At 39.2% G+C, this 488,126-nt stretch overlaps 21 protein-coding genes, 1 long non-coding RNA gene and 3 other non-coding genes across 42 annotated transcripts; 13 read left to right on the top strand and 12 right to left on the bottom strand.

The window, feature by feature from the left end:
• Nucleotides 1-19,518: 19,518 nt before the first annotated feature.
• Nucleotides 19,519-22,863, bottom strand: LOC121518110. Its single transcript, XR_005992623.1, has 3 exons — nucleotides 22,734-22,863; nucleotides 22,036-22,071; nucleotides 19,519-19,709 (listed from the first exon to the last, which is right to left on the bottom strand). It is a non-coding gene; the product is annotated as an uncharacterized LOC121518110 (long non-coding RNA).
• On the top strand, nucleotides 22,042-26,192 carry LOC121518096 (transcription factor Spi-B-like). Its single transcript, XM_041800312.1, has 6 exons — nucleotides 22,042-22,111; nucleotides 22,260-22,290; nucleotides 22,834-23,035; nucleotides 23,954-24,072; nucleotides 24,190-24,334; nucleotides 24,490-26,192. Exons 2-6 carry the CDS (start codon nucleotides 22,270-22,272, stop codon nucleotides 24,798-24,800), a joined length of 798 nt encoding a protein of 265 aa, XP_041656246.1. The 5' UTR covers nucleotides 22,042-22,111; nucleotides 22,260-22,269; the 3' UTR covers nucleotides 24,801-26,192.
• A 1,538-nt stretch (nucleotides 26,193-27,730) lies between these two features.
• On the top strand, nucleotides 27,731-29,300 carry LOC121518089 (adenosine receptor A3-like). Its single transcript, XM_041800299.1, has 3 exons — nucleotides 27,731-28,447; nucleotides 28,520-28,983; nucleotides 29,079-29,300. Exons 1-3 carry the CDS (start codon nucleotides 28,110-28,112, stop codon nucleotides 29,288-29,290), a joined length of 1,014 nt encoding a protein of 337 aa, XP_041656233.1. The 5' UTR covers nucleotides 27,731-28,109; the 3' UTR covers nucleotides 29,291-29,300.
• A 14,193-nt stretch (nucleotides 29,301-43,493) lies between these two features.
• tead3a (TEA domain family member 3 a) lies at nucleotides 43,494-64,104 on the top strand. Of its 2 annotated transcripts, XM_041800297.1 has the most exons (13): nucleotides 43,494-43,686; nucleotides 51,066-51,304; nucleotides 56,075-56,139; nucleotides 56,320-56,382; nucleotides 60,294-60,305; nucleotides 60,710-60,820; nucleotides 61,490-61,533; nucleotides 61,617-61,678; nucleotides 61,767-61,900; nucleotides 61,985-62,155; nucleotides 62,382-62,522; nucleotides 62,636-62,788; nucleotides 62,915-64,104. In XM_041800297.1, the coding sequence occupies exons 2-13, from the start codon at nucleotides 51,298-51,300 to the stop codon at nucleotides 63,026-63,028; spliced, it is 1,077 nt and encodes a 358-aa protein (XP_041656231.1). In that variant the 5' UTR covers nucleotides 43,494-43,686; nucleotides 51,066-51,297; the 3' UTR covers nucleotides 63,029-64,104. The 2 variants fall into 2 exon arrangements, with proteins under 2 accessions (XP_041656231.1, XP_041656232.1); XM_041800298.1 differs by lacking the exon at nucleotides 60,294-60,305.
• Nucleotides 64,105-73,317: 9,213 nt separating this feature from the next.
• On the top strand, nucleotides 73,318-99,299 carry LOC121518075 (plakophilin-1). Its single transcript, XM_041800273.1, has 15 exons — nucleotides 73,318-73,657; nucleotides 77,262-77,380; nucleotides 86,995-87,180; nucleotides 87,300-87,478; nucleotides 87,921-88,053; nucleotides 88,323-88,530; nucleotides 89,027-89,195; nucleotides 90,358-90,475; nucleotides 93,821-93,979; nucleotides 94,069-94,245; nucleotides 94,581-94,734; nucleotides 94,837-95,023; nucleotides 95,435-95,519; nucleotides 96,131-96,234; nucleotides 96,369-99,299. Exons 1-14 carry the CDS (start codon nucleotides 73,474-73,476, stop codon nucleotides 96,203-96,205), a joined length of 2,133 nt encoding a protein of 710 aa, XP_041656207.1. The 5' UTR covers nucleotides 73,318-73,473; the 3' UTR covers nucleotides 96,206-96,234; nucleotides 96,369-99,299.
• A 1,203-nt stretch (nucleotides 99,300-100,502) lies between these two features.
• Nucleotides 100,503-114,722, bottom strand: tnnt2a (troponin T type 2a (cardiac)). 3 transcript variants are annotated; one of them, XM_041800308.1, is made up of 15 exons: nucleotides 114,603-114,722; nucleotides 114,437-114,498; nucleotides 114,231-114,241; nucleotides 113,732-113,749; nucleotides 109,783-109,845; nucleotides 106,412-106,447; nucleotides 106,123-106,147; nucleotides 103,780-103,843; nucleotides 103,582-103,698; nucleotides 103,402-103,479; nucleotides 103,212-103,322; nucleotides 103,010-103,119; nucleotides 102,789-102,879; nucleotides 102,669-102,709; nucleotides 100,503-100,671 (listed from the first exon to the last, which is right to left on the bottom strand). In XM_041800308.1, exons 2-15 carry the CDS (start codon nucleotides 114,472-114,474, stop codon nucleotides 100,638-100,640), a joined length of 837 nt encoding a protein of 278 aa, XP_041656242.1. In that variant the 5' UTR covers nucleotides 114,475-114,498; nucleotides 114,603-114,722; the 3' UTR covers nucleotides 100,503-100,637. The 3 variants fall into 3 exon arrangements, with proteins under 3 accessions (XP_041656242.1, XP_041656243.1, XP_041656244.1); XM_041800309.1 differs by having other exon boundaries at nucleotides 113,732-113,746; XM_041800310.1 differs by lacking the exon at nucleotides 106,412-106,447.
• A 344-nt stretch (nucleotides 114,723-115,066) lies between these two features.
• lad1 (ladinin) lies at nucleotides 115,067-124,558 on the bottom strand. The gene is made up of 14 exons (XM_041800285.1): nucleotides 124,437-124,558; nucleotides 123,642-123,827; nucleotides 122,886-123,183; nucleotides 121,020-121,093; nucleotides 119,314-119,485; nucleotides 118,934-119,026; nucleotides 118,625-118,668; nucleotides 118,504-118,546; nucleotides 118,232-118,275; nucleotides 118,066-118,132; nucleotides 117,850-117,984; nucleotides 117,664-117,753; nucleotides 116,831-116,943; nucleotides 115,067-115,590 (listed from the first exon to the last, which is right to left on the bottom strand). Exons 1-13 carry the CDS (start codon nucleotides 124,472-124,474, stop codon nucleotides 116,845-116,847), a joined length of 1,383 nt encoding a protein of 460 aa, XP_041656219.1. The 5' UTR covers nucleotides 124,475-124,558; the 3' UTR covers nucleotides 115,067-115,590; nucleotides 116,831-116,844.
• Nucleotides 124,559-127,429: 2,871 nt separating this feature from the next.
• Nucleotides 127,430-135,657, bottom strand: tnni1a (troponin I type 1a (skeletal, slow)). Of its 2 annotated transcripts, XM_041800322.1 has the most exons (8): nucleotides 135,536-135,657; nucleotides 132,135-132,166; nucleotides 131,990-131,996; nucleotides 131,805-131,846; nucleotides 129,668-129,799; nucleotides 129,221-129,310; nucleotides 128,563-128,739; nucleotides 127,430-127,944 (listed from the first exon to the last, which is right to left on the bottom strand). In XM_041800322.1, the coding sequence occupies exons 2-8, from the start codon at nucleotides 132,146-132,148 to the stop codon at nucleotides 127,840-127,842; spliced, it is 567 nt and encodes a 188-aa protein (XP_041656256.1). In that variant the 5' UTR covers nucleotides 132,149-132,166; nucleotides 135,536-135,657; the 3' UTR covers nucleotides 127,430-127,839. The 2 variants fall into 2 exon arrangements, with proteins under 2 accessions (XP_041656256.1, XP_041656257.1); XM_041800323.1 differs by lacking the exon at nucleotides 135,536-135,657 and having other exon boundaries at nucleotides 132,135-132,454.
• Nucleotides 135,658-139,268: 3,611 nt separating this feature from the next.
• phlda3 (pleckstrin homology-like domain, family A, member 3) lies at nucleotides 139,269-144,225 on the bottom strand. The gene is made up of 2 exons (XM_041800324.1): nucleotides 143,568-144,225; nucleotides 139,269-142,210 (listed from the first exon to the last, which is right to left on the bottom strand). The coding sequence occupies exon 1, from the start codon at nucleotides 144,001-144,003 to the stop codon at nucleotides 143,572-143,574; it is 432 nt and encodes a 143-aa protein (XP_041656258.1). The 5' UTR covers nucleotides 144,004-144,225; the 3' UTR covers nucleotides 139,269-142,210; nucleotides 143,568-143,571.
• Nucleotides 144,226-145,971: 1,746 nt separating this feature from the next.
• csrp1a (cysteine and glycine-rich protein 1a) lies at nucleotides 145,972-152,868 on the bottom strand. The gene is made up of 6 exons (XM_041800319.1): nucleotides 152,564-152,868; nucleotides 150,016-150,125; nucleotides 148,937-149,105; nucleotides 148,731-148,860; nucleotides 148,557-148,653; nucleotides 145,972-146,397 (listed from the first exon to the last, which is right to left on the bottom strand). The coding sequence occupies exons 2-6, from the start codon at nucleotides 150,122-150,124 to the stop codon at nucleotides 146,321-146,323; spliced, it is 582 nt and encodes a 193-aa protein (XP_041656253.1). The 5' UTR covers nucleotide 150,125; nucleotides 152,564-152,868; the 3' UTR covers nucleotides 145,972-146,320.
• Nucleotides 146,330-267,839, top strand: LOC121518066 (neuron navigator 1-like). Of its 8 annotated transcripts, none has more exons than XM_041800256.1 (34): nucleotides 146,330-146,417; nucleotides 148,162-148,243; nucleotides 163,495-163,549; nucleotides 166,346-166,522; nucleotides 171,943-172,838; nucleotides 175,307-175,398; nucleotides 188,243-189,079; nucleotides 202,488-202,590; nucleotides 203,912-204,238; nucleotides 239,833-239,971; nucleotides 244,656-244,959; nucleotides 249,244-250,054; nucleotides 250,175-250,678; nucleotides 251,467-251,508; nucleotides 253,575-253,723; nucleotides 253,801-253,974; nucleotides 254,086-254,165; nucleotides 254,593-254,670; nucleotides 257,571-257,654; nucleotides 259,649-259,757; nucleotides 259,843-259,964; nucleotides 260,862-261,046; nucleotides 261,151-261,313; nucleotides 261,424-261,622; nucleotides 261,719-261,807; nucleotides 261,906-262,004; nucleotides 262,093-262,264; nucleotides 262,983-263,248; nucleotides 263,332-263,483; nucleotides 263,577-263,648; nucleotides 263,757-263,962; nucleotides 264,040-264,158; nucleotides 264,248-264,436; nucleotides 265,372-267,839. In XM_041800256.1, the coding sequence occupies exons 5-34, from the start codon at nucleotides 171,949-171,951 to the stop codon at nucleotides 265,465-265,467; spliced, it is 6,852 nt and encodes a 2,283-aa protein (XP_041656190.1). In that variant the 5' UTR covers nucleotides 146,330-146,417; nucleotides 148,162-148,243; nucleotides 163,495-163,549; nucleotides 166,346-166,522; nucleotides 171,943-171,948; the 3' UTR covers nucleotides 265,468-267,839. The 8 variants fall into 8 exon arrangements, with proteins under 8 accessions (XP_041656190.1, XP_041656191.1, XP_041656192.1 ...); XM_041800257.1 differs by lacking the exon at nucleotides 163,495-163,549 and adding an exon at nucleotides 151,857-151,954; XM_041800258.1 differs by lacking the exons at nucleotides 146,330-146,417; nucleotides 148,162-148,243 and adding an exon at nucleotides 158,599-158,613.
• Nucleotides 267,840-268,182: 343 nt separating this feature from the next.
• Nucleotides 268,183-291,850, top strand: mybpha (myosin binding protein Ha). 6 transcript variants are annotated; one of them, XR_005992620.1, is made up of 15 exons: nucleotides 268,183-268,405; nucleotides 269,286-269,336; nucleotides 269,742-269,855; nucleotides 270,107-270,172; nucleotides 271,596-271,730; nucleotides 272,128-272,295; nucleotides 276,369-276,457; nucleotides 276,533-276,728; nucleotides 277,050-277,189; nucleotides 278,647-278,806; nucleotides 279,971-280,107; nucleotides 287,371-287,557; nucleotides 288,035-288,088; nucleotides 291,430-291,473; nucleotides 291,559-291,850. XR_005992620.1 is itself a non-coding variant. In XM_041800276.1 (14 exons), exons 1-13 carry the CDS (start codon nucleotides 268,195-268,197, stop codon nucleotides 288,064-288,066), a joined length of 1,686 nt encoding a protein of 561 aa, XP_041656210.1. In that variant the 5' UTR covers nucleotides 268,183-268,194; the 3' UTR covers nucleotides 288,067-288,088; nucleotides 291,559-291,850. The 6 variants fall into 6 exon arrangements, 5 of the variants coding, with proteins under 5 accessions (XP_041656210.1, XP_041656211.1, XP_041656212.1 ...); XM_041800276.1 differs by lacking the exon at nucleotides 291,430-291,473; XM_041800277.1 differs by lacking the exons at nucleotides 269,742-269,855; nucleotides 291,430-291,473.
• A 4,929-nt stretch (nucleotides 291,851-296,779) lies between these two features.
• On the top strand, nucleotides 296,780-316,266 carry LOC121518068 (hemicentin-1). 2 transcript variants are annotated; one of them, XM_041800264.1, is made up of 19 exons: nucleotides 296,780-296,905; nucleotides 296,996-297,028; nucleotides 299,919-299,984; nucleotides 302,547-302,840; nucleotides 302,927-303,196; nucleotides 303,272-303,562; nucleotides 306,203-306,466; nucleotides 308,014-308,304; nucleotides 308,492-308,764; nucleotides 308,953-309,219; nucleotides 309,392-309,679; nucleotides 311,218-311,490; nucleotides 311,566-311,680; nucleotides 313,493-313,650; nucleotides 313,732-313,833; nucleotides 314,653-314,718; nucleotides 314,919-314,978; nucleotides 315,089-315,157; nucleotides 315,283-316,266. In XM_041800264.1, exons 1-19 carry the CDS (start codon nucleotides 296,827-296,829, stop codon nucleotides 315,345-315,347), a joined length of 3,324 nt encoding a protein of 1,107 aa, XP_041656198.1. In that variant the 5' UTR covers nucleotides 296,780-296,826; the 3' UTR covers nucleotides 315,348-316,266. The 2 variants fall into 2 exon arrangements, with proteins under 2 accessions (XP_041656198.1, XP_041656197.1); XM_041800263.1 differs by having other exon boundaries at nucleotides 315,086-315,157.
• Nucleotides 315,406-324,302, bottom strand: apobec2b (apolipoprotein B mRNA editing enzyme, catalytic polypeptide-like 2b). Its single transcript, XM_041800311.1, has 4 exons — nucleotides 323,898-324,302; nucleotides 322,899-323,079; nucleotides 318,692-319,043; nucleotides 315,406-318,553 (listed from the first exon to the last, which is right to left on the bottom strand). The coding sequence occupies exons 1-3, from the start codon at nucleotides 324,170-324,172 to the stop codon at nucleotides 318,702-318,704; spliced, it is 798 nt and encodes a 265-aa protein (XP_041656245.1). The 5' UTR covers nucleotides 324,173-324,302; the 3' UTR covers nucleotides 315,406-318,553; nucleotides 318,692-318,701.
• Nucleotides 324,303-325,625: 1,323 nt separating this feature from the next.
• On the bottom strand, nucleotides 325,626-331,571 carry si:dkey-109j17.5 (zinc finger BED domain-containing protein 4). Its single transcript, XM_041800274.1, has 6 exons — nucleotides 331,062-331,571; nucleotides 330,536-330,986; nucleotides 329,991-330,239; nucleotides 329,598-329,857; nucleotides 328,912-329,512; nucleotides 325,626-327,471 (listed from the first exon to the last, which is right to left on the bottom strand). Exons 2-6 carry the CDS (start codon nucleotides 330,683-330,685, stop codon nucleotides 326,623-326,625), a joined length of 2,109 nt encoding a protein of 702 aa, XP_041656208.1. The 5' UTR covers nucleotides 330,686-330,986; nucleotides 331,062-331,571; the 3' UTR covers nucleotides 325,626-326,622.
• A 1,923-nt stretch (nucleotides 331,572-333,494) lies between these two features.
• ccdc115 (coiled-coil domain containing 115) lies at nucleotides 333,495-336,878 on the bottom strand. Its single transcript, XM_041800314.1, has 5 exons — nucleotides 336,620-336,878; nucleotides 336,316-336,419; nucleotides 336,126-336,238; nucleotides 335,835-336,026; nucleotides 333,495-334,407 (listed from the first exon to the last, which is right to left on the bottom strand). The coding sequence occupies exons 1-5, from the start codon at nucleotides 336,737-336,739 to the stop codon at nucleotides 334,268-334,270; spliced, it is 669 nt and encodes a 222-aa protein (XP_041656248.1). The 5' UTR covers nucleotides 336,740-336,878; the 3' UTR covers nucleotides 333,495-334,267.
• A 277-nt stretch (nucleotides 336,879-337,155) lies between these two features.
• Nucleotides 337,156-337,227, bottom strand: trnae-uuc. The gene has a single exon. It is a non-coding gene; the product is annotated as a tRNA-Glu (tRNA).
• A 2,358-nt stretch (nucleotides 337,228-339,585) lies between these two features.
• On the top strand, nucleotides 339,586-339,657 carry trnah-gug. Its single transcript has one exon. It is a non-coding gene; the product is annotated as a tRNA-His (tRNA).
• Nucleotides 339,658-340,171: 514 nt separating this feature from the next.
• On the top strand, nucleotides 340,172-341,904 carry LOC121518097 (EBP cholestenol delta-isomerase). The gene is made up of 5 exons (XM_041800313.1): nucleotides 340,172-340,298; nucleotides 340,566-340,878; nucleotides 340,973-341,009; nucleotides 341,102-341,232; nucleotides 341,328-341,904. The coding sequence occupies exons 2-5, from the start codon at nucleotides 340,569-340,571 to the stop codon at nucleotides 341,546-341,548; spliced, it is 699 nt and encodes a 232-aa protein (XP_041656247.1). The 5' UTR covers nucleotides 340,172-340,298; nucleotides 340,566-340,568; the 3' UTR covers nucleotides 341,549-341,904.
• Nucleotides 341,905-342,876: 972 nt separating this feature from the next.
• trnaf-gaa lies at nucleotides 342,877-342,949 on the top strand. The gene has a single exon. It is a non-coding gene; the product is annotated as a tRNA-Phe (tRNA).
• Nucleotides 342,950-344,907: 1,958 nt separating this feature from the next.
• fkbpl (FKBP prolyl isomerase like) lies at nucleotides 344,908-349,523 on the bottom strand. Its single transcript, XM_041800296.1, has 4 exons — nucleotides 349,413-349,523; nucleotides 348,504-348,689; nucleotides 346,859-347,139; nucleotides 344,908-345,777 (listed from the first exon to the last, which is right to left on the bottom strand). The coding sequence occupies exons 2-4, from the start codon at nucleotides 348,685-348,687 to the stop codon at nucleotides 345,127-345,129; spliced, it is 1,116 nt and encodes a 371-aa protein (XP_041656230.1). The 5' UTR covers nucleotides 348,688-348,689; nucleotides 349,413-349,523; the 3' UTR covers nucleotides 344,908-345,126.
• Nucleotides 349,524-375,603: 26,080 nt separating this feature from the next.
• LOC121518086 (protein Wnt-2b-A) lies at nucleotides 375,604-403,435 on the top strand. The gene is made up of 6 exons (XM_041800295.1): nucleotides 375,604-375,646; nucleotides 382,721-383,349; nucleotides 388,937-389,157; nucleotides 394,027-394,304; nucleotides 397,118-397,382; nucleotides 402,251-403,435. The coding sequence occupies exons 2-6, from the start codon at nucleotides 383,171-383,173 to the stop codon at nucleotides 402,478-402,480; spliced, it is 1,173 nt and encodes a 390-aa protein (XP_041656229.1). The 5' UTR covers nucleotides 375,604-375,646; nucleotides 382,721-383,170; the 3' UTR covers nucleotides 402,481-403,435.
• Nucleotides 403,436-421,266: 17,831 nt separating this feature from the next.
• Nucleotides 421,267-432,547, top strand: LOC121517176 (putative helicase mov-10-B.1). Its single transcript, XM_041798738.1, has 22 exons — nucleotides 421,267-421,440; nucleotides 421,983-422,196; nucleotides 423,245-423,338; nucleotides 423,600-423,747; nucleotides 425,032-425,254; nucleotides 425,515-425,601; nucleotides 425,979-426,132; nucleotides 426,219-426,373; nucleotides 426,848-427,012; nucleotides 427,185-427,291; nucleotides 427,384-427,583; nucleotides 427,802-427,905; nucleotides 428,212-428,309; nucleotides 428,392-428,490; nucleotides 429,384-429,489; nucleotides 429,606-429,723; nucleotides 430,571-430,762; nucleotides 431,072-431,140; nucleotides 431,228-431,353; nucleotides 432,063-432,151; nucleotides 432,252-432,365; nucleotides 432,452-432,547. Exons 2-22 carry the CDS (start codon nucleotides 422,003-422,005, stop codon nucleotides 432,459-432,461), a joined length of 2,652 nt encoding a protein of 883 aa, XP_041654672.1. The 5' UTR covers nucleotides 421,267-421,440; nucleotides 421,983-422,002; the 3' UTR covers nucleotides 432,462-432,547.
• Nucleotides 432,548-443,357: 10,810 nt separating this feature from the next.
• On the top strand, nucleotides 443,358-456,647 carry LOC121518071 (putative helicase mov-10-B.2). Its single transcript, XM_041800267.1, has 23 exons — nucleotides 443,358-443,579; nucleotides 443,665-443,767; nucleotides 446,888-447,066; nucleotides 447,396-447,492; nucleotides 447,626-447,767; nucleotides 447,881-448,133; nucleotides 449,680-449,790; nucleotides 450,473-450,653; nucleotides 451,169-451,311; nucleotides 451,395-451,571; nucleotides 452,229-452,341; nucleotides 452,479-452,675; nucleotides 452,895-452,992; nucleotides 453,132-453,229; nucleotides 453,309-453,407; nucleotides 453,499-453,601; nucleotides 453,694-453,811; nucleotides 454,448-454,636; nucleotides 454,733-454,804; nucleotides 454,880-455,005; nucleotides 455,080-455,168; nucleotides 455,293-455,405; nucleotides 455,505-456,647. The coding sequence occupies exons 1-23, from the start codon at nucleotides 443,440-443,442 to the stop codon at nucleotides 455,564-455,566; spliced, it is 3,003 nt and encodes a 1,000-aa protein (XP_041656201.1). The 5' UTR covers nucleotides 443,358-443,439; the 3' UTR covers nucleotides 455,567-456,647.
• Nucleotides 456,648-458,694: 2,047 nt separating this feature from the next.
• LOC121518101 (rho-related GTP-binding protein RhoA-D) lies at nucleotides 458,695-487,108 on the bottom strand. The gene is made up of 5 exons (XM_041800318.1): nucleotides 486,983-487,108; nucleotides 465,995-466,150; nucleotides 462,759-462,879; nucleotides 459,447-459,577; nucleotides 458,695-459,230 (listed from the first exon to the last, which is right to left on the bottom strand). Exons 2-5 carry the CDS (start codon nucleotides 466,148-466,150, stop codon nucleotides 459,057-459,059), a joined length of 582 nt encoding a protein of 193 aa, XP_041656252.1. The 5' UTR covers nucleotides 486,983-487,108; the 3' UTR covers nucleotides 458,695-459,056.
• Nucleotides 487,109-488,126: the final 1,018 nt, after the last annotated feature.

The raw sequence follows: 488,126 nt of genomic DNA, 5'->3' as shown, positions 1-488,126 counted from the left end.
AGAATTCAGAGTAACTTCTGATTTACTCTTTATAAACCATTGTTCCTATAAAGAGTTACACTAGAGAAAATGGCAGGAAATGGTGAAAAATTGTCAAAAGTTGTAAAAAAGGGGTTTAAAGAGGCAAAAAAGGGGATAAAAGCTGCAAAAAAGGGTTGAAAGTGGCAAAAAAAAATAGAAGTGGCACAAGGTGGTTAAAAGAGCCAAAAAATGGGATAAAAGCTGCAAAAAAAGGTTCGAGAGTAAAACAATTGGATAGAATCTGAAATAAAATGTTTGAAAGTGGCAAAAAGGGGTTAGAAGAGAAAAAGTTTGGGATAAAAGCTAAAAAAAATGGGTTTAAAGTGGCAGAGATGTGTTAAAAATAAGGCAAAAAAAGGTAGAAACAATGTGAAAAGCAGCTGAAAAGTGGTAATAGGTTCAAAATAATTTTTAAAAAACTGTTTAAAAGAGGTAAAAATGGGTTAGAAGTGGCACAAATAAGTTATTCATCAGTACTGAATAACTGCTTGACACACCTTACAGCTCTAAAATGAAGTAACTGTTAGCCAGTGCTACTGATCCAGCACACATGAATTGACATCATCAATTAATCACAACTTGGGATGGCCCATTTACTGGGTTTTTTGGGGGTCCAGTCCATTCTGTGGCCAGGCCTGCTTACACCTATCTTGTGGCTGCATGTACAGACATTATAATCAGAAATATATGATCATGTAGACCTCAACGACCAGTTCATACAGTAGCTTTGATATGAATAGGCCGGTCCCATCCATCTCAGTAGCACACCATGTTATTTTTCATGTTACTGTCATTTACCACACTAAAGGGGCAGAGGGCAACAAAACAGTATAAAGAGACTAAGTGACATCCCCTTCTGATGGCTCCATTTTCCATTTAAGTAGGACCCACAGACAGATGTTACGTGCACGTTTGCTGCTAATGAGCTGACAAGTTCAGATGTGGGCGGTTGATAGAGAAGACAGCTATTGTTTTCATCCACCTTCCTTCATGACAACAGCTGTGGAGTGGAGGTGTGGGCCTCCATCAGGAGAATAGAAAACGATCCAGTCAAGCTGTGCTTAGCAGACAAATATGCATGGCTTCAGTTTGTGTGGCGTGTGTGGGCTTTCCTCTGTGCAACAGGGACTGGATTTAAAATAGCCCATCAAAGACTCTCGGGCCCTGTATTTTGTGATTTTGGTAGTGAGATGAAAAATCTCATAGAGATGTTTTATTTCATCTCTCAACTTTAATAATCTGACACGCTCTCTCTAGCTCTCGGTGCTTATCTCACTGTGAAAACAGATTTATGTTCAGTCCTCACACTCCAGTTTATGTGTTATTCTGATAAGAGAGATGGCGTTTGTGTGCGTGCTGTGTATCTGTGTGGTTTATGAGTGTTTACTGAGCCCACAGATTGTGGGACTGCCTACTGGAGGACACAAACAATCTTCCGTGGGAATGCAAAGTCCCGCTAGTTCCCAATCCCATCCATTCCTTATCTCCAGCATTCCCATATGAGTGATGTATATTATCCTGGTGTACTGGGACCACTTTACCGCTTCACTGCTTCAAACCAAACCCAAACGATAAATAGTCAAGGGACATTGAAGGTTCTTAGAGTTTTGCAACTGGGATTAATCTTTAAATATAAGAAATGTGTAGGAATTCGTGCATATATTGTCTAGATGGGAGGATAGTTTGCTCTAAAACTTCTACTTGTCAGCACTGATAGTGCTCTTCAAGATGTGTACGCTGCCCATGCCATTGGCACCAATGCAACCCCATACCATCAGAGATGCAGGCTTTTGAACTGTGCTGATAACAAGCTATAGATCCCTTTCGTAGTCCACAGGACAAGGCACCCATGCTCTCCAAAGACGATTTAAAGTTTTGATTTGATCTGACCACAGAACAGTTTTCCACTTTTCCTCTGTCTATTTTAAATGAGCCCGGAGAAGATGGAAGCATTTCTAAATCATGTTCACACATGGCATCTTCTTTGCATCATACAGTTTTAACTTGCATTTGTGGATGTAATGGTGAACTGTGTTGACAGATAATGATTTCTGGTAGTGTTCCTGAGCCCATGCAGTGATTGCTGATACAGAATCATGTCTTGTTTATTGCAGTGCTGCCTGAAAGCCTGTAGATCACAAGCATCATCTAATATTGACCTTCAGACTTGTCCATTGCTCACAGAGATTTATCCAGACTTTGACTCTTTTGAGGATGTTATGTGCTGTAGATGGTGGGATATTCAAAATCTTTGCAATTTTACATTGCAAAGCATTTTTTTTATTTTAAGACACAGATTTTCACAGATTGGTAAACCTCTGCCCAAATTATGACATTTGAGGATTTCATTGAAAATTCGTACACATCTTCTTTTTTAATGGAACCATTTTGAACCAGTACACCCAGGAAGTCTTCTGAGAGGTATCAAGGACAACCAGAGCAAGGGTGTGTCATGCAAATCCACACAGACAGACAGACACACACGCTGCCAATGTCTGTAGTAAGATTGCTTGTAGATACAGAAAATGACAGAAATGAATTGTATTTGCTCACATGCATTAAGGAGATCAAGCTTCTTGGAAGCTACAAAATGATACAAGGTCAATGCAGCTTCCTGATTTATAAGGCTGCAGACATTAGAGCTCAGAAATCCAAATGTAGGTTTGTGCAAAAAACACCACAATAATCCCTTACTGCTTTGCTGCATTATTGTGTGACAAGAATGGCAGTCGCTGTGACTTTCCTCTCAGTTCAATTTTTTTTTTTTTTTTAAATATATTTTTATTAAGTTTTCATGGAAATAAATTCATCATAACCAGAGAGACAATAGTCAAAGTTAGACTAAAACGGAACATTTAGGGTACTGGTGAAACTTACCAAAACACCCCTAGAACATCAATGGAAACCTCCCAAAAAAGAAAAAGAAAAAAACAAAACAACAAAAGACATGTAAAAACAATAAGCAAAGTACTAATAAGATAAAAATCATTAAAATAATGATAATAATATTTAAGGAATAGGAAACTGAGGAGTTAATTAAAATGTTAGAGAAAAGAAAAGAAAAGAAAAAAAAAGTTGGAAAGCAAACAAGAACACATACATACATACACACGCACACACACTCACTGGGGGGGGGGGGGCCTCCAGTTGCATAGGTGAAGTGTCGTCAGCCAGAGTATTTTAATAGTGTATCAAATCTGCTGGATATAAATCAGTCCAACTGCAGACCATCAAGATTCCTGACAAAGATCATAAATTCATCCCAAGTGTTGTGGAAGTTCTGGAGGGCGCCATTTACACTATATCGGATCTTTTCCAATTGAAGATTAGACATAATAATGCGGATGAGATGAGTGTGGGTGGGTGGAGCAGCATTCTTCCAGTTCAGTAATATCAACCGCCGTGCCAATAGGGAAGAGAACGCAAGAGCCTTATTCTGTTTAGAAGTTGTGGATACGTTTGCTGGGGGTACGCCAAAGATAGCAGTTAAGGGGCAGAGGGGAATATTTTTCTTAAATATTTTAGAGAACAGATTGAAAAAGGAGGACCAAAACTGATCTAGTTCTGAGCATCCCCAAAACATGTGATAAAGGGTTGCAGGCATTGTTTTGCATCTAAAGCAGTGAGGGTCTGTGTTAGGGTACAGTTTAGCCAGGGCAGAGTTGCAGTAATGAAGACGATGCAGAACTTTAAACTGGATCAGAGAATGACGCGCACATATAGATGACGAGTGTACATTTTTAAGGGCTTTATCCCAGATGTTCTCTCCAATGCCAAAACCAAGCTCCCCTTCCCAGCGTTGTTTAATGGTATCTAGAGATGGGGAATTAATGGAAATACTATATTCATATATTTTAGCAATCCTCCTCCTTTGAGATTTCAGACACATTTTTGTGATATGATCAAGGTGAGTCTCAGGCGGGCAGGATGGGAAATTGGGAAACCTCTTTCTGATAAAGTCCCTCACCTGTAGGTAGTGAAAGAAGTGGCCACGAGGGAGGTCAAACTTCTCTGAAAGTTGAGAGAAGCTAGCAAAGATGTTATTTATGTACAAGTGCTGGAGACTTTTTACACCCCTGGTAGCCCAGGTATTAAATGACGAAGAGTGAACAGAAGGAAGGAATAAAGGGTTGTTAAGAATGGGAGAGAAGAGAGAGGTGCCCTGTATACCATGAAATAGCTTGAACTGTTTTAAAATCTTCAAAGAATGCCACACAACCACATTATGTTTAGGAATAGAGATTGGAAGAGGGAGCGATGCCCCGAGGAGGGCTGATAGAGAGTAGGGTTGACACAGTGAAGCCTCAATGCTGACCCACGCAGGCCAGCTTGTACTATCGGGGGAAAGAAGCCAGAGAGACACGCTACTCAAATTAGCAGCCCAATAATAGAATTGAAAATTTGGGGAGGAAAGACCCCCAAGGCATTTAGGTCTTTCAAGAAATTCTTTGCGTATCCTAGCTGATTTCCCTCCCCAAATAAAGCCGTTAATTAGTTGCTGCACTGTTTTAAAAAACGAACGAGAAATAAAAATAGGTCGACATTGAAAAAGATAAAGAAATTTGGGGAGAGTATTCATTTTCACTGAGTTCAGTTTACCCATTAAAGAAAGTGGGAGAGCAGTCCACCGTGCAAAGTCTGATTTACACTGTTCAAGTAGAGGGATAAAATTAGCATGGAAGAGTTTTGAGAATGATCGAGTGATAGTTACGCCAAGATACTTAAATGAGTCCCTCGCAATCTTGAAAGGTAGACTGATTGGGGGCAGAGAGGAGAGAGCTATGGGGAAATACTCACTTTTCTCTAAATTAAGCTTATAGCCAGAGATGACTCCAAAAGTTGCAAGTAAGGAAAAGACAAAAGGAAGAGTGGAGACAGGGTTTGAAATAAAAAGAAGGAGGTCGTCTGCATAAAGAGAAATTTTCTGTATTTGATCTCCTCTGATAATTCCCTCTATATTATTATTCTGTCTAAAAGCTATAGCAAGAGGCTCTATGGCAATAGCAAACAAAAGGGGGCTCAAGGGGCACCCCTGTCTAGTGCCTCTGTATAGACGGAAATGGTCAGACATTAAATGGTTAGTTAGGATGGAGGCCATGGGTGATGCATATAGCAGCTTGACCCACAAAATGAAATTGGGGCTGAAGCCAAACTTATTTAGGGTAAAGAAGAGGTAATCCCACTCAACGCGGTCGAAAGCCTTTTCCGCGTCAAGCGAAATGACAGCTTCATGACCAGAGTACTGAGAGGGAGTGTACAAAATGTTAAGCAGCCGTCGTACATTAGAGAATAAGTGTCTATTACGGATAAAACCAGTTTGATCGTTGGAGATGACAGAGGGGAGGACTAGTTCTAAACGCAGACTGAGGACTTTGGCAAGAATTTTGAAGTCTTGATTGAGTAAGCTTATTGGCCTATAAGAGGAGCAGCATAGAGGGTCTTTGTCCTTTTTTAATAAGAGAGATATGGTGGCTTGATATAAGGTGGGGGGAAGCGCTTTTACCTGAAAAGATTCTGTGTACATTGCATGTAAGAGAGGTACAAGTTTATCTGAGAACTTTTTATAGAATTCGGCTGGGAAGCCGTCTGGTCCTGCCGTCTTCCCACTCTGCAAACAAAGGATTGAAGTTTTTATATCTTCAGGTGTTATAGACTCTTCAAGCGATGTAACGTCATCAGAATTCAGTTGAGGAATATTTAAATTATTGAAAACATCTGTGAATAGATCTGGGTTGAGTTGGGAATCAGAGGTGTATAGTTTCGAATAAAAACTTTTAAACTCATTGTTAATAAGTCTGAGATCTGAAGTTATAAGGCCAGAGGAGGTCTTAATAGCAGAGATGACACGCGAGGCTGCTTTTTGACGCAGCTGATGAGCTAAAAGTTTGGTAGGCTTATCACCATCTTCAAAAAATTTTTGCCGAGATTTAAGAAGTGATTCCTCTGCATGCCGGGTTGTTAGAAGGTCGAATTCAGTCTTTAAAGTTGTTCTCTCTTAAAGAAGCTCTGCTGTAGGGTTTGATGCATACTGTTGGTCTAGGCGAAGAATAGAGGAGGTGAGATCAGAGATTTTGCTTTTGCGACTTTTGTTTGCATATGACGTGTAGGAGATTATCTGCCCGCACAGGTAGGCTTTAAAAGCTTCCCAACGGATAGAAGATGAACTATCTGAGGCAAGATTGGTCTCAAGAAACATATTGATTTTACTTGTTACATAAGAAACAAAGTTGGGGTCTGAGAGGAGAAGAGGATTGAAGCGCCAGAATCTGGTTGAAGTGTTATTTTGCAAGGCAAGTGTAAGTTTAAGAGGTGCATGGTCCGAGATGACAATACTTTCATAATCGCAGGCTTTCATTGAACTGAGTAAAACGGCATCAATAAAGAAGTGGTCGATTCAAGAGAAGGAATAGGATCTTGAAGATGGGTATTTGAAACGCCAGGGGTCTACATAGTTATAGGTATGTAGGAATGATTTAATTATTTCAGATGATTTGGGGGAGGAATGAGGATTTTTAGAGGAGCGGTCGAGTTTAGGGTCCAATACAAGATTAAAATCTCCACCAAGAATCAAATGATGAGTATCCAGATCTGGTATAAAGTTAAAAAGGTGAGTGAAAAAATTAACATCATCCCAGTTGGGGGCATATATGTTGATAAGCGCAAGAGCAGTATTATAAAGTGTGCCGAAGACCATTACATAGCGGCCATTAGGGTCTAAAATTGACTTGGAAACAGCGAAGGGAACATCTTTGTGGATAAGGATAGCAGTACCTCTGCTTTTAAAGTGAAAGTTCGAGTGAAATAGTTGCCCCATCCACCCTCTCCTAATCCTAAAGTGGTCCAATGTACAAAGATGTGTCTCCTGTAAGAAAACAATGCCACCTTTTAGGTGCTGAAGATGGTCAAGCACTCGCTTTCTCTTCACAGGGCTGTTTAGACCATTTACATTCCAGCTCATAAAATTAGTGTACAAAGTATTTAATGGAGTGTTTGCTGACATGGTTACCTTACATCAAAGCAGAGCAGGATCACAACTGGAGCCAGGACAAGCAGAAGGGAGGGGTAAACAGGATCACACACACGCATGCACACACATATACACAAAGGAAGAAGAAACTGGAAAGAATAAAAAACATTGAAAAATGAGCGAAAAAACAAGGTAAAAACAAATAGAAAGAAAAAAGAAAGAAAGACAGAGAGAAGGAAAGAAAGAAAAGAGAAAAAAAACCTGAAGACCATTCACCTCCCCATCGGAGGTGAGGGCAACCCACTCTGTGACATTTTTTAGCTGTATGCTTCTGCATTGAGGATGCGTATTCAGCAGCATCCTGCCAAATAAAACTTACAAAAGAAACAACAAGATAAATAAATAAATAAAATAAAATAAAGTTAAGCAAACTTATGCAACGGTATTGACACTAATAATGAAATAATATCTCCTTAAAAAAAAAAAAAAAAGCCCCTCATATCTGCATGTAATCCAAACCATTCTAAAACTTTAAAGTTGAGCTGGGAACAAAATACTGTGTATAAAACAGAAACGGATAAAGGAAAAAAGAAAAAAAAAAAAAAAAAAGGGAGTGAGGCAAACCCTTGATTAGGTAACTGGGGTCACATATCTGGTAAATCCTACTGAACTTGAGTTATAAGTAACGAGTAGATAAATGGAACAGAAAATGCGTAGCATAGTTATGCCTTTAAGTAACTGTTTACAATATAGAAAAAAGTAAGAATTATAATAGTGCATTTATCCTTTCAAGTTGGATCTTAAGAGCCTCCCTCCCTCTTAGTAGCAGGTATACACATGAAATCATACAAAAAAAGTCAAAACTTTCCCATGGACAGATCTGCAATGGAAGGGATAGCCTATCCTATCACAAAATAAAAAAGAGGAATAAAAGTCTCTCCTGTGAGGTCTATATCCATCTAAAGAAATGATTAGAGGAATAAAGAAAGAGTGGAGAGGTAGAGAGGGCGATAACATCGCACCAGAGTTAAACCAATATGTAAAAATTCAAAGTGAGCTTTACACAAGTGAACCATTAATGAACGGTGACATTAAATGAACGTGTTCTTAGATGAACAGTTTAAGAGTCCAAACATAAAAGACACCTGAATGAGAAGCAGCTCACGCGTAACATTCAAAACAGATTTTTGTGAGGGTAGCACATATGGAGCAAACATGTGGACAAGTATAACCCGTAAACAGTCGGGGAGCACGGAGCGTCCATGGATGTTAATACAAGTAGCTAAACAGTCCCACACCACCATAGGCAGTCACTCACCACCATAGACAGTCCCTTATCCACGGCATTGGTAGGGTCGCCCAAGATCGTCGGTGTCGGTAGGTGCTTGTTAATGAAGTCGAGAGTTTCGGATGGGCTGGTAAAACTCACTCGACCATCCTTCCACATGAACACCAGACGAGCGGGGTGGTAGAGGCAGAAAGAGATGTTAGCCTGGTGGAGCATGCGTTTCACCACGTTAAAGGAGGAACGAAGCCGGGCCACCTCTGGGCTGACGTCCGGGAAGAAGTGGATCCGCTTGCCTTTAAACAGAATCGGGCCGTCATGGCGGCTGGCGAGGCGTAGAACCAGCTCACGGACCCTGTAGCTGTGCATTCGTACCAGAAGTGGCCTTGGCCTGTCCCCCGCTGAAGGTCTGGGCGCGGCGGTGCGGTGGACACGGTCAATGATGATGGGCATCTCAAAAGCAGTTGGACCGAAAACTTCACAAAGGAGGTTGCTGACGAAGTTGGTGGGGTCGGGCATCTCTGCGGACTCGGGCAGTCCGATAATACGGATATTCTCCCTCCGTGTGTAATTGCTCAAGTAATCCAGTTGTTTCTTCATGGTCTCATTTTCTTTGGTTAGCCGCGCCACCGTCCCGTCCAGTTCTGTGAGCCTGTCACAGGTGTCAGAGAGGGATTCCTCTATGTCCCCAATCTTTATCTTGTGCTCATCAACCGCTTGTTGTAGAGCTGTGATGGCTGCCACACATTCTCTCTGAAAACTTGCAAGAGACTCGAGGTTTTCACTTCGTAGCTTCTCGATAGCAGCCTGAAAGTCGGCAGCGGCTGAAGCTGCTGCTGAGGACGAGGAGAGGTGCTCGTCGGATTGGCTAGCTGCTAGCTTAGCTGAGCTATTAGCCGTCAAAAAAGACGACAGATCTTTTGTCTTCTGGCCGGCTTTTGGCATGATAACAGACTGTAAAGTCTTTTAAGGTCGAGGAACATAAAATACTGTTACAAGAGTTTGCAGAAGCATAAAATAATACCACATAAAGCAGGAGCTGCCTGGACACCGTCTAACCCGCACGCATGCTTAACCGGAAGTCCCCTCTCAGTTCAATTTTTGACTCAGAATTGACATTCGTGTGAAGTTTCAAGGGAATTCTGCAAAGCATTCTTGAGCTATTGACCTGAAAACATAATGTCTGTGGGCCTAATTATCACCAGGGTGGATGCATAAATACATGAAGCTTAAGTAATAAAATAAGAATTCAGAAACATAAAATAAATTACACAAAAAACACTAACATGTTTCAATTCACATTAAGTCTAAATAAGAGAGAGAGATAGGAAGGATGGAAAATAAAAGTGTGTGTTAGCAATAGAGAGGTGTTTGAGGTGGTGATGTTGGGGGTCAACCTCAAGTTTTGCATACTAGCCTGCATCTCTTACACTGCCAACACTCCGACCTGTCCACCTGTCTCCTCACCTGCCAGGCTGACTCACCTGGTCTGCACCAGGGTCCTGCCCATGGGTGTGAACATCAAACAGAGCTTTAGGGGACGATCACTCATCAGAAATCCTTAAAATATCATGGAGTTTCTACTCTCAGCTCCATACAAAGGCATGTCTTACAGTGTGATAAATCAAAGTGCAGTTTCTTCCTCTATTTCATTAACATAACATCAAAGTGCTCTTGCATAAACCTGCCAGTGTTCATTTAGGAGATAATGCCTTTGTCACTTATCACTTGACACACAAACGTGCACACACAGACGCACACACCTTGTTGTCTAGGCGTTGGGGGGAATTCCCAGTAACCTGCATGTGTACAGGTGATTTGCGTATGTTCACTAATCTACGGGGTTTGACTATAACTGTAAACCCACTACACCTGGACAATCACACCTCCACGCACATACACAGTCCTTTACTCATCAGCAACCGATGCTTGCCTTGATAAGCCAGAAAGCTCACACATTAATGGTCAATGCTGTTTACATCTGCAGCCGTTAAACATCACGCGTGACTCAGGTGTAATACAGGCACATGATCAATTCTCTGTCACACACATGCACACCATAACTCCTGCACAGCAATCAAAATAATATGCAAATGTAATTAAAATGGCTGGTAATGTGCCAAGCTTTATTGATTTCTTTATAACCTCTATTCTGTAAATGGACTACTGTCATGTTATTGATTTAATGAACAGAAGCTGTTGAGTTACTTTCTTTGAGATCTTCCCACCTGTTACCCTGATCAGTTTAATTTTAGATCCAAACGAGTATTTTTAGCCCAGACTTCCCTACTCATTCTTCAACCAAGACTGATAACAATTTAAGGTCTTTCCAAAACCCAGATCAGAAAAAAAATTGTCTCCTTGTAAAGTCCCAGTGATCATATTTCACCTGCTGCTCTCTGTGCTTCAGACTGCAAGGGTCCAATGTCTCTTTGTCCTTATCACCTTGTCTGAGTCCTCCAGGTGCAAGCAGTGTTATAGGAATCCTAACCGTCACCCATTTCACTGAACGCTGAGGGATTTTCCAAAACACGTTTATCAAGTCTTTTTATCCAGCGTTAAAGAAGTGTTATTGTGTTTGGACAATGAAAATGTCTACTTCTGCTGTTGATATACATCATCATCTGCCTCCACCAACTTGGGCAAAAGTTAGGCCTGCCTTTAACTTGTTTGAGTTTTTACAACTTCAGTCTGTTGCTTTGGACATACATATACAATTGTCAGCTTTAAACTTAGGTCACTATTGTGGAATTGCATTTGTCTTTAGAGTTAATCTGATTTAGTCTTCATTGTAACCAGAGCTCCAAAAGAAATATTAACACAGTCCATGTTGTGATTTCAGGCCTCCAAGTCCTCCAACACATAATGACCTTAATTAAATGTAACATTCAATCTTAAATTTGCAGGTGTAAGACTTGGAAATATAACAGTTCTTCTGTACTAACCTATTAAATTATTTGAGCATAAGACAGCACCCTGCAGACTGCAGATTAGAGGTGCATCACAGTTTCCAAGTTTAATAATCAAGCATGTGACCTACATTCAGGGTGCAATGAGAAAGTATTGCACGTAAGTGATTTTTTTTATTTATTTATTTATTTTAATTTTGCATGAATTTTCCCCTGCCTTGTCTGCCAATGAAATCAATGTGTGTAGCTTTAATTGTATCCTGACTCTGTCATGCACACATTAAAGCAGATAGTCAGATTATTCAAAATGCTGTTTAAGAATGTTTTCATTATTAAATCATAAAATAGGACCAATTTTTCTCCATGTCTTGAAGTTTTTCTGTATTTTCAGGATTTTGGTGGGGGAGTTAAACCAATTCAGTTGTCCTTTTTAAAGATTTTTTGGGGGAATTTTATGCCTTTATTGACAGAGGAAGACAGAATATGAAACAGAAATGAGAGAGCTGTGGAGACCATGTGGGAAAGGGCCACAGGACAGATTTGAACCCAGGCCGACCGCACACCTTAGGCGCACCTTAAACCACTAGGCCACCTGCACCCCAATAGGTATCCTTTGAATTAAAACCAGAACTAGCTTGACTCAGAGGCCAGGGAACCTCCAAAGGTGTTAAAACGTAGTTAGAGGAAATAACAAGGAATTCAGTTCTGTGCATTATGTTTCTGAACACAACTGCATGGTTGGAAAAAACAGCGCAGTTACACCTCCCCCCTCATAGACAATGTGCATTTTAACAGGCAGAACGTTTCACTGCAAAGATGTAGTGTGAATTTTAAGAGTTATGTCAAAGAAGAGAAATATTACTATATTTTTCACAATTATGACTCTTATCATCCGGAGTTCATTTTAACTTTGGCTGCAATCACAGTACTGCACTATTGGTTTGAGCTCTGGTCTTTGACTCACCCACTCCAGAACATTCACCTTGTTGTCTTTAAACCATTTCTGTGTTTTTGCTTTATGCTTCCAGTCATCGTATAGCTGGAAAATAAATTTTCTCCCAGGCCATAGTTCTCCTGCAGACTGAATAAGATTGTCCTCCAGGATTTTCCTATGTTTTGCTAGATTCATTTTACCCTCTACCTTTACAAGCCTTCCAGGGCTGGCTGCTGAGAAGCATTCCCACAGCATGATGTTGCCACCACAGAAGGGATGGTGTGTCTGTGGTGACTTGCAGTGTTTGGTGTATGCCAAACATATAGTTTCTTGTCTAATGGCCAAAAACTATCATTCTGGTCTCATCAGACCAAAGAACTTTCTTCAACTTGACCATGGAGTCTCCCACATGCCTTTAGGCAAACTCTAGTCAGGACTGAACCTTTTGTCCCCTGAGCCTATTTTTCTATTTTTAGGTTTCTGCTCAAAATTGCATACCCATAATAAAATGGGTATATCTCTGCAACCACAAGGCTATTTGAATAATTTTGGTGTCATAGTAAAGTTGTGAGATTTTTTGAGATGTGTTAATATGAGTATATGTTATACTGGTGAAGAGTAAATGAAGATGGCACACAGCAAAAATTAAAAAAATTTAGGTTTACCTTAAAAAAGAAGCATTTTCAGGATGAATATCCCTTTAAAAATGATGTAGCTGCTGCTCCAAACCTTTATCAGACCATAGTACAACATATGAGTATGGAGTTTGATATGTCGTAATTCATTTAGTTGTCATTTGTGTTGTGTTTGGGGCATGTAGTAAAAAAGGTTTATATAGTTTTGTAGCCCAGATTCTGCTGTTTAATTTGATGTGCAACATCACTATATTCTTTCGTGATTAGTGCATTGTTTCACACTGTGCTTGCCAATGCCTCTCAAAGTCCCCCAATTGGGGGACCCCTGGGTTCACAAGGTTAATATGAGTTTTCTTCAACAGTGGCTTTCTCTTTGCCTTTCCCATAAAGCTTTGCCTGGTGAAGAGTCACAGGCAACAGTTGTTGTTTGCACAGTCCTGCCCATCTCAGCTGCTGAAGCTTGTAGCTCCTTCAGAGTAGTCATAGGTAACCCTCAGGTTGTGAAAGCAGCCTGATTCAGGCAGATTCACACATGTGCTGTGTGCCTTCCATTTTTGATCATGGATTTAACTGAACTCTGGGAGAAGTTCAGTGCCTTGGACATTTCTTGTATTCATTCCCTCACTTATACTTTTCAACAACCTTTCTCTGAGTTGCTTGGAGTGTTCTTTTGCCCTCAAGGTGAAATGGTAGTCAGAAAAACTGATTAACAAGAGACTGGACATTCCAGACACACGTGCCTTTATCCTACAATAAAGTGAGACACATTCACTGCATTCAGATGTTCCACATTTCACCAACTTTGAGACTAGAAGCACTAAATAGCTAGACTCCTGTTGATTTAGGTCAGTAACTTTACAGAGGGTGAATATTTATGCAATCACTTGTTTAACATATTTTTATTTACATTACCTTTTCAAAATATGTTTTCACTTTGACATTAAAGAGTTTTTTGCTACATTTTTGTGTAAAAAAAAGCCAAATTATACTGACAATGACTGATTTATAAAAATACCTTTTATAGGCACTGTATAAAGCTAACATGAGCTTAGCATGACTACAGTCTGTTATGAATAATATTTTCAGGGCTGTACGCTCAGCTATCAGAGTGTTGCTTTTTGTTGGCTTCTTTCTTGGTCACTCTTAAGTTTTCTCGTAGCTTCACCCATCAGCATCCACTTCAGTCTCTTAGCCTAAGCCGTTGTAACAAACAGCAATGAAACGGACTACCAGGCTTCTTGTTAGCAGAGGGCTGGTGTGTGAACAAGTGCTATAAAGTCATACTTAGGAAAATATGCACAAGCTGCTGAGGTTACTGTGCTTTCAGGTGATGCTCTTAGGTAATAAGCTGGATGCCATTCTCCCTGTTGAAGGTTACTGTTCAGTTAGATCGACTTTGAAACTCTTTTTTTAGGCAGAAAAGTTGCATAGCGTTGCTTTAAAACATGCATTGACATTGATATTATTTAGCTCTATAATGGTCAAGAGGAAGCCAACAGTTTGAAATGAAAAGGTTTTCTTATTCTCGTAAGGATGCCTAACATTTCATAAATCTCTCAGTGACGTTATTCAATGACAAAGTAACAAAGTAGGTGTAGGTATTAATACACTTACAACATGTTATGTATCAGGCATTGTTATGCCATTATCATACAACAAGAATCTTTTGTTTGCATCACAGCGTCCTGACTGATAAAGGTCATAAAACAGAGTTATGATATGGGGTGTAGTAAAGTACAGCTGTGTCTGCCTTCATGGGTACTGTATCTATACCCTTGGTTGTGTAAGCAGTCATGTTATTGATGAGTGCTCATCTGTTTTACATAAACAGTTAGCATCCTCAGGGTTAAAATTGTGTGTGACATCATGAGCATCACGTACGGGAAACTCTAATGAAATTTCATGGAAGCTAAACTTCACCCTGCTGAACAGGTTCTTCAACTTCAACAAACTTTTGAACCACAACATGAACAAACAACTTGAGTGAAGCAGTCAATTCATGATTGGATGTATCGTTTAACAACACAGTATTTAAAATATGAAAAAGGGTTTGCAAAACTGCAGTGTGTGCATATAAGAATCCAAGTGTCTGTGTTTTTGTTAGTTGTATTTATTTGGTGATATGAGAGAGACTTAATTGATTCAGACCATTAGGCTTTCACACTTAGGGAAATCACTGGCTCTGTTTGCTCAGCTGCTGCACTAAGTTAATTTTTCTGAGTTTAAAGTATGTAGGAGTGGACAAATGCACAGGTACATTTTGATATCTGTACGCTAGCAGTCTACAATCCAGAGAAAGAGAAATAAAGAACCAGTTAGCTTTGTTTTGTGAAAGTCATGAAGCAGTAAGTGCTGATTAGGTCTGACACATTAACCTCTATTGACCCTAAACTGTTTCTTTGTGTACCTTAGGTTTACAGAGTGCAGTGTTGTTATATTTCAATGTGATAAATTTGACAATAAACTTCTCAATGTGATAAAGTTACTGATGCCATTCCTGTAAGCACCATTTGACTTTTCATCATGATAGCCACAGGAATAAAGCACAGGTTGTAAATCTGCCTCTCCCATTATGCACACATCATAAATCATCAGTTCAGGGAGGTCACAGACAGCTGGCATTGCATTTGGGTTTATTTTGACGCCATTTACACAGCCATTAGTTTGATGTGACAGGCATACCTCTAATAATATTCATTATGGTTGTGTTTTTTTTTTTTTTTTTTTTTTAATCAAGGTTGATTTATGACAGTCAAGTTTGCTAGGTTCCCATGACATTTCTGTCCCATCATGAGCAAAAAAAGTTTGCTGCAGGACTGGTTTAGGAAACTCTCTTGGAAACCCCCAAAAGAACAAACCAGTGTTAAGGAAATAAGGTACTTCAAACCATCAGTGTTCACAGGTTAACCAACAATAACATGCAGCATGTTCGAGAAACAAATGATAATGTTTTGAATTTTTGCCAGATTTAAAGGGATATTTCAGTATTCTTGAAGTTGAGTCGTATGAGGTATGTAGCATTAGTAGTGACATTGCTTCTTCAAGAAAGACTCACCAGTTGTACCAGGCAGGAAGCTAGGCTATACAGTGTAACAGATGGTTATAATTTCTCTGCAGATTTGAACAAGTTTTTAGTAAAAATGGGCCACAAAACAAAACAGTGTTTGCTTAAACGTATGCATTATTGAAAACTTTTGAAAAACTTTATTTTTTAGCCAGACAGTGTCAGCGTTTTTGTCACTAAGATGCAATGCAGGTTTCGGCTACTGATGTGACAAGAATAGTGACAAAAACACAGAAGCTTTTGGGGCATAAAATAAAATGCTTTAAAAATGTTTTGATAGTGCATATGATAAAGCAAAAACTCAGGGAGAAACTGTACCCATCTGTTATGCTGTATAGTCTAGCTTCCTGCCTGGTACAACCAGTGAGTCCTTCTTAAAGGGGCAATGCTCACTGAAATCACTGGAGGCTAATGCCACTTCTACAGTTACGTACCTCATACGACTCAACTTAAAAAAAAACTGAGGTATCCCTTTAAGAAATTTCTTTCAATTCAAAACTCTTTATATTAACTTGGCCAACATTTATGATAATATAATCTATATCAGCTTTCTTTTACTGATCTCTAAGAATGTGTAGAAATTTCAGAGTCATCTAATCTCTCATTTGTCATGTTGCACAGTTTATTTGAAGTGAAATGAAGTCCTGCTTCATTTCAGTCAGTGTCTCTCAGACCTGCAAATGTTTGGGGAAACCACTCTGCTCACACACGAGGACACAAGAAGCACATTTCATTGCCAGGACTGTGCTGGAATCTACGTCTAAAATATAAACACACAAAAAGGAACTAGCTCACACACTGAAGCAAACTATCAATGATGTCATGTGTTCTTGATGTGGGCTGGGAGGCAATATTTGTGGCTGTCTGCCTCTTAAAAATGGTTTAGGACAAGCGTTGTTTTAGGAAGAATAATAGGGAAGCAAGTTTAAGAAAGAGTCACAGTTTTGCTCATAGAGTAAGCCTGGGAAGATTTAAAAGGGGAGGGAGATTTGCTGTATCTCACTTTAATTCATTGACTGAAGCAATATTAAAAAAAAAAAAAAAAAAAAGTTGAGTCGGGTTGGTTTATGGCCATGGCATGCCAAGTAGAGTTTATGATGAAGCAACTGCTACAGCAAGATCTATTTACACAGAAAAAGCTGTATATCAGTCTTTCATAAGATAGTTTATAACATAGAGCACACTGATAAAGTCTTTTAATACTCCTTCTGTGAAGCAACCATGACTGCATGCTGGTACAGAACCTGACAACAACAAAAATCAGCTAACTATAACACAGTTGTTATTAGGAAATATACAAGAATTTGACTTAGAGGGAAATGTAGCTTCACAATAATACTGCACATTAACACACTGAAAAAATATTTGGTCACAGCTGCATCAGAATGTGTTGTAATCAATTGTTTGATGTTTATTTACTGCTAATACTAGAAAAGAGAGGTATACCTGCACACTTGCCCTGATAGCACAAAAAGTTTATTAAATCACAACATTTCCACCAGAAGTCCTCAAGTAGTTTTAGTGGCTCTGAGCAACTTGGTGAGCATATTTCATATTTTCTGCTGCTGGCTTTAACCCTCTAATGTTATACATTGTAATATATTAATGAGCGTATTTAGGGGGTTCACTCATTTCTTTTTAATATAATAACTTGCTCCATTTGTACATCAAAATGCATGTACGTGAGTGGCCAAAAGACGCAAGAGGGGAGGAGCTTCCTTCTCCTACGTCCAGCAGTCAGTCACCAACTGGCATACACATGCGGCAAGTAGGGAAGGAAAAATTAGCTTGCCTAATGGGATATGCTAACTTGATGTATAGCTTGGGATCGCGACAAACAGACACCCCAAGTGTTTCCTCCATTTTGAACCTCGCACCCGCCCAGGCTGGTTCTTTGAATATCCTCCGGTGATGTATGTTAAATACACGCCTGGAGGATCTCCATGATGATTGGCCACTGTGGCGTGAATGATTTGCTTGAAGATCAGTTTTTTCAAGTCTTGACAATATGCGAATGAAGTGAACAGCGGGTTAAACATAGTGCAAATTCGCCCTCATTTGCGTGAATTACTCGCTCGATTCATTCAACACATTTGCAGCAAACTTGCCTCTATTCATGTCTTTCCATTGACTTTACATGTGATTAACTCACGTGAACGATTTTACTCATGTCTGGTGTGAACACAACACAAGCTCTAAGCTAGTTTTAAACCATTTTGTTTCACCTGGACATACTGTTTTAAAAAGCTTGCAAAAAATCAATCCTGTGGTGCACAGTCAAGCTCTAAATATCCTCTTTTTCAGGACATCCTCGGCTTTCAGAACATTTGTGCTGTAGTAATGTCACCTTGATTTTTAAAAAGTTTTGGGACTATAAAGACAAAAGAAAATGCTAAGTGAAAATTAAAACTCAAAGGTTTTTGTGTGTGACAACATTAATGACAGACTTTTTTTGACAAATTTCCTCTCCCATCTCTTTGGGACCAAAAACTTTTTTAAAAAGTCCTTCTGTGATAAAGTCTTCAAATTACTCACATATTTACAAAAAAGTCCTTGCGCTTATTGTGTTAGCTTTATTTGTGCCATTATTCAAAGCAATCCCTGTCTGCAGTGGCACAGAAGGCCACGTCATAGGCTCTCTGTATTTCTTTCTCTCCATTATGAGCTGTTCAGGCCAGTCCCTGCATGGTCTGCTTAGTCAGATGTGCAGTTTGGCAAAGCATTACGCGACAACAGAACTGCCTGCCATTGGTTGTCACATCCCAAGTGACAAAACAATTTGGTGGCTTATGCTAAGGTGGTGGCAGACACAGTCTAAAATGGATTAAAAATACATTTTAAAAAGATGTTCAACATCAGAGTGGTGTGGATTTTCCAGGCCCGCTAGAAAAGCTTCTGTAAGGGCTACGAAAGCATTGATAGCATCATAACAACAGCACAATGGTGGCTTCCAGGGAGGACAAAGTAAGTAGCTATGATTCATGCTTCAAAAGTTGTTTAAATTTTGTTAACATGTGTCTCTTCATGCACGTGGGAACATCTGTCTCAGAGGGTTAAATTGCCCAATCCCTACCTCATGTTAACCGTTGTTAACCCTTGTACACAAATCATATTTAGAACCCAAAGCAATTTTGGTCCATCTCTCTTTGTCAGTTCAGTTGTGGCATTTCTTATAGAACATGTTGTATAAACACTTGTGTTGCAACAAGGCAGTCCACAGTTTGTATCATCCATCCAATTTTATGCTTAGCATTTACAATCATTACCATGGCCCACTGATCAGCTGGCTTCCTTATTGGCTACTGCTCAGTTCCACAAAACAAGTCTGCTCATGCCTGTGCGGCCGTCCTCGGTACAGGGTACAGAAAGTCTGACATGATTTTTGGGCTTTCTATTATTTTTTTAACCCGACACGGCAGGTGTCAGGTTAACAACACATCACACATCCATCTGGTAAACCTCTCATAGACAGCGTTTGGGAAAAGGCAGAACCTATTAAAAAAAACTCAGAGGGTGATTGGATGAACGTTCTGTCTGTCACATCTTAACGGGCCAATCAGAGCAACAAAACACATGCGCCCCTCCCGAGGAGTAAACTCCATAGAGATCTGCATAACACAAACTCGGCTGTAGACATGTCAGTACACAACTTTTTTCATTTTTGAAAAGAAAACAACTCACTGCTGTTCTTTGTTCTTCCCTTAACGAGGAAATGTGGTCAAGTTCTGATAAAACTGGCGCTTCAGCATCCACGCTAATGTCTTCCGCCATAATTGCACGGGCCTCTTGTTGCTACTTGCTGACATCGTGGCTCTGCAGCGCCCGAAAGTACTGCCTCTTGTTGCTGATTGGTCCTGTCACTTTCTAACCGGGCCCAAACGGTTCAGACGGGAGCTGTAGATTGAAGAGTGAAAGATCACTGTTAACACACCAAAGGATAATCTGTCATGATTATCTTTAGAACCATCAGGGGAATCTGGCCCTGGCTGACTGAGGTCAGAATCTGACCCCAAATTGATCTGGTTGTCTTGTATTGTGTACCTCACTTTAGACTTTTTGTGATTTAGACTTTTAGTCTAAACAAACTCATCCTACTATTTTTAATGGTCAAGCATTTCCCTCTCTGTGACTTTATCATGCAGAAAATTATGCTGTTTCAGCAGAATGTTGTCAGTTGACACCTGACATCAACCTGGCCACAGAAATTTAAGGACAAAACTCTGCAGACACTATTTGGATTGTTGGCTTGATTGCTTTTTCATGTATCAGCAAAGAACCTCTCATAGGAGCTTTACTGAGCATCAGTATTCGTTTTTAAGATTTTCCATTATCAAACATTCCTAATCCAACATCCATTCTGCTATTTAATTACACTACTGTAATCCATGTGTTGATCTCTGCACATGGGGATTCCATGATACAGTATAATCCCTCCAGCAAGTCCTGGGTCTGCCCTCAGGTCTCTTTTCAGTAAAACATACCCAGAAAGGCCTCCACAGGGAGGTGAGCAGGAGGCATCCTGATCTGATGCCTAATCCACCTCAGGCTCCTTTCAGTGTGAAGGAGTAGCAGCTCCATTCAAAGCTCCCTCTAGATGTCTGAGCTCCTCATCCTATCTCTAAGGTTGAGCCAAGCCACCTTCATGAGAAATCTCATTTTCACCACTTTTAACAGCAGTCTATTTATTTCCTTCACTATTTGAAGCTCATGACCATGGGAGGAAGAAAGCTTTGCCTTCTGGCCTTCAAGAATAAAGGTCAGTGTATTTTTTGGCATTTCCATTTCCTTTTTTGAAACAAGCCTCAGAGATCCAGAGAACCTCTTGTTATTCTAGGGGGTTATTTCTGATTTTATGTTTGACAGAAAATGGAAAAAATTACAAATCTGAGACATTTTCCTGTTTTTATGTCAGTCACAAAAGAATTTAAAAAATTTTTAAAAAACTGGAGAAACACATATCAAAACATGGATAGAATTTTTGATTTATTCACTTCTGTTATTTTGTTTTTTTTGTTTCAGTGAATTACTTGAGGGAAAATCATGTTACCCAATAGGAAAGGTGCATTTCAAAATAAAAGCCTCCATATCAACATTAAAGCCTATATTAACATCCACTATGTTTTACAGTATAACAGGTCTGTTTGCTCTAGACATTATATTCAAATAATGTCAGTGGTAAAAGTGCTGGTGATGTAAAGGACATTATAAATATCTGGAGGAAAAATGATTAATTGGAATAAATATGACAACATTATTTTTAATACATTGTACAGAGCACTGTAAAACAGTGGATGGCGATGTAATTCATTTTAATTTTGACGCTTTTATTTTGAAATGTTCAGCTTTCCGATTGGGTCACATGATTTCCCTTTCCTTTCATTAAAACAAGAAAACTAAATAAAGGAATTGAATAAACAAGGATTTCATGATTTTTTCCTCCCTGTTTTTCCATTTTTGTGACTGGAACAAAAAATGACCATTTTTCATGTTTTCCACTTTCTGTCCAAAAAAAAAAGAGCAAGAGTTTCTCTGGATTTCTGAGGCTCATTTCAAACACATATGGAACTGCCAGGAAATACAGTGACCAGGTCAAACACAGCCCATTTCTAACGTCTTATGTTTTTTCTGATGGTTTAGTCTTACTTCTTCCAAGTTTTAAATCTTTTTCCTAGTTTCACTGAAGGTTACTCACTCAGCACTGAGCTCTGTTTTTACTTAATTATGTCTTGTCCTGTTGATTGTGTGTGCAAAAAAAAGAAAACTACCTACAGGTACAAATAAAATATCTATGTTACCTTATTTTACTTAAGAACATGGGGGCAGATATGCCTATTTCTCCCTAAATATCTCCACTGTCCCTCTCCGCTCTTTCTTTTCCATCTCCTATAATCATCACTACCTTGTTCTGTCTCTCTCCAAGTGTGTCAGATTTGATCCCACATTCAATGTGAAGCCAAAAATACAAATCCAAGTCATTATCTTCCCCTGCTGCAGCAGAGAAATGATAAGAAACCACTGGCACATTTTGATTCCATAAAATAAAACCTACATCTCTGCACTCAAGCTGTTAGACAAAACAATCTGCTAAGGAAATTTTAACCCCTCCCTCTCTTACACCTATTTGTCTAATGGTTAAAGGGGTGTGGCCAGGAGTGTGCAGGCACTATAACAGAGGTAACATGCAGTTTGAGCATCATCATACAGGTGAGCTTTCACATACCTCCTCCTCCTGCTGCCTGAGGATATTTCACTGGACCTGAAAGAGAAACAGGAGAACACAGCACTGAATCAACAAGGTACACACAGCTTCACTGTTGTTAAGATTCTACTTTTGTGTGTTTGTTTTATTCATCACGTTCCATTTTGTCTGCGATAGGTTAGAGAAGTACGACGTCTTTCACTTCCCTGTTTGTGATGTCTAACATGAGTGTTTTCCCTTTACAGTTGTTGAAATATGTTGACAGAAATGGAAACGGTAAGTCTGATGTTATTTTCATATTAATATCTGTATTTGAAAAAGCTTTTCTAAATAGTTATGTTTGTCACTCTCAAATGGTGTGTGATGCTAAGGCTAAAAGGTCATGTATGAATATAGCAGCCATCACTGTGGTCTGATACGTTAGCTGTGCTGCTGAATGCACAAACACTTGCATAAATTTGCCAGTCAAACTAAAATACACACAGCCCCAGTGTTGTAAGCTAGCTCATTTTCAAGACAAACACAATAACACAATGTGTCTGATACAGCTGAATATGCATGCCATTTATGTACCAGTGGTGGTCACTGGTAGAAAATTTAATTAAAGTATAAGACAGTTCAGGCTTCTTAGTTAGATTGTCCACAAATGCATCACAACAGAACAACCAAGAATTATCATGACTAAAACAGCAGCCCCTCAGCTGGCACAAGAAACATACCAGAACATCATCAAAGCGTTGTCCTTTTCTGCATCACACATCTAACTCTGCCACATGAGTATTTCTTCTGAAATCTGCTGTCCACCTCTCTGTTTCTCAGATGGCTTATGTGACTGAGAGGCTGAGTGGGGATCGTGCGGTCTGGAGTGGAGGAGCACCATCTTCCTGCTCTGAGGTGGACCTGGAGGTCATTGAGGAGTACCTGCAGGAGCACTCACAGGAAGTCCAGCCTGTGAGAACTCCTACATCATCTCAGAGCACCATGGGGCACACACAGTCCCACTATGGAACCAGAATCATAGGTATAAGATGACAGGCATTAACCCCCTAAGACCATGCATGTACATATGAGGACATTACATTTAATCATTTCTGCTATCAGAATTTGGGAGATAATTTTCCAGGATATCTAATAAGGGCAAGTAATTTGCTGGATATGTAGGGACAATTTGCTTTGACATTTTTCGGGAACTTCTTTGGAAATTTTCATGAAAGTTGATGATATATATCTGTATATTTTGGAATGTTTCATTGGGAGTCTTTGGGAATGTTGCTTTGCATTTTTTTAAGGTCATTTGGGAAATTACAGGGAATTTGTTCAGAAATTTTCAGGCCTATTAATGAAAATTTTGAAAAAAAGATTTTTTATTATTATTTTTTTTAATAGATAAATTAATAAATCTATAAATAAAATTAATTTAAAACATTTAGAATTTACATTGATTTTGGGGGGAATTTTTATTGGAATTTCTTAAATCTAAGTTTTTTTAACAGAAATTTCAATTAATATCTTTGAAATTTTAGGAAAGTTATATGAATTTTAGAAAAGGAAAATGTCCAAGAAATTTTGAAAATTTGGTGCAAATTTCAAATTAATAAGGATTGAGTCCACCATCTCTCTCTCAATGACTGATACCACTTCTTAAAAACTAAAGACCCCCAACAACTGGCCAATACACAGCCAATACGCTGTAAACCCTATCAAAAGCAGAATTTTCGGCAGAAATTAGATTTTCGGGATTTTTTTGGCTTAAACTAATTCCTATTCAAAGACATGGCAGAAGTTTTGAACTAATCATGTCCTACTAATCCCAAATTATTGGAAGAAAATAAAAATGCATTCAAAACAAAATCTCAGGTCTCAGGAGGTTTAAGGAGAGATGAATGGACTTAACGCGCTGTGCTTTTTATTTGACTGTATCCTGTGCCTGACTACACAGAGAATAGCTGGTCAGGTCAGCATCCATATAAGTGGGACTGGGCCTCTCACACTCAATATGAAGACTATGGGGATGGAGTTGTGCCTCCAGCCTCGTCTAGTCCACATGAAAGCCAGTGGGTGAGTTAAGCAACTTCAGTCTTCAGTGCATTAATTAATTCAGCATTTTACGATGAGTGATGTTTTTCTCATTGATTAAAAAGATTACATTGTGGAATTATTGGCTTTTTTATTTAGGATCAAGTTGTGTATGAGGTCCCTGCATACATTGACTCAGACTCCCAGTCCAGTAGCTCCCAGTGCCAGGACTACTTAGATTCATCATCACCATTGTCTGACAGAGGAGGGAGGAAAGACTCCCTGCCTCTTGTCCCACTATCAGGTACACACTTTCAACTTCAAAAAAATTTCCAACATAACAAACCTCTTCTATTTAGTAAGAAATTATCATCATCCCACAAGGGGCAAAAGCATGCAAGTTCCCACTTACGCACATTGTGACCTCATCCAACTTTACATCCCCTTCCTCCTTTGCAGCAAAGAGGAAGGAGCGGTTGTTCCAGTTCCTGTTCGAGATGCTCCAGACGCCATCGATGCGGAGTTGCATCTGGTGGGTCCAGTCCTCCTCTGGCACCTTCCAGTTCTCCTCCCAAAACAAGGAGCGCTTGGCCCAGCTGTGGGGACGTAGAAAGGGAAACCGCAAGCCCATGACTTATCAGAAGATGGCGCGAGCGCTGAGGAACTACTCCCGCACCGGAGAGATTCAGAAAGTGAAGAGGAAACTCACCTACCGGTTTGATGAGAAGACACTGAGGGGCCTACAAGGAGACTCTAATACTCTAGTATAGGACTCAGGAGGGGAAAGATATATAATAAGCAAAAGGGATATCAAGGGAGCACCATGGGACTCTGCGTTTTGCTTGTTGTATTTCTGTGACATGTAGAAATGAATGAATACTAAGTATTTGTAACACTAGCATTAAATGTTTTACATCTTCTAGGTTTTGTTTCACATGAAACCATCTTAAAGAAGGTTTCAGATGTGAAGAAGAAGACTGCATTGGGATGCTGGCATGAAAAAGAATGTAAATCTTACAGGTTATCAAATCAAATCTACTTTATAAGTAGAACTTTTTAAGAAAAAGATGTGGTTTGTGGGGGGGGTTTCAATACTTTTTCAATATTTTTTACAGGTAAAAGATCATTTTTTAGATGTCTTAACAGATGTAGGTTTTGTAAAAGTGATGAGTTTTGTTCCCATCTTTTTCTGATGAAAAAATAAACCTAACACACGATCTATTTTGCATGTCTATCTCTCTCTATGACTCTCTGTATACATTTATTTTGACAGATATGTGTAGTTCATATCACTAAAGCAAACACAGATGTGCTTGTAAACCGTAAGCACTCACCCAGAACCGCCATCATTAACAGACCTGTTGATCAATAACAAAGTCTCCTGACACAGGATGGTAGCCCATATCCAGCACTGGAGAAGATAACTGTAACCTTCTGCTATAAAGCTGCTGTAAGATTTCCATAGTCAAATGATTGGGCCACTCACATATGCCAAAAACAAATGACATGAGAAAAAATTACATAATATCTAACACAGAGACATTATTATTCATGACTGTGCATGAAAGGCTTTACTCTGCAGTTTTATAAGAAGAGTATTTACAGGTCAATAACTGTTTTTTTTTTTTTTTTTTACTTTCTTTAAGGCACAAATGAAAAAAAAACAGAAGTGTCTTAGTTTTGTTTAAAACAAGCAAATATTGCATTGATCGTATTCTGCAGGACCCTCCTACCAAACCCCCTAAAGGTTAGGGTTAGGGTAACACACCACAAAATAAGAAAAAAACCAACAAGGATTATATGATCCCAAAACACCTGGCAGAGAGGCCTGCAGCTGGTTGTCCTTCGAGATCTTTGCCATTTACTCTGGGGGGGCATGGACCAACCAATGATGTGTACCAGTGTTTCCAACCATTTTTCCTTGGAGCCCCCTCTACATGTACCTAAGAAAAGCGGAGCCCCCCCATACCCAAGAGAGAGACAAAGTGACACACTGCTACCAAAAATCAACATAGATTTTAACTGATAAAACCCCAAAAAGGCCTATGTATGTTTTTCTCATCAAAAGACCTTTGTATAAACTGCTTAATAACTACTTTACTACTACTTTACTGGTTTTAGTCAATTTTGCAAATCTAACTTTGGCAGCCTCAGAGCAGATAAAGCCCCCCCCCCAAGATCTTTGGCACCCCCCTGAGGGTCTCGGACCCCAGGTTGGGAACCAATGATTTACACCACAGAAAAAAGGCTGTGAGACTTTTCCATACAGTGGTTACCAAAGAGCACATCAACAGACCAAAAAGGGGAGCCCTGCAAAGTAAGACATGTTGACTTTGTTACATGCATACCAAATTTCTACATTTTGAGAAATTTTCAAAAAATACATTCATACATAGGCTGTCATTTTTGTGTAATGCACTCAGGGTTGTGATGCAATATGGTTGAACTGATCTTCCAACATTATATACACTAAAAAATGCTAGGTTATTTTTATGACCCAAATGCTGGGTCATTTTTACTCAATTTTGGGGTAAAAAACATTATTTCTTCTGTATATTTTCTGGGAATAAGATCAATACACCCACAGGACATGGCTTCTCAGAATGTGTTGCACAACAATGGCAGATATGAATCAATTTTTTGAAATTCCTCAGAATGTAGAAGACTATTGTTTCTCAGAAAAGCATGCATTGAAAAAGACTAATGTTAATCAAAAGAGGACAATGTGCCTTAATATGCAGGGTTCTCTCTGAGGCAGGTAGATATATTGGTGAATTACAGACATTTATAGTTAATGAAAGAGCAAAATGCAGGTTATTACCATAGATATGCAGAAAGTTTGGTTTTTCTTAGCTCAGAGGATAAGGAAAATGTTTGGAAAATTTCATTTGCCATTTGCAGAGGACGACATTTAAGGATATGTGTGGCTGGGGCGAGGTTGTAATTTAAGTTATTCATCTACCTGCCGCTGTGGCTAATGGATTAAAAAATCTACCAGCCACAATTGTTTTTTACCAGACAAACAGCATTATTTAATTAGGTATACTGTAAAAATCAAGGCTTAAAGTACTCAAGTTATAGGCTTGTTAATAAGAGTGAGCCATTGCACAAATAATTCAAACTGTCGCTCATTTTAAAATTAATTTGTCCTATACTCGACCATGCAAATGCATGCTGTGCTTCCTACAGGGGCACTGGAAATTCATAGGCAATTTCCTCTGTTACAAGTTTGAGACTTGCTAGAATTTAATATTCCATTCACAATTTCTGCAGCCTCAAACCAAAATTCAGGCTTTGTTTAACTTTTGAGAAGGAAAAGGCAGCTCCCAGCTTGTAAGAAATGCCCCCCCCCCAACCCCCCTTAAAAACTTTGAGTACAACCATAAGTGGAAAAATTAGATTAATAAAAATGAAAAATAATAATAATAAAATAATGATAACAAGGCACTTGTAACATGAATAATAGTACAACTTTTAGTTACTTTCATATAATTTCCTCCATATTGTCTATCAGCTTTTTAGATCATTTGCAGATTAAGATCTGACATATAAAGTTTATAAAATGTGATTTAGTAGTACAGACTAAAATCAATAAAAGCAGTTGAAGTGGCTCATATTTCCTTGTACAGTAAAAGCTTTAAAATTCTGCTTCAAATGCGTCAGTGGCAGAGATTTTAGAAGGGGGGAAGTTTGAGATTCTAATCATATTTTGTTTCACTTCTGATTTAGCATTCTTTATTTTAGTACTGACACATCTGCTGTGTGAAAAATGTAACAATCAGAGGGCCTCTCCTCTAAGAGCACTGGGCCGCATTAATCAGAGTGAGGAGTGGATTTTCACTCCCTGATTGAATGCAGATGGCCTCTCAGTGGAGTGCACGCCTGTAGTTGTGTGCACAAAGAAGCGCATGCATGTTTGCATATAAAAAGCATCTGTTTGATTCTCCTATTCTGGAAGTAGGAACGCTATCTGAGCAGCTAACACAAGATTGTGTTGGGCTGCCATGGAGTTCACCTCACCTGAAAGGAAACCTACGTGATCAAACCTAAAGCGTCTTCACTGGTCTCCTTCGTCAGTGATGGCTGAATGGAGCTGGGTGATCTACACAGTGCTTGAGGTGCTGATTGCAGTGACCTGCTGCCTTGGCAATGTGTTGGTGGTGTGTGCAGTGTGCATTGGTATCCGGGATTCCCTTCGTGAGCCGATGTTTTGCTTCCTGGTGTCCCTAGCCGTGGCCGACCTGCTCGTGGGTGTGGCAGCTGTGCCCCTGGCTGTGCTATTGGACGGCTGGGTGAGCCTGAGCCCTGACCTCTGTCTGCTGCTCAGCTGTGTTGTGCTTGTGCTCACTCAGGCCTCAGTGCTGTCGCTGCTTGCTATCGCCGTGGACAGATACCTCCGTCTTTACAAGCCGCTCAGGTGAGGCACACACTGACATCACTGATTTACAGAAAGAAAAGCTATCTAACATGATTCCCTCTTTATTTCTAGATACAAAGCCTTGGCTTCACAGAGGCAAACATGGCTTGCAGTTTGTGCATGCTGGACTCTTTCCTGCCTCCTTGGGTTCACCCCTCTGTTTGGCTGGAACAACTACTCCACTAATGCACCTGGCTCAACCAACACATCCATCTCTTCCCTCTCTACTCCTCCCTGCACCTTCCTCTCAGTTATCTCTCTCCCTTTTATGGTGTACTTTAACTTCCTGGGATGTGTCATGGCACCCCTGCTGGTCATGACCCTCCTCTACACTCAGATCTTCTGGAGCCTGCAGGGTCGTCTAAAGGAGAGCAGTCCCCAGGCACAGGCCTCTCTGCTCAGGGAGAAGAAGCTGGCCTGCTCCCTGGCTCTGGTTCTTATTTTGTTTGCCATCTGCTGGATCCCCCTGCACCTGATGAACTGTCTGCTGCTGTTTCACGGCCCTGAAGCTGTCACAAAGGGGACACTCTATGCAGGTGTGCTAACTCTTACACAGCCTCTACATATTTGTTCTCTTATTGTGCATTAATAGATAATACACTGAAAACTCACTCACAAATCTTTTTTCCAGGAATTCTCCTGTCCCATGCCAACTCAGCAGTCAACCCTGTGGTTTATGCTTATCGGATCCCAAAGATCCAACAGGCCTACAGCCAAATATGGAGGCGCCTCCTCATATATATAAACGGTTTCAGTGGTGATAAGCAAGTTTGTCAACAAAGGACAAGCAGCCAAGCCAATCAGACAGAGGCGTGTGGATCAGGAGGGAAGAGCACGCCCTAAAAAAAGAACAAAAGGGTTGGTTGGAGTCTAGTGATGATAAACCAATGTGACTGTAAAGAAACAACACAAGACAGTCCGAATATCACTGTGTCCTTATGCTTTATTTAGAAAACCAAGTGAGAAAAATACAGGCACTGTGTGAGTTGTTTTACATATGACAAGTTGAAGTGTTAATAAAACTTTACATACTTTGAGATCACAATTCTTTGCACGCTTTAAATGATAGCAATATCATGAGACTCCACTAGAGGGTGCTCCATGCTAGCAAACTCATTAGCTGCTGCCATACAAGGCACTTAAAACACTGCAGTAGGGGACAAAACAATAATTTAAACATTTAATTCATTGATTCTTGAACTTATTTGAGATACAAATTACTTTTTTGAGATGTACATATTTTAAATATATACTAATAAACTTTTCCAGCTCTTTGTACTTGCCTCTTTTCTTCTGAAGTCAAAGAAAAGTGATGAGAGAGTGTCCAACATTCATGAGTGTTCAGTGAGCTCCTCAGGGAAGGCAATAGACTGTATAGTTATCACCTGAGCAGGTCATAACCCCACCCACCAAACTATACAACCTACTACCTCACCCTGAGAGAGCCCAAATCAAACACATCCATTTAGGGAGACCTCATTCACCTGCTCTAAAATTAAAACAAGTCTTGTCAGAGCGTATTATGTTGATTGCTGCGAGCGCATGTTTTGATTGGACAGCATGTTGCCCGTCTGGAGACGACAGTTGGCGAGTGGCTGAATCAGCTGTCTCCTTGGGAAAGACAGTAGATTGTATAGTTATCTCATAAAGAGGTTACACAACCCCACAACTATTCAATCTACTACCTCAGCCCCAAGGACAGCATCCACGTTGCTTCGGCTTCAAAGACTCACAAAGGTAACTGACCTGTAATGCACAAAAAAGAGTTAATTAGCTGTTTCAGATGAGACCTGATAGGCATTAAAGTTTTAATGTTTAGTTTCATGCCTCGTATTTGACTGTTTTATGTTGCAATTAGGGAGGGTGTCATTGTATGTTTCAGCTAAGTCTGGACAAATTCTCTGATTTTCATTCCTGGAAACAATTCAAAATTACGACTTATGTCTAAAAAGCCACTAGTCTTTAAGATTATGAGAAATGATTGTTTTTTAACAGTACAGGACTGTCTGAGATTGTGCATATTGGTTCATCCTCACTGATCAACCAAGCTTTATTGTTTTTGTTTTTACTCAGCTGGATGTCTTTATTAAACCAGTCACACAAAAGATATCAAAGACAAATAATTTAACGGTAAGCAGACATTAGGAAAGTGAGAGTGCTAATGTGTGAAAGCCCAACAAACAACTCACTGGCTTCCTGAGACTCTGGCATGTGATCGAAAAGGGGGGGGGGGGTGCTGCTCGTCTCTGTGCCAGGAATTCGTTTCCGTTTTTGCCAAAAACTGAGCTCATTCCAGTGGGCTATCCCTGTGTAGGCTGGCTGCTGCTTCTCAGACGGAGGTACACACACAGATGCCTGCGAATATGGCTTCCACCAGCTGCCTCTGATTGAATACAAGGCTGGTATTCTGCGCCCCAAAACACAACAAGCCGATACAAAATGGCGTCGTGCACATCGGCCATTTTAGGTCTGCTTAAGAGTACTATAAGGTCTACCTTTCCGGGTTTTTATCTCCGACCTTACTTTCTCAGGATTAAGAGGGAGAGTGCATGATGGAGAATCAATCTTGTGCCAAGAGCTGATGCAGAGCCAACGGACCCAGATCCCAGACTCAGTGTCACGAGTAGAAAGCAACTTTCACAATACTTGGCACACAGCTGGAATGTTTAAGGAGACAAAGTGACATCACTTAACGTATGAGATTCTCTCGCACTTTTCAAACTGCAGCTTAAGTTTTTTTGAAAGATATGGCGCTTTAACTTTTATCTGTATTGTTTTATCTTATAAAAGTCTCCTACCAATCATGTGAAAATGACTGGCCAGACGGTCAACATGGCAGGAGCAGAAGGGTTAATGAGTGCTAGACTAAACGGCAGGTCCTGGCCTCAGATAGACTGGGTTAGGAGGTAAACAGCTCGCATAAATTAGCATAGAGCCACAACCCCTGAGACTCAGCCCAGGCCGGCCTATAGTTAGCATGCAGCAGACCCTGCTAGTCTGATTACTGAACACCAGACAGACAGACATGGGTGGAGGGAGTCGGGGTGTGTTGGCATCACGCCCGACCCTGCCACCGTGCCAGTGACAGATCTACAAGCTCTGTTTGGTCGCCAAGAAACATTTACTGACTGGAGGGCAAGGGGAGCAGACTTAAAGTGATATGACATAGTGTACTGAGGGAATCGGGTCAAATTAATAAAGATTTAGCAGGAAATCTGTGCAGAATGGGGAGTTCTGCATTTCCTGAATTGTTGCAGAAATTAGTGTCCAACCTCCAGCACACCTCTGGACTGTTTGAAGACACTGATGACAGATGTGGACGTCATGTGAGCTCTATCAGGTGCCATTTCTGTGATTGGGGACTTTTTCTCCACCCCTGCAACAGCTTGATGATATAATTTTCTGTTCAAAATATTCTAAATAAAATAAAAAGATCTAGAGAAACTGCAAAAGCATGCCTTCTGAATGTGCATCCGTCTCTGCAAGACTGTGGGTCTGTATAGTGATAAATCTGTACTAACTATTCTAAAATAAGCCAAGGGACACGGACGTTGTCCTCTCTTGCCTCCTGATAACACTGTTCTGCCATGCACAGTCAGGATATGTTTTTCTGGAAACAATTTCCTGTAAATGTATGTTAAACTTTCTTAGGGTGAAGGTTACACATGTTAGACATGTTGCACAACTCTGTGCCAGCTGTACTGTAGCACTGTGATTTTATCTTTTTCAGCAAGTTTAAAAAGTATCCACAGAAACACTAAATTCTTCTCAGGCCTATCATGTAAAAAATAAATCCAGTTTTTTAAAAAATGCTACAACAAAACAATGAAAAGGCCTTTGAGAAAAGTAAGAAAAGGAATCCAGACAGAAAAAGAAAAGATTTTACTGCTTATGTTCATTTTGGGGGCATATATTAAAGAAAAAGAAACGGAAAATAATCACTTTTTTCCAAACTTTCTCAATTTAACCTGCAAAACACATGAAAAACAGCCAATTCGTACTATCTTTAACAAATAAAAATCTATAGTATAGAGGTATCATGAAAACAATGCACCCTTGGCTTTCTCTTCATTACTTAAGGATGCATCCTAATTAATTCTGAACCAACACAAATGCAGTAAACGCACAAATTAATCAGCAAATCCCCAAACACTCACAGCGCACTCAATTGCCAACAAAACTCTGAAGAATTGGAGCACATTTTCACAGGAAGCAGAGGCAGGGAAATACCTATTGGATTTCCTGGTCCCTTGGTCCGCGAGACGGGATGAATGCTTGGCAGACACAACGGACGGGGCACCAGACGATTGGTACAGGTCTTGTGCGTGTCTCTCTCTCTCTCTCTCTCTCTCTGAGCTTTGTGCCAAGAATGGGCAGTGTCTGTGTGCCAGGCAGAATTTCAATGAGGGGAGGAAGGAGGTGCTGATGGTGGGTAAAGAGGAGGTAGTGGGGGAGCTGGAGTTGGCAGAGGAACTATGCCACACAATAAATGGCAGGATGAAGAATTCCCACAGTTAAAAAGATGCAAGCGGATGTCTTGTCTTACTCGTGTCCTGTCTTAATCTAGAGAGAAATTTGCTCTCGTGCATCTGGCAGATATGAGGAAGAGGGCTGAGTGCTAGAGCAATTTTATCGTACCTGCTGCTTTTTCATCTTCCCTGCTCCCTCAGGAATGTCTGATTCCGACATTAAAGGACGAAGGATGGGCACGCTGAGCCTCTTCCGTGCCCACTTGGCAAGGTGCCCGCTCTGGTGTTCTGTATATCCTCATTAACTGAGCGCAAACACACAAGGCTCATGCTCACACTTCTGCATGTATACAGAAGCACACTTCCATATGCATGTAGTTAGACACAACCAACGCAGACACAACACAGAGCAGTTGTCTGACCCCCTCTGTACAAGGAAGGAGCTCCTTCATTTCATCCTAATATGTGTAATTAAATAAAATGCTTAACATGAACTCCTCTTTTGTGCATGCTAGAGGCTACGCATACAGAAATGTTTGACTTGTAGGCATTATAGATAGGTAAACCTGTCAGGCAGCAAGTTTGATGAGAAGATAGCATGACCCAGATAAGGGATGAGAATAAAGGAGCAATTGTGTTGACGATCACCATTGCCAACAATTTTTTCAACCCTAGAGAAGTAAGGAAAAGTTATGAACAGGTGGACAAAATTTTAATCAAACGATACTGATAGCTGCTGTGATAGCACACCAACAAAAATAGATATTTCCTGTTTTCAATTGCTACAAACTTGCAGGAAAATCCCTACACACTTTCTCTTTGGTGTTCAAAAACATAAGAAATATTCTAGTAATGAAATGCTGGCAATGATTTGTGCATTTTTAGACAATATGCAGTAGTTTGTCAGCAATTTTCTGAAGGATTCATTCCTGTCCTATACACCAATCCTATGAATTCAATGGATTTTTTTAAGCTTTTGTAACTTTGTGGTATTCTGGATCAATAAAAAAACAGATCCTATCAGCTTAAAACATGTGGACTTTAACTTTTAACAATCCTGGACAAAACACTCATTATGTAGTAAAAACTGTCACGTTTCAGGGTTCCTACACACCTATAAGAATCAAATATATGACTTCTTCAGACCTAAGCTGAGAAAAATTAATAACACTTTTAGTGCGGCAAGCGGTCAAAAATGACGGAAGATTGCTCACTGGACAGAGCTGAATTCTCTGGTTTAATAACCTAATGCACTGTTAATATATTTTTGGGTCATAAAAAGCCAAATGTGATTATTTCTGGAACATTTAATGCCTATTTTCTTTCAATGTTTGATGCAGTGATACTAATCATAACATGCACTACAAGCTTATACGCAAATAAATTGCTTAATGTCGCTAGAAATGAAGATTGGATAAAAACATGTCTTAGTTAAAGGGTCTTATATAATTCAAAGCCTCTAACAGGTAAAAAAAAAAAAAAAGACATTTTAAGGCTTTAAATTTAGAAAGTCTTATTTAAGGCCTTTTAAGACTTTCAAGGATCTGCAGGAGCCCTGATTTTAGATTAATACAAATATCATCTTGTAGGATTTTATGTTTAAAGAATCCTTTTTAAAATATAAATATGCGTGGTGTTATAAGATAATAAAGGAAAAAAAATCTTAATTTGGGCCAGATGTGACTTTAAAACCTTTGAATGAAGGGAAAAACATCAAAGGTTTGCGTCCTCTTCTTCCTCTCCATCCCCTCTCCTCTTTTCCACTTGTCTTTGCTTTTGCTAATGTGCTGATGAGCTGTGTGGTTACCATGGTTTCAAATGTTTCTGATATCTCAGATGCCTGGCCTGGCATGTTGCTACACGCCCACATGTTAGAGCGTTCACTTATGCCACACAGAGCAGGCCGTACACAAACAAGCACATGCACATACACATTGCTGATACACAAACAGAGCGTGCGTGCTAGAGTGCAAAGTGCTGTCTGTCAAGACCGAGCAGCTGCTGCTTCCTGCATGAGAGGAGAAACTTCCTGTTGCCTCGATGCTAACTGCGGCCGGTCAGCCGAGATATCAGCCAATCAGCTCTGCTGAGGCTGTATGCAGGAAGTTAGCATGACTGCCTCTAGGAGAAAAACTCAGAAACATTATGAGGCAACACGATAAGTTCATCTGAGGATAAGAGAGGGGCGGGGAAAAAGAGCTCTCCCACTCCTACCTCTCTTTCTGTCTCTGTAACCCTTGTTCTCTCGTTTTCTCCGGCTTCTTCTTTCTCAACATTTCTGTCACATTGCTGTCGCATGTTGATATGTGTGTAGCACTGTTATTTGGATAATTTTTTATGCATTTTCAGCCCCTAATTGCGATGATAGAGCCGGAGGCTGAAGCAGAGAAATAGAAAAAGTGTACCCACAAACTGTGAGGGGCATGTTGAAAGGGTCTGCCCATGTACACTGCTTTTTTAAACACGTGGCACGAAGGCGCCATCTTAACACCGACCCCTATTTAGATCAAGATAAAAAATGCTTTCAAAAAGCCGCCTGGATAGATTTCTAATTGTACAATCAATTTATGATAGCTCTTCTATCGATGAGTATCAAAATTTCCCCTTTAAATGCGAGTAAAATGATAAAATAGACTGTGAATCGATCGACGAATCCTGTTTTATTGAGTGCGGAAAATGAGATGTTCATATTTTTGCATTTTCATACTGGGTTTATGTTTGCAGATGAGAACAATCAATCAGACGAATGCTTCTTTATGTGTAACTATTGTTCTTTCGATAGCTAGGTCACATAAGATAAAAATTCAAGCGTTCGTTCTGATAAACTCAGAAGAAAACTATTGTTAAAGATCAGGGAACAAAAACGGTTAGTGCTCAACTCTCTGTCCTTCTCTTACCAGTGCCTGACCTGACCTCAGTTTCATTTCTGCCTCAGTTTTCTCTGAAATGCAAAGTATCATAAACACTAACCTATGGCGCAGTGTGGCGAAACAAATGCCGCTATTGCCACCTCAAGATAAACTATCACATATCTCGATCGTGGAAGTATACAACTTAAATACATGATCATGTGAAACAACGGCCTCATATCTAAATTTCCCAGAGGCATAAAGGGAAGGAGAAACAAAGTACAGATTGCCCTTTAATTCGATATAATAACGTCCCTGTGTGATAAGAGAATTGTTGTGTCTGTCACGTCCGATGTGAGCAGCTCTTCAACACCAGCAAGGAGCAAAACTTGTACTGATCTCAACACAACAAGATCTCTCTGGCTCTGTCGACCCTCGGAGGTCAAAAAGAAGCTGTGAGGGCCTTACCTTCTCCCTGCCAGCCTACAAAAAGACACCTGTTCAGAACAAAACGCAGCAGGCAGGCGGTTCACCACCCTGTCAGATCCTGCTGTCCTAGAGCTGAGAGACGGGAGAGGAAGAGGGTGACAGAGACAGAAAAAAAAGAGATACTGGAAGCAGGATAGACAAGGTGGTCAGCGGGGAGTCGAGGAGTCCCTCAAAGCTCATGAAAAGTTTTTCCTGCTATGTCTATTGAGCCAAAATGGCGGCGAGCGGAGTGCAGCGTGGCAACCGATGATGATAGATACATTTACAGGACGAAGACCATGATGGAGGACAGAGGAAGAGGGCGAGAAGAACCCGAGGAGAAAGATTACAGGGCAGCAAAAAGACTTGGAAAAGGTGTCGCAGGATAAAAAAGAAAAATACCTGGAGCCTGAACGTGAGCGGCGGGCTGGGCCGGAGAACTGGAGGAGAAGAGGGCCGTGATGGCGGGAAGAAGGGAAAAGAGAGGAGTAGAGCACACCCTCTGTGTGCTACACCCCCTTCCCACAATCCCCTCCTACTGGCGTGAGTGCGTCTGTCCGCACACAGGGTGACAGAGGGACGTCTGCTCGCACACAGCCCTACAGAACGCACACAAGCCTCGATATCAAACACACTGAGCAAAACATAGAGAGAAGAGCTCCACAACAGGCTCAGAACAGACTCACATTACTTGCAGTTGCATGTGACTAAAAAGCTGACACAAACGCACAGAATCAAAGACAGAGGACACTTCAAAACACAAGCATACTCATAATCAATTCGCCAGCCTTTGGATCGCCCTCTGCTCTGCCCTGTGCTGTGTTTGCCTCGGTCTGCCTGCCCACTTTGGCACCGCTGCCAAGAGGGAAGGGGAGAAAAAGGAGGGGAGGGAGGTAAGGGGGGAGTAGAGACACAGAAAAGAGGAAGGGAGGGACATGCTGTAGCGAGAGAGGCAGAACAGAGAGAGGAGGAGTCAGAGAAAAAGAGTTAAGACACAGAAAGACAAGAAAAAGAAAAGAGAAGTGTAAACTGTCACAGTGACACAGAGCAGCAACATTCACACTTATTCTCTAGCATCCAAAACGGGACTCTCACCTCGTAGTTCTACTATCCTGCAACAGAGACACTGCGAGAGACAAGCGAATCCAAATACTTCTGCCATATTGTTCCATCTCACCATATTTTTAACACCAATGGGTCAAAAAAGCCCAAACTAGCTCAGGATTAGAGCTCTACACTGGCAGACCTGTTAAGTTCCCTCACCCTGGAAATGTCTTTTTGATATCTTAATTCTGCTTCAGTTTCTCTGTGTCTCCCTTTATCCCTCCGTCAATTTGTCCTCTCACTCCATCAGGGGATAATATCTGCCCTGCTCAGTGGGAGGGGTTTAGGAGACTTCAGCTAAATGAATCAATGAGCGAGGAGGGTGGACATTTCAGAGAATGTCACTTTTTTTCGCCCCCTCCAGCCGCTGGCATCTTTCCCAGGTCTCCCTCTGCTTTCTCACACCAGCAAGACAGTTGGACACCGATGCAGATCTTGGATCAGCGAGCCGTCGCCTCTAGATGACCTCAATCATTGGAAGAGAAAACATAAATCCATCTGTTCATAAATGGCCGACGTTCTCCATAGCCCACTTGGGGTCCAATCGCTGGCGTTTGAGCGGGTATCCCAAGTCGAGCCAGCCAATCGGAGCTTGCTCATGAGCTGACGTAATTTTGAAATTCAAAAAAACAGGACTTTTTCTACAGTTGCAGCATGAAAAATACTTTTCTCTCATTTTAAAACTCACATCAGCCACTGGAAGACAAATAACAAAGCTTGTTCTTTCTTTGATGAGTAAAACTGTTAATTCCTCGTTGTAGCTGCTGTAATACCTGAGTAATTGAGTCCTCAAACTGACCAAACGAATTCACACGCACAATCACGCACACATACACATTTCTAGAGGGCTCTCCCGGTCCTCGAACACTCACCGCGGAGACAAAACAGACCCCAAAATCCAGCTTCCCTGCTTAAACTCCACGAGTCTGTTCTCAAAGTTAGGACAATGGACACACATACATTGGTACTGTACACAGCACACATACACACATGTGGTGCGAACAATCCTTCCATCGAGGCTCAGATTCAGCCAGCAGGTTGGACAGCCCCTAAACCTGACGTCACGTCTCCTTTGTTGTTTATGCATTTATTTCTCTCCTCAGCTGAACTCTCTGAACCCAAAGTCTCTCCCCACCTCCTCCTCCCCTCCCGTCCTGTCCTCCAGCCCTACACTTACCCCCTGCCACCAAAGGCGGGCAAATACAGTATGGCTTTAACAAGGAATAAGAAAAGACAGAGACACAAATAGACACAAAGAGGAGAGAGACAGGGAGAAAGAGCTTTAGACGTCTCCCTCACTTTTCCTTTTGCTCCTTTTCTTCTTCGATCGCTCCCTGTGTCTCTTCCTGCTTGGCTTGTAAAAGTTTCAGCTGCACGGCGGGCCGGCCTCTTTTGGCAGCCGTCCAACTCCTGACTCTCCTGTCCCCTTGCAAGAGAGAGAAGGAGGGGAGGACAAATATAGTCACACAGCTCCACTGTACTGTACAGTTGTAGGGGCAGATGTACTCTGAATGCACGGTGACGATATTTATTTCCTGCAAACAGGAAGACAGAAGTTTTTGACGCTCCTCAAGTGAAGTGTTTCAAAGTGTCACATCATGTCAAACACTAATCATGCTGGAGATGTTGTGGGAAGTTTAAAAAAGGTCTCTGCCATAATCATGATGTTATGTTTGCCTTTCCCTGAGTGTGACAGCTGAATCTGATAGCAGAGTTTTCAAACTCACACCCAGTTTACACAAGGACACTTGCTTTGTTATTCCTCCTGGTATCAATAACATGAGGTGCTTTGTTGCCAGTATGTACATACAGTCACGACATGCCCAAGAGAGCATAAATATTTACATTTAAAAACATATAGCCATGAGGTCTGTATTTTCATCACATATCTACACACATATAGATTGAGGGTATTTTAAGGTATACAACTCAACTTGCTGAACCAGTTTCAATACTAAGAGAAGGAGCTCTATCTTTTATGATTTTTCTTTCTTAGTTTAATTTATGTTATCCAATTAAAGCGTGAACATCCAAGTGAAAATATCAGGTTTAATTTTGATAGTTCCCTTAAGATATGAAAACTAGGCCAATAAATAACAATGTTTCCCACAGAATGATGCAGCATGTAGGTGGTATGGATGGCCATCCTGCCCTGCCTCTTTCTGCATGTTTTTTGTTTCCTCTCTTTTTAAACAAAAGTTCATTGTTTAAAGATGCTCAAATAAAACCACTCACCTTCTGCAATGTTTTACCCCATATTCTATAATCATAGCAGGTCAGCCTTGTGTTGAAGTCTTTATATTCCTGAGGTAGCATATCCCAACCAATATCCTGCAACACAGAAGGACAGGATTATAAATATTGACGGCACACAGAGTTTATTTTTTTTAACGAGACATTACACCTCAACCAGCGTATTTACAGGAGGAATGTACAGGTGGATAGCTCTCTTGTGTGAACAGATGTTGACTGTTTATGAATTTAAAAGAAAGACAAAAAATGTCAGATATAAGATGGTCGAATGTACTTGGGTGGCTGCCACCTGGGTGGCCCACAAACTGTAAGGAGGGTCAGTGTGTGGGAAACACTGCTTTATCCATTTTAACCTCTCTTCCAAAATATGTGACTCACTTTATTTCTCTAATATAAATTTTTAAGGTTATCAGAGGTGCCCTTATGCACATATGAGCAAAAACAAGAAGTAGCCTATTCATAAGTTGTAACAGAAAGGCTTTACTATCAGTAGAATTAATTTTAGAGTTAGATTTTATAGCCAGTCGTCACTGATGAAAAAAAAGCTGATTCAATATATTTAATAGCAAAAAATCCTATTTATTATTATTTCCATTGCATTCTTGGCCAAACCAGTAGCGATTACAAAAGATGTTCAAATTTGAGGAAAACTGAAGCATTATGAGGTTAAATAAAACAATTACACACTTTTTGTAAGAAATTGTAATAAGAATTTAATAAGCTCTGCTTAAGTTTAGGCTACCTTTTTCATATAGGCTAATAGACAAAGACAAACAGCAATGCTGCTGTACATAATGAAGTTCTAAATGAAGATATGCACCCTACCTCGGTCAGGACAATAGCGGATTTTTTTTAAAATAAATGATTTAATTTATGAGAAACAGCAGGTGCTTTTATTTATTTAAGAGCTTTGTCAAACTTGTCAAGATCTCCTGCCAACATCTTTGTTGTGGCTACTTGCTTAAAGATATTAGCTTAATTAAGCTAACCTTAAGGAGTCCTTTGCAGTAAAAAGTGTGATTCTGTAGTTTTTTTAAAATCAGATATTTAATAGAAAACGAGCTTATGTTAAAATATATATATACCAAACTAAGAGACTAGAAAGTAAAGAAATAAACAAACATTTGTAACTTCTGAGGTTCACGGGCTACTACTTACCTGGTCAAGAGTTTATGCAGTTGAAGGTGAACAGGGCAGCAAACATGTAAAATGTATATCCGCTTATGGAGTTGTTCAGCTTATGCATATTAATGGTCAAAAACATACACACTTGTGAATTTTAAAACTTTAAGGTTAACCTTTGGATTAGTGTTGGTTTACTCGGAAAATAATTTCTCCTTTTTCCTCTTAAACAATTGACAGCATGGCAAAGAGATGGCACGTGGCATCTTGATTAAGAAGGTTCAGTTTTTGCATTTTAAGCTTGGAATTTCAAATTTTAAAGAAACGAAGAAACGTATTGCCTGCCCTCAAACAGACTTTGGCTGTAAGTCATAGCAGATCTGTGACCACTCTGGCAGGCCCAGATTTCACTATCATCTTAATTAAGGTCTCACTTTGAAATGATACACTCCATCTAGTGGCAGACTGTTGTAAATGCATTCTGTGAAATGAGAGAGGCGTACTGTTAAGCTCCTTCACACCTTTTTTATTTATCAGCCATTTCATTTAATTTCTATCATTTTAAACAAAAATTGTATTTCTAACAATGTTGTGTATGGTTATTTTTCAAGCACGTTGTTGCTTTTTAATAAACAAGAAGCTGCAATGTGTAAATTAAAGAATAATAGTTTTTTAAATTAAGGATAGAAACAGAAACTTGCTTATTTTGTTTGAAGATGGTGACTTTTTTTAAAGGCAGCTGGTCAGAATGATTCAGAGAAGTCCTATTCTTTATTAAACAATCTACCTTATCTATCCTAACGCTACAAACTGAAATAAAGAAGGAGAGAACTTGATTTGTGCTGAACAGAAAAGCCCAATCAGTGTTTGGCAATTTTAATTTTACTTTAGTATATTTTGGGGGAAATATTGTCCTTTGTTACTTTTAAAAAACATCAATTACTAAGTAAAAACACAACTAAAAGTCAAAAAAGGAGGTTCTAGCTTTTTATCATCAATATATATAAAACTGACCATTTTATTTTTAGATTCGACTACACATGACTGTTATGCCCACATAGAAAGAGGGGATTCCACACTCCAAGCTGTTGCATTTCCCCTTATTATAAAGGTGTCACTTTACCTGAACAACCCGGTTGGAGATCCATACTCATATTTTGTTACTGCCAATAAGAAAAGATCTTATGTTAGTGATATTTGTTTACTGGAGTACTTGCCTTGTACTTTCTCCACCTCTGATGTTTTGCAGTGGTTCCTCTACCCATTTTTGTAAACATATATGCATAAAATTAGTTAAATATAAATATAAAATATGGTCAATCGGAGAGATTTATGCTGTAATCAGAGAAATATTTTTTAAAAATCTTGAAGACTTTCATCAAATCAATGGCTAATATTATACTGCCCTCTAGTGGCCATGTGAATGCAAAACACAACCCCAATAAATTCTTTTTTTCCACTACCAGCTCTGTAACTTTTGAACTTTGTAGTCTTAAAATGCCATTTTTTTACTGTACCAAAAACATTAAGAGTGTTAAAAGACAAAGAAGTCGCAGAGGGGACAAGCAAGTCTTCAAAGTACGAGGTTGATAAATCTGGCATGTTCTGCTGTAAATTACTCTGATTATTGTTGATCCAACCAGCTGTTGAAAATAAGTGCAACTAGCAGTCCTGCAGGGTTGCAGATCAGATGCCAGTCTCTAATCTGTACTTTTAAACAGAAGCTTATTGTCAGCAGTTGAGGGGCCTATTGAGAATAAGAGGGTTTAAGTCTCTTTGTCAGTCTTGTGATATTTCCCTCACAGGCCAATTCATCTCCTTTTACAATAGAATCTCTGTTGGTAATGTCTCAGCTGCATAAGCAGAGCCTTTTCCTCTTATTACTCTCACCTTGTCAGTGTGGAAGGATAAGACTGTAGGTGATGTAAATCATTAACCAGAGCTGAAACAAACCAGTTTTAGTCCCTGATCAGTTTTGACGATACCCCCCACCCCCTCACCCAAGTGTCCCAGGCCAGTACATCACTGTGATTTTTAAATGACATCACAGTGGAGGAAGAAAACGATATAAAGGAGCATGTTACACCTCGTTGGACAGATTTGCACATAGAATTAGTGAACAAATGTTATGAAAATAGTGATCATAAAATACTCTGTAATTTACCGTGAAGTGCCTAGTCTTTGGTCTGTGTTATTTTTAACCAGCAGAAAACAGAAACACACCATTTTTATTGTCGATTCATTTTTGGTATGTCGATTTGTGCACACGAGAGGTTCAGATAGCCTACTGTCCCCATACTATGTCCCTGGTAGAGATATATCTGTGTTTACCTGTACATGAGTATCTCCATTTACCACATTCATGGAGTACAGTTTTCCTGTGCAAATGCAGGATAAAATTGAGATGCAGAAAAATGTCACTGAGTCTTATGTCGCCTCCTTTTATGGGTGCATGTTGCACATTTTATAATAAGCTTGCATTTGATCCTAGACTACTGCTTTGTTATTGGAGTAAAGATGTGAATCTGACACTGTGCAAGACATAAAGAAATACAAATGCACATGCATTGCCTCAAACTGAAGATCATCTTGATCTTGCACATTGTAAGTTGATGTTTGAATATTTTTGCTATGTTAAAAGATAGAAAAGATGATGATTTGTGAAAGAATGTATTCATATGAATCCACTTCTCCCTGTTTTCTATCTGCTTAGGAGTCTGATACCGGGGGAGGAGTTTGCCTTGGGACCCACAAAACTTTTGCGTGTGCGCGTGTCTCGACGCCACGCCTCTGTGCGTTTTCCTCCGTTGATTTCATACCAAACTCATACTTGGCATTCCGCCTTTTTTCTGTCAGACACTATTGTTTTAGCCGAGGAAATACTCACTATTTGGAAAGTAAATCTGTCGCAGAAGCCAGAGTATCAGGAGAGAAGAGTGTGCTTGTAGGAGTGAAGCAGGAGAGCCTTTGTAAGGTGAGTGCGCTCTCAGTTACTTCTTTGTTGTGTGCTGCAACTTTTCTGCTGCTGCAGCTGCTTCGCTTCGTGTGCTTGAAGTTTTGGGATATTTGACATATTTCGCATTTTCCCGCTGCCGCTTTGCTGATACGGAGCCTCGTGTATTTCACATGGGGTTCCTTTTATACGTACTCTGCCCCCGGGTTGTGATTACAATGACTTTTTGGTCGTCTCCGCCTTGGTGTGGAGTTTGTTGGTGTATTATTAGCCTGCAAGCTAACCACCTAGCATGCCAGTTAAAGAGTGTTATCTTGGCTCGCCTTTTCACTCAAGTAAATAAAGAAACTGAAAACTCTCCTTCGACTAAAAAAGTCGTTTGTAACTTGATTCAAACACCACACGGCTCTGTTAGACGTTGTTTTTCTTTGGACAAAGAGTTTGCTAACTCACAGTTGGCTAAAGTGCTTCCAACAGTTGAGCGTGATTTGAGTTTTCCCTCTAACGTTTCGTGCTAGCAGATGGGATTCATTCCTTCTTACTGTGAAAGTGTCACCAACGTGTGAGACTGGTCTTACTGGTTGAGCAGAAGACAGATAACACCTTTGTTGGTCTCTACCACAACTTTCATGGCTGATTTATCAAATTGGTGTTACATGTTACAATGCAAGGTTCGTATTAAGCCTTAATTAACGCCTGTCTAAAATCTACATATCTCTAGTAGTAGTACTAATAGAGTGATCTTAGGTAGGATTGGGAAGTACGGTGACGAAATCTTACCGGTAAATTGTAATGTCACTGCTGCTTCCATTGAAGCAGAAGGCAGTCTGTAATGTGCATGTGTTTGCTGAGCTCATAGCTTTATTTAGCTCAGTGCTCCACTGGCTCCTCACTGCACTAAACACCTGACCTTAAGGCCACTGGGAGCTAAATTGAAACTCCTGCCTGCTGTGCATAATGGTCTAACTTTGCATCACCCCTATGGGAAATCACAAAGCTGTGGCTATGATGTCTTGGTAACATGATTTTTAAAATCCTGACTGTAGTCAGGAGTAATCTCCAACATAGACTTGATAAACAGTTTGGCAAACCCTGTTTTAACAAGGGGAACTTTATGCCGGCGTAAATGAAGTTTAGTGGAACCCCCTAAAGTGTGAATAATTAAAACTTTTATACGCATAATATCTCTGCTGCAAAAAAAAAAAAAAAACATTTAAAACTGGCATTTTGACACAAATTTTAGGTTAAAAAAAATTGCACCCTCTGTGATTTGTAAATTGCAGCCGGTCATATTGCGATTTAATCTTATTTGCAATTAATTGCCCAGCCCTAATCACCACAAGCATCTACCAGTAGATTTTAAGAGCACTTCATGCTTTTGTCTGCTGACCAGCTTTGTATGGAGATACTGATTTCTTTTCCCAGCTGGGTTTTTCTCCTGCCCACACTACCAGAACTATTAGTAGTAACTGGTTTATGGTGGTGTTATTGTGCTTGATGGGCCAGCCAACTGGCCTGACCTGAACCCCACAGAGAATCCATGGGGTATAGAGCTCAAAAGTGTGGTTCCTGGAGTAAAAGTCACATAATCTTACCCACAGTGGATTCGATTATTAGTCGTATTGTCATAACCATTGAAGACTGACCTACCGTGGGCTACCTGAGTGTGTAATAGTAGGTTATACTTCTGTAGAAGTTGTAAGTGTGTGTGATATCAACTTTTTAAAAAGAAAAAACATGGTTTATTTACAACCACAGGAGAAAAAACAACAATACTACAGTATAAAGTTAGAAAGATGGTCCGTGTACAGTTGAAAGTATGAAAATGTGTCATCATGATTGTAGTAAAGCAGTCACTACAGATGGTGGGATGTGTAGTTGCTTTATTGTTGAAAAATACATGCAGACAGTCTTGTACCTTTGCCTTTTTCTTTGTTTCCGAGTGCTGTCTTCACACTAAATCAGAAGCTTAATAGTCCTGAGTAGATCAAACACAAAATATACACAACTTAATCCTTATATGACTCCTTTAATTTAGCCCCAAATTTGGAGCCATTGTTATTCAGGGGCAGTACTCATGTTTGGATCAACAAAGGGAACACTATGTAGCATTTTTGAAACATTCATTTATTGCATTATACCCCATAAAACAGTGTGTTTCAACTGGACAAGCCTTGAGACCTACCACAGGGACCCAAACTGTGACCCAGATTTCTGATAGTCAGTCATTTGGATTTATAATTTTAAAAAAAGCTAGCTGTTTGAAATGCAGACAGATCTGTGATGGAACAGAAGGACCGAAGGAAATAAGATGCATAATATAAAGAATTTAAAAATCCCCAAATTCCTGAAAGTTTCTAGGAAAAAATCCCAGATAAATTCCATAAAACTTTATTCTCTAACCCTTCCTTTGGAATTTTCTGAAATATTAATGGAGAAGATGGCTTAAAGATTCTGGGAAAAGTCCTGAAAGTCCATGATTCCTTGGGAAATTTTCTTCACATTTAGAGGAAAAGTCCAGGAAAAAAGTTCCAAAATCTTTTGGGGAAACACAGAAGAAAACATCTCAAAAAATTCTAGTAAAGCTCCTTAATCTTTTTTTTTTATTATTGTAAGTTTCCTTTAAAATCATAAAGAAAATGTCAAACAAACTCGGGACCAACTGAAAACAGCTCCACAACCCACTTTGGTCCTGACCCACCAGTTGAGCCTGGCTGCTACTGTTTTCAAACATTTTGAATTATGAAGTGTTGTCGCCTATTATTTAACTATTAAAGGCCAAAGGGTGTTTCCAGGACCTAAAACATGAAGGGTTTGATGAAGTTTTGAGTCAGGACAATGGCTTCTGACTATAGTAACCTAAGGTCTTGACATATCCTACATTTGAATATAGAAAATGTTATTTAAGACTTTGCTGTTGCCTAACCAACTCACCAGGGCCTGTCTGATCTCTGTTGCAACAGCACAGTCCCGTCAGCAGAGATTGAAAGTGGGAAGGCCCAGAGCAAAGTGCGTCCAATAAGCCCACCACAGCAGGGGAAGCTGTGCGACCACACTGATCCTCTGTGGGTTCTTTGTGGTTGGGGCCATGTTAGCCTCACTCTGGAAAACATTACACACAGGCAGCTTTCATGTTGCGCATGTGTGTCTGTGTTTGACCAGACTTGGAGCATCCTCAACAATAACAAAAGAATTTGTAATTTCCTCATTCAGGCAAAACGGCAGGCTTCTGGGAAGTTCATATGGCTCGAGTTTAACCGTTTACCCAGATTCCTCTTGGCTGATTTGCATAAGGGAATAACTAACGGGTCCCACCATTACAGACCATGGTCCTAAATCATCCTCCATCTCTTGGTGTAACCTGAATAGCTTGATCAGCTGATAGTGTCTCCAGTGACCTTGATCAGTTATAAATTTACAAGCTCTTAATGTTTTGACATCTTTCATGTCAGGTCTTTAACCTTGAATACCTTTGCTATTAATACACTGTGTACCAGAGGAAACCGTAAACTACTTCAGATGAATCTGATCCCGCTCTCGGTGAAGTGTGAAGACATTTTGAGTTAGAGAAATCTGTCACCATTCATGGCAGGCACATGGTTGGTCTTGAACCTCTCCTTCCCTTCACTGAGTCCTGTGGCAAATATTCAGCATATTGGCTCTGAAATGACACTCTGACTTTATGATGATAGAATTCAGAGCCTTTGATGGTAATTTGAAGACGGTTGGAGTGTTAAATGTAACAAGTTTAAAACCCATAATTTAACCCTGGATTACTTTCCTCTAAGTGTCAATATCCTACTTTTGTTAAGCCCTAAGACAGGGAATTCCCACTCATGTAGTGGAAGAAATTTCAGGACCTGGATAACTTTTTAACCTACTTTTAGACTATTCACCCAGAGGTTTGTAAATGATGCTCTAATGGATGAATTGAAGCTGCACTGTGTCTCCAAATCATCCAGAAGACTGCTGCTTTAAGTTCTTCAACATCACTGATTGCGGTGTTTTTTTTTTTTTGTACAAATTCATCAGCAGTCAAAACAAATACTCCCTCTTTATCCACACTGTGGTGCATATTTTGGTTTAATGCTCTTTTAATGTGGAGGAAAACTTGGGTTGAGGACAGGCTTGCTTTGTTTCTCATTCTGTTTCCTTGCTCTTCTTGATGAATTTTACTTTCATGATTAATGATCTGTATACCTCTTCAACTGAATCTAATCAGTCAAAGGATTTTTTTCCGTGTAAGTTCCTGTGCATGCTTGTTGTTTGCTGTCCTGGGGTGTCCATACGCTTCTCAGTTAGGGTCACATGCAGAAAAATAAAAGGAAGTTTGGGCTGCATTTCCACCAGGTAGTCCGGTTTAACTGAGTATGGTTTGGTATGCCTAGGTACGCTAAACACCAAAAAAGTTTGCGATGCCACAGACACCCGTACGCTCACTCGGTAGCCTGCTGTAAAAGCATGCATGTGAAGTCACATGCAGCACAAGACTGCTGCTCCAGCCGCTGAGTTATAGAAAGGATGAGTGACAGAAATCAGTAGGGAATAAGCATTAAACAGCTTTATTTCAGCTGAAAGCACTTAAAAAAAAACAAAAACTACATATTAACTCATTGAGTGCCAGCCTTTTTATAAAATGGAAAATGGCTTGAGCCAGCATTTTTGGACATTTTGAGTCATCTTTCAAGACCCACAGAATATTTTGTGCTATGATTTTGAAAACACTGAATTGCTCAAATGAAAGAAGAAACTCTCTTTTTCATCAAACAAAAAACGTTTGTTTGCAGCTTGTTCCATTCTTGATTTATTTGAAGTTGAATAGAGGCTAGTTTCACCAAAAAGACCACTTTTTTTCTAGAAAGCTGAGAAAAATGCATTTTTGTGAAAGAGAGTCTGTCAAGCAAAACGGTGATTTGAATGTTATACCTTCAATGATATAAAAGACAAATGAAAATTGTATTACAAATGTTATTTTATCGTAAAATAAATAAAACAAATGCAAAATACAGCACAATACAACTGGACAGCCGCCACGGGACCCCCGATACGCCCACGTCCTCTCCTGCTTGCGTGTCCCCTGGCACTGCCTGTAAATTATAGAGGTTTATATACATTATTTATATAATATATAATCTATAATACAGAATTTTTTTTTTTGTACTTACCTCTTTTTCTGCCAACAGACAGTGTTGCAGAACTGCATGGGGCTTGCTCTTCTCTCAAGTCTGCTTCTGAAATCACATGAGTGAACGCATGAGTAATGGTTTCATTCGATAAATTTGGCTGAATAATCAGTGGGTTCCTAACGTTAACTTACCTCCATCGCACTGGGACGGAGAACAAGATCCGCTCCGCTCACTCGGCAGCCATTCCTCAGAGTCTGGGTCGCTAAAGTCCGTCTCTGAAGTGTTGTCGCTGTATGCATCAAGCTGGCAACCAGATGCCTTTTCTCTCCGACACACGGGGGAGACCTCACAGCATTCTTTAGTTTCTTGGCCGGCTGAGGCAGATGAACGAATGTGCTGGTCCCTGGATTCACTGTTGGTTTCAATGAGTAACCGATATCTCATGCAAAAGTTTGAAGTTTCTTCCAGCATCCGATGGCAAAACTGGCCACTTGACTCCCTCAGTTTTTTGGGGGGCATTTTGTGCCGATACTGAATATTTTAGAACTTTTAGCTTAGATTACCTCCAGCCCGGCATCTCCACTTCCTGCCCTGACCTCAGTGGCTTTGCTTTACCGCCTCTTCCTTGTTCTGACTTAGTTTACCAGAAGCCCTAAAATTACTCACAGGGAGTGTGAGAGTGCCCCCTTGTGCCAGCCGCCGAAAAAACACTTTGACGTATATATACATCATTGGCACTCAATGAGTTAATTATGTTCATCATTGTCAGTACAGATCTTTAGATGATGGTACGTTAATATGCGAATATACCTAGTCGATAACAGTTTATACAACATGATATAAAAGTTTAGAGCTATACTATGAGACTTTGTCACATTAAAAATAATCTAAAGGTCTAATTTGTGTTAAAATCAAACTAGATTAAGTCAGACATCCTGGATGCACTGATCTTGTTTTAAAATACGCTGCAGCCCGAAGTTTAACAAGTACATTCAACAGCCACCGAGTGATGTTTTCACAAGTTATCTAAAGTAAGAAGTAGATCTAAAGCTTTGTATTCACAAATTTCAGTATAAACTTAGTTTCACATCCATCATGGTAAAACTTGGCTGATGTGTGCCTTCAGGCTCTGCTTTATGTACTTAAACTCAGAACCAGATAAACATCAGGAAACTTGTTTTGCTGGCAGATATCAACATTCACAGACTAGGAAATAATGTAGATCTCTATGGAGTTCAAATATCCCTGATTTAAGCAGATAGTCTGTTTTTCTAATTTTTGCCCACACCTCACAGAGATTTGTTTGTTTTGCAGCCCAGAACCAAGCAGCCATGTTGCGCACTGACGTGACATCGGTTCAAACCCCCATTGTTGTGTGTGTAGCTCCACCTTTTGGGACAGATAGCTAAGATTGGTACCCCTACGGAAGGGTACCAAAAAAGTGGGATGGTATGGGTCGTTTTTTTGGGACCCTTACCAACTTTTGCTATATGGAAATGCACAAAAATCCATACCATGCTGTACCAAACTGAACAGGACCGCTTGGTTGAAACAACCTATTAGATTTCAGAGGGACCCTTCTCAGTCCTGAATTTAGACAGGATAAGAACAACACTGTTGAGCTGAGAGGGGAGTCACCTATGGCTAATCTCCTCATTCAGACACAAAACAAGAGCAAACTGCAGGAAGCTGCAGCACTTTTTAGGAGAGTTGGTGCTTACAGATGATTAGAGGGAGATGCTTTATAAAGCAGATTTTGAGATTAAGCAACTTACGGAAAAGATGACGGCACAAATCATTGGATTTGTGTCACGTTTTGCTGCTTTCCATTTGTCTTTATTCATGAAGTTGTTATGAATTATTTTGGTTTTTTTTGGTTGTCATTGTATGCAACATTTATGATGTCTTAATTTAGTCATGAAAAACCCACCCCAACAAATTCTTCAAATCAAAATCTGTGTTTACAGGATTAACACAGGCATCACCTAACAGCAGTGGTACAAAATAATCAAGCACAAACTTCCTGTTCAAATGCAGTGGACTATGGGCCATAGTTTGGACACCCCTGTTTAGGCCTCTTGGGTTTAGCCCAATATTCTGTCATGATCATCTTCTATAGTTTTTCTGTCTTTTCATCATTGATTTGGATTTTGGGATTTTTTTTTTTGGATATTAGGAATTGAGGGCAATTTAACCACAGGCTTTCAGGGATTCTGTGATCTGTAAGAAGGTAAGGTGTTGTAATAATTAAGTTATCATGTTCTGTGTATTTAGGTGTGTTGTGGCAGGAGCCGTCATCATTGCGTCGGAGTGGAGTTGCCGTGGCAGCCCAGATGGGGCGCAGGAGGAGAGCGGCAATGAAGGACTGGGCGATGGAGCAGACCGCGGATTGGATGGTGACCCAGAGGGGGTGTGGAGTCCAGACATTGAGCAGAGCTTTCAAGAAGCTCTGGCCATCTATCCTCCCTGTGGCAGGAGGAAGATCATCCTTTCAGATGAGGGGAAGATGTATGGTGAGTAAAAGCACAAATTCCTCACTAATAAGGATGCAGGATCAAGCATTAAAAAAAATAATCACAGTCTTGGGCTCTTGTTGTTATGTTATGGCCATTCACTTGCTCATATTTCCATTTGCACAGCAAGCTATAGTCACGTGTACACTTACTTGCTTTACAACAATCCCTGTTGGTACATCAGTGACATTCACACTGATGAAAGCAAAGCACATTTAAGTCATCAATCAGGCCATAGACTGGCTGATAATTCCACCAGATAATTCAGTCACCCCTCATTCTCTACCTTTCAACCTAACTACCAGGTCATCTGCTCCCCAGCATTTAAATCTTTCACTTCAGGTGTTCTTAATTATGAAAAATAAAGAAGCAAATGTGGACAAGAGGCTTTTGAGTTGTAGTTCAACACTTTATTGTAGATTATGCGCATTCAAAGTCCTAGACAGCAAGCGGTTTTTATTAAAAAAAGCATTTCAGTGAATTCAGATGTGACTTCTTAGGAGAAAAATTGTGATTCATATTTTTAGCAAGAATGTTGCAGCCTTAGTCAATACATGATGATTGATATGCAACCACCACTTCCTCTTACAGTTTATTTCCTCCTTATCAATTTCATGCACCAAACTTGAGAGTTTCTTCTGTGTATTTAACAGATTCAAAATGAGCTAAGCTAGCAGTTTTCATAGAATTGTAAAATGTCTCATTTTTGACATCTATTATGTTGTTTATGGTCCATTGTGAATAAAAAATGATTTGTGAGATTCACAAATCATTGCATTATGTTTGTAATTAACATTTTACACAGCGCCCCAACCTTTTTGGAATTTAGGTTGTATCTAGATGGGAAATTTCAAACAGGGATCAAATTAGCAATATGAAATGAGCCTTTGTGTATTAAGGAAAAGTTGTCTGCAAGAGATACAGTGACCATAACAGTAAAAGTCCTTCATTCTCTCTGCAGAAACTCCTTCAGGCCTTTCTTTTATCGATATAACATAAGCTTCACCCCTCCAAGGATCTTCTGAAACATGGTGGAGGTGTAATCAGCCTTGTTAAGACTTCTATGCTTGTGTCTAGCTGATCTGCTTGCATATATTTTGGGAGAAGTCTAGCTTTGAGGTCAAAGAGCAGCCACCACTGACAGGGTCAAAGAATTAGCAGTGTCATATTTGAGGTCAGGTTGAGGTAAGCGTTAGGGCAGCTTCATAGATTTCAGTTTCATTGTTATTGCAAAATGAGCTTGCAACACACATCACTGACATATTGCAAGTATAGATATTTTGTAAAATATGAAGAACAGCTGAAAGACATGTAAACTGTGAGTTAGGGCTGATAAGTACATCCTGACTAAGTTGGCATTCCTGCTGCAGCAGCTCGTGTCATTAATATGCAAGTGTATGCTGTTGGGGAAATAGGAAATATGATCCCATGCACCATAAGAGGAAAGTTTGTTTCATCATTGTGGCATTTTCTCCTTTTGTGGAAGTATAGACTTGCTGTGTTGTCCACTAAAACTTATTTTTCATCCAAGAGGACTGTGTCAATGAAATTATCATTCCAGTAATTGATTCAGGGCCTGTTTTTAAAGATTTTTTTAGGCATTTATTATTAGGGATGCACGATATTATCGGTAGTATATCGGTATATCGATAAATCGGCATTTTACTTCTGGTGCTATTCTGGGCCAGTGGTTATTGACGCTTTAGTCTCTTGGTTGTCTTTGATCTAGTCATATGTTACTACCCTGATGTCACCCTGGATTATGGTGTCTGGCTTGCATTCCCAAATAAGGATGATCATCAAACAGATCACTTGCTCTTAACTCACACGATGACGCAGATTAAACAGTGCCTACTTGTTAAATTAATGATGTTTACAAGTTACATTAGTAAGTGGTACCAATGTGTTGAGACTGCTCTAGAGAGGTGTTGTTGTTGATGTTGTTTTAGACATTGGCTGTTTTTCATAACTTTTTTCATTTAACATTTGTGGCAGAATTTGATTCCATCTTTGCCTTTTTCCTACCACACAATTTTGTAGGTAGTAGTAAATGCAGTTCACATTTCAGGATGCGCATCAAAACATCTTCAATAAAGAAAATTACCAGTGAACTATATGGCAGTCTTAAAAAGGGGGGTCTGTTTATAGAATCTACTTATTTTAACCTCTTCTTAATCCACTATATTTTTGAGAGGGGCTGCTCTGTTTCCTTTACAAAGTGCAAATCTCACAGAAAATGGGACATGGGTTGACTCCCATTTAAAAAGTGTTTGGCTGTATTTGGAGTAGCGTTACACTGCAGGAAAGCACATGTGTCCTGTTTTGGGAATTGGAGCAGACTGCTGGGTCTGACTCAGCCCCCCTCTGCTGATTTTGGGGAATTCTGTGTTCTGGTAAATCCAAAGAGCTGATGTGACTCAGCTTGATGTGACCTAAGTCCCTCCAACATCACACCACTTCCCAGAAACAAAAACGATGATGGTGTTAGCACATAAATGATTGATTGATAGTAGCTATGCATTCAAACTGTAAGGCTTCATATTTTTCATCTTTAGCTTATTCTACTTCTGACATCTGCAGCAGAGTTATAGATAGGGAGGTAGCTTCTTGAAAAGATTACACACAAACAGGTCACCCAGTGGGGGTGGGAGCTGGAGCGAGGCAGAGAGAGAAAGTGCTGAGCAGGCAGTCTGTAGTAACCACACTTGGAAGCAGACCACATAGAAGATCTACCATCAAACAAGGTCCAATCTGACTCTAAATCAGCACACACGTCCCTTGATAGATTTCACATGGAAAAAGAAATCCCTTTGGATGTAACTGTGCATAGAGGCACAGTAGGCCTCATAGTAGACCCGGCCCCTAACTTCTCCACACTAAGAGTTGTATTAAAGGTCACTTATTATGCAAAATACACTTTTATAGGCTTTTCTTGTTTGCTGAATTTCCTGAGAGGGGTGGAGTCAGACAGCTCATTAACATTTAAAGCCACAGACACACAGCGGGTTGTTCTCAGCAGGGCTGAAACAGAGGGTTTTTTAGACATGCAAAAATCCAATACTAGAGGATTTTTTAGCAACAAATTTCAAACTTCAGGCGTGTTTGGAGATTACTGAGACTAGAGCCCGACCGATTGATCAGCAGGCCGATTAATCGGGCCAATTATAGCGTATCACAGATTAATCAACAACGGCCAATATGTTGCCGATATATTAACCCTTAGAGCCCACGCGGCACGGATCCATTGTGCCTTTCTAATCATGTCTTCCAAGCATTCGTAGCTCTTACAGAACATTTTCTAGTGAGCCCAGAACTTGGCTGACTTTCCAGAGTCTCTGAGGACAGTGTTGTCCTATACAACAATACGTGACACAGTTTATGAAAACGTTGATAACTTTTGAACTGTAAGTCATAGAAATTTACTCTTCTTCTCCTCTGAAAGCTGACCATTTTGCTGTTCGTTTGCTACCATCGATATCTAAAGAGCTCTAAAGAACACCGTTGTAGCAAGCCTGGAAGTTTGGAGACTTTTTGGGGTCTTTGGAGATTAAATCCACAGCGTTACATCCAATAATAAGCATCTTTTTATCCATTTTTAATCCATTTTCGATCATGTACTTTGACTTTTTTCAGTGGGCAGCCATATTTGTTTGACATGCAAAGCATTGTGGTAGTTGTAGTCGACCAGTTGCGTCTCTGCTGCTTAGAGGAGTAGAGACACAGGAGTAGAGAATAAACAATGATAAATGCAACTGTTAATTCATATGGCCACCATTATCTAATAATAAAAGACTATTATATAGCGTTTTTACGTCATCTAGGTTGCATCTTTGTGAAATAAACAAAGATGATATAAATATAAGAATTTGTGTTCATGTACAGTAATTTATATACTCTGTGTATATCAATGTTCTTATTTCATATATTGGCCAATATATCGGTTATCAGCCAATATATCAAATATCAGCCGATGTATCGGATATCAGCTTTTTTTAGCCCCCAATATCTGTATTGGCATCGGCCCGAAAATCCCATATCGGTCAGGCTCTTACCGAGACCAATATAAACCTCTCTGAAAGGGGTCAAATCATGCTGGATTTTTTTCAAGGGCATTCTGGGAATTGAGTAACCGTGCATTACATATGTCTGTTAGTATACTTTAACATGGTACAGAGCACTTCTTGCTGTGAGGCAGTGGCGCTTACCCCTGTGCTGCCGTGCAGCCAAGAAGGAATACGAACATGTGTTATTCAAGATTTACGCAGTTTTGCTATCAATCAGGGACCTTTGCTGCTTCTTTGATTGTCAAGTTAGAGTAGAAGTAGAGTTTGTCTTTTCAGTGATAACCTCCTTCTTCAACTTGATATTTAGTCTTCATCTTGTAAAGGGGAAGTAGAAAGTGTGTACCATTCTTTAGATTCAAAGCTTTACTCTTAGGCATCATTTCAGCACTTAATGCATACACATTTACTTAACTTGGTGACTAAATTTAAATATTGATTGTTAATAAAATCATGGGTATGATCTGGATTTTCTAAAATGTTATGGGACAGAGTGGATGGAACTATGATTTATTCTCCTTATAAAACTACCACAGTAATCATTCTGATTAAAAAATCTCTGTCTTAAGAGATTCGTCTCAAAAAAGAAGTAGTTGGCAAACTGCTTTATAGGCCAGTGTTTGTCCAAGAAGTGTTGGCAACCCATATAGCCACCAAGCCAATACAACTTCATGGTGCTGATTTTAATCAATTATTTTCTGTATTTCAGGTCGAAATGAGCTGATAGCTCGATACATCAAACTACGAACAGGGAAGACACGCACACGTAAACAGGTATGCATAGATGTGGTTTTTAAACTTAAGTGTAAACGTTGGCTTATTTACATTCTGGTGTTTTTAAAGTTATTTTATTTGCCACTCATTAGAGTGATCATTAGCAGACCATAGCCATACAGATTTGTACAATCCCTCTGTGACTATGTGTTTTTTCATGGGGTAACTTTGGCCCATTAGGTGTCTAGTCACATTCAGGTTCTGGCACGTAAGAGGGTACGAGAATACCAGACAAGCATCAAGGTGGGTCCCCGCTCAGACAACTCTCCCTTCTCCCTGTAGTCACATCCCCTCCTCTTTTCCTTCCTTCCCTTTTCCCTTTTCCTCCCATCCTCTTTTTCTTCACCCTGTCCTTCATCAGGTCTCTAGTCACCTGCAAGTTTTGGCCAAGAGAAAATCACGTGAGATTCAGTCTAAGCTCAAGGTACACACGCTTACATGCTCGCGCTTACTGTGCTAGCTGCTTTGCTCTGCATGTTGACCAAAGGTATAGTTCAGTGTAAACACCTTATGTGCTAATTTCCTCAGTGGCCATGACCTTGTTATGTCACACTTGGGGTGGGAAACTGTAATATCAGAGTAGTTTTACTGTAGTATTTCAGTTTTTCTATAAAAACATCGAGATTCTGAGAGCAGTTTATGTTTTATCATTTGTCAAATGAAATTGAAAATTCAGTGAGAGATCAGACTGTATTTCATGGAGGTCTTTTCAGTCGAGAAACTTTGTTTGTTGTTGATCAAAAACAGCTGTCAAAATCTAGACAGTTATATGATAGACACCATGAAATATAATAGGCACATTGTGATCACAACTTTGAGTTTCCTACCCTAAATATTTTGTCACAGGAGCATGGCCATTGTAGGAATATGGCCTATTAATGCCAATTTATGTTGTGTCTTTGAAAGAGGTTTTTGATACAATGCATGGCAGTGTTTTTATTAATTAATGTGAATTTTATGGTTCCACAAAATATAACAACATTGATCTCACAACACCTAAGATATAGAGCAGGCCTTAAAACATATAGCTAATTGAATTCAAACGGACCCAACATATTCCTGCAGTTGTGAAAACTTCATCTAAAAGGAAAAAAAAAACCCTTATTTGAGTTTAACCTTTTTTTGTCACATATTTAATCTGCAAAGCCCAGGAGAAAATGCAGATTGTGTTTTGGGCCAGGGTATAAGAGGAACAAAGAACCACTTAATTGTTGGACCATCGACTATTATAACTGTTCAGGGAGGGGGAGAAACAGATGAAAGAACAGACTAGAAAAAATGTAATGTTACAACTATTACAACAATAAAGGTACAGTTCTGTGAAAAAGTATTTGCCCTCCTTCTGATTCCCGACTTTTTTGCATATTTATCACACTTTTTATATTTCACAAAGACGACCCAAGTAAACAGAAAATGCCGTGTTTGAATGGTTATTAAATTATTTAAGGGGAGAAAACATCCAAACCTATCTGACACTTTGTGAAAAAGTAATTTCCCCCCTTGTTTAATCATGAGTTTACTGTGATAAACCACAGTTTTTGGAAAGCTGAGTCCAGTTTCACTAGCCACACCCAGGCCTGACTACAGCCAAATTTGTTGAATCAAGAAATCACATAAATAGAAGCTGTCAGACAAAGTGAAGTAGGCTAAAAGATCTCAAAAAGAAACACATCATGCCACAATCCACAGAAATTCAAGAACAAATGTAAAACAAAGTGATTAAAATCTATCAGTCTGGAAAAGCTTACAAAGCCATTTCCAAGGCTTTGGGACTCCAGCGAACCACAGGCAGAGCCATTATCCACAAATGGAGAAAACTGGGGTCAGTGGTGAACCTTCCCAGGAGTGGTTTTCCAACCAAATGACTCCAAGAGAGCAACAACGACTCATCCAGGAGGTCAGAAAAAAATTCAGAACGACATCCAAAGGACTGCAGGCCTCACTGGCCCCAGTTAAGATCAGAGTTCAAGACTCAACCATAAGAAAGACACTGGGCAGAAATGACATCCATGGGAGAGTTCCAAGGCCAAAACCACTGCTGACAAAAAAAAGCACACAAAGGCTCATCTCACATTTGCCAACAAACATCTTGATGATCCCCAAGACTTATGGAGAAATATTCTGTGGACTGACCAGACACAAGGGGAACTTTTTGAAAGGTGTGTGGCTGTTACATCTGGAGTAAAAATAACACAGCATTTAATAAAAAGAACATCATGCCAACAGTCAGACATGGTGGTGGCAGTGGGATGGTCTGGGGCTGCTTTGCTGCTTCAGGACCTGGACCACTTGCTGGGATTGATGGAACAATGAATTCTGCTGTCTACCAGAAATTCCTGAAGGAGAACGTCCGGCCATCAGTTCATGCCCTCAAACTCAAGCGTTCTTGGGTTATGCAGCAGGACAACGACACAAAATATACCAGCAAGTCCACCTCTGAATGGCTCAAGAAAAAAAAATTAAGGTTTTGGACTGGCCAAGACAAAGTCTGGACTTGAATCCAATTGAGATATTGTGGTGTCCCCTTAAACTTGCAGTTCATGCTGGAAAACCCTCCAATACGGCTGAGTTAAATCAATTCTGTGAGGAAAAGTGAGCCAAAATTCCTCCACAGTGATGAGAAAGACATCACCAGTTATCACAAACGCTTCATTTCAGTTATTGCTGCCAAGGGTGGCACAACCAGTTCTTAGGTTCAGGGGGCAAATCATGTTTTTTAGTTGTACTGGAAGCCAATAGTAATGGCGGCTGCCTGTACACCAATTAACTCTGATGTAGCTTTAGTATAGTGTCAGTTTTATCAGAACCGGGCCACATTTCTTCATTACAACGAGATTTTAACTTCTCTCTACTGGTCTTGGCATGACTCTACAGGCCGGACGTAAATGACTACTACAGGGGCTGCACGTGCCTACTACCTCTTTTTGTCTTGTACCTCTGATTGGCCAGTAGAAATGTTTCATATTTCATCAAGTCACCTTCTGAGAATTTTATGAAAAGTCCTACCCTCCCCAAACCCTTTGTATGGGAGCTTTCCCAGATGACTGTGACATATATTCCATACAATGGATAAATGTAACAGTCTGTCATGTCAGATTAAGTGTTAGCACCAAAATAAGTGGTTGAAAAAAGTACTGGTGTCAACAAAGGATGCATGATACTGGATTTTTGACATCAGATGTTCAAAAATTCATTTCAGTTGTTAGAAATATTAAAAAAGTTATTTAGACCTTAATATTAGTCCTTAAAGCATGTTTTTAAAGTTTGAGGAAAGAGGATGAACAAAGAAAAAGACTTAAGTAGATATGTTGGATGTAAATATTGGCTGAAAATGTCACCTCCCTGGTATCTAAAATTGACTTAATTAAAACAAAGGTAGCAGCCCAAACTTTCACAATCAGCAAATCTCTAGTAAGTATATGATATATATGATGCAGTGTTAGGTTTATTTTTTGTTTTGTTTTTTGTTTTTTTTAAGAAAACAGTTGTTTTTTTCTGACTTTGCTGGTCACTCAGGTCTTAAAGTCTCAAACTCAGGTCTAGAGTACAGTAAAATTATTGGTTTCATATGTTTTCTTTGAAAAGTGTAATTGGGAGTCATCTGCATAGCAATGAAAATTCAAGTGTTTTCTCATTTTAATGAGGAGAGTTGTATCTTCCTGGTCTTGTTGATCTCTGTGACTAACTCTGGCATGCCTGAGCCTTTATTGTTCACATTGAAGAGGATCAAGAGGCTTATGGTTTTTAATGGATTGATGCATATAGTCATCTTAACTGACCAGAGCATGTGCATGGCTATAGTGGCTGACATGAAAGCATGCAAACAAACATATAGAACAGGATTATTTGATGTGTATCCGATTGCACATATGAATGTCAGTTTTCTCTTTTAAATCATTTCTGTCTTGCTCTAAGATATTTTCCCCCGTCCTTAATATCTTTCCTATTGAAGCTGTCTTCAAAAATGCTGGTACTGTTTGAATCAATGTAGCTGTCATTGTAAGAACATTTTAGTCTAGTGTGTTTGTCAGTTTGTGCTCAGGGTGTAGCCTCTTCAAAGAGTGAGCCAGGTGTTTTCCCTCACATTAAATCAATGACATGCTTTAATTTTGAATGTACTGAAGGTAATTAATAATGTGTCTTCTCTGCCATAGGCCATGAACTTGGTAAGTTTTTGGTTAAACAACTACAGTTTCTGCTTCAGGCTTTGAGCTTTGTGGTTGGCATCACATTACTGCTAGTCCACGATTCAATTCCACTGCCAGACTTGGTAAAAAAAAAAAAAGTCCTATGCTTTTGTTTTTAGTGGCTTTAGTTAAATACTGGTGATGGCTCCTTCTAGCTCTCCTAGCCTGCTAGCTTGGTGTACCTCCTGCCTTGGCATTTCCATATACCTGCTTTGCCCTCTGTCCTGTCTTCCCTCATAGTTCTGCATCATGCTGATGTATTGTATAATCTGTTGGCTGGCTTGCTGTAAAGGTTGGCTGATGCTGAAAAATTAACCTAAATTAAGATATTTTGTGTAAAGTGGAGCATGATCAATGTGTTTTTCTAAATCTTTCTCATTCAGGACCAGGTATCCAAAGACAAGGCTCTGCAGACAGTAGCCAACCTCTCATCAGCTCAGATTGTGTCTGCTAGTGTGATGAAACCCCAACCTCCGTTCCCTCCACCAGTCAGAGTGAGACACAGACACACTAACAAGTAGACAGTAGTGCTGCACAGTATACCAAAGTTTTGGTACATTTTCATTTACTTTTTGATTGGACGATTCAAATTTTACCTGGCCTGACAAGAGGAAAAATATATTTGATGATACAGATTTTCTTTCCTTTAAAAATCTCTTCTTGACCTCAAAAATATATATTTTATCCAATTTCTGTGTTAGGTTTAATTTCTACAGAGCAATGGTTGGTCATTATAAACACTGTTCCTTATGAAAATAGGTATTAAAGATATCTCTGAGTCTCAGGAGGACACTGTATTTGAACAAATGAATATAGAACAACAAATACTTGATTATAGACAATAAAAGAGTTGTTTTTTAATAACTGTAACATTATTCAAATTTATTTGTCACACTTTGAGGTTGTTTATAACTGTCAGTTCCCAAATGTGACCATCCTCTGCAGACATCCTGCTTTTGATCCATTTGATATTAAGTATCGAATCAGTTCAGTTTCAAGTACAAGTACATTGTTTCAGTATCGAGTGTTGTGGCACTAAACTTGATATTCGTATCAAAGTCAAAATTTTGGTTTTGTGACACTAGCACACATCTAATTGTCTTTTCTTCCCTCTGTGTAAAAGTCTGAGTAAAACACTGCTCCCCTTCTTTCCCTGTGTATAGTTTTGGCCAGGGCCTTTGCCAGGACAGCCTGGACATTCTCAGGAGTAAGTATCACAAATTTATTTAAAACTAAAGCATCTTTTGCCTAAGCTGGTTACGTTACTGTATTTATTTTATTTTTTTGCAGCATCAAGCCCTTTGCACAGCCGCCTTTCACTACGATACCAGCCCCTGTCCCTGCACCTATCAGTACGTTAAAACATATATGTAGATTTTTGAGTATCTATTATTGATTATCATCATGGTAATTATGTTCTGACTGTTGATTGTTAATCAGGTTATGAGCCCCTGCCTCCTCCACGCCCTGCAGCTATAGCAGCGCCTGTATGGCAAGACAGAACCATCGCCTCTGCAAAACTTCGGCTACTGGAGTTCTCTGCTTTTATGGAGAGCCAGAGAGACCGGGAGACGGTATGGAAATCAAGGCATCCATACAATTTATCAATATGATATGTTGTTTTAGCTCGTCGCATCACTTTTTCTTCTCTGCTGCAGTTCAAACACCTTTTCGTACACATTGGCCCATCAAACCCGGGCTACAACGACCCTGTGCTGGAGTCCATAGATGTGAGGCAGATTTACGACAAGTTCTCTGAGAAAAAAGGAGGCCTGAAGGAGCTGTATGAAAAAGGGCCACATAACGCTTTCTTCCTCGTCAAGTTCTGGGTCAGCACTCAGAACCACATTGTTTCTAATGTGTTTTAAGACATATTAAGACTTACTGACCCTACTGGATTAACATCTGTGTATTTTATATTTATGTTGTACAGAGAAACAGTAGATTTCTCTATTTTGAGAAAACTGAAAAATAGATTGACATCTAGGCTGCCAGTGCATTCTGGGTAGTGCCTGACACTTAATCACAGAGCATAATATTTTATCCTTGTCTCAGGCGGACCTGAGCAGTGACATTGAGGAGGGCTCTGGCGTATTCTATGGCGTGAGCAGCCAGTACAGTGGAACAGAAAACATCACCATCAGTGTCTCAACAAAGGTGTGCTCCTTCGGAAAACAGGTGGTAGAGAAGGTTGAGGTGAGAGCATTGTTTTATTGCATTAAAAAATCATACGTGTTTTTTTTTTTTTTTTTTTTTTTTTTAATAAATGGTTTAGCCCTGATTTTAACATGTGGTTTACTCCTCTTCAGACTGAATATGCACATTTGGAAGGAGGAAAGTACATGTTCCGCATCCATCGCTCCCCCATGTGTGAATATATGATCAACTTCATTCACAAACTCAAACACCTGCCGGAGAATTATATGATGAACAGTGTACTGGAGAATTTCACCATCCTACAGGTATGTGTGTGCTAGTTCATGCGGCTGTTATTCACCATAGTTCTCTTTCCTGACTGTCTTTTTGCTTGATTTACTTAGTTTTTATGTTGTTTTAACAAAGTTAACCCTTTTCCCTCTTCTTTCCAGGTTGTGTCCAACAGAGAAACTCAGGAGACTCTGCTGTGCATTGCCTTCGTCTTTGAGGTGTCCACTAGTGAACATGGAGCTCAGTACCACGTGTATCGACTAGTTAATGACTAGCAGCACTTTTACGTGCATGCAGAGACTTTCTCCCGAAACTTTTTTACACGTACAGCATTAAAAATAATTTCAAACTCAAACACAGAAACCTTGCTCTTCTCCTCTAAACTCACTTTTAACAGACCAACAGTCACACTGTAGTCACACCTTGCTGAACGTGTATGTCTCCATCCCCTTTTGTTATCATCCCATGATTTAGACATGCAAGTTTAACCCATCTACATAGGTTCACACTGTTTCAGTGTACAAACAGGCAGCACATTTGCCTTAGTGCTGCTGTGGAGCTGCAGCTTCAAGATCTGTCTTTTTACATAAACATTGCCCTTAAAATGACTGAGTTATCAGACAGTTTAGCTTGTTTCAATGTGGACCGTATTTTATACTTTATTAAAAGAGATGTGAAACAGAGGCGGGTTTAAGTCAAGAAAAAGTACTTTTTCCTTGTTATTGCTGCAATTTAAGACACTTTAACAGCATTAAAATGCATATTAGGGTTGTTAACATGTCAGGACAGAGAACCATGTTCAGTTTTCAAATGTGTGTCCAGAGAACTGCCACATTAGAGTTAAAGTTTTGGGTATAACACAAATAAAAGTATGCTATTTACAGGAGCTTAAGATAAATCTCACTCCAAACAGCAAACGCTCCATCCTCTGTACTTTGGAGCCTTACATTTAGAACAAAGACTTCTACAGAAGGATCTCGTTTTAGTTTTAATGTTTTAATATGTCACTTTGCTCTAGACCCTTGGCTCTCAACTGGTCCAGCCTCAGGACCCAGCAGTCTGTCTTACGACAGATTGCAACCCAAAATTCTAATAAATTTTCAACAATGCATGTTTAGTTCATTGAATATGTTGCAGTTTGGAGCGTGATTGGACCAAAATACCTGATATAAAAAGAAAAGGGACAAAACTGACAAATTTTATTCCCTCTTTCCCTTCATTATGTGTCAACTTTTGCCAATTTTCCCGAGAACTTGTGAAATTACTTTATTATCATGGGAAAAGTACCCATTTATTGCAAGAAGAGGAGATAAATTAGTTGAAATATTGATCAAAAATTCAAATTTCACAGTAAAACAGGTTAAAATAAAAGGTATCAATGCATGTCCAATAAGGACTTTCAGGACTTTTGCCAGACACCTAGTTGTGACCCACTGAAAACTGCACTGCGACCCCCTTTTGGGTCCCAACCCACCAGTTGAGAACCACTGCTCTTAAATAGTTAGTCAGGACCCAAAAGTGGGTCACAAAGCCATTTTTGGTGGGACGCAGGGAGAAAATATGTGGCAAAAGTGTTTGACATGCTTTTGTTTTGAAGGACATTCCTCAATCTCTTTGCTTTGTCACATCTTTTGTTCCATCTCAAGTCCAATTTGCCTCATATTTCAACAGAAGCTCTTGGCTATGATTGGAAAATATAAGACATTTTTGTCACAATTTATCAATAAGGAGGTGGTTGTGGGTTTCTGACTCTAGACCAGCTGAGAACCTCTACTCCAGATGTTCAGAGCATGATCTGGTTTATGAAAGGAACTGGGTCTATTTTTTAATAAAATATTGAATTCACTGACAAAGTAGAAACCAGCAAAACAGTTAATAAACAGTCTGCCTTCTCTCGTCATATACTGTTCAGTTGAAATGCACTGTTTACAAAAAAGGAAAATTAGCACGTTTTTACAAGCATATACATTTGTGTCAGGTGTGACTGATGTGAGACGAGTTTGAATATAGTTTGGCAAACAAATCAGATTATCAGTGTTAATGTAACTCTGCCACAATGATATTTCTTCTACTGTTGTAGCATCTCTGTTTTGTATGAACTGAATGAGCCTTTAACAGTGTACCCTCTATCACTGCTTACTGTGGTACCACGATGCCCAGCTGCTCTGATCTAAACTTTTTGATCATCTGACAGAAAATAGGAGCGTGCTGCTTTGTTGAATGCAATGCATTACTTGTAAGGACAAAAAAAGCTGTATTTATGTTGTCAAAGTGTTAAAAAAAGAGTCATCATTTAGGAGCATTTGCGTTTTAGAGGATTGCAGTAGTACCAAGTGAGGAGGGAAATGTCCTACGATCAAATCTCGAGGTGTTTATTAATTCAGCTCACCTATTTTAGAAACTTTTCACAACCGCATTCAGTTTACACTCGGGCATCAGCAGCATCTGAATGAAAGGATAATCTTACTGTTTATCGACACACTACTGTTATTACTCTGACTGTGTGGGCGTGCTGCAGTATTTCTACCTCCACATGAGTTGGGATAAGAATGTGCTTTGACTCCAAAGCCTGAACCTGAGGAGCACTGATGTATAGGATGTGTACACTACACTTGTTATGGTACTTTTTCTAAGCCTAAACAAGGTAGACAGACTCATTTTTGTAAAGATTGACTCTGTTCTTTTATTTCCCACCACAGCTAGAAGTGTTACTCTTAACATCACACGTGATGGGTGTTTCAGTTTATCATTTTTGAATGAAAAATAATGTATGGTACAAATTACACTACAGTCTCCCTCTGTGCACTGAGGGAGATTTTTCACCTGATAACACTAGCAAATTATCCAGCTTACACATTTTTTTTCTTTGGTTTTATGTAAAGTTTGTGCTTCTGGTACACGTCTACCAGCATTTTTATGTTTTTTATAGTAAATTTGATGTGACACTATTGCACCCTCTCCTGGCAGGATGAAATTAAACCCTGAAGAGGGTGACAATAGTCTGTCCTGATGAACGAGAAAGCAGAATAACAATATACACTTTGTGGTCTGACAAAATGTTTATCCATTTTTTTTTTGTCTTTGTATTTTGGATGGCTGTGCCTCATCACTCCTTTGGTCAAGTATGCTCAGTGAATTAAATCTGTGCCTCTATGCTGTACCAATAAAATCACATCGTGTTTGCAGAATCATGGAGTAATTAGACACAAGAATACTTCTTTATCTTTCTTTTTTCTTTAAAAAACAATAATTAGTTTCAAGAATACTGTACTATTTATTAACTATTTTTAAGAAACTCAGTATGTAGTCCCAGGTAAAAATTAAAATCCTCAGAATTGAATAACTCACTGTCAAGAAAAAGTTGATATTGAAAAAACAGTTGGGTGTGGATGCCCTAAGTGGACAAGCATTGTATTTACTTTGTTTTTTACATAAGTAATTTCTCAGTTTTCTGGGGATCTTGACTATATCTCTGGACTTGCAAAAGCACAAAAACAAGCATAGAAAATGCTCACTCATGTTTGCAATAATAGCATGTTATGTCATGTTTTGGCCAGCTTCTTGTTTGTTTTCTAGAAAGCTACATAGTTTTCCTGTAATTGGTGAAACAGGACTTGTTATCTTGAGAAAAGATAAATTAATGCTGTGGTAGGAAAAACTTCAACAGCAGTACAAACAACTGGGGCTAGTAGTCTCACAAATAGTCAACTGGGGATCACCTGAGTACAGTGAATATGTCATAAGTGACTGTAGTATACAGACACCTGTGACTGAAAAGTAATTAGCATTCCTGGCTAACATTACATCATGAAACAAAAGAACACTCCTAGACACTTACGACAACCCTGAAGGAGTTAAAAGTTTCAGCAGCTGAGATGGGAGAGACTATGCATACAATAGTTGCCTGGGTTCTTCACCAGTCAAAGCTTTATGGGAGAGTGGCAAAGGGAAAGCCACTGTTGAAGAAAACTCTGGTTAAACTCTGATTTGGCGGACCCAACCCTACACATCACCACAAACACACCATTCCCACTGTGAAGTACAGTGGTGGCAGCTTCATGTTGTGGGGATGCTTCTCAGCAGCCGGCTTGAAGGGGGTAATATTTATGCAGTCAGTTATTTCACATTTCATCTTTTTATTTGACATTTTTCGTAGAAACCTGTTTTCACTTTGACACTAAAGAGAGGTTTTGTATTTTTTTTGCCAAAAATATCCAAATTATGTTACATGATTGATTTATAAAATTGATAAAAGTGTGGTGAACCCTGATTTATACCTCTCAGTATCTCAGGATAAAAATGTTGTCTTCACATGATATTGAGTTAATTTCAGTTGTTTTTGTGAGGCCTTCAGATATCACCAACAACTGAAATTTACTCATCACAGGAAAACAGTGAAAAAAAATATACGGAAGCATGTCCTCTTTGGTCTTTGTATAAAACAGCAGTTTTGTCACTAAGGCAGGGATGTTCAAACTATGGGGTTAGATTTGGCCTGGGGACCATTTTTTTCTTTGCGCTGGTCAAATTCTAGAAATAAAGGAATATGGCCCACAGTAGGCTATGAAGCTTGTACTGTACCATACATTTTGGTTTCAACACTAGATGGTGCTGCTGTGTTAATTCTGTAAACAAACATTTTGACAAGAAAAATTTGGCATTTTTTTATGACTTAGTTGAGATGGTAGGGTAAATGGTAATCATATTTACAATCAAAACAATGACACCTTGATTGATAATGCCATAATGAACCGAAAACAACAGGATTGCATTACTGTTGCATGGAGGACTATTTTCATCTTGACCAGATGCAGATCCAGTTGTATGGGCTGACCAGGGTCCCCCTCAAACTTGATCAACTGGCTCAAAATCCTTGACAATGATTAGCTACTCTTTTTGTCAGCAAATGTTGTGGCTGTTATTTTTCTTCATGCCTATTCCAAAACTAAGCACATTTTAATCTACTGGTACATCAGGTTGGTTTTACTAAGTTCATAACACTAAAGATGAGTAAGTGACCCAGAGAGCCTTATAATTTCTGAAGGCATCCCTCTGTGAAAACAGTTTGGACACCCATGCACTAAGGCCTTGAAACAAGTCATAGCCTTAATAGGGTGTTCTAAAAGGGACATTTTGAGGTGTTCCATAGAAAAAAACAGAAGATGCAAATGAGAAATAAATAACAGAGGAGTGCCATTTTGCTGCTCACTCAGCACTGGGACTCAAGAGGTGCAATTTCTCAACGTAACATCCATTTTTTCACTTCACTCTGATTATTTCAGATTAATTACTCTGCATCGTTCACTGTTTCATCGCTGGTCACTTTTACTTGCAGTTTTCATTATGGCCTGCTAGATGGTGCTGTCACTTCAGCTTTGCAATTGTAGAAGTGGATAAAAAGTGTCCTATCCATAGAGCTGTCATTTTGAGCTTTACCCTTCTCTTCTATGCATAATGCAGTCGGCCAATCAGTGTGCTCCTTTAGTGACATTACTACAGATCCTGCTGTGAAGTCATAAAATCATATTCTACCGAATGACCCAGATTAAAACTATTGGGATCTGCTTGGAGCTTAGAAAAAGTAGCTGATATCAAAAGTTAAATAAAAATTCTGCCATACACTGAGGCATTTGTAAACATGAACTACACTCTGTAGACCCTATACAATACTGTGCTGCTTCTGAGGGTCAAAGGTTTACATTTATCTACAACAAAGCATGTATTTGCCAATCCAGATCACATTGCGTGTTTGTCCTCCCATCACTCAAATATTCTGTCACGTTTTTTTCTTCTATAGCTTCTGAAACAGTCACTATAATGTACAGTGTGGGAGTGTAAGCTTGTGAAGTCTCTGTGACATGTCAAACTTTTCTCAATCTTTCAGAACCATGAGAATTACTGTATGTGTGAGATGTTTTGGCAAACGTCCAAGACACACAGCACAGTGTCAGCGATAAGAGCACTTTTATTGAGGTGTTACTTCAAATACGTCCCGACAACCACCAAGCTCTTAAATGTTGGAAAATATCCTCTTTGTTTTTGTATGAAACTTGGCGGACATTAGTCAGAGTTTTATCTGTCTGCAAATGCTCAGCTCAACAATGTCCTGTAGCCAAAACTGCAAGTGGCGAACAGTGACACACACAAACACACAAAAGGCCCTCAGGCTGGGTGTGGTGCTTACCCTGTACGCTTGCCAACATCACAGCAGTACAAAAATACAGCAAACATATCTGACAGGTTGCTTATGAGTGCATCTCATTTTAAGACCGTAAGTTATTGGGTCAAAGAAACACTGGCCTCTTTTTAAATCCTGTAGTGATCAGTAAAATATGATAAATGTGGCTGAAAGGATGTCATTTGTTTTTTTTATACTTGGCATCCAACAGCACTAACCTTGTTCTTTGTTTATTATCTCACCATCTTGAATTATTTTTCTATGTCAGTCATCTGGGCAAATGTTTACTTCTGGTCCTCCTCAGATATTTTCTTTGTGATGTAGTTTTACGCTTGAGTTTCTCTGCATATATATTCTCCAAAGCTGTGAAAAACACACACACTTCACAGGTACATTAAACATGATTCATTTATTACCTTGGCAGTGTTGAGGCAAATGGGTGTGGTGGGAATATGTCACCTGCAGAAACCTAGCCAAAACAATCCGGTTATGCAGAAAGCACAAGCTTGTATGGGCTCCTCCGTTTCTCTCTTTCCTTTCTTTACCTCACTTATCACTCTATTTATCTCTGAGATTTTTTCCTTTTTTGCACTCCCTCTTCTTCACCTGAACTTTCTCACCTCTTCCCCTAAAAATAAAATCCTCTAATAAAAAACATGCCAGTCCAGGACCCCAATTTAGGGCATGTTACAAAACAGCCACTCATTAGTAGTCTAGATGTTTCTAGCGAAGATTAGCATCAGTGCTTCCAGAGGAGAAAAAACCTTCAACCCTGTTTGTAATATATACACACACAATACGTGAAAATTGCAAATGATAACCTATCTAACTGAGATTGAGTAACAACTTTAACTTGCCAGAAAACACATTATTTAAAACAACTTGCAATATACAAGAATCAAAGTAAAACAGCAAGGTAAGGCAGCATTGTTTGTACTGCACTTGCAAAGCATGGAGGAAGTTAAAAGGGTTGGTCTAACCAAAACAAAGCTTACCAAAAACCACTCAACTTCTCTGTTTTTCTTTTCTTTCTTCCTTCATAAAAAGGAGGGAGAAGGGGGAGGTAAAGCATCAGCCCAATCAGGGAAACTCACCCTTTCTCTGCTACCCCTGCTTTTCAGGGATTATGCAGGTAAAGCTTACTCATTGCAGATGAAATTGTGTAACGTCATTGCCAGGAATAGTCATCTTTATGTGGTGGAAACTATTAGTAGTGCTAGAGTAGGGCAGGTGGTATCAGCATTGTCACTACCTGGAGCTCCTTCACACTTGAAACCCCTGGGGAAAGTGCTGGCTTTTTTCTGCCCATGAGTCTGCAGGGTTGGCTTGAGGGGGGAAATATTAAGAGCATCACTAGATTTTGGGTTTTCTTCACTGAGCACTTGTCCTTTCAGGTGAGCACATGTATCTTGTGTTTACTTCAAAGGTAGAGAAGTATTCAGATAAAAGAAATTAACATTGTACATTAAAAAAATGAGTTGGATTAGATACTTTAAAGGTCACATATTATGCAAAATGCACTTTTTCAAGCTTTTCCTGGCCTGTCCACAATCCTCCCAAGAATCATAAAAATCCATCCACCTCTCAGATAAATGTGTGCTAAAACAAGCTGTTCTCAGATTTTCCCCTCATGATGTCATGTGGGGAGTTAGCACGGCCCCCAGGTTCAGTTGGACCTCCCTGCTTGGGAGTAACTTCCGCCCCTGTCTCCTGATCCTCCTTTAAGCTGGCAGCTGAGAGGACGACCAGGAGAGCCACATCCATTTAGCAACATCCAGGGCTTAATTTGTGCCGGATCCCACCAGAACAGGATCCGGCACCTCTCAGATCGGGACTTATTTGATTGGATGCAGCACCTCCAGGGGTGGCGGGTGCATAACACATTTCTTACGGAGAGTATGTGTAAACATAAAATTGCGTGTTAGTTTTCTAGTGTGCAGAGGAGTACCAACTGTGTGTGACTGTATGTTTCATCCTATGGGTAGGTAGGCTAAACAGCAAAGAGCATCATAGCCACGTAGTCTATCACATACTGACTTTCCACAAAGCATCATAACACCTGACCAATCACAGACAATAAAGCACTATTTTCAAAGTATGGGCATGTATGCTGTGAGCTGTGTAAGCAGTGCACATCATTTAGTTGAAGACATGAAGATTTACAAATTAAGGACTGGCCACATCCATTTCCTGAGACGGGTGGAGTCAGACAGCTCATTAACATTTAAAGCTACAGGCATTGAAACAGCTCGTTCTGAGCAGCGCTGAAACAGAGGAGTTTTTAGACATTCAAAAATCCAATACTGGAATGTTTTTTTAGCAAAAAACTTCACAGACATGTTTTTGGGACCTCTGAGATAAAAATAAAGTTGTCTTAAAGGGGTAAAATATGTGATCTTTAAGGTAAAAGACTTGATCAGCAGATGTCAGATACTGTTATTTTCTGACTATAGTGTAATTGACAGCTACATCTGTGAAGATCTTGGAGTGCAAGACCAATTTCCCTAAGGGGACAATAAAGTGTATCGTGTCGTATCGTATCTCAATGCTTAACAGATGCAAAAACGAAATAAATAAAAGTAGAGATAATCTGAAATGCAGGAAAGTAGGAAACAAATAATACTTTTGCAACCTGCTGTTTATTTGGCAAACAGTGATATATCACCTTTTCTCTGTGCATGGCTTGAGATGTCATGTTTCCACAATGACTTAATGATGCCTGAATGCAGTTCGTTGTTGTATTCTCTATGTTTTCCAAGTATCACACTCTAAAGTCTTCAAGGATTCTTAAAGTTGTATGAAATCATTTGTATTGTAATGTAAATTTACCATGAAATAGGAATAAAACGGGCCTATTAAAAGCAAAACACTCTGTGTGTCGGAAAAGCTGGATTAATGTGATCAACAAAGTACAAAGTATACACATCATTCACAAAAATAAAAATAGTAATACTGTAATGAAAATCAGGCCTGCCCATAGAAATAACAGGACCCTTAAGCAGCCCAGTGAATGAGCATGACTAGGATGAGTAGCTTAAATGGTGTTAGGCTCCTGGCTTACTTTAGCATCCTTCTGAAACTGAAAAGTATGTTGACAAGATACTGTTGGGATCAAATTAGTGATGCACCAGTTGTGAAAATAAGGACTATACTAATGAATAAAACAATTCAGTAGACCCTGATACCATTACTGACGTTTTTCAATCACTTTATTTTGGCGTCACAACAATCCCACTGCCTCATGTTTGACCATGACCCAAATCAGAGTGTGTCTGACAGGTGACCTCTTCTGCCCAGTAAAAAAATCTCTGCCTTGATTCAGCAGTTATGTGTAATTGATATCAGCATTAAATTGACTGGACACAACAGAAAAGCATCTGCTACTGACATCTGTTCATACCACCTTATTTGCAGGTGGCAGATGTCTGACAACAGGGCCAATATCTGTGACTTCTAATGTTAAACTGATGGATCTTTGTAGCCCTGGTTTAAATATTCCCTCGAAAGTTGATTCACTTCCTCTCCTTTCTTTTCTGGCACCCTGACTTTCGTGCAGGTCATGACATGGTTGAGTCTGACAAAGGGTGAAGTAAAGTAGTGAACTTGTATTTTTGTTGCTTTGATAAGAATGGGTTGAGATAAAAATGGCTACCAAAGCTTAGCTTTACAATGGACTATGTTTTTGTTGACCTCTATGGGTCTCAGTGCAGCTGGGCCACTTTATCCCCTCTTATGGGCAGCCTTTATGAAAAATTATGATTTTGAGGTAACCATCCTGCATTACAAGTATGATGTGGCTTTGTGAAAGTTAAACTGGTAGCACTGTCACTGTTAAAGATAAAATTTTACATAGGCTGTTTTTTTTTTCTTTTTTTATGTAAGAGTTACATAAAATAATTTATACCATTAGCCAAATGAGAACCTTTTTAATAAAGGTTTGTTTTCTCTTTTAAATATAATTCAGTAGGCATTTAGATTTTTAATTAACACGTGAAAGATTTACAGATTTAGAGGAGAGCTGACCAGTAGCATCACTTTTAATTCTTTTCCTCTTAGCCTGTTTAGTCCTCTACAATAACCTACACACTATTTCATGCTACTTTAAATAGTTTATCAGATGATTACATCTTTTGTCCTAACAGTGTTTAGTGACAATGCTACATGTTACTATGGCACAGCACTTCCCGGTTTTTGACTTGGGATATTTGTCTTTCTAACCATCTATGATTTCCTTCCTGGTAGCCCAGTTATGGGTATTACAAACTCTGCTGATAATGTAGGCTCTGCTTCTCTGCCTCGGCCCCTCCCTTCCTTCAGCACCTACATGTGAACTCTCTCCGGTCCCACCTCGTCGGGGCGCGGTCCCGAGGGTGGAGCTCACCGCCTTCTGCTCTGGGAACACTCAGACTGTCCGCATACTTGGCACGTTCGCTGAATTCGTTGCGCTGAGTCGAGCAACACTCCTCCCACTCCAGAGCTTCTTTTCAGAGAGGAAACTGGTTTTAATCGAGTCGTTCACGGACAGGGCACCGAGAAGGGAAGATGATGGCTTACGAGCCGCTGCGGTCGGCGATGACCATCGGTAGCGCGGATGACACGTCGCTCGCGCTGCCCTCCGATAACAGGCTGCGCTCGGGACAACAGCGCGTGATGGACCAGGTGCACACTATCAAGAGGAGCAAGTCGAAACAAGGGAAGAACAGCACACTGTCTCCTTCACCAACAAGTATGGAAAATTAACACACAACCTCTCAGTGTTTATAAAACTGTGTAAACTATGTTGTAGCCTTTTATATCCACGAAGAGCAAACTTATGTGGTCATTCAGGCATCCTGACATGTTAGCCCACAAGTAACCTAGACAGGCGACCTGGGGAAATGCGTCACATTTTGTCCTAAGTTAGTTTATAGTGGTAGCCTAAATTTACAGTGTTTCTAAGACAGTCTCGTGAGACATTTCCAATATGATACATATGTTAAAGAGTTGTTCAAACCTTTTTGTGTTTTTGAGGGGAGTTTCTTTGTGAAGAGTGAGGGAAAAAGTTGAGTGACAGCAGTCATGTTAACCGGTGAAAGCACACTAATAGTTTTGCCGCAGGTGAAGGAGTCATAACAACGGTGTGAAACGGGATCCCAGGCTGCTACAGAACAAGACAGAGGCTGTTTTGTTTGTGTGAATACTGTGGACTCCCAGAGACATTACAGTCAGGAAAACATTTCTCTCCCATCCAAAGCCTTTTGTGTTCCCAGAGAGTTAGGAATGCAACCGATGGGCTCTCATAAGCCAACATAATTTTGAAACTTGCATTTTAGTCTTTCCAAACAACTCCAGTATTTGGCAGTGCTTCAGCAAGCATTAAGGAGATCCTTCAATATTGGGTAACAGAATGTTTTTATCTTGTGTAACGTTTTTCTGTCTTCCTGTTAAGCTGAGATGTCTTGCAGGTTTTTCTAAGGAGAAAGTAAAGTGAATCACAGGAACTTGTTGATAATATGTAAAGTAAGCTTCCCTATCAGTGATGGTATACTGTTTAACTGACACTTTCAACTCTTCAAGTGATTGTGAACTTTGTGGCGCCATGATAAGAGCTGCTCTGACCTTTTTAACATTGGCCTACATCATGATGTTTGTTGTTCTGCAGGAATAGTAAAAATAAAGCCAGTATTGTTGGGTGTCAGCCAAACAAGCAAACATTTACTCAGGGGGTTGGGGGGTAAGCTAAAGCATACTCAACTATAATTAAAAACTTTGTCATAATGCGAGATACACTTTTTACAATGAGGTATGGACTGTTTTATCTGTGTAAGGAAGTCACAAGTCAAAAGGACAGCTAATCTTCAGAAAGTTAAAGGAAGACTTGAAGGCGTACCAGTACTTTGCTCATGGTTAAGGTCCACAGTCGCATAAGAGTTGATGAGAACTAAATAATAACAATGCAACCAGAGAGTTAGGGCTGTGCTTGGCCCCAATACTACCTGACTGCTCAATTTTAAAAAGCTTGAAAATCATTTGAAAAGAAATGTACTTCAGAGTTGTTAAACTCTACAAGAACTAGGGCCAATGGCGCTATGTTTTCAGGGTTAGTCTTATAAACATGAGATCACAAAAATGCATTGAGAGATCTGCTTCAAACAAAGGATGGCTTGAGTAGGTTTCGGAGGTTGAGGTCATTGGGCGTCATGTTCATCCCTTGCTTATAAGGTTTCTCTGAATCCCATAAATACACACTAGTATTAGGGTTTAGGTGGATTTTTGTCAGTGAAATTCAAAGATAAATTCTGTTCAGGGCAATTAAACTAAATCACAAAATTGTATAAAGGTTGTTAAATTAGATTCAATCATGCAAACTAAAATCATGACAAAACAATCAGGAATAGTTCATACAAAGGTATTTTGGTAAGGACAATTGTGTTGTGGCTTCAAATGATAAAACCAAATCAAATTGATTTTGATATTTTTACAGCAATATGTCACTTTTTTCACGTGGGTCCTGGGGGTCCTTAGCTCTTCTTAGATATGAGCCATATAGGGGGCTCAGTGGAAAAATGTTGGGAACCACTGAATTAGGGTTTAAACATGAAAAGTTCTATAATGAAGGCTTCCTAACAATGTATGCATTAAAATCTACACTGATTTCTACCACAAAAGCTGATTCTTAAAACATACCACAAAGAGATCTTTGAATCCTCCTGAATAACTGGCCCTCTGCTGTAATAAGAAAATAAGCTACGTCATTGTTAAGTTATTTATTGTTCACCTGTGCTGCATCAATGGTTAAGAAATTTCAGAGAAAGATATATTGAAATAAAAAGAGCAAGTCTGCTTTGTTTACCAAGATTTATCCAAGAGAAGAGAATAATATTCTTTTTTGTTCTCTGTCAAACTGATCTGTTAAAATGTTTTGATTCTTGCAGAATTCATCGTTTCTTTCAAGAGCTCCTGTATTAAATATATAAAGCCAGAAACATGTTGTAAGGAAAAAGACTGAAATATCTGTTTTCAAAATTGCTCTGCAGTTTTTAAACATACGATTGAAAGGAAAGTTGGAAGTTGGCAATAACTGTGCCAAACCAGTGTTAATATTCATGTATCAGGTCAAACCAAGTTAGACATCAAGGCGTCACGTCAGTGTCATTTTGATTTTGTCTCTGTTTTGACAACCATAATCCTGTAATGGTAAAGTCTGTGAACTTGGAATGCCTTTGAATCATCAGACAAGATTAGGAGAAGCTGCTGAGCATGCTGGCTCTGGTAGGGGCTGGATTCACCTAAATAACTGTGACTGACATGATGTCATGTCTGTCTGTCTGACTGACGCAAAGATTTACGTATTGTTTTAAATTCAAGCAACTTATTTATTTATTTATTTTATTTCATGTTTATTTGTATAGGGACAACAGCGTTTGTAGCTTGAGTTAATTTGCAATACCTGTCCCTTAGCAACTAATAGTGATTAATGAAATACTTAACATGACACCGATTTACCATAAGATCAAAAAACAAGTCCTGCCTTCCTTAAGTATGAGTGATAACTGTCTGCAAAGGGAAAAAGAAAACAGATGATACATCTTACTGTAAAACTTTTTTTCCCTTTAGGTGCACACCTGGTTTCCCTTTCAGGGCACGTAGTTAATCAGTTTCCGACTCTTTAATATAGGCCTAGGTGTTGATTATTTCTAATCATAATAATACTGAATGAAATATGTTTGTCAGATTTTGCAATAATGGGTTTATGTTCAACTGCATTAGTTTATTAATTCATAAACTCTTAGATATACAGTAAAATGTTAATTTATTTATTCATTTTGAAAATAATTACGGTATCTCTTTCTTTGTCTATTTGGAATATATATATTTTATTCATTTCATGCACAGAATCCTATGGACATGCACTAATGGAGAGATGTCAAAGGGAGGGCTGGGCAGGACTTGGGAACTGAAATGAACACCTCACCAATTTCCAAACAAATACAAGTCCTTACAGTCTGAGCACATGCTGTCCCATCATTATGCCGTGTATATCATTTTGGTGAAAATATTAAATACCACCCTGGTTTATCAATAGTAAGTTAGACACAGGAATTGTCAAATTATCAGAGGAAATCTCTGGCCCTAAAAATGCTGGGTTATAGTCACTGGACATCCTGTTTACTTCTAACCACAAAAGAATTCATGAACAGGTGTAGTTCAGATATGTTTCCTTGTCATTCTGATACCAGTAAAATGTTGAGGGTGAAAAAGTCATCACTGGATTAAATCTGTCTGACAGCCCATCTTACGCTATCCCTTTTGTCTGTTATGTAATTTCTCACACATCTCCTCTTTCACAGCCCCGAGCCCTCACTCTGTGTCAACATACGAGTTTGGAACATTCAAGTTTACTCCATCCAAAGTAAATGGCAACGTCAGCCGCTCCCTCTCCACCATGTCAGCGGGCTACAACAGATCAGTAAGTGTTTCTCTGATCGCTCCTTCTCTCATGGCACAGACAACCACAGCTCAAAATGTTCTCCTTGTTACAGATCCCATCACTGCTCTTCCTCTGTAATGCTTTAGGCTTTGATCTTTTAATTTTCAACTGACATTTCTAGTTTGACATTGTTCCTCTTTAGTAAGATGGAATTGTTGCATGGAAATGCTGCCATTTTTTTTAGGCAAGCTTACTTTTGCAAGGTAACCCATACCAAGCTTCTTAAAAAAGCATAAACTGCTTCATCACATGAGCAACAAGAATATTATTAATTACTGCACTGGATTAAGGAACAATTTAATGAAAACTAAATTACTGCAGTTGTAAACAGCTTACTATTAAGGCTTTACATGAAAAAAAATGAACTTTGCTTCATCTTTAGGTTACAAATCCTGCACTGCAGCACTTTTTCTAACTCACCACAAAATACTTTTATCTTGTTTGTTTAATTTGTGTGATTGAAATGTAGGCTAATGCTGAAATGATTGACAAGTAGTTTTTTTGGCCAAGTGCAGTGACTCGCATTGCAGTAAGCATTGAGTAGAAACTTTAGAAAATGTGAAATTCATCTGAAGAGGGGCAGTTCACTACCCTCAGACAAACCAGGTCTGCTGTTCCTCCCTTTTTCTGCTAAGCTCAGCTGACCATTTGTGTGATCAACCTTCTTATTGATGGACAATAAAACTTGTATACCATCTATAGTGTAACTTGTGGCACCGAATAAACTAGCTAACCTCCTTTAATTGTGGAAGTAACCTGAAAGCAGTGGTTCTAAACTGGTGGGACTGTACCCAGAAATGGGTTGCAAAGCTTTTTTCAGAGGGTCAGTAACATGCATGGTAAAAATACGACGCAAAAAGTCTCTGATGTACAGAAGCCCTAAGCAGACATATATCCATGCATTTTTTATTCCTTTGGTTTGCCACAGTAACAAGTATATTTTTGTTGTTGTCCTAATGTTCTCTTATTTATCTTAGTATCTTGAGATAACAAATCTGTTTTTCCCTTGATATTGAGTTAATTTCTGAAGATCTCTAGGAAAACATCAAAATGAACCAGGGATGCAGTAAAAGTTTAGGCCAATACTGATGTTTAGGAAAAATAACAATTTAGTTGATACTCGAGCTGGGCAATTCATCAGAAATTAGGTTTAATTGCAATATGGCCTTCTGCAATATTTCTTTATTCTGAAATGTGTCAAAATACCAGTTTAATACAGAGATGTTCTCCTCTACCATTATACAAATATTCAAGTGTCTTTTTTTCAGAATAGTTTATGAAAATCCAAATTTTCTTGTTTTCATGTATGTTTTTCTTTATCAAAACAAGAATGACATAAAAATTATCCTCCCTTTCAATATAGCAATTGATATTAAAAGCTGCAATATGAGCCAAAATAATCACTGTTTGATAGAATTTCAAAATTGTTCATCCATAGTTTAAATTATCCAGTATTGTGCTGATTATAACAAAGAATGTTTTTTCCTTGTGTGTTAGATAATAAATAAGAGGAGAAACCTAAAGATAATCACATATTAAATTGTAATATCAGAAAAAAATGCAATTAGATTATTTTTTTTTTTGATAAATGGTTCAGCTCTAGTCAACACAGGCATTCAATATCTGATACTGATAGTTTTTAGGTACCTCTGTTGGTGTAAGACTCCCACTCTGCCAACATTTTCTCTGGTTTTTGATCATGTAAGCAGATCAGGGTTTGTCTAACAGACTCTTCTTTGTATCAACTGTAAGATGCACTGGATCATGCAGGCATCAAATTGATTGGAAAAAACAGATAAACATCTGCTCATACCACATTATTTGCAGATGGCTGATGTTTGACTGATATCAGCTATTAGCCTACTGATATTACTGATTTCCTTGCTCATTTTCAATCACGATTTGTTCCATCGAAGGCTCAAACTGCATTGAAACTGGTTGAAATTTTTGGGAAATTTGGGGCGTGATTTCTTATTAAGGATCAAGGATCGTGTTTTGTTTGAAATCTTGGATGGCCTTGGCATAGGTAAGAAATTCAGCTTAAGGTTAAATACCATTTACAATATCTATATGCCTGGGTCAGAACAAATGGAGTGTCAAGTCAAATAAGCATACCACAAAGAGCTAGGCAGGGGCAATCCCCATTTCCCCTAATTTATTTGTTTATTAGGTGAGAACTTAAAAACATTTTAGTTTTAGTTTTTTATTTTTAACCCTGCTTTCTACTGCTGAGAGGCAGAAGAACTACAGATACATTGTGTTATGCCCACAGCAGAGAAAAACCATCGATTTTTAATGTATAAAAATTAGATTACATTAAAGTCATGTTCTGGCAAAAAACTAAACGTACTTTCTGTTAAATTTATGTCACCAAAGATCTATATTTAGCTAGTCTTAATCTTGTCTTTCTCAAGAAAAAAGGTAGCCAAGTTGTGTTTTTAGTCATAGTTTTGATCAACAAAATTATCACTGGTTCAAAGTGTTAGCAGAAGGATGAAACGGTGGTTCCCAAGAATCACTGCCTTAGAGGACATTAAAACTAGAGCTGGATTGGAAAGGTCATTAGCCTTGTAATCTTTCCTTAATAAGCCAAACATGCAAAAATGTTCATGTGGTTTCTTAGTAATACCCTCCCTAAAATGCCTGATAACTCCCACACATTTCAGTAATCCCTTCCAGCATTTTGTCATTTGTTTCATCAGGGAGGTTTGGATTTTGGTGATGTACATGTACTCAGAGAGCCTATCAAAGGGTCTGGTTCAGTGGTAACACCTAAGGAGAAACCTCTCTGAACCAGATGACTGGTGAAGCTGTTTTATGAAACATCACACCACACTCATACTGGTTGAGCTGGTGTAGCCATATGGTTTTGTGGGCTAAGCAGTTCTGTTGCCACATTAACTGATCAGCTGTTACAGCGAGTTTCATGTTTCTACTTGTCTCATCACCTTTAAAATGACCCAGCTTTAAACATGTTAAAGCCCTGACTCATGGCCATGTGTTCTTGCACATGTATTATCACCAGTTTTCAGGACGTTCTATTAGATGTCACAGTTGGATGTGAGTTCCTTATTTGAAAATTGGATGCATTCAGTTTCAGGAAGTCATGTCATTTCCTGCGTTGCCTCCAAGAGTCAGGTTGAGTCCAACCCATTTGTAAGGCAGGACTAATCCAAATATCTCAGAGGAGTAATGTTGACTTCATCACTGTGGTTTTGAGAGTATGGGTGTGTGCATTTGTGTTATTATGAATTTGCTATGGGTTGGCCTGACTTAACCTACTAACAGTGAACTGAGGCATGTCAAAGGGGTGTGATAATTGACAAGTGTTCCTGCTGATGGTGGCCAATAATCATCACGTCATGAAATGCGTACATCCCGTCACTAAGTCATTCTTTGTTTTACTTGTGACAGTATTTGTACATCCCCGTCACTCATTCTGCATTTTTGTTTGTGACACCCTGGATGAACCAACGGTCACCTCATCTAAACTCCAAAGACAACTGAAGACTTAATCTACCCGGCGATAGATATCTTGCAGAGTGGGTCACCACAAATTCTGTTATTGTTCTCCTGTTTCTTCATTATCTCTATATGTAAATGTATTTAACCAGGAAAAGATTAAGAATCTTATTTATAAGAGTGTCCTGGGCAAACCAGGCAGCAGCATATTTAACAGAATTACTGGCATGAAATATAACAACCCTACAAACACAAATCAACCAACTCCTGTGCTACAGAGCAGAAAGTCATTAGTCAGAACATCTACAACCTGATGAATCTTCCTCAACACCTTTTAATCTACTTTTAAAGCAATTTAAAAAGACCAGCTCCCCAAGACATAAACTTTCCTTCAGAAGATTCCAGGCTGCAGGAGGATCATATCCAAAACTCCTTTTACCCATCTCAAAACAGACTTTGGGCAAAGATATCAAAAACAAGTTTTGTGACTGAGTTGCAGAGCAAAGACTATAGCTTCCAAAACTTCCACATAAAAAAAATCACATAAGTATGATGGAAGTAGGTAAAGTCTTTCCTTATAAATGAGGATATGCCAATGATTTTGTCTACAAGCGGCCAATGAAGACCAACCGACTTGATCATACAGAAAGCAATGATGAATTAAGAACATAAGATTTGTTAGAAACCTCAGTGCCCGAGGTATACAGTATGCAAAGATTGAAGGCCTTGGGAAGATACATGCTTCAATAAAACATCACTTTAATCTAATCAGAGACATACAAGTGGCAGCAACAAGTCTTTTCTTTGCAGCAAAAGAAAACCAAAACTTTTTCTGAAGTAGAAGCACAGACGCAACCTTATTTTCTTTACAAGTTGCTCAATATGAAACTTAAAAAGTCAGCCTTAAAAGTCATATTATCATCAGTGAAAAACCCAAGGTTTTTATAAAACACAGATTCAATTACATCACCCTAAAAGATGTTGTAATGGTATGCAAGTTAAGTTGCTTTTATTTTAGTTTCAAAACATCATAAGTTAATTCACACAGCATGTCCTGTACAGCATCAAAGCTTCCTGTAAACAGCAGAGGGCCTCATGCCAAGTAGTAGTGGAGCAATAAATGACAGTGTCATATACATGAAAATTTGCATTTGGGACATTATGACTGGTACAATTCATGTATTTAAATTTGCATTACCTCTAATAAAGTGAAGCATGTGTCGTTGCACCGGTGTAGTGAATGAAAAAATAGCTTTTGATGTTTCTTTGTTTTAGGAAAACAAAAATCAGGAGGGTCTGCTTATTAACATTTAAAGACACAGACACAGAAACAGCTTGTTCTGCGCGGGGCTAGAACAGAGGGTTTTTAGAAATGCAAAAATACAATAATTGAGTGTTTTTTTTCAGCAACAAACTTCACAGGTGTGTTTTGGGGACCTTTGAGACCAATATAAACGTGTCTTAAAGGGGTAAAATATGTCCCCTTTAACTTGAACCTTGGCTGACTCTGCATCCATTGCATCTGTTAACCCTGTTACCCAAGGAGGGTCCCATGTTTCGGTCAGGCTGTGCTCAAAAAAGAAAAACACGTAGCTCTTTATGAGCAAACATACACTGTCAGTCCTTATCTGAGGTGTTGTTGACAGATCTCTCCTCCATCATACTTTGCAGCTAAATAGCACTGCTGACACATGGCTGGTAGCTGAGCAACCAGTTCAGTTTGAAACAGAAAATAGGAACATGGCGTTCTGGAGCTGTGTTTGTTTACATGCAATTTTCTCCCCATAAAAATCTCTTTCTTAGTAGTTCAGTTAATCAAAACATCAACATCTCTGTTCCAGTTGGAGGTTTTTAAAACTGAAGTGTTTGTTATATCAAGGAGTCATGAAAGGGGACGTTTTCCTGTCATTGTCTGAGCGGTGCACACCTCCCTTGTTCTACAGTCGGACTTCTTAAAAACTGATGGTTGTATTCCTCCCCTAAAACAGTAATACTTGCTGTCATTTTTTAAACAGGCCAATAGGAGACCAGTGTTTGATTGTGAGAATGACTAATGGTTGAAGAATTCATAAGACAAGTTCTGTCATTTAGCTCAGGTTGTGACAAGTTTTGCATCTCGGTTCCCCTGTGGTGAAGCTGGAGTTGTGGGTTTTGTGCACACCTAAACACAGGCATAAGCAATCAAAGCCAAATTAGTTTATTACACATAATGTGTTACATATAAAAACAACCTCATTACGAGAGATTAGGGTTAAAGACATCATTATTTTGAAGGGGTTTAATCCTGTCTTTGATTTGCACACACAAAGATCTTCTGTGTGAAACTGCTCAGCTGCACCAGCAGACATTCAAGGCAACTGCTGGAGCCGGTGTCTAATGACAGATATACAGTTACTTTGTTTTGTGGGATTGTTTAGTACTCTTTGTTGCCTTTAACAAAAAACTAGAGAAACCGAAGAGGTTTGCTGGCTGTGAGTCAGGTCAAATTCCTCTGCCATGTTTTTTTCAGGCATTTTCATTCAAAGCTGATCTTGTGAAAAGTAGGTTACCTACTTTCCTTTTCTCCCTGAATTATAGTGCTACTACAGGAAAGCCTGAAGGTGATGCAGTTATTTTGAATAAGTCCCTTACAACCATGATGGTTACAAGTATTATCTTGTGTCTCTATGGAGAAAAAATACATATATATATAGGAGGTACAAAGCAGTGTTTCAGTTGATCTAGAAATTACATCATCATTTCCACCCTGCAGTTCATTTCAGATCTGTACTGCACAGTATGCATTTATTTGCATTTCAATGATCAAAAGTTGAAAAGGGTCTGAAAATAACTGGCCTATATTGTCCGACTTTTAGGACCCTACATTGTCCGACTTTTAGGACCCTTCTAGAGGTGGCAATCTTACCCAGCAGACCCCAAAGCAGTGGTTCCCAAAGGGGCCTCCCCCAGGGGTGAACGAGGTCATGATAGGGGGCGCCTTGCCGTGGCGCAGCAAGGCTAAGCAACACGGGATGATGACTTCAGCACTGCAGAATAGGAACAGTTCATTGATGTCACCTCAGATTCAACAATGTCATTGAGAGCCCAAAAATGTTTTCATCTATCGAGGGGGAGCCCGAGAAAAAAAGTTTAGGAACCATTGCCCTAAAGGGTGGAGATATATACACAACACTGCTGATTGTTCATCTGTCGGAAGAATCATCACTTCTCATTTGACAGCCACAGAAACATAAACACAGAATCTGACATGTTTAAACTTTCCCTGCATTTCGAGAGAGCAGTTTCAGGACTGCCTTTATCACAGTACCATGGACTCAGAGGTGCAGAGCTTCCTGGGGATTATTGGTAGAGAGGAGGCACATAGGGAACTAAATGGTGCAGTTAGTAGTGATGCATGGATTGTAAAAATTAGGGCTGATGCAGATGCAGATATTTAAAATATTAATTTAGCCAGTGGCTGACACCAATGCAGACATTTTTTATTGCTTTTGGTAGAACAATCCAGCATTGCCAATATTTTTTTTTGATCATTGACCATGAAAACAGATCAGAGTCTGTAAAACAGGTCATGTCTTCTTCTCATTATAAATCTCTCCTCTACAATGACCCAGCCATTAGATATACTTAATGCCAGCATTAAACTGATTGGACTCAACATATAAACATCTGCTACTGAAATGTGTTCATACCACATTTTTTGCAGATGGCCGATGTTTCTCAATATAATTAAATAGAATATCTTTATTGTCTGTAAACTCAGCAGAGAACAACATTACGAATGCAACATAATAGGTAATAAAAACATTTAAAAAAAAACTAAAAAGAGGTTAAAAACAAGATATTGCACAATAAACACTAAATATTGCACACTTTTTGTATAAAGTCAAGTGCAAGACACTGCAGCATGTGTAAAAATGAAGTGGCATGATTAAGGGCTCTTATTGTCTTTTGGAGTTTAGAGTGTAAATGGCCATGGGAAAGAAACTGTCCCTAAATTTTGTAGAGGGTGTTTTTGCAGACCTACAGTGTCTGCCAGAAGGCAACAGTTCAAAAATGTGGTGGCCAGGGTGTTTGGAGTCTCTGATTATGTTCTTAGCTCTGCTGTGGTAGCGGGAGGTGGCAGACTCCTTCAGAGAGGAGCTGAGAGGGCGGCCAATGATCTTTTCTGCTGTTTTAACCACTCTTTGCAGAGCTTTTGTGTCTGCAGTAGAGCAGCCTGCATGCCACACAGAGATACAGTAAAGGCTGGCTCAGATTACATGAATTCAGCCAGACTGCATTGTGTAGCTCTTCGTCAAACGTTGAGCCCAATTATGAGTTTCGAAGATGACGGTCTTGTAGTGTGACGCGTCCAAGACCCCCATGACCACAATTCAGCAAGACCAGCATGTCAGAATTTTCCTTGCATTGTCTTCTAGTGTGACACCCTGACCTGACGTCATTGACGTGAATCTTGACACCTACCAATAGGGGAGAATTTGTTCTTATTTTTTTTATCATCAATTGCCAGAGTGACATTAAACAAGCCTACACTTTTACACCAGGGATTTATGAGTACATACAGTGATTCCTTGACATTTTATCATATTCATACTTAAGCTGTCCTCGTCTTGATACATCAGGAAGAGTCCATAATTACCTCCGCCAAGGAGGTTACATGATCGTGTGGGTTTGTTAGTTAGTTTGTTAGTTTGTTTGTTAGCAGCATAACTCATAAAGTTATGGACGGATTATGATGAAATTTTCAGGAAATGTCAGAAATGGCATAAGGAAGAATTGATTAGATTTTGGGTTTGATCCGGATCACCGTCTGGATCCAGGAATTTTTTAAAGGATTCTTTACTATTGGGAGATAGGGCTAATGGCGGAGGTCTGTGCTGTTACCACTTTACACCAGGAGATGAGAGGACATGAGTAACTTCAATCCCAGCAGCATTTTGGCTGTGTTTCTATTCAAAATTTGGAGTTTATAGAGTTTGAAAGACGCACGCCCGGTCGAGCACACGAGTCGGAGCAGAGAGAAAGACAGCGAATTGTAGCGAGAATACTCACAATGCTGGGAGGAATAGAGGAATATTCACCCTCTGCCATGACTTCCAGTCATCCAGTGAGACCATGGGTGAGACTGTCAGTGCATCTGTTGGCACCAGCAGGCAATGCTTCCACCATGCGAGTCCACCTGTAGCGAAGCCAGTGCTTTTCCTCACCATGTTTCCATCCTACCGGGGAGGGAATAATCAGCAAATGCCATGGTGGGGGGCACATGGGGACAGATTCGGGAATTTTTTAAAGGATTCTTCAGTATTGGGAGATAGGGCTAATGGTGGAGATCTGCGCTCTCCAAGTGCTTTTCTAGTTGTTTCTTGTTTTGTTTTGTTTTTTTGTTAGAGTAAAATACTCACTCACTTTGACCCCCCACACGACCAGTGAACTCACACACAGTCGTGAAGACATTGGTGACATCAGCATACAATGAGTGGGCGGGATCACACTTGTAGTGTTTTCAGGCTGTCAGCAAAGATGGGGCTAGAGTCTCGTCTCACAGTCTGACATGGTGCTGTCGTTAATGACTAAAAAGATTGTGTGGTTTGAGCCAGCCTTAAGTCAATACAAATTTTTTGCCTGATATCGGCTAATAGCGATGTTAAACCAATGATTTGAGCAGCCCTAGCAGTTAAGAATGAGAAAGTGTTCCAGCTTGTGTCACCGAGGATGGATGCAGAGGCGTTTGTGTCGGACCACATATAAAAATCTCAGAAGTTAATTTTGCAAAATCAAGGCCCACAATAACAGGATTGTAGAAAGCAGTATTTAAGTGTTTTCAACACATGCAGCAAAGTTTCTGCACATGAACGGTGTCCACTGGAATTTTCCTCAAAGCCTTTATTTCTATAGCAGCCCTCAAAATGCCATATTATACTATATTCAGCAGAAACCATTGGTGTTGTAGACTTCAGTCAGCAACTCCCTCGTCATACGGGGTATGACCGTGTCCTGCATGAACTAATGCAGAGCTTCATTTCTTTTATTTGCCATGTTCATATTTGTTAATCTAATCTGAATGTTATGCTGTTGGGATTCTGCATGTCATGTGTGTAAACCCTCTGAGTGATACATTCTCTCTCTTTTAGTTTTATACTCAGAAGAGTCGCACTCTGTCCAGTAAATCCATGGGGCAAAGAAATGTCAGCAACTCCGGCATATGGGAACACCAGATCAATGCTGCCAACTGGCCAAAGGGTCCCAATGGACTGAAACCCAGTCGCAGTGACCCTGCCTTGGCTCCTTCATTTTCCATCGTTCCTCCCACTGTTATGGTGATTTTTTTTTTAAATTTTTGTGCCATTTATAAGCCTTCTTATGAATTCACTGTTGGAAATCAATTCTACTTCACTCTTCATTTTGTAAAAGCATTGTGAAATACTTTTCTTTTTAGAGAGCCAAAGGCCAACAAACCCTGATGACTCGTGTTAATAGACACAGCACTCTCTCAATGCCAAATGGCACTCTATTGACCAACAGCCAGACACGCATCGTGCAACCACCCACTTCCCAATATCAAACCGAAGGCAGGATGGGAACAATCAAAGCAATCAAGCAAGAGCAGGTGTCCGGGTGAGTTCATCTCTCAGGAAACAAAGGCATATGACAAACCTATTTAAGGAATTCACTCCTTATTGGCATTTACAGTATATATAGTCATTTCTTTTTCCATATTTTACATGCAGATCAAATTGCAAACTTGACATGAAGGTAAATTTCTCCATGAAATGTATTCCCTTATAATCAAACTTTGTTGGATGATTTGGCTGCACTCATTTCTATGAGATAACTTCTTGCTACCAGCAGAGATTATTCTATAACTTAATCTTCCTGATGTTTAGGTATTTTCCTGGAATAGTGGATGGGTATACCTAGACAAAACAGTGTTTAAATGCCCCAACAACAATTTCCTTCATATAATTTAATTTGAACTTTTTCTTGAGCTTGTGATAATCGACTTTTTTGGTGTCTGTTGTTTCCTCCATGTCTGTGCCTCTTACTGCTGTGTAAACAGCACAGTGAACATGTCAGACCTGACCCTGAAGGAGGCCGTAGAGTTCCTCAGTCACTCTGATGAAAATTACCAACAGTGTGGAGCGACCTTCATCCAGCACACCACCTACAAGGAGGAGCGCGCCAAACAGGAGGTCAGAACTCTTTCCCAATTACACGCTGTTATTTAGTGTGCTGTTAGTCTGGGGTAAACATGCACTGAAGTGTTGTAAATGTTTACTTTTTGTATGGTTGATAGAATTAGTGGGGTGCTCGATGAAGACCTTTGTGTAACCTGCCTCGAGGGAGAGGGAGGAGAAAGCTTTCATCATACTTGGCTGCTCTCTCAGTGAAGTCAGTTAGTTACCACGCCTTTGCACTCTCAGATTTTGAACACGTATCGTTCTGCATTTCTCTGTCACAGGTTTACCAGCTTGAAGGTATCCCTCCCCTGGTGGCCTTGCTCCGGAGCCCGCACCCTGGAGTGAGCCAGGCTGCTGCAGGGGCTCTGAGGAACCTGGTTTTCAGAGACCACAACAATAAGCTGGAGGTTCAACACTGCAGTGGCATTGCTAAGGCCTTGCAGCTGCTAAAGGAGACAGAATCTACTGAGACCCAGAAACAAATCACTGGTACCACACTTCTATTGGGATGAGTGTTGGGTAGAAAGATGACAAAGAGGACTTTAAATAAAAAAGCCTATACTTAATCCCTAATTTTATTGGAAATATATAACACACTGAGAAAAACTAAACCATAAAACAAAGTAACACATTAAGTCAGCAGTACAGAAGTCCAAAAGTTGCTTAATTAGCACTTTTCCATTTTTCACATTGGAACTAGTGTACATGTCCTTATTAGATGATGTCATAAATACCAACCCCAAAATACTCCCTTCCTACAAAAACTGACCTGTTCATCAATTGATTAAACTACTAAAGTCCTCCTACTTTTTCCACCCATTAAAGCCTGCATAAGTCGCATAAATTCATATTACAAAAAGGTTATGATTTGGTTATGAGTTTTTTTATCTCTTGCAGTTTTTTAAAGCCCCTTACATGGATTCAGAAACTTTTACTATAATTAGAAAAGCACAAAATGTTTTAATGCTTTTATTGTAACATGTAGGTCTGCTGTGGAACTTGTCCTCTGCTGATGAGCTGAAGGGAGAACTGATAGCGACAGCTTTGCCCGCTCTCACTGAGAATGTGGTGGTGCCATTCACCTGCTGGTCAGACAACAGCACAAACAACAACATACACCCTGATGTTTTTCACAGCGCCACAGGATGCCTGCGGTGAGACCTTTTAAATTGATTCTGATGAAAGGCCCAAAACGTCACATATGTGGTGATAATCTTCATTAAATAAACTCGGAGCAGCTCCTGATGTGAGGACTTATTTTTCTGTTTTGCCTGGGATTTTTCTTGGTTTAGCACCCAGTACTTAACCCTTTGGGATGTGCACGCCTTTGAACTTTTAATAATGAACAGAGCTTCTGTGCTTTTAATGCATTTACAATCATTTCTGAAAAGCTGAGATTAGACAATAACCTGCACACTTTGTTTTTAGAGTCACAAAATGGCTTTTAGCTCAGACGGTGATAACCTCATCTAAAGATGCACAACTGCAGCTAATTAATACTGTCTTATCAGGCCTCTGGGCACCTGCACTTTATCAAAAGTGCATGATCAGACAAGTTCATCTTGTTGGATAGATATTTGTATCTCTCATATGTATATTGAATTAAAACAACATTCACTAATATATCTGCTTTTTAGTAGTTTGAGTTTATAAACTCACCGGGAGGCCACCATGTTTTGGTTGGCGCTGGCATTGTGACTCACTTAGCCACAGCACTCCTCGCCGTTCTGATGCAGTAACTGTTGTTTCAGACTGGCAGTCAGTGTTGTGGCTGCATCTCAGAGACAATGCACGTCTCAGGAGTGGAGAATTTTAAGATTTTAGGTCTCATTTATTTTTTTCACACACGAGCGGTTATCGGTCACACTAGACAGGAAAATGATAAATACAGAGCTGCATTTACCCTGTTGTATAGCTTGTATGAAAGCTGTTATGGCAGCAACAGCTGCAAGCAGTAAAACATACTGCCAGTCTGAAACAGCGGTTACTGCATAGCAACGGCGAGGAGTGCTGTGGCTAAGTGACATCACACTACCAGCACAGACCAAAACATGGCGGCCTCCTAGTGAACTATTAGCTCAAATTTACTCAAAATGCAAATTTAGGATATCTAGGAATTTTTTTTTTTTAGTTCAATATACTGTAGATATGAGCGATACAAATATCTATCCAACTAGATGAGCTTAAACTCCTGCAGGGTTCCTTTAAAGCCTAGTAAAATGTTAAGAGGCAGTGTATGTGTTCTTTATCTGGTACTGTGTTGTCAACTTGAATGTTCCTTGTGTTGATTTAAATGTTTGATTGAAATTTGTGTAGGAACCTGAGCTGTGGTCAGCAGAGGGGGAGACAGGCAATGAGAGATTGTCCCGGCCTCATCGACTCCCTCATGAGTTATGTCCAGTCCTGTGTGGCAGAGGAAAACCCTGATGACAAGGTAAAAGAAAACTTAAAATCTGAAGACTCTTAAACTCAGACTCCAAAGTTTTTCAATAGACTAAAGATTGTCTTTGGAACTTTGCCTTATTCTTTTTTTTCTTTTTTTAGTTGTTCATTGTACTGACACATTATCTTAAACCACCTTCATTCCCCACTTACAACCACCTTTATGTGTAAAATGAAACTTTCAACTGAACAGTTTTGAAAGCTGTTTAGTCACATGGCATTGCTGAAATGGTTTAATACAAAACTTTGATAAAAGACTTAATTGATCCTGGACTGTAAATAGAAAAAACGGGCCATTGCCAAAACTGGGAAAAATATAGGACAAAAGGTATGACCCAAGTGCAGATGCAAAAAAAACTAAAAGATGTATTCAAACAAAGGATCAAAAAGGAAAACAAAGCATCAAATTTTACAAAAGTCCAAGCATGAGTAAAAATCAACTGAAGAACCACAAGGGTAAATACACAGAAAAAAAACTTGTTTGAAAAAACCTCTAGAGACACAGGAGAACTTTGCTGGGAGCAGCTGAGGCATAAAACAAACTGAAGCTGACGGGCAGGAGCACACAGGCGAAATACACTTTTGGACACAGGTGAGACAAGGATAGTCAAGCACAGGTGAAACTAATTGCTCTATCACAGTAGAGGGAAAACACCAAGAAGTAAAACTGATCATGAGACACAGGGCACAAGGACCGGTGCTTTTTCTCAAAGCCAAGGAAGAATCCTCAAATGGGCGTTTTTAAAGAATACTATGTCATTGACTGTCATCAGAGGACTGTTCCAATAACAAGAATCCTCATATTTTTTAGGGTACTGTCTTTCGAATAGATCATGTTCAAGGGTGCACATATGCTTGCAGAAATGACCCACAATCCAATGCTCACTGTTTTCCTCCTCTTCCAAACAATGCATTGTGCAATATCAGACGGAAGCCAGGTCCTCGAGCACTCATTACACTTTTAAAAGTCTAGTTTCCACCATAAATATGTTAACATTATTTTATGGTATTACAGTAAAGCTGGACAGGTTAAAGTAGTGCCGTAGAATATGAACCAATATTTTGTTCTCATTCATAAATTTCTCATAATGCAGGAGAAATGCACTTTAAAAAGACACTTACTGGTTCACCCTGAAAGCAGTCCCAGAATACACCTGCATACTGGGATTGCCTTCAGCACAAAGGAGTCCACGGAGGTGAGCAGCACTGAGCAGTGCTGGTCTTAACTCAATGGAAAGGCTGAGTGTGGGGGGTCTCTATTTACAGAGGTGAGTTTGGGCAATCAAACTTGCAACCTATGGCCACCACCATGACAAGACATGTCTTTTAGGACGAACATGGGCAAATATTTGAGGTACTGCAAGATCTCAGTTTACTGATTGGATTTTTTAAAGCCACTTTTAAATAAATATAGATGTTTCAATGCAAAAATTCTACATTCTATATCGTTAAAGTAAATCGATTGGCTTCAATAGCATTTTTTAATGTCTACCATTATATGGTATTTGAAACAGTGCTGTTTTGTTTAATCATCTTCTGAATAAGAAAACAGCTGTTGTTTGGATTAATGGACCCTCATTTTTGATATTTTCAACCATATCAGATTTATTTTCTGTTTTACATTTATTTAGTGTATTTTGAATAATGTAGCTTGAACCTTAACAGTACAAATCATAGTACAGAACAAAAAAACAGAGCAGAATCAAATTTGTAGACCTCATAGACTTTTTGATCAAGTTTTTTGCAAGGAAGACATTTAGGACCTGTTTGAAATGGCTCTTCGACTCACTTTTGGTCCTGAACCACTGTTCCAGAGTACTTGTAATCCCTGTTGCACATGTCCTTTGTTTCACTCCAGCTCACTTCACCCATGTCTTTAAGTTAGTGCTGTCAAGTGATTAAAAAATTAATCAAGTTAATCACATCATTATACTGTGATTAATCATGATTAATCACAGCATTTCTTTCATTTTAGTAATTTTTAGATTTTTAAACATTCTTATTATTCTTTATTTTCATTATTTTAACTTTATGTTATCGTTTTGGGGACAAATCTGGGTCTGCTGGACTGCGCTGATGTAGCTTGGTGTTATGGCTTGATCCCATGTTGTTGTTGGCGTCTGTGCTAACATTAGAAAAGATGCGTTTTGCCCGGAGGTGGTACTTCAAACTCGTTGTGCTTCGGTGTAAAGACTGTGGCAGTCATCACCACAGTATGTACATAGAACTTTTGTTTCATCCAGACTTCCATTCGGCAGCTTTTTAAATCAAAATTTTCCGTGAAGCAGACCTGGGTCTGTCTCCTCACTCATCACTGCTGGTTGCATTTGACCCACCTTTAACCTTTTCACCTCAGGGGCGTAAACATCCAGGCAGGACGACCACAGGAGGAAGTTATGGTCAAACTTGGTCATATGATTAAATTGTGTTATAATTTTTTTTTAATGTGTTAAGCTTTCCAGATTAATCATGAGCGTTAATGCATTTTTATTAACAGGCCTACTTTAAGTACATCAATGAACACGCATAGTAAACATACACACTGCCTCATTTAAATGAACATATGGTAGGCTGACTCAAACATCCACAATCATTGCCTGCCTTACATTCATAATGTGTGTGGATTCAGCTGACACACCCACTCGTTTGTGCAAGTTCTGGGTGTGGGTGCGTGCTTAAGAACGTCAGTGACAGTGTGGTGTTTACACAGGCTCCGTTTAATGCAGCAGCACAGTACAGTTTATATCTGGTTATATGTTGTCATTGTATGTGAGAGAGGAATTCATTTGAAGCTGTTTCTTTTTTTCAAATAAAAGTAAAACCTCTGGGCTTTAAACCATATTGAAGCTTTAGTTGTTTCAATGAAATTGTATAAAGTATGTAGCCTAGCCTCTATCTAAATATTAATCACTTTTTGATCAGCTGAATTTAACAAGGACTCGGACAACATCTTAATGTAATGTTTTAAGATCTAAAGAATCTAAAACTGTAACAGGAGGTACTGGGAATAAATATGTACTATTGTTTCATTCATGGTGCATTCCTACATTTTTGCTCATCAGTTTAAATCTCTGCCTGGCACCTTTGCAGAGATTTTTTATTTGCAAAGTCAATTTTTGTGTGATGTTTGCTTTTTGTTTTCATTTGGTTTGGGTTAAATAGAAACAGATGTTCCCTTGAGATCCAGATGTCTAACAGTTCGATAAACTAGTGCCTTTATCCTATACTGTTTCAGGCAAATGAGAAGTTCTTTTTTCCCAGCAGAAACTCTTTAGATCTTCAATCGAAGAAAGTGATGCCAACATTTTTAAATCTTATCTTCTCTTCTCCCTTGTAGTCTGTGGAAAACTGTGCATGCATCCTCCACAACTTGACCTACCAGCTGGAGTCTGAGTCTCCTCAGTGCTTCAGCAAGTTCCAGCTTGCGACCTCTGAAGATAGGAAAAGCCCCACAATCGGATGTTTCAGCCCTAGGAGCAGCAAGGCTCAAAAGGAGGTGAGCTTCCTCCTCCTCAACTCCACTTATTGTTCGCCGAACCATAATGAGCCTGCAGTAATTCTCTCATTCTTGTTATTTCCCCTCAGTTTTCTTTCGACATGTCTCGGGGAATGCTTGATGGCAGTGCCCCATCAGGTGTGAAGTGGTTGTGCCACCCAAAGGCCATGCAGACCTACCTGTCTCTACTGGGGTCATCACAGAAAGATGCCACTCTGGAGGCTTGCTGTGGTGCCCTGCAAAATCTCACTGCCAGCAAAGGACTGGTTAGTACAAAAAAGATAACTACTTGTCCAACCGTGAGTGCATGGATATTCAGGATTATCATAGATTTCTTTATGAAAGAATAAAAAGAGCAGAGTCACAGACTTCTTAGGAATAATGACTCAGAAGCAGAATTCACAGGAAGAACTGGCTTGTTTTGTGAGAAAGGGTGGAGTTGTTTCTCCAGTGGTAATTAGAGAAGACAGAATAAACTAGAACAAAAGAAAGTGAGAGGCCAACACAAAGCCAGGTGGATTGAAATGAAATGCTAATGTGGACAGTTAAGCAGGAGATAACATGCCTTCCTCTTTCTCTGTTGGATTTGCTTCTCTTGTAGGGCTCCAGTGCCATGAGTCAGATTCTGGTTCACAAGCTGGGTGCTCTGATGCACCTCGCCCCTCTGCTAAAGTCTCCAAACTGCAGCCTGCAGAAGACAGCCATGTCTCTGCTGGGGAACATGTCCCGCACCAGTAGTTTGCAGACTACAATGGGTATGGAAAAGCTTGAAACGAGATGTTGTAGTGTTGCAGACACATAAATGTCTCGTCGGTGCACATAAAAGTGATGTATTGTTTCCTGTGTCTCCTCTGTAGCAAAGCAGCTTCTACCTGAGCTCACCAGCCTCCTCTCCTCTCGTCCCCGAGAAATGGGTAACTCTGATGACACTGTAGCAACAGCTTGTAACACAGTACGGAGTTTGATGATGGCTGACCCTGAGGTCAGCAAGAAGGTCATAAACAGCGAGCTGGTGACATCACTGGCAGATCTCAGTGAGAATGGGTAAGCGTTTATCCAACATTTAAACATTTTTGGCTGCTTCTATGTTTGAAATACGACTCTAGCTATCTAAATCTAATCTTAATGAAAATGCTTTTAGCTTTGTAGACAGCTTTGAGTTTCATGAGCTGCTATTTTCAAATGGCAGGAAAATTATTACCTCCTTTCTCAAATAAAATGCTGTTTGAACTCTCATGTTCAACTTCTATGTACCAGAGCAATCCCAATGTTATATGTTGGCCAAATGGTCTGTAGATTACTCAGAGATCGGCGATTTGATTTAAATTGCATTCATTTGGTCCATTTCAACTCTATCTCTGCTTGATTGTGTGTGATATTACTTTCATTGTTCCACCTGTCCTTTAAGGGCTCACCTATTTTGCTGTCTTATCTACATTTGCCCTTCTGTTTCAGGTCTTTAGATAAAAGCAGCAAAGCAGCTTCCCTGCTGCTCTACAGCATGTGGAACGACAAGAGCTTGCAAGGAGCTGTTAAAAAGGTAAACTCAAGAGACCGACTTCTTACTATTTACCTCTTGAAGGCAGACACAACACAGTGCTGTTGTATCAGTGTATCACACATGCTGACAGTTCCTTACACAAGCAGTGGGAGGGCCCAGCTGAAATTAGTTTATTATTACTCCTCTGGCTCACTCAGTCACTTTCCCTTCTTTTTTGCCACACCCAAGAGTTCACTCAATACAGAAACAGTCAGAGGAATCCAGGCGGACTGGTTTTCACAGCTCACTGTCTATTATGGGAGGACTGATACATGCATGGTAGAGAAGAGAGGACAAAGAGGCCGATAGACTGTGAAGTAGATAGACAATGTTAATGAAATATTTTTCTTTAAATGTATGTACAGGTTTGAAACATGCTTGTGGTATTCACAGTAGAGGACCTTACTCATGTCATATATTAAACAACGTGACAGTGACACAGCAAGAGAGAGACAACTCCAGTTTTCAAACTGACACTTTTTGCCTGAAGCCTCTCTTAATTGCTGACGCAGTACATTTCCTTTCACAATTGGCGTGAGGGTGTGTTGTATAACGTTTGTTTTTTTGTGTGACACCCTTAACTTTTTTTCTCTGTAATGCTCGATTCACAGCTGGGTTTGGGCAAATCCCTTTTTGTTAATGACAACACCACAGCAGTGCACAGGTTTGCACAAGTCATCGAGTGAGTGTTGGACAGCACCACAGCTCCTGAGAGGTAAGAGCTGCTTTTTTTCAGTTGTGAAGGCTTATTTAGAACCAAAATTGAGTCCACTTGTCTCACTTGACTAAATCTTTTTTTCTCTCTGTCTCTGTGCCTCTTTCCCCTGTGTGCTTGTCTATGTGCTTCAGATGGAAACCAGCATGTTTAGACACTGCTGTGGACACACCCTCGCAACAAGGAGAGTAAAATTACATTCTTCACATAACCTTGTTGAAAGAGCTTATCAATTAGGAGATGATCATTTGTAATACATACTAGAGAGAAAGCTTCTTATTTCAGAAATAACCCTGCTGTGTTTAATGTATTTAATTTGGAGAGAAATTATGTTTGTGTAAATAAAGGGGGGTGAGTGTTTTAGGTGAAAGAGTGTGTGAGCTTAGACCAGATCTTACTGCACGACAGTCCAAAACATGTGGAGAGACGACGTCTGAAGTGAAAGTTACTTAAGGTGTGCAATGATTGTTTGCTTCATGAGTGGCACTGTTGGAAAATGTCAGTCTTGGATTGAAATGTCTTTTATAGCCTTGAGGAATTGATCAGCCAGATATGAAATTAATAACCAGATAATCTAAGAAAAACACAGTGTATTTTACAAACTGTTGCTTTTTGACCATGCTGCATAAATATAGTTTGCAATAACAACAACAAAAATATTTCCTTTTTAAAGTGTCTTTCCTTGCTTTGTTGACGCTTACATTATTTTAAATGTGCACATAGTATATGTAGGATTTTTAAAACAAACAAAAAAAAGACCAAATTTGGCTTTATGAGGTTTCACATGATATAATTGCTGCATTTGTAAAGTTATAGATTTTTGTGATAATGTGTTCTTTGTTTATTTCTTGTTAAAGAGCCAAGTTTGGTTAATAACAGCTTTAAAAAGTTCCTTAACTGTAAAAGGAATGGTTCGATAGTTTGATGAGAACACTTCTGGGTTTCTTGCCAAAGCTGGATGTGCAGCAAATTAAAGCTATAACTATCTACTGAGTACCCTAGCTTAGATAAAAATAAAGGCTTTGAATATGAGAGAACAGCTAGCCTTGCTCTGTCAGAAGGGTACAAAACCTGCAAACATTCTTTAAAAGGAACCCAGCATGATCAGACATTCACTTTATTGGATAGATTTTTGTATCTGCCACATGTATTTTGAGCAAGAAGACTATCTAGATATCTGCATTTTGCATAAATTTGAACTGATAAACTCACCAGGAGGTTGCCAAGGTTGTGTGATGTCACTTTGCCACAGCGGTCCCCGGTGTACTTTGGCTTAACTAGCCGTTTCAGACTACTGGCAGCCTGAGGACTGCATCTCACGCACTGATGCACTGGTCTCATGCTCGTAGAATTTTGAAATTTTAGGTCTTGTCTATTTTTTTGCACACCACTAACAGCAGCAGTCAAAATATACAGGAAAATAATAATTAAAGAGCCATATTTACCTTTTTGTGGCAAATATGTACATCCACATTTGCATAATATGTCTGAAATCTGTTCCTTTACAAACCTAAGCTTCTGTTTGTGAAGCTTTCTGTCTCCACACCAGTGCGATATGTAACAGGTAAAGATAAACACAGTTCGAAAACACTTCCAGTTTATGCTTTTTAAAGTAAAAGCCCCTCTTTAGTGTTTCTTTAAAGAAATTCCTTTCCTTTGTTCATAATACTTTTATTTTGGAAAGCTCCCAGCACGGTTCAACTGTATACCGAATCGAGTCACTTTAAGGGAGGCTTATGAGGTAAAACTTAGAATGACGGGTCTCTGACAGCAGGGAGACAAAGCTAACACGCAGTAAACTTGTGCCTGGTATGAAAATGCATGAAGGAGCAGACGCATGCAGCAAATGCAAGCAGCAAAACAGGCTGCCAGTCTGAAACAGCCGGTTACTGCGTAGTCCGAGTCCGAGGAGCACTGTGGCCAAATAATGCCCTGCTACCAGTGCAGACCAAAACATGTCGGGCCTCCTGGTGACTTTATAAGCTCAAATTACCCAAGATGTAGATATCTAGTAAGTTTTGTTATCAGTATACATTTGAGAGATACAAATATCTATCCAATAAGGTGAATTTGTGGGATAGGATCATGTCAGGTTCCTTTAAAAAAGCATACTTATTAATAAAGTATATATGGTCAGATGTATGCATAAAACACTGAAGTGTTACATCAACATCCTGTTCTGAGCTTTGCCAAAAACAGCTGGTAGTAGTCTCATATTTAACATGACAGCCATGAGAGTTGTTCATCCTTTTTATGACAAGAAATGAAAGAAGTGTATTTCTGGAAACATCAAGCTATTGCCTGAAAAGTGCCGTATGCTAAGAACTCTGGTTATTTCTGTGGATTTGTTATAACACTGCATTTGGAAACTTAAACTTTTGTTTTATATGTTTGTATTTCATGTTCGTTTTCTTGCATAAACTGAGGAATTGGAGACAGAGAAGTATTTGACTAAAGTTCAGAACATATAACAACTTTATATACAGAATTTTTTTTAGCTTTATTATAAGGTCTTTCCCTGAAAGTTACTGACATTCAGACTCAGTTTTGTTTGTTGATGAATGAAAAAATGTAGTGTAAAACAAGAGAGCCCATTGAAGTGGCTGTGGCCTCCTGTGGAGCTGCACATTCAGAATAGTTTAAGTTTTTTCATTTCATAACAAACACGATTCTTCATTCAAAACTTTGATATTTACATTTTTTTCTGCTCTACTTGTAGGGTTTTAAGGTCTCTTTACAGGGTTTCTGCTTTATCACAACACTTTACCACATACAAGTTTGACATCTTAGAAGATCTCAGACAGTTTCTAAGGACCAGAGGTCTAAAATCACTTAAGTTGTCTTGTGAAGAGAGGAGCTGTCTGGCATCAGAGGGGATTTCTCACAGCTCCCACAGTACACCACAGAGGACTGTTATCCTGCTTGAGACTTGTAGTCATTCTGAGGTTCATTTGCCTCCAGAAGATTGATGACAGTATTTCCTAGAATGTATTTTTGGAAAAATGTGTGTGGCGTATAATTAGGAGCTTTTCCTGTCACAGAATAAATAACAGATTTGAAGACAACATTGTAGGTGGTGTTTTTTTTCTTCAGCAGCCAACTTTTTAAAGAAAAATTGCTATGAGTTCACTGTGTTTTGATGTTTTCAAAATAATCGTCATAATCGTCGTCGTTTAAATCTGCAGTCATTGGTGTTCATCTTCTTGTTGATATCTTGAAGTCATTAAGTTCACATTCCTGCAGATTTACGGTGGTGTGCATGCCGTTCTCTGACTACCAGACAACCATAAACTATCTTCTTCTCATGTGGAGGTCTCACCGATGCATGTTATGCGAGTTTTCTCTCTGATCTAAAATCTGAAAAGATGAGTCTGAATCCTCTTCTGTGTTGTTAAAATAATGTTCCTTTTCTAGTGTCTGACTTTTACTAAAAAAAAGTCTTGCATGACTATGTTACATTTATCTTGCATTATGCTGAAGCTGACACTTTTCTCTCAATGACAATAGAAGGGGCTTTTTTCCTTTTGGGAGTTCTGCTTTTGAATACTATGTGTCCCATCTCATTACTTTAGCTGCAGACCTCCCTGACTTATAATGAAAGGCAAATGAAAACACAAAGCACAAAGAGTCACCCATGCCGCACTTTGTTTTCAGAGGGAGACTTATATCTGGCATGGAAACCATAAATAGTCTGTGCATGGTTAGATTAAGGTAATTTAAGGATATTGCAGATCTGCATTTCCCTTGCTAAAATAATCATGCAGCAACTCCACCCTTTGACCACACCAAAAGGTTTATGGCTATGAGTGTTTTCTTTTCATAAAGTTTTGTAAAACCTGGCAACCATTTAAAAGTTGACATATCATTGAATGGAATCTTAATTTCATAACAAGTTCAACCTTTTCTAGTGTAATTACTGGCACTCAGACCCACAACAATGACTAAATCAGTATTTACTCTTGCATCTACCTGTCTGATCAGAATTAAGAGTTTACTCACACTTTTCTTTAGAAGAGAATTTTTAATCTGGATAGCAGGCAAATGATTAATCATCTTTCAGTTTTGTGTCGGGTGGAGGTCTGGGCGTTGGCCAAGGAGTATCACACTGGTTCCAGTCATGTTTGAACCTGCCTATGAAAAGGAAGGTGTCTCTTCCTGTCTTTGCTTCAGGCTTTTAACATTTATGTCTTGAATGTACTTCAGAGTCATTTTATTCTCTATCTGAAGTGGTCTGACAAAGAACAGAAGTCAGAAACTGAACAAAGATTGTTTTATTTACACCCTTAAAGCAAAATTTAAAGGATCGAAATTGAGGAGGACAATAAGATTTGATGCGTTGGGATTGGGGTGTGGCAGGAAATCCAGGGCTTGGCGGATACACTTCTCCCTCAGTATGTCGGCGTCTATTTCCTCAGACCTCTCTTGGTCCTCTTGGATCTGTTCAAAACAAGGAAGGGTCACATGAGGCAAAGAGCTGCTGACAACTTCATCTGCAGAAGCACTGAGAATGTACAACCAGCTGACATAATGAGTTTGCAGATTCCTGTCATTTGTCCCACAAAAAACAAGACAATCGTCACAGAGACGGTCTGTGACTGGTATGACAGATAACCTGACAGCCTGACACACCCTGACACAAAGCCGGATCCTTGAGTAAGCCTGCAGGGGGGCTTGAGTAAGAGCAAAACATTCAACTCAAAGAGGCTTTACATTGTAATTCTAGTTATTAAATTCTTTATTTACATCCCTTTGTGTTCTGTTCGTACTTCAGCATCATCTCCAGGAGTTCTAACATTTTTTGGGAGAATTAAAGGTAATTATTGAAGTTTTGGGCTTGGCTTGCAAGTTTTCTTGGAGTTTAAGTGGATTATTAGACCCATACATGACCAAAACTGAGCACTTGTGCAACCGAGGAACAGGTCACAGAACAAAAGACAACACTTAGAGTGGCTTTTTCAGGAGCTGGACTTTAAAAGGGGAATTTGCCACATAATATATCCCAGAGAGGAAATGCTGTACTTTGCTGGTACTATGTATTCCCAGTTTTAGATCTTTTTTTTTTCTGTCAATTTTATTCATAAAGTCTGGCAGTTACAGTCATGAAATTACCACATTGCAAACCTTTACAGATCAAGCAACATTTCATAAATAAAACAGGAAAAGGTCAGAGGTCAAGCCCAGGATTAAACTATGTGTAGACCCGTTTTAGAAGTAGACACACGAGTGGTACTCATTTTAGCTTCACTAGCTCAAGCTAACAACACCCAATGTAGCTAAGTAAGCTTTAGCAACGAGATCCTAAGTCAACATAGCTAAAGCAAACATAGCAACGTTACCTAAGTAGCTAACAAAGCTGCGTTGTGAGCTTAACTTTAGCTATGTTAGCTACATTGGCTATGAAGCTATGTTATTTATAGTTAAGTCAGGTTTGCAATGAGAGTTTTCAGCAAACATAACTGAAGCTAAGTTAGCCACGGAGATAACTTAGATGTGTAGCTGACGTAGCTGCTTTGTAAGCTTAGCTTTAGCTTAAGTTAGCTATGTAGCTCACTGAGCTACACTGGCTAGGTTGGAATGTTTTCAGGGAGAACAAGCTTTTTCCTTTCAGCAGACTGTTTAATTGCTTTATTAAACGTTTTTAACCAGGCTTTGCAGGTCAGGTCTTTGACGTTTGGTGTCCTAACATTACCTCAACCCTTGAAAATTTAAGTGTTTATCGCTGTTCTGAGAGTGAGAGTGGCCGTCAGAAATTAACGGTCTGCAGCTAGACTGTCTTGGAAGATATGATCCAGTGATTCTTTTCTTTGCCTGTTTAAACTAAACTATCTTAACTTAACTTTTAGGTTACAAATGGAAATTTAGTCAAAGGTTTCTTTCGACCAATCGTTTGGTCAAATTGCTATGAAAATGTGGCCTGTTAGTGATTTCAAAAAGAGCAGCAGTGGAGTAAGGTTAGGTTGCACCATTTTGCAGATGACTCGCAAATTCACCTTTCTATGAAGTAGACATAATACCTCTTTTAAACACAGGCCTTTCATATCTATAACGTTTACTAAGAGTGAAACACAAGTCTTAATGTTTGGGTCCGGGGGGGTCTGTTTTAATTTTGATATTAATCATGAACATTAAGTTAAACACACTACTAAATTCCAGATATGATGATCGACAATTTCCAATAGTATAATTAAGAAAAGAGTGGGAGTCCAAATCTCACTTTCCAAGTGAGTTTTTTCTGTCTAAGGTCCATCATTTAATGAGAGAATCAAGAGGGCATTTCCTGTGTCCTGACCTCCCTTTGCTGGCCTCTGTCCCTTTATTTATGTCTCTTTATCCTCATTCTTTTGGCTGAAAACATTTTGAACACAGGAAAACACTGATGAAGACAATTTATGTGAATAAAAACTGTGCATGAAGAGAAGAAACTTGATTCTCACGTTTTCTGATGATCGCTGACACGGTTCCTCAGCACATTAATCTGGAACAAAGTAAACATGAAAATGTGATTCTACACAATCTTTTACATCCTGTTGTATTCTGTATGCTCCACCACACACCTCATATTTCTGTCTGCCAAACTGGTACTGCAGTTCAAACTTCTCTGCCTCCAGCTGGTACATCCACTCCCAAAGCTCTTTAGCTTTCTCCCTGTGAAACACATAACCAGGGAAACTGGGACGGTATGCTTGATGTTTTGATGTTGGGTGATTATTTTCATGGCCTCATACACTCCATGTTTCTATTGTGAGGTTAAATGACCCATCACTTCTATACTTACTTGAGTTTGTCCTGGCCCAAGTTTTCGATGTCCAAAGATTTGCGTCGATCACTCAGGATCTTCTTCTTCTTCTCTCTCTCTGTCTGCCTCTTACCACTCCGTTTTTCCGTCTGTGAAAAGTGAAATTAAACACTGCTGCAGTCACATCCTTTATACTGCAACACCTTTTAAATCTGTCACTAAAAACGCTTCACTTTCTCACCAACTTCTGCATGTAGCCTCCAAAGTGGAGACTTGTGAGGGTTTTCTTCTTCTTAGCATCATCTTCTGCTCTCTTTTTGGCCTCTTCCTCCTCCTTACGTGCTCTCTCGTCCTAAGAACACACATACCCATTGAGAAACATGACCAAAGGAAGCTTATTAAATGCAAAAGAAACTCTAATATGAGGCTACCTCAAGACGCTTCTGTCGCTCCTTCTCTCTCTCATTGCGGATTCTTTGCTGCTCTGCTCGCTCAGACCGACGCTTCTCCTGCACAACAAAACAACCCATTTTGTCACAAATAAACTTAGAATGTTAAAATTATGATTTCAAAACATTTACATATGATCATATATAAGATAAAGCTCTTACAATCCTCTCTTTGAGATTGACAATGTCTTCCTCTTCCTTCTTTCTGCTCTCAAAGTGAGCCTCAATCAAAGTCTGAAGCTCCATCAGGTCCTTCTCCATTCTTTTACGATGTATATCCTACAGAACCAGAGGCAGTGCTGACATGATAATGTTTTCTACAGTATAAATCAGTTTGTATGGTAATGATTCACCACTTACATCAAAGTCCACCTTCTCTCCATCTGGGATCTTGGGAGGGATGAGGTTAGGCATGATGAATGGCCTGGAGAGTAAAGGAAAAAATGGTGTAAGTCAAAGTGCAAACTAGGAGAAACAAAATAAACAACTAGAGTCACTGCAATTTGGTGTCAAATAAGGATTAAAATGCAATTAGTAGATGACTCTTGCCAAGCAAATGTCCTTTCAGAGTATTCATGTCTGTGCCTGTCACTGATGCTTAGAAACAGCTTATGTCATTTTACATATTGTGTCGCATTTAGAGCTTAGGAGGAGATTACATCAGAAAAAATTATGATGAATCTGTAGACCCCTCTAGACATACAAATACGTGTTTCCTCAATACTCATCCTGTACATGAGCCAACAGAATTCTCCAACAAAAGAAATCCTGCAACTGTCTTAAATGTAAAACATCACACTCACTGGTAATCTTCTTTTCCAGAAATATGAAAAGACAGACTCACTCTTCAATGAGCTGTACATTGATATGTCTGACACTGGCTTTAAAGCAGCACTATTATGCTGAAAATGGCTTAAGGTAGTCATTTGTCTTTTTAATGGTTGTTGGCCTTTAAAGGGTCAGCTCATTTTAGTCTTTTAGTATTCTAAAAACCAGCAATTTACCAAGTATCAAGTCTTGGTCTTTTAAATTTCAATTCATAGCATGTTGCCTTTCTCACTGCATGTATTTCAGTGAGGAATCCCGTCGTTGTAGATTTAACCGTTTATTACAAAATGGATATTCAGTTTTAGGGCTGTCAAGATTAATTGCATTGATCATGAAAAATTAAGTACATTAGTACATTATTTTTTTAATCATAATTAATTTGCATGATTGTCCCTTTCAAACAACTGATGCAAAATAAGTCCACAGCCACAGCAGAGCTCAGTAGAGCTTTCATCAAACATTTGCCTTTTTACTGTTCCCTTATTTCACTTTTAATCCATAACATGCTCCTTGCCGTGGTTAAGTTTGTGTTAAAAATATTCAATCTACTTTTAAAAGCAGGCCTATATCCAAACATTAAGCCAGCTACCATAAATGACAACTCAGTTTTAAATGCAAAATAGGGGAGTTTTAAAATGTGCTTAAAAAGATATGATTAATTGCAATTAACTGCAGAAATTCTGAGATTAATCACATATATGATATATATGATCAAAACTCACACAATAATTCTTTTCCATTTTTGGTAGATAATCCCCTCTATGATAGGAAACTATGATAAAGCTTTCTGTATATCTACTTAAAGAATATTTAATGTGCTGAGTGAGTAACACTATGGATAGGTGACAGCCTGAGCCTTGTATTCCAGCCTGTATTGGTTCACATTTTACTAAACACATTTAATTAAACTAGATCCGTGTGAGTATGTAACAGTAAGTTATATAGATTTCAAGTTTACATTTACTCACCATTCTATAGCCTAATATCTTAGGATAACTTTGATGATGGTTAAAAGATAATTGTAGAGGGTCGTTTCTAGTTATACTGCTACATAACATGTTTATCATTGTCTCGGAAACTCTAGATGCTACATCCAAGACCGCTGAATAAGGTAGTGTGAACTACTAGTGGAAACTTTCTGTATTTCATTCATCTTTTGTGCTGTTTACTTGTCATTGACCCTGATTATCCTGCATCATCAGCTGCACATTCAACAGCGTAGCCCTGCTGAACCCATCCAAACTGCATAGACACGCACTGCAAGGATGAATCCACATAATGAAGGAGAAAAGCTGTTAAAAGTGGCCTTTCTGGTGAGTGATCCCAGAATACTTTGCAGCATGAACCAGGAAGGTCACTTTAACCAGCTTTTCTCTCCTTTTTTTGAAATTCATCCACAAAACAAAAACAATAGTTTATGGTGCATTATCTTCTGCTATTGTTTTGATTAAGAGCCCTATCTGATGGCAGACTGTTTGCTTTAAAGGATCCAAATGCACTTAAATAAGGGTTAAAAGCTACCCTGGTGCTGCTCCAAAAAGAAAATTAGTCCATTTAAACTATCAGACTGCTTCAGTGTGGCTGCTGTAACCTGGTTCAGATTGAACAAACAAGATAAAGTTAATCAGTGAGGGTACTGGTGGAGGAATTTTGTTTCTCTTGGATGAGGCCTGGTTAGCTGTTTTTACACTTTTATGCTAAGCTAAGTAGCAGTTTCTTTATGATCAACTAACCTGCAAATAATCTGGTGAAATGTCTATTATTTTAATTCCTATATTATGGTATATAATCAAACAGTCAATCTGTATTTTATTTCCCTAACTGTACTATGGAAGAGAAAGCTGCATGTGCGCTGCCAACTCCTGTTATACTCACTTGAATTTTGGTTTGGCCTCCTCTTCTGTTGACAGACAATGAAAAACAAGAGAACACGCCAATGAGCTCATCCAGACCTCACATACACTCTCACCAAAATCCCCCGGAAATCAGTTTTTATAATCTTACTGAGTATTGCCAGCAGAAAGTCACAGCAATAGAGTCTGTGTATGCTCATAACAGCAGGAAGTTTTATGTGAGGCTAATTCTGGTGTGATTAAAGTTAAGGTAGAGTACATCCAAGAAAAACACGAGTGCTAGAAGTGCCAGTTTAGATAACCGGCTTTACCTTCTCCCTCCTCTGCTTCCCCTTCCCCTTCTCCATCTGAAAACAAAATGAGAGACTTTAGAGGTTTGTGTGATTGTGACGATGTGCATTAGTGAAGTAATATATAGCCATGCTTTAGGAGTGCTGACGGACTAATTGATACATTAGAGTGCATAACAGGTACCCAGGGACCAAAATAGAACATTTAGACTTGTTATCAGTGTTGATGTGTGCTGAAAGTGAGGTGTTGCAAGTGTTACATTTCAGAAATAGCACTGTGGAGAGGTGGAGGCAGCTGACTACAGGGACCAGACTTGATAATAAGCAGTTTCTCACCAAAGAAGGTATGGCATTTGTGACCTCTGAGTGACACTCAAGCAAGAAAATCTTAAACAAAGGCAGTTGAAGCTTTAATTTTAGTGTCTGAGCTATACTACAGGGGTGGGAGGAATCCTACAGGTGTTTTCTAAAAAGACTAGACTGTGATGTCACATGTAGCTAAGGAAAGCTATAATCAGAAACACTGGTCCTTTGAGCTTTAGGCTAATGTTGGCAATTCTAATGCACACACAGTCGCAATGTTATCAACTAGACAGGGCATGCTTGCAATTAGGATTTCCTTAGTTTTGCAAGTGGTGGTGATGGGATTGCAAAATCAGATCAATACAGACTCAGAGTCCACAATTGTGTGCTATTTCTGCCACTAGATATTTGGCTGGATAAACAGTATGAATGGATTATAGGTAGCAACAAACTACAACAAAACTCAAAGTAGTTTAAACGTTGGACTTTTAGTATTTTGCTCTTAAATTTTGACATCATAGAGCAGGCAGACTTTATGGGACTTTTTCACAATAAACTATTGAACCAAATAGCAGTAAATATATCACATTAAATATTGAGTTTAAAGAAACTATTGGGATCTTTTAGCTTTAACCCCATTTAGAAATTGCATCAAATGCAGTTTTTTTAAAGATTTGGGTTATTAGAACTTGCTTGTTCATAGACGACACACCACTACTCTCACATATCTCCTCATTTTGATCTGTTATTCCAATCAAATCAGTACCCCACATGTTAGTTTATCTAAACAGTTTATCACTGTCCTTTAGAACTTTTATGAAAACATGAGGTACAAAAGCTCATAGAGGCACAGCTAGCCTCTTTGCTTGTGGCTAATTTGCTCACATTTATTCTTATTTGCAGCGGCTTCACTGCACACAGCATGTAGGGACGACTGTGGCTCAGTAAAGTTGGTTGTCTCGCAATTACAAAGTTCAATTTCCAGCTCCTGCAGCCTGCAGTCACATGTCAGTGTATCACTTGGCAAGACACTTAACCTGCTTAACCACTGCTGCGTCAGTGGTGTGCAAATGTGTATGGATGCAAACGGGATTAGCTACTGCTGAAGGCCAATTCTCCACAGCAAACTCATCTATGGTGTAAAGGGGTATGAAGGGGTAGAATTGACCTGTGGTGTCAAAGCACTTGGATTAGTCAGATGACTAGAAAAGCACTATACAAGCTCAAGTCCATTTACCATTTAGAGATACCAAGTGGGCTGCTGTTTGCATACTAGACAGGCAAGTGAGTTCTGACATCAGGTCACCACTGAAGACCTTTTGTTAATGCAGAATATAGACACACCTAATAAAATGCAGTAACTTGGTATACAGATGCCAAAAAAGGATTGCTACTTTGCAATAAAGTTTGCAATAAAAACAAGTTTTTACAACCCCCTTATGGCGGCCTGACACCTAAAAACTTTTCCTTTGATTACAAAGTCGTAGACAAAATTCCAAAGTCGGAGTAAAATCATGGGAGTCTTGCTAAAGTCACACCCCACTCCTGCTGACTCAGTCGTTAGGTGTAAGGTGGTCATAACACTCGATTTTGCCATTTTAAGGCAGTCTTTCCTCAGCCTTGGCATTACAATAATATCAAACACATCTGATATTGTGGTAAGTCTTAAGTCTGGTCGTATGCAAATTGTGTTCCTTAGTGACCGTCGCCCACGACCAATGGAAGCCAGTGTTGTGCGTAAGCACATTAACTAACTTCATTCTCCAAAATATGACTGTGAGCATAGATCAATCTAGAACCACTGAATGTCCGCTCATAACTAAAGAGTGTTCAACCATGCTTCAACCACCTTCAGGTACAGTGGGGTTCCCTGATCTCTGGGACCTTTATTTTGGGGGTCGTGGGCTGAGAAGCATTAGAGGCCCTGGTCTAAACAACCTCTACAAGGTTTTGGTATCCCCTGTGGACAAACTATGTAGTGTAATTCTCATTTCAATCTAACTAGTACCCCAAAAAGTCTGTTTGCTAAATGTTATAATTGTTCCCTTTAAAAGCATTTAGGATAAAATGAGTAAGAAAAACTAAAGAAAGCTCCACTAGACTCTTTGAAGCTCCACTAGACTCTTTGCTCAGGGCTGATTGGCCCCCATTCATTTTTCCTGTCAGTAGCTTCTCACATAGTATGCAGGGATAGCTACATCAGGAATATGATATATGGGCTGTTATTTTCATAAGAGACAGGCAGGAGAGGATTCCAGTCACAGGTTGTCACTGAGTGAAGATGTATTGTTACTGCATAGTTTTATGCATGTAGTAAGTGCAGTCAACATGATATTCGAATGCCAACATAGATCTTCATGCAAGGTGTAAATTACCTCATCTTGAGCCCTGCTTCTCTAGATTTGGTAGAAAAACAACAAAAGACAACTAAATTGCCTGATCTTGGTTTGAAAAAAGAGGGTTTTTAATATTCTTTTGAATGGTAGACCAACTGACCACATCAGACTGCATAAAGCTATCTGTTGATCTCTAATATAAAACCCGGATGTTAAACTTGGTAAGCAGAACAGATTCTGCATTAAGCTGGCAGGTGGATCTCACCTGTCCATGTGTGTGACACATCAGGTGGCAGATTACAGGAGTGTTATTAGGCGTTGACTGATTAGATAGAAAAGATGACACATAAAACGGTGACTGATCTGGCTCACATCGCTCTTGTTCTGATGATTGGAAACATGATAGAGAAACACCTTAATATTGCCAACTGTGCCTTTAAGCAAATAACTGATTCTGACTAATAACAGCTTGGCGGCTGGGAGGGAAGGGAAGAGGATTATTCTCAGCGTCTGTGTCTGCTGTGACTAAGACTGAGAAAGAAAAGAATCAACCTTATCACCCAGCCCCAGACTCTCACATACCAAAGTGACATGCTACTGAGAGCACATCGCTTTCCCATCAGAGTCTGACAAAGAATTAATCATCATAGTTGTACACTTGCTTGGTAACAGCTAACAAAGCAACAAAACCGTCTGGATGTCATTGCTGTAAAACAGTCCGCTGACAGTGTTTTACACTTTTGAAGCCTTCACCTTGTTCTTCATTTGCCTCCTCCTCCTCCTCCTCTGCAGCTGGTTTTTCCTCCTGTGCGTCCCCTGGCAGAGAAAGACACATGTTATCGTGACATATCAGTGAGAAATCTTGACATTCACTGGGTATGATATTGACTCATGGTCCTTTTCAAAAATCACTCTTTCATGTCAGCAGCCTGTAATTCTTCAGAAGTTCATGCTGAGGAGAACAAGTCTGTCTAAAAGTGTTTTTTTCTCTGATATCCTACTAGTCCTGCTAAGTTTCTTTGTACTTCTTGGACATGCCCCCACTCTGTGTGATCCTGGGCTGACCCTCTGTTCCAGAGGAAAGACGACAGCGTGTTCATGGAAAGCCTTTCAGAGAGATAACAAGCGATCTGTTCAGAATGAGCTACCCAACTCTGGTATTTGACTGTAGAGCTCATCCAGAGGGGTGTTTGTGTGCAGACAGATGTGATAGCAGCACACAGTCCAAACTTTAACTTCAGATCCACCAAAGCACTTGATAAAGCATGAACATGAATCTAAATCATTAACCCAAAGATAATGAGCAGTTCAGTCATTATTTGGAAACTTTGAGATATCAGAAAATTCACAAAAAATGATTGCTTTCAAAAATTTTTCTACGACTAGCATTAAGTTCAGACTATTTTGTTGGATTTAGAAAATGGCTATTTGGACTTAAAGGCAGTCATTCTCTATAAAAGAATGACTCAATTTCAATCAAACAATTCCTGTTATAATAATAGAAACATTTAGGGAGGCTCGAACCTCATTTCTCCTCTTAGATTTATTTTAAACAATTTAAAAAGTGAAACTCTAAACTCCTGCAAATGCCGGGGTGGCTGAGTGAAAGCTCGATACTGATTCAGGGCAGAGCTGGCAATAGTAGAGTAGAGAGAGAGCAGAAACCTTGCTGCTTAAACAGACCGTCAGCTGGAGGATTTTATTTATTTAATTTATTTATTTAAAGTTATTTAACCAGGAAAGCCTCATTGAGAGATTAAAAATCTCCTTTACAAGAGTGTCCTGGCCAAGACAGCAGCAAGTCAAGGATGTTTGTCAGGTGACTGATTAATGGCGAATGTCAAGTGCTGAATCAGCACAGCTTGCAGTTGTCACTCTTAATGCTAATATGAATAGGCCTCATGAATGAACACACAAAAAAACATACTGCATAAATCAAAATTAGATATACAAAGTTGAGCATATTAAGATGTATTGTTTATGGTGTTTTATTATTTTAGACATTTATTACCTTTATTCCAAACCAATGTCAGTGTGTCATTTAAGTCAAGACTTTGCATAGTGAAATTGAATGCCCACAATATAAAAGTCATTTTGTACATTATCTAATTATATCAAAGTTCAAAATTGATTAAAAAAAAAGCAGAAATTGTAATTTTATATTTTATTTTGTCTCTTTTAACTTTGCATATTTAAGTGCTTATAAGTGCAAAATTAATCAATTTACAGTCATATCTGGTTTATTTTGATTGAGTAAATATTACAATTTCGTGTTTACATTTTAGAAATTTGATAAGCTTAACATTTTTTTATTCTGAATATATGGACAGTCATCATTTTCAGTTTTTACTGATATGTAGTTTTGTCATTAATGTATTTTTCACTGAGAATGTTGTTTAATTGGGAGGGGTTCTTTTGTTTTTGAATGTTTCTAAATGTAAAAATTCAATAAACAAACTTCTGATGAAAAAAAAATTACAGTCATATCAGCACTCAAGAACAAATCACAGAAAACTCTGGAGTATGTTGGAATCTTCTTAAAAATTGCATAAAAGGCTTTAAAAAGAAAATTTCTCTCTAAGAAAAGTTCGTGAATGAGGCCAAAAACTCACTTCTGATTTTGCTTGCTTGAACTGATTTTATTAGTTTTAAATATTTTATGCATTTTTCTCTTATTTGCCATTATTTTTGCTAATGCTGGTTTTATAGAGATCAGTAAACATGGTTGTTTTTGCTGTTCCTGTTCTCGTGGACATCAGAGGCTTGCTGCTATGGATCCACTCATCTACTGCTTCATCTATCATCATCATCCTCAGCTCTGTTATCATCATTAAAATTGTTAAACTGATCCTAAGAACTACTCTACTTTAATCAATAAGCAATTACCAATAATTACAATAATTACCAGTGGTGGTCCTCTCCATTTCATTATCATCTTAGCTGCTAATGCTAATATTTCAGTGTTCATTTTTTTCTGTTATTATTGCTAATTCTTCACATACTGGTACCATCATTACTGATGTTAAATCCTACAGCAGTGGTTCTGAAATGGAGTGGCCAGGCACACTGGTGTGCCTTCAGGAAATTCTCGGTGTGCCTTGGGAATTACTTCAACCAGCTGTGATAACTTTGACTACACAATAACTTACATTACTTTAACAAGTGTTTGCACTAGTATGTTTTCCTATCACTGATTAAAACAGCCATTGTTGCCATAATATAGTTTTAAAACTTGCATTATCATAAAGAATGACAACTTCTTAGAAAGCTAATATTTCTTGGTGCTATTCATGGTATTTTCTAACTCTACATATCTGGATTATTTGGAGTAAACATGCCTAATAATCGCAAAAAGTTTTGGATTTGCTACAGCAGATTGCTTTAATCAGCAACTGTGAATAAGGCAGATATAGCTAAATGATGCAAAAACATACATTTGGAGTGTATTTGCGTGCTTTAGTTGTTCCCAAATGTCGAAGGCCAGGAATGTCTAGGTGAGTGTTGTGAATTTGAACAACTATACATAACTAGTATAACTATACATAAATGAAGATACAAATGAAGACATGTTACAGAGGAAAGTTTGCATGATTATTGAGATGGTGTGCCTGGCGATTTTGGCTCGATCTTAGGTATGCTTTGGGAAAAAAACTCTGAAAATCACTGTCATAGAGTATGGAAGATAAATCAATGGTCGTCACAGCCATAAATTTATCTTATTTGTCATTCTTCCTTTTCCTCTTTTTACATTCGTCTCTTCTCCCTTTGCTGTTTTACCCCGACCCCCCTACCCCTTTTCAACTCCAACACAGCTGGCTGTCATCATGAGTCTGGTTCTGTTCAAGGTTTCTGCCTGTTAAAGGGAAGGTTTTTCTTGCCACTGCAATGCTGCTTAATGCTCTTGGTGCTGTGCTCATGGTGATTAGTATTGGGTCTTTATCATAGTATATAAAGAAGTCTAGATGGTCAAGAAGTTTCTTGAGATAACTTTGGTGCTAGAAAAATAAAGATTTACTGGTTGATTGATATTGCTTGCAAATGTTACATGGATATTTTTAAGTGTGGCATTACAAATGATCTGCCTCAACATTTAATCTGATACTTTAAGTTCTATTTTAGATTTTATTTTCATGTCCAGTTGTGTTAATTTGGTGTTTCTCTGATTTAAGGTCATGTTGTCACAAGAAAAAACAAAAAAAACTCCCAAGAGCTGGCACCCTCTTCCCACAAAAACAGCCGGATTTACCGTCACTGGAGAATTTCAAAAGAAAGACATTTCCAGCCCAAAGCACAAGCAGTACCTTCCTCTGCCCTCTCCTCCTCCTCCTCCTCCTCCTGCTGTTCCTCCACCTCCTGCACCTCCTCCTCCTCTACCCCCTGCTCCCCTGCTGAGCAGAAGCACAGAGTGGGTTAGCAAAGCCAGCCAGTCAGCCAGCCAGTCATAAAGAAAGAAAGAAAGAAAGAAAGAAAGAAAGAAAGAAAGAAAGAAAAAAAGAAAAAAAGAAAGAAAGAAAGAAAGAAAAAAAATCCATGAGTCATGTTTGTCAGTCATGGATTTTAAAGCAGGCCCACCTAAACTATTGTTATAAATGTGGTTCATCATTCCACCAGTTTCTTAGGAAATCTACATTATTGTGCCACTTTGAAATTGAACCAAATGTTATGTAAAGAGAGCTTAAACTGTCCATTTGAATCCACATACCTTCAGCAGCCTCCTCTTCTGAGTCACACATCCAGGAAAACACACAAAAGGAGGAAATAAATGAAAAAACATCATGTCAAGTTTAAAGTCAATAATAGCGTGAGAAGAGGAAGAGGAAACTATGTTCAAACATCTAAATAGGTAAACTTAACATCCTGTGGAATTCACCAAAACTCTACTTATTCTAATATTTCACTCAACAAAAAAGTCTAAGATCTTTAAACAATAAAAATGTAGTATTATACATTATTTATTTAATTTAAAGCAATGGTAGCTGTATGGTGAATCATTTATCAGTTTGACATTTTCATTCAAAGGCACAAAAACACGCTTTTACATTCCTCTGAAACAAATGCCATACTGTAGTATCCTATGGTGTATATAGCACTAATTCCTGGATTAGTCAAAGAAAACTTGTTGAAAAACATGGATTGATTGATTGGTGGAAATCTTTCAGCACAGTGCAGACTATGATAAGTCATAATAGGAGAGGTCTTACCTTCCACCACCCTGTGGGACACAAGCATGTGTGCATGTTATTCTTCTGACAGAAAAAGACAACCATCTGTCAAATTAAAGGACGAAGGATTCACAGAAATGTCTTTCTATAGACAGTTATGTAAACGTTGTTAAACACAAGGTATGGGTAAGTGTATTTAGACACAAATTTGTGAGGTACGTTTATAAAAACAATTCTAAACTTACTCCTCGTACTCCTCCACCACTTCTTCGTTGTCAGACATGGCAGGAAGAGAGCACCAGCGAATCTGAATATTAAACAGACTTCATGTAAAAATCACATCTCAGTTTTAAAGGTGTATTTTGTAGCCTAAGTTTTGTCACACTGCAAATCGATGGAGGTGAAGCTTACCTGAGGGTCTGATGTAGCAATCAAGGCAAAGACCTGATGGGGAACCTCAGTGTGCAGCAGAGGAGAGGTCTCTGCTTTCACTGACACAGATGTGAGACCTCAGAGGGTGAAGGGTTGGACTGCTTTGTGGAGAAGAAGTTTGAGGACCCCTTGTTGTGTTATTAATAACCTTGCAGATAGCATGTACTCACAGTTATCACCATTCCCTAAAAAGGCCCTGTGTGCAAGATGGTGAGGTGCAGTGCCACACAAAGTCACAGCTGCACACAGACAATGACACACATACACTCTCTCCACCATGTGTTGAAGCCTGCAGCTGAAAAAACCCAGACATTCAAATCTTATCAAAGTCCTTCCTGCACCAAGATAAGTGATTTTAAAGTGCATTACAGACTATACACTGTTTGTTTTTCAGCAAGCAACCAAAAAATACAAATTAATGACACAAATTTGTGGTAATAAAACTGTTTATTCTTTAGACACACAGCATCTATGACAAAAATAAAACACATACTTTGGCAGCAAATTAAAAAAAAAAAACATTCAATCACAATTCCATGATTCCCACTAGTATAATTTGATAAAAAATATATCAAAAGCCTTCACCTGTTTAAAGTGCTTTAAAATTACACAAAGTAATGGCGGAGAGCTGAGAGGAAAATATGTCTGTCTTTTGCTATTCTATTTATAAGTCTTATATCATGTTAAACTCCTTTCCAGACAGTTTCAGTGTTTAAATACATTCAAACGCATTCATTCTTAGAGAAGCAATGCATAGGTGTGTGATTAAAGCTTCAGAAATTTAAAAGTAGCATCCTGCTTTCCAGTACTCTTACAAAAACTCACTACCATCTAAATTTTGCATCTTTCTCCATTGTGCCTTGGCCGTAAAAAAAAAAAAAAAAAAGTGTAAAAGAAAATATACATCAGTCATGTTATCAACTAAATCTTCCAGTTTTCTTTGTCTCCTCTTGTCATTTTTAAGATTCTGGAGAGAGAAGAAAAAGGCAGGAAATTACAAAAAAGTAAAATAAGTTTTTTAAAAAGGGCATGTTGGGGCCGTTTGATGAGATGAGATGTTTCTGTATCACTCGGTAATTACAGTGCATTCAGGAAGTATTCAGACCGCCTCACTTTTTTGCTATTTTATTATGTTGCAGACTTTTATTCTAATTAATCTACACTCAGTACCCATCATGACAAAGTGAAAAAATAAAAAATATTACATATTAATGTAATATGTAATATTAAAATATTACATGACGTAAGTATTCATCCTTTCGCAAAAGAGACTTGAAATTGAAGTCAGGTGCCTCCCATTTCTCTTGATCTTTACTGAGATGTTTCTACACCTTGATTGGAGTCCAATAAATTAAATTGATTGGACATGATTTGGAAAGGCACACACCTCTCTGTAGAAGACCTTACAGCCGACAATGCACATCAGTAAAAACAAAACCATGAAGTAAAAGGATCCTGTCTCTGAGCTCAGAGTCAGGATCGTTGCAAGGCCCATAATGGGGAAGGCTACAGAAAAGGTCAAGCTGCACTAAAGGTTCCCAAGAGCTCAGTGGCCTCCATAATTCTCACATGAAAGACGTTTAGCACAGCCAGGACTTTTTAACGACTCGTAGCCCAGCCAAATTCAGCAATTTGGAGGAGAAGGGCTTTAGTAAGAGTGGTGATCCTATGGTCACTCTGACTTGGCTCCAGAGATCTTGTGTGGAGATGGGACATCACTGCAGCCCTCAATGGATTTGGGCTTTATGGTGGCTAGATGGAAGTCTCTCCTCAGTGCAAAGCACATGAAAGTCTGCTAGGAGTTTGCAAAACACTCCATGTGTGCCTTTCCAAATCTTGTCTAGTCAATTTACTTTACCACGGGTGGTCTCCAATCAAGGTGTAGAAACATTTCAGTAAAGACTGAGAGAAATGGGAGAAATCTGACCTAATTTCCATTTTTTTTGCAGAGTGTCTGAATACTTGTGTTAATGTGATGTTTTCAGTTCATTTTTCAATAATTTGCAAAGATTTTTAATATTTTGTTTCCACTCTGCCATTATAGGGTACGGAGTGTAGATTAATGTGAATAGAAATTATTTTTTTCAACTGTAGCATCAGGCTACAACATAAGAAAAATGGGAAAAGTGGAGAGGGTCTGAAAACACTGTGAATGCACTGTTCATAAGTTCTGATGTTACTGCATGCACTATAGAGATAAATCTCACCTGTAAGGTGTTCGTCACTTGTGGACTTTTCCAGGGAGGGTTTTGGGGGCACTATCCTCTCCTCTACTCTCAAACAGGTTTCTCTTGCTGGTGATGTCCACGTGCCTCAAGTCCTACGAAGGGAAAGGTTGTCAGAAACTCTCATTAGGGCTTTGGCAGTAGCTCTAAATACAGACAGGAAAACCAGACGTGCTATATGCACTTATCATAAACACTGATAAGAGTCAGATACATTTTTCTGTAAAAAATAATAACAACTGTATCTTTTTTCAGAGAGGAACACTGTCTTTTTTGACACCTAAATCTTACTATCAAATCTAAAATGTATCACATCCATAATAATTGGAGTACATAAATCCTTGCCTGAACATTTAAAGAGATGTTCTGTTGTACTTTGATTATCATAACTAAATGATTTAAAGTGTGAAAACTCTGGAAGCCAAAGACAGCTGAACTTTTTGCAACCACCTTTCCTTAGTCCCAGTGGGAAAGGGTGGTCAATAACTAGCATAGGTCCAAGATAGTCTGTAAATTTGTAAATGCTATAGCACTAGAAATTGTGATATTTTGCCTTTCTACAGAGGCAGAGACAACTTTGATATTAAGTATAAACATTTTGAAACCAGAAATGAACTTAAGAAAACAAACATTTTTAACATTTCTACCAACTAAGTAACCCTACCATTCCAAGAATACACCAAAGTATCACAATAACTCCCGTTCAGGACACTGAGGCTCATGCAGTTAATTTTAAAGAGTTGTACTGCCCTCTATCAGCCACATGCTACACTTGTATCATTTCCTACGAGATGTAGTTTTAGAATCAGCCTTACAGTTGGACTGTGTGAAGACCCTGTTTGGTTGGACTTGTTGATCCAGCGGTTGATCCGATCAGACATCACTGATGTGAAGCTCCTAAACTCCTGTTGAGGAATGAGAAGGATAATATCATATGCTCATTATACCTGTAAACGTCTTAAAGGAAATTATGAATCTGAAAGTGAACAAAAGAGTGGTACCTGTCTGGAAACTCCTGGGCTGGTGGGGCATGTCACCGGCTGGTCCTTCTCAAAGATATTTCTCTTCCTAGACACCTCTTCCAGTAGGAACAGGGTCCTTTGGGTCACATCTTGAGATCTACTCACTTCAGATTTCTTCATGCAAATAGTGTGCAAAGTCAGGAAAAAATAACAAACACTCAGAAAGGTGACAATGTTTCACTGCATATTTCTAACCTGTGCCGCTTGGGCAAGTCTTTCCATCTTCTCTTGGATGGACCGGGATGACATCCTCTGCCGAGAGCTGGAAAAACAGAAAACAGAACATGGATAATGCAGGTTTAAAAATAATAAAAAACTTTTAGTACAGGTATAAAAAGTTTTTTGTTCAAAACAAACTAACTTTCTCTGGAAAGATGATTCTCTGTTTTCATCGTCATTTTGGTCCTGATCCAAAAAAGTAAAAATACATTTGACACATTGTTAATCAACCATAGAGAACTTTAACAAAATGATTCAAATTTGAAACTTTTATACTTTTTTTCTACTTTGATCAGCATTAATACATTAAGCAAATAACCTATTTTTCTCTGATTTAAAGTTTCATTCAATCATACTTGATATCAGTATTTTCGCATTTGTTTTCCATCATGCGAAAGAAAATAGTTATCTTACCGTGCTGGATTCAAACTTCTTGGAGGCCAACCTCACACTCGCACTACAACAGGACGAAGCAGTCAACACTTTAACAGAAATAAACACAAACAAAGACACTCCAACAAAGATGCCTTCTTACCTCCTCTGCAGAGGTGAACTCTCTTCTTCTTTCTTCCTCATCATCTGTGAAAAACCAAACAACATGTGAACATGCACTAGTCATACACTCGTCCCAATATGAGCATCTAATGACCCTTTTTGTCTCTTGTGATGCGCTGTGGGCGTTAACAAAGCATCCAGCCAGCAATAAAAGATGGTAAATATGCTTAAGCAGGCCTAAAGCTTGAGTGACACAAGCAAATTACCTGAGCTGATAGTCTAACAGCAGATGTGAGATAAAAGTAAGTTTTAACAGTCAAATAAGCAGAATTAGTGTTGTCATGTTTACCCTGAAAGATATAGTCCTGGAGCTCTGTCTGACAAATGCAGGTTTGGAGGTCTGTTCAAAGTTGCCACTGGAGGGAGAGCCATTCACATTGGTCTGTCACAATGTGAAATAATATCAATTTACTGCACAGAACAGTCAGAAGATATTTACTTAGCATGTCTTCTAGTCTTTAGGAATTTTAGTTTTGTAGGCTCAAAGCACAGATGTCAAGCTGAATATAGTTTTTATACCATTTTACTCTTCATCACTAGATGGTGCTGTTGCTTTATCAGATTCAGTCAGCAGTGTTGCCAGGCTTTAGCAAGCACCCTGTAGCCAAACTCATGTGACAAGCAAGCATATTCTTGTTTTGGCACCTGCTCGTGTGTCAAATAAAATACCTGCTGCAAGTGTCCATTCTGTACAGGACTCTGAGCTCCCTGAGGAGAGGGACTCTGGCAAGGTGATGGCCAGCGTTCCTGAGATGCTGATGAGGAAGTTGGAGAGCGAGGGCTCATGGGAGATGTGCAGCCACTGGCTGAGGGACTTTTGTCAAGCGAGATGGAGATAGAACTGGAACAGGAGAGGCAGAAGTGAAAGGTCAGTTGAAGATGAGTATGACAAAGCCACAAGTGATCCAAGACCAACACACTGTACAGCATTTAATATACAGAGCATTCAGAAAGCACTCAGACTGTCAGACTTCAACAGAAGAAAAACGAAAAAAAGTGAAGAGCTTCTGAATACTTTCTGAATGCACAGAAAATGTGTGCATATGCCCATAGTATTGTTATGTTTTACTACACCCATCCGTTGTCCTAAGGCAGGTAATTACAGAAAGAGCAAAAAACAGATTAAAATAGCATGATTCACAAGACAGTACACAGATAACACACCGTTTTAACAAACAAGATGGATGCAATTTGTACACAAATAACTCACAAAAAGAAAGCTATCTAAAAGCAAGAGGCATAAAAGCCCTAAGCAGCAAGCAGTGGAAGAGGAGACATACATTATGAATGATTACATGATTGGTTTGTTTTCAGCCAATGTTTAAGTTTCCTTTTAAATGTTAAATAGTTGTTACTGTCTCTGATAATCTAAACATGTCTCTTTCATGTAAAAACCCACTGGAAAAGATATCTACATGGTGCTGTTCCACAATTACAGACTCAATACATCATCAAACTGGCAAAAAAAAAATCTTTCAAACACCCAAATCAAAGCACAGTTAAGAGGAACCTGGCTTTATTTTTCAACATCTTGTCATCTAAAATTGTGTGACAATATATTACTGAGCTATCACATCAGCTGATCTTTATAAGAAAGGGGCTTAACATTCTAACTCATTTAATAAATGTATTTATATTATGATATCAAGTTTGCAGAGCTGGGTTAACTCCCTATTAGGGATGGGAATCAAGAGGATAACTTATGATACAATACAGTGCATGATAAATTGCCCACAATAAGGATATTATCATGACCCTAAAAAAACAGATAAATTTCAAGGCAATCACGTGTTGATACATTATGATATCAAATGAAATTTGAACAAGTGCAGGATTGATTTATTCCTGCACTTCAATTAGTGTTGGATTAATTCATCTCTTATTTTCATCACTGTCCAGCACTAGTTTGCTGAAGTCATCCTCTTCCTCTTTTATTTTGCTGTCAACTTGTTCTCCATCCTATTTACGAGGTCAAGACGTAGCAACAAGAGAGTCACTTTAGCAGAGAAAATAATTCAGATAGCTGCATTTCTTGATTGATAGACTATCTGCATCAGTGAGTCAGTATTATGGTATTTTGCTGTGTGGATATTCTATCATACAAAAAGGCTTGTTGAGGACAGTGTGCAACTATGCAGCTGTCTTTATGTGGTCAAAAATTATTAACTATCAAAATCTTTATTTTTTTTCTGTGGGAAAAACTTGCTTAAGGTTGCTATTTTACCTCTCTACTGTATCTCTTCTCTTGCACTGTAATGTCCCTGTGTTGAATCAATACCCTTTAGCTCCTCTTCAAAAATGTTTGATCTGCATCTGACCCACCCCAAAGACAAACCTACAAAAAGAACAATAAATAAAATTTGGTGTTCATTAACCTGACAAACTTGCGTGCCGGGTTGGACGGTGGTTTGGGATCAGGGCCTTTGCCTGAAGAGTCGCCATTTTCTTGCTAACAAAGACACAAACAAGAGATAGAATAAACACAAGCACACAAAATACAAGCTTTCACACAGAGTTTAGGACACACCTAGTATTACATAACATCAACAGTCATGGCCTTATTTGCAGATCCACTGATGAAAAAAGCTGGCTGTGAGAGTTATAAAAGATAAAGTTCAAATTATGACCTTAAGTACACCTTATCAAACTTTTATAGATGATTTGCATTGTGCTTTAATTCACAGGAAGAATCCAGTAATCAAGCAGCATTCCCTTCATTTTCCTGAAAACCTGCCAGAAATGAATATCTTATCATGCTTAAAAGGGAATCATTTCCAATTTAAATTTAATTTATTCATAACTCACACATATGGCACAACACACGTCTATGAAAACATCTCACACTCTCTCTGGTCACCTAAACTTTTCCAGATATGTCCACTAAGTCTCCCCATCTTTAAAGGAAATATAACACCGACATCTGTGCCTACAAGGAGAAGAAGAAGATTGTTGTTGTTGTAGAATCCTGAAAATGATTAACATGTCTCACCCTCTGTGTGGGGTAACATTTAACTGTGATTAAGCACTCTGCAGGCTGGCGCTAACAGCTGCAACTGTGTGTGAACTAAATGAAGTGAATGTTTAAGTTGGACTTATCAAAGGATTTACCTGTTAGTAAAAGCAGCATGTACTTTGCCATTTTAAACCATGCTACTGGTTTAGCTCAAGGATAGAAATGCCAACCTGGTGCTCCCTGAATTTACAACTTTGAATCAGAGAAAAATCGACGATTTCATGACATTTTCCAAAGAAATTCATGGTCCTCAGAAGATAGATCCTCTGTGTTTCTCTACACTCTTACTAAAGCAAAACTAGCAAAGGCACTTTTTACTACTGCTGTAAAATAATTCAACATCTCCAGCAAGATTAGCACAGGCATTCATGGTTACTAGATGATAAATCCAGATCAACATGGATGCTCTGTGACCGTTCATCTAGCCCTAACGTTTAAATAAAATACTTTTTATTCAGCAAATCACTAATAAGTAGGGCTGTCAAAAGATTAAAATTCTTGATTGTGATTAGTTTTAGAACTTCTGTTGTTAATCACGATTAATCACATATTCTAAAATCCCACTTTTCTGCATTTAAAACTGTCCTTGTGTCATTTTGGATTTTCTACGGTCCTAAACTAGGGGTATTTGACTTCCTGTTTGGACACAGACCTGCTTAAATGGGTTTATCAAAGATTCTGACATGAACTTAACCATGGAAAAAGGAGCTTGTTATGGATTGAAAAGGAAAAAGGGTAAATGTTTTATTACAGAAGGTACAGACAACTTCTGAGTTGACCACTCAGCTGTCTGTGAGGGTTTCTTTTTAAGTGAAATGAGACAGTTAAGACAGTGGTGTACTCATTTCACATCACTGTGGCTGCTGGGAGACGCCGCAGTGGCTTAACTAAAGTGTTAAAAGGGACTATAGAGCATTAGATCAAGCACGATTTAAGAAAAATCAGTGTACTAATTGTGGGTCGTAGTTAATTGTGATTAATCTTGACAGCCCTGAAAATAAGCCAAGATATTCAGCAGATCAGAGCATGCTAACATGCTTAACTGTAAACACAAACAAATAAGCATGCTAAAGTTAGTGTTTGGCTAAAAGTGAACTGCTAGCATGGCTGTAGCCTCTTAAAAATGTCAACAAATGATAATACGTATGTCCTTAAATAAAATGATTACAGTTTTGACAAAAATCTATCCTCCACTTGACTGGAAGAAAAATATTAACTCCTTCCTTACTTGTCTGTTGGTAACGTTGACACTAGTAATGCTGCTGGGGCTGCTTTTGTTGTTTGTGGGACTGTAAGAAGTGGTTTTCTGAAGTGGTTGTGGTTTTATGGCTGTCACAGGGGGGAACACCCCTCCCTCTTCTTCATTTAAGTCCCCCAGTAGCTCCACTCTGGCCCCTCCACCGCTGGCTTCTGCTTCATCCTCCCCAGCCTCCTTCTGTCGTCTCAGCGTCTCCACGTGCCTCATTCTACGCTTTTCGTCACGGGAGCGCAGCATCTCAACGAAATCCAGCTGCATCTGCTCCACACTATCAAGAAGAGCGCATAAGAAGTTTTAAGAATCTAATATGTATGATGGATGGTTTCAAGGAGGGAGCAAAAATGACCTGTCACTTATTGGTCTGATCAGGTTTCTGTAAAGAAAGGCTCTACAGTCTCTCTCTTTGAAACTTGCTTGCTCCAGGTAAAAAGCTGGAGGTGTTATGACAGCGTTTATGCACGGTATCAGGTGTTTAAAAAGTATACAGATGACACACTCCCAATGGGCAAAAGAGTAAGAATCTTCACTTTCTTCTCCTGAAATCTATCCCCTTAAAGTCGTACACTCTAAGAAGATCGATTTGCACATAGTAGCATTCTTATGCTTTTATTATGAAATAAAAGAGAAGAGCAGAGAACACCTACAGCTACGAGATCATGTTCACATGAAAAAAGCACTGACATGCAAAAATCAATAAAATCTGCTTTAGGAAATCATGGGAATAACCTGCTAAGGCCCTGGGACATCTCACTCTTGGGGTCTGTCCCAGAGGTGCTGTCACTGGTTGGTGTGTCTCTGGGTGTTTGGCTGACTTCATCATCAGGGTCATTGGTGCAGCTTGAGCTCTTCACCCTCCTCCTCCTCTCCCTCTCCACCTCTTCCTCATCCTCCATAGTCCACTGGCGAGCTAAGCTGGGTACAGTCATAACATGCACATGACTTAAAAATGAAACCAAGGTGGACACTAGGCCTCACTTGAATGGAGACATTTATAACAGTATCTACATGAAACTTATAATTCTCTCATCAAATCCTTTGAGATGAATTCATTTGCCTCTTTTGGATGGTGAAAAGGATTATTATAGGCTAACGGTTACACAAAACCTGCTTTACTCGTTCACCAACTGCTTTAAAGTATAGAGGCACAGTTGTTTGCTTATCTGAGGAACTTTAGATTGTGCTTTGACATTAACCTGAAAGCCTGAAGCCAACTGCAGTTCATGCAAATAATGTAAATGTCACAGCGAACATAATGGTGCCTATAATAACGGCATTGACACAAAATAATACAGAAGACGAACAGTAATTTTGCAACTTTAGGCTCAATATGCTGCTGACTATAAATGTCCTAAAGTTCATAAATCAATGTAAATATATGCTTATATACTGTGTTGCTGAACGGCTGAAGCCTATTTGTAGCTTTTTATACTAGCCCAACAAAGCTGAGCTTCATCACATCTCGCGTCTAAAAGCATTAGTTGTGTTTTCAGACACACTCCGTAAAAAAGTAAATTATCTTACCTGGACAGAGCCGACCAGTTCTTCCGACTGATGGACATGTTTGACAAAATATTAAATGCAACGTTTCCAGGTGCTCTTCTCTCAAAGACAGAAAAGGACTCGACTGAGACTCTGAGGGCGGCAGTCAAATTACAGTCAGAGCGGCACAAAGCAGTCCACCTTTACCCTGGTGCAACTCACCGAGGCGTCACGTGACCGCTAAGGTAAGCTACCCACCTGAGATACGGATAGAGAAAAAGGGAGGAGGGGGGCTCTCCATGTACGGTCGTAGTTATGAAGTTAAGATAAAGGTGTGACGTCAGGCTGAAATATGCTGCTCACCAAGCAAACCTAGCAAAGTTTTAAAAAGAGTTGTGGTTATTAAACTTTCGCCCACTTTAATACATGTACATGTCATTTTTTTTCATAATGACACTGAACGGTCTGGAAATGGTAAATAGCGAAGAAATTAGAACAACCATGAAAATAAGCGTTAGGAATACATGCTAACCGAATTAAATTACCTAATAATATAAGCAAAACTAGGCATTTTCCTTCACATTTTATATGTTTTATATGTTTATTTCCTTTGCCTTTTTACAGTGTAAGTGAAACTGTTTGCTGTGTCAGGCCACACCTGTCTCTGGAGAGTATCGGACTCTGACCAGACTCACCTGGCTTTATACTACACCTGTGCCTACTTTGTTCTGTACAGACCATGGAGCCACAAAATGGTGAGCCTCTTTCAGTATTAATGCTACTTTAATTACATATTTTTTGTATGTTTGAGCTGTTATTGACTAGGTTTACCCATGCCTAAATAAGGTCTTGTTGTAGGTTGAACCATTTAGATGCTATCTTACGCGCCTAGTTTGCATGTCTCTCCCTGGACAAATAAGCAAAGTATGCATCATCTCCCAGCAGAGGACATTTTTGTGTCTCAGCTACTGCAGTACTCATCTATGCACCCCTGCCCTGAGGGACTCTGTTGCCCATTTGGTGACATGTGACTTGCAAGCTCTTTGCATCCACCTTGATAAGACAATAATGATTAAAGTGCCATAACAGTGGCACTTTCAGTGCTAGCTTTATGGACATGCAAAGCAGGCAACAGCTAGTCTGTTTTATGACTTTGTACAGGATGCTGGTGAGGGCAGCTGTCAGACATGTGGGTGCTGTAAGTTTGCTCTCCTGCAGAGCTCCTGCAAACCTATATATAAGAGGTACAGTCCTTTAAATTCATGTTTGTCAATAGCTTTGGCTCATGCTGGCACTTGCTAATTGGCATGTAAAAACGTGCAGCTGAGTCAAATGATATCATTTATCAAACGTTTGTACATAATCCAGAGTATTGCATGAATAAGGCTGTTCAAACTATGGCCCAGGGGCCAAATGTGGCCTGCAGTCCATTTTTTATCAGCCTACTGCAAATTCTAAAAATGAAATGAAATATAGCCAGCAGTAGACCATGATGCTTGGGCTTGGCTGTACCCTGCCTTTTTAATTTCAACATATGCTGCTGTGTCAATTATGTAAACAAACATCTTGACACGAATAATTTGTCATTTTTTCATAACCAGGCTGAGATAGGGAAACTGATAATCATACTGACAAGTTGAATACTGATACCTTGATTCATAATGAGCTGATGAATGAAAATGATTACAGCAGCCAATAACAGCACCCCTTTGTTTCACTATCTGCTCTGTCTTAAAGTTCAATTTACAAAGTATGGCCATGCTAATCATCTTCAAGAACCAACTTTTCTATTAAGTTTCGCAGCTTGTTTTGAGTCAAATGTATCAGCATCTCATCTCCGTGCTGCACGGAGCATCAATTTCATCTTGACTAGGGGCAGATCTAGGGCCCCCTGGAACCTGATCAGCTGGCCCAAATGCCTGACAATGGTCAGCTATTTCTTTTGTCAGCCATTGGTGTGGCTGTATTTTTGTTCAAGCATATTCGATTACTAAGCATAGCTTAAACTATTGTTACATCAGATTGGTTTTACTAATTTGAACACTCTAAAGTTGAGGTGTATCACCTGAATATCACCCTCATTGAAAAAAGTTTGAACACCTCTGGCGTGGATGAATATTTTGGCCTGACAATGGTGCTACATGAAAGGTTGGGTGATTACGATTAGTCAGTCAGTGGGACATTAATGTCGGTACAAATTTCCACTGTAATCCAGTCAACAGTTGTGATATATCTGTCTATATAAAATTAGGTGTCCAAAAGACAGATAAACCTTGCCACTAAAAAGCAGAGGCTGTGATGCCAAACTATTGATTTTTTTTTACTGCAAAAAGTCATATTTGACTCCAAATTTGAAAGGTAAAATCATGTTTTATTTAGATCCATGTTCTTGCCATAGAAGTTGCATGTTCTTAGATTTAAAAAACTATATCTTTGCTTTATGTCTAACATGTGAGACTCTACTTTAACTACTCTAATGATTAATAATACAGCCCTCTCTTATCATCCAAGCTGCTAATGCTAATATTATATTGTTCTGTTTTCTATCAATCATGGTTGTTATTGCTAACTCTTCACATAGCCTATAGCTATCATCATTATTGACATTATAGCAATATCCTAAAAATAAAAGAGACATTTATGGTCATGACAGCCATGAATTTGTCTGCTATTTGTTGCTTTGTTGTTTCTCTTCTCCCTCTATCAGACGGCAGATGGCTGTCAAGATGAGTCCGGTTCTGCTTGAGGTTCCTGCCCATTAAAGGGAAGGTCTTCCTTGCCACTGTAAGGCAAATACTGCTAGTCCTGAGCTGATGGAGATTAGCATTGGTCTTTATAATAACACATCAAAGAGTATGGTCTAGACCTGCCCACTTTGTGAAGTGTCTTGAGATAACTGGTTATGAATAAGGGCTGTAAAATTAAAGATTTATTAATAAGAATGACACGGCTTTTTCTATATCACAAATACAGTAGAAGACAAAAAATTAAGTAGACTTGAAAAACATTTATTTTATGTCAGATGAACCAAGAAACTGAGCGCAAACTTGTACAGAGGAAAAAAAAACAACAAAAAGATCAGTAGTGTGATTTTTATTGTTAAAGTTTAAAGAAAACCCAGCCAGTTCACAAAACCACAGGCCATGTTTACCGTTACTTATCAAGAAAAATCATTAAAGCTGCAGTTTGATTTGACCAAGTTATTATTATAAGAAAGAACACTATCCACATCTGTTGTTTGGAGACAGCAGCTCCACTATATGTCTTTTCTTGAAGTCTAAACCAGGTCAGGAAACTGATCAGTTCCATGGGAAAACAGAGAAAGCCATTGCAGGAGCATACACAAGACTGGCAGTATCAGACTGAAATTTAGAAGCTGCAGTTCACTGTGGGACTACAAAAGCAATTTAGTTAAAAGAGTGATGCCATATGACACCTTCTGCATTCACTGGGCAGGACCCTTGGCAGCATCGAACATCTTCTTTCTCCCCTCCATTCCAGACATGGCCTCCACATTCTTCCTCCAATCACTGTCCTCTACTGGCCTCTTCTGTGGAAACACAGTAGATGGTGTTAAAGCTCGGTATGAATGAGAGAAAACAGTTTTTGTTAGTGTTTTAAAGAGGCTGTGAAGTAGAGCAGGTTACAGAAAAAACTTCCTATTATCATTATTGTTTGAGCCTTTAAGACCTGTGTTGTCACCTGGGAATCCCCAATGAGAACACCATGTAACTGCACTAGTATAACTGGTTTCAAGCTCCTAATACTCTCACAGACCCAAGGATCCATGCAAGCACACACAGAGATACACACCAGCACCTGCTAATCTGCACATATTCACACACAAACAATCACTGTGACCAGTGAGCAGAACCAGCTACAAAAGCTTCTCTTCTGTGGACAATGGGATCATTGTCTTGTGAATCATACCTCCTCCACCTCACAAACACTGTAGCCACCCTGTGCAGGCCCACTACTGCACAGATTCACAAACACACCCTTCAGACACAGTCATTAGTTGTGTCCCATGACACTTTAAGCGCTGACATCATGGTGCCTGAAATTTTATCTGAGCAAGCTTGGCCTTTTACAAGTACAAAATCTAACTTTAAATGGTTTGATTGTGATTTTTTGTGCGTTAATGTGCCTCCTCCTCTCCTGCACTCACCTTCTCAGTGTCCTCTTTCTTGACAGATTTGAGGTTGGCCCGGAGGTCCATGGAGACTTTATGCTTGGAGCCCAGCAGAGAGCGGAGGATGGCATCAGCAGAAACACGAACACGCCTCAGATTAGGCCTCTTGAATTTCCCCCTGAGGTCCAGCACCTTGATGTTCAGGTCTTTTATCTGGAACATGAAGTTTAGTCAGGACTGAACGGAATGAACAGCACATGTTCCTGCTCTTCCTATGTTGATAAGAAAAGCATAAGGCAGGGAGAGAAGCAGCGAAAACCAGAGCAGAACAGGCATCGACAGCAACAGAATGACACTGATTAAGTCAGAAGCATAATGAAGGAAAGGCTGGGGTGGAGGAGGTTTGCAGATCAGCTTGCAGAGAGAGTGTCAGAGCATAGCCAGGCTAGAGCAGTTTAAATAAGGCAGCATGAGGGTGATTTGCTAATAGCATGCTCAGAGCAAATCAGCTGGCCATCAGATGGTGATGGCTTGCATAAGATCAGCTGATCTCAATTATGGCAGCACTCGACCCCATGGAATATCTGAACTAACGCTATACATTCTATTTATGCAACATTGTATTTGATAAAGATACTAGGAATTACAACTTTGCCCATACAGCACAGAAAAATACAAGGAAAGTGCTGTGTACCTCACGTGTGTTGAGCATGACTTTAGCTTCAATGTCATATCGCTCCTCATCCACCACATCTATCTTGGCATGAAGCTCTCTGCAGAGGTCCTGTAAAAACAGACACAAAACACACATACTCTTACACACACACACACGTAGAATGTACTTTTTATTAGTTACAGAAGACAAAATGCAGGTTACAGTTTCTCAAATGCAATAATTTTGCCAGGGAAAGTTTACATCTATGTATCTGGAAATTCTTCAATTCCCCCCGAAACCAGTAGACTCAATGTACAAAAAGAGCATATAGTTCTCTGAATTCCATCAATTTGCAAGAGAGATAGCAATACATATTCAGTTTAATTGCTTTTTATTCAAAGAGTGGGGGGTTGGGTTAGGTTAGCAGGTGGGAGGGGTAAAGAATGAAAAGACTATCAGAGAATTTGATGTTTGAGGATGAGTCACCTGCAGCTGTGCAAGGCTGAGGCCACCAGTGTTTAAAGGAGGAGCTCTCTCCGACAGATACTTATTTTTCTCCTCCTCTTTGACCAGGATCTCCTGTTCCAATTCCTCCTTGGCTTTTGCCACCATCAAGCTCTGCACAGAACAGGATGTCATTTCAGTGTCATCATGTTACACAAGATACCCAAGATCCCATTAAAGCAAACAAGCAAAGCAAGTTTATGTTTTCTAACATACAAATGGAAGCTTTCAGGTCACAGTGAAAATGCTTCGCAACCCCTATTATAGGAGCTCTGCTGCCATCCTGTGGTCAAAAATATGTATTACTTTATCAAAAACTTGTTTTGAGAAGATTCTGACATTTGCCAAAGTTTTCTCATCTGTGATTTGTTCTTAGATAAGAAACAAACCTAAGAACACTCTAGAGCGGTGGTTCGTAACTGTGGGTCGTAACTTCCATGTCTGCTGGAAAAAATGTGGCAAAAATCTGTGATAACTGGTAAATTTTTGTCTTTTCCTTACGATTTCAACTTTGTTATGTCCTTTCCCCCAGATAACAAAGCTGGCTCTCCCAAGACAATAACAAAAACTTCTTGAAAAACTACCAAATTTCTGTGCTGTCTCGTGAAAATGGAGTCAAATGAAATGTTCCTTCATGTTCTTGTGTAATGATGTGCTTTTAAACATGGTTGTTCTGTCCTGTCTCTTTGTTCAGTTACATTTTGTTCCATTTAGGGTACAAATTGCAACATTTGTCATTAAATGAATTTCAGTGGTTAAACACTTAGAAATCTGGGTCCCCCTAACTTGTAAGGGGGTAGTGGTAGGTTCTGATGCCTGCCCAGATGAGAACCACTGCTCCAGAGCACTCTTACAAACATTTGAGTGCTGAAGTGACAGGATGAAATGTTACGTTTTGCACTTAATAGCACTCAGATATGAAAGATAAAGAATTGAACAATGAAAAAAATCAAAATTTCAATTACATAATACAGCATTTTTTTAAATCAATATAACACTGTTGTATAATTAAATAATATGCACACATACATGGCCTGAATATAGTCAAGTATTACACATGCAGTGTTTGATCCTAAAAGCATATTTTTAATTTTTGAGTACATATCACATGATTTGAAGTTGTTTTCTATAATTATTAGACATTTATTTCAAACAAAAACTTCGTCACACACAGGCATTTAAAGTGTTTGAAAATGATGATGTTTCACCAATGTAAAGCATCCTGTTTTAGAATAATTATCTTTTAATCAAATCCTATTCACTTTGAAAAACAAAACATAAAGACAGATTGAATATTTTTCTTATTACAGCATGCTGCAGCATGATTCCCCATCTGAACGAGTGGTTTCATCCAGTTAATGTGTTTGTAGCACATATATTTCATATCTACCACTGGTGCTAAAAATATAATTAAATCTCCCTCTATTGGTGTTATCTCTAATTTGCAATTGCTTTTTTGTGTTTGTTTGTTTTATCCAACTTGGATGTTTCTGACATAGTGTTATCTTCTCACCTCTGTCCTTGCGCACAGCCTTTATATGCCCTTATATGGGCATATAAAGGTTGTTTCTCTCTGCTAATCAGGAGCTTATGATCACCTAGCAATTATCTACTTAGGAACACAGGTGAAAACAATTCAGCAGTTTAAGAACATGTCATGAATCCCATGTAGGTTTCTCTTAGAAATTTTCTTAAGAACAAATATCATTAGCCTCAAAGCATAATTGCTTCAATAATTTTCTGTCCAAATTGTAATATTTGCTAACTCTACTAACACTGCTGATTCACTGTGCCTTATTGCCTATACCCTCAGCCAATCAGAGTGCTTGTTACTGCCCATATTCATTAGTCATCTATTAATTATTATGAATTAAGTCACTATCATTTGTTATGTAGTCCTTGTTGTGGCTTTTCTTTTTCTAGAAACTTTTTCACACATCTGGTAGAACTTAGTGTTACAGTATAATTAAAAAAAAACACCTATGCATTTGCCAAAATGTGTTTTTTCTTTATTTCTGAAAACCTTAAAATATGACTTAGGCAATTATGCTATGAGGCTAATAATATAAGAAAAATCTCAGGAAGATATTGGTGAATGAGGCCTGATAATATCTCTTACCTTGAGCATAAGCTTCCTTGAAGCTGAGATCTTTGGTTTCCTCTAAATGGAAAACATAAATCAGCACATTAAACATAACTACTATGTAAGTAATTCCCTTGCAGTTTAAAATGATATTTATTTTTACGATTTTGTTATAAGAGGAAATTCTATTCACATTCATGAATGATTAAAAACACTCTTACCTCTTGCCTGTGAAATAAAAAATGAACAAGATTAAGGAAAAGGAAATTAAAAAGGAAAGATAACTTATAACAAAGCTCAGAAATATTGATTCAGCCTTTGTGTATGTTTAGAAGTGATTATATGGTCTATTTTAATAACACTCACATATGCTCGGGCATCCTGCTGATGAGATCTCACTGGAAGAGAGACAGAAGAGAAACACAAACACACTGAACAGTTGTTGATGTTTGTTTGTCAGCTCCTGCAGGGACAGAGCTGCTTCATTAGCACACTTTCTAAATTTGGGTTTCATTTCAGTGTATTAAGTCTGTCAGCAGGCAAATAATGCATCGTTTTACACACAGAGCTACATCCTACTGCTTGTCGACACTTTCCTGACATTCAACCATCATACTTAACAGAATGAGGCCTCTGCTCATAAAACAAATTGCATTATTAGTGCTTGCCATGTTCTCAGAGGGGTAGTTTTTCACTGGACCTGCACTGTAGGTATGAGAAGACTTAGGTCAGTATTCTGATTTAAATAAGAACTTGTTAGGTGGAAAAAAAGATAAAATCATAACATGACATCTGGATTAAAGAGCTATAAGGAAATAGCAAACAATTACCAAAATAAAGTATTTGATTTGCATTTGAAGTATGAGCTTTAAGTTTATCCTCCTGAGATCAGAGCTTTTATTGATGTGCATTTTTGATATCTCCTACTTATTTGGGATAAGAAGGACCTGATTAGTATAATAACTAAACATTGTACCTCAACAACAAGTAGTTTTAAAAAAAAATTGATGTCCTCATATGAGGACAGTAGGTCTACTTTACTGTTTAACACAATATGGGCAGTTCTACCAAATTGGTGCAAGGATTGGGTAAGAAAGTAGGCTTATTTATTCCCTAATTATTTTCTATCTTGTCTTGGTAGATAAATCTACCATGGAAATACATCCCAGACAAATAGAAATCTCATTTTACCTACACGCTAGTCGCATTTATACTAACTTTTACTAAAAATGTTCGCTCTTTCCAAAATCTGCCCAATCTATATTAACTTTTTTTATACCATTAAAAAGCCCCAATGTCCTCATACGAGTACTTCCTGTTTAGTGGTTTTGTAGCTTATTTCTGTTGATAAAACATGTCAAATTTGCATGGCATGTCAAACTACGAATAATAGCAGACACATATAAACAAGTTTTGATCCTAAAATTTGAAGAGTTTTTATACCTTGAACAATTTTGTATCCAGAGCGGAGTACTTTGGTTGGAATGGCAGCCATTGGCACTGATAATTTTAATATTCTAATATTGTAATGGCAGACAGAGTGTCCATGAATGAGGCTAACAGGTCAAATTTGAGCTAAATTAGGAGTAATGGTGCAGGGAACCCAAAATGTAACATCCTCATATGATGATGCTGGGACATAAGAGGTTTAAGTTATGTGACAGTTTTTGCTGATTATAAAATAGACTAAAATGAATACAGATGCTTTTCTGTAAGCCACAAAAGTCAGTCATTTGTACTGATAAATTTTAAATTGTCTTTCTTAAAGGTCAAATATAATGCAAAATACACTTTTTCAGACCTTTCTAACAAAATGATGTGCACCTGGCTTGTCCACAGTCCCCCCAAGAATCAGATAAATCCATTACCCCCCTCCCTCTTTCTCCATCTTTCAGAAAATGTGTGCTGAAACAAGCTGTTCTCAGATTTTCCCCTCATGATGTCATGTGGGGAGTTAGCACCACCCCCAGGTTTGGTTGGCCCTCCTCACCCAAACTGGGAGAGCCACATCCATTAAGCCACATCCATTTCCTGAGAGGGGTGTGGTCAGGGGAAGAGTCAGAAAGCTTATCACCATTTAAGGCCACAGACACAGAAACAGCTCGTTCTGGCCAAAACAGAGGGGTTTTTTAGACATGCAGAAATCCTATACTGGAGTGTTTTTTCAGCAGCAACCTTCACAGACATGTTTTGGGGACCTCTGACACCAACATAAACAGGCGTTAAAGGAGTAAAATATGTCACCTTTGATGCCTGTTACTGCTTCTATAGGTAGGTGTCGGACAAAGCAGTTTACAGCATGTCAAAGAAAGAGTCTTTTTTTAAGATTTTCCACCACAAATATCCACAGTAGGCTGATACACAGTGCAATTTCAAGAGGAGATATATACACCCTTAGACATTAGACAAAGGGATTCACTGTTCTAGCTTTGAAAGTAAACCCAATGGATTAACAGAGGCAAAAACTTAAATCAGAGGGGGAATGCAGGGTTGTTGGAGTGTGCATATCTGTTTAGTGTGCATTTGAGTTTTCCTGCTGTGCTGTGCTCTCTCATGCTTCTGCAAAGCCGTAACACTGAGAAGTGGTAGGTATTAATTACGACACTGCTGCAGAATTTCAGTTACTGCCATTGAGGAAAGATCATACAGTATTTTATGGTACAACTCTTCAGTAACTACTCAGTATTTTGAATATATTTGAAATAAAATACTTTTATTTTAAGTGAGGTTTACAGGCAAGTAATTTTACTAATACTTACGTACATTTTGATCAAAGTAACTGCACATTTTCTCGACTACAATAGTCTTTTACTTTTTGATCTCACCTAAAGCTGTCTTGTCTATTCCTCCCTATGTTTTCACTTATATTACCACTAACGCCTCCTCTCCCTCAGCCTCTACCCCCTCTGCCCTTTAACAAATCACCAAACAATTTACAGCACTCGTATATCTATGTCTCACCTCATCTCACCCTTTCTCGTTTTTATGTCTGTCTCCTGCTTTAATAGTCGTTTCCCCGTTAACGATGACGCCCCCTAAGATCTCCCAGTATGTTGGGGTTACGAGCTGCTCCAGCAGATTAGGAAAATTCCTGCCTGATAGCCATCCCTCATCCATCTCTCCCGCCTCTCATCCCCATCTTTCTCCTCAGGATTATCTCGGGGAGAGGAATTTAGAGTGGCCTGTCTCCCCAAATAGACCAGGGGACATCTGATAGACAGCTGTGGAGGGTGATTGTGCTCTGGGGTGCCCGGGTGGGATCAGGGATGAACTGCCAGTAACTCATGGATGCTTATGAGCCTGTGTGGTGCAGCCAAGTTGGCAATTAATATAAAAGGCCCGAGGTGTTTTGGAAAGTTTGCGTCAGCATCAGGTTTTAAAAGAGCTTCTTCTGCTATGCATTTAAGGCAAGTAGTTGGCATTATTTCATTTATGGTTTAGGGAAAACCTCAACCATGGCAAAAACAGGCAGAATAGTCAAAATTACATAAGGCTTTATAGCTGTCAAATCTTTATAAAATCTATCTTCAGACTGAAACATGAACCAGCAGTTCTCCCGCAACTTTCCCAAGAGCTTCAATTATAAGCCAATAAATCCTGGGGCCATGAGGCCAGTTTTTAACAGATTGGTTGAACAAATACTATGAAAATAATAGATTTTAATCTCCCTTTCTTTAGTTTGTGTGTCCTGTTTCATAAAAAGGAAGAAAGAGGCCAAACTTCACACTTAAAAAACCATACACAGCACACCAACGAAGCACTCTTACCAGTGTCAGGAGCAGGAGAGACAGAGAGATGGGGCAACAGCAGAGGCAGGACGGACAGATCAGAGATGACACCAACGATATGGTGTCCCTCTATTTAACCACCGCGCCCCCCTCATTGTCTGGCTCCCTCTTTCTCTTTTGTTAGTGGAAGCTATTATTAGTAAACCCCATCTCTCTTACTGCCTAATCTTGCTCTTTCCATTTGTCTCTCAGAAGATTCATAATAACCAGCAGTCAGAGCCGGGGGCTTTGGCCTCACATGACAGGAAGATGAATGCAGCTCTGGTCTGGTGATGAAGCACAGGATAGAGGATTTATATTGATAACAGTCAAAGATAGTCCAAGGAGGGAACTAGAACTGAATCAATTTGGGAGAAAAAAAGCTCATAGTGGTCAAGAGCTGGAAGAAATGCCTCTTTGCTGTTAGACAGTGTTTTAGCCTCAAGAGATAACATCACTTACTAGGTGCAGATGCGTCTACATTCACAAAACTTTTTGGGAGAGAACTGATCTGCTTGTTTTTAACCCTATTATTTTTTTTGATAGATGTACTGTACCTTCTAATCTAAAAAATAGATAAGCACCCGTCCTTTCTATTTCATGGTGCCCAAATTATGAATTCTGGCAAACCATTTTTTTTTTTTGCCTCTCTCCTTCCTTTTTGGTCAAAAGTCCTAAAAAGTGGAGTCACGTCAAATTCACTGCCTAAGAAAAGCTAACACAAAAAACATACTCATGCTGCTTTTAATCAGCCTCTCCTATTTAATTTGGTCCTAATAAACAAATGTCAGCACCAAGATGCTCAACTAAGATGGCTAGCATCGCAGACATTTATCAATTCACTACAAGGAACATTTAAATTGTTTATGGAGCTCAAAGACTCTCTTACTCATTCATCTCTCCCTTCCTCCACTCTTTCTCTTTTCCTGCTTAATTCTGTCATCCTTTCTCCTGCAGTCAGCCTGTTGTTTCCATGTGGATGCTGCAACCCTCCTCCACCCCAGCCACCTCCATTCAGTTTATCAGCATCTTGTCCAGATCCTCATAGGTCTACTGCTCATCCTGCATACCTTAGTCTCCTCCTTCAAGCCACCTCATTGGTTTCCCGGTCCACCTTATCAGAAGTCTACTTCTCATCTGACCCTTCATCTCTAATCAACACCACCACCAGTGTCTAGCCTCCACAGGGGGGTATCCTATTCCTGCCGTTTGCCTCACTACCCCTTCAAGACCATAGCACTGTTAAGTTGTCTTGTGATCATTTGTTTAATTCTATTGCAAAGAGGACATTATTTCCTCCATATTTGTGTTTTTATTTATGGGACTTTGGCCTCTTCATGTCAGAGCCATATAAAAAAAGATAAACATTTCACCTTGCTAAAAAGAATCTATAGGTGTGTTACATGTGCAAAATCACACAGCTCAAATGTCAGAGTTTTTAAAAGTAACTTACAGAAGAAATCATAAAGTTAGCACGCCACAATTTACACGGTAGCGTTATGTTTTCAGATTTTCCAATATAGTTTGCAGATTATAAACTGTGTGACTATGGTTGAGGGGAATACTTACTGAAAGTATAATGCATACAAATGCAAAAGAAACTTCTGTAGATTTTCAGAACAGAGACTACTGTTGTATGTTTTATGGAGTTCCACAAGGCTCCATGCTTGGACCAAGTCTTTTTACATTGTATATGCATCCTCTGGGTAACATGAAGAACTGCTCCGCAGATTTCCATTGCTACACAAATGAGACACAACTGTATCAGTGAAGCCTGATTTTATAAGGTATTGTGCAGAAGGCATGTTTTGGGACAAAAAAGTAAGGCATGTAATGGCAAGTATGCCTGCCTGAGGGCTGCATTGTGCAGGAAAGAGGAATGACACATCCCTATGCTCTGGATACCGTCGCATGTTAATAGGGGCATGAGAAAATCTGTTGACAAAATAACAAAGCCTGTACCCTTAGTACAGAGTAAGGGTAGATGTGGTGAGAACTGTCCAGATGGGTAGTGGGGTTGCCATGAGCCCTTGGTTGTGTTGTGGATATACCAAGGTCCTGAAAACCACTGATGGTCTATCACCAGGGGTTAAAAGGACTGGACAAAGAAAATTTAGTTAGGTTTGACCTTGGCCAATGACTCTGGCTGCCTTTCCTTCCCTTTCAAGTCCCGGGGCTGTGGCATATTGGGCCTTGTGATTTATCCTTGGTGATGTACATGCCTGAAGTTCTCTGCTACTTCACTCAGACAAGACTGGAGTTATCGTGCTTGGCCTCAAACACCTCAGAGAGACTTTTTTGAATGATAATACTGCCCTTCGTGACACCAAGACTCGCATCCAGCACCAATGTGAGAAATCTAAGAGTTCTATTTGATCAGGTTATATCCTTCAATACCCATATTAAACAAATTCTGAGGACAGTTTTTTTCTACCTTCACAACATCCTTCAAATCAGACAGATCCCATCTTGTATTGAGGAAAAAAAAAACTAAGTTGTATTATTGTAGTTCTCTTTTATCATGCTGTCCTAGTAAGTCTCTAAAAACCCTTCAACTGGTCCAAAATACTGTACAAGCACAAGGAAAAGAGATCATATTACTTAATTATAGATTCTCTGCTCTGGCTTCCTATAAAATATAGAATAGAACTACCATTAAAAGTAGGCTTAAAACTAACCTTCTTGATAGGCTCAGGCCTGCACTCAGGCATCCCCTAGTTATGCTGCTATAGGCTTCGACTGCCAGGGGTTATGGCACACTGAGCTATTATCTCTCTTCATCTCTGTACGTATTGTTATCATATATCACTAACTGGGAGTCTTCATGTACCAGCTAAGTCCTGGGGCCTCCTCAGCCTTCATGTCCCATAGGTTCCTCTGGATCAAGGATTTGGACAGCCTACTGTTGTGGACTCGCCTAACTCCAACTACTACAACATCTTAGCCTTACATCTATTATTACCTTTTTAAATGTAAACATGAATCTAAGAACTGCTTAACCCAAGGTGCTTTAATTACTTTGATTTTTTCTTTCTTCTTGAAAGTCTTTCTATCCTGCTGAAAAAGTTTGGGAACCACTGTACAGATGCCAAACAGAGAACTTCCACTCAGTCAAAGACAGAGAGCCCTCTAGTGGTTTAACCGTCATACAACAGACAGCAGCTTCATTTGGTGAAGCTTCAGAAAAATGTGACTCATAATCTGACCTGTAATCTTGGGCTCTGTTCAAAGAAATGCAAACATAAATGCTTTGTTTTTCCAAAGGCACTGATATACTAATCAAGTAACTATCCAACTGTCATAACACTGATCTCACCATAAGGCAAACATTACCCTGAGGCCTAGGAATAGGTTTCTAAAATTGCAGATAACTGTACATATGTGTTTATGTGCTGAGAAAACTAGATACACTGGATAGAGGTTGTGATGTTTAAACAGGGCATTCCTCTAAGCAGTGCAAGGACACACACTCTAAAAGGACTGGTTTTAAGGCGGCATTACACAGAACCACCAGCGGGTGCATAAACTTGCACATCCCCTTCAAATACACTATTCTGTATATTTACACCTGAACCACACACTGAACCACACAGGCTGTTTTTGACCAGCAACCATCCATCACTGGGTGTCTCTGCTCTTTGCAGTGTTCCTGGTCCTGTGCTGACTCATACGGTGTGGCTAGCTTTGGGGTTTTCCACAGTAATGAGAGAAGTCACTACACAATCGAGCCTTTATTCTTGACCTGCACTGAGGCCCACATACACACACATAAACACACACTTACAAAAGATGCTTGAATGAACAACATACGCTCGCTAACGCTGAGGAGAATCTCCTGATGCTGAGGCCCTGTCTGAATTTCTTGCTGGTTCGTGTGTAAACCTCCGTAGGTGAATTTGTGTGGGTGGATGTTTGTGTGCACATGCCTCAGGCTCGCTGTGCTTCTCATTAGTCCTCTGAACAAAAGGTGTCCTGACTTCAGCATTCACGCAAGAGCAGGAGAGCAATGCCATGGAGTTGTGTGTTTACCAGAGGCTGTAACAGGAAGGTTACGCCACAACTGGAAACAGATGAGCTTAGCAATTAATGGCCTCAACCTTAAATTAATCACAGATTCATGTTTCATTCTCAGAGACATCATATGTTACAGATAGAGAGGAGGACAAACAGTTTTCTCAGGAATAAAAAGTTAAATATCTCAGCCCTTTATGATTACTGACAATAATATATTTAATATTTTGTATGGTGTAATACTGTACATGGTTTCAGCAATTATGTATAATAATGTGCAATGGGTATGAGCAAAATACTTCATAAGCTTCGGGAAAACATGCAAATCGGTGAAGTTTTAAACAATAGTTATCAAAGCTTGTCAGACAGTTAGCACACTTACAAGCAGCTAGAAAAAGTCAAATCATCATGTCAGACTGACTTAAACTGTACTTTTAAAATGCATTTAAACATATTCGTCCAACTACAGTTGTACAAAATTAAATTGCTTGAAGTCAGACCAACACAGACAATGTAGCTGCATAATACTAAAATGTAGCAGGAGTGTCATTGACATCTGCCTTTGGTTGTAACTGCAAGCTAAAGATTGGGTCTTTATCTCCTGTCATATTGTAGAGTAGTATGCATGAAAAGCACAGGGCTGCAAAGTTTGACATACAACTGGTAACTGCTTGTTAACTTGTTAGTGAGGTTAACAGGAAAATGGTCCACAATGTCACTGAAAGGGGGCATATCACCATCTACCAGCAGAGGTGAACATGCTCCCATCATAAATCAATTCTTCCACTGTGTGTGTACACTAGGACAAGGACAGTAATCAAGTTAAAAACCCCTTACCCACAAATTCCTCATACTGTGTCTGCAGAATTGCACGTGCACCATGGTTTCACTCTGACTGACAGCAAAGACCCTCACTGGATGCATTTCCTAAGTCACAACCTTGAGCAGCTAGAGAAGAAGAAGATCACGAGAACTATTAGTTCACGCTGGAATTGTGAGATCTTGTGATAGATATTGATTTCGTTGCCTTTCTGAGGCTGATTTGCTCTTCACTTCAATATTACGCTGAGATTTTTCTTTTTTTTTTGCTAAAGGTAACAGTGAGCTTGGCAGGCCGGTGTTGTTGTAGTTTAGGAACAGTGGAGCTTGTTGGTGGACAAAACTCAAGCTGAGGCCAGTTGGAAAAAGAGGAAAAAAACATCTCCACCAAAAAGCCTTTCAGTGTGGTTCTTTTTCCTCTTTCAATAAAGAAATGCTATCCAGATCTTATAAAACTGACACTTTACTATAGCCACATCTGAGCTAATTGCTATGGGCAGAGGCGGACTTTACCATTAGGCACCAGACCTTAAGGGGCTCTGTGAACACATAGTTCATTTAACCCTTTCTCCTACACCAGCCGCTGGTATTTTGAGGGGTAAATACACTCATTGAAATCTAGAATTATTGAGAAAACTTGGTTATGCTGTAGGGGTGTGAAGAGCAGCGATAAATGATAAAATGTAAATTAGGTTAGGACTTTTTGTGAAGTCTGATTTTTTTTTTTTTTACTTTTCAATATGAAAAACGGCTAAAAAAAAGTCCATTGGAGTGATTATTTCACCAAATACTTGATATTTAATATTATACAAATATACTAGCAAATATATTGATTAGGTCACTCCCTGAGAGGTTTTAGTTGGTAAAACATGACCAGAAATGGAAAATAAAAAATCCCAAATGAAACAAAGATGGTTTCTTTGGGAAACTGTTATTTGTTAGTAAAATAACACGATAAATTCAGTATTCTCTGGTGCCATTTGGTTTTCATTTACCCCTTTAGTGTCTCCAAATGGATTTTTTGCAATCCGCCAAGACATTTCTATTTAGAAAACATTGTTAGCAGTCATTTTTGGTTTAACATCAAGTTATGAAAGGGTTACTCTTATAAACAAGAATTTACTGGGGAGAATAATGGATGTGGAGGGCCCCATACAAGTTTCCCCTTTGGCCCCAAAATAGTTAAGTCCACCTCTGGCTACCGGTTTGCAATACAATCAAACCCTGCCTGTAGCTATGTTCTCCTCAAATGCACCGAATGGTCCGGTCCTTTCTCAGACCTGCCACAATCATTCAAACCTGGAGCTTTGCAAGATGGATCACCCTGATGACAGACATGGAATCTGAGCGAACCATCTGCTTTGCAAGGTTAAGTTCTAGCTGTAGCTTGACTTTCCTGTGAAGGTAAAAGAACTGACAAATGCGTTTTCATAAAAGCAAGACGGACTTAAAAAAGTGCCTCCAGTTCCGCCAGTGCTACAAAAATGTCTCGATATTAAAAGAGAATTTAAAAAAAAAAAAAAATCAAGGCACAAAGGGTAAAGTGTTCGCAATTTCTGTCCCATCTTTTCCTTATGAGGTGTCTCCACAGTGACCTCATGCTATGAGGTCATCCTGACAGGAAAATAAATGCCAGCCATGAAGACTGTTTATCCCGTCTTTGTATAACAGAAGAATTAAGTCATGTAGGAATAAACTGAGTGTCTGTAACTCTTTTCTCTGCTGTAATCCATATTCTTTGATGGTTGTGCGGTCATCCCATTTTTGCTTCGTAGACAGATCCGGTGGCCTTTTCTTCTCTCTTTTCTTCCCCAGTTTGGCTGGTTCATCCGAAGAAGAAGGGAGCTGAAAAAATAAATAATTGTAACTTTATATATTTGACACTGCAGCAGCTGATTGGGATTCTGTCAGTGCACTTGTAGTGACTTATATTACTGTTACCACAGAGACTAAGTTAATTTGGGCGCTTGACTTCTGCAGCTCTCTTAAGGAAGCTTGGCAGTGGATTCCTGGACTCTGAGCTCATAGTTCAGACATTCGGTTCATGAACATTTGCGATTTCGGTGACCAGATTCAGTAAATAACACTGGTGTCATGGGTGCCACTGATTGTGTCCTAGTAGCCAGAAAAAGTATGAATTACTCAGCTTTGGCCACCCTGAATGTCCAATTGTCTCCCTGTTAGTGAAATGAGTAAGTGTTTGTGAGAGTGTGTGTTTAAAAATACTCGGCTGCCTAGTGAGGGAGAGGCAGGCAGATGTTATTTTGGAGGTTCACATTGCGATGTAATTATGACCTCCAGCAAGAGAGCGAGAAGGCTGCACTATAGTTTAGGCTCATTATGATCATAGCAAAGAAAAGCTGACATGATTTTGATCCAATAGGGGAATATCTCAAAACCACAGTGGCTATTAAAAACTTCATTCACTAGTTTTGCTTCGTGTTTTTTAGGTTCCTCTGAGCCATGTGCCACTTCAGTCCCTAGAGTCTGTGTGTTTTCATTCCATCCAATCAGAGCATCAGCTTGTTACCATTAGCACTCCATCAACCACAGGAGGGGAGATTATCACTGAAGTTGGCGGCTGCACCCTGTGGAGACTTTTGGACCTTTGATGACAACTGTTTGACAAGGAGAACAACTAATACCTTTAAACTTGAGGTGCTAAAGTGACGCTTTGATTTGAGCTTATGTGTCACTATTTTGATGCTAGATGTAAATCTGAGACATGGCAGATAAGGTGGTGTGTGTCTGCCTTCACACCAAAATTATTAATAGTTTAGTTTAAAGCCACTGAGGAGTTTTTTTCCCCTACTAGTCATGAAATAGGCTGAAATGAATACTGGTGTATCTCTATGAGCTATAAAACCAAAAGAATGCATCATCCACAAAACTTAGTTTTTCTTTACGGTGATTTTTAATGCCTGATGAAATCACTGCCAGGGGGTAGGTGTCAAACAAAGCTTAGACCCCTTTGTTTTAAGTCTCAGTGGCAAAGATAAGAAAGTTAGTGATATATTTTAGAATTACAAACAAGCAGGATGAGGATTGTGTTGTATGAAAGCAATAGTTGCTTTGTCCAATCTAAACCAACCAAAGGCTCCTCACAGGAGCTTTAAATAAATAATTTTAACATTCGATACCTGTTTGATAAATTTGATAGCAGATTTGTTTTCTCAAATTTCAGCCTTCAAGAAAGACTTACCAGGTCACAGCTCCTCCTCGTCCCCTGTGCTCCCCAGGTGTGCAGAGGACAGGTGCCTGTTCCTCCCTATCTGTACGGCCTGCAGGTTCTTATAGCGCACTAGCGCCAGGGCGATCTCCGCGTTCCACGCCGTCCCCTCCTGCGGACACCGAAAGTCAATCTCTTGCCCTGTTACCATAACCACCGTGAAGTACACCAGTCCTCGCTTGTACTCCACACAGTCCACCGTGGCCATGCGCTCAAATCGGAGCTCTTTGGCTTTGGAGCTCCACGCTGAGCTCGGAGCATCACTCCTTCCTCCGCTTGAGCCTTTGCAGTTGTGCAGACGCAGTCCTTCCTCTGTGAGCAAGCAGCGCTTCTTCTTCCACAGCTGGAGCAGCCCGCTGCTGCGCTTCTCCAGCAGCCCGTCTCTCATCACTTTGGCCGGGAGAGACATTGCGCGCCGAGCCGGAGTCTTCAGACGGAGTAACTCAAGAAGTCTTCGGGAATGATTAACCCATTCAGTGCATATCTCAAATATTACTGTAAAACCTAAAGTGGGCCTTGGTGAGTTTAACACCGGAGCGATCTCTAGCAAATGTTATCCGATTCAGGGACTCATTCACTCTGCATGTAAACTATTATCTGTGCGTAATGACAGCACGCCGTGGAGACTGGAAGGCTGGTCCGACTGGATATGTTTGAACATGCCCGGCTCCTCCGTGGACCTTCTCCCACTTACACGAGCACCCCGCCCCCTCCTGGTGACGGCAGGAGGAGATCGGGGATGTTAGTGCATTTTATGGCACACTGTTTGATGTTGGCGAACAGTAGACGGGTTGGTTCAAACACCTCTAAATTCAGTCACAGTGTACCTGATAGAAAAAAACTGATACACACCTGTCTGAATAAATAAACGGACGTGAAAGTAAACTAATAAAGGTGTGTTAGATCACATTTATCTGCCCTGACAAGTTATAAAGTATTCCTAAATACTTACGCAAGCACATCCTCATCACCTCTTATTTGAATAAAAACATCCCAAAGTGATTTTAAATATGAAATATGTCTCAAGGCACGTGACTTGAAAAGTCATCAGTCCCAAACTTTATAGATATATTTTTTGTCTATGCCATTTCACCATGCCATTGTGATCCAATATTTTATTGATTAAATATAGGTCTATCGGCCTAATTGGACCTCCACCTTTTTTTTTCTAAATGAGGTTCTATTGGGGCTTTTTGAGGGATTTAGGGGGGCTAGGGAAAATATGTTTTCTGTGTTTGCCTTTGTCTGAGGCCTCCTAAGTGCACAGGGGCTATTTAAATGGTAAAACTGCCTGTGTACAAGAACAACTATACAATTAGATATTATAATTGATGTCAAATTACCCAAGTTTAAACTAATTCATATTTTTTAAACTTGGAAATTTGCAGACCAAAATGGTGCTTTAGGCCATCAGACAAGAAGCTTTGTTTGGTGGACACCAAACACTGCATGTCACCACAAACACACCATCCCCACTGTGAAGTACGTCGGTGGCAGCATCATGCTGTGGGGATGCTTCTAGGCAGCTGGCCCTGGAAGGCTTGTAAAGGTAGAGCTTATAATGAATGCAGTAAAATTTAGGAAAATCCTGGAGGACAATTTTATTCAGTCTGCAAGATAAGTACAGTTTTAGAGAAGATTTATTTTTCCAGCAAAACTATATCCTGAAACATGCAGCGAAAGCCTCACAAAAATGGTTTAAAGACAACAAGGTGGATGCTCTGGAGTGGCAGAGTCAAATTCAAGACCTCAATCAATCAAATAGAGAATTTGTGCCTGAATTTGAAGAGGGCAGTTCGCACCTGAGCCCTGTGCAACCTGACAGAGCTTGAACAAGTTTGCAAAGAAGAGTGAAATAAAACTGCAGCGTCCGGATGTGCAAACCTGATTGAGACCTATCCACACAGACTCAGTGCTGTAATTGCAGAAGAATGCCAAATCAAATAAATGATAAAAGTCCTTGGTGGATAAACCTGTTAAAATAAACATTAATGCCCTCCTGATATTGAAGGGTTTCATTTCAAACCAATATAATAATTTTTTAAGAGCATGGGAATGGAATTTAAAAGATAACTTTGTTCCACATGCTTGTCAGCAGTGTGGCTCTAATGTGACAGTTATGCTTTGTGGGTGGAGTGAGGCTGTTATTCCCCTAACTTTTCAAGATGCTGAACTTACCGTCTTAGCAGTGTGATGTGTCGCTGGAGTGCTATGACAGGAATGGTTAGTATGAGCATATGTCATGTCTTGATACCTAAACACAGCACGTCACTTTCAAAACCGCTTCCCTTTTAGTTTTAAGGGCACACGTGTACAGTTTCACTCGTGTCATGCTATTATGTAATTTTTGTACCCATGTGAAAAAATGTCAATAAAATCATTTTCTCTGTTTTATTTATCATTGTACAATATGCACAAAAGCCAGTTTAAAAAGCGGCATTATGACAGACTATCAGTAAGAGGAAGATGACCAAACTTAGATGAAGCAAAAAGTAAAATAACCGTATATCCCCACTGTTTGTAAGGTGTGTAATGTGTCAGAATTAACTGTAACAGCACAAATCATATTTGCTTTAGCCCCTATGAAGTTGACGTGATGTTACAATTTTTATTATATGATGCATACTTTGATTAAACAGGTCACTTAGATGCATGTTTACTATTATTAGTGCGCCCCCTGCAGGAAGTAAGTGCAGCGTCTTTGAAGTACTGGTTGCCGGTGGTCTTTACTGAGTGTGTGACAGCGTTCCAGCTCCTTGTCCGAACCCGAACCCCTTTGGACCAAAGTTTTTGCTGTAACAGCCTGTTGGAAAGAAAAGCAAAGTAAAAACCTCCGTTTTGTACCGACTTTTATTGCAACTGTTGTGTAAATGTTTTGAGTCAGAGCTCGTGAGCTAGCTTAAAACACTGTTGAACCTCAGCCGTTAGCTAGTTAGTATCTAACGTTAGCTTGCCAACACAAACATTTTTCAGACGATGCCACTTTGGAAACAATGAAATGTGTTTTTCTTTTTTTTTTTTTAACTGTTAAATGAAACTAATATCTATTTCCAAAGAGACAGAATAGCCTTCCATGATGACTGCGATAGTACTTGCAGTACAAGTTTTTCAACTGAACAGGAATCAATAATGTTGGGCTGGATTTTTTGTTGGCTTTTCCTAATGGAGCTCAGTCATCATTGATGCACTTAATTACACCTGCGGTTTTTATTGTTTAGCATGTCATAACATGTAAAGTCAAGTTTTAAAGCGGTATAAAGCAGGGCTAACTCATATCAACAGAAACAGCCAGCACAGAAATGAACTTTTTGACCTTTGACAGACTGCAACTTTTAGGGAGTTTCTGTCATCTCATACTTGTTTATAATGTATCATCATTTTAACCAATTACTTCATTACTCTGTTGAAATCCTGCTTCACAATATTGCATTTGCTATTTGACATTTATTTTTAAGCTCCCAATTTTGTGTGTTTTTTCCAACAAACAAAAGCAATAACTAATTAAAACGAACACATTATAAGTTTAAAAATTAACTTTTATCTCCTGTAGGCCAGTCCCTTATGTTAGGATGGCATAGCATGAATCAGTATGTATTGCACAACTTTATTAATCTACCACATTCAGACTAAATTTACTGATTTATTCAACTTAAAGCCTGTGACTTATATTGAGAAGCAATGTAAATGGGAAGCTCTTAAAACAATTAAAAACACACAGGGAATAACGTTTTTATGCCATTCTCATTTTCAGGTAAAAAACAATTCACAATCTATTTTGAAAAATGCTTAAATGGTTGCTTGATGTTTAGAGCATTAAATTTCTGCTGCAAAAAATAGTATCAAACAAATTTTGACAAATTTCAGATCAAAAAAATATTGCAATTCTGCAATTTGAAAATTGCAGTAGGGAATATACTGTGATTTAATCTAAATTGTGATTAATTTCCTCTGCTTTAGTGTCAACTGAGGAGTTGTAAAATAAAAATATAAACTTTCTTTATTAACAATAACAACATCAGACTATAGGCCTCCAACCAGGTTTCTCAAGTAAAAGTAACTCTTCTATAATAAGGTCAAATCCAACAGCTGTTTTGGGATGTGGAATCATTCTCTCTGTAGAGGTGGAAAAAGTATGAGTATTGTACTCAAGTACAGTTTCAAACTGTACTTGAGTACAGTTTGAAACTGTACTCAAAAAAGTAGAAGTACCCCCAAAAAACTACTCAATTACAGTAATATGAGTACATGTAACTAGTTAGTTTCCACCTCTGGTTAGTAGTAAATAAAACTAAACACATCGCAACACTATATTAATCAATTGTTGCTGTCAAAAAAGAACCCTGGTAGTATTTTTGTTGGTATTGACACACTGTGTTTGGCTACCAGTACTGTGTGAGGGTGCCCTCTGCTGCATTTTTATGCTTATTACAACCCATTCCATTAATTGCATGCCTCCTCAAAACAACCCCTTTTGTAAAGGCACCGAATCCTTCTCTTTTTAAATTGTTTTTTTCCATCTCAGACTGTATGATGTACTTTACAGGGACCATTGTCATATTTCTTCCAGAAAAATGGAGCTTGAAAGGATCAGCATGAGCAACACTGCATGGTTTAATTACAGAAGTGCATCTATGCAGCACAAGATTAAGGTATGGTACCACTAGGATCAATACTAGTTTATAATTGAACACTTCTTGGACACTTTCAATTGTAGAATGGTGTTGAATATGTTTGCCTTTTACCATATAAGGGAAAAAGTAATAGAATATCTACTTTCTAGAGAAAGGTGGTTTTATTTATTAATTTTTTTGGCTGCAGACCAAAATTGTTTATCATTATTTATTAATTTATTTAGAAATAGAACCACAGAAAAGAATGTGGTATGAGCAGGTTCAGCTCATGCTGGAGGGAGGTTTTGTAGTAACAAATTGAACTGTATATTATGTTACAACTAGAGTTTACCTTTGCAATAGATTTCTCCATCCTTGTCAGATAGTGTTGTCGACTCAAGGCTCTTCCCACACTGAGCACATGTGAAACATCCAATCTTATGCCACGACTGTAAACAAAACGATATCCATTGCAAACATTATTTTTTTATGCACATATATGTTCATGAATGTAAATTTTTCTTACACTTCCAGCTCCAATAACTTTCTCTGCAGCATAGACGACTTTTCCGCAGCGAGGGCACTTGTCAGATCCTCCAAACTTCTGAGCCATCTTAGATGGGTTTGGGTTTGTGGTAGGCTGATGCGGAGCAGCTCTGTGTCAAGAGGGCCAAATTATCGTTAAATGCTTTGAAGATATTTTTAAAATGTGTGTTTTTATGTTTTACTCACTCTTCATGTTTAATACCCAGAGCCTCCCCCTTGTCCATGTTCAGGGTCCCTGCTCCCTGGCCATAGCCATAGCCCTTTGGTCCATACTTCTTGCCATAGCATGTTTTGCAGTACACTTCATCCGTATGAACAGCAACAGTTGTGCTGTCCAAGTTCTTCCTGCACACCACTGAACAAACATTCACACATACACACATGTGTAAGCATGTTATTGTTTTGCATAGTTGTGAACATGATCATGTTTGGATAAGCTCTTAACTTTCCTTTTATGGAGCAGTTTTAATAAGAAAAATGTTCTCATCTAAATTCCATTACAGGAATGTTTGATTACAACACAAGAACACAAATAACTGATCTTCATGACCCAGCATATTTTTCAGTGTAGGCAGAGAAATACTTAAACACTTTTCTATACAAATGTCATGTAATGGAGGTAAGAATAATAATGGACGAGTATGCAATGGAATTAAATTTTGTTTCTCTAAGACTATGGTTTTTATCATAAGAAGCAGAATTGAAAAAAACATTAGACTAAATAGACTGTTGTGCAAAAGGTATTGTGTAGGGATGTACTAATGTCTTATGGATGCTGATAAAAAGACAGACTGTAAAAAGAATAGCCTCTAAACGAAGTGTATGGAAGTTTTAGCTTCGTGTTACTTAGCCCTAACATTTTATACCAAAGCAAATTATCTATTATCTATGTGATGTAACTTTAGCTCCAAGGGGCATATGGTGTCTCATTGGAGTGTAAAAGCCTATTGAATTTTTCTTTAGTCTTAGTAGAATCATTTTTAATCCATCTTTAAAGAGGAATTTTAAAGTGATGATCCTATCAGTAGAATTCTAACAAACCCCCTCATTAACATCAATAAATTATACAGGAGGACTTTGCCACTATGCAAACTTTGATTCTTATAAGGATATAAAAAACATAAAATTATCTTAAATTATTTTTTCTTTTTTGTGAAAAGACACATTAGTCTTCCTGGTATTATTGCATACATTTAAAGTGACATCTCCAAAAATGAATGGTTTCCACCATGACAATGACAGGAAGTAGCAAAGTGTTTACTCACTGCACAGGAAGCAGGACTTGTGGAAGCTCCTCCCATCACAGAGTACCTCCTCTGCAAAGTACACAGTCTTCTGACAGCAACCACACTTGTTTCCTCCTCCTAACGGCATCCTTTAGTAACAAATGAACACAAGCACAATGAATATGCTGGCATAACTAAATAAGACATTCAGCTTTTTTTCTATGAAATTAGACCATATTTTGGTTCTCCATAAGCTTCCGTGTAAAGACAGGAACTCAGCATACACCAGGAACCAGCTCATTCCTATGCTTATAGAAGATAAGCAGTGAAATAGAGAGACAGAGACTGTGGCTAAAATACTTTCTAAATTATCCAGGCTTCGATTCAAGTGCATTTTCTTGACCTTATTAAAATTCTGTGTTTTTGGAGTGAGAAATGCATCAAGGAACCATTACATTAATTCAAAAAAGAATTGTGCATATTTTTTCACGAATATATGTTTTTAGAAACCATAGCTTTTGCTTGTTATTTTGGCTTTGTCAAGCCAGTCCCAGACTGTAATCTTACTCCTGCCAGTTCTCTGTGGCTTCTTCTTAAAAAGCAGTTTGCCAGCAGAGGGAAAAGCAAGAAAAATGTCTTTTCTTGTTTGATTTAACCAGAGAAAAAAAGTATCTCTCTCTTGGAAACTCCAAACTGCCAGAGTGGTGGAAGTAATGTGAAAATGTGACTTTGGTAAGATGTAAAAGACTCTGACATCCTGCCTGTTTTACCCTGTGAGTCTCCCAGCAGGTCCCTCCCTGTCCATTCTCGAGGATCAACATCCACATTCCTGACTATCCAAACCCTCCCATCTCCCTGCCAGTCACTGACACCAAGTACTCCCTGCCTTTCAACCACATTTTTGATCACTACTGCAGACTGAGCATCTAAATCTTAGTTTGTTTAATCAGACAGAGGGTATGTTGAAGAGGCAGCTGCAGCATGCAGGGTCAGGTAGAGCATGAAAGTGCTGGGCCTATTATCAGGAAACACACTTAACTGTTTAGTTATTCAAAGAGAGTCAAAATATACAGTTAAAGTCCCCTGTGATCATCTGAACAACCCTGACCGTACTAGATTATCTCTTTTTTCCAAAGTTAGCAAAACTTGACGCAGACTTCCCTGGTTTGAAGCTTAATGGTACAATATACTTATTGTATCATATTAAAACATTGGTAGCTTCCGCACTGTAACTTTTAATCATCAAAGGCATGAATTGTTTAATTTCTAAGGGTCATTCAATGCCATAGTGTGGAATTATTAGAGATAAAGGACTGAGAATTACATGTCCCTCTGTTGCTCTGAATTTTCCCTGGGATTTAACTGGAAAAGGTGGCCAATATCACAGTAAGTGTATAGTTTTAAACAAAATGGCAAGAGCTAACTATCCTTTCAGAAGTTGCTCCCTCTAGGCGTGCATTTTAGTGAATAATAAAGTAAAATATGTTGGCTGCTTTTGCTTTTGCTTGTGCTTGTACTATAAAGGCTATACAACCAAGATGCAGAAAATTCAGACACCCGACCTGGTTTAGGTTCAGTAAAACTGTGGTAAACCAGAGAGAATTTAGGATGTGAAACAAAGAGGAAAGTGAAAGCCCTTCTCTGATAATGTTCCAGTGGAAAACATCTACATTTACAGCCAGACTGACACCAACTAGCATTCTTCCTTTAAAGGCTGACAAGCAGAATGCTCATTCTGCACAGGAGTCTGGAAATTTTTTGTACCAGCCTTCAGTACAAAAGCATCAATTTGTTTTTTTCCATGAGCTCAACAAGGAAACTTTTACTTTAAGTGGCAAAGCAGTTGACTCAAATAACTTTTTTTTTTTGTTGTATTAAAGGAACTTTGGAGTCCAGGCAGTCGGCGAAGAGCCAAACAAGATTGGGCGTGAGCTAAATTTCGAGATTTGATAACAAATCTGAGAAAAAGTAACAGAAGGTGAGATCAAAAGGTTTGAAATTTAATTAAACATTTTAAGTTCCTTCTTTGTTGGTTTGTGTAGAGAATAGCTGACCTGTATAAGAAGTCATGTTAGAGCACTGACAGGGTTGACAGCTGTCAGTCTGACCACAGTAAGCAAAGGATACATGGGGAAATATCCTCTGTTGATAGCCTTATGTTTTCATTGCCTTAATTCTGTAATAGTGCTAACTTTTTCCATCACTGTTGTAGAGAGGAATTCTGTTCCATGCTGATAATGATTTCTTTGCCGGTTTAGACATGTGTGGACAATCAGTGAGGAATGAGAAGTAAGAGGTGCCAACTTAGTCAAAATCAGGAAGTTTGTTCATGAGATCGATGTGACTGCATGTTGTGAGTGTGAATCAGGCTGAGTTGAACAACAAATAGAGTGACCTACTTGTTTAGTTACTTTGCAAATTCAATACACAAAAGCTCTTCAAACAAAAGAGGCTTCTCAGACCTGACAGAGCTATTCAGAAAGAAAGTTGTGTCAGAGGGTTTTTTCCGGTCATGCACTCACAGAAAGAGTAGGTAATTTGGTGTGATAAAGAGCAGCCAGATAGCAGGAAGGTTAACATAACTCACCTGCAGTTTGAAGGTACGCTCTTTAAATGTGATGAACAGTTGGAAGTTGAACTCCTGGATCTGCGCAGCGTTAATGTAGTGCAGGGTGTGTTCAGGAAACCAGCAGTCCAGCGTTGGGTGGAGGAGTTGCACTTGTATTTTTTTATGGAATTCACTGAAGTGTAAGATTGGTCCAGTAATACAAAACACTTAGGAGCAGATGTTGGTATGTTCTTTTCAGCTCTTTAACTTCTCCAGATGTGCTGAAAAGGAGGAGCTTCTGTTTTTGCTGCTTCAGTCCGCAAACGTATCATGTGTCTAGGATCAGGGGAGTTTCTGAGTGCCTGACGAGAGAGAGAGAGAGAGAGAGAGACAGAGAGAGAGAGAAATCAATAAAAGGGAGGGGACTTTGAATCTAAAAGCTATGTACTTACTGCACATTTATATTTTTACTTTGTTAGATTATTGTTGTGAATATTTACATTTTTTACTTAGTGAATAGACTGTAATCTCAGTGTCATCACAGCTTTCGAACTTCATTGCCACAATCTCTTTTGACCTTCAGTGGGTGTCTTGTAAAGGTCACTCAGATATGCTTAATGGATGAGAATTTATGAATATTAATGAACTGACAAGCAGTTTGGTAATGCCAACAGAGCAGAGTGGATGAGCGACTGACTTCACGACTAACCTCTACTGCCATCATGTGGTTGTTGGAGAATTGAATAACTTTACAAAACCTAGAAGGCTACGTATCAAACAGTTACTCTTTACTGGGCCTGCATGGTGGTGCAGTGGTTAGCGCTCTTGTCTCGCAGCAGGAAGGTTCCTGGTTTGAATCCCAGTCCGTCCATGTGGAGTTTTCATGTTCTCCCCATGCCTGCGTGGGTTCTGGCTGGGTACTCCAGCTTTCTCCCATAGACCAGTAACATGCTCAATAGGTTAATTGGTTACTCTAACTCAGTGGTTCTCAACTGGTGGGTCAGGACCCAAAAGTGCGATGCAAAGGCGATTTCAGTGAATGTATGGTTTAATTAAAAAAATTTGGGTATAATAAAGTTGATGTTGTATTTTTATTTTGAAGGAGTAATAGGGAGGTAGCAGGATAGCTAATGCTGGTTGCCAGCCACTATCAAACACAAAAGGAGTAGAAGTTTAAAGTTTTTATTTTATGTTGACAGTTTATTGATGTGTGGCGTAAATATGACACAAAATAGATTCAATATATTTCCTTTTTTGGACAAATGGGACTTTAAAAAGAGTTGTAAAACCATTAAGATTATCTCAGGTCTAAACTGCAACATGAGTTTATTTGTAAATATGACTACTTAAAATATTTCCAAAATTTGTGTCATAATTTGTCATCATAAAGGTCATGGTGGGTCCTGAGTCTAGATCAGTTGAGAAACCCTGGTCTAAAGTGATTGTAGTTGTGGTTGTGGCTTGTTGTTTGTCTATATATGTCAGCCCTGTGATTTAATGGCGACCAGGTTGTCCCCCAACTCTTGCCTAATGACAGCTGGGACAAGGGGTGTTGATAACCAATGGATGGGTGGACTTTACTGACATGTATATAGATAGGAAGTGCCCAGACTTTATTTATTTATTTATTTTGCAGGGTTCTTTTTCTAATTTAAGATGTCAGCTTATTGAAAACTGAAAGTTGGGTTTCCCAAAGTCCAAAGAACACCAGACCAAAACCAAATACTGTATAATGGCATGTATAATGCCATTAAAATGCAAAGCTTAGATAAGAAGGTGAGGCTACATTGTAACTAAGGAGTGGATTGAAAGGGAACTCTAACTTTAACACATGACCTCTTTCTTCAAGTCTTTCTTCTTTCTTCAACTTGAGTTAAACACCTAAAACTTGTGCCCTAAAGAAAGTGTAAGTGCTCAGTGAAGAGACCTCTAACCTCAATAACTCCTATCAACCCCTATATACTATTGATAAGTTACATCAGCTACCACTTGCCCTTCATTAGTTGCCAATGCGGCTGATACAGTATTGTCACCTTTAACAGCCTCATGCTCTGTATATGCAAGCTCCCAGGTAGTGACGACTCTGATACTACGTACCAAATCACATGGCCCCTTATATGCCCCCCTACCCTCCAAACATAACTGTAGACCATTACACAGCAACAGCCTTGTATCACTAGGGTTGTTAAATTCCCTTCACTGGCATTTCATCCAGCTATCTACCACAACCCCTTACAGAGGCTGGAGAGTTAGCATTGGCATCCCAGAGCCTCCCCTTGCTATCTCTCACCAATCATCATACTTACATGGAGACCTTTTACTTTATCTAACCTAATTTATCATCTGGCCATCGCAGCCTAAACAGCATCGCCACCTTCAACAAACACAGGATCTGTTTATGCTCGCTAGCCAGTTAGTGATAATGCCTGTCCTCCAACAAACTCCACATGACAGATTGGCAGCAGCAGTGACAGGAAAGATACTGAAGATCACACATTGAAAAGTGACATTTAAGAGTTGCATTGGTAAATGTATTGTGTTACAAATGTATTCAAAGAAGACTATAAGTCAGAGGTTTTTTTACATCCAGTATTTACAGAAAAAAACTTTAAATGTACATGAGTAGATCAAAATGTTAAACACAATCAACATACATTGGAGTAGAGCCCGACCGATATGGGATTTTTGGGGCTGATGCCAATGCTGATATTGGGGGCTAAAAAAAGCTGATGTCCGATATTCAATGTATTGGCCGATAACCAATATTTTGGCTGATATATGAAATAAGAACATTGATATACACAGGATATATTCTGTACATGAACACAAATGTGGACATGTGAATAACCAGTTGCATTTATCTTTCTTTATTTCACAAAGATGCAACTTAGACAACATTCAAACGCAGTGTAATAGTCTTATACTGTCGCCGTGGACCATATTAGACAGGAAAATGATAAATGGAGAGCCATATTTACATTGTTGTGGCAAATAGAGTATGTTTACAATGTGCTTCTTGATTTCTTGAGGAAGGCCACAAGCTTAAATGCGCCTGTTTTATAAAGTTGTTCTCTGAAGATCTACTATTAGTGAAACTTTCTGGCTCCACACTGATAGAATATGTCACAGGAAAGATAAACACCGTATGAATGCTTTTCTGGTTTGTGCTTTTCAAAGTAAAAGCCAGGTTTAGCATTTCTATAGAATGCTTTTATTTTGAATAGTTCCCGACAAACTTCCACTGTACACTGAATCAAGTCGCTTTGAAGACAGGGCTTTGAGAGCTGGGAGATGTGGCTGACACGCAGAAAACTCCGTCACACGAAAGCAGCAAAACGCGATCCCAGTCTGAAACGAGCGTAAGTCCTCTACTCTGCCGCAGTCGAACTGCGCGAGGACAGGGCTGCCTGTGAGTGCTTGGGGACAGGGAGAGGCCCAGGGCTGCACCCGCTGCTCAGTGAGAAGAGCAACAACGATTTGTGCTTTCATGTCAAAGTCTCTGAAACTCCCCAGTAACACCAGAAAAAGTTGCTAGATTTGTCGCCAGTCGCTGTTTTGGAAAAGAGTCGCTAGAGGGGTCTGAAAACTCGCTAAATATAGCAACAAAGTCACTAAGTTGGCAACACTGAGGACAGCTGCTGCTGCACTCTGTGTCTGAGGGGGAGGGGCCAGGCACTCAGGCTGAGTTCAGCAGGGACACACAGAGCGACAGGAGCAGAGACAATCCCCACACAGCAAAAAAGTTAATATATCGGCTATATATTGGCTGATGTTGATTAATCTGTGAAACGCTATAATCGGCCCCATAAATCAGTCAGGCTCTTTATTGGAGTTATATATAGGTGATTAAACTTCAGGCACAACCAAAGCCGCTGTAACTCGTTGATATACATGCGCACAGATCTTGACAAAATGCTCTGTATGTTGTGTAATGCCTTGGCAGCCTCAACTTCTCAAAACACGTTAAAGCAGTTGGGAAAGTGTCCTCAACTATTTCCACCTTCATCTCTGTGGCAGGCACCTCCCATCCTATCCAGAACTTTATGAGGCTCTTGAGCTCTGCCGGAGACGCTGTGGGTATAAAAGCAGTTGATCAGGCAACACAGAAAAATGCAACATTAGTTGAAAACCTTGCTGTTTCTTTAGCTGTACAAACCATTTTCAATAAAAGTTTTTAAGTAGCCGGATACTCGGTGTACATCCATGACTTCGGACTCATCTTCATCTTTGGCCACGTAGCTCTCGAAGAAGACAGTTAAGGATGTTGGCCAAATGATGCAATCCAAGACAACCTGAAATCACACGGACCTCCAGCTGCATTCAGAGTAATCTGTGAACCTTTCAGTGTTTGATATTTCTATGTTTAAGGTGTCAGTGGAGTTAATCAGATCTCTTTATGGCCTTTTATTCAATCAAAACTCTAAGGAATCCTCTCTATAAAAGGTTGCTTTCAGCTTGTCAGTACTGTTAGATATGACTTTCCCACTTACCTGAGGTGTGACTACAGCCTCTGAATCCCTGGGAAACAGGATTGGGATTACGTCTCTTCTGTGAATTAGAAGTGGCCACAGTCCTGTTTCTATTAAGCCACGCCGGAACTGATTGGTTTGATGTTTTGTTTGTTCGATAACCTGCGATACAGTAGATATGACACAATGAGAAAAAAAAAAACACTTTTCACAAGTCTTCTCTTTGTTGCTGTAAAAGCTAGTAAATCTAGCTGATGCAGTAAATGTCCATGATCAATGTCAGATGTAATCTGTTAAAACTCTGATTTTTCTAGGATTAAAGATCTGTCCTTAAACTTTCACTATTTATAGTGCCAAAATGAGTGTGCTTAGAAAGCCCAACAAGTTGTAATGGTCTTAGTTTATAAAATACACCTGTCTTTCATAGAATTATTAGTTTAACATTTTGTTTTACTTTTATTGATTGCAGTTTTGATAATTGCAGCCACAGAATTAATTTTTTTTATTAATAAAAACATTTTTTGGGGGGTGGGGGTAGAATATGCTGGGCATCCAAGCAATATAAAACAAATATAGTTATGTTTGTTTAATTTTTCCACCATATATGATAAATAAGTAATAAAAGTTTGCTTAGTATCTATAAAGACTCAACTTATTAAGGGGTGTCAATAAGGGGATTGATATAAATAAAATGTAACTATTCGAATCCTGCTATGAATGCAGACCTCTACATGTAAAAGTCCTTCAATTGAGGTATGTCGGTATTTACATTAGTTTATTTTAAATAAAGTCAAGCACTTAGACTCCATTATTGTGCCAGTTTTATAGAAATGTTACGTTTTGGCTGGGAAAGTTTATTTAAAGGAACTAAAAGTAAAACTAAAATGTGATCACTAGTTAAACTGGCTAAAATTGGACTAAAATGTTTTTGATTTTTTCTTTGTTTATTTTAACTAAAACTAGACTAAAACTTTAAAGGTTCAAATTACATAATTCTGACTAGAACTAATATACAGTCATCTTATCATGAATCATGATTATCATCAATCATTATGGTTAAATCTAAAATAGCTTCCAAAATGAACTCTTTGTCAAAGCTGCCATGCAGTAACCAGGTGATTTGTGATTTTGTTAATAGCTTGAGAAAAAAAAATTTAAAGAAACAGAAAGATTACACTCTGCAAGAGGATCCTCTCAGACAGCCATTTCCTGTTGGTATTGTTTGGTGCTGGCAGGTTCCATGACAAACAGAGCTGATGGATGGAGTCTAGTTCTTCTAAATCCACATCTCCTTTAAGCTGGAAGAAAGGAAACATTTAAAGTTTGCATGTATAGATTTACCTTGGTTGCTGTTTTATGACAATAGGTTTAGTGTGTTAAAGACTGGGCCCTAATAGGATTCTTCTTCACCTTGATTATAGTGTCCCGGATGTCGAGGTCAGGGCAGTCGTGTATTGTCACAGGAGCAGTTTCCGATGAACCCCCAAAGAGAATGTGAAGAAAGGCAGGGCTAAGTCCTGGGAAACTTGGGCCGCAATGCAAGAAGGAATGGCCAATCATCCGGCCTGCGACTGTGAACATGTTGTTGTCCAGTAGTTCATCAGACACTGAGGGGATGAGGTGATCAGGCTCACCTTCAAACAGCTGGGTAGCAGCAACATTTCCTGCACATTAATTTGTCAATAGTTAAGACAACAGAACACGAAGATAATTATAAAGAGGATTACCAATTATTGCAGATTAAGTAGTCAGTCAGTTTATCAGAGTAATTGCTCATCTCTACCAGTATCTGTAATTATTATCTTAAATTTCATATAGGTCATTTAGGTGAATTTACATTTTCTTTAATCTTATCTATCTTTACATGTTTTCCCAGCATTTTATCAACTCAACTTTGAATATATATGGCGCGTATCTTAACTTAGTGACCAACCTAAGTTTATATGGAATCCACTCTTAAGCCTGAAAATCACTGTTGACATTACATGACGGTTGACCCCACTTCCTTTAGCGACATCGCCTATAGGAGAGAGAAAACACCTAACCTCAGTATTTGTCTTTGCTGATCAATGTTATAATCTAATTTATTAACATGAACTCACCTTGAAGTGAGCATTGCAGTGGTGCTGGCCATATAACGTTGTCTCTTCTGTAGAATTCGACTAAATCTCGGTCTTGCTTCTCCCTGTCCTGTCTGATGTCGAAACTCAGAAACAAATGGTTTAAATCTCCATTTCTGTACAGAAGGTCTTGTGAAAATAGCCAGGCAACTTCTTTTGGATCTGACACTGTTCTCCACTCTGAGGAAGCACCAAAAAATGGAAAAAATAAGCTTTAGGAGACATGATGGACATATCTGAAAAAGTCAATTAAATATATAAATCTTAGATATAATGTTATGTATATATATATATACTTGTTGAAAATTCCTCCGTTTCTTCTGTTTTTATGGGCGTCGACTTAATCATGATGAACAACAATCTGTTCCCACAATGAAAGAGGAAAGGAATTAAACCACTGAAATATGCAGCATTTACTCCTGATGACTTTTGGCAGAATGAGGAGGATGGTCATGTCTTCTGTCACTCATCCTTCAATCTATTTAAAATTGAATTATTTTCAATCTAGTCCAATATTTAATAAATAATAAACTTATGTGTTAATTTATACAAATTAATTACTACTCATGGAGATGGAACCTGCATGGATAATGACCAGGAAGAGTTTAGTTACCAAACCCAGACTTCTTGATACGCTGTAACCTTTCACCTTAAAGACCCTGTAAAGTAAAAATAAATCGGTATTTAGGTTTGTTGCATGATAGGCCACTGTGTTATGGACCCCTAGGTCAAACTTCAGTGAAATAAAACCTCTCTAAATTAATACAAATTTAGCTTCAAAATCATGAAAAACGAGACCTTACAAAGTCTGTTTTCTGGATCAAATCTCAAATACTTCAAATGATCAAGACCACTGTGGCTGATAGATTTGGAAAATTTACCTCAAAATGAACAACAAAAACAGCATTTAACTGACAGCCAACTTTCAATAAAGGCAGTGACATCAGCTTACAACAGACTGTACTGAGATGAACTGCTCTGTGATTTTATATTGTAGTGTTAGAGGGGTGGGGTCATTCCTTACTGTGGGCTCGTGACATCATGAGCCCACACATTGGCCTCACCCACGTTAAACCAAGCCAGGAAAGAGGTGAAAACTTTCTAATGTGCTAAATCCAAAATTCAGTCACGTGTAGATCTCAATGTTTTCACATGTTTACAGCAACCATATTCCAAACATATCTAGTGTGTTAAGACACAAATTTTAGATTTCACTTTACATGGTCTTTAAAGAGAAATCAGTCAGTAGTAAAGCTCCTTGCATGGCCTAAAGAATAACAAAAAAGAAATGGTAGGTAATGGTCAGAGATGAGTGCTGTTTACCTGTGTGGATCAGTCTAAGTGTCTTCTTGGTGTCTTGTGTTTTCTGTCTGTGCTGCTGTAGAGATCAGTGGTTATTTAAACTCCCAGCAGTCTGAGCTGGTTTGACTTGTCATTGCAGGTATTTTAAAAGCAGAAGGGGCTAGCTTTGCCTGAGGCACCTGTGTCATTTTGACTTTTTGAAGGTTTTGAAATTTTAACAACCAGTTTTGTTTGCTAAGTCCAATAGGTCCAAGTAGGGCTGGATAAAATAGCTGAAACTTCCTGCTAGATCATTATTGTTGTTTTGTACAGCAATTCTTATGAAAATGTAACCTACCTCCAGGTTAAATTTCAAGACACTGAGTTGTGTTTCTACTAGTTTGACAGACACAACCCCTCCATTTTTCCTCCAGAGAATAAGGTAGTGTCTAGTATATGTGCTGATGGAGCGTTTATGTGTTTAGAATAAGGTGAATAATAGATTGTAAATACCAGTTGAGCAGAGGAAATAGCATTAGGCTGTGATTTATCATGGGTTTCCACATAAAAATTTGGTCCTTGTGATCTACATAGCTGATGTCTTTGGCTCTAAGGTTGTAGATGTGTTTTACTGTGGATCAGAGTGTCACAGCTGACCAGCAGTTTTGGAACCAGTCATTTAAATTTTACGAATCTTTCTCTGGAACTTCTTTTGAACATATCGCAATTTCGTGCAGATTATCCAGTAACTTTAATCGAAAATAGTTGAAAATTTTGGAAATGTTCTAGAATTTCACAAACTTTTTTCAGACGTTTTCACAAAATTTCTTCAGGAAGTGTTGAAAACTTCTTTTATTTAAGAGAATACAATTTTATCGACTTTTTTTGGCAACTATTTCAGAGAATGTTTTTATAAATTCTTTGGAAAATTCATTAAAAAATGTTGAAACCCTTTGTTGGAAATTTCTTTTTTATTCAATTTAGAAACTTTCATTAAACTTTTTGGAAACATTTTTTGTAACTTTTTAGCCAGTCTTTAAAATTGGGGGGGGGAATATTACCTATCATTTGTTTAAAATGTTCTGTAACTTTTCATCACAAATTTTAAGAAGCTTTCATAAAAAAATTATGACATTTTCATGTAGATTTTCTGAAACTTGTTTAACTTATAAACTTTCTTCAAGAAGTTTTGAAAGTTCTGAAAACAGATTCATTACATTTTTTCCAAAGTTTTTGGAAACTTTTATTCAAAAATCTGGAAAACCTTTCTCAGAAATTTAAAATTTGTGTAGTGACCCCCCTATAAAAAATAAAAAGAATTTGCTGAACCTTTTTCATTTTTTTTTAATTCTTGGAGATTTTCTTTGTAATTTCTTACTTTCAGGGGATTTTCTGTCAGTTTAATCAAGTTGATAACTATCAGTCAAAAATAATTTGGTTAGGGTGCCGATGATCCAGTGGTCAAGTCTGATCTGTGGATTGTCCAATAGTCATTCCCCACTCTGTCTCTCCTGATTTTCCTACTTTATCCACTCTCCTGTATAATTGCCGTCAAAAAACAACATAGATTTTAATTGTTTCACTGATAAAACCCCAAAAAGGGGCTGTGCATGTTTTTCTTATCAAAAGACCTTTTTCTTAACTGATTAATAACTGCTTTATCATGCTTTTAGTCAATATTTGCAAATCTAATCTTGGCAGCCTCAGAGCAGACAAAACCTCGCTTAGATGATTGTATGGTTAAAAATAGATGATAAAGCCTACATCAGCCTTTCCCAAACCTCAGTGTGCTGTGGCCCACGTTGAGACCTGAAAATCTTGTGGAACCATCAAAATCTTCAACCTTAACATCAAACTTAATGTTTACTTTTTGATTGTTATTTCATAAACATTAAAAATGGCACCTGCAAAATCACATTTTTTTTCTATTCAAGTATTAATCTCTTAAAGTGTATGTAGACTCCATAAACCCTTTCCTAGTAACACTGATTCAACATAATTGAATGCTGAATGGAGTGTCATCAGTTAATTCAGCACCAGTTTGACCATGACATTCTGCACTACATACGTGACTAAAAGGGGAACATGTAGGTTAAATATTCTAGCTGTGTTTTGTTACCTTTTATACTTTAGAGAAGCATTTTAACATGTCATCAAGTATTTTATGATCATTAAAACTTAATTTTGATTTTCAAATACTTTCTATGTGAGGTTAAAGGCCTCACAGGGCCCACCTGCAGTGCCCTAAGGGCCTGAGAGTGGACCCTGGCCCACACTTTTGGAACTGCTGGTGTACATGATGTTTTCTGATTTATCTTCAAAACTGCATGGGAAATAAAAATTCACTTTTACTGCTATGAATCCTCTCAGTGTCACAAATATCCATTTTAGTTTGTCAATATAAAACCTTTCTGATGTGACAATGGTTTTAATCTTATTATTAACCCTCCTCTGCAAAAATTGTATTATGCTCTCTGATGCCATCTAGTGGGGATGGTGTGGTCACATGGCAGATTTGCACAAAGACAGACACAAATGCATGTACACTGATTTGAGCTATATTCAGTTGAAACTTACAGGGAGCAGCCTTGTTCCTCTAAGCTAATTAACTCGTGATGTTTTTCTGTTCCTTTTTGGGCAGCACCCCTCCTCTCTTTGTTGCTTTTTTAATCTCTTTATTGGACTCATCTCACTGAAAGCACACATCTGAGGCCACGCATCTGAGGCCTCATGGTCCAGACAGCCAACATGTTGTAGAGGACCCCCCACCCCCCACTTTCCACCCCGCCAGATGCCCCACGGGTTGACAGTAACACAAGTGTCCCTTTGTCACAACAGCGTCTGTCAGGGTCTGCCCCATAGGGAGAAGAACGTGCCTTAGGGGACGTCAGAAGATTAGCTATAACATTAACCCCCCTCGCCCCATAACACACACATGCACACTGTTCACTGACGCTTACACACTCCTACCCATAATCCCCCCTGTTTGTTACGAGTCACTTCCCGTTTCATGAGACAAAGCAACAGATCATGTGAGTGTGTTTTGGGCTTGTGGCTTTGGTTTGATGAGCTGGAATTTGACACTTTTTTGTGTCTCTAGGGAGCTGGAAAAAAGAAAAGAAGAGCGGCCTTGATGTTAAAGTGAGCATTTTGAGGTGAGCTATTAACTGATTGTTGTGAAGAGTGAGCATGAAGGACGTACTGTACTGTCAGACCATGTGTGTGGGGAAAAGAAGGGGGGCTCTGTACAGTGTATTCTGTATGTGTGGGGGGAAGGGGCTGTGCCTGTCAGGCCATGTGCCATGTCCTAATAGAATTAATCAGTTAATCAAGCTTGGTTGATCAGCTGATGTTTGTATTTGCATTCTGCAGTTTTACAGTACACATTATTCATGCAGCACAGGCTTGCAGACCAAGTCCAATGTTAGCACAGCAAGTCAATTCCTGATCAATATGTGATCAGGCAGAGAGCTTCTTGGCTGTACTTTATGTCAAGATCAGGGCAGAGAAGACCCCTACAGACCATCTGTCTAAGGATTCATTGCACTGTAACACCACACAAGAATAACAGATAGCAATTCTTAGAAATAAAAACACTAAAGCTGTCAGATGAACACTGTAAAAAGTCAGATTTACAGGCATGCTTTATCTCACTGCGTTGTGGGATCCTCATCAAATATTTAGCAGGGTCCCACCAGTCAGTGTGTCGTACTGTAGGCCAGCACAGCAGAAATGTGAGAGGAGAGAAGAGACAAGGCAATGAAGAGAGAGAGAGTATGAATGCAGAAAAAAAGGAGAAATCAGAGCTTAAAAAGACAGAGTGACTAATAAAACAAACAATTTAATTGTAAAAACAACAAGAAAACCTGCTGTCCGGTTTACTAAACAGGAAATCTTTGGAGCTGTTCAAGTGCTTAAAACAAATGATATCTTTTCACATATCCCTCCCTAATACATGCTTTTATTTCACTTCTGCAACCCTGAACAACATCCTCTTTTAGTAAGCTGATTCTGGACTGGTTACATGTGATGAGACTTTTACAGTCTGGTTTATGCGGCTGAATAGACAAGACTTGGAGAGTAGAAGTTCAAGGTCAGATCTGGGATGTTTATTTCCACTCTGTTCATCTGGAGAGGGTTTACCATGTCCACGTGGATTTCTCCATCGTTTTCAGTCTCCTTTTCTCCAGCTCTTCCTCTTTCATTGGACAAAAGGGACCAATTAGAAGAGTGATGGATGGTCACTTTCTCCTTCAGGATGCTCGCTCATGCGCACTGGCTACAGCACAGATATAGACATAAGATGTGTGTGCATGATTGTGTTTATGCACATTTTCATTTTGACGTCAGTGTTTCTATCTTTAGGTTACTTTCATTTCTGTGTATTTTTTCATCCTGCTTTCCTAAACCACCAGCAGGACTTTGAGAACAAACGATGGGTTTTGGGTTTTCTCTTGTGTGACTGCATGTGCTTAATTACATGTATGCCATGTGTGAGCACCCACTTACACAAAGACACACAAACCACACTCATCCAGCTAATGGATCAGCCTGTCTCTGCTTTGGCTTGGCTTATATTTCACCTCGGAGAGGGAGGGAGCACAGCCAACAGGTCCATTACCAAGGAGGGGAGAGGAGAGGAGAGAAAGAGAGCTGGAGAGTGGGATTGTGATGAGGGGAGGGGAAAAAATAAAAGACAGAGGCGGGGACACGGCTGCAGGCGTACTGCGGCAGCAGCCCAGCGGCATGACGTGATAGAGGAGTGGAATGACAGACAGAGATACACACAGAACTACACATGCTGGCAGCTCACAGACCTGCCAGGCAAAGTAGATGGAGGCAGCAGCATACAGATTAGACTCACTCACACACTGCTTTGTATCCTGATGCTCGCGGAGGGTAAGCGTAGCCTTAATGTCATTTATATCCTTGTTGAATTGCTGTTTATGCATTTTATTTGACTGTTGCTGCATTTCTTTCCTTATTTGTTACTATTTACCTGTTTGATATGTTAATGCCACTTTCTCGAGATGCATGTATGGACACAATGTTTTTAACAAATTTGTTCACTGTGATATCCCAATCAGCAGTGCTACAGAGTGGTAGTGGTAGAGCGGCAGAGTGAGGCTAACAGAAAGAAAAGCAGGGCTTTAATGGGATGAAAACAAGGGGAGAGGGGATGATAGAGGTGGCGGGTATACAGTAACCAGGGCTGACTAGATGTGATCTGCCTGAGTCAGCATTGTAAAGGCTGTATGACTCAGTGCAGCATGTTAAAATACATAGTATAGTGTGTTAGAGTGCTGCTGGATGATGTGGACAGGAGTCACAGTAGTGAATCAGATTGGAGGGAAACTGTTCGTGCACACGTGTTAATGTTTATGTGGTTGGTAGTTTGATTTTGTTCTGCCCTGTTTAGTTTATGTGTGTTTGCTTGTGTTTGCTGCTTTAATGAGTGGATGGAGAGAACAGGTCGTGTGTCAGACATGGATCATTTTCCAAGGTTACAAGAGACTCGGACACTTTCTTTTGAAATCTTGTAAAAACTCTCAACTCATGACTTCTCAGCATGGTTTTCCTGAATTTAAGACTCATAACGTTAACATAAGACATATTTTCATCAAGTTTATACTAGGAACACCACAACAGTTTGACTGTGCTCCTGGCAATCTTGCAACACAGGGACTTATGATGTGGCATCTTTGAGGATGACAGAAAATATGTCATTGCAGGTCATGGAAGGCCAGCAACATTTCCATTTGGTTCACTGACTCATGCTAACATAAACAGTCTTCAGTTCATTGTTCAAACAGGCTTCTTGTGTGCCTAGAGTGGCGTTGTCTCCAAAAAGATGAGAACACTGATTTTATCAAAGAAAGTGACTTTGAAAATGAGTCACATACACATGGGGTGCACCGATTGGCTGAAAACATTGTTTCTGTTTGTCATAGCTTCCTGTCTCGATGAATGGCGAGGCGCTATGGACCAATAAGAGGGTGGCGGTGAGGATGCAACAGTGATCCAGGAAGAAACACCCCATTGTTTCCCGGGACTTTGTGGAAGTGTGACCTCGCTCCTGCCGGCTCCGGCTGCTCATTCAACAGCAAACTGAAGGACTCCATTGACAGGTAAGACACTTATGAGAGAGCAGATCTGTTATGTCAGGTTTCATAATAAACAGTTCTTTTTTCTGATTTTTTAAAAAATGTTTAGTTTTCACTGTCATCTTAGCAAAATGAGCCTGTCTAGGATTCCTGACAGCACATTTTAATATTTTTGGACTCTTTGGGTCACTGATTCACTGTCAGATGAGTAATGAAAGCACATTATCGGCACTTGTTGTCATTAGGGCGGTAATAGATTCAATTATCGTGCACTTTCCATACTGGGTGACACACACAAACACACAGGCGGTTTTTAGTGTCCTTCAGCTTGCAGACAGAGAGGCCCGTGTAACCACCTCATTTATTGATTTTGTGATGAGTCAGAGGGTTCGTATCACAAGAGAGGGGTTGCTTGTTTCTGTGAGTCTATGAGAAAGAGAGAGAATGTATGTTTCTTTGATCAGAATTACAGAAACTCAGCTCTGTCTGAGTGTCATGGGACAGAGGAGTTAAAATGGTGTAATATGATTATGAGGCTAGAAGGAGCTACAGCTAGCTGCCACACTATACTTACTTTCCTACTCCTTAAGACAGCACAAACCTCAACCCTAGATTTACATGACTGAGCTGAAATAGGCTCATTTATCTAACCTCTTGGTTTTGTAGTAAACGATTACAAATAAGAGACAAGAAGACGTGAAGGAATTAAGAGTCCCTGCTGATGCTGCAGTTGCACTTAATATCCAGCAGATGTCAGTACCATCCTACTCCTTAAGACAGCACAAACCTCAACCCTAGATTTACATGACTGAGCTGAAATAGGCTCATTTATCTAACCTCTTGGTTTTGTAGTAAACGATTACAAATAAGAGACAAGAAGACGTGAAGGAATTAAGAGTCCCTGCTGATGCTGCAGTTGCACTTAATATCCAGCAGATGTCAGTACCATCCTTGTAAAATAGCGGAGAGATCTCACGTGACATCATTACACACATTTGCTCTACCATTGATCAATACCTTAACTTATTACTTCAGTATAGGTTTACGCCATAATACAATAAACTTAATATTCTCTACAACTGCTCTATTGTTTATTTTTTCTCACTTAAATACCTTAAATATAAAGTATTAAAGGTGCTGTCTGTGGATGCACAATATTAGATTTCTGCCAATAAACGATATTTGATCATTCATTTTAGCTGATACTGATACCGATACAATATATAATCTGGTTTACTCTAAAACTTCAGTCCTTTAAACATGCTTTAAAGTCACAGGATGAACTTTAAAACAAACTTCAGTCCTTAAAAATAGCTTAAGGAATAAGGATCACCAAAGAAAGACTTCAGCTGATGTAGGTCTGTTGATCCTATCTTAAACTCAACAAACTTATTTGTATACACTTACTTTATTAGGTACAGCTGTTCAATTGCTTGTTGACACAAATAGCTAATCAGCCAATCACATGGCAGCAACTAAATGCATTAAGGCATGTAGACGGGATCAAGACGACTTGCTGAATTTGAAAAACATGCATCAGAATGGGGAAGAAAAGGATGTTGATGCCTGACTGGCTGGTCTGAGTATTTCAGAAACTGCTGATCTGCTGGGATTTTCACGTACAACCATCTCTAGAGTCTACAGAGAATGGTCTGAAAAGGGAAAATATCCAGAGAGATGCAGTTGTGTGGACAAAAATGCCTTGTTGATGTCAGGGGTCAGAGGAGAATGGGCAGACTGATTTGAGATGATAGAAGGCAACAGAAACTCAAGTAATCACTCATTACAACAAAGGTATGCACAATACCACCTCTGAACGCACAAGACATTGAACTTTGAAGCAGATGGGCTACAGCTGCAGAAGACCACACCAGGTGCCACTCCTGTCACCTAAGAACAGGAAACTGAGGCTAAAATTCACACAGGCTCTCCAAAATTGGAAAAATGCTGCCTTGTTTAACGAGTCGATAGGGATGTCGATAGGGATGTCGATAAATGACAAGGATATAGAGAATTGCTTCATCATTTATCTCACTTACTAAAAAACAGTCGTACCAGTTAATATAAAGACACCAAGCCCAACTGGAAACTGCAACTGACGTGATGATTTTTTTATGGACCAACTGATTCATTCTAATAGAACAATTACTGACAGATAAATCAATATAGATTTTAAACAGAACTGTACTACTGCCTAACCTTGCAACACAGATGGAAACGCCTGTTTCGTGTTTGTCACTGGCAAATGCATCATGCAAAGCTCCCGTCTGAACCGTTTGGGCCCAGTTAGAAAGTGACAGGACCAATCAGCATCGAGGGGCAGTACTTTCAGGCTTGGCGGGGTCATCACGTAAGTAAGAAATGACAAGATGCCCTTGCAACTGTGGCAGACAACATTAGCGTGGATGCTGCTGAAGTGCTAGTTTTATCAGAACTTGATGAGATTTCTTCATTAAAAGAAGAACAAAAAAACAGGGTCGAGTTGTTTTCTTTTCAAAAATGACCAAAGTTGTGTACCTACATGTCTACAGTTGCCATGGAAATACAGAACATTCATCCAATCACCCTCTAAGTTTTTTTTCAAAGGCTCTGCCCTGTCCCAAACGCTGTCTATGAGAGGTTTTCCAGATAGATGTGTGAAACACATCCATCTGGCATGCCAGGTTAACTACTGCCCTGTTTCTTCCCAAATATTTCCCTTTTTCCTAATTTCAACCAATAAAATCCACATTAGCCACACTAAACCAATAATTAGATTTTTTAGCACAATAATTCTTCTTGTATGTGCATATTCAAAATAGTCCATCTATCTTTCCCTATATTTAAGTAATTTGCAAAGCCTAACAAGTCTTAAGCAGTCAAAGTGCACACTTAGCCAACAATGAAACTAACCATAAGCCAAAATAAACCAATAAATCTGATTTCCTGGATGTAAATCTTTATATATTATAAATAAGCATTTTTTACACTCATTTTAAAACTAGACAAATCATAAGCTTATTATCTTTTATGAATGTGTTCTTAAACAACAGTACAGCTTTTGTAAAGGCACTTATGTAACTTAGTGATCTTGTCTTTGAGGCCTATATGAACTCAGAACACATGACACACATGACAAAAAAAAGAAAAAGTCTTACATGTCAGGAAAAATTGATTTCCCAGTTTTTTATTGGCTGTCAGCTGCTAGATTCACTCAGCAGAAATGGCTCATTGTTCCCTGTTTTCCCTCAGATTTCATCCACTTTCTGTTCTTATATACCCACAGACACCCCCACCACCAGCTGAGCCTTAGTATATCGTTATGTGGGCTGCGGCAGTACTGGAATGACCCCTGCGTGCCCTCGGGGGAATAGTCAATTTCCATACAGATAGATCCAGAGCTAGACTGCACCTGTGCCCCTGGAAACCTCTGCAGGAATTGTATCAGATGGAGAAAAATTCTGATGCTTATTAGTGACTCACCCTCCTAAGAGACAGAGAGAAGAGGAGAAAGATACAGAGATGAGGGATAGATGAGGAGGACAAGAAAGAAATCAGGAAAAGACATGAGGGGACAGCAGGATGGATGATCGCATCTGTCTCTGTTTACCTTCTGCTGCATCACTGCCTCCATGTGCTGCTATGCAGGTCTTCATTAGTATGAGTCATCTATGATAAAGCACCAGTTCTTGGAAATATACCAAAACCTCTTTCCGTGTCAGTATGTCAGATGTTATGAGTAAGGAAAGGGAGAGTTCTTACACAGAAGCTTGCTTTTCTTTTATCTGAAATCAAAAGTTATTTGGGGTTAGCGTTTTTGAGCTGAGGTAGTCAAACTCTCTCTACTGCAGGAACTCTAATAAGACAGACTGTCTGCTGAGACTGCTGGAGGATGTGTGTGTTTGTGTGATCCACATTACACTGTGTGCAATATTGCGATCGCATTTGCTGTCAAATAATCCAACATTTTATCCTTGTGACTTTGACAGCTTAATTTGATACATCTCTGCTTTGCTAAAGACGGCTTCCCAAGAAGTCTTCTGGCAGCAAAATGTCTGCTTTTTTTTAAAAGGGCAGGAGGGGATCAACACTAAATCTGGCATTTGTGAGTCAATATATAATTAATGTAATTCACTCTGTTGCACCAGACTGTTCCTAAACTAAAGTGCTGCACAGGAAGCCGAAAGTCAAACAGAAAATACATACATGTCTTAGTAAGAATGTTTATATCCACTTTGAATATGAGAGCAGCTGTTGCCCTTCTCTTCTACATCTGGACGGCAACAACAATGTGTTTTATTTACAGTATAGTGTATTATATTATTTACAGTTGAAATCTCAGCTGTGTGATTCAATAAAGGAATTGATTTTATAACCAGGCATTTCACTGCCAGGACAAAAATAATGCATATAATCATTTTTAGTTTATACACTTTTATGTTTGTCTACTTTTCTTTTTTATAACAACTAAATGCACACAATTGTCTGTCCATGAGACTGAAACATGAAAATAAAGGTCCAAACACAAAACAAGTAGTTTACAGCAAAGTGAGTTTACTTAGCTGAATATAAATGACTCTTGCCCTGAAATGATTTGAACTCAAAAGGCAAAATTAGGGCAGCAGGAAGTCTTAAAGGTTTGTCTGTTTTTATCTCCTAAATGTTGTTATGCCTCTCTCTATTCATGTGTTCGTTCCTCCCTTTGCCCCTCCCTTCCCGCCTTTCTTCCAACCTCATAGCCTCTCGTCCTTGTTCCCTCCAGAGCAAGATGGTTAAATTATATGGAAATGTTTCACTTGATCAAGTTTAGAGTACAACAGAAGGCCACAAAGAACATTGCGCTAATTTTAACAATTCTTGGCAAGGCTTTGAGTTTCTGAGAGGTTAACAAAACCTGGAATCAGAGCATTTTCAGGTGAGGAAAAACCCCGTACCCCCTCTGAAGCGGTTATTTCTTCAAGAACTCTGTGTTTCAGCAGTAATGTGTGTCCGTGGGAGAATCGGCAGTGTATTTCAATCCTTTATACGGAGAAAATCAGTTATTGGAGAACAGTTTGCTCTGAATCAGCTGGGAGATATTTGCTGTGAGTGTGTCTCTGTGTGTAAAGCTGCGTTTGTGTTCTAACTTCCCAGCAGGCAAATTGGATTGCGCGGACGCTGCATGCCTTACTGAAAATAAGCTCAACCCGTGGTTTACCATGACTCAGTTTGTCATATGCGCTTGATTCACATGGCTGCACAGCATGGATGCTTTAAGTTTGTCTGTGTTTGGAACAGCCGGACCTACTTTACCTGATCAGATTATAGACTTGATTAAATAACTTGTACTTAAACTCAAGGTAGATAAGCTAATTTCTCTCTGAGAGAACAGAGAATTTAGAGTGAAATTGGTACACAAACATTAGATTTTAACTATTATTATAACTCATTATTTATGTGTCTCATGACTGTGTTTTTTCCATCAGGCCAGTATGAGTGGAGGAGTCAATGTGAAGTCAGCCCCTCGGGCTCCTACCTCGTCAGGGATCCCCCTCCCACACAGCTTGTTGCCCTCCTCTCCCAAAGCAGACACCCGCCGTCGGGCTTGTGACCTACCTAGGCCCTCAACGCAGACGCCCAAACACACACCCACTCACACTCCCACTCACACACCCTTGCACTCTCCTTCACTCTCCCGGCGGAGCTCCAGCATCCCTGGGCCTGTCTCCAGAGACTCAACCAGAGACTCTGGCCTGAAAAGTCAGCTCTTTAAGCGGACAGGAGCTCTACCTGCCCCCCAGGTGTCACGCTCTGCCTACAGCAGCCCATTAAACCAGCGAAGGGGGCTACCACCACACTCCAAAGACACTCTGGATCTAGCAAAAGCTTCACCTCATGTCCTCTCACAGCTACCACATGATGGAAATCATAACAGAAACACCTTCACCAATAAGAATCAACCATTGGGTAGCGGCAACAGCAACCTCCGTCCACCGCTCCAGTTCAGAAGAGGAGGCAATTCTAACAGTGTATCCATGGTAACGAGTGAGGTTGTGTCTAAAACTGAGGAAGAGAACCAGCAAATTCAGACCACCAGGTCAACCAACAGTAACCTTGCTCAGACAAGCTACCATCCTGCAGTCAGAGGCCACTGTGACTCCACCAGCCAATCAGACGAGGAGATGGGCACCCCTGAGGACAGCAGTCCTGCCTCCTCTCCAGGTCCCCTGCCACTGCCACCACTTACTTTCACCATGCCAGAAAAGTCTAAAATTGCTGTCAATGTGCAGGATCACATTGACAGCTTAGAGGAGGAGGAAGAGTCCACAGAGACGCTCACGCCCAAAGTCAACATGGCCACTGTGGCTCCCTTCAGCTACAGGTTAGTGCATTCAACACACAATGAACACAAATAAAATTAATACAACAGTTTATTAAAACACAACTGATACAACACTTCCTTAAAGGTATAATATGCCAAATGTTGTCACTGAAATGTCTACATTAATGACAAAAATGACTACTTCCATGTCATAAATATTTTTAGTGAAGTACTTGCATTAGATATCAAATATTTCAGTTTCCAATACAACTTTTCTGTACCGCCTGCTATGGATTCTGTTGCTCAAGCTCCCTCTATAACATGTGATGCCATTCCACCACCCTTGACCATAAAAAGGTTATGGTCCTACTAGACATTTCCAGGTCAAGCAAAGAACACACATGCTTCCCAGCTCTGCCAAGCTCCAGTGCTTACTCTCTATTTTGACCTGAGCACTCTATACAATAACAATGCACTCTATAAGGTGTATTTACTAAACAATAAACCACCATATTAATTTCATGAATGAAAGTCACATAATGAGGGAGAAAAGCTGTTAAAAATGAACATCCTGGTTAACACTACAAACACTCATAAAGCATTATGGTATCACTTGAAGCGGTAAAGCTACAATATGTAGATTTTTTTTCTCTCAAATGTCTATTAATTTAAAAAATGGCTGTGACTTTAGCTGATTTCCAACATTCCCTCAGGAATTTTTAACAATTACATTTTGTATAGGACTATGTTTATTAAAAACTGAACTCCATAAGATCTATTTATAAAAGAGTAAACCCGTGTTTAATTTCTCATAATGGGGAAGAAAAGCTGTTAAAAGGGGCCTTCCGGGTTTGCACTGCAAGTGATCCCAGGATGCTTTGTGAGTAGCATTTGAAAAAAGGGGGGACTCCTTACAGCTGTTCTCCCTCTTTATGTAAAATATATAAATTAATTAAAACATTGGTTTGCTGTTGAGTAAATACACTGTATGAAGTGCCATTTTCAAAGAAGAGTCCTCAAAAAGTAGACAGCTGAGATAGCCAGAGCTAAGCAGTGCTGGTGTTTGCTGGTCAGATTTTGTTTGTTTTGATTGAGAGCCTCCAGTGGTGGAATTTTGCGGTGTGATAATCAGGAAGGCCACTTTAAGCGGCTTTTCTCCCTCATGTAAATTTTATTGATAAAACCAAACAAGTGGTTTACTGTGTATTAGGTAGACCTTAAGGGGTGCAACTTAAAGTCCTCAATTTAAAATGGGAAGTAAGCAACAGGGCTTGGCAGATGTTGGCAGAGCTAAGCAACACGTCTCAGTGTTTCCCCTATGATGAAGTTGTAGCAGTGGAGGTGAAACGTGTGCCCCCCCACCCCCTTCACCAAATGTGTCGTTAAAGATGCATTATTTTTTCTTAAAAAATGCAGAAATATTAATAGTAAGGTTTTTATTTATTCTGTAGCATGTGCTTTTAAGATTTTCAAAGTAAAAAAACAACTGATTTGTGTGGGGTTTTTTTTTTCAGTTTGAATGAAATTTCCATGTTGTGATCAGCAGGGTCACTGTATTTATCAAAATACATGATATTTCTTTTTACATTCATCAGTAATCAGAGATAATGTACTTTTACCAAAGTTAAAGATTCGGGGCTTTTGAGAAAACATAAGGGGCATAGACCCCACAAGCCCCCCCCACCCATGGCTCCACCTCTGACTGATAAACTTATCCATCACACAGGATGCATATCGGGGAAACACTGCATCTTATCTTCTCATCTTTTGTTATTGTTTTGATTGAGAGCCTCCTGGTAGAATGAATGTAAAACTGTGATTTTAAGATTTCCATTATGAGCCCCATATTATAGAGGCCCATTGTAAAACAATTTTTCTATCATCTTATCACCATTTTAAGTTCTTCCTTCACACACATTTTGACATCCCCGCTGTATACTAAAACCCCAGAGGGTCTTTTAAGCCAATACTCTATCTTTTTTAGCAATACATGTGTGTGCAAGGATACACACACTTGCACTTGCTTGGTGTTTTCTGGAGCAGAGTTGATTGTTAAAGTGTCCTCTTGACCGCCTCTGGGCTGACTCAATGTATTGTCCTCTCTCACACACACATAGTCGCTCATGATGTGTGGGCTGAAAACAAGAGAAGTGAATCTGATTTTGTAAGTAACAAAAAGCAGTGTCACTGTGTATGATGTGTTTATGAGTGGTGTGTGTGGTAGCACTGTGGAAAAAATGTATCAAAGCAGAAAATGAAGTTTTCAGTACTTTAGATGATGAAAAATTCATGAAAGCTTTAATTCTTGAGCTTTTCTTACAATGCATTGTTTGCAGTGTTTTGTGAAATATGATTGATTTTTCTCTTCTGTAACTTGCATTGATGGAAATCAGTGTGACAAACCTGCTTGAAGTCATCAATTTACTTCTACCGTCATGCATAGCAGACCTTGTGTTTGATCGCATGTAAGATTAAGTGGTTTTCACATTTCCAGAGATGGGATGGTGATTTTTGTGATGTATTTACAGGGTCCAAGTGCTTGAGGGTGAATATTCGGTTGATGACCTGAGTGACTGCTCATCTGGATCCATAGAAGTCTGCTGTGATGACCTAACAGCAGGTAAGAGACGCTCACAAACAAAAACACTCACCATCGCTTCCTCCCTGTTTCGCCAAGTAGAGATGCTTCTCAAACTAAAGGTCATTAAAGCATACATAGTAGTGGAAAAATAACTGCTAAGTATTTGTTTGTTTTTACAAATATGTGACTGTACAGAAGCACCCTGATGGTGTTATCATCAAGCTGTTCAAATTGCTAAACTGACTATCAGTATTAGATTCTCAATACCACAGTGTAGGCTGTATTAAAGGCCAATATGAGTTCCAGTACTGGTATTGGTATCAGTAAGGGAACAAATGTGGACTCAGTCATTTAGGAACCTTGATTTTGTAATGAGTTATGCATGTTGCAGGAAAGAAAAGCCAGCAAGCCACCTTTGGGATCCCTTTCAAACCTTAATAGACTCTGTTAAGAGTCAGGGTCAACCATTCTCTATCTTATTGTATGTCTGTCACGCTCATGAGTAGAAAGCCATGGTTGTAAGTGGTGTAACTCTGTAAGTGTGTAGATGTGTGTGTAAATGTGTGTGTCAGCCTGGGGCTTTGCTGACTGCAGTGGTTCTTATATGAAGAGATGGAAAAAAGAGATGTGCTCATGATGCTAACATGAAGGAGGATGACAGGGGGTGATGTGGGTCAATAATGGGATGAAATGGGGCACTCCTCTACTCACTGCCAGCGTGTATCACATGAACATTGATTTCAGCTACATTCAAGAGCTGTACAGAAGTTTGAACTTTCATCCCCCCTTTCCTTCTCCACCACTACTCCTCATTACTCCTTTCCAGTTTCATTGACCTAAAAAAGCCACAGTCCCAGCATGACACCCCGCCCGCCCTGTCCCTTTGAGTAATGGTTAGCTCTGCACCCTCAGCTCTAGTCATGCATTGTGGTGGTCAGTGTGAGTAGAGGGATGTGGATGTGCCTCAGAGCTATGACTTTATCAGTGGGATTGTGAATCATCCTTTTTGATGTGGTGTTAGTTGGATGAGAGGGGATCAACTTTTCAGTCTAGAGTTTATTGAAAATAAATGGACAAAATCTCTCTTCGCTTTTTCAGATCTGCCTGTACAGTCAGAGTGTGTCTGGGCATGTTAAGTGCTATTCATTGTTCATCAGATTTCCTGCACATTTGGTTTAAAATAAGCAATAATACTGGGTTTTGTTTCCAGTGAAAGGGTTGAGGATTTGTGCAAATCATTGCCTTTTGTAACATCAGTCTCCTGAAAGTAGAGACAGAGTCAAAGATGCTGCTCTACAACGTTAGATTTTCACTTTAGAGTTAAGGAATAGAGACAAGGGTACAAAGAGAGGCACAATCCTCACACTGTTATGGGTTAGTTTCAGTTATCTTTTTCAAGTTTAACTATTTGGTTTCTGGGTAAAAAGCCCCCAAAATAAGCATATTTCCCGTCTGAGTTTTTGGGTTTATTTTAGCTCTATAGTGTGCTAAATTTTCAGATTTTTGCAGACTTCATATGGGTTTGATTTTGGTTATTTATTTTATTTTTTTATTGTAATGATATAATTTGATTAGCAGCTGTGGTTCCCTTTTTTCACTGTTATCTAAAAATAGTAAGGGCCTGATTGGTGTTTGGCTGTATGTAAGATTAATCCATAAACAGAAAATGATGTTTTCTGTACTTAAAATTAACACTTCCACAAATAAAATAATACCAGTATTCAGCAGCATCATGCAAGCTAAAATGCTAGAGGGAGGTGGCTAAGTTAGATTGATTAAGGCGGTCCTCCTCCAAAACAAAGCAATTGCATGGGCAGTTCTAGTTTGAATAGGCATGGCACTTGTAATGGTACTCTTGTATTTATAAGTGTAAAACGAGAATTTGCAGTCTGAATTCTGTGTATGTTGAATTAACTCTTTGAATGCTTACAATTTGTTCAATACATTCTCACTTTGATACTGGCTATTTCAGAAACTGCCATCTCTGCCTAATATGTTAAATCCAAGGGAGACAGCTGGGAGAGAAAGATGGAAAAGCCTGCAGAGAGACAGAATGATGATATCAAAAAACAAAATTTAAATGGATAAAATGGCCAATACAAAGATACACGCAATCTGCTAATCCAAAATGGAACAAATACATTAGTCATCCAGTATCTCTTCTGCTGCTAGTTAACTCTTTGTGATAAAATCAGCCCTGGCTACAGAATTAACCAAAGCAGCAAAAATCAATTTACTGTTCATAGAAATCATATCATACTCATCATGATATCAGCCAGGATATGCTTATCACTGTCAGGAAACATTAAATCGACTTCCTCTGTTACTGATCTAGCTTGTCAAATACAGTAGTCACCAGACTGGAGCTGTTTGCAAATAAAACCTTTTAAAAGCTTCTCAGCGGTTTCAGCCGGCTGGGTTGTGGAAAAGGGGGGATGGGAGCTCATGTTGGACCAGCCCCAGTCTTTAAAGGACTCTGACTGTCTCGGAACTGTGGTTGTGGCCTTGTAATTGGTCCCTGAAAGGCGTTAGAAACAGAACCGAGGTGTCTTAGATTCCTCTAAAGCTGCATTTACATGGAGGGTGGGCTGACACAGTAATAACTGTAATTTAGGGAGTTGAGGAAGGGAGGGAGGCAGAGAAGGATGGAAGAGAGAACGAATGAGAGGGGTGAGGGATGAAGAGAGGAACTGATAAGGTCAGTGGGTTGATAGATTTTCACTTTTTGCAAAGAGAAAATAAAACAGCAAATTTGTGCTCTTTGATGAAAGATTGGAGTTTTGAAAAATTTGCTGCTAAAGACAACAGTAGGGGTCGCTTACACAAATGAAATGTTTTCCTTATGTTAAAATTGACTCAGCTAGCATCTGCAGTAACATAATCAGCTCTTACGTCTTCTATCTGAGACTCTAATGAAGACCTGAACATTTAATGTGACTGTAGCACCATGTGGTCTTTCAATTAGACCGTGGACCTCCTGACCTTGTTGCTCTCTGGAGGGATCTTTTTGAGCTTGCACATAGTTGTGTATGTGTGCTGATGTATGCATGTGTGACAGTACGCAGATGGTGTTTGAAAGATAAATGTCATGTGTAGACTGTATACCATTTTTCATCTTCCCAGTGAGGGTATGGCCTTATAATCCCCACGGACTCTCTCTAAGTCAGTTAGCCCTCTCAGTCTCACATACAAATGCACTGCACTAAAGCCCGCTAAAAGGCTGATACTAACAAAAACTATTGTACAAGATGTGATTCAGTTACTATTTTTGGCAAAATATACTCCAACATGATGTGTTTCTTGAGGTTGAGCCAAGATTTTGTTTAGTGGCCTTGGGCCAGCTTCACTTTATTATAGTAAATGCATATTGGCTTCAGTACTCCAATTTTATTCTTGATATGGGATGATATGATGGTAGTGTATGCATTAATACTATAAAATGGTCAACAGCGCTTTGACACATTAACTATTGACAATCACAGGCTCTCTATCTATCTTTCTCGCCATTATAATTTAAAGCCTGTCTCTATAATGATCTGTATAAGCATGGTCAATTTCAGCATGGCATAGAAGAACAGTCTGCCATTGGTTGACAGCTCCTCACAAAGCTTTATAGGAAAACAATATGGCCATTTGCATTAAGGCTAGCAGCAGTAGATGATTGAAAATCGAGTAAAAAATGGATAAAAAGATGTTCAGTATCTGATCTACCGGTGTGGAGTTAATCCCTCAAAGTCTCTCAAAAGTCATCTGAGTTCCAGACTGGCTAGAAGCACATGAGGGCTACAAAGGCATTGATAGCATCAATGGAACAGCATAATGGCTAGCCTCAAGAGGAAAAACAAAGTTTTAAAGTTATTTTTTTTAATTTTATAAACTGCACTGCACTTTTACTTGAGTACAAACTTCTTGTACTTTTCCCATCTCTGTTGGCTACATAGTAGAGCATAGCAAGAGAATGAGCGGAGTCCCCCATCATGCCCTTGGGCAGAGTGTTTAGATGTACTTTATACGTGTTTAGTTGTGTTTAGATGTTGCCTGTTGTACAGTGATCCTTGCTGGGGTTCTTCTGCTCATGTTTCTGGTGAATTGTTGTTGTTTTTAATGTGAGACACATTTGCACCATGAGTTAGAGTTTCCGCCTGTGACTTAAGGTTGCATTCTTCATCAGTATGCATTGACTTCCAATGAGATTGACTCTCTGCTTTGTTCTTGCAAGAGGAGACCTACCTTGCCACAGATTTTTTAGAGTTACTGCCTTCATTTAGTAAAATATTTAACATTTACAATGTGTAAATTAACTTTATGTAGTGTGGACCAACATAGACACTTTAAAGTGTTAGATTTAACTCTATATGAGTTTAATTAACACTGTCAACTTTCCTGTATATTTTTCTCAACTGTAAAGGTGTGACTTTAACTTAAAAACCTGGGTGCAGATCTATTCTCATTGTTCTTGTCAGTAAGGAAAATTCATATTTTACAGTACATTTCATCAGTAGCTGCTTAGCACTTAAAGTAAATTTTAAACTAAATACTTTTTACTTTAACTTTTTTGGATTTATAGAAGAGTACTTTTACTTTTTCTTAACTTGATTTAAACCAAAATAACTGTACTTTTACTTGAGTACAATAGTCGTGTACTTTTTACACCTCTGCCTGTGTCACTTCTTGTCATATACAATAACACCAGGGTTTTAAACTAAATTGTATTGAATCGGTGTATAAACACAAGCACTTGCTGATACAAACACCTACATTTTCTGCAGATCAGACGTATTTCTGACTGGTATTGGAACTGTTGATTCTTACGCATTTAGGCAAATTAAAAATGTTTTGGCAAGGCAATTTAGGCATGAAACCTTTTCATTGCTGTGTGCCAAATAATAGTTTCAGTTATTTTCATTTTAAATGCAAAGTTTAAATGATAGGATCAAGCCAAAGTTGTCTCACAGAGGGATTTTTTTATTGACCTTCTCAAGCAGCAACCTTCATAGTTGAAAAATGTAGGCATCCTCAGCTGCACCTCTTTGTCATTTTCTAGTTTGACTGAAGAATAGTTTGAGACAGATGGCTGACATCACTCAGACTTCCTCTACTTACTAAGCGTATGTTTAGAAAAAAAGTTTTTATTGATTTTTATAATCACATTTCAAAGACAACAGTTGGCAAACAGCACGTCCCAGGTAATTGCATCCAAACCTCATCTGAGATAAGGCCATATACAGAGCAATTAGTCATTAAAAAGTACATAAAAATCAGAAAGGACAAAAAAGAGAAAAACAGAAAGCTGGTTTACGACCAATACACACTTCTTTACTATTAAAAAATGTCAGCAAACATCCCATATTTCCTCAAATATAATTCATCTGTCTTTACTGTAAAGTTTCAGCTACTTGAGGTGCAAAGTGTTAGCCATTTTCCCCATCTAGAAATCATAGTTGGGCATGATGTCTATCTTTTATACTCAGGAATAGTTTTTCAGACTACCATACCAAACAAAACGGCTCTTTTTGTACTGATTAACAGAAATCAAGGAGCTTGTAACACTGAGGATGGCTACAAGTGGATCAGATTTCCACTTTTCCCAGATGCAGTAGAAAAACAATGAAATATACTATGAAGACAATTTACTTCCTAACAAAAAGAATGTGATAACTGACTGTAGATGTGCATCAATTACAAAGAGTTGAAACATCAGTAAAAAAAAATATCTTTCCTTGAGTGGACTAGGTTTTTTAACCACTTTATACCCCATAGAAAAAATAAAGGAAGAATAATTTATGCTCAGTTCTTTTAGTATTGAGAAAGTGTTAGCAATTACAAAAATTAGATGAGTTCATTGATAGAACACTGTCACATTGTTCTGGGTATCCTTGCCTATGGAAGAATATTTGGGAACCCCCTTGTACCATTCACTTTTAGAACAGCTATAGTCGGCAGATCTTTTGTAATGAAAGTATGAAAGCAGCATCCCTTTAATGCCCCCACTCAGTCTGGTGAATAGCATTTTGATAACCCCTGCTGCATCAACTCTTAGAGAGTGCATAATCCTCTTTGGCCAATCTAATCAGAGAGACATATGCCGAGTTGGCGCCCGGACAGTGATGAGTGGTTTAGTAGCTTTGGGAAGATGATCAGACATAAGCGTGCTCTAGATTATGTTCTCACTCATCACTAGTGAGTGGGGCAGTAATCACTATTTAAGGTTTAATGTCATCCCCTACACTATGTTTGACCCTAACTTTGCCATGTTTAGAGTTCAGTAGACCAGTGCTGGAGCAGCTGAAGTCATGGCCCAGTTTTTTCTGCTTGGTAAAGAAATCATGGGTGTGGGAAAATTCATGTCTTAACCATGCACACATGCAAACACGCATGTAAATTAATGAGTAAAAATTCACAAAAACCCACAGGCAAGTTTACTGAGCTGCCAACTCCTCCTTTTCCTACAACTTTTTTATCCACCCAGGGACATTTCCTCACACTGTAGGAGGTGCACCGCAGTGTTGACATGATATAGAGTGAAGAGGAAGGGGGAGAGGCAGGAGTGAGAATGGGTGGATGAGTGCACAAACTTATGATCCATTTTGACCTCTTAGGGTGACTCCCAACCAAAGGAGTCAGGTTCTTGAGTCAGTCATGTGTATAACCTCTTCTTCTCTGAGTCTCTTCCCACACATATGGAAAGGGAGTCACTGAGACATCCATTTGTCAAATAAATAACTCATAGAGGATTAAAAAACACTCAAAATGAGCACATACTTGTAGGGTGAAGATTCCTGTCACTGCCATATCATAAGTTCACTTTAAAATGTGTACCTTATTTCTGCTCTTCTTTCTACTGACAGAAGCTCAGTACTACAAGTGAGCACAGCACACATACGCTGATGATATCCATTCCTGCATGCACACCACGCTGTAACCAGGCAACCAGCCACAGCAGCACAACATTATGGGATACCCCTGGGAAGTGTGCTGAGAATGTCAACACTGACTCATTTATAAGTGAACGTCTGCAAAGAACGATACCTTTTAAAACACGCAAATTCAGTCTTTTGACATACTTTTAATATTTCCCAGATGGCAGCCTGTGTTTTTTTTAGCTCTCAGCTGTGCATGATTCACAATGAGTGTGTGACATTTACCCCATGAGAGAATGGTGTTTTTGTTTGATTAGCATTTGTGCCTCCGGAATCAGGACTTTTGTGAGCGATACACTCATACTATTGCAATGGATAGCTTTTCAGAGCCTGAATTTCCCGAACGCTCAAGCCAGTGACTCATCTTCTACATCATCAGCTCTGAGTGAGACCACCAAAGAGAAAACATCCTCTGTCATTCACACGTACATTTTTGACTCACACTCAGAGGCTGCACATTGAATGTATAAGATCACATCGGTGTCTGAGTGTTTTGTGTGTAAACAGGACATTAATAGCTGTGGTATTGTGTTAGTGTGGCGAGTGTGTCACAGTCTGGTATTCATCCCCGTGTCCTGTGGACCCCATGCGTTAGAGTTTAAGCGAACATAGCGGTAGTGGCGAGGCTGTGAGGCAGGATATCCCCCCTCTGTCTTACAAGCTTCCTCTGCTCCTCTGGCACCCATTCAGAGATCCTTCCTCACTCCATCCTCCTCTTCCTCCTCCTTCTGCTCTCACTTTCTTCATCATTTTTCTTTCTTTCTGCATTATCAGTTCACATGCTTGCATTCTTACTCCTTTTTTCTCGCTGACAGCATCATAAGATTGCTTTTCTGCCATGGTGTCTCCTCTTTTCCCCTCTCAATACGATCACACTTTTTTCATCTTCTTGTATCAGTCACACTCTATCGCGTCACTTCACCACCCTCTTCACACCTGTTTAATCTTTAGAACAACTTTTTTGTTACTTAGACTCAGAAAGGCAAAACAAGAAGAGCAGTAGGTGAATGTGAGAATGTGTCCAAACTGCATAGTTGAAGCTTAACATGCTCTGATACAACTGCTTTCCTTTTCTCTCACAGTGCTTTTCCATTCAAAGCCAGCAGCCTCGTGCAACCTTGTAGACATGCATATAATTTACAACACAGCCTCACTGTGTGTGTCCAGCAGCTTCTTCACATGACTGCTCTGTGGAAATATAGAGGAGAATATGTTCATAACTATTTAGAGATGCTAGGTAAGACTACACAGTTAATCAAGATTATGATTAAATCACAATGTGTCCTACTGCAGAAGGTGTAATATTTCCTCAACCTGAAATGTGTGTTAAGATACCAGCCCACTACAATTCTTGCAGCAGAGATGCTATTTTTAGAATAGTTTACAACACATGCTGCTTTTCTTCAAAATGAGAATGACATGGAGATTACTATTACCTTCAATACCACAATTCATTTCAAATTTGCAATATGAGTAAAAATAACCACATTTACATGTTTTTTCAGAACTGTTTAACCCATGTTAAATCTTTCTAATAATGTTTAGGTCAGTTTATTAAGCCCCCAATTAGTATTACAATGGGACAGTGCCATGAAATCAGCATAACATCTAAAACTAGAAAAGCAGACCTCCGTGATTAGCCCTATCTCCCAATCAAAAAGAATCCTTTAAAAAAATCCCTGGATCCGGTTGGTGATTCAAATCACTCCCAAAATCTAATCAGTTCTTCCTTATGCCATTTCTGACATTTCCTGAAAATTTCATCAAAATCCATCCATAACTTTTTGAGTTATGTTGCTAACAACCTAACAAGCAAACCAATTAACAAACCAATCACATAACCTCCTTGGCAGAGGTAATTACAACATTAACAGAAAATTAAATGCATTACTGTGACTAGGGATGAGCACTGAAAACCGTTACCAACGTGGCACCGATGCAGACATCTCATATTTCTGTCTACCAAACTAAATTAAAAAAAAATAAACTTTCCGTGCTGCATTTCAGTATCACTCCACTCTAACGCTCACTCTCAAAGCAGGGGTGAATCTAGACTTTTTGTTTGGGGGGTTCAGGCCCTGATTAGTGCAGGGGGAAATTAAGTTTGTATACACAGAAACAACAAATCATCCTGTATTATTATGAAATGTAACTTGATGGTTCAAATGTACTTCAAAATACTTACATGAAATAAAACAACTGACAAATACTGTAAGTAGATTAAAATTGTTTAGTGACATTTGCAAGTTCTTGTAGGAATAAGACATTTAAAAGACTAAAAAATGTGTCATTAGAACATTTTGTGAAGAGTAGAGGGTGGAATTGTTTGAAAATATAAATTTATCAGAGTTGGGTAAGGTTTTATTAATTGATTTTATGAATTTGTTCATAGTAGATTTAGATTTATTATATTGCTCAGTTTGAAGCACAAAGTTGCCTTTCAATCATAAAAGTATTTTCAGTGCCATTGACTATTACCATTTTTTCCCTTCTAAAAGTTTCAATTCAGGCAACGTTACCATTTTTAAAGTATCAATATATAGCAAAGGTATTGAAAAAAACCCAATGATACCCAACCTTAACTACAACAAAACAAAAGGACAGCTTCTAAAAAAATTATAGTATGTGTTTCATGCATTAACGTCAGAAAACAGCCAGTGCTGAAAATTAGCACTTTGCTATAAACACTTACAGCAGTGCATCTGGGACCTGTGTATGATTAAATGTCATAGCATCTATATTACTGTGTGTCCATGTCAAATAAATGCTAAATAGATAAATAAAAATAAAAATGATTTCTTGCTTGTGTTTATTGAAAAAAAAAAAGAAATAGGATGAGGAACATAAAAAATCACAGCTTATTTTCCCAAATTGTTGATCCCTGATGCTAGGACAAATATACTCATGCAAAGTACAGACACCAGCCTGCCTGTCCGTCTGTCTGTTTCAATCTAACCATGTATCCTTGTCTCTTTCTCTGTGTACCGTACTACCACTTACCTTTGCTTAACAGTTTCTTTATGAGTGTATGCGGAGCTGTTTTGCTATGATCGAGGCAAATTTCAGCTCTAACCCTTGCGGTCAGCTTCACTCACACAAACGCACACCAGTGACGTACTGAACGTGTGAGTCTCCTCTGCTATGAATGTGTAGGCTAATACTGAGCACTGGCACTCATCACACTCTGAAACTGCCGGCTTCTCTGAAGTCAGGCCAGATTGCTCAGGTCAGTCAGACTCCCTGCACAGACAACATGCTGTATGTGCATGGAGGTAGAAAAAGAGTGAGATTATATGTTTACATCAGCCATATATTAAAGTGATTAGCCTGTGGAGCCAGAGAGACGAGTACTGGAACAAACAAGTGGCTGTGTGCTGCCAACACACTCTCTACCTTTGTGTGTGCGTGCTTTCAAGAGTACTGATGCGTGCCTTTGCCCTAAGTGCATCTCAGCACAACACAGACCAGCCTTGTACGTGGTCACACTCGTTTAACTTACCTTAATCCCTCATCAGGGAGATATAAGAGCTGACGTACAGCACCTATTAGCCTTAAATTACACCTCTTACCCCCCTACTGGTCTGCCACCAGCCCCTAGAGCCCTCCATAACTGTCAGCACACAGCGCTGGCCTCAGTGTGGCATTACCACCTTAACATTGGCTCTTTATTAAAGCTAGCTGCTTCTAATTAATGGCTTCTGCCTTTACACAATAAAAAGTGTATGAGTTTCTGTGTTTTTGCCTGCTACTGCGCTCTGACACTCAGTCAAGGCCAGATAGATGTTAGCCTGTCGGGAAATGTGCCCTATTAATTCTTTAAGGTGTGTCGTTGTCACTTTTGGGTTGAACTGGCTCCAACTTCGCTACTGCAGAAAATGTAGCAGTTTAGAAAGTATCCCTATGATACAGTATGGAGTTTGAGCAAACAGGACACAGTTTGTTTTCCCTCTGGTTAAGTGTCAACCAATTTATGCAAATGTAACGGAAAATGGGCATTAGCCCAGCAGCCTGCTTGTTTTAATACTTCTCCTAACAGTTTGGGATGTGATAACATCATGGCTGCAGGCACTGCTACTTGTATATAAGAGAGAGTGAAGTGCACTAACGGTAATACACCATGGGCATAAACACTGACTCCACCATTTAAGCTACCTGGATGGGTTGCATTAAAACACAAAAACATATTCTACAGCAAACAGGTTTATTGATCGTTAATGTTAGATTAAAGCTTTATTTTATGCTCTGTCATCATGACTCACGCTAATGGAAATAAAGATAGATGAGATTTTATTCATCCATCTCTGTTAATGTCCCTCTCTTATCGGATCTTTATCAGGCAGTGTGTGCTATGTGGAAATAAAGAAATCGATTCTGTTGGTATTATTACAAAGGAATCAGCTTAAACAAAAGAAGAACACAGTGAAGCTAAGAGGTAAAGGCTTGGATGAAAAATAGTCAGAGATTCTCTATCTTGGTTTGATGGGATAATGTACTTAAACATGCCAGAGCTAACTCAGTCCCTGGATTGGAGCTTTGTCTTTTCTGAGACTGTCTCATCAATGTGACACACTCATAGAGACAAGCCCTCACACACGTACTGATACACATTCAGGGGAGGGAAATATAGATAGCACTCATTCACAAACCCACACATGCACACGTGTGTGCGTTTTAAACCCAAGAGGTATCCTATTAATCCTGCAGAGGGGCGAATACAACTGTGATTAATCTATACCCAACAAATTTAATAGCCTGTGCATCTCTATTAGCTGGATGTGGGGGATGGGTGACGTACTGTAAGTCTGGAGGAAATGAGAAAATGAGCAATGTACATGAATGGAGAAGTATGGTGCTGGTAGGAGGGGGTGTGATGATCATTTGAGGTCTGCTGGCTGCTAATTGAACCATAATTAGTGGCTGACCTCTCCCACCGTGTATTAGGGGACTGATAAATGTGTGTCCTGTTCTCCTCTTCTAAGCTGATCCCACAGTCACGGCTGTTTTCAGAGAATTAGAAGCAGCTTAATCATGGGTGGGCCTCTCATGATTAGGGCATATAAGAAAATCAGAATGTAAATGGATGAATAGAGCAGATAATGTGATTATGAGTGATTGGATGTGCATGTGTGAGTGCAGGTTTTTTTTTCATTGGCTGGCAGTATTTAACGACAAGGATCATTCAATCACATACAGCTGAACCTCAATTCTTTGCTTCTGTCTTTACTGCTATTTTTTGTCTTTCTGTATTTTTCCTCTCTGTGTCTTTCTTCTTCATAACACAGCATCTGCGGTGTGTGTTTGAGAGAGAGGGAATAGAGAGGATCGGCTGGTGAATCGGCCAGTGGGAGTAGAGATAGCGGAAGACAACAAGAAAGGAGGGAAGGGGAGGGTGAATGAGCCAACGGGGGTTGAGTGAGCAAACCAGCGAGTGAGGCAGAGGTAGAGGGAGGAGAGAAAGAGGAGGAGGAGGGGGGTGGATGTTGCTGCTGCTGCTGGTGCTGCGACTGTTTCTCCTGTCAGTCGGCTGCTGCTTGCCTGGCGAGCGGGGAGGGAAATACAGAGCGAGAGAACAGCAACGAGGAAGACTGAGAAAGAGAAAGAGGCTGTTTTAATTTTTTCAAACAGTGCTATTGTGGCACAAGGAGCTGCAGACACAGTGTGAGAGAGTGGATTTAGGTGCTGGACTCAAATCTGCAGATCCATGGATTTCCAGAAGTGAGTACGGATGATTGCTTCTGCCACCTTACTAACCCACTCATCATTTAAAACACAGGGGTGAAACCACAGGCTCACACAGGAGGAGTCTGCCTCAGTCTGGAACCCGTGGAAACAGAGAGGCAAAGCAAAGCTGACACTCCTGACATTTCTACACCTTTCTTTTTTCCTTTTTCTCCATCCATTTCTCTCTGTCTGCCTGTATGTGTTTCAGTGTGTCACTGATGCTGTTGCTTGGCTCTCTGCAGGAGGGATGCTGGAGGCTAATGTGGCTAACATTAGCATGACGGCTAAGCCCAGAGAGCTGGACCTGAGGTCCTCTGCTGCTGTCTCCTGCCAGGAAACTCCAGCCCAGGCCATGGCCTCTAGGAAGTCCTCAGCCAAGCCATCCGCCCTGCCCCAGGGACCCTCACGTCCCTCTGGGGGATCAGAGCTCAAGGTCTACCGGCCCACCTCTGGATCTATACCTATACCAGTCCCCAATCCGTCAGGGCTCCGCAAGCAGCGATCACTTAGCAACCTGTGTGTGCTCACTGACGCTGAGAAGAAGCTACACCTTTACCAATCCCCCCGCTGGAATGACGATGCCAGCCGGCCTGGCACTGGCAGTGGCACAAACAAGTCAGGCCAGACTAAGACAGTTCATGCTGGGGGTGGGAGACCTCCACTTTCCAGGACCTTGTCAAAGTCAGAACAGTCTCTTTTCCAGGGAAAGCCCAAGTCTTTCTGCTCTCCTTCAGTAACTTCTAATGTGAGTAAGCCGAGTAGGATCCCTGCACCTGGTAAACCACGAGGACCTTATGCTGAGGTCAAGCCCATCAGTAAGGCCCCTGAAGCAGGTCAGAGTTCAGACTTAGACCCTGCAGACAAACCTAGTAAAGCTAACTCCAATGGAGCTGGGAATACTGTTACTAATGGCAAGAAACTAGGGGAGAAGGGGAGACCTGCAGCTCCGCCAACAGAGGAGAAGACAGAGAAGAAGGGGATAGAGGGAGAAGATGATAAGGGCTTTCTGAAGGTGGATCCAGAGCTAGTGGTGACTGTTTTGGGTGACCTGGAGCAGCTTCTCTTCAGCCAAATGCTCGGTGAGTCTGCTAATTTACCAAAACCATGTATGAAAGCATACAGACTGAAGCACCTGCAACACTTAAATTGGCTGTACTTCAGTATACACTTGGTCAATAAGTCAGCAACGGTTGCTTGTTGATTTTGAGGACACCATATATCAAAAACATTCTCTCCTCCTTTATCCACACCCAAACCGCTCGCCTATGTTCTCTCTGTAGCTCCAGCATCAACAGTGAATTTTAAATGAGGCTCTATTGCAGCAGAGCATAATGTCAGTGTGCTTTTCACAACTGAGAGCCCTCGCTCTGTAGCTCACAATTCCCTTCTGTTTACATCCCTGTAACATTCGAATATGCTCTTTTGATATGTGGAAATAGACGTATGTATCTGTGAAAGAGACTGTGGGTGTTTACTATCATTGCATGCTCCATGTAATAGCTGAATAAGCAGTTCTAGAGGGCTGACATTGTTTTGCTGTTGCTTCGTTTGCTAGCACTGGAGTGTTTTGTCCTAGTCTTATATGACCCACTACCACACTGAGCTAGATATATATTCAAAAATAGATATCACCTCAATCCTCCCACTTAAATCTCCAACTCACTGTTTTTTCTGTCACTCTGCAAGCCTGTTAGCACATAAGCATATGTTAAAACTGAGAGCAGCCCACACGTATTCAAATGCAACAATGTGTAGGATAGTTCTGAGTGCAGACTGCATGTTTCATGTTAATACTGCAGCCTCAGCATCTTCTGGCTTGCACCAAAATCATCCATTCGTTAATAAAGGCCGTGTGAGTTGGACTGGTGGGGTGTGTGTATTTTCAGTCAGTAAATAAAGCGGCTGCATATTGAGTCAGGCTCCGGTCACAGTGGGCCACATATTTAGCCTTGCACCACTCCCTCACCCCCTCCTTCCCTCTTCCCCCTCCAGCTCCATTGATCCTCAGGCCACTGACAGATGGTCACCATCCACCCCTTCACCCCCTCCTTCACTTTGCCCTGTTACCGGGGGCAACGTGTAGGAGGAGAGTGGGGAATCTGAGGGGGTGGTGGCATGGGCAGGTAGTCAACGGGCTATCATCCTAAAACAGACTTGCACACATTGTTGATGAAAGTACTGGGATTTGTAGTTTTAGTGATGGGGCTATATTTAAGAGTGATGACCGAGTGTGTGACTAATAGGTCAAATCTGCACTTAAAATCCATTATTCATGGAAGCATACGCATACTCCCTTCATGTCTGTGTTTTCCTCTCCATCTATTACTTATTCTCTTTCCATCCCTCCCTCTTGGCAGCAGCAGATAGCATCAGAGAGTGACAGAGATGGAGGGAGAGAACAAAGTAGTGGGTCGTTCTATCTAGCTTGATGTGAGGAAATCATTTTCCAGCCGTCATCAAACCTCTCTCTGTCTTCTTCCTCTCTCCTCATTTCCTCTTTTTCTCCTCTCCAGCTCACCTCCTGCAGCACAACCCAAAATCACAGCTTGTCTGACCTTGTGTGTGAGTGTGTGTCGATGTGTTGTGTATCTGTGTGTGACCTTGGTTCAGACATCGCTGTAGTGTTGATGGCCACACCTACCCAAGGCAGCCAGGTAGGGAGGAGTGAGTGAGGATAGAAAAATGTAGATGGAGGCAGAGTAGTAGAAAGAACAGGAGATCTGATAGGGAAATCACAGGGTAACTCATGATATGATACAATACAGTACAATAGAATCTATATGATACAATCGATACAACTCAATATAATACGAGCAATACAGTTTGAAACAATTCAATAGATACGGTACAGTACAATCTGCAAAACAATCATATATTTAGTCATCATAATATCTGAAACTGAAGGATGCAAAGGTCCTTAAAAAGGAAAAATACTGGATGAATTAAATGTATTTACTACTGTTTTGTGCCAGTTTTGCCTCTTATTACATTTCATCAAGATGAATCAGGAAGTACAATAGGATTGAATGTGTTTTTTTGCCATTCTACAGACAGTACAACCAAATTTGAAGAAGTATTGATGTGATGAGGGAAATTTCTAGGTAAATCTGTTAAGATCACCATTTTTTTTATTGACAGTATTATGGTGTATTATGGCCACTATAATAGATAAAACAAACAGAGGATCCATTATTTTTTTCAGAAAAAAATTGACAATTTTTGAGAATATATATAGCTGTAATTTTATGAGAAATCAAGTTCATTATTTTCAAGTTTGAAAGTTCTAAAATTACAAGACAAAAGTCACAGTTTTTGAGTTCAAAGAGTCATACATTTTGACTGTTGAAGCGTAAAAGTTTCAAGTTTCTAGAGTCATAGACTAAAGGCAGTCATACATTTATTAAAATTTCAGTTTTTTCTTGACAATAAACAGATCATCTTTATGTCTTCATATCAGGCCCAAATACCCCATCACATGACGGCGGTACAATAATTGTTTCACCAGTGCCAAGACTATGACTTATTTCTGTATCAATAATGTGTCTCAGCCCATAAACAGGTGAAGAGATTAACGAATACTAGAGAAACAAGGTAAGACCAAAGTAAAATATTTTTAACACCCTGATGACCTAAATTTAGACCCAGGTACCCATGTGATCAGGTGTTTGTTTGGGTCATTACAGACAACCCCAACCTGCCAGAGCTTTATCATAGGACAGCAGGTGTGCGGGATAGTAGTATCAGTAAACTACACTTTTACATGTGTCTGTTAGAAAGAGGTTAATTGTATCTCGCCCTGCAGCTTGTGTCTGTGGGCTCATCTTTTATCGTATCTGTTCCTCCATTTCCGATGGGACGCACAGCTAATTGGTTTCTGCTCTGTGCACTCTGTCATAGGAAGACAGATTATAGATGTTCAATGAATCACTCCCAGGGAAACACCCCTTCTTTACCCATATACAGTCCCTTTTTTCTCTTCATCTGCTTCTTCATATTATAAAGATGCTATTTATTGTACTGAATGTTACTATATCATGATGACCTCAATATCCCTAAGAGACTACTTGTTAGCTCTGTTGGCTACAGAGAGTAAAATACGTGCCCGAGTCTTGAACTTGTTTTATTGTGTGACATGTTGCAGCATGCACTGTGACACTGTCCTTTTGAGGTTAGCCTACAGTTGTAGGCAAAGATAATGGACAGTACCACTGAGGTCTGATCAAAAGCCAAGACTATCAGCTATGCATCCAAAAGAGTTAACCTCTCTCACGAAGTCAATGAAGAAGAGACAGAGAAAGAAAGAACCCAGGGAATTTCAAGATTAGTGCCTGTATCTTACTTTATGTTGATCTTGTGAGGTGATTTAGGATTAATGTCAGAGTTATCCGTTTTTTCTGTAATCGTACATACTTGTTTTACCACTGAGTGATTATAAGCTTTCTCTAAATTGGATTTAGAGAATTACTTGTGTGCCCATGGACTTGGAGCAGTAATTCCCCCAAACACAGCATGTTTTTTACTATATCTTGTTAACAGCATTAGCATCATACAAGCAGAGAATGATAAAGTCTGTAAATTCTGTTTGTAAAATAAGCTGACCTGAAAAGGCACCTTGTAAAGCAGCTACTGCATAGGCTGCCAGGGTAATCTAAAGCAGTGAACCTCAGATGTGTGCCACTAATGACACCTCCCAGTTCCATCCAGCACCCATAATGAGGAGTATGTGAAAGAGTAAGCTCCCTACAGCAGTGGCCTGTCTCAGCATGGGGGCAGGCTTGGTTTTAAAGGGGGACCCACTCTAAAGTCACAAGAAAGCATTGGTTGGGATTAGGCCTTTCATGAAGACAGAGAAGATTCAGCCTCCATTTCACTAATCATGGATCTATCACCCTGGAAAAGGCCAGCCATAAAGGCTAAAATGAATTAAAGATTAAAGCCCAAAGGACATCTGTTTGGTTGGAGATTTGGGGGAATTTTACTCCGAAGAGGATCAGATAGAGAAAATAGTTTTAGGCTAAAAGATTGAAGAAGCTGTGTGGTTTTGGTGTTGGCTCAGCTGATAGTAGAAATTGGGTGACTGTGTCACTTTCATGTGACTACAAAGACCCAAATGCAACCCTGTCACACTAGAGAGCTTATAGAAGTAGCCTTGACTACCAGCCTCCTTGTTATTTTAGCGTGACATTGTGCCACGTTGTGTTTGTGTGTGGGTATGTTTGTGTGGTTGATGCTTATTCTAACATCCTTGTCAGCTGTCTGTGGAACAATAAACCCTGCAGAAAAATCGACAAAGCCTAAAAAGAAGCACATGCACACACACACAGGCAAACACAGACACATGCACAATCCTTTTCAAGTGAACTTAGCAGCGCTGCAGGAAATAACAACAAAGCGCTGCAGCTTTAAACGTCCAAAGCAAGCATGCACATTGAATATGTGCCAAATTCAGTCACTGATATCTGCTCCTCTCCTGCATTCATCCTTTTTGGGGTGACAGGGTATTTTTCATACTCAGGCCCTTCTTTGTAAACACAGTGCTGAGTCTCTAATGTGATGCGGGTGCGAAGGGAGTGGCCGATTCCACCCTAGGCTTTGCTGACTGAAGGATTCGGGGCAGTCATCCTCCCAATCGAGGAGGTGGTGACAAGCCGAATAAACACAAACGCCTAGGGAAAGTGAGGAATAAAGCATCCCCACGTTACTCTCTCTCTTTCACTCTCTCACTCTCTTTGCTCCTCGTTCTATCTCTCAGCTCTGATGTGAGTTGACAGGTAGCAGTGTTCTGTCACCCATCAGACAGCAGGGAGGATATTTCTGGTGCAAGTGTTCAGAAGGAGGACAGCGGACGTCTTTTTAGTGGGACAGAGATTTTGTCTATTCATAGAAAGGAAACATGTTTGTGAATAAGGATGGTCTTATGATTATGCACTTTTATCCTCATTGTTGTTGTGAGTTTGTTTACAATGCTCTCTGGTCAGTCTCTAAAGACTTAATGCAGGAGCCATTGCATTAGCGCTGTCTGCTTCCTGCCATCCGCCTCCTAAATCATGTTAGTACTCTCTCTGCTGTTTTGTCTCATTAGCTCTTATGCAACAAACACACAACATGCCGTCTGTCAATTAAAACAAGTAAGTTACTATACCTTTACAACTGTGTTATTTTAAGTATGTGCTGTTTCTTTCAAAGCCATCAGTTTAACAGAGGAAGGGCTTTATTGTTCCTTATTTTTATTGATGTTTGAAAGATTTAAGTGCTTATTGATGAAGCTGCAGCACTCACGCTTAGCTACAAATAGTGCCAAGGTAAAATTCCATTTGGATTGCTACTTTGAAAAACATGCATGCAGAAACTGTGTGTACATACCACGATCAAAACAGAGATGAGAAAGAAAATTTGAACAAAACAGACAGAAAAATGCTTTAATAATTTAATAATAGTTTAATAATTCCAGTGCCAGTTTTTGATTTTCATTTTTGGCTCTGATTTTTTTTTCTTATTGGTCCTTTCCATACAACGACAGAAAGCTGGTACAGGCACAGTTGAAACTAAATACATTCTGTTTTTAAGTTCTAATCATTTTGTTTGGTGTTATATATCTCAGTGGGCAGCAGGAGTGGTATGTTGGCCTGATTCTGAAGACAAATGCTATTCTATTCGTGTTTTCCTGTTACATAAAAGTTGTAATTTTTAGTGATGCAACTGTCTGCATGTTTAAGCTGCCGTTGTAGTCACTAAAAGTACATCTGACTTAGTCTTATGACAGCGTTGTGGTTGGTTTGCAGCTAAAGCAGTGCTAAAGCAGTTTCAGTGGTTTTCGTTGAGGCTAAACACACAAAAACAACAGAGATGTTACCTGGAAACAGATTTTTAATATCTCCTCCTCACATTTTTGACCCTTAAATATAAAGCCTGTTTACTCAGAAGAAGTAAGATCCAATTACATAATTATTCAGTCTGTTTATGCATTATCAACTGTATGACCACACTTGATATCACACAGTGGGATCAAAAGAATGCTTACAGGCCTAACAAAAAACGCACATGGAAGTTGTCAGAACCGAGCACAGCATAACTGCATTGTTGTCGACTAAAGCAAATTCTGAGGGAGAGTCCAAACAGAAACTTGCAGCCCCATATGCCATGCAAACCAGCACAGTAGCATCAACACAAAAGACATTTTGCAAACAGACTGGTTGTTAGGGTTGAGTTAAACCAGTGGTTTCTAATCTTTTTTCTTGGGTTGCCACTCGTATCTAAAGAGAGCTGAGCTGAACTGCTGAACTTAAAAGAATAAGTGTTTTATTAAGATTCTAGGCAATATATGCAAATTTAATTTTTACAGCTTCAGAGCACACAAAGCCCTGTGCCCCCCAAGGGGGTCCTGGACCCAGGTATGGATCCAGTGGGTTACGACAGTGGTTCCACTCCTTTTTCCCCCACTGTTTTAGTTTGCTGCTGTGGTCATTAACAGATTTTTTTTTACAGCTTGCTGACTTTGATCATAAACTATTCAACTGTTGTGTTTAAACTGCTGTTTGGATGAAAGATATTTAAAATGTCGTTGATGCCTTAAAAAAGTCCTTTTCCTATTGTTATTGAATACTATATTTTAATTGAGATCCTTGTTTACTTGCTGTCATCAGTTCTATCCCCTCACTCTTCACTTCAGTGACAGCACGGGTGAAGCACAGACACAGAGAGCAGCCTGTCTGTCTGACATGTGAGAGCAGAGCTGCAGCTGGCTTTAAGCACGTCGTAAAATACAGTTCCACAGGAAACAACTCTCTTGAACAAAAATACACCCAAACATTGCCGCACATTATGGTCTGCTCTGGCTCGTTGCTTGGTTTATTTAGCGCGTGTGGCTGAGTGTGTGTGCGGCTCAGTCAGTATTTAGAGATACTCTGATTTAGATTTGAGGGTAAACTTCTGAAACATACACTGGAAGCACAGAAGAAGAGTTACAGCACAATGGTCCCGATGTATGACATTTTATGTTCCTAAACAAGCTGACAGTGTCCAACTTCTCATCTTGGTATGTTTTTTAGAATGAAAACAAAGCTTTGGTTATGGAGAAATGTGAGTATGCTTTAGTGTTTGTCTACACTCAGTGCCAGGCTCTGTTGAGCTGAGAGAATAACAGTAGACATTTGAGATTTTAACCTCTGTTTTCAATGCTGCAAGAACTCTGGATCTGTTTTTTTAATATAATATTTTTGTTTGTCAGCATGTTTTTAATACAGTCAATAAAATCTCATCCTCTCCGACTTAGTGATGGAATCTACTCTTGCTTAAGGGTTCCTACATTTCAACAATTGTGACATAGTTCAACCAGAACCCCAATAAACGATGTTCAAATTATCTTCCTCTTCTTGTAGAAGATGATTGACAATCTTATCATCCTGTCATTGATCACTGCAGCATTTGGAAAATTTGACCCCAAAACTGTACAAAAACGGGGTACACAGATGCAACATAGCGTGCTGATGCACTCATGAACCATTCATGTCTCATATTAGATATGATCTTCAAGGCCTCTAATATCCTGTTGCGACATCGCAGCGAAGCAGATGAACTTGAGTGCTTTTGTGAGTGTGTAGAAGTACGTGGACGCACATTTGGGTGCCTTAGCGTGCATTTGTCGACCTTGTCCAGATGTGCAGGAATGGCTGAATGTTGTAATGCTTCCTGTTTTGCAAACTGTCTGAGGTTAACAGAGGGCTGTGATGCTGTGATGAGTGCAGAAACAGGAAAAAAAAACTGAAAAGAGAATATTACACAAATAATTAATCATTCTCGTCAGATCAGGTGTGTTTCTTTTTCTCACCTTGCTGTTACTTTTTTTCCAACCCTGATGTAAAGAAATGATAACAGAAACCACAGAGGTTTTACAAGCATCCTGTTTGTGTCTCTGTGTCGCTTGTTGAGAATGCTGTAATAATTGTCTTAGCTGCACGCAGGCACACTTAAGTGTTAGTATATGACTGCTTAAAGGATCACACACATCGCTGCAGGTGCAAATGGTTTATAATGTACCACACACATACTGTACATCATATGATAAGTGCACTGCAGCCTGAGGAGGGTATCAGTGACACTAACATATGTGCACACACGTGGACCGGGCAGAGACAAATGAACTCCGGAGGGAAGGAAGGAAAGAATAGAAACGAAGGCCATTACTCAGACATTCATTCATATTCTGCAGAAATGAAGCACACACTAGTAAAGGCACACACTATTCCAGGATGTAGGCCTTGGAGATACAGCTTAAAATTTATATCACAGTATCTAGATCTTAACTGTAATGCCATTATATCAAAGTGTAACGCACCTGAATGCATATGTAGGTGTTACAACCCCAATTCTGTCCCTAAAACAAGCCTGTGATGGCATCCTCAAGTCACGTCTGAGCATAAAAGCATAGAAAAATCTTTTTACAAATTTTTTCTTGTTTATTTCTTTGTAATTAGCTTGTAGTTTAAGTTTCATTTCTCTCCTGCTTCTTGCTGAGGTGTGTCTATTAAAAGAACTACATTTCCTGATAGTGGTGTTCTTAAATATGCAAGCGCAAAACATACTGATGACTGGACTCAGACAGAGCTGTTGCCTGTCATTCTGCTATGCTGACAGTGGCACCAGCTATGCCTGTTGTGGGCTCTACAACACATGTATTTAGACAGTGCTGCAAAAATCCATCCTGTGGCAAAAATGTTACCAGTAACAATGTGGATACTGGTTTACCAAATACCACTAGAAGGATGTAATGGCATCATACAAACACACAGAACTGCAACAACCAGCAAAGAGAGAACCATTAGTTTGCCTTTGGGGAGTTTACTTTTTTCTTTCTAATGGAGAGGACGTTGACCCAAGAGAGCAAAACCAAATGGACCAGAGTCTCTGTTACTTGCCAAGCAGCCATCAGACACCCACATATTCTTATTAAATTGTCTTCTTTAGAGAAAAAGGGCTGGTTATATTTTATATATCTTAAAACCAGAAAATCTCATCAAAAAAAACAATGATAGATATCTCCCACTAACAAGTATTTCAAGGCTAATGCATCATAGAGCTTATTTTCCTGTGCCACAAACATCTGTTATTGACCAAAGGCTATTAAAAACACATAAATGAGTCACACTGTCACACGGGGTGATTTGCTTCGTTATTATGAACTCAGGCGCAGGGCTTCAATTCAGCATGAAATGCCTTACTGCTTAGAATAGGCACTCTAGCCCTAGACATATGAAGTTATGATTGTTAATCCTTAGCTGAAAATGTCCCTTAAACCAACATTTACAGCTATAAAGATATATCTATATTAAGAGATTTAAATGAAACAGTATTTGTTTGACACTCCTTAAGATTAAGGTGGAAATCATGAGAAGCCTGACATGTGTTTTGTTGGACTTTTCACCACAAGAAATACAGTTTTAATAGGAAGTACTCTTAAGTAGCTTTTCTAAATGTAGACGTGTCCTCTTTGGACATCAAGCTTGGGCATCCTGTGAACATCTGCCAATGTTTTTTGTTCCAAGGATGCAAAAACAAGCTCTATAACATTGCTGCTAATGCAAAGGCCAGCAGTGTCTGTTTAATGGGCTTGTAATCTGACCACACACACAACAAGAGAGAAAAGGGCAGTGTCTCTTTTATTGCTGTTGCACTGTGTATTCATGTTGTCTTGTTTAACGTCTGTACACTTTTTGTGATGTAACAGGCAGAAAACACCAAAATAAATCCTTCACCTCTAATTTTCTGATTCTTTTCTCAGTCTCTTTGTTTTGTCAAACAAACATTGGGGTGCTGTAGACGTCCAGCATATGCAGTACATGCATGCACTAACAAAAACACTCTCACTTCAACTTGCTGACTCTCATTTCAAGAGTCTGAGTGGGTCATTATGAAAGGCTCCTGGGTAGCTTCACAGCCTCTTTAGAGCTGGAGTGTGTGTTCATGGGTGTATTGAGATACGCCAGGTGGAGCCCAGTGTCCCCAACACATACACACGTCATACTCTCCATTTAAAGTAGATCCGTGTAATTCATCTGCTTCCCTGGGGAGCTGCCAGGGCTGACAGGGATATTTGCATCCCTAATTCCCCCATCACCAGCACCCATAACCCCCCCCCCCCCCCCCCATGCCAGCTGGGACCTCCAGGACCGGTGCAGACGCAGGAGAGGAAGTCTTTTACAAACTCTCTCAGTCACATACACACAAGCACATGCACAATCATGCAGATCGTATCTAATCAATTTGACGCCATTGTTAAACAAAGCTCACTTTTAGGGTAATTAAAACACCCAATTAAAGCCTCTATGCATGTGTTTTACATTTTCTTTGTTCCCGGGAAACCTTTGTTTTAATAGGTTGCCAAAAAAATGATGCAGATGATGAATTGTGCGTCTCTTCTTCTCATAATAACCCTCCAACAAGACTAAGGTGATTCTATTTTTGTGCTTTTTAGAATTTATTTATTTAATTTGAATGTGTGAGCAGCAGTTGGTTGGATGATTCTATCATCTTTGCACTGATCTTTTCGTCCCCAGAGCTGCCTAATCAATTGTCTGTGTGGCTGTTCTCTTCAGGAGAAATCAATCCAGCTTCATAAATCAGGTCTGGTGTGCACTAAGTGTTTCTCAGTGTGTTTGTGAACATGTGTGCACACCCACTCTGTGTGTGTATGTGGGCACATTTTCCAGTGTGCAGCTGTTGTTAAGATTGACACCCTTGGCAGCTCATAATTTGCCCTCCTCACACAATCAAAGCACCTCCCCCGTCACCTCCTCACTAGCCAGCTGGACTGATCCATTAGAGGGTTAAGGTTGATGTGTGTTTGGGTTGTGTTTCCATCATATCAGTTGGTAGATTTCTTCAGTACGTGTTGCTCCCATGGACTTTAAAATGCGCTGCAAAATCAATCCAATCTCAATCACGATGTCAGGCTGTGCACTACATAATTGCATAAAAGGCTTCAATTATTTTAACACTGAGTACTTGAAAGGTCCACAAAAATACCTGCTGAAAGGCCTTTAAGTGTACAATAATACCCCTATTACACTTTGTAGAAGTATCTTTATTTTTACAAAGGAAAGTTGTTTTGAAGGCAGTACTGTAACATCAGGTTTTACATTTCTTTATGCTACTTATTGTTTATATGTTTTGAGTTGAGAAATACACAGTTCAAAACTGTCATTATCCTTGATAACCAAGTAAGTAGACTCATGACACCATTTATGCTAAAAGAAGAAGCAATGACCTGACAGATTACTTCCTAATAGAGTCCATGGTATAAATGGCTGTCAACTGAAAATCTGAGGCACCATTTATATTTTATATCGTAATTGCAATTGCATATTGCAATAACTTTCAATCAATCTAGAAATAGGCAAAGTGATGGAGTTAAGGTGGGGCTACTCCCATGCCAAATGCTTGGGTGTAACCTGTCTATCAAATCAGCAACACCATTGATTGTGCAAATGCATGTCTTACTCTTAGTCTTATTATTCCACATCTCATTAAACTCATTACATACGCTCTAAAAGGACTAGTCTGAAGTCCGGAAAACAGAGAAAATTGAGCATAATTTATTTAAGACAGGTCACTTCTGCGGTTGGTATGCGGTGTGATGGTTCGCAGAATGTAGCTCTCTCCTGCCATGTACAACTCAATGATCAAAATAGTGCTTAACCACGCTGTTTCTACAGGATGCTGTTGGTGCTCTCAGTTCACCATTGTTTACATCGGGTTCAGGAGCATTATTATTAGCATGGCAGTGGCCATCAACATGCACCACAATGGCTACTAGTAATGGGCACTTGCATTATAGTTAATATGGATCATTTGACCAGAATTTTGGACCTGAAATTATAAAAAATATTGATAGTTGCTTTAACTGACCAGCAATTCTGGTGCCAACTATTGAGAGATCTAACTTTTAACAATTTTGCCAACTGATTGCATGCATCCCACTCCCAAAGATCCTGAAAGCAGTATTAAGCGTATTTAAATTCAATAAAACCAAGTAATGCAGGTGTTCTAAGTCCGTGATTAGTCATATTTGATAACTGTGCTGTCAGTATCAATCAAAAGGATCAAGATTTTGATTTTTGCAGTAACTGAACAGCTTTGCTGAAAGTTACTATTTGGCTGCTCAAAAAATGTCTGTTCATGTGTTTATCTTAACCATTGTGGTAAACCACAAACTGTGCTCATAGGGGGGCCAGCTGGTCACTTCTAATGGTCTATTGAACTGGACCTATAGATGGGTAGCCATGTCCAATATCTCACCACTATAACTGTTTTATCACCATGACCCCCACACTAAAATACACATCAGTGGGTTAGCAAGGGTCAAGGTCATGTCATCATGTTTAAGAGCTCGTATTAGAAGACTTTCTAGCTTTGACTGTGTTTGATAAATTAAATGAGTGTTTATATGCATGTATTTTCCTTGTTTTTAAGCAACATGCATTTGACCTTGCAGCTCAGAATCTTTTGTGAACATGGCAAAAAAAGAGGAAGCTGGACCCCATATCAGGCCTTCAGTCTGGCATGTTTTAAAATTAAAACTGTAGATTAAAATAATGAAAACAGGGTGCCTGTATAACAGTGTGTTTAAGCCCCTGTTTGATTCATTCCCCCTGGAGGAGTTGTCTGGAAACAGACAAAAACGAGTGTTTGTAACAGTAATGGTCAGGCATAAATCTATGAGCCCCATTTGAGCAGATTACATCATATTAGGAGAGGGTGAGACAAGTGCCAGCATGCCCCAGTGGCTTTAAATGAGAAAGGCTTTTGATTTATCCCTCTGTAGAAGGAGCGAGGTGGGCGGGGGGGTACAGTGCACTGAGCGGGCAGTGGGGCATTGTGGTCAGAGGAGGGAACGAGGGACCCATCCAGGCAGACTGGTAAAGGAGTGTGAGACCTCTGTGGTCTGAAAGGTCTCCTCTGTTGTTTTGGATGTCTGACTACCATCATATTTAATTTAGTGTGCTTCAGTGACATCTGGAAAAACAAGATGTTCATACTCTGTCACTATTAGGTCTTTCATGTCTTTTACTTGTGGGATTCTTTCGTTGCTCTGTTGAAAATGTGTGGGTCAAGCTTTGTTTGTATGATAAGTGAAGTGATTATCACATTAAGTATTTGTTTACTGGTTGGGATCCTATTAGCTGTATGCTGGAGCAGAGGTTCCTTAGTGGTCTAGCCTCAAGACCCACCACTATTTCCTTGAGAATTCACAAACCAAATTAAAGATAAAATTGAAACCACTCAAATTTATATAATGAATAATGCTGTCGTTTGGATCTTAGTTTTGTCCAGGAGGAGCATCGTTAGGGAAGCTCTGGGAGCACATACATGCATGCGTTTTTTCATGTGTTTAGCATGTAAAATTTTGGCTATTTTTCTGACAATCTCAAGAATTTAAGGCATTTTTATCCCTAACATTGAATGGTGTAATGTTAATCTGCATCCATACAGACCCAGAGTCCCAGAGGAAGAGGACGGTGCAGAACGTCTTGGACCTTCGACAGAACCTGGAGGAAACCATGACCAGTCTCAGAGGAGTGCAGCTCAGCCACAGGTCAGACACCCAAACATTAGCCCAGACATACAGGACCGTGAACGAACGACAAGAAAAGACAAAAAATAGTTGATAAAGGCAGCAGTTGTTGAGATGGACAGTTTCTTATTGACATTGCTAACAGTGTTTCAGGGTGTGGTGGTTAACTGCCTGTGGGCTTTCAGATCAATATCAGTATTCCTGACAGACCTGTAACCATGCGAAGCCTGTTCCTCTCTCCCCATGTGTTGGTTAATACAGAACTGGAGCAGGATTAGCTCACTTTAAAATTGACCCTGCTGATGTGTGCATCCTTAAGACTCACATACATCCACATTCACAAAAAATGCTGCAACAATGCTGTGATTGACTGCATCAGAGAATTTGCGTGCCCTCTTCTCTCCTCTGCTTCCTGTCCATCATTGATTACGTACAGTACGTCTTCAGGTTTTGTCCTTGAGAGCCAATCTCCTGCCATGCATCCTCTCTCAGTCCCTCAGTGGGAGTTCGCTACATGAAGAGCAAATCAGCAGATGGTTACCTGCTGGAATACATTTTCTTTGCCATTCATACTTTACGGTGCACTGTAACAACCTTGAATCATTCCCTGCTGTCCCCGAAGACATAATCTGCTCTGATGCCTGCAGCTTGTAAGAGTGAAGTTTCCTGTGCAAAAGAAGACATAATGCTTCTTTCATGAGGAGCATTTTAGAGTGTCAGATTTGCAAGGATTTTTGTGCTTGCAAGAAGTTGTGTTTGCTCACATTTCCCCTGATAACAAGTATAACAAGCACAACACCTTAAGGTGTGTAGCATTCCCTCTCATCCTCTCTTCACTTCCTGTTTTTTGTTAGCTGTTGTGCATTTCATTTGAAAACAACTCCATTCATGGTTTTTGTAGGAACAATTCTGTATCCTGTTGGCAAGATTAGTGTTAACCTAGCAGGCATGTTACGCACTTTGAAAATTAGTAACTTTTAATATGCTAATACTCATCATTCTCATCCCAGACACTAAGCACTGACGTGCTGCCCTACTTTGGCAGAGGAAATGCATGATATTATGTGAATTAAGGGATGCTTATTTTTATATGGATTCATATGAGTATGACTATCAGGGCTATACATATATTTAAGCAGAACACAAAGGAATAAAGGGACATCTTCACTGATAGGAATAAAACATATAGGAAGGCACCCTGCACTGAGGTTGCCAGTATATTTACAATTCTTCTCTGAAAGAGTCTCTGTACCACATTTACTGTTATTTTGATGTTTGGTAGTTTCTAATCAATGAGAGCCTTAGTTTTCACTTTAAATTTTTCCTCTTTTTCTTTCTACAGCTGTGTCGAGGGGACCATGTGCTACGACAGCGATGAGGCTGCTGCCTTCTCAGTTTCCAGTCTATCCAATCGCTCCTCTCCACTGTCATGGCGCCAGGGTCAGGCCAGCCCTCGCCTGCAGGCTGGTGATGCTCCATCCATGGGCAATGCACAGTCAGACATCCCCCTCCGCATCAGCCACACCTCCCGTATCCACCTCATCGAGGTGCTGGACGACTCAGACCCTGCCCTTCTGAAGGGGGATTACCTCAGCACCAGCAAACTCTGTGGGAAGAGCCCAGTTGAGGATGATGAAGATGACGATGATATCGATGATCTGGGGAATGGGTAAGTCTTGATAAATGTTTTTGGACATAACCACTCCGTCAGTCTTTTGGAACATTTTTGTCCCATTAATGATTGTAACATTTCTTGAGAGGTGAATTCCACCACCTGCCAAATGTTACGACCCACAGCTGCAGTCAGGCCTGTGGTTAGCGGTTTAGCATCACAACAAAGCCTTGATTTGCTCTTCATAGTGTCAGCCTTGAGACTGGCAGCTGTGGCCCCCCTGGTGCAGCTGGCGCTGCTGTAGTCGGTAAACAACCCTCTGGCAGAGGTGGAGGATGATGTCACTATCATGTAGCCCCCTTGCAGAGATCATCCTGTCACATTCAGCTGCATACCCAAAGGCTTTGCCAGCAGCCATCCATGTGGAGGACCCCTCGCAGTGTTGGCTCAGCAGAGTCCCCTGGCAGAGCTCGAATACTGATATTTTGGAAAACTGGCAACTTCCTCTGCTGAGCCATTGCAGGATTAGTCAGAGCTGTCAAAGTTGGATTGAGTTTGGTTTTAAGCTTGGCAGAGATACTTGGATAAAATAGATTTGATGTTTGGATACAATTGGCAAACAAGGTTACTTTTATATCTTTATCTGTGTCTAGTTTGTTGTGTAGCAGTTGTGGTTTGTTCTTTTTTGAAGTGGATAATATTTTTAAGGCTGGCACACACCAAAAGACTTTTTAAAATCTTATCCTGTTTTCTTACACACGAGGACAAATGCTGACAACTGTTTTGTTCTCACAGTGTTGTGTGCAACAAGATGACCAACACACCACACACTAACAAATTCACTCTCCAGCAACCAGTTTCCATGCTCAAAATCCAGATCGCATGTGATCAAAGATGACACTCACGTTCAACAAGTTGGCCTTCTATTTCTGACATGCATTCACATTATGCATCACATTTACTGTGTCTGTTGTGCCTCTCTCTTCAGTTATGTTGCTTTCTGATTGGTTATGTCCCATTCCATGTGAGGAAGTCAACTTGGTTGCTTGTTGTTGATTTTTGGACAAAAGAGTGATATTAGGAAAAAAGTTGACATGATTATCTTTTTGTATGTGCCACACTTTAGGTGTTGTTTCTAAAAGTACATGTAGTACAGACTGTGACAGTCCTGACTGATCACTCCAGAGAAAGAGGTTTCTACACAACATTAGTAGTCTGATACAAAAAAGATTAGAGATGAGTAATCCCACTCATGCAACAAATGCAAATGTGAATGTGTTTGGGTGTCTTGGGCTTAATGATGAAAATTACAAGATGACCCCCAAAGACTGTGTATTTTTACCTTGTGAATGTTGTTTTTGTTTGTGAGCTGGATCTGTGGCTTAAGACTTGTTGCTGTAGGGAGTGTTTAAGTTATTTTTCTGCTCCCTAAATCTCTGTTACTCTGACCCAGAAGGAAATTGCATTATCTCTGACCTGATTAATGAATCAAGTTTCACAAATACAAGAATTTCAGTTAAGAGACAAGCATTCATGAATGACTTCAGTTGTACTCCCTGAACTTCCTTGGTTAGTTTTAGAAAACTTTGCAGCCTTTGTCCCAGTATGAGGAGTTATGACACAACAATTTAGCTTGGTTGCACAAACAGCATCATGTGTCACTGACCAGCTCTAAGCAACGAAGAAAAACAGATTATCTCATTGTAGACTGCAGCTTTGACAGGGAGTAACCAAACCAAAAACACCTCTGCAGACACAGCTTGATATCTCTATGGTAACCACAAAAATGCACCCCCAGTCATCAGGAAATCAATTGCCAAACCGTTAAGTTTCCTGTCGTGTTATTGTGTGTGCATGTAGTTAGTGGTTGTGCAATGTTGTACTACTCTTAGTGAGAGGGCAAAATTAAAGCAGCAAGGCTGGCAGGCTAATGCAGAAAGATAAGACAAAGAAAAAAAGAAAAATGCAGCTCATTTATCTTTTTCAATCAAATCTTGACCCATCTAAGTAACATATCAATGTAAGTGAGAGACCAAAATAATGAATAGTCTTCAGTAATGCACAAGGTAAGTGTTAAGTGCTTTATTGAGAATGAGTTTGATATGGTTTTGATTGTTTTCAAGCAACACTCTTTCAAAATTGTGAAATATCCCACATCAGCAGTTCCATGAGGCTCAAGTTCCTTGAAACCTCCAATGAATGAAAGGTTGGTGAATCAATCAAACAACCTTTATTTGTACTCTACATATCATTGAGTGGGCAAATACTCATTTACAGAGGCGTTGAGTCAATCACAGAAAAACTTCAGAGAATTAAAAGCAATAAAAACAGAGCAGAGACTGATTAAAGGACATTAAAATCATCAAACTGGGAATGTATGAACATGAGGTCTGAATAAATAGGGTGCTAAAATGCGATTAATAAAATAAAACTGGGTCCGGTGTTCAGTATCAGTCTGTTAGCAGTTGGCAACATAGATGGGCGCTAACCACGCAAGCTCAGCAGGTAACAGCTACTCCCAGTGATTTAAAAAGGTAGTAAAAAGGTTGAAGTTAAATAGTTTAAAAAGTTTTAAAGATTTAAGGGGTAAGAATGAATATATATTGCTGCACTTACTTAAACCAATCACAGACAGATTGAAGGTTTAAAGTTACATTTCCAAAAAGCTCAAAAGATAAAAGTTGATTAATTAGTGATCAGTGGTAATTAGCTGCTGTATCTTGTTCCACGAGTCAGGAGCAGAAAAGGAAATGGCAGTGAAGGGCATTCAGGCAAGCTTACATCACTGATTTATAAATGTAATATTGTCTTTGACTGACTAATATTTATCGACTATTTCAGAGTTTATGAAACCGTTTGTGTGAAATATCTGCTGCATCTTAGACAGTCCTCACCAGTAGAGGGCAATACAGCGCTGTTATTTCTCTTTCTGCTCTACAGGCTCATTTTGAAGTACCTCCTCACAAAATCAACCCCCTCCCCTTCTCATAATTTATTACCCATACTCATCCATTATACATACATGCAATGCGCCAGTCATACATAGGTCACACAATACAGCCATCGCTTCTCCCCACATATATAATACATAGGATCTCCACCCTTATTAACTATGCATCACACAGACGTACACATGTTCTTTGTTTGGGTTATGCGGTCCTCGTCTCTCTTCTGTTTAATTGGGAGGAAACTATGTCTTTAAATGTTAGGGTCTACATGTAAACATGTATGTGTGAGCTGGATTTGACTCATCAGGCGTCGCACTGTGACTCACCTTAGTTTAATTGCTTGGGCATGAGTCACAGTCGTATACAGAGATAGGTTTACTATGACAGTACGTTGACCTGCCTGATACACAGACTCTGTATGCTCACGAACACACTTAGTCACAGCTCCCACAGTCAGTTATATGTTTCCTGTGCCGCTGCTTTCTTTACATCTGGATCCAGACCCCTCCCATTTCCCCCCTCAGCCTCACTCTTGCTCACATGTGTCATTCTCACCGGGAAACATCGGGGAGGAGGACTTGAGGAGGTCACTCCTGAGTGTGTGTGGATGTTAGCTCTAATGAGGTGTGTCGCAGTAGAAGTTGTGTATCTTAACACTGGAAATTTTTGGTTTCAGAAGTTTGAGGTGCCTGCATTATTCCTACAGATATAAAATCTGAACCTCTGCAGACATTTTAAAGTCTCTGTAATTATGATATACCTTCAAGAAGTCCCATGGAGATAATACATTACAAATCATTGGCGGAACATGGGGGTCCAGACCCTCCAACCCCCAGAAAAAGGAGAATTGTCCCTCCAGTTTTATTGTAAACATCAAATTTTGAATCCTACACCAATATGCAGTGACTCCTGTGCCACTTGTAGAAAACCTGATTTGGCCTGCCATGGGCTTAATCCACTACTGACCAACCCTGAACCTCAAAATATTTCACAGCCTGCTACATGTGTCAGCGGAGCAGAGTGGAAAGAGTGGTAACTATGGCAGTTACTTTAAATTAAGTTTAAGTCTTAGTCTATAGATTAAAATGCACACTAGTTTTAGTCAATATTTAATCATATTTATCTGTCTAGATTAAGTTTATTTAATGCAATATGGTAATCCTCATGGGTAGAATAAAAGCCCTCTAAAAAACCATATTCTTTTCAAATGACACAGTTCAGAGGCTATATTGTATGTATATTAACAGAATTATTGCCCCATTTACACAACAAAAGAGCAACCACCCCTGTCTGTTAGCAAAAATCACATGTGTGAATGCTTTGTAGCTGCTCAGTGTGTGAATAGATCAGGATGAAACCAGGACCATTTAAAGAAACCTGCTGTGAGTAAAGATATTTTTCTCAGAAGGCAGAGCTCCATCTGGGCCTATTTGTGCTAATATAGCTAACTCACATGAAGCATGATGTTGAAATCTTGACTGAGCCTCATCTGGGCTTAATAGTCTGTATTGATTGTCATTGTTGTCGCTGAAGTGGCTGTAATGGAGCAGACTTGCACGCACACACGTGTGGATGATTTGAAAAGCGTGCAGCTTGTTTTCTGCCCTGCTGGGCGCACACGCTTTTGTTCCTGGATGGAAGAGCTCCCATCCTTAGCAACCTCCCCTTAGTAAACGCATAGTCGTCATGGTAACGCTGCTAATCAAGCTGGTTCAGTGCACTAAATGCCTGAATTATGAAAGCATTTGTTTGAAGCAGGGCAAACACGCACTCAGACACACTGAAGCTTTTTGGAGTCTGCCACTTTAAGTGTTTTGATTCTGAGCTGTCTGCTCTCTAGAAAAGCAGAAGCGAAGCTCGTCTGAGTGTTAATCCAGCACAGAACAGGGAAATGAAACAGAAGGAGGAACATTTTAGAGAAGTCATCTGTTATGTATTCAAAATAATTGTTTAAAAAAAATCTTGAATGACATCAGTAGTTAGCCTTCCTCTGTGTTTGGTGTTATTTAAACCTGGGAGGTCATTATCTCCACTTAACTGATAGCTATCTGACCACAGTCATGGATAAGCTCTTCTAATTAACTCCATCTCCCAGACCTTGTCACCATCTTTAAACCTTATCTCTAATGGGACAGGGTAGTGGCTGAAGAACACACTTGTGTGTGCATGCATGTATGTTTGGGTAAGGAGAGGGAAGTGTAAGTCTTTCAGATCAGACTCAATCCAGCTGTACTCTGACCCCACCTACTGGCCAAACACATGAACCACACACATACATGCAGAATCACTCAGAGACATACATCCAGAGCCTGTCACATCTGATTAATGAATTCCTTTCCCCACATCTGGATCTGATTTATGTTACAGGTGAAAGATCCGCTCACTCAGTCACTTTCTCTCTCTCTCTCTCTCTCTCTCTCTCTCTCTCTCATTCCTTCTCTGCTGATGTGATCCCCAGTGGACACACCCTGGGCTTCCCTCTTGCTAAGAGCCTGATGAGTCATACTGTGGGTCCAGTTACAGACCCCTTCCTCAAAAGAAAGAAAAACAGAAAAGCAGTCTTCTCTGACTCTAAACCCTGTCCCAACATGAGCTGAGATCAAAATTGACACTTAAACTGGAGAGAAATTAAGAAAAGTTAATGTATTTGCTCTTTTTGACTGTGAGATAGGTGAGAAACACACATATAGAAATATCTTAGCAAGTTACGATTTCTTTCCCCGGTGTAGCTACATCATTAAAGTAATTATTAGCATTATTAGTTTTGCAGCTGCAGCATTTATCTAACCTGACATGCCAGATAGATTGTTCATATATCCATTGAATGGGATATATTTCACATCTGTTAAAAAAATTCTTGGAAGGGTGATTGGATGAACATTCTTTCAGTCACCTTCACTACAGGCCAATCAAAGCAACAAAGCATACCAACACTGACATGAGCTCAACAGGCAGCTCTTGTTGTTCACTATCAATGGTCGCAGTTTGTGAATCAAACTCATACTGATGATGGTTGTGAGAAGAGCAAAAACATCTTTTGTGCCAAGAAAAACTTTCAGTGTGGTTCATTGCTCTTCTTTTAACAAGGAAATGTCATCCATTTCTTATAAAACTGCCACTTTAGCTACATCAAAGGTAGTCCCTTTACCATCGGCAGCCATTTTTACTGCCATTCTCTCTTCTTCTTTAATGAAAGATGCTACCCAGCTCTAATAAGAAAATTCCACTATTGCTACATTTAAGCTAGTCCCTTCCCCAGCTGGCATTGATGACCATTTGCAGAGCGACTAAACCACACCCGTAGCTACGACCTTCTTCTCCTCAAACAACACTGATAGTGCTTTCAGACAGACGCGATGAACCAACCTGCGTTCACACCAGTTTAAACAGAACCAAAGTGGGAGGACGTTACTCCATGTTACTCAGACAGAAGTAAACACAATACCAGAAAATGGTGGATCACACTGGTTATCTGCAAGCTTGGCAGTTTGGCATACTACTCTCCAGCTTCACCTGGACTTCTGTCGATGCCCAGATCGCAACCAAACATTTGTCTCCTCAGCAGACCACTTTTCCTTCATTTTCCGCTCGTCTTCACAACCTACAATTAGACACGCCCACTGATGATGTCACGGTTTGTGAGGAAGAACAAACTATTTTTTGGTGAGAGTCAACTTTTCAGGTTCCAAACCAGTTCAGTTTTTTTGGTTCTAACATGCCAACCAGTTTAAAGTTAGGTTTGGGACTGGAATCATCATGGAGCCTTGCCAGTCTGAAAGGCCTAAGACTGATCCTTCAATTTTAAGACCGAGCGCACACACATTTGCAAAATGGAGCTTTCTGTTGACAGATATGGAATCTGACCAATCCATCTACTTTACAAGGAAATCATCTATCTAGAATTTTTACCTAAAATCACATAATTAAATCTACTATTTTTATAATTCTTTCTAACTTTAAAAGTAGGCTCTTTTTACTGTGTTTTGACAAGTAACGATTATGCTATTAAAATGATTGTAATCGTTGTTTCTGCAACTTTTTTATTGTTTTTGTCCTTTTCTAAGCTGCAATTGATTCTCAGTTTGCATATCTTTATTTTGTTTCAACTTTTTTATTTTCAGAAAAAGAGAGGCGCATTACAAAAGTACAAAAAGAAAAATAGAACACCCCCCCCAACCCAATCCATCCCGGTCCTCTTCTTTCATAATTAAGACATTAGCGAATTGTATACTAACAGTTTGCATATCTTATATGAAATTAACTGGCATATCCTTGAATCTGCAATGAATCATGTTAATGTCAGTTCTGTGTCAGCTGATGTCAAAGTAATCTTGTTTGAGTGAGGTACCAGTTGCAGACTTTTATTTACAATAGACAACAATCCTGTGTTTAAAATGTAAGACCTGTTTTCAGTTATGTCTTCATGTCTGTCAGGGATTGGGCAATCCTGCTTGTTTGATTATAACAGACGAAAAAAAGGAGTTGATTATGAGTAGCCAAAAGAAGCTCTAGTTCTTCCTTGATCCCCATAAAATGTAGAAGTAAATTTGACTTTAAAATATGTCTCCTTTTCCCTTCACATCTCCCCCTTCCTGTCTGTATGGTACTGTGTTTCAGAGACGGTGGGATGCACTTGAAAAGTTGATGAGAGACAGATTGAGGTGGGGTTCAGACAGGTTAGATGGGGCGTGTGTTGTTCTTGTCATCCACTACCTGCTCTTTTCCGGACTTCTTTGTGCCTCTGTGGCTCTGTGTGCCATTTCTTTGGCTCTTTCTGCTCAGTGCGGCGTGTAATCAATTACTTTTCCTGTCATTATGAGGGGGTTTGAGTGAATGGAGAAGTGCACTCTTCCTTTGTTCCTGCACGTGCGGGTAAATCACCAGAGGGAACACCCAGGGAGAGGACACGAACACAATATATCTTTATTAATCCTTTACCAGTGTCACACTGGTAGAACTGTAGAAATTACAGCACTCTACATTCATGTGAAGAGGATTTTCTATCTAATTTTGATTTCACAAAGCATAAAAGCCATACTTAAACCTCAGGAGAATCACTTTAAGGTTGAATCTTTTAGCTGAACTAATATTGAAATGTATTGTTTTTTTCTAGGGATGATGTCAGCTGTAACAGCAGGATGCTGCTGACACACAACAGTGACATAAATCTGTTTGTCTGCTAAAGTAGCACAGGCACACACCATGCAATCATTTCACATAAAGAGGCACACACATATGGATACACAAACACATTAAAAGATTTACCAGAGAGGAACATATGGGGTTGCTGGGGGATTTGTAGTCCTAGGAACCCCCCTGTCACCTCCTTCTTCAATGAGAACTCTGTCCTCGTGTACCTGTTTTATTATCCTCTGTTTGCTAAAGCTGATTAAGCCACATGGTTTCATGATTAACCTTCTTAATTCACTGTCATTACGCTGCTTTGTTTACCTAAAGTCCAAACAAACAGGGAAAAGTGACTGAAACTTTCTCGTAAATGTCTGTTGGACCACTGTGACTTTCACTGCTGCTAAAGAAAATATTTGCTGTACTTGTTTTCGTCACGCTCTTTGCCTGTCTGTGACTCTCTGTCCTCACTCACAGACAGACAGATATCTGTACATGTATTTGACTAATATCAGGAATATGTTTGACTTGACTAGGGGCCATTTCATTTTTGTGAAACGTGCTGATGTTGAGCAACAAACACATGTTCTGGATCGAAGCCTGGGAACTTCAGTTACATCCCTTGGACACATTTTCCCACATCCTGCTTGGGACTGAAAGAAAAGTTTGTGAAAGTCAGAAAAAGTAAATCATTTCTCAACTTCCTCAGCTTCTTTTCCCTTGACAGTAAGCAGCTCCAGTTTCAATTTGACTTCACTCTTTCTCCTAAAGGCTCAATCATTCAGTTTTACCCAATGAAACACCAATCACTGCCACAGCTACTGTTTCCTAGACACCCCTGCCCAAACCCCCCCTTTGAGGCCTTGTAAATCTCTATGGAGACACTATGGCATAATCCCCGCTAATCCCTGGCTTCCTCTTATGGCAGGGTTGGAGCAAAGAGAACTCAGGGATGTGGTCAGCAGACTGCAAGGACAAGGGGGCGTGGATCAGGTTGTAGTGGCTAATGTGTGCATGAGTATGTGTGAGCGTGTGCATGTGAAGGACCCCCACGTAGTTCAGAGGGCTGCGTTACCATGTCAACAATATGATCGTGCAAGGGAAATGAATGGTGTGTGCGTGTGTGAGTGGTCTCGGCTTCTAAACTTACAGAGGTCAAAATGTCACGACTTCTGCCAGATGACCAATTTCACTTCGTTTCCTTTTAGGAGAGGGATGGATCCAGCTCTTCCTGGAGGTGTTTACTGTCTTCACTTTATTTACTTTACTCATGATATAATCACACCTGACCTATGAAGGAGATAAAAGGGTGGAAATGACCTGAAAACAACAACTGATGGTGAATATGATGCTAAACTAACAAGTATAGATTTAGACCACATAGACTGACATCATTAAGTCAACAAGCTTTGCTTTAAGTCTATGGAGGACGGCTGCAGATTGAATTTGATCCTTGACTGTGAAGACTTATGCAAATAAATGCAAAGATTATGAAGAAAGCAATTAAGTTGAATATAGTAAGAGTTGTTTTGTTAAGGTACCGGTCCTGTGATCATTTTTTATTTGACTTTCAGCGCCGTAAGTTACAGCTTTTACACTTGCTTCTTTATTATCAAGACCCAACAAAGCACACAACAAATAACTCTAATTACACATGGGTAAGTCAATGTCTAATTATACAAATAGGTGATCTATAAAACATAGAGTATACATTTGTGATACCTGCTGTATGTAAACGTTGTGCTTGTGAGTAAAACTTGAGATACGTTTTTCTGCAAATTCAGAAACTGCATTGTCCTCATTACTTAGTCACTTTCTTGATCATCTGTGCAGTGTAGACTCTTGACATAGTTGAAGAAAGGTCTCCATATATGCTCCAACTTTCGCTGTTTAGCCTTAAATATCATTGGCATCTGGCCAAAACTTTGTAACTCCAGAGTTACCACTTTTCAGGGAATGAAAAAACACAGTATTTTTTAAATAATCCAACACTAAATGGTCATAGTCAGCACCTTATTGACATGTTTTATTGGTTTAAAAATATGTAAAAACCCACCAACAGATGTAAAGGGTGTCCTAAAGGGTGTCCAGTAGCACTGTTGTATGAAAAAAATAAAATCATAAAAAATGGAGAGGTTTTGGCACCTGCAGTGTGTAGGATATGTTTTTTTTAATGAGGGAATGCCGACATCTGCTTTATCAACTAAATTATGCTCAGTCTAGGGAAGTTTTTCCACAACAAAGTGATATATACGGCCGCAAAGATAAACTAAAAGCTAAAGCTACTTAAAGCTACTTGAATAAAAGCTACTTAATTTTTGCTATATTTACACCCCTCCAAATATAAGCGCAACAGAAAAACGTAGGGTCAAGAATGATTGTTATTAAAATTATTTTCTCATTATAAATCTCACCACCTCCTAAAACATTTTTAATTTTTCAACATTGTCAAATACAGTGAAATGTTGTTCCTCTACTTACCATTTATGCAGATATCTGGAATATTTTTTAATGTAGCTCAGCTGATGATCTGAATTCTCTGCTGAATTAGATGTCAGTAAGTTGTTAAATTCAGATATGATGCCTTTTTCAAACATCTATTTTCCATCTATTTACTACACTGCTTCCGTTGGGGGTCACAGGGGGGCTGGAGCCTATCCCAGCTTTCACTGAGCGATAGGCAAGTACACCCTGGACTGGTCAATCGCAGGGCTGACATATAGAGAACAGTCCTTTATTATTTTTTTCTATAGTCGAATGTGCAGGTCTGTAAGGGCATTAATATGACTGACGAAACTTCTAAGTTGCAGTTCTGTGAAGAAATGTTTTCTATCAATGTTGTTTTTAAACTTGAGCTCCTCTGGGGTTTTACTGCCCTTAAAAGCACTTGTGTTTTTTGCAGCCTTTAATACAAATCCTAGGAAGATGCCATGGCAATGCCAAACTGATAAATCCAAAGTAAGTTGACCTTGGGTTAAGATTTTTGACTACTAGGGATTAAGGGAAAGCAAAGTGATCGGTTTGGTGGATGGTTGGCTCCTAATACTGGTCAGATTGTAAATCTCATCAACTTTTAGACCGTCTCAGTAGCAGGCCAGTATTTTTCTTATATATTCAGTAGAATAAATAAACATCCGGATGTAATTGCACAAAGAGAGCATTTTCTTGCCATGCCACTGTGGTTGACTATTTGATTTAAAGGTATTTGGTTTTAAATCAAAATATGAGACATATAAAAGAGCATTTGAAGATTCAAGAAGAGGCTTATTGTTATTCAAATGTTAATTTTCCATGAAGATGAGTGAAATTAAACCCTGGTTTTAAAAGAAAGCAGTGACATAATATAATCTATCAAAAAAACTAGGCTGAATGAAAAAAACAATGCACTTACTATCACAGAACTTTATTGATGCAACATTGATAAAATTGTTAATATTTTAACTTCAAAGGATTAGAATATAGGCTTTTTTTATGCTTAAAAACTGTACCCATCTATTGTGTTGAGTGGTATTTCTTTTTTTTTCTTTACCATTAGGATGAACAAGCATTGTTTTGAGTGTATTTGCCATGCATTTAGTTCTCCATCATTTTCTTGTGTAAATAAATGTTTTCAGTGTCAAGAGCACTTCTCTGGTAATAAAAGGAGTGTATTGAAGTTATCAGGTGCATTCCTGAACGCTGGTTCCCATAGTAAAAGGCAGGCCCGCCCCCACCTACACACTCACACACACTCTCCAGCTAACCTTACCCTCCCTCTACATCTATAAAGCCTTTAAAGTACATGCTTAGCTCCTCTATAGGGGGTAAATGAAACTGCATGGTTAAGGACAAGCCTTTGGGGAGCCGGGATATGAAGCAAACTCAAATCTATACAACACACACTCACAAATACACACGAGATACACTAGAGCTAGGCTATGGAAGGTTAACAGTGGGGTGTGACAGGGGGGTCGTAATGCGCATGAGAATTAACCTTCCTCCCCTCCCATTGACTCCCACCGTCTTATTCTTTAAAGCTGTTTCTACATTAGTCACACACTTTTCTTGTGCCCCCCAACTATTGTTCTCCCTTCCTGCTCTCCTCACTGCACCATCTCTTAATCTCATTCGTTTCTTTATGCACCAGAGTCCCCAACAGTGAACATACCCTCATTATTTTCCCAGCAGACATAAGCTTGTCTGAAACCTGTTAAGTTACCATATGAGCTTTTTAGTCTGTTGGTTGGTTTTATTTTTGTAGTTCCTCTTCTTCTACTCAAATTTCTGAGCAGTTCCTCTTTTTTTGTCCTCTATCGATAAGACCCTGAGAATAGCATCCTCTTAAAAGTGCAGCCTAATTAGATAGTTTTGGTGGTCCAGGCTTGGAGGGTCCCTTAATTGGCCACAAGAGCACCTTTTTCAAGTGGAGCCCACACTTTGATGATTAAACCTGAGTTTGCCACTGTGAGGTCATGGTTTTTTCTGTGTTGGGTGACTAGACTGAGCATGCAGGCTGGTGTACAAAGCAAGGTTTGACTCTGGGGGAGGAGGCTGTTTGCCAGAAACCTGTCAAAGAATGTTTTGTGTTTGTTTTGACAGATTCCTTTAGCAAAAGTCATGAATCTAAGTCAGTACTTCAAGATTGAAATACCTGTTTGCAACTCATCATACATTATTTATATGAACTGTCATTTAACTCCTATATCAGACTGTGTATGGCAGTTTTGATAGGAGGTGAGTGATGACAGCAACAGAAAGTTTTTAAGTGAAAAGAAAAGGTTAAGTGTTCTTTAATTCAGAGAAACGTGTATGTCAGTCTGATAAATATGTGTGAGTGGGGTATTTTATGTTTGTTTATATAAAGTCTGTATTTTTGCATGTGTTAAAAGTGATGTGTTAGTGCCTGTGTGTTCCTGGTTTGATAAGGGGGATGAGCTTTCCCAGGTTGCTTGTCTCTTTCATCAGCAGGGGAGTGACAGGTTCCCAGGGTCATATGGATGACCCTGCCTGTGTACTGTCATTACACAGTTACATCACCACCTAATAATTACACCGGCCTTATTGTGCACCAACTCACAAGCATGGGAATTGAAACACATACACAGTTAAAAGGAGCGTAAACATTAAAAAAAGTCTTCTTGATGAGGGGAGGAGAATAAACAGTGAGGGAGACAGAGGGCATGTCTGGACATGAGTCAGCGGTCAAAGTAAAAGCTGGCCAGACAGACGCAGAAAGCTGTCCAAGAAGCCTTTCCAGAAACTGGGATGGGAGCTGACATAAATGAAGCAAAGGCTAAACTGTCTTAAGGAGGATTGTATGTGTGTTTAATTATGGGAATGTTTGTGTGTAACCTGTGCGTTCACATAGAAACTGTTTTCTTTGTATTAGTAACACCAGGCAACAGCGATGGCAGCAGCTACACACACCTGCAGTTAAGCTCGCCAATTTGCCAATCAGAGAACACGGAAGAATCCCGTCTTTGTTCCCTCTGCACTTTAAAAGTGTGTTAATGATCTCTTTCTCTCTGTTGGTGAGTTTTCCATCTCTGTTTCTTTCTCCACCGCTCACACCATCCTCTTTCTGTCTTTAATGAAATGACTGTTAATTATCTCCATCTCCCCCTCCTTTATGTCTGTTTCTCCTTTTCTCACCCCTCATTCAGTTATTGAACAGCAGACAGGCACGTCTATTCACTGGGGTACACTTAAAGTGTTTAAATACCACTGGATGTTGTGAGGGGGGCAGAGCTCAGGGGAGGAGGGGGAGGTGGATACATGATACCCACTCTATTCCTCTGCAAGTCTCCAATAGCCAATACACACTCTGTTACAATAGAAACACTGGAGTCATTTACCCTCGCTGCTTCATTACATCCCAATTGAGGACTATTTACACCACCACTGCTTTGGCTACCAGCCAGCATTTCTTCAAGACAGAGGACGACTGTTGAGTGCTTTTTATGTGTAATAAATCAAAGCTGGAAACTTTTTCATTCAGCAATATGTGTTACTATGATCTGCTCTAGATAAAGCACATTTTTATAGTTTCAGTCTTTATAGTTTCACTGCAATTAGTGATGTTCAACATTGGATTTTTGCAGATATCCCATGTGCTGATATTTAATTCATTTTATCTGATATTAATACCAATACATAAATGTTATTCAGACTTAAAGCTTCAGTCATTGAACACATTTTCAGCTGGCATAGATCAGTTTGTCCAGCCTAAAACTCCAAAAACTTATCTATACAAACAGCCAATATTTACTGCCTTTTTATCAGTTATGATATTAGCAGAAATTTTAATTTTTAATTTTAATGTCCATATCGTGAATCCCTAACTGTAATTTTTAAACCCCCAATAATTGTATAGTGATTTTTTTCTTCAATAAGAGGGTGGGCCCTTCATCAATCCTGTACTGTTAGTTACTTTGTTATAGCAGACACATTTACATTCAAGACACTAGATCTGAATATAAAGCTATTTAGGCACATAAAAGTAAAACAGGTTCTTAAATTGTTTTAAAATTAACAAATGTCAGACTATAAGTTGTCTAATCTTCATTCTAAAAAATATCAAGTGTTCTCGAAGTCTTTAAAGGTTATAGATTTAGAGGGAACTGAGGCTGTCACCCAAATATATCATTTGCATTCAACCTCTCCTTCTCTGAACTTCACTGGGAAGTATTACTTTGTACTCCACTGCCATTTCCTCTCAGCTTCATGACAGTCTGGCTGCAGACCATAGACCTCAGATGCCCCCTCTCGCTGACCCTAAATTTGACAGGCCGGCTCCATCAGAACAGAAGTGACGTAATTTTCTAGTACATTGTTTAAAAAACTGTGTTTTTAAAAAATTCAACTTTGTTCATTCCCAAAGTCTGGCAGTAACATTCATGAAATAACCACATTGACAACACTACAAGCTAAGCAACATTTCATAAATAAATCAGAAAAGGTTCAGAGGTCTTACCCTGTTGTAAATTATGTGTAGACCCAGTTTAGAAGTAGATACTCAAACAGTGGCACACCTCAGCTTCATTACCTAAAGCTAACATATCTGCACTTGCTATATATTTAACGTTACTACGCAAGCCAATGTAGCAAAGTTAGCTTTAGCAACGTGAGCTCTAGCAAACAGTGCTAAAGCTAATGTAGCTACTTTAACTACATAGCATATGTTAGCTTCATGGCTTATTTTATATAAGTCCTTGAGCTTTGTGAGCTTAAGCCTTCGCTATGTTAGCTATGCAGCTTCATTATCTATGTAGCTTACTAAGCTAACAGAGTCATGAAAGCTACATTAAAATGTTTTCATGGAGGACAAGTTTTTTTTTCCTGCAAATATGCTTTTAACTCGGCTTTATTAAATGTTTTGTTATAATGTTTTGCAGGTCAGATTTATAACTTAATTTTTTAAAATCTATTTAACCCTAACTTTAACATTTATGGTGCAATCCATTTAATCTCAGAGCTTGAAACGTCGTCAAAAATGTGCCTTGAACTCGAAATTCTGACTCAGAAAATCGGAGCAACGTCAGTACTCTAAGTTAGGAGCTCTGGTGGAACACATTCAGCTCAGGTAGGACGTCATTCCAAGCCCTGACATCTGACTTCCTATGGGATACAGCACAAACCTAACCTAACTGAAAGTTTAATCCAATTTTATTTTGAAACTTTAAGTGCAACAGAGATGTTGTCTCACAGTAACAGTCTGCAAGAGTCTGAGAGTCTGAGAGCTATGGTCTGCAGCCAGACCCCTGCAGTGATTGATTTAACAAATTTATTCACTATTCCTGGGCTACCTAATATGATAGATTGTTCTAAATAGAATAAGCCTTATGAAAAGGTTAAAACTCACCTCCACTAGCTTCACCATTAAAACAAAAAGTAATGACCGTTGTGTCTGAGGTTTTATTCAATGTATCATAAGACTGACTGCATCTCCAGAGGTTGTATTACTAATTGATTTAAGGCTTTTAAGGGGAATGCTGAAGGAGTATGCGTTTTCCAGCCAAAAGCTGCTCTCACAATCTGACAACCCAAAACGCTCTTATAGTTCCTCTTTGGTTATAAATCATGATTAACATTGTTGACAGGTTTAAGCCATTACATACAACATATAAACTCAGTAGCTGATCTGAAAGTGATACCACACCAATTCATACGGTGCCACAGTTGCATTTTTTAACTTTTAGTATATTTTAATTGCTCACCCAAGTGAAGGATAATTTCTTTCCCAATTTCCAAACGTTTAAGTCTAAATCAAAGCGAATGGCAGCCATCCTTCGTCCTGACTTCGGGAGGGCTGAGTGAGGGGAGTCAGTGGTCTATCTCGTGAGTTGATTGCAGATGTAAGGGTGTGAAAATGTCTCTGACATGTCGCTTTAGAGAATGTGATGACTGCGTTTTTATCTCGCGCCTGAATGCGCACTAAAGCCTCTCTGCGCTTTTGGAAAAGGCACAGCTGGTCGCGATCAGTGAGACGGGGGGCTGGAGGAGGAGGAATTCGGGGTGTTGCCTTTCTATCCGTGCCTCCTTCCCATGCTCATCGCCTCCCTCTCTCGCTCCGTGGGTGTGTGAGAGAGAAGGAGAGAGTGTGTGTGTCAGAGTGGAGGCACTGCGGGAGTGGGTCAGTCAGTTTACGCTGCTGACTCGTACAGGCGGTTCCCCTGATATCAGCACCGGCTCCACTCTCCCATCTCTCTCTCTCTCTCTCTCTTTTGCTTTAGTGCTATAGTAGTAGGATATGCCAAACGGGAACAAAGCGGCGTGAAAAGCTGGACGGTTGAAGAATGAGCGGGCGCGTGCTGAACGGGAAAATGCTGCAGCTCCCGGCTCCGCAGCGCGGGAGGACAATGCACTTTCTGTCAAGGTAACGGATGAGAGCAGAACTGTATCATGTGACCGAGAATTCCGGATGAGAAGCCAGTTGACACTCTGGTGACATTGCTTTAAACTGTGTAAATACACGCGGTACAAATGTGAGCTTTGTGTTCATAGTGAGTGTGGTTGTAGCTCCGGCTGAGCCTGTGCGTAAAAAGCAGCAGCGTGTCTCATTGATAAAACTCCCAACAGCTGCATGGTGGCACGTTTCGTTATTGTGACTGGCGTGCGCTCAGGTTAAAGTGTTTTAGGGAATTTTGCCACTGTCTAGACACTGGTTACGTGCTTACGTTGAGAGTATGGATGGAGGTATAGTCTGCTCTGTAAGCGTCGTCATCAATGCGGAAAGCCATATGTTGAATCAGCATTATCTTTTATCACCGGTTGCTGTAAAGACTATCAGGAACTGTGTCTCAAAGGCGGGATGATGCTTAAGCATGAAAGGAATCCATATCAAAGGAGACAATGTTAATCATCTAATGAGAATGGAGCGCTAATGGATGCAAATGCAGCATGTGCATGTGCATAACGTGCGCGCGCGCTCTAAGTGTTTCTGAATTTTACTGCCGGCTGACATGCCCATTGTTTCAAAGCTGTGTGGTGACAACTGGTATGCTAGTGGGTCAGCAGAGCCAGGTATGTGTATGTGTGAGTGGGTGGGCGTGTTCGCATTGATCCGCTGCAGAACTGGACCGCATTCTACTGAACGGCTGACCTACATTTTGAAAGATGCCTTCTCCTGGTATATGTGCTGTGATTGGATGGAGTGCAACAAGCCTCCTCCGTATCATCTTTATACCCACACAGCAAAGTGAGAATTATCTAATTCTGTGACTTAATATGTGGGCTAATGTAGGCCAGTGAAGATGTGTAGGATGCGGATAGAGGCTGAATAAAAAGGAGACAGAGAGGAGGCTTGCTTTGAATTTTTGGAAGAGGTTGAATTTGTTGCAGACACACAGAGATGCTTAAATTTGACTTGTGTGGGTGTGTCGTTAAGCATTATGGGGGCTGGGGATGAGATGGGGGTTAGCATTGCTCACTTTTGGTCCCTTGACCCCTATGGGATCCATCGACCCTTTATGTCAACCCATTAGAGCTAAGTGGCCTGATATCTGGGCACTAGGGCATTGCACATACACAATGCACACACACTTGCAACCACAACCAACTAACATCACATGAATGCTATGTGTTTTTATATGTGTTTGAGTTGGACATGTGTGCACAAATAGACTGGCTGTCAAAAGTCTGATAAGGTCGTATCAGTATGTTAGAGTTTGCGCATGTAATGCTTTATGTGGGTGTGTCAGCATGAGTGTGCACGGATTGAAACATAAAACATGCATCATGAGCTAACTAGTTCCAGCCAACACAAATATCTGATCAAGTCTATTAGTCATATTGAAAGCAGTCCAATGTCAACTTCGTCCCTGTCAGTGTGTTTGTGTGAGTTGTCATATGAACAATACACTAATTCAGAATACCTCTATGACTAGAGCCACCCCTGATTACCAACACAACCTAATCCACATGGCTTATTTCAGAAATAGTGACATCACTCATTAAAGCACATCACACCCCAGGAAATCCCCCATTTTTATAAAGCTTTCTGACTGAGGTGTGCCTGCAGAGTGTTGGTCAGTGGTGATGAATGCAGTACTGAAGCTCTGAGCTTAAGCATTAATGCATTAATCAAGATTAATAACAATTAAGTTAATTTGTTTTTAAAATCATGATAAACTGCATGCTTTATTGTCCCTTCCGGAACACTTTGGTTAAACCTCTGCAGCATCATCCTGCAGCCTTCGTGAATTAAGTTCGATACTGCTCCTTAAAGGTACAGTGTGTGATATTTAGTAGCTTTTAGCAGAACAAACTTGGTGAAAGTGAAACAAAATATAAAGTATCCATTTATGTATCAGTGTTGAATCAGCTGAATATTTAAAAAAAACTTTTTTTTATTAATTAAGAATAAGCTTTTATTCATACATAAGGAGGCCATCTTTGATTTTTAAGTCTTGCATGTTGCCACAGTACCTGAGAGGGGAGCAAATAACAGAAACCCATTTTTTAAATTCCACTGGGTACCACCATTACCATTGGAAGTGAGCATCACAGTCTAGAATCTGACTGTTAGATGACACTGATACTTCCCAATTTTACACACTGCACCTTTAATGTCCTATTTCTAGGGATGCACGATGAAGGATTTTTTGCCGATATCCAATATGCTGATGTTTATGTTTACTTCAGTCTTTTGAACACATTTTAACGTAAAGATAAACAAAGAAACAAACTTGAGTGCTTAAAAGACACTTTAAAGTTTAAAGATTGAGAATCAACAAAGAAGAAGACCTACTGTAGGTCTGTTGGCCCAACCTTAAACATTACAAACTTAATAGTACAAAATGACAAAAATTTACAGTCTATACATGCTGACATTTACAGCCAAGTTATCAGCAGAACTTTTGATATCTGCTGATACCGATAATCGCCTTTTTAAGCCAATATCTGCCAGGCTGGAAATATCATACATCTCTACTTATTTCACTTTTAAAAAAATCTCACAGACAAGTCAACAGTCATCTGCACTTTGTGAGATCAAACATTTACCTTTTCACTGTCCTTTAGTTCCTTTTCAAACCGTAACAAGCTCCTTTTTCTGTGGTTATGTCATACTTTTTAATCTACCTGAAGTCCCTTAATTCCTTTCAAAATAAAAGCAGGTCCAAACAAACAAGAAGTCACATGCTCTTAATTTGAAGCAGTAAAAATCAGAGCTGTAATAGATAACTCATTAACATGTTATGAATGAATTACAGGAGTAATTAGTTCATTTTTTACACATTTAACACATGCACAGAATGAGCCTGTGAGAGGAAGAAGAGAAGAAGCGAAACAGTGGGATTTTCTGCCATCGTTTCTAGTTAAAGGATTAAAAGTGAGGGATTTTAGTCTCCAAAACACTGTTTCAAACAAATTGAATCTATTGTTCTAGAGTCAAACACTCAGGGTTAGTAACTTGTTTTGGAAACACACTTTGCCGACTCAGACACAGGATGAGTTTGCATGGTCAACGGCCATCTGATGCTATCACACTCTCAAAAATCAAGATATGAGCAGGGTTGTCAAACCAGCATGCCCAAACAAGTGCAGGTAAAAAAATGCAAAACGGATAGGTGGAGGAAGCTTCTGTCAAGATAGGCGTGACTTTGGAAAGATTTCTGTTTATCTAGAAACCAATGAGAATTCAAAACATCCAAAGGTCATCCACTGTACTTGTGCAGGCCACATAATCCTGCAGCTAACCACCTATACAAAATGACAGTTGATGCGTCTCACATTTTCACACAAGGTTTACTTTCTTAATCAACTCTGTCAGTGTGAAAAACTGAATTAATTTCATGTTGACACTTGATGTTCTGTAATTAAGAGCCCTGTTGTACTTACCAGACCTCCAAGGTCATTAGGGAGGCCAGAGAGTGAAACAGCAGATGCTTGTAACCTGTGCTTGTCAAACACATGCACGTTTTTATAGTAAACACAGGAGCCTGTGTTCACAAACAGCTCATATTTTCATGAGGTGGTGCCCCCCGTGGCTTAGTGAGTTTCTCTGTTACATCAAAGCCTAAGGAGGACCAACAGCCAAACAACAGTGCACCTTAACAGCCTTGTCACAGACAAGAGGGAAAGCTTTAAGCCTTACTTGGAGAGTCAGGGAGAATAATAAGCTCCGGATGTCATTTTCACCTGATAGTGAAGTAGCTTTGATGAGCTACTTTCTCGGATATGTTGAGTGAAAAAGAAACTCTCAGACTTTTCTCTGAACTTAATGGAAATTGAGCCCGTTTTTGTTGGGGCCATGAACTTTAGGCTGTGATTTTCAATGTTGTTGTCTGGATGAGCCGTTTTTATTTTGGTGAGTGTCTGTGCACCCGTGCGATGGTATGCATATACGCATCCACATATGTCGAAGGATTAGGGAGTGGGACCTCAGAATATACTCGCCGGAATGTGAAGTGTGTGTTTTCAGCAGCCTGAGGGCGAGGAATGTCTCCCAAACTCACTGTAACAACTTGTGGCATGACCAGTGTGTATGTTATGAGTGACAGCAGGTGATGGGTGCGTGCTCATGCAGGGTGTGCCTCTGAGGCCTGTCGGTCACCACATGTGGTGTATAGGAATACACACTGTCCCCTCCTCAGCATGGGAGTCACATGAGTATCTGTGTGCATATATGTGTTTTTAAAGGTGTCTGCTTTAACTCAGCCAGAAAATATGAAAGAGTGGGCTATATCTGCTAGAGTCAATGGGCCTTTTATCCTTTTTGTTCAGGTGTTTTGTTAACCTTTGGCAGGTGCTCTACTCTGGTCTGTAGCCTCGTGTTGCTTGATTAGATTTATACAAAATCATATTTGATTCACTTATTCTAATTCCCCCATCCCACCCTATTAAAATACTATACATAATCCTTAGATTATCTTGAATGAGATTCTCAGATTAGATGTACGCTGCTTTGGAGAAAAGCATTTGCTAATGACATTTTAATGTTGTAGCATTTAATATGTACTACTCTGAGAGATTAACTCACCATAATGTAGCTGAATTTATTGATCAGCTGTCCTCATCATCACAGTTTTTTGCAAGTTGTTGGGTGTATCATGTGGTTGATATGTAGCACCACTTCACTTTTTGGCAGGAGATGGTTCCCTATTGTGATGCATATGATAGTGCTGATAGCATCCTCATTACTGTAAAACACCACCCATCTACTATTAAATTTCTCACTCAGTATTTCTCATTAAACTTGTGTGTGAGCAACATTTTCCATTCCTGAACCCCAACAGGTTCATATTTCTAATTTTTGTTGTCGTTGACATGTGTGAAGGGAGGCCAGAGGTAATTCTATCCCAAGATCCAGCCCCTGTCCTGGGCCTCTGCATGCCGGGGTTCCCCCTGTGAGCTCCTCCCCAGTTCTCAGCTCTTGTTTTGGGGCTGGGAAGCGCTCCACACTGAACCTCCAGACTGAACTACTTATGGAGGTGATTTAAAAGGCTCCTCCAATTCATCCCAAGGGTGCTGTCCCTCTTCTGCTTCCTGCTCTCTTGTAGAGAAGAAAGGGACTTTTGGAGAAAGTAAGGGTGCTTTGGAGGGTCAAGGGTTACTGTGTCAGCACCTTAAACACTGAGACCTTTTAATATCCTCTAAAATGTAATGCCCTTTGACCTAATTTGTCACATTCATTAAATGGAATGTGAATTCTTTAGTAAAAAATGCACTGCAGTTTTATAAAACTTTGTACACGAAGCAGCTCAAAAGGCATTGTTTGTATTGTGACTGCATTCAAAGCCCTTGCCTTTGCCTTGTTTAGACTGGGGGTTAGTGATCTTTAACCCCATTGGAGCTGACTCAGAAGAAAACGACTGTTGCAAAGATAAAGAGAGTGTCTCTGATTCTTCCCAAGAGTCCATCTGCACACCACTTCATGTCCCTAACCCTCTTTTGCAAACTTGTACTGTTTTTCCTTCCTTGGAAGATCGAGATGACCCAGTTGGTGTCATCTTGATCAACAGCCCAACAATATTTGGTTCAAGGAGTTTGTCACCCCTCAAAGTTCCTTATATGAAGCTTCAGCTGTATAGACTATCCTGTTTAATTTCACAGGGCTGAAGGATTTCAGAGCCAGGTCAACTCTCAGCTGCGATGTGTTGAACTCCAAGTAAACTCCTCGTCTGTCCACCCAGGGGAGGTCAGGAGGAGAGAAGAGATTCAGAGATTAATCTGCTGTCTGAGGAGAATTCATCTGAAGCAATTTCTCCTCTTCTTAAGTCCTGCAGTTTTCTCTATCCATCCGTTTCCACCTCCCCCATGCTCAGAAAAACACCACTGACCAGGATTCCTGATGCGTTTTAGGGCCATTTCACTGCTTCAACTTTCCACTCAGAAAGCCCAAAAGCATATCTAGAATTGGTCCTTTTCCCCAAGAGGAAAACTTAGAAGAATGATATTCCATAATATTATTCTACACATCTCAGTCACAGTAAAAGCCAGCTCTGTTGGCTGTAGGCTAACCCTCAAAGGAGCAGTGGCTTGAGCAAAGCTGCCGTTTTTCACCAGCTACTAACATCACACACTTCTGACAGTCAATTCAAGCTTTACTCCAGGGGACAATGGCAATTAAGTGCACATGATGTGTTTGTGACTGTGTATTATATGTATGTGCGTTTGTGCCCTAAACCCGGAGGCCATTGCTGTCAGGAAAATGCCCGTCAAAGACACAGCAGGGTTTTCGTCTGTAATGGCCATTTATGAGTGTGACCTCCATGGACTCACTCACTGTACCTCTAGCTGACATTCCTGGCCTGCTCTGATCCTGGTGGCAGATGGAATTAGCTGCAATTACGAGCTCATTAACTCCAGCCTCTTCTGTAATCCCCTGTAATGCCCGAATACTGCTGCGTGCGGTGAGTGCGATGCACTGTATGTGTACGAAACGCTGTCCAAGCAGCTACCACTCTTTGTTCAAGTCCCCTTCACGGAAATGGCACAGAGAGGTAACAATAAATAACGCTGAAGAAGAGGAAATTAATTCCTCAGTTTAGTTTGCACCCAGAGGCGGACGAGCTGTTGGCACAGTCTCATTTTTAATTGTGTCTTGTCAGTGATTTACTGTAAGTGTTTAACAATACAACTCAGCAGAGGAACTGTATTGGGCAGCTAATTAAAAGCCATTTTTAATGACAGATTTGTTGCTAATTATCCCACAAGTGCCCCAAGTGTCCAGACAACACTGCATCATTAAAAAGTGTTTGAACAAGTAGTTTATCAGTGAGAGTACAGAACCTCTGCTGTGTTTCTCTGAGAAGGACATAACGCGAGTCCAGAGCAGCAGATGGCCGTTATTTTATGGGGAAAAAAACAGCTGAAATGACATTTCTAATCCATCTGCCTGCACCATAAGTAAAGTCACAGAGAGGTAATGTATACCGACGAGGTAATGCTTCGGTGCAGCAGTCTGCACAGGCTAGATGTGCACGCATGTTATGTCTATACTATAACTTGTGTGTCAGTTTGAAGCTTTCAAGATCTAATGAACGCATAGTCTGTGGAGGGGTTTTTTCATGGCCCTATATGGTGCTGCAGTGATTGTTAATCCTATGCAGGAGGATCCCATCCGAAAAAAATCAATATCAGTGTTCAAAATGCTCGTAAAGCAAGGAAGAATATTAGATATCACTTCAGCCTCTATTATATCTACTCTCTTTTGATTGGAAATAGTGATTTTTGTAGTGCAATCTGTTATAAGCTTATAAGCCAACAAGGTGTTTCACGGATTTGTGTGTGTGTGGGGGTGTGTGTGTGGGGGTGTGTGTGTGTGTGTTTCCTGGTGATAAGCTGCTGAAGTGGTCCAGGGACCCATATTGTTAGCCATCTGTGCACACAGGCTACATTCGACCTTCCTCTTTGGTCTTACCAGGTAAATGACCAGCCACAAATATATGATGCTACAGTAGCATGTGCACAAAGTCAGTGTTTTTTTTTTCTTTTTTTTTCTTTTTTTAAGAAAATGTCTGAAGTATCCTTCTACCATTTTAAAAGCTCAGTTTCCTGATGGTCAGTGCAGTCATGACCTTGCAGGAAAGAAGAAGTGCTTGGGTGTGGCTGGTCACAATGCTGTCCTCCTGTGTATGTGTCATCTTTTTACTTTTAGAGCTGTGTAAGTTTGTTATGTAAGTGTTATTGTTAGTATTTATTTGTGGGAAAAAAAACAGTCATCCCTGTTCGTGTTACATCCTGTTTTTCCAGAATGAAACCCAAATGGGGCAGCAAGTCACAATGTTGCTGTTAAATATCTCAATTTCTCTTTGCATTTTTTCTTTTTCTTGAGATCTAGTTTGTTATACTATTAGAACACAGTAAAAACATTGGTCATGCACCTTACACCTGCTGTATGATGGCTTGTGGCATATATTTGGTTGTATGGTTAGTACATTCTTTTACATTTTTCCTTCTTTTTAGAGTCCACTCATAGTGGTTTTTCAGGGCTGATACCGTTACTGATTATTGGTAGTTCATAAGACCGATAACTGAACTGATAACTGGAACTGATATGCATATGCATTGATATACAGTGCTTACCAAATTTATTAGACCACCTGTCATATTTGTCTCAAAGACCATCCAGCATCATGAAGTGCGTTAATACGGACTCTTTCATTTTCAGTGAGCTCTCCACGTTTTACCATTTTGAACAGGAATGAGGGATTTCAAACTGAATTCACCCAAATTTGAGCCGGCTCACTGGGCTTCTCTGAGAAGTCAGAAATTAATCAAGCATAACATTCAACCACTAAAACTCATTTTTCTGGTCAAGAATGCAAGTAAATAACTATAATTTGACATATTAATCAAGAAATATTAATGTGCTTTACTATTTTTTCAGTTTTTGGTAAATAAGTAAATTTGAAAATTCATGGATAACAATAATAATTATATTTTAGCATTAAAAATACCATTTTGGTTACAGAGCTTCTACATACTGGTGTATTAACCATTGCAGAAACATAAAAAATGATTTTGGTAATTACCAATGCTGTTAATTTAGGGCAGCTGTTGCATAAACCTTACTTTGGTTAGGGTTAAGGTGGTCAAATAAATTTGTTAAGCACGGTACATACTTCATGTGGCAAACATAAAATTGCAGGAACAAAAAAAATGAAGGAAAATAAACAATTTTGTTCTTGCTCTATTGGCATGAGAAATGGCACATAGCAACACAGCAGAAGCAGGAAAACAGGAAGTACACTCATTTTGTCAGTAGTACCCAGTCTTAAAGTCCCTGTAAAGTTAAATCCAAAATTTATATCTAAACACACTAGATATGGTGGAATAAGGTTGCTGTAAACATGTGAAAACACTGAGATCTATGTGTGACTGATTTTTTTATTTAGACAGTTAGAAAGTTGTTCACCTGGCTTGGTTTTATTTGGGCAGGAAAAATATCTGAGCCCATGACATCACCTGTCTTGATGGGGAATAATCCCGCTTCATAAGGCTACAATGATATAAAATCACCAAGCAGTTCATCTCAGTACAGTCTGTTGTTAGCTGATGTCACTGCCTTTATCGTTAACAGCCAGTTAACATGCTGTGTTTCATTGTGTCACAGTGTTCATTGTGAGGTAAATTTTCCAGATCTATCAGCCACAGTGGCCTACGGGTGATTAAAATGATCAAAACAGAGAGATTCAGGCCAGAAAACAGTAAATTTAATCCCAAACTTCTGTTTCTCTGCTCTGGCACAGAGCAAGTCAGCTGTGCTCTGATCACAAGCATTTTTCTTAAATTTAAGAGGATCATATTTCTTGTGGGTGGGCCTGGCTTCAGCTCATTCAACCGATACACCCACACCATCCCAAAATCATTTTACCGCCTCATCTTTCATGACTTTGAAGCTTAACTTTATAAACTCAGAGATGTTTTTCATGGCTGAAATTAGTCCTGGTGGTACACAAAACAGTGGCCTGTCATACAACAAACTTAAAATAAAGATTTTTTTTTATCCCTTGACAGGGACTTTAAAGTGTTGATATGCCAGTCGGATTGTGTAATTTAAAGGACAATTGTTGAGCCTGTGGAGAGTAAAAATAAAGTCAGAGGGGAAGACACACTTTGCCGTGGAACCAAAGTGGTGCACCTTTTGATTAATTAACTTGTATCGATTATCAGTAAAATAAAAGATTTTAAAAAGATTTGATATGGCAAAAGAATCATCACATTTATTTCAATTCATGTTGAGATCACGATTATGAAATACAATGTCTTGTTGATTTTCCAACATCAGAACCAGATGCATTTATCAAACTTAGACACTCTCAACACATTGAAAAAGAAATATTAAACAAAAAATCATACATCATACATAAAATTTAAAAGCTTTTTAACAACAATGAAGAAACAAATAAATGACTTTCATGGCAAAACATTTGAACAAACGCAAACTTTCTTTGTGACAAAACCTATGGACTGATCAGGCTTTCAGGCACGCAGCACAGTAATCGTTTATTCATGATTATCTTGTTTGTTTAACCAAAGGAAGCCAAAATCATGACTGAAATTAAAACCAGCCCAAGTATCAGCATATGTGTCCTCTGGGTGTCCCTCACCCATCTCTCAGAGGCCAAGGCAGCTGCTGCTATCTTCCTCTCCAAGTTGATCTTACATCTGTTTGCTTATTCTTAATTGAACTGTCAGGCACACCAGCACAGACAATGACTCTCACCATATCGTCCAGCCCTGCTCACTCCCTTATATTTAGTCTTTTAAACTAATCTAATGACTTGAGCAGCTCTTTCATGCATGCCCCCTCCGGTTTTCTGAGCGGTCTGCTCAGTGCCAGTTTGGCCGTGCCCTACTTTCCATTCGCCTGAAAAGGCATCACTACAACCAGGAACCCGTCTGATTTAGCCATTTTGGGTTCTGCCATGTGACACTGTGGATTTTAATAGGAATGGAAAGTTCCTGTCCGCTGAATGACTGCAGAAACACTTTCCATGCCTTTACCCAAGTGGGACTAAATGTGTGCAAATATCTGCCCAGATAAAACGTGTTTAACCTCAAGAGGATACAAATAACAGAAATCCTTTTTAACTGTAGCATCTCATCTTTCTACAAATATTCACTAACTAGCCAACAGCCTCCCACTGTCCTCATTAATTTTATTCTATCATTTCATCCTCTCCAGTAAAGTAAAGATCCAATATTGCCAACTTCTGAAAAATGACAAATAGCTTTAGTTCTGTTTGCTTAAAGGTGTTCTGTGGAATTTGTTGTAAACATGTCTGACCAGTGTTACACATTTAAATGCAAGGTTTGCATCCTTGGAGTTTAACAAACATGTCTTGTGTATTTTCATCCTCAGAAAACATTTGCAAACCCAATTTTGGGAGTTATTTTGAATCCAGCATTGGTTTCCCCCATGTTTACTGGCTTGCGGCTGTCTTTTTCCCTGCTGATGTGTTGCTGCGGTTCTTGGCTTATAGTCACCTGTTCAGAGATGTAGTGGTAGTCTATTGCTTAAAACCTCTTGCACAAGATAAACAAAACATGGATCAACTCACAATATTGCTCCTGAGTGCCTTTAGAGGTCTAAAATCCAAGAAGTTGCTAACCTAAAGAAACAATAAGCGATCATTCCACTTAAATCATACTGTGTATTTTGTAATGTAATCAGATTTGTAATGACATTTGCCTCTCTTATCGATCACTTATGCAGCTACTTTTGCACAAGTGCACTAACCTTCTTTCTTATGTGTATTGACTGCCTATCAGATAATTACTTAATTGCTCCTTTTATCTTCTGTAGGGGACAGGATGTTTGTTTCCTTTAGTCATCACTATAAATCTTCCATCAGAGTTAAAAATTATTAGATTGATAATAAGTATGAATTCTACCTGCCCCAAAGCAGGAGAGTGTCTCATTCATTAAGGTATTTAAAAATGCAGTTTAAACAACTGATTATTTAGATGAAATGGCTTGCCAACCAGTACTGTTAAGTCTGCTCCCACGCTGGCAAGACTTCAACTCCCAGCAAGCATCGCTCCTGCAAACCACAAGCAAAGCTGCTTTGTCTCTGCAGTGGCTTTGACTTTCATCTGGATTGACTGATTTCCTCTTACTTTCTCCTTCCTGTCCTACAACATCAGACAGGTCAGAGTGAGGAGAGGACAGAGGAGGAGAGGAGGAGACAGGGTTCAGCCGTCTCGTAATGAGCAGATAAAAAAGACCATTCATGTTGGGATCAGAGCAATTAGCTCCATAGCCTGAATGGCAAAGGAGCACAGAAGCCAGTTTATAAAAGCTGACTATTTAGCTCCCTAGCAGCTATTGAACTGCTCTCTTGTTAGTTTGCGAGGCTAAGAGTTTGTGTGGGTGCACGCAGTCTACGAAGAACAAAGAAATCATGTCTCTGTGGAAAATGGATGCTGTTTATATTGACCACCATGACCTTGGTTTGTCTGGAGATGAAGCTGAAGTATTTAAACCATCTGAAATATTCTGCAACATGCGCATTGAATTCTCATTCTATGAGTGGTGACTAATTGTAAGATTGCTCTCGACTCCTAATTTGTGGCATTTATTGTCCTCTGAGACGAAATAGGAGTACTCTTTCTGTCTGGCTGAAGGTGACAAAGAGTCCATGCTTTTTTCCACCCAGTGGGATGCTGCATTTTCCACATGGTGTTGAGAAAATAGACCCATGCTCCAGTGGAGGTGAAGAACGAGATTAATAAAGCACATCTCAAATTAATTGACATTTATTACACTCTAAATTGGATAAACATTGATATTCATTTTGCTTATGAAATTACAGTCATAGGGTACCATTTTTCAATGTCATCATCTTTCCCTCCAGCTCAGCTTTGATGCAAACCTAAAGTCACAATAGGGCAGTGAAATTTAACATCCATAAGCAAGGCACATGACAGTAATATGGCAATTGTTATTTTTTTGCGTAAAGGAAGATGAATTGTAGGTTTGAAAGTGACAGTGAAGTGGCTTTAGTGAAAGGGTGCTTTAGCTTCTATGTGAAGGGGGCGATAAAGATGAATGGGAAGCTAATATTATCCCTGGGTCTCTGCAGCAGCTGCTTAAGGATGAAAAAGACGAGGCGAAGGCAGATTATAACAGAAGATTTAAGGAGCTGCTGTTAAGGAAAGTGGGGATTGAGCGGAGTGAGGTAGGAGAGGCAAGTTAGTGAAAGATTTGATGGACAGCTGGGATGGTTCATCATTTTATGAAAAGTTGAGGAGTTTTTATGCACTTCTACCCTCACTTCAGTGTTTTTTTTCCTTTTCTTTGCACCTCTTTCTTCTCTGAAACCCTCTTCACTGGAGTATCCTCATGTTTCATCGCTCTCTTTTCAAGCTCAGACTTCTTTTTATTTCACCCAGAAGAATTGATGGAGGGCTGTAGCAGGATGACATGACTGTAAATCAGCTGTAGATGCATCTTTGCAAACACAGATTGGGAATAATTCAATTCTGGAAATAATAAAGTCCTTTTTAGGCCCCTGGAATGATTTGGAAAGAGTGTTTCATTAAAAAAATCCATCTTCATTAAGCTTAAAACCTAAGGACGATAATTTCTAAGATCTCTTGGAGCTTAAGTAAAGCTTTTTTGCTCGCAGAAATGAGTAGCGGGCGTCATTGAAGTTTGATTTAACATAATTACTGCAGATCAAAGCTGAAGACAGGCAAACTTCTTGCCTGTACATACATGAACTTTAACACTGAGTTATGATCTCTTGTGCTGCTTTTGGTGAACATGTAGTCTGAAAGACTCAGTCACTTTCTGTCTGGCTTATGCGTCCTGTCTGTCTCATTTAACAACCTTTCATTAAACAGTCTTTGTTTAGCTCGAGAAATAAACATTTTTATGAATACAGTTAAATTCTAATTTCCACAATAATAAATAATACATCCATTTTTCTGATGAACTGTCGATTTACTCACTGAAAATCAGTGAAAACTTTTCTCATTTATTGTTATAATAAAATACATTTTGAACATGTTAGGGGAAGTTGACAGGAAATAAAAGTAAAAAATATTGACAACACTGGTATGAAAAATGAAAACAATTCTAAAAATGTGCACCAAGTCCATCATTATATTAAAGATAGACAGCATATGAAATGACTCACCTGCCTACTGTCAATGATTTCTGACCCCTAACCTCATCTTCCTCATCTGTGACTTCATGTTTTCCTATCTGTCAGCTGACTGACACCAAATCAAGCAGAGACTGTTTTTGTTTTATCGCATCTGAATTATTCATCAAAGAAAGAATTATCTTCCACGAAGAGCCAGTGGGAACCTGCACAGCTCTGAAGTGAATAATGGGATGTGAAAAGGAAAGAGTCGCTTCAGAAGCAGCTGATAGTAACACAGAGCCGTGTCTCCCATAAGGAGGTTTACTCTGCATGGTTTCCTGTGTTGAATGAGTCAAAAAATGACACAGATAAAATTATTAGCTTCAAGTAATTCCCATGTGGATGAGTTCAAAGTGTAGTGGTTCCTTAAAGAACTCTACTGAACAGAAATCTGTTACAAACAGGAATCCAGGATCAGCGTTTATAGAAAGACAGCAGCCTACTTGAATAGCTCTTACCTCATGTTCTGAACTGAAACGGTATTGTTTTTCAAAATGATAAGTTTAATCTGTCAGGGTTATGTTCTTAAAGCATTTAATGTAAAACCATTAAAAATGGATAACAAATGTTTTTTTTAACCCAGTGAAAGCGTCAGACCGTGCTACAGATGTGCTAATCTTAATATTCTTTTGTGTTTTTTTTTCTCATGGTGACAAAAAGTGTTAGCCTACTCTCTGAATGTGTCTGCCCAGATCTTAAATTTGGCCCTAATCCTGCCCTGGCACACAGACTCAGCATCATGACAGCCACTTCAGACGTAAAATCTCTTCTGCTCTTTTTTGTCTGCGTCTGTGTATCCACGGGCTAGACGGGGAGGGCTTTCCCTTCAACCCCTCTCCCCCTGATCCCCACCACCAAGTCCCCCAGGGTGCAGTGTGACCCACACAGGCACCCATCTGGAAGGGCCACACCGCTTTCACTTCTTCCATCCTCCCCTCTGACACAATATACATGACCTCATTAGGCAAGCCCTGCCCACTTGACTTGTTGTACTGCATGGCATGATATCAGTGTAACCTACTGAACCTATTAGCCCATTAAGAGAAAACCCCAACCCCCTAACTTCCTGAACACGACCCACTTAATGTATATAGACACATGCAGGCATACGTTGGCACCCATTTATCCCCTCCTGCATTCCTACAAGTCATTGTGTTTAGCCAGATGTGAATTTTGATTCACAGTTATTTATTTAATGATTTATTTGACTTGATACATTCTTGTACATGTATCACATAACATTTATGTAACATATCTTACATAATCTGACAGAAATCAATCAAAGATTTCAACATCTATTCAAGCAATCTGAAAATCTTTCTTTTTATTTATTCTAAATTTCAGATTGTTTCATTTAATTTCATTAAATGACCTGTAACCTGTAAAAAGCATTACTATTTTACAGGTGAAACCTCCCTAGAATGACCCTGAAAAAATAGTCTATTTAAAATTTGAACTAAAATTGGTGATATAATAATAGGTTCTCCATTACAGGGTTTTAATGCCCTTGTGCCAGCAATAGCCAAGACCATTCTTTTGAATGCAATATTTAAAAAACTTTTGAAGCGATTTCCTTCAAACATTGCACGATTTTCCACTCTGGCTCAAAGATGAACTGATTAGTAGAGATGCACTGATTGAAAAAAATCAGGGCCAATGCCAGTAATCATGTTGTGTAACACTCCTTCAATGACAACATTTCCTCTCATCTTTGATCATAACAACAGATCAAGTTTGCCCAACAGTTCACATCTTTTCCCCTTTATAATCTTCTCTTTGAATCTTCAGTTAGGTATTAAAGTATTAAATTAGTATGACACAGATAAACATTTTCTAATGATATCTGTTCATACCCACATTATTTGCAGATGTTTGTCAGAATAACTGACATTGGCCAATAACAATGTTAAAATGATCCATCTGTGCATCCTTACTGATTTGATTTTGGAGGTCAAAGGTCAAGGCCTCATTTTTACAAATTACATTATCACAGATACCACCCCGGCCCTCTCTCACTGTCCAGCAATTGGATACCTTGCAGAGACATAAAGCGTAGGTGCTTTTTGAGCTCTAAACTCATGTTGCTTCCTGCTGTTAAAACAGAGCAATTGAACAGGCCAAGAAGAAAAGCAACCTTAAAAAAGGCAAACAATACAGGCAAAATCAATGAAACCCATGAAATCACAAAATTACCAACAATAGGATGGTCATTAAACTCAAGTTAAATGAGGAAAAAATCTCCCATACAGTTGAGTTTTAATTTTAATAGCAGAGATCAACACATTAACTGGACAGGAGAATGTTAAAATAGTCCCACCTACCTAATGCAGCATCATGTTTGGGTTTCCATTCGTCAAACAAAACCAGATTAAGGTTGTGCCAGTACTTTCCAACGAAGCTGAAGAAAGAAGCACACATAATGTAAAACAAGGACAACTCATGAAACCATTCCTGGAAAGCGCAGAACATCACAGATTTTTTACAAGTCTGCCAAGAGCGTTTTTCGTACAGAGGTCACCCCTGTAGAAACACCCACAACCTGTTTATGATGAAGCTTTCAGATATGTAGCTCTCAAAAAGAAGGAGAAAAGCAGATGTTTGCCAAGTGAACAGACTGCACAGTACTGGCACTGACTCCCCTCCTGCATGCACTTGTGGGCGATTGCAACAGTGTATATGTTCTTCAGTGCTATTTTTGTCTGTGTGGGATGAGATATCGTTGAGTGTGCTCTAGATTTCAGTTCACCAAGAGTTGCAGCTCATGAAGTGTGAAAGTTGGATATACAGAGCAGGCGGCTTTAATTTTGGTCAGTAAATTTTTCATCAAAAGACAAACTGGAAGACATGGAGCTGAGTACGCCAGGCACTGATGTAACTGAGCAGGGCTTTGATGGTTCATTCAGAATGAAACCTCAAGGAGATAACCAGCTAACTGCTGCAGATTGTTATGGATTTTCTGAGGATGTGGGGGTATGTGTGTTGGACAGGGTTTAATGTTTTGATCAAAGACACTTTCAGACAGGTGGGTGTTTGATTGATGCCTAAACTCACAAAAAACACAGTTGAAGAGGACATTTCAAAACCACTTGGTTAGATGTGTTCCAACACATATAACCAGCATATCTACCATTCATTAGGATTTCACATAATTGCTTAATTTTACTTTCATGTATCTAATAGATATGCTGTTGTAGAGCTGATGAAATAACACTAAAGATACTGGCTGATGATTGCAAATACACCTGATTAAGACAACACATTCCCTCCTGTATCAATCAGAAATTATCAATATGGATTATTTATATACAGTTATTCTGGTTTGGTCAGTGTTAATATTTGCAACACTTTCAACAAGAAAAGAGATGCAATCCCAGTTCTTTAGTATTATCAAATACATTTTCCATTTGATGTAACCATATATATGCTAACCAAGTCTGCAAAGTACTATCTGTTTAATCCAGTGGTTCTCAACTGGTGGGTTGGAACCCAAAAGTGGGTCACAGAGCTACTTTCAGTGGCTCACCGATGAGTCCCTGATGGAGAAAATGATGGCAAAAGTCTACGATGTATGAAAGCTCTTAGTGGACAAACAGCCTGCATTTTGTTTTACTTCATTTTACCTGTGATAACTAGAGCTGGGAAAAGAAAACTAATAATATTATTAATTTTTCTAGAATAATACAACAATATACAAGTCTTGAGAAAATGAAGAAATTATACTGTGTGCATGCCACTCCTTTTGGGAATCATATAAAGCTGTGCTTGTAAACACATGTATGTCCTTTTTGTTTATTAGTTTATTCACATTTATTGGTCCATCCAAAGTGCAAACATAAGCATTGAAATAATTTAACTGGCTGAAAATTTACAGAAATTTAGGTCAGTGTCTCACAGTTTTAATGTCATTTTCTCCGGGGATGGGTCCTGAGGCCAGGCCAGTTGCAAACCACTGATTTAGATATTTTTTCCAGTTGCATTTAACTAAATCATTTCAAATTTATATATTGCTTTTATCAAACCATTGTAGCTGCTTATGCCTTGCTTTAATAGCAAATGAATAGTAATATTAAATCACATTTAGTTGAAGTAAGACTGGTTGGATAAATATTACAATTAAAAAATAAAAATGCAAGAATTAATGACCTCTTTACTTTCATTAATAAGACAGAAGTTGAATTGAGCATACATAAGACACAGCACATAGTAATCACTACGAGGCAGGGGTCATTAACTACATTGGTACAAGGGCCAGATTTTGTCTTGACAGGCACTTTGGGGGCCAGATTTTCAAATTTACTAAAATAAATATTTTAGTCTAAATAACACATTATTGTATCAGTATTTTCTTTCAAAATGAAAGTCATTTTTAAGCATTAACATTAAGCTCAGTTCCTATTGAATGCTGATTGAAATATTTATTTTACATATTTCAAGGACTGCCAGGACTATACCCATTACTATTTGCTACAGTTTAAGATATCTCTGCTGATTTTAAAATTAGTTTTTATGTGTTAATCATGACAAAGAAAGCTAGTTCAATATTTGGGCATATACTGTTAAGCTCATTTACAGGAGGTACAATTTATCTCTAATTAGTTGTTCTCTTTCAGAGTTTGTCCATGTTTATTTGATTACTGCTGAAAAACTATGATGTTGGCACCAGGAATAGTTATGTTTTGGGGGTCCAAGGCAGGAGCCTGGGTTTGTTGAAGGTAGCTATTTTGGCTGTGATGCCCATGCGATTGTTTAGATAAGATGAAGAACATCATTGTGTCTGCATGGCTTATTGTTATAGTTAACATTGAGGGGATTGTGGGTGAATATAAGGGCATAATTGAGTAAAGGAATTTTTTCACCAAATCCTTATCCTTTTTTAAGGCGAAACTATCTTGTGCTTATTTCAAATACCTTGTGTTATTTGGACTCCAGATTGTTAACCACTGCTTTACTTGTTTTAAATAATGTGACACATCCTCTCTGTCATATTTTCTTTTAGTTGGGATGAGAGCAGTTCCATCAGCAGCGGTTTGAGTGATGGCTCAGACAACCTCAGCTCAGAAGAGTTCAACACAAGTCCCACACTCAACTCTCTTCCCACCACTCCAATCGGCTCCCGCAGAAACTCAGCTGTCGTGGTAAGTAACTCACACACATAGGCATTCACACAACACACTGAGAGACACACAGCTGTCTGACACATGGATTGGCCGCGTGTGTTGGTTACAGTACTATCGATTAAGCTGTTAATCTAGTGAAGTATTGATGAGGTGCTGAATTGTGTGTGATACTCTGTGTCAGTATACAGAATATACACACAGTCACACACACACACACACCCCACACATTTACACAACAGTCAGCAGGACATGAGCATCAGAGACAAAGCCTGATTAAGTATTCAGTGCATGCTCATATTATTTATCACATCTGCAGAGATCAATGTCGCTGCAACATACTCCACATGCAGGATCGCTGTACTGTTTCACATGGCTTACTTTAGGTTTGTTGTGGAGGTTTCACAGCTGATTCCTTTTGTTTACTTGTTAATTTGTGCAGTTATTGGCTCATTTTTGTAGCTTATTGGAGAGAAATGTGTGGAAGAAAAACAGCTTGTTCAAGTGAACTTATTTGTTTGTCATTTATCTGCAGTGATTGATGAGCTATTTTATAGAAAATCTTTTTTTGGGTTGAACTCCATTAAAAATGAAGTGGTTTGGGACTTGTATCATTCTATTTTTCCAAGCCAGGATTTCCCCTCCCTGATCCAGCTTCTCAGGAGCCTACAACTCAAGTGTTTAATGAGCTTTACTGACCAGATATAAACAATAGCCCTGACATTCATTGAAGTCCATTGATTTCCCCAAGCTTTGCTTTTAAAAATCTGCTCTGGTGCTTTAAATGCTTTGGTCTTTTGGGATAGGAGGATTTGAGACTTTGTGACCTTGGTGTTTTTAAAATCCTGTCTACAGCTCTGCTTGAGGTTCTTTCAGATCCATCTGTAGCTGTACAGGCTCCAGACAGTGTCTGTGTCTGTGTGTTTTCCCAGAATGTCTGATGTAGGTCACACCTCCGCAATGTGGTTAATGTGACTGATGTAGAGGGATTTTACAGAAAGAGGAGGCAACATGAGCAGGAAGCAGCGTAACCATAGCAACTGTAGCGCAGGGATGCTGAGAGTGTGGGTCTTTGTCTGCTCACGTATACTGAAGGAAAAGGCTAGAACATCGCCATCTGCAAACACACACACAAGGCCATCTGCAGTCCTGCATCCGGGGCCAGCGAGCCGTAAGAAACGGGGTGCCTCCCTCCACGCCTAGATGCTGGAGTCATAGCAACCATTTCCCCCCATGGCATCATTTCCATGGCAACCAACTATCACATCATCATCATGCACCCTGCATTGTCCAATACACATGGCCGTCTGTTCTCTTGCCATTCTCAGCTGATGTTTTTCCTCTTTCTTTGTGTCCTGAAGCCGTTTCTTTGTCTCTGTTTCCTCTTCTGTACCCCTCCAACATTTTCTTTTTGCTCCTGTTGATTTTTAATTTTACTCAAAGGCAGTGCCGGATGTTACATTCTGTCCTCCTACTCCTCTCCCACGTATTATATAACATACTCAACAAGGATTTGAGGAGGGTAATAAAGAAAAGAAGGGGGCACAAAGAAGACATGAAAGAGAGAAATAGAATTAAACCTAGAAAGAGGTGTATGTAGGTAGAAAAATAAATGGCACTATACAATCTGGTATATAGGTATTGCTATTAAAATAATGAGACTGTGCTTATGGGGATAAAACCCTGTGTGTTCACAGTCATACCGAGTGTTCTATATAAAAGGTTGAATATTCATGCACAACTGCTCTAAGTTTCTAATCAGTGACGTCTTTTGTTCACTGCTAGCTACTGACTGAAGTACATGTTTTTGCTAAGGTGTCAGAGAATGATTGGTTTAAAAGTTGAGCAACACATTGACGTGAAATTTTTGCTGAAATTGAACAAAACAGCAGCCCAATTTCTTTTTACATTGACTGAGGTGTATGGGGAACACTGCGTGTCACATGCACGTGTGTTTGAATGGCACAAAAGATTTTGTGAAGACCGAGAGGTTTTCCAAGATGATGAACTTTCTGCTGCCAAAGCACATCAAAACCTCTGAAAACATATGTGGAGACAGTTTGGGATAACTTGAAGAAAAGACAGATTTTTTTTTTAGAAGGAGTGATTACATGCGATGAAACTTGGATCTTCCAATGTGATCATCACCAAAGATGAAGGAAGCCCGAAAAAGCAAGTCCAACTTCAAGGGCATGTTGATTGATTTCTTTGACATTAAGGGTTTAGTTTTCAGTAGGGTCAATGGGGAATCAGCACTAGAAAAAACAGGCTTAAAAGCTGCAAGAAAAAGGCAAGAAAGACCATCTCGCATAGCAATTTAAATTTTGTTGATGAGACAGACTCACTGCCAGCAAGTCACCTATTGTCCTTACTGAGGAGTGTTCTTGGTCAAACCAGCACTCTTTACATAACAGTACTTCCCATTTTCTTTAAATGCACGGGTATGACATGACAACGGGAGAATGAAGTTAAAAAGTGGCACCAACCCTTGCCTTTGTGTTGTGTATTTCAACACATTTTGTGAAGCTGAAGTTGTCAGTTGCAATGCATACTGACTTTGGATGAATTTTCAAACCCACAAGTCATCCTGGTGTGTAAGCTGCAGCCAGCTTTTTAATGAAAAATACTATCAATAGTGTGGGTTATACAGCGGATTTTGAGGTATGTCTCTTTGTGAGTGCTCATCTGTCTGTCTGTTTGTGCTGTTATCCATGTTTTGCCACAGCTAGCAGGACAGATGTGTATCTCCCCTCCTGTTTCAATAATCAGAGAATGTGTTTGAGGAAATGACAATGTTTTGTCAAAAGGTCTGTTCAGACAGGACATACACCCACAGAGCAAAACTCACAGATGACTCCTCCTCATGTGATGTGAACCTGCCCATGGGGTCTATTGGTTTTAATAAAAAAGGAATTCAGCATGTGAGTCTTCATGAGAACCTCTCTGTCCTGTGTCCTGAACTGGCACACACACATTAACACACCTCTAGACGCCTTGTGTAACCGTTACAGGGGGTTGAATAATCAGCCTCTGTGAAAACAAGTGATATCCATCCTCATTGCAGACCCCAGTAAATACACGCACACTTATGCAAGAACAGGAGACTCAATTATGAACTCATATTTCCTTTAGTTTAGCTTCTGACTTTCTTTCTGATTGGATTATGTTCAGGCTGTGTGGTTTGTTTCTTCTGTTGTCTTTGTGTCTGATCTGACATTTTAACATGAGTGTGCTGTCTGTAGTTTAAGTGTGTAGGAGAGCTTCTTCCAGTGTGACTGAGATGAGACATCAGTGATGACCAAGTTAGATTTGTTTTTCTACACAATGGGCATCAGGATGAGTCTGACGTGTTGTCTGAATCCACTCACCTCATTAAATGGCTTTTCAAACCTTTAAACCAGTGAAGAACACTATTACCACTGTTGAGGGATACAAAACATTTTTGTCAGAAATGATGAAATGAGTTGTCTTGCTGAATCAGTCATCTTGGTATGAGATTAACTCTGTAACCTGGATTGTGTAACAGTGATTCAGGAAATGAATCACGGTCTTTAAAAGTGAAAGTAGAGTCTGAAGTATTTAAAAGGGAAAGCACTGATGATCTGGACTTCACAGACTAGATTGTTTACTGATATTATTCTGCTGATACGTTAGCAAACTACAAGGAGCAATTACAGCTCCACTTCTCACAGATTTGCCTAAAATGATTGAATAACTACATGTAGTTTTCGAAATGTCTCAACTAACTACCTTTTTCAGAGTTCTTAGGGTCTGCCAGAGTTACATTTCACAAGTCCCACATTTTTACTCCCTCCAAAGATTTATGTGTACATACAGTGATTTTTTTGACATTTCAGCATATTCATAGCTCAAGTTCTCATTGAAGGAGAGACGGCCCATATTATCATCCCATTGATACATCACAATGCACGGTCACGAAGACAGTGGTTTATCAGCATATGATGAGCGGTCAGGATTACACCTGTAGTGTGGCCAGGCTGTCGGCCAAGATGGGACAAGATTTTAGTTGCATAGTCTGACATGATGCCATGGTGATTGACCAAAAAATACATTTATTCTAGCCTGTAGTTGAAAAGCAAAGTTAGTATCCCCTCCACCGTTATTGTTGACAAAGCTTATATCAGAAGTCCTCGTCCTTCTTGACTTTGATTAATGATGAAGACATTTAAAAGCTTAGCAGTGCTCAAGATGTTGAGCTTTTTTTTAAGTGCAGTGCAGTGATTAAAAAACACAGCTGAGAAAACACTGATAATGCTGGGTGTTGAAATACTGGACTTCACTGGTTTCAGCAGAGGATGCCCTTAGATATTCTGTATAAGCTGGCCTTCCTCAGAGGATGGAGTTTGCACTGCTGTCATGGTAACAGATCTTTCAATTGAGTATTAAAGCTGACAGGATTTACACTTCATCAAATCTAGGTTAAGACTTACATAACAAACCAATCGCTCAAGCCTCAGGGGAGCTAGAGCTGGATTTTGTCAGAATGACACTAAAAAGTCTATTAAACACATATGTGAAAATATAATTGGACTGTGTGGGTTAATTCTATTTTGATACCTTTACAACAAAGCCAATGTATATTTTTTATGTGAAATCAGGAAAGCATGGTTCCTTATATTGCGTGCTACTTAAAAATGCTTGAAACACACTCAGTATCTAAGAGTTTCTGTCTTCTTTTTCCCAGATGCGCACGGATGCAGAGAAAAGATCTCTAGTTGAGAGCGGTCTGTCCTGGGACACCGACGATACCAAACCAAGCCGCAAGAGCCAGGGCAGCGGCATTTATGAAACAGGAAGTCTCAAGTCTGAGTCTGCCAATAAATGGAAAAAGACGCGGACGCATGGGGAGGGCCTGGAAGGAGGGAAAGGTGAACTGAAGAAACCTCAGACCCTGGGTCAGGGAAATGTGTTGAAGAAAGGAAGAAACCCCCCTGTGGGAGTCACGTCCCCAATCACACACACTTCCCAGAGTGGGCTAAAAGTGGCAGGTGAGTCAGAATCCAACATGGATGCACAGTGAGTCGTAATATATATAGTTAAACTTGAAGTGGTTTCATAACCTGAGCAGGCTGACACTTTTCTTTGGCTTTAATACCCCCCCCCCCCCCCTCCTGGCAGTCTCACAACCATACAGCTACAGACACACACTCTCTGTCCTTATCCCACACATTCACCCACAGCTGCAGCCCACCCTCCGGGCCTTTGGAAAGCGGTGCCATGTATCAAACACCCATCAACACCCACTCCCTTCCTGCCAGCCACACACACTGACTAACACTGTCTTTTCTTTCCTCCCCATTGGTCCAGCCTTTCCTATGCGAACTTTATTTTTGTGCGGCACAGAGAGAATTTATAGCTCTTAAATAAAGGCCTTGTACCCTGAAACAACTGGACCAGAGATGGTGTGGGTTTGTGAAAGTGTGCATTTCTAATTGTGTGTGACTGGAGACATGTCTGAGATTGTGCCAGCCAAACAGAGTGTCACCCCTCACACTTAACACAGTCTCACTCACACACAAAGCACACAATGACGGGATTGTGCAGCTGCCTGTAAAGCACACCATCCGTGTGCCGTTTATGTAAGCACACAAAAACAATCATACATAAAGTCAACAAAAACAACAGGGTATTAATAAATGATGTATGCCAGTCTAGATAGGCAGTGTCTGTGTCAACAGTCTTCTTTGTGGGACTCTCCTTTGTTCAGATTGCCAGCTGTTGAATGACAGACATGTGTGTTAGATCAGCCTGTGATCTGTGTGCCAGCCTTGCTGTTGTTATTGATGTGAACAATATGATAGTGCTATAAAGACAACTCAATCTGCCGCTGACTTTCACACTCTCACTAATCACATGATGAAATCAAGTGATAGCAGACAGAGAGAGTTTGCTGTAGCTCATGTGAGTAGCAGAGCTCATAAATTTAGTGTAATGAGGGACAGATATTCCTAGATTATCAGATGCGTCTTTGTTGCTCATCCCTGAGTTCAGTTTATCTCTGAGGTTTGTTAGGATTGTGTGTATGTGTGTCTCATTTTGGATGTGTCAGTTGTCTGCATGTTTGTGGGATTGTAGGAGACACAGAGAGTGGTAGATCTCTGAGGGAGGCAGAAATAGACAAGCTGTCACATCATTTATTCTCACTGATATTAAATTCTGTATATAATAAGCATTTGACAGACTTTTTGCAGTCATATGTATTGCAAAAATAGACAATTTTTTAATACAGTTTTATCAATAAATCTTATTTCTGGTGAATCTGTTGTTTGCTGAATGAAAAATAGTGGTGCAATACCAAGCAGTCTGGTTTGGTTCACTGTTGTTTGGCACAGTTTGGTTAAGGAAACCTTTATTTTGCCTGCATTTTCACAGCCAATGTCTGTCTAGTCTCACTTGTTGTAGAGGGAATTGCAACTCTTTTTTAGAGATCCAGATTATTTGGCTCAGCTTCGTAATCAGAGCTGGCCTTTCAGTTCTCAAATCACACTTCATTTAGTATTATTTTGGAGTAAAAAAATAAACACTAAAAGCCAATGGAGGAGGTCCAAGCTTTCTGCCAACAACGTGAAACTGGCCAGTAGTTGAGTTTTGACAACAAATGATGGTTAATGGAAAATAGTGAGAGAAAGATTTGATATTTCATCCCAAAACAGCTGTTGCATTTTATTTTAGATTCACACATTTAACACCTTATAATAAACAGTCTGGTTGGAGAATTTTATTCTCTTTTTGTTATTGTGCATAAAGAACTGTATATATGTATTACATGTAATGGTATTTCACTGTGCAAGCCCCTTGGGTGTCAAAAGTAGGGATTCAGTAAATATTGAGTAAACTTTAGATTTATAGACGAGTACTTTTACTTCTACCTAAGAATCTTTTTTTATTTTACCCAAATAACTACTTATATGTATGTTTAATAGTTTTCCACCTCTGCTAGTACACCACAAGGTTGGTTTGCTAAATAGTATATCTCCATTTCCTTTACTATGGCACCTTTTTGGGTATGCCCATGGTTAGCACTGGCAGACAGGTAGTGAAGATTCTCTCAGCCAATCAACAGACTGCAGTGAGTTGATCCATTTTTTAGGGTCAGGCAGGTTTGATGGGTACCCAACAGAACAGTATCAAAAATGCAGCTTAAGAAAATGGTAAAAGGACTTATTACACGTAATGTAATTATTTTTTCCTCTCAATATCTGGAAAGAGAGAAAAGCAGCAAAAGGTGATAGTTAAAGAGCTACAACCAATAAATATTACATAACCTTGATAAACTACTCAATGTTATTTAATTACAAAATCTGTTTTCTCCTGTAATTTGTTGAAAAACTGTAGCTCTAATGAAAGTTTTGTCCAAATAAAGAGTGATTAAGAACACATCAAATGCTACACCTTCTTTTACAGACATTGTACCACCTGAAAATCCTTTACCTAATGATTTTTATTACTTCTGAAAATAAAGCTCACAAGAAAGGTTATAATGCTTTCCAAAGTATTGAAACTTAACTTTGGTTCATTTTTGAAATCTTAGTTGAGTCTTGAGATATTTCCAAATTTGGCTAAGATTTTGAAGCTTGTGGTTTCTCTTCTTTGCACTGCACTGTGTAAAAAATACAATCCATAGATGGTAGACTCAAACTTAAAACTGAAGGTTATTTAAAAAGCTTTAAGTTTACACTTTTTGCTGCTAGAAAACTAGTACACCCTCTAGAGTTGATATGTTTGTGAAGGGAAACAGTGCAGGTATTTATTAGGCTGTCAGAGCAGAGCAGATGTCTGCTGACTGGTCATGTGCCTCCTTCTCTTTGTCCTCTCTGTCACATTCACTTACAACCACTGCAGATGGATTCAGCCCCCGGTGTCACACAAATGTTACACATACACAGATCTTTGACACTGATACTGTAATTTAACTAAAATACAGATAAGCATGCACATGTTGCTTATGGTTAGGAGAGAAGGTCAGGAGCATCATACGGTAAAGGAATAGTTCAGTCTTTGATCAAAGTGACCTTAATTTGAAAAAAAAAAGGCTAAGAAAGAAAAATACAAATGAGTGTGATTCTAGAGACTTCAATTGTGAAAAACACTCATGCATGTTTTTGTTTTTATTTTACTTTTATGATCATATCTCCAAATCTTATAGTGTCCAGCATGAGTGATTAATGGTATCTACACACGTCAGTGTCTAATTGTGAGCTCCACTGTCTCCACAGCCATCATCAATAAATCAGTCATTTATGAATGCACGCCTGGAGTGCGTGAGTTTGTGTTTGCTTCTCAGCGCAGACAGTGTGTGTTTCTGAAATTTCAAATATTCTTGGAACATGCTACGTTGCGGTTACACGATGGATTGAGTTTATGACTTGACATGTAAACCCAATTTTCACGTTTACAAGAGTACTGCAGGCGTAATGTGTTGTCATTGTCACATTCCTATGAGGGCCAATCACTAAGGACTGTCGGTGTGTGTGGTATATACTGTATGTCTGGCACTATGTGTGCTTATGTGTCTTTTGCGGCTTTATAAATACCCTAAAGTGACTCCAGATGTCCCGAGGCAGCACGCCGGTGGGTCTCATTCAACAGCAGATCTTTGACTCTGTTAATGCTTTGTATATAAACCTCTCATAACAACTCCCATTAGATACAAATTAAGAGCATGGGCAAGTGTGGACTCCTTGTGTGGGTTTTGCATTTACTGCACATGTGTCTAGTAGTGTTTTTTCCCTTAATAACTTCCAAACAAGTCCAATTAATTTGGCAGAATCCAAGAATTTTCCCTCTACTTCCAATACACAAAGTTATCTCTCATCCTGCCCTTTTTTCCAAAAGGTACAGAAATCCAGTTATTCTGGGTGTTTCATGCAGTTGTGTGCCTGCAGATACACTCCTGAGAGTGTGAACACCAGTTTTCCACAGCCATGCTGAACATGTTAATCTGAGCACTCTGCAGCTGTGACACACAGACGTACTCTTACTGGAAATCCAGGGAAAACAGTTTTAGTTCATCAGGATGGAAAAGAGCAGTAACTGGCTGATAATAGAGTGTATGTGTGAGAGAGTGAAGCAGGCTGAGAGTCTGGTCTATACACTGTCTGTCTGTGCAGACAAGGATTTGTTTTTATCAGCAGACAGTCAGACCTTGTAGGTGTTCAGATAAAACATCATGTCCTAATATGGCTTGGTTAGTCTCACTCACCACCAGAGGCTGTACAGGCTTTAAACTGCTCAGACTACTCATCAGGATTTTTTCCCCCTGCTGACTCTAGGTTCAGTCAAGTCAGACGGAAAGCCAATGGATAAATCTCGGTTAGCAGTGAAGACGTCTAGCCTACAGCGTTCCTCTTCTGATGCTGGGAAAGATCACAGAAATGGCACCAGCACTGGGGAGCAACGCAAACCTCCGTCCGGCCTTGTCAGACCCTCAACAGGAGGAAACTTTGGCTTTAAGAAGCCCAACACAGCTAACGGCACTAACAACTCCAGCACACCCACTGTCACCAGCACAGGTGGCAGCTCCATACCCTGCAACTCTACAACTGTGGGGAAGATTCCCAAATCATCTGGTATTCCTGTCAAACCAGTGTCTGGTGGTGGAGGAGGAGGAGGACGGAAGACAAGTCTGGATGTTTCAAACAGCGACCAGAGCGGTTTTCTCTCTCCAAACGCCAGAACGTCTCTCCAGTATCGCTCTCTGCCCCGTCCAGCAAAGACAAGCACCCTTACACTTACCCGACCAAGCTCAGCCCGTCCTGTGAGCACCACCGTGGACACAGGTTCAGGGCTGAGCAAACCATCAGCATCCCAGGGTTCGAGGCTCAAAGAGCCCACCTCAGGATCAGGGTTAAGTAAGTCAGGGGGTCGTGGGATCCCAAGCCCCAGTCCTGTCAATCAGACAGACAGGGAAAAAGAGAAAGAAAAGGCCAGAACTAAATCTGTGGTATCTGACTCTGAGTGTGGAGGTGGCTCTCTGAAGGGCAGCCCAGCTCAGACCCCATCTGAAAACGGAGGGAAGCTGCAGGGGTTGAGACCGCCGAGCAGTGGAAAGAGCATGGATCTGCCCTCACCTAATACACACAGGTACCAGAGCTCATGTTGCAACAATAGATATACAATGTACAGTCTCAAAAATACTGTGACATCTAGATTTTGAATATTACAAATATTAATTTACTTCAATCTGTTCTCCTTTGTCCGCAGGTTGTCCAGTGTACGCAGTATAGCTAAACCTCCCTCCATGGCCCAGCTGGACAAACTGAACTCCAATAGCCTGGATATAGGAGTTCATGACGCCCTCCCACCCAAGATCCCTCCCTACTCTAAACTCCAGGACCTGGCCAGCTCAACCAGCCCCTGTCTGACCCCCAGCCCTGCTCCCTTACTCAATGTGAACTCTTCTTCTTGCTTCTCCAGCTCGGGGACTGGTTTGGGTCCCAGGCAGGTCTCTTCTCTGGGGGTTGAAGTGAGCGCAGGGAGCACCTCTCCCCTTCTTTACCCTCGTCTGTCTGGGCTCCATCGCAGTATGGAGTCACTGTCGCTCCACATGAGTCTGGCCCCAGAGCCCAAGGAGAAGGAGAAGGAGAGGGAGAGTTTGGTGCGGGGTTACACCACCTTAGAGCCCCGAGACAAAGACAGACAGGAAGACAGTGGCCATCCTGCCAGCTGGAGTTCTGGAAGTAAAGTCTCAATGTCGCTCATTGATAGGTGAGAGTAAAATCTGATGAAAGACTACACATATTTGCATATTTTTGCAATCGAAATCCCATTAAATCAGTTTTTATGCTACAGTCAAGTATGGGCATGCAAATTTGTAATACTAATATGGAGCTACATCTACTGGCCATGTTAGGAACTGCAACAATATAATTCATTGTTTAGGGAGGGGAGGAAGGAGAGAGGAGGGTGTTTCAATATGTCCTGCACTATAGTCATGCTTTTCCCCTCAGCACCCTCTCTGGGGGGATCGAAAGGGGATTTTGAAAGCATTTTATGACAAATTTCAGCTCATTCTATCTAAAGAGCCTTTTTTGGACTGCAGTGTCATTTATGATGCCAATAAAAAACACCTTGTAACACAGAGATGACCTACAAATTAAAAGCACACAGATTAAAATGTCTGGTCATTTCAAGCTCAAAGAATTACTTGTTTTTTGCTGTACTGCACATGTTAGTAAAAATGTACAGTGTAATACACAAAAATATAGAATATAGTATAATAAGGATTAAAATACATTTCCATAGTTAACTCATGAGTTATCTGAACCACATGCATGCACTCTTTCAAACACGCTGCCTGATGGGTTTCTGGGCTGTTATTATTTCAGGTCTATTATCAGTGCTGCACAGGCCTCAATGACTGAAGTCATAATTAAGGGCTGACACCAGCTGTCTGACAGTCATACTGTGCCTCTTTGTGCCTGCTGCCTGTTTCTTGAGAGTTTAATAACTCCCTGCACCACTGGTTTAATAATGACATTGTTTAATCTCCACAGTTCTCAGAGAGACAGAAACACGCTGCCAAAGAAAGGTTTGAGGTAAGTGGACACACAAACACACCCTTACAACCTGATTTTCAGTGCTGATAGTTTGACACAATTTGGCCGCTGTCCATTATTCGTACAAGTACAGAGATACCATTGATAAAGTCCTCAGTGAATGACAGATGTGTTAATCCTCATTTTTCCTGTCAATTGTAATTCAAAAACCTGCCTTAATCCCCTCAAAACTCACTCATTGTGTATCCATGGGAACATTTTGTTTTCCATTGAAAGTAGTTGGTATAACATTGAATATCCCTTTAACATTTGAAAACAGAAAATAAACATTCAAAAGACATTTAATAACCTATACTTTTTTTTTACTGTATTTCGTTTTTGAATTGATATGACAAACATATTACATAAATTATACAAATAAATGTACACGGTCATAATAATGGAAAACATGTCTTCATTTAGGAAGTTATAAATGTCAAGAATATTTCACATTAAAGCAGCTTGTAATGATGTTTTGGTAGATCTATAATGAGGCATCCAAACTTATAATCAGTCTGCAGCAAATTCTAATTAAAATGTCATGTTAGGTTGTGAAGCTTGTGCTTAATTGCATTCAGGGCTGCTCATAGATTGGTTTGGCCCCTGAAAAACCAAGAGAATGGGTCCTCCTTAGTTTAGTTTATTGATTTAGCACTTTGCTAGCCTCCTGGCTAACAGTTACCTCATTTTGGACCTGAAGGTGTCAAACTATTACTGGGAATTATTTATTTGTGCTTCTTTTTAACTCCTTTTCAACAATTTTTCAGCTAATTTTTGTCACTTCTTATTGCCCTTTCTTGCCACTTTTAACCCATTTTTGCCACTTCACACCCTTTGTAGCTACTGTTTTGCTACTTTTAACCAATTTTTGCTGTTTTTTTAACCTTGTTTTTTAACCCTGTTTTGCCACTGTAGAGCAAATACTCCTGTTTTACACCCTGTATTACAACTGTTTCGCCACAATACACCCATTTTTGCCACTTTTAGCCCATTTACCAATGTTTTGCAGCTTTAAGCCTATTTATGCAACTGTTTGCCACTTTTTTTACCACCCTTTCTTGTCCTTTTAGCCATTATTGCAACTTCTTGCCTTTTTCACCTATTTTTGCAGATTTTTTATTGACTTTTAACCCATTTTTGTCACTACAGCATAAAAAAATAAAATCACATTTTTTGTTGCTTTGATAAGAGTTGTTGTTCTTCAGGTAAAAAATGAGACATAGTTATCACAGCTTAACTTTACAGTGGACCATGATTTGAAAGGGCCCCCAGTTTGGCGGGACTGCAGAAAGCTCTCCCCTTTGTACCCCTGTATGGGTGGCCTTAATTGTTTTGTATTTCTTGGTTTTTAGGCTTGCTACTGTGTTAATTTTGTAAGAAAACAATTTGACAAGAAAAATCCATTGACATCCTTTTTTTATGACTAAATAGAGTTGACAACATAAATGGTTAATATATTGACAACCAAAATAATAACATCTGGATTCAAAATGCCTTGATAAAGACAAAAGGATGAATGAAGCAAATTTCAGCACAAATGGCACTAATTAAGTCCACCACCTGCTCGAGGTGTGATTTACGAAACAAATCGCAGTGATTATCTTTAAGCATCAACACTCCCGTATTAGTTGCTAACTCTGTGCAGTTTGCTCCTGTTTCATGTCTGAATGTGGAGCTGAGCTGTCAGCGTCTCCCCTCTTTGTTGTACTGAGCTTCTTTCTCATCAGGACCAGGGGTGGAGCCAGTGGAAGCCTGGCTGGCCATGGATCCCCTGATATCTGGCCCTAAAATCCTGAAAAATGATTGACTATTTGTTTTGTCAGCCTTTAAGGGAAAGCTGTGATGTAGGGTTTTTTTCTTTAACAACTTAGCATATCTTAACCTGCATTGGAATTGTTTTCTTAACTTTAATACACTAAAGGTGTTAAATCTGAGTGGCCTGACATTTCTGTCTGTGGCACTTAGTGAAAAAGTTTGGACACCCCTGATCCATAATAACTAAAAGTTTTAATATTCGTCATTGATACAGTAAATTATTTTGACTCTGCCCTTTCCTGTGTTTGTAGTTTCAATGGTGCCTCTCAGGCAGAAAATGAAGGGAAGGAGAAAGGAGAGAGGAGACACTCTCATACTATCCTTGGTATGACTGACTCGCTCACTCTCCCATTGCTGTCCTCACCCACCTCCCTGCCCCGCACCTCTAAGACCAGTATGGGTGAGTGTACCTAATTAGTTGGTCAATTTAAGTACAAATCAGCTCCATCTCATTTAACACCTCTGGTTTCCCTCTAGTGCCCAGCCCTGTTGGCGGACCTCCGAGGATGACTCGATCAAACAGCATCCCAACACACGACGCCTCTCTGGAGCTGTACGGAGCTTCTCCCCTGGGCAGCACATTGTCACTGGCTGATCGTCCACGCAGCATGGTTCGCTCTGGATCCTTCAGGGACAAGGAGCAGGATGAGAGTAAGTCTGCCTATTTATATCCTATACAAAATGTTCTGTTAATTGTTGTTGTGTTACTCTGATTCTAATTTAGACTTGTTCGTTTATTTTGCTCTTAACTCTTTATTTCAGTGCATGGGTCGGTGCTCTCTCTGGCATCCAATGCTTCGTCCAGCTACTCTTCGGTGAGTGTTGGCAGCATGCAGACTCAGGTAGCTATAGCTTTATGTGGTACCGTGTATATGTTTGTTTTACACTTCATATTCTACACAGTACAGACAAAACTTTCTTCCTTGGGTTGCCAAATACCCAATACTCTCTTTCCCTCGCCTGTCCTCTCCTTTACCTCCTGTTTCTCTCTGTCCTGCCTAACATCTTGACTCTTATTCTCCCTGCTGCTATCAAAGGCTGAGGAGAGGATTCAGGGAGAGGTAAGTGTGTTCTTCTCAGCTCTTTCTTCTTCCCCGTCTCATTACCGTCCTTTCATCCATCACTCTCATCACTGTTGTCTGTGGAAAAACAAACCTGACATTCATCTCATGGTCAACACCTTTTCAACACATTGGTTGTATAATGTCAGCTATTTTTAACTCAAGTTACCTTACAGCTTCATGAAATATTTTTCTTTTTTACTCACAGCAAATCCGTAAGCTGAGGAGAGAGTTGGAATCATCCCAGGAGAAGGTGTCGAACCTTACAACTCAGCTAACAGCTAATGTACGTACTGCTGTGTGCCAACTCACTACTCCTTCATTTACATAACAATGCCAGTATCTGTTACCCTGTCTTTTGTTAAAGCCTCAAAAATGCTCTAAAAATTTACTTCAAGTCTTAAGGAAGTAGTCTCTAATTAGTAAGATTGGATTTTATCCCCATGTGTATGTCAACCCTGAGAAACTTCTTTCAGAGCACTGAAAACAAAGGCAAATATCCACCTTGTCATCATAAACATTTAGATTCCGACTTTCATTTATGATTAATAAATAACAAAAGACAGTAGTGGGTTTTCATACATGTAAAAGAAACAAAAATGGAAAACTTTTTTGAGTCAGTCACTTATACAGCAACCTACTGCTATTCAGCTAATCCATGTTTAAACATGGTCCCCATTAAAGGAATATATCAGGATTTATGAAGTTGGATAGTATGAGGTGCTAGGCTATAGTAGTGGCATTAGCCTCCAGTGATTTCCGTGTAATTTGATCCTGTTGTTATTACGAGCTCGGAGAGAGCTGGTGCATAGTGGCTGTAAATGGGAACGTGTTGTCCGCGTAAATTAACGAGTTTTACGAATAAATGGGCCAAGGAAATATGTTGGCTCGCCTGTCTGCTGTGTGGAAAACGTACACAACACTTAATTTCTCCCAAAAATCCCTCTGTGTCAGGCACTAATTTACAATGCAGCTTTCACCATTTTGTATCCTTTCGCCTCTGCATTATGTTTACGGTTCACACATCCGCCGGTGAGCTGTGTGGGTCTCAGTGTAGCAGGGTTAAGCATCGGTAACTACAACGCATTTTTGAGTTTTTTAATCTGTTTTCTTTAGATCCAGAAGATGCCGTGTACTTGCATTTATCCAGGCTGTTTAAACAAGCACACCTCCTGGACACCATACATATCAGCCATTAGAGGAAAAAGGCAACAGTCATAAGCTTACCTGGATGACAGATTTCCATTCGGCCCTTCAAGCCAAGGTCTGTTTTTCCAATTTATCTCCGGAAAGTTGAACAAGGTCCGCAAAACACCAGCGTTTAGGCAGGGAATTCTGGATGGAGAGTGATGCAGACTGCAAGTGTCTGTGAGCCGGTATCCTCTGATTCAATAATGTCCTGAAGAAGTGTCGCAACTACATCCCACTCATGACAACAGTAGCTCTCCGAGTGGGTTGGCATGGATTCGCATTCCACACCTACACCACCAGGTAACTCGGGATCTCTCCTGCTCTAAACTTTCAAATGAAGGTTCTCTGGTCTCTCTTACAGCCCGCTGTATAAGTCTTGTCTGTGTCCATCTGTATAAGTTCTTCTTCAGTGTACTCCAGTTCATATAAATATCCTCTCGTATCCACAGTAAACAGCACATCATCATCACTCGTGTCGAAATCGCTCATTATTTTTGATGAGGTGAGCTTGATGAGGTGTTATTATTCCTGAAGAAGCCCGAAGACCCACACAGCTGACTGGCGGATATGTGAACAGTAAACAGAGTATGGGTATGAGTACAGGCGAGCCAACATATTTCCTTGGCCCATTTATTCGTAAAACTCGTTAATTTACGCGGACAACACATTCCCATCTACAGCCACTATGCACCAGCTCTCTCCGAGCTCGTAATAACAACAGGATCAAATTACACGGAAATCACTGGAGGCTAATGCCACTACTATAGCCAAGCACCTCATACAACCCAACTTCAAAAATCCTGAAATATCCCTTTAAGTCTACATATTACTTCCCTGTCAGTAAGGTGTGTAATGTCCATGAAGTGTCATTGCAAGTGTCAGGATTTTAATGTAACACTGAACTGGTGAGTCTGGGTTGAGATCAGGATTGGGCGAAATCTGTTTTTTGATAACCTCAAACCTTCACACAGCACCATCACTATGACGATAATTAAAGCAATTCCGTGGCTATCTTTTAATACCTCGGGATATAGAATTACTGCCTATTCCAAGTTAAGATGTTAGAGACTATTAATTTGTAGTTGTTGGTCTTTGATAGAATTGGCTTACATTGACAAAAACATCAAGTTCCCGCTCTTTCACAAACTCTCTACGTTTCACACAAGGTAAAAAATTTGCCCTCCATTCAAACTTGGAAAGAGCCCCAGAGAGAGATTTATATTTGTAAACTGTGGCATGTCAGTCATACATCACTTCTGTAACGTGTCAGCACATTTCTTATCCATGGAAGAGCTTGAATAATGCTAACCTCCTCATGAACCTCTCCCTGAGCCACTTAGCTTCAGTCCACCCATACGTACACACAAAGGTTCCTCGTCCTTTCTCTATTCTGCAAGGTTGTCCCTGTACCACCACCCTGCCAGCATTTCTATTGGTCGAAGTGCAGCAGTGCTGCACAGACAGTATTCATAGCATTATGCAGCATGCATCAATCAAGTGTTTTCTTTGTCTTTGTGTGGATGTGAGTGTGTGAGGCTTTTTCATACGGTTTTGACCTTATTATATGAGGACAGTGAATATGCAAAACAGATGCTGGGATCACAACAGGATTAGGTGCTGGATTAATGACTGGGCTGAATCCATTATTTTACTGTATTAATGTATTCTATAAAGGAGAGGGAGAGTAAGTTTCCCTTCCTGTTGGCTTCTAAAATGGGTGTGTGTGAGAGAGAGAGATTAGGGAGGAGGTGGATTTTCCACAGGAGACATCCTGTTCCGCCTTTGTGTGTTATTCAGGGAGAAAAGGGCAGTGGAAATCTGGCAATTGACAGCAATGCAGATGCAAATTTCTTAGTATTTGAATTATTTAACCATTTTGAAGATACCCTCTCAAAGATCATTCTTGCATACTGTGTATATCTGTGTATTAAATATCTTTTGTCTCTTGTTATCTGCATCTGCTTTGGTAAAAATGCCTTTGTCTTTTCTAAACAGGCAAATCTGGTGGCTGCCTTCGAGCAAAGTTTGGCATTGATGACAACTCGGCTGCAGAGTCTGTCAATAAGCCACGAACAGAAGGTAATGTGACATCCACTCATCTCTATTTCAGTTAATCCTATTTCATATGTGACTCAGGACCACAAGCATAAAGAAGAACTGACGGTATTAACAAAGCAGTGACAAATAGCATGATTAGATTACAATAATCATGACTTTAACAGGTTCAATTTAAGAGGCAGCTGCTAGTTAACAAACAACTGTTGACTTCTCTGACTGTACTCACACAGTCATTTAACAAATATTGACTGGTTACATACTAATTAGTAAAAAACTTGATTTCAGTGACCTTGACATTAAACCCAGTAAAAAAAGAGTAAATGTAAATAAAATGAATTAAAGTGATAAAAAAAACAAGCAGATCCTAAAAGGCACTTAAAGTAGTTAAGGAATATAAATAAAAAGATACACAAATAAAACCAATATAAGAGCATAAGGGGGTAGTTAGAAGAAGAAATAAAAAGAGAGCCTTAAAAATCTTCAGACCTTTGTACTCCACCTTTCTGTCTGTCTGCTAAGCAGGCGGCAAAGAGCAGGCAGAGAACTGCTAACCCACATGGAGGTGACTTTGATCACAGCCTGCAGTGAGGAGCTAAATGTAGGTTAGAGGCCCAGGCTGCAGTCCCACAGGGTTACTTAGTACCCCAAAGTGCAAACAGCTTGCACGTGCTCTCACACCAAACACCACATTCCTACATTCTTCAGCCCTTTGTATCTGCGTTGGTGTGAGAGAATTGATCAACGCTCGAGGCGGTGTTCACTGTGTGTATAAATGTGAGGAGTCTCTCCCGGTGCTTCATGCCTTACTGCTCCCCCTGAAAGGCTCGTCTAGACCCTCCAGAAAAAAAAACTTTGTTGTTTGTGCCAGCGCACTGACCTGTGCAGCTCAGCCTTGAGCAGGGGTTTTTTAACTATGAAGAGACGGATCAGGCAGCTCCATTTAGAGAGGAGTGCAATCGACTCAAACATGCAAGAAACAGCACAGCAGGTTCTGTTGTTCTTGATTCTTTTTCTCTTTAAACCATTAACATTAGGGAGATCGAGGGACCTCCTAATGTTAGGTTTAGTCGTTGTACTGGATTAAAACATTAAACAACACCTTGCCTCAGAAATAAACTGCTCTATATCCTGTATATTTAGTCACAGAAGTCACAAATCGTGAAAAGTCTAACCATTCTTAAGGTCCATTTTATGATGCCTGATAGTGGTTTATAACTTTATAATCAGAGGTTGGCAATATAAACTGATTAAAACTACTGACTTTTATTAGTCACCAGAGACATGTGGAAATCTGTATTTAATATATCAAATGAATTTAACAGCATTAGGAGGGAAAACTGAAGAGTTTCTCCACCTTCCTTGGCTTCAATTGCTAAAACAGAATTTCTTAGCAGCCCATTCTATAGGACCTTTATAATGCAGGGGATTGAAAATGAAAATAGAAATCTGATTAATATTTGTTGATTTAAAAAATCTGCTTTTAAAAATCAATAAAGAGGGTGAAACTATTTTATACTTCTGAGGTTTACAAACAAATCCCTCCCCATTGCAGGGCTCATATGTGGTTTGAGATCCTTAAAAGTTCTTGGCTCTGATCTGAATGAACAGTTTCCTTATTGGCTAGAGAGATAAAATAGATCTGACGGTTGTTTTCAGAAGATAATTATACAATAATTGATGAATCAATGCTTGGAAAAATCAAAGTTTCTCTTAAGTATACTGATACTGGCAGTATCAGTCATCATTTTTCTATTACATTCACACTCCTGTGAAGAATTTCTTCAAAATTATGTTATTTGTCTGGGCAAATGTTTTACAGTTGTATAGCTGTGTTTCTTTTAATTTGTCATCCAGTCTATAAATTGCCTTAAAACATGATTTTTTTAATCTGAAATGCTTTTGATGTTTACAGAGCACAGTAGCCACGCGTCCCTGAGGTATTTTAGTGCTTGAAAGGTGCTTGAATTTGACCTTATAAAGATATATGAGCTCTGACGTCTTCATTGCTATTGTAGGATTCAGAGCTGATGGAGCTGAGGGAGACCATCGATGCTCTGAGGGCCAGGAATGAAGAAGCCCAGGCTGTCATACATGGCGCCTTAAACAACCCAGATAATATGAAAGGTTTGGAGATTGACAAGTTCAGTTTTCCGTCCTTCTGTAAGCTTCATGTTTTCCTGTTTTGATGTCTTGTTTCCTTGTTTACCAGACTTACGTATTCGGCGTCAGAACTCGTGTGAGAGCATCTCCAGTCTCAACAGCCTAACCAGCATGTCGAGTGTGGGTAGCATGAAGGATCAAGATGCAAAGAAGAAGAAGAAGAAGAGCTGGGTAAGAGCACACTCTGAATGTGAATCCATATTTTACTCTCTCAGCCCGGCCTCAGTCTGATGTATAAGCAGCACAAATCTGACAACAGCAAGTATGACTAGCCTCTCCCTCCTCTGTGTTGTTATTTTTCTGTTTTAGGTTTTTGAGGTGAGTGCAGTCATTGTGTCCAAATTAAAGCTCTATAATTTTCTATCATGCAGCATGATGGACCATCAACAGAGCCCTCAAGTACCCTCCATCTCTGCTCATTGACCTTGCAGACTATTTGAATATTTGATTTAGAAGGATCCTATGATTCAGTTAGAGTGGCAATCAGCAGACATGACGTTCCATAACAAGGCGTTTTCATTTTGTACTCACATTTTTCAATGCCATATTTTTCTTAATTTATACCATTCATTATTGTGCATTTAGTCCTTCTGTAATATCTTGTACAGCCTTAACAAATAACCTCGTCTTGCTGGGTCCCATCTATAAACATATAAATTGACTCTAACTTTGACTTTTTTTGCAGCAAAACATGAGGAATGTTTTTTCATTTTTGGGAAACACATCTCCTCTTTCTTGCTAAAAGTTTACACCCTGGTATATTTCTACTGATAGTGGGCAAATAAAGAAGCACATTATTAGCAGTAAGACTTGAAATAGATAAATAGCTGGCCTCAAACATTGCATCTAAAAAATCCTCCACTACCTTCTTGTCTCTTTCATGGCAAGAAAGCAAGAAAGTGTTTCCCAAGTTGAAAACTGTTCCTCTCATGTTGAGCATGTGTTGAAGTAACAATCCTAACACCTCTTTCTTTTTTTACTTCTTTTCCTAATAAATGTAGCAGTCCTCTAAATATCAGTCTAATTCTTTAACCAGCTCTCCCTGCTTCTCCCCTCTCCTCTGTGTAGTTGAGGAGCTCATTCAACAAGGCGTTTAGCATCAAGAAAGGCTCCAAAACATACTCAGACATCGAGGAAATCGCCACTCCTGACTCCTCGGCTCCCAACTCTCCAAAGATGCTTCATGAGGGGGGAGAAGGAGGAGAAAACGTCTCCTCAGCTCTGAAAACCTCGGCCTCTGCCACCTCTTCTGTGTGAGTACACAAAAACGCTTGAATCCCAATCTCAGGTCAAAGTGAGATAGCACTTTTAGTTACAAAGGGGTCTGCTTCTGATGAGTGCATCCTGTCATCTTCAGGATCATGGAGAGTACAGAGGAAGGAGACGTTGAGGAAACAGCAGTATCAGAGTTACGTTCTGAACTCTGGGTAAAAGAGAGAGAGCTGACAGACATCCGACTGGAGGCTTTAAGCTCGGCGCATCAGCTAGAGCAGCTCAGAGAAGCCATGAATAACATGCAGGTTTGTTTTTTTTTGTACCTACATTTTCAGTACAGTACATGCATTAATTATAAAGGTAATTATGTGTCGATATGATTTGAATTTAAAATATTTCACTCACTGTGTTCCAGGCAACAGTTGAGAACTTGAAGGCAGAGAATGACCATTTAAAAACAGGAAGTCAGCTCCATCTCCCAAGTTCTGGCCCCACCTCCTCCACCTCCCAGCCCTCAGGCTTAGCATCCCTCCTGGGCCCATCATTGAGGCAGCCAATGAGCATGTCCCTCACCAAGTCCTTCAGCCTCAGTCTGAATGATTGTAAAGATCCAGGTAAAACAAAAACGATTTCACCAATACTCAACTCACAAGAAAACATTCAAGTCAGAATACTGACGTCCTTTCACTTTTTGTTCTCCTTTCTTACAGATTTGTCTCCAGTTGAGACTTTAAGTGTGTCTTCCCAGATGGATGAGGTGTGCATGCGAGTTTTCATCCGTATTGGAGATCAAGCAAAGGTACACACCCTCAATAGCCTCAGTGTTTAATGTATTAAACCTCTCTAACTTAAACAGCTGAGACACTAAGCTTCCCTTCTTTCGCTATGTCTCTGCAGGATAGTAAACAGCAGCAGGAGTTCTACCTGGGCTCAATACTGATCAATGCAAGGACAGACTGGGTCTGTCTGGACTCCCTCATATCTAAGACCTTTAAGGTAAGTAAACAGTTGTTTTTTCTTAAATAGAAAAAAAAAAAACAGAAAGTCTTTGATTTTACAATTCTTTTCTCTTTGTTGTCATCAGGACTACCTGGCTCAAGTGGACCCCACATCTAGCCTTGGTCTGTCCTGTGATTCACTGCTCATGTATCAGCTGACACAGGGAGGGCAGAGGGTAATGGGAGGAGACAAACCTCAAACTTCACCATATTGTTGTCTCAGCGGTGGTTCGGCTAGAATTTTTGTCACCCTTAAAGGTTAGTGGGTGTCCTCAACTGATAGTAAAATGATATCATTCACTATCAAGATTTTGTTTCCTACCTCCTAAGAAGTCACTAGTCTTAGTGTATTTCAGTACACTCACTGTAACCCAGAGATTCAGCATAGTGTGTCAGCACAAAACTGTTTTATGCCATGGTTTTGCTCCAACTACTGCCACATGTCCTTGCCCACTGGCTTCATTTCTGAGGTGCGGCCCAGCTCAGCTCAGAGCAGATGGAGCCCAAGTTCATACAAGGATAAAGAAAATCACACAAACAACACGTTACCCTGTGGTATATATCAGGAACATGGCATGAACTGATGTCAATAGCAGACGCCAGACAGACTGTTTCATACATCCATTGCATGAAATATATATGATAACAGAGATGGAATCTGGCCACTTTTTCTGCTTTGCAAGGTTAGATGCCTCTGGCATGCACCCGAAAGAATGCAGCACACGCTGTGAAAAGGAGCAGTTTGCTCCAGAGTGCATAGCGTGAATGGGATGTTGTGTGGAAATTGAGGGTAACACTCACATGTCACACTTACTTCACACAGTTGCCTTTACTTTTTTGCTTTCCTTTAATTTTAAAAATTCAGTTTTTTTTTAATCTCTGTAATTTATTTAAAAGCAGATTTGATTGAAGATGTTGCCAGGGAGGTTATATGGTACATAGGTCAAACCTTGGCTTGTTGTCTGTCCACCTCCAGGTCTTAGAGAAAAATGTGTTGACTCTCTGGTGTTTGAGACTCTGATCCCTAAGCCGATGATGCTGCACTACATCAGTTTGCTGCTGAAGCACAGGCGCCTGGTTCTGTCTGGACCCAGCGGGACGGGAAAGACTTACCTGGCTCAGCGTCTGGCCCATTACCTCCTGCAGCGCAGCCAAAGCGACTTGTCTGAGGCAGATCATGAGCCGTGCCTCGCAGGTCGCGGTGCTGCCGTCACCTTCAACATGCATCGTCAGACGCAGAAGGTAGGACATAAATAGTATCTTCTAACTTATATTTTTGATCCTGTACAGAACACACTGGAGATTTACCTATTTCACTTCCACAGGAGTTGCAGTTGTATTTGTCCAATCTAGCCAATCAGATTGACAGAGAGAGTGGAGGAGAGCTACCACTGGCTGTTTTGATTGATGACATCAGTGACTCAGCAGCCATTACTGAGCTTGTAAACGGAGCTCTCACCTGCAAGTATCATAAATGGTGAGTCATATGAAATAGTTTCTCTATTTTACTGCAGAAATGAAATAAAATTTGGCTCAGGAAAGGATATAATTCCCTCTTTTGATATTTCAGTCCTTACATCATTGGAACAACTAATCAACCTGTGAAGATGTCGTCTAACCATGGACTGCACCTTAGCTTCAGGTGAGCACAAAGCTGCATATTCATGATTCCTCTGCTGTTCAACTTTTAAATGCAAAATAAAGCTTTTGTGTAGAGGGCAAAAGTAATATTTTTTTCTTATGATCACAGGATGGTGATGTTCTCCAACAATGTGGAGCCAGCAAACGGATTCCTAGTGAGGTACCTGCATCGTAAAGCTGTCGAGGCCTATCAGGAGAAAGAGCAGGATGCAGCACGTCACCAGGCCCTCCTACATGTACTGGACTGGGTCCCTCAGCTCTGGTATCACCTGCACACTTTCCTGGAGAAACACAGCACTTCAGACTTCCTCATAGGTAAGAAACATCAGAAAAAATGTTGTTAATTTGATATGCCACAGGAGTTGATTTAACAGAAAAATCCCCTCTCTCAGGTCCCTGCTTCTTCCTGTCATGTCCCGTATCAGTGGCCGAGTTCAGACAGTGGTTCATTGACCTTTGGAATCACTCCATCATACCTTACCTGCAGGAGGGGGCCAAAGATGGCATCAAGGTGAACATACAGAGATACTTTCAATCTACCAGTAATGGTAGCAGTAAAGGTTAATGCTCTCATCCTTTTGCTAACCTCTTTTTTTTCAGGTACACGGGCACAAAGCTGTGTGGGAGGATCCAGTGGAGTGGGTGAGAGGGACTCTACCTTGGCCAAATGCACAGCAGGATCAGTCCAGGCTCTTCCATCTACCTCCCCCCAGCATTGGTCCACCCAGTGAGGAGAAGAAGCCCCCCAAAGATACACCTCCACCCAGCACACTGGAGTCAGACCCACTGGTGAGGGGATTTTAAATGAGAAATTGTCTTGATTAAAGAGAGAATGGGAATTGTACAGTTTCCTTTTGATCATCTGGGTGTAAACTCTGCAGCACTGTTTTCTGTGACAACCTCAGAGAGGATGAGACGGACTTTGAATTTTGAACACCATAGTAATCAATGGGGGCGTGAGTTCCTCGGTGGCGCTGCTTAGGTGTGGGTCTGCCGCCTCAGACGGCCATTCTAGTTTCTTTATTTAATGTCCATCTGCTACTGAGGCTGAGAAATGCTGTATATTTTTTCAGGAAATCATCAGATTCTTGGAGGTTGCTTTCAAACAAAATTTAAGTTTTAGAGGGTGTTTTAATGGAGGAATTAGGTCTAAATAGGTTAAACTTTTATAAAACTATCATAATAATGAATTTTCATCCTTCATTCAAACTCATATATTTTTAATTTTTTTGTTTGCTGATAAAAAGCTGAAGAACTTGTCGCTGATGTCCTTGTATAAAGGACAGGTGTTTAGAAAAAGCAGCTCTGTTTCCATCTCCTGTTGGCTGCACTGGGTGCACAGTTTGTCTTCCTTTGGGATCCAGCTTTGTCTATGGCCTCCCCTCCTGATGGCGAGGCTGTTCTCACTGAGTCTGTACATGGTCAGACATTTCCTCAGCTGTGCTTCAGTCACAGTGCTTAAGTATTCTCTAACTTCATATTCCCCATTAAGGGACAAGTAACAATCCAGTTTCCTTTGTTTTTTGTTGATTCTAGCTGATGAGTTAGTTTTCTTTTGCTGTTGAATAATTTGGTTTAAGCTGGTTGGTTTTGTGTCTGAAGACTACAGGTGAGCAGAGTCTCTGTACCAGTTGTTTGAGGGGGAAGCTCTCAGCAGTCTCTCTGAAGGTCAAGGCCAGCCCTAACTGTAACCTAACCCTCTTCGTCCCTCCTGTTCTCCTCAGATGGCCATGCTGCTGAAGCTCCAGGAGTCGGCAAATTACATAGAGTCTCCAGAGCGGGAGGGCTGCTTGGATCCCACTCTGCAGGCTACACTCTGAGGACAGCACTCATCTATTAGTCTCATTACAGAACTATAAACTCTTTATTAAGATCAACACAACGAGTGTGGCCCTAAAGAGACTTTAAAGACTTGATAGTAAACTCTACTGTGTGCTCAATGAGCAGCAAAGCTAAGTGTAAAGGATCTACCAGAGATTATAGATGAAGGTTTGCTCTGCCCTGCTATTGGGACTTTGGAAAGACAAAGTGCTTTCAAAGGAAGCTGTGATGATCACGTCAGGGAACGACTTCTCTGCCCTCTTTTTGCTCCACATAAAATGTTGAATTTGCAAGTGCATGGTAACCTGATTAGTATGATGCAAAATATACATATAATCCTATCAGTCCTCACCCATTCTTTTCTGTTCCTAATGTTTTTATTGGCCGATACTTTCCAAAACTTTTTGGTGCTTACAGTTCTGATTTTCTTTGAAGGTGCATGCTCTGTTTCAAAAATAATTCATGATAAGTAGGATCATCACGCGACAACAGCCAAAAATGCACTTTATTTTCTATTCATAGAAATTGGACTTTAGGAGGCTGTGTCAGTGATGGTGTATCAAAAAGGAGGATGAGTTTGGCCAAATTTATGCAGTTCACTAGAAATCCCTCTAGATGGCAGCATCTTCCTTGCTCTGCCTCTCCTGCTGTGCGATGTCTGACTTCTCAAAGGTGCTAAGAAAAAACAGTCTTGGCACCACAGCTATGAAAATGGCCTTGAATGTTTTTCTTTTGCAGTTCAGCCATTGAGTCAATCATGGACCGAATGTCAAAGATGTAAAAGCAACATGCATGGGTTAAGATTTAAGGAAATAGTGAGGCAGTGTTGGTTTTTGTAGAAATGTCATAAATGGACTTAGTAGCCACTGGTTTCCTCCTGTTATAAATCCTCAACATGCAGTGTTATCAACTCAAGAAAACAACAATTCTTGTTTTATCAGGCCGACACTTCTGGCTATGCTTGCGTGTACTCTGTAGTTATAGATCAGTTTTAACAGAATTTCTTGTGATAGATGAGGATACAGCTTTGAAAATCTTGATTTTGTAGGATTTTATACTCAAAAACCATGGGATAACAGCAACTTCCACCTATAGGCTTCATATCCTCAACAAAGGCTGAGGTTTTAAAATTTATCCACCACTGTTTGAATCATTTCTCATTCATTTTATCACAAAGAGGGAAAAAACTGCCATCAAGGTATTAAAAAATCTGCAAGCTTTTTCTTCCCGATTGCATTTGCTTTTTATACCTTTGATAACATTTTTACAGTGTAGATATCATGATCCTTCCCACACTTGTCAAGGATACTGTCTGAGTAAGGGCTGATGAAAGGTTGAAACTCATCTTTTAAGTGGCTTCCTCCTTTTCTTTCCCCTCATTGGTTTGCACATAATATATGTTAGAGTTCTAGATGACAGAGTATTTATTGCTCATATCTTTGACTGTTCTTGGGTGAAGGAAAACAAATTAAAAAGATGTGAAGTAGAAGGGATCTTCTTAAACCTCCTGGCCCCCTATGCCCTAAAGTACCTCAGACTGCCGTATTCTGCCCAGATGTTCCTCTACTTCTCCAAACAGGGTGCTGGTGTAAAGTAGAGACATGATGCCTACTTGTAACTGTGCCTGAAACACAATTTGGCCTGAAGCTGCATTTGGCTGCTTTAATTTACCACATGGAGGCCTCAGTTTAGAGGAAACATCATCACTTCCTCTCACCTACTCTGATGTCACTTTATATCGTCACCTAGATGCCCAATTGAGTCAGAGAGTGTTTTTTATGTGATCTGAGCTGTCGGCTCAGGTGATGTTTGTGTGGGTAGGAATTTGGGCTGCTTGTGTCACTATGTTTAAACTAAAGAGTGAGAGATTTGACATCTTTAAAGAGTTTCCTGAGAGTTAGAAGCAGATGTGATGTTGATCCAGGTATCCTTAATGTGTTTTTCCAAAGTTTATTTCATTGGACCTACCACACTTAACCTTATCGCGGGAGGGATTTTTTAAGAACTGGATATCTTCCTCTTTTTTGTTTTTAAGAGCTGACATTTGTTTTAGTTTTTTTTTTCTTATGCAAATATTTGTAAAGGTTCTTTTTTCTCTTTTGTACATGGCATCATTATTGTAAAACTGTAAATAGTGCATCTGCGACAACAATCATTAAAAACATGTCTATATGTAGATCTGAGAGAAGGCATTGTACTTTGATGCAGAAAATGAGCATCTTTTGTGGATTTATTGTCTTCCTCCAGTAGGAAGGAGCACTTGGCTTGAAAGGAGGCCTAAGAATGGTTTCATGACATGTCTCTATAACCACATTAAATCTCATATGCCTAACATTGAGCAAAGGACACAATAAAGTCATGCCATTCTTCACACCACCACTTGTCTCTGCTTTCTGTTATTTCAATGTTGCCCACTAGAGGGCGCTGATGTCTCTTTATCAGCATTAAACGAGTCCGTATCAGTTTAATTTATTTGCTTTTTTTCTTCTTGGGGATGTTTTCAATTTTACTTCATTATGGCTTTTATAAACAAGACAGGTAAGAAGAAATTAAGCTCTGTCATCAGAACAAACCAGCGTAGGTTAAAACTTGTGTCGCTAAAGTGGGTTGGGGGTCATCAGTGGATGGGTGGAGTTGTTGACAACCCCGCCATCGTCCTCGACTATATATATTACCTAAAACCCTCATGGCTCTTTCATTTAGAAGACTGGCCGTCTGTCAGCACGATGCCAGGCAAACCAGCCCCAATCAAGAAGTCCCCAGCTAAGAAGGCTGCCGAAAAGGCACCTGAGCCTGTTCCCGTGGAGGTTCCACCTGCCGAAGCCCCACCTGCAGAGGCGCCATCCGCGGAAGCTGCACCTGCGGAGGCAGCCGCTCCCGCTGAGGGGGCACCGGCCGAGGCGGCTCCAGCCGCAGCGGCCGAAGGGAGCCCTCCAGGTACCGCTAGGAGTCGATACACCTCAGGCTAGGGAGCTATGTGAGGGGTTACAGAAACGGAAAAAAAGCCGCTGCTTTCACAAGGAAAAATAATTTTGGATTTATATTTATTTTTCATATTTATTTTATTATTAGGCTTTTTTTTTTTGCAGGCCTACGCAAACTACCTAAAATTAACACAAAGCCGAGCTTGAGAGTGCAATTGATTGAATTTTTGGACCGTGCGATATTAAACTATATTATGTTGCCCATTTATTCATATAAGTAAAGGCAAATAACTCAGAAATCTCTCTGTGTATTGCATTGGTTTTGTAGAACCACACTTAATAATCCAAAAATGAATCAACTTTTAATAATAAGCTAACCCTTCTCTTTTCACTCATTTCTTTGCATGTACCCAGTAAATTAAACTTGAAGTTTTTTTGTATTTGTGGAAAATGTAACTGTATTAAGGGTAAAGCCTCTAATATCCAGTGAAGTGTGACAATATATTCTTTCAAATTCAAGGTCTGAATTGTGTAGATGCATCATAATCTGGATAAGATCTAATACACCTGCTTCTCTTGGTTAATCCAAATTTTATGAATTAATTTACCTTGGCAATACTTTTTCTTAAGTTAAATAAAAATTCCCTGGTTGAAAAATGTGTAATATAACAAGGAGTATTAAAGTTGCATGGGGCTTACATGATTAAAAAATTTGGACCCACCATGATTTGTACATCACCACCAAGGACCTGATGAACACAGCCTCTTATACTCTGTCTGCACAAATTAGTGTTCATCATATTTCTGGTGGTAAAGTGCATCAGTGGTGGGTTTATTTGAGTGACTGCTGTTGTCTTTGTCCGCTAACCTAAACATGTAACCCCTAACTTCAGCTGATGAGACACCCGCTGAGGAGGGAGGTGACACTGCAGCTCCTGCTGAGGGTAAACACACTACAGACGTCCAACATGCAGAGCACGATGTGTGTGTTCGTGTCCCTCTGTGCACAACAGTTACTGTATATGTGTTTGTCTCCTGATCCATATGTAGTCATTTTTCTCCTTTTTAAGCTTTCATGAAAGCTTTATCTTTGTATTAGGCCTTGTGTTTTTACTTTGTAGTGGGACTTGTTTGGTATTTATGCGTAAATATCTAGAAACATATTCATGAAACAGTTTTTGTGGTATAAAAACACTGTTTTTGTTGCTGTGACTACAAGCTCCCCACCCTGCCTTGTCCTGCTGCTTGCTTCACTGGATTATTTCCTTACTAATTAGCTTGAAACCCTGCATGATTAAAACTATAATGTAAACCACTAATTAGCTTTCCTAATGGCATTTTAATGCAAGCTGCTGCTCCCGCTGCTGAAGACGGTGCCGCTGCTCCAGCTACAGAAGCTGCAGATGCTGCAGGAGCTGCAGAAGCTGCAGATGCTGCAGGACCTGCGGAAACTCCTGCAGATGGTAAACAGAAGCCACCATACAGACATCAACATACTGCAAAAACACCTAAATGAATGGCAAGCAGTGATAATGCTTTATTAAACACCTCATGTGACAAGAGCTATTCATCATGCTTTCCCAGCCCTGAGGACGTTGAATTTCCACAGGGATCATCAAAACTATATGGGAAGAAGCTCTGGGTGTTAATCAGGTCCTCATTGCTGGTGTTTGTTTCTAAAACTGACATTAACCTACTGCTTGTTTGATGCTAGCTGCTCCAGCTGAGCCTGCTGTAGTTGAAGAGCCACCAAAGGCCCCCACGCCCCCACCTCCTGCAGGTAATACCCACAGTACGCTCTTCATTTAGCTGCGCTGAAACCCAATCAAAGTTTTACTCCTTTCTTTTTTCCAGTTTATTGTTGTGTGTGACAGAAAAGAGTTTCACTTTTAGAGCTGAGAATGGAAAATAATTGACAGTCTTTAAAATGTTATTTAAAGCTCCTGAGAGGAACTTTTGTTGTATTGATTTTGGCACCCCCTGTGGACAAAATGATCCCTATTTTCCCTTTGCTGATTTTGCCCCATACATACATATGTAAGTCAGATTTTTAACGGAAAAAACTCACTCTGCTTCTTTTTACAGTGAAACTGACCTCATATTGAGAATATTTGCTGTGTAAAACTTTGAAAAAGGCTGTTTAGTCAGTGTTTACATTGCTTTTACGTGCACTGATAGAAATAATACCTATTTTCCCTGAAGGTATTTGTTTTTAACACCCAAACAGTAAATTTACTTGAGCGTGAATAGCACTTTACTTTTTGTAAAGTGCCCATCAGCATTTACTAGTCTCATTCATATGGATTCACATCACTGATTAGGTGAAATATTCTGCTTAAATATTAAGGTTGAATATCTGGCTCGAGGACAGATTGACATGCAGATGAAAGAGTTTGAGGTCAAACCCCGACCTTCTAGTTTAGAGACAACTTTCTCTACCGCTGATCCACCATGCTGACATCCCTTTACATCTGTGGTTCTCAGCTAGGCTAATCTCAGGTCCCAACTCCTAATCTTCAATAAGGGATCATGACCAAAATTACTGAAAATTTTCACCATTTAAATTAATTACCTCCGCCAAAGAGGTTATGTGATTGGGTGTGTTACTTCGTTTGTTCATTTGTTCGTTTGTTAGCAACATAACTCAAAAAGTTATGGACAGATATTGATGCTAGAATACTTCAGGTAGTAACTTATTGTAAGGTTGAGAGGAAACCTTAAAAATGAAACCAGAATAATGATAATAATTAATCAAATCTAGAGAGAAAATTAGCTGTACTATTCTTGCTTTCATTATGTGGTATCCCTTTATGTGATTTTACGTAAAAAGAAAAATTACTATTGGCTGAGTGGGCAAATGTCTTTAATAAGTCAAAACAAATCCAGTTCCCTTTTTGGTTATTCTTTATATTTTGAGTAATGTTTTGGATGTTGAATTGGACAATTCAAGACATTGATGGCATCACCTTGAGCCGTAAAAACTTGTGATTTAAATGTTTTACAATTTTAAAATGATGGATCTATATTTAAAACCATAATCTGAATTGAATCGATAAAGGAAGTACTTCTTGTTTGCTGTCTGGTGTGTAATTATGTAGAAAAATGAAGATGATGTTGTCACTTCAAATGTGTGTATGCTCAGTATCCTCTCAGCTCGTCTTGCTGTTGTCTGTCCTTGATTAACCTGTCTGAATCTCCCTCAGTGCCCACCAGCGCTCCTCTGGAGGTGTCTGTAGAGGACGTGAATGACTCCAGCCTCACCATCAAATGGAAGACCCCCGAGACCATCGGAGACTCAGGCCTTGACGGATACACCATTGAGTACTGCAAGGATGGAAGTAAGTCTGTGTGAGAGAGAGGCTGCACCTGTCCCCAGAGTGTCAGAGGGCAGATAGACTCATAGCAGTGTCCAGGCCGTATACGGCAGGCAGCATTTCCCCGGCTGTCACTGTATCTCCTCACACCACTTTTAGAAGCGCTTGTTTGCTCAGATGACAGCGAGCCCTCTGAGGTTTCACGGTGACGGCCAAAGTGTACTTTTTATGGGCAGGTTGTTTGTAAACGTGTGTCGGCAGGCGATAAACCACTTAACATGTCCCATTAAGAGATCTTTTACACTCAATTCAGCAGAGAAGTCTCAGGAAAAAAAATGAGATGCAGCCTGAATGAGCTATCAGGAAAAAAGTGAGAATTACATTCTAACACATCCCCTTGTTTTGTTTTTTTATGCTCCAGCTACAGACTGGGTCACAGCTCAGGAGGAACTCACCCCAGCTAACCGCTTCTGCATAAAGAATCTGACGGCCGGCGACCTGCTTCGTGTGCGTGTTGTGGCTGTAAACCCCGGTGGCCGCAGTGAACCTGGTACACTGGCTGAGCCGGTGCCAATCCGAGAAATTGTCGGTGAGTAGCGGCCAATGTCAGTTTCCAGTCTGCGCTACAGACCACTTACACTCGTGTGTTTAAAAGGAGAACTTCAAAAATAACAGATAAAAACTTTGAGAATGTACCTAAGAAGCTTAATGGTCAAAAAAGTGTCAAATCCTTGAGTCTAAAATGAAATAATACTAAACATATTTGAGGTTTTCTCTGGTGTTTTTAAAGACAGCTTTAAAAATGTCTTGTCTCCAAGCTCTTTATCAGGAGCTCTCTGATGGTTGTAACTTATGACCTATCCTTAAAATACTCATGTTGCAACCCTGGAGGTATTAAGTGTTGTGGCCTCAGACGGACTGCACAGATGTGTGTGCATAAATCCCACAGGTGCTGACAAGACCTTTCATTGGCTGTAAATCTTTCTTTCACTAACACGTACTCACTTCTTCAGACATTAGTGAAGGATTGACAGATTAGAAAATAAGCAAGTCACGTGCTTCAGCTATTTAAACTTCCATTTCAATTCATTAAATAAATAGAAACAGGGTGCCAATTCAGCCTAGGTGGTTAGAGCAGGCGCCCATGTGCTACAGTCCTTGACAGACCGGTCGCAGGGTCAAATCCTGATCCTGGTAGTGTTTGGTGCATATGTCCCCCTACTCTCTCCCCACATATTTCCTGTCATTCTTCGGCTGTCCTGTTGGAAAGACACAACAAGCCCAAAAATAAGCTTTAAAAAAGTTCAAATTAATGAAAATATGAATATACAGAAACAATCTTTGGACTGAAGCTACTTCTGACTGTATCCTGAAGGACCACAAGAGATCTGAACTTCACATTGAAAAATACCTAATTATCATAAAAAAGCTCTTTTGCTCTTATCAAAATCAGTTATTTTAAACACGCTTCACTCACATGAACAACAGAATATCAGACAAAATAGCAGCAGGGACAATGAAAGGACATATAGAAAATATATGTAAATCTATGACATATTTTGCAAAAGCATTTTTTTTTTTGAAAAAAAAAAACAGAATTTATTGGTGTGTGCTCAAAATACAAGAAACTTAAGCTAAAATCGGAAATAAAGATGGCATGTGCACTGCACGTTAAAATGACGGCCACATTAGGTTGAAAATAGAAGGAACACCAGAACTGTAGCCAAGATGCTTTCTGACTGTTGTAGGACACAGCTTGTAATATTTGTATTTATCCAAACCAAACACTGTTACATTTCAAACATTTCTCTGAATGAAGTGTTGCATTCTGATCTGAAAGGTATGATTCCTCCTAAAGTCTTTCACTTCATGATTTGTTTTGACATTCACTCTAATACTAAGAACAGATGGCTGTTTCTGATTGTTAGCGTCAAACCTGCATCTCTCTCCTGACTGTGGTTTGAACCTCAGTTGTCTCTATAAATTGAGGTTAATGAAGTTTAATTAAACTAACTATGGCTTTAAAAAAAGCTGAATGTAACAGCCTAAGAATTGGAAAAACTTTCATTTAAAACTGTAACTTTTTGACTGAACGTCACAACAGTTTCATAAACATTCAATTCTAGCTATCAACACTTGACAGTTTTCCTACTTTGTCTTTGTAGATGTTTTGTTTTGTAGATATCCAGTGCTGCTCTACAATTATCCTCCTTTAAATACAAGGAATACATATATATATATATATATATATATATATATATATATATATATATATATATATATATATCTCTAAAGGCCTGAGTTTAAAATAATTTTAGTATTGCATGTTTTGTATTCCAAGACTGTGAAGGATTCCCAAACAGTGCAAATTAAACAAAAAAAAAGATGTATAAGTGAGCCAAAATCAAGCCAAATGCAGAAAAATACAATTATATACTGTACATGTGTGTTTTTCCATTTTTAGCTGTCCCACTGTAAAATATTTATGAGCACAATTGATTGGAACAAGATAACATGGACTGCATTTTTATGGAATGAGTGATTTGCAGATAGAAAAAATATATGGAGTTTTTTCCTTTTGAAAAAAATGCTGAAATAATGAACATTTTACCAGTGCCAGCACTGTACAGTATGGACCTGTTGACAGGAAACAGAAACTGTAAGAGAGCTTAAGAATCACACTTCCCACACAAGGTGATTGCAATGCAAAATTTGCCTTTGTTTGCATGCTATCATGTGACAAAAAAAGCACGTAATGATGTCATGCCGGTATGATCATGGACTATTAAGGTTTAAATTCAGTATTTGCTCTTGGCTTCACAGATTCTCAATCTTTTTTTTGTTAAATTATATTAAAAAAATGTCCTCAAATTAGCAAAAATAAAAAATATTAACAACCCAATGTCTTTAAGTGGCACTTTTGGATCTTTCCCGCTCAGCTGAAGTGATGTTTGTTTTGTTACTAGAGCCCCGAATTTCCATCAGCCCTGACTCACATTGATGGGGTGTCGACCTGAGCCGACATGCCCCACTTATCCACTTTCAGCAGCACAGCTTACCGTCTCTGAGCGCATTTCCTGGTTGGGGTTCAAACCTCGGCGGACAAACAGGAAACTTTAGCAGAGAAATGCAAGTTATGCAATTAGATCTGCTGGTCAAATGAGGGGAGTGAAACAAGAGCCTAATTGATGAATTCTGGGTGGTAAATTCAGCTGTGTGTCCTGACCAGACACCCATTTATGCACTGATAAAGACATGCTGTCCTACATATGCTGACAGCCCCCCACAAAGACACTTTATCCAGAGACAAAGACAGGGAGAGCAGGATGACTCGCTGCCTGCTGGATGCTGTAATGTTAGCAACACATCCGGGCATTGCTGGGAAGTGTGCTGATTAGCAGGGATTAGAGTTTGAGCCAAATCTGGATGCAGAACTGATCCTCATGGGGATGATGCTTTAGGCAGCCAGATACTCTCCTTCTCTCCTCTTTTTTATCTAAAAATGACACAATCTCTGTTATGTTAATGATCAGTTCTACTGAAAAGGACAGGAACTAAACTCATTTCATAAGACAGATGCAGGCAAATTAATGTCTAAATTCTATAAAATGCATTGAGAATGTTGAGTGTGGAAAGGCCTCTACTTTTGTTGCTGTGGTGTCAGTAAAATTAGATTTTTTATTTGTATCACATGAAAGTTTAAATTCTGGTATCCTGACAATCCTACAAAAAGATGGACAGGAAGGTTAGTGGGGTTATTTTTATTGGATGAGGAGGAACAGAGGTCATGATGAGGGTATCAGTTTGGTCGTTTCTTGTTTCCCGTAAGCCCACTGAGCTTTTCAGGCATTTGCTGCTGATGCACAAACATGCTAGAGATGCTGTTCCTGATACTTAGCACCCATCCCAAACATGACCATCCAGCTCTGAGGCTCAGTAGATCTCTCATAAAGCTCAAACCACAGTGAAATTTCATCCAGATAATTTTATTCACAGCAGGGACCTCAGCAGTTATCAGGCTCTAGATCTAGATGTCTGCAATTTGCAGTTTCTAGTGTTTGGAGATGCGATGTTTGACCACTCTGGCCAAAGCTGAAAGTGATGACATCCTCCTGCTGCTCCTTTGTGCATGACAAGAGGGAACACGTGTTGGTTTATATCCTACTGTCTCATCACCAAAGCTATTTTTAAGAGCTTCAGGACATAGGGTCTTCCTCTTTAGACTGTCTCTACCCAGATACCAGACGTCTTTTCCTCTCACACGCAACATTCCTCATGTTTCATCTCCTATCTCCTTGTTCATGTTTTTCAAGAACAGCACATTTTCTGATCTTTCTGCTACCCTCAGCACCATGAAAATGCCTGTTTCTCAAGTTTAAATCACTGGACTATGTTTAGTGTTAATTTTAGCTCATTCAGTCATGTTGTCTGGTCAGACTCCTCCAGCAGTAGCTGGTCTATTTACAGGAGGTCTGGTTGAGCTGACGTTTCAGGCGAACATGACCCCAAATTGGACGTGCCCTTTGCACACTTTGTATGCTGTACACCAGTAGCTTGTACTGCTAGTTAGGCATCCAAGTTCTGCAACAGATCAGCCAATAAAAATAGCAAACAGATGATGTAAAAGGCTGAAAATTAAACACGTCTGTTCCTGTTTTTCAGACCGTCCTAAGATCCGCATGCCACGCAACCTCAGAGCTCAAATTGTCAAGCAAGTTGGAGATCAGATCAACCTGGTTATCCCCTTTTTGGTAAACACAAATCAATTTGGCACATGAAAACCGAAGCAGTTTGCACAAAAATCCTCACATGCTTTGCATTTTCAGGGAAAACCCAAACCTGTGGTGTCCTGGCTGAAGGATGGTCAGCCTCTCGACATGAAGCGGGTCAACATCAGGAACAGCGACAAAGACAGCATCATGTTCATCCGCACGGCTCAAAGGGAGGACTCTGGTGTTTATGAGATGTCAGTGAAAGTGGACAGCTTTGAAGACAAAGCCACTCTCACGCTCCAGATCGTGGGTGGGTCACATGTGTTTACATTTAATCACACATGGACTCCCATTCACACTTGATTCTCAGACTGCTGACATGCAACGACAGAAATACAAAGCACAAATACATAACCATCGCACCTCTAACAAGGCCGACCTTTGACCCCAGAGTGTTTGACCCAGCCTTCAGCTGTTGCTGTTAAAATGTGCAGACAAACATCAGACACATTACCTAACAAATAAACTGTTCACCTGTGATCTTAAAGGGCAGGGAGGGGGGGCATTAGGTGCTTTGATGGTCAGACTAGTTAAAGGTGTATGTCTTTACACTAATGATGTGTCTCCTCAGAGCTGCCCGGCCCTCCTACCAGTGTGAAGCTGGTGGACACCTGGGGCTTTAACGCTGCTCTGGAGTGGACCGCTCCCAAAGATAACGGCAACACAGAGATCACAGGATACACTGTGCAGAAGGCTGACAGGAAGACCGGGGTATGTGAGATGCTGATGTGCACATACGTCCAACCAATCACATTCAGTTATTTGAAATGGCACCCATACGCCTGGTTCAGGAGAGTTTACAGGCTGGAGATACTTAGAAAGGTTTTAGTTTGTGCCCCTTTGGGCATCCTAAAAGCGCCCTGCAAGTAAGACACACTTTTGGGTGCCAGTTTGGCTTAGGGGGTAGAGCAGGCATCCTTATACAGAGGCTATAGTTGTCAGCACGCTGGTTGCAAGATCGGATCCCAGTCTAATGGCATGTTTGGTGCATTTCTTCCCCCACTCTCTCTCCTCATATTTCCCACAAAAAGTAAAGGCAAAAAATAATCTTTAAAAGAAAGATTAAGACGCTTTTTATGAAAGTGAGGCTACCTCTCTTAAACTGCACTTTATGAATTTGTCCATATTTCTTTAGAAAGAGAAAGAGCCATCTTTAGGGCCTCACTGAATGGACGCTGAATCATGCAGCTGGTGTTTTGCAAAGGGTGATGGGCGGTATTGTAAAGGCGTAGATAGTTGTGACTTTTAGCCTGTTGCTCCCTGTTTTTTCACTCAGAATAATCTACTAACATCAGAAACTTACAGGCTACATGCCAACCAGTCCCAGGTTAGTGTCCTTAGTCTAAAAAGGTTCAACTTAAAACATATATAGTCCTAATATAAAACTAAGACAGCTACAAGTACACTAAAGGATAGAATCAGCCAGAACAATAAGTGTGATGTCTTACCATATGAAATACAGAACACTAGAGAAACGGAAAGATCTTGTGGCCCGATCAAATCATTGGAAGTCACACAAGCATCAAAGAAAAAGAATGGAAATTGTACTCAAATTATTTGACAATCATCCCTTCAGCTGCAGAGTTTTCCAGAATGCCTTAGAGCATTAGACACTTTTGCACCATGAGTGAAGTTCCCCTCTTATATAGGAGAAGTCCTCCTGCCACCGAAGAGAGATGCATTTTTTAATCTAACCTTTTATCTCCTTTATATGGAAGCCCATTTACACCACTTAAAATAGAAAAAAATGTGAAAATTAAACAATTCTTTGAAAAAAATCAAAATTATTAAATAGTACGTCATCATTATGAGATATCTGCCGATACCGATATCGTACCAATATATCATGTATCGTGAGTACGATACGATACGATACGATACGATTTATTGTCCCATGGGGAGATTTGTCTTGAACTTAGATTCATTTTCCAACACAGGGCTAAAAACCCCACAGAAAACATAAGTTGCACGTTACCCAAATTGCACAAGTTCTGATAGAAATAGGGATAATAGTAATACATTGCAGTACAGACATAAGGAATAACACAATAAAAGTGATAAGCGAAGAAGAATACCATGGCATCACTGGTTAAAACTTTACTGATAATATCCATTGAAGTGTCAAATATATGTAAAACAGTCTATGTGTGCTGTGTGTCTTCCTGCAGGAATGGTTCACAGTGTTGGACCACTACCACAGACTCACTGCCACCGTCTCAGACCTCATCATGGGAAACTCATACTCCTTTAGAGTGTTTTCAGAGAACCAGGTGGGCATCAGTGAGAGCTGTGCTATCACCAAGGATGTGGCCACCATCCAGAAGACAGGTGACCTCCCTGACTCTTTTCTTAACTCCCCTAGGCGTTTAGGGGCATGGCTGAGGTACAAGTGGGTACTTAATCAGCTGCAGGAAGTCTGTGGGTCTTGTTATCGTGTGTTGAGTGGGTGTTGGAAGTGAAGACTTGAGGAGTGGAAACCGCCCTGGCACTGCTTTAAAAACATACGTGGGTAGCTCTCTTGGCCAGTGCTCAGCTCCTACTCAAATACATTTAAGAGGCTCTGACAACATTAAGACAACTGGCAGAACAGATGCTGCTATGGCTATGAGTGTAGATGTGTGCACATGTTTATGTGCAAGGTGTTTATACAGTATTTTTATGGACACAAATGTCAGTCAGCCTTTGGATGTATTCTTGCTGCTTTTACCCACCACGTTGGTCATAGCTCAGGTTTCCTCCATTTCTCTTGACCATTTCTGTGATGTTTCTAGACCTTGATTGAAGTCCATCTTTGGTATTGTCAAATATATGACTCTCAGACTGGAAAAAGCAAGATAAACCCAAAACTGAACTGTTTGGCCTCAATTCTAAACATTATATTTGGAGGAACCCAGGCACCACTCATCACCTGTCAGCAGTGACGCATAGTGGTGGCAGCATCATGCTGTGGGGTGTGTTTTTCAGCAGCAGGAACTGGGAGACTGTCTGAATATGATACTTGTTGTATCATATTAAAAAAAAGAGGCTGAAACTGCTGCCATTGGTGCTCAAAGCACTGAGTAAAGGGTTTAAATACTTCGAAAATATGTTTTATCACTTGGGATTGACTGAGAAAGCGTATTTAAAAGAACACCCACTGAGCACAAGTTGATGAGCACGGCTTTACACTAATCTTCTCCAGTGAACTGTTTCCTTGATCAACATGATTTGATTTTAGCAGTTTAGCTACCTGTGACTTTGGCAGAACATTTTGGAGAAGGTGATTTGAAAACAAGCTGTGTCCTTGTGCACAGAGCAAGATAAACAAAGACAGGACCCGCCCTTAACCTTAACTCCACTGAATGACTTTAGGAGGTTTTAGATTACAAACTTGGTCTTTTTATCCATGATCATTCATATTAACACCCATGGGTTTAGATGAGTTTGCCCATGTTGGTGGGATGGCTGGTTGTCAACTGATGTGCTGTTAATATTATAATAATTTCTTCACAGGCATTGTCTACAAGCCTCCTGAATACCCAGAGCATGACTTCAGCGAGGCCCCCAAGTTCACCACACAACTCAGCGACCGGGCTGCCACTGTGGGATACACCACCAAGCTGCTGTGTTCTGTCCGTGGATCCCCCAAGGTGAGATGGGCTATCTGTGTTATCTTTGGTGTAGCTTAGCTGAAAACTGATATCACCAGCATGTTTTGTAGTCTCTGTTTTGCCGTTTAATGCACCAAACTTAAACAAAATCAAAGGGCTGAGAACATCTGGAAGATTTTAGATTCTTTTCTTATCATAGGAAGTGAAATTCCATCATCTTGATTCAACATTTGTGATTCCATAATAAGACATTTCATATCAAGAATCCCAGATAAATTTTCTGAGTGTCTGAGTGCGGTTTACCACTTCAAATGGAGTATCAGTGTCACCCCTATAAAGACCCCCTGTAGAGAAACAGGGGCAGGGCTTACACTGGCATGTCTGTGTGGAGTTTCAGTATGTCTCTCACTTTTCTTGGCGGCCGCTGCTCTGGTTAAACATATCTTTACAGTTGTCTGGCTGACGCAGATGGTGGAAATGCAGTTGATTAGCTGTCCTTGGTGAGAGATGTCAAGGACAGTTTGGACAGAGTGCACACACTGGGCTAGTGCAGCTGAGATAAATCAAACAGGATGGCAGCTCAGGCTGCACAATGCATGCCTGTTTGTCCTGGAAGAACCTGAGTTTGTTAAACAATGCGAATGCCAGAATTTAGCGTTAGAAAAGATGTCTGTGTCTGAGAATCCTGATTTACGCTCTAAGTTCAGAATAAGGGCGCATTCATGAGTTTTCAGTGCCTGTCCCCAAGTTCTACGTCCATTTCATCTGCTGTGTACAGTGTACCCACAACAGCTGTGTGAAAATATACCCAGCGATTAGCTGCAGGGGACCATGGAAAAAGAAGCATTGGACACCTCCTTCATACACGAGACTGTCATACCCTGAATGTGTACTTAACCCATGTTTGACCCCCGTACATGTAAATCTACTGCCTCGGGTTAATCTTTCAGTGTCGCATTTCACTCACTCATGACTATGCTTCACATCACTTTAACCTCTTGAGACCTGAGCTGTTGTTTCTAATGCATTTTTAGTTTCTCCCTCTTATTTGGGATCAGTAGGACCTGATATGTTTAAAACCTAAGCTAAGCCTTGAACAGGAAGTAGTTCTCACCAAAAAATGATCTGTATCTTGAACTTATCTGATCTGTAAATGATCTGATCTGGTCTGTATATGAGTACAACAGGCTTATCTTACTGTACCAGGCATAAGACAACATAGTTTTTTTATATATGCTTTGAGTGTGTTGGCTGTTCTGTCAGTCAGAAACATGTCTCAGTCATTTAGAGATGTGCGGTGTAGTCCTTTTATGATGTTGAACTACAAGAATGGCTGAGTATTAACTGAATTTCCACTAAAAGTTCTAGAGATTCTGAGGACTTTCCTTTTGGAATAATGACATTCCCAAAACATAAACGAAACCTACATTCCCCAAATTTCATAGACATTACCAAATATGTCTGTGAAAATTAAAGTTATATGAAATCCTTTAAAAAGACAAGTATCTCGGGGTCTTGTTCACAGTTAACAGAGTTTGACAGGTGGATTCTTGCAGCATAGGCAGTAGTGCAGACGTTGTACCATACCATCGTGGTGAAGAGGGAGCAGAACCAGACGGCAAAACTCTGAATTTACCTGTCTATCTTCGTTCCACCCTCACCTATGGTCATGAACTCTAGGTAATGACCAAAAAAATGAGACTGCGGGTTCAAACAGTTGAAATGAGATTCCTTAGAGTAGGATGATGAAGTCATGTGATTAGGATGCCTCCTGGTCACCTTCCTGAGGAGGTCTTCCAGGAGGCATCCTAATCAGATGAGGCCATCGGGGTGCGTCCAACTGGAAGGAGACCCCAGGGTAGACCCAGAACTTGCTCATCTGGCCTGGGAAAAAAATGTTGCTGGGAGAGGGACATCTGGGGGGATCTGGGACTGGATAAGTGAAAGAAAATGAAGAATGGATGGATTTTAAAAACTATTACAAAATGTCCTCAAAAACTCCCCAAATGTTACAGTAAAATTTTCTGGTAAAGCCTAAATATGTACACAAAATTTTCACAAAATATCCTTGAAAATTACAGAAAATTTTCAAGCAAATTCCCCCAAATTTCTAATCATATTCACAAAAATGTGCAAATAAATTCCTGCTGTACTCCATGGACAATTATGGTAAATTTCCAAAGATATTCTCCGAAGTTTGTCAACAAATTCATTTGTGAAAAAATCAGGAAAATGTTGAAGGAAATCCAAGCAAATAACTTAAACTTGTACAAAAAAATCTGACTGATTATCTCCAAAATTCTAATTGTAGAATTTATTTCTATGTTGTAGAAAGGTCAAACCAAACCAAACCAAATAATCACATCCAAATACAAACATTAAAAATGCACTTTGTCTTATTTAACAGTTTATCAAAATATTACTTTGTCTTGATCACCCACCCTCTCTCTCTTGCTCTATATCTCTTTATCTAAAATATGTCACACCTGTAAGTGTGTCATAGTGAGTACCTCAGAGCCACTGTCCCCTCTCTGGGTCCGGTCCCATTGAGACCTGCTGAGGATGTCCAGCAGAATGGCATGTAGTGTGATTAGCCATCCTGCTGACTCTGATAAAGAGTTGTCATTTATAGAGACAGAGCGAGACTTCATGATGAGCTGAGAGGCAGATGGTAGAGAGCGGATAAGCTGAGAGACAAAAAAGAGACAATGATAAGAAGTATAGCTGGCTGTCCTTTCTGGGCTAAGTGGAGATGTTACTGTATCACAAAAGGTCCTATTTCTGTCACCTGTCATGAGTGCAGCGCCGTTATCAGTGTGGCTGACATCCACACACAGGGGCGCCTAAAGAAACGAGATGGGACAGGAAAGAAAAAGGGAGAGTATTTATCTCTGTCTGATATGTTTGCAAAGTCAAAAAAATGAAAGAGCTCATGTACTGGCTTAATATCCTGATTTGACCTGGACCATACTGTTGTCAAGCTGTTTTAGATCAACCATTAAGAGCCTCCATCCAATTCAAATACCAGAACAATCCACCACGGATGCTTGCAACACTTTGTATATGCCAGTCAGTCTTAATGCTGAGGCTGTTGCTTTTTTAATTAATTTACTTTTTTGTCTGTTTATGGGGGCTTAATATTGAAAAAGTATCGACCCCCTTGAACAATATTCAAAAAACAGACATAAGGAAAACTTAAAAAGATAGTTCATCTTATGCTCCTCGAGTGAACACACCAGACGACTCGACCAGAGGGCCACACCACTAAGAGCACACACCTGCCGACGGTCTTGTGTGATCACATGACTTCAGAGGAAAACAAACATGAATGAGTATCGATATCCTCGGCCTGCTATCCGTCCACAACAAGCTGAACTGGCATGCATTATGGCTGCAGAAAAAAACAAAACAAGGAAAAGAATCTGGATGCAATCCTTGTGTTTTTTTTAGGATTGGTGATGTTTGGGATTTGAAATTTGAGGTCTGTGAGGCTATGATGTGATTTGAAGCAATAAAATTAACTGACAACAAACACTTGGGGATTATTCAGACTGATTATCGTTTGTCCATGGCAATCATCAGTGGAGGAACATCTGGCCTCAATTTGGGCTTAAAATCGCGTAGTGTGTGGCCAGCCTTACTGGTCTTAAACCGTTGCTTTTTTTATGTTGTTTTTATCTTTTAGAAAATGTTGGCCAAATCATGTACTACATAAATTAAAAGGGAGCATTCCAGCAACCAAGATAGCCTGCTTTAACTCCAGCTCTTTGCCTGCTTCTTAATTAGACCGAATTTAGATTAGAACATTTTATACAATATATGGCTGCCACAAGCAGTGGAGGACTGTGTTGCATTAGCAAACTGATATTTTATTTCTTCAACTGTCTTGCTTTCTCACTGACAATCAAAAGAGGAGGGTGATTGTAGCGACATGGTGCTGTCTTGTAGCAGAGGAGTGTATATTTTATGGCTCTAGGTCAGCCTGGTCTGACCAATGTCAGATTAATCGACTAAACTGGGACTAAAAATGATAATAGTAGTTTTTCTATGAGGAAGGTGAGATTCAGACTAGCTAAAAATAGATCTAGGGTGATAAAACAGACAAAAAGTAAGACAAAAAGTAATTATTTATTTTTAAAAGTTTGGAAATTGAAATGTGCACTGTCTTTGGCAAATTAGACTCCATCGTGATGTCTATATCACTCAAGGGTGTAGGGAGGCCGACAGCAGGATAGGATACCCCCTGATGGAGTCTAGACGCTGGTGGTGGTGGATGGACTTGTGAGGAGGTGAGTTTTCTGCTGAGAAGGCTTGAAATTGGAGATTCCTGATGAGTGGAGTGCAATCTTCTTGGGCATGTTGACTCTGGTTCTGGTCTACTTTAAAGGTGGTCTTTAGAGGAGCTCAACTGGACCTTGATCAGGTAGCACAGAGGTGACTGGTAGGAGGAGAGAAGAGGTTTTGAAATATGACAGTGATTGATCAAGAGAGATGTTGTAGCAGAATAGGATTTGTTTAGACTTAAGTCACCACCCATAATCAGCTGATCATGAGAGCAAGAAGAACAGCAGAAACATGAATGAGTAACAATTAATGAATGAAGATGAGACAAAAATAGTCTTCCTGCCTGAACTTACTCTATGCTTTGAAAGTTAAAGCATTAATTGTTTTGACTAAAACTTAAGAAAAAAATGTAAGGAATATTTATTGACTGAAACTAGAATAAAATTTTTTCATGGGCTAAAGCTATAATAAAACTGGTAAGAGTGGAAATTACTAAAATGTGTCTAAAACTAAAAGAGATATTTTTTTACAGACCAAAGTGGTTAAACCAATGGCCAATCAGCATTGCAATACATCAAGATATGCAAGGCCGTAGTTTTTAATATCCAATGCTTTCTATGACTGATGGATTTCCCAGACCCCTGCAGTGATGCATCGATCCAAACTCTAATCTCATTTGATCATTTATTTTGTCACTCTGGTGTAGAGAGCTACCAGCTATGAGTGTAATATAAAACCTGCAGGTCTACCATGAAAATCAGCACCAGCAGCAGCTTCATTTTTTTGCCAGTGTCAGTTTGCAACAACATCAGTAACATCAGAGGGGACATCATTCACTGCCAAAGGCTCAAATATACGTGACCTGGTCCACAGCCAAGAGGGAAATCTGTGCCTCAATTTCGTCATCATCTTGCTCTTTTATTAGAGAGGGCGCAAGAGGTAGACACACATTGGATGGTGCTTGTTTTGACCCTTATGAAGTAGATGTTAAACTAAGCAAGGGAAGAGTAAAAATTAGACGTGAACATTAGATATCTCCAGATGCTTCACTCTCTTCATTATATCCTGGTGGCTGCATATAGATATCAAACTACATAACACTTAGAGCGTAAAGAATATTTAACTAAAACCTGCTGAAGTCACTTAAAATAGTCATTTTGCATAACTTATTTTGCTTCTTATTAATCTTTTGATCTTATTAATTAATTTGCTGATGATAACAGAAACTGACGATACTTTTAAAAATCCCAAACTTTACATCCTAACTTCGCTCATCAGCTCTTCATTAGAAAACCATCTATTTAGGTAGCAACTCCGCTAAATGTGTCTCACACATCAGTGCAGGAGAATTAAAACAATTTGTGCTGAAATGCATCAGCTGAGATGAAATCCAATAACCAGAGTCTCCCTGCATGAAGCTGGACCCTCAGAAATCCAGAGAGAGTGTCACTGAGACCGTGAATAGCACATACCTGTTGAGGTCAGGAAAAACTCTAGTTACGCTTATTCTACCAAGCTGTCACACTCAGCACAGACGCTCTGAGCTCACTGAAAACTAGCCAAGCACGTTCTTCCTACAAGTCCAGATTGTAAATAAACACATGTAATACTTCACCAGGTGTTCCTGTTTAATAGTATTTTTATAATGGGTGTAATGTTTGAAGTTCAAGCAGCATATGCTCAACTTAGGAATCAACAAAAGCATGTTGATTTATTTAAATGGGAATTATGGCAAAGAAAAGACAGAAAGTTAATAAGGTGAGGGTACAAAAGATCTTAATATGGAAACAGCTGCTACGGTAAGCTCATAAAACTTAGTGAGCAATTTCCTCACTCTGAAATACCAAAAACATAAACATAGATAACTCTCACTATGCGTAACATATAACATTACACTCCAGTTTGACTCAGCTTGCTGACGATAGCAACACTGAAGGACACTGTAGTCACTGCCAGAGTCAAATATGACAGACGAACAACAGAAATAAGTTCAACAAAAATAGAACAATCCCCTTCCTTCCCTCATGTTACGATGAAAACATTTTGCTTTCCCTGCAGGACACATTTGGGCCTCACTGAGACCCGTAGGTTAACAGTAATGTTAAAATGACAACAGTTATATCCCTGCTTTGTTCCTTTCTTCAAAAAAAAAAGACCACTGTAACCCCTTTTTGCCACTCTGTGACCATTTTTCAGGACTTTTAATAATTTTCTGCCCATTTTGCCTTTAATGGACTTTTGCCATTTTTTAGGGTTTTTTTGCCACTTTTTAACCACTTTTCACCACCCTCCTGCCAAATACTTCCCCCATTTTGTCTTTCTAAACCCTTTACCTAGCCCATTTTGGCACTTTCAACCCTTTTTGCCAACGTTCGCCTTTTTTTCTTTCTCTTGTGTCATTATTTTTCCTTTATTTCGTTCCTTCCATTTTTGTTCTCTGGTATCCTGAAGTTTGTGCATATCATAGCTTAACTATGAAGTCTGACATTACTTTCCAAGTGGATTAGTCAATGTTCTCATCCACATTAACATTAGCACAAAAAAGGTAATTTTTTTTTTTTGTTTTTTCAGAAAGTGGATTTACATGATTTAAAAAAGGCTGTATTGCACCACACCATGAATAAAAATAAAATGAATTCTGTTTCCTAAGGGCCCTGCCTATTTGTACCTAAGAAAGTCTAAGTCCCCCAAGGAACCACTTGGAAAGTGCACATAACAATTGCTCACGTGTCTTATTTGAACTCACGTGTCTTATTTGAAAAATGTCACATAATAATTAGACATAATTTGAGATATTATTTTTATGTGCTCTTAGTTATTGCTGCCTGTATCTGTGTTCTGCGTTTCAAGTTTCAGATGCTTTAGATCATGGTTTTGGTACTTTTTGCAGCCTTAGCTACACAGAAAGTAATGTTTACAATATGAGGAGGAGATAAACTACATTAGGAAGATGTGCAGACATCTCCAGATATTGCTGTGTGAATATATTTATAAGCATCTCCTTACTTCTTCTCACAGCCCAAGATTGAGTGGTTGAAGAACCAAATGATCATTGGTGATGACCCCAAGTTTCGTCAGATCTCTAACCAGGGCATCTGCTCCCTGGAGATCCGTAAACCCTGCAGCTTTGATGGAGGCGTGTATACCTGCAGAGCCAAGAACACTCAGGGAGAAGCCACTGTGTCCTGCAAGCTGGAGGTCAAACGTATGTACCTTCAGATAAATACTTGTTTTTTTCCAGCAACAAAATGGAGGGTTGGTGCCACTTCTGATTTATTTCAGGGCTTTTTATGCCTTTATTGATAGAGGAGTACAGTGCATAGAGCCAGAAACAGGGATGAGAGAGAGGGGCAATGATATGCTGGAAAGGAGCCACTGGCCAGACTTGAACCTATGCCGCATGCATACATAGGGCATGACTTAACAGCTAGGCCATCTGCACCAAAAGGGTGCTACTTTTTAAGGTTTAATATTGAGCCATATGTAGCAGCTGGTAATAACTACAAGTGTGTAATGATAATGAAGTTACCTCGCTTAGATCTGCTAGCTGTTTGATCTTGTTTTTAGTATTTTTATTTTAAACTAATCTTACTCTTTACCTGGCTTTTAAACTTTATTAAAGAGCCAGGACTTTACTTCTTTGAAAAAATAATCATTAAGCTTTGCACTCATCTCCCAACAGAGATTATTATTCCAGATGAGAGGGGAAAATAAACCAACACCCAAGGCTTTAGAGGTAAGGGTCTGTGAGAAATATCCAAATTGTTTTTTTTTTCAGGTTTGGACATAGGCAAGCCACTTGTAACTGTAACTGTAACTTGTAACATTATAACTTGTCAACACAAATTTCATCACTATTACAAGATAAAATACCCTTTAATCAAGTGTTAGAACCACACATAACATTAACACTGCTCATTCACTGCTTTCACACTTACAGTAACTGCTATATTGGACTTATCAATACCGTTTTACAGACTGATACTTCTCCCACATATACTGAGCAGAGGATCAAATTAACACTAATTTGTCCTTCCCTCTTGCCCTCCTCTCTCCTTCACCCCCCTGCCCCTCTGCTTCCTCCCCCTCTGTACATCTTGTATGTTGTAAGCCCTTCTTTTGGATGTGATAATGTGGCCGAGATTAATGTCAGTCAAACAGGAATACCGATTTTGATGTTTTTACAGCTTTAGTATATCTATGTATACCTAGCCACACTTGAGTTTCATATTTTTAAGTTCTCAAGAGGTGTTAAGTTTTAAGGAGTGACAGAGGCTTTGACAGGAGGAGTCCTATTAAAGCGTTTTAAAAAGAATAAAGTAATGAGAGAGTGGATGGCTGAAATAGGAAAGACAAAAGTAAAATAAAAAGACATTTGATCAGGTGACAATGATGAGATAGATGACTGGAAAAGATGCACAGGATGGCTGGAAGGTTGTTAAACTAAATGAGAGGAGCATAATGGTTTTATCTCACCGTAAAGGACATACCTCAGCTTCTTTTTATAGAACTACATACCTAACACTGCTACTGTACAACCCAGCTGTACACTTAGGAGCAAGCAGCCATTTACAATATTTCATAAGTTATAGCTTATTTGGTATGGTATATACTAAATGGTATATTTCTGAGTTGCAGCAGATTTTTATTTGTATTTCATTGTGTCTGACACCAGTGTCGGGTACAATATTTTTAAAAGTAACTAACAAAATATTAATGTGTAACATAATAAAAGGCATACAGCCTAATGTTATAGCTGCCTTTAAATTTGAGGACTCTTCTGTCATTCTACAGCCTAGTTAACTGCCCATAATCTGTAACTCTGCAGCCTGATTCAGCACACCATAACTGGGTTAATTCAAGAGTTGTTCCCAGTATTGGAAATACTTCTGATACAGTTGTAAAGTTGGGTATTGGTGTTTGTAAATACACATTTATGCACCAAATTAACTTACATTTTGCTTCATTTAGCCATGCCAAATGTTAGGAAAGTAAACTGGAACGTAAACTGGAAATCACTTCTACTCTGCTTGAAAACACTGCACACACTAACATTTTTAGGGCAGCAGGGAAGAACTAAACAAAGGAAAAAATATGACCCACTAAAGCTGCAAACTTAGGAAGCAGCACAACAGTCATTACTACAACATACATGAAAATTAAACATTATCATTTTAACCCTTTTAGACTTAAGGCCAGCTCAAAACAGCCCTTAACCAAGAGAACGTTAGAAAATAATCTGTGAAATCCTTAAAGATTTCTGAAAAAGTACACGACATTTCTAACCTTGCAAAGCTGATGGATTTGCCAGACTCCATGTCTGTAATCAGGCAAATTCATCTTGAGAAGGTCCAGTCTACATTGTCTTTGTCGAACCAAACACTGTTTGGACCAATCAGCGTCATTTGAGGAGAGCGATGTGGTCACTCTGGACAGGGTTTGGTTATGCTAGCCATTTGCAATGTCTGCCTCCTGTTAGGTGATTAGCTCGGATGAAGCTACAACATAGCGGCGGTTTTGTCAGAACTGGACATGATTCCTTTATTAAAACAAGAGCAAAGACCTATGCTGAAAGGTCTCCATGACAGAAAAGATGTTTTGCTCTTCCACCGCCCCGACCTGCTTCGGCAAGGGTTTGCGATTGTTACCAATGGAGTTTGCCGGTGAATCCAATGGCTGCTGCCGCAGTAACTTTTTGCTCTGATGCATCTGTAGAAAGTGGAAGTTTAACTAGACCACATATTGTTTTCAAGCAAGAACTCAGAATCACACCAAAGGCTTGTCTTTGCAGAACAAACATTTTTGCACATCTCCTGGCTAGCCTAGGTATGAATTTTATTCACCGAGAATCTCCATTCATAACTACGCCAGCGGTAGCCTGTCAGCTCATGCGTACTTCTGCATGTTGTCTAGCTGCTCTGATTGCCTTGTCATGAATGTCACAGACACTACATTCCTTCTGAGATTTTTTTTTAAAGTCCTGCCCTTCTCAAACGCTTTCTATAAAAGCTTTCCCAGATGAATGTGAAATATATCCATGCAATGGAGATATGAAGCAGTCGATCTGGTGTGTCAGATTAGTCACTCTACGATGAGTTAAAGTTACAAACAGATGTGTTTTTTTCCTTTCTTTGTATAAACACAATGTAGATGTCATACATCTGCACCAAAAAGTGTTATTTTAAAATTAGTATCAGTGCAGAAAATAATGAAGTTCAGATTTGTTGTGGTAAAGGACTTCTGGCTTTTATTAGTGGTCAATAAGTTGAGAAATACAGTACATCACTAAGTGTATCTGTGTCGCTTATTTCTGCATTTAATAATTTTTTAACAAAAGTTTAAGACCATGTCATCTTTTGATACTTGTTCTATGTTTTAGTCTTCATGGGATTTGAAAGAAAATCACCATTTTATAAACACTAAGATAGCCATTGTACCCGGCATAGAATAGACTGAATGCAGTTGCTCTGCTACATGCACACTCGTGTAATTGACCTTCATTGCGGTCATGGACATGTGTGTTCACACCATTCTGTTAAAGGCTCTCATGTCTGCCTGAACGCCCCCCTGATGTGTCTCCAGTGATCAGATTTTAATGTACTGGGATGTCTTCACACCTGTATTTACAGCTATCCACTTTCCATCAGATAACAGGAGACTTGTTTTCATGCTGGGTGTAAACTGTGCCTATATAGATGACGTAGGCACATCGGGGGAGTCCGTTAGAGATTTGAGATGCAGTCCTGTGAGGCACAGCCATATATGGGAGCGCCTCTCAGGAGGGAAAACGAGGGATTAAGCAGGGAGCGCCTATGGGTGGTGGTCGGGGTGAGGGGGTGATGTCAGCGCAGCACTCCACAGCTTCTAAAAATGTCTCCAGATGATCTGACACACAGCCAAACTCTTCACATTACCCTGAGTCAACAGGCCCAGAAAAGAGGGGAGAATGGGCTATGAGGGCAGAAACCAAGCCAGGAAATCCTCGATGGAGAATACACAAACCCACAAACCTCAAACAAATCCACACACACCTCCTCCCATTTAACCCCCTTTCCTCCCTAATTATCTCTCCTCCAGTGCTTTTAACAGAACAGCAGAAGTCAGGTCTTATATGTTACAAGGTGAGTTTGTGTGTTTGTGGGTTTAATGTGTCAGAAATGATAAATCCACCTAACACTTATTTCTTTGCTCTCTCATCTCGTCTAGAGTGTTTGCAGAGGTGAGAGAAAAGTCGTGGCTGTCTGTGCAGCAGTGTGTACATAATGAAGAAAGAGACAACCCGCATACCAACTCACCCACCCACCCATACCAGACTCACCCACTCCTTTCAGAATGTAAGGAGGACCCACCATGCCCATCCCAGTTTGCCAAATGTTGTAGTTATTTTAGCCGATGACATGTCTGTAATCTATATTTACCATGTTTTTTTCTGAGTCCATGCCACTGTTTGTTACGGTATATACAGTAAATGTACTACCTAATAAAACTGAATATTTCACATGCCATCTCAATGACCTCATGAATGTGTTATAAAAATGGTCTTTTACCATTAAATTTGGATATCTACTGAATCTTAAAGGTGATACATTATAGTCAAAAATCAACATCAATTTAAAAGTTTTATTGATAAAACTGTATTATTTTCTTACAAAAGTACCTTCAAGTATTTTAGATTTATTTATCTTGATTTCAGTTAATATGGAGGGTTTTATGGGGACGCACTGAAACTGAAGTGGCCAAAATCTTACTACTAAAACTGGCAGCCTGTCTGTCTGTCTTGATTTGCATGCCACACCGTTGCTCCAATTGTCCATGATACCTCTCAGAAGACTCCTTGAGTGTGCTGGTTTGAAACTGGTGGCATAAAAAATACATTAATTTGTACAGATTTTTTATAAAGTTCAAAATTGTGCCTTTCACTGCCCCCATACCCCATTATGTCTCTTCCCCTGTAAATACACTCACTCCACCACAATGCTGAAGAGGAGACAGCCTTTGCTCTCAAACAAACACACACTCTTAACAGATGGACACTACCCCAGGCTCATGAGTCTGTTTTTTCTTTCTAACTGAGAGAAAAAGTAAGCTCTCTTTAAAGCACTTCTCTATGCTTATGTTAAACAAGATACCACAGGAGATGTGTAATACGTTTAAAATCACAGTTTATTTGCTGTTATTTGTTGGTTGTAGTTGGGGGTCTTGCATAAGCAAGTTTTAATATGTGTCTGTGTTGGTGTGATGCTTTGCTAAAGCCGCTCAATAATCTGGACACTCTAAAAATATAAATAAGTCAAAAAACACAGCTTGAATGCTCCCCTTATTAAGTTGGAGGCCAATCACCAATGTGCAGAGATGCTAAGCCACTTTGCAGTTATTTGGATGAAAAACACCCCTTTCCATGCCAATTGGCCAAACACATCTAATGGCGAGGTTGGTTACAGCGCGGCATAAATTTAGTAAAGATTAACCTACTGCCTGCAAGAGCTGATGGAAGTTTTGCTTCAGTTTTTATAATGCACAATTCTCCAGAGATCAGGAAACAACTTCACCTCTATAACTTTGAAATAAAGGATGATAAATGACATGTAATTAAGGTTGGGAAATATAACTTCTACTACTACTATTGGCTATATCTGAGACATACTTAGGAGTTCAGTCTGAGACTCCCAGCTGTTTTTAATGCATGTTTGGCACCTTTATACATGATGAGGATTTGACTGTTGCAGTTGTTAGACTTTTCCTTCATTTAGGGAGGAAACTTTGTCAAGCTGGTACTGAAGTGAACACATTAATAATTCCATTTCTTTAATTAAACCCACTGCCTGTTATTTTCAATATCTAACATGGGTGGTCAGAATCTGTTCTGAATGCAGGTGGGAGTGACAGCACATCCTGTGGGACGCAGGGCTGTAGTCTAACTAAAAACAAAGTTAGTTGTGCTTTCTAGCAACACTTCACTCATGCTTTATTGATGCTAACAGTGTGCCATTATCAAACAGTGCTACATTTCTTCAATTTTTTTATTTTTTGCAAGTCTGGAAAAAGAAAAATCTATGTTTAGATTACTGGTTAGCATAATGGTTGGAATTGGTTGAATGTGGCATTTTACATAAGATTAAATACAAATTTTAACATTTGTAATATGCCTTTGGATTTTATGCATTGCTTTTGTAGAATGAACCATCAAAACATGAACACATATTTAATAAAAACAAAGCTGCAAAATACCAGTGCTGGGCCACACAAAGCCTGAAATTATATAACTAGGCCATATAAAGTCTATCTAATCATGCTGAAGTTTTATTTTATTATTTATGAAGTGGTAAACAGTCCGCCAAGTTTGTGAACCTCTAATCTGGTCAATTCACAGACGATCTGCTATCGTTATCATCCTACCCTTTACCAAATAAAGTCAACAGAAATATCTCCTGATGTTTATCTTTAAACCTCAGCAGGTGAAACTGAAACTGCATGGGAGATAAAGACGTGATGAAGACAGTGATATAAATGGACTGGTAGTCTGGTAAGGTGGAGTGACCTTTCTCAATACTGACTTTTTATTTTCCCACGACCCACACTAAACGTCTGCACTCTCATAGCCTGTAGATAATGCATTTAAGGAGTTAGAATCTTGAGGCTCCACTGAAGCTCGTTGACAGTGTAATGCTGCTTCAGGAGATAGAAGAAAACAAAGATTTTGAAGCTGAAATCATCATTGTGCCATAAGTACATCCCATAGATGGTTTTATCACTCTGCGAATTAGATACATTTTTAAAAATAGTATTATAAAATTGTTGTTGTCTGGCTTTGTTACCAGAAAAAAAAATCTTCAAAATGTTTTCTTCCTGCACTAAAACTGCTTTTAGTTAAGTAGAGAAGGGCCTCATGTTGGTCTTTGCCTGGGGCCTCCAAATCCCTAACCACCCCTGGTCCTAGATGAAGACAGGCAAATCTCCAGTCAAAACCAAAGTCTGTTTGTTTTGATGCTAGGATGTTGTCAGATGTGTCAGACAAGGTGGATACTGGGGGAAAGGCTTCATCGAACCTGAAATGATTGAAGAGCATCTTTAAATCTTAGATATGAATGCTCGTTTATAATGTCAAACCTTTTTAATCTATCCTATGTCAAATACTGTATTTATACCAAATGAACCAACATATAGTATCATATACAATATCATACCTTAAAATCCATGAAACCATCACAGATCAGCTGAGGCACATCATATATTTGGTCTGGTTTTACCCTCCAGTGATTGGTTATGGAAACTTTAAATTTATGGCAATGCTAAACAGGAAAAGCCATTTTTTATGACGTCTTGGAAATGCCACTTGTGCATATTTGGAAATGCTGTCTGAAACTGCATTTTAAATGTTATTTGAAAATAAAAACAATGTTTTATTTTAAATCATCAGATTTTAAAAACAGCATTTATTTTGAAACGTTGTTGAAAACAGGTGTTTTGAATAAGACGTGAAAAAACGTTGAATTTAACAGCATTTCAAAATAAAACCGTTTTTAAAGCAATTTAAGACTGTGTTTCCACTTTTGATGTCTGTTCTTTCATGTAGACTATTAAATTATACAAAGATCTAATGTCAATAATGCTTATTTGGATTATGGCAGCCAAACTCAGAGCTCATTTAATATGAGCCTAAAAAATATTTATTGTCATAATGTCTGCTGCTATTCTGATTCTTTGTTCACATACCATTTTTATCATTATTGATAAATACCACTATAAGTGTAAAAAAGGACTCAAAAATCCTCCTTTAGAAATCCTCATTTAATACCATTAAGAAAATTCAAAATCATTTTGACGACATTGAAAATGAGTGAAGCCTTTGCTGCAGCTAACAACTTTCTGCACTTCAGAACCATTCAATTCATTTTACATGAACATTTTCATTTGATTCTGTTTCATACTTCTACTTTCTAGACATCTGAAGAAAGTATCTTTTTACTGCCTCAGAAATATCATGTTTGCATCAGCCTTGTCCCAGAAACCAAAGCTAACAAGATTTATAACAAAATCTGAACAATTCAATGGGAAGACTAATACTCCATAGTCATGGCACTAACAGGTCAGCAGGTGTCGCTGTTGCACTGAACAATTTTAATGGGAAGACTTGACATCACCAATAGGGATAGTCTTGGACATTTTTGTGGTTTTGAATAAATAATAACTTTTTAAAATTTTTGTCATTAATCCGGTCCCAAATAAACATGTTTGCTAAAACTGCACTAACTCTAGGATCTCTGCCACGGATAAAGATTTTAACATGGAGGGAGAAGAAATTGCCTGAAAGGTCTCCTTGAAAATATCTGGGATATCATTTCAATCCAATACTTTCTGACTTCTGTAGCTAGTTGAAAGATGCTTGGCACACTTAAAAACCTAATGCTCAAGCTGTCACATGGTTTAAAAGTCTCTGTGAAGTGAAATCCAAACTTTGTGTCTTAGCACACTACATATGTTGGAATGAGTTTGCTGTAAACGTGAAAATACTGACATCTATGTGACTAAAATTTTTTTAGACTGTTGCTCCCCTCTTTTCTGGTTTTATTTGAGCAGGGCAAAAGTGTGAGCCTCTGATTCACCAGCACCCCATTCTCTGTGTTATACTGACATCTTATGGTGAGTACAGTGAGGCCAACACAGACAGAAACACACAACAACTTTACCTTTAAGTTTAGGACCTAATACCATGTAACTTGTTAATAAATGTAATTGTAAAATTCCTCTGTGCATGAGATTAAAAAGAAAAGAAACACACAACAACGTCACATCCTGACTCACAACATCTAAGCCATACAGGAAGTCATACCTTTACCCCGCAGATCAGATCTGCTGAACTTACTTATTTTAAATAAATCATTTTTACAGAAAGAACATGTATGTATAGATATCCAAAGTGTAAAAATGTTTATGCATGAGGTTTATTGGACTTTATATTATTTAATTTCATACATAAAGAGCTATTTTCTGCTGTAGATCAAAGGATGTGATGATTGTGGTTAATGCTGTCAAGAAGAAATAAAAAATGTGGCGTCCTTCTGCTCATGTTTTCCAAATCAGGTCACACTCACAGCAGGGTTAAAATGATCTGCTGTGAACCTTCACAAAGAAAGATCTCCAGTTTGTAGTTATTAACACACTCACTAAAAATGAGGAAAATCAAACAATTCAAACATAAATCCTTGCACTGAGTCTCTTTATTTTACACACATTAATCAAGTGTCTTTTCTTGTTTGCTATGTGGTGTCACTTCCCTAAATCTTCTGTCACTTTTAGCACATATCAGCAACCCAAATTCAACATATGCTGTCGCTGGTTGACCAACACATTTCCTGTTGTTGCAAAAAAAAGCAAATGTCAGAGACAAAGAGGTGAGCTCAGTGAAGATGTCGTGTCACACCCATGAGCTCTGCGCACCACTTCTTTTCCTGAACTTCACCGCACAGCAGATGCATGCGCCACCCAGACAACACCGCCTCTACATGTGCAGCTCAATGGAAAATGTGGCTCCTCAGGATTGTCTGTGTGATATGTAAGTTTTATAGCTTCTAATTCTGTTCTTAATCCAGATAATTTGTATATTTGTCTTGCATTGAATGACCATCCTGTTTGTATCTGACAGATTTCACTGCTGTTTGTGCAGCTCAGGATGAAGGTAAGAAAGTTGTCTAAATGTGTGGTGTGTATACAGCACTGATTTTAAAATTGCAGTTTAAAGCTTTTTTTCATTTTTATACATTGCAGATGTTTAATTTGAGAACCATATTTGTTGTAACATTAATATATTAAATTATCATGTTTTTAGATTTTAAACAAATATACACTTCCCTCATTTTGCATTAAAAGTTGTTCTTGTGTTTCAAGTCTGAAAAGAGTATTGTTTAGGAAGTGGAACATGAGAAAACCAGCATGCGGAACATGAAGTTCTTTGTTCTAATGAGTCTGAAAGTTCCTAAAATCAAACAACTGTTCGTGCAAGTTTGCATTTCAGTGTAAAGAAGGGGTGTCAAAACTCTGGCTCCGGCCTGTGGTGCAGTCACCCTTATATTATAAATCATATTTTTATCATAATTGGTCCACCTGTATGAGGGCTGCAGATTTCCTTTGGTATAAACATGTAAATTTAACCATGATGATTTGAAATATCCTAGTTAAGTCATTAAAGTTTGAAAAAGTAAAGAGTAAAAATAGTTACATAAAAAGTCAAGAATATGGTCATGAAATTGTGTGTTTTTATTCCATATTTTTAATTATGCAAGTTACACTTATAAATTAAAGTTGGAATTTTGGCATTTATTTTGTATTGTAACTTTGTCAATTTATAATTTTTAATTTGGTCAGATTCTGACCTTTTAAACTCACAAATTCAAATTGTATCTAAAATTTTGACCTTTTAAACTCATGATTTGAAATTTCAACTCACATTGTTAACTTTTCAAACCCTAACTTTGACTTCTAATCTCATAGATTTTTACCTTTAAAACATATGTGTTTGACATTCTAGCTCATGTATTTGCCATTTCAAAACATTATTTTGAGTTTTAATTTTGTGTTTTGACCTTTTGAACAAATAAGTTTGACTTTTATCTCAAATTTTGAGACTTTCAATTTATCCTTTTGACTTTTTTTAATCTCAAAATCATGTATCATCAGTGCTACATTTGTTTTACTTCTTCCCATAATTCATTACTGGTGAAAATGAGGTTGACAGTTTATGGTTAAATAATTTCGATTACATGAGATATTTGAAGGCCTTAAATAAACAGTTTTGCCCAACGTTCTTGCTGTTTGGTCCACCCCTCATGTAACATTTGTGTCACAATACTGCAGCCATATCCCCATGTATTCCTGTCATATTGCATAATTGAAATTATGTAACTTGAGTGTGTCTTTCTTATGTCACCTCTTTGGCAGCTTTAAACATGAGGACATCTAGGGCTGATAATAACTATTATATTGGTTATTGACGCTGTAATTCTGTCACTAATGTAAAAAAATAGTGAAATATCTGACTACCTCTCAGAGGTTGCAACATTTTTTGAATCGTGTGATGAAAACCACCTGGTTTTGAGTTCAACAGAGGAGATGGTGTTTGACCAAAGGTCACCCCACATAAATATCTTGGTGTTTTTATTGACAGCTCATTGATAGCAGATTACAACAATGGGTACATCCTCTACATTGTCTGGGAGTTCATGTTTATCTTTTATCAGGCTGTCTTAGAGAGCCTAATCAGGTATGGTATCACAGCATGGTTTGGTAAGCTGTCAGTGCAGTTAAAGAGATATTTCAGTATTTTTGAAGTTGGGCTGTATGAGATATCTAACAGTAGAAGTTGCATTAGCCTTGTGCCTCCTGTTATTTCACTGAGCATTGCTCCTGTAACAAGGACTCACTGGTTGTACAGGCCAGGAAGCTGAGCTGTACAGTCTAACATATGGGTACAGTTTCTCTGCAGAGTTTAGTGAATTTCTGGTTTAAAAAATGGTCCACAAAACAATGTTGCCCCAAATGTACACACTATTAAAAACTTTTGAAGCACTTTATTTTTTACCCAGAAAGCCTCTGTGTTTTGTCACTATTTCCTTACCCAGACGCTTTCTGGATATAGAATAAAATGCATCAAAATGTTTTGATAGTAGTTACATTCAAACCAGCATTGTTTGTAACCTAATTCTTGCCAAATCCTTGCTAAATTCTGGGGAGAAACTGTACCCATCAATTATGCTGAAATGCCACATCTACTGCTACATACCTCATACAACTCATCTTCAAAAACACTGAAATATCCCTTTTAAATCCAAACTGATGCGACTGATTCACACTGCATGTAAAATGATAGGAGGTAACAATCACACATCCCTGCAGATTTTTTTTAAAACAGGCTGCTCTCAGGCAGGCCTACTAAGTCTGTAAATGATGAATCTCATGTTTTACATCCAGAGTATGAACTGCTGCCCTCTGGTAAGAAGTTCAGGGTTCGCCCCGCTGTAGACTTGGTTTAAAAATTCATTTATTCCTGGATCTATAAAGCTATTTAACAGCAGCAAATAATGAGGTAGGGTAGTGGACTGGATTGTGACTTCTCTTGCATTGTTGCACTGGTACTCTGAGAATATAATGGTATTTATATTCTAGGTTTTAAGGGTTATTATTTATTGCTACTCACTGTATGTCAAAGTGTTTTTTCATGCGTAATCTGAATGTCGCTGATTTTTATCTATGGCTGCAGTACAGGTGAAGAGCACATGACAAATTTTCCACTCTGTGAGACATAAAGTTTATCTTATCTCTTCCATCTTGAATCTTTACATCTCGGACGTTTCCACAGTACCACAGAAGGGACCAAATAACACGTACTCATTTCTTTCTCACTGTTAGATGCTGCCAATATTCTTAGTTTTACACACTGCACCTTTAAAGCAGTGACAGGTTTAATATGCATATGATTTATTGATATTTATTGAAAGATCTGAGTTTATTATAGCAATTTCTTTTCAAGTCTGCATATTCTGATCTTAATTCTGTGTTTTTCCATGTGGCAGCCATCACCAAGTCCAGAGACACTCTTTCTCCTACTGCTCTAACAGCAGTGGTTACAACAGTGCATGGTGAGAGCATTACTTTATTACATTATTATTCAAATAGAATAACTATGCTCCTGTGTGTTCATCTTAATCAGACTTGAAGGTATGCCTGTGATATTTTTTATTTGAATTTGAAAGATGTGACTCCCTGAAAATGTATCACTTAGAAAAAAGATGAAGCCATAGATTTTGAGTTTCCTCAATTACTAATTAATAACTTATGACATTGTGCTGGATCTGCACAGAGCCTACAAAGATAGATGTGTGAGAAAGCAGAGACACAAATACACTTGACGGTAATGTGTCTGTGGTGAAAACTGGAAAATAAAAACTGTGAAATTAGCATGGGTGTGGCTGTCAAAAAACTTCTCATAGCTATTTTCTGTTTGACTTTATGCACTTGTGAGTAAGGAAGATTTCAACACAACAGTTTTTCCTCCTGACCTTAAGAAACAGCTATAAAACTTTTGAAAATACTGCTGAGGTTTAGATTAACATGGACCTAACAGGGATACCACCACCATAGTCTCTAAATAGTTTAAAACATTCTACGTTTGATTGCTTTCCCACTCCCTTAAAAGCTCTCTAAACAACAACTGTATTTGTCTGGAGTTTATAGTAAAAGTTTGATTTATTGAGCTTAAAATTATGTAAAAATACCTTTAACATGTATTAGCCTCATTTGCCAACCACTCTCACTGAAATTCATTCTTTAAACCCACTTACACATTTTTAAGAGATTCTGACATTCAAAAAGTCTCTTTTTAAACTTACCAAAAAGACTAAAATGCAAGAAAACACCAGACACTGACTGAATAAAATGTTAAATTTTGCACTTATTAGCACTCAAATACTCAGTTAAGGCAATAACACATCTGACTGTGGCTCAGTGGGTAAAGTCCTATAATCTGAAGGTTGTAGGTTTGCATGCATTGTTTGATCTTATGATATATATATAGTCTAAAATTCTTATTTAAAACTGAGCCTATTATTATGTTTTTTCACTAACAGACAGGTATTTAAATGACGTGTTAAAAAGATGTACCATCATTTAACAGAAGTTCTCATCAAATCACATTCGTTTAGATTTGGACACTACTGACATCTTGCTAATTCTTTCATCATTCCTGCGGGCCTTCTGTGTTTGCACACTGCCTTTCAGTCTCATGCTCTCATATGGGTGTAAAAGAGAAGTTCTCAGGGTGCGCCAGTAGTTGAGTGGTTTAAGGCGTGCACCATGAATGTAGGTGGCCCGGATTCGAATCTGGCTAGTGGCTGTTTACCACAAGTCTCTCCCCACTCTTTCCTGTTTCTGAGTCTTTCTACTGTCCTCCTCTATCTAACAAAGGCATGAAAAGGCCCTAAAATAAATCTTTAAAAAATAATAATAATAATAATAAGAGAAGTATCTCTATGCCAGGGGTGTCAAACTCAAGGTCTGGGGGCCAAATCGGCCCATGGTACAGTTATACCTGGCCCACCAGATCATATTTTTATTATAACTGGCCTACTGGTATGAGGTCTGCAGGTTTCCTTCCGTTTAAAAATATAAACTTAACCCTGATGATTTAAAATATCCTTGAAAATGAGAATACATAAAACGTTAAAACAATTTTTAAAAAGTCAGGAATATGGGAATATAAATTTCTGTTTTCATATTCTTGATTTTACATCTCACAGTTATGATGCAAAAATACGGTTTTGACTTTTTATTTCATATTTTGACCTTGTCAATTCACAATTTTGACTTTTATATTATTTTTTGACCATTCAGATCCTCAATTTTACATTTTTAAGTAACATTTTGACTTTTTAAACTCACGATTTGGATTTTTTTCTCACGTTTTGACCTTTTTAGCTCCTTACTTTGACTTTTAGCTCATAATTTGACCTTTTATATCCTCAGTTTGAAATTCTAAGTAATATTTTGACCTTTAAAACTCAAAATGTAAAAACTTTTCTCACACTTTGATGTTTTGAACTGATGATTTTTAAATTCATCTCATATTTTGACCATTAAAAATCATGATTTCAACTTTCTATCTCATATGTTTGCATTTTAAAAAACATTATTTGGACTTTAAATGCCATGTTTTGACCCTTTGAGCTAATAAATTTGATTTTTTAAACTTTTAAACTTATCATTTTGACTTTTCTAAATCTAAAAGTCATTTTTCATCAGTGCTGAGTTTTTTTCCCAATATTTCATTGCTAGTGAAAATATGGTTGATGGTTTACGGTTAAATGTTGACCCTGTTTGGCCCTCAGGTTGGACCCAAATTCAGAATTCAGCCCCTGCTGTGATTAAGCTTAACATACCTGCTCTGTGCTAATTAGGGAAAACATGATCAAGCATCCAGTTTATGTGCACAAGGCATTCATCAGTTTAAGGAAAAAGGTGAACAATTTAGTATTTCAAGAACATGTCATGAATTTGATGTGGGTTTCTCTTAGAAAACTTTCTTAAGAACACATTTGAGAAAGTCTTTGGAAGATATTGGTGGATTGATATGTTTTTGTGTTCCCCTGACACATTTTCTCTCTTAAACAAATGTATATATATATTATATTTACGTACATTTCCAGTGCCTCCTATGCCGTCCCTGAAGCTTCAGTCCCTCTGGTTGGATGTGTTCCCCTCTGAGAAAGTGGAGTTCAGATGTACATTTACCGGCAGCTCTGACTGGAGCATCGTCTGGAGTAGAAATGAAGAGCAAGTGGAAGACTCAGATCCAAATGTGTCTTTGTCTACAGACCGATCAATTCTTACAATTACTGCAGCAAACCCGATATATTCTGGGAGTTATTCCTGTAAAGGTCAACATAAAAGAAAAGTCATCTCTACTGCAGATAGTAACACCCTCCAACTCACAGTGCATGGTAAGTATAGTGGCATGTCTCTTTCTTTATTTAGCTAAAAGTCCTGACTGAACTGATTAACTTATCTGGACTTTTCTGTCCTCTAGCAAACAAGCCAAAACCCACAGTGAGCCAGAAGCCAGAGCCTGCAGAGATGTTCCCTGGAGAATCTGTCACGTTCACCTGCACAGTGTCCCCTGTGTCTTCTGGGTGGGAATATCTGTGGTTCCATGATGGAAAAGAAGTTCACATATCAAGCTCTTATACCATAAATCCCATTAATCATGCTGACAAAGGGAAATATCATTGTCAAGCCAAGAGAGGGAAAGTCCCATTCCACTCAGAGAAGAGTATGCCAGTTACCCTGCAGGTGTCTGGTAAGCATATCTCCGAGTAGCTTTATCTCCATGCTACATACACTGGGGTTTAACAATATTTTTTGTTATATACAGATCCACCTACACCCTCTCTGAAGCTGCTGACTTCCTGGCTGGACGTGTTTCAGGAGGAGATAGTGGCATTCAGCTGTGAAGTTAGCGCCTCTGACTGGACGTTCACATGGCACAGGAATAAAACCAAACTCCTGGATGATGATGATGCCCTGATCATAGATGAGGAGGGAACATTGCTTAACATCACATCGGTCTCTAAAGATCATGAAGGAGTGTACGCCTGCCAAGCTCACCTTGAATCCCGCAATGTCAGCTCTGAGTTCAGTAACACAGCCACAGTCAAAGTTTATGGTAAGAATTCACAGTTCCAATACCGAAGACTTGTGGTGGCATATACCATACTTTTTTTTGTTTATCTCACATGATTTTCTGTAATAGTAAATACATTTTGGGGTATTTTTGAGATCTCAACTAGTGTCTCGTTATCCTGGGATTACAATTGCTGTTTTTTTTACCTACCTGTTCTCTTGATTCCTCAAGAATTAACTCTGAGAAACCAGTTTTGCTCTTTTTAAAAAATAGTAATAATAATAATATTGAGATAAATATGTTCAGATCTCTAGAAATAGCAAGGAAATATTTATGATCATAATTAACAAACAAAAACTAATAAAATGTATGGATTTATATAGACTTAGGGCAACTATGCTCCATAGAGCATTACAATGCATTTACAATGACCATTGAACATTGAACATTTGAGCTAATCCGCTTTTTCTTCTTCTTCTTCTTCTTCTTTTTTTTTATTTTTTATTTTTTGCACCATTTAAACTGAATAATTGTGTTAGAGGGGCAGACTAACTTTGTGTTAAGTTTGGACTTTGGCAGGTTAGTAGAGACCTAAACATCCTGCTTATGTCCTTAGCATAGCTTAGTTTAGTTTAGCCTGTCTTAGCTCAGCTTAGTAGTAGCCTATAGCTTAGCTAAGTTGAGGTTATCTTAAAACTAAAGCAGGATTTGTAGGTTAACTGTTTGCCTGCCTCTGCTCAAATATAACCAAAAAGACTACTAGCACCTTTGAAGTTAACTAGTTAACATGTTATTCATTATGTCCATCCAAAACCAAACTAAAAATACTGTTGTCTCTGCTATGTCCTGGACTATTTTCTTGCTGGCAGCAGTTATAGGCATACCTTTGCATTTTACAGTTTGGTTAGGTTGCTAAACTAGTTAGTGGATTTGTGGTCATGAACTTAGCTGTTAAGATCTGTATTTTTCCTCTTAGGCCTTTGCGTAAAGCTAAGCTAACTGTGGCTGTTGACAATAACTCAATCTCCATAGTGCAAAAAGATCAAATTGTGATCTTATCTGCATATAACCGAAAAATCAGTCATTTGAGAAAGATTGCATTATTGGTTGATTTAATATTAATAGTAACAAAACAGACATTTTTCTGAATGGCATTAAAACTTTCTGCTTGCTTTTGAAAGTGGAGACTGAGGCCAGATCGTTCACTTAATAGTCAGTCTAGGATGGTGTAAATCTGAATCAGAACCAGCTTTATTGGCCAGTATGCTTACACAACAAGGAATTTGACTCCGGTTAGCCTTGCTCTCAGAGTACAGGAATGAAATATTGAATACAAAAAATAAATTAACTAAAAAAAAGTATAAAAATCAAGATTTAAATATGTACAAGTACTTGTAGGTATCATTTCTAGTACAAGTCCATGTGAGTTGATAGTATGGTTGCAAGATATGCAAAGGGTGCAAGGATGCTGACTGGACATGATCTGAGTTTAAATTATGCAAGGATGTGGGCAGATTAACATGAGGGGGATAAAATGATTGAAGATAGCTGATTAGTGCAATGTGCATATGAGGTTAGGCATTTTACCTCAGTGATCTTTCTTACAGTATTTGAGTTACAGTTAATAGATGAATTAATGGCCCTCAAGGTGTTTTTGGGAGACAGTATATTTCCAAAAATGATCACATGTTATTTTCATTATTCAAAAAAATGTAAGCATAATTGGAGTAAAATATCAGCTCAAATATCAATAATATGTTATGACATTGTTACAATGTTACATTGTTATGTTACAATTTGGCAGGCCAAGTTAAGCCAAAGTGGTACTGAATGGGGAACTGAAAGAGCCGCCTCCTGTTGCTAAACTGAGCAAAATGACCTGGATCACTATAGAAAAACTGTATTTCAGTCTCTAGTTTCAAGGAAACAGAAAGAGTTTTATACTAAAAGGGAGAGTTATTTCAGTAATTGATATCCCTTTTGTCATATTTTTTAAAATTCTGACATTTTGTACATAAAACTGTTGGTTCATTTTGATTTTTTTGAACTGCCATAAACTAAGGATGACTTACTTCCTGTTTGGCTACAGCCCTGCCTTTATTTCAAAGAAAATAAGGAACTTCAGATAAATCAAAGATTATGTTATTAAATTAACCACAGGAGAGAAAGCTTGGTATGGCTAAAAGGGAAAATAAGCGTAACGGAAAAAAAGATAACTCTTTGCTAACACGAGGTGCAGGTGATTTTTGCCTTGTCCACTGAGGTGTTTTTTTTTTTTTTTTTAACTGAAATGAGACATCAAGGTACAGTGTAGTTATTTTACATCTCTGGCTACAGGGTACAATAAAGCATGCTTTTAATTTGATTTAGAAAAATGAAGGCAATAGTGCTGACAGCCCTAATAAATGTCCAGCCTCACAGTAGGGGCTCTCTGTATTGCAGTATTTCAGCCTTTGTTTCAAAATACTATTAGAAATTAGAAATAGCATCCGTACTAAAATGTAAACACAGTTATTATTATTCATCCGCTCACCCAAAAACTGTGGCATTATATTTTTAATTTCAAGCAGCTATTTCTACGTATTATTATAGATGTCAACAACATGATCAATGTATGACTTAATTTTAAAAGTTGTGGTACAGTGTTGCAGTAACATGATGAGAACTGTCTTTTTATTTCAGACAACACACCAAAACCAGCCTTACATAAGGATCCTGGTTTCAACCCGATGTATGTTGGAGAAAAAGTGAGCCTCACTTGTAATGTTAATGTTGCCTCTGGCTGGGAGTACCAGTGGTACAAAAATAAAAAAGATCAGCCTGCCACCAGCAAAACCAACAGCTTTCAGCTAGGTCTTTCTGATGGAGGGGAGTACTCCTGCAAGGCCACCAGAAGCAAAACAACATCCACTGAAGACAGTGAGGAAATGCAACTAACTGTTGTCAGTAAGTATAAGTAGCAAAAAAGCATGTCAACTTTTAAAAGCCTTGTGTAACAGGAAGCAGGTGAGTGATTAAATATTTTTCTTGTAAATAAGGATGTATTTCTGTATTACTACTAAATGACCAAGCTGCTCTTTAAGGAAGTGCAGCAATTTGAAAGCTTTTTTTTTGCATCTACTGCTGAAGCAGGATGTGGTGAAGTTCAATACAGAGAGGGATGCTCTCTAGTGTATACATATGCAGAAGTGGCATAAGAAAGGGGTGAAAGAGTCTGTTTAATCTACAGTGAGATGCATTTTTAATGCTCAACAAAGTCAGAATGATCTATCTGAATGTTCAGAATAGAAAATTACATTTTTTTTACTTTTTGTTATTCTGTTACAAAGCTAGTTTTCTCCTCCCTCATGATAATATTAAATCAACTTTGAGTTCTCACAGTTTGAACACAACTAACCTTAGCCTGGACAATTCATTTAAAGAAAAGTATACTTAGTTTGCATTAAGGGTATTATTTTGTCTTTTTGTATTTTAAGCACAGTGCATGTGTTTACCTGTTAACATCAGGAAGAAATTTTTGCTTTTCTTCTATTCAGCCTTGTCTGTTTTTATGCCTCTCAGTTGTGTGTGATCAGTTAGGCCAGGTGTCACATGACTACTGTATTTAAGTCAAAGTAGTTAATCTGGTTAAAATTTTCATAAGTAGAAGTACTGGTCTATAAATATACTTTAGAAAAAGTAGGAAGTATTTAATTCAAAGTTAACTTTAAGTACTCAGTAGTTATTGAGTAGTTGTACTGTAAAAATTGAGCTTCACTTATAGGCAAGAAAACAAAGGAGTAGATCTCAAACCAGGTTTTTCAGGTAAAGCCACACCTTCATAATAAAGTAAAATACACTGCAAAATTGACAGCATTAACAAAGCTCATATATAGATTTAAATTTAACACTTTAAAACCATCTGTGTTGGTCCACACTACATGAAGTTAAGCTACATTTTGGAAAGTAATATTTTACAGAGCGCCAGCAACTCTTGATAACCTGTGGCAAGTTAAATCTCCTCTGGAAAGAATTAAGGGCAAGGAACAAGGAATTTTGACAGCTGAAGTCACAGTTGAGACTCCAACTCAGTGGATAACTTCACTCATGGTGCAAATGTGTCTCAGATCAAAAAACAACAATCATTAGCATTCACCAGCTGTTTTGGGTGGATGTGGAATTATTCCTTTGCTTTGTGCTGATGTGTAGACAACAGAGGTGGAAAAAGTACAAGAGTATAGTTCTCAAGTAAAAGAACAATTACTCTGGTTAAAACTAAAGTAGAAGTTGAAGTACTTACTTCAAAATATACTCAAAAAAGTGCCCCAGAAAACTACTCAATTATGGTAATGTGAGTAAATGTAACTACTTAGTTACTGTCCACCCCTGCTCAGTACAGATTTCATAGCTGTTTATGCCTGCTTTTTGGGCCTTTGTTTTTTTAGTCATAGAATCAAATATTGCTAGATTTCTCTGATGGTATAAAAGTGGACGATGTCTCTCTCCCTCCGTAGAAGTTCCTGTTCCATCTTTGACGCCAGTAACACCATGGTTGGATGTTTTTCCTGATGAGTTGGTGCAGCTGAAGTGCGAGATGAACAGCGGCTCTGAATGGACTTATACATGGTTCAGAGATGGACGGGAGGTCAGGGCTGATGGTGTCGTCTCTTTGGACAATAATGGAGCTCTTCTTTCAATCAATTCTGCTTCAGCAGCACATGCAGGACAGTATAAGTGTAAGGGACAACTGGAAGGAAGACCTGTCAGAAGCAACTCTAGCTTAGGACTCACTCTCTCATTGTATGGTAAGATCTTTTTTCTTTTAGAATAGAAATAATATTTTGGAATTAAAGCTGAATCAATATTTTGGATGAAAAAACTTTTATCGGGGTTACACCAAGTTGTGTGTGATTAATCTGCTGCAACATAGACTTTTATATCACTGTTGATGATGTCTTTTTTAACATACTAATGGCGTATTTATTCACTCAGCTGAGAAACCAAGTGCCGTACTGACACAGGATCCAGATTATAAGGTGATGTTCTCTGGAGAGCCTGTCTCCCTCACCTGTCACATGAATGTTTCCTCTGGATGGGACTACACGTGGTACAAAGACGGGACTCAGCTTGTGGAATCTGGAGGAAAGTATGGATTCAGCTCTGTCAGCACAGAAAATGATGGATTGTATGGATGCAAAGCAAAGAGAGGAACTATGAAAGAGTTCCTCTTCTATGGCAGTCAGGATATACGCCTTCAAGTCAAAGGTATGTCTCTGTTAACCTACTCTAAATATTTATCAGCACTATGTAGAAGTAATAGGTTTTTCTGTTTCTGTTTCTGCTGTGAACCACTGGTCATTCATCCTGTTATCAGGCTGGTTAAATATTCTGTTGAACAGTTAAACTGCAACTGCTGATGCTATAAATACCTGATGAATTTTTTTGTGTTTTAGGGAAAAAGCCAAAGCCCCTGATGACACAACAGCCTAATGTAGAGAAGGTGTATGTTGGAGAGTTGGTGTCATTTGAATGTAAAGTTGAACTCTCGTCTGGTTGGAGGTTTCAGTGGTACAAAAATGACACACCACTGGCTATCAATGGCAACAGATTTAACATCAACACCACTTTATCAGACAGTGGGGTTTATAAGTGCATAGCCATAAGAGACAAAACACAGTACCACACAGAGCACAGTGACACACGGACCCTACTAGTATCCGGTGAGCCAAAGAAATGTTGTGAAGAGGTGTTACTTTGTTGTGTGAACATATTTGGTGTTCATCTTCTTTGTTGATTTCATTCTGTTAATTAAAATGGACATAAACAGAGAAAATATCTTAAAGCATGTTGAAAAAAAAAAAAACAGGATGATGTGTGTGTTTCTCTTCCTAGAAATCCCTGTCCCAACTCTAAAATTAGAAACACCATGGTTGGATGTGTTCCCCTCCGAGACCGTGAAGCTGAGCTGTGGGATGCTGGATGGCAGCTCTGACTGGACGTATACATGGTATAAAGACGACAAAATGGTGAATGATACCGTATCTTTTGACAACAGGAGAAGGACAACTCTTACCATTACCGCTTCAGACCTTCACAGAGGACAATACAGCTGCGACGGAAAAATTGAGGGCAGGTCTGTCCTCAGCCGCCCCAGCTCTGGACTTAGACTCAGTATTTACGGTGAGTTTGGGGGATTTTTTTTTATTTGACATTGTACTTTACAGAGTATTATTTAAGTTCTTTTTTATTTTGCCATATAGATTTAAAAAAAAACACTGCTTGAAGAATAATTAAAATGTCTAAAATCCATTGTTGTCAAGTATAGATCTGCAGCCGTGACATTGTTAGCTTAGCATAGCATTAAAACCACAGAGACAGGAGGAGACAGCTAGGTGCCAATGGTGTGTTACTTCTTTGTGAGTAAATGACTCCAGGATGGAAAAGTGTTATGTAAAAAAAGCTTTGATTTCTCAACATAACGTTGTTTTTTTTGTTTTTTTTTCAAAAAATTAATTATGCAAACACCTTTGTGTTCCATCCACTTTCACTTTACAGGAGCTTGAAAATGACTAAACACAAGTTGACTTTTATTTTGAAGGAAAACTGGACTTCTTACAGGAAATGCCTGAGTTTAGCATGGGCACTTAACTTTTAATCAAAAAGCGTCAGGGCTAAAACCAGCAAACATTTTATGATTTTTTACATCGGATCAGTTTGAAATATGTGAAGGGGGAAGTTTTAATCAGTCTGTAGTGTAACAAGAAGAAGATCTCTTTAGAATTCATAGTATTCATAGACGTCCCCAAAAATTGGGGGACATCTGGCCATGCCCAAGCAGATGAAGACACCTGTCTCCTAAAATCAACCAGTGTTTCAAAAATGTAATTCTGGCATCAATTCCTTACTTATGTAACCAGGTTTCTCCTTTCTATGCCTTGTCAGTATTTACTTAATACATCTGTTATCTTTACTTTAACTATCTATACTGTTTTTTTTCTTGTAGTATGATGGATGGGTTAAAAACTACCACAAAAAGATATGTAATTATGTGACACTACCACATACCAACATGGTGACATGGAGCATATTTGCTCTATTAAGTTTTTTTTATTGTCATTTGCTTCACTGAATTAGGTCATAGCATTGCTGTTTCCTGCCACCATTTGTGGTCACTAATTTTAGTAAGGCTCTTTATGTCAGCTTTCCCCTATGGGGGATGGAAAAATTGACACTACCAGTTTGTGCAAAATGCGGTATATTCAATGCCTGGTACTTTTCAAAGGAAGCTCTACCTCTCCCGGAGCACCATAAAAATACTGACTTGCTTCTTTGCATGACAGCTATCCTACCCAATGTTAGGCAGCAGGTCCTGTCACTATTACAGATGAATTAGTTAGCTATCGCCAAAAACTGAGATTGACTGACACTCGAACATACAAAACAGAAGAGCTCTTTAACTCAGCACATTAGTGATGTTTTTGATTACAACACTGATTAAATATATACAGAAAAAGCATTGTGCATTGTTTCGGTAGCCTGCTTCAACCAGGATGGTGGCTGTTCAAAACTGGGATGTATTTGTGTTTTATATTTACTCAGAGCTTGAAAACAGAACCGTCCTGATCAATTTGGGACAAGATAAGTCCCTCTCAGCTTTTCATTATCATGTAAATTTATATTTGGCTGTATACTTATGTGAAAATGTTTTTACCCCGCAGATGCAAAACCCAGAGTCACACTGACACGGACACCAGCATACGATGTAATGCACACAGAAGACAGTGTCTCCTTCCACTGTCACATTAATGTCTCCTCTGGATGGCAATACCTTTGGTTCAAAGATAACAGTCCTATCATTGAGTCTACAGACAGTCACACCATCACTTCTGCTGTCACAGCAAACACTGGATCATATCAGTGCCAGGTGAAAAGAGGAAGTGTTCAAGACTTTAAATCAGATAAGAGTAAGGCTGTAAACATCAAGATCCTAGGTAAGTTTTAAATTATGCCCCTCTTATACTTTTCGCTTATGAACTTGTTCACTGGATTTCATTTTATTTCTACAGAACGCCCACAGGCCAGTATAGATCTGTTAACTGGCTGGTCAGAAGTCTTTTCTACCGACAGCTTGGTGCTCAAATGTGAGGTGCAGGACAGCAATTTAACCTGGAACTACACATGGTAATTAAAATTTAAATAATAATAATTTAACAAAGTCAAGAATTTACAACTCTTGTGAGGAACTTTAGCTTGAGTTTTCTTTTTCTGTGGACAAAGTCATATCTCTTATTTCTTTGTGTGGGTGTTTTTAAGTTAATGTTATTATAGAGTAACTAAAGCCTGATTTTATCAGATGAAAATCATGTTTATAGATATTAAGTATTATTTTTGATCAGTTATGGTCCAAGTCTTGACATTTGAGTATGAAGTATTTAGATTCTGCATTAGTGTTAAAAATATGCATTGTGACTACCCCTTACAGGTTGAAACAGCAATACTGCAATTTCATTTTTTATTGGCTGCTCTGTCGCCAGGTGACATATGTGATGCCAGCTTTTATCACCATACAGCTCAATATTTACTGCCAACTTTTTAAAACACACTAATTTGTTAGTAGCAGCTGACAGCTGAAATTTGCAGGTAAAACCAATCAGAGATTTTCCTGTGATACTCTGGGATTGTGGGTGATGTCGTTCTTTTACCAAGTACCACAAATAAACCAATTTCTTAAAACAAGTTTAATAAAATACAGATTTGTGTCTTCTACGGGACCATATACCACCGTTTCTACATTTATATAATCTGTATTTAACTAATAAATGTTTCATTCATTAGTAACAGCTGAATGTTGAGCTCGCGGCCTCCACCAATCAGAGATATTGTTGTGGCACTATAATCTTGTAGGGAGTGTAGTTCCAGAGGTGGAAAAAAGTACATGACTATTGTACTCAAGTAAAAAACAGTTACTCTTGCTAAAATGTACTTAGGTAAAAGTAAAAGAACTGGTCTATAATAAAGTAAAAAAACACAGCAAAATTGACAATGTTAATTAAACTCATATAAAGTTCCATTTAAATATTTTAAAATTACCTATCTTTGTCCACACTAGATAAACTTTTGAAAGTGTTAATATTTTACGATATGACAGAGCTGCAGTAACTCTTGAAAATCTGTGGCGATGTGGGTCTCCTCTGGCATGAACAAAGCAAAAAGTCAACCTTGTAGCAACACACTTCCTACTGATGAAGAATACGCACTATGCGTCCTTCAGGAACACCTCAAGTCACAGATGGGGACACTAGCTGGATAACTTCACTCATGGTGTAAAAGCTTAGCCCAAAAGATCTTTGCAGAGTTTAACTAACATGGGTGGATGAACACTGTCAAATATTTTCAACATGGACCATTACACTCAGAATGGAGTTAAAATTACAGTCATGTAATTGTTTTAATGTTTAATTCTAACAGGGTTAGTAACATCTAAACTTGTGCCTTTTACAGGATCATACATAAACCAATATTTCTATCTAATATAGCCTATCATAAATCTACCTTGTGACTTTATGGCTAATAACTGAAACTGCAAAAGCAGCAAAGACTGGATATTGTAGCTGATGTGGCCTGAAGGAGCGAGTGGGTGAACCATGTCCCTTTCCCCTTCCCATCCTGTCTGTAATGTTCCTAGGTTATTTTTTGAAAATCCAGGATAGATACACCTCAGCTGAATCTCTGGGGTTTAGCTACTCTATAGCAGAGTTTTATAAAAAGCCTCTTCTGATGCCTACCCTATGGCAAGGGTCGCAGGCATAAAGAATGACTAGCTTAACTTTAAAAATCTTGTTGCTAATGGCCTCATTTTCTTTTTTAGGTCTATAATTGATCATTTCCTTCTATTTCATAACCAGCTACAAAACCCTGACATGAGCTTTAAGTGCATCCATATCTGCACTGTTTTGTTTTTTACTCTTCTGATCAAACATACAATTTGAACAGGTTCAAAGAAGGCAAAAGTATCGATCAGCTGGTCTCAGCAAGACACACTGTCACGCCCGAAAACAACCCTGAGCAGAGCCAGTTCACCTGCAGGGGTATTCGTGATGGCAGACCAAAGCAGTCAAAACTCAGTGAACAATTCAAGACCAAGAACCTTCGTGAGTACAGCACAAGCAAGTTTAGCCCTGCAAGTGCATAAACTGTTTCACTTTTAATCTGTTTTTATTTTTATTGTGTAGTTTTGAAGAGGAGGGTGCTTCTCTCCATCTCTGGCTGTATCTTCTTTGGGATCATTGCTGTTATCCTTGGATGCATTGTTCTCAGAGTCTTCCGCAAACCAGGTTTTACTTACATTTCTCTGACTCTTTGATTGCAGATTCTTTTAGTCCTTGTCTTATAGATCATATTATATCTACAATCATCAACAGACTAATTCTGTTTTTCAGATCTCCATAGCCAGTTTCAGCCATATACAGTGCTTAACAAATTTATTAGACCACCCTAATCCTAACCAAAGTAAGGTTTATGCCACAGCTGCCCTAAATTAACAGCATTGGTAATTACCAAAATCATTTTATATTATTATTATTTTATATATTATAAAAAAATATGAAAAAAATAGTAAAACACATTAATATTTCTTGATTAATATGTCAAATTGTAGTTATTTACTTGCATTTCTGAACAGAAAAATTAGTTTTAGTGGTTGAATGTTATGCTTGATTAATTTCTGACTTCTCAGAGAAGCCCAGTGAGCCGGCTCAAATTTGGATGAATTCAGTTTGAAATCCCTCATTACTGTTCAAAATGGTAAAACCTGGATAGCTCACTGAAAATGAAAGAGTCCGCATTAAAGCACTTCATGATGCTGGATGGTCTTTGAGACAAATATGACAGGTGGTCTAATAAATTTGTTAAGCACTATACAACAGAAAAAAGTTAGTGACTAGCTAATTAACCAAAAACAAGCATTTAGCAGTAAATTAATAGCTAAAAGGATATTTATTATAAGAACTTGACTTTGTAACACCATATAAATAATCATGATGTTCTGTAACTGCTAATGCATAGTCAATTGTTTACTAAAATAGTCACTAAAGCTCCTTTAATGGTAATATATGTTGATGTTAAGTTCATCTTGATGTGTTGCTATTTCAAAGCTGAAGAAGAAGAAAGGCTAGAAGAGGCAGACCTCTTTCTCACCATGGCTCAGCAAAAGGGAGCTGGTAGGTAGACCCCATTAAACACTGCCTGTGGTTTTGGGTGCAGTTTCCGCACATACTGCAAGAACAGGCCCCACCAGTGATTAATAACTGCTATCTTTGAAAGTACCGTCTGTCAAACGATTTCCTGACACCTTCAAGTTTCAGTCTTACACTTGTCTTCCTTTAGCTGTTGGTTTAAGCTTCCTTTCTCCATCCTACAGATGTGCCCTGTCCACTGGTTGAGTACATCACTGATGCAACACTGAACGCACCCTCTAAAGGTAAGACCTTAACTAGATGTCTATGCAAGTGTGAGTTACCCTGGTTTTATTCAACACTAACATCTATTTAAAGTTTTTAGTTAAAAATTTTCTTTTATTTTCACCAGTAGAAGTGGAAGAGAATGGCACAATTTGCAGTGAAACCACACCATTACCAATAACTGTGCAGGAGGACCAAGGTACTGCAATAATACTACAAACACAGTTTTCAAATAAAACAAGTCTGATGAATTTATGTATTTGTCTAAGTCATTCACACATAATCTAAGTTTTCCAATCTTGTCTTTTAACTTTTTCTCTCTAGCTGTGACGACTGAGAGCCTTGATACAGAAGACAACAATGGAGGGCTGGTTTCCTTTAAACAATGAGGCACTGAGGCCATTTAGTATCACAGCAAATAATGAGCATGTGGACTGCTTATAGTGAGGGTGCATGGTGTTATTGTTACGATATCAGTATCAACAGATATTAGCTTAAAAAGTATCTGTAGATATGAAAATTTCTAATATTTACAACTGACATCATGGTCACAAAAGTCTACCTATATCAGCTGTAAATATTGGATGAATATACAAATGAGTAGGTGAAGTTTTAGGCTGGACCAACAGACCTACTTCAGCTGGTCTTTTTCTTTATTCATTGTCAATCCTAACACTTTAAAAAGGTGTTTAAAGGACTGAAATTTATGAATTTGTTCATCCTCAAAATTTAAATTGCATATTTTTAGGACTGAAGTTTTAGGTCTAAACTATGTTTGAATTTCGTCATCAAAATAAATTGTTAATATCAGCATATCTGAAATCGGCAAAAATCCAACATTGTATATTGTGCACTTGAAACCACATCTTTGGAAGTATAATAATTCAAGGGATCATTATAGTCCAATGCTTTCCATTGTGGAGCTGAAAAAAGTTTGGCCTAAAGGTAAAATAAAGCAAAGCCTGGGCTTTTAAAAGTGTCCATTAAACCATGTAAGCAGGGGTGTTGTATGGGAGAGAAACATTAGTATAATTCTTATAGCCAATGGCTGACAGGGGTCTTAAAAATATAATGGTTAATTTTTTCTATGCTAAATTATTAACAGGGGTGAAAAGCGACTAATTACATTTACTTAAATTACTGTAATTAAGTGGGGTTTTTTGTGCACTTGTACTTTTTGAGTACATTTTGAAATCAGTATTTTTACTTCTACCTAAGTTTTCTGTACCTTTACCTTTACTATACTTGTTCCCCCTCTGTTGACTACACAGTAGCACATAGCAAGAGAATGATTCCACATCAAACTGATGACTGCTGATGATTGTTATTTTTGATGTAAGACACATTTGCACTGTGGGTAAAGTTATCCACTGAGTTAGAGTCCCAGCTGGGACTTTACGTGCCCCTAAGGGATGTATGTTTACTATTATTCATCAGTATGAACTGTGTTGCTATTAGGTTAACTCTCTGCTTTTTACTTGCCAGAGGAGACCCACCTCACCACAAGTTTTCAAGAGTTACTGCAGCTCTGTCATATTGTAAAATAATTAACACTTTCCAAAGTGTAGTTTATCTATTAAGTTTGGACCAATATAGACACTTAAAGTTTTGAATTTGAATCTATATGAGTTTAGTTAACACTGTCAATTTTGCAGTGTATTCTACTTTATTATAAAGGTGTGACTTTAGCTGAACAATAAGATTATAAATTGTATAGCTCCTTAGTAGCTACTGTGTACTTAAACTTAAATACTTTTTACCTTTACTTGAGCAGAATCATAGACCAGTGCTTTTATTTTTACTTACATAAATTCTAACCAGAGTAACTGCACTTTTACTTGAGTATGAGTCTTTTAATCCACCTCTGATTATTATCTTATCACCATAAAAGACTACTTTCTTTACTCTTGGTTAAAATATGGTCTGCTCTTGTTTTTAATGCAGCTAAACTAACTCAATACCAGAATCATACACTTTGATAGAATTCTAATCAAATATAACCAGATTAAAAACGATTCTTCACACATTCACTTATGTATTAACAATGGTTTGAGAGCTAAGAGCCAAAATAATTTGAAATGGTTAAATAAACCCAGACGGCATGTGATGCCAGTTTTTGACACCTCCGGTCACAAGATGGAGCCATTTGTCCAGTTTGATAGGAATGCTGAATAGGCACTCATATGCACCCATAACTTCCTATGTTGCAGTGCAAGTATTAGGAGATGTTTTAATTCTTATGCATAACTCACTGGCCACTGTATTTAGCCTCCTTGTAACAGTTGCACTTTTTATTTTTTATTTTTCAGTCATCAAAAACTGCACACAAACTTCTACACAATGTCTACACTGTACAAAAAGAATGGCATTATTTCTGCAGAAGTTATAAAACATTTTTGTAGTCTTAAATAACAGATGTTTAAAAATGCAAGTGTGAAGCGTTGGTTTAGGCTGTGGTGGTGGGACCTAATGTGATGTCTTGTCGTGAGGTCCATAATTCCTGGCATGTTAGACTCATTTTCTTGAACTCAGTTCGAACTGGTCTGTCTTTTTGCTTCAGCTGTGCTTTGACCTCTATGCCAGCATTTTTAGGTTAACTATGTAGGTGTTGGTCTCAAAGTCTTATATGTAGATTACAGACAAATTTTGTATATTTGGCATCTGTATCCTTGGATAGGAGAGTAAATACAACCTCTGGAAGGATTTAATTTGAATGTTGGAGAAGAAGATGACACACTGACACACCATGCTGTTGCCAGCTACCTTGCTGGCTAACTAATGCTGATAGCTCATTGCAAAAGATTGACATTGATTGATCAATGAATAGCTTTTGTCATTTCTTAACAAGGAGAAAATATGACAGTTATGTAAAAGAACTCAAGGAAGTAGTTATTTTTTCACATGTTGTTTATTAGCACAATATGAGCAGGAATGGGATTTTACAGGCATTTTTTTCTTTATAGTTCATGTATTGATGTCTTGTTAGAAACTTTGTGATATGTGGGTTGTTTTTTGTTTCTTTAAAAGTCTTTTGACACGTTGTATCACTTTACACCTGCCATATGCAGGTGTAAAGATTTTTGTCTGCACTGAGTAGAACTTCGTATTGCAGTACTGTTGTGAACTGTAAATATTTAACACACATTTTATGATTAAAATTGCATTCAAAGGTACTGTTAAAATATAAAATAATATTTATGCAATAAAAAAATCAATAGCGTTCAGATACTGTGTGCCCTGTGAATATGTGTTGAGATGTATGAAGACTTAGCAATAAACCTTTAGTACATCATTTGATACTTTGAACAAACACCAGACGTCTGTAAATATTAGTCACTCTTCTGCAAAATTGTGTCATCTATTGTTTGTTATTTAACTATAGTTAGGCCACTGAAATGACATTCAAGCATTTAGTGTCTCTGTTTGAATTTATCAAAATAAAAAATACAAAATGCTGTCATGAGTGTTCATTCAAACTAATGCTGATCTGCACCATTCGACTGTTTGGGCTGCAGCGAGCACATGCTCAGTGCTAAAGTGACAATAAGGTGGATTGGTGGTTCAGTCGATGGTGAGATCTGTCCATCATATCCACCTGAGACAGGATAAAGAGAGAGACAAAAAAAACACAGGGAATATCAATCATCCAGAAAACTCACATCCCAAAGTGTTATTGCCTCAATGGAAGCAAGTAAGTAAAAAAAAAACAAAAAAAAAAACACCTTATACTTACTGTTGCACCTCTACTTGAGGATATCAGCCAGTTTCTCCACATAGTAGTTGTAGTTCTCCTGGCAATCCTCCCAGGGTGTAAAGCTCTGGTCCTCCTTTTCAACGTATATCTCCCAAACATGTAGGAAGTCAGCCGGCTTCATCATCCTCAGTTTGCAGCCAGCGCTTACCAGACCCCGGAGCCCTTCCACTATCTCTGGCTGCTCCCACTCAAAGAGACGGGAGCAGAAGATGCATAGACGGACCTTTTTACGCTGCTTGAGGATGGTGGCCAACTTGGCTGCACAAGCTGCACAGGGACTGGATGACACATACCATGTGACCTCATACTCTTGGGAAGAGTTTGGCAGCACCTGCATAGGAAAAGGTTTGGATTAATGCACTCAAAGAGGAGAAAAATATATTACTTCTTATTAAAATTAGTGTATAGGACAAGAGTTTGTAAGTCAAAACCAAAAAGAAATGTTTCTTTTTAGAAAATTTACAGAAATTTTGAGAGAAATTTTCTGGATCTTTCCCAGAAACTCCTGGGCTGGGGTGGGGTGGGGGGTGGTAGAGTTAAGCTGTACTCATGTCGGCAGCGTCTAATTGTCTGGTCCTTTAACCTCTGGTAATACAATCAGAGACCACTGGTGATTTTGGGCCCTTCGGGTATCCACAGTATGACCAGGGCAACCCTACTACCCGCTTGGATGGTACCTAGGTCAGTGGTTCTCAACCTGGGGGTCTGAGAGGGGGGTTCCCAGATGTCTCCCAAAAAACAAAGAATATTTTTAATGATTTCAAATTTGCCCAGTTTTATAAAAATGTGTACATAAAATTAGTTCAATGTAAAATAAAATCATGGTAATTTGGTGAGGTATATGCTGAAATGTAAGTCATGTTTATAAACAAATGTAAGTCTGCACATGGCTACTCTTGAATGTGCATGGCTGTGTTCAACTATGCTTCAACCACCTTCAGCTACAGTGGAGGTCCCCCGTCTCTGGCACCTTTACTTTGGGGGTTGTGGGCGGAAAAGTTTGAGAACCCCTGCCCTAGGCCATCCTTACCTGTCATGTCCACACCTTTCTCTGCCCTAAAAGTGTGAATTTGTTATTTTTTCAACAGATTATTTCCCCATTCCCCTGGTAATATTCAAGGGCATGAAGAACACGACTGGGTTTGCGTCAATCCTCCTTCCTTCCTGATGGTGCCCTCAGGTAGCTTACAAGCTACATCTGCTACAGCCTCAATTTATAGCCCATACATGTCAAAAAGTTTGCACAGTATTGTATATCAATCTACAAGAACAACTATAAACATCAGCCATATATCTATTGTATTATTGGAAATCCAGTTCTTAGAGTAGCTCCACTTTAATCGCTTTAATTACCAATATCAGTCCTCTCCATTTTATTATCCTCTAGCTGCTTATTCTCATATTATAATGTTCAGTCTATTATGAAATAAGGATATTACTGATAATTATTACAATTGTTACTACCATTATAGTCATATTTAAGACAATGGAAGATGGATTTATGGACAGGAGAGCCAATTCTTATTCATTGTTGTTACTCTGCTTATTTTCTCACTTTTCACTTTTCTTTTTTCTCCATCTCCGTTTTTCTCCCTTTCTGCACCCCTATATACTCTCTTTCTGCTTTTCCTTTAACCTTTTTCAACCCCAGCACAGCTTCAGCAGATGGCTGAAGGGATGTTTTTTTTTTTTTGTCAACTTTGCTACTTATGGTGGATTAATGCTGGGAATATAACAGAGTACAGTCTGGACCTGCCTTCCTTGTAATGTGTCTTGAATAACACTGATTATGAATCAGCACTATACAAATAAAGATGTATATGTACATATATAAAACTGATTTTACAATTTGACTTAATTTGCATCTAATGTGTTAAGATCAGTGGCAGACTTTGGGTGGCAATTTTGGGGCCAAAGGCAAACATAAGCATGGGGCCCACCTTATCCATTGTCCCCTCCCCTTTATAATGCTTTTGTATCTAGAAAGACTCCTATGTAAAGATGTCAGGGAATGCATTACAAACAAGCTAAAGAACAACAAATGTAAAAACAGTTAAACAAATGCACTCACTATTAACTCTTATTCTTTCATGAACAACATGATCTGGGTTTTTAAGAATTTTAATGACCATTCACCTGGTAAAATCAGTCATTTGTTGTCATAAATTACCTTGTTTTTTTCAGCAGGAAGACCATCGTAATTCAACGAGGATACACAGAATAAGCATGTTTCAACATGTTTTTATTCTTATTTTAACTTAATTTGCTTTTTTTAATTTTAGAGTTTATTTTCCTTATTTTTCTATTTTCATGTCTTTCTCTTCTTCTCCTCATTTTCCCCCTGTATTTATCATCCTCTTTATCACTATTTTTGCTTCTCTCTACTTTCATTGGCAATGCTAACACTAGTGCAGCAGCATCTCACTGCTATTTAACATTATTGTTGCTTTGCTGTTGTCAGTACCCACCAGCACAGTAAAAAAGGTTGTCAAAGTTTGCAGAGTAATAGGGAACATTTGGCTCTCCTCTTGCTTCTTCCTTTTTAAGAAACACTTTACTTAATTTTGTAGTTTCCGTCACACCTTTAAATCATATCTCTTTTTAAATTGGAATCACTCACTACGAAAAAAAGCTCATGGAATAATCCAATTTATGCACTTTTTATGCACCTCTCCCAATAGTGACAGGATACATTAATGAGGGTAAAAATGTACCAACAACCTTCAAATTATTAGGTTTTTCATGGGGCCCAATGGAATTGCCTACCTTTGCCTAATGGTAAAGTTTGCCTCTGGTTAAGATATGATTAACAGGCAATATGAGGTGTTTTGTAGTAAATGGTAAAAATACCTATCACTTTAAAATTTCTGTTACCATATTATTGTTCTTGTTAAAGTCCCTGTAAAGTGTTTTTAGAAATACTGTTTTTTAGGTGTTGTATCATATTATAAGCCACTGTGTCATGAACCACCAGGCCAGATTTTCAGTCATGAAAAATTATAAATTATCTTCAAATCAAGAAAAATAGGGCAATGCTTCTGATCAGAGTGCAGGCTCTGTGCCAGTGTGGGGTGACAGAAGTTGGGGATTAAATTGACTGTTTTCTGTTGCAAATTTCTCTGTTATGATACTTTTAATGACCCTTGGCCACCGTGGCTAATAGATTTGGGAAATTTACCTCAAAATGAACAAGAAAACAGCATGTAGCTGCCTGTTAACTTTCAATAAGGCAGTGACATCAGCTAACAACTGACTGTCCTAAGATAAACTGCTTAGCGGGGACGAGGCAATTGCCCAATGAGACCGGTGATGTCATGGACCCCTTTCTTTTCCCTGCACAAATTAAACCAAGCCAGGAAAGAGGTCAACAACTTTCTAATTGTCTAAATTCACATTTCAGTTGTATGTACAGTACTGTGCAGAAGTTTTAGGCATGTAGAGCGCTAACGGTTCTTCCACAACCCCGGGCTGAAGAAAGGATGGAGGGCAGCCAGAGTCAGTGTCGACACATTTGACATGTACGTGTGTTGCTCAGCAGCCAAGGTCAAGCTTAACAGCATTTCTTTTGTCTGGGTCTTTGCACCCCTGGTAATACACCCAGCAACCACCAACAGTTTTCAGGTGCTCAGAACATACACACGACAACCAGGGGGTTGTGGCAACCCTCCTACCGGCCCTAACAGTACCCTAGGCTATGTTTAAGTGCCACATCTACCCATAACTCTGCCCTAAAGCTATGGTTTTTGTTTTGTTTTCATCAGATTATTTTTCCCATGCCCTTGGTAATGTACAAAGACATCCAGAGCATGTCCTGGGTTGTGTCAATCCTCCTTCCTGCCCGAAGGGGCCCTCAGGTGAATGTACTCACCAGTCACGCCTTACTTCAGCCTCAAATTTCAGCCCAAACATACCTAAAACTTCTGCACAGTACTGTAGATCTCAATGTTTTCACTTGCTTATAGCAACCTTATTCCAATCTACCTGGTGTGTTAAGAGACAAAGTTCAGATCTCACTTTACAGGGACTTTAAGAATGACAATTAGGGGTGTGACTGCTGTTTAAACAGAAAATATGAAAAGGTCTTATTATATGACCATTTCCAGGCTTCAAATGTGAAAAAGGACAATTAAGTAAGAAAAGAAATGTGAAAAGGTACAATCAGAAAAGCAGTGAGTGAGATAATTACTTGTTGAAAGAAGGCTTCTTCAGCATGTGCTGTGGCATGTTCATCCTCCATATAACCTTTCAGAGGCTCGCTGGTGCCTCCTGGTGTATCCACTCGAAAGCACAGCAGGGTCTTGTTCCTCCCCGATGAGTACTCAACGTTCCTGAACTGAAACTTGAAGTAGAACGGGCTCATCTGCTCCCTGGTGAAAAATGACAGCAAGAGTTTCCATAAATCCAACACAAACTCGTCTGCACTCTCCAGCCAAAGCATCTCATAAAATGCTTGGTGTAACAGCACAGACTGTTATCATTTTGGCTTTTAAAGTGTATGAAGGTTAAATTTGCATAAAACGGTGACAAAACAATCAGCATGAAGCATCCATCAAGTGTGCTTTTAAAGTAATCTGTCACCTCTAATCTTAGCGTATGACAGCTTAACTGGAAATACCAATTTAGGTGAAAGGCATTTACTTTCCTCCCTGACATGGAGCAAGAGTCACTCATTTAGTGATGAATTTGTCAACCTGCCAAGACGGTAAAGAGTAATGATGCTACAGTAACATAGTGGATAGAATATTGATGAGGCTATGATTCCATATATAATTTTGGCTTTCACATCCTCACATAGTATGTGTACCAGCTTTATCATGATTCAGCCACAATACAACACACACACCACTCCTATCTTCTTATATTAATTTGCAGTTATATTAAAAATGTATAGCCTGGCAGATTGTAAAATTATTTTGACAGGGGCTGGGGAACAGATGCTAGACAGAGTGATATAACAGGATCCAGCACCTCTGTCTGTGTCTCTGTGACTCATCCCTATTCTTACTGCTGGGTTAGTCAGGGTGGCAGGTGCGAGTCATTAGTATCCCTCATCACTGAAATTAAAAATCATGTATTAGACACAATGTGATGAAGAATAAGAGTTCGACAACAGTGCATATGTTAAAGAAAAAACAAGTTTGTTAGTTGACTGTAACTCTTGTTGGAAATAAACCGTCTCACCCACCCTGTGACAATCTCAAACGGTGGCAGTTCAATAGGCTGAAACTCTCCGTTCTCTTCACTGTTCTTTGCTTCTTCTCCTGTTGCCCCTCCATTTTCCCCATTCCTCTTCTCCTCATCTGTCTTAGGGTCTGCCGCTGGCTTCTTCACAACTTTGTCAGGCTTTTTTACAGTTTTCTCCTTCCCCTTTTCTTTTTCTTTATCCTTCTCTTCGCTTGTTTTGTTTTCCACCTTCTTCTCTTTCTTCTTAACACTCAGCCGGCTGTTCCTGTCCGCCATGATTTGCGCAAGTGGGTAGATAAAGAGATGGAGGGAGAGAGAGCTCAGTGTAAGTGGAGAGATAACCCTAGTGCTTTACAGAAATAGATCCCCATTGTGTGCTGGGGCTGGAGTCACAACATGAGCATGTCTGGCTGGGGCTCATTTAACTCACCCCTCACACTCCCCTTCGTTTTATGCCCTGTGAAAAAAGGCCAAAGGACAACATAATTGAGCGACCAAGGTGGGCCAAACTGGACTTACCTCTCTAACGTGCTCAGCTGCCAAATAAAGAAAGGAAAGTAGCATATTTTGCGTATAAATGTCCCACCTCAAACACACTGAGGGGTATCTCTTTAATCCATCAGGCTTTAACTGTCAACAGGCCAGCAACAGGCAGGTTATTAATAACAGTGCTTGGCTGTGTCCATGTGTACGGGGTAACCAGGGCTCTCTTTCTGCTCAACACAGCTTTTGTTTGTGCCAGCTGGAGTATCCTGCACCCCATTAGACCTTAGCAATACACCAAGGCCAGCTAAAGGGCGCCCAAAATAGGGGAGGTTGGAGGCAGTGTAAGACCAACACATACAAACACAACGTCTCTGCGCTATGAAAGATAGTGGAAGTGAAGTCCAGTGTGCATGCGCCTGTGAACAATCTATGAAATCACCCTGCATCAATACGGTCCTCTGCTGAGGCCATGGCATGTGGGAGGGAAAATTGGTTTTGTGAGAGTGAGTGTAATTTTTTTGTGTGTCTATGTGCAGCCTGAAAATGGCTCTCTGCACTGCAGATGTAATAACTTGAGGCATAAGGGAGAGAGAGAGAAGGAGAGAGGGGGCAGTTCAATTACAATTTCCTCCCCTCCCTCAGTCTCACTCGCTGCCAAGTAATTCATTTCAGAGGCAATTACCAACAGGACCGCAGCCCAGCCTGCTCGTCTAACTCATATGGATGAGCTGTCACAGCCGGTAAGGAAAGGAGGGGGGAGAGGAAAGGCTTCAAGCTGCTCTACATACACTCGCAAACAACAACACACCCCATGGGGATAAGAAATTAACACATACTTTTCAAAGATGAAGGCACTGACACATCAACACGGACATCAAGCAAAACATCTAAATCCACTGAGACATCCTGGGGTGATAATCATTAAGATCACAGCATTCTTTGATAATTATAATCTATGAGGTAAATCTCATTGTGTCCCACCTAAGCTAACACACTTTCTCTGATGTGATTTTCAACCAAAAACACAGCAATATGTGGATAAAGCTGTGTGCAGTTGGATGCAGAGCAGACTTAAAAAATCATTCAGTGATCAAAGCTATTGTCTTTCTGTTACTGTTAATCACATATTATTCATTAATACTTTAATGCAGGTTTGCCTTCTAGTGTAGCCTTAGATAGCATGCATGGTTTTCTGATGCGTTGAAAGAAAGAATAAGCAGACTGTGTGGATGTGACTGCTGCCATCCTGCTGACTCAAATTTAACTGTAATGGAATTACATAGAATTACCCTCGCTCCCCACTGGCCCAGCACAGAGTAACAAACAGAGTCCTATAATAAAGGCAAACACACACTGTAATATTCAGTTTCTCTCTCTAAAGGGTTTTCAAAAATACTTCAATTAGGTCACACTAAGCTACATTATTCATCGTTCCAATCCAAACACACACACATCATCTGCTAGTTTCCAGGAGCAGAAGCCAAGTCACACCCATTTCAATCCCTAAAAGTTTAAAAGTAACATCTAACATTAAAGGAAAATGAAAAATTGGCCAACGCACCATGGACGGCACAAACATCAACAACAAATTTGATATAGAAGCAGGTTTCAAGCTTTTCTCTATCAGTAAAAGAGGTATATGTTGTGTGCTTATGCATGAGTGCACTAACATCTGCAAACTGCACACATCTCTTCCTTTGGAAGAGGAACTCATTTATTTTGATATCCCAGTGATGAGGCATACATACAGACGGAAAAAAGAGGATAAGCAGTGATGCAGGGACATATTGTATAGCAGCTTGGAAAAAAACAAACATTAACATCCTCTGAAATGGATCATTTGATACTGTTTGTAAGAACTGACCATTTGGTTAGTGTTAGCTTTCAGAGACACGCTGTCTTCATGTGATAGGGGAAAAGGGAACAGGCTCTGTGGTTTTGTGGTTGTCTGGAGACCCTGATCAGGGAAATTAATATCAAAGTAAATGCCTTAGTATTGATTCAGTTCTCTCCCTCTAGTCCATAGCAAATGGCAAGGTAAACAGACAGCAATCCACGCCTACTGCAGTCTAAAAACCCTTGTTCAGAAAGAAAATAAGTAAATAGTGTGGCATAATGCCCTCAATGTGCAGTGAGGATTGAGATTGTTGCTAGCTTAGATAGAAACAGAGGTTAGCATCCAAGCAATAACTTTACTGCATGTATAAAGTATTCAGCTGCTTTTAAGGTAAAAGAAATGCTTAGCTATGAGTCCATAATAATCTGTAGTTGGCTTTGAGGTAGATAAGCGTCTCCAGGTTCTTTGGTAAGATGCGGCCTCTCTCTGGCCGCAGACAGCGCTCTGCAAAGGTGAAAATGTTCTCTACGGCTGTGCCACAAGCAGGTATGGTTAATGCTCTCTTAGCCACCTGTGCAAGCTGAGGAAAGTCAATTGCTTTGCGCCGCCAGTAATGCAAAGGCTCTTCATCTGTGGGTTCCTCACGCAGGTACGCTGCCAGCTCCTGCTCTAAGCTCTTAGCCTGTGTGGTCGGTCTGTGCTTGATGAAAGAGAAGAGCTTGCAGGGTCGAGAGAGGGGGGAGATTGGTGATGGAGCCGGGTCAGGAGGGGTTTGGGATTGGGAATGAAGGTCTGTGTTCGGGTCTGTTAGGTTCAAAGCTGTTGAATATTTGGATAATTCCTCTATGAGGACTTGTCTGTGCCAGTCAGGGGTGCTGCTCCATGTGAGCTTGAACTGGGGGTCCAGGGTGGTGGCAGTGATGTAGAGGGGGTCGTCCAGAATGGGAGCCAGATGATTTTCAACAGCCTGGCTGAGGCCAGCCAGGAGAGAGGGGCAGTGCGGGGTCGACGTCTCAGAAAGATGCTTCCGAAGGCCCAGAACACACGGCAGAGCAAGGCTGATGGACACATGTCTGTGTGTCTGCAGATCTGACTGTCGGTCACCATGCAGCATGTCCCAGGCCTCGGTGAAAGGCTCTAAAGTGTCAGTCAGCTCCCTCAGCAGAGCTCTCTCTGATACAGCCAGCGCCAGCTCCCCGGGACCACTCAACTCTTCCAGGAACTCCATGGAGTCCAGCAGCCGTCGAAGCACCTACATTAAAATAATTGGACAACTTTAAACCATAGAAGCTTTCTCAATTGTGCCATGTGGTAGAAAATCTAAAATTACCCAGGCTACTGTACAATTAGCAACATAATGTTTATATACTAAATGACTGTGCCGCTAAATAAAGGTCATTTTTACTAACCATAAATAGAGCAGCCTATAGCTCAGGGGTGTCCAAACTAGGACCCAGGGGCCAAATGCAGCTCATGGTCTAATTTTTTTGAATAGCAAAGTCTAGAAATGATGATGACATTTGCCCACATTTGAACATGAAGCTTGTACTTGACTGTTATTGCACTTCATAGTTTCAACACAGGGCGGTACTACCATGCTAATTCTGTAAACAAACAAGAGGAATTTATTAATATGTTTTCTCTGTGACTTATTGAGACAATGCCATACAAAGTAAAATTATTAACAATCAAAATAATATGTTTTTTTCTAACCCCCTGATGGGTTACAGCAGCAAATAGCAGTACCAAATAGAAAAGCACTTGGAGAGCGTAGACCACCACCATTAGCCCTATCTCCCAATAGCACAGAATCCTTCAAAAAATTCCTGGATTCAGACAGTGATCGGGATCAGTCCCAAAATCGAATCAGTTCTTCCTCATGCCATTTCTGACATTTCCTGAAAATTTCATCAAAATCCATCCATAACTTTTTGAGTTATGTTGCTAACAAACAAACAAACTAACAAACAAACAAACAAACAAACGAACAAACCCTGCCGCTCACGTAACCTCCTTGGTGGAGGTAATAATATTCCAGGGGCAGAGCCAGTGGTAGCTTTAGCCAAACAGGACTACCTGAAATATGACTGGCAGCCCCAAAAAGGGTATGAATATGTGCTATTCCTGCTTGATGCTTTCCATGTAGGCCAGTGGAAGGGCAGGTGATCCTAGGAACAGCCACACCACCAAACATAAATTACATCATTGAGTAATTAATAAATGCTAATGAAGAAATATTTATAGCCATGTGTTTCTTGACCAAGTGGTCCTGACAGAACTAGCCATTTAGGCACACTCAATCATTAAGCACAACTTATTCTAAATTATACTGGTTTTACAAACTCTCATATACTTCTCCTTGTGGATAATAAAATGGCTCCAACATCCTTAAATATTCTTGTATGTAGCCCTCAGTGGAAAAAGTTTGGACACCCCTGCTATAGCTTATCTTGTGAGATGTCTTCATAATTTATCCTTACAGTAAGAGAACAAAAACTTCCTAACTTAACATTTTTGAACATAGAAAATAGTTTTATTATCTTTAAATGTCCTCATAAAACTCATGTTTGTGGGTAAACACATGAAGCTCTTATATGTATGCACAAATACGTCAGTGTTTAGTAATCTTAATGTCCAATATTGCTTAAAAATGCCAAACATACTAGATAAATGTTAAGAACAGATTGCACACCTTGAGCTGGGCAGCCCAGTCCTGTGCTGCAGGTAGGGTGTTTCCTGGTCCCCCTGTGGTCAACCCAGGACTGTCAAAGACTTGGCTCAGTTTTTCAGGAGGGACAGCAGAGGTGATGTAGGTGTAGAAACAAGCAGCCTTGGCCAGTGTTGGGGTGAGTTGTGGACAGCATCGTAACCCCTCTCTGATACACTGCTCAAGACAGCGAGAGAAACAATCCACCCTACAACCACCCAGACCCTTCTCCCACAAGTCCTCCCAGTCTCTTTCCTCACCACAGTCACCATGGCCATTCCTCATCCCTTCTTTCAAACTGTTCCCATTATCCAGCCCTTCTTTATCATCCTCTTGAAGCTCACTAGTCAGAGGAGTTGATATTAGGAAGCCAGGTAGACAACATGGCTTTACTGTTGCTGTTGCAGAGAAAGGGTCTGCCACAATACGGAATGCTCTCCCGGATACTCCATGAGAGTGGCACACTTCATCAAAGTCTGAAAGGACACGATTCCCAGAAGTGCATCCAGTCAGGGGGAGACATGCCAGAAGAGCTGAACGCATCTTCCAGTCAGATGTGAGGAAATGGCAGGTGACACCGAGGTACCTACATAAAGACAGAGAGATGATCAGACTAATCGGTAAGGGAACCAAAGTAATCATGCTGTTTTTGGTTTATTCTGCTACCTTACCCTGAGGTTGCTCCAGTGAAGCCCTTCCAGAGGTCCACACTGAGACTAAGGGCGTGTGCTGAGGCCAGGGCCTGACGGGTGGCTAGCTGGGCCTGGTAGGCGTACGCTGGAAGGAGCTGGCTCTGGATGTAATGCTGGCCCTCAGGAGTGTAGCGGGGCTCCAGGAGCTGAAGCAGCTCTCTGAAACCTTGATTTTCTACTATGGACACAGGCTGCAGATCACGCACTATCATCTTAGCAATAGCTTCAGAGATCAAAACCTACAGTAAAAAAAAAAAAACACAAGCATGAACCGTCTTTTTTAAACATGTATTTTTTCCAGGCAATGCAACAATTGTAGGATCTTGCAACTTTGGTATGTGCAACTCAAGTGATGATGGTCAAAATACCCACCTGACGTGGGTCATGCCGGTCAAACTTGGACACCCCTCCTCCAGAGCCTCCACCCACTCCTCCCTCAAGAGTTCTCATTCCTCCAGCACCCCCTCCTCCTCCTCCTCCAACTCCAGCACTGATGGGGACAGTGTAACGGTTATTCACTCCAGTCGTGATGTATGAAGTATGAAGGGAAGCAGATGTGTAACCCTCTCTCTTCATGTCTTTCCTTTTCACAAAGTCATCATACATAGCCTGGTGTTTCCGCTGAGTGGAGAGAGAGAGAGAGAGTGGTGAAAACAATGTTACTGGTAGACAGGTGGAATAGAGAACTCCCTGTTTGCTCTTCATCGTGCTGTCTTAAAACCAAACATGTGAAAGAGGATACAGTAATATGCACGAAGCCTCTTATGAAGAGGAAACAGTCAGCATGGGCAGGGTTACAGTGTAGTGTAGATGCTGTAGGGCTAGCTGTTTCCACTGATGCTGACAGAAACAGACTGGTAATAACTGTTTCTCCCTCCATGCTAACATAGATACACAACATTTTATTTTGAAATTACCTTGAGATGCGTTACGAAGTTGGACGTGACACTCCGTTTCGCCTGGATTCTGGTGCCACAAGCCTTGCAGTTGGACTCGATTTTCCCATTTTCTCCTTCAAACACGATATTAAAGTAATCCAGAATAGACACCTTCGAAGCTGACGCCATTGGAGCCCACAGTCCCTGTGCTACCAAGTCAAATCAACTTGCAGTCAATCGGAGTCTGAGGTATCAATCTCACCTCGCCTCTTCTCATCAGCCAGGCTAGCGTGTTTTTTTCCCCAATCCCTGATCACACATCAAATGTTGCTCTCACTTGCGCAAACGAAGACGGTCTCATACCAAACAGGATTTTAGAGGCTTGAAATCAGCCAAAGTCAGGCTGCACGGGCAGCAGCGGCTGTCTGAAACATCAATATTACTGTGAGGTTACATCCGTTGTTGAACCGCAAGAGACCGGAGCAGAGCGCTGTTTGATGAAGGCACACAGACACTGTTATGATTGGACCAGGAAGTACCTACAAAGAACAGGAGTTTCGATTACCGTTTCGACAGTTTCCGGTAATGTTCGGCTATCTCCGTTCAAGCTGCCAGGACTTGAGACTGGATCAGATGTTTTCAATTACAGTTATGGTTCATAACGTTAAAATGAGCGGTGGCCTTTTCTGTGGAAGCCCATTTCCGCCACTTAAAAAAAAGAAAACAAAAAACAAAGTTAAAAATAGGGAATTAAAAAAAAAAAAATCCTAAGTCATTATTATGAGATAAAAAGTCGAAATTATGAGATAATTAAGTCGAAATTATGAGATAAAAAGTCGACATTATGAGATAAGAAAGTCATAATTATGAGATAAAAAGTTGAAATTATGAGATAATGTGTGTGCCTATGCCACAGTTACAGTGACTTCATTATCTCATAATTTCGACTTTTTATCTCATAATTATGACTTAGAATTCTTCTTCTTCTTTTTTAAAATTCCCTAACTTCCACATTTTTATTTTTAAAGTGGCAGAAATGGGCTTCCACAGGCAAACAGCTTGTTTTGCAGTTGCTATTAACGCTTGGTTTGAGCTTCTGGTACCCCAGGTGCTGCCAATCAGGTGCCTGATTGGCACCTGATTGGCAGCACCTGTGAGCATGAGCCCTACAACAGTGGTCAGTAGGTGTCTGCTCCAAGAATCGGCATGCCAGGTTTGACTGATCTGGATAAGGCCCGTGCGATAGGACAACTTCAAGCTGGTGTTCTGCAAAACACTGCATTGTTTGGAATGACCCCTAGTACCATCTCCAAACTGAAGGCCAAGTTCCATATAACAGGGGATGTCAGAGATAGGCTGCGAAGTGGGCGTCCCAAGAAGACGATGCCCCAAGAAGACCGTTTCCTCACTCTGTCAGCACTTAGGTACCGTAGGCTGTCAAGGTGTCAAGGTTCTCAGGACGATATGGCCGACGCCTCTTTCCCCATACAATTTGGAACAGACTGCCCTCATAGGGCTGCCAGGAGGCCTGCCATGACTGCCCTTCACCGTCAGGTCCATTTGCGCTGGTGTCGGCAACACGTGCACTGGAACCTGAACATGTAGAGGAATGTTATGTTCAGCGATGAGTCCAGATTCTGCCTAAGCCAATTGGATTGTAGGATCAAAGTGTGGAGAAGATGTGAAAAAAGCTATGCTGATTGCTGCACCCATGGAGTAACATCTTTTGGTGGAGGCAGTGTGATGTGTGGGGCAGCATCTCCCTCACTGGAAAAACGAGGCTTGTCATCATTGGAGGCAATCTCAATGCAGAGAGATATCGGGATGAGATTCAATAGTCAATGGCAGAATAAGCTGTTTGGCATTGGCAGAGAAGATTTGGCAAATTTTTCATGGACGCAACCTACATACTCAGCTCTGCTGCTCATCCCACAAATGCATGTTCCTTACAAATGTGGCACCATTTAAAAGGGGCTAAAACTAAACAGGCTTTCCAGTGGTATAAGATTTATTGCCAAGAAGCACTGTTACAAAAAATAATGTACCAGTCACAAATTTCCTTACTTTTTGTGCGAGTCAACGCAGTCAAACAGGTTATAATGGCAGTGGCAAGAATGGGCAAAAAAGACAAAATTTGAAAAAAAAAAAAAAAAAAGGGCAAAATGTAGCAAAGAGGGGCAAAATGTGGCTAAAAAAGGTGAAAAGTGGCTTAATAGTGGCAAAAAAAAGGGCATAAAACGAGAAAATTCGGTTAAACGTGGCAAAAAGAACAAAAAACAGAAAAAAATAGGTTTAAAGTGGCAATGAAGTCGCAAAAAACAATGTTGAATTCAGTCAAAAGTGTCAAAAAAAGTCACTTAAGTTTGCAGAATTGTGTTGAAAAAGGGTTAAAAATTGCACAAATATTTCAAAACATCAGGACCTAATAAGTTTGACACACTTTTCAGGTCCAAATAGAGGTAGCCAGCACGCTAGCAACAGTGCTTCTGGTCAGATCCAACAAACATGCATTGACGTTCTCAATGAATCACAAATGATGAGGGCCCTTTCCCTGGGTTTTTCAGGAGCCCAGCCAATTCTGTGAGCAATTCTGAATACAGGGGTGGAAAGTAACTAATTACATTCATTCAAGTTACTGTAATTGAGTATTCTTTTTGGGTAATTGTACTTTTTTTGAGTACATTTCAAAATCAGTACTTTTACTTATACTTAAAAATGTTTTAACCAGAGTAACTGTACTTTTACTTAGTTTCAATACTCTTGTACTTTTTCCAACTCTGCTGTGTACACAGAAGCACATAGCAAGAGAATACCACATCACGCCTGAAAAAAACTGTTGTCGGACGCAGCATAAACTGAAGTGTTGTTTTTGGTGTTACATTTGGTGACATAAATTTGGGTCCACTCTCACATAAACAGTAGAGAAGTCATAAGTTGTGGATAACTTGATTCATTTAAGTATTCAAAGGTACATTACACATTAGTGACAAATCATTAATGAGAACATTTGAGGTTTAATAAAATTAAAACATACAAATTCTTGATTTGCTTACTGGTTTGTCTGAATGGTTTCTTACCATTTAAGGGCTAAAGGACATCTGGACAAAATACATTGACTGATACTTGGCGTGTTTTATTGACTAACCACAATGTTCATTTACATTATTACCTAAAGAAAAAAAGTCAGTCACAGGAATTGCTAACAAAACAACCAACAAGTTATGGAATTTGATCCCTGGTATCTGATTTTAAAAATACCGGTAAATCATCAAAAAAAATTTAATTCAACCGCCAAATAAAAAGTATAAATGCTAAATTAAGGGTACATTGTGGGAAGGATTTTTACAAGTTTTGTTTTATTCATGAAAATTCTTCTTTATAGTCCATTGAGGTAATCCGGAAAGATGGCAATCTTCAAACATCCATTCCAACAAGAGTAGGGACTGCTACATCTGTAATCCCCACTCTAAAATCCACCTGGAGTATCACTGTTGAGTTCAGATGGCTGAGAAGCCAACCAAAGAAACTGAATTTTATTTAAATTTAACTTGAATAATTGTATTAAACAAATATAAATTTGAACCATATAAATTATATAATTTAGATTCAGTGTTTTAGTGCAATTATCAAAGTTAAGCAATGTCATTTTAACTTTGATTCAAATCTAAATGTTTAATATTATTCAAACTGAGCAATTCAAATATAAATAAAAGAAACTATTTTGCTCTCAACAGATATGTCTGCTCACACTCTCAGACCATCTTTAGTTTTTCACTCTGCCAGCTTCTCTAGCTGGACCGCTGAGGCTTTCTCCTGGAGTATCAGTTTGTCTTCAATGTCGTGTTTTAGCTCCTGACGTGTTTTCACCACAGCAGCTTGAAGGGTCGCAATCTCAGCTGACAGCTCTATAACTGAAAAAAAAGACAGGAATGACAATTGAGAATAAAGGATATGGTTTTGTATTTATACAGAAAAAAATAACTTTTCAAAAGTTTCTCCCTGTTTATGTGCACTGTTGCCACTAAACCTCAACAAGGTTTAGAGTAGTTTCATAATGTGCAAGTTGTTTAAGTAATAGTTTTTTTTTTTTTTTTTAACTTGCTTTTAATGTTGGTTCAAGTTTCATTCTTTAATTTGACTGTCTCAAAAAGGCTGAAACTGTGGCAACAGAGCAATAAGATTATTTGTCTGTATGCCCTTTGAATATTTATAATTTCATTCATTTATTATGTCAATAAAGTGACTGATACAAGCACACACATGCCACATGGATTTGTACAAGTTTCCCCATGTAAGTACAGCCTCACTCTGGCCTTGAGAGCTCATTATTCTGCAACTCAAGAAAACGTATTTGTAATGGTGAATATTCAACCTAAAACAGAAAACCCAGCAAGTGTGCAAAAAAGAAAAAAAAAGTTTTCAGCAAAGACTAAGAACCAAAGAGCATCCTCATGCTGACTAACCTGACACGCCAGATGGAAACACATCCATCTGGAAAGCTTCAATAGGAAACGTTTGAGAAAAGGCAGAGGCTTTGAAAAAACTCGGAGTGTGATTGGATGAACGTTCTGTCCGTCACATCTCTACGTGCCAATAGGAGCAACACAACATGTGACGTAGCAGCTATCGAGCTGCGCGTGCGCAGCTATGGGAATAACGTGAAACATGGCGATTATAGACATGTAAGTACTCGACTTTTGTCGTTTTTGAAAAGAAAAACAACTCACTGCTGTCCTTTGTTCTTCTTTTAACAAAGAATTGTTGTCAAGTTCTGATAAAACTTACGCTTTAGCAGCATCCACGATAATCTCTTCCGCCATAATTGCACTGGCCTCTTGCTGCTGCTTGTTTACGTCACGACTCTGCCATGCCTGAAAGTACTGCCCCTCATTGCTAATTGGTCCTGTCACTTTCTAACCGGGCCCAAACGGTTCAGATGGGAGCTTAACAAGATGGATTCGCCAGTGAGAATCATGGAAATGGGCGTATCCATCTGCTTTGCAAGGTTACATGCTGACAGCATTATCAGCTGATTTCCGGGCGTCTTAAGGTGATCCAGACCAGGTTGTGAATTGTTTGCATTTTTCTGTTTGTGTGAAATGCAGGGTAGTGTATAGCAGATATTTGGGACATCATTTTGCGGTGTAGCAGAATACTTCAGGTGGTCTGGGCCATGTTAGCATCATTTCCCAAACCTTACAGATCTCAGGAAAAATGTGAGTAACATCAATTGTAAAAGTCTTTTTGCATTGTTGTTTTTGGCAACTAATCTTAGTTATGTTCTAAAATAAAACATTTGCAAAGTCATATCTGATAGCTTTAAACCATGTCTTTTTACCTTGCTTGAATGACGACTGTGCTTGTTTTAGAGACTGAGGCACCAGAATCCCAAACCATTTCAGTGGATCTTGCTGAGGACTGTGATGACTTATTTTAACTGAAGTTACTTCAGGAGTTTTCTTGTCGCTTCCTTCTTCTCTATCCTCTTTTTCCATGGTATCTTTTTTTGGCCTGTTTCTTCTCCTGACACCTTTGAAACCACACAGTTAAATAAACAGGAAATAGATCAGTTCATTGTGAATGTTGTCAACCTTCCTTTTTGATCACAGAATGATGGCACCAGACTCACCTTCTTCTTGAGGTCCAATATCCTCTATTGACTGTGAATCTTTTTCAGGCTCATAACTAGATTTTTGCTCAGCCTTTTCTGTGCAGAAATCCACCTCACCATCATCGAGTGTTCTATAACAAATACATAAATATAACTGATCATTCCGCTGTTACAGTTTACCTGGAAAATTTCATGTCTAATTCCTCACCTTGCATTCACATAAACTAGGGGCTCAGTTTCACTTGCATACTGAAGAGCAGACACTTGCTTGTTTCCCATGGAGTATCTAGCCTTGGATATAGAAAACCATCCCTGTGGCATACAAGACAGTTGGTTAAATAGGTAACATAAAATGTGAAAAAGGATTAAATACACACCTTTACCTACGAAAAATACATGAATGACTATACTATGGTGCATATTAAGCTAAAATTAAAATTTCTGGCTTTGATCGACAACTGGTACAAAATTCGCTTCATACTGGTACCAAGCTTGATATCATGGATTATTACCTGCTCGATGAGAGAGTTAAGCGTGGCTCGTTTCTCTGCCAGTAACTCCAGCAGGTCCATGAAACGGAGAAGCTTGTCGTCCAGTAAAAGAGAAGATTCCTCTAATTCTGTAACACCCATGCCGATTTAACTTAATGGTCAGAAATCTTTCCTGCTTTGATAAAATTGCGTATCAAACACTAACATAGAAGCAGTATTGTATGGACAAACAACATCGAGATTGCAAAATAGGGTTTGGGTTCTGCTTCCGTATAGTGGTCACGTGACCCAACATGTCATGTGACTACTATTTAAAGCCTATGAAGCTTAGCTTCAAAACAAAAAAGCATCAATATTCTTTTTTTAATGAAAAAGGTTGTGTGAATTAAAAATCCAAAATCAACATATTTATCTAGCATTTTATGTGAAATATTGTTGATATCCCTGTTGTAAGATGTATCAAACTATATATAAATGAATAATAGAAAGTCTATTTGTCCTCATGTAAAAGCGACCTTTGGAGCACGCTTCTTTTTTTAGCTTGATCAAAATAGCAGTTCCCATACCGGGAGTCGAACCCGGGCCGCCTGGGTGAAAACCAGGAATCCTAACCGCTAGACCATATGGGAATGATACACAATCAGTCGTTCTTAGGGCTATTTATTAATAGGGCAAACCGTTCTGCATCCCATAGATATCTTGTTTTTATATTCCATGGACCATGGCTTATAAATAGATATCATCTGAGTGCACTCATTTAGCTGACAGCGTTTACTTGTGGCACACACGATTAGTCCGCGGCCTCCCTTCTCTTTCCCGTCAGAGAGACTCACACACGTTCTCCTTCGCCAGGAGCTTTGTGGCATCTAGTGGACATCTTAGCAAACTGCATCTATAAGAACAGCAATAACCCCCAGACACTGTCTGTTAAATTTATATGGGTTAGCCTATTTTGTTTGCTCTTTCTGCTCAAGCTGTGTTTCACAGAAAAAAATCGGTTGTTCATACGGAAAAGTATTATGGCCACTGAACAAAAAAAAAAAATTTGAAACGATTTTTTTTTCACTTGTGAGAAAAAACTTGAGAGTTCCGAGATAAAAGCCAGATTTCTGAGATAAAAGTCAGAATTCTTAGTTTGAAAGTCAGAATTCTGAGTTTAAAGTCAGAATTCTGAGATTAAAGCCAGAATTCTGAGATAAAAGTCAGAATTCTGAGATTAAAGCCAGAATTCTGAGATAAAAGTCAGAATTCTGAGATTAAAGCCAGAATTCTGAGACAAAAGCCAGAATTCTGAGTTTAAAGTCAAAATTCTGAGATTAAAGCCAGAATTCTGACATAAAGGTCAGAATTCTGAGTTAAAGTCAGAATCCTGAGTTTAAAGTCAGAATCCTGAGTTTAAAGTCAGAATTCTGAGATTAAAGCCAGAATTCTGAGATAAAAGCCAGAATTCTTAGTTTAAAGTCAGAATTCTGAGTTTAAAGTCAGAATTCTGAGATTAAAGCTAGAATTCTGAGATAAAGGTCAGAATTCTTAGTTTAAAGGTGCAGTGTGTAATATTTAGCCTGGTAGCATTTAGCAAAACAAGCTTGGTTAAAATGAAACATAACATTTATAAGTAGACTGATCTAAATTAGTGTTGACATCTGATAACACATTTTTTAAATTTGTTTTTTAAAATAACTCAGAATAAGCCTTTTATTCATACATAGGGAGGGTCCCTCCAAGGATGCCGCCATCTTGGATTTTTGCATTTTGCCTGTTTCTATGGCACCACAGAATGAACCAAATAACAGATGCACATATTGGTTGCAGAAGTTATCACATGAAACAGAAGAATTGACCATTAGATATTGATATCTCCAATTCTACACAATGCAGCTTTAATTATAGGGGCCAATTATCAGTTTGTATGCATTTTTTCAGTTGGTTGCCAGGGTTACCACCAGAAGCAGGCATTGCAATCTAGAATCTAACTGTTAAATGTTCCCAATTTTACACACTGCACCTTTAAAGTCAGAATTCTGAGTTTAAAGTCAGAATTCTGAGTTTAAAGTCAGAATTCTGAGATTAAAATCAGAATTCTGACTTTCTTTATCACAAGTGAAAAAAAATCTCTTTTTTTTCAGAATTCTGACTTTAATCTCACAAATGACCAAAAAAGAAAAAATAAATAAATAAAGAATTCGTCTCATTTTTTTTTCAGTGGCCCTAACACTCTTCCGTGTTCAACACAACGTCTGACATTCTTCTGCTTTAGAATAGATATAGTTTACTTGAAATAATGAGAGGTGAAGATAAATAGGCTTACACAAAATTAATTGTGGTAAAACACACACACCCACATCAACACGCAGACACACACAGACTGTTGCTGAATAAATTGAAATATTGAAGAAAATTACCAAATTCAACATCTGTATATTTACTTGTTAGTTGGTTTAACCAGAGATTGGGACTTGAGTCGCACTTAAATCGCACACATCTTCTCTGTCAGAGGCAGATCATAAAAAAAAAATTACCTCTCGGACTTATTTTGCGCTTACTGTAAAAATAGCTTCTCTACCATTAAAACCTTTCCAGCTCGTTAATATGCTCACAGACTGACAACAACCTGCACAGGTATAAAAAATCACAACAAGGCTGTGCGTAAGAACCCTGCGTAAATGGAACAGCTGCGCAGCTGATTCAATGAAAACAAAAACAGGACCTTTAAAATTACTTTGCACTTGTTGTCGTCTTCCCTGTTTTTCAAAAAGCCAATTTAAAGGGGATAACTCCACAGAAGGGACCGTCTGCTCTGCCATCTCACTAGTTCAATAAAGTAGCGACGCGCGAGTGGTTGCACAGCTGTGGTTAGCCTGCGCTGGCGCTGCATGCAAACGTGCATACAAAAAATAAAAAGAGCTACTCAAACTGCAGCACACACTTTTCCGGAGACGCCTCATAGAGTCTGTAGACGATATGCTCAGCATCTCTCCCAGTAGCTCGCCGTGATCGTATAGTGGTTAGTACTCTGCGTTGTGGCCGCAGCAACCCCGGTTCGAATCCGGGTCACGGCAGGGATAACACCCTGGCACGGCTTGGGAGATCTTTTTTTCTTTGTGTGCTTTCATTTCTCAAACAAGTTTTGCAACTTTTTTTAATTTTAGAGAGCGGGCGTGTGTAAGAATACTTGTAGGTGTAGTACTATGTGGAAGCGATCGCACGTGATGTTTTCTACCCGCCCGTTTGAGTCGTAATGCTTGCTCGATGAAGATGTTCGGGCTGGTATCTAGTGTTCATTTTTGTGTTCAGGATCGGCTCTGCAGTGTCTCAAATGAAAATCGTATATTATATCTTCAAGTGTTCACCTCTCACCACTCGAAATATCCTTTCATATCTGTGGCTCATTTGAAAGAAGGCGGTACTTTAGAGCGACTGAGCCTTTTTTACTGGTAGTTGGTAATGACTGCGTTCATGTTCCGAGAAGAAGAGCCAATCAGCTGGCCGCTGAATCGCGAGTGCCGCTAGCTCTATGAATAACGTCATCTGATTGGACTTTGTACCACTGGTAACCGCCCTCTACATTACCTAGTTCCGTGTTGATATTCTCTGCATTGCTCTTGCACATAATCAGACAGGAGGATTGTTTCATTTCACGGTAATTGAGTTTTTCTACACAGCTGAGACGAGACTTCACATCATTTGGGACACATAATCGGTAAGAACAAAGCTACATGATTTTCTATTTATTATTTGCATTTCAAGTTTAAGCATTTGAGTGGACCTCTACAAACTTCCTTTGTGAAGTTTTGAAATAAGAAATGTTTGGTTGAATTATTATGCAGACAAAAGTAAAATGCAGAGAGCACATTGATTTATTAAACTTATATATGAGTAGTGTTGTTTTGTTATTGATTTGTTAAAATCCGTTTTTAAAGTCTTATGTGGACACCTCTTAACTCATGATCAACCTTTCCTAAAACAGATAATGGATGCCACAACAGCAACTGGAGTCATTCATCCCTACTGGCCAAGGGACCTTTTGATCCCCGCCTATGTAGCAAATGACCGATCCATGTCAGAGATTTTGGTGTTCCTGTTTTCTGTCTCTGGTGTATTTCTGCTTGTGACCTGGCTCATTACTGGTCAGAAAGGAGCTGCTGGCAGACTGAGTACCTGGAGGCGTCTGGCTGTATGCTGGTTTGCTGTCTGTGGTTTCATCCATGGTGTCATTGAAGGCTGGTTCTCTCTGTATTATGCGGTTATTCCTGGGGACCAGAGCTTCCTGTCACAGCTGTGTGAGTAAAAACTGAGATGCATATCTTTAGAAGTGTATTAACCTCATGCTCCTTTTGTAATAAGCTTGATATAGTACATACTTTTCTTTCTCAGGGAAAGAGTACTCCAAAGGAGATAGTCGATATGTAATGTAAGTAATGCTTGCTACATTGCTATGATGAACAGAAGCATTTATGATTCACCTATAACTTAGCCTTCTGTACATATTTATTCTCTATCCAGAGCAGATAACTTCACTGTGTGTATGGAGACTGTGACTGCATGGTTATGGGGCCCTTTCAGCTTTTGGACTGTCTTCGCTTTCTTAACCAACAAACCATACAGATTTGTTCTGCAGCTGATTATTTCATTAGGTAAGGAGATTATTACTGTACTTTTATCTCAAAATTTAATTGTTTGTTATTGATCATGTTCACAGCATGTTACTTACTAAATAATCTGGTTCTAGGTCAGCTATACGGAGCTGTGCTTTACTTCTTCACTGAGCACAGAGATGGTTATGCTCACAGCGAGCTGGGACATCCCATCTACTTCTGGTTCTACTTTGTGTTCATGAATATGCTGTGGATTGTCATACCATTTGTGCTCATCCTTGATGCTTGGAAACAGTTGTCAGCAGCCCAGACACACACTGATGTCACAAAGTCACAAAAATCTAAATGGAACTGAAACATAAATATATGGTGGTGCAGGACAGGACAAAATCACTGCAGAAACACAGGAGAAGCCAAAATCTAATCTAAGGGTTGTTGGGAACAAGTTGGTCTACGATGCAGGAAAAGACATGTTTTATGATTTGAAGTTGCACATGCTTCAATCTTTGAATTGTGTGTGTTTTTAAATTCAGTTTTCTTTTTTTGCATTTTTTTGTCTCTGTATATCTGAATACCAAATGGCTGCCAGCAAACGAGAAATTCATTTAAAGGCGCAACATATTTCCTTGGTCATTTGACAGTATTTTATAATTTTGTTAATGCGTTTTGGATCTTCAGTAAGTAAAGTTTCAGAGGGGTAAAATAAATACATTTTTCCTACCGTTTTTTTCCCTTTTTTTGGGTACGTAACCCTAACTTAGCAACAACAAATAAAGTACAGACTGGCTTTTTCAAATTCCCTAATAATTTCTGTATAGAGGAAAGTGTCCAATATCCTCAAAGGTAGGAAGGTGTTCTAAAGCAGACCTTTAATTTCTGAAAAAGTTACGCTGAGGGAGAACACAAAACTAGAACAAAAAACCCGAAACATTTCCTCGCCGAAGGTCACACAAACATGTTAAAGTTTGAGTAATCGTTCATACATACATACGGGTATTTGGGGGCGTGGTCATATACTCGAGGTGCAAGCAAACAGCAGCACCCTGTTTACTTCCCTTGACGGACATGAATTAGACAGCTATTTCTGCACAAATTTAGCAAAGCCCTGTGGTACCCACCACAACCACCGTTTCATGGTATATTAAGACAGTATTCCCGCATACTGGTTTTCCAAGTCCCCGAGTCATCGAAAGTCGTCTGAAAGGACTTGTTTGAGGTCGGGCCCGCGGCCAGGCTGAAAGCATGGAGGTGAGGTCAGCCTACATGCTCTGTTCTGCCCGTTTTCTAACAGGGAATAAACATGAGACACAGCCATGAGAGTACGTGCTTTAGAGAAGAACAGATAATTTCCTCGGGAGCAATTAAGAGAGATGTAAAAACGAGTGCATTTAAAGCCCAAACGTACAGTTATTGCAATATCTGATGCTATTCTATGCAGGTAAACTTGGAATGCGCATAGCTGGAGGTCCTGTCTTCAGTTTTAAAAAATAGTAATAGTCACAGGTTCCTGCATCAGACATTGCTGTGTGATACTGATTTTTCAAGCTAAGTGAATGGAGGTGCAGCAGCTTGTTTTCGCCTCCAGCTACGCTGATGTGGGCAAGGTAATTATAAATATATAACATGTAATCGTCACATCCTCCAATTGTGTTAATCAAGAAATAGAAAGCAAGTTTGTAATACGCCGAAATAGCTCAGTTGGGAGAGCGTTAGACTGAAGATCTAAAGGTCCCTGGTTCGATCCCGGGTTTCGGCATTTTGACACATGACAGCATCGTGGTACCCGACTACAAGTCGCGACTCCAACTATATATGCCGCTCCAGTGGCTCCATCCTTCATAAACCAATCACACCTCACAGTTCATCCCTTGACAATCAATCCCGCCCCGTGCTCCATCTTTCTGAAAACTAATCAAATGCCGCGCTCCATCTTTCGAAATCCCGTCCTCGTTCTTCTGAAAACCAATCAGACGCCAGAGTCTATCTTCTGACAGCCAATCGCCATGCGTGCTCCATCTTTAGTGTACGTCAATCACATTGGAACATTTAAAGTTCCAGTTGGGAAAGCGTTACGTCGTGCTCACACCTGATAGTCCGGGGACTCGGTCCGTTTTGGAACAGAAATTGCAACATTGGTGCACTTTTCTTTGGTTTGGTTCGCATTCACACTGCTCTCTTGGTCAAGCGGAACAAACCGTCTGAACACCTACAACATTTGCCCGCTAGGAGCGCTGTCGCCACAAACAAACGGCGACCAAGAAGAAAAGAAGGCGTAGAAGAAGACGTAACTCCTTCCGTCGGTCTTTTCTTCCACATAAACAATGAAAAATCACAGAATTTACGCTGTCTTGTGGTTTCTGCTCTTGCATTTCGGCATTATGAGCAGCCGGCAAGGCGGTGAGCTGTCCAGCATGTCGTCCTTTATACGAGACAAATTAATCACCACGGACTACGACGTGTTGCCATGGCTACCCAGACGCCAAGGGAGGTTTGTGCGTATTAAATCACATACAAATCCGTATATCATTACGGTTTATGCCTAATCCTGCTTTTGTTTCACAAGTTGGTCTGCTTTGCGTTCACACCTCCAACAAGAAGGTCTGGTTCGAACCCAGGTCAATGGTGAGCCCAAACAATACTGTCTACAGATTGACAACCTATGGCGGCTGAATTCTGACACCCTGTGGTCAACCAAGGAACTGCAGCTTCATTAACATTTAAAGCACTTCCTTTGTCCCCGTAAGTGACCTAAGTATTAATAAATAAGGACATAAATAATTGCAATTATTTAATTATTTTTTTACTGAAGACTATGAACAACAGCCCAGTGATAGGTTAGCTGCCATTCACAGTCTTGAATAGCAATTTTAAATGGAGAAACTCGTTGGCTAAAACTAGAAATGTCGTTATAAATGTTGACATGACCTGATGGTTGACATATTAACAATCATGGGGACAGGGACAGGGAATAGGGGCCAGTAAGCACCTTCTTCTGTTTCCAAATACTCTGAGGAGTTCAAATCCATCTCCCTCTCTTATTTTTGCATATGATCTCAAATGAAATTATTTTAACTCCTGAGGATTTGCCAGACTATCCGAAGAGAGAAGACAAATACGGTAATAGAAATTATAAACTTTTCAAACATAAAAGTAGATAAGGAGGTTATAATATATATGGATGTAGTTCAACTGAAACATAGCCTCTAATTTTTTCATGTCACTTAAATTATGACTGCAGATGGTGCACTGGGTGTCAGTGTATTTGACGGTAAATTTGGGCATAGATTATGGCACTGGGTGCTGTACAAAATCTAAAACCACACTGTCATTACCTGGACTCTGACTCTTTGAGATGGCTTTTTATCAACAATTATTTGTTGTTTTTACATTAGACTTGTGATTTATTGTTTTTATTTTTCATTTCATAACACTTCAGGGAACTTTTTGCCATTTTAAAATGTGCTTTATAAATGAAAATGTGGATTTGACTAGGTTATCTTTTTTTTTTTTTAACACTGCTTGACCACAAGAACACCAAGCACTGAGGACTTGTGCTTGAATGAAAGCAGAAAGAGTTGGACCTTACCACTGAACTAAGCGTGTGGATGACTAAAGAAAGCTGTCCCATCAGTAATTGCTACAATGAAAGCGGGGTGAGAGAGAGGAATAAAATAAATACAAAAATACATTAAGTCAGTTACTGAAAAGAAAATGTAAAAATAAATATAATGCATTTATTCAAATGTTTCTTTATTCATACATTTATTTTTGGTCCCTCATAGTATTTAACCAACTCATGCACAAACAACACGGAGTTCACACATCAGTAGCTTTACTCATGAGATCAGGAGCTGTAGCAGCTCTTCTTGTATTGACACATACAAACCACTCCAGTCTACAGACATCAGATAATAATTGTTTATTATAGAACCTTCAGCTGAACATTTTGCTGAGTCTAAGTCCCAGCTGTGTGTTTGTCTCCCTCTCTTTATTTGCTATGTTTTTGAGTGCCTTCATCGCAGCAGATGATTCTGGCTGTAGCTCCAGCAGTTTCTTATATGCCTGCTTGGCCTCCTCCAGCTCGTTCACCATCTGGCAGGCTTGGCCCAGTCGATACCAGGCTTTAGCACCCCCAGGTTCCAGCTGAGTGGCTTTAGCTGCACTGGCCCTAGCTCGCTCTGGTTGGTTCAGTTTAAGCTGACACAGAGACAGGTTCGAGTGGAGCTCTGCTTTGGTGGTTTTGAACTCATTCACCGAAGGACGGCACTGTCTTTTATCCTCCGAGTCAGTGTCTCTTTGCTGCTTCACTTCCTGTAGTTGTCCCCTTTTCTCTGCTTCTCTAATGTGTCCATAGAGAGTGATAAGAAGCTTTAAAGCCCGACTGTAGCTGTCTGCCGCTCCCCACAGATCCCCACTCCTGAATCTTTCTCCACCCTTGTCTTTGTGTGACTTTACCCATTCCCACTTTTCACCAGGAGACATTTCCCAGGATTCCTTACCAGGGGAGAATGCTTTGAGTTCAACTGTGGCACATACAGGTTTATTTTCATCATCTGGTCCATTTTCCACGGGAGAAATCAGTATCTGAAAGCCAAAAAACAATGGTCAGACTGGCTGTACCTTACTATATACTTAAAATATGGTTGTGTGATTATGTGCTTTCAATCTGGGTCAACAATTACAGATTTTATTTTGGGGAACGCAGGCAAGCAAGGGCCTTACTGGAATTTGAAACAAATCATTCATGTGTGGTTAACTGTATTGTAATTTATTTTCTGCATGCTGTACTAAGCCAACAAACCCTATCTTGTCATCTGTCTCAGCTTTTTAATGAAGCTTGGCATTCATGCAGGGCACAGTAGTCATACACCCAGCTGTGATCAGCTGATAGCCAGTTGACCCCAATTATCGCCTCCCTGCTCTCACAACCAATCACAGCTTTTTCTCTCAGCACAGCAGTGTATTTTAATGACATACTTCTTTCTAATCACTGCTTACATTAATGCTGACGTACCACGCTGCTGGCAAAACTTAACCTTCTCGACCCCAGCCTCCTCCTTTATAACACAAAGCTTGTTGCACCCTCATATTCAGATTCATGCTACTATGTATTAATTGCTTTGAACTGATTTTATTGTATTCATTATCCTAAATGTGTCTATCCATATGGGGGTTTCTAGCCATGCACTTCCTGGAAAGTCAAAGCATGCTGCTTGACTAACACAGGAAGCATCTTTTGAGCAGAGCCTTTTCTGCCAAGTAAAAGTGTATATTCATTTTGCAATAAAATGGTTACATTTATGATGAGTGTGTTCCTGATTTAATTTTGGTTTTCTGACGAAAAAGGTAACCCTTCATAGCAAACATAAAATAACTTTCAGAACATAAGTACAAGATGTACAAGATGACGTATATGGTCACAGTTAATGTTTTGTGTCACAACTCATTTTTTAGTTATTTTACTTGTACAGATCATATATCCTCAACACCCCTGCAGAGAAACCCTTTATCAGAAATATCCCAAAAATGTTGACAACTTTTTATAATATGAACCACTTTGTTACATATACAAAGATAATAATGAAAATATACTTTGTTACTGACAAAACACAGAATAATCAAACAAACATTACTTTGCTATTGGTTTGCCTCTTGCCACTCTTACCTCACATTTCTCTCCTGCTCTCATTCCCTCCATACATGCTTCTATGATGTCGCACTGGCCCTCTCCTTGCCTCAGCGTTATCCAGTCACCCAGGGGGACCTGCAGCACAGAATCCTGACACCTCGGGAAGGCAGTAGGTTTTGCATCCGTAACCTTGAAGAGTGACTGGTCAGGTTCCTCATGCCCATTTTCTGATAGTACAGTGTCTGCTTCATCCATGTTAGCTTTCAGACACACTCGGACTAGACACAGTGAGCCCAACCTTGGACTGTAGTTGCATGCTAGAAAAGCAAAGAGACCGTCTTAAAATGAGAGCACAAGATACTCAACACACATATGTGCAAACACATGGACTCCAACCTGATCAATTATATTGAGAAGGGGTAACAGAAAAACAGGGTCCCTACATGCTTTTAAAAATTAAAGTAGACTTTTTTAAGACCTGAACTTAGAAAAATTAATACTACCTTTTTGACTGACCGCTGAGGTCAGCCCTACACATGGGTCTGCATGTGACTGACTAAGTGACTGACAATACTTTAAGAGCCACACAGAGCTGAGTTGCGCTGGATGGGGTTTAGTTGTACTCAAAGCCATGTCTAATGGCTGCGTCCTGCATTGATTAACTCAGATACAGCTGTAGTATAGCATCAGTTTTACTAGAACGGGACCCCATTTCTGTATGACATAAAGAATAAAAACAACACTCAAAGTTCTTCAAGATGTGAAAGATGTTTTTGCTCTTCTGCTGACCTGCTTTCGGCATGAGTTTGTGAGAGTTATGGGGGGAATGGATTAGTTTTGATGCGACTGGTGAACTGATTAGTTCGGACTTAGCCACAGCAGCGGTTTTGTCAGAACTGGACAACATGTCTTTACTAAAACAAGGGCAGAGAGCAACACTGAAAGCTTTTCGTGACAGAAGAGACCTGTTAAAATAAGGGTGGGCAGCAAGACTTATTTTTAAGTGGGCTACCTGTAAGTCCAGATGTCAGAGCACTAGACTAGTGTGTCACAACAGTAAAGAGTGTATTTATTTACAGTCAGACAAAATCAGAGAGGGGTCTGAGGTCCTCCTTGAGGAAATTCAGAACATCATTTCATTGACAAAATCCCAACACAGTAGGCCTACACACGTGCGTGTATTAGGGCCACTCTTAAAAAATACGAAAATATAGAGGATCTGTTAATTTTCAAGAAATTTTTGAAATTTTCAGGTTTAAAAAGTTGTAAATTTACAGGAAAAAACTTGAAACATTTTACTTTATAGTCATACATTTATGTGAACCAGAACTATTAATTCAAAGATAGCTGAATACCTGACTGTTTTCAGTCTGGTTTCTCATACATTTATAACTGTAAAACATAATGTAACCCCCCCCCCCAAAAAAAACATGATTTTTCTAAAAATTTAACTTTTTCTCTAAAAAGTTAACAGATCCTGTGCTATTTTTTCATCTTGAGCTGACAGGACCCTACCCCCCTGAGATCTTTGGAGCCCCCCCCATGGGTCCCTGGAGCCCAGGTTGGGAACCACTGCTCTAACTGGTAAGAACCATACTTTTTAGACTTTTTATTGCCTTAAATTTCTAATGTGCAATCTAAGACTTTTCAAGGATCTGCAGGAATCCTGAAAATCTCATACTTGGATCATCTCCAGAGGGAGAAGAAGTCTGTTGACCCCCTTGTTGACCCCTATCGCCTGTTCGCTTTTGCTGTACTCTCCAGAGGCCCTTGGGACACACCGACACCCAGGAGGTGACATCATTATCATCATCATTATGGTCTCTGTCATCATGTCGTGAATCTGGAGGATAACAAGGATCCATCCCTAAGTTGAAAAATTAGGACAGACATTAAAATAGAGTAATTATATACATTACATCTGACAGAAAGACTATTATCCAGTACAGACACTTTTTATGTTGAGGGCGTTTTATTTGTGAAACACCAAATTTTTACTTGAAAAATAATATGAAAAAAGAAACCTAAGGTTTACTGTTCTTTACATTATTACATGTAACAGTAAAATACATCACACGTTCTGACACAAAAATGAACATTTCTGTGGATGAAGCTCTTTTTAAAATTTAATGTGTGACCACAAGAACTCCAGAGTAAATGCAAAATTATCACTCTTGTTAACCATTTTACTATCAGCAATAATCCTAAAACATTGGCCATATCTTTGCAAAGCATCCTGTCTCTCATTTATTTTGTGCCAATCATCAGATGGAATTATAGACATGAATGTCAATAATGTTGAGAAATTCACAAAGTAAAATAAGATAACATTAAAATAATGAACTATCACTAAAGCTACATAGCTCCTTGCTAAGCTAACATTATCTCGTGTGGTTAAGATGCAATAAATAAACTAAAGCAAACAATTTTTAGGTTGTAAATGCAGTTTGAAGTTAACCTCTTCATCCCAACATGCTCTAAAGCAGTATTGACCTGGCATTAGATACAACAGCGATGTGTTATTTCTGCCAAATAAATGAGCTAATACTACAATGCTAAAGGTATTCTGATTTGTGTTCATATAACTTACCTTATACAGAAGTATAAGATTATGAATCAACTTTCACGTAGTCAGGAATTGTTCTGATTGTAAACAAACGATGCATTTGTGCTTCCTCTTTTCCTGCAGTCGCTGTTTTCCTCTTTGACGAAAGAGACGGCTGCAAAGACAGACTGTATGCGCGCTACCGCCCCCCACTGAGCTGGAGTATATTGTAATGTTACTAGTCATCTTCTTCCTGTCAGAGTTTAAACCGGATTTATTTTTCATATAGACTATCTACCTACAATTGTATGAGCCAACGATGTAAAGCATCTTTCATCTTTTAAGGAAAAATATATTAATGATTGGGAAATGGCAGTAAAAGAGGGCAAAGTCCTGTTCAGATTAAAAGTGAACCCATAATGTTGAAAATGAACCCAGAATGTATTGTTTAGTTTTTTAGTTTGACAGGGGCTGTTTGAAAAACAACTGCTGAGCTAGAGTTAGATATAAAACCAGTTTATATCGGTGGTCCCCGGGGCAAGAAGATGAAACAACATGCAATACAAACGATTAAAACGGCATGCGAACAATTTATAACAAAACAAACTCAACAGTACTTCGCCAAAAAACATTTTTTCTTGTAATGGCACTGTGGAAACTTTTCCATGATATCTTCTCAAAATAAAGATCTCTCCCTGCTGTCGGATAATATTAACCTGACACGCCAGATGGATTCGTTTCACACATCCATTCGCCAGTGAAAAACAAGGAAACGGGCGTCTCCATCTGCTTTGCAAGGTTAGGATATTAGACAGTCTATGATGTAAAAAATCGAGTGATGAGCAAGGCAGATAATGTGAGCTGCAGTGGACATCATTCATTATCCAACCACGAGACAATCATCATCATTTTTTATCTAATTTTCCTTTTTTGTTCAGTTTGTATTAGTTTTTACTGCTGGGTTTGTCAGTTTTGTTTTTATTTTTATTGTTTTCTCTTAGTTTAAGTCTATTTTTCAAAAGTTTTAATGTTTGTTTTAGTCTCTCAGGATGCTTGTTAGGGGCAAGACCCAAAAGAGCCAGAAAAGGAAAACATCACACTATATATAAATTTACATAGAATACTCTTCATTCCTCACTTAATTCATTCATATTTGATGAATACAACTCAAGGCCTAAAATTACCAATCAAATCAGTCCATTTTACACTTCTTTGGCTTGGGTGTACATGTCAGCCAGCATGTCAAAGACTAAAACTGAGGAGATTATGTATCTAATTGTATTTTATTTTATTTTAGTTAGTTTTGTAGGCACCCATCAGTCCAAAACATTTTACAGTATGTACACAAAAATTAGCATATTGGTTTATTTTTTCTTCAAGCCTGAAGGCACAAGTTTTCCATATTCATTTTAAATCTTTTAAGCATTTTTTTCAATATGCAAGGTTTGTAAGTAATTCACTTTAAACTCATCACTCCATTTAAGCTTCAAGATTTCCAGTTTTCCGGGTTTGCCTGCATCAGGACTGCACTCTTGCTTTCAACCCTTGGTTTCTTAATTAAGGGGCCTGTAACCTGCATTAATTATAACTGCCAGCAGGGGGAGACTCTTCTGTTGTAGAAGAGAGCCCAGATGTTTAAAAGTAAAGTTTAGCATTAAATAAAACCAAAGAATTGCTTTTAAGTATGGCTACCAATCTAAATAATTCAGGAAAACCCGTGCACATTGTCTGAACTGTAAGAATGCAATTCTTAAGTTCTGCTATCAAAACCCTGCCAGTGTTGGCCTATTTGTATAATTTAGACTGAGCCCAGGATTTTGCTGCTAATTTATCTGTAATAAGAAACAAACATTGAAGTCGTAGAATTTCTTCTTTTGTTGTTGTTGTTTTTTTTTATTCAAAATGGTATTATTCCATTTTTTTAAAAACTGAGAATTAATAGTACTTTTGCCTGCAAACACCAAAACAAAACTGTTGGTGACCTCCTCAGGTGAGCTACATTCTGACACAATTTAGATCCACACTTATCCTTGAGATCAGTCGCAGACAGTCTTCCCCTGTGCTTCCCACTCCTCAAATTGACTGTGCCGTACAAGAAAATTTCCCTGCCAAGAACAAAGCTGAGTCCCAAGCTCCCATCTAAACATAGCACAAAAACAAAGGAAAATCGTGTTTGGTAGATGATTTCTTTGTTGTAACAATGCTTTGTGGTAACAAACTGTATACCATTGGAGAGCCTATTTATTTTCCTTTTAAATGATGCCACATTTGTAAGGAACATGCATTTGTGGGATGAGCAGCAGAGCTGAGTATGTGGGGTTCACTTGGGAAAAATTTGCCAAATCTTCTCTGCCAATGCCAAACAGCTTAGTTTGCTGTGGCTATGGACTCTTGTGTTGAGCTTCTGGTACAGCCAGGTGCTGACAATCAGGTGCCGGATTGGCACCTGTAATGTTCAGCGATGAGTCCAGATTCTGCGTACAGTAGGTGGATTGTAAGGGTAAAGTCTGAAGAAGACATGGAGAACACTATGTTGACTGCTGCACCAATAAAGTAACACTCTGAGTCTGGTGGAGGCATTGTGATTTTGTGGGGCGGCGTCTCCCTTCCTGGGAAAACAAGGCTTGTCATAACTGGAGGCAATCTCAGTGCAGAGAGATATCGAGATGAGATTCTGCAAAAAGAGGTAATCCCATATCTCCACAGTTTGGGAAAGAACTCTATCCTCCACGATGAGAACGCTTGCCCCCACAGAGTGGGGTTTAACAGAGACTACCTCCAGAATTTGGGAGTGGAGAGGATGGAATGGCCTGCCAGCAATTTTGACCTCAACCTCATTGGACCCTTGTGGGATCAGCTTTGGCGTGCTGTTCGTGCCAGAGTGACCAAAACAACCGCATTGGCTGACTTGTGACAAATGCTGGTTAAAGAATGGGGTGCCATCCTGCAGCAGTGTGTGATCAGGCTGGTGACCAGCATGAGGAAGTGCCAGGCTGTTGTAGCTGTGTGTGGTTCTTCCACACGCTACTGAGGCTCCTGTTTGTTAGATGAATAAATTTGTTTCTTCAATGGCAATGGCAGAATAAGCTGTCTGGCATTGTCAGAAAAGATTTGGCAAAATTTTTATGGGTGCAACGCACATACTCAGCTCTGCTGCTCATCCCACAAATGCATGTTCCTGACAAATAAACAGGCTTTCCAATGGTATAAGATTTATTGCCAAAAAGACTTGTTATAACAAGGAATTAATCTAACAAATACAAATTTCCTTACTTTTTGTGATAAGTTAAGTAAGATAATAAGCATGCTTTTAAAGTGTTGCTCTCTCTCTTCTCTGCAATCTCCACACATAACTTGGACAGGAACAGCACACAGGCTGTAGTAAAATCAGTTATCATAGGGTGGTTGAGGGACTGCATGGTGGTGCAGTGGTTGGCGCCCTTGCCCCACTGAAAGAAGGACTCTGGTTTGAATCCCCATCAAACAGGGCCTTTCTGTGTGGAGTCTGCATGTTCTCCCTGTGCAAACATGGCTTTTCTCTAGGTACTCCCGCTTCCTCCCAGAGTCCATAGATATGCTTGTTAGGTTAACTGGTGACTCTGAATTGCCCATAGATGTGAGTGTAACTGCTTGACTGCTGACTGACAACGTGTCCAGGGTGCACCTCCCCTCTTGCCCAATGACACGTGGGATTAGCTCCAGCTCCCCTGTCATCCAGCATGGGATAAGTGATATAGATAATGGATGGATGGCAAGGGGATCTAACCCAGTTTCAGATACACTATATTGCCAAAAGTATTCACTCACCCATCCAAATAATTGAAATCAGGTGTTCCAAACACTTCCATGGCCACAGGTGTATAAAATCAAGCACCTAGGCATGCAGACTGTTTCTACAAACGTTTGTGAAAGAATGGGTCGCTCTCAGGAGCTCAGTGAATTCCAGCATGGTACTGTGATAGGATGCCACCTGTGCAACAAGTCCAGCCGTAAAATTTCCTGGCTCCCAAATATTCCACAGTCAACTGTCAGTGGTATTATAACAAAGTGGAAGCGATTGGGATCAACAGCAACTCAGCCACGAAGACGTAGGCCACGTAAAATGACGGAGCGAGGTCAGCGGATGCTGAGGCACATAGTGCGCAGAGGTTGCCAACTTTCTGCAGAGTCAATCGCTACAGACCACCAAACTTCATGTGGCCTTCAAATTAGCTCAAGAACAATGGGTATGGAATGGGTTTCCATGGCCGAGCAGCTGCATCCAAGCCATACATGACCAAGTGCAATGCAAAGCATTGGATGCAGTGGTGTAAAGCACGCCGCCAATGGACTGGACGCCACTGGACACTGGACAGTGGAGACGTGTTCTCTGGAGTGACAAATCGTGCTTCTCCATCTGGAAATCTGACGGACGAGTCTGAGTTTAGATTAGATAAGATTAGATTACAGAACTTTATTGATCCTCAGTGGGGAAACTCATTTGCCACCTCATCAACACATGCAAACAACATGGACAGTACATCTATAATACACAACAAAAAAAATAACACCAGAGAATGAATACATTTGATGCATAATTTGTGGCTTGGGGTTGCAGTTTTACTGAGAATGTTCATTAAAAAATCTGACTGCAGCAGGAACAAACAACTTTCTGAGCCGCTCAGTAGAACACCGAGGCATCACCAGCCGATCACGGAAAGAGCTCCTGAGTCCATTAAAAACACTGTGCAGAGGATGACCTTCAAAGATGAGGACTATCTTCAGTTTGGTCCTCGTTCTCTTCTCGAAGGTAACCTCAAGAGAGTCCGGGGTAATGCCGATCACCAACCCAGCCTTTTTGATCAGCTTATTGATCCTGTTTTTGGAGGTTGCCAGGAGAATGGTACTTGTCTGACTGCATTGTGCCAAGTGTAAAGTTTGGTGGAGGGGGATTATCGTGTGTAGTTGTTTTTCAGGAGCTGGGCTTGGCCCCTTAGTTCCAGTGAAAGGAACTCTGAATGCTTCAGCATACCAAGAAATTTTGGACAATTCCATGCTCCCAACTTTGTGGGAACAGTTCAGGGATGGCCCCTTCCTGCTCCAACATGACTGTGCACAAAGCAAGGTCCATAAAGACATGGATGAGAGAGTTCGGTGTGGATGAACTTGACTGGCCTGCACAGAGTCCTGACCTCAACCCGATAGAACACCTTTGGGACGAATTAGAGCGGAGACTGAGAGCCAGGCCTTCTCGTCCAACATCAGTGTGTGACCTCACAAATGTGCTTCTGGAAGAATGGTCAAAAATTCCCATGAACACACTCCTAAACCATGTGGAAAGCCTTCCCAGAAGAGTTGAAGCCGTTATAGCTGCAAAGGGTGGACCAACGTCATATTAAGCCCTATGGATTAAGAATGGGATGTCACTTAAGTTCATATACATACGAGTCAAGGCAGGTAATAAATAAATAAAGCAAATACTTTTTAGCAATATAGTGCATCTCACATGTTTAGGTTTCTAAATTGTGTGGCTGCTTTGCAGCATGTGTATTAAAATGCTTGTGGCAAACAGCTGCTCCCAAACACACCCAAACACTCATAGATAGAAAAAGGGTAAAATATGGTTTATGTTGGGTGTGTAGGCGGGGTTATCCCTCTTCTGAACTTGTAGAACTAACAATCATTTCCATAAGAGGGATCAGTGTAAATTTTATAGACAGAAAAGCAACAACGAGGTCTTTTATGTTTTTTTAATGTTTTTTTTCCTCCACTAATACCTAGCTTCAGCAGGTCAACATCATTCTAAATAATATTAAAGTCTTTAATTGTGTGTTGTTTTTGTTAAACCTAAAATATTATCAATCATTTTTTTGTTTACTAAAAAAGATGAAGAATTAACAAAAAAATCTTAACGCATGCACTGTAATTTAAAGCTGCAAGTTTTTAGTCAGTGATATTGCAAAAGAACTGTATGATTATCATTAAAAAAAGGTTGGACTAATTGTTGTAATTTTTGAGGCATCATTTGATATGCAAACTCACAATGGATAAGTAAATCTCTATAATTTTTTGGGACTTTTCTGTCTGCAAGAGAGTGCCTTTTTTAACCTCCTCTGTCAATAGACTGCACAGATTTAATACAGAATTAAATTTGTGTCAAACAAACTGTAAAATGGTAAGCCATCAGTTTCCAAATGACACTTAAACATGTGCTTTGAAAACCAATTAAATGAGTTATAATAAGAAAATACGTTCCAATAAAAACTTGAACTTATGCAAACAAGATGAAGCACAATGTGTTTCTCTGTGTATGCCGAAATAATCACTCCAAACAAACCCTGCTGACTCTTGCTGCCCTTCCCTTTCCCAACATATCATCCAGAACCATTACTTCTTAAATTTCTCTCCATGTGTTATCAATATTGTCTCTTTCTCTTCTGCTTCTCCTGCTGACCATCTCCTTCAACCCTCTTACCTTCCTCTTGGCTCCTTTAGACTTCCCAGCTGGCCTCTTGTGAAAGATCCCAGTGGGTAAGTTCAGAAGCACGAATCCCAGAGCTCACAGAGTGCTCCATGATCGCCAGAAAGGAGCTTCACCCTGCCAGGGGTTTGATCCAGGGAACATCTGCAAGCACATGGATAGAAAGATAAAGCTTTGGTTCAAAAGAAGAATGGCGATAGAGAAATAGAGAGAGAGAGATAAAGATGATGGGATAGCTTGAGACAGAGATGGAGTGAAGGGAGAAAAAGTAGATTATAAGACAGAGTAAAGAAAGAGGTAAAGATGGTGGAAGGAAGGTGGATGGAAGCTTAAAAAAAGAAGTGATCATACAGTCTGCCTCTGCTAGGTGAACAACTGCCAGACAGACAAAAAGGGGCCCCACTGAAACCCATTAAAGTGTTTTTTTGATCCTCCAGCCATCACAGTTCGAAAAATAATTTAATGATATTAGGCTTTCTGTTTTCTGTTCATCTCCAAATGTTAGCCATTGTCCCATATTTGGCTTGAGGGGAAATTGCAAACTTGTTTCCTGATTTCCTATTGAGGCATTATCAAAAAAATTTATGAAAATCTTAACCTCAACTATATGAAAAGGAAACTATTATTATTTTAAGTTTAATCTCCTGTATTAGATATTTGACCCCCCCAAAAACACAGATCCCCAAAAATTGACTTTTAGAAAATTGTTGTTTAAAACTGTATATTGTAAATTTTGAAAACAAATTAAAAAATGCTGAAATTATGAATAAAATACCAGTGCCAGTCCCGTACAGTATGGCCCACTGTCCCCTATGTGTAAAATTAATTTTTATATCGAATTCAAATGGTTATATTTCCTTTTTACTGGGTCTACTGACATAAAAAAAAAACAGAAAGAAAGCTTTAAAATTATGCTTTTCACACTGAGTGATTCCAGTGCAAAATGTGGCTTTGTTTTCATGCTATCATGTGACAAAAATAGCAGAGCAAAAATAGCAAATAGCATACCACGTCAGCATGATCTTGGACCCCTAAGGGTTAAGAGAACAAAATGCTTAAAAACTACAGTTGTTGCCTATTAGTTACAAAATCAAAGTTTCCATAACCCCCTTCTCCAGGAATTAAATTTGCATGTAGTCTATATAAAAGATTTCATTTTTTATGTTTTTTTACATTAAAAAAAAAATCAAGATTTTGCACTTAAACTGGTACTGAAAGGTTAATCAATATTTGACATTTATGATCAGATCTGATCTTGATTTTAAAAATGTCTGCAAAAAGGTCAGTTTTAAAAAGGATGGCATCCATTTGTTTTGCCACTTACTCTCTGAGTGTAGCAATCAGAGGCAGAAAAAGTACACGACTACTGTACTCAAGTAAAAGTACAGTTACTTTGGTTTAAATTTACTTAAAGCATAAATACTGGTCTATAAATTTACTCAAGTAAGTAAAAGTATTTAATTTAAAGTTAACTTTAAGTATTGAGCAGCTACTGATGGGAAAACATAGAAGAAGAATCAAGATTTAGAGACAGACTGATGGTAGACTGATGATAGAAATAATTGGTGGTATAGAGGTGGATGGAAAGGATAAAGTTCAAGATGAAGCAATAGCAAGAGATAGGCTGATGAGAGGGATGGAAAGGAATAATTGAAGGGAAGATAAAAAGAGCAGAAGTGAAATATATATAGAAAGAGTTCCTGAGAGATTTATGAACTGAAATGGATAGAAATAGATAAATTGATGAAAGAGAAATTATACAAATAGGCATGTAAACTAGCAATAAAAAGAGACTGATAAAAAAATACAATTCGCTGGCTAAGGGAGAGTTGGCAAAAGGAAGAATTCCTTTTTTACGCATAATAATATTGAATATGATGTCTGTCTTTTAAATAGTATTAGATTGGCAAACTTATTACCCAACCCAAAAGTCCAGCCATTCAGTGTGCCCGACATTCCCTCTGTGTTTGTTTTCTCCTCATAAAAGCAGCGACCAGCTCTCCTGTAATCCCTCTATCGCACATTCCCTGATACTTTCAGACAGTAACACACACGCACAAATCCACACACGCATAACCTCTACGACCCTGTGCCGGCCAGAGGCTAACTCGTAAACAGACCGGGCCACACGACGGGGTGTTTATCCTTCACTGTGAGAAGGAGCGCTGCGTTTTGTAAAGTTGTCCGGGCATGTATGTTTGAGTATGTTCAGCACTTAAACTTCAGCTAGTTGGACTTCCTCTGAGCTGTTTGTTGTTTATAGAAAGAGACACTGACAACAGGCTCAAATTTTACAATGTAAACTTAGCATCAAGGCAGAAGATTTATTACAAGTGGCTCCAACACTCAGCAGTGGATAATTATGTTATTGAGATATTTTCACCAGACTTTCTTCAAAAATTAAAGATCAAATCTGAACCATCCTCATACAGCAGTGCTATGATCTTGACAAAAATCATCTTTTTTATAGCCACATTTGAATTATTTATTTGCCATTATGTGAGGTTGTTCTCTATGTGCTGTAGGTCCAGAAGACTCATTTATTGAGGTTTCCAGGTCAAGTGGGGATCAGTTTAGATCCTCAGCTGAGGAGAGCTAACAAAACAGCCAAGAGAAACAGATCTAAAGGGTATGAAAGGCAAACTCTACCACTCTATCTAGCAATAAGAATGGCATATTGTATCAATCAGTGTAAAATGATTGTACATGATCGATTAAAAAAAACAGAGCTTGTCACGGTGCACAGCTTTGTAGTTCAGATTGATTTGCAGCATAGTTGCACAAGCAGTGAAGTATGATTTTTCTCTTCCATTAACAGTGATGGAGCAGAGTCTGCCAGGTCAGGGCTATTCATCTACATTACAATGTCATGATGAGATCACTTTGACTTCCAGTTCAGCTCCCAGGGTATCAAGACATCATACTATTGCATCTTTATGTGACAGGTGCGTATTACATGCACATTAAGGGTTTATCAAAACTTTGAGGCCCATGGTTAACTAAAATGTGCATCCTTTGTCATTAAAAACTAAGGCATTGGTAAATTTTTAAGGGTGGGAAAAACACTGGATTAACACCTCAAAGCCAAAGTTACCAAAGACATTTCCCTTTAGCTTCCTGGGGGAGTTTCAGACTCAACGCAGGAATAATTTGAGCAACAGAGCAATAAAAGAAACTGTTTTCACTGTTTACACTGCACTGTTTTCCATGAACGTGAGTATGAGGCAATACTTAAAAAAGCTGACAAACAAGATTGGGCAGTATCTATTTTATTACCATTAAATGCTCCCCAAAATTACCATGGTATATGGCATTACAACCACGGTGACCAGAATCAAACCGGCATCGACGAGCATCAAACAAGCACTGACCAGCATCAAACCAGCATCAAACTAGCACCGACCAGCATCAAACCAGCATTGACCAGCATCAAACCAGCATCAAACCAGCATCAAACAAGCACTGACCAGCATCAAACCAGCATCAAACAAGCACTGACCAGGATCAAACCAGCATCAAACAAGCACTGACCAGCATCAAACCAGCATCAAACCAGCATCAAACTAGCACTGACCAGCATCAAACCAGAATCAAACCAGCATCAAACTAGCACTGACCAGCATCAAACCAGAATCAAACCAGCATCAAACTAGCACTGACCAGCATCAAACCAGAATCAAACCAGCATCAAACTAGCACTGACCAGCATCAAACCAGAATCAAACCAGCATCAAACTAGCACTGACCAGCATCAAACCAGCACCGACCAATTCTGACTTTTTTCTCAGAATTCTGACTTTAATCTCAGAATTCTGACTTTAAACTCAGAATTCTGACTTTAATCTTTGAATTCTGACTTTTTTCTCACAAGTGAAAAAAAAATTTTCATCTCAAATTTTTTTTTTTTAGTGGCCCCAATACTCTTCCGTACTTAAGCTCCCAAGCTGTGTCCACATTTCTAATGTGGTAAGCTTACATGTTTGAGCCCACCAACAGTATGGAGAATCTGGCATCAAGTCAAGCTAAATTTGCTTTATCTGGAGCATAAACAGAGTTAACCCCTTAATGCCGTTTCTCCGGGGGCAGTTACAGAGTCGGACCTGAGTAGGAACCCACTGAGGGGAGGAGATGGCTATCTGAAGCTACAGGCCAGATGGGGGGACCATTTTTATCACAGCACTCGCTGTAATGGGGTCTTCCTGTGATGATGCCTAAGGACTTTCTTTGGACAGAGCTTTCATGTGTTCCTTTGTGGTGGTTGTGCGATCAGAGAAAGTCACTGTGGGCCATTAGGCCTCTGCACGCATGCATGCAAGAACACATCTGGATATGTTTCACCTCAAAAAGTCATACCTACATTCAGACTGGCCAACCATGTGACCTTTTAATACAGTCTGAGCACTTTCAGATAAAGTCGGTTAGAGTATTTAGCTGACTTCTAACCACCACCAGTGAGTGATCCCTACATAGGCTAACACACCCATGAAAACCAGACATACTAGTATACATACCTGCCATCTGGTGAGGTTTAATAATTTTTTGAAGCAGTACTATTATTCTACAATCAAATTCAAATTTGTCAAGTTAACACTCATTTTTTTATGCTTTTAGATCTATACCAGAATACAAAAGTACATACTACATTTTTACATGTGTAACATACCCAGATGCATCAATAATAATCAAAGAAGACATCATAAAAATGTCATGTTAAGTGGATAAAAGCATTTCATACATTTTCATGTATTTGATGCATAAAGGGTGCATTCCTGCCAAATATGAAACTGTAGATAATTTCTACAGCTGACTTGTGGGTGCTGCCACCTTGGGTGGCCACCATAAGGGCCTGTGTCCACAGCCAGCACTTTAAGCACTGCCAGAGCTCATTTACAAAACAAGCCAGTGTAGTCTTTTTTTTTTCTTATAGTGCTGAGTGCCCTGAGTGCTGAAAACACCCTTGGCATCAGTTGTTTTTATCACTGCACTCACAGTGCTCTCAGTAGAAAACAATCATGATGGTCACTTCTCCCTCACTGACAAATCAAAATAAAAAAGAGCAAGGCGTATGAAGCTTTGTCAGCAGCGACAGCGGAAGAGAAACTGATTTGACTCACCTTTTCAGGGCAAAGTTTCTAGGTCCTGCTGATGCCAGGACAGATTCCTTTAATCTGTCGTCATGTTTTCTTTGTGATTTTTCCCAGAAAAACTGAAACTATAAATCACACAGAACAATTTAAAAATGATGTTAGCCTAACAACAATAAATGCTGGCAAGAAGTGCTCTGAACCTGAGGTTGAAACACCAGCCGTGGACACAAGCCCTGACTGTGGTGTCTACTGCTGCCCAATAAGTGATAAAGGAGATAGTAAAATTAAAACATTAGCCAGCTGCTTTTCATGGTACATTAATCTGATTACTTTAACTGCAATTATATTCTAAAAAAACCCAGAAAATTTACCATAGGCGTATATCTATTTCAGAAATGTAGAAAAAGGTGACAGTCCGCTACATACTAGTAATACATGCTGTTTAGTGTAGTGCTATTAAGCCTGCCAGTTAGCTTAATAAATGGAAATAATGCATTTACTTAACACAAACTAGTAGCATCGACAAACATATTTTCAAAATAAAAGTTCTTCATATGCTTGCTTATTCATCATCTGGAGATAAATAACAAAATGTAATTCAACTCCAACTTTAGTAATAAACAGAGTCTGGCAGTTGGATTCATTAAAGAATCACAGTGAAAACATTACAGATTAAGAAAAATCTCACAAATATAACAGAAAAAGGTTCAATGTCTAATCTTATGTAGGGACCAGTTTTAGAGGTAGGTATGCAAACAGTGGTTAGCTTTAGCTTCGTTAGCTTTAGCTAAAGCTAGCATAGCCTCAATAGCTACGTAGGAAACTTTACTAAAAAAGCCAATGTGCATGCGTTAGCTTAAGCAAACCACAGCTTGCACAGTAAAACAGGTCTAGCTTTACTACATGTAGCATAATCTGAAGTAGCTAACGCAACTTTGTTGACTTACAATTTTGCTATGTTAGTTATGTAGTTGTGTTATCCACAAAGCTAATTTAGCTTTAGATTTAACTATGTTAGTTATGTAGCTATGTTACCCACATAGCCAGTGTAGCTTTGTTAAATTTAGCTTTCTCTTTGTTAGTTATGCAGCTATGTTGCCCATGTAACTAATGTAGCTTTAGATTTTGCTTTGTTAGATATGTAGCTAAGTTACTCACATAGTGAATGAAGATTTATTGGCTTTAGATTTTGCTATGTTAGTTATGTGGCTATGTTACACACGTAGCTACCCCAGTTGTGTTAGTTTTAGCTTTTTTATTTATCTAGCTAACGTGGTTTCATTAGTTGTAACTTTAGCTGCGTTAAGAGTGTTTTGATAAAGGCCAAGCTTTTTTTTCCTGTTAACAGACTGTTTAGTCTTTATTAAATGTTTAGTAATTATGATGTGCAGGTCAAGTTTGTGACTTAACTTTTGGTATCCTTACCAAAGCAGTATGCAGCCAGACTGTCGTAAACCACTTAGAGGGGAAAACATTTTTACTGTTCTTGATCCCCTAACGAAGAATATCTTAGTCAAAGCTTGTTTAATGTGGACCGTTTTCTTTTCCAAATTAAAAGTTTGTCACAACTTTCACAGAAGCTGAGTAGTCCACATCCTTCAACATGTCCTTTAACTTGTATTCAGAACAAAGTTAAATAGAAAGTCATGTTAAAAGGAGAAAAATGTTCACTTCTAGAATCAGCTGTCATTCAGTGTTGTGAATGAGAAAGTGAGATATTCCCATATTATTATTGTGATTGTGATTGTCTTTATTAGTATTTATTTTTGATGTACTCTGCTTTGGTAACAAAGGTGTCAACCATTCATGCCATTAAAGCATATTTTGAACTTTGAAAATTGAACTTTGAGATACTATACTAAGAAGGTAATCAATTTTTTTTTTTTACAGTTTATTATTACTAGAGCACATAGCATACAGTAGTCATCTATGATGCAGCCTATAAGATGTTAAAATTTAGCTAACATATGCATAAAGGTTTTACTACCATTAAAGGAGAATCGTCTGTTATGAATGGGTGAACAGGTAAGTCACATCCACTCGCATCTCTTCTTTAAAAGTGCATTAACTTTCAAATGAGTCAGGGAAAGATAGGTTCAGCTGACTGGTAATGGAAACATAAGTCATGATTCAAAAGTCAGCTGACCTGCCATGATTTATACAAGAGTTTGGTTTTGGATCAGGGTCTGAGGTCCACGGAGGAGGTGAGGGGCTCTAATTCAGACCAGCCTCCAGTGAAAGTAACAGTTAGCAGCTCCGAGGTCTGTTAGCTGTCATGCGTGTCTGTCAGTTACACTCGGCGCTTCACGCAGGGTTCTCAACAACCTGCCTGATGTGGGACGAGGAGGGTCAGTCAGACTGGGGGAAAGCAAGAAGAAAAGCAAATGGTAACTGGTGTGTTTTGGAAGCTCGCTGGTTAAGTTTTACAGTTTAAAGGCACCAATGTGTGATAAATCTGAAAAAATTGATTCACTGACCTCAAAGTCTTCAGTTATAAATAACATATGTGGGAATAATAAGATGAAGACAGCCTGATAGTGACAGATAGCAGTTAAAAGAAGTGAAGAGATGATGGTAATAAAGGTGAAGAACATTGACCGGAACATTTAAGGGAATTTTAATCATATATCATAACTTCTTTTAATCAGATATTTTGAAAAATCAACTTATGTTCATTACCCGGTGAGTCCCACCCCTAATCACAAATATCAGAGTCACAATCTTCCATCAAAGTACGCTTAAGTCTCTGTAAATCCAAAGCTATCTGACCACTCCTGAACCCAAAAGACAGATATAGGGCAGTGTGAGGAGAGGACTGAGGCAAGAGAGGGCAGCCCACCCATTGCAGTCAAACATGCGGAGGGCAGATGTACAGGCGTGCGCACTGGGCTCCTTTCAGAGTACAAAAGGTTGATCTAAATAAAACCCAGCTGATGTTGCTGTGTTTTTCCCCCTCAGACCCAGCCCTTTCGCTTTCTCTTGCCCATCTTTGTAGGCCTCTTTAACTAATCCTCTCGCACTGTTTGACCTATGACTCGGTACCCATACTTTTTCATATCTCTCCCCCCTCTTTTGTTCTGCTCTGAGTTGGGTGTATGTGTGGCAGATCTCAAGGGAACAGGTAAAGTATAAATCCATAGTAGTTCTGACATCTCACAGTCTCTGGTTCCCATTTTGGTTCAATGCCCCGAAATCAGTCACTCCTCTACTCTCCTCCTTCCCATTTGTTCCTCTTTGTTTTCTCATTTTGGAGAGGTTTGCAAAACCTTGTCAAGTTGCATTTGTTGAAAACTGAATTAATATTGTGGACTTTACAAACACCCAAGTCCTACATACTTTGATCATGTCTCCCTTGTATTTTATAATGCTGTGTAAACAGAAGTGCTAAACTGATACAGTTTTAATGGTAACATTAACAAATTTAGTGACTCTTGTTTCTGACAGCTTAGGGCAATTACCCCCAAAGTTCCATCTCAAGACTATCAGCCTGATCAGTGAACCCCTTTAATGTGGACATGTGTTTCCCCTGGTTACAGTCTGCTGCAGGGCACTCAGGCACACATGCATACCATGAATGAGCAAAATATTGTCTGTTTTAAATCCCTCAGATAGCAGGTCAATAAGAGAGCCTGTGGGATTTAAAAGAACTTTAATTTGGCGCACAAGCAACACCATGTAAATTCTGTCAGTCAGAGGTCTTATTTTTAGTCTTGTGTAGAAACTAAGTTTGACTCAGGAAAGGATACCAACATAAAAACACAGAGGAGTTTAAAACTGAAACTGTCTCTCAGCATCCACACTTGAACACATGTCAGTGAACTTTAGAGGTGTTGGTTAATGATGATCAACAACATATCTCCATGTGAACATTGCCTATATGTGTATCGATGCAGATTTCGCTGAACCGATATGGCCGTAGATGCTGTGACGGCAGTTTTAAAATACACATCCCCTATGATGCAGTTGACAAAAAGACCAACAGATGGCAGCAGTCTCAAAACTGCATGATGCAGTGCTGGCTCACATCAAACAAGTTGGTGCACACTGGTAACATGGATCATAGCTTCTATCTACTGCTGGCAGGCTAAAAGCAAAGATACTGGGTCATTGTGGGTTTCTATGAACACCAGAAAGTAAGGAGTTGGACAAGTCATGCAAGCTGTAAGAAGGTAAAGCACTGCAGCAACACCAATTTTCATCAACACAGGCTAATTAGCAGTTAGCAACAACAGCTAGGCCCCCCAGTCTAATCTGTATCATTCCAACCAACATTGCACAACACTGTAAACTCAAAATTTCCCTTAAATTTTTAAAGGGATCAGGAGATCATAGTTGCTTCTGACAGTTGTTAGTAATGCTGTTTAATCCTCACTCGTCTGTTCATCACAGAACAAGAGGAGCCATTTTATGCAAAAGCAAAAAGTCATTTTTACAAATGGAAGTGGGCTTGAAGTATAGTAAATGATTAAGACAACAGAGAGGGCCATTTTAAGTTTAAAAAGTCAAAAATGACTCATTTCATTTACTAATAGCCAAATAATTATAAATAGACTATTTTTATTTACTTGGATGTCAGAGGACTTGAATTTAAGTGTTTTAAAGTGTAAGAACCTCTTCCGTTATCCTCAACAGTAAAGACAAGCTGCTGTAGTGAATCCAGTGTAGGACATGTTTATGACATGTATCTGGATAAGTATTGTATCATGGCCTCTGTAATGTGATATGTATCATATCATGAGGCTATGGGAAATATCCATCCATAACGACACAAATATTTCTCACAACTATTTTATCAATTTCTCTTGAATTCAAATTATCTTTTAGGCTCTACATTTGAATATTTGTCCTCTTTTTAATTAAATGTTTCTCTGCCTTTTCCTTTGTTACTAAATTTGTTGATTTTTCATTTTTTTGATTGGAGATGTTTGCTGACTTCACCAACAGACAATGCATGTAATTTAAACATTTCTACTTTTGCTCTAATGGGAAGTATTATCTATGTGCCATATGTAGACAGTCTATTGTAGATTTATTCATTGAGTATCTCAAAACCAATCAGCTATTGTCTGAAGATGACATAACTTCTGGGGGCAACAGCCAGGCTACTAAAAAGATCTCTATACAGAGACTTGATGGCCAACTTGTTGAAACCATGGAAAACTTAAAACACCTTGGAACAGTTAATCTCACTCAGTGTCCTTGGTGTCCATCAACATATTTAAGAACTAGTGTAATGAATCTGTTGTTGAGTGAATCTTAACTTTCTTGCCTGGTATGTTCACTTGAAATACAGATTTTAAAATGAACCCTCTGAGATTGTATCAACTGGGGGCAAAATAGCAGGCAAATCAAAGAACCATCTTTCTTAACTGTGCACTGCTTGGATAAAGAAGTATGCAGCAGATATTCCAATCATCTCTCCTGCCAGTTTGGGCCTCTAAGCTCAGGGAGGTATTATAAGATCACTTTATCAACTGAAATGTATGGAAGACATTTATCTGAATGTATTCAAAATATCAATAAATCAATTTACCCATTTGTCTGCCTCACTGAATGAATATTTTTTATGCTGCTGTATGTACCTGGGGAGCCTTACGCAAAATTCCACCTTTGGTGGACAATACAGATTTACTCTGTTGTATTCAGCCATACTGTATGTCAATAATGAAGACTGCAAAGACTTCCTTTTCTGTGTTTGAAGTCCAACACGTACGTTTACAGAGGGAATGAAGTTGGTGTTGTGAAACAACATTTAAGAACAGATTGTCAGCTGTATTTGCATGCTGCTTTTTTAAGATATAAAGTGGACCATGTTACCTGTGCTGTGACTCAGAGCACTTCCAAAAGGCCTACTACAACACATTCCTGAGTCTGGAGCTTATGTATTTTTCTATCGGCCTCAGGTTCTGCTCAACATAACAGACATCACAGTGTCATTGATCATTTGAGTTCACTATAAAAATAAAGACCGTTACATTAGACTTAAGACTTAAAGAGCTGATATGTTTTGTGGAAGAATTACTGCAATTATCAATGTTATTATCAGATATTTTGTTTTATTGATAATAGAGGACAGAGAAGCAATTGTGTATCTGGGTGAAATGTGGTAAAGAAAGAGATCAGTTAAGGTAGGAGGGCAATATCCGGAGGGACAGTGAGAACAGTAAGAGAGAGAGACCACCAAAGAGGACCTCAGCGCTGGATTAGAAGCACATGGTGAGACGTCCAAGCATTGAAACATTTGTGCGAGAAGAGCAGGGCTGGCAGAGGAGGTCAGATGTGCATCAGGAGACTTATAGGGCAGCCATATAAGACAGGGATGGCTGTTAAAACTGTGTAGGGCTGGCTTAAAAAAATAAGCAATCTGGACAAAAGAGCCCACCTCAAACCAGTAGGAAGAAATAAAATATACCAAGGTAAATTTACTGATGAAGTTAAGGGTGAAAGGGTGAATCCACTGTTAGTTTAAGTACATTGTACTCGTTATACCTCAAAGGGTTGAATAAAGTTAAAGTTTAAAATGCTGAACTCTGGTTTTAAAACTGTGTTCTTCTATTGCTACTTTTCTCATATAAAAGATCTGGTTCTTCTTCAGTTGCTTACTTAAGTATTTTGCAACAAGGTGAAAAAGCCATCCTGAAGCTCTCTGATCCTCACCCTCCTCTAAAACCTGGCAGCAAAAGGCCAGGCATTGCTTCCAGGCCCTGAAAGTGGTCCAGAGGCTGATCTAAGCCCCAGCCTATCTCAGGTTGAGTCAGCTCTCCAGAGACCACGAGAGGGCCCCGCCATCACAGTCAGAGATAGTGGAGTATACTGAGAGCTGACATAAGAGCAACATTTCACTTTGACGGTCCAGGATGAGCGCCAGCCCTCTGCCAATGTTATGCCAGCTTTTACTGGCCTGCTCCTGCCGTTCACAACACAACTTTTGTTAGAATGTGGCGTGAAATCAAGTGTTCTTCACCAAGAAAATGTTTTCTTTAGATGCCGGCAGCCTCTAGCAGCTAATTGACGACAGTCTGGCAATCACAAGGCTTTTATATATGGATTCAACTGGTGTCACAGTTTCACACATTCAGAGTCTTTATTTAAAGCAGTTAATGATGCTAATGCTCAAACATCCATGAAAAAAAGCTGTGCAATGGACTGCAATTTGGACTTCTTTTCAAAGCTCTGAACCAGTATGTGTGCATACTGCTGATATAACTCTGACATTACAGGCTAATATTGATAATACAAAAGTTATTGGAGTACTACCCATCCCATCTAAGATGAAATCAACATAGCTGTTTACTCCAGGATTTAACCTGGCAGGAAATTGAAGGCCACAGACTGACTTACAGGGCTGCAGAGTCTGTCAGACATGCCTGCCGGGTTTAAAGGAACACACAGGATGAGCCGCCTTTGACCTCAATGACATTCATACACAATTAGACTGGCAGAAAATTGTAAAGATTAGGTTAAACTGGAGCCTTTTGAGGGGCAAACGCAGAGACTGTATAAGACATGGACACAGACTAAGGGTCATAACCCAAAGCTGAACCCAATAATGGTGGGTAACATATTGGAAATATATCGAGACAAATAAATACACATAACTTTATCCAAATAACTTCTAGCTGATTAAGAAGCAGGCAAAGAGGTGGGCTTTGGTTGCTAAAACACTTGTGAAGGTTGTGTTGTTCATAGCTGGAATATTACAACTACAACAATAAACATGAACGAAGCCTGCAGTTAAGGGATATTAATGGGATTTAGCCAAAGTGAAGCTTAGCCTTCCCCCACCCCCTTCCCAACTCAATACAGAGTTGCCAGTAACGCAATGAGCTAGGGAGACCACTTTTTCTTTTTTTTTTTTTTTTTTTTTTTTACCAGGCTCTAAACATGTTTACTTCCGCACTGGCTTTATTTTTCTCCACCAGAGGTTTCTGTTTGGGCGAGAAGGTGTCCTAGAGTTAATTTATTTTTCAACGTTCAACATTAAATCAAGTGTATAGCATTAGTTCAAGCAGGCCACAGAGTAAAGTAATGCCATATAATCAAGATAAGCTGATCTCATGCAAGCCCTTATCAGCTGATGCCCAGCTGATTCGCTCTAGGCATGCTATTGAATAATCACGCTCATGCTGCCATATTTAAACTGCTCACAGCCTGGCTACGCCTTGCTGTTCTCTCTGCAATCTGCTTTTTTGCCACCCTCCTCCACCCCAGCTCCTTCTTTATTCTGCTTCTGACTTAATCAATCTCATTGTGTTGTCACTGTTGCCTGCTTTGATCTGGGTGAACTATTTTTATGCAACTCTGCTGCTGATAGCTGAGGCCACAGGCATTTAGTTTTCTGGTTGATGGCTCTTATGTCCAGGCCATTCTTGTGAACGTAATTTCTCAAGAGCCCTTTGACTGATTTCCATCACACGTTGCACAAATGTCCACACAGACTCACGGCTGAACTGATTAGATTTTAAAGGCCAAAGGTCAGAGGCCACAGTCATTAGGGCAAATTTTTATCCCTTGCGTTCCATGTTATTGTTATGAAAATATTTGCTCAAGAACATTTCACACATTCTAAAAGTCAAGGTCAGTGGGCTTGTGTGCATTACTTACTTTTGAATGTGATCTCTCAAGAAATCTTTCCAATACTGATAAATATTGAAATGACTGGAATCACAAGAATCATAACTTTCTGGTGATGTATGCCATGATATGTAAACACAAATACTGATATCTGATGCTGATGAAAAAAACACTCTTAGAGGACGGTCTGACATTCAGCAGTTTTGAATGTTTTGCCAATATTCTTTTGCAGAATAAACAGATTAGGTGTTATTGACATTTATGTCTTCATTAACAGATTAAGAGTTAGTGAGGTTATATTTTTGATTAAGTGTGCACACTTTTGCCAATAACTCACTGATTACTCAATCAGACATAAAACCACATGGGTCTTGAGTGTGTGTGTCTGCAATCTCTATCACCAGAAACGATGAGGAAGACTCCCCTATCAATGAGTCAGGATTATAGTCACGCATTGCACAGCCATGCATCACAAAGTGAGCACTGATGTGTTTGGATGTCTGGCATGTGGCTGCAGTCTAATCACTTGTTTGTCCATGAGTGTCTGTTTATATAGCATTTAAACCGTCTAATACATCCTGTTGATTAACTCTCATTGTAACATTCCTTTCTTGACAGTAGCACACAATTGCACCATTTCAGTGTGTGGCACAGGCGCTTGGTTTTCATAATACAAAATGGAGTTTGACTAGAATAAGAATAAACCTTTTAATTTTATGGAGAAGGTGACACTGAACAGCATGAGATCCTCAAAATATACAGACTAGAGCTGGAATATAAATGATATCTTAACCCAGGCCACTCCAATACTTCTATATGAATAATTAACAGAAAAGCAAACAGCATTCCCATAAGCCTTCCTGTACTTCATTTTTAAAATCATTTAGCACATTGTTCTTATGAAGCTTAGCAAAGTTAAAGCTGGCAGACTGTTTCATTCATTCAATAACCACTCACTCATGTGGCTCCCTTCTCCACTCAATTTCTTGCTCTGGTAATTAGCTAGTATGGGCGTCTACTCTCTTAAATTCTGAGCTAATCCCTCACTGCCACGACCTCTCAATCCAATGATCCTGCTACTGTCATACTTTGAAATCAGTTCTCCTCTTTTCCACAGTCAGTATGTTGTTTCACTGCAATTGCTGCAACCCTCCTCCACCCCAGCCACCTCCATTACATCTCATCAGAAGTCAGGCCTAGCTCATTCATGCCATACCGCATCCTTTCATCGCCACCTCCATGCCATCTCATCAGAGTTCAGGTCCAACTCCTCTGTGCATCCTGCATCCCTTCATCCCTACTTACAAGTCATGTCATCGTTGCCCAGCTTCTCCATGCTATACTACATCCCTTCATTGCCACCTCCAAGTCATCTCACTGTTTGGGTTCAGCTCCTCAGAACTTCATTCCTCATCTTAACCTACTCCTTCCATCGCCACCAACTGTGTCAAGAATCCATAATGGGGTACCCTATCTAACTAGTAGCAAATGTTAGCCTTTAGGTGTTTTCCAAATCAAATTTTTCTGTATTAAATCCTTGATATTTTGAGTGCATGTTTGGAGTGTAAAAATTGTGTTAACCCTGAGTTGACTACTTCAATTCAGTGTACTACTGGGGCACTCAAAACTGTTCAAGAATTGAGTGCGGAACAATGTAAACTTAGCACCCCCATATTGGTAATACATCAGATTTGGTACCATTAGCATGCTAACATAATAGCTGATATTAGCATCCACTATGTAGCTAACAAGCAACTACCAATGGTGGGACTTTTCAATCAAGCATATGGCATTTAAGGTAAATGCTAGCATTGTTATAATTCTTGTGGCTTAACAAAAGCTTGCCTTATGGTGTATTCCAGTTGATCTTGTCACCTCAAATGCCCCTAAACTCAGAATTTTGACTTGGAAACTTGGAGCAACTTCAGTACCCCAAGTTATCGACTCATAGATACTGGAATGCCATCAACTTGGTTGTGATGTCGCTCCCAGCTTCGACTTCCAACTTTGGAGGTAAACAGAGGGCTGCATTTGTTACACTTCATGCCATTTACCACTTTTCAAATTTAAGCTGAAGACATATTTCCTGCTTGTTACTAATTATCAGTGTGTTAGTTACACTTTAAGTTAAAGGTATAATATGTTACATATGTTAAATTTTGAACATCAATATAGCAGTAATAAGGTCTAACTATATCCTAACTAAATATATCAGTTATAAATGTCTTTATTAGAAAACAGAGAGGTGAAAACTCATTGAAAGACTAGTGTTTAAGTGCAACATTTAAAGTGTATCTTATAGCTTTATTCACAAATGTCTGCCTTTATTGTACTTCACATCATCTATTAGCAAACCTTAGCACTAACCTGCACTGACCATGGTATAAACATGTGGGGCTTTTCCATTACATTGAGTGACTTGGCTCTTCTTGGTTTGACTCGGCAAGGCAGCCCAGTGTGGCACGGGATTTGGTTTTCTACCACAACTGAGCTACCCTCAATAATTGAAAAACTAATTATTACATATTATTTATACATTTTCTCTGCAGTGGCTATCATTGAGAATGGAGAAATCAAAATTAAAATAAATGATAAATTCCAAGATAATGTACTTCATTTATATTGTAATTATGATTTCTCTATGGCTTTAATATAAGAGGCTTTTTCACATTTTTATAATTATTTTTTATCATCTTTATGTCCAAATACAGTCTGTTTCCACGGGAATGCAATGAGTTTGCTTTTTTCTGTTATTGACACCCCCCACTCTCACTCAGACATATTAGCAGAGGCCTGGCAGACAGGTATCCACAGGGTTTTAAGGGTTTAATATTAGGTATAGAGGCTGCGTATAGATTGTTTTTAGTGTTTGTGCCAAGAATATTAGTCCCTGTCTGAGCCCCTTGATGTCTCCTGAGTTCACTCAGGTGGGTACTGAAGAGACTGGGACTGTTGGGGGTGACCACCATGCTGGGGTCCTACCTCCCAGCATGTGTGTGTGTGTGGACGTCTTTAGTGCAGAATGCCTTGGACAAAACCACATTTGATTTTTATACGCTTGTGGCTAACAGGAGCCAGATGTAGCTGCCTCCAGGGAGCTTACCATAGAAACAGCAGTTTATTTCTCCTTTTCACTCTCTGTAATGAGACATAAGCATGCATGCTTACATACTCATGTGTCTCAAAGCGCATTCATATAAAACGAGTTGCAAAAACATTTACACTTTGTTAGATTGTATAGCTTGTATGACTTGCTGGTTTGTTAAGCATCACCAGAAGCAGGATGTGTTCAGATAGGGAACACGTCATGTCAGAAGCAGGATGTGTTCAGATAGCAGGGCATGAGAGAGAAGAGATCTGGGATTTCATAACAGAAAGATAAATGAGAAACAATAGATCAGGGTGTCAGAGGTCTGAGGACTCACAGTTCTCTGGATGCTCTGCCTGGCCCTGAGACACATCATGAGGCCTAAGAGAGAGGTGAAGTAAGAACTGCGCGCACACTTTCAGGCTGAGAAAAAACAGGCACATACATACTCCAAAAAACCTCTGAAAAATAATCCTGGCAATGTGATTGCAGGGAATTTATCAGCTCATTACAAGTAACGACAAATAGGAGATTAAATTACTGCACCTCAGATTTTCAGCTGTTGTCTTCTGAACGTACACATAGATGAGCATTGAAAAAGATCAGAGAGAAAAAGAGCAGCGATTGGGCAAGAAGGGAGAGTGTTAATTGAAAGCGAATGTGTCTGTGCTGGCTGCTGGTCAGAGATGGGCTGGGGTCCCAGTTGGCTTTCACTTCAAAGGCCATACCCGCCTGTCTTGAGCGCACCTGCAGCCGGTTAAACCCTGCTCTCATCACTCAGGGCGTGGAGGGACCTTTTCTACAACTTCGAGCCCTCACCACAAAGACTTTTGCCAAAGGGCTGTAATGGCCTGCACTCAGGAATTCAACCTTAAACACCAGGTAGCCCACACAACCTTCTCTACAGAGTTTGACATTACATATGATGTGAGTACTCACAGAAAATTTACAGCCAGGTTCTCGAAGTCAAGACCACAAAGGTCAATGCCACTCTCATCCCAAGTCACACTTGGGCTTGGGCTTACTTAACCAGCAGAATACTGTCTTAACTAACAGACCTTGATAGGTGGGAGAGTCAAATACTGTTGCTATGCTATGCCCAAGGATATAAGTTGAATAAATGCAAAAAGTAGACAAATATTTTCAATTTCTATGCTTCAAGATTAATCAACTGATTGACAATTAATAATGAAAATCTAGAGAGATGTTAAGTCATATTTTAAGCAAAAACAAGTGTGATAATAGTGAGAAATATTAGGTCAAACTGTGTTAAATTTAACAGTGTTAAAAACAATGTGAACACTGGATATAAGACCACTGAATGGCTGGGTTTAAAGTTCTTACATGAAATGTGGGGAAAGAAATTATGAGACATGACATCCTAAGAAATACAGATCTAAAATTCCATTAGCAACCATTGTATCAGCGCTAATGTTGTTGCTCGAGCACTAACTTTGCAAAACTAAGAATACACAAGCCAATTCCTAGCTTACAGTGAAATAATATCTAGAAAGTGGGTGAATGTCATGTTAGAAGTTTTTCTGAAAGCTGTCAGTTATCAATTATATTTTTTTTCCTAATAAATGATGGCTAAAAATCCCTCTGGATTTTCACTGATCACTGTCTTTCCAGTAGTGCAGGGGTGTCCAAACTATTGCCCGGGGGCCAAATGCAGCCTGCAGTCTAGTTTTGATTGACCCGCAGTAAATTCTAGAAATAAAATAAAATATATCCCACATGAGATGATGAAGCTTGTGTTCAACTGTATTGTACTTTTTAGTTTCAGCACTGGGCAGTGCTACCATGTTGATTCTGTAAACAAACATTTTGACAAGAAGATGTATTGATTATTAACGTCCTGTTAGATCATTGGAGCACATAGCAGTCCCAATAGCATTACAGGTGGGTGCAGGTGGTAGCCAGGGCCAAACAAGGCCCCCTGAAATCTGATTAGCTCCCCCAAATCCTGAAAATGACTATTTGCCTTGTCAGCCATTAACAAGCCATTTAGGTATATTCAATCGCTAACATGTATTAACTTACACTAGATTGGTCTTTCTTACTTAAATACCCTCAAGGTGAGGAAAGTGGCCCCACCATTCCTATATATTTCTGTATGTGGCCCTCAGTGGGCCAAGTTTGGACACCCCTGCAGCAGCGGATCATCAGGGATTCTTATTTTTTTTTCTTTATGTATGAAATGTTTGAAACATTCTTCAGTTTTATTTTTGTGTGCATTTAAGGGGTTATCTCATAGAATTTCATATTCAATAAAAAGGTTGGGCATAATAAGGCAAAGCTTCTGCCCATACCATCTCAATTATTTAAAATTTATTTGTAATATTTTTGTACTTTCTATGTACCTCATTTTTTAGGATTATCTTCAGGGCTTTTTGCCTGAAGACAAGAAAGTGGACTCTGAAATTGCAGTGATTTATTTTTATTGTAGGTAAGTATTTTTATGTATCATTTTAAAAATAGTTTAAAAGAAGAAAGTTGCACTATATGAGCTGTATATTTTGTTGTCAGTCATCAGTTTTGACTGTATGGCATTAGGAGAAAAATGTGCTTACCGACCACAGTGATGACAAGCAGCCGCTGTGACACAAATAGCTTTCATTTCTGCTTCCATCTGCATTTGCACACACTCATAAAACACAACTGCGCACACACAAATCCTCAACAACATAAAAATCCTTTAATAAATGGTTTAAATTCTGGGGATCTGAATTTTGACCCTAATGTAGCGGATTTATGTACGTATTTTTGATTCTCTGGTGGTGCTCTCACAAATATAAATATGAAGTCTATTAATCTATAAATGACTTGGGTAATGGGGGGACTCACTCCTTACCCTGTGAACAAAATAAGAAATGAAGGATTTATTGTCCTAAGGTCAATTCAGTGATTCAGGGTTGACTATGCTATCTCAGCTAGCCACCATGTGACCTACTATGTACGTCATGCAGACGGTTCTCTGGTAAAACAGGAAACTACTCAGCACAAACTCAGTTCTACTGAGAAGGAGTGAAGAGACACTACACTGAACAAATGACCGGCATCCATTAAGGTACATTTCAACCTTTGCAAAACTTTTACGTCAAATTTAAGCCATTAAAGGGAAAAGAGAATCAAGGAAAGCTGTGTATCCTAGTCTATCCCTTAGTAAGAATGATGTATGCGTGATTATTTCTGTCTGTGTGGATCATTGTCTATGTATTGCCAGTGAAGCATGCCTGTTTTTTCCTAAGAAGTGTCTGAGATGTGTTAGACGTCAGAGAGGCCATGCTGCCCCAGATATCTCTTTGATGTCATCTGTATCACCTGCTCTACAGTCACATTCTGACTCTGTGTCTGTGTGTATGCATTCATGTGAGCGCATACTACAAATGTATTCAGTGTGACGGCATCCTGCTGCGACCCAGTAAACATTCTATTATAGAGTTATCACCATCACATTTAAGGTCCCTTAGGGAGCAGGAGCAGTAAAATCTATCAACGACAGGCCATCCTGAGGATAAAGAAAGAGAGAGTCACAGGTATGCAATGCTTCTACATACAGAGCTCATTGGAGTGGAAGGGGATATACAGCAGCAGTGCTTACAGATGTATGTGTGGGCATTTCTGCATCAGTGGTAGTCCAGACTTTGTCTTAGTGTACACACAGTACCTCTCATTGTGCCCCAAACATCAAAGGAAGCTGGTTGACACTCAGTCCCGACACCTTCTTTGAGAGCTCGCCAAACGTTTCAGAAGCTTCTGAAGTTCCATCACCGCTGTGTTTGCTGAGGGCAGCTCATCTCTGTCGGCAGATCTAAATTTACAGGACGATAAATTATCACAGATCTAGTCCATTGGTACACACACACATGCACACGCAAATTGGGGCTTTTGTGTCCCTGGAGGACAGTGTATTTTTAGGGTCTGTGTTGTATTCTGACCTTTTGTTAGCTTTATAGATAATGCTTTTGGATTTTCAGATGAGTATTGTTTAAACAGACACATGCTTGGGCCTTTTATGCTCACAGCTTCTTAACAAGCAGAAATTATGACACCATACAAACAATCTGCAGCTAGACAACCAGCAAAATGTAAAGTTAAATAATTGCCTATTTCAAGAAAAGTGAGCATTGGTTATTATTTTAAAAAAATATAGAACACCCTAAGTTAAACTTTTCTAAAAGCAACCTCTTATGGCCATGCAAGTGAGGACAGTTGTTTCTTACACTTATAGGAAGATTGAGGTCACTTGACATATCAAGAACCAGGGCTGAGGGATTTCCAAAATTCATTTAAATGCAATAATTTTGGCTTACAGGTGCATCTAAGACATAGAATATCATGAAAACGTTCATTTTATTCCTGTGATATGATTCTGTTTCAATCTTGAGGATTACAGCTCAAAGCTCACAAAAAATAAAAATCCACTATCTCAAAATATTAGAACATCAGTCCAAAAAGGATTTATAATACAGAAATGTTTACTTTCTGGAAATCTTTTGCTCATTTGTGCACTTAGTAATTGGTTGGAGCTCTTTTTGCACTAATAACTGCATTTATGTGACGTGACATGGAGCCAATCAGTCTGTGGCACTGCTGGAATGTTATGAAGCCCAGGTACACACATGGACAAAATTGTTGGTACCCCTCTATTAATGAAAGAAAAACCCACAATGGTCACAGAAATAACTTGAATCTGACAAAAGTGATAATAAATAAAAATTCAAGGAAAATTAACCAATGAAAATCAGACACTGCTTTTGAATTGTGGTTCAACAGAATTATTTTAAAAAACAAACTCATGAAACAGGCCTGGACAAAAGTGATGGTACCCCTAGAAAAGATTGAAAATGTGACCATAGGGACACGTTCAACCAAGGTGTGTCCTCCAATTAGCATCACAGGTGTCTACTAATGTGTAATTAGTCGGCCTATTGAAAGGGTGACAAGTAGTCACTGTGCTGTTTGGTGACATGGTATGTGCCACACTAAACATGTACCAGGGGAAGCGAAGGAGAGAGTTGTCTCAGGAGATTAGAAAGAAAATTATAGACAAGCATGTTAAAGGTAAAGGCTATAAGACCATCTCCAAGCAGCTTGATGTTCCTGTGACTACAGTTGCACATATTATTCAGAAATTTAAGATCTACGGGACTGTAGCCAACCTCCCTGGACATGGCCACAGGAGGAAAATTGATGACAAATCAAAGAAACGCATATTACGAATGGTAACAAAAGAGCCCAAAACAACCTCCAAAGACATCAAAGGTGAACTCCAAGGTCAAGGTACATCAGTGTCAGATTGCACCATCCTGTGTTGTTTGAGCCAAAGTGGACTTCATGGGAGACGACCAAGGAGGACACCACTGTTGAAAACAAATCATAAAAAAGCAAGACTGGAATTTGCCAAACTGCATGTTGACATGCCACAAAGCTTCTGGGAGAATGTCCTATGGACAGACGAGACAAAACTGGAACTTTTTGGCAAGGCACATCAGCTCTATGTTCACAGACGCAAAAATGAAGCATACCAAGAAAAGAACACTGTCCCTACTGTGAAACGTAGAGGAGGCTCTGTTATGTTCTGGGGCTGCTTTGTTGCATCTGGCACAGGGTGTCTTGAATCTGTGCAGGGTACAATGAAATCTCAAGACTATCAAGGTATTCTAGAGAGAAATGTGCTGCCCAGTGTCAGAAAGCTTGGTCTCAGTCGCAGGTCATGGGTCTTGCAACAGGATAATGACCCAAAACACACAGCTAAAAACACCCAAGAATGGCTAAGAGCAAAACGTTGGACTACTCTGAAGTGGCCTTCTATGAGCCCTGATCTAAATCCTATTGAACATCTGTGGAAGGAGCTGAAACATGCCGTCTGGGGAAGGCACCCTTCAAACCTGAGATAACTGGAGCAGTTTGCTCATGAGGAGTGGGCCAAAATACCTGCTGAGCAGTGCAGAAGTTTCATTTAAGTTACAGAAATCATTTGATTGCAGTGATTGCCTCAAAAGGTTGTGCAACAAGATATTAAGTTAAGGGTACCATCACTTTTGTCCAGGCCTGTTTCATGAGTTTGTTTTTTAAAATAATTCTGTTGAACCACAATTCAAAAGCAATGTCTGATTTTCATTGGTTAATTTTCATTGAATCTTATTTATTATCACTTTTGTCAGATTCAAGTTATGTCTGTGACCTCTGTGGCTTTTTCTTTCATTAACAGAGGGGTACCAACAATTTTGTCCATGTGTGTAGCTTTCACAGCAGCCTTCAGCTTGTCTGTATTGTTGAGTCTGTGGCCTCTCATTTTCCCCCAGAGATTGTCTATGCAGTTCGGGTTAGTTCAGTTGGCTGGCCAATCAAAGGCAGTAACACCATGGTCCACAAACCAGTTTCTGGTAGGTCTGGCTTCACTGTTGGCTGGTGAAAAGGATATCAGTAACTCCAAAAAGCTTCTGTGCAGATGGAAGCATGGAGTGCTCTAAAATCTCATGGTAGATGGCTGACAGTGTTGACTGTGGACTTAACAAAGCACAGGGGAGCAACAGCAGCAGATGACATGGCACCCCAAACCATCACTGACTGTGAAAACTTAACACTGGATTTCAAGCAACTTGGATTCTGTGCCTCTTCAGTCGTCCTCCAGGCTCTGGGACCTTGTTTCCAAATGAAATATTTCATGTAGAAACACAAGAAAGCACAGATAAATTAGGTTTCATCTGAAAACAGGACTTTGGACCACTGAGCAACAGTCCAGTTCTTTTTCTCCTCAGCCCAGGTGAGCTGATGATGTCTGTGGTTCAGGATTGGCTTGACACTAAGAACACAGCACTTGTAGCCCATCTCCTGGATCCGTCTGTGTGTGGTGGCTCTTGATCTACTGACCCCACCCTGAGTCCACTCCCTGTGAAGCTCCTCCAAGTTCTTGAATCTGCTTCATTTGACAATCCTCTGAAGCCTGAGCTCATCCCCGTTGCTTGTGCGCCTTTTCATACCAAACTTTTCTCTTTCAGTCAACTTTCCATGAGTATGCTTGGACACAGCCTTAGAGGACAGCCTGCCCTTTCAGCAGTGACATTCTGTGGCTTACCCTCCTCGTGGAGGATAACAATGATTGTCCTCTGGACAACTGTCAGGTCAGCAGTCTTCACCATGATTACAGTTGTGCATGCTCAGAGTGGAAGAATAAAGGCTCAGGAAACTTTTGCAAATTGGACTTTTCCACAAATTCTAATATTCTGAGACAGTGGACTTTAGATTTTCATGGGCAGTACACATAAACAACACACACTTGAGGATTAGTTGACAAATAATTGGCTGCTATAGCTCTTAAATAAGGTCATTTCCCTCTGATCGTTGAGATGCAAACTGGGCCTAAAATTAGGCTTAAATGGTTTCCGAGGTTTACAACTCTGGAGCACAAATTAATAAATCATTTTAGACATTCAGAAGTGAAGTAAGGTGCATTTTTGGGCACAGTCTTTGAAAACAACGCAGTGCTGACTTTGCTTATTAGTAAATGGTACTGCATTAAGTAACAAAGGTGGAAGCCATCATTGATGGAGTTTAAGAGATGCCAGATAAGGGACACACCTTAAATTAGGTCATACCCACAATCATTGTGGAAGGGGGAGTTGGGACTAAATTTGGGCTTTAAATCATCTAGTGTGTTGCCAGCTTTTGCTTAGGAGGATCAACATGATCAAGCACTTGATTATAGAAAAATTCCTTAGAACAGTCAGAAACCTTGGGAAGAACCAGACTCACTGGTGGACAGCCACCTGTCACAAAGGTACAGGGCGAGACAAAAAGCCTTTTCAATCTGTACACCTTACAGACCATCCACCTTTAGGAAATTAAGCTCAGTAAAAAAAAATATCACATCCTTTCCTGACTTGCGTTTTGTCTTTATTCGTCCTCCACCTGTCCCTTGCTCATACTCCCTTAGCACTGGGTCTGCATGTCCCATCTGTATGGGCTGGTCTAGGTCTGATGACAGGCTGTCTTCCCTGCTCCATCTCGCCAGGAGATGGGAATACACACTGAGCTCATCCCTGGGCTGCCTTTGTGGTGACAGCCCCCAGCATAACATCACACAGGGGACACATTACTAAGCTATTAGTCCAACTCTTCCACCTACAGTGCATGCCTCTGGTTTGCCCTTGGTTCATTCAGCCCTGCGACTTTCCCTTCAGAAATAATCCTGAGTGATTATATTGTATCAACTCAAAAATCAATTGGATTAGTGGAAAACCGCTGCCTCTGTAAATCTCACCTTTATCCCTGCAGTTGTAGCTTTCAGACATAGAAACCCTGTCAGTACTTTTCCTCTGAGGAGACGGGTGCCAGATTTGGACATCAGGGCAATTTTTTCCTCCGACTGACAAGAAGGCTCTTGACTCTGTTATTGTTTATGAGGAGAAAGCTGAGGTTAAGTTCACATGTAGGGAGAGAGAGAGGGAGAAAGTCTGTTCCAGCTCCAGCCCCATGAGAGGGAGCATAACTCAGCCGTGTTTGTGCTTCCCTAATTCCTTTTGATTTAGCAGAAAATTGTGAGCTAAGCTGCAGAGCACAAATATTCACCACAGCTTAGCTTCTTGCCTCACCTTATGGTCTCTCGCAAACCTGTAGTCGATGTGTTTGTGCATGTGCCTGCCACTGAAAATATTTTAAAGTGTAAGCGTGTGTGCTTGTGTCCCATTCTGACAGCAGCCGGCCTGCCGAGCTGTGACCATAAATATAAACGTCTCTTAAAGGAGCTTAGGTTTAACAGCAGCTTTGGCATAAACACTGGAACTGTTTTCTCAAGCTTTTGATGAAACAACAGTTTGGGACAGCTAAAGCTAACTCTAATAGGTTCAATTCCAAAAGGGATTTTCCTGATTTGTTTACTTGTTTGTACTACTAGGTCAGCTGAATCAAGTATAGGAGTCTTAATCCAATATCACAACTTCCTAGGAGAAGTTAGCATCTACGCCGGGGAAAGCTGTAAGAAATGGAGTGTGTAAACAAGTCGGGAAGTCATTTTCTGAGTTTGTAAAAGGTGCTTGAAAAAGTTTTAAACCTGTCAGGAGTCGATCAAGGACAAAGAGGAAAACAGCTCGCTGCAAAGCCTGAGGATGAGCACTCAAACGTATGGGAAGAGAGGTAAGGATGGGTGCTCTCTAGGGACTATGTATGTGTGTTTCTGTGTATGTGTGCATGCTTTATTTGAGGGCGCTGTCTCAGCACTCTCTCTTTCTTACACATGTGGTTCATATTTAAGCCATAGTACTGTTCCACTGGTCGAATTTTGGCTCTGTTCTCTCAGTCCCACATTCCCGGCTTTTTTCTCTGACTCTCATTTCTGCTGGGCTTTTGATGGAGCATGACTGCGGGGATGACAAAGATTAACAAAAGAATTTATATATAAAACTTGACCAGTATTGTTAATGCAATCAGCAAATATTTTAATGCAGATATCACAAAAGAGAGACAGATGCAGTACACAGATATATTTCAATATATTCATATATATAATTTCCAGCTGCTTTGTGATACCTTGAGTTACTTGTGTCCTTATTATTAGACAACAATGCTGGTTTTCCTGTGATAACAAGTTAATTTATCAAGATCTTGACAAAAAAAAACAAGTTTAAATCATAATCACTGGAAACAGAGTGAATACAATGTATGGATGCAACCCTCTAGGGGCATATGAAAGGTGCATGTAAAGATGAGGAGCACAATACAGTCCATACACCTCCAGTAAATTTAAAATTGCTAATAGTGAGTTATCTAATAAGAATATGCATGAGTAAATCCTGTCACTGTATCTTCAATACATGATTGCATGCTGTGCAAAACGATTTTCCTAGGCTTTAAAATATTTCTTTGTTACCCCAGAACATGAAAAGCTGCTTTTTTATGATTTAATCATCTAATTTCACTAGGTGGCAGAATAAGGCCCAAACAATCGACAAAATAGTTTGACCCTCTTGCATTACAGCATCATTCCCACCTCACACCTCTCTCCATCCATCCCTCTGTAATATCTCCTTCCTCTTCAAACTCTGTAACCTCTGCATCTGCCCAATGGGCGAGAGAGACGCTGTCAGCAACAAGCCCTCCCTCATCTCTCTTTTTCACTCTCTCTCTCTCCCCCTCCCAGCTCTGACTCTGTCCACAGCGCACTGATAAAGGAGAGGTCCGGCGCGAGCATCCGACCCAGCACAGACTCTAAACTGCCGCGCATCTGCCTACCCCTCGGAGTTTTCGCCTCTCAACTAAGCAGAAAAAAAGAAAAGAGGATAAATGTTTGTGAAACTGACTGAAGAGGTGAAAAAGACACCGACACTTGTTGCTCGTCTCGTCAGGTAAACCTCAGTCAAAGTGCTCCGCGCAAAGTCTGGTGCGCACATGGCACCGAAAAGGCGCTTCTCACACTCCTGACAGCCGCGCGCTTAATATGAAGCCACACTGGATAACAAGGCCTACCTACCTGCTGACCTCATCAGACATTGTTTGTTAAACGTGGGGATTTAATCTGAAATCTGACATTTTTTTAAGAAGTGGAGGAAACTAAAAAAACAAAAAAACAAAAAAACAAAAACGCAGAGCCATGCTTGGTTTTAGGATTGTGAGCCTCCGGGCAGCTCGAATCAGGAGCTGTGGTTCACTGGGAGCCAGGGCCTCATCCCGGTCTTCTTCATGCCAAAACCCCGGTGCCAGCTCGAGGATTTATTGTGCGTGTGTGCTGCTGCTGCTGCTGGTGACGCCCCGGGTGGACTCATCATGGTGGTGAGTTCACCGTCTGCATCCATCACACAAACAGGCCCACCTGCCTGATAACAGGATTTACAACGGCTGAATCTGTGTAGCATTATTATTATGAGCATTATTATTACAATTATTAAAAGTGTTTAAAATGTGCATAGTAAAGGTATATGTGTATGCAACATTATTTAAACATCCTTCATTGATTTTACTCATTCGTGACGGAGCTGGGACTACAGCCAATTTTTTGCTCTTTTTTGTTTGTTACAAACTTCAGGGATTTAATCTGCCAACGAATTCGACCTACTTTGTTAAAATAAACCTTTCCAGAAGAAAAAAAACACCCAAATTAATCACCCCATTTACACTGGTTTGAAATTGATGTCTCCACTGCGCACATTTGTTGGCAACATTTTCAATTTGGTGAGTTTTTACTCCACTTTGTGCATTTTTGCGGTAAATAATTCCATCGCACTGGGGTTCGTTATAAACAGTTTTAGAAGTTATTATTCGTCACGATCGAGCGCATTAGCTTGAGGTTTTTATGGGGGAAATGACTGCAGAGAATACTCTACATGTGTTTTTCTGTCATCAATTAATTTAAGTGGAAAAAACCCCACCAAGAACTATCTGAGCATTAAACGAAAAAAATAATCTAAATTACGAGTTTATGAAGTAAATCGTAGCGTCTTTCGGTTGGTATTTCTGAAATAATTTTCTCCGTGTCACTTTGTTGGCCTGCCATATTGAGCAATAATAATAGAGCGATAAACGTAATTTATGTCGGCGCTGTTGGCTGAGCGCGTGCTCAGCTCAGCTGGAGGCTGCATTCAACAAGGCATAGCAGTCATTAATTCACCAGGTACCCCACACGCATGACTCAAATACCCCAAAACCAGCCATCTAGAGCATAGGTGAGGGGTGAAAAAATGTCTCATTGCCTGCGCAATAACATACGTGAAAATGTCCGTGTGTGTGAGAGTGTTTATAGGAGAAGTGTCTGTGTGTGGGCGGGTACGGGGGTGATGGAATGCCTAATAGTTTGTGTAGATTAAAAGCAGTTATGGGGAGTGGTGGGAAGAGTGTGCGTGGAGGCTTTAGCTGGGCATTATTGGCTTTGAGGGGATTTGAGAGCCGCAGATACAGTATTTGACTGTTTATCAGGTTTCTGTGGGTGTACAGTAAGTGATGATATGCACAGATATGCAGCTTTAATGCTTCAGCCTATAGGGGAAGGGGGTTATTGTATGGATGTTCCAGCCAGAGAGGAATAGAGAAGAAAGTGATGGAATATACATCTTAACCCTGAACCACTTATAAAGAGTAACTACAAGTTTATAGTGAGGGCAAACAGTTGCATTTTTTGTGAAAGGTAATGGTCTAGTTAGTACATTAAGAGTATGTATTATGAGGTAAAGATACACGTCTGTAGGTGGGTATTAAAATGTATCACACAGTAATGTAGCCTACTCAGTATATTGCAGCATATAGGTGCTGTATTGTGCATTGCATAGTATGCTGGATAGTAATGCATCGTATACAGATTGTTTTAGCCTATATCCTAATGGATGATACCATGTGCCAAGTTTGTCTCTTGCTTAACAATTTTCTCATTTTTTTTAAATGTATCAAAATGACTCAAGACCAAAGTCATAGGATTTTTAAGTGATCACACTGCATCACATTGCTTCGTATTGTATAGATCATTGTTTCCCAACCCAGGGTCCTAGACCCCCCAGAGGGGGCGGCAAAGATCTTAGGGGGTGGGGCAAGGCTTTGTCTGCTCTGAGGATGCCAAAACTATACTTATAATAAATATTAACTAAAACCATGATAAGCAGTTAAGTAGTTTATACAAAAGTATTTTGGTAAGAAAAGCATGCATAGGCCTTTATTGCAGGGGTTTATCAGTGAAAAAATTAAGATTTATGTTGATTCTTGGTGGCAGTGTGTCACTTTTTCTTCTCTCTTGGGTCATGGAGGGGCGCTGCTTTTCTTAGGTACATGTAGGGGGGGCTCTAAGGAAAAATGGTTGGGAAACACTGGTATAGAATAAGTGGTTGACTGATACTGTTTGGAAATTTTTTTAGGGCCAACACTGAATATTAGCAGTTTGTGAGACCGATAATGAATATTTGGAACCAATATGCATTCATTATTATGTACAAAATGTATTTTATGTTGGAAAAGTAAAATGTATGTTCAAAAAAATTATTGAAAATAAATAAGTCAGCTCTGGATCTATCAGCATGAGTAATGGCATAAAGCAACACAGTTGAAGCAAGAAATAACAGGGAGTGATGCCACACCCTCAGTGTCAGTGGTATCCAGGCTTAAATGTTGATTGGCTAGTTGTCATGTAACATCTAGCCAATCAGATTGTGGTGTATACAGGGCATTTGGTGAGACTATGGATAGTGAATGTAAAGGCAGAGGAGAAGACACTTTCAGTGCAGCCAAAGTTATGCACCTGCAGTCAAGATTAATTCACTTTATCGATTATTGGTAAAAGGAAATGTGGATACGGTGATTGGCCAAATATCAACTTCAATAATCAGTCAGGCTGATAATCCATCAATGCCTATACATTGTGTAGTGTCGTATTGCATTGCAATTCTGCATCTAATAGGATGGTATGGTTTGATACCTATCAGAAGCATTTAATCTATTGCATGTATCATATCATATCATATTGTGTTGTAGCAGGTGCCAAGTTTGCCTCCTTTTGGCCCATTTCATCCATATTTTTCTTAAAGGTGCAGTGTGTAAAACTGGAGAATATTAGCAACATCTAACAGTCAAATTCAAGATTGTGAAGCTCATTCCTGATGACAACTTTGGCAACATATGGAATTTTTTTTAATGAGTCTCTGTATGCTTCCTTCTGTGGTACTGTAGAAACATGCAAGATGCAAAAATCCTCAATATACAAATCAACTCCAAAAGATGGGCCATGCCCGTTAATGACAGACAGGCTCCCTCCTCAGGGTCTGTTTGTCTGGGACCAGGCGCAACCTTTGTCTTTACGGTGCTCCAGTTGATGAGCTGCACTCTAGGCGAATAGTCAGAAAAACAAAATCAAAAGAAAGGGAGAAAATCATGTTGGCCCTGCTTAAGTTATTTATTTGTCCTAGTTTGATCAAAAATTGCGGCGCTCTTGTCCTGGCCAGATGCTTTGGGGGTGGGGTGGGGTGCACCCCCCTGGTAGCTAACCATTTCCATTATGTGGAAAATTATCATAGCTTCAACCTTCCTTTTCTTGATCTTCCTTCTTTTTAACTCTTACCAGACCACCTATAACCACTATGACAAGCTCAATGTCTTTCTCCTAAAGAAAATTTGTATGCACGCACACCCACATACCTCATACACACAGAACACAGGCCCCCCTTTTGTTTTGTTTGTTATCTATCCTGTCTTGTTACATTTCTTGGTATTTGTCTGTATTGTTTGTCTTGCAAAAAAGAAAAAAAAAAGATGCAAAAATCCAAGATGGCAGAGTCTATCGAGGGGGCCCTCCCTACGTATGAATAAAAGGCTTACTCTAAGTTAATTTAAAATATATATATTCTGTTGATTAAATACTAATTTGGATAGGCATACTTCATTTTTATCATGTTTTTTCTGCTAAATTCCACCAGGCTAAATATTATAAACTGCACCTAACAGAGTAGCCCTCGACCAAAGTGATAGGATTTGTGACTGAAAGTCTTGTATAGCATCTTAGTGTCTCATATATCGTCTCATGAGCCGTCAAACGCATCATACTTTATTGATTAGGACTTTTATCATATCATATCATATTGCTTTGTATCATGTGTGCCAAGCTAGACTTAAGTTTGATTGTGTCATCCATTCTTTGCTTAAAATTCATCCCAGGAGTCCAAAGCAAAAGCGAAAGGATTTGTGACTAATCGTTTTGTATTGTATCATATCCTACTGGACTCTATTGTAACATTGTTCAGTATCAGATTGTATCAAACTTTATTGCTTTTTGTTCTACTGGATTTTTTTAACTGCATCATATGCCAAGTTTGGCTTTGTTTGAACATTTTATCCCTCCTTTGCATTAAATTTATCAGAGGAGCCCCCAAACCACGATGATGGGATTTATGCACACGAGTATTGCATCTTATATTGTATCGTGACGTGTCATATTGTGTCGCGACATGTCATATGGGGCTGAATGTGTCATATTGTATTGTATAGATTTAGACTCATGCAAGACTGCCTCTTGCTTTGTTGGGTTGTTTTATTTTGTAGTATTTATATCCTGTATGCCAAGTTTCTCTTTTGTTTGATCCATTCTTTGTTTGAAACTGATCAGAGTAGCCCCAAACAACAGGGACGGGATTTGTGACTGAACCTATATCGTCATATTGTATTGTGTCTTGGTTGCCAAGTTTGCCTTATCTTTGTTATTGTCAAGCTTAATTTTATTTCGGATATAAAATTAACTACTATAGGAGCATTTGTCTACTCTTAACTGTAGATTTATCAGAGAATCCCAAAGCAAAGCATCAGGGCTTGTGACTGAAAACACAAGAGAAAAAATGATCAGATCACTTGTCTTTTTGAGTTTGTTTGTTAATGTGCACTCAAGTATAGTTAGCTAAGACATAAAGGCAATAAAGTCTAACCCTATACCAGAGGGTTGTGGCTGCATCATCAGAAGTCTTGCCTAATTTTTGTCTCTTTTGTGTTGCCTCTGATTCACAGGAGAACCTGAATCTTTACAGCATGTTGTTTTAGACCTGTGGAGAGTGATTTACTGTCCTATAAAATCCACAAGTCCCCCTGACTCTCAGAGAGAATTAAGTGTGAATTGCTGCCCTGGCTCTTTCCTTTGATGAACACTCTCTGTTCTTGTTCCTCTTCCCTAATCCCACTCTGGGGAGCACAGAGCCTCCATCCTCTAACCTGGCCTTGTAAAACCCGACCACACAACTACACGCTCCCTGACCTCCCCCTTGCTGACCTGCTGAAGCTCTGAAACCACCGGGTTGCTGCAGACACATACACTCATATAGGATGTGTAATAGCATTGATTTTGTGCAATGTCATGGCAGCATTTATATTGAAAGGATACTGTCAGAGTCTGTTTTATCACACTGGGAGAAATACTGGAAGGAGCACATCTGAGATGAGTGAGTAAGATGAGAAAGAGAGCAAGCAGGCAGGCAGAACGGGATCTAAGTTTGACAGGGTTATTGGAGGCCCCAGACTTGGTGCTCTGATTTGTGACGACACGATTTCAACGATCCCACTGGGGAACATTTAAACACACATACACACACGGGTCCTGTGGGGAGAGGTTAAGTGCTTATTTATTTGGAGAGCGGAGTAAATGGTTTCCACTCCCCTCCCGCTCGCAAACCTTAAACTGTTAAGTGTAGTGAACTCTGACTCACTGAGGACTGTTACTGCAGCCCTCTTTCACACTACTCACCACCTCACTGAGTGTGTATCCACTTGTGTATGCAACTTCCACCAGTGTGTACATTTACCAATCCATTGCAGTTTACCATAAATCATGGCTGTGCTTTGTATGACAAATATGAATCATTTTTAAAACTCAGTTCAAACTACTTAGATTTTGTGTTTTCTGTAGGTACATCGGTGCACTTGGGGCCCGTGTGATCTGTGACAACATCCCTGGTTTGGTGAACAAGCAGCGGCAACTCTGCCAGCGTCACCCAGACATCATGCAGGCCATAGGCGAGGGCACCAAGGAATGGATCCGAGAGTGCCAGCACCAGTTCAGGCACCATCGCTGGAACTGCAGCACACTGGACCGTGACCACACCGTGTTTGGACGTGTCTTGCTGCGGAGTAAGTCCATCTTCCCCTCTTTTCTCACTTTTTTCTGCCTTATCTCCCCTCGCTCTGTTCTTTTTCCAGTCTTACCTTCTGAGGCTCACGTATGCTGCTGCTCCGTGTTTATAGTTGCTAATGGACTCTTGTAATGCCTTACGCCTCGTCAATAAACACAGAGGCTTCAAGACCCAGGCTTATCTTGATTTTGTTTTTCCACTTCTGCCAGACCGTTCTGCTTTCTAACAGAATCATACCTATACATAAATGTACACTGATGCACATGTAGGGTTGGCATATCCAGTTTGCTACTATTTTTGTAGCCACTGTGTTTATAATTCAGCATTAACAGAAGTTTACCAGCTGCTGAAAGTTCAGCTGATTCAGAAATGGCAAAGGTCAATATTGATGCCTGTTTATTACTCTCAAAAGGTCAGGAGTAGGACTGATTATTTCCATTTCAGTATGTTTAACTCTTGTCAAATGAGGTGTTTTATTAAACAATGATGTGAATGGCTCTTTTTTTAATGTTTTACTCAAGGAACCATACCAGTGAGTGATTTAGTAAGCAAGAAAGCAGGGCGACGACAGAAAATGTCTCACTTTGTCCACAGGGGTTGCTAATATTGACGCAAAGAAAAGTCTCTCTTAATGGCTTTAAATCAGGAGGGGAGCCTGATAAATGAGCAAGGGCATATCCAGGAGGTGGCCATGGCCACCATAGTGATCTGATTGGCCTCTCCATAGGCAACTTTAAAATTCTACATGATTACCGACCACATTCTTCGTCAGAGGCAATTCATGCTATAATCAGTTTTTAGGCAGTGATGCAAGTCACTTGAGCTCCTTTTGCATGGTACTTTTGTTACTATTTGAAACAGGGAATTCTTACATCTTTTTAAGTACTTAAAAAAGAAGCTAAACATGAAAATCTAACTTTCATTTAAAAAGCACCTTAGCCCTCCTAAATGTAAGATATCATGCACTGTCCCTACTGCTTTAGTGTATCTCAAATACTGTAGGAAATCTCACTGTGGTAAAAGCCTCACCTTTTATGCACATTTACAATCACTAATCTATCAACTATAACTTAAATCAATGCCATTAAAAACCTCCCCTCATGTGTATTTGCACCCATTAATCTATTTACCATACTCCAACTCTGTAAGTGACTGATCCATTCACTGTCTAATGCTGTAAGAAGGCTCTCTGTGGTAAAATGCCTCACTTCTTATGCATATTTGCACTAACTAATCTACCCACTATAGTAATAACTTTAGTTTTTTACCATACTCAAATGCTGCAGGTTATCAATCTAGTCACTGTAACTCAAATGCTGTAAGAAGGCCCTCTGTGACAAAATTCTCACGCCATTTGCACACTGCACTTAGCAACTTAAATGATCTTATCTACCTCATGTTAATCTGCCCACATCCATTCATATTTCATACAATGATCATGTCTAGTCAGCATTCTTGCACCCTTTGCACATGATTCAACCATACTATCAACGTACATGGACTTTTATATACATAAAAATACCTAACAAGAAGTTGTACAAATTTTTACAATGTTTTTTAAAATACTTTTATCAGTTTCATTTATCTTTTGTATTTAATGTTTAATTCCTGTACACTGATAGCAAAGCTAACTGGAGTCAAATTCCTTTAAGCTTAAGTATACTTGGAAAATATAGCTGATTTGGATTCTGAGGAGGACAATGGATAGAAACAGGGATGAGAGTGGGAGAGAGACATGCAAGAAAGTGGCCCGCGAACATGGGGCACGAACTAACTACTAGACCATCTGAACCTAGTCTATAAAATTATTCATCCTTGTATGTTATCACACATAGTCCAGAGGTCACCACTTCAAAAACCACTGCCACAATTGGGCCACCCCAGTCCAAAAAGTCTTTTAAAGTGGCTGTAAGTGAGAGAACCTAGAAGATATACATGTGTCTGGAATACAACTTTGTATTTTGCCTGAAATGAAGCTCTTTAAGTTGCATATTTTTGTATATTATTTTTGCTGCATTGTGGTAGCTATGAGCAGGCACACTGCGTACTTTAAAGTCACTGCTGCAAGCAATGCTTACCTGTTAAAAATCCACTCTATGATGGTTGAGTGGTTCAGGGCGTGCACCATGTACGCAGTCAGCCCGGGTTTGAGTTCAGTCTGTGGCCCTTTGCCGTTTCCGAATCTATCCACTGTCTTTCACTGTCTAATAAAGGCATGAAAAGGCCCAAAAATAAATCTAAAAAAAAAAAAAATACCCTCTATGTGGCCAAATCTTAGGGAATAAAGTCAAAGTTTTATTCCTTTATGGGTGCCAGATCTGCATGGGACGCTGTGTCTGCTATTGACATCACACAATAAAAAAGGGAGGGTCATCAGAGGGTTTAAGAAAGTACAATGTGCTGTGTCATCATACCAACGTACAGTCAATCATATTGTGTAACATTACTAGCAGATGCAAAGCCCCATGCAGATATGGCACCTACACTTATGTACTGTTTTTAGCACAGCAAAACCCTTTCAGGTCACAATGTATAGTGCTTAAATTTATTAGACCACCACCCAAAGTAAGGTTTATGCGACAGCTGTATCATGAAGTGCTTTAATGTGGACTCTTTAATTTTCAGTGAGCTCTCCACGTTTTGCCATTTTGAACAGGAATGAGGAATTTCAAATACCAAATTTGAGCCGGCTCACTGGGCTTCTCTGAGAATTCAGAAATTTATCAAGCATAATATTCAACCACTAAAACATTTTTTCTGTTCAGGAATGCAAGTAAATAACTATAATTTGACATATTAATCAAGAAATAATAATGTGCTTTACTATTTTTTTCAGTTTTTTAGTAAATCAGTAAATTTGAAAATTCATGGATAACAACAATAATTATATTTTAGCATTAAAAAAATCATCTCAGTTAAAGAGCTTCTACATATTGGTGTATTAACATTGCAGAAACTTAAAAAAGGATTTTGGTAATTACCAATGCTGTTAATTTAGGGCAGCTGCGGCATAAACCTTACTTTGGGTGGTGGTCTAATAAATTTGTTAAGCACTGTATCTCTGCTCAGGTCAAATCAAGATGCCTGTCTCCACAGACGTGTTATGACGTCACTTACTCCTCAATCCTAAGCATGTGTGGGGGCCAACGGTGCACAGAAAGAAGGAGCTGATATGGAGATACAGCCTGTGTATGTGTGTGTGTGGCTGAAATGAATAAACAGTAATGTAGATGTAAATATTTAGAGAGATATTCTCACTGTCAGACAAACAGCGCAGGTTTGAACGATGACCAGCAATGCCCTCCTCCATCCTCCCCCACACTCATCCCCCGACAGCACCCACTGCCCCCTTCTCCTCACCCCAAAGATGGAATAGGACATTCCAGTGGATACAGTGTGAGCAGGTTGGATCACTTACACTCTTTTAGCCTCTGGCTGGGTTTAATAGAGCAAAGTGCACCTTGTTTGATTTATAATCTGTAAAATAGGTACTTTTGTGCTATTACTTTGCTGCTGTCAATTGCAAATTCTAGAAAATCTCATCACACAACTCCACAACATTTCAGGAGATCATTTTGCTTAACTTTGGAGTAACATTTCAACAGTTATAACAACTTTAAATTGTGATAAGATAAAAAAAATACACCTTCAAGCAAGGTCAGAAAGAGAAACTTCAAAAGGTATAAAACAATATACACACTGGATTTTCATACACCATCAGTAGGTTAACATCCATTATACGTCCTCTGTAGAAGCTATTGATTAAAAAAGAAGTCAGGGCTGGCAAGGGCTTAGAGAAATGTGGGGCTTTTCCACTATGACTTTTGGCCATGATGATCCAAACCAAGCTGGGTTACGCCAAGCCACGCCCAGAAAGATCCTACTCTGGAGCAAGGCCCCAAAGCGCCTGCCCCACCTCCAAGTACGCTGCAGTAACATCACAATGGTTCGTCACCATTCAGGGACACCTCACAGATGTGTTTAAATAGCAACTGCTGCATAAATAAAAGTTCAATGCTGAAAAAGTCCCAATGGTTTACCCTCTGGGGAGCCAAATAAGCTCGCACTATTACATGCCAGCCTGTTCTTAAAATACTAAGGTTTTGTACAAACAAAGCTGACATTGCAACCTAAGGACATTGCTTAAGGAAATCACTTGCCAAGAACCTATCAAACAGGGAGTTTAACATCATGAATGAGCATACCATATTTCCTGAGAATCTTTGTTAATTATCAAAGATTCAATTTTGTTTCTCTGTTTGCAAAGCCAATTTCATCACAAGTTTGGCAAAGATTCTGTCATGATTCCAGACATTGTCTCTAGAGTGACATCTAATTAAATATCTAAGGCTTCAACAAGTGGATAAGTTCCTCTGTGTCTTGCTGCAATCTTTTTTAGGGCCTTTTACTCAAATGGGTACTGAAAAATGACCAAATTCTACATCTAATTCTGTATAAGCTTTAACCTTTTCATATACTAGTCACAAGGAGACCACAAAAGCAGCAGTGGTAGAAAAATGCTGTCATGGCAAACCCTGGTGCTGATTAATGGGGTATCACTGTGTCTGTTTTTAAACAATTTATGTGAGCAGAGAGGAGCCCCGCAGCTTGGATTATTTCCATGATAATATTTAAACAGAGCTATCCTATTCTCCACATCGAACCAGATATACCCATGACAGCTGCACCTTAATATCTGTGTATGAATGTTTACATATGGGGTGCATGGTTCAAAATTTTAAGATCTTTTGACTCTTCTGTTGTAGGATATGAGCAACTACAAATTCTGTATTGAACATATGCTATTCAAATCTTTAACTTGCATTTGTTTTGTCTTTTGCTTTTGTGTTTTCTTTTTCTTTCTCAGGCAGTCGTGAAGCAGCCTTCGTCTACGCCATCTCTTCAGCAGGAGTGGTGTATGCGCTCACTCGTGCCTGCAGCCAGGGGGAGCTAAAAACATGTAACTGTGACCCGCACAAGCGTGGACGAGCTAGCGATGAGAGAGGAGAGTTTGACTGGGGTGGCTGCAGCGATAATATCAACTATGGGATAAAGTTTGCCAAAGCCTTCATAGATGCCAAAGAGAGGACTGTTCGAGACGCTCGAGCACTCATGAACCTGCACAACAACCGCTGTGGCAGAACAGTAAGTGCATTAGAGATGGTCTTTTCCTGCAAAGTTACAAGTCAAAGGTCACTGGCAATTCCTCTAATGTAGTTAACTACCCATAACCCAAATAGCATGTAACAGGCTAACAGAGGGCTTTTTAATCATGGTAACTTTAAAGGTCACAAATTTGACCTCTTTAAGAAAAGTTAATATTGGTCTCAGAGGTCCCAAAAGTTTTTTTGCTGAAAAAAAAACATTCCAGTATTGGATTTTTGCATGTCTAAAAACCCCCTCTGTTTCAGCCCTGCTCAGAATGAGCTGTTTCTGTGGCTGTGGCTTTAAATGTCAATGAGCTATCTGACTCCACCCCTGAGTCCGCCCCTCTCAGGAAATGGATGTGGCTTAATGGATGTGGCTCTCCTGATCCTCCTGTCAGCTGCCAGCTGAGAAGAGGTTCAGGAGACGAGGGCAGAACTTTCTTCCAAGTGAGGAGGGCCAACCAAACCTGGGGGCGGAGCTAACTCCCCACATGACATCATGAGGGGAAATCTGAGAACGGCTTGTTTAAGCACACATTTTCTAAAGGGGGGGAGGGTCTGATTCTTGATGAGATTGTGGACAGGGCTGGAGCACATATTTTTGTCAGAAAAACCTGAAAAAGTGTATTTTTCATAATATGTGACCTTTAACTTGAGAAACAGTCTTTTGACTTGACTAGTCAAAAGACTGTTGACTAACACACCAAGCACAACAGAGTCGGTACAGTCAGATCTCTGGGAATGTAAATACAAATAAAAGGTAGCTTTTGCTGTACTGCCTTGAGCTCATTGCTTTTGACCACCACTCACACTTAGTTGGCATCTCATCTGGGTTAGAATTTTGACCAGGGCCCTGGTCAGAGCCTTCATTTTCCTTTACAAATATTTATCTATTGCTGTCACTCTTCTTGTCACTGCCAACTCTCATGCATCACTAATTCTGTTGTCTTAAATTAATGAGGTAATTATTGTGCTCCCTACTGCCACCCACTGACATGGAGGAGTATTACTCTTACCAGTCACTACATTGCTGATACAGTCCCTGAACGATCAGGTGCAGTGACTAAATAATATATAATTTCCCACGGCACAGCTGGCGATCTCTCACTGTACAGTAGTGTGCTGCAGTGGTTGAAAATCACTGGACTAGACTATGTAAAACAGATCCCTTGACTGATTGTTTACTTAACAAATGCTCAGTTAAAGAGATTGTTTCTTGAGTTAACTGAAGCAAAGTACATTTCTTAGCACCTAAGTTGCATCACCAGAAATCACTGCTTTGATCGTCTTCTTTTGTTATTTGATGGCGGCTAACAAACAGCTATTAAAACTGCATCTGCCTTCATAAACAACTTGGTTCATGGTGACAATAATAGAAAAACATACTTAAAAGAGTGATAAAGTCATGTGAAACTTTGGATTTTAAACATCAATTTACCAAAATATAGAAATAATATTCACACCTGTTAACATTTATAAATCTAAAAAATCATATCAAAGTAAAAACAGATTTGTATAACGTAATGTTAATTAAACAAAATATTAAATGTAAAATAAGTTACAAGCTTCAGTAGCTGAGACTCTACATACAACAACTGCTGCTCGAGTTCTTCACCAGTCAAAGTTGTATTGGAGAGTGATAAATAGAAAGCAACTGTTAATTAAAACTCATATTAAATCTCCACTACAGTTCGCCAAAAGGCATGTAGTAAACTCCATGGTCAAGTGGAAGAAAGTTCTTTTGGTCTGATGAAACCAAAGTAGTGCTTTTTGGCCATCAGACAAGATGCTTTGTTTGGCAAACACCAAACACCGCACATCACCACAAACACACCATCCCCACTGTGAAGCACAGTGGTGGCAGCATCATGCTGTGGGGATGCTTCTCAGCAGCTGGCCCAGGAAGGCTTGTAAAGGTAGAAGGTAAAGTGAATGCAACAAAATAAAGGAAAATCCTAGAGGACAGTCTTATTCAGTCTGCAAGAGAACTAAGGCTTTGGGAGAGATTTATTTTTCCAGCAAGACAATGACCTGAAGTATATAGCCAAAGCTACAAAGAAATGGTTGAAAGACAACAAGGTGAATATTCTGGAGTGGCCGAGTCAAAGCCCAATCCAATATTGAATTTGTGGCTGGACTTGAAAAGGGCTATTCACACCTGATCCCCTTGCAACCTGTCAGACCTTTAACAGTTTTGCAAAGAAGATTCTAGTAAAATTAAAGTGACCAGATGTACAAGCCTGACTGAGACTTATCCACTCAGACTGAGTGCTGTGATTGCATCACAAGGTGCATCTACTAAATACTGATATGAATGGGGTGACCATCTATGCAGTCACTTGTTTTACATTAAATATTTGGATTTAATGCCATTATTTTGTAGAAATCTGTTTTCACTATGACATTAAGGTGTTTTTGTATATTTTTAATGTCGAAAAAAGAGAAATTACATTGACCATGCTTGATCTAATAAGATTAATAAAATGGTAAAATATCTGAATGGGTAAATACTTTTTATAGGCCCTTCTTTATAAACATTGAACGATATCCATTCATGACAACTATTTTGGAGGGACAGGTTGATTTCAGAGACTGAGATATCTTGAACCCTTGACAGAAAAAGCCCTAAAACATTTCCAAGACTAGCTACCACTAGAGGTACAATGAAAGTAAAAGGGGTGCTCTGAAAAATTTGGTTTAATCATTGTTTTCAGAAACATAACCTCTTGGATGCTGCATTTTTGAACATCAACAATCGGCTGTCATAGTCACTATAGCAGCATAATCTCAGCTCCTTTTTCTGCATTTTAGGCAGTGAAGCGGTTCATGAAGCTGGAGTGTAAATGTCATGGCGTGAGTGGTTCATGCACGCTGCGGACATGTTGGATGGCCATGTCGGACTTCAGGAAGACTGGAGACTACCTGAGGAGGAAATACAACGGGGCCATTGAGGTGACGATGAATCAGGATGGGACTGGCTTTGCTGTAGCGAACAAAGCCTTCAGGAAGGCCACCAAGAATGACCTGGTCTACTTCGAGAACTCTCCTGATTACTGCCTACAAGACAAATCAGCAGGTAAGAAAGAGGAGAGAAGAAGTCGGCCTTGACTGAAAGGCAGAGATGTAGTTTCTCAGAGATGTTGATGGATTGCCTAACTGTGTTGTGTTTTAGGTGATGTTATGTGTGTTGTGTGTATATGTTCATGCATGACTAGTGTGTTTGCATGTGTAGATGTAGGTGTGTGTGTGTATAGGTGGTCAGATAACACAGCAGGCCTCCCGTGTGATGTCTGTGGAAGCTAATATCCTTGTACCCTGGGGGAATGGTTGTTGTGTGACCACCTGACCTCTATCAGTCTCTGTCAACACACACCCACAATCCCACACAAACACATATACACACATTTATGCTGAGAATGTGTTGAAAAGCTTTACACAATTCATCAAATCAGTTATGACTCCTCCTGATGGATGAACGCAGTCTGAGAAACTGTAACGATGCTCAGCATCACTCTGAAGCTCAGTACATTTCTCCCTCATCCTTGTTGTCTGCCTCTCTCTTCATCCATCCTCCCCCTCTTTCTCACCTTCCCCATGGAATCCACAGCCTAGGGACACAAGCAGCTAATTTAAAAAAAAAAATCACTTCTTTCTGTCTGTCACAGTCTCTCCCTCTCTGTCTGTCTGAACTAAGCGTAGCTGGAGGGCAGAGTGGGCCTCAGAGTGTGAGAGCCTGTCTGTCTGTCACGCTCCACTGTCCATTTAACACTCACACACACACACAAACCTGCACACACACATAGAGTGGCTTCAAAGGGAGCAGTGGCTTGGGAAAGGCAGTGTAACTATAGGCCACTCTACCAACACTGCATAGTTGTGTGTGTGGGTCTGTTGTTCTATGGGCAGCTTGTTGTGATAGGTAGCAGTTCAAACAGGGAGCTTCTCACACGAAACAGCCACACTAATCTCTGTGGGGATGACATTCACATAAGACAGACAATATGCCACTGCATTAGGTAATAGCCAGACCGCTCAACACTCCATAAACACTGCTAAACATTCAACAACTGTAGTGTCCATGCTAGGCTACTGCATATCATATAGAGAAACAAACAGAGAGCTAGAGTGATACTAAAACCTCTGGATCCTTTTCAGAAGCAAGAAGACACAAGTCATCAACAGAAGTCGTGGACCAACAAAAGTCTTTAACGATATAACCTGATTCACTCCACTGGCCCAAACCTACTTTGAAATAAACCAACTAGAACTGTTCTAGTCAGTGTTTCTATTTTTAGCTTTGCTAAGCAAACACATCTTATTACAACCCAAAGTCAGGTCAATCAGTATCTTTCAGATTGTTATTCAGTTTGGCATCAAACCATAAAATTTAAAGAACCTGACAGCAACAAGATTTTCAGGTGAAAAAGAATACGGATAAGACAATAAACTAGGGCTGCAACAACATATCGATAACTAAAAGTGTTGGTGACAAATTTGATTATTGAGCCATTAACATCACATGAAAACAGTTTATAAAAAACAACAGCAAGCTGTCTTACATTCAAAATCCTTATGTCCCCTACTGTATGCCTTGTATACCTTTCAATAATCAAGGAAAAGAGTGGATAGATTTATGTGCAAGCACAGGCTAAGAGGAGCATTTAATTGTGTGTCTTTTTGTGTGAACAACAAGTATTAATACAAGCTATCAGAAACTTGGCCAGGCAGTGAGTGACAAAAGTGTTGTTAGTGTCTGTTAGTTACCATAATATCGGTAACCTTTACAGACTATGTTTCCCTATATAAAGGGGTATAAAAAGCTGTGTGATTAGTCAAATCTGTCTTTCTTCTGTATTCAAATGTTTGCCAGAGGTAGAAGTAAAAGTATTAGGACACTGAAACAGTATCCCACTATCAGTGAAAGTCCTTCATACAAGTTGATTAGCAGGCTATAGTAATCAGTATGTAATCTATATGTACTGTATGTGAGTAAGGAGTGAGGCAAAAAAAAATCTTTAAAGATTGTATACATTTCTCTGTTACTCTGGCTTGTTAAAGCGATCTGATGTAGAAGAGCCCATCAAAACAATCTGGCTGCAGACTGTTTATCTCTAACGGCCACTCTCACAGACTGTTCATCTGAGACGCCATATCTCTCAGAATAGAAATACACGGTAAAACTTTTGCAATAAAACTGGATTAAACTTCCAATTAGGCTTAGGGTATGGGTTAAGGTAACTGCTAGGATACCATCCATTCATCCATTTTGTACACCACTTATCCTGTTCGGGGTTGTGGGGGCAAGGCAGGGTACACTCTGGACTAGTTGCCAGTCAATGACAGGGCTGACATACAGACAACCAGTTAATATACCAAAAGCTAAAAATGACTAAACGTTTAATAAAGCCAAGCAAGCAGTCAGCGGGAAAAAGGTTGTCTTCCATGAACACATTTAAACAAAAGCAGCTACATAAGCTACATATCTATGCAACTAAATAAGCTTTAGCAACATTTGCTAAAATTCAAGTTGCAAAATTGTCTACATAGCTATGTCAGCTTTCACTATATTTGCTAAAGCAAAAGGTGCTAACATTAATTTTACTACATTGGCTTATGTAATAATGCTAATTAAGTAGCTAGCCACGCTACAACACCACGCTTCAGGTAAAGCTAACAAATCTAAAGCAAGCCAATGTTCGTCTTCTAAAACGTGCCAACACACAATTGAATTGAATTGTTTATGAAATGTTGCTTGATCTGTAATGTTTGCAATGTGGTTATCCTATGAATGTAACTACCAGACTTTGTTTATGAATAAAGTTGAATAAAAAGAAAATATACTTAAAACTGGAAATATGTTGTACCAGCAAATTACTGCACTTCCTTTCTGAGCCATATGGTGTCTCAGATAATGGTCTGTGAGAGTGGCCGTCAGAGATGTACAGTCTGCTGCAAGACCTCTCTCGAGCCAATTAACATTAATTTTAAATTTAGTTTTTAAAATAATAATTTATAATTTGAAATTATTTTAACAACTCGTGAACATATTTGCTCTGTTTTTCTTTACAAAGGGATTGAAATAACAATCCAATTTATCAAAAAAGTGTTACAATGTGATAGCAAACAATGCTATACAATATGATGTGACACCAACCGATATGATACAATTTGATGTGATTAAATATAATGTGATGTTATATGGTACCACGACATAATATGACATGATATGATGGGACTTGATGTGGAAGTGCATGCAAATGCTTTAATGTCATACAATGTGACACAGTACTCTACTATGCAATATGAACAGTACAAAAGCACTGTAATGCTTTGTGGTAAGTACTACGTTGTCTAGGATTGCAATTATGTCACAACACAGGGGTTACTGATATAGTGCATTACAATCATATAACTGCACATAATGTACATAGATTGTATCCCAGTAATTAAAAGAAATCCTTAAAAAGGAAACAGACTTTAGTATTTATTCACTGCAATTTGGTACCAGTTTTTCTGATCACACATTACCCTATAACTTTTCACCACCGGCATTATTCTGTTGGGTTTTTTAAATTATCATTATTACCATTTTTTCCCATCTACCACCTTGAGGTATCATGAAGTAGCGGGGAAATCTATGCCATGTGTCTTTCAAGTCAAACTATCCACATCTGGCACATGCACTTCAGAAATTGTAGTTTCTGTAATCGAGTCAAGACTGGGCACAATGCTGCATCAACCCTATTCAGTAGTTAAATAAAGCAACATCTTTTGACTCTAATAAAATAATTAATTCTAGAAACCACACGTTTTGTTTGCACTTGGATTAATTTGTCAAAAAATGCTCAAACCGATGCAACTTAAATAGCGTCACTACACCTTTAATGTGTAATGTCAGAACAACAGAGTGAGAATGATGGGATGTATTCATACTCCAATCTATAAACATGATGTTTATTTCTCATTGCCATCCCTGGGCAAAGGAGTTGAAATCTGTTTTCAAAGCAAATAATAATAAACAAATAATAATATGTAATTCATTTTCAAACTTAGTTTTATGTGACATTTAGGACATTAAGGGTGCTATGTCTGTTAAGTACAGACAAAAATGGGATGTTGATATATGGTGTAAACCAAAGCTATAGCATATTGTCTTATGAAGAATAGTTATAAGTATAATCTTACTAGAAAACAAAGATCATTATTTGCACAGGTACGCTAAGGTACTTCACCCTTAGCCATAGAGACTGGCAGGTTTCATGCCATTCCAGAGGAGGACAGAGTGTGTTTGTTGGCTTACTTGGGGAAACTGAGAACGAGATTCATTTTCTGTTTTACAGTCAAATTTACAATGATTTAAAGGATTTTACTTTTTAGGAAAATGTCTTTGATTAATGCTGATTTTTTTGGTTGGATGATTATGAAAAAATTAGTTCTATTTCAGAAAAGGAACCTTTGCTATTGCAGATTTTATCTGAAAGAGAAAAGGCAGAGTCTATTGTTTACTACTGAGCTGGAAAAAAGATCATGCAACTTTGTAATTGTAACACTGCAATGGTATTTCTGGTGTCTTATAAACCCAAGAGGGTGGGGCACTTTTTGTGCATGACACACAAATAAAGTACAATCAACTAGCCAATTAATCAGTGTATACAGCTTATAAAACATGTCAGGCATTGGGCTAACTCGCTATTTGAATGGGCTAAAATCACAGAGGGTTGTTTTTGCTAGTGCTAGAGTGCCATGCTAACTCTTCTTAGAATAAGAGAAAATAATTTAATTTTAATAAGAAAAAAACGAACACTGAAACCCTTAATTAGTGATTCCTCTGAAAAAGAGAATCACAAGTATTGTTCTCAGTAGAATAATTAGTAAAGGAGAAAAATAAACTGCTTCAGATAGCATTTAACATTTCTTAGCTAACACTCTTGTACTCTTTTGCAGGCTCTCTGGGCACAGCTGGACGAGTTTGCAACAAGACATCACGTGGGACGGACGGCTGTGAGGTAATGTGCTGTGGGCGAGGCTACGACACAACCAGAATCAAGCAAATCACTAAGTGTGAGTGCAAGTTCAAATGGTGCTGCGCAGTGGAGTGTAAGGACTGTGAGGAAGCTGTGGACATACACACGTGCAAAGCACCAAAACGAGCTGAATGGTTGGACCAGACCTGAAGACATGACCCCCTCAGCTCTACCCCTTTCCTCCTTTACAGAACGTCCTGTGGAACACGGCATTCTGGGAAAAAGTTTGTCCAAAAGTTCTCTACGTATTTTCCCTCCCCTGCCCCACATCAGTTCATCATTGCATGGCTTTTTTTACCTGTCTCTGTGAAAGCACTACAACTCAGTACCCATGAATATGAAATAATTAGCCCCTTTTCATGAACGACCCTGTGACTGAACTGCTAGGACACTTTGGGGGTGAGTGGGCTTTAAGTAAAGATCCAATTCTGATGGCCTTTTTTCTAGCATACGGTACTGGGTCAGGAATAGTTTGCTGCTTTCATGATGCTATAAAGACACACTTTTACATAAACTGAGCCTTCAGACATATCCAGTATTATCACAACATCATGTATTCACATATTTTTTTCTTTTTTGGGGGGAAATACACGTTTATCTACCAAAAATGCTAACTTGGTTGGACTAGCTTGACAAGTGCACTTTGAGAAGTGGACATCTGAGCTTAAAGTTTGGCTCTGTGTGGCCAAAAAGAAGTCCATGAAAAGGACTGTGAGAGGACAAGGAGAGGACACCAGATGAATAAATGGACGGATGCATCATTGGAACTTTGAATGCAACTGTAAAAAGGAAAAAGAGGTCTTTTAAGTGATTTATTTAAATTGTAAAGTGTTGTTTCAATTTTAACTGCACTACATTGGCTGACACAAGGAGAGAGAAGAGCACTCCCATTTTTACTATCAACAATTTTCAGTGTGCAAGACAACAAGCTGCTGCTTAGAAGAAGAAAAAGAAATGCAAGAATGCCTCTATGGTTGTTCAGTCACTCATAACCACAACATTAGACAGATTTAATTTCTCTGCTCTCCAGCTTGCTTGTATAACATTGTGTATAATGCCTTATCTAAACAGATGTTCATATGAAATATATGGTGCATTAGTACGACACTGTGATCTCTGTGTTTTTGTTCGTATGAACAAAACGTTGAGGTGGAAGGCAGAAAATAGACCAGATAGTGCCGACAGAGCAGAACTAATCAGTGTGACCGAGCAGGGCAGTGGGTAAGTTTCCTCTACACTGCTGTCATAAGCTGCTGTATTATTCCCATCACACACACACTCTCATACACACACCATGGCTGCTTCCACCAGCATGAGCTGAGAGACACTGGGGCCGTAATAATACAATCTATGTCGGTAACAAAGGCTGATTCTATGTGAGTTGGGGTGGGGTGAGTTATATCAGTCCAGGGGAGGGAAGTGTTTGATTAAAGGCCCAAACTAAACCCCAACCCCTGCTGGCCTCATCCCACCCCTCGCTATGTGGAATTCCAGGTGGGTCCCAGGCTAATGACTAGATGGCTGTAATTACCTGGGGCTGTTGATAGCTGGTGATTGGACATGGTCGTGCCACAGAGGACCTAGTGTGGGCTCCTGCTGGGACCACATTTAATCAAAGGCTTCTTGGCCGGCTTATCAAAGGGAATACTTTCCAGCAATCTTCTCTGCTTCAGCCCCCTCTGCTCCCCAGACTCTCAGTCCAGTTCTAGTCTGTTATATTAGAGCCCAGAGACTCCTGATATTGTGAAAAAAATGTTCAAAAAGGTATCACACAGGCACAAAGATAAAAGTGCTTTTTTTTTTTGGAGAGGCAGACCCATACAGCATCAAATTGTTGCACTTTTACTCAGAAAAACTATAGGAGCTGACAAAAGCAAATGCATCGCCAAAAGATATCCAAAGAAAAAACATGCTACAGATACAAATAAAATATCAACAAATAAAACAAAGGAAACATGTAAAAATGTGCTGCAGAAAGCAACTGATTAACAGAAAACGGGATATAAGAATGTAAATTATGCAAACTCATGAACATACAAATCTGGAAAATATGCAAAAGACAAACAGCATATCCAGCTTTATAAACGAATACCTTCACTAGGAGCTTAATGTGCTTTACTGCTACTACTGCTGCTACTAATACACTTTTCTCTGGTTTTGAGTTTGACTTGTGTCATAATTTGCAGCCTGCATTTTCTAATGAAAATTATTTGGACCAATGTAGCCATTTACCTTACAAACCTGCACCCACCTTCAGTACTTCTATACTCTGTGGAGTGTGCTGGTCAAAACAAACTGGTGGCCTGAAGAAGGAAGCAGCCATGCGCAGGTCTAATGGCACTAACAAGCCAATGGAGATACCTCCTAGCAGGAAACTGACTCAAACTCAGGCACAACAGCTGAGATACAATCTGATTTCTTTCAAATGTTTCATACTCAAAATGTTTAATGGGCTAAAAATTAGATGATTTGAGATTCAGCAGTCTTATCTGCCCTCATAAGAGCACTCAATATTCTCAAAGTGGTCTTTGAATAGCCACATGAGGCCCATATTGTCAGATAAGATAAGCTTTATTGTCCCCCAGGGTAATATTATCATGCCATTCCAGTCATGCAGACTACTCTAGTGCCAGTTTCCTGTGGTGGAGTCTATCTATGTGTCCTGGATGCAAGGCTAAGAGTGTCCCTGTTGAGTATTACAGGGAAGAGTCTTTGCTGATGGCAGAAAAAGGAGTGGGGTATTTCTGAGTGTAGAAATGGCATCAAACAACAGAAAATCCTATTCTGATTTATCACAAATAATAAAATTGTAAGCAAACTGGTTGTACACATGAAGTATATCACTAAAATCTGGAAATTTAGTAGAGATATAGGCCCCGTCCACACGAAAACGAATTCAGGAGTACACGCAAAAGTTTTTTGTCATATCATCCACACGGAAATGGGTCTTTGGGAGGCCGTAATGCTATTTTTTGAAATCAGGTCCCGAATTGAACAAATCTGTAAACGCTCTCCGTTTTGTCTCCGTGCAGACAGCCCACCGCATCTTGAAACGATAATACTGATCATACAGAGCGTAGCCCACTTACGCCGCATGCACAAGTCGAACCAAAATAACAAATGCGGATTACAGGGTTGTGTTGGTGCTGCAGAAGCTACTGAGCTTATTATGGCTCTCACAGCAAAATCTGATGCTCCTTTACCACCATGGCAGACAGCATACACCAGATGTTCTTTAATCCACCACGGAGAACAACCAGAATGGCCAACAGGAGAAAGTTTGTAGCAGTTTTCTGTGATCTTCTTTTCTCTTTTGGTGCATTTCCATGGCAGCGTTACAGCGCTACATACAGACTAGGCATATATACTACAGCATTTTTTGTCGTTTTCAGTGGTTCCATACCCTTTCAAAGCAGATGGTTTCCCTGTTTTTCACTGGCGAATCCATCTTGTAAAGCTCCCATCTGATCCGTTTGGGCCCGGTTAGAAAGTGACATGACCAATCAGTGACAAGGGGCAGTACTTTCAGGTGCAGCAGAGTCGTGACGTAAACAAGCAGCAGCAAGAGGCCAGTGCAATTATGGTGGAAGAGATTAGCATGGATGCTACTAAAGCGCCAGTTTTATCAGAACTCCACGACATTTCTTCATTAAAAGAAGAACAAAGAACATCAGTGAGTTGTTTTCTTTTCAAAAACGACAAAAGTCGAGTACCTACATGTCTATAGTCGCCATGTTTTTATTCCTCAGTAGCTGCGCACACGCAGCTCGATAGCTGCTACGTCACGTGTTTTTTTGCTCTGATTGGCCCATAGAGATGTGACAGACAGAACGTTCATCCAATCACACTCCGAGTTTTTTTTTTCAAATCCTCAGCCTTTTCCCAAACGTTTCCTATTGAAGCTTTCCCAGATGGATGTGTGAAACAAATCCATCTTGTGAGTCAGGTTAGTGGTTTCATGCTTATGCGGACACTTCCTGAAACAATCCTGTTTGTATGGCAAACTTTTTCAAAACGATACGGAAATATATTGTTTTTGTCTCCTTGTGGACAAGGCCTATAGCTGCACAATGATTGACTTTTAATCACGATCACTATGTTGGCCTTCCTCCAATCAAAGAAACATGATTGAATGCAGTTATACAGCATATGTTATGTATGTTACACCCCAAGAAAACCCGACATGGCCCTTTATTGACAATATTCAGTGAAATGTAACATATTATGTTATGGTATGTATAAAGGGTGTAATAGTTCACAGAGCCCAGGGTTTGGTTCATACCTTGGTTTTGGGGTCACAGTTTGGCACATGTTCAGTTCATTGGGGGGTGGAATTCAGTTTCAATCCTGGGTTTCCCTCATTCATTACTTTAAAGTGACAGTAGTGCAGTCTAGGGTTTGTTCCAGCTAGTGTTATCTAGAACCACTTGCTTACTTTGTACAGCCTCTTGTGTTAAAAACGAAGCAAAAAGGGAAAACAGGGAAATGATGTGAGCTACACAAAAATAAATAACCTAATATCTCCTGATATTAAACTACTATAAATACAGCATAAAAATGAAAATTAAAATACATGCATTTAAGGGCAATACATCATATTTATGATTTATAAAGTGTGCCATAACACCCTCAAATAGGTTGAAGGACTGCTGACCAACTTTAGAATACAATGCCCTCAACCCTCTCTGCTTTTACATCCTGGGTTTTTAAAAAATAGTGCAGAGATGCTGAGGAGAGGGAGAGAAGGCTGACAAGTTTCATTTAACTTCACCATCCTGCTTCTTTGTGAATTTGTTGTGCCTGCTTCTTCCTCTTCTTTGTTAGTTGTTTAATGACAGTTGGCAAACGGTCATGACCATTACAACAAACCTACACTGGGGGTTAAATACTGCCATGTGTGATTGTCTTTTTTTCCAATAACCTCTTACTGCAGCACGTGGAATGCGGGGCTTTTTCCTCGATTCAATATATATGTATATATATATATATATATACATATATATATGTATATATATATATATATATATATACGTACATATATATATATATACATATATACATATATATATATATATATATATATATATATATATATATATTAGCAGTAAGCAGGAAGACAAATCAAGTAAATGTGCATGCATGCCTGCAGTGTGAATAGGTGAATTTGGTTGGTTTCGGGCATCTAATGAAATTAGATAATATGTAAGCTGTGAACATCCTGTCTAGATGTAATGTTCTTCATCAGCTTAAAACATGGGGTTCAGATGGCACATTTAATTTAAATGAATTTTTCTTGTTAAAAAGAAAAGGTTGACCAGTTAGTGAGACAATCTCTGTACAAACTAGTACACTGACACAAACATAGCTGCAGTATCTTTGGATTATTAGCCACAGGTGGCACACTTGTCTGCTATCATTTATTCAGCATCATCACATTTATTCTACACTGTGTCACTCCTGACTTTAAAACCTGACCTATCCACTCTCTCGCTCTTCTGTCTGGGTACTGACAGTTATGTAGATTTATCAACCTTGTGTCCAGCCTGTAATGCATGTCAGTCTGAGCTGTGGTTGCCAAATGACAACAACCCTCAGAATAGAGGATGAACTTTTCCTCTGACAGGACTGTGTGAGCTGTTTTTAACATCTTGCTCAAAACTTAAGCTTTGACTAAGAGATAGAGGTGCGTGAGAAAGAAGGAAGACAGCCAATCCAATGACTTGATGTGTGGTAAGAAAAAAAACTATTCTAGGGTTACTTAGAGAGCTGACAGGCATGTTTATCAGCAGATCTTAATATGAGCAGAAAGAACCTGAACCACGATTCATCATCATTACTTGCTCCACCTGCTGCCTCCCTCTTGCTTCTGCTAGGGCCTCTCTCTCTTTGGGAAAGTAGCTGTGGACCCCACTGACAGCATTTACCTTGGGGTGGTCTGGGTGTCAGCCATGCGATCTGTTTGGCACACATTTTCACATGTGCACACCTGCAGGCAAGGATAGGACCCCCCTCGTTCCCCCGAGATCACCTTTTACCCATCTGGTAAGATCACCAGAATGTTAGAGAGCCTTTCTAATCTGTCATTCACACATGCAAACATACAAGTGTGAGTGTTAGTGCATGGTGGGATGAGTTAACCCTCAGGGCCTTGGCCATTTTTTTTCTCTCGGAGACTGCAAAGGGAGTCTGGGGTGGGTCAGGGATCCTTAACTTCAGGTGTATCAGAGGAGAACTTTTGGTGTTATAAGCTACCACAGCTGATCTGCTGCCTGTTGACACCTCTTAAACATTAATGGCCTGCTCATGTAGCTAAGCTCTTCTCTGGCTGAACAGCAGAGAGCTGAGCTTGTTCTAAAGAACACCTGCTCCATTGGATTTAAATCTGGCAAGCAGTGTAGCTGCCGATGGTGTCATCTCATCCATTCATCTTTCATCCTTTCATTCTGTGTCTATCTGAAGGGTGTGGGTGTAAGCCATTAGGTATTAGGTGGGACAGCTTTGCTGGAAACAGGCTTGGGTCTGGAGCAGCAAGGGGTGTAGATTTATTAGGGAGCTCAGACTAATGTTTACATGACCTGCCAGGACCTGAGGGGGTGTAAAGAGAGAGAATAAGTATGACTATGATGTGCAGAGTCTGCATTAGGCGAAAATGGGGATTATGCCACAAACCATCTGAGACCAGGAACAAATGTCCAACGATGGCCACCTCCATTCAGTCCCCAGCCTTAACTAACTGGGCTGATTGCTCTGTCATGACCTTTACTAAAGCAACTTGAACTTTATTTATTTACAGTGCCTATAAAACAGCATTTATCCCCTTGGATGTTTTATTTTTCTGTTATTGCTTCAATGAATCAATAATGGTCATTATAACTTGTTTTTTTTTTTAAGGTAAAAAAATCCAGCCACTTGGCACTAGTAGTCTCACAGTTAGTGAAATGGGGATCACCTGAGTGCAGTGAATATGTCTTAAATGACTGTATTATAAAGACACCTGTGTCTGGAAGGTCCTGACCACCTGGCTGCCATTACACCATGATGACAAAAGAACACTCCAAGCAACTCAGGGAGAAGGTTATTGAAAAGTATAAGTCAGGTATTCATAAAAAAATACCAAGGCACTGAAAATCCCCTGGAGTTCAGTCAAATCCATCATCAGGAAATGAAAATAATATGGCACATGTGTAAACCTGCCTAGATTAGGCCTGCCTCATAAACTGAGTGACTGTGCAAGAAGGAGACTAGTTAAAGAGGCCACCAAATTATGACTACTCTGAAGGAGTTACAGGCTTCAGCAGTCAAGATGGGAGAGACAACAGCTGTTGCCTGGGTTGCTCACCAGTCAAATCTTTATGGGAGAATGGAAAAGGGAAAGCCATTGTTGAAGAAAACTCATATTAAATCTTGACTAGAAGTCACAAAAGAGCCATGAGAGCCTCCATGGCTTTGTGGGAGGAAGTTCTTTGATCTGATGAGACCAAAATAGTGACTGCATCTACAAGCGTGGAGAGGACATAAGAGGAAAGTGCAGTGGAACTGGGCGCTGATTTGCAATGGGTTGACAAAGTGGCTTTCCTACAGACTCGGGGAGCTCTCACCATATAAAACCATCACTTTCAATTTCAATAGGAGCTAGGATTTGAAGACCACTGTCCTAGAGACAGGTATGACTGATGAGTGACATACTGCTGAAAACATAAGCCAGGTAAAAGTCCAACATATTTACAGTAAAAAAAAGAAGAAGAAACTTTATGAGACATTGATTACTCATGTGAAAAGTAAATTAGAGTATTGGTATTAAAATGACAGAAAACGCCCATCCCCTCAGGAAACTGGTTGCATAATAAATTATTTGTTTCTCCAAGTTAATAATAGAACTGTACTAGTGCAAAGTATTCCTTCATTGCACCCATTCACCTTGAAACATTTCCAGTCACTACAACTGATGCACAACCATCTCACCTCTCACATGCTGGTAGACCTGGCTAGATTTTCTGATTCCAAAGCCTCATGGGCATCAACTTGTCATTTATCTGTGATAAAACTCACTCAGTACCAGGCTGGATGTCAAGCTTAGCATTGGATAGCAGACTATTTTGCTGGAGTAAAGGTGCTGAACCCTAAGCAACCATTTAGACAGTTGGTCGCACTGAATCCCTCACCGTACAAGTTGTGGGCTGCCTTGTGATGAGGTTTGTATATGCATGTGACAGTGTGAGTGTGTTTATCTGCCTCCCTGTGTGGGAATTTACAGACACACCTCGAGAGGCACAAACAACAGTGACCTGCAAAAATAGTCCAAATTCCACCAACATACCAGTGAATCTGGGGGTTTGGGCTGACAACACACACAGACAACGAGAGACAGAGGTGTGGGAAACAGGAGAGATACAGGGTCAGGGTCAAACTGTGTAGGCCTCACAGACATAGATACCAGTGAGTGATACCAGCTGACACAAACTGATGCTGACACTAACCGTGTGATACCATGGCTACCTGAGTGACGTTGATAGATAGCACTAAGCCATCCCAGCATGCACGCACAATCAAACCAAAACTCAGCTCATCCATCTGACTTTTAATCAGCACCAAACTTTCATTCCCCACCTCAAACCTCTGGAAAAAACACAGAGCAAAAATAACCAAAAGCTGCAGCATCTTTTATGGAATGTCTACCTGTTCTCAAACATTTTCACAACTGTGTGTTTATTGTTGCTTACACTGGAGCAGACATGTTTACACCATCACTGGAGACAACATCGCACTTCCAGTCTCCTAAACTCCTCACCTTTACAAACACAAACAACTAACCGTACATACAAATTTACTCATACAGCAACTCGCAGACGAACGCCACACAAACAAACACTTTTGATGTGGAATGCAGGAGCCTGTCTTGTTTCTGTTTTGAGGTGCAACTCCTACCAATTTCCATTTTTCTGCTCATTTTCTTGGCACATTCTCCATGTTCTTGTTATGATGGCCCAGATGTAGAAGTATGGAAAGCTATAACTATATTTATGTGCATTTATTTTGCACAGCCAGTCCTCAAATGCTTGCATCCCTACAGATCTACACCAACCTCCAACACCTTCCTCCTGCAGTGGGATGGCCGATGGAGAGGAAAGACACAGTACAGTAGCCTCAGTCCCTCATGAAACAGAGCTAAACAGAGCGATCCTTCAGTGTTACAGTGAGGAAAACTGTTCACAAAACATTTACATAGAGCTGCCACAGGAACAATATCATTTCAGTTTTACAATACAGTGCTTGTGTAATAAAAAAAAAACAATCATTGCCACAGGTGTATAAAATCAAGCACTGAGCCATGCAGTCTTCATTTGCAAACATTTGTGATACACACGTTGTGACTTCAAGCGTGGTACTGTAATGGATGCCACCTTTGCAATAAGACAGTCTGTGAAATTTCAGCCCTGCTGGATATTCTACTGTGAACTGCAAGTGATAGAAATTGGAAGTGTTTAGGAACAACAGCAACTCAGAAGACCAAGTAAAATCACAAAACAAGGTCAATGGCTGCCGAGGTGCATGGTGCCTGAAGTCACCAACGCTCTGCCAAGCAGCTGCATGCAAGCCTCGTATCACCAAGCCCTATGCCAAACTACTCATGGAGTGGTGCAAAGTGCACAGACACTGAACTGTTGAGCAGTGGAAACATGTTCAGGCTCTGAGCTAAGCCCCTTATCTCCAGTGAAGGGTAATCTTAATGCTCCAGCATACAGAGACATTTTGGACAATGCTTTGCTTCTGACTTTGTGGCAACAGTTTGAGGAGGGCATTTTTCTATTCTAACATAATTGTGCCCCAGTAAACAAAGCAATGATTATAAAGACATGATTTGATGAGAATGATGTGGAAGAACTTGACTGGACCGCAACGAGCCCTGACCTCGTCCCCATCAAGCATCTTTGGGATGAACTGAAATAGAGATCTCGATCCGAGCCTTTCTCATCCAACATTTCAATTCCCACAGAAACACCCAAAAACCTTGAGGACAGCCTTCCAAGAAGAGTGGAGACTATTATATTAGCACATGTATTTGAATACAATGTTATTACAGTCCCTGTTGGTGTAATGGCTAGGCAACCACATACTTTTGTCCATATAGTGTATCAAACATGTTTGATATTTAAAACTCCAGATTAGAATGTCCTTATGTTTGAGAAAGCACAGCGAAAGTGCCCCATTGGATGCCTTTATGGTCTATCAAATGTGGCCTCTCAATAGGCAATACATGATAAAGTGCCCTTCTGAGTGCTCACCAGGTCAACGTAAAGTGAAAAAGTGCCCTCTGGGTGCCTTTCCACAGGACAAAACAAGGTTCAGTGCCCTCTAGGGTGCTCCCCAGCTGGACAGAGCATTACAAGCTGCCCTCTTATGCAACTTTCTAGTGGAAAACTCATGGAAAACATGCCCTTTAGCGTGCCCTTCCAGGGGACAAGATGTGGTTAAGTGATCTTCTCTTCCCTGAACAAGCTCCTAAAATACTTTACATACTAAATGGTCATTGACAACTGCCTTATTAGAGTTGTCATATAGTAGATAAGGTCACTGATATCTCAAAACACATGGCAAAAAGAAGAATTCCCATAGAGATATAAACTTAATCTTCAGCGACATCCTCACTTAAGTACCTATTTGAAATAGTGACATAGTTCATAATTCCTTATTTGATTTATTACAGAAGTGTAATCACAAAATCAAAAAAACTCATGTTTCTAAGAATTCCACAGTAAATGTATGAAAGCGTTGGTGTGCTGGTGCCCCTCTGCATACTGCAAGTTCAATTTTTATCTAGTTTGCCCCTACCCTTCAAACATGTTATCTCAGTCCTGTTGGCAGACATTGTCCCATCACAAAATTATGTGACATGCAAAATAGTAGTAGCTAATCTGTTTCAGTTGTTCTAAGTTGATTTAGTAAGAGTATACAGAACTGCAGGTCTGAGAGGAGGTTTTAATTAAGCAAGGGAAATCATGTGTTGCATAAACTTTTATTTGTTTCACATTCAAACGTGGAAAAAATGTCAGCAGTGTGGGAGTCTTACACCATCTATATAAAGAATCATGCCATGTACTTTGTAAGACATGTTCTGCCAACATTTAAAGCAAAGGATAACCAACAACAATTTCATTATACAGCTAAAAAAAACACAGACATGAATGATTACAAAGAAAATAAGAAAAACCCTATCTCTATCAGAAATAGCCACTGGCAAGAGTGTTATTTTAAAAACCAGTGCAGGTACAGACCCTGTTGTCCAGAATTACTCAGGATTCTCTAAATTATGTGTCCTGATCCTCCACCTACTAAAATCACTGCTAAGAGTGTTTTGACTGGAAAACTGCTCCCCTCGTGCAGAGAGTGTGGGGGCTGGCAGCAGATCCTACTTCACTGTGCTAGGTATACATCCACCACATGTTCGGATATACAGACACATGTGCACTGTGCATGCAATCACCCATTTACTCCAGGTACATTCTAACACACAGAGGGTGGGGGAAGCATAAATCACTCTTACATGGTGCATGGTCTTATGGAGCCACTTGTGCAGAAGAAAACATGGGAATTAACTGACTTGCCCCCAAAGTATTTTTAGAAGTTATTTAAACGCGCTTCTTAAGCAGTAAAACATACATTTTATAAAAGGTGTACTAGAATGATTTGAAATATTATACACTTTTATTTTTGTATATATGATTCTCATGCTTATTAAATACTGACATTTTTCATAACTTAAAGCCATTTCAGGCATGTGCACATGCTTGTTCACATGCAAAACGTAGGCTGAATGTTTGTTTTCCAACATTTCAAAGTAACTTTGCTCACATCTCCATTATTGGCTTAGAGCTCTGTCTCTATCAAGTGTTTGAACCGGGACAGTTTAGGGGAGAGTAAACAGCAGTCTAATATGTTTAGCAAACACTAAAGTGTACACCAACAGCTGTTTACCGCACAGAGAGCCAAGCCACATACAACAACAACATCAACAGGAACATGTAATCTGATGGAGCTACATGCTGTAAAGGGAAAGTGATGTTGAAGAGGTCTGATGTCATGGACTCTTAACAAATTTGACAATAGGGCCACCCTGCATGTGAATAAATCAGCTGATGTGATACACACCCTTACCCTAGAATTTAAGGAACACTAAAGGGGACAGAACAAAAGCTGCTTAAAGAGCCTCCAACTTCAGGATGAATCAATAAACAGGAGTGTCCTTCACAACAATACACAAGGCTGGGTGAAACTACATTCAGTTATACATGCAGGAAGTCCTAGAGACACATCATGGATGAAAAACAGAACTGAAACAAGCTTTCAGTGAGGTCCTAGAACAAACACAAATACAAACATTAAAAATGCATCTTGGCTTTTTTTTACCTCTAAAAGATGAAGCCAGGAGCATCACCCAACAGGGACTGACACACTTTCTATGACGCAGTAGATGTGTTATCTTTGATTATCTTTTAACTGCTACACTGTCTACTTATTTGTATTTCTTGGCCAAATATAGTGTACATGTTCATCAAAATACTTTATGCATCCCCAGCTCTCCTTTTTTCACTGCCCCTCTTACAGTCATGATTTGGTGTTTTTTGCTTATAAACTGTCTTGATGGTCAGAATGCTGTAGTGATGATCATTATTGAGATAATAAACCAGTACAGTCATGGACGAAAGTATTGGCACCCCTGGAATATTTCAAGAAAATACATCATTTTTCCCAGAATTTGTGGCAATTACACAAGCTTTTGGTATACACGTGTTTATTTTCTTTTTGTGCACTGGAACAACACAAAAAAAGCAGAAGAAAAAAGCCACAATTGACATAATTTTACACAAAACTCAAATAATGGGCCGGACAAAATTGTTGGCACCCTCAACTTAATATTTGGTTGCACGCCCTTGGGAAAAAAATAACTGAAACCAATCGCTTCCTATAACCATCAACAAGCTTCTTACGCCTCTCAACAGGAATTTTGGACCACTCTTCTTTTGCAAACTGCTCCATGTCTCTCAGATTTGAAGGGTGCCTTCTTGCAACAGCAATTCTGAGATCTCTTCATAGATGTTCAGTGGGATTTAGATCCGGACTCATTGATGTCCACTTCAGAACTCTCCAGCACTTTGTCTCCAACCATTTCTTGGTGCTTTTTCAGGTATGTTTCAGGTCATTGTCCTGCTGGAACACACATGACCTCTGACGCAAACCTAGCTTTCTGACACTAGGCCCTACATTGTGGGCCAAAATCTTTTGATAGTCACCAGATTTCATGATTCCTTGCACACAGTCAAGGCACCCAGTGCCAGAGGCAGCAAAATAACCCCAAAACATCTTTGAACCTCCACCATGTTTGACAGTGGGTACTGTGTTCTTTTCTTTGTAGGCTTCATTATGTTTTCTGTAAACAGTAGAATGACGTGCTTTCCCAAAAAGCTCTACCTTAGTCTCATCTGTCCACAAAATGTTCTCCCAGAAGGGCTGAGGCTTACTCAGGTACATATTTGCAAACTCCAGTCTGTTTTGTTTTTAGGTCTCTTTGTCAGCACTGGGGTTCTCCTCGGTCTCCTGCCATAGCGCTCCATCTCATTCAGATGACGACGTATGGTCCGAGCTGACACTTTTGCACCCTGAGTCTGCAGGACAGCCTGAATTTGGGTGGAAGTTGACTGAGGATGTTTATCCACCATTCCAACTATTCTGCGTTGCCTTCTTTAGTCAATTTTCCTCTTCTGTCCACATCCAGGGAGATTAGCCACAGATACACGGTTGTGAACTTCTTGATTATATTACGCACAGTGGACAATGAAATTTCAAGATCTCTGGAGATGGTCTTGAAACCTTGAGATTGTTCATATTTTTCCACAATTTTGCTTCTTAAGTCCTCAGACACTTCTGGGCTCTTCTTTCTCTTCTCCATGCTTGGTGTGACACACACAGGCACACAACACAAAGGTTGAGTCAACTTTTATACATTCTAACTGGCTTCAGGTGTGATTTCTATATTGCCAGCACCTGTTACTGCCACAGGTGAGTTTAAATGAGCATCACATGCTTGAAATAAAATGACTTATTCACATTTTTAAAAGGGTGCCAATTATTTTGTTCAGCTGATTTTTGGGTTTAGTGTAAAATTATGCCAATTTTGTCTTTTTTCTTCTGTTTTTTGTGTTGTTCCAATGCACATAAAGGAAATAAACATGTGTATAGCAAAAACATTTGTAATTGCAACAAATTCATTTATTTTCTGGAAAAATTCCAGGGGTGCCAATACTTTCATCCATGACTGTATGCAAAGAGAAAATGTGCACTAGACAATCACTGAGTATGTGGTATTCTCTGAAAGATAGAAAACTCAACCAACATGATATAATAAAATAAATCAGTTCATTCTTTAGTCAGATCTGACATTGTTGCAGCTCAGAAGGAATTCTGTCCTGGCATTGGTGAAACATTGTGTTGAACAGACTAGTTCAACATGACCTTGGCCTTTGCACTAAATTGGGAAGGGGAGGGCATCAACATCACAACTCTAGTGAATGGTAAGACATTTCAATGGCCACTCTGCAAGGCTCTTGAAGCCCACCAGTTTACACCACTAAGACTAGGGAAGACAATGCATTGTTTCCCAAGCGACGACTCCCACGTTCACTCAATTTAGGGACATTTATTTCTGAAGTTACTGCACAATGGATATGTAGCTACAATAGGGACAATACTACACATTAATTTTTCTCTCATGTGTTTTTGTTGTCATCATAATGCCTAACATTTATATCTACAGGTGCACGCGAGTGATTCATCACTTTTCCTTGTCATCATTTCACATAAACACAATGCTTTGCTAGGTCAGTCTTTTCATAGCAAAGATATCTGCTGAGAATATGTAGTTGTCCACACACAAATTTAACTCATAAATCCTTGGAAAGGGTTAAATGAAAATCTCATGTATAAGCCTATGTATCAATCAAACCTGTCCCTGCTAATTTTTCAAATATTGTTACCATCATTAATAAAGTTACAGCAATTTTCTACAAAATGGGAGATAAGTTTATGGCGTTTATAGCCTATCAAGATGAGATTTCCATTTCCCATTTATGTGCTCGCATCCTGCAAACAGCTGTCTGCAACATGAATTGCAGGCAACATCATCAGACGGCCAGATTCAGGCTGTAGCTGTTCGGTTCAGACAGCTGTGACCGTTGTCAGCAATGTTCTAAAACAGTCTGGTCATGTCCTGAATACAATCAATTTAGTTCAGAAGCAATTCCTTTATGAAAACATGGGTTTGGTTTCATACCAGCAAATGTGAATCTATCTATGTTCCACCTCTCTCTCTGTCTTTGGCTGCATTTATGTCAACATCATCACCATCGCCACCAAGCATCCAGTTCCCACGCACATGATAAGATCATTACCTTGAGTATCATGCAGCACTCCACCAACTGTATGGAGGATATGGGGATGAGGAGGTCACAGTAAGAGGCCTCTCTGGTGTGGGGACTGTAGGATGAAAGTGGCACTGGATCCAGGAGAGAGTGACATGCTGGGAGGGATGGTAGGAGATAAGTCCACTTCTTCAAACTCAAGGGGACACTTCAGCACAGGCGCAGCTCTCTCTGACAGTGAGCGCTGTCTGTCTGCCTGCCAAGACACACAGAGAGGGAAAGTGAAAAATGCAACAAAGAGATGACTCCTTTTATACAGCTCCTAATATGACACCATTAAGGTCACACTAAAAGATACTAACTTCAATCAGTGCGCAGAGCTGCCTTTTGGTCTGGCTTGCATCAGATGTACAATTATGTGAAACTGGTTTCATATCACCATCCTATGAAGGTAAAGTCACTGTGTGTTGGCTGCAGGCAGACTGACAGAGACAGATTGGGTGCCTGAGAGGGACAGATAGCCTTACAGCCAACCTCCACTCACTCATTGAATAAGATAAAGAGGAACGTTCACACACACAAAGACACACGCAAACACCACTCCTCCACTGGCATCCAACCAGTCTAGTTGAGAAATAACTCGACCCTTAACACGGACAAATAGGTGTGGATAAGGCAAGAGCTGGATGTGCTGAAAATTTATAGATTCATCACAAATTTCAAACAAACAGATTAGAGGACGGCTGTTATGGCATTTGAAAGGACTTATAGGATTTGTCAATGTATACACTCTGAGGTGCTGTGTGATACCCTGGAAGGCAAGAAGGAACAGGGATGTGTGAGGGTGCTAAACCAATGCAAGGCCAGATTTCAACAAGCTCTTGTCGCTAGTCTGCTCTCTTCAATTCTTCGTCTCTTTGTTTATGTCAGTCACAATACAGCAAAGTTAAAGTTATAAGGAACATACCTAAAAACTAGGTATTATAAATTTGTGTGTGCTAATGTGTGTGTATGGGTGTAGAGGGGGTGGGAGGTGGCCCTGTTTCCGGGTGACCTCAGTGGCCTGGGCTGCCTGTCTATTAGAGCGGGGGCTATTAGACCATCAGAAAGTGGGAGCATCCCCTCTCGCCATTGTGATAAGATCAAGGCATTCCGACGGCTGGAGCGGTCATTAGCCTGCTCTCCAGCCCATTTTGTCCCTCCATTTAAACACACTGTTGCCATGGAAATGCAGCTGTGGCCATTTAAGTCAATTCTCTGCCACGCTGTCTCACTGGGTCATTGACACGCACGCAAACAAACACACAATGCATCGACAAGTCATGAAATAAATATTCAAACACATGTAAACTGCACTCGGGGGCACTCGCTCTAACTCTGTAACATTGAGGCTCTGCTCCCCAGTCTGAGTGTGATTCTGGCTCAAGTGGGGTCGTAGCCGCCAGAACAGCAGGATGATCCCTGAGTCACTTCCGGCGAAGCAGCATGACTTGTGACAGACTGAAGAGTAAGAAGATGTGGACAGCTGAGTCATCCTGCAATCTGGCTTCAAACACAAACACGAACAGGCAGACGGATCTGGGGCTGACAGAAACACACACACAAACAGTGATCAATGTAAACAAACACCTCTGGTTGTTCTGAAGATTTGGTGTTGAACAAAGCTGAACTCATATTCAAATTTTCTTCACTAGGATGCTTTAAAATGTCTTTAGACTCATATGTAGACACCCTTACATACAGTGCCAATAAAAAGTATTCACCCCCTTGGATGTTTTACCCTTTAATTGGTCTTATAAATTAGTCATGGTCAATATAATTTTTTATTTTTGACGAAAGAAAATCAGAATAATACCTCTCTGATGTCAAAGTGAAAACAGATTTCTACAAAGGGATGCCAATTAAACAAAAAACGTAATAGAAAATAAGTGACTGCATAAATATTCACCCTGTTTAAAGTGAGTGACCTAATTCAGCCAATTGGTGCTGGTAGTCTCACAGTAAGTGAAATGGGGATCACATGGGCGCAAAAAAGTGTCTCCAGTGAGTGAAGTATAAAACACCTGTGTCTGGAAGGTCCTGTCACTGGTTTATCAGTATTCCTGGCTACCATTACACCATGAAGACAAAAGAAGACTCCAAGCAACTCAGAGAAAAATGTTATTGAAAAGCATAAGTCAGGTAATGGTAATACAAAAGATCTAAGGCACTGAACATCCCTTGGAGTTTAATTAAATCCATCATCAAGACATGGAAGGAATATGGCAGATGTAAATGTGCCGAGATCAGGCCCTCACCACAAACACACCATCCCCACTGTGAAGAACGGTGGTGGCAGCATTGCTTCTGATCAGCCAGCCCTGGAAGGCTCATAAAGGTAGTGAGCAAAATGAATGTGGAAAAATATAGGAAAATCCTGGAGGACATATTTATTTAGTCTGCAGGAGATCTACAGCTTGGGAAAGGAAAGATTTATTTTTCAGCAAGACAATGACCCGAAAGCATACAGTGAAAGCTACACAAAAATGGTTTAAGGACAACAAGGTGAATGTTCTGGAGTGGCTGAGTCAAAGCCCAGACCTCAATCTAATATAAAATTTGTGGCTGGACTTGAAAAGGGCTGTTCACATTTGATCCCTGTGCAACCTTGGGCAGTTTTGCAAAGAAGAATTGAGTAGAATTGCAGTGTCCAGACATGCAAGCCTGATTGAGACCTATCCACACAGACTCAGCACTGTGATTACAGCCAAAGGTGCATCTACTAAATACTGACATGAATGGGGTGAACATTTATGTGGTCACTTATTTTACCTTAGATATTTTTAATTAATTGCCATTACTTTGTAGAAATCTGTTTTCACTTTTACGTTAAAGAGATTTTTTTCCAAAATTATATTGACCATGATTGTTTTATAAGATCAATACAAAGGTATTCAACTACACTTTTGCTCCTAACTACAGCCTTGTAGAGACTTGAACTTAGTGCAATAGCACTAAAGAATCTTTGAAAAACTTTGAATATGCACTTAATATGCACCAAAGTAACACCATTTCTTTAGTGTCGCCTGGACAAAATGCTCACCTAAAGAAAAAAAAAAGCACAATAATATGACAAAAGTCACTTCAGATACTACAGAAAACTCAACCAATGTTACTTAAACAATAAAGCATATTTTAAGAATGATATAAAATGTTTAAACCCGGCAACGAAGCTACCAAGCCATCCTAATGAATAACTTGCAGAACTTTGTTGATCAGAAGTATGGCAGTCTGCAAGTCTCTACTTTTAGACTGAGCAAAATATAGTCTTTATCGCCCTCTTGTGATCGATGTATGAAGACTACTCACATCATCCGATCATTTCAAGCCAAAAGTTTAAAGTAATTGGCCTTCCCATGTCTCTTATTTATGCCACCACGTTGACTTTGAAACTATATTTCAATTTGCCTATCAGCGGGGAAAATTAAAAGTAGTTATTATTTCTTAGAGTCATATTGTAACCATTGCTCTGACTGCTTTCAGGGACAAGGGTCCTTTAAACCCCTAGCATCTAAAATCACTTTAAATGCAAAACATTGCATCACTTGTGGTTGCCAAGGCAAACCCGAAGAAAATCTGTTTACATTCAGATTAATACGTCTCTTCAAATTTAAAAAATATATCTTCAAGCTGCTAGCTGCCTGTCTTTCGCCTTTAAGTAAGTATCTGTCTATTTGTGCTTAAAACATGACTGCTGTCACTCATTTTAATGTCACATTCAGTTTTATGTTACTCTGCTATGCTCACCGATATTCCAGGTTTGTGTTTAGTCATTTGGACGGATTTATGAGTTGTTATGCTAACGTTAGCAAGCACCTCAGAGCAGTATTTTGGTTTGATTGCTAACTAGTGGTAGTGTTGCAACAAGTCGCTAGCTAGCCGCAGGGCAGCCGTTAGCAATTGCTAACGGTCGATTTTATTTTATTTTTTCTCAGCTAGGTCTTCAGTGATAAATAAAATGATTTTATTGTTGGCGCCCAACATGTTTCTTAGTCTACAACAACGTATAAGGATTCTGATATTTTCAGTGATTCCACTGTTTTTACATCCAAACTAGAAATTGTGTAATGAAACAAAATGACGGATAATATGTCACTGCTTGGGCTCAGGGCTATTTGTAGATATCACAACTCAGGGAAACTTTGATGTCAGTCTGTGAGTTAATTATCCTTACTGATTCCTTCTATTATTGTTATTTAGTCTAGTACCATCAAGACAGAATGAGCTCTCTCCAGCAGCAGCAACAGCCCTTTGCGTTACCTTCACCGTGGTCCGTCCAGAGTCGACTATCAGAACAGACTGGTAACCAAAGAGGGCCACCAAAGATATGTGACTCTGAAGCACAGATGGCTTACCGGGCAAGGCAAAACATTGAAACCCGTCAAGATATGGCGAGAAGATTTCTGCAATACAAGTAAGAGAGTCTAAATTGTACCCTTTATCAATAAATAAGATTCAAAGTTGTCATTGTGGACATTCAAGGCCCAGTGTTCATGGCATTCTAAATCTAGGCAGCATAATCTCGATGACAATAGGTTGTTTGCAATCACGTGATCTTGAATATCTGTTGGGGGTCAGGAAGTGAGGGACAAAGTTAGTACTTTACAGCTCTATATGGACCTCTAAGCTGCAATCACCAGAAAATGTCTATATACACTGGATACAATCCTTATATTTCACAGAAAAATATTTTTAACGCAATTCACCAGATTCAAGTGGCATGGAGGTGATTAATATTGCCAAAGCTGGGTGGCAGAATTGTTTTCAGTAGTTTTGAATGTCTGCTAGGGAAAAAAACACTGTGGCAAAAAGCCTACGGTGTATGGAAAGCCTAAGCAGACATACATGCATACATTTTTATTTTAATCCATTTCCATGATAATTAATATGGTATGGTGGTTTCCCCATGAGATCTCAACTTATCTATATTATTATCTTGGCATGAAAAATCCAGGTTTCCCATGGTAATGTGTTAATTTCTCAAGATCCCAAGAAAACAACCAAAATTTACACTCTATTGTGAAATGGAGTAAAACAAAATGCATGCACATATGCCCTCCCAAGGCTTCTTTAATAATGTAGTTGATCAACATATGCTTTTTTTATACCTTTCTCTTTAGTCAATCATATTTTGTGTTTTATATAAGGCCCAAATGGCAATATTTTTCTTAAACAGATTTGAGTGGTTCAAAATTTTAGAAATTTGGGTTGTTGTTTTCGTTTAAAAGGGCTGACAAAGGCTTCTTGTAGAAATGTGTGAATTGCCAGTCCATATGCTGCCACTGCTAAAATTAGAAGATGTTTAAAGGATATTTTATGTGCTGATTGTTCTGTTTTTCCTGCAAGTCTTCTTTGGCTATGCACCTCAAGAGTTTCTGTTGTTTAGAGTCTACACTTTGCACTTTTTGTTTGATATAATTTCTAACAGCCTCTGTTTTATAACTTGTCACCCAACAACACAGGGCTCAAGGAATCTCCAATGAATATGAAGTCACTGTAACCTCAGAGCCTGAGTCAGAGGATGAGATAATCTCCCTCACTGTACAGAAGAAAAGGGTAAGACATAGAAAGAGATAAGAGAGATAAGCCTTTCCCCAACAAGATGCCTGTGTGATTCGTCAGTCCTTAAATAATGATACTTTAATTTTAAACATGTTTATCAGATGTAAATAGAGGCATATATTGTAGATCTATTCTATCTTTTGCCTCTCAACATCATCATGTTGTTGAGCTTTTCTTTGAGTGTGTGCATTGTTGTTTATTTTGGCGCTGGATATTATACAGTTGTTTTAATCTTATATTTTTCCTTTCCAACAGAAACTTGTGCCAATAACAGTGAAGAATTCTGGCCCCATCGCTGTCGATTTCAGTTTTTTTGCTTTATACTTTGTAAACAATATTTTCACTGTCAAAGACTGTAATGGAAATGATGTCCAGACCATCAAGCAGTACACTCTTGAATCAGGTATGAGGAACAATATTATCCACATACATTACAGTCTGTACAGTTTTCAGTGCTGTTTAAAAAGTGATACCAGGGACAAATAAGAATGGTCCCCATTTAGTCCATAATATATATAAATTAGCATGTATTCTAGTATTATAGAGAGAAAGTACATTAACAGCAGATGTGGTGGCTTTGCATGTTAATACTGGTTTGACTCAAACTAAAGCAGGTGCTCCTGGTCAGTGAATTAACAGACCAGTCACTGTCATTTCATTTTAGCAATAACAGAGGCGGTAGCCACAGGCGAGATTTAATTGTACTTCAAACCTGTAAACAATGACAGCAAGATAGATTAGCATGGATGTAGCAAAAGCACACATTTTATCAGAACTGGACAACATTTTCTTCTTAAAAGAAGAGCAGAGAACTTTTACTCCACATCCAACTGGCTTCAGCAGGAGTTTGATTCACCATCTGGCTCCACTTATAGTAAACAATGATAACGGTTGCCAATCATCCTGTGGATGTGAAAAATATCTTGTGCAGTCTATAAGTGAATCAGTTCATATGGCATATCAGGTTAGACTTGACTATTTAACAGAGGTGGAAAGGGAGTAATTACATTTATTTAAATCACTGATTGAGTATGCTTTTTGGGTACTTGTACTTTTATAATACTCTTGTACTTTCCCACCTCTGTTGACTACACAGCAGCACATAGCGAGAGAATGATCCCCACTGACATCCAACATTGTATTTCACTTTATTATTAAGGTGATACTTCACCTGAACAACCTGTTTGGAGATTTATATTCTCTTGTTGTCATTGTCAGCAAGGAACGGTCATATATTAACTGCTCAGTAGCTACAAGGGCTGTATGAACTGGGAAAATAATCTATCTGGATCTTTTTTTTTCAAATATTGTGGTTAAATACAATTATTTTTAGGTTCCTTAATGATTTTATATTGTTTTAGCATTAGGGGGGCAGGGTAATTCAGCAGAGATGTAAAACAATATAAGAAAATTCAGTGTGTATGATGGAGCTTGTGACAAAAACTTTGACCTGGTGCCAGACAAACAAATTTAAGCTGATTATGGTGAATTAAATTCTGCCATAAAGTCATTTTTATCTGGTTGAGACAACTTAGTTTAATATTTTTACAGTTTGAACTAGCACAGCACAAGCAACTAATACATCACAATGAATACAATATGTCAGAGAAAGGTATTTTGGTATTTTGAGTTGCAGTACTGCAGTTGAATGTATTTTAATGCCCTTTTTTTCCCATTCTGTCTCTAGGAGAGTCGTATGATATCAAGATCAAGTTTCATTCCAAACATGCAGGTTTCTTTGACATGTTACTGATTTTTAAGTTTGAAACACGTGAGCCATCATCAGATAAATTCCATATTATGCGCCTCATAGAAGTGAGTTATTTGACATCTTGCAGTAAAGAGCTGGAACCAACAACAGCTAAAAAGGCATCATGTGACCTACAGCCTGTGCAGTGGGCACCTCAAAGGTACTACAAGTCAGTCTTAAGTCACGAGTGGAAGCTACATGTATGTTGTGTGCTTCTGAGCATTATTTTAAAATTATATATTTTTGGTCTTTTATTACAAAATAAAATGTACACAACACAAAATGAAAGGCTGACTGCAGAAAGTGTTTATAAATGGCATCATATCAGTTAAAAAAAACTTGAAATGTCTTCCTTAATTTCCGTCTGCTCACTTCTACAGAAGTGTCACTCATCCTAAATTATGTCTCATGTCTCTACAGCGATGTGCTGAGGTTTCTTGTACTGACGCTGGATTTGAGGACTTACAAAATGCCCCCAAATATAGATGACTTCAGCAGTTCTGAGAGGTATGTATTGCTCAAAGCTGGGTCCTAAGCTGTTCTAATAAATTATCGAAGTCAAGTGTAGGTATTCTGAAATACTTGGAATATTGCCCTTCATCAACAACCACATGCATGTCAGTCAGCTTAATACATAACTGTGTGAGTCTTTTCAAGAAAATGAGTGTGCTTTGAAATGATGACTCATCTTTGAAATAGTCTCACTCCACCCTGAACAAAGAGCTGTTGATATAAAATAAAGAAAACTCCAAATCATCTAGTTCTCTAAATGACTCAGCAGAAATATTCATACAGCAGTTCAAAAAGTTTCACCAGATTGATTGTATTATATTACTTCACATACTCTCAAGTGATGTGTTTTCATACCGTTTGGATGTCCCAAGGACTCTGCAGACACCTCTGAACTGGAAGAACTACGCTGATAGGTTCCACTTGCTCCTGCATCTTGAGGAGTTTGAGCAGCAGAGTGAAGCAGACAAATTCTTCCAAGAGTCTGTGACCATTTCCAGTCCCAGCAGAGGCCTTTATGCTGTGCAGGTGATGAACCAAACATATGGGTGTTGGAAATTTCATCCATATAACTCCTCATGAAACAGAGACAAAAATCCTTTTGTTTTTTTCAGGTCCCCATTCTCTCCAAGAACACAGCATTTAGGCTACCGGGGTGCCTGGTGCACGTAACTCTTCTAGATCAGCAAGAAATTGGACATCAGATGAATTACAAAGGCTTGGTCTGTCATGTGGATGGAGACCAGGTGTACCTGAAACTCAGCGAAAAGTAAGGCGGGACAGTTCAAATTGAAGAAAGGATGAACTCTCTTGGGACATCTAATTCTGTAGTGCAATTTTCAGTGTCACTTAGATTTGTTAGAAACCCATCTTTGTATTGCTTCAGAATTTAACAAATAGGAATCCCCAAATCAACAGAGGCACTGTTAAGCTGTCAGAGCTGTGAACCTTAAATATAGACAACCCTGTATGATGAAATGCTAGGATAGCTTTTAAATAAAAATAGTCAGATTTTAAATTTCACAAAACACATCTCCATCATACATTTCAGATTGTTTTGGTGACACGGGTTGCACAGTGTATTATTTTATGTTATAAAATTAAAAGTGTATATATTCATTTTTCAGGTCTGGGAAATAAAAAGGCTTTCTGGTTTCAGAACTTTTTAAAAATTTAGCTCAGAGAATGAATTTGAGTACCGTAGTTTTAAGTCGCACATTGCTCCCTGTGTTTTTGTCAGCAGGCCTCAGCATTCCATAGATGGCATGACAGTTAGTGTGAAGTTTACCATCAACCGTACTCCCCTGCGTTGTGAGCATAGATCAGCAGCACTGGTGAAAAAATTCGGACTGAGGGAAGTGCTGTTTCCTACCGGCAATCTCTCTCCTCACCATTCACGTCTGCACAGGTCAGCACACCTCAAGTTCAGTGATCTTGTGAGACACATTCAAAACATTTAATGCAGACATGGTCATTCTCTTGTACTTCCCTACTGAAATGTGCAGTGTTACCTAAAGTGTTTATTCTCCCCACATCAGCTTTAGTATCACTCTTTTGAACCTCTGTGTCTCTGACATTAGACTGGAAGAGACAGGCAACAACCCGGAGCAGGACGCCGCAATTCAACACATTGTGGCTACTACTGCGATGCCAGCTCCCTACCTTATTTTTGGTCCTCCTGGTACAGGTAATACACGTTAAAGTGTTGGAGAATCCACTTGTGTGCTGTATTAAATCATTTTACATTAAGAATAATTTATTTTTATGCGTCTTGGCCAGGCAAAACAGTAACTTTGGTGAAAGCCATCCAGCAGATTGTGGTAACCAAGCCCTTATGCAACATCCTGGTTTGCGCTCCTTCTAACAGTGCAACTGATCATCTTTGTGAAAAGATAGTGGAAGCAGTGTCGGAAAAGTCGGAGGTGTATCGCTTCTATTCCCTTTGCTCTGGTACTAAAGTTATCTCTCAAAAAAGACAGGTCTGTTTTAAATAGCACACATTTTATAATATCAATTAAAAACAAAGGCTCTGGCACCACATTTTTTTGCATCAAAGAAATCTCATTTGGGGAAAAGATGTTTTACTGTGAATGTTTTATAATTTTGTTCACTTGCCAAACTTCATTGTTGTTGATGAAGATCTCTGTATGATGTGTCAGCATAATTTTATAAATTTCTACTTTCTGGTTTTCTACAGTTTGCCAGCAACTTAGATCACCACAAAAACCAAATAATCCTTCCCTCAAGAGCACAGCTGATGCAGTATAAAATCATGGTAACCACCCTTAACGCTGCAGGAAGGTACAGTAGCTTCTTCAATACATACCACTTATGCTGGTATATCTATTTCTAGAAAGTCGATGCTTTAGTATTTGCTAAATCACTGTAATAGTCGTGATGGTAAGAGAGTACAATTTTAGTGAAATATAGTTGAAATTTCATACAAATTTCACAAATTTTTACAAATCAAAATTTATAATCCACTTGTGGTAGATTAACAAAAATCCAAAAATTCTGATATTTACTTAATCTGTTTCATTCTAAAAGAGGGTTAGATTCCCTGTAATATATTTTCATAGCACTCCCCATCCTTCTTTCTTCTTCCAGGTTGGTGTCAGGAGGGATTCCTCCAGATCATTACTCATACATCTTTGTGGATGAGGCCGGCCAAGCAACAGAAACAGCCAGCATCATCCCTATAGCAGGTGGAAGAGCCTGAAGGTTAACAAATGTTTTTCATATGCATAAAGAAGGCTTGCACTAAAGTTTTCTGTGCTTTCTCCACAGGTTTATTCAAACTAAGGACATGCCAGGTAGTGCTGGCTGGAGACCCTAAGCAGTTAGGTCCTATCATTACATCCAGGCTGGCAAAGAAATATGGCTTGGGTGAGCTTAAATATGATATTTCATACATTTGGGCAAACACCAGAGAAGGAAAAAAATCTGTTGAAGTTTCTAAATGAAAACTTTTGCCTAACTTGACCATTTTTTGGTTATTTGAGTTTTATTGCTGCACTCATTTTGGCAGTGAGCATTTCTCAGCCTTTATACAGTGCCATGAAAAAGCATTTGTTCCTTTTCTGATTCCTGATTTTATTGCATATTTATCACACTTAAATGTTTCAGATAGTAAAATCAATTTTAATATCTCACAAAAACAATTCAAGTGAATTCAAAGTGCAGTTTCTCTATGATGATTTTATTTATTAAAGGAGAAAAAAATCCACCAAGCTTGGAAAACAGGGATCCTGAGCATTTTTTCATTGTTTGATTCATAACATTGAGCATGCCTGGATGTGCATGTGCAAGCACATGCATGGATAAAACAATGCAGGGCTGTTGATGTCTGTGTCAAACATGGGAAATTTTCTTTTCTAAGGGCATTCACTGAATGGCTGTGTCACGTCCTGATGATGGACAGTGATTGGCTGAAGACAGTTTGTCACAATGAAAGTAAATAAATAGAATGCATAACAATTTTGTTCTTTATTTAATTTAATTTCATTGTGACCTAAATCAATTCAAACATTTTAATAAAAACAAGCAAAAAGGGTTATGAATGGTAAGTGACCATGTTATGGGCCTTAGAAATAATCAGGAAGTTTTTCCATAAGGGCACAAAAGCTAAGTTGTAAGTCAAGTACTGTGTTTTAAAGATTCCATGACCGCAAAATGAAAAACTAGATTGAATTCTAAATCTTTGGAGGTACTTACTCAAGAAAAAAATTACTTGAATACAGCACAGCCGTAGCTACATTTTCAGTATTTACTCTGTGCAGGTTTGTCCCTTTTGGAGCGTCTGATGAAAGATTTTAAACTTTACAAGCAACATGACATACTTGGGTTCAACAGCCGCTTTGTCACCAAGTTGCTGAGGAACTACAGGTGACGTCTGAATATGTTACTGTATCTTCTCACAGTCTTATTTTAAAGTGCTGTTGGATTTCTGATGTTTTATCTTCATTTTAGATTTAATTTTTTTACTCTTGATGCTCTCTCAGGTCCCACCCTGCCATTCTGAAAATTCCCAATGAGCTGTTTTATAAAGGAGAACTTCAGCCTTATGCGCCGCAGGAGAAATATAGTCGATACTGCAAATGGGAACTCCTTCAAAAGGAAGTAAGATATAATTAGGATGGTCAATATAAATAAACTAAAAATAAAACAGGACATATACACAGTAAACATTCTGTGCAGTGAATAACAGTTTAAGTAAAGTGTTGATGTAAAGAGACATGGTACGCTTACTAGCAGCCAGTTATGTACACAGCAATGGTTTGACATTACCATGGGACAGTGCAAAATGTACCAATAAGAATGCAGGTGCTACAGGTGCAATGCAAGGAGCAAGATATATAGATGGTATATAGATATTGATAAACAGTAGAGTCTTTAGTATGAATATTAATATGTTTTATGGATATTGGCATAATAACCCAAAAAGATGTGTAAAAAGTAAAAAGTTTAAGTGCAATGATATACAACCCCAATTCCACAAAAGGCAGGTTGCTGTGTAAAATGTAAATAAAAACAGAATGCAATGATTTGAAAATCTCCTAAACCCATAAAGTATATATTCAGAATAGAAACATAAACAACAAATAGCATTTATGTCCCAAAACTGCAGCAAGTGGTCTCCTCACTTCCCAGACATTTACAGACTGTTGTCAAAAAGAGTCGATGCTACACAACATGGCCCTGTCCATACTTTGTGTGGCAGCCATCAACTTCAAAGGAGCTAACAATTAACATCTGATATGTTGTTTACTTTCTATTGTGAGTAAAATATGGGTTAATGAGATCTGCAAATCAATTCGTTTTGTCTTCATTTACATTTCACACAGCAACCAACTTTTTTGGAATTGGAGTTGTAATCAAATGTAACACAATAATTTAGATGCAACACAGTCCCATGCAGCTCTTGTTGTTTTTCCACCCCGTGCTTATTTCTTTTTCTGCGTCTTAGGATTTCCCTTTAATCTTCCATGGAGTCGCAGGCTCTAATGAACGTGATGAAGACTGCCCGTCTATTTATAACATGGCAGAGGTGGAGGTGCTGCTTGAATACTTGAAAACCATTATTGAACATCTTCACAGAAAGGGTGTAACTGAAATTGGACCCAATGAAATTGGAATCATTGCCCCATACAGAAAACAAGTGAGTGTGAAATAACGAAAGATTCCAGGAATGTAAATAGACTAGGATGTGGCAGTGCTAGTTACATATGCCATTTGTTCTTATAAATAAAGCACAGTCCAATAAGATACTGAATTTGATTCTTCTAGTTCATTCAGCACTTAAAAGGCATACTGAAGAGACACTTTAATGATATGTATTAGGGATATTAATTTCAAATTTTATTGCGGAGTTCTCAACTTTATGCCAATTTTATGTTCCTGCAAATGATCATCTTTGAAATCTAAAGGTAAAGGTAACTCTGCTGATTTAATATTTTTGTGTCAACAGGTGGAAAAAATCCAAAATGCTCTTCAGACTGACAAGGATCTCTGCAAGAAAAACTTGGAAAACATAATGGTAGGGAAATAAAGTGTGACAAGTGTCTATATTTTTTAGAGAGAAGTTCAACATGCATTAAAAAGACGTGCATTATTATTTGAACAGGTTGGTACAGTGGAGAGGTTTCAGGGTAAAGAGGCCCAGGTGATTCTGATGTCTGCAGTGCGCAGCATTCCTAAACTGACTGATCCCAAACAGAGATACTCTATAGGCTTTGTTGACAGCGGGAAGGTAAGGAACAGATCCTTTTAGAGGCTTAGAATAGGCTGTAAACACCTCTGTAAGAGTCAGCATGTTGACTTATGTCACACGAAGTCAAATTTCTCAAAGTTAGGCTAAGATACCCAGATAATATGGCGAGAGCGTAATTCTCTCTTGCATGTATCTGCCTCATTCAGACCAGACTAGTTACACTACAAATGCTCAAGTCTCCCTACTTTAGTATAAGAATTTCGGCTGTTTTTTGTGATCATTTGACTCAGCTCAGTAATGAGAGGCGGTTCTTTTGGCTCCCAAGAATTCTCCATTTGTCTTCACTAATCAGCCAAACTGTGGAAATATTATGATATGACCTTTGACGTCAGGCTTTTGCACAACTCTTAAATGGGACCTGGCTCCTAGCGGCACATACAACAGACTTAGTTGTGGACAACACACCTCTACCGTGTCTGGCTTTGACTCAGAAGTTGATCAACAAAAATGCTTAGCATAGTGTAAGAAGTGATTCTCATTTTAGTTGTGCCAAAAGTGGACATATGTGTAGGAAAAGTATGGCCAATAAATTATTTTTTCCCCCATTGTTTGTATCAAATTACTGTACTTGTAGACCAATTTTACTATGCATGTTAATGGAAAGAAAAACTTGATTTGCCTGGATTTCCACACCTGTATTGAAAGACGCTTGTGAATGCATGCAAACTAATGGAAACTGTCTCCTCAGAGATTCAATGTGGCCATGACCAGAGCACAGGCCTTACTGATTGTAGTCGGAGACCCAAGAATTTTAAAAATTGACCCATTATGGAACAAGTAAGACCCTGAATCCTCATTGGTCAGATTCTCCTTATTTGTGAAAAAAATAAGACACAGCTAACATCCTTTATTCCTTTTATCTTTATCCTGCTTTTAGATTGATCCACTACTGCTACATGGAAGGGGGTTATCGTGGCATTTCACTGTCTGATGAGGAAGAAAAAGGAGAGGAGGAAGATATACTGGCAGATGATCACACACCAAGCCTCTGGTAATAACACAGGCACAAACACTTCTTACTGCATGAGAAAATATATTTTTAAGATTAAAGGATGATCTTAACTTTTTAATCTTTAGTGAGGAATGATCCACAACGGAGGACTTTGATCAACAAAGCCAACACTCCCTCTGCCCTCATCTCTGGCACATGTATAATAAAACAAAGTATTCGAAACAAACAATTCGTTGAGAAGCTGTTAATGCTGTTTTTTTATATAAGTGTATTTTTATTTAATGAACATGTGGAAGGCATGCAAGTTAAATAAAAAAAGAAGTTTACCATCTTTTATACATCTTATTAGGAATAAATCCACAACCAGCATTAAGGAATAATACCTGGGCTAAGGATGCCTGTTTTTTGTTAGGGCTGATTCTAATTTGTCTCATGAATGCAGGCTTATTCATTCTAATGCAAGAAATAAATCTGCCCTGCATCCATAGCCTGGTTGATATTTTAATCATTGGTCATGCCATTTCCAGAAGTCCAAATTCACTGAAATTTAACTGCAATTTATTCAAAACATCAAATCTATGGAGAGTCTTGTATAGAGTGCAGCAATTTCAGATTCAGTGGAAATGCATTTCTTACTTTGTGGTTTGCCAGTGGGACACGCAATTAGAGGGTAGACTTTTTTGAATACAGTTTTGAGATGCTTCAGGTTACAGGTAAAGAATGTAAAATTTTACCACTGAAATACAGTAATTTTAAAAAGACAGATCCTATGCTATTAGTATATTTGCTAGTTGAATACTTACATTACCTCAAATATTTCTGACAGTTTTCAAAACCAAGGAAATTTTTGATTTTTATAGCTATGACAGAGCATGTCTGACCAAGGGGCTGCCATGACAGAGCTGCTATGATGGACAGGAAATGTTTCCAGACTGCTAAATAGAGAAATGTAAACTGCTGTTCTGTTGCTGCAACTCATTAATGTTTTGTGCTCCTTACTTATGATGGGAAATGATTATCAAAGAGTACAGTTTAGACCTGCCCTCTTAGTAAAGTGTCCTGAGATAATCTTAATTGTATAGCTGCGCATTCTGCACATTTGTTCTAATCTACACTCAGTACCCCATCATGACAAAGTGATAACAGAATTTTAGATTTTTTTGCAAATGATTGGAAATTAGAAAAAAAAAATAAAAAAATGAGAGGGTGGGAAAACTGTTGTCCTCCCGGCTTAATGTTGTAATTGATCCGAGGATACTCGCATGGCAAAACAGGAAGACCACATTTAACAACCTTATTATGAGAGTACAGAAAAGAAAACAGTGACTTATCATTTAGTTAATACACCAATGATTGTAATTTTAATTGAATAATGTTCTGGTTTCAAAACAGGAAGTAAGTATCTTCTCTTAATCTCTATTATTGTGATTGAGAGCCCCATGGCAGTAAAACTTACATAGTGTGCGTTTCAAATTTTCTGTAGCCCTTCAATTACCTGGAAATATTAGATGACCTTATAAATGTAGATGAGAAAGTAACTATTTCAGAGACCACAAAGATCATGTGATCTTTTTTTAAAAGATTCTGCGCCCAATAAAAAAGCAGAAGAGCTGTCTCAAATAGTCGTCCTCCTTGGAGCACCATCACACAAATCAATTCCTGGAGGCAATGTGTACAAAGGAACAAGCTAAAACCAGATTATGCCATTTTTTCAACAGTGATGTCCTAAACTTGTCCATTCATCATTAATCAGGCTGAGTAGTATGTGGTCTATTTAAAACAAAAGAGTTCTTCTTTGCCAAGTTTGTCACACCAGCACTTCTTTTCCAGAGTGGAAATCACAAAGGGTAGAAATTTCAGCCTTTTCTGGTATTGATGCTTCTTTTTGAGGAAGTAAAACTGTTAATCTTTAATTCATGTTACTTCCTACATCACACATCTGTTCCCTTTCCCAAGGTTAGGAGGCACGATGATAAGACAAAACACAACAGTCAGAAACCTTGAGAGTCTTCAGCCTTAACAAAGTTTACATCATGAGGGACCATTGAATAGCTCTCAGAGGAACAACGAATTCTCACATTCTTTGTGTGCCAGCCACCTGATGTAAGGCCTTATTTCCTTCTACGATCAAGGTCATCCTCCTCTCGTGGCGTGGTTTTGAGCATGCGCGGCGTGAGAGGTCGGATGAGCTAGAGTCCACCTGTAACGTGGTGAGCAATGGCGAAAATAAGTTATTATTTGTAAAGAATTATTTTACCAGAGCCAGAAAATTAAAAGCAAACGAAGTCATCTTGAACTAGCACGACGGGAGAAGGAAGAAACACGAACTCTTTAAGCCACACAGTCGATGTCCATGTTAACACGGTCTAAGGACGCCATGTCGATGGGAGCGAACGCCAGGTTTGATGATCTGGAAGGCAAACTTGATAAACTCCTAAATCTCCAAACAGCCACAAATACACTATTGTCATCGGTGGTTCAAAGAGTGGACGATTTGGATAAAAAGACTGAAAGGCTGATTGGAGAAATGCACGAACAGGGGGTGCAACAAGACGCTCATCAACGCCGTATAAAAGAGCTTGAAAATAAACTTCAGCTTGCAATGGATTACATCGATCAACTTGAAAATCGCCACCGCCAGAACAATCTGAGGCTTCTTAATGTGCCTGAATCCCTTGAAGGAAAAGTTGGGATGACCACCTTCCTGATTAAACTACTGGAGACGGAGTGGAAAGTTACATTGACAGAGGCGGACATAGAGAGCGCACACCGGCTGGGCCCACTCAGAGACAATGCGAGTTTCCCACGCAAGATCATCTTCAAGCTGCATCATCTTCAAAAGAAAATAATGATCCTCAAAGCAGTGAAGGCACGGGGACAAAGTACAGCAAAGAGCAAATATAGGATTATTCCGGACATGTCGACGCAGCTACGGAGGAAACGTGAGGCTTTTTGGCCACTGAGAGAACAATTACACAAACTGAATATAAAAACTAGTCTCCGGTATCCAGCGGTCCTGCAGGTACAAGTGGATGAGGAGAGGATGAACTTTACCACACCTGAGAAAGCTTTACTGGAGCTCCGCAAGAAACATCCAACTCTGTGTTGAGAGTGCAATGTTTAACAACGAAGAACACTGATCTGAGTATGGAAAAGTGTAGGCTCATTTATCAGGTAAATACGATATTTGACTGATTTTACTTTTTAAAATAATGAAAAGGAGTTAAGGAAAAAAAAACAAAAAAAAAACTTGTTAGAACAAGGAAGAATCTTCAGTAATTTTAAGCTCCTTTTAATTTAAGTTCCACAGTTAAATCTGATTTGAGCGTTGTTTGTACGGATTGAGCCTCACATCTTTGTTATTATAATAGTTATAATTTAAAAAGTTAGCCTATAGCTGATATTTGAGACTAAATAAAGTTTCTTTAATAGAATGATATCAAAAGTCTGAGGATGGAGGAATCCCAGAAATACGTCTCCCATGTAAACTGTCAACTAGTACTGGCTCTATTATGGCCATTGATTACACCACAGGGTGGAATAGGATAGCTCAATGAAGCATGTTTAAAGAAGAGAAATTCATTGGGTATGTGTTAGTTACTGTTTTTTTCGTTTTGTTTATGTCTCGTCCTGTTGCAATATGGCTGATGTCCTGGTTCTCTGCTGAGGCCTTCCCTGACCTTGAAACAGTTATGTGTTTTAAGACAAATTAAAAATTTAATAAAAAATGATAAAAAATAAAGATAAGGAAAATGCACTTAATCGATTTACCATTTGTACCTGGAATGTAAATGGACTAAAAGAAGGTGTTAAAAAACAAAAGGTTCTGGGTCATTTAAAAAAGTTATCATCAGATATAGTCTTTTTGCAAGAGCTTCATTTTAAAACTGGTGAAATACAATATCTTAAGAGACAATGGGTTGGAGAAGTGTTTGAGTCCACTTTTACATCCTGTAGTAGAGGAGTTGGGATACTAATTAATAAGAACATCCCCTTTAAGCTAAACTCACAATATGCAGACCCAGAAGGTAGATACTTAGTCATAAAATGTGTTATTTTTGGAACTACATATACACTTATCAATATTTATTACCCACCCTTATCTGATGGATCATTTTTGTGTAAAATACAGAAGATACTTGATATGTCTCCTACGGGAATCATTATATTAGGAGGTGATTTGAATAATATCTTTAGTATAAAAGACAGTTCATATAATAAAAGGAAAGTACTACCACCAGTACGTCTAATAGAATTTCTGGCCACAAATGAATTGCAGGATGTGTGGAGGGTAATACATCCCGAGAGTAAAAATTATACTTTTTATTCCCATGCTCAAAAATCATACAGCCGAATAGATTACATTTTTATATCTACTAGAGGATTAGGAAGTGTTAACTTAACTAAAATTCATGATATAGTCATTTCAGATCATGCTGCAGTGACATGTCAGATGGTACCATTAATAAATAGATATGCTCAGAAAATTTGGAAAATGAATCGAAAACATTTAACCGATATAGAATTTCAGAACTACATTAAAAATCATATTGAGACATTCATGAATACAAATATTGAAAACACTACAATTGAAGACAGACCTCAAATGGACATTATGTGGGATGCCTTTAAAGCCTATATTAGAGGAGTAATGATATCCTTCTCAGTGAAAAAGAAAAAAGAATTAGACAGAGAGATTGACCAAGTGGGAAAATCCATGGAATTTCTCCGGAATGTTCATAAAAAGACTAATTGCACCAATGATTTAGAGAAATTGCAAAAACTGCAGCTAGAATATGACAGTCTGTTACTTAAAAAAGTTCAGGATATTAAACAGAACACAAATAAACTGTCATATGTATCTGCTAATAAGACGGGGAAACAAATGAGCAATTTGGTAAAAAAAATAGTAAAAAGAAATACGGTAGTTCTAAAGGACAAACTTTTAAATAAAACAATAACAGATAATAAAATAATAAATGAAAGATTTGAGACATATTATAGGAACTTATACAAATCTGATAAGACACATATTGATTCTGAACCCTTTTTAAAATCAGTCAACTTGGAAGTTCTAAATAAGGAACAAAAAGAGGAGCTAAAAAAAGACATAACAGTATCAGAAGTTAAAAAAGCAATTGACAGTTTTTCCTTAAAGAAGGCACCAGGTAATGATGGATTACCAATTGAGTTTTACTCTGTTTTTTGGACTCAGATTAGCCCTTTATTTCTTGATGTTATTAATAATGCATGGAAGCATCATATCCTTCCAAAAACAATGTATCAAGCAATAATTAATGTGATACCAAAACCAGGACGTGAAGGCAGTCAGCCATCTGATTATCGCCCCATAAGCTTGATTAACTGTGACAATAAAATTATTACTAAAATTTTAAATAATCGAATAGCTAAAATACTTCCAGGTCTAATTCATTATAATCAAACTGGTTTTATACAAAATAGAAGCCTTAAAACTAACATTAGAACCTGTGTGTCATTAATCCAGTATGCTAAGAAGCAAAAACTAGATTTGATACTGATGGCGGTCGATGCTGAGAAAGCCTTTGACCGTTTAATGTATGGATTCCCAGAAGAAATAACAGCAATGATAAAGACAATATACAAATCCCCTATTGCCCAAGTTTATGTTAATGAGACTCTTTCAAAGATATTTGGTCTACAACGAGGCACAAGGCAAGGTTGCCCTTTATCCCCTTCATTATTTGCTTTGGCAATTGAACCCTTAGCCCAGAAAATTAGACAGACACAAGAAATTACAGGTGTAAAGGTAAGTAAAGAAGAATGTAAACTGAGTCAATTTGCAGATGACTTAATGTTATATTTAACTAATATAAAGACATCTCTCCCAAAAGTAAAAGAACTTATTGAGGACTACTCTAAAATATCAGGCTATAAGATGAATATTGAAAAAACAGAACTAATGCAAATTAACAAAGAACAATGTAGTATCTCAAAAGATTTTGAGCATTTTCAATGGAAAAAAAAAATAAAGTATTTAGGATGCATTATAAGTTCTGATAAAACAATGCTATATGAAGACAATTTCAAGCCTTTGATCAATGAATTAAAATGTTCTCTTGATAGGTGGATAGATTTGCCTATTAACTTGATTGGAAGAATAAATTTGATTAAAATGATATGGTTACCCAAATTCCTTTTCATTTTTCAAACATTACCTCTTATTCCTCCAAAACAGTTTTTCACGCGAATCAATACTTTATTTTCCTCCTTTGTCTGGTCAAATAAAGTAAATCGATTAAGCAGGAATCTTCTCCAAAACAAGAGAACAGAAGGAGGCCTTCAATTCCCAAATTTAGAATTGTATTACTATGCCTCACAGACATTTTACATTGATCGAATAATTAATGATGCCAATGAAGACCCTTGGATAGGCATAGAAAATGACCAACTAAAACCTTACAATTTATTTACTTCTCTATTTATAAAACATAAAATAAAAGTGCCCAACTTTGTTATAAATAGCACCTTAAAATCATGGCAGAAAATTAAAAATATACTAGCAGTGGAATTTAGTATACCTAAGAAAACAAAGATCTGGAACAATCCATCGATAAAACTCCAAAATAGGGAACTGAACTGGGACAGTTGGAGGAAAAAAGGCATTCAGTATCTCTCAGATATATTTGAAAATAACAATGTTCTTTCATTTGTAGAGCTCCAGACCAAATTTTCCCTGGAAAACAAGGAGTTTTTTAAATATCTACAGTTTAAGAACTGGATTGCAGAAAACTTTGAGTTAAAATATGATCTAGTCCCAGGACCCTTTGAGGAGTTTTTGGTTAAAGGCAGTAAAAAGAAACAACTAATTGGAACTGTATACAACATGCTGCTGAAGGAACAATCTAAACTGTACTCAATGGAAAAGTTGTATGACAAATGGAATGAAGACCTTCAATTTAAGGATGCCAGCACAAAGTGGAAGAAATGTGTATATCTCACCAATAGCATTACTGGAAATGAAAACCTACGTTTAATACAATACAAACTTATGACAAGAATATACTACACAAGAGATAAAATTCATAGTTATTATCCAAACTCCTCTGATCAGTGTGTGAAGTGTGGATCTCCTGACTCCCTTATCCACTCATTCTGGTCATGTGTTAAAGTGATGAAAGTGTGGAATGAGATTCAAGACTGGATATCTGGTGTATGTAAAAAACAAATTCACTTCTCAGCTGCACTCTGCATCTTCCAGAATGCTGAGGCAATCCACTATCCATTGGGGTGGCAGATTGTGTTTTCTGCCTTAGTTTATAAGAAGTTAGTTTTAAAACATTGGAAAAAAACAGAGGCTCCTTCTCTATATGCTTGGAAAGGATTGATGCGATATTACCTGACAATAGAAAAGACACTGGCTGAAGATAACAATAAGGTGAAACAATTTAATGATGTATGGAAACAGATTCATGAAGCATTATGAAATACGAATTATTGAAACACTCAATTTTACTGTTGTGGGGTAAAGGGGGGGATCAGCAGAGAACACAGGACGGGGACCAATGTTAAGTGTTTGTGTGTATGAGGATATGTACAGGTGTATAGAGTGATTCTTGGGGGGGGGGGTACGAGACTGTATGAGTGGTATATGAAATGTTGTAAGTGTCTACTGTGTTGTTGTTTTTTTTTTTTTTCTTTTCTTTTGTCTTGATGTATAAATGTATAAATGTTTTATGTTACGACACCACAATGGAAGAATGTAGATTGTGTTATATTGTTATGTTATGTTATGGTATGTTATGTTATTGTACTGTTAAAAAAAAAAAAAAAAAAAGGCTATGTACCCTGTGGTGGCAAGCATGAAAATTAATAAAAAGTAGTTGTATAAAAAAAAAAGGTCATCCTCCTCTCCCCACTCAAAGTTTTCTGACCAGATAAAGAGCTGCTTTTTTTGAAGAACAGGAAATACTCTCCGTTAACACGTAACCTCACATCTGAGCACAAATTCATTTTCTGTTCTGTGGCTGTATCTTGTCAACACCTTGATCCTCTCATGAGCTTGGATTACAGACAATCTAACAAAGAAAGGAGCTGGATATTTGTTTTTGGAGTTAAAGATGACAGTTTAAAGTATGCGCTCAGTTTTTGTTTCTGCAGACTAGAAACAAGACTTGTAGTTATGGGTCCAAATCTACATTTAGGCAGTTGAATTCAATTATAAGCAAAATAAGCCTAATATCATTGTAGGAGGTGTGGGATTTAGAAGATTGCCCATGCATTTCTCTTCAGTAAACAGTCCTTTATGTCAGTCTGAATCCACATTCTAGCTCCTCTGTTCTTAAACTGGAAAATCACTGTTTAAAAAGTGACTAGTATGTGGTATATGTTGCTTATAGCACTGGTTTTTCAAGACCCTTTTAAGTCTTTGTTGGATTTGAGGTCAGAGTTCAAAATTCAATAACAAGAATTCTATAAATACCTGAAAATTTGCCACAGAATTACCACCATAGAAAAGGATGCATGACTCTCCAATGGACAGAGATTTAGGAGATTTTGGAGAGCTTTACATCACTGAAAGGAAAAATCTCACTGGTCAACAATGATCAGCTAGATCATCATAGTTGCTCTTCGAGGTTATGGCAAAAAGATCTTCAGTAATGATCAGTGGGACATTGTATGTCAGAATGTCTTCAGTACATTGTCTTTTAACAAGATAAAGGGGCAGAATTATAAATCAATGCACAGGATGTATATGTGAATGTTCATTTAAGTTAAATAAGCTGTAATTTATCTCCTAAATGCCATCATTGTAAAAAAAAACATATTGGTTCCACCAATACACATGTTTTTTTAGGGAATTTAGTCATTTAAAGCAGTTCTGGGAGGCAGTGCATGATGTGACTGTCAAAGTTACAGAGCTTCCTCTGCTTTTTACACCAGTGCTTTACATTTTTGGTACAGGACAGGAGAAGACTCTAGGTCACATACTAATTCTTTAAAGAGGATTGCTATCATTTCATATATGGCAAGAAATACATCCTTCCCAACTGGAGCCAGGAAAGACCTCCAACATTTAAACAAACACACAGATTCTCTTTCAAACAGTATGTTAAATGTGCAAAGGTTGTATAGGGCTGGAGTTCATCAGCACCAATTTGAAGGTGAAGAATCACTCAGAGCAAAGACGAGGTTCTAAGTCTAAGAGTTTTATTTACAAGCTGTCAAGTGGTGTTTCTGTATTTAACAAAAGGGAAAAGATATAAACATAACTGATTAATTGATTGCCTTCAACAACAAAATAATGTTCAATAATGTTTAAGTCATCAGAATCTTCACAGATTTGAAGTTTGCAGTTAACACAGTTTTAACCAAATTAAACAATGAAAATTGGCAACAATATATTTCATAAATTAAATGGTATTAAACTACACTCTCTTTTGACGCACTTGACAGCAATCAATTTTGGCTGCAATCACAGCACTCAGTCTGTGTGGACAAGTCTTAATCAGGCTTGCTCATCTGGACACTACAATTTTACTTGATTCTTCTTTGCAAAATGGCTCAAGCTCTCTGTCAGGTTGCATGCAGATACCGTTACAATCACTCGAGACACATTCACTGAACTCAAGTGATCGCAATTTCACTAATTGTGTGACTGCTAGCACTGGTTGGCTGAATTGGGGGGGGGAATTGTATTGAATTTGTATGCAATCAGTTATTTAACTTGACGTATTTTTGTTTAAGTGACGTAACTGTAGAAATCTGATCTCACTGTGACATTAAAGAAGTTTTTTGTAATTTCTGCATCAAAAAGCCAAATTATATTGACAATGACTGATTTATAAAATCAATAATAGTGTAAAACACCCAAGGGGGATACTTTTCATAGGCACTGTTTTTATAGTAGTACTTCCATTTTAGCTTATTTTTATTATGTCTTTTATTTGTCAAAAATTTGAAAATCATTAAAGAAACAATGGCAGGAAACAGTTTTTATAGAAGTGTAACATCCATTTTGGTCTGTTTTAGAAAGAGAATTTAAATGTCTTCATGTAATGTTATTGGGTAGTTTCATGCTTAATTTGAAAATAATAATAATAATTTTAAAAAACAGACAAAGGTCATGATGTCAATGTAAATTTTCTTTGTCACTTGTGTGGCGTGACTAATTGAATAAACCATTTAAAGGGCAAAGCACACCTTAAGTCTTTGGTAATGAGGTCACATTGTTTTCATGAAGGTGGTAGTTTTACTTCTCCTGAAGGAGGTATGATGTGCTGCATCTCAAAAGGATGTCTTGTCTTCATTTCATAAATTACACTGTTGTTGGCCTGTATCCTGTAAACTCCTGTCATTCACAATCTACCCCAAACTGCACAAAAAGTTGTTTTATATGGATTAATAACTGCTTGTGTTTTCATAAAGAATTTAGAATATTTCAAAAATACATACTCTTAGTTTCAAACTTAGTATAATTGAACGTTTGTCTGAACTTTTATAGCCATGTTTGTCCTTACCCATTATCAATAGCCTTTCTGATGTTGCATCTGAGTGCATGCATTCCACACAGACTGAAATGACTAAAATGACTGAAATGACTAAGGTCAGTCAAGTAAAAGAAGGTGTGTTGTTTTTGTGTCGTGACACTGATGACTCATCCACATCAAATCTAATAATAGATTTATTTTTCTCTTACTTACTGACTGTTTCGTTTCACCTCTTTAGTTAAAAGGGTATATCTCGTTAGGTTTCGTTTCTCTGGGCTGTGCAGCCATATAGGTGCGCTCGCTTTTAACACCCGGAGAGGGTTGTGAGTCCTATACTGCCGTATCATTAACCCAACATGGCCCAGAGACGTGTTTTACAACCTCACCACTTGCTTTCATGTAAATTACGGCATACGAAAATATCTGGACGGCGAGGAAACGTTTGCACTTTTTCCCTATATTGGGCTTGAAAAGGTTAAAGACGCTGTCACACCGCCCACACGGACTGTCCAATAGCTGAAACGAACCAACCTCCTCGGGGTTTCCTCTGAAACGCAAACTCCTGTGCTGATGACCCTGTGGGCAGGCTATAAATGCGCGTTTTACCCGGACGTCTCCATGTTTGACTCAATCTTTTCTTTACCATGGTGAATAACAAGTGGAATACAACTTCTGCCTGCCAGACTGGACTCGATTTCTTCGAGTTTTTGAAGGAATCTAACCGGACATCCATCACAGACAGGCTTGAATTGAGAGAAATTTATAACAATGAGTTCAGAAGCAGGTAAGTTCAGAAGCAGGTACTTCTTTACTTTGAAAAAAATATCTGCAAATTCCTCACATTTCAATTACATTGTTGTTCATTTTAGGAGAAAAGAGACCAAAGACCCAAATTTTGGAACAGTGCTCCATGCCCTGAAAGTGTCTCACAAAATAACAAGACGAAAAGACAAGATCCGCTTCAACTCCACGGTACGCTCATCTTAAACAATACAATTCAATGATGAAACATATAAAAGTTTAGAGCTCCTGAAATGTGCCGAGTTATTTTGCAGTATGGCTTTTTAAATTTGTAAAGCTCAGATGCAACCTCAGATGCATCCTCAGAAAGAAAACAGACATTAATTATTCTGCAGACATTGAAATTGTGAAGGAAGTAGCTACCTTTATAAAAGAACCTCAGGGGAAGTGGACTTTATATTCCAGTTAGACATTTTATTTAGTAGTGTCTTTTATAATTTTAATCTTATGGTGGAAATCCACAGATAAGGTTTGAGGTATGTTGAACATCTGCTGACCGTAAGGTGTGGTCATAAACCTGTTGCATCTGTAAACACATGCAGCACTAATGTTACTTTGCTCCACAGGTATCTGCCAAATTAAGTAGACTACTTTAACAGCAAACAACATTAAAAACATTCAGATAGAGTTGTTTAAGATACATCGCAAAATCCCTTCAGATATACTGTATTAGGCTGTTAAAACTACTGTAAGGAATTTTTAGGTGCTTAAATGGAAAGAAAAAAATAATGATGCTTCTAATTGTCTTTAAAAAGGAAATAAAATAAAAAAATGTCCTGATATGTATAAATCTGTTAAATACTGGTGTTGAGGTGTGTGATTGTTGCTTATTTAGTCATGGATATTTAACCTAGTGGACATATTTATACCTGTTCAGTCATGTTTAAACATTTTCATATATTGAATGTTTAAACAGAATACACCAATACGCCTATTGAAAATCACATGATTTGCTATAGTCTTTTAAGACTTACAAAACAGTTGTGTTTAAAGACAGGCTCGAGTCACTTACTTGGAAATGAAACTCAAAGTCAGGCAAAAGCAGCGTTTTTATGTCTTTAGAAAAGGCTCGTTGTTGTTGTGTTTCTACGGATGTAAAAAAAAAAAGCAAGAAAATTTAGTAAAATGCATTTTGTTGCCAAATTAGATTAGATCCACTGAACACACTGAAACTGTTGATACTGGTGATGATGATTTAATGGATGTTTTGGTTATCTTTGTTTTATGATTATTTATGTGGTCGGAAAGGGTGTACAGCCACTTTGTTGTACTAGCATTGGTTATGTGATAATAACGTAAAAGTCAAAATATGAATTAAAAATGACTACACAATACATAAGTACAGCAGCATTAAGTATGAGTATGTTGAGTAGAATATTTAGGATGATTAGGATATTGATGTGGCAGCTGTTGATTTGATATTAATGCTACCAAATATACTCTTGTTTTAAACAAATATAATCCCTGCACTTCTTAAGTATAAAAATGACTCCTCTTTGCAAAACAAAATGGTTGTTTAGAAAGCTGCAGGTTTTTGTGTGCTCATAATGAAACAGGAAATGAAGGTTGCCATCTGTTAACTATAATTTAGTTTGACATTGCTATTCAGCTATCTAATTTACAACGTTAGCCTTCATTACCTACTCCCTTTGGGAGTGAAAATGAGGTTGGAACATACAATATTTTTGGAATGATACCAGTTTGATAGCTTAAAGATAATTATCGTATCAGAAGATATGGAAAATTCTGCTGATAATTACAGCTGATATATCAGAATAGATATCAGCAGAATGTATGATACGGAGAAGTAGTAAGTATGTGGAGTTTTAAGTGGAACTAACAGGCTTATCTCAGCTGAAGTTTTTCAGTATTTTTTATTCTCATGTCTTATAAAGGAACTACAGCTGGTTTAATTTTTTGCACTTGGGAAGAATGTCTTTTTTGTGTTATTTTAAGCACTCTCAGGATTGTCTTGGGGGACCTCCCTGCTATTAAGCCTATTGCTTAATCAGGAGAATAAATTTTAAATTGAACATTGAAGATCTATGAAAAAAAGGTTAGATTTTATTTAAGTTCTCCACAGAGCTCACTGTCTGTCAGCAGGTTTTTACAGTGCTGTTTGTAGCTCTCAAAAAGACAAGCTTGATACAACTCTTACCGTTAAAGATATTTCTTATTTATAATATTCACATAATCCAAAGGATTTCTTTGTTTTTCATTAGTGAATGTCTATATTAAAAAAGAAAACATTTATAATTTATTGTAGAATCAAATATGTTTTATCTTGATTTTTTTGTTTCTAAAACAGTCACAATATAATGCAGGAGATACTTGGTGTTCTTTACAATTAACAAAAAACATGTATATGTTGGTATCAGCTAAAAGTATCAAAATTTGGCAAAAAAAAAAAAAAAAATCAAATATTATGTGTCCCGGTAAACAAGTCAGTTTTTTGAGGAAACAGCCAGAATGTTTACAGCAAGTGAGGAGTATCTTCTAGTAAAATATTGATTACCTCGTTAAAGAAAAAGCACTGTAAAACACAGCGTATCTATATGTGGGAGAAAGGGAGAGATGTGAGTGAGGTACTAAACCATTGAAAGGACTTGAAAGTGTTAGTCATAAACACATGAGAAGCATGTGGACAAAGGGCTCTGGGGAAGTGCCTTGTGTGATCTTGTCTGGAGGAGGAGGAAAAAAGTAGGTGGGTTGATATTTTTTAAAGCTTTATATGTTTGTGTTTACTCCAATGAGTTTTTAAATCAGGATCTCACCTCTGAACGCTTTTTATAGATATGTTCATAGACAGAACATTAACAGTGACATAAAGGCTGTCAACTCTGACATCAAACGTATACCAGATGAAATATTTCCAAAACCAGTGTTAAGTACTGGTGAGCTGTACATTTTGTATTTTAAATTTCTCAATGTTTTTGTGTATACAATACGTGTTTTACTGTATTACATGTCGTGTTGTGTGCTTTTATGTTACTGAACTCTCTATATTTTATTACATTGTATATGTAAGGAGCCAAAAATGGAAAAGAGTTGAAACTATGAACTCTCTGTGTTTTACATCAGTTGATTTGTATTGGAATTGTATTAATTTGCATAGTCCCTGTCAGTTAAAATAAATTTAACAGTCTGTAAACGTGCTTATGGTTTACCTTTGAAAGTGACTGAAGATGTTTGCATGTCTGCTCCTGCACTCAACCCATCGTCCATGACATTTAGCTTCTTCATATCATAATTTATGATTGTGAGACAAACAAGAAGTTTTCCTCTTCACAGGTCAAAGCATTTTACGTGGATCAGTGGCATTCACCCATTGACCGTAGACCAGAGCCCATCCAGAGCCCAGCCAGTCCACAGTATGTGCAGGATGTCATCTCTGGAGATGAAGCGGAGATGGGTGTTCGAGCTCGCAGGAAACTGGCTCGTCTCCTGATGGACCGACTGAAAACAAACAGGTAAGGGACAAAATCAGCAGAGATACATCCATGCACTCTCATTTTGCCTTCAGGCATTTTTTAGGCATGTCTATTTTAATTACTTCTGGATGGTGATTGCTGTGAAACAGTTTGTCTCTACTGCTTAGACGCAACAAGCAACCAAACAAATATATTCGAAGTCAAAATTTAACTGTGGTGTTTGTTATTTATGCCTGTCTCCTTTGCACTCCTCAGTGCAGTGGTTCTCAACTGGTGGGTTGGGACCCAAATGTGGGTTAATGGTAATCCTCAAACCCCAAGCCCTCTTAGTTAGAGTGTGTAATACGCATTTCCTATCACACCCACAGGGGTCAATTCATCTCTGACAAAAATGGTATCTGCATCAGCTCTGACCATGGGTTTGACAACGGGACCCTCAGCTTGCAAGTGGATGAAACATATGAGGTATTAAGCCACTGAAATCTGCATTTGTCATGATATGAAGGGATCAGATACAACTTTTATTTGCTCCTGCCTTGATACAAATGCGATGGTGCAGTATTTCATGAATCAGTTTCTTTCTTTGTAATCTAAACAGTATGTGGTTAATCTGAATGTGGAAAACACTGGGACAGACACTGTGTACTTCACCTACTACACCCCACTGCACTGGCTCAAGTACTTCACTCTGAGAGACGAGAGAAAGGTGACCAAAACAAATCCTCTATGCCTTAAACCAGGTAATGCAAAAATAACCCATGTATGTATGATTCTTTTTCTCTCTGTTAGAGAATTTATAAACCACCAAGAGTACAATGAAAAAACATGATCATCTGTGATTACCTCTCCTCAGGCCAGAGCTATGACATTCAGGTTAGCTTCCACTGCAGTTTGGTTGGTTTCTATCCAGCCACGCTCGCCTTTGAATTCAAACCAGACCTGCTGCCCACCTCTGCTACGTTCCACATTGTGCGCTACATCCAGGCTCAGTGCATAACTTCATTAGGACTGGAGCTGGCTCCAGTGGCCCCCTACAAACCTTGCTCTCTCCCTGCCTGGACTCCTCCAGTGGATTATATGGTTGTGGATGGACTGCAACCTGAAGGGTATTGTAACTCGGCACACTATCAGATAAACATAAGTAAAAATGCAAATTCCTTTTGTGGTTATGAGAGAAAAGGTTCACTTAACAAAGCACAGCTAAAGGGTTAAATTGTCCCAAAACTGTGCTGCAGGACAACTAGTGCCATAAGCTACAAATAGCGCCTAATGCTCCAGTGCTGTTTGCACATATTTAAATGAGTCATTGTGCATTCATTACATTTAAATGGCTCCTGTTTTGCAAGTAAGCCTTACTGCAGAAACTTTCAATGTACTCAGAGTGAAATTTTTACTGTCTCCCGAGATTTGGTGGTAATTGTTATTAAGTGTATTTATGAAGAATGCTCAAACTTTACAGCGGTCATGACAACAGTTCAACCCATTTGAACCTAAGAATAAGTAATCTCACTGTACAGTCTAAGCATGACTTTGGTTTAGTGATTTGGATGCCCCAGGCAAAAACCAGGCCCATTCACATCTAGCTAAAAGCAATTTGTTACAAATCAAGAAAATATTTTGATGCAACTTTTTCTTCTGGTAAAAAGGCCAGAGAACTATAGGACATGTCAGATCTGAAATCTAAAAAGAAAATACCCAAAAGTACTTGCCCATGACCTCCTGGAGGAGGATTATAACTATCATCTAAATATATTAACATGCTTCTCAGCCAAGTGTAACTTACTGGTACAGTATCCATTCTTCTGTCACAAATAATATGTTTTTATTTCTTATCTGCCATTTTACCATAAAGTAATCCACTAAATCACTATTTCTATGTATCTATAGGGATCTACCGAACTATAATTTGCTTGACATTTGAGGAAAGTTTGGGGCTTTTTGAGAGGCTTGAGTCTTTCTGAAGGAGCCAGGAGTCCTCCTCAGGGACTTTTGGGATAAACAGAACCCTGTTTGTGCTATTTTATTCACTCTTTGCCTCTTATTTGCATTCAAAATGCACATCTTAATCAGTAAAACTAATTCTAGCCGTAAGCCACCTCATTTTACACCTGTAAATTCTATATCTTTGGGCCCCTCGAAACACGGTCCAGGCAACTGACTATGTTTGCTTAATGAAAAAACCACATATGTCCACATGCATGGAGACTGCATAGGGCTGTTATGCGGGAGGAAGATGGGAGATTTTAAATTTGACTTGCTACTTTCCTTGGTTTGCTAACAAGGATATTTGTAGACGTTTGACTCAACAATAAGCTGGTATAAAGTGTACCCTCTCAGTCCAGCTCACCATCTACATACAGTACATGAGCTGCATCAGCATGAGAGCACAGCTCCGTACAGTAGAGTAAAGCTGTTGAACACTTATCTCCACAATCTGATGCAAAACAAGTGAAAACTGCATGGAGCTACAAAATGTAATGACTGTATTTGCTTTTGAACATCATCCACAGTGTACTTTGTGAATTGGACCAGAGCACATATTGAGGCCAAATGATGCTCATTTCATGGTGCTGATTGATGGAATCCATTCTTTGTGAATTTTCCCATCTCTGAGACGTTTCCAACTTTTAACATTTGCTCTCTACTGTCCAGGATGTCAGTGATGCAGCTTCAAAATGTGGTTGAGCTGAAACAGTATCGAATCCCTTCATTTATGAACCAGCTCATCAAGTCTCTGAAGAGTACCATCTTTTCTGATAAAAGGTAATTTAGTTAATCCATTTCCTTTATGAAGACTGTAGTAAAAGGAAATATCTGGTGTAATGACTGAAGAAAATCTAACTTACTGATGTGCTTTCCATGTGTAATTTTACTACATTTACTATAAGTAATGTACAACCTATAAAAGAGTTGGGCCAGATGGGTTACGTTTTTCTCCAACATGATGGTTAAATTTGCTAATTTACAAATCTTGATATTGAAAATAATCTGTTCATTGCTAAATGTACAAAACTACTCTTTGTTCTAATAATAAAAGCTAAAACAATTCTAATTTAATTTTATAGAAACTTCCATCTATGATGGTTTTTATGGTTTATGTGCTGCAGCACTTGGGTAAATAATGATTTCACTTACTAGAACATTTAGTTTGTTTGTTTAAACATAAAACATTGTGGAATCAATCACAAGACTAATTACCACCTAACTAGAAATTAAATTTTTCCTTATCCTCATCCAAAGGGGGTTTGTTGCTATAAAAGTCAGCTGTAGACCAGATAAAGGATGTGGTTGATAAATAAAGGGCTTCATTAACGCGGAAAGATTTCTTCTGAACGTCATCCTGGCAGGAGTTATAGTACAATGCAAAGGGAAACAACTTAGATACCAGTCTTTAATTTCTAGGAGAAAGATGTCAAAAGGGTTTCTTCTTCTATGGTGTGTTTAGAAAAGACTTACTTGAGAGTCCCTTGAGCTGGGAGAACTACTGTGAGAAGTTTCAGCTGCAGTTGTATCTGGAGGAGCAACAGATGGAGGTGGACATCAAGAGATACAACATCCCCAACAATGACAGACAAGAGGCCACCATGACCAGAGATCCTAACAACAAGAAACTTCTTGTTCTTGAGGTTAATATATTGTCACTTACTCACTTACAGAATCAGCAATTCCTAAAATTATTCATCCCTTCTCTTACTTGGTGATTTTAAAAGATAAGTTACACTGGCTATCTTCACAAGGGAAGTATACAAGTGTATATCATCAGAGTTCTAATGTATCCTGGAAAACCAGGATGAACCAGTCATAGAAGACATGGAAAATGACAGAAAAAGAAAGATGTCCTGGAAAATATTGTGCGGTCCTGGAAAAACATTCACCTGGGTTAAAGCCTGGGTTTTAGCCACAGACTGCACCGGTTTTGAATCAGACCTCCAAGGAAAGTTGACGAATTGACATGATGTGTTCCTGTCATATCAGCTAAATTGTCACTGAAAAAGTCCTGGAAAATGATCTTTAAAAAAGAGTGGAATCCCTGATAATTCATACTTACCGACAAAGAGAAAGAGTATGTTACATAAAAAGTTAAAAGACAAAAAAGTTAGTTTTTTTATTCATTAAATGAGCTTTCATATTTACCTGACAGGTACCTGGTGTCTCTGAGAACCGTCCGTCTGTGCTACGAGGAGATGCCCTGCTGGCTTATCCTGTAGGAGAAACAAAGGTGAAGTACCGCGGCTACGTTCACAGTGTGCAGCTGGACAGCGTCAAACTCGGCTTTGGCTCAGAGTAAGATCAAAGCGTTGCTATTCAGCTCAGAAAGATCTGTCCTTTACTCATACTAAAGTTCACACAGGGTTTTCTTTTTGCAGATTGCTGAGTCGTTTTGTAGATGGCATGAAGTTCAACATTGAGTTCACTCTCAACCGCCTTACTATGCGTGTTCAGCATAGAGCAGCAGAGCTGGCAGCTAAATACAAACTGAGAGAGGTGTTGTTCCCATCTGATGATAGACTCTCCTCTCTGCAGCCTGAACTTCCAAGACTCAGGTTAGTAAAAGAAATGATTTGGGGCGCAGGTGGCTGAATGGTTTAAAGCGCGCCCCATGTACTAGTATGCGGTCAGCCCAGGTTTGAGTCTGGCATGTCTGTCCCAGTTTCTTGAAAAAGAAGTCTTTTAAAACTACACTCCAAGCAGTATATCTACAAAAAATCTGTTTTCTTTAAATATATTCTTGACACGATAAGGAAGACAAGCTGGTACAAAGTGGCTCTGCTAGCTTGCTTCACTCTGTGAGCACATGATGAAATAGTGAAGTGGGGTACAAATGAATGAGAGTCACTGTACGCAGTTCCACATAGGAGGAGAAAATAATTTTTCCAAATGGAACTCAGTTAAGCAATGAAGTGAGTGAAGAGCTGTGCAGACTGTAGCTGTCTAACAGTCTGATGCTCTCCTAACACAAAATCATTCACAGCCAGCTGTTTCATGTCCAAAAGGCTGAAGACATAATGGTAAATTAACGATCACATTAATGACGCTTTTTAAAGGGGCCTGTAATGGTCTAATAAAACGATAAACCTTGTTATACTTGAAGCTTTGTCCAAAAACAGATACTTGTGTCACTAGACGAGAGTATTTAATTTACTGTTCATAAACAGTCTTGCCTGTGACTAAGCTCTTACATCATATTTCTGGTCTGATAGGCTGCACGACTCAAAGCTGGAGAGAAACCCAGAGCAGTACAAGGCTGTACAACACATTGTAGCTGGCTCATCCAAACCTGCTCCTTACCTGGTGTTTGGTCCACCTGGAACAGGTAAAAAACATACTTAATTGGTCTCTCCAGTCAAGCTGTGCTGTGAAAGCTGTTTCAGTTTGATCTGTAATCCTACCAACCACTCACACAGCCAGAAAGTCTTTCCTCTTTATTCTGATGGTTTACTTCCTGTTCAGGAAAAACTGTGACGATGGTGGAGGCCATCAAGCAGATAGAAAAGAGGCAGGCGTCCTGCCACATCCTGGTCTGTGCTCCCTCTAACAGTGCTGCTGATCTGCTCTGCAAGAAGATTCTGGATCATGTGGACAGGAACAAAGTGTACCGCATGTACGCAAGTAGCAGGGACCCAAAATGTGTCCCACAGGAAATAAAGGTCAGTGCAGGTGCCTGAAGTTTGTTTTCAAAATAAAAAGTGTTGATGCAGAAAACAATCTTACACCCCCCTAGTGGACTTTACCCAGCACTACAGTGATTACAGAAGTCAGGACCCATTAGTTGCTTTCAGGCTGCAGTGCTGTTGCTTTAGGTGTGAAATAGTTGTGTGTCTAGCCTCACTAAGTTTGTGTGCATGCATGTGGTTCTACTTTTACAGGACTGTTCTAACCTGGTTGGGGAGTGTTATGTTTTTCCTGCTAAAGAGAAGCTGATGGAGTATAAGATCATGGTCACCACTCTGTTAACCGCTGGAAGGTAGAGAAAGACTGACAGTTTGCTTACCTGCATGAAAAAGAGTTGCAATTCACTGCTGTGTTTATTGATGCTGACTAACAGTTACTTTTTTAAATGAACTCCTGGGGAAATAACTTTGTTTGTACTGTGATCTCTGCAGGTTGGTCTCTGGAAACATCCCTGCAGGTCATTTCACTCACGTGTTTGTGGACGAGGCAGGACATGCTGTTGAGACTGAATGCATAGTCCCACTGGCAGGTAAAGAGAGCCCTTTTTGGTAACAGCACAAAGCTTGTCAGATGTGTTAGCTAATCTTTTTGTTATCAATCCAACAAAGGGCTACTCGATGCAGAGTCTGGTCAGGTTGTTCTTGCTGGAGATCCTAAGCAGCTTGGGCCAATTCTCAGATCCCCTTTCGCACAGAAATACGGCATGGGTGAGAACGAACACGTATCCTGATAGTAACTCTTAATTTAAAAACAAATTTTGGCTTTACTGTTATGTTTATTTCTGTCCTTTTCTTGCAGGAGTGTCCCTCCTGGAGCGTTTGATGAAGAACTTCTCTGTGTATCAGAGGGAGGAAGGCATTTACAACAACCACTTTGTCACCAAACTGCTGCACAACTACAGGTGTGGTGGCAGAGATGGTCAAAGATCATACCTAAACTTTGATTTTTCAGACTTTTTGATCTGTTTTCATCCCTGCCTTTGTGCTGTTTTAGGTCCCATCCTGCTATTCTGGAAATCCCCAACGAGCTCTTCTATGACAGAGAGCTGGTGGCTAGTGCTGATGAAATGTTACGCATCTCTTACTGCAGATGGCCACATCTTCCAAAGAGGGTAATAATTGTCCTTTTAATGTATAAACATGGCAGTCGACTTGTCAGCTCAGATACAGTTTTACCTTAAAAAAAAAAACACACTGACCTTTTAATTTCTATAATAAACAGACAATAAAACACCTAAAATGTTCAGTTTAATCCAATCATTCTATACAAAATTGGATAAAAATATTAATTTCTACTAATCTTTTATGAGCCATGAGTCAATCTCATAACAATGAACACACGCCACAGTTCAAAACAACTGGGCCTAATGTGCAAGTGCCCTGAGCCTCTCCACACTTTATCCTTAAAACCCAAGTGTTTAGAATTGCCTATTTATTGTAACATTGGGGCTCACTCACCAATATCTTCCTTAGATTTTTCTTAAATTAGTTCCTAAGAAATGTACGTAGGATTCATAACATGTTCTTAAACTGCTGAAGTGTTTGCGCCTAACCTTGCAAAGCAGATGAATTTGTGCACTGTAATGACAACAACAGTCTAACCCCCAATTAACCACTTTTTCCCATCAGTTCAGGAGCATGGTCATTTTTTCTGTGCATCTAGTTGAATAATTTCTGAAAAGGTTTCTGGAAGCCTGAAACGTTTTCTATGTAGTTCCAGTTTAAAATACATGTCAAAAATGTCACAGGACTTCCCGTTGATCTTCCATGGTGTGACGGGACGTGATGAACGTGAGGCCAGCAGCCCATCATTCTTCAATGTACCAGAGGTGGAGGTGCTGATGAGCTACGTGAGGAAACTGCTGGAGACAGAGGGCAAAAGTCAGGGTAAACTTGCACCCAGAGACATTGGCATCATCGCCCCCTACAGGAAACAAGTAAGAATTAACTCTGGTATCACAGTGCAGCCATGGATCCTAGAGTTATTCATATCAACATTGATGCTACGTTTGTTTTGTGTGGCTGTCACACAGGTGCAGAAAATCCGAAAGGCCCTGGAAAAAGTTGGGAAAGATTTTAAATTCAAGGACATGAATGCACTGAAGGTAGCTAGGTATTGAATTCTTTAATATGAATCAAACAGCAGTAGCACTCTCACACTGTGACTCTACCTGTGTCAGGTTGGATCTGTGGAGGAGTTCCAGGGTCAGGAGAGGAAAGTGATCATGGTGTCGACAGTTCGCAGCAGCCCTGATTACGTAGAAATAGATAAAGAGTTCAACCTTGGCTTCGTCAAGAACGAGAAGGTATACAACACCACACATGCTTACATGCTGTCTTACACTAAAATGGCACTCTGACATGCTGCTTTCTTGTCCAGAGATTCAACGTGGCTGTGACTCGAGCTAAAGCCCTGCTGATTGTGGTTGGAAACCCCAGAGTGCTGACCACAGATCCTACCTGGGCCCGGTATATGCCTCACGCCTACCTCTGATCTCTGTCATTTTTACACAAACATTTAAAACGCATCCAAAATTCTACAGGACAGTATCTAAACTGTGTCTTTATTTCCTCCCCCTGCACTCGTCTGCAGGTTTATCCAGTACTGCCAAGACGAAGGAGGCTACACTGGTTTTGTCCATGTAGAGGATGAGGAGGATGTGATTAGAAGGCTTGCTGCCCTGTACATCGAGATTGAGACTACAGGTGAGACATATCTTTGGTTAAATTCCTGTTCACCTTAAAAGAAATTTTTATTTGATGTTAAACTAGCCATTTTGTTTTCTGGGAATTGTTTCTTTCCAGTTGAGACTGCTGAGAGTGTCGTCCAGCAGCAACTGGACCCCGAGTGGAGGAGTGACCTGTAAGGGAGAGAAGAAGCCACACTTCCATCCTGAGCACTTTAAAGAATTAATTTAGCCTTTTTGTCTGGTATTTTTCTGTCTTAGAGGCTTGAAACAAAAGATTCAAACAAGGTTTCTGATATCATTAAAGGGCTTAATGCTACTTTTAAAGATTGTCATGAAATATAAAAAGACAGCAAAAAATATTTATGCAATCAAAGGTCATATTTTTAAAATCAGCAATATGAGCTTGACCAAAGATGTTAAGAGACAGGGAGGTTATCTGTAATTCTTTTTGGCTACTTCAGTAATTTGCACATTGAAATTGTTCTGGCTTACATCCAGTTAAAGACACAGTAAAATTGGAAAAGCAGATCTTTTTGTTGAAACATATTTCACCACTGAAAAATTCAGATCTCAGGTTCATTATGTAACAGTGACGCTGCGATGTCACTCTCACCAATATCCAAGCTGTAGTTTTATAATCACGTGTTTTTTTGTTGTTGACTGTATTACAAGTTTTCCCATCATGTATAAATTGTCCAATTTATTTTAAAAATCACCAAAATCAAATCTTTTGTATTACTTAAGCCCATAAAATTTAGAGGGCACACCGGCAGGCCGGCAGATATTTTTACAACTATTTAATTGTTTACAATATGTAAATATAGCATCTTAAACACCACCAGAAAGCACTGATTCTCAGGAGTCTGACCATGTAAACCTTCTGGACAGAACCTACACAGCAGCCACAACTGATGCATTTCTCAGACATTAAACAGTTATAAGAGTGACACAGCTCACCATTAGAAGCTCTCCTGATCACAGTAGTGCAGTCCTGCTGCATCGGAGTCAACACAATCAAATCCAGTCAGCCCAAAAAACAGGATTACTTTCATAAAGATCCATAGACCATATAATTGTTTAATTTCAGATTTACCATTTTTCTCAATAGCCCACTGTATTTGCTGTAAAAAAATGCCTTTTCCCATGCAATTATTAGCTCTGCAATATGGGGCAATGTCTGCCAAACCTTGATCATTTTTGGAGTCTACAGTTTGAAACATCAGGACTTTTCCAAATAAAAACAGGTGTAAAATACAAATTTTCTGTTCTATTGTCATTAATTTTGAGCTTGTACTAGCTAAGGCTTCATACTTTAGTCTAGTTGAGTCTTCCAGCTAATACCATCTAGCTAGTCATCTACAGGCCTGTTTCACAACACAAATTGTGAATTACAAACATGTTTTTTGTTGCATTACTCAGTACCAGTAGCAGCTACAGTGAATCTGACAGTTTGGGAATGAACTTCAGAGTGTTTAATTTCAAAAGAAAACTTCTTTGAGCTTGTACCCCAAATGGTTCAAATACAGCATTCAATTTAATTTGGGTATACCTGTGGAGGAATTGGCTAATTTCACTCAGAATTCCAGCTTAAGAATTGTTATTACCTTATTTTGAATTTTTGGGTTTTTTATTTTTTTTTTAATGTCAGCTTTTGGAAAATATATAGTAAATGTCAGAAATGTTATGGTGACATCTGCACACAATGAAGGCTTTCTTTTTCATTCTTAGTGGAAATCAATGTAAGGTGAGTGCAGCTTGAAAGGCTGCAATCAATGCAAATCTGAGACATTATAGTGTACTTAGGAAATAGCAGTGATCACGTGATCAGTTAATTATAAATGTTTTTTTTTTTTTTTAACTAGAAAAATTTTTGTGCCATGTAAGAATATCAATGTAAATGCATTTTTGCAAGACATCTGCAAGGTGGGTTATGTTTGTAGGAAAACTCACTGTCAGCTTTTGATTACATCGTATTTCAAAAATACTTTATTAACACGTGTCTCATTCAGACATTTAACACCCCACTCCTGTTTGCAAAGAGCCATAACAGTCACTATTTTATATGAAACAACCATGTTTTAACAGACAGAGAGGCACTGTTCAGGAGTTAGCCAGAGTTAGCAACATTCATATCTACATGTATTTGAATGTGCCAGATAAAAAAGATCACTGCAGGTGTAGCTAATGATGGTAAGATCAATGCAGGGATCATTCAGTATTCTCTGATGATGTGTGTTCAGAGCTCTTTTATGACACACCCTGTCTTATTTGATGGATTTAAACACAGAGGGAGGCAGTGACTGCATCAGAAAACTGGCTGGAAGAAGACAAACTTATTTGAGAACGCTAAACCAGGAATAAAATTGTTTTGGTCACCCAAAAAAGCTGGATCTAGGCTTTTCATCCCCCTTCTGTTGTCATTTTGTTGTTTAGATTCCCTTAGAATAAAAACATTTGAGACATTGGTGTGTCTAAAACATTTTAAAGCTGTTTCTTCAGTTAAGAGCCCAAATATGCTGCAGGTAAATCCATCTGTGTACGTGTTGGGCAATCACTCCAAACAGGTTTCAAAAATTGTCTCTTTTATGCCAAATTAAGTTTTATTATTTACTGTTAAAGCCCTAGTTTTAGAAAGGAAGATGAGATCACTGCCTGGTGAGAGAACCGAGGAGATTGGTTTATTGCCACTGATGAATGAACAAGATTTTCAAGTTGGATTTTGGGCCTTTTGTTTGCCTGAAAATTAACATGGCTGTACACAATGTGCACCAAGATTACAGTGAAGCTAAATTACTGTATCCTAGATCTGAGCCAGCAGTGCAGAGTTTAGACAGGAGGCTTGTTTGAGGGGAGGCAATGGTGACGTTAGAGGAAAGTCAGTCAGAGTCAGTGTGAGCTGGACAATAGACCAGTGTCTCCAGTGCCACTTAAAGCTGTCACCATGGGAGCAAGATGGCCCAAGGTGCAGTCCAAACCCCTCCATAAAAGTAGTTTCTTCTGCATAGGTTTATGTAGTGTATGTAAAGTTAACTCAAATAAATTTAGCCCTTTATATCAGAAAATAATATCTGAGAGAAAGAGCTCTGCTGGCTCAGCACTGGGTAAAATCTGACTTAAAAGGGTAAAAGTAAATGTTAAAAGTAGTACAAAAATGGATCCTGGCTGTAGGACATTAAGGTGTGGGGGTTAAAAAGAAACTTCCCAACCAATAAAGCATATCTAAAAAATAAAACTTCAAACTTAAGGCTATGAGTAAGACAGTGAGCAGGAATGTGCATTAAAAAACCTCTCTCTGTAAACAATCATAACAAAGAGGCAGATGCATGATATATTTGTAAAGTATATGCACATATAAATACAAACATACATTCATATAGGAGGAAGGGACAGGTCCTTCACACATACAGGCTGGTGTGCTGGTACAGGGGAAAACAGTAATCTAACAGAAACTAAACAGTGTGAATAGCAGAAGAAATAGGTTTTTAAAAAGAAGGTTTGATTTTAAACAGGTGTGTCAGTTTCTCATTTTCTCCTGTGGCGTATCTGCATCTGTGAAGTTAAGTAAAGTCCTCGGAAGCCATTGATTTTTAGGTTTCTCTAAGTTTGCTCTGTGTGTTTAAGGGTGGTCCACCCTCAGGTGCTGATTGGCTCACAAACTCCGCCCCCCTCACAGTAGCTGGCAGCCATTTCTCTTCTTGCGTTTGCGAACTTGCAGAGCTGCTCTAGTGGCCATCTCAAACACCTCTCGTACGCCGTCCTTGGTCTTGGCTGAGCACTCCAGGTAGCCAAAGGCACTGATGCGGTGGGCCATGTCTCTGCCCTCATCAGATTTTACCGGCTCCTAGTGTAAACAGGACAGTACAAGGGTTAAAAAGCCTTAATTGTAGTGTTGTGAAGAAAAGGGCAAACATTTTCACCAGAGTAGCTCTTCATCAAGGACAACAAAAACACAAATGTGTGTGGCTTCCCCCATTTAATACTCAAAAAGAACATGTTCCCATGTATAGATTACAAAGAAAGTGATTACTCTAGGCAACTGGTTGCCAGGAACATGCACCTGTTTCATCTTGGCTAGCTCCCTGCGTGTGTGTTCATCATTTCTCAGGTCCTTCTTGTTACCCACGAGAATGATCGGGACGTTGGGACAAAAATGTTTCACCTCTGGCGTCCATTTCTCGGGAATGTTCTCTGCAAGATAAAAAAAAAAGAAATCTCAGTAAATACAAGATTTTTCTCCCTACATGGACAGTAGGGAGAGGCCGTCTTGGTTCCCTTGTGACTGTACAGACATAAACAGTGAGGGGTTGCTGACCCCTCCCTGCTAGCCAAAATCTGTGCTGTGCAGAGGGCGATGCCATGCTGGGACAGGGAAGGAAAACCATCTGCGGCACTGCCCAGGTCAATACTCCGTGGGATGAATTCGCAAGGACTAGGTCTCAGTAAATAAAACTTTTTCCTCAAAGACAGGGCTCGGCTGAAATGCATGTGACATTTTAAGTGTTTGCCTTTAGAAAACACAGACACATTCTGGAGCCTCACACTGCAAAAGGAGAAATGGTTTGAGTCAGGTACTGGTTCCATTACTATTGAGTGTTTGCACATCTAATTCAAAAACTGAAATACTCAGAAAAAGAAGCAGGAATTTAAGACAACAAAAAATATCCTGAATAATCAAACTAAAAAATGAATTAGCTATTAAAAACAACATCTTTGTTTACTTTTTCAAGTTTTTGTAGCTGAGTAATGGCCACATAAGATATAACTGTTTTTACTGATTTCAACCAAGAAAGGGAAAGCAGAAAAGAGGTGTTACAATTTGATTCATACATACAAAAATGTCAAAATTGGATTCATAAGGAATACAGTGAATAAGTAATGAGTTTTTAGCAAGTGGATCAGGAACTGCATTAAGACTGCTTGAAGGCAGCAATAAAGGACTAACAAAATATACATTCAGCGCACCTTGTGTGGGGAAAATGCAGACACAAAGATATTTCCTCATCCATCTGTACAAAAAAGATATCTTAACAATATCTTATTTGAAGGAAATAGTTCTGAATACTGATGGGAATCTCTCTACCAGATATCGTTATCTTGTTTTCTGTATCAGTGTTTCATACAGGGTCTAATTTATGGTCATTTTCTATGGGCTGAGTCTACACGTCAGTCTGTCCATAGTAACAATTAGGGCTGTCGATTACTCTCAGGATTTCTGTAGTTAATTGCACCCCTTTATCATATTTAAAAATTCAACTATTTTGCAGTGTAAACATCTTTGTGCCATTTTGGTTTTATTACTGTCTTAGATAGAAGATAACTGACATAATACAAACCTGTTTTTATAGGTTGAAGATTATGATACAAACTTAACCACAGAAAAATGAATTTGTTATGGATTTAAAAGGATATGAGAGTAAAAAAAATGCAACCATCAAATCAGCCATCATGCTGCAAAATTGCTGCCATCAAACTCAAAATGAGCACACATTTTTCCTGAAATGGTAAAATGTCTTAGTTTTAACATCTTATATGTTGTTTATGTTTTATTGTGAATTCTATGAGATTTGCAAACCAATACCTTTTGTTTCTTTGTACATTTTACACAGCGCCCCAACTTTCTTGCATTTGGGGTTGTAATCTACTATTATATAATATATAGGACTGTCAAAGTAAATTTTTTAATTGCAATCAATGTCAGAATTTTCGTAGTTAATCGCACCCTTTGTTTCTCATTCTAAAATTCCACATTTGTGCATTTAAAACCATTTTATGTCATTTTTTGCCATCTTCAACTAAGGGTCACTGACTCACAGTTTAGACACAGACCAGCTTTATAGGTAGATTGAAGACTACCATAAACTTAACTGCGGAAAGGAAACTTATTTGGGGTTACAAAGGAAACAAATGTATAAGGTAAGGTTCAGATGACTCTTGACTTGTCCACTGACTTGTGTGTGAGGTTTTTTTTTTTGTTTGTTTTTGTTTGTTTTTTTTAAAGTATAGAGTCATTTAGGAGCAGTGGTGGACTTATTGTATATCACTGCAGGGAGACACTGTTGTGGCTTAATGAACGTTTCTGAAAGGCACAATAAAAGCAAGCGATTAATAGCAATTTCAATAATTAGTGCACTAATCGTGGACGTTGATTAACTGCGATTATCTCAATTAATCCTAACAGCCATAGTAACAATAGACCAATTCACAGTGCCGTTTAAAGTTATGGTTATTACAGCCCTGTGATGATTTGCCCTCACTTTGGATGTCATGAGCTGTAATAGGGACACAAGGGAGGGTCTCTATCTGTGCACTCTTTGGACATAACAGAAGGAAAGCTGAGGTGAAGACGGGATCACCTGACAGATGGGAAGACATAATATTCCACCGTCACAGTATCCGAATGAATGTCTCAAGGCATGAAATGCACTGAGAAAGCACCTTTTGCCTTAACTGAAAAACAACTCTTTCAAAACTGCAGAAAATAAGCCGGTGCCTTGAGTTGAGCAAGATTATGAAAAAAGTTCTAAGTTTGTGTGTTTAGTTTGCTGAAACTGCACCTATAGTTATAGGTTTGATTTCTCTCCTACTAAGGTATTCAGCTGCTTCTGAAAACCCTGCATTCACATGAAAGCCCCTCAATATAATGACAACAGACTTTTTTTGTAACTAACTTGTTAGAAATAGCAACTTCATCTTTGATTTAACTTAGATTTAGCTAAGGTACTGGTGAGTGACCTCCTTTCAAGTCACAACTCGCCTCTTTGACTCATCATAGACTCAAAACTAGAGTCATGAGTTAAACACACCTTTAAACAGTTGTTTAAGCTCTTACACAACAAATCACAGCAACACTGGGCTCAAGGCAAACTGGATAGATGTAATTTGGCTCACAGCCCCAGACAGGCCAACAGAAACGCTGTGCCAAGTAGGGATGAACGATTTGTGAAAGTAATCTAATTGCGATTTTTTCCCCCCAATATTGCAATTGGGATTTAATATGGAATTATTTTTAGGTTCCTTGTTTTATATATATTTTTCAACAAATGCAAGCAATAATTTTCTATATTATAACCTTCACGATATTATATAGAATATACTAGGGCAAAACAATTTAAAACAAATAGCTAATTGGGATTTTTTTGGCACATATTGTAAATTTGATATCAATTGCTATATTGAAGACAGGGTTGCAAAAAAATGTTTTGCAGTAGAAATAATGACAGTGCTCATACTGGTTTACTGCCACCCCCGCTAACTAATACAAAGGTTATAAAAGAGCTTATAACCCAAATTTCATGAGTGGAAGTCTAAAATTTTCTTTTTCAGTCAGCTTCAGCGCTGATAAATAGGTAATGGAGGTGTTTGACCTTACCTAAACTGTCTGGGCTATCTATGGAGAAACACATGAGGATGACGTCTGTGTCAGGGTACGAGAGAGGCCTCAGCCTGTCGTAGTCTTCTTGGCCTGCTGTATCCCACAATGCTAACTCAACCTGAAAGAGAAGGAGAAATCACAATGAAGAAATGTACTTTTAAAAAAGGGTTGGCAGTTTAATGGGGGTGGGGGGTGGGGTACATTAGACAGAACAAATATGAGGAATAAAGATGCAAAATGAAAAAAAGAAAAAAAAAAAAGATTTAGACAATGCTTCCCACAATAAAAAGCCTCAAAAGCAACTCCTTCAAGGGCGTCTTGGCTACTGTAGGTTTCTTTTCAGCTCTTAATCAAACTGGTGGAAATCCCACAGTGCCTGACCTGTTCCAGATAAAGCATATGCTTAAATTTAAGCTAAAGTACTCAGCGAGAGACGGTGTATACACAACAATGCAACCCAAATGCAAATAATAAATTGCCTTTTACAATGAAGCCTTGTAGCTTTGAGTATGAAAGCTTCTAAATGTGGCCTCTTTGCTCTAGCCTCACCCAAATTACAGTCACAGCTGGAAAACTGCACCTCACATGGACTAGAATTGGTCAAAACTGTTTTAATTGCCCCCCAGAGAGCAAGTACAGCAGTCAAGCAGCCCATCTGAACATTCCTGCCTTCTAAACTAAAAATGACTTACTTTGGCAAGACTGGCAAACTGTGCTGCTGTAATGGCTTATACAGCAGCACAGGCAGAGAATTAAACAAAGTATATAGAAAGCAGGCAGAGCTTTACCACATATAGAATCTAGGAAAGGTCAGCAACACAAATCAATGACATCTGAAGATTTTCCCACTAGGTGTCTCTCAGGAGTTGGCTGAAATCCTCAGTCCAGCCTTCTTCTCCCTTCTTTTTTAAACATCAGCCAAGTAATACAAAGTTAAGAGGAGAGCGGCTGAGTTTCAGCAGTGACAGTGACTTGGGAAGTATACTTCACCACCACATATCAGGGTTTATAATGTGTAGACCACATTACAGATGCTGAAAGTACAGTTAACTTTGTATTACACCGCACAGGAAACAGGAACAGGAAATGAGACATTAGTCATGATGTATGAGGAGTTATGAGGCGTGGGTGGATAGGCGGGGGGCAGGGGGTTCAACTGGGCAGGAAGGTGGCACTGATCCATTTCCTGTTGTTGGCTGGAGGTCTGCAGCTTTATAACAATGAAAGCCACAAAGATTTGGTCACAATCGGCTCTTATCCCCGTCAGCACATGATTCTCAACCAGCAGGGCCAACAGGGTCATATTTTTAAGACTGAGACATCGGTTTTACTGTCAAACAAACCTGTCTGATCTGAGAACCTTTGTTATTAGTGGTTGAAGATGCATTAACATTCACTGGAAAATAATTTTAAATGAAAAAAAAAGACAAAATTCATAATCTGACTTTTAAGGTCTGTGTGCAGAATAAGAGCCAAGAGACAACTGTATTATGTTGTTGTTCAATATGCCTAATCTGAAACTTCATTTACTATTTTTATGACCTTAAGTTAAGATAAGGTCAACTTTATTTTCCCCGAAGGATAATTCGTTTTACAGCAGACGGTGCCAGTTTCTGTCCGGTTTTAATTCCAGACCTTGGTTTCAGTGTTTTCTCATTGTGATGAGTTTATTTATCCCAATGCACCAAAAGTCAGGTCAAAGTCAATGTTCATCTCTGAAAGACACCCTCACAGACTGTTCATCTGAGACACAGTGATTCTCAGAATAGAAATGCAAGCTACAACTTTAGAAATAAAATCAGATTAAACTTCTGTTTAGGGTTAGGGTAAGGGTTAGGATACCAAAAGTTCTAAGTTAAAAACCTGACCTGGAAAACCTGATTAAGAAACATTTAATAAAGTCGAGTAGGCAGTCTGCTTGCAGAAAAAAAAAAAGCTAATCCCCCATGAAAACACTCTAACGCAGCAAACATAGCTTATGTAGCTCTGTTGGCTGGGTAGGCTATACAGCTTACAGAGCTACTTAACCCATCTTGCTACAGCTAAGCTCACAAAGCAGCTACAAATCTACGTTATCGTTTGCTTATCGTACGTTTGCTAAAGCTCACGTTTCTAAAGCTAACTTGGCTATAGAAAAAGGAGAAATGTAGCTAATGTAGCTGATGTAGCTAAAGCTAAGATCACAAAGCTGCTATGTAAACTGCGTAGCTATGTTCGTTGTCTACATAGTGATATTAGTTTAAGCTACATATGCTAAGGCTCATGTTGCTAAATCTAAATTGACAATAGTGTCTTATGTAGCAATGTTAATCATGTAGCTAGCATAGCTAATAAAGCTAAAGCAGGCTACTGTTTGTGTAACAACTTCTAAAATGGGTCTCTGCAAAATTTAATCCTAAATTAGAATTCTGACCTTCTTTATTTTTAATTGAAGTCCAAAATGTTTGGGTGTTTTCTTCATGAATGTAACTGCCAGGTTTTGTTTAAGTATAATGTTGAATTTAAAAAAAAAAAATCTAAAACGGGAAATACATTGTACTGGCAAATTATGCCACTTCCTTTCTGAGATATAAAGTGTCTCAGATGAAAAGTCTGTTATTAGCCATCAGAGATGTAGTATATAGACTACAGCCAGACCCTCTCCAGTGCGAAGACTTACAAGCATAAATGGTACCAATTCAAAGAAATGGGTGATACATGGAAAGTAGTTATATGCATAACTGGAAAAAATATAATTCACAAATGTGCACTGAACAGGGGGCGCCTACCCAAACAGTTCAATATCATATTGAGAACTGTTGCATCTCTAACTATAAATAACATGAACCCTGACAAATTCACATTCTATTTCAAAATTGCCGGCACAAGTGATTCTGTCAGAGCATTTTTGTAAAGTACTTGATAAACTAGCTTCTTCAGGGCATTAACTATTTGAAAACAATGTATTTGCAGAAGCCAAGAAGAAAACAAACTTCAGTTTTATATACCATATTTATCAGTGTGTGTTATTCTAAAATTCTGCAAAGCGAAAAATATGAAAGTGAATTAAAAAGCAACTAGTAACTAGTAGAAGGGTCACAGATGTAGTTTAAAGTACAATAAAATAGACAAGCTCAAGTATTTTCTTTTGACTTAAATTTTACTTCAGTCATTTTTACATGACAAAATCTAAGTGACTTCCTTCTACTGATGCTAATCATTCATATTAAGCCAACCATAACAAATAAAAGTACCTGTTTGCAGTCAACTTCAATGTCTGCGATGTAGTTTTCAAACACGGTGGGGACGTAGACCTCTGGGAACTGGTCTTTACTGAAGACAATGAGCAGACAAGTCTTCCCACATGCACCATCTCCAACTATCACCAACTTCTTCCTGATGGCAGCCATCTACAGAATAAAAAGAAACAGAAAACACCTTGTTCAATCTCATGCATTTCAGTCCTTTTGTATAACCCCCCCCAAACACTGAGTAAACTGTACAGAATAGGTCTCGTCAGATATACAGGAGAAACAATGAAACCAGAAATAGTCTGAGTGGGATTGAGAGGAAAAATGGAGAGATGGAAGTGTGTTTAAGAGCCACACCCTCTTCCCTTTCCTCTGTGTGAGGTGAAAAACAGAGGGGTTTAGCACTGGTCTGGAAAGACAGTGGAGTGAGAGAACAGGAGGAGATAAAGTTAAAAACAGTCTTTAGTGTGTCATTTCTACATCCCTGTGGCTATGAGAGTTACAGCTCCTTCAGGTTTCTGTTGTCACCCTTGGTTTCTCCCTCATTTTGTTGTGCTGTTTATTTAAGAGGTGTGTATGTTACTGACTGAATCATCTCAGAAAAAGATGTGGCCATGCACACAAACACACTGAAATCAATAACCATCTCCCACAAGCTGACAATAATGGATAGAAGGCTGTAGGTGATGAGACAGCGTAGTGGCTGCCCGCCAGCACAGTTATAAGCATACTTAGAACGAAACAAGAACTACACTTCTGCTTTTAACCAGAATGCTAGAGAAGCACATAAGACAGTGAATAAAGCAGCTCTCATCAATACTTTTATATAAAAAATGTATCAAAGGATTATTCGTACAGCTGTGAAACATTTTAGCAACTTTCAGCTCATATTTTTAGTTTTAGGATTTGTGACTTTGCTTTCAGCCACAGCAGGCCAGCTGTTATCACCGAAACCTCACCACACACTTGTTTACTGCACTCTAAAGAGCAGCTAACTGGTTGACACAGTGAAGCTTTCAAAAGTCGGAGAGTATGATAGTTATCCTTGTGACAAAAACAGATCTTAAGAGATACTTAATTCTGCCAGGTTGATATAAACAAGGCACTAGATAAATGATAATCTCCCATAACTGTCACATGCGTAACAAGTAAGTGCTTGCCAACAAGTTTACTGCTTCAACTTAAAAGGTGATGTTGTGTGTGTTCATAGCTTGTTATACAGGATTACAAAGTGGTCTAAGCATTTTCAAAAGCACTTTTTTTATTGTCATGAAAAAAGTCATAAACGAATGAGACCACAACAGAGATAACGACTAATAAATTCACAGGAACTCTAATTTTGAGATGGCAATTGGAATTTTTTTTGTTTATTATTATATTTTTAGAAGAAATGCTGATTATTTTTGGTCACTTCTAATTTATTTTCAATATATACTTTTTTAAAAATCTCTGTCTACTTTATGTTCACAACTCAAAGAGATTTTAGACCAGATTAGTCAATAAAAATGAATTACAGTGGGGCGGGGTTACATGGTGAATTCAGCACCCATGTAAGGAGTCTGTTGTCCCCAAAACATGTAGCCAAAGCTCTAATCCAGCCTGTAGCTCCTTTCCTGCTGGTCATTCCCCCCCTCTCTCTAACTCCAAAGTTGAGGAAATAAAATGTATCGCCGATCTGCTAAAGCTAAAAGATCAGGGGAATTGCATTCTACTTGGATCTACATTCTAATTTTGGGTTGTGTTTAAATTAGCTGATTTTGTCATTCTTACTGGTCTATAAACAAAGCTAATGTGACTGTCATAATATCACATATGAATAGGCTATCTGTATAAAGCTACAGCTGTATGAACTCTCTTGTATTCTACATTTCAAGATAAATATTACTGTATAAAACTGTGCCTAATAGCCACTAAAATAGAATGTTAAATGCATAAAAAATTGGGAGAACACCTCCAGAACCCCCCTTACCCTGTGGTGCCAGCTATAAAATGTCAAATATTTAAATGTTTCATGCATCGACCAACATGTTGCTGATCGAAAATATTGTTCACTTTTAAACTCGGTATTTGTGCATCTAAAAAATGTATGTGGGAATATGTTTATTTCTCGGTCAATGACATACAATAAGCCTAAAAAATATGAGGAAAAAATAATTGTGATATAACTGAGATTGTGATTCAGCCATAAAAAAAGAAATAAATTTTTTAAGTACTTTTTAAATTACTTCTAGTCAAATCTTAAAATTATTTAGACTGACAAAGAAAAACTGCAACATATAAATGTAAAAAGCCCCCATAACGATGACTACTAATACTATAATTTAAAATGATAAAAATACTGACATGCCTTTATGACAACTTTTAGTGCAGTACTTTGCCAACAAGGATGAAGTTAATTCAATTGATACTGATACCCTTAATGGTACTCCAAGACTGAATGCCTCTTTAAGCAGCAGCCAGAGTTGACAGGGCTTTTTAAACCAGTTGAGGGTACAACATCAATTAACTGAATGTGATTACCACCTGTGGCATATATGGAAGAGCTACAGATTCAGTCTTGTATTTAGTTCATATGCACAGTGGAGAAGTATGGGTTTTGACTGTTTGACAGCATAGCACTAATATTTAGTCTCTTCTTCTTATTAAAAAAAAAAAAATTTCTCGTTAGTTTTTTTAAAATCAATGATCATCATGGAAAATAGTTGTTATTGAACTTATTTTCCTTCATATTAAGTCCTGGATTAATTGTCTTCAGTCAGGAGGGTTGATGCAAAACATTCATAGTTACAGAAGCAAAGTTATTTATTTCAGACAGCATAGTGGCTCCTCGGTTCAAAGTGAAAAAAGTCTTCTACTGTGAAAGAAAAACCCTGGCGGATACTTACCCCAGCTTTATAGAAAAAAGTCCCCAACCTTAAACAAAGGGAGGATTTCGGATGTTTCTGTTAAAATGAGGCGTAATGTTACATCCTTCATTTAATTTATTTGCCATGTATTGGCCTCAGCCTTTTCTTCCTTCACCAACTGTTACAACAGCTACCATTTTCACTAGAATAAAAAGACAATTGTTCAGATTGCTTTTCTCTCCCACACATTAAATCAGGCCAGTGTTGTCAGTTTGTCTCTGGAGAGAGCCACCTGTTCTCTGTGATAGCAGGCTGCTGCTACTCCATACATCATACTGTCACTGCCAGAGGGAAGACAAGCAAACACACAAACACACACAGACGATGCCATGCACACCCAGAAAGCTTGACAAAATGGGTCTAGTTGTGCGATCTTGTGCTGTGAAAGAATAATGCAGCTTATTGATGACACAGCCTTCACAGCATGCAGTCTGTGGTAGTGGCAGCACATGGCACTTAGTGGGAATAATGGTCCCTTGCCTTTGCATTAATGTTTGCACACACTGTGCCAACACAAAGACAAGAAGAAAGACTCAGAATAAAAAAATCACCAAATAAAAGCCTAAAAGGCATGTTCTGTAATGTGGTGTAGTAACGACTCAGTTCCAAAGTCAGTTAACTCTGTAAAATGAATCCATTAAGTATTCATTTGAACGATAGATATTGTTTGTATGAATATTCTAACAATATCATCTACATTTTAATAAACTTAGTACAGCAGACCCCCATGCACATGGGCTACTGTCCTTAAAGCACTGGTTGCAGGTTTGAATCCCTATTCTTGCAATGTCTGCTCCATGCCTCTCTCCACCAACACTTCCTGTCTGTCTTCAGCTGTCCTCTCAAGTAAAGGTACACAAAGGGGGGAAAACGCCAAAGATTTTGCAACTGCAGAAAGCTTAAAGAGACAAAACAACAACAGCAAATACTTTTCAAATTACATCTGTAAGATTTACATGTTTTGTGGTTTTCTCCATTTCCATTCTTAATCCCCATTTTTCATCCTCACAAGCTTCCTGGTAAGACATGCTCACTCCTGAGGAAGAACATGTAAAACTGTGGTGACAACTGGATTTGAACCATTTTGCATTTTCTTTATTCCCTCTCCCTCTTTATCCCCTCAGGTGACTTCAATTAATTTTATTAGCACAGGGAGGAACCCCACACAAATGGTGCCTCCCTTATAGACCGCTCTGACAAACTAACAAACGTATGATGCCTTAATGACACTAAACAGTAACACACAGTCCACTATATTTTTCATAAAAGCTATAGGTCCTTCGTTCCCAACCTGGGGTCCAGGCCCCTCTTGGGGGGTTGCCAGAGATTTCAGGGGGTGCGAGAGTCTGTCTGCTCTGAGGTTGCTAAAACTATGGTCACTCAAACTACCAAATAATTGATAAAACACATGAATTGTTCATACGAAAGCCTTTTGGTCATCACACTTGTGTTTTTGGCCATTTTGTTTTGCTTAAATGGCTTAGTGATGAAAATCATTAATTTGATGTGTATTTTAACAGCAATATGTCACTATTTTAAAAATTTTTGTCAGGATCCTGGGGGGGGCAGCTCTTCTTAGATATGTGAAGGGGGGGGGCTCAGTGAAAAAAAGGTTGGGAACCAAGGCTATATATGAACTGAGCTTTTGTGGAAATTCTTTACTGACTGCTGAAACTTAAAAGCTCTTGTAAAACATGCAGTAAACTGTGTGACTTTTCCTTTTCTCACTCACAGGAGGACAGGGATCACTTCCATAAAAAAACACATACTGTACACCACCAGAGGCCAACCTCCTTTTAGGGGGACGTCTCAACTTGTGACAACACAGACAGGGATAACAGACACTCAGACAACAGACATGGTAAAAGTTCTAATTTTCAGCTGACTATTAAAGGAGGCAGCTGTGATAAAAATGAGAAGTCTTGTAGAGAGGACACCCACACATCACTAGGGCTGGCTGTTTGATTTTCAGGGGGGAAAATGAAATCAAAATAACACTAACTGGGGCCATTTCATCTGTGTCCAAATTAACCCCACTGAAGTAAATTAAATATGCTGAAGAATCACATCCCTCAGTGCCTACAGCTATTCATTGCTTTGCCATTTTCTTTAGTGTGTTATATTCAATAATCAATAATTAAGCGTGCCCTGGATTTTACGTTCTGGTAAGTAGGTCTCACTCAGAGGAAGAGTAAAGTATTCTAAAAGAATAAAAATGTCTAAATGTGCCTATAAATAATAGAAATAGGGATAAGGATCTAGCTGGTATTCAAGCAGCACTGAACTGCAAGACAAGCGAGTCACAAGATAAAACTATGAATAAATCCCTACATAATAAAGAACACGAACTCAAAATTGTAGTGAAGCCTTTGCGCACCTGCACTCACCCACAAACTGACCTAAAAGAGACAGGTAGTAGGTCTGTAGGGCTGCAGCAATTGATTCTTTCTGTAATCGAGTACTCTACAAATTCTTCTGCTGATTAAGTACTCTAATAAGAAATATAGCATTTTTTTAATCAGTCACTTTTGCTTTTTTCCAAGAGAAATAGTACTAGACAAACGATATAAGAAGCTGGGCCTTTTAAATGAACTACTGATGATGAACTTTGACCTATTTAGTCTCTGTCTCAGTCACTGTCTGTGGCAATAGCGTGTTTCTATCTAATTGGTGTCAATCCATTATCAAATTATTCGGGATGCCGAAACTTTTTGAAAAATACGCCAGAATCAAGACGTCAGTGCGCTGAGTTTTAAATAATTTATAATTAAATGTACAACGTGCGCACGCAGGCGAGAGAGGGAGAGGGAGAGAGGGAAAGCACCAAAACAGGACTTTAATCGTGAAGTCTGGCTGTGTTCTGTAAAACTGTCGGGTCAAACAGAAAACTTTTTGAAATTCCCTGAAGTCTGCAGACACAAACTGAGCGCTGTCTCACAAATAGCCGTCCGTGCGAAACACAGCGCGCCATACAACACACGGCACGATGTCCAAGCTCACAGAATGGGCGTATATGGATACATGACTGATTTTAGCGAAGCCTCGGGGCAGATAATTTGCCTTGAGGAATTTTTGAATCGAATCACTCAAATAATTCGAGGAATCGTTTCAGCCCTATATGTCTGTGCAGGAAACTGTGAGCTCGCACGTGGCTGTGAATGAATGATCCTGTCTTGCGTAATATTTGTCCCTCTGTGGGGTAGCAGAGGACAAAGTTCTCATTCCTTGCACATGCTGCACACTCACTAATTTCTCCCTCATTTCTCCTGGCAGGCTTTGGCTCACATCTGCAGTAGTGACACATTAGCCAGTCTTGTTCATTGGAAATGGCTGGAAGATGAAAGCCTCCTAGTTCAATTCAGGAGGAGGGGCAATGAGATACCAACTTCATCTTGCTGAAGTATGAACTCTGGGTATGGTGGCTGTATTAGGTTAATCAGGTGTATTGTCAAACACTGTCAGCACATAAGCAGCATCCCCAGTGACCATTATGAGACATCGACTGCTGCCTCAGTAAGTGGGAAAAATCAAAATTACTAATCCGGCTTTAGCCTATACTCCAAAATTATAGCTGAAGTCGGAAGTGAGGAGTCATAATGTTTGGATCATATAATCAGATTTACATGATATTAGATTGACCTCAATAATTCAGACTTCAGAAGATAAAAGTTCAAAAAAGCAGTTTTTGAAAGACCTGATGAATTATCTGTACCTTTTACAATGAAAAAGTGCCAGCTGATTAAAACAGCCCAATGTGCTCTGTCACAAACAAGACCTGCAGTGTCATGGGTGAAAACTGCTGTATAGCATATATAGATATAGACATAATCAAATATGCTTTGAATTAAAAATTAGAGGTCTTTATCTGACATGTGCAATATCTTGCAATATCTTATATTGCATTTAGCTTCACCTTCTTTACATCTGGCAAAGAAAGTGCACAGATTTCTGATAATTCTGAAGAAGGAACTTTCATTATATCAATCAGCATACAACAAAACTGTAATCTCCCCATGGTGCAAAACAAAGGGATTGTAGGATTATTGTAATAATGTACTGTATAGACTGAATCATTCATGATTTGTTTATTGATTGATTTAATGGGTGTGACCATTGCAGGTAAGAGGTGGCGCTCAATAAAACAGTGGTTTGAATCCTCCAACCCCTTGATTTAAGCAGATTCGTCATTATTACAGAATGTTTTGAATTTGTGAGCTATACTTAAAAATGTTTGAATAAATTAGAGCTAGAAATATTCTAATGAATTCACAGATAACCAAGTCGTAGTTGAGACTAAGGATGTTCCCAGGCATCCATTTCCCTATTGGCTTAATGTGCATTAAAACTACATAGCCGACTAGTCTTATGTGAAGAAAATTCTCAGAAAAGTCATATTGATCCGTGATTGTGTCAGCAACAGCAGGTATATGATGTAAAGCTAGTATGCAGAGGTGAATGTGGCTAAATTAACAGCTAGCTTTGCCAGCCTTCCTTCCTCTTTGCAGATTAATATGCTTAACGTCCTTCTAATCACCTCATTTGAGTAGTTTTATGTGAGGACAACCCTCAACAGGCTACATACAACTTCATTTCCATTGAAAGGTTCAAGTACTGCAGCACCCTGCTCATACAATGACACACTGACCGCTAGTATGGCCATTATTTGCAGCTGATATAGTTCTAGTCAGTTTTTTATAGCCAAAGTATTGGTTGTAAATATTGGCAGAAATTTACATCTGCCAATAAGAAAAATTCATTTTTAAAGATTATTTTTGGGCTTTGTGTCTTTATTTGATAGGATAGCTGAAGAGAGACAGGAATTAGGGGGAGAGAGAGTGGAGGAAGACATGCACCAAACATGTGCAGTGATAATTCACTTATTAAGCTATTCTACCAACTGATATCATACCAATAATAACTGCACCCCTACAATTTACTGGTACTGATCAGTCAGGAAAATGGGAACCAACTCAAACAACTACAAACACTTCACTCTTGACAAAAAGTTATATCATAAACAACACTAGATTTGAAAACTGAAAATACATGAATAACCACGCTCATCTTCTGGCTTATTTTTAGGGCAGGGCATTGAAAGTTATTTAGAAAAACATGTGAACCTTTTTCAACTTTTGCTACTGTGTAATGTTACATCATCAGGTGGGGAGCTGCTGTGTGACAAACTAAATACATGAAGCACACATTCCTGGAGGATTATCTTGTATTATGAACAGCATACTTCTTATTAACTCGTGATCATTGTGGCTAAGGATAAAGCTGTTGCTACAGTGATTACTTTGCATAGTTATAAAACCCTGAGAATTATGACCCATTAGGTGGGTTTTTAAATCAACAAGGGGCCTCAAGTTCATCTGAACTTCTACTGATTAAAACAGATTTTTAGTGTGAAGGCAAAGCTCCTTCAAAAAACTTGGTCAACAATGTGTGTCATGTCAGCTGATGAGGACCTTTCAACATCCCTGAAATTTAGAGGTTAGCTAAAACTTGGGTGCCTTCAGGGAACCTGGTAGATGTGAGTGGCCAAGTCAAGTCTGGACTTGAACTGATGAAAATGTAGAGAAAGACCTGGAGGTATCGCTTCACCATCTCATTCAGTTCTTATTCAGCCCTGCAAAGAAAAAAAAAAGCAGCTGCTGTACTCAAAACTGCAGTCACTACAAGAAGTTGTTGTGTACTGAGAGAAAAGGTCTTCACATGCAGGAGGTTTCCGTTTCTTTAAAGTGACTCAAGAAGTGTTTTTCCATCTTCTGCCAGAAGCAGAGGACAGTTCACAAGCATCTCTGAACTTGGCTAAAGATGCTGCTAGAAGTTACTTGCTAAAAGTAAACTTACTGACTTAAAGTAAACACAACATTACCAGGAGACAAACCAACAGGCTCTCAGAAGATCAGCAGACCTGAATCTGAACACGAACTTATCAATATGTCATAACATGAATTTGTATATTATAGCAGGCCTGCAGCCTCCCACTTGCAGTTGATGTACTGATAAAATTTCTCATCTGTAAAGACAAATATCAGCTAGCAGTTCAAGCAGTCCAAGTATTGACACACTGATTGTTCGAAGCAGACAAATGCATTCCGCATGATGATTAATAACGGGTCACTGGATGCTAACACACAAGCCTGTTCGACTGTGTAAAAAATGTGGGAGGACGTAAGCTATGAGGAATGTCTCACCCACTTTCAACACCCCTCACCCTTGTCTTCCAAACACACAGCATCTCTTCCCCTCACCAATGTCCCTCTCACTACAGAAACCTTGACAGAATCATTTAGGAAGCTCACTCTTCCACAAAGGTACAGTAAATATGAGTTAGTGTGACAGTTCTTGAGTACACACACTCAAATTATTGTCTGTAAATGCCCTGTAGCTTCTGTTGTTGTTTAGACAAGCATAATTCTGCTCTTATTCACACACCATGGATTTAGCTGTTTGAATGAGCATTTCTTGCAGTCATAATTCAGAGACGGCAAAAGTGACAAACAGGGCAGCAGCCAACACAGTCCTGCCTAAATAGGTGAACTAAAACAGCAATGTATGCTGCTTACTCACAGGCGGCATTTTCTTAAAACTGGTTTGCTTTTTAGTAGGGGTGTGACGAGGCACTTATCTCACAAGATGAGACAAGACAAGATTTGGGTTCATGAGAAAGAGACCAACATTTTCATTATTTTTAATGTTGGTAACAAACAAACATGAGCTGTGTCTTTTGAACAACAGAAAGTCACAAATGTAAAACAATGGAGGTCTATTTATAAATGTTTAAACGAATCCTCTTGTATTGAACATCACTGCTTACATATTCAGCGCTTAACAAATTTACTACACCACCTGTTATAAAAATGAAAAAAAAACCATAAATATTTTAGAAATCTTTCAAAAACTTGTTTAAAACTAAAAATGGTATTAGCATTTTAACAGCTCCTCAAATCAAATTTCCTTGCATTTCAATGGTGCAATTGAGGTTACAACACTATACACTTATTGCTACTATTACAATAATAGAGGCATTTCACAAAAACCTGAATTCTCTTTTAATTTTGAAAGTACTTTAAAAACTGTTTTGCAACAGACTGTTCAGCTGCATCACAAAAATGATTTCTCATCCTCTTTTATGGACATCCATACTTCAAACACTTCTGTCAATAACATGTTCACTGTAATTTACAGAAATAAAACATTTTAAATATTTTTGCTGTCTTTTTTAAAGAGCTTTTAAAGATTTGGATGCCACACACACAAATGAGCCTGACAATTAATGTCTGTTTCTCTCTGTTCTGACTGCGAGACAAAACACAGCATATTTATTCTGAACTACAACCTCAGTTTATGGCACTCAAACAGAGTTTGGTTTGCTACGTTTATCGCTGCATTATACAGCAGCCCGTTCCACTACATAAGTTTTTAATTAATGTTATGTGCAGCCAACAGCTGATAGATGAGTTACTAGCTCACATGGTGAGATAAGAATGAGATGCATTGTTGTAGCAATTGAATCAAAGTTACAAAGTAACAAACTGCGACACAACAAGCTGTCTCTGTGCAAGTCTGCACACATACAAAAACTAAATAAACACTGCTTTCTCTTCACAGAGACTATGCACAGGTATTTGGCACCTGCATTTAATTATTCACACCTTTATGATTCACTTATGCATTTGCAGGTCATGTGCAGCCCATAGTAGCATTCTGTCATGAGTAGGGATGGGGATAGTTAATTTTTATTGATGTCGATACCCTTATCGATACTCCTTATTGATCCGAGTCCTTATCGATCACACTATCAATACTTTCCTATACTTTGGTGGAAAAAGAAAATGGAGACAAAAATTTACACTCAAGTAGTCTTAGCCGAGCAGTGCTTGAGTTAAAAAAGCTATGATTCAGTCTGTCACATCTATTTTAGATCCCTCAAATACAATACTGCCCTACGTCTCTGTGGCATATTGACCTTTCAAATCAGTTTTCACCTCAACAAGAAATCTTGCGACATTTCAATCTCACACGATCTAGAAGCACAAGATCTTATCACACCCTTGCTTTTTAAGTTTAGGGTCATTAGGGGTAGCAATCCCACCTCATCTGTCTACACAAATGTTTGTGTGTTAGCCATTTTGTGTGATGACATTTTTACACTCAAAAGACAGAAGTGTATCCGTGCATGTTTGGCAGCCTCCATGACTGAAAAATGAACCCAATGAAGAAATGCAAAAACCTGTAGTTCCTTGAGTGTCCACTAGAGGCAAGCTGCAGAAACAGTGGGAGGTACGTACACACCCATGTTGGAACTAGGGTTGTTCGGATACGTCAGATACTGCTTAAAATGCAGGTGTTGGTAGTGGCGAGTACACAAGTTTATGCACTGATCCAATACCATTTGGTTTAGCTTTATATTTTGCTTTGTTTAGCCATGCTAAATGTTAGCGCTATAAACCGGAAATCAATTCTTCTACACTGCCAGAAAGCACGTCATGCACGGGCTACCGTTTTCAGAGCAGCGTAGAAGAACCAGAGGACACACTGCAGCAGAAAAGATTAGGGGCTGCGTGACAGTTTTTCTCTGAATGTCAGTGTTAAAACGCCTTCCAGACTGGTGCCCTCATTAACAACAAAAAGTGACACAGTTTGGCAAAAGTTAAATAATGTTTGAAGCATACATCGCTGCTTCTTACTTGTTTTTCCTCCTGAAGCTAGCTGTTGTGTCGTCCCATTGATGCTATTGATGCCTTTGAATCCCTTGCGGCAGCATTTTCAGCAAGCCTGGAATTTGTGTGACATTTGGGGACTTTAATGATTAAATCCACACCAGTAAACCAAATATTGAATGTGTTTTTATCCACTTTAATCGAATTCTGATCATTTATTACCACTAGCCCGAATGCTAACTCGAATATTAACTGGCATATTCATTTGGGTCTGTCAGCCAGTTGCAGGCTGTTCTGTGATCATGTCATGGTGCCTGAGTAAAGCATAAAAGCGAGAGAGAGAGCCTGTGATGCAGCCCCCTGTATTATTAATTTAATATTAAACAGTAAAACTCAATAATCAGCAGATAAACAACTTTAGTGTCACAGAGATGCTGTATACTATGATTTGATTTGCTGAGCCATGTTCTGAGTCAAATATAGGTCTAAAAGAATTTACTAGTCTGCACAGTCAGTCCAGAAAGTTCACACCGGTATCGGATCAGTACTCGGCATCGGCCGATACCAAACACCTTGGTAACGTATCATATCGGGAAGGAAAAAATTGTATCGAAACATCCCTAATTGAAACACTGACTTTTACAGCAGAAATAAGCGTATTTACAACCTTGTTCAAAATATGATTTAGGTTAAAATAGTTCATGCCTGCACTTGCACACCAGAGAGGATTTTTTTTTATAACTAGCTAATCTATTTCAGTTCAAATAAGCACGCATATAGATAACTGAGAGCCGGCATGGTGCTGCTGTTTGTCCAAAGGTTTAAGATCTGCCTCAGTTCAACTTTCTTGTCTCAATACTAGGTTAATCTGAATTAGTTCAGGACAGTGTTTTCAATATGGCATCTGTTGCAGATTGGACTCTGAAATAGAAGAAGGGCTTTCGTGTTTACTGTGCAATAGACCCATTAGAAAAATTTTTATTAATTTTGATTTTATTTAACCAGGAAAACCTCATTGAGATCAAAAATCTCATATATAAGAGTGTCCTGGACAAGAAGGGCAGCAGCACAATAAACAGAGTTACAGACATAAAATATAACAGTTAAAAACACAGGTCAAACAAATTGCAAATCACAGAGCACAAAGTCATTGGTCAAAACATCTACGACTTGAAGCATCATCCTCCAATGCCTTCGATTTACTGGCTTTGCTCTCCATCTCCTCTTTCAGACTTTTGTTTTCCTGCATGCAGTTGCCGTGTGTGTTCGCTACACTCACGCCATCACATCTTTCATAACAGGCGCATGTGTGCTGTGTGTTGGCTGCATCTCCCTGCTGTCACAGCCCTGTCTTGTTTAATAAGTTTTACCTCAACTAACCTCCCCACAAGGGACTTAATTCAATATATAGCTGAAAAATTCTGAATAAAATAATCCAGTACAAAAAAGGTAAGTTTCTCAACAGAAATGCTAAACTAGGTTTTTACTTTGAAAAGCACAAACCAGAAGAGAATCACTTTGTCTATCTTGCCTATGATATATTCTACGTATGTGGAGACAGAGAGCATCACCAATAGTTGAAGCTGAGAGAACAACTTCATCAGATGGTTGCATTTCTGCAGAATTATCAAGACAGACATTGCAAACATATTTTGTTTTGGCTGAGAGACCCATGCAGCTTGCAAAAAAATACAGGAAGCCTTCTATTCTCTAGATTTTCCATGCATGAGATGCTGCCATCATGCAGGCAGTCTAAAAGCCTTGGCCTGTTAACATGCAAGCTGAAATAAAAATCAAGTTGTGTCACTGCCAAGACGTACATCTCATGCACCCAGTATGAGAAGGCTTTTTTTGTTTTCACGTTTTTTTTTTTTTTTTTTTTGTTATTATTTTTGTTTTAATAAATGTTAATGTAGCTCGACTGATTCACAATGAGGAACTAATCTAGTGAACATTTCTAATATGAATAAATAAAATTAGTCGGCCAAATTGAATCCTAATCCAAAAATCTAAATAGCAGGTAGAAGAACTGCATCTTTCAGTCAGATGTTTTCACTTTCATTCTTCACAACATTACAACCTTTCTCCCGAGCCTGGATAGGAGATATTATTGTGGAAAAGTTGAACCTGAGGTAAAGTTCCAAGGTTGACTCAAACTTGAGAGCAGAAGCTGCTGCTCAAGATCCAGGCCAGGGAAGCAAGTAAAGTCAGAGATCCTCGCTGGAGCCCAAAATAGGACAGAGCCATTGAGACTCCCCCAGCCCAATTTATCACAGAGCTCACCACTCAGCTTAGAGCAGAGGCGAAAGAGAGAAATATCACACTGAAATATCCTTTCATCTGCCCCTGAGCTTCTGCTTTGGATACAAACAGACAGAAAAGTTGGACAGTGCGAAGGAGGCAAGGAAGGAGAGGTATGATTGTCAAAAGTAGAACATGAGCTTCCTATGGCAAAAGCAACAGACAGAGAGAAACTTACAACAAATCAAAGTGAAACAAGTAAGGCTTTGATAAACAAGGGTATGATGCTCAAATTTTGCTGAAATAGTCATGGAGTAGATTGGGAACGAAGCTATTTAGGACACTGCTTGAGACTGACTGATTCTTCACTCCGGCTGCTGGGTGTATTTACAGGCACAAAATGCAGGGTTTTACTGTACTCTACTCATCATTTTCACTCTCTCTTCTACACATCCTCCTCCTCCTCCAGACTCTGACTCTGTCCTGCTCTCATCCTTTTCTTTTTCCCTCTCGCTCTCTCTCTTCCTGTGTTGCAGTGTGATGTCACCACCAGAGAGCTAATGTTCCGTATCCTTGGGGTGCTGCATTCCTCCTTTCCGACTCACACACAGCACAAATGAAAGCCAGAGCTGACGCACACACCTCCAAAACACCTTGGCAGTTTCTCTTATCCCTCTGGTCAATCTTCTCATTATACATTCTTTTCAAATCTCCGTCATTATTGTTGCACTTTTAATGTTCCCTGAAATAAACATTAAAGGCTGAAATAAACACAATTCAAAGATATCTGGTTGGTTTTATTTTGGCAAAAAAGGCAGAAACACCAGTTTTTATTGGTAGGCTAAGCTAAATTCACAGCTTGTAACTACAAGCTGAAGTGAAAATTTGGTAAAATGTTAATTATATGTATCAGGCACATTCAAGCTTGATAAATCCAGGATTATGTTAACCAGTAACTGCATCTGAAATATAAACATGCTATAAAGGCATCCCAAAGGCTTAGCAGTTAACATGATTAAGAGGAAATGTTTAGCTTTCCAAATTGTCCTCTTTTGGGAGTTCCTCCATCTGCAGGCATCAAGATCCAAACAGGAAACTCCCCCAGAGATCAACTCCTTTTCCCCACAGGGTTTTTTTCTCTGGTTGTCTGTGCCTGATTCTCCACATAGTCTACAGACACATTTTTCCATGAGGACATGTTTGTCGGTCACAGTCTGATAGAGAAAAACACAGTGACTGGCTGCTCTTTCCTGCATGATAGAGGTTTAAGTAGTTTCAGTATGGCTATGGCTTCCTTGGAAATCACCGCTGACAAAATTATCCAGACTAATCTGAGACAGGATATAGCATTGTTGTGACCACATATGCAATACCCACGGTATACAAGTGTAAGCTAGAGGGTTGGAAAAGCAGCTTCACCTTCCAGTTGTTTGCTTTGTAGCAAAACTGTAAGAATATTTCCCATGTTCTCAATCTCTGAAGCTTAGGCTGGTGAAAAGTAAAACACTAACAGAGACAGAAAGCACAGCTGAGGGAACAGACCACCAGAGTGAAATGGCCTCTGGCAATTCTGGCATATATGGATGGAGCTTTGAATTCTAATCGTTCTACATCAATGCTTTATACTGACATACTGAGCTATTCAGTGGTCCTCTGAGATGACCTTAATATGACAAGAAGAAGAAAAGAATGAGGGGCCACATGCTAGACATGGAGAAAACAACATCATGCCAACATGGCAAGTTCTTTGATAAGAGAAATCTGAATATACATGTGCCAAAATCTAGATTAAATATGCATGTGACCCACTGAAGTAACAGCTGTAACTTTACATGTTTGGCCAGACTTATTTTTTTTGAACCACTTGACCAAAATACTAAAAGACGCTCATTAAAAATATTACAAATATCCTCAAATTATTTAGATGTTGCCTTTTCCCTAAAAGTCAATGCTATGTTTATCTAAAATCTTCTCATTTAACAACCCTAAAAAACAACCACAGTAAGCCATAAAGCTGAAATGCTATTGAATTACACTGGTAAACTTTGGCATGGTTTGGAGCTCAAGTTATTAACTCAATTAAGTGTTGGAGTATCCTCTGAAAATCAATTTTCAAGTCATTTTTCAAGTGTAAAACTTTAAAACTGGGTTCTTAATTATGCAATGGGTTTTTGCTGGGTTCATCTCTTTTCAAACTAAAATCTACTTGTGTTTTGGGTAGTTGGACAAAAAGATGGCATATGTAGTGCAAAAGTGACAAGCATACTCATTACTGCTGTCCTATTATGCTTCTACTTGATTTTCCTGCAATAATGCTTCATTATTTTGAAATTATATTCAGTTTGGGCTCTCTTGCTTATACACTACATGCTCACACAACTTTTAATTAGTCCTTTTTTAAATCTAGATGTTAAGGTTGGTAATTTCTATTATTAAATTTGCCTGTGCGTGAGATTTTTTCTTTCTTGCATACTAATATCTCTGACTCAAACACCATCATCATCACAATCATGTTCTGTATTTTTGTAATCAAATTATTACTATCAACATTTTAATAAACCTTAACATAGAGCTGGGCAATTAATCGAAAACTAATCAAAACCGACATTAAGAGCCTCTAACTGACGTAAACCGGCTATGTCAATTATTTCAATTTTTTACCTTTTTCTTGGAAAAATTTGACTTTTTATAAAAAACATTTTCATTTCAGCTGATGTGTGTTTTGATTTCAAATGTTTCAATAAATAACAATAAATTGTTAACCTGTGCATGTTCCTTTCAGTAGTTTGTTTTAAAAGTACACAAATATTTACAGAAGAAACCAAGTCAGAAATTGGGGGTGGAATAATCCTTAATTAATCATAATCGAAGTAAAAAGTTCAATTAATCGTGATTTGGATTTTTTCCATAATCACCCAGCCCTACCTTAACGAGTAACTAATTCACCAAAAAGTTTTGGCTGAGGCGTATCTGCCCTGGTATTTAAAATAATACCTTATGAACATTATGAACTACACTTTGAGGGGGAACAGATAAAATTCACCCATTCATCCCTTCATACTGTCCCCATAAGATACAGCATCACAGTCTGAGCTGCCTTTGTGGGGCCGAATGATTTCCGCAGACGGAATTGCGGACGGAATCTTGGAATTCGCCAATAAAAACTGAATCTATCGCAGAAATTGAATGAATTTGACTGAAATGCTGTGGTTTTTTAGAAAGAGGAATGTTTATCTGGGGAATATGTTCTGGGGGATCACTGAAGCGTGGCACAACTTGTGCCTCACTCCAACGGCCTCATTTTTCAAACACTCATCCCGTCCCCTCCTGAACAGCACAAAGCATGTCAAAGCAGCTGCACAAAACACTGGCAAGCATCACGTAGCTCAACACGGGGCAGTACAGTGTGACATAATGTTGCACCTTCAAGAAAACTCACCCGTGCCATGAGTTATTTTACCTCACCACACCAGAGTCACAGAGAGAGAGGTGTGTCTGTGCGCAAGGCACACAGCTGAAGTCACACCTTGAAGACCTGCTCACCCCTCGGAGGCTTCAAACTCGAGTCAGACTCAAGCTTTTATAAAGTACCACAGTCTACATGATTTTACATGTTTGCATTAACGTAGCGGTCTGTTATTAGGCAGACAGACAGACAGCAATGTATGGAGGGAGATGAGAACCGTTACAGTCAGGAGTAGAAGAAAGCAGCATCCAACTGCATGGACTGTTACAGACTGAGAGAGTAAAGAAAATTTAGGCAACAGGTTTACTTTGATGTTACTTTGTTATTAAGTTACTCTCACTCTGTGTTTGAGAGAACAGAAGGATTTCTTCATTTGCATTATAAACATCAGTTAGGATGTGATTATACATGTGAATGTGTCTTAAAATGTTGGAAACATCAGACTGTAACACTGGCTATAATTATTTTACATCAGGGTTATCCAAACAACAGCTCCTGGGCAAACTGTGGTTCTTTATCAATAAATTTAGGGTTAGGCTATTTCTATTTAATTAGTGAACATTTTATTCATTTACATAAACAGGACACTCTTTTTATGGTAAAATTAGTGGAAAGGTTAGAAAACGGAATTCAAAAAAAAAAAAAGAAAAGAAAAGAAAAAAAAAACAGAATTTGGAAAAAATAAAACGGAATTTGGAAAAGAAAATGTATTTCACAGGGCCCTACCTTTGTGGGTTTGATTATAAGCTATAATGTCATGTCCATCCAAGATGGACACATGGGCTACCTGAGTGTGATACAATAATTTAAGCTCCTGTAGAAGTCACAGGTTCATATGTTATCAACCTTGTTTTAAGGAAAAATTGTTTTTTTTATGGTCTTTGTGGGAAATGTACAACACCCACAATATTTAAGAGTCAAATCAGCATGACTTTATAAAGTCTGCTGTCACCCATAAACTTCTGCTTCCAGCTGATTCTTCTTAACACTGAGGATCTAAATAGAGAAATGGTCGACGGCAGGTGTCACCATCTACATTTGTACAAGGGTCAGCTTTTTTCTTGACAGATTCCATGGTGGTCAAACTTTCAAATAAGACACTGGACGTTGAAAATAGAGATAAAAAGAACGTGCATGTCGTGACGTGCGAGAAACATGGCAAAAGCAATGATGGACTTCTGTGTGCCGTCTCCCGTGCACACTCGAAGGTGCGTGAAGGTGTGTCCAACATTGGAGATGTGGGTGTCACCGTGTTGTTACAGAGCTGTTTACAGTGAAATGCCCATTAAACTTGGTTGCTTTGTTAGTTTGTGCTGTTTAAAGGAGAATCAGGAGTACTACTTTAGCTGTTTTATTTCTGTTCATCTTGAGTCTCGGAAATTTATAATCATAATTAAGCTCTAACTATAGCTATATAACTATGAACTATAGCTAGATTTTTTGCATTTAACAATCTGTGTTGTTGTTGTTATTTAAAGCCCTCTGTCAAGAGTATCTCAGGGAGCCATCTTGCAAACTGGCTGAGTAATAAGGAGAATCAGTCTAAATGTATAAGCTATTTCTTTTTTTGCACTGTGGAGCTCAGTGCAAGCAGGTTATTTTGCTGCTGCTTATTGCCCTTAAAAATGCAGATGACTTTGGCTGTACTGTTAAAAATACATGTAGCATGTAATACACAGGTAACCCAAAGACATTACTGTAATTTTGTCATTAGTGTATGGCTGTATCGGAAAAAAAATAAAATAAAATAAAATAAAAAATCAATATATCCTTCAGTTCTGATAAAAATCAAATGTTTTGTCAAGTTTTTACAAAAATAGACTACCAATATTTAAAAAAAAATTGTAGTCCATGATAGAACTGGTATTTTTAACAGTGGAAAAAATGTAATTAAATATCGGTATCGGCCAAAATTTGTTTCGAAATATCAGCATATCGGATATCAGCAAAAATCCAGTATCGTGCATCCCTACCATAAATACCACAACGTTTTTTTCACTGAACATTTTCTGAATTTAATAATCTTCAGATAGGATGCTATGGGGGCCATGGTATGGTCCTAAGGCAGCGTGTTGATGATTACTGTCTTCGACCTGGAGTGTCACATCCACATGTCTGATTGGTGGAGCATGCTTTCTCCTGAAGATTTCATCTACTGGCTGTGACAACAGAGTGCAATTACTGCTACATGATGAAATGACAAAAGCTGACGCCACATGTCACATGCCTCCTCATCTGCTAACAGAAACATCCAGCTGAAATAGTCAGAAAAGGGCAGCCACTGCATGTTTCAAACATATAAATCATAATTTAAATACTTTTTGCTCAAATGCTGAGATCTGGATCCTATATGATAAAGAATAGGCCTGTGACTAGATACCCATATACATAGGTTTTCAGCTGAAAAGTGGTCTTGAGGTTTCATTGCTCTTTAAGCAGCCCAACAGAATCAGTCAATCTTTATATAGCACCAATTCATACCTGAAGTCATAAGACACTTCACAAAGAAGGCAGGTATGCTCCTCCGTTAATGTATTATTATAGAGATCTACTAGTGGGAAGTCTTTATGATGACAGCAGACGTTATATATCCTGATTTTCAAATAAAGATAATGTCCTCTGTAGTTTTGCATAAGATGTTGCTCTGCTGCACTGGCACTGATTAGTGTTGTGTGTATCATTTCCACTTCTGACCACTACCTGCAAACAGCTTGGTCAGCAGTCAGCTGTTCAAATACAATGACGTCATATTATCCTGTAGTAACCACACAAACATGTAACCTGCTTTTTCGCCTATATAGAGGCTAGGAAGATAAAAGTGTGAAAACATTTTTAGAGCCTATTCCTGTGCCTGTCTTACGTGTGCGTTCTCGATAGTGTGCAGACACACAAACGGTAGTAGTCCACCTGATGCACGACAGAGAGGTCCGCAGGTTTCTCTGTGGCTCCCAGTGCATTCTTGTTTCAGGAACAAGCCAAGACACAGGGAACGAGTCTGCGTGAGATATGAGGGGTTGTGCTACAGTAGCTGAGCAGCACAACAAGGGTGTGGTGACTCGGAGAGAGGAATTTCCTCGGGACAGGCCAGTGTTTTAACAAATATTCCAGGACAGGCGAGAAGGAAATGACTTTTCGGAGTCTAAATTAAAAAGTAGCACTCCCTGGAAAGCATTAAATTATTTAACTATAAATTGCTGTCGAGTTATGCTTCCCAACACGAAAAACAGCAGAACCCATCCACTCATGTTAACTGTCGACAGAGGTTTATAAAGAGAAAGAGGCCATAAAGTTTTGTCTTACAGCGAGGACGTATCGGAACAGACCGCCCCCAAAGCTGAACTCCATCTAATTAAATTACGTAATTAAGTATAATATGGGTAGAGGGTTGGGTTAGTTATGATCCATATCTTCGACGGGAAATTGTTGAACAGAGGACAAACAGGAATGTCTAGTTTTTCCGATGATACCTTGCCTCATTCCTACCGCCCAAACGTCGAAACACTGAAGGAATACCACAGAAAAACTTCCCAACAAGTAACAGGTTTCAGTTCACCGAGCTGTTTCTGCGGCTGCTGGTTTCCCAGCTCCCGTCTCAGCTCCTTGGACTACTTTCCCCACAAACTTCAGACTCTCCCTTTCCTCACAAAACGAGCTCTTCGGGTTCTTTAGGGTTTGAGAAATTAACAAGAAGGACATTTTGTCCTCTTACCTTTCCCACAGAATGCTTTCAGATACCAAAGTCCTCCGTTTCCCCCTCTCGTCGTCTCCAGTTCCTTCAAGCAGCTGTAATCAGAGTGAGAGCTGGAGGAAGCGGCCAAACTGGTCTTCACAAGACCCTCCCATTATGATGCATTCAAGGCCTGCATGGAAACTTTTAACATTCGTATAACCTGCAATTAAGTACGATTTGAATTCGTCAGAAGTTCTTTTTTGAATACACACGTTGGTCTAATATGGAAAAGTCCACAAAAAAATTACCAAAAGTACAATTTAATTCGAACAAACAAATTTTTAATTACATTAAGGCAGGTCTAAGGGAGAAATAAGTCTCTTGGGAACACAGATAAAAGGATGGTTTGGTGTTGTTTTGTTGACCTGGAGTAATACCTGGACCTGCTTTATGGTTTCTGCTATTTATTTGTAAATTGAGAGAAAAAAAAAACTTAATAAAATTATCTCTTTGTATGAGGCTAGATAAGTCTATAACATAATAATAATAACCAAAAATAATACTAATAATGATAATGGTACCAATTACACACACATATTATATATATGTATATATACCACTGCTCCAAAATGTTTAATTTTGTTGGAAATTTAAAGTCCCCTGAAGCTTTTAAAAGTTCTCTTATTTTATTTTCAATCCAAAATGACACAAAAAGAGTTTACAATGCAAAGTAGTATAAATTTAGATTGATATAAAAAGGTTCCAATAATTGCAATTAACAGCAGAAATTCAGAAATGATATAGAATTCATTGTCTTTTTTTTTTTTTTTAGTCCAATCTAACCTCATATTCCTGAACCCTGGTTTGAGCACGGATCACTTGAACCTCAAACTTAAAAATAACCAGTATTAATCTTTCAACCCTCTAGTTTCCTTTTTTCCTGTTTTCCCCCATTAAGCTTATCATTCTGCATATTCCTACCTACAAAAAGACAAACATTATCACAGGCAAAATTATTTGGTCCCTTCTCTTTTTGATATTCTAAAGAACTGCTCAGCTTTACAAAGATATACTTTCTCCAGTCAAGGCAGGTCGAGCATTAAAGCCGACATTACTGTCATTTTTCTGCACACACCGGGTCACGTATAAACCACATTCCTCACTACTTTAAAATAATCCAGAG

The sequence above is a fragment of the Cheilinus undulatus genome, linkage group 11 (assembly GCF_018320785.1).
Source record: "Cheilinus undulatus linkage group 11, ASM1832078v1, whole genome shotgun sequence".
NCBI lineage: Eukaryota > Metazoa > Chordata > Actinopteri > Labriformes > Labridae > Cheilinus > Cheilinus undulatus.
The sequence above is the reverse complement of the archived record's forward strand: the minus strand, read 5'-3'. Positions and strand labels throughout refer to the sequence as shown.

Coding starts and splice junctions, on each gene's coding strand:
- LOC121518096 (XM_041800312.1), top strand. CDS start 22,270: ATGTTGACAGAAATGGAAACG. Junction 22,291..22,833: donor TGTTGACAGAAATGGAAACG/GTAAGTCTGATG, acceptor TCTGTTTCTCAG/ATGGCTTATGTGACTGAGAG. Junction 24,335..24,489: donor GCCTCTTGTCCCACTATCAG/GTACACACTTTC, acceptor CCTCCTTTGCAG/CAAAGAGGAAGGAGCGGTTG.
- LOC121518089 (XM_041800299.1), top strand. CDS start 28,110: ATGGCTGAATGGAGCTGGGTGATCTACACAGTGCTTGAGGTGCTGATT. Junction 28,448..28,519: donor CGTCTTTACAAGCCGCTCAG/GTGAGGCACACA, acceptor CTTTATTTCTAG/ATACAAAGCCTTGGCTTCAC. Junction 28,984..29,078: donor AAAGGGGACACTCTATGCAG/GTGTGCTAACTC, acceptor TCTTTTTTCCAG/GAATTCTCCTGTCCCATGCC.
- tead3a (XM_041800297.1), top strand. Junction 56,140..56,319: donor AGACACGCACACGTAAACAG/GTATGCATAGAT, acceptor TTGGCCCATTAG/GTGTCTAGTCACATTCAGGT. Junction 62,523..62,635: donor AGGTGGTAGAGAAGGTTGAG/GTGAGAGCATTG, acceptor ACTCCTCTTCAG/ACTGAATATGCACATTTGGA.
- LOC121518075 (XM_041800273.1), top strand. CDS start 73,474: ATGATGGCTTACGAGCCGCTGCGGTCGGCGATGACCATCGGTAGCGCG. Junction 87,479..87,920: donor AAGCAAGAGCAGGTGTCCGG/GTGAGTTCATCT, acceptor CTGTGTAAACAG/CACAGTGAACATGTCAGACC. Junction 90,476..93,820: donor AGGAAAACCCTGATGACAAG/GTAAAAGAAAAC, acceptor TCTCCCTTGTAG/TCTGTGGAAAACTGTGCATG.
- tnnt2a (XM_041800308.1), bottom strand. CDS start 114,474: ATGTCTGACAACGAAGAAGTGGTGGAGGAGTACGAGGA. Junction 103,699..103,779: donor GAGAGAAGGTGGACTTTGAT/GTAAGTGGTGAA, acceptor CTGGTTCTGTAG/GATATACATCGTAAAAGAAT. Junction 103,323..103,401: donor AGCGACAGAAGCGTCTTGAG/GTAGCCTCATAT, acceptor GTGTGTTCTTAG/GACGAGAGAGCACGTAAGGA.
- lad1 (XM_041800285.1), bottom strand. CDS start 124,474: ATGTCCATCAGTCGGAAGAACTGGTCGGCTCTGTCCAG. Junction 121,094..122,885: donor TCAACGTTACCAACAGACAA/GTAAGGAAGGAG, acceptor TGTCTTTGTTAG/CAAGAAAATGGCGACTCTTC. Junction 118,133..118,231: donor GAATCATCTTTCCAGAGAAA/GTTAGTTTGTTT, acceptor CTGTTTTTCCAG/CTCTCGGCAGAGGATGTCAT.
- tnni1a (XM_041800322.1), bottom strand. Junction 129,311..129,667: donor TCAGCCTTGCACAGCTGCAG/GTGACTCATCCT, acceptor CTGTTTTTACAG/GACCTCTGCAGAGAGCTTCA. Junction 127,945..128,562: donor AGAAAGAGGACACTGAGAAG/GTGAGTGCAGGA, acceptor GTGTTTCCACAG/AAGAGGCCAGTAGAGGACAG.
- phlda3 (XM_041800324.1), bottom strand. CDS start 144,003: ATGTCTCTCCCGGCCAAAGTGATGAGAGACGGGCTGCTGGAGAAGCGC.
- csrp1a (XM_041800319.1), bottom strand. CDS start 150,124: ATGCCGTTAGGAGGAGGAAACAAGTGTGGTTGCTGTCAGAAGACTGTG. Junction 149,106..150,015: donor CAAGTCCTGCTTCCTGTGCA/GTGAGTAAACAC, acceptor ATGTTTGTTCAG/TGGTGTGCAGGAAGAACTTG. Junction 148,654..148,730: donor AAGTTATTGGAGCTGGAAGT/GTAAGAAAAATT, acceptor TTTTGTTTACAG/TCGTGGCATAAGATTGGATG.
- LOC121518066 (XM_041800256.1), top strand. CDS start 171,949: ATGAGTGGAGGAGTCAATGTGAAGTCAGCCCCTCGGGCTCCTACCTCG. Junction 254,671..257,570: donor CAACTCAGCTAACAGCTAAT/GTACGTACTGCT, acceptor TTTTCTAAACAG/GCAAATCTGGTGGCTGCCTT. Junction 262,265..262,982: donor AATTTTTGTCACCCTTAAAG/GTTAGTGGGTGT, acceptor GTCCACCTCCAG/GTCTTAGAGAAAAATGTGTT.
- mybpha (XM_041800276.1), top strand. CDS start 268,195: ATGCCAGGCAAACCAGCCCCAATCAAGAAGTCCCCAGCTAAGAAGGCT. Junction 272,296..276,368: donor GCCAATCCGAGAAATTGTCG/GTGAGTAGCGGC, acceptor CCTGTTTTTCAG/ACCGTCCTAAGATCCGCATG. Junction 277,190..278,646: donor AGGCTGACAGGAAGACCGGG/GTATGTGAGATG, acceptor GTCTTCCTGCAG/GAATGGTTCACAGTGTTGGA.
- LOC121518068 (XM_041800263.1), top strand. CDS start 296,827: ATGCGCCACCCAGACAACACCGCCTCTACATGTGCAGCTCAATGGAAA. Junction 303,563..306,202: donor AGCCACAGTCAAAGTTTATG/GTAAGAATTCAC, acceptor TTTTTATTTCAG/ACAACACACCAAAACCAGCC. Junction 314,979..315,085: donor ACTGAACGCACCCTCTAAAG/GTAAGACCTTAA, acceptor TATTTTCACCAG/TAGAAGTGGAAGAGAATGGC.
- apobec2b (XM_041800311.1), bottom strand. CDS start 324,172: ATGGCGGACAGGAACAGCCGGCTGAGTGTTAAGAAGAAAGAGAAGAAG. Junction 323,080..323,897: donor CCGTTTGAGATTGTCACAGG/GTGGGTGAGACG, acceptor ATTTTTCACCAG/GGAGCAGATGAGCCCGTTCT. Junction 319,044..322,898: donor AAGAAGCCTTCTTTCAACAA/GTAATTATCTCA, acceptor TTTCCTATGCAG/GTGCTGCCAAACTCTTCCCA.
- si:dkey-109j17.5 (XM_041800274.1), bottom strand. CDS start 330,685: ATGGCGTCAGCTTCGAAGGTGTCTATTCTGGATTACTTTAATATCGTG. Junction 330,240..330,535: donor ACTTCGTAACGCATCTCAAG/GTAATTTCAAAA, acceptor CTCTCCACTCAG/CGGAAACACCAGGCTATGTA. Junction 329,858..329,990: donor ACCGGCATGACCCACGTCAG/GTGGGTATTTTG, acceptor TTTTTACTGTAG/GTTTTGATCTCTGAAGCTAT.
- ccdc115 (XM_041800314.1), bottom strand. CDS start 336,739: ATGGGTGTTACAGAATTAGAGGAATCTTCTCTTTTACTGGACGACAAG. Junction 336,420..336,619: donor TTAACTCTCTCATCGAGCAG/GTAATAATCCAT, acceptor TGTATGCCACAG/GGATGGTTTTCTATATCCAA. Junction 336,239..336,315: donor CTAGTTTATGTGAATGCAAG/GTGAGGAATTAG, acceptor TATTTGTTATAG/AACACTCGATGATGGTGAGG.
- LOC121518097 (XM_041800313.1), top strand. CDS start 340,569: ATGGATGCCACAACAGCAACTGGAGTCATTCATCCCTACTGGCCAAGG. Junction 341,010..341,101: donor GGAGATAGTCGATATGTAAT/GTAAGTAATGCT, acceptor TTCTCTATCCAG/AGCAGATAACTTCACTGTGT. Junction 341,233..341,327: donor GCAGCTGATTATTTCATTAG/GTAAGGAGATTA, acceptor ATCTGGTTCTAG/GTCAGCTATACGGAGCTGTG.
- fkbpl (XM_041800296.1), bottom strand. CDS start 348,687: ATGGATCCTTGTTATCCTCCAGATTCACGACATGATGACAGAGACCAT. Junction 347,140..348,503: donor TCCCTCTGGAGATGATCCAA/GTATGAGATTTT, acceptor TTGCTTTTCTAG/CATGCAACTACAGTCCAAGG. Junction 345,778..346,858: donor GAGCAGGAGAGAAATGTGAG/GTAAGAGTGGCA, acceptor TTTGGCTTTCAG/ATACTGATTTCTCCCGTGGA.
- LOC121518086 (XM_041800295.1), top strand. CDS start 383,171: ATGCTTGGTTTTAGGATTGTGAGCCTCCGGGCAGCTCGAATCAGGAGC. Junction 383,350..388,936: donor CGGGTGGACTCATCATGGTG/GTGAGTTCACCG, acceptor TGTTTTCTGTAG/GTACATCGGTGCACTTGGGG. Junction 397,383..402,250: donor CCTACAAGACAAATCAGCAG/GTAAGAAAGAGG, acceptor ACTCTTTTGCAG/GCTCTCTGGGCACAGCTGGA.
- LOC121517176 (XM_041798738.1), top strand. CDS start 422,003: ATGAGCTCTCTCCAGCAGCAGCAACAGCCCTTTGCGTTACCTTCACCG. Junction 423,748..425,031: donor GCAGTACACTCTTGAATCAG/GTATGAGGAACA, acceptor TTCTGTCTCTAG/GAGAGTCGTATGATATCAAG. Junction 425,602..425,978: donor GACTTCAGCAGTTCTGAGAG/GTATGTATTGCT, acceptor GGATGTCCCAAG/GACTCTGCAGACACCTCTGA.
- LOC121518071 (XM_041800267.1), top strand. CDS start 443,440: ATGGTGAATAACAAGTGGAATACAACTTCTGCCTGCCAGACTGGACTC. Junction 447,067..447,395: donor GACCGACTGAAAACAAACAG/GTAAGGGACAAA, acceptor TCACACCCACAG/GGGTCAATTCATCTCTGACA. Junction 451,312..451,394: donor AAACTCGGCTTTGGCTCAGA/GTAAGATCAAAG, acceptor TTCTTTTTGCAG/ATTGCTGAGTCGTTTTGTAG.
- LOC121518101 (XM_041800318.1), bottom strand. CDS start 466,150: ATGGCTGCCATCAGGAAGAAGTTGGTGATAGTTGGAGATGGTGCATGT. Junction 462,880..465,994: donor TTGAAGTTGACTGCAAACAG/GTACTTTTATTT, acceptor CTTCTCTTTCAG/GTTGAGTTAGCATTGTGGGA. Junction 459,231..459,446: donor AGCTAGCCAAGATGAAACAG/GTGCATGTTCCT, acceptor TGTTTACACTAG/GAGCCGGTAAAATCTGATGA.